The 405915-nt window shown below is 47.3% G+C and overlaps 1 protein-coding gene across 1 annotated transcript; it reads left to right on the plus strand.

Moving 5' to 3' along the window:
• The first annotated feature begins 62380 nt into the window (after positions 1-62380).
• On the plus strand, positions 62381-320237 carry LOC138467383 (zinc finger protein 91-like). The gene is made up of 11 exons (XM_069607338.1): positions 62381-62527; positions 81264-82102; positions 136104-137199; positions 151937-152085; positions 177156-178025; positions 178595-178833; positions 185524-185790; positions 197811-197876; positions 198265-198432; positions 244777-245554; positions 304616-320237. The coding sequence occupies exons 2-11, from the start codon at positions 81373-81375 to the stop codon at positions 305839-305841; spliced, it is 5589 nt and encodes a 1862-aa protein (XP_069463439.1). The 5' UTR covers positions 62381-62527; positions 81264-81372; the 3' UTR covers positions 305842-320237.
• The last annotated feature ends 85678 nt before the right edge of the window (positions 320238-405915 follow it).

Raw genomic sequence — 405915 nt, forward strand, 5'->3', positions numbered from 1 at the left:
GATGGTATACTGCAGGTGGCCAGGAGAGGGCAGACGCTTCCTGGCCCCAATCCTGGGGATGGTATACTGCAGGTGCCAGGAGAGGGCAGATGCTTCCTGGTCCCAACCCTGGGGGTGGTATACTGTAGGTGGCCAGGAGTGGGCAGACGCTTCCTGGCCCCAATCCTGGGGATGGTATACTGCAGGTGCCAGGAGAGGGCAGACGCTTCCTGATCCTGGGGGTGGTGTACTGCAGGTGGCCAGGAGAGGGCAGACACTTCCTGGTCCCATTCCTGGGGATGGTAGACTGCAGGTGCCAGGAGAGGGCAGACGCTTCCTGGTCCCAACCATGGGGGTGGTGTACTGCAGGTGGCCAGGAGAGGGCAGACGCTTCCTGATTCCAATCCTGGGGGTGGAGTACTGCAGGTGGCCAGGAGAGGGCAGACGCTTCCTGATCCCGGTCCTGGGGGTGGTGTACTGAAGGTGACCAAGAGAGAGCAGACGCTTCCTGATCCCAATCCTGGGGGTGGTATTTTGCAGGTGCCAGGAGAGGGCAGACGCTTCCTGATCCCAATCCTGGGGGTGGTGTACTGCAGGTGGCCAGGAGAGGGCCGACGCTTCCTGGCCCCAATCCTGGGGGTGGTATACTGCAGGTGCCAGGAGAGGACAGACGCTTCCTGGCCCCAATCCTGGGGATGGTATACTGCAGGTGGCCAGGAGAGGGCAGACGCTTCCTGATCCCAATCCTGGGGGTGGTATACTGCAGGTGCCATGAGAGGGCAGACGCTTCCTGGCCCCAATCCTGGGGATGGTATACTGCAGGTGCCAGGAGAGGGCAGACGCTTCCTGATCCCAATCCTGGGGATGGTATACTGCAGGTGCCAGGAGAGGGCAGACGCTTCCTGGTCCCAACCCTGGGGATGGTGTACTGCAGGTGCCCAGGAGTGGGCAGCCGCTTCCTGGCCCCAATCCTGGGGATGGTATACTGCAGGTGCCAGGAGAGGGCAGACGCTTCCTGGTCGCAACCCTGGGGGTGGTGTACTGCAGGTGGCCAGGAGAGGGCAGACGCTTTCTGATCCCGATCCTGGGGGTGGTGTACTGCAGGTGGCCATGAGAGGACAGACACTTCCTGATCCCAGTCCTGGGGGTGGTGTACTGCAGGTGGCCAAGAGAGGGCAGACGCTCCTTGTCCCAATCCTGGGGGTGGTATACTGCAGGTGCCAGGCGAGGGCAGACGCTTCCTGATCCAAATCCTGGGGGTGGTATACTGCAGGTGCCAGGAGAAGGCAGATGCTTCCTGATCCCAATCCTGGGTGTGGTATACTGCAAGTGCCAGGAGAGGGCAGACGCTTCCAATCCTGGGGATGGTATACTGCAGGTGCCAGGAGAGGGCAGACGCTTCCTGATCCCAATCCTGGGGGTGGTATACTGCAGGTGCCAGGAGAGGGCAGACGCTTCCTGATCCCAATCCTGGGGGTGGTATACTGCAGGTGCCAGGAGAGGGCAGACGCTTCCTGGCCCCAATCCTGGGGGTGGTGTACTGCAAGTGGCCAGGAGAGGGCAGACGCTTCCTGGTCCCAATCCTGGGGATGGTATACTACTGGTGGCCAGGAGAGGGCAGACGCTTCCTGGTCCCAATCCTGGGGATGGTATACTGCAGGTGCCAGGAGAGGGCAGACGCTTCCTGGTCCCAACCCTGGGGATGGTATACTGCAGGTGCCAGGAGAGGGCAGACGCTTCCTGGTCCCAACCCTGGGGGTGGTGTACTGCAGGTGGCCAGGAGAGGGCAGACGCTTCCTGATCCTGATCCTGGGGTGGTGTACTGCAGGTGGCCAGGAGAGGGCAGGCGCCTCCTGGTCCCAGCCCTGGGGGTGGTGTACTGCAGGTGGCCAGGAGAGGGCAGACGCTTCCTGATTCCAATCCTGGGGGTGGTGTACTGCAGGTGCCAGGAGAGGGCAGTCGTTTCCTGATCCCAATCCTGGGGGTGGTGTACTGCAGGTGCCAGGAGAGGGCAGACGCTTCCTGGCCCCATTCCTGGGGGTGGTGTACTGCAGGTGGCCAGGAGAGGGCAGATGCTTCCTGATTCCAACCCTGGGGGTGATGTACTGCAGGTAGCCAGGAGAGGGCAGACGCTTCCTGGCCCCAATCCTGGAGGTGGTGTACTGCAGGTGGCCAGGAGTGGGCAGACGCTTCATGACCTCAATCCTGGGGATGGTATACTGCAGGTGCCAGGAGAGGGCAGACGCTTCCTGATCCTGGGGGTGGTGTACTGCAGGTGGCCAGGAGAGGGCAGCCGCTTCCTGGCCCCAATCCTGGGGATGGTATACTGCAGGTGCCAGGAGAGGGCAGACGCTTCCTGGTCCCAACCCTGGGGGTGGTGTACTGCAGGTGGCCAGGAGAGGGCAGACGCTTTCTGATCCCGATCCTGGGGGTGGTGTACTGCAGGTGGCCATGAGAGGGCAGACGCTTCCTGATCCCAGTCCTGGGGGTGGTGTACTGCAGGTGGCCAAGAGAGGGCAGTCGCTCCTTGTCCCAATCCTGGGGGTGGTATACTGCAGGTGCCAGGCGAGGGCAGACGCTTCCTGATCCCAATCCTGGGGGTGGTATACTGCAGGTGCCAGGAGAAGGCAGACGCTTCCTTATCCCAACCCTGGGTGTGGTATACTGCAAGTGCCAGGAGAGGGCAGACGCTTCCAGGCCCCAATCCTGGGGATGGTATACTGCAGGTGCCCAGGAGAGGGCAGACGCTTCCTGATCCCAATCCTGGGGGTGGTATACTGCAGGTGCCAGGAGAGGGCAGACGCTTCCTGGCCCCAATCCTGGGGATGGTATACTGCAGGTGGCCAGGAGAGGGCAGACGCTTCCTGGCCCCAATCCTGGGGATGGTATACTGCTGGTGCCAGGAGAGGGCAGACGCTTCCTGGTCCCAACCCTGGGGATGGTATACTGCAGGTGCCAGGAGAGGGCAGACGCTTCCTGGTCCCAACCCTGGGGGTGGTGTACTGCAGGTGGCCAGGAGAGGGCAGACGCTTCCTGATCCTGATCCTGTGGTGGTTTACTGCAGGTGGCCAGGAGAGGGCAGACGCTTCCTGGTCCCAGCCCTGGGGGTGGTGTACTGCAGGTGGCCAGGAGAGGGCAGACGCTTCCTGATTCCAATCCTGGGGGTGGTGTACTGCAGGTGCCAGGAGAGGGCAGTCGTTTCCTGATCCCAATCCTGGGGGTGGTGTACTGCAGGTGCCAGGAGAGGGCAGACGCTTCCTGGCCCCATTCCTTGGGGTGGTGTACTGCAGGTGGCCAGGAGAGGGCAGATGCTTCCTGATTCCAACCCTGGGGGTGATGTACTGCAGGTGGCCAGGAGAGGGCAGACGCTTCCTGGCCCCAATCCTGGAGGTGGTGTACTGCAGGTGGCCAGGAGTGGGCAGACGCTTCATGGCCCCAATCCTGGGGATGGTATACTGCAGGTGCCAGGAGAGGGCAGACGCTTCCTGATCCTGGGGGTGGTGTATTGCAGGTGGCCAGGAGAGGGCAGACACTTCCTGGTCCCAATCCTGGGGGTGGTGTACTGCAGGTGGCCAGGAGAGGCAGACGCTTCCCGATCCCAATCCTCGGGGTGGTGTACTGCAGGGGGCCAGGAGAGGGCAGACGCTTCCTGATCCCCATCCTGGGGGTGGTGTACTGCAGGTGGCCAGGAGAGGGCAGACGCTTCCTGATCCCCATCCTGGGAGTGGTATACTGCTGGAGGATCGCTGTTCTTACCAGGCTAAAGGAGGAATTGCATATTGTAAATTTAAAATATCTCAACCTCCCATTAACGATGGCGGGGTAAACTCCAGGATATAACCCAACAAAGTGATGTATTGGAAGAACCAGTCTTTATGTATCAGCCCCAATGACCAAGGTATACCAAAAGGGATGATGGAAATGCAACCATTCTTATTTCAACTATCACTAAAAAGGCTAATGTTTACAATTCCTCTTATAAAATATTAAGAGAAAAGGCATTGTTGTTAAAAATATCAAGGCAGTGGAAAAACCAAAATCCCTTGAAAGTGGCTACATGTCCCAGAAACCCTCTGAAATTGAGACGAAGGTGGTAGCTAAAGAAGCCAGTAGGAGTAGGAAACAGGCAGGCAAGCCTAATGACCCCAGGCAATTAAGACTGAGGGTCTGCACCTAAAGCCAATTAACCCACCTGAGGGGCATACAAAGCTGCTGCTGAAGGGAGTCCCAGAGAGAAGCTGGAGCAGGGGCTGGGAGGTGGGCAGCAGCAGCAGTAAGAGAGGAAGCAGAACTGGAGGCTGGCAGTTCACAAGGAAGTGTGACCACAGAGCAAAGAACAAGCAGATTTCACCTGCAGGCTCTGAGTTGGTCTTGTGCTCACAAACCCTGTCTGGTGGTGGCTGCATTGGAAGAGACTGGAGAAAGCTGGCTTTCTTTCCAGGTGCGCCTGATTGTTGTGAATGCAGAGCTGAAGTCCTGTGTTTGCCTGACACCCGTGTGCAGAAGCAAGCTGAGGGAAGCAGAAAAGAGGAAGACTTTTTTAATGAGGCTGACCCGAAACACCTGTGCTGAGGAAAGGTGTGAATCCAGAGAGTGCCCGTGGTAGCAATAGTGGAGGAAAATAAGTCTGGAAACAGCCCGCATCCGCTGTAATATTGGAGCCGGTAAATGAAGGACCATACCCCAGAGCAGCAGAAACTCCTTGCCGGTAGCTGTAACCAGCTGAACTTCATTTGCGTTGAAGGTAATGTGAAGTGGATGGTAAGTGGCAGTCTGCAGTGGCGTGGTGTGCAGGACTGTTCACCTACTGTGTGTCCACTCATTTATGCCTTGTGTGGAGGATTGAAATATATACGTTTGAGCGCTTGCTTCGTTTAACAAACTACTGCGGCTTTAAGGCTGAGGCTAAGGGGACGCTGTGTAAGCGAGGAAGAGCTCCACCCCCCTTGCAATTCCATCTGCTTAAAACATTGCATGAACCGCGAAGTGGATGGTAAGTGGCAGTCTGCAGTTCGCAGGCCCGCCACTGCTGGAAACGCTCGTTTACACCTCAATAATTCGGACTGAAATTCAGACTGGGCCCGCGTAAGTCATTTCCTTTTACACTTCCAGTACTCTAGACATTGCTTGGATATTGAGCCACTGTAACAACGAAAGAAAGCGAACAGGCCATAGTTTGTTTGTTTGTTTGTTTATTTATTTGTAGCGCGCGCCAGACCGGGGAGGTATCCGGGCGCGTGCTCAAGAATACTTTAAGCTTACAGGTTACAGTTACACACAGTTACACATTCCAAGTAATTACAAGATACATTGATAGCAAGACAGTATTCATGGTTATATACAGTTACGCACAGTTACACATTACAGAGTTAACATTCCAGGTTACATGATGCATTGACAGCAAAAGGATGGCAATTTGCATGGTTACATGCACAGGTGTTTGTACACAGAGGTGTATACACAGTATACGTTGAGAGTTAAAAGAGAATGTCCGTGTACGTTTAGTTGCGGGTTAACAGGTGGGTCAGGCGTGAGTAGTCCTAGAGTCGGTCAGTTATAGGTCATTTTCTTTGAGCCATTTAATACAGTTGAGTCTGAAGTGTGGATAGGATTGGTCAGATCTTAAGGAGGATGGGAGGGAGTTCCACAATTGGGCCGCTTTGACAGGGAAGCTGTTGCCTCCGGCTGTACTCAATTTAAATGGGGGTACAACTAGCTGGTTGGTTTATGCTTCTCGGGTGGGTCTATTGGATGTTCTTTTTTTGAATCTTTCTTTTAGGTATTTGGGGGCTGAGCCATTGATGCTTTTGAACGTTAGTGATACTGTTTTAAGTTTAATTTTGTCAGCTGTGGAGAGCCAGTTAGATTGCCTTCTGATGTCCGATATATGCTCTCTTCTTGGGATTCCTAGTGCGGCTCTAAGGGCATTGTTCTGCAAGGTTTGGATTTTTTACAGCGTGTGTTTATTAGACCCTAAGTATAGTGCGTTGCAATAGTCCAATTTGGATAATACCAGAGCTCTTGATAGGGTGAGGCAGCTGGTAGTGGACAGGTATGGTTTAGCTGCTCTAATCAGCTTACAGGTGTATGCGGTGCTAGAGGCCATCGCACTCACCTGTTTTGATAGGGAGAGGCAAGAGTCGAGGTAAAAACCCAGTGTTTTTACCTCTTTTGCTACTTTGATGGTGTTGCCATCTATAACAAATGCTGAATAGTTGTTGTTCAGTTTTTTGATATTTTGTGTGTTCCCCAGTATGATTAATTCCGTTTTGTCATCATTCAGGCATAGACCATGATGGGCCATCCATGCCTGGATGATGAGATATATCCTGTTCACCAAGGCCAAATCCTGTTTGTAATCCCTCGAAAGTGGGATGAGAATCTGAGTGTCATCTGCATAGTTTGTGTAGGTGACACCCAGAAGGTCCAGATCATCAAACAGGGGCTTCGTGAAGATGTTATACATGGTCGGAGAGACACAAGATCCCTGGGGAACGCCACATGTGATGGGTACTGGGTCAGCTGCTGCAGAGGTAGAGAAAACCCTCATGGTTCTGCCACTTAAGAACGATTTGATCCATGCAATGGCATGTGTGGAGAAATGGGCTGCAGATTCCAGGTGGGTACAAAGCACATCGTGGTCCACCAGGTCAAATGCAGCTGAGAGATCCAAGAGGAGGAGTAGGGCAGTATTTCCAAGATCTCTCAGCTCATCGACCTGGGTTTTGAGATCGATGAGCGCAGTTTCGGTGCCATGTTGAGGCCTGAAGCCTGATTGTCTGGTACCTAATAGTTGATGCAGCTCCAGGTATTTTTGGATCTGTAGATAAGCCACGCTGTCTAATATTTCTAGCAGGAATGGTACTGTAGTGATTGGCCTGTAGTTGGTCGGGATGGCTGGGTCCAGGGTTTGCTTTTTAAGGAGGGGAAGGACCCATGATTGTTTGAGGTTGTCTGGTATTGTGCCTGATGTAAAGGAGGCATTGATAAGTTTGGAAATAGGTGGTTTACGATTTTGGTTGATTGAGGGAGGAATATTTTGTTTCTTATTCTCAATTTTGGTTTGGAGTATGGTGATTTTGTCGTTTATAGCTTTTTGGATGTTAGAGCACCACGTTTTTTTGTATGTCGCAGTTTTCCGGAATAGGGATAGGGTTTTCCAGTTCCTTTAGTATAATGAATAGCTCTTTGGTTCCGGATTTAGCCTCTAGTATTCTATTGTTAAAGTTCTCTTTGTTAGCTTTCTTTATCGGGATAGTGGAGCGCAACCTCGACTTACCAAACACAATACAATTATTATTGCTCCCGCTTTGTGAAAAATTAGTGTGGGCCTGTTTATAGGATCGCTACTTTTGGCTTTCATCCTACACAGGGAGGGCTTGATGTTTTGGCGGGAGAGATAAACTGGCCTTCTAGGTGCCATTCTAACAAAGCCTAGAGGCCGTACTCTGCTGTATTTCGCCCAACTCAGAACCACCTGCCTTTTGCAGTGAGTGAGGAGGATGGCAGACTCCATGTTACTGAGTGACTTTGGCTTGACAATTCAAGAGGTGAGGCCTGAGTCTTGGGCGAGACCTGGGTGGAAGGTACTGCCTGGAAGCCCCAACGGGTCAGAAACTCTGAACCATGTAGTCACAACCCATGATGGGACTGGCGTGGGTTCGGAGGTAGATCCTATATTATGAAAACCACTGATTATGACGGCGGAACTCCCCGAATGCAGACCTTGCCCAATTGACTTTACAGTGCAAATAGTGGCCACAACAACGTCCCCGTGTAACACTCTTGAAAATGTGGGGACTTGTCATGAATTATTGAAAATACCCCAGACTATCCACACCCGCCATTTGTAACGGAGGGGGTGTTGGTTTGCCTTTGGCCTTTGCCTTTGGCCTCAGGACTATCAGGGGACCCGTCTATGCAGAGGGTGATACCGGAGTCAGTTAGCCTCGCCGCGGGGGCGCCTTTACAAGCTTCAAGGGTTATGATGGCGACAGAGAAGCCAACTTCAACGATTTATAGATTTGGCAAATCTGACCCTACAATTAGCACGAAGAAACAAGATCAGCAGTCACTTAAAACGTTTTGGCAGCCGCAAGGCTTGGTATCGGATAATCTTTTGGCCCATCAACATTTATTTTTATAGGAAGGCAGAGAACGCACCTTCAAGCCGTGGGAAGAGATCAAGGTTGGGAAGTGACTCCCTTAATGTGGGAGTGGCTACCAACTCCCACCAGGCTCCAGCAAGTGGCCCTGCATTGGCAAGAGCGGGTGTTGGTATACACAAGTCTGTTGCGCCCCCTTAATTAGGAGAGAGAAAGCATTTTACAATTACATTTTGAGTGTGATGCATTTGAGATTGCAGCAGGGTTGCAGTATGTTGGAATCTCTGGTTTCAATGAGGACAAATAGATACATTTAATTTCATACTGATTGGTTAGTGTACAATAATATAACAATACAGTTACAGGCGGGATAAGTAGACAACGTGATTAAATGTTAGTTTTAGAATTTATTCAACAGCCATGTTTTTAGCGTCTTCTTGAAACGCTGGTGGGAGTGTTCAATTCTGGAGTAAGCGGGGAGCGAGTTCCAGATTTTTGAGTTGGGAAACTGCTTCCCCCTGCACTTGTCCTATTGTAACATGGGACGATGAGTTGAGAACTGTTGTTGGATCCAAGTATTCTCGTGGCCTTGTTAAGGGAGATAGCCTTGTTGAGGTAGGTGGGAGCTTTCTTGGAGATACATTTGTGGTGACACAAAGTCAGTCAGTCCAGCACGTCCTACTCCCCTACCAGTAACTGTTAGAGAAAAGCCTACCACCGTTAACAACTCGCCCACAAACATGAACACTCCTGAGAATAACTCCAAGAATACTAAACTGCCTTCTGAAAATAACAACATCTCTATCAAAGGAGGTCTCATCAATGCCAGGTTAATGCACTTGATATCAATGACCTTATTATGAACAACAACCTTGACTTCCTAGCTATCACGGAGACATGGCTCGAACCTACATCTGGCCCTCTGCTGTCACTAGCTATCCCAGAACAGTACATTATCATCAGGCAAAATAGAACATCAGTTAAAGGTGGTGGCGTTGCATTCATCGGAAAAACAACATTAGGTCTCAGGCAAGCCCCTACTCAAACCCTCCCATCTGGAGAACTTCTCTCAATCAAACTACCTTTATCGCCAACTCAAACCATAACAGCTCACCTGATCTACAGACGTCCGGGCCCGCTCTCCTCATTTGAGGAAGACGTATCGTTACTCCTTACAAACAACTCTAAACCTGGCTCACAAATACTACTCCTATGAGATCTTAACTTAGGACTACATGACACTAAAGATGCCAATGCCTTAGCCATCAGCAACTGTATCATCATGCCATTCTGTTTTCTATACCAAAGAGCAGCAACCCCAACCCTGACAAATCATTGCTCCCCCACCAGACTAGCCAGAAACATGAGGAATATAACAGCTGATAAGCTACTCCCACTTCTTCAACCTCTTACAATCCCAATCTCTGCTAATGAGGGCAATGACGACCCTACTTACCTTGTTGACCTCTACAACAAAACTATTCTTGATGCTATCAATAAGATTGCTCCTCACAAACTGTGCAAAGCCAAACCTCATGCCTACAGGAACACATGGTTCACCCCTCACTTAAGAACCCTGCAAAATAATAAAAGATCTGCTGAAACCACCTAGGAAAACTGCCCCTCAACTTCCAACAAAGACAATTTCACTACAGCTTCTGCCACCTACAGGTCTGCTATCTTCCTAGCAAAATGCGATTAGTACAATGACTGAATACAAAAGGCCAAGTCTAACACGAAGTAATTATTCAACATTCTTAGAGAGTTGGAAACACCTACAGCCCCACCTACCTCATGCTCAAAGGACTTCACTTGGTGTCTCAACATCCAAAAAGCGCTCTCTGATAAGATCGAGATCCTACAAAAGAAAATTGAATCTAAAAAAACGAGCCTAGTCACTAACGCCACGCAGTTGCCAACCTAAATGCCTCTACTAGATCAAACCAACCTATTCAAATTCTCCCCTCTAAGCATCAAGGAAGTTGAGGAGATAATCCTTAGCCTAAAACCTTCCAGATGCATGGGTGATGTTTGCCCAGCCTCAATCATAAAAGAAACTGCTCATGAGCTTGCACCCTTCATTACTTCATTAATAAACGCCTCATTCTCTTCAAATACAGTACCAGCAAACCTTAAAGATGCCACGGTCATGCCCCTCCCCAAGAAACCGTCCCTGGACCCAAATACCCTGACAAACTAGAGACCAATCACTACAGTGCCCTTTTTGCTTATATCCATTGACAGATAAGCCTACCTGCAGATCCAGCATCACCTGGAGAGCAACTATCTACTGGGGCATCACCAATCAGGTTTCCATCCGAGACATGGCACTGAAACAGCTCTGATAGATCTAGGAACCCAAATAGAAACCATAAAAGATGAAGGCAAACTTGCTATCCTTCTTTTATCAGATCTATCAGCTGCCTTCGACCTCCTGGACCATAAAACTCTTTGTAGCCACCTCCTATCAGCAGCCCACTTCTCCAATGATGCCACCACATGGATCCAGTCATTCATCAACAAAAGAACTACCAGAGTGTTCGCCCCGGTTATAGGTGAAAGGGTCGAAATACAAAGGATCGAATGGCATTTTTTCGAGTCAAAAGGACCGGAAAAAAGGGTCAAATGCATTTTTTTTAATGGGGTTTTCTTTAAAAAAACATTTTATTTTAACTATATTAAATTTAAAAAAAATGAAACATTAACAAAATGCATTCAAAAAAATTGTTTTTCGATCCTTTTGACTCAAACTTTTTGTCATTCAATCCTTTGTATTCGATCAAATGACTGGACACCGTTTGCCCCAACAGCATCTGCTGCTGTCACCTGTGGGGTCCCACAAGGCTCATGTGTCTCCCCTATGCTTTATAATATATTTACAAAGCCTTTATCCGACAAGCTAGACCTTATGGGCATTGTGTATAGAAACTACACCAACGACACCCAAATTCTTATCCCCATCTCAGGCAACTACACAAAAGACTCAAAAAGACTCAATGACATTTACAGTATCATTCAAGCATGGATGGCACAACACAGACCTTGCCTAAATGATGACAATACTGAGTTACTCATAGTAGGAACACCAGCCAAATTGAACAGACTCAACAGTCACTTCAACACATTCATTATTCATGGTAACATCATTAAGGTCTCAAAGGATGTCAAAACCTCAGGCATGTTCATCGACTCGACACTTTCCCTAGATAGACAAATTAACGCCACTGCGCCTATCACTGCTTACACTTGTAAGCTCATCAATGCTTGCAGACCATTTCTGTCACGTGACAACTGCATTACCTTAGAAAGAGCTCTCGTACTAACCAAGCTGGATTACTGTAATGCCTTATATTTAGGCACTAACAAACCTAATCTAAGAAAACTGCAAATGTATCAAAATAATGCCCTCAGACAGCAGCCAACTTCCCTAGAAAACTCCATATCTCAGAGCTGAGACAAAGTGTGCGATAGCTCTCAATCAACCAAAGAATTAAATTCAAGTCCCTCTCTCATATCTACAAATGTTTAAACAACCAAGCACCTAGGCACCTGTGCGAGAAATTCAAACATTGCACCCCAGTCCACCTGATTAGATCCTCGCAACCCAACTGCCTCATCATACCGAGGTTCAAGCTCCAAAAAGCATGGGGTAGGGGTTTCCTGGTACTAGCAGCTAAAACCTGGAATGCCTTACCCCCCCAGTATCAGACTAGAACTGTCCTACTATAAATTCCGAAAGTCCATCAAATCCTGGCTCTGCACCAATGAAGACTAACCTCCCCGGCCCTTTAGTTGGTTACATACTTCATACTATGCCTTTCCTGTTAACTCGCACCTATGCAACTGTTGCTCTAATGTAAATGTATACATATGCAAATGTAAATGCTATTTTTGTAAACTATCTAACTATGTACAAATGTTCCCCATTTAAACTGTAATATGCAACTGTAAGAAATGTGTAATATGCAACTCTAAGAAAAGTGCCCAGATGCCTCAGGGCTAGGAGCGCTATATAAATAAAATACAATACAATACAAAAGCGTGTTCAAGATAATTCTGGCTTTGATGGGGAGCCAGTGGGATTCTCTCCTCTTGTTGGACATGTGGTCAGATTTATTTAAGCCCAGGGCTGCTCGCAGGGCTTTATTTTGCAACAGTTGTAGTTTAGCGAGATTGGCGTTCGAAGAGCCTAACAGTAGAACATTGTATCAGGTTCATTTTGACAGTATCAAAGCACGGGCAAGGGTTAAACAGTTTTGCAGGGTCAGGAATTGGCAGCTTAGGCAAATAAGTTTGGAAGTGTAGGACATGGCTGATGAGAGAGCGTTGACATGTTTAGTCATTGTTAGATTAGCGCATAGGTAAATACCTAAGGTTTTGACCTGTTTGAGGACTGGGTTGGGTGTTCCACCTATGGTGATAGATGCATAATCAGCGTGGAGAGAGTTAATTTTGGTCGGCGAGCCTCCAATGAGGATCTCCATCTTCTCATCATTGAGGCATCCAGTTTTGGATTATGGCATAAATCTGTCTTTATCGTGGTTACCAGTGATAGTAATGAGGACCTGGGTGTCCTCTGCAGAATTCATGTAGATGACACCCATAGCATCAAAGGCTGCAGATAGAAGCTTGGTGTAAGCATTACAGAGAGTGGGCGAGAGGCATGAGCCTTGCGGTACCCCTATAGGGACTGAGATGGGATCTGCTGATTCCTTTCCAATGGTTACTCTTGAAGTGCGTTCTGCAAGGAAGGATTTAACCCATAGGGTAGCTTCATGCGAGAATTGGAAGTTTTCTGACAAGTTTTCTGACAATGTGATACATAATTTGTCATGGTCCACCAGATCGAAAGCAGTAGACTGGTCCAAAAGGAGTAGAATGCAGAGGTTACCTGAGTCTCTTATTGACTCCATCTGGATTTTGCGGTCCAATAATGCTGTTTTGGTGCTGTGATTGGGCCGGAACCCAGATTGCCTGGCACCAATGAGGTGGTTTTGTATTTGAGAGTAGGTTATTTTATCTATGATTTTTAGCAAGAAAGGCATTGTGGTTATTGGGCGGTAGTTTGTAGGTACCATGGGGTCCAATGAAGGTTTTTGTATGAGTGGGGTTACTCACACTTCTTTAATACTAGCAGGGACTACATTGGTATTGAAGGATGCATTGATAAATGTATTAATGATGGGAGCTAACGTGAGAGCGCAGAGTTTGACAAGGTGGGCAGGGAAGCAGTCTCCTTTGCAATTAGATGGTTTTAATGTAGCAATTGTATCCAGCACCTGATCTTGGCTGACCTGGGAGAATTTAAATTGTGTGGCTACATTTTCACAATCTTTATTCACAATAGTGGGTGGATATTTGACCTCGGATCGTTCTTGGATTGCCTTGCTTTGTGATTTTGTGAGTTTTTTGATTCTGGACTTGGGTGGGTTCAAGACCGCTCACTACCTGATACTTCTGCCTGTTTCTCCATCATTCCTGGGGCTCTACTCTACTGTTGTCCTATTCCTCTTCTATACTGTTTTTTCTGCTCCTCTTCTACTAACCTCTGTCTGGCTCAACTTAGGTCTTAGGCGTCCTCGTGCCGGCGGGCACAGGTTTAGGTGCTGGACTAGAGACTGCCTTGGCACCTTAGGCGTCCTCGTGCCGGCGGGCACAGGTTTAGGTGCTGGACTAGAGACTGCCTTGGCACCTTAGGCGTCCTCGTGCCGTCGGGGTAGGTGCATGGTGCATTGGAGCCGCTTATCACCAAACTGGACTCCGTTTACAAGAGGCGACAAGGACAAGTAATCACCTGGGGGTCTATCATATACCGAGCACACTGGTAAGAACTCTTCCCTTCCTTTGCCATTTTTCCTGTACCTTTTGTTATCTGCTATGCTAAATACCTTTCTTGTGGTCTACAGAACCCATCATTCCTGAGGATCAAATTATACGGAACTTCTGTGGTTAATGTTAGGTTCTTCTGCAGGTTAGTGTTCTGTATTATGTGAGGTATCAGTAGAGGTTCCTATAATAGTTGGTAATTAGTTGTATTTCTTCTGTAGTCATCAGGAGTTGCCCGGATCTCCTCGTTTTCGTGCAGCTGTCGCGGTTCCAGCGAGGTCACAACATCTTTCGACCAATTGGTTTCTCAGTCTGTCCTTTCATACCCCTGAGCATCACATTGGTAGAAAGAATTCTTTACTTCACGACGCGTTCAACAAGAGGCAATCTATTAAAGGATTCTGACAAGTTGACAGTGGTAGTTGATGGGATAGGGTTTCCCAATTCTCTAAGTATATTAAAAAGTTCTTTAGACTTAGATGTAGCTTTGTTCATCAGGGAGTTCAGGGCATTAGCTTTATGAACTGTAACAGTCGATTTATAGATTATGTTGGCTTTTTGAAAGGATTTGGCTGAGTCAGCCGTAAGGGTCTTTTTGTGGATATGTTCCAGTGATCTCTTGTTACGCCGGAGTGCCACCAGTTCCTCGTTAAACAAGAAGTTTGAGCACTTGGCTATGCGTGGAGTTTTCGTTATGAGTGGGGCTAGCGTGTCACTGGTAGTTTTGAGACAATTATGATAGGTAGCCACAAGGCAACTGGGGTTAGTGTTGGCGGAGGTGTGGGTAGAGAGGGCCTCCAGCAGGACGGGGGTGAGGCTATCAACTGTGCGATTGCGGGTATTTCTAGTTTCAATAGGATCCATTATGGAAGGTGGAGGATTGAGTTTGTTTTGAGTCATTAAGTTGAAACAGATAAGGTGGTGGTCGGACCACTTGATTACATTGATAGAATCAATAGAGAGGCTTACATTTACAGTTAGTATCCAATCTAGTACTCTCCGTTTGGCATGTGTGGGTGATTTAACTAATTGACTGAAGTTCATGTCGGTGAGGGCCGAGTGAAGGGCAATAGCTTTAGAGTCCTGTTTATCATTAAAGCCTAAATTAATGTTGCCTAGAATAATGAATTTAGTATTCGGCTTGAGGTAAGTCATGATGATAAGTGGGGTGTCGGATTCTGGATGGTTAGCATAGTTGGGCGCTCTGTAGATGATAAGAATATTTGTTGTAGTTTTGAGGTCTGTTGTAAGTTTAAGGAGCAGTAGTTCATAGCCTACTAGTACATCTAGCGGACAAGGTCTTAGTTTAAGACAGGATTTAGCAATGATGGCAACACCTCCTCCTATGGAATCTGTCCTGTCCGCCCTAATTATGTTACTCAGGGGGGATTAACTAGAGCTAGGAGAGGACCTGAAGCCTGATGCAATCAGGTTCCAGTGACAACTAGAAAGTCAAGTTGATAGTCTGTGATGAGGGCATGTATCTCGATGGCATGGGCTCCTAAAGATCGCACATTAAGGAGGGCACCTTTAAGATGGGAGAGGGTTCAGTAAGGGGTGGTGCGGGGGATGTAGTCTGGGATCCTGGGGGAGCTATGCAATTTATTACTTAGACTTGTGATTATGCTGTATTGTAAGATGGACGTAGCAGAGGTTTGGCTCCTGGAGTGTGTGGTGGTATGTGGTTGCTGAGCGTGTGATGAATGGGTTAGCTTGGATGTAGTGCTACGGTGGTGGAGGTAGCTGGTACGTGAGGCTAATCTTAGTATTCTATCAGTGCCTAAAATGGGACATGTGGTGGGTATACATGGAGAGTGAGAACTAAGACTAGTGCCGCGCTAGTGGCCGTACCTGGTTCGAGAGGCTAATCTTAATAACCTCCTGGTACCTGTGATGGGTCGTGTGAAGGGTGATTGAGTAGAGGGCAAACTAAGACTTGCACATATGCTGTCAAGTGTTGTTGGATTTGCAGTGGTGGTGCAATATGATGGTTCTTTCTCGAAAGCAGTCCCATTAGGATTAGTTATGGCTTTGTGTGACGAGATGCCAGTGGTTTTCTTAAGAGTGCCTTTGAGGGGCTTTGTAGGAGGCCAGGAAAACGGGGTAGTGGGTAGGAATGGGGTGGGGCAAGGGAGCGGGTGGTGAAGTGGACAACCAAGTTTGGCAAGACCATTGCCTACAGTTATGAAGGCACCTCCTGTGCAACACACGGTAATATCGATAATAGGGTGTAGATCAAGTTGGTAAGGTGGTGACGGTGAGGACATGGTGGAAGTAGGGTGGTGTAGGTGTCACGCAAGTGGTGGGCAATTAGTAATATTGGAGTGTAAATAAAAAGTACCTATCTACTTAAACACAGACTACGGTGCAAGTGCTAGGACTGTGGCATTGGCTGATACAACAGTGGTTTGCTCAGTCACACAGGTCAGGCACATTTCACAGGTTTTGTGCATAGGTGGCCAGCGACTATCCATATGGAGCACAAAGAACCCATGCACGAAACATAAGAACACGTTGCGATATAGCATTTAGGCACAAGCTGAGATACAAATGTTAGCTCAATCACACCAATAGAATTCACATAGCAAGATATGGGCCTTGGTAACGTGCGACGTTCCGCATGGAGCACAATAACACGTGCGCCAAACACAAAGGTACGAGCAGGTAATGCAAATTAGGCACAGGCTGAGATGCGAATGTTAGCTCGATCACACAAATAAAATTCACATAGCAAGATATGGGCCTAGGTAACGTGCGACGGTCGGCATGGAGCACAATAACACGTGTGCCAAACACAAAGGTACGAGCAGGTAATGCAAATTAGGCACAGGCTGAGATGCGAATGTTAGCTCGATCACACAAATAAAATTCACATAGCAAGATATGGGCCTAGGTAACGTGCAACTATCCGCTGCGCCACTCTGACAGCATGTCTGTGTTAGAGTAGCACTATTTAAAAGCAGCGGGTCCAGAACAACTGTGGCATTCGTTGTGGAGGCGACTAAATCGACTAGTCCCATAACTTCGTAATTGGATATCGGGCAGCAAGCCACATGTGGTGGGGTTGAGGCGAAGTAAGCAAGGAGCCTTATGATAAGAACAATCGTCAACGCAGATAAGCAGCAGTGGTCTGCCGTGGGAGTGATAGACTATCTCGGATCAATGGACGAAAGGATCTGTGCAGGCGGGGCACTGCTACAGTGATGACCAATCCTGGAAACATATGGAAACAGCGATTGGGTAAGACGTAGCAACATCTGGAATGGGTGAGGTTGGAGGCTACACTGGCTTACCTCCGGCATGGTGTAGATTGAAGTCTTTGGCCCAGGCTCCACACCGACACTAACAGGCACAAACAGGGCCTTGAGTGTGGGCCTTTGGTGGGGGGCTGGCGTTCGGCTGCCGGCTCCCGATTGGACAGAATTTGAGGCTGCAGGTAACCAATCACAATAGATGCATCCACAACAACAGGTAAGTAGAAGGGGGCTCTCCTGTGCCTGAAAGTGAAGCAGCCATTTTGCAATGGCAACTAGTAGCTAAAATCGAGCTGGTGGGACCAAACGTTTCAAATGTGCATAAAATACTGCTTCATTTCGGGTATCTTCATAGAATGCGCTGCGTATGGCCGAAAAGCAGATGAGGCCAACGCGACTTCCAGACACATTGATAGTTTTTGGAAATAAAAACTTTAAATCGCAGAGATGCCGCGGGTAGCCCCCATGGGGTTACCTTTGTTCGGATGCTGCCTGTGTTCTCCGACTGCCTCTCTCTCACGGCACAATGATGTGCACCCCACAGCTAAATTTAGTGACCACATAAGGGATCACAGACTACAGTGGTAGCTATGCTGCACTCAAAACTGCTATTTCTGGAAGGCTTTGCGACTGGTATACAGGGTAACTTGGATAAAAACAAGGAGGAAATCATGAAGATACTCCATAGTATCATTGAAACAGTAAATGAGGAAAAAAGTAAGAGGCGTAGTGATGCAGACCAACTCACCTGTTGGGCCAAGAAACCCTCAACGAAAGACCTGGAGGAGGGGCCCCAGGAGGGTTGTATACCCCAGAGGGACGAGAGAAGAAAATCAGGGCTCGGTTTCTGATTTTCTGTTAATCGAGGTGTTTCCGCCAGGGAAGAGTTTACCAGTTAGTGGTCTTGAGGAGGTGTCCACACAAAGGGAAGAGCCGATGGTTTTGGCAGTCTTCCTAACTTGGTCCTGGGGGACAAAGCTGAGCTTCATGGGGTGGGGTCACAGCCGCTCGCGAGCACCACGCTTCCGAAGCAGTTCAACATATTTACAAAACTGAAAGATGGATCAAAGGAGAAGGCCACGCCAAATGAGTCTCTGAAAACCAAAAGGCTGGCTCTAAGGAGGAAACAAGAGAAAGTAAATATCGATTCCAAGGAACCGAAACTAACCCACACCAACGGTAAACCCAAGAAGTCTAAACGCACACAAAGGGAGTATCAGATCCTTAGAAATGTAGTCCCCTTGTGTCGGGAGGAAGTGAAGACCAAGGAAAGAAGGAGAGCGACGGGGGATACCTCCCGGAGGCTAACAGACCCAGATCCCCAGGTTGAAATTCAGGTGGACCTCATGAACCTGTCCACATATAGCTACCAAGATGAGGAAGAGACACCGAAGGACATTGAGTGGCCCGATATCTCAGCGCGAGGTAGACCACCTTTTACAGCTAGTCAGAGCGATGACTCAAGTCAAAGTGAAGAGGACGAGGAGAGTATAATGCTTCTATCTGAGAAGGTCGATAGAACCACTGATAAACGTGACAGGGGTGCTGGTAGTTCAGGTCCCCAGACTCGGGAGAGATGTGAGGATCAAGGTTGCAGTGATGTTCAGGTAATTGAGGAGGATTCCGGGTCTAGCTCCGATGAAAGGTCTCAAAATATTGCATACCCGGTGAGACACATCTACTTTCGCACTCTGGAGGACAGAAGACAAGACTGCCATTCAAAATTGAAGAAAATCGGCCCTGTAAGCAGTGAATACTCTACAAAAAGTAATCTTAAAGAGCATGTCAGCCACAAAGTGGGCCCTCAGGGTCACTAAATACAGACCTTATAAATAAAGGCTTCCTTTATTACCTCTAAGGAAATATTCAGTCTCTCATTGGAAAGAGTCCTACTCATTAGTGATAAGCTAACATTCTGCGCCTTTTGCATAGCGTTTCGGCATTGAAGTACATTCAGTCGAATTACCTCCGCTGATAGAATTCCCGGAGGAACCTCGATTAGATAAAGTCATCATATATTTTTCATCAGCTAAGACGAAATCAACCGTCTTAAAGGAATGGGGGAAATCGTCATCAATGGGCTTTTCGATCTCTGACTATGATACTCAGAACCAAGTCAAAACAAGAGGATGTAGGGGGGATCGACCTGCATGATCTAAAGTGTATTGGGCTGATGAAGAATCGACAGACGGATCCGAAATAAAAGCGAGGGTGTTTCCCGTTAGGAAGATCCTCTCAAAGCATAGAGCACTCGCCTAACAAAAAGCGGGCAACCCGTCTAACAGTGGAAGACATTGTGAACCCAAAAGGCTTCGAGGGGCAACAGACGGTTTGTCGTCGTGATCTCAACCAGGAGGATTGAAGTTGGCTGGCAGGCCCCTTAGCCAACGGGAGTGGCTGGGCATAGCATCATGGGTCTAAGAGTGGGATAGCTAGGATGAATTCAGAGCATCCCACACGTCTCTGCTCCCGGATTACGAGAGGCTTTGCACATTTTTCTGATGAGGGCTCTCTACAATTCCTGGCTTTCGATATCATTTGTCTCTAAGAAACGTGGCTTCGCTCGCCACCCATCCTGGAGGGGTTCACGATACACTTCAACGCAGCTGAAAAGGGGGTAAATGGACGACCGATGGAGGGCCCGCTGATTGCCCTAAACAATACTGGGGGATATAAAGCCATCTATGAGCTCTAACCATCTCCTCTGATTCAAGTGTAACCCACAAGCAAGCCTCCTTAAGTATACTTATAGCACCTCGTTGCCTAGAGAGCTGCAGTGCGCTTTACAAAATAAAAAAAAATAAAGTGCTTCTGATAAGAACAGATCCTGAACCTAAAAATTGGGTAAAGATTATACTGTTAATAAATCTGTATTGGAATGAATTCCAAGGGGTTCGTAAATACAGTAAGGGACTTGATTGATGAGGCCAAAGGCTTCTGGCCTAAATTGGGTATTTGCTTATGTGGTGACCTGAATCTACATTGTTTTGATCAAAATTCCAACCTTATTAAAGACTAAACTAAGGGAGCAAGCCCACAAACAACTAGAGGCCTGTTGTGGAGAAAGGAACTGGCCACGAGAAATATCTATTTGGTCAACGGACACATCTCAGGCGACCGTCCTCCCACCCTCACATGGAAAAGAGGAAGGTTTAGAAAGGTGTTGGACTATATTTTTGTGTCAGAGAATCTGCACGACCATTTGATTAGTTTAACGGACCCAAACACTGAATTCAGTGACCACAATAGAATTGAACTTGCTATTTCGAATTGGCATTCGGGCTCCCTTGTCCAAGATCCGATTGGTCTGGAGGTGGTATAAGGAAGAAATAGACTGAGACTCCCGACGATGGATACCACAGATACAAGTTCATTGGAGAGAGCAAGTGGTCCGGTGGGGGCATCGTCATTCTTTTAAAATCTTTGACTCAGCACTCACACTGTTGCCTAGACCAGGATTTTCCAGTCGCCATACTTATGATTTAGAGGTGGCTAACAAGAAAAAGATCTTGAAAAAACAACTTAAAGAATGTAGGCAATACACTACAGCTAGGGCGGTTGAACGCACCAGACACTTAAAACAATTATTCAAAAACTGGCTAAAAGAAATCATAAGCACAGGATGTTGCAACAGGACGCAGAAAAGATGCTGAAACTAGTGGCTGGGAAAAATACTGCTGAGATGTGGAGAATGATGAATGCCCTCCGTGCTCCACAGGACTCGCTCATCCCGAATCCTATTCCATCTGATTCCTGGAGCAAACACTTTACAGCCCTGTATGCGGCACCTAATAATATCAAACAGGCCGACCTCGAGTTAAGGGAGGGGCCCTGGAAGATTCCTTCCGAAAGGAGCGATATTTACAATCTGATTACGAAAGTGAGTACATCCAGAGCAGCCAGGCCAGATGATATCACCAATCTCATGCTTAAAAAAGATCCAGCAAAATGGTCTAACCGGTTGTGGGCCTGGTTTGCAGAAATCAAAAGGGCGAGATCCTTGTGGAAATGCTCTATCATAGTGCCTATATTTAAAACATGCGTCAGGCTAAATCCATTAAATTATAGGCCAATAGCCTTATGGGACGTGCCAGGCAAGATTTTTGGTTCCCTTGTACTGGCCGCCCTTTCAACTTGGTGCAAAACCACAAAGCACTATGATCAGTGGCAGGCAGGTTTTGTTAAGGGTGTGGGGACCACCCTGAACTTGTTCCTGCTGAACATCCTTAAGGCTAGAGTGAAAGCAAAGAATGGCTCAGAACTGATTTTGGCATCGAGTAACCTAGCCCAGGCATTTTACACTATCGACCGACTAGTTCTCTTGGCTAAGTTAAAATCGTGGGGCTTCCCCAAAGACCTGAGAGAAATTTTGCAACTGCTACACGCTGATACATCGCTATGTGTGAGGCTCGATCGAAAGGGCAGCCTGTCGGAACCAATTCAGACCTTTAACGGCCTTAAATAAGGTTGCCCTTTGGCGGCAATCATTTTCAACTTGTTCATATCAGATGTCAACAATGCTCTTGACTCAATCAGAAGCTTTCCCCCACGGTTGGCTGGAGTGGCAATCGGCCGTCTACTGTATGCAGATGATTTGATCCTCCTAGACCAGACCCAGGTAGAGCTACAGAGACAATTGTATGCCCTTATAGGATATGTGGATACTAACAGCCTAAGAATTAATGTCCAAAAATCACGTATTCTCATTTTTGGCCACGAAAAAGGGTTAAAGAAGCCCAGTACCAAAACCTGGTGCATCAAAGGGGAAAGGATCCTCGAAGTGACCTCTCTAACCTATTTGGGTATGTGTCTGAATGACAGCTCAGCTGACACCCTGAGGGAAGAGGAGTTGCAAAGCAAAGTCAAGAACCTGCCGGCTCAGGCGAAATTGATTGGGAAGAGATGCTGCAAATTTTCCCTGGTGCCAGTGATAGACTTTTACCGCTTAAAAGCGACACCCATACTGACGTATGGGGCGGAGGCATCTTTCACGTTGTCGGCAGAGTAATGGCCCAAACTGGAAGGGTCGTTTTGGCGAACTGTTCTATCCCTTCTAACCTGTGTGCCCATCTCAATATTTAGGACAGAATTGGGAATACATTCCTTATATGTGATCACAGTTTGGAAAACTTTATCTTTTTTTCGAAAATGTGGGGAAGAAAACAGAGAGGGTGGTCTGGCTGCCATAAGAAAAGCTATGATTGGAAAGGTTGATGCTCACCTGAAGGCTTGGAGGTGGGCTTGCCTGGCCATTCTATCTGATCAAAATGAGTCAGAGTCAAGTTTGTGGTCTAATCCGGGAAAAGTTAAGACAAAGTTGTACGGTTTGGACTGGACTAGTTCCTTGGAACAGAGATACAGTTCCAAGTTATATGGTAACAACTTCCCGGATACCAGAGCGAGGGGTTCACTCCCTATGTACCTCTCCAAGTTACAGGTACAGGAGGTCTCAATTTTTACGCTTCAGATTAAACCTTTTTCCAACTAAAGAGATAATCGAAGTACGAAAGGCTAAGGAGCAACAGATTTTCAACTGTAGACTGTGCACTAGAAACAGAGAATCTTTGTTCCACTTGACATTGTTATGTCCTAGTTTAAGAGCTTTGAGGACAAAATGGTTAGGCAAACATGTAAAGCAGGCCCTGTCTCTTTCGGCTGACGAGTGGTGGTTAAGGCTACTGTTGGGGGGGGTCAAGTTTCTATATCATTGGCTCTTCTAGCCTTTTTGAAAGAAGACTTTTTGTTACTGGAAAAGTAAAGGCCGGGAAATGTGAGATTAAGGGAGCCCAAGGGAGGGCCTAGGGCTGTCTATTGGTGGACAGGTGTTTATTTGAATGAAATTCTTTTGTAAGGGAGCCACAAGGTCTCTCATGTGTTATTTTGTTATCTTATTTTCGCTTGTTTCTGTATCCCTGCTGTTAGTTGACTGGTGTATGATGAGTGGTAGTTTGTGTCTCCTGATTTGAATGATTTTATTTTTTTATTATCTGATTTAAAAATGCTAAAGGTTTATATTTAAAACCAAATGCTAATAAAAAACAAAAAGCGATTGAAAGTTTTCATAGTTGTGGGAAGTATTGTCAAACAAAGGCAAATGTATCACACGCTTACCCAGCAGTAAATGAAGTGCTTGCGTGTGAAGAAAGACCTTCTTTCCCCATTGTTACTTCGAAATTATAAACCGGAGCAGTCGTATGTCTACTAGTAACAGGGAGAACGGCAGTGGTAATGATCGCATAACCAGTAGTGGTTATAGTAGTGGTTATTCTGCAATATTCTGTTTCCCGATTATTGTTAAACATGACAGCTGTTGTTGTAAAAGGGAACGAAAGTAGCAAGCTGAAGTTTACCATCAAGAAGTCATCGCCTGTGCCTAAAAACAATTGTGAACATTAACTCTTGTGACATCATACATTTAAGTATTGCAGAAGTTGCTGATGTTGTTAAACACTGAAGCAGAACAAGCTTTGCCCAAGCCAACACCTTCCAAAGAGGAAACCAGTTAAAATAAGAACTGTTGTTGAAGCTAAAACTAACCCAGGGTCCTCTGATACAAGAATGACAAAGTCATATGAAACTGGAAGAGTGGCATCACAGCTTTGGGATGGGATGAACATTGGAGATACAGAGGTGCACATGAAGCTGGGGAAAGGAGCTGGGTGTTTGTCATTAAAAAACAATCACGCGTCAGTAAAGCTGACACTGTAGCAGTCAGAAGCTGAAGCAGATATTGTGGTACCTACAAGACTTAGAGGAAAGGCAAAGAGGCTGCCCTTTCTGATAGAAGTGGAAAGAAGAGTGCCTTGCCAACATGTGGAGGAGTCTTGTTTACGTTGTGTGAGAGTTCAGGCGCTTATCGTCTGGTAGCAGAACATTGACAACATGACACATGAGTAAGGAACCGAGCACGCCAATCCCTTCTCCTGGTATCCCAAAACTAGTGAACAAGGAAAGGACTGTCCGCAAGGCTGAAACGAGGGAAAAAGGTTTCCCTGAAAAATCTGTGTAGTAGTGCTCCAGAAGTCGATTCTGATCCGGTAGATGGAGGAATCACTGAAGTTGAAGAGCAGGCCAGATATAGGATGAGCCAACCAAATAGGTAATTGTAGAGGAGCAGCTCTTGAAGAGCGACTGGCAGGAGACCAAGAAAAAATGTGGATGCCGGGCAGAAGAACTAACGAGCAGAATAATGGAATAAGAAGGCAGGTTAGGGAAGGGGCAAGGGTTAAAGAGGGGGACATCAAGGAAAGGAGGAGAACGTAGGAAGGAACATCAATACACAGGAAGAGTACCTGATTGAGATGCAGTGACCAAGAGCTCATAATCCAATTTCACTGTGCGGTTGCAACTGAATGAGGCAGACACATGTTGAAATAAGCTAGACTGTGCAGTCCGACTCCGTCAAATGCTGTGATGGAACAATAATGTGGATCCGATGCCAGCGTCTCCAAAGTGACGCAGAGGGGCGCGTCTGACAGCATGCCCCCTCACAGGGTCCATAGGACAAGGCTTCCAAGGGTACAACAGATGAAAATGACGAACCAGCCGGGGGGCATGCCTGTTGGACACTGGCTCCCAAGAACATTCCGACACGTCATAACTGGCCCAATCGATAAGATATTGAAGTCGCCCCTGAAATAATGGGAATCACAGATGCCATAGACGACGTATTCAGGAGAACCATCAATCATCTGTGGAACGTGTGGAGTTACACGCTTCCTTGAACAAGTATCCGGTAAGTATGGTTTCAGCAAGAAGGAGTGAAAAACAGGATGGATCCTCCTCCAGGTATTCAGGAGCGATAGTTTCACTGCGACTGGGTTGATGACCCATAGAATACAAAAGGTTCCCATGAATAGAGGAGAAAACATGGAGGGAGTCAATCCCCTGGGTAGGTATTTAGTAGATAACCACACCTTATCAGCAAGATGGTATTCAGGCTGCTGTGAACAATGTTTATCAGCGTATCTCTTTGTTTGTTCTCGTGTATGTTGTAGATGGATCAAGGCTTGTCTTTGTCCCTCATGAATGTTGCTCATGTGCTTGTCCACTGAATGAATGGACGTAACTGCAGGTAGATGGACAGGAAATCAGTACAGTGAAAACCATAAGCACAATGAAAAGGAGTGGTTTTGAGGGAAGTATGGTAGGCATTATTGGAGGGGAATTCTGCAGTAGAGAGTAGGGAGACCCAAACATCTTGGGCGGAGGTGGTGAAGCAGCATAGATATTGTTCCATGGTTTGGTTGGTTCGTTCTGTAAGAACATTTGTTTGTGGATGGTATCCTGAGGAAAGTGATCACTTGATTCTTAGATTTGAATATAAGCGGGACCAACATTTAGAGGTGTACTGAGATCCCCTATTAGTAATAATGGTGTATGGTAATCCATGAAGGCAACAGGAAGATGGAAGCCATGAGCGGAGCAGTAGGAAGTAGCGGAAGCGGTGTGAAGTGGGTTTGTTTGCTGAATGCATCAACCATTACCATAATTACAGTACATCCGTGTGCGGTCGACGAAAAAGTCTGTGGTGATGACTTCCCATTCACATGATGGTAAGGATTGTTGTTGTAGACGACCAATACCAGCCTTGGTAGGCTCACATGTTTTGTGCGCAGACCAAACAGGTCCTAACAGATTCTTTAACATCATTCTGCATTGTTGGCCACCAAAATGATCTATTTAGCAGATGTAAAGTAGGTACCACACCATGATTTCCAGCAATCCTGCTGTCATGGCATATGGTGAGAAGATGATGCTGAAGAAGAGTATTTGGTACCAGGACTTGGTTGTCTTTACATAGAAATCCTTCCTTAAAGATGACATTAAAGTTCGACAAGACTCTAGGGTTTTGTTTAGGGTACACCAAAATGTCTTCCTTTAGTTTTTGTAGAAGGGTGCCAACATGGAACACAAACAATGTGCGAGACTTCATCATTTCCTTGGACGTTATGTTAACCCTACCAATAACGTCCCTTCTAGATAAGGCATCAACTACAATGTTTTTGGACTCAGGAACATATGTGATAAAGAAGTCATATTTCGAGAAGAAATAGGCCTACCAGGCTGGCCGACTGTTTCGACACTCCAGATTATGTAGGGCATGAAGGTTTTTATGATCTGTTCGGGATCTCCACTGAATGCCTAGCCCTGAGAAGAAGGTGCCTCCATTCCTTGAATGCGGTTTTGATTGCTAGGACCAAGTAATTCTTTTCATGAACAGAAAGAGTATGGGAGAGGTATGCCAAAGGGTGTTCCTCGTCTTCATCAGTTTTCTGCAAAAGAACTGCTCCAGGGGCAGAATCTGAGGCATAAGGCTCACCAATGAATGGTCTAAGAGGATTGACGAACAACGAGAACTGCAGAGAAAGCTTTTTTCAAGGCCAAGAACGCTTTTTCAGTGGCAGGAGTCCAAATGAAAGGAACATTCTTTTTGAGCAATTGGATCAAAGGCAGCACTACATCAGCATAGGTGGCAATTAATTTCCTATAAAAGTAGGCCAGTTTTGGACTGCAGATAACTTACTTTGATCCATCTGGATACCTTCTCTAGCGAGTATGAAAACTAGGTAGGGAACTTTGTCAACTGCAAAGAGGCATTTCTCCGGCTTGGCCAATAGATGGTTTTCTTGAAGCCTGGATAATACTTCCTTCACATGCAATGAGTGGTTCTCCGGTTTCTTGGAGAATATCAAGATGTCGTCCAAATAGATTATCATAAAGTGCAGAAGCAGGTCAGAAAGAATGTGGTCAACGAAGCGTTGAAAAACAGCCATGGTGTTCGTAAAACCGAAAGGCATAACCTTATACTCAAAGTGACCGAAAGGTGGTCTTCCATTTGTCCCCTTTTTTGACTCGGAGCAGATGGTATGCGCCGCTCAGGGCGAGTTTGGTAAAAATGACTGCTCTCCATACAGCCTCTAAAATATTGGGGATCAATGGTAGGGGGTATTCGTCTTTGATGGTTATACTGTTCAGACCTCTGTAGTCCAATCAAGGACATAGTTCTTTGCAATCTTTTTTGGGGACAAAGAAAAGTGAAGCCCACATGGTGCTTTGGACTCAGTGATAAGACCATTTTGTAAGTGGATTGGAAGATATTCCAGAAGTGTTTTTTTTTTTCATTTCTGATTATACCAACATGCAACAAAATGGTACTACTGCCCCTGGTATTAGGTCAATGGCACAATCATATTCAAGATGTGGCGGTAGTGTTTTAGTAGCCTGATCCAAAAAGATGTCACAGAATTCTTGGTATTCCTCTGGTTATAACTCTACATTACCGATTATTCCTGTCCAGGGGCTGGGCTAGATGGAAGAAATGGGTTGTGCGGACAGAAAGGTTGCGTAACAATGCTCCCTGCAGAAAGACGATAAAAGATGCACGGTGTGTTTACACCAATTAATAGCCGGATTGTGCAACTGTAGCCATGGCATGCTCAAGGCGATAGGTGGCGTGCTCAAGACGATAGGATAATGTGCTACCCTGATTAGGTCGAATATGATGGTTTCATGGCGATTGATGATTTCCATCTCCACGGGTTAAGTATGAGAGGTTATGGGCCCATGAACTGGGAGACTGCCAGTCTATTCCTTCAACTGGCTGTGCCTCGGTCTTATTTTATCATGTAATAGCATTCTTCTGTGCCCATACAGCAGCTATGAAACACCCAGCAGCTCTGCAGACTACGAGGGCAGTGGTTTCAATACAAGTATTTTTGAGCTTTAATGAGACCCGTAGACCTATCAAGGAAATATCATAGTTGGTTGTGGCGCATAGAGGGCGAAAGGTACTTGGTAAACCCTTTTCCCGTCCAACTGTCCCTATTTTGGAGTGGGTGTTGGAGCCGCAATACATGCATCGCCCCAGATCTCTCTGTCTCTTACGTTCTTCATTGTTAAGGGGGCCCATAGCGGTTCCCACTTGCATGGGTTCAGCTTCGGTGAAACTCAATTCTCCTAGGTGTGTCCTTGGAGGTGGTGCTTGCCCTTTTCCTTTCTCTGCCTTGCGTTCCTGCAAGCGAAAGGCGTGTTGCATCATGAGGGTCATCAGTTCAGGAAAGGTAGACGGGCGGGGTACTCGTGCAAGTTCATCTTTAATCTCTTTGTGCAGTCCGCGCTGGAACAAGGCAATTCGGGCTTACTCCAGCCAGCAAGTCTCGGTAGCAGTTTGTCTAAAACAGGTTATATAGGTCATGATATCGCCTGAACCCTGAGTGATGTCCAGAAGTGTTTCCTGAGCGGAGTAGGTTAGTACAGGCCAAAGAACATCCCTTTTGAAAGAGCGTAAAAAGCCAGGGTAGTCCCTCATGGCTGGGCTATCCAAAGTGACCAGCATTGTTGCCCTAGCCAGAGCGTTCTTAGTAAGATTAGGCACCATGTACCCGATTTTGGCCCTGCCCAAGGAAAATGACAAGGGTCTAAAGAGAAGTACACTGAGCAAGCATTGACCATTTTGGTGAATATTTTTGGAGTGTCATCATATTTCTGCATGTTAGTGGAAGATGTAGTTGGCTCCACCCCTAATGTTTCCCTTGCAGCCATCGGCTACCATAATGTGGCATTTTCTGCCTTAAGTGCCTGTATCTCATGAGAAAGTGATTGAACTGCGTTCATTAAATCTTGAAGATGTGCTATTTTTTTTTTTGCAGTGTCTCAAAATGTGAGATTCCAGGCACTTACCGACTGGTAGCAGAACGGTTACAACACGCCATACGTGTGCCAATCCCTTCTCCTAATCTCCCAGAACTGGGGAACTAGGAAAGGACTGGCCGCAAGGCTCAAACAAGGTAAAAGGTTTCCCTGAAATGACCCTCGTAGTTGTGCTCCAGAAGTCGTGTCTGATCCGGTAGATGGAGGAATCGTGAGGCGCTGAAGTTTAAGAGCAGGTTGGATTAAGGATGAGCTGACCAAATAGGTAATTGTAGAGCAGGAGCAGCTGCGTGAAGAGCAACTGGCAAGAGTCCAAGAAAAAATGTGGAGGCTGGGCAGGAGAATAAATGAGCAAAATAATGGAATAAGAAGTCAGGTTAGGAGAGGGGCAAGGACTGAAAAGGGGGACATCAAGAAAGGAGGAGAACGTAGGAAGGAACGTCAATACACAGGAAGGGTACCTGATTAAAACGCAGCGACCAAGAGCTCAGAATCCAATTTCACTGTGCAGTCGCAACAGAAGGAGGCGGGCGCCATGTTGAAATAAGCTAGACTGTGCAGTCCGTCTTCGTCAAATGCTGTGATGGAATAATACAGTGGATTTGACAACAGCGGGCCTCATTACAAGTGCTCCGGTCCGGAATTAACGCAGCCGGTATAACCATACCGGCACCGTTTCAGCGTCCGCTTAATCATGGCCTGTGAACCCAGAAACAGCACCACCTCCAACCGCCACCGCGGAGTTAAAGCCCCTGTAAACTCCGCCTGCACGGAAACTCCTCCGTTGCCGGCAATACAAAACACTGCGAGCATCACAACTAGCGCGGACATGGAAACTCCGACAACAAAATGGCAGTAAAACCGTGATCACGGTGGGGGTACCACCGCCTCAGCGAACATGACGTTAAACTGTGCCTGGGGTCCTGAATCAGGCCACAGGTGCACCAAATCAGCCCAGCTGGACCCAGCAGGCCACTGGGTGCGTACAAAAGGGCCACACCCAGCCCAACTCAAAATAGAACCATGCAGGCAGCAGCTCTAGTAGCATTGGGACTGGGCCTACTCAACCAACAGGCAGCACTGCACATGATGGCAGTAATGAGGAGGAGGAGGAGGAGGAGGAGGAGGAGGAGGAGGAGGAGGAGGAGGAGGAGGAGGAGGAGGAGGAGGAGGAGCAGGCGGCAGCCAGCTAACCCTGTACCCATGGCAAACCCCATTGTCCAGCCGGCAGCACCCCGCAGGCAGCCTGCAATACCACGCATCAGGGCCTCACCCTGGAACCTCACCCCAGGACAGATCCACACATTATACCGGCTGGACCGTCCAACAATCCTGTACATCACTGGCCTGATAGAGGACAACATCAGCAGCCACATAGACACCCCCACCGCCACACCCCCTCCTGAAGGTCGTGTCTGTACTGCACTTTTTTGGCACCGGTACCTATCAACACACAGTCGTGAGCTGCACGGCCTATCACAACCCTGTTTCTCAATAATCCTGGTTCAGGTACTGGATGCCCTGTTGCACCATGTGTCTGAACAGATTGCTCTACCCCGTACCCTCCCCCAGGTGATTGCCACCAAGTTGGCCTTCCATGCCACAGCAGGCATGCCAAATGGCATAGGTGCACTCGACTGCACCCACATTGAGCTGACAGTACCACGTGCAATTGAAATCGTGTTCTACAATAGGAAACAGTACCACTCACTGAATGTACAGATGGTATGTGATGCGACGCTAGTGATTACACATTGCTGCGCACGTTTCCCGGGCTCAACCCATGACTCAATGGTACTGCGGAATTCAACATTGCCACGGTACATGGAACGCTATGCTGGACAAAGCACATGGCTATTGGGTGAGTACAGCTGCCAATGCTCCGGACCTGTGTAAGTGGGTGTGTGTGTGTGACCAGGGCAATGAGCTACGTGAGTGGGCTGCTGCGACTGCACATGCATCACCCCCGCCCATCCACTGAATAGACAGCAGAACCCAAACTTCACAAAGCAACACATGACAGCTAGCCACAGTGTGGCCGTACACACCCTGCCACCTGACACACACAGCCTGAACTCCCGCTGGCACACACACCTGGAGCCACAGCAAACCCCCCCCATAATATGCAACACAGCACTCACAATGCACATGATGGCTGTACATGACACGTCCTGCATCTACTATATCATCACTGTGGAGTGACCCTGCCATGTGTGCACATCACTGCACAATGGCATACTCACAAGCCTCATGCACACCAATGCATTGGTCAATGTCCAGCGGCCAACCCCCACTATGATGGCCATAGAAGATTAACACCCATCAGTGAAAACACTGCATGGCACATATGCATGAATGAACAATGACACAAGATTGCACTGCATCTGATGAAGACATGATACTACCAACACTGACATGTCTCCCACATCTACATCCCATGTAGGAGATTCCGGATATGCACTCACGCCATGGCTGATGATGCCTGTACGGAGGTCAAGGAACAGGCATGAGGATGCGTACAACAGGGCACATGTCCACACTCGTGGCATGATTGAGAGGACATTTGGACTACTGAAGGCCCGGTTCCGCTGTGTAAGCAGATCTGGTGGATCACTGCTGTACAGCCCAGTGAAGACGGGTAAAATTACGCTCGTTTGTGCCATGCTGCACAATCTGTGCCAGCGCAGGAACATTCCAATGCCCCTAGACGGAGATGATGAAGATGGGGATGGTGACGGAGACGGAGATGGGGACGGGGATGGGGATGGGATGGCACAACCACCTCCTGGGGGTCCACTAGATGGACGAGCACGGGATGCACTGATTCGCATTTACTTTTGAGAGACAGCACATCCACAGCATTTCAGGGATATGGTGATGCCACTAAATGAATAAAGGGTATTTCCCTGACCAGATTGTAATTGTCCCTACGGGTCGGCCATGTGTTTTCGGGCATGGATCTGTCGATCGTGGAGAAATTTCCTGTGGACCTTGCCCGACTTTTCGTCCACTAAACAAACGATAAATCAGGCTGCTGTGCGCCGACATTAGGTGATAATCCTATCACTTGCCCCATTGCCCTGGCTGACCTGCTTTTGCGGCACTAAATCATATCCCCCGCCCCTGAGCCTGACATCAACAAAGCATTCATATTCCCCGCCTATCTCCGTGACGTTACTGGGCAGCGTAGACAAACGCGCCCTGTCGACTTCTACGCGACTTCACACAGAACCCGTAAAACAACACAGATCATCTCACAACACAGCGCGCAACAATTTGGAATATGAAACTGTGGTTGAAAAGCAAACAGCAAGATTGTACAATTGGTAAAGTACATTTATTTGACGTCAAATGTTTAGAGAATATTCAGCGATTCGCATTTGTCTTTGCTCTCGATCTGCAAAAGTTCATCTTGAGTCACGCGCTGTTACTTTGCGGTACACAGGGTGTTGGTTTACGATAAAAGAAGCACTATGGTCGCACTGATAATCGCAAGGCTGTTCCAACAACGAGGCACTACCCCACCGTAACCGTTGGTATGTTGCTTCTAGCCGCTAGTACCGCGTAAGGGCATATTGGTCCTTGCCGATCGTCCCATTAAATGGTCAGGGTGGTGAAGTTGTTGACATGGAGCTGCACCTGGCAGCTGAAGAACCAGTCGGCCGGGGTCTGGAAATGATGGCATTGGCAGTAGGGAAGGATATACCTGTATTAAAAACATGAATTAGTCTCTCCAGCCGATCTTCATTGAAATTATTCATTTCATTTATTGGGCCTGAAACTATTTGCTAGCGAGGATAGTGCAACGGAGTATGTTACATTATTCCCACTAACCCACCCCCTCTCCTCCGCCTTTTTCAGAGCCACCTGAGCGCGAGGGGAGCACTTCGGCGTTGATAGTGCGTGGTACAAAATGCCACATTGAACGAACAAGTCCAACTTAACCGGCCTTTAACGCTACGCTATTGTTAATATATTCCGGGATAATATCATCTAAAGGGTTACTTACATTAGATTTGCATTTTCCATTGTCTAGGCGTAATGCAGTCCCTAAATACCACTCCGTCTGTGCCAACGATCTTTCTTATAGTGAACAAACATGAAAATCTGTCTCGTTTCTGAAATTTCATCCTTATCATCTCTTACGTTATTGCACCCCTCCTTCAAAAGAAGTCTTTAGGCACAGTGTCTGTCAAGGTCAAAAAACAATAGAACCTTATACTGCGAGTTGTGGGCCACTCTGGCCCCCGAGCAATAAATCGAAGCAGCTGACCTTCACTGTGAACGTGCATACATTCTTACTTTGCAACATTCTGTGTAAAGCCATCCCTGACAACTTGAATTCTACACTCCATCTTTGTATATTGTCCGCGTGCTTTGCAGCCCTAGAGAACCATAAATATGGAGATAATTGTCTATTTATCGACTGATTAATGTTTGGAAGCGCATGGCCGACCCGTAGGGACAATAAAATTTGGGACCGGAAATACCATTTAATTGTACTGCATATGAAATGACAGATGTCCACTCATTATGGTACTTTTCAAAGGTGTTGTATTTTCGATAAACCAGGTAAGAAAGTGCATTGGGTAGGTAAGCTGTACACCCATGCCCACCCACCACCCAAACGTACACACCCCCAACCAGGCCCCAAACAACTAACCCCCTAATGGACCTCCCCCACCACCCAAACGTACCCACCCCCTTACACCCATGGTGTCCCCAAATGTCATGTTGACTGGCATCCCCACATGCCAAAATTTGCGGGTGCACTTATGCAGTGCCGTGTCCTTGCTGGCGGTTCCAGTCACCCGACTAGACCGCCCCCGTGTCCTGGCAGTGGCAGAGCTGGATGGGGTGGTGCTGGCTGAGGTGACTGTCGGTGTGACTGTGGGCAAGCACCCTTGGGCTACCAACATTGACTGAGCAATGCTGGATTGCACACTGTTCCCTTCCCTGACATGGCGTGCCAGGGTGACAATGGTGGCCGCAAATCGTCCAATCGACCTGGAGAGCCGCCGCACCGACGTAGCATTGCTCTCACGATGCAGCCTGGCCTCCTCCCGCTGATGCACGGCCTCCTCACGCTGCAGCCTGGCCTCCTCCAGCTGACTTTCCACCAGCTGCGTCAGGGTGGCCTGTTGTTGCTCAAAGTGCTGCAAGAGTGTACTGAGCTCAGCCATGGAGGGAGTTGGGGAGCGCATGGGGCTGTGCAGTTCTTGGGGGCTCAACTGTAGGCCATGGATGGGTGACACCTCATCCAGGTTGTCCCCCTCACCCTGTTGTACTGCTTCGGCCTGCATGGCCGTGCCACTTCCATCACTTGATGCAGCCTCCTCAGCTGTGCAGATGGGCTGCGAATCATCATCCGGGGCTAGGGTGGGTGCCTGCATGGGGATGGTGGCGTATGCTGGTGTGCCTGATGTAGCCGGTGTGCCTGATGTAGCCGGTGTGCCTGATGTAGCCGTTGTGCCTGATGTAGCCGGTGTGCCTGATGCAGCCGGTCCTTGTGTGCTGGAGCAGCTAGCATCATCCTCCTGTGCAGAAGTGCTGAGTTTGGCGCGTGCAGGTGGCTGCTGCGTTGCCTCTTGGCCATCGCTGTCACTTGTCTCGACTGTGGGGATACAGAGGGCATGCTGTTAGTTGTGTGATGTTACTAGATGTGTCCATCACATTCATCCAACATGATAATCCATGACCACTTGCATGTACACACTTGTGACTATTGATGCACTCAGGTGTGTGTGTGTCTGCTTTCAGTCAGGCACGCACTGTGTGCATTTCCAGGGTTCATGCTTTGGGGATGTGTTGCTTGTCATCTGGCCAGTCAGTGGGCCCATTGGTTCACTCCTGCCCTGTTGGGGGGGCGGGGGGGCATTGTGAGTGGGTCCATTGGTTCACTCCTGCCCTGTTGGGGGGGGGGCATTGTGAGTGGGTCCATTGGGTCACTCCTGCCCTGTTGGGGGGGGGGCATTGTGAGTGGGTCCATTGGGTCACTCCCATTCACACTTATGGCTTTGTACTATGTGCACTTACCAGCATGTGCAGGTGGGCTCACTCCTGCCTCTGCCTCTTCTATGCCGTGGATGCCTTCGAGGTGCATGACACTGCTGCAGCACTCCTCCCACGGTTGCAACTTGAGAGGGGATGCAGGGCCTCCACCAGTGCCAGTGCTGTGTTGGCGGTGTGCAGTCATGAGGTTGCGCACCCGGAGCCTGAGGTCATCCCACCTCTTATGGCAGTCCTTCACAGAGCATGTGGTCACACCGACCGCTGTGCACTTGCGTGCTGCCTCAGCCCACACCTCCTTGTGCCGTTGCTGAGTATTGCGCCGCTGATCTGCACTGAAGGGCATTTCCGCATGCTCAACAATGTGGTCCACCAGAACTGTGAGCTCAGCTTCACTAAAGCGCGGCTTTCGCTGTCTGCGTGCTGGTATCCTAGATGCCATTCGATGAGTTGTCAGTCTCAGGGAGGTAATCTGACCTGTGGTGTCTGAGGATGGCAGTGGATTGTGCTTTGTATAATGGCCGCCTCTCTGTTTCCGTTTTTTTCCCGCGGTCATGCTGTTTCCACTTCCGGTGTTGGTGTTTCCGCTTCCGGTGTTTCCCGCGGACAAGGGTTTAGCACCGTTTTCTGTGGCGTAAAGTCCATGTGCGTGGGTGTTTACATGACGGCGGTGACTCCGTTTCCGCCTCGGTGTGTTGCGCGCGACCCAAGTGCCGTAATCGGCCCCTATTTCTGCAACCTTGCGGTCGCGGAAGTGGAGTAACCGTCATCACGGAATCACCAGATTCCGGCACAGCCGACTCATAATGAGGCCCAGCCTCTCCAAAGCGACCATGGAGGGGCACGTCTGACAAGTTACCTAATAACATTTCAACATTATCAAGTTTTAGCATCAGTGGTTGAACAGTGGTTGTTTAGAATTATGTCAGAACCGTTACATGTTGAAGAAATTGAAGTAGAAGCAGTATGTGAGACAGAGAACCCTGCTCTCACAGTAACATTGAGAAAAGGAAGTTGCCACAGAAATAGCAATTTCCTTACCAGAAGCATCCTGACAAATTGCATACAAGACGCTGCAGGCGGTAAAGTTGTTGTTAAAGTGGAAGAGGCATTTTTGTTTTTGAACCTTATCCAGGATTACCATTGGTGCTGTTTTCATTATGGAACTTTAAAAAGGGAGCTTTTCATCCAAAGAAGAAGAAACTGTTACCTGTGGATTTTTTGTTTGGGTGTCTCTATTTTCTTTGGAACTTTTCAAGAACTTATTTGAGTCATTCTTTTCCTTGGGGAGGATTGACTTTGGGCATTTCTGGGGGAGTGGACAGAACAAGCAGAAGTCAAACAAGACCGGTCCAATAGCACAGTGAGTAGAGCACTTGCTTTGACATCTGTGCAGAGCCTGCTGACGCAGGTTCGAATCCCAGGCAGAGCCAAACTCAGCCTTTCATCCTTCCAAGGTCGATAAATGAGAAGCACACACCGTGGGTAATGATAAGCAGTGCTCAGATGCCTGGGGGTGTGTAGTGCTACATAGATGCTAAATTATTATTATTAAGACCTTAATTGTTTGAGCATCTTTTATTTATGTTACTGTTGCTCTACTTTGATTGTTTAGTGTGAGGGTTAGTTTTGTGTTTGCTAGGAGGCTTTCCCTTGGATCTTAGAATAGGTAGGGAAGCTCCCGGTAGAGTAGGTTTAATTAAGGGTTTTATATGGTTTCATTTCAAAATCAAATGTCAACCCTTGAACACTCTAAACTCAGTTGTGAGCCTCACATTACTGACTCCTCACAAGTGACAGAGAGAAGCCCACTGACCACCAGAGAAGGGCCTGGGACCCCAATATATGTAAAACAAGCGTCAGAGGAAACCATGATCACAGCAGTGGCAGAGATGAGCCCACTGACGACCAGAGAAGGATCTGGGACCCTAACGCCACTAAACAGGCATCCGAGGAAATCATCCTCGTTGCAGTGGCAGAGATGAGCCCACTGATGACCATAGAAGGATCTGGGACCTTAACGCCACTAAACAGGCATCCGAGGAAATCATCCTCGTTGCAGTGGCAGAGATGAGCCCACTGATGACCATAGAAGGATCTGGGACCTTAACGCCACTAAACAGGCATCCGAGGAAATCATCCTCTTTGCAGTGGCAGAGATGAGCCCACTGACGACCAGAGAAGGATCTGGGACCCTAACGCCACTAAACAGGCATCTGAGGAAATCATCCTTGTCGCAGTGGCAGGGCTAAGTCCACTGGAATCCAGAGAACCACTTGCGACTTTGCTGATATAGTGAGAGAGGGAAAAGATAAACCCCAAGTAGTACAAGAACTCTCAAACATCAGGAGAATGGAGTCATTCTCCTGGTGAGGAAAACGGAATCCTTTCAAGTACACTGAAAAGACACTGGGGGAAGGGAGTCATTCCCCCAGTCCTTGTTGTGAACCATATTGGAGAGTGCAGACCATAACCAGGAGAAGGGAGCCATTCTCCAGGTTCAGAAAGTTGAGTGTACAAAGTGTTGGAACTACACGCCAGGGGAAGGGGGGCATTCCCCCTAGCATCCGTTTGCAAGAGGACATTTTGGGAACACCACAAATATGCAGGAGAAGGCAATCATTCTCCTGGAGAAGGAACTTTCTGTTAGATTGCTACAAGCCAGGGGAAGGGGGTCATTCCCCCTGGCACCTTTTTGTAAGAGAACATTTTGGGAATGCCACCCATATACCAGGAGAAGGGAGTCATACTCCTGGAGAAGGAGTAGGTTGTGACACAGGACAGTGGAGTTTGATTTCGACTGACATTCTAACAGATCCTTTAGTATTAGTTTGAGGCAGGGAAACCCCTCTTAGAAGATAGGGATAGTGAGGTGTTACACCAACCACTGGTCACCTTACCCGTGCAGCCACTAAGCCCTCCATCTCAGGTCTTGATCTGCCTTCACCTTCTAACCTCCTGTCCTCACTCCCTCAAGCAGCACGGCAGCGGCTCTACAACAAGAACACACGAGGGCATCCAACGCGCTATGGTCATACTCACTCATTGCAACACTGGCAACTGCCCTAGCATCTTGGAGACAGTCGACCGAGACGTCTGCCCCTTTCTTTGCTTCATCACGCCCCCAGGAAGACCCGGCAGCGTTCTTGAAAACTTGGGTCATGTGACAAGGAAATGTGCTACATCATCAGTCATGTGATATGGTCATGTGACACTCCTAGGCCCCTTTAAAACCGGAGAAGGAACGCTCCTTCAGTGCTTCACAGCTAACCCAATCAGGCACTGTTCGGCGTCTTCCTGTCTCTACATCTTGATTCTGGACTACGGACTGTTCTTCTTGGATTCCTCTGTCAAGCTCTTGGATGCTGTTTTGCTGTTTCAGGACCTTTGAACTGTGTTTTTGGATTCCTTTGGATTACCCCTGGTTTCGATGAACTTGGCTGGCTTTTGACCTTGGAACTCTTAACGGACTGTTTTCAGATTTCCTCTTCTGTTACCTTTTGGAATACCCTTTCCATGCAGGTCTTGCAGTGCCTATTTCTACAACAATCTATGCCTACCCGCTGCCGCTTGCTACACTCTGCAGCCACACGGAACACCTCCATTCTCATCTATGCTCTTCCCGTCCCGAGACCCTTGGTAAGCCCCTTGATATTTGTTATCTCGCTATTCAGTGTATTGTTTGCCATTGTACTGACCCATTCCTTGCTTTACAACGGTCGAGGGGTCACCGGTGTTCCTGGTTCCTGGCGTTCTTCGGCACTCAAAAAACCTGTGGCCTCAAGGATCGCTCAGGAAGTTATTTGTATCTTTCTGAGTGGAACTTGTGGACAGAGGCCCCATAATCTTCACGACCATCAAGTCTTAACATGAGGGTTCTCTTATTATAAAAAAAAACTTTATAGCAACCAACATGGCACCCTTGTGTCAGCTTCCTTCTTCGATGCCCTTACACTCCAAAGCCCAAAACACAGCAGCCCCACTTCTTCTCAGATAGACAAACATCACCAAAGCCCTGCAAGAAGTCACCTGGCCAGAATCAAAGGAGTATTTCCCTCCAAACGTTCTGCATTGCCCACCCTGTCTGCCACTGCATCGACCCAGAATCCATCTTAAAAGAAATGAAACTGTGAGCAACCCTCATGAGTGGTTCGAACCAGCAACAATGTCCTAGTAACAGTGGCAAGCTTCAAAAAAACCTAGCATGAGATCAGCAACACAACCTCAACCAACACACGCCCATAAACGGTAACTTTGACCCGAGGATTCTCCCGGTCTAAGTTACATGAACATACCACGAACATAGCGCAAATCCACATGCAACTCATCAGCAAAGGACTATTGGAGAAAGGAGCTGTGCTGAAATGGCTGCTGCTCTGCAGGAGCACAGGCACGAGTAGTGGCCAAAGCGATGTGACAAATCAAGGGAATTTGCCCCTTCTCCTGCGAGGCGATGGAGGTGAACCCGCTCTGCAACACCCTCCCTAGGGGTCTAGGTAAGTGGGACCTCCCGGGAGAGACTCCCCCTTAGGGGACAAGGATCCCGTTCCTGTGAGGAACTCCTGAAACAATTACACTCAATGCCATACATGGGACTCTCTAAAATACCAAAGTCGCAAGACGTGGGTGAAGAAAAAAATCAATCTATACCATTATCAAGAAGAAAGAGAATGTATCCCTTTAAATACAAATCTCCTATCAACTCAGACAAATACATTGAATAGCGAGTACCTGCCGAACAATGGAGAGAGAGAGAGAGAGAGAGAGAGAGAGAGAGAGAGAGAGAGAGAGAGAGAGAGAGAGACAGAAACACATACATAGCCAAGGGGAGCGCCCTTACTGCGTAAGATCTCTTTCTTCGGCTGGGTCCTCCCTCTGGAACAGCCTCCCTGCCTTTCTGAAACTTGAGCAGAACCATCTCTGGTTCCGGAAGCAACTCAAGAACTTTCTCTTTGCTTCTGCCTTCTCTCTTCCTCTCCCTTGCTAATCACCTGCCTGATCCATGCACTGGTCACCTGGTCACCCTCTGAATTCGGCCCCAGCTGCAATCCCGCACTGCCTCTTGGCTACCCTGCGCTTGTGGTCTGAATCTGTTACCCTACAGTCCCCTCTCTTGCACTTATTCTCCACCCGTTGGCTGCACTTATGAGTACCCGCACTTGCCACCCGCTGGCTGCACTCTTGTTACTCCTTTGTTCCCACACTTCTCCATCCTCCCCCACCCTCAGCACTTTTCCCCTCCTCCTTCCCTGCTCTTGGGCGATGTGAATGACACAAGGCCTAGTAAGATTGTTGTTTTGTCCTCCTTTTGTTTACCCCCTCCTTGCCTTGTCGCGCCTAGAAACACTTGTGTACAGGCACAACATTATGAATGGCATATCATATCATAAGATAGCACCTCAAGGAGGTGGAGCAGAAGTGAGCTGCGAAGCCTGCGACATTCAAGCTTGAGCTGAGCTGACAGGGGAGATGCCAGAGACACAGGGTATCCCAGATGAAAGAAGCAGAGAAGGCTTGAGTCCAAAACAAAGTTGTGGTGTGATCATGGAGGATATGTGGTGGGCAGGCGGCCGGTATCATCACAAGAACGAAGCAGCAACCCGACCAGTTACCTGAAGGAACAGTGGGATACTACGGAGCAAAAGAGAATCCCAGGAGGAGGGCACCGGTGACAGTGAGACAGCAGCAAAAGGGAGCAAGAGAGAAGCTCCCAGACAGCCACGGATCCTAGAGACGTTCCACAATATTGTTGAAGGTAATGTGCAAAACGGGAAGACTGTGAGGCCAAAAGGGAATCGGTATACAGTTCAAGAAACTCTGCCCATTGCAAGTAAAGAAAAGGTGAATACAAAACTGGTGAACCTAAATTGCATTTATGTAAGAAAGAATCATTATTTGTATTTGATTTATTTTATTGTTTATATCACGGACCTAGCTCGAGAGCAGCAGAGCAGAGTGTGGGTAGCCAGTATTTTGGCTTGCATCTTTTAACAGTAGCTCAGTTCTGAGGTCTGTGTGTTGGTATGTGCGTCCATTGGAATTGGTCCTACGTCAGGTGTTATTGAAAGAGCAATGTTTTGCGAGATTTGCGAAATTGGAGAATTGTGGTGTGTGAGAAACCTGAGGGAATTCTCCCAAGCAGACCTCGAGAATCCCACAGGAAGGGAACTCCTTTCTTGAGAAGCATAGTGAGAGGTAATATGATGGCAGAGAAGTGCGGGATGAATTTTCTGTAAAGAGTTCAAAGTCCCAGCAGTGACAGGCCCAGTTATATGCAGAAATGCTTGGACCAGCAGGCTGGGTGGTACACCATGGAATCTCCAAGCGAAACATTGCAGTTGAACCAGCATAGGGGAAGGGTATGTGAGAAACCGGAGGGTATTCTCCCAAGCAGACCTTGAGAATCCCTTATTCAGGTGACCAGGGAAGGGCTGGCGCTCTCAGATCCCAACCCTGGGGGTGCACGAGCACCAACTCAACCTCCTTTCCACCCAAAGAATCTCCCTTACCAAAATCCAACTACCCCTCTTGCTTCTTTAAAAGCTTGGCTGCTTCTCAACATTTCATGTTTTGCTAACCTTACCAACATGGGGGAGGCCCTTTTCCTGACGTAGCTTCTGAATGGCGCTGGACTTCCGGCCCTACACAGAGTCTGTGTTCAGTTGCAATGTGCAAAAATCAAAATAATACCTGTCAGTGTTTCTAACGCTGCCTGAATACTCTTCATTTTGGATGACTAAGCTGTAGGTGCAGTGTGTACCAGCAGGGTTGGATTGGCCCCATGGCCTTTAGGCCCGCGGCCGGGCCAAAATCGTCCCTGGGGTGTGGGGGCCTGTTTCTGCCCATGCCTGGGCCAGTTTTGAAAAAAATAAAAAGAATTAAAAGAATTTGAACATTTATTTTGTTGCAAAACCATATTTTTTATATTTTACGTAGTGTCCTTAGGAACAATGCTATTTGATGCCAGTTCCTGTTTTGTCAATGGGGGGAAGTCGTGTTTCTTCCCGAGATGTCACTTTGGGGTGGGGTCAGATGACATCACTTCCGTTGATGTCATCAGAGGTCAAGGGTCGTAAGGCGAGGGGTGGGCCACTTTCTTTTGGGTGTTCGGGCCTATTTCTTGTCCTAGTCCGACCCTGTGTACCACGTCCATCCACTAGCCACCAGTGTGATGAAATGACATCTGCTCTGCAGGAGTACAGGAATGAGTAGCGGCTAAGCTGCCTACTCCGCCCCACGCTACTGCTAAACCAGCAGGGATCTCAGTCATGAAGATGAAACAGGCACCGCCCAACAGTTCTAGCTCCTTTGCCACGTTTAGTAATGTGGGCCTAGGGCAAGCTATACTCTTCAGGGTGTGAGCTGTTGCAGAAGTGAACCAAACAATGATAATACTCTGGTAACAAAATAAACGAAAGTCCAGCCAAGGTTTCCCTTTCCCCCTTGCCCTGCACGATCTGAATGACACCTGACCTAGTAGGATCGTTATCTCTCTTCCTTTTGTTCCCCCTCCCTTGCCTCGCCGTACCTTGAAACACTTGTGTATAGATGCGTTATAAATGCCATATCATATCAAGGTTCTTTGAAAACAGGATCTGTAATTTAGCTAACATAAATGCACACAGCTAATGAAAAAATCTACAGGCCCACCCCTGTAAGGGAAAAACAGTGAAAGAAGACTTAAAAATAAAGGGGCATGCTAAGTTCATAGGATGGGGTGCCAAAGCAAAAACATCATCAGGTAAATGCCAGATGTATTGAATATGTCTTTCAAAAAGGTAGAGAATGATGGCTTACAAGTCACATGGGCCCTTTAAGATGGACTAGGAAGACATGGCCACTTCAAATGCCTTTATTTCTTGTCTTTTAGGGATCAACAGTGTCAAGCTAGGATTCTAGGCACTTAATTGTAGTCCAGCCAGTGTCAAGATGGTAGAACCATGCTTTCTCAATGGAGAGTCGGTATGAAGGCAAGGGCTACCCGTGGATCGGGTCGGTTTTTGAGGCTGTTCTAGTTGATGGCTTTTAGCAGGTCGAATCGTCTTTCGAGTTGGGTCAAGCTGATGCTTCTGCTGGATTGAGTTGGTGGTCGAGACCTTGCGAGTGGCATGGTGCCATGAGGATGAGCCGGCGGTTGCGTCGAGATGGACCAACATGCTTCAATGGGTCGAGTCAGCGATAAAACCACTTTATGGTTTTATCGCCACTTTAAAAGTAAAAAACACTTTTTTTCCTATACGGAAACCCCAAAAAAGATATATATATTTTTTTTTAAATGTGACCCTTTTGTTTTAGGTCCTATTGACTCGACCCTATGGCATTCGATCCTTTTGGATTCGAACCTTTGACCGGACACCCATCAAAAGGGCTCCAGCGCACGGCACCATGGTGAGATGTAACCATTGTGAAGACAGGACTGCATTTTGAACTACTGGTAACCAAATGAACCCCCAGGGACTGTTCCTATTCCCTGGTCCATGAGATAAGCCTTCTCAGGGGGGATCAAAGGGAGCCTTCCTGGATTGGTCCAAAATGGTTGCTGTGGATACAAATGGACCGACAGAGTGTTTTTCGATACAACCAGCCAAGACAGGTTTATACATACCAGGCCCTGCCATGAATGAGTCACTGTTTCCCAAGCTGACAATAAAATGACACCAATTGCTTGTGGTTGTATAAATATGTAATCCATGCAACCGCCATGCCAAAACCAGACATGGCTCATATTTAAGTTTTACCAGCTGCCACCATGCTGCTGGTGTACACAATTACCAAGCCACCTTAACTCCACGGAAAGATAAGCCCAGCTGACCCTCGTGGAACCTGACAGACGGCAAAGAAACCAACCAATTGTAGCCTGGCATCCCATATGGAGCGGGAGCATGTATACTGTCTGCCCAGTCAACTGTGTGGGTTTCGACCCTATATGTGATGTCATCTATGACTCTGTGGCCGCTCAAAAGGGGCTGACATGCATTACGAAGTCAGAACGTTCTCGAGCAGCAAAGTCCTTTGCTGTTATTTTGTAATTTGTACAATTAAACCTTGTTATTCTTGCAAGCTATCTCCTGGCTTATTTCTCTAGAGGGTTGTATTCATTCTGCAGTGTGCGTAAACAGGCACTTGCCTTCACCACTGACAAGCACGTTTCAACTGCCAATGCCATGCAAGAGCAGTTCTCAGGCATAAAGCATAAATATGGTATATGGAACAACGCAAAATCAATTTCGAAAGAATTGCAGCTGCTGGAAAAAAGTCCACAGAAGACATTTAAAATTGGTCACAGTCCCTATGCAACAGTCTCGTATCTCTCCAGCCCTGCAATCTCTCCACTGGCTCCTGGTGGCTGCAGGGATCAATTTCAAGGCCCTTCAAGCCCTCCGCTCATCCATCCTCCAACTCTCTGATGGTCAGACGCTTCTCCAGGCAGAGAGTGGGGGGTAGATCTCTCTCCTCGGCTGGTGCCTACCTCCGGAACAGCTTCCCTAAGCAACTGAAGACCTTCCTTCTGCTGATGTTCTCGTTCTGCTGCGCTAAATTGTTACCTGGCCACCCTCTGAACCTTATGGGGACCAGGCTCCCTCATGACCAGTAGCCCCATGCACAGCCTCCGGGCCCACCGCGCACTATGGACTGTATCTACAACCCTGCGGTCCCATGCCTACTTGCACTTACTTGGAGCCGGCCACCCTAGTGGCACTTAATCGAGCTTGCTTATTGCACTCTTCCCCTTTCCTCCCCCTGGCACTTCTCCTCTTCCTTCCCTTTGCACTTGCACAATCTGAATGACACATGACCTACTAGGATAATTTGTTATTTTCCCCTTTATCTTCCCCTTCCTTGTCTTGTCTCACCTAGAAACACCTGTGTACAGGTGCATCATAAATGGCTTATCATATGATTGTTGTTTTCTTCTCTGGTCCCCCCCCACACCCTTTTTGGTCTCGTGGCAATTTGAATTTTTTTTTGTTGGTGTAGGCACTTCACAAATAACCAAGAAATAAATCAATAAAGCAAATGATGCCTGAACACGCTGGACAGTAGGAAGCATGATAAGTGGCTGCAGATTGCAATAGACCAAAGGTTTATGTGCCACAGTGGTAGCCAACACTGAACTAACAGGAGAAGGAATATGTATTGCCAATGTGCATTATGAACATACCCCCGTGGCCTTTGCCCATTTACACTTTACTGTGGAGGCAACCAGTAACGCCTGCATCAATGCAGAAATCAATATGATTGCGGGAATAGATGCCTCTACTCCACTGTTCGTGCCTCTACATTCTTCCGTGATCCCTATACCTCTCCCTCACTATTATCCCTTCAGGCCCCAGGCATTCTGCCGGACAAACTTTGATACCTTTGTGGTTGCTTCAAGGATCACATTCAAGACCCTTTGCATCATCCACAAGGCTGTCTGGGGAATTGGATCACACCACCTGCGGCTCTCTTACAAACTACTCTTCTTCACAATACCTTTGATCCTCTCGCTCCAACCCTCTGCCGGGCAAATGCTTCTCCAAGCAGAGAGCTGGGGGCAGATCAATATTGACGGATAGGGAAATCTGTGCCTGTGTGCAACACGCCTCAGGCCATCTTTGAAAGAAAACGTAAATGCAGTGGGAACGGGTGCATTGATAACATTAAAATGTAAGTAAATATTGTCATTTGTGGTGTACTTGAAATATTTCATTGTTTTTCAGTACACTTATCACCACTAATATTGTTAATTTTTGTGGCATGCGTTACCAAAATCGAAACTGACTCGGGAACCCTGTGAACGCTAGATGAAGGGTCCCATTGTCATGTGTCCTTGAATACACAGCACTAAGTATTTGAAGGACCAAATGTATCGAAAATCCACAAAGAAATGATAATATTCACTATATCGAAAGCTTACACCGGAAAGTAAAGGTTCTATTTCAGAAAACTGTCTTTCGAAGGGATTGGTCCTACGCCACAACGGAAGAATGGATTATTAAAACACAATATAAGCAAGATTTTAAATAATATTTATGCAAGTGTGGATGGAAAGTGTGCTGTATGCTACATGATGAACGTTAACAGATGAATGTTCAATTTGATGCAAAGAATAGACATTGTAGGTGTTAATTGTAACTTAAATATATAGCCAACAAGAATGTACTGTGTATATTCAATTATAAAGTGGGTACTGAAATATGTTTTTGCATTCTCGATTTTACATAGTTATATAATCCCAATGTGCACCTGTCATGGGTACAGCCTACCGGCCAATGGCTTCTTCAACAGTATTTGGACAATAATCATCAACAACGCATCTGGCATAATGTGATGGCCTGTCTTCAATATTGTATAAAATAAAAAGTCTGAGACAATAAATAGTTTGAATGGAATGCAACGAGAATCCAAATAACTTTATTAACAATGTTTTCCTCTTTTCTTTCAGAGATCGTTTAACTGAAAAGGATACGTCTTCAGCGTTGAATCTGGTCAATCTGGCATTAGTGCGGATTTCTCCTCGGGCCCAAGGTAAGTTGTGTCTCTTTATGTTACTTTGACTCTTTCTTTTGGGGATGTTGTTACTTCTCTCCTTCCACCATATAGTTTTGAAACTTGTTTCTTTTCTCGCAGAGTAGACTTCTATGTTTGTTTTCCTCAATTAGGCAAACTTATCCTCTAACACTTCTGAGTATATTTTTAGAGGCTAATCTTGGTAGTCCTGGTTCCTATCACAACGTCGCAAAGCCTCTGTATCTTCTCTTCAATAGATGTTTCATTTCATCGGAAATCATGAAAATAGCCTTGAGACTCCCTTCTTACGTAGATAATAATCATAAATATGTTGGATTCGACCTCTCCCTCTCTTCAGCCTCTTCCAGTCATATTCTCAAAATTCTGCAGTTCGAGGTTTATTTGCACAGCGTCGTATTGTAGTCCTTATCAGGCAATTGACTTCATAAAAATATCCATCAAATATAGGTGCTCCCTTATTGGCGGTTCCCTGCAGTCTATAATGTTCTCCCTCTTCGAAAGTCTGTCATTAACATCAAAACTCCCATACGGGTTTTCTTTTTTCTGAACTTACTTATTCACTGTCCTACGGCTTCCTTCGGTAAGGACTTCTGCGATCCGTCATTCTCTTCTAGGTACGACTCGTAATTGGCTCTGCACGACTTCTCCAGGACAACGGCATCCACTGTCTCCCGTCTCAGCCACCTCAACGATCCGCGTCTGCCCTCCAGCGACGACGCCTTCGTTGGTTCAGGAAGGGTACCTCTCTCGGCAAAGTCAGCGGCCACGATCGTTGTATTGTCTCAGGACAGCTTCTCCAGGATAGCGGCGTCGCCTGCCTCTCGCCTCAGCCACGTCCGCGGTCAGCTTCTATACTCCCGACACGGCTTCTTCGTTCGTTCCGGTATGATGCCTCTCTCGGCAAAGTCAGCGATCACAGTCGCTGTATTAAAACGTACAGCAAAAAAAATAACTCGGCAACCTGCGCAACGGCGCAACTTCGTATCGTCTTTCCGGGCCGAAACCAACAGCTGCTTCATAAACGAAAAAAAAGAAAAAACTCTTCTTTAATACGCCCATGCGTAACCGTCCCTTTCTCCGTCCTCCACTCGAGACCCCGTCTCCTAGGTGACAAAACAAATGACAGCCTTGTCATTAGAGGAAAGTCCATACATGGATTACATCAACCAGGACTTCCTGATTACACATTCACTATGTATTACTGTATACGTGGCCTATCCCATTTAAGGACACCGTCACACCGTCACACCCCCTCTACTAAACCCTTACGTTCGGGAAGGGTTTCTGCCCTGGACAAATAATCAGCTTGTGATAGCATTTTTCCAGGTCTATGAACAGTATTAAAGGAGAAGGGCTGGAGGGAAAGAAACCATCTTAGAACTCTCTGGTTTGAGTCTTTATTACGGGCTAACCAGACCAAGGGAGCGTGATCTGTAATCAGTGTAAACTCTCGACCAAGCAGATAGTACCTGAGTGCCTCAATGGCCCACTTGACGGCCAGACACTCCTTCTCTATGGTCGGGTAACTTAACTCATGTGGTAACAATTTCCTAATGATGAACAGTATAGGCCTCTCCCCTTCGCCTTGATTCTGAAAAAGCACTGCGCCGAGTCCCGTTCCTGAAGCATCAGTCTGAAGAGTAAATGGAGATTTAAAATCTGGACATTGCAAGACAGCTCTTTCGGTGAGGGCCTCTTTTAGAAGGTCAAAGGCTTTTCTGGTTTCAACTGTTTCCCAAATTTTCTTAGGCACCGTGGGTTTCTTCAACAGATCTGTTAAAGGAGCGGCTAAAGTAGAAAAATGCGGGATAAACCGTCTGTAATACCCCACAAATCCTAGAAATGCCCGTATTTGTTTTGGACTTTCGGGGAATTTCAACTGCTTTATAGCCTTCACTTTTTCTTCTTGGGGTCTAATCATTCCCTGACCCACATAGTATCCCAGATATTTAGTATGAAAGGTTGCTACATGTGTCTTCTTAGGGTTTATGTGCAACCCAGCTTGCCTCAAAGTCGAAAGTATATTCCTCAGATGTATAAGGTGTTCTTGCCATGAATGACTATAGATAATGATGTCATCAAGATATGCGCCAACATAACTTTCATGACCCCTTATGAGATGGTTCATCAATCTCTGAAATGTTGCAGGTGCTCCATGTAACCCAAATGGCAACACCGTGAACTGGTATAGGCCGGTAGGTGTAGCAAAGGCTGTCTTCTCCTTATCTGTCGGTGATAATGGTATCTGCCAATAGCCTTTGGTTAGATCAATGGTGGTTAAGAATTTGGCCTTCCCTAGATTATTCAATAAATCTTCTATGCGTGGCATGGCATAAGCATCAAATTTAGAGATTTCGTTCAGTTTTCGGAAGTCCATGCAGAACCTTACACTGCCATCTGGTTTTGGTACCAAGACCACCGGTGAACTCCAATCACTATGGGATGGCTCAATGATACCCAAATCTAACATCTCCTGTACTTCCTGGTTGATGGAGCTTATTTTTGATTCCGGTATTCGATATGGTATGAGTCTTATTAGAGATCCCGGTTTAGTATCGATACGATGGCAAGTCAATTTGGTTCTTCCTGGTAGGGAGGAGAATATCTCTGTGAAGTCTTGTAAGAGGGAAGACAGATCAGATTTTTGTAGGACAGACAGTTCAGGGTTAATGTTCAAGCTTTCCACACCGAACCTTTCCTTAATCTGGGGAAAGTTTTCTTCTGGTGGTGTTTCACTGGTAATCATTGCAATGGTTTGCACTGGAGGTATCCACTTTTTCAGTAGATTCACATGATAGGTCTGACAAGCCAGTCTACTACCTGGCTGTTTCACCTTATATGTTAAAGGTCCCAGTACTTCCTGAATTTCAAAAGGTCCTTTCCAGCTGGCCAACATTTTATTGTCTGAGGTGGGCATCAGCACTAGTACTTGATCCCCTGTTTTGAACGTACGTAACTGGGCCTTTTGGTTATAATATTTCTCTTGTTTCACTTGAGCTTGAAGAAGGTTGTTTCTAGCTATATCTTGTAGCTTCTCGATTCGATCTTGTAACTGTGATGCGTATTCTGTTAAAGTCAACTCCTGATCTGGTTGTTCCTCCCAATTTTCTTTCAGGATGTCTAATAAAGTTCTTACTGATCTTCCGAACAATAACTCGAAAGGTGAGAAACCTGTTGATGACTGGGGTGTGTTTCTTAGAGTCATCAATATCCATGGTAACATTCTGTCCCAGTCTCCGTTTCCTGGTGAAGTTGTCTTCTTTAGCATCTGTTTAATAGTTTGGTTGTAGCGCTCAACTAACCCATCAGTCTGGGGATGGTATACAGCTGTTTTTAGATGATCAATTTTTAGTATTTCACAAACTTGTTTCAAGACATTAGACATAAAGTTCGACCCTCGGTCTGTTACGATTTCTCTTGGGATCCCCACTCGTCCAATAAAGGGAATCAATACATCACATATCTGTTGCGTATTGGTGGCCTTCAACGGAAAAGCTTCTGGATATCTAGTGGCATAGTCTACCACAACGAGGATGTACTTATGGCCTCTTTTTGTGGGGTCTATCGGCCCGACAATATCAAGTCCAATCCGACTGAAAGGTTCCAGAACTAGTGGCATTGGTTGCAATGGTGCTTTCTTTATATTAGCTCTATTTTTCTTCTGACAGTCTTCGCAGGATTGACAAAACCTAACCACTTGTTGGTATATGCCTGGCCAGTAAAATCTATTCAAAATTTTTCTCGTTGTCTTTTCCGTTCCGAGATGGCCTTCACCAACTTGTAAGTGAGCTACCTCCAGGACTGTTTGATAATATTTTCTTGGAACTAGAAGTTGTTTCAGCTCATCTCCACTCCTGGACTTACTCACACGGTATAACAACCCCTTCTCTTTTATGAAACGTGGACCTTGTCCCGTAGGATCGTCTGACGTTCGTTCTCGAGCATACTGAAGTAATGGATCCAGTGCTTGAGCCGACCTAAAACTATCCCCATCCTCTTCTAACTTCCAATCAACGGCTAACGGGAGCATATTCTTTTCCTTCCATTCCCTTTTTTGAGTTCTCTTCACTTTCTTGCTCTTTGGCTGCTTACATGCGGGGGGGTATATTTCTTCTTCCCTGAAAGGGGCTTCGTCCCACCAGCTCTTCTCAATTGCATGTATTATTTTAGGGAATTCAGGTATGTCTGACCCAACTAACAAGGGTTTTGGTAAAGAGGGTAGTACGGCTGCTTTTACTCCCAATTTCTCCCCTCCCAATTTGATCTGTATGTACTTTGATGGATAAGTCTTTACATCCCCATGTACACAGCGAACTGGGATTTCCCCTGAGGAATTATAACTTTCACCTACCAATTCTGACGTCACGGCAGTCTGAAGGCTTCCCGAGTCGACTAGGGCAGTTGTAGGTTTTCCATCCACCTCAGCCTCGCACGTATATAAGTATTGTGACTGCCTTCCAGGCGCTTGTTCAACGTATTCACTTTCTTTAATGGAGTCGAAGATCCCCACATCCATTGGTTCTGTTCTTGGTTTCTTCGGGCAAAATCTAGCAAGGTGGCCCCAGTCTCCGCAGTCAAAACATTGAGGTCCTCGGACGGTTGTGGTGGAGGGACGATAATTTATGGGACCCTCACTGTTGGGTCTGGACCGTACCACTTCTCCTTCTGGCTTCCTCAGCATGGAGTGGGGCCATCTTGGTTGAGACCCAGCTTTATTGTTGTTTGGATGTGCTTTATACGTTGTCGTATAGGATACCAACCGTCCCTGACCCGCTTTCTGATAAGCGGAGGCCACATCTACCGCTTCCTGTAGAGACAGTCGATGATGTTGTTTGACCCATCTCTGCACAGGACCGGGAAGGGCCTCAATGAACTGTTCCAAGGTCACTTTTTCTGTTATTTCCTTTGTAGTGGTCAGACTAGGTTGCAACCATTTCTCCGCCAGTTCCTTCACTCTATAAAATAACTGTCTGGGGGTTTCCTCTCCCGTCAATTTGACTTCTCTAAACTTGATTCGGTACATTTCCTCATCGTGTCCCATTCTTTCTAGCACCACTTTCTTCATATCTCCGTATAGGGTATCTCCCGTTGGGTTGGCGGCCTGATAGGCTGACTGCATTTCTCCGGTCATTAATGGTGCCATGTAATGGCACCATCTCTCGGCTGGCCATTGGGCGTTCCTAGCTACCCTCTCGAAGTTCACAAAAAAATGGGTCGGATCCTCCCCAGTCGCGTATTTTTGCAAGACAGATGTAGGTACTTGAGGGTTGTTCCTAGTATTAGTAACCTCTAATAATTGTGCTTGCTGCATTTGTAAAGCTTGCTGAAAAGCTAGTCTGTCTGCTTGGGCCTGTTGATTCTGCATTTGTAAGGCCTGCTGTAACATTTGTTGTCCCTCACTTAGGGTCTTGATAAGTTCCTCCATTGCGTTCTCTCTATCCCACTTCTGACACCAAACTGTGATGGCCTGTCTTCAATATTGTATAAAATAAAAAGTCTGAGACAATAAATAGTTTGAATGGAATGCAACGAGAATCCAAATAACTTTATTAACAATGTTTTCCTCTTTTCTTTCAGAGACCGTTTAACTGAAAAGGATACGTCTTCAGCGTTGAATCTGGTCAATCTGGCATTAGTGCGGATTTCTCCTCGGGCCCAAGGTAAGTTGTGTCTCTTTATGTTACTTTGACTCTTTCTTTTGGGGATGTTGTTACTTCTCTCCTTCCACCATATAGTTTTGAAACTTGTTTCTTTTCTCGCAGAGTAGACTTCTATGTTTGTTTTCCTCAATTAGGCAAACGTATCCTCTAACACTTCTGAGTATATTTTTAGAGGCTAATCTTGGTAGTCCTGGTTCCTATCACAACGTCGCAAAGCCTCTGTATCTTCTCTTCAATAGATGTTTCATTTCATCGGAAATCATGAAAATAGCCTTGAGACTCCCTTCTTACGTAGATAATAATCATAAATATGTTGGATTCGACCTCTCCCCCTCTTCAGCCTCTTCCAGTCATATTCTCAAAATTCTGCAGTTCGAGGTTTATTTGCACAGCGTCGTATTGTAGTCCTTATCAGGCAATTGACTTCATAAAAATATCCATCAAATATAGGTGCTCCCTTATTGGCGGTTCCCTGCAGTCTATAATGTTCTCCCTCTTCGAAAGTCTGTCATTAACATCAAAACTCCCATACAGGTTTTCTTTTTTCTGAACTTACTTATTCACTGTCCTACGGCTTCCTTCGGTAAGGACTTCTGCGATCCGTCACGACTTCTCCAGGACAACGGCATCCACTGTCTCCCGTCTCAGCCACCTCAACGATCCGCGTCTGCCCTCCGGCGGCGACGCCTTCGTTGGTTCAGGAAGGGTACCTCTCTCGGCAAAGTCAGCGGCCACGATCGTTGTATTGTCTCAGGACAGCTTCTCCAGGATAGCGGCGTCGCCTGCCTCTCGCCTCAGCCACGTCCGCGGTCAGCTTCTATACTCCTGACACGGCTTCTTCGTTCGTTCCGGTATGATGCCTCTCTCGGCAAAGTCAGCGATCACAGTCGCTGTATTAAAACGTACAGCAAAAAAAATAACTCGGCAACCTGCGCAACGGCACAACTTCGTATCGTCTTTCCGGGCCGAAACCAACAGCTGCTTCATAAACGAAAAAAAAGAAAAAACTCTTCTTTAATACGCCCATGCGTAACCGTCCTTTTCTCCGTCCTCCACTCGAGACCCCGTCTCCTAGGTGACAAAACAAATGACAGCCTTGTCATTAGAGGAAAGTCCATACATGGATTACATCAACCAGGACTTCCTGATTACACATTCACTATGTATTACTGTATACGTGGCCTATCCCATTTAAGGACACCGTCACACATAACGATCATCTGGGACGATCGCAAGACTACAATCTGACCTTTCGTGGTTGCTGCAACGAGGAGCAACAGGGCAGCCTATAGGTTCAAGAAATGTGCAGATGTGAAAGTGTTGCATTTATTTCAATTGTAAAGCACTAATTTCTCCTCTGTAATGGAGCGCCATGTGCGTAGATTACTCGTCGGTCAAGGAAGATAACTTTCTGTGAAGAACGTAAAGACTTGGATTAATCATTTGATGATCAGATTCGGCATTAGAAGATCACTGTTCGTGGCCACCAGGGGGCGCGCGGATGCAGACCCTCTCCGTGTGAGCTCCCGTCACACGGTCCCCTAAATCGGATTGAGCCCCCATTTCTAGGGACCCCCCCGGACTCAAAGTTGGCGCAGAGGTGTCGGAAGGTCCCCCCCGCAACACAGCGAAATCCCATCCAAAATCAGACAAGAATTCCGGGAGAAAGAGGCTTAGGCACTTCGTGCCGAAAACGAAACCAACCCTGCCCAGAACGGGCACCACGCAGCGGTGCCTAGAGACCCCGGCAATCTTCGCGCGCTTCGGCCCGCGGCGAGGGGGCAGCGCTCAGACACCCATGCACCCCACCCTCACAGGAACGACCCACTGGTGGAATCCGTGATCTGCAGCACCCAACGAAGCCAGTCGTGCCCTGCGCTGTGAACACTGCCGAGGACCGCGCGGCGCCGGGAGCGTTGGCCTCCCTCCCCCGGCTGCCGGGCGGCCCTCCTCACGACGCGGCTGCAGCGGGCCCCGCCGAGGCACCAAGTAAGTGCGCTCACTAGCACTCCCCGCCTGCTCTCGCCTGACTCCACACGGGCACTTGCAATCCGCCCCCCCACCGAGGAACGAACCAGCCCAATGCTGTGGGTTGGGGCCCCACACGAGGCAGCGTAGATCCCGGGAACCCTGCTGTGACCGACTCCACCGGAACCCCCAACCACATAGACCTCCACAGGCTTGGCCCTGCTCTCCCAGGCTTACGATGGCAGTTTCGCCGCGGGGTACCCGCGGCATCCCTACGCCGCACATGGTGGACGGACCGTGGCCCCCGGTGCACCCGGACAACACCGAAGAACACGGCCTCATAGATTGGACACAACCTATCGCGCCTGTTAGGACCCCACTGGCCCGGGCCCCGCGGAAATCTCTATCCACACACCCAAAGCCAAAGAATATAGGCTCTGACCACAGAGTCACAGAGAGAGGGACCCAGGAAGAGAAGCGGGTAAAGCCCAAACAGTTCACCCACCATCAAGTGCTCCCTGGGAGGTCGGACGGAGTGCGGGTTGCCGAGGGTGCCCCGAAAGGCCCGCACGGTCCGTTGGGACTATCCAAGCACTGCGGGGCCCGCAAGAAGAGGGTGACCCCGAGACACACATGCTGCACAGATCCACTGAACGTTGTGCCTCCAAGGCACTATAGAAGAGGAGTAGAACCCTCAACGCTTCACATTGGGAGTGCTTTCCAGACTCAACTCTCCCCAAACATACTGGAGAACTGCCTTGTCACACACCGCTGGGGGAATGGCCCCCTGACTCACCATTGTCCTCTCGGACACACCAACGATACCAAGAAAGATACAGGGGCGTGTGCCTCCTCAGTGGTGTCCGCAGTCCTAACGAGCGAGCTCACCTAGAAGTTTAAGACAGATCCTCACATGCGCATGAACCCCCGACAGAAGCTCGCCATTTACGCCTACAACGCGAATCCCAATCCCAGCGACGACCTGAAGATGGCGTCTCCGATAAACCCGACCCCAGATGGGGACACAGCGGCAACGAAATTGATAAACTTACACAGCGGATTGACAACATTGAGGACAGGGTCGAAGGGATAGAAAATAACCAGGCCTCAATTGATACTCTTGAAACCCAGCTGACTCTAAGGATAAGCGAGCTAGAGAAGAGGGAACAAGAGTGCAAGTTGAAGATGGATGATTTGGAGAATCGGGAAAGAAGAAATAACTTGCGATTTTTCGGCATCCCAGAAAAAGAGGGGGAAACTGAAGAGGACCTGAAAACGACCCTACATGATATCATAAAGCTCCTCGTTGCTGACGACAATATTGATGAACCCAAAACGGAACGCATCCACAGGGCGGGGGGGCCACCCGGGGGACCCCGGTCCGTCCTCGCCCGATTCCACCATTACCAGGATAGATCGAGGGTACTAGAAAAGGCGAGGAGCGGATGCACCATCACCCTGAGCGGAGCACAAATAACGATCTATCAGGATCTCTCCTCTTTAACCCTCGCATTGAGGAAAATGTGCAAACCACTTACCACATGGCTTAAATCTCGTGACATAAGATACAGATGGGGATACCCCTTCTCCCTCTCCTTCGATCACGAAGGATCGAGAATCAGACTGAACTCGGAGAGAGAAATTAAGGCCTGCATCCTTGACCTATTAGGTCACCAATCTCAAGAAGAATCGACCGATCATGCACCCCGCGAAGACAGGGAATGGCGAATACAAGGCCTGAAGAGGAGGAAAGTTAAAGGCTCAAGAAGATACCGTAGAGGAAATGGCTCACCAGAAGGATTGAGTTGACCATATCTCCTTGCAGCTCTACTCAGCTAATTTACATGCCGAGAAAATAAGATTGAAGGACATCTCACATGTAGGGTGTCTCGACCCTACCTGCGCACAGTTAACATGTACACCTGGAGGGGGGGGTCCCAGGGGGCTCTAAAGCTTATATTGATGTATATACTGCAAGGGGACTGTGAAGTAACGGTCTCCACTGGTGGTTCGGTTATGAGCCAGTGCTTTCAACTCGGCTCAATCGAACGCCACCGAACACACAGGGGGAGGGAGAGGGAAGGAAGGGGAAAGGGAATGGAGGCTGACTTCGCGTCAGCGATTTGGATGAATAGCTCATATGGGGAGATGGGCTTGTGGTCCCCCGGTCATCATGGGGAAACAATGGAAAGGTCAGGGCGTCCTTAAGACACCACCGTTGTGATGACGGCTGAGGCATGCTCCAAGGGCACCATGAGGGTGGGCACATTGAATGTGAAAGGCCTGAACTCGCCCACGAAAAGGTCCCTTGTCTATAGAGAGTTCCGGAGGTCGAGATTTGATATCCTTCTCCTACAGGAGACTAAATATGTGAGAGGCGAAGAAAGAGTAATCTTGGGGAAGCGAACAGGGCTGGAGTTCTGGGGATCGGGCCCACTGCGCAAAGGTGGGGTGGGGATCCTGGTCAGAAAAGGAATAAACCTGATGGTCACAAAGGTGTGGGCGGACGTAGAGGGCCGAGCGCTACTTGTCACAGGTACCATAGGTAAACTAGCTATCACGGTGGCCACAATTTACTCCCCAAATGTAGGTCAGATCCGATACCTCTCCAAAACAATACCCAAAATCATGCTAGAAGCGACCGGCCATGTAATACTAGGCGGGGACTTCAACATTTGGGCGGACCCCGATATGGATTGGCACCCCGGCAATCCGCAAACAAGGGACAAACCCACTGGGGACTAGACCCAATTTAATAGGATGATGGAATTGTATGGCTTGATGGACGTGTGGCGTTGTATGCACCCCACAGACCTTCTTTTCAGCCCCACACAACACACACACCCGCATTGATTACCTCTTCTCCTCGAGAGATCTATGTGATACAGCCTCCTGCTCAGATATCGTTACAATCTAATGGTCAGACCACGATATGGTACAAGCCGATTTGGTATGCGGCTCCCTCCCAATAGGGAGGGGTAGATGGCGGTGTAATGAATCGCTCTGGAAAGATGCAGTTTTTAAACAAGAAATGCAAACCGCAATTGAGGACTACTTCCAACTGAACGATAATGGTGAGGTCTCCAAACAGGGTGTCTGGGAGGCGGCCAAAGCCACATGGAGAGGGGTCTTAATGAGAGAAGGGGCCAGTAAAAAAAGGGAGAGAGCTTTGATTGAAAACAGACTCTGCAGGGAAATTACCCAACTAGAGACGGGAACAATCAAAAGTGGGGTTACTGACTCTGAACAGGTCTTAGAAGCCAGGAAAAAAAGGGAGGAACTCCGTCTCCTAGAACATGACCTAATAGTCCGCAAACTTCTCCTCTTGAAGCAGAAGTTTTACGAGAAAGGGGACAAAGCGGACGCGTTATTGGCAGCCAGACTACGGGCGCAGCAAGCCGACAGAAGGGTTCACAAACTATCTGATTCAGAAAACACCCCGGAAGGGGCCCAAACCACCATCCCTGAAAAATTTGCTGATTTCTTTGAAGCCTTATATACCCCCGACGGAGAACCCGACACACCAGGTATCCAAACATATTTAAACGATATTGACATGCCCAAAATTACAGTCACAGAGGCGGAATCCCTTGACAGCCCCACAACGAGTGAGGAGATCCATGAAGCCATAAAGAGACTTACAACAGGTAAATCCCCGGGGGAGGATGGGTATTCGGCAGGATTTTATAAAACATTCGCAACGCAACTCACTCCCTTCCTCACCGATCTCTTCAATCAGATCTTGGAGACAGGGAAACCCCCCGATTCATTTACGAAGGCGATCATTGTGGTCATTCCAAAAGAAGGGAGAGACCCCGCGAGATGTGGTTCATATCGCCCTATTTCCCTACTAAACTTGGACGCGAAAATATACGCCAGGGTCTTAGCCGCTAGGATCGAATCGTTCCTCCCCCGTCTCATTCACGCTGACCAAGTAGGATTCATATTAGGCCGTCAATGCGCAGACACTATGCGCAAAACCCTCCACTTGTTACACACCTCCCATACTCTACCCACCAACCCTGCACTGCTTTCTATTGACGCGGAAAAGGCGTTCGATAGGGTAGAGTGGGACTTCCTAATAAAGGTCCTTCAGAAAATAGGACTCGGCCCCAACTTGAGAAAGGGAATACAAGCAATTTATTCAGCTCCCTCGGCATCGGTCCATGTGAATGGAGAATATTCTAGGTGGTTCCGATTAACGCGTGGTACCAGGCAGGGATGCCCCCTCTCAGCCATTTTGTTCGCCCTATCGCTGGAACCAGTGGCATGCAAAATCAGAAAAGACCTTGGTGTAGAGGGCATACGTTTGGGAGGCGTAGAGTACAAGTTAGCGCTATATGCTGACGACATACTACTACACGTAGTCAACCCAGAGACCTCCATCCCTCAAGCCATCTTCCTACTCGAGGAATACGGCCGCCTGTCAGGGTTCAAGATCAACCGTGCCAAGTCTGTCCTCTTCCCCCTACAAGGTGACCCAACTACGAATGTGGTAAAATACTCCTCCCTGGGGCTAACGATCGAACACCACACATTACAATACCTAGGAATACGAATCACCAAAAATATTGACTCTCTCTACGAAGCAAATTTTCCCCAGCTCCTAACGAAACTCCGATCAGACCTCGCCAGGTGGGATAAACTCACGATTTCGTGGTTGGGCAGGCTCAATGCGATAAAAATGACTTGCCTCCCGAGGTTCCTTTACCCATTCCAGATGCTCCCAATCCGGATCCCACAGCGGTACTTCATAGACATCAAGAGGGAAATTCTAAAATTTCTCTGGCAAGGAAAGAAGCCCCGAATGGCATATACCACCCTCACACTGCCCAAAGATAAGGGAGGGGTAGGACTACCTGACTTGAGAAAATACCATGCAGCCGCCCAGCTCCGTCTACTTGTCCCACACCTACGCAACTACAGTGAACCACAATGGGTAGCAATGGACAACCACTATCTAGCGCCTGCAACACTTGGAGAATGGATGTGGGCCCACGGAAATGGGTGATGAGAAGAACGAGAGACCACCCACTATTTGCAGCCCTGTGGGAAATCTGGAGAGAGGGAACAGAAATGACACGCATTACGACGTGGCCATCCCCACTAAGCCATTTATGGTCACCAGGTATTAACAACCATATCCCCAACGTAGAAAGATTCCAGACCTGGTACGAGGCGGGACTTGAGCGGGTAGGCCAACGTGTACGCACCGACTCCTTCATTACCTTGCCAGCCCTAACGGAGACCTTAAACATAGGAACTCTTTCCGCTTTTCACTACCTCCAAATCAAAGGAGTCCTGACGAGAGCAATGTGGAAGGATAAATTGAGCAGAGAACTCACCCCATTTGAAAAAATGCTAGATTCCAAAACTGATAGGAAGGGATTGATCTCTATAATGTATAAGTTGCTGTTGGAGGGCGGTATTGGGTCGACACACACTCTCCGAACACGGTGGGAAAATGATATGGAGATTGAAATTGTAGACGAACTGTGGGACAAAATGTGCACCATGGCCACACGCATCTCAATATCAAGCCAATACAAACTACACTCCATCAAACTCCTCCACCGCTGGCAATACGATCCACATAGACTGTCAAAGATGTATCAATCATCATCACCGCACTGCTGGCTTGAATGTGGTCAAATAGCTGATTATTGGCATATGTGGTGGGACTGCCCTAAGGTCCAGATTTTTTGGGATGAGGTGCTTGGCTGGATAAGGCACACGAATGGGATCCAGAGAACTCTGACCCCGCAACTGGTGTTGTTTAGTCTTGAGGCGGAGGACGGCGAATGGACGAAGGTCCAAGGAATAGTCCCCCACCTATTACTTGCGGCAAGGGCACTAATAGCGACCAAATGGAAATCATTGTTGACCCCAAATAAGAAAGAATGGATCAATGTCGCCCTAAATCTCTGCACGATGGAAAAGATAACTGCATCACTCCATGGTAGAGCGTCACAATGTGAACTGTTATGGTCCGACTTTCTGAGCGCATATACATCCACTGCAGAACCAACCCAGACCGAAGATGGGTCTCTGCCCTGAAGAGGGCCGGACCGGAGCACCCCCCCTTCCAGGGCCTAACCTCCCAACATTCTACCATACATCTTCCCCCACACCGCTAGACGAAGCCACCTCAGGCACACAACTACACCCTCTTCATGGGAGTGCCCATAACTGACCTCCATTGACCTAACCCTGATCCACAACTTACACCTTGACCACGACGCCAAAAAATCTCCAAATGACCAGTCTTCCATTCCCGGGGGGAGGGGGTATCAATTCTAAACTTGTTGGGGGAAAAGGGAGGACATAGTTGTTTATATTGTTGGTCTCTCTACGTTCTTCTGATCATGTATGCTCTTTAGTTGTACCTTCCAAACAATAGGAAGAACTTGACCTGAACAGGTACTCGTTGTTATTCCAAACGATAATCTTATTCTGTACTTCCTTGTTCATGTGAATGTTTATTTTGAAAACTCAATAAAAACAAATTTTTAAAAAAAAAAGAAGTTCACTGTTCACAGTTACACCAAAAATGGGAACCATGTGAAGTTCGCTAGCTATGAACTGTGTTTGAAAAAGTTAACCAATTTTCCATGGACTTAATTAACTATTTTGATCGTTGTGTCAAAATAAAAATGACTTGTTACACTACAGACTATTGCTGTTTTCTTCAAAATAAATGTTTCTATCATTTTTGTGAAAAGAAACAAATGTTTTGTGCATGTTGTGGATGTGTGTGTTTAAGTTCCTGGTTCTGCGTTAGATAACGTCATGAAGTTGGTGATGACAGGGTACGTTTGGCTACGCTCGCCACTAACGTCATTGAAAAAGGTGGAGCTCATCCTGAGCGTCTAGTGATGTCAGCGTTCGGGGCGGGCGAACCTAATCAGTGCCGCGAGGGCCTTTGAATTTAGGGCGGTAGATCAACGGATAAGAATGGCACAAGATGGCGGTACCCGAGCAGTCGTTTTCACATCTGTGTAGGTGAAATACTTGTGTATAGGCGCGCAATAAATAAAATATGTGTTAAAGTGAGAAAAACTTGGGTAAGTTGCATTGGAAATGTATTTAAGAACTATCTATGTATTCTCTGAGATACATGCCCGATCCATTGGCCCAATAACATTTCTGACCGAACTACCCTTTTAATGGAATTTGCAATTCTCCTCCAATCCCATCACAGCTGCTGGGAGTTGCTTGGCTCTACATGAATATATCTTGCAGCACATTGAAATATATGAAGTATTTCCTGGTGCGAAAAATGCTAATTGTCCTTGCACCTTCACAACCTTGACAATACAATTGTTCACCCTCAATTGCACTTAGGCAGGACCGATTGAATATGCATGGGAGACCATTTCAAAAGTATGTTTGGGGGAGTCAAGGAGGGGGCATGCCTACCCCTGGGAGAACCCGTCAGTCAGTTTAGCGGTGCACAGACTATAATGGCGATGCGTCCTAATGAAAAATGCGCTCACAGTGATGTCCCTGGTTTTATCATTGAGGATGCATAGCAAGAGCCCCACCTTGAACTGCATTCATCTCCAAGCATATTCACTGCTCCACACTGCAGGGCAAAACATGTCTGTGATAAATTATCAGATTTTAAAGATTTCTTTCTTTGGCCAGCACGTACACATTGGGCCTCATTACACGGAAGGCGGTAATGGTTAACGGTCACCGTTAATGGTAACGGTGACCGTTAACCATTACCGCCTTACTACGAGGTCCCTTAGCGGGTTGGTGCTTTAACGCCTGCTTTTTGCAGGCGTTAAAAACCAACCCGCTAAGGGACCTTGGTGCTAATTACGGCACCGCAAATTTGCGGTGCCGTAATTAGCACCTTCCCCATTCCCATTATGCCCTATGGGGCAAAAATGGGAAAGGGCAGTGGTGGAAGGGGGAATTACTGCCCTGCCAACCTTGGAATAGGGCGGTAATTCCCCTTTCCACCAAGGCGGTGCCGGTATTTTACTGGCATGGACCAAGGTCCGCCTTCCGTGTAATGAGGCCCATTGCCTTTAGTTTGTGAAGAATGATGGTTCCTTTGGCAATGCGATGAGAACCACCTTGCAGAATCATTCTGTGGCAAGGAACCAGGAAGTGCCCTCTGCATAGGCACAGAGGAAGGTGGGCAGAGGTGCACTGAAACCTAAAATAAATTACCACCACTAAATAACCCTTCTTTGTCATAGTGGAGGTGGGGCAGGAATAGGAGGCGGCGGCCCATTTCAACTGAAAGAGTGGAAAGGCCCTGACGTCGGGCCTTCAGGCAGACAGTGCTGTTTTTGGGGCTGTCGTGTCCGCCGCCGGGTGAACAAAGAATGTGGGATTAGCCTCTGAGAGAGGATTGCCTGCTGTCCTCCATGCAGTGACGGCGGCGGAAGCACGCGACTGTACTTCCGGGTCAGCGCAGGCAGAGGCAGCACCGGCCGGGGAGCTGTGGGGGTGGGGCATTGTTTACCGGCTGCACTGCTACAATGGTCACCGAGGGGCAGACAGGAGGCGGGGCGGTGATTGCACCTCTGACCCCCGACCCCAGGTAGGGAGCAGGGCGGAGGCACAACAGGATAACCTTTGCCTGGTGGGGGTGAGCTGAGCAAGGGCTGCATGATCTCATCATATATGATAGTTTATTTATATAGCGCCTATACACAATGTGTTTCAAAGCGCTACACCCTAGCATCTCATCCATTTGAATGGCAGATTATACTGCACAAGATACATTTCCACCACTATTTAGCCCAACGTGAACTTTTAAGTGAGGGACAACTGCCTAGTAATGGGGCTTATACACAGAACCCCCCAGCAGCAGGATTCAATATGGAGTAGGGGGTTCTCTATACAGATGCTGGCTTCACCATAGACTTATACTGAAGGGGGGGGCTATACAGGCGCAGAGAGGAGGTGGGAGTTCTGCATACATCTTTACACATGTAGAAATTCTCTATCGAGGTGTGATGAAGTGTGGGGTGGGGCTATACATGTGCAGAGAGGAGGTGGGAGTCATTCTCTATCGAGGTGTGATGAAGTGTGGGGGGCTATACAGGTGCAGAGAGGAGGTGGGAGTTCTGCATACATCTTTACACATGTAGAAATTCTCTATCGAGGTGTGATGAAGTGTGGGGGGGCTATACAGGTGCAGAGAGGAGGTGGGAGTTCTGCATACATCTTTACACTTGTAGAAATTCTCTATCGAGGTGTGATGAAGTGTGGGGGGGCTATACAGGTGCAGAGAGGAGGTGGGAGTCATTCTCTATCGAGGTGTGATGAAGTGTGGGGGGGGCTATACAGGTGCAGAGAGGAGGTGGGAGTTCTGCATACATCTTTACACATGTAGAAATTCTCTATCGAGGTGTGATGAAGTGTGGGGGGGCTATACAGGTGCAGAGAGGAGGTGGGAGTTCTGCATACATCTTTACACATGTAGAAATTCTCTATCGAGGTGTGATGAAGTGTGGGGGGGCTATACAGGTGCAGAGAGGAGGTGGGAGTTCTGCATACATCTTTACACTTGTAGAAATTCTCTATCGAGGTGTGATGAAGTGTGGGGGGGCTATACAGGTGCAGAGAGGAGGTGGGAGTTCTGCATACATCTTTACACTTGTAGAAATTCTCTATCGAGGTGTGATGAAGTGTGGGGGGGCTATACAGGTGCAGAGAGGAGGTGGGAGTTCTGCATACATCTTTACACTTGTAGAAATTCTCTATCGAGGTGTGATGAAGTGTGGGGGGGGGCTATACAGGTGCAGAGAGGAGGTGAAGTGTGGGGGGGCTATACAGGTGCAGAGAGGAGGTGGGAGTCATTCTCTATCGAGGTGTGATGAAGTGTGGGGGGGGGCTATACCGGTGCAGAGAGGAGGTGGGAGTTCTGCATACATCTTTACACATGTATGAATTCTCTATAGAGGTGTGATGAAGTGGGGGGCTATACGGGTGCAGAGAGGAGGTGGGAGTTGTGCTTACATCTTTACACATATAGAAATTATCCATATATCTATAGAGGTGTGCTGAAGTGGGAGGAGCTATACAGGTGTAGAGAAGAGGCGGGGGTGCAGGGAAAATGCCTGAGATGAGCGAGGCATTGAGGATGGATCTGGTGATGCTGCCTGCATAGGTTGATGTGAAGATTACTTTGAGGAGGGTGGAGGGTGGGGCATTGGTAACTCGGGGATCCGGATGGATGGCTGTCAGTCAGTAGTTTGAGGAATTCAGGTCTGGAGATGGGAGAGAAAGAGGAGAGGACAATTGGCGGGGTGGGCCGGTTGGTGGGTTTGTTAGGTTAGAGGGAGTGGGAATATGGGATGGTAGTGCTGCCAGTTTTGTGTTGATGGTGTGTGTTCTTTCTTGTGTGGTGTTTTGAAAATGGTCGGAGAGGGCGTTGCAGAGGGATTGGAAGACGTGTATGGGGGAGAAGTTCTAACTCACTGGAACACCCTCCCTGCCCAACTCAGGATCATCGAATCACACACAACCTTCCGTAAAGCCTTGAAGACTGAGCTTTTTGCCTGACTTGCCTCCCCCCATCGCCCAGTTTATGGCTGTCTCTGCTTACTGCACCCGAATTGTAACCTTCTGTAATCGATGTAACTGTTTTATTCATTGTACTGGGCCGCTATCTTGTAACCCTTAAGCAAGCCTGCATACATATCCTCAGCGCGTCTAGGCCCATGGGTTGCAGCGCGCTATACAAATACTAAAATAAAATAAAATAAAATAAAAGTGCAGTGGGGCATGAATTCTGTGATGATCTGGTGTAGTTTCTTGCTATTGTTACCGGAGTTGGAGATTCTATTCTTTGGGGCCTTACGGATTTCAGCTTCGTAGATGTGGTGTTGATGGGTGTAGGCTAATTCATTTGGGGAAGGGCGAGGGGCTGGGTTAATCTGCCATCTACCCTTGTGGGAGGGATTTTGTGTTTTGAGAGATTTGAGGAGGAGGGTGGGTAGGTCTTGAGGGGGTGAGTGGAAGTAGGGCTTGGAGAGCTATGTGTCGAAGAAGTCGATGGACGGTGGTCTTCCTTCAGTTGGGTGGGAGGTGAGGGTGGTGAGCAAGTGTTAATATAACCTTATTCCAGAGCGGGACGTGAAATGGTGGTCCAGTGTTTATCGTTCGTAAAGGAAAAGTTGGCGACAGGAAACGGAAGAAGATGGCTGCAGGGTCTCATATGAGTGGTCGAGGGGGCAGAGTGGAGATGAGGTCATTGGAGCTAAAGCTAGCTTCATGGGTATGTCCTGCTGTGTGGATGGCACCTATTGGGTCAGGTTGAGGGCTTCCAGATTACCTAATAGCGGTCGTGTTATAGGGGTGTCGGGGGCGGCAAACCATATGTTGAAGTCTCCTAGTAGGGTAAGGAAGGAATGGGAGGCCAGTGTGGCTTCTAGGGAGTTGCTTAGTGGGGGAGCTATACAGGTGTACAGGAGGTAGATGCTTCTCCATACAGGTGTGTGGCTGCACTACAGAGATGTGCTGAAGTGGTGGGGGTACACAGGTGTGGAGAGGAGGTGGGAGTTCTGCATACATCTTATCAAAAGTAGGGATTCGCTATAGAGGTGTGATGAAGTGGGGGTAGCTCTACAGGTGGCGAGAGGAGGTGGGAGTTCTGCATACATCTTATCAAAAGTAGGGATTCGCTATACAGGTGTGATGAAGTGGGGGTATACAGGTGTAGGGAGGAGCTGGGAGTTGTTCATACATCTTTACAAATGTAGGGTTCTCTATAGAGGTGTGATGAGGTGGCGGGTATATAGGTGTAGTGAGGAGGTAGGAGTTCTGCATACATCTATACAAAAGTGGTGATTATTTATAGAGGTGTGATGAAGTGGGGGGGAGCTATACAGGTGTAGAGAGGAGGTGGGAGTTCTACTACACATCTGTACAAATGGAGGGATTCTCTAGAGATGTGCTGAAGTGGAGGAGCTAAACAGTAGTAGAGAGGAGGTGTGATTTCTGCATACATCTATACAAAAGTAGTGATTATTTGTAGAGGTCTGATGACGTGGGTGGAGCTATACTGGTGTAGGGAGGAGGTGGGAGTTCTGCATACATCTATACAAATTTAGGGATTCTCTAGAGGTGTGCTGAAGTGGGGTGAGGTGTATAGAGGGAGGGGGTTCTCTATGCAGATGTGTGGCTTCACAATATAGTTCTACTGAAATGGTGGGGGCTACACAGGTGTAGATTGCAGGGGGCTTAATTATACATCTGTGCAGAGGTGGGGGGCTTCCCTGTACAGGTGTATTTATGTTTTATGGAAAAATGCGTAGGTGCTCACGTAGGCACATAATTGTGTAAAACCCTATCCCTCACCAGAGATGAACTCGTCCTCACGCCTGAAGACCTGCAACGCTCTCTGATCCTCCCAGACCTCTCTGTGGATTATGTCACTATGGGCTGCTTGGTTCCCCTTTAACGCCTCGGTGGCCTGAGAAAGCCACCATAGTTCTGATCATTTCTTTGCAATTGGACCCAAGAAGTTAGAATGGACTCGGGGAGTGGTGTAAATGGGAAGAACATACTCGGGTGGGGTGACACCAGAAACCCAGAGCCGTCTAATTCCATCTAACTAGATGATGTTTGCCAAAATATGCACCAATCAGCCAACCATCCTCACTAGATCTCTTCCCACTTCCCAGTCTCCCGCTCAAACTGAAGCAGGAACCTACACTGCTTATCCTCCACCCTTCTTTTCCAACAGAACAAATCAGTTAACCCCGGTACAACCGCCCCAATGCTACTCATCCTAACTCTGAGCAATTCCCTCTGTACATGAAACCTCACACAATCCAACATATAGTGAGTCACCGTCTCTGGGCAACCACAAGCCTCACACAGCGCTGAGGCAACTCTACCCATCATACTTTTCCACCATGCCAACCCTGCATTACCCACCCGAAGATGATTCAAAATAGTTTCCTCCCTATGTGCCAACTCAACACCCCCTCAAACTCCCGCACCTCCCCACACACTACATACAACTGCCACCCCTTCGAACTCCTATCCCGCCGATCTTGCCACATATCCTTAATCCTGCCACGCACCATCACTTGTATCTCAGCCACACTCAATGGGCCTTCTACACCCACCTCCCCCATATGCAGCCCTGGCCACCAATTTGTTACCCAAAACCCCACAATTACTGGGGACCCAGGCCAACTCCACCACGATACCACCCACAACACACTCCTCTAACACTGTCTAATGAGCATAACCATATCCACCCTAACACAATTCCCTTCCTTGATAGCCAACATCGCACTCATCAAATCCACAAGCACTACCATCCTAGCCAACTGCTGCCCCATAATCCGCAGTACTGCCATATTAACAGCCATGAAGTCCGCCATGCAGACGGACACATCATCCCACAACCTAGCCCCCCAAAACTCCTCATCCGCCAAATAATAGCAGGCCATACCAGCTCTGTTCCTCTCCGGATGCCTGGAACCATCCATATATACCTGAGCGCCAACTCCCCCTCCACTCCCACATGCTGCACCGGCAATCTCTTAGTCACCCCAGATCATCACTCTTCTTGACCACCACTTACGCCAAATCCAAACAGATAATTGGATCATGCTGTGTCCAAACAGGCACCACCACCCTATCCACATCTTCCATCATACACAACTCCTCCACCCCCATCGTTTCATCAACCTGTCTGCATGGAACCCAAAAGAACCCCCTTTCCTCGCCCAGCTCCCACTCATAGGCATGCAATCAATCAACCACCAGACACTTCTTCACAGGATGACTCACACTGAGGAACCTGCACCTCAACCAATACCTAGCACTCAGCTCCTCCCTTCTCAAATCCAATGGCAACATCCTTGTCAACACTTGCACAGCCTCCGTGCGGGATGACCGAACCTTCCCAGTCGCAATCCTCATCGCCCTTGCCTGGAAACCATCCAACGCACCCAGCTGAGCCTGACTATAACCGCTCTGCAGCTGAACTCCAAACACCAGCACACTCCTGAAACACCATACAAGATCCCCATACTCCTCTGCCCACCACCCCTGACCCGAGACCGCCTTCAACAAATGAAGTCGCCTTTTTTACTTTGCCACCGTCCTCTCCACTTGTAACTTCCAACACAGGCGCTCATCCAAGATACCGGAATTCCGACACCCGTACCAACACAGCCCCGCTCAACTTAAGATCCAAACCGACACCACTATGTCGCCTATTAAACAGCATACACACCGTTTTGGAGGAGGCCACTGGAAAACCCCAATTCTGACACCACGCTTCCATCAATTCGAAAGCCTCCTGCAACCTTCTTTGAATCACTCCACCTACCTTACCCCTAACCCAAATCACTCCATCATCTGCATAAAATCCTACTTGACAGCCACACTCCTGAACCTTCTCTATAAGGCCATCCATCGCCACAATAAACAAAATAGAGCTGACAACACTACCCTGCGGTGTCCCCTTTTCCATCAGAAACTCCCGGGACAACACATCCCCAACGTGCACCCGAAGCATCCTATTCCCCAGAAAATATTAATCCAAGAAAACCTCTTCCCCTTAACACCTTTCTCTCGCAAGACAAACAGCAACCCATCCCTCCACACCATATCGTATGCCTTCTCCATATCGACAAAGATCGCCCCCACCATCTCCAGACAGGGCATGGCCTCCTCCACATCTGTCGCTGACGCTACCGCAGCATCCATCACTGATTGAAATTTACAAAACCTGTGCTGATAACACTCAGCCACTGCTCTGACTCGAAAAAGGGCACCAAATGACCACACACCATTTTTTCCATCACCTTACACAAAATAGAAGTCAACACAATGGGCTGATGGGACCCACACAAGCCAGCCGGCTTCCCCAATTTCAGAATCGGCAGGATGACATCCCTCTTCCACCCACTAGGCAATGTACCGCTACCCCACATTACATTAAACAGCCGCAACACCTCCAGCAAACAAACATCTGGCAAATGCTGCAAATAAACATAACGCACCCCATCCTCACCTGGACTAGAATCCTGTTGCCCCCTCAGCACAGCCTGCATCTCACTCAAAGTGAAGGGCATAGCCATACTAGGCGTCCAATTTTCCACAGCATTCAGCACACCCTGATTTACAGCCATAAACTCAAGACATTTTCTTCCTGGACACCAGAGAATAATTTTCTGTGCTGTGCACACCTGCAAAATACTTACCTAGTGCCTCCGCTTTACCACCATATCACACCCCTTAACAGTAATCACCGGAATCCGAGATCCGCATCTCGCATGCCCGGACATACGCGAAACCTCACCCACACCTTCAACAAACAAGTATCACCAGAGAAGAGTACTACAAAAGTTCCTCCAATACACCCGCTTATGCCACCGAATCACCCTCTGCACTAGTGCCCTAGCCTTTTTATACCTGTTGATATGTGCCATCGCTCTAGAACGCATGGCTTTCCGCAGCTTCCTCTTCCTATCCTGAACAACCACCACGGGACTTCAGGTTTCCGTAAGAGCTTACCTCGACCCGGGACCATGTCCATCACAACACTCGGAAAGATGTCTACCAGAGCCAAATCCAACTCATCTCCAGAAGTCGACACCCCCAATCCCTGGGCACCACCCATCCCCATCACACCCATCAACCTGCTACACCACTCCCCAAACTTCACCCAATCCAAATAGCAGAAGTTACAACCCCTCGGAACAGGACTTGTCGACTTCACCACCCTAATGTCTACTTCTACAGATATAGTCCCATGATCACTCCCCATGTGTCCTCAGTTTCCACACACACTGAGAGACCAAAGAAGCCGATATCCAGGCAAGACCCCATACCCGTATGAACATCAGGCCTGGTATGCCCCGGCGAGTTCAATAAAACAAGCCCGCAATCATTAGCCAATCACCTCGAGACGAGCCCCTTTAATATCTGTCACAGGACTATTCCACAGCATATTGTGACAATTAAAGTCACCACAAAAAACATATCTGCCGCTCTGCCCAAAGGCACGCTACAATGCCCCCACATCAAGAGACCTACACGGATTATAAAAATTCAAAACAACCAACACATCTTCACCGGTGTCCAGTCATAATTTCGAAAACATAATTTCGAAAGTAAAAAAAGTCGAATCACAAATGTCGAAAAAAAAAATGTTGAATTGTTTTTTTTTTTCAATATTTTTTTTTTTGCTCTAGTTTCTGTGAAAAAAATAGGTAAAAATAAAAAAAAAGGGGGGTTGGGGGGGAACCCCCCCCCATTTAGAAAAAAAAGTCATTAAAAAAAAATTCGACATTTTTTTTTTCGACATTTTTTTTTCGACTTTTTGACTTTCGAATATTTTGTATTCGAAATTATGTCTATGAACCATCTTCACCCACAAACAACCTCACACCAATCATCTCCAACTCCCCAGCAAACTCAAGGACAAAACATTGAATACCATTCTTCACCCATATTCAGACCCCTCCCCCACTACCCGCCACTCTATCATTCCTATACAACACATACCCCAGAAAGTGGAAATTAATACCCTCTCTCAACCACATCTCCTGAACACACACGATATCAACATCACCCACACTCATCAACGCCTTCAACTCCTGCTCATTCGCCAACAGACTCCTCGCATTCCAAAGCCACAACCTCAGACCCCTGAAGTCTCACGGGAGACGTCGGCACCACTCATCAACCTATGAACATCCCTATCCTTGATATTACCAATCTACAAATACATTTTCACGGCCCTCACCACTGCCTGCAACCTGTCTGATTTTGACTGACACTCAGCCGTCATATTGATAGTTGCAATAATAAAACACAACAAATCCGCCATTCTGATAGTGACACCCCCACCAATCACCCCCATGCCCCAAAGTCTGTATCCTCCACCACCTCCCCTTGCTTCAACTATGCCCGTACCTTCTGAACGGCTGCAGCATAACTGATGTTATGGCTCACGTTCGTATTCACAAACCTTCCCGGCCTCTACCGGAGCGACACACCCCCTAAAGGAAGCAACGTGATCACGTTATTGTTTTTTATTATTTACAAATTACTGTGTATCCTATGTACTGCACTTCCCCTCCTCCTTCCCCCTCGCACTTGCACAATCTCAATGTCACTTGGTCTAGTAAGATCGTTGCCTCTGTCTTCCCTCTGTTCCCTCCCTTGCCTCGTCGCGACTTGAAACACTTGTGTATAGGCGCGTTATAAATGCCATATCATATCACAGTTGAAGCACTTCGGCATACACACTGAGACACAATCTTTGATATCATGGGGACCACCACACTTACCACACCTACTCTCCTTCTTACAAGATCGCCCCGGAATGGCCATACTCCTGACACTTATAGCACCGAAGAGGGGCTGGAACATAAGGCTTCACCCTAAAACACTGAAACCCCAAATACACATGCTCCGGCACCTCACACCCCATAAACCGAATAGCCACAGTCGTAGAAGTAACGCCCCAATCAGGGCCTTTCCTACTCAACCGCCACACCTCCAAACCCCCAACTCCTGCAAGGAACTCACAATATCATGCACACACAGAGGTATCCCATAAATCACCCCCTTACACACAGCACCGCCCTGTTCCGACACGGGGTGGGATCCCGTGACTGGGTGAAGGGATCGGGGCTAAGGGATGTGTAAAAGAACAGGACTAAAATAACAGAGATGACTTGAAATGTGATGTGCAGAAATAGTGTAATACAGCCGCCCAAGAATGAGGTGTAGAACTGTTGCTTTATTTCACACCTCCAGCATGGAAACCCACAATTGCCCGCACACAGATTGGCAGCCTGTGAATCCAAAAGAAATGCAGTGAAAGAAAAAGCATCTGTTTTTAGTACTGGTGTGTCACAGGGTGCTTGGGCATCCCTTTCATGTTTAATCACTCACCATTTGCAATTATTGAGATGCAGAAGCCATTGCTAGGCATTCCCTGCTGTAGTGCCTGCAGCCATCTAATCTTTATGGCACTTTCATATGCTAAGTTTAATAACAAGTGATTCAGTGGAGTCTTCATACTCCAAAGCCATTCTAACTAACAATTTTATATAAAAAATCAACGACCTAAAACATGGAAGGTGCACATATTTTCAACCCAAGCAGCCCCTTTTTTCTCCTTCCTACTGTCTTAATCTTCCCCACAATCATTCACCTCGTTCGCTTTCACCACGATCACCTCACTTAGCTATTCACTTGTAATTATACTTCCCACTCTTACAAAAGACAGCATATTATAAAAGACACAACGCCGGGCCAATTCCTTCATCTCTTTGACAACATTTTCGACTACAGGGTTGTCTTTTTCCGACTACGGAAAGATACCTATCACTACTTCGACTAACCACGAAAAAAAAATAACTAACTAGGTACAAATATCAATTCCGCGAGGTGAGGGCTCCATCCACACAGTCATTACAGAATGAAGGGTGCGTGCCAAGGGTATACTCCAGAAAGGGATGTATGGGTGGACTTGCTTTAAAGATGCTGCCTCATCCTTACACGAGGGCTCCAGCCAACCAGACAAGCAAACCGAAGGGTATCAGGGAAAACCTCAGAGGACGTGATGGTGGGGATGCCGCCTCATCCTTACACGAGGGCTCCAGCCAACCAGACAAGCAAACCGAAGGGTATCAGGGAAAACCTCAGAGGACGTGATGGTGGGGATGCCACCTCAAACTTCTCAAAATAACAAACTAACAAAAAATATATAGAAAAAGACTTACGACATGAAACAGTTGAGTCACTCCTCTAAACCATTCACCCTTTCAACCCACAACACCAATGGTTCCGTGACAAATTACACTTGCTTGGTAAACTGCCATGAGGCAGAACACTCCACCTCCATTTCTGGACACTAACCCTCCTCTTACTGCTTCGTACTCTTTCTTTTCTGCTTATCGGCAGTGTACTGTCCACCACTAACAATATCACCACCATGTAACGCAAACCTAAGGTTCCTTGTTTTAAAAATGTTTTTTTTTTTAAAACGAATCTAGGTGTTTTCACATCCATGCAGCCATTTTCGTTTTGTGCTTTTTTTAGAGTGCCCCTCATGTTGGTGAAACCTTCCCTCTATGCTCAGTACTAGTCACTCACCTGTTCAGTCCGTACTGTATGACAGCCAGATTAATTTTGCCACTCACTCCTTGAGGTTAGGCTTGGCCACTCTGTGCAATCATACCTATTTGTCGCATATGCTGTCTGATGTAGCCCCCTGTAACATGAGGTGAGGCACTGCCAGTCTGTGTACAGACACCTTGCTTATGTCTGTAACCTTATGCGTATTCTTGCACTAATGTACAATGCACTTTCTGAAACTAGCGCCTAGATGCATCAGGGCTTTGTGCAGTGAAATAAATGCAAAAATAAATTAAATAAATAAACCCACCTAACCTCGTCTGACTCCACACATATACACCTACTTTACCCTTTCCAAAACCCTCAAAACAACGGAAAACCCTCTTTGTTTCCCCTATTACTCTCTTGCTTTACCTACCAAAGGAAACTCATGTAAAAATGATCCCCGAAGTGGTGCTCCTTCAATTTGCCCTGCACAGCTGGACTGCGGCACTACACCTTAGGGGAGCAGACAGGCCTTTAACCAATATGGCGCCTGTAGCCCTCTCCTTTTATCTTGCACAGAAAGCCAGTCCCTGCAGAAAGGCGAGGCAGCCAATTTGTGCGGACAGAAAACCCCAACGTCTCTGAAAGCCTGGGGTTCCTTCGTGGTCTCCAAATCTGTGGGTGGCCCTCCGATCTCAGTAACCCAAAGTAGGCCCACTTCTTAAGCAAGTGCACGTTTGTCCGTAAAGCAAGTTAACTGTACAAGCAGCCAGGAGGAGATAGATGACGCCGTAGAGTCAGAATAACCCAAGTCTCCTTGAAACACACAAAGATCTCACCTTATATACATTTTGCAACAGTTAACAAACTCCCACATATTTAATTACAAAGTCGAATTACAAGGTCATCCCACCATACATGATTGGCCAAACCTATACAAAGAAATCTAATCTCCTTTAGTTCCCACGCTCTCATTGCACACGTTTATTTAACTGCCATCTCCTTCTTAATATACCTTTTGCATTTAGCTCATATTTACATCACACCACTTTTCGGGATCTTTCTGTAGTAGGTCGTGAAGTTGTTCCATAGTTATACATTCACACAACAAACATAATTCATTACAGATTCCTTCTGATCAAGGACCACTAAACCTGGTTGTGATGGACATGGTCTTTGCAAGGACACTTCACCAATATGAGGAGGGGGAGAAACAAACAAGTTCCCTTTAAACTGGCGATAAATATTTTATCCACCCAGAATTGCTGGCGTCCTTATTTCAGACTAATATATATGACTACCATTTCAGCACGCATGGCCTCTAGGCACATCCTGGTCATTCCAGAGAACCTGTTCGAAATCCATAAACCATTTGTGAACTCTGTCCTTAAGCATCCCTTCCACCAGGTTTATTACCAACCTCAACTAACCCTACAAGGTGGCCAGACTTCCCTGGACAATGAATAACAGGCTCACATGTACTTAAAAAGATTACACCTCCTCTCTACAATAGTACCAAGTCGTAAAAACCTGAGCATGGCCATAGCTGGACATTTGAGGTTATTGCAGCTGTACGCTGCCTTCCATCAGTCTTCAACCTTGCTCAGCCAGCTTTCACAGTCACACAGAGTTTATCTCGCCACCCCAGGTTTCTGGGCCTGCACAATCCCTAGCTATGAGAGGACTCTCGGCCTACATATTTGTGTATTCGCCATGTACCCCAGCTGTCCCAGACACATGCCCCTAAAGACCCCGGTGTATGTATACATGTGCATGCATGTTTAAGGTGACCGCGTCCCCTCACAATGGTTTCTCCATGCGCATATGAAGCTCTTCGCTGCCCAACTTTTTGAGGATATGTGGCATGCAACACACCTACATTGTTTTCCTATTGCATCGGCAGATTTGACATTATGTTGCTACGCGCGTGGAAATCTAAAAGTATCAACTAAACACAAAGTAACACTAATAGGAACACTTATCGCATTCTCATTAAATACACTGGATAAATGCTAAATCGCAACATCGCATCAACATCGGCATAACCCCAGTGACCAATATGCCGTGTGCAATGCGAATCCCTCTTTCCCATTGAGACCTTTATCGACCACCCCAACAGGGTATGGCTTCCTTCCCCGGTTCTCTCTTGTTTTATTTTTTATTTACATCCAAAGCGCTAAAGCAAAAAGCTCTTGGGCATATAGTAGTGCTAGACAGAACAAACGGAGCGTAAAACAAATAGGACCTGAGGAAAATCATGCGCCGGCAAGCCAGGTATAATTGGTCAAAGAGGCTTGTTTTCAGACCTTGCTTAAAGCTTCCCAGCGAAGAGCATGGTCTAAGATCTGGCGGTAGGGCATTCCAGCATCTTGGTGCCGCATGAGGAAAAGATCAGTCGGTGACCAGTGCTAGTTTGGCTTTTGGGATTTATAGCAGACTTGAGTTGTTTGACCTAAGCGTTCTCCTTATTGGGAGCCATGACAGTCTATCAGATAGATAAACTGGACTCTTTCCGTGTAGACAATTGTACGTAATGCACAATGCCCAAAAGGTGATGCGTTTATCCATAGGAAGCCAGTGTAGAGACATTCTGGCCGGGGTCAGATTTACACAGGCCCATCAACACTCAAACTGCTTTATTCGGACCCACCTGAAGGCGATTGATTTCACCCTTCCCGATACCCTGCAGGATGTTAACAGAGTAATCGAGGTGCGCTCCAACCATCGCCTGAGCCAGAGCAGTGCAGTTGGTGGCATCAAGAAAAGGTCTAAGCTGTTCCAGCAATTTGATATAGTAGGAGGTGCCTGAAACCAAGCTGTTGGCATGAGCCTTCATGCTAAACTCTTGGTCGAGGACAATCCCTGGAGTCTTAACCTTTGGCAAGGTAGCCAGGATGCATTCAGCAATTTGGAAGGATTGAGAAATGGCATCAAGTTTACGCAGCTCTGTTGCTGTACCACTGATCATCTAGTTTTTTGGGTTGTTTAATGCCAACCCATTGTCAATCATCCAAATAAAGATAAGGTTGTAGATGGTATTGACGGTGTTGGTATCCTTGCTGTAGTTGCCTTAGAGTGGGATCAGGCACTGTGTGTCGTCAGTGTAGTTAGTGAATACTACGCCTTCTGCATCCAACAGCTCAAATAAGGGCATAGTGGAGGTAATAAATAAGGTAGGAGACACACAGGATCCCTGCGGAACTCCGCAGGCTACCAGGCACCCATCCACTGTGGCATCATCATGGAACACTCTAGCAGTCCGGTCGGACAACAAAGACTTAATCCAATTGGATGCCTCGAGCGAAAAGGAGGCACAATCTTGTAGTCTGGAGACAAGGATAGAATGGTCTTCCAAAACAAAAGCTGTTGTCAAGTCCAGGAGCATTAAGAGTGCAGTTTTACTTTTTTCACAGTGTTGCGGAATGTTAGCCTTTAGGTCCAATAGGGTTGATTCTGTACTGTGAGCACTCCTGAAGACTGACTGTTTCTGCCTCAATATAGCATGGAGACTTAAAAAGCCTTGTATTTGAAGGTGAGCAAAGCTGTCTAGAATCTTCAATAGAAATGAAGTATTAGTGATGGGGCGATAATTGCCTACCATTTCAAGATCCAGAGATGGCTTTTTGAGCAGAGGCGAGATCTAAGACTGCTTGATGCTTGGAGAAACGAAGCTTTCATTAAAGGAAGCATTCACACATTTTGTGATGAGAGGAGCAAGCCGAGGGGCACAGGTTTTGACCACAGATGCTGGGCAAATATCTCATTTACAGCTTGTGGGCTTAATTCTTTCTAAGATGTCAAGAATTTCTGCTTCTGATACATCCCTGAATTTAAACTGGGGCTGCGGGGTGGTAGGTGTCATGATCGTTTCCTTACTGATAGGTCTAGCCATGGTATTAAGTTTAGACACAATAGCTCCCTTTATTTTGTCAATTATGAACAGCAGGGCGTCTTAGATGGAATTGCACCAATTGCAATCTTTAATGACCGTGGAGATGGTGGGGTGGGGATCTTACAGTTTCCTGACAATCTTAAAGAGTTCCTTTGTGTTGGATGCAGCTTCCGTAATTCTCTTATCATAGGATTATATTTTTTGCATTACAAATAGCCATTTTGTGAGCCTTAACAGCACAGCCGGGTACTGCATCATGGATTGGAGACCCGCGCCAAAAATAAAGAAGCCTGAGAAGGGAGTCATGCCCCTAGACTTCTTGAACTGATTCAAAGAGCCATAGTAGGACCTCAGGAAAGGAGTCATACCCCCAGCCTTTGTGCGCTATGAAATCAAGAGAGATCACCCCCCTGGTGTAGAGCAGGATATGATTCTGGATTGGGTGGCTGCCCACAACATCAGCATGAATAACATTGAAATTAGTCCATGCCCCTGGTCAGATCACAAAGTAATCCAATGTCAGCTTACATGGCTGCCAGCTCCATAGAAAATCAAAGGTAAACTGCAAGCTCTCCCCTACATCCACGAAGCCTTACTTTGCTTTGACTCTGGCTGACCTTGACACCCGGAATTCTGCCACTAATTCTGCTGCGTGGTTCGACGGCTTCGCTCTGTCAGACTTCCGATCTTCTAGCACTCCGGTCGATCAGCATACTGCAGACCGGGTAGAGACGCCTCTTCTCCCGTTCTCGCGTCCCAGTCAGCGACTTCCTCTCTGCTCCCCACTGGACATCTTCCAGGCTTGCAGATCCTCCTGGGAGAGTCTGACTCTGTTTGGTTTTCCCACTTCTGTTTTGTATTGGTCTCAGCAAATAGGAATTTGTGACACGATACTGTTCAGTGTGCTTTGAGGAGTGTTCTTCATGCCTCTGCACCTCCTCCTCATCCCGCTTTTTCCCTGAGAGATCGGTCTAAGGTGGAGCTGACTCTTTGCCTCAGTACTACTAATACTATGTACATGGCACATGTACGTGGGATGGCAAGGTAAAGGCTTGTTAGGTGAGGGTGATTAGTGGGAAACGTACCGCGTTCTCGCAGAATAGTCGTCCCTAATCCCATAGGTCGGGGGAGGGGGGGGGCCCTCCCCATGATATCCACCCTCTGAGTACCACCCCCAGGGGGACTATCGGGCAGCAGCCTCATGAGAAAGGGCACCCCCTCGGGGAGAAGTGATGACATCCAAGGATTTGTCACAAAGGACATGAAGGAAAATGAACAAAAAATGCTGATTTTGAAAATAAAGGGACTGGGTTATGTAAGGAACTCATGGTGGCAAGAGTGACGACGGACACAAGTGATCACAGTTTAAGGGTGTTTATTAAACTGTAAAGGTAGGTCGGAAAAAACACCTAATCTAAACCTAAATCTAAGATGCTAGCAAGCTTTGACCATCAGATAATAATAAGGCAGTCCTAGTGGCATCTCGTCAAATAAAAGTGCCTATACTAAGAAAAACCTATTGCCAATTCTTAAGCTACACACAAAAAAGAAGTGTGGGATAATGTTCTTAAGAAAGAAGGAAGTGTTCACAAATTATAAGTCAGGATGCGGTACTCGAGGTCTCTCTCCGACAAGGGACACACACACACACACACACCACACACCACACACACTCTCTCTCTTCAGTGGTCAAGTCTCTTTTCTGTCAAAAAGTCACTTGCCGCTGTGGGCCTGATGTATTCCAATAATAAACAAAGAGTTCTGGTTGATGTCTTTCACCTCTGGATCCCCCCCTCTTCCGGGCGCAGATTCTTAGAAAGTTCTTTAATGATTTAGAACTCCTGAAAGTTATGTTCTTCTGCTTTCCAGGGTTTTGTTAGGTTCAAAATGTCTAACTAAAAGTTCAACAAAAACTACTTCTGTGTATTAGGATGATAGTTCTTCACCCCTGGGTTCCCCCTCGTCCGGGTTCAGACCCCTCTCAAATATCACTTCTCTTTATTGGGTTCCTCTCGCATGTCATGCATTCAAAAGGCTTTCCTTATTATCATTTTGAAGTGTTACACTCGCAGGTCGTGGGTGCTAGCTTTTCACCCTTGGCTCCCCCTCTATTGGGCTCAGATCTGACTCGACTGTTTGCCTCCCTCAATCGGGTTCACTATGGCTTTCGAATATCACTTATTTGGTGCATTTCTTAAAATGTCTTTTTTAACAGTTCACTGTGGACATCCCTTGGCCGGGTTCACTCTTGTGAACACACTGTATTTCGGGACTTTAGGCTTTGCCCGCCTTTGTGGGCATCACTCGTTCGGGTTCACGTTTGCCTATCTGTCAGTTGTACCTTTTTCTTATTCAACTCTTACGATGCAGGATTCACTTCCCTTGGCTTCACAATCATCTGTTGGTCAAAGACATTCGACTGTACAGAGGATTTTACAAGACCCCCGTATGACTACTTTGACCCCTCTTATCACCTTTCCCAAGGCGTTCTGGTTTCAGTAGTTTCAATAATTTGGTAATCGCCCAGAGTTTCCTGAGTGAACACCCACGTGGTGCCGGACTCCTCTGTTGTTGGTTTTCCCCCTTTTACATCAACTTGATGCTTTCAAAGTTCAATTAGCCGTTTGCTACTTTTCGTTCAACACAGTTCGGTTTCTTATGGACTCTCCACTCGACTCAACGGCTTTGATGAACCGCTTGTCTTTTTTTCTCCTCGGAATCAAAGTTGGTACCACATAGACCAGCGTCTCTCCCCGGCTTGGTTATCAGCGGAGGATGGTCTTGTGTACCTTAGACATCTGCTGCAACACATGCTGGCTATTGTTCGCGGTCTTACTATTCCTTCTGCAGAGGTTTCACGGGCTTTGGTCAGAAAGGGTAAGGTCGCTTCTCTCCTTGTCACCCTCTCGGTATGCGCCGTCTTTCTGCTCCTCTTGAACTGGCATGCTGAGTTAGCTCCCTGGACGTGCGGTCTGCCTTGCACTTATTGCGCACTTGTGCCCCTCTTTTATCCCTATGGGGAAAGGAAAGGGCCATTAGGTGTGTGTGGTTTTGGGTCAGTTGCCTGACTTTGCCTGACCCTTAGGTTGGGACATGTCAGGTAACCGGTTTTATTAGTCCGTTGTCTTTCGTGTGTTAAGTCATTATTCGTGTCGGAAAGGTGAGGGGTTAGTATGTCTGTTTGTCCTACGGTGTAGAATGGGGAAAAGGTGTTAAATGGGATTACAATCCTTGTACCGGGGGTTTGATAAACTCAGTGGAGTTAGATTGGTGGGATTTGTGAAGCAAACCAAAATTACTGGGATTATTATTGTGAAGTAAATTGGGGATTATGGGAATGGTAGTGTTTGGTTAAAGTAGATTGGGTCTTCGGAAAAGAATCAGTAGCGGGACGTGGAAAAGAATGTTTGGGTTTATTTGAGTATAAAACCAGTATACATGGAGTCTGAGAGAGAGAGTTTCTGGATACAAGAGGGTTTGGGATCCTAGAATCTTTGTTATACACAGAAGTAATATGGGATTTGGGTAGGAGAGATTCAATGGGAGGAAGGGAGGCAGACGTAGTACAGCCAATAAAGGCTTCAGGTATTTCGTCCTCTTCCGGGATCCCCCATCCAGGTGATTCTCTCTCACTCGTCTGTGTTACAGGCTTGACCTGCTCCCCACGATACCAGTGCTCATTCCGCTCCCCCAACCCCACCTCAGGCACTCAGACACAAATAATACACAGCAGACCAGAAGTAGAGGGAAATTGGGCTGTAATGCAAACAAACACCAGTGCATAGGGGGGCTGCATTCTGCTCTGCCCCCTCCCAGGCCTGGCTCATCCTTATGTACAATGGAGTAGCTACATCTATTCTCCACCCATAAAACAGCAGGTATGATAACAAAACGGGTGATTTCGCCGAACAGGGGGAATGAAGTATATTTTGCAACTGCAGGCTGTTTCTGCGAGACAGGCTCTGGCAGCCTCGGGATTTGAACCTTTCAGCTTCATCTTTGTGTACTTCTCAAGAGGGGCTCTGAAGCATCCCAGCATTCCACAGCTCTGCTGTGCTCTGCTCTGCGACACCGATTGGCATGGGTGTTCAGCTGTTAGGCCAGTCTCTTAGGCAAGTCTTTAGGCCAGTCCATTTGCATCAGGTGTACCTCAAAGAAACCAAAAGAAAGTGCAGAATCAGAATTGTAACAGTCTGCCCTTAGGGTCTGAGAGTGTCGACCCCTCCCAGGCCACCTGAATAAGAGATTCTCGGGGTCTGCCCGGGAGAATACCCTCAGGTTTCTCAAAGTTGGAAGATCTTATTCTAACAAACTATCATTTTTATTACAGGTGCTGTCCGTCAGGAGCAACACTGTGCCGGTGACTACAGTACAGCGTGGTAAATGGCTGGATCGTTTGTCGCGCTGATGCTGCCCAGCAGATAGATTCTGGGTATGTTATGGTTGCCCACCCCTGGCTTGCAGCAGTCGTTTACAGGGTTCTTGCAGCATGTTTGTCGCAAGATTTTAAATACTGCACTGGCATCTTTCAAACGGTTGTGGTCATGGATCAGCGAGTGGCAGACGTTCGACCGCAGAGACAACTCCTGAAGCAGTCCGTTACCCACAACCAAGTACTGGGCATCTACAAGATGGAGCCTGGCGATGACCTGGATGCCTTTTTGCTGGAGTTTGAGTGTGCCGCTGAGAATTCTCAGCTGCCTAAAGAGGAGTGGGGCCTCTGGCTCGCCCCATTGCTCTCTGGAGAGGCCAAGAACATTTATCACACTTTACCACCAGGCACCACAAGGGATTATGATCGGTTCAAGGATGCCATCCTCAGTCGCATGTGTGTGACTGACGAAAGCTGCAGGAAAAGGTTTCGGAGTCTTGCGTTCACCACTGGAGTGAAGCCGAGGACAGTGGCCAATGAGCTGCGAGACTGGGGCCAGAGGTGGCTGAAGCCAGAGAGCCGGAGCTCGGCAGAAATCCTGGAGCTGGTCATCGTGGAGCAATTCATCGACATCCTGCCAGAAGGCACTGGCAAGTGGCTGCGCCATCACCAGGTGCAGTCTCTGGAGTGTGCTGTGCAGCTGATTGAGGGCTTCCTGCCTGGAGAAGATTTTGCGGTGACCCCCAAAGCTGAAAGCACAGATCCTCTAAAGCGAGAGGAAGACCCACTGCATCTAGGTAAGGAGGGGATCTGTGAGTACAAAGGAGAGGGAAATGCTGACCTGCGCTTGTGGCAATGTATCATTTGTTTAAATTACTGAGTATATGTCTTAAGGTTGAAGCTGTGACTCCTAAATAACTTTTATATGATGTGGACGAGGCAGAGATTCAAAGCAAAATGCCTCTTAGCAGGACAATTAGTGAGGATTTGCGAGAACAAGCAGCCAATCAGTGAACTACTTTGTGGTACCAGCGTCCCTCTTGTGAGCAGTAGTTCAAGGCCTTTCTTGGAGCGATTGGATTTCTAGTGTTTTCTTGTGCATGGTTGTGACAGAACGGTCCTGTGCACTATCACTGGGTACTATGCAGACCTGGTGGGCTTGGATCCGACTATCAGGATTCACTCTGCATAATTTACCCCAGCTCAGATGTCTGGCCAGACGGGCAGAAGTGCATCTCCTGGTGGCACAAGCAGGTTCTGCCTCCTGCCACATATTCCTAAGCAGGTGGATTGTTGAGTATGAGGCAGATGAAGACTTTGTGCTTTTGCTTCGGCCGCAGGTGTTGTGGCATTTCTCTGTAGTTTTCCTATCCTTTAGTTCCTTGGCGAGTTCTGCAGCGTTTGCATCCCCCAATGTATGCAAGGGATTTGGCAAAGCAGAGTCCATCCCCCAGGATCGGATAAGGAGATGGCCAACCCCCCCCCTTTATCTACCCACCATATCCCTGAGAAGGACAGTGGATAGGGGCTGAGTCATTGGTCCTGCCCATTGGAGCAATACCACCGTCTCTTTCACATCACAGTTTCATCCACATTAGAGGGATCCAAGCAGGAATTGGTAATGTATGGTAATGTTTATTTATATAGCACCTATACACAGGCAAGTGTTTCAAAGCGCTCAAGGCGGGTGGGAAAACACGGGGAAGAAACAGTCGCTCAAAGCCATTGAATTTCTGAGTCGATAAGTCTGCACAGGCAGATTAAGTGAATATGATACATTTAACAGTTTAGATACAGCAAATGTGCTTGCCAGCGATTCCGCAGTTTTTCCAAGTGCACATTAAGGGAGAAGACAAGGGAGAACAGACAGAACGATCTTCAGGCAGGGCTGTGTACAGACCGTGCAAGTGCGGGCAGGTCAAGGGAGGGGTGGGGGACCAAGTGCACCCAGTTGGTAGAGACTGGTGAAGTGCGGAGAGAGAAGCCCTCAAGGATTCATTACAAGTGCAATGAGGGGTGGGGTGCAGGGCCCTGAGGCAAGTGCAGAGGACTGGGAGGGTTGCCTGGGACCTGTGAGACTCTGAGGTACACCAGGCGGCCAGTCGGTGAGCTGTATGGAAAGGAGGGCGAGAGGGAAGAGCGGAGAGCTAGGTTAGCAGGGTAGGGTGAGAGAGAAGGAAGAGAAGAGCAAGGTCTTGAGGATTTTCCAGAACTTAAGAATATCAGGCTCAAGACGTAGGATGGCAGGGAGGCTGTCCAGAGGGAGGCGCCTGCTGAGGAAAGGGATCTCCCTCCAAATCTCTGCTTGGAGAACCGGCTCACCCGCAGAATGTTGGAGATAGATGAGCGGAGGGCTCCAGAGGGACAGTATTTAGGAAGGCAACGTTGAAGGTACGTAGATCCCAGGCCCCAGAAAGCCTTGTGGAAAAAGCAGAGGGTCTTGAATTTGATCCTGGCAGCCACAGGGAGCCAGTGAAGGGAAACTAAGTCCCCTATCATGTGGGCCAGGAGCCTATGCAGGAGATGGCTGCTCTCTGCTTCACATAAAGGAATGTGTATGTGTAGTTATGCTCTGAGATGAGAGTTTAAGGAAAGGCCATGGCCGGGATACAGACTCACTACTCCTTTGCTCAAAGGCCCTGCCAAAAAACCAGGTGGGGATGACAGAGGCCTTCTAGCTTTGCCGCATGTGGAGCTTCACAGCAACAGGAGCGTGTCTCGAAGGCGCACCCTGACACTTTGTCCTTGTGTGTGGCATGTGGTAAATCGCCCACACGCACTGCCATGAGCAGATTATTCGTGCAACACTTGCCTTAGCATCCCTGTATGATTAGCATGCACGCTTGCTAGACACTGCACCTCACAGTACAGGCAAGAGAGTGCACAGTTGGAATGTCAGACACACTTTACTCCCTTCCCCAGTGAAAGAGGTGGTGGGCTCAGAGCTCCCCCATATTCTCCAGAGCTACCCAACTGAGCCATGTCTTCAGTCTAACTAAGAACATGTGCATTTCGATGCGCTTCCCTCTTGCCATCTACCAATTTCATAGCCAAGCTCTGGATGATGTGGCAGCAATGCAAATGTCAATGACTCCTATTTGGACGCCTCCAATTTTCCAGCCATTTTCACACACACTGCCGACTGTCGCCAGTTGGAAAAAAAAAAGAAAAACATGTATCGCCACAAAGTGCCCCAATTATGCACTCCTAGGGGGGACAGCTGTCCCAATGTCTGTTGGTGAAATTACAGATATACTTCCCAAAAAGACAGTGGAGATCAATGTTCAATATAGCTTTGTACTCTTATTCAGATGCTGCGAGGCAGAATCAAACATACATTATTGACATTACCATCAAGAAAGATTACTTTTTATAGTTTAAACAAAGAAGAAACGTATTTATTGTCATGGTAAAATTCACAGACCATCGTCCATATTGGCGTAAACGTGCTGTAGCAATTTACACGTGTGAATCATACACAGTCCAGTGTTTATAATCTTCACACTTAGACTTAAACAAGAGTCATGTCATATTCGTAATAACTCCAGAATAGCTCCTTATTGGTGTCTCAATAACCAATGCGTTTCGGATTCAAAATCCATCTTCAGGGTGGGAGCTACATGTTCCTATTCAATCTCTTTCTGTTGTAAGACCTTATGGGGTTACAAAAAATGAGCTCTCAGTATTCAGCGTGTTGATGAGCTTAAACTGGATAGAACCAGCGATTAGAGATTCAAAATCAAATTACACTAACCTTCGTTTTCTTTCCAATGCACTCAGGCGAGATACCTAAAGTGGTGAGGGTGCAGGGTAAGTATTGTTTGCCAAGAAACATCTCTATAACATAATGAAAAAGCTGTATGAAGCGCAAAGGCAACAATAACTCACCCAACCTTGTGGGTGCGGTCGAGAAATGCTGGCCAATGGCAGTGGCACACTCAGGCGGGCAGTCCCTAAACGGGCGGAAGAAATAAAACGACGCCGGATGAGGCTGGGGAGACCTGGGAGGCGGGAAATCACTGGTAGTTCTATCAATTTAAAAGTACATTGATGCCGTGGTGGAGCTAGGTGATGCACAGCTCTGATACCAGATACCAAAGGTACACAGTAAGGGACAATGTGGTCGCCCCTCTTTTGGGGGCTGATAAGGAAGAGGTACACTTGAGTTTATGTGATCAATACCTGAAATGAAGCAGGTTCCAGGCTGATTAAGCTTGCTTCATGTAGGTTTATTACCAGTTCCTTAGTTACTGTTACAGTAGGACACAAGAAGATATATACATAGAACAACACCGGCCCCCATCACCCAGGAATACCGAACCGGCAGAGAATATATTTCCCCGTTGCACGAGGACGAAGCTCGAAGCAACAGATACCCTGTGACGTCCCATCCCTTAGCTCACTGCCATATGGGCACTTTGTTTTGAATGCAGAAGGGGTAAGACAGCGTCAGCCGCCCTTATATGTAGTTACTGGCAGCCACAGATTACTGGGTGCTGTGAACATATGTGTAATCACCATCCCTAACTCGGATGACTATTGTTAACCGAAGAATTTGAGAGTCTTACCTTGTACTTAGAGTCCCGAGACACGTCGGCCGCCAAGTCGCGGTTGGCTCGGTACAGGCAATGTTTATGCAGTCGGCATGGCTCCCACGTGCGCGGGAGCCACGACCGTCGTCCACCATCTTGGTGTGGGCCCCAGACGCACTTAGGCAATGGGGTAACCGTTGCTACGGACACCCTCCTTAAACAGTATAGGTCGGCAAATCATTAAGTTATGCCAGAAACTAATATATCTACAGCACTAGTCCCGTAGGGCATAAGCACGGAAAACCGGCTAGACATCGCAGAATATGCTGTGTGCCGGTAAAATGTAATTGACCAGTTCGATCTGACTCAATGTGTAAAACTGGTATGCAAACAGTGTCTACATGCCGGAACCAGTCAGGGGGAGGAGTGCCTGCTAACAACTTAGAGTGTACAATGTGGATTGGAGTGGCTAGATCAGTGCTGCCGGGCATCATCACAGCAGACTGATAGTATGGTTTAATTATGGAAATAAGGAATATTAAATAAGCATCTCTATACCATCCCAGAGGATCGAGGGTCGACCACCCAATAGTATACAGGAATGGGTGTGGTGGCACAACCGCAGACAAAATTATCTGCGGGGGGGCCCCCACGCTAGTTCACTCCTCAAATGCGCCTCAAGTGTACATTCAGATGAAAATTCGCATAGATCCATAGTGACACATATCATGGGTATCTTGGAACGTTTCTCTATATAACCCCTGGTACTTTCAAAGGCACCCAATCATCAAAACGAGTTAGCATAGCTCATGGTGCTCAAAATACATACATATTGGAAGATTTCAACCCCTGATATTCATGGCAGACATGCACCATTCGGAAAGAGCTGTATGGCCAGACGCCCAAGATACACTAAATATATTTGCTTAAATCGCTGACAACCACATGGTGACCTGTGGAATGGACAGTTAGTGAGCAGGTAGGCATAAACATAGATGGAGATTTACACATTGCACATAGGATATTAAATATATCCTCCTATCGGCCAGATCATGCCCGTAGAGTTCATGGGGGACAAAATTGGTTCACTAGCAGATACAGAGCAATCTATAGAGGACCTTGTTGGTATTAAGACATTTCAATGGTGCTGCATATACATGCATAACAGAACAAACTGTTATGCATGTATATACAAACTCCCCTAGATCCCATGGGGGATATATTACATTATTTATCGATGTTAAAGCACTATATCCCTGGAGAGGGTGAGCAGGGCACTATATCCCTGGAGAGGGTGAGCAGGGCACTATATCTCTGCAGAGAGTGAGCAGGGCACTACATCCCTGGAGAGAGTGAGCAGGGCACTACATCCCTGATAGAGTGAGCAGGGCACTATAACCCTGGTAGAGTGAGCAGGGCACTATATCCCTCGGAGAGTGAGCAGGGCACTATATCCCTGGAGAGAGTGAGCGAGCAGGGCACTATATCACAGAAGAAAGTGAGCGAGCAGGGCATTATATCCCTGGAGAGTGTGAGCAGGGCACCATATCCCTGGGAGAGTGAGCAGGGCACTATATCCCAGGAGAAAGTGAGCAGGGCACTATATCCCTGGAGAGAGTGAGCGAGCAGGGCTCTATATCCCTGGAGAGAGTGAGCAAGGCACTATATCCCTCAGAGAGTGAGCAGGGCACTATACCCCTGGGAGACTAAGCAGGGCACTATATACATGGGAGAGTGAGCAGGGCACTATATCCCAGGAGAAAGTGAGCAGGGCACTATATCCCTGGGATAGTGAGCGAGCAGGACATTATATCCCTGGAGAGAGTGAGTAGAGCGCTATATCCCTGGGAGAGTAAGCAGGGCACTATATCCCTGGGAGAGTGATCGAACAGGGCACTATATCCCTGGGAGAGTGAGCGAGCAGGGCACTATACCCCTGGGAGAGTGAGCAGGGCACTACATCCCTGGGAGAGTGAGCGAGCAGGGCACTATACCCCTGGGAGAGGTGGCAGGGAACTATATCCCTGGGAGAGTGAGCAGGGCACTATATCCCTGTGTAAAAGTAACAGAAAGAGGGAGGCCCTGAGTAAAGGTGAGAACTTTTGGGACACTTGGAAAAGGGAGGCAGCCTTAAAATCTGAGAGTGGTGGAGAGGTCTTATGGTCCCCCATAGAAGCGATAAAGTATGAATGCTAGAGGGACCTACACAGGACACCGTCCTGCCTGGAACTTTAGGAAAGCCTTTTTGTTTGCTGTCCTTCATTTATAATCATGCGTTCAAGGACTACATCTCCACAGAATCTTTATGTTGCAGCCATCCTGAACCAATTTCCATGCAATAGTCTTAGGTTTTACTTTTGGTTAATAAAACCCCATTCTGGTGTTAGTAGTTGTGTGTTCCCTCGGCCATTTGACAGTAGCAAAGCCAGATGGGTCTTCAAGATTCTGCAATCTTTTTGGATAGCTATAAAAAATGTCAAGGTTTGTAGCCTACCCAATCGCATGAGTCGACGGGATGGTTGTAAGGATAGGGCCCACTAGCTACATTGCCACCATTGACCTGACAAAGGGATACCAGAAAATCCCTTTGTCCCCAGAAGAACGAAGGCCCTTTCCAGCTCCTCACGCCTATAACACTTTACCTTTCTACCCATCAATATTCTTGGAGCAAAAGACACCTACCAGCAAATAATGGACTTGTATGGTCTCCAGGCGCTCACATTGCTCTGTAAGAAAGTGGGTGGGATAGGATAGAAGTTGTGCTCTTCTCTTGGTGTTTGTAGAACCAGCCTGGAAACTTTCTGAGTGTGATTGGATTGCCTGCACTGGAGTTATTGTGTCCGGAGGGGCAACGGCCAGTGTCTGGGTTGTTTGTTTGCGGCAGTTTGTTCTTTTGACAGATGTGAGTTGTGTGTTTTGTGTATGGTAGGGCTAGCCTGTTAGTTTGTGTGAGGAATGTGTGGTGTATGCTGGAGAGGAGCGAGGAGCAGGGCTGGTTGGTGGTTAGTACAGTGTGGTTGTTTTATTGTTGGTTCCCGGATCAGTACTGTCCCTTGGTTGTCTTGGGTCTGCACTGATATTGTGCTAGTTTCTATGCTAATATCGATGAGGTAAATAGCCAGGTTTTCTGTTGTTTTCTGATGGTAAGGTGGTCTTCTGTCGTTCTTATCTCCTTCGGGATTGAGTTCCATAGATTGGATATTAGATGGGAGAATGCGGTTCCTCCAAATTTCCTTTTTTTTTTGTAGTGTTTCGCTTAAATTTGGAGGTCATTGCTGGGTCTTGGGTTTCTTCCTGGTTGGTATCGGTTGATTTTGGCTTGAAGTAATTTAGCTCCTTTGAAGTTAATGCGTTTTTTACTGGGAGCCAGTGTAGGCTTCTCAGAGCTGGTGTGATGTGGTATTCTCAGGAGTATCCTTACTGCAGTAATTTGGATGCATTGGAGTGTTTTAGTGAGTCGTTCTGGTATTCCAAGGTGGAGGTGGTTTGCACAAGGTCTGGGAGCCCGTCTACCGAGAACGAACGCGTCTAAATAACTTGTTCCATGGTAATGTGCGCATTCGGGAGGGTCATGTTTTAGCTCACTGTACTTTTCACAGAGCGGAAATATCCATTTGCATATCAGTCTTTGTCCCACCCACAAGGGCAGTCCAGCACCAAAATGCTAGGCAATTCACCTCTAAAAAAGAGTACCAACAGCAACTCCATGCACATATTTCGGCCTAATCGGGCCTCATCAGTGAGGTAGAGGTTGTTTGCATAGTCGATTCTTGATAATACTAAGAAGATGATTGCAAGGGTTCTCTGTGGGAACGGGAGGTAGGGGAGGATCCTTCTAATTTGTCGAAGGAGCTAGAAGCATGTCTGTACTATTGCGTTGACTTGTGGTTCTAGTGACAGCAGAGACATCATTTCACCAAAATGCCAGGGGTAGCGGAGGTAACATCACATGACCCTTGACCTCTGATAACATCACAGGAAGTGATGTCATTTGACCCCACCCTGAAGTGACAGCACAGAAAGTGACGGAGCACAATCTTTCACCCCTTAACAAAACAGGAAGTGGCATTACATAGCATTGTTCCTAAGTACACTACGATAAATATGACTACGATATCACTGTAATGTGATATACATTTCATACAAGAATGAATCACCATATGTATCTTTAATATCAGTGTGTATAGGCCCATGTTACTAAACTACTGTGAATGTAAGCAGACACTTAAGCCCTTTATATAGAACAAATATTCATACAATATCACACAACCTGTGTTGGTACTCATTTACAGACCTCAGAAGGATGAAAGACTGAGTTGGCCTTGCCGGGATTCGAACCTGCAGATCACACACACATCGCAGCAGCAAGCGCTCAACCCACTGAGCTATCTTAACAGCTATAACAGTGGGTTTGTTGACCCACTCTGATTGCTCAGGACCCAAGCTCACTGTTACTGAAGTTACTGTTATTGATGCTTAACTTACGTGCGTACGTTATTGTTCTAGTCTAGATGAACTGTCTGTTATCCTCCACTGTATCTAATCACCCTTCTGCACTCCATGTGGGCACCTGTATCTAGGACTGTTTTATGCCAATATGCTCCTCCCTAACAGCTCAATAGTCATTCACTCGCATCAGACTCCCCGCCCTAATCCGTTTACACTAATACACCCCATCGCACTCTACCTCACTTGCTACTCTGTTGGGCCCGCACTCAACTACACTACCGACCTGATACAACACCCTTACCCTCACAACACCACAACCATGCCTTCCATCTCTCACCATACCAACCCCTACCTTAACAACCCAGCCATATGGCTCCAAAACTTTGCATCCAGACCCACCCCTAACCAACCATGCCCCACTACCGTCATGATCACACCCCTGTCACACTCACCAACATCACAATCTAACCTCCCTGATACTAGCAATATCAAGGGAGCATTAATCAATGTCAGATCCCTCACTGCACACGCATCAGAAGTGGCCGACCTCATCCTAACTCTTGACCTTGACTTCATGGCTATCACTGAAACCTGGCTTCACGCAGCCTCAGGCCCACTACTTACTCTCCCTTGCCATCCCTGCAGGTTACAACATTATCAGACATGATCGCACCTCTAACCAGTCCAAAGGCGGTGGCATCGCCATCATCCATAAAAACTCGCTGAACTTCCACCTCTCCACTGTGCATCAAATTTCTTCTATGGAAGCACTAACAGCCAAACTAGCCCTCACCCCTAACCACTCCATCACATTTCATCTACTTTACCGGCCACCAGGGCCGCTATCTACCTTCGCTGAGGACCTCTCCAACATTATCACACTTAACACTAAAACTAACTCCCACATCTCGATACTAGGTGACTTTAACCTTGGCCTTACTGACCCTAATGACACTGCGGCCACGACTATTGATAACATGCTCACGAATGCAGGATTCACGCAGCATATTAACCAACCTACACACGCTAAGGGCTGAATCCTTGATTGGCTAGCTGATCACAACTGCTCTATCAATATCACTTCCAACCAACCTTGTGCGTGGACTGACCACAACCTAATTACCTTTAAGATTTTGACCACACCTATCAGCCTCACTCCAACGGTTGCGCCTGCTATCGCCACACGTAATAAACGTGACCTAACCTGTGACAGACTTCTCCCTCTCATCCTACCAGTCCTCAATGATCAGGCACGTACATGCTCTCACCCCACTACTCTGGTTGACACCTTTAACCACGCAATGTTAAAAGCCTTAGACATTATCGCCCCATCTAAATTGAGAAAATCTAAACCTCGAGCCCACCTCAATTCTTGGTTCACACCCCAGCTTAGAACTCTGCGCAAAGAAAACGAATTGCGGAATCACACTGGAAAAGCAATCCGTCCACAGCTAATAAATCCTGCCTCTTCCTTGCTACCCTTAATTACAAGGAAGCTATATTTCAGGCAAAAAAAGACACTTATAACAAACGCATTGAGCAAGCTAAATCCAACACCAAAGAATTGTTCAGAATCTTAAAAGAACTTGAAACTCCTGTCACTGCTCCAGATACTTGCATAAAAGATAGCACTTGGTGCACCAACATCCAAGAGGCTCTCCTTGGCAAGATTGCTTCTCTACAAATCAAAATCAATAATAAACAAACTACAATCTAATAGATTACAACCTAATACTCTCCCAATCTTAAACAATTCCATCCCGGAGACTCTGACACCGTTCAGCTTCTCTCCACTTTCCATTACTGAAGTGGAAAAGATCATCAACAGCCTCAAACCCTCCAATTGCCAAGGCGATCTCTGCCCGGCGCCCATCATCAAAGAAGCAGCTCATGACCTAGCTACGTTCATCACCACGCTCATTAATTCCTCCTTCAGCTCTGGGATTGTACCCGACAACCTGAAGGATGCGTGGGTCATCCCTCTCCTGAAAAAAACAACTTTGGACGCTAGCTTTCCTACAAACTACAGGCCTATCACAACGGTCCCGTTTTTACTAAAAATCCTTGACCGAGCCGCATACCTACAAATTCAAGATTACCTTCAATCCAACAAACTCTTGGGACTTAGGCAATTGGGGTTTTGGACGCGACACGGCACAGAAACTGCCCTTATCGATCTTAAAACACAGATCGAAGACTTAAAAGATAAAGGCAAACGTTCTCTTCTACTACTCTTAGATCTCTCTGCAGCCTTTGATCATGTCAATCACCAAATACTATGTCATCACCTTAAATCAGCTGCACACTTTTCCGACAAAGCCACAACCTGGATCAGCTCCTTCTTAGACAGTAGATCAATGCGCATATTCTCTCCACTAGCAGCCGCCCTGCCCTCACCTGTCTCCTGCGGCGTGGCACAAGGATCTTGTGTCTCCCCCACGTTGTATAACGTGTTCACAAAACCTCTATTCGATATATTAGACTATCTGGGTGTCACCTACACCAATTATGCTGATGACACCCAGATACTAATCTCAGGCGACTACATAGCTGACTCCCTCGCCGTCAATGCCATCTACCAGGTCATCCAAGCCTGAATGGCGCAACACGGACTATGGGCCTCATTACGACCCTGGCGCTAAGGGATTACCGGTACCGGTAAGGGTACCGGTACCGGTAATCCCTTAGCGCCTGATTACGAGGTCCCTTTGCGGGGTTCCCACCTTAACGGCTGGTTACCAGCCGTTAAGGAATGGACCCGCAAAGGGACCTTAGTGCTAATTACGGTACCGCAATTTGCGGTACCGTAATTACCGCCTTCCCCATTCCCATTATGCTCTATGGGGCAAAAATGGGAATGGGGAAGGGCCATGGTGAAAAGGGGAAGTACCGCCCCGCCAACCTTGGAATGGGGTGGTACTTCCCCATTTCACCATGGCGGACTCGTTACAATACCGGCAGCAACCATGGTGCTAATAGCGCCATGGTTTAGCGCCGGTGTTGTAATGAGGGATTATGTCTAAACGATGAAAAGACTGAGCTCCTCATTCTTGGCTCTCCACTAAAACTTACTAAACTTGACCCTGCGTTCAATTCCTTCATCATTGATGGTAATACTATCTTAACTGCTAAGGACACTAAAACCTTATGGTCTTATATCGACTCTACTCTATCCTTGACTAGGCAAACCAATTCAGTCTCCTCCGCAGCTGCATACACTTGTAAGCTTATCACAGCTAGTTACCCTTTTCTCTCTTCAGTCAATTGCGTTACTCTGGCCAGGACACTTGTGCTGTCCAAGATTGATTACTGTAACACACTCTACCTGGGCACCAACTGCTGCAACCTAAATAAGTTACAAATTGTCCAAAATAATGCTATCAGAGCAGCCCTCAACATTTCCAGGCGTCAACACATTTCGGACACTAGGCGCAACATTCACTGGCTCTCCGTCCCACATCAGATCTCTCTAAAAACATTTGATCTTAACTTACAAATGCATCTACAACCAAGCACCCTGCTACTTGGCCAACATATTTGCCCCCCACAATTCCACCAGACCTCGCAGAATGGCTCAGACTAACTGCCTTGTTATTCCACGTTTCAACCTTCAAAGATCAGGTGGAACCAGCTTCCCTGTAATGGCAGCTAAATTATGGAACACGCTCCCTAATGAGCTAAGAGCAGAGCCCTCCTTCCTTAGATTCAAACACTTAACCAAAACTTGGCTGTCTGCCCAAGACCTCTAGTCTTAGATTTTCTGTGTTATTTTGTACATATCTGTATTCATTGTAAATATAACTTGGCCTGTCTTCTTACTGTCATCTCAATACCTGTAACACCTCTGTCATTATTGCATTGTATGCCTTATCATGTTGTAACTAAGTGATGCGCCCGGTTGCCCCTGGGCCTGGTGCGCTATAGAAATAAAATATAAATAAATATAACTATCTTACCGGCTATAGCAAAATGAGCAATTACATGTCTGAATGTTCTCAAAGTCAGAAAGCAGATTACACCCTGTAGTGGATACCAATAAACTGGTAACTGAGATTTAACAGCAGGCCAGTTCATCTGCAGGTCTGGTGCAAAGTTTCCCACATGTCAAGCCTTCATGGATCTACTTTTCAGGCTTCAGAGGTTGGCAAAATACATACCATTGGGTGGGTTCATAACTGTGAACGAAAGAATTTAGAGTAGCGCAGGGAAAGCAGCGCACTCAAACAGCAGCCCGTGCTCTGGGCACTCGTTACCTCATACATGCAAACAAACATCCTGAACAGCATGCCAGGGAGATAGGAAAGATAGACACATTACAACAAAGCATTAATTGTGGCCCAATGAAATCAAGGGCCACTTGATGTGCTATGGTCAAACATTTCTACACCGTACACAAGCTGTTAGGCACAAGTATTTTATCAAGTGACCGAGGACACCGAGATAGAATGGGCCTCATTATGAGCTTGTCGGTCCGGATACAATGGTACTGATCTGGCGGAATGAAAGGCACCTGCGAGCACAGCATGTTGGATGCACCGGCACCGTTTAAATGGTTCCGGTGCATCCGACCTCCCCATTCCCATTGAGCCCTATTGGGCTCAATGGGAATGGGGAGCATCCAATTCCGGCACACGCAAATGGGCAATTACCAGGTCCGGCGTGCCGGAATACCCTGGTAATTGCCCATTCGCGTGTGCTGGATTTTTTTTGCAGGTTTGGAGGTAGCCTGCCGGTTTTACCGGCAAGGCTACCTCCAAACTTGTAATGACCCCCAATGTCTTGATATGATCATAACAGAGATGATGGCAGAAAAAAACATGCTGTAACTGCAACTTGCAAAAAGCAAAATACATATAATTTTTGTCTGCATTGTGAATTTGAGGTGTTTGAGAACACACTAAATCAGAATAAATCAGTGACTCACCCCCTGAAGTGTGTTTAAAATAAACATTTAATGAGTCTAGGAATTATTATATAGAATTCTCGAAAGACTATTTGTTATTCCTATTCTTTCTTATTTAGGGTCACAGCTCAAAGTGTTACACTTGTGGAACCCTCTGTTTTTTTAAGAGGCCTGAACAAGAAAGCCGGCCACTCCAGAAACAAAGAGCCACATGGATCTGGCCACAGCGCAGGAGCTTCCATTTTAAGGGGAAAAAAAGAAACTTTATTTTTATTTTTTTAGGGGTAGCAAAGGAGACCACAGGGGTAGCTAGGGAAACCTCAGGGGTGACGCTTGTGGCCCCCAAATGACATCCCTGAGTGACAGTCCGTTGTCCATGAGTATTCCCAGGTTTTCTATCGAGGAAGATGCTTCCGTTGGGTTCCCATGCCTGGTGGCCAGCTCAGTTGAGTGTCTGTGGCGTTATCCTCTGGGGCAGGGAGGAGATCATGATTTCTGTTTTGGTCGGGTTTAGTTTGAGATTGTTAATTGTCATCCAGGTGTATATGTATGTGAGAAAGTTGTTGAGGGTGTTGTTTGGGTCTTGGGTTCAAGTTATCTTGAAGATGAATTGGGTATCATCTGTGTAGTTGTAAGCGCTCAGTCCGTAGGTCTGAATGAGTTTGATTAGGAGGGGGCATATATATGTTGAAAAGCAGGGAGAGGCTAGAACCTTGTGGTACGCTACAGGAGGTGCTTTTGGTGTTAGAAGTAAATGGCGGTAGGTACGTTCTTTCAGTTCAGTTGGTGAAGAAGCTTTTTAGCCATTGTAGAGCGGAGACTTTTACTCTGCATTCCTCCAGCCTCTGGACTAGTGTTGTGTGTCGGATTGTGTCGAAGGCTGCTGATATGTCCAGTTATATGAGGGCTGATCAGGTGCTGTTATCTGCATTTATTTTAAGTTCGTCCCAGAAGTGTTGATGCCGTTCCTCTCATGGGTCTGAAGTGGACTTTCGAGTAGTTGAGTGTGCTGTGTAGTGTGTGTGTGTGTTTCCTAGTTTATTGTTTATATCTTTTCTTGCGTCTCGGTCGGGGTGGGGTTTGTTGGGTTTTCTTTTTCTGAGGCTCTCTCTTGGATGAGGCTGTTGTTCGCCGATATTGTGGTTGGGATCTCTGTCTCTTGGTTAAGGAGCTCAAATAAATTGGTGGACGGGTTTCTTTTAAAAAAAATGTTTATTGTGCATTGGTTATAATTATACAAACTTTTAGCACTGAACAGAATCATAATTCCAAAATACCAGATGCAATATAAATGAAAACAAAGATTAACATAGGTTGAAATTTACAATGATTAAATTAGTAACACAATGAACACTAATATTAGTTGTATATTAAGAGCAAACAAATTAAGAACAGTATCAATCGAGAAATAAAATACATACAGTATCACTTGTGCTCCCTTAAAATTCCTCAGCCTAAGGTGATCAAATTAAAAGCAACTTTCCAGCCATGGTAAGCAGCCGCCGATATTCCGATTGATTCAGCCCTGAAGATGCTTCTCCAGAACTGATCGGTTTCAATAAAATTGATATTGGTTACATGGCTGGCATAGCTCTTCAAATAATATGGCATCAGCCTGGGGCATTTAGTGAGAAGATGGTGTATTGAATTGCACAGACTGCAAGTCTGCTCTTCACGAGGTATGTTAGACCATCTACCAGTGAGGGTAAAATATTAAAACGTAAATATGTAATAAATTGGTGAATCTGTAGGGAGCATAGTTTTGTCCAGTATGATCTGAGAGAATTACGTTTAAAACCCTGTGCGCCATATATTGTGTATAATATGTTTTTCGCTAGAAGGTCACGATTCCACATCATATCCAAGTATCTCGTTTTATTCTTTAAAATTACTAGAGAGGTAGGAAGTTGTAATATGTCCTCCAGGTCAATATTAATATCGCCAAAGTGGCTGAGTGCAGTGGACCGTAGTTCAACCAGGAAAGTATTAGTACACTCCTGGGGGTATTGTGTTGCCAATAGGCCAATTAATGTTTAGGGACCAGGGAGGGAAGTGAGGATGTTGAGGAAAAGGCTACACCATTGCGGGAAGGGTTTCTTTGTTCTGGTTTGTAGTGGTGGGTTGTTTGTTTGTAGTCTATGGTCTTTTTTCCAGTCTTTGGTTATGTAAGGGGTGTAGATGGTTAGGGATTCAAGTTTGGCTCTGATTCTTGTTGGGGTCTGCTTTCCAAAAACTTCTTTCGAGTTGCTGTGTTCTTTGTGAGCTTTGGCGCCCTGTTGGGGACCAGGGTTGCTTGGGTCCTTACTTGTGGGTTGTTTGTCAATTGTTTGTTTTCCGTTGAGGTAGGGTTGTAGGTGGAGAGGTAGCGCAGGATGTACTCTGTTTTTGTTCTTGTCTTGGTCTGTATCCTTAGTCCATTAAGTGGTGTCCGTAGGGGATTTTGGGATGTTGTGAATTTTGGTAGGTCATTTCCATTCCGCAGGGGTGCGGTTTACTTCCTAATTCTGTTTTCCTTTCTTACTTCTTTGTCTTTCTTATATCGTGGCATGCTTGTGGTCTAGATCTATTGTTCTGGGGGGTGTGGTATATTCCAGGGGCAGCTGCCCTCCTGTGTGGCTTTCTAGGAGTTGGTGGTGGGGCTGTTTGCTGTAGTGTACAGTGTTTGGTTGCCTCGCTGTGGCTGTAAGTTATATATGGGAGGCCGTTCAAATCAAAATTACACCTTTGTGAATGTGACATATTGAAATGAATACAACATGCAGTGAAATGAGTAAGGCATACACTGAGATGACTATAATACGTATCGAAATGAGTATAAAGTGTATTGAAATGAGTATGACATGTATTGAAATGAGTATGACATACACTGAAATTCAGTGAATAAGACATTCATTGAAATGAATAGGACACACATTGAAATGAATATGACACCTATTGAAGTAAATATGACACACGTTGAAGTGAATATGACATGCAATGGAATAAATATGGCACCCATTGAAATGAATATGACACACGTTAAAATGAATATGACACCCATTGAAATAAATATGACACACGTTGAAGTAGATATGACACATGTTGAAGTGAATATGACTCACGTTGAAATGAATATGACACCCATTGAAATAAATATGACACGTTGAAATAAATATGACACACGTTGAAATAAACATAACACCCATTGAAATTAATATGAAACAGGTTGAAGTGAATATAACATTCATTGGAATAAATACGACACCCATTGAAATGAATATGACACACACTGAAGTGAATATAACATGTATTGACATGAATAAGACATGCATTGAGATAATTATGACATCTATTGAAATGAATATGACACATGTTGAAGTGAATGTAATATGTATTAAAATTAATTTAACATCCATTTGAATGAATAAGTCATTACCTCCATGTCCCCATTCCTGTTCCCAGTACTTACCTTTGAGTATGTTCCGTGCTCACTGCAACTCTTTTCTTTTCAAGCTGCCCTCCTCCAATTGGAAGGAGTTATCAGGTGTTCAGGTCTTCGATCTAGTGGAATGATGTTATGGTTCGGAAAGACAACACCTTGGCTCTTGCTTCCATCCACCATCAGGGGGCTACGGGGTCCCGCTCCCTGGAGGATCTGGCTTTGTCCATTTGGACCTGGGGCACGGCACACCTGGTCTCCTTGAGAGCGGTCCATATCCGGGGGGTGGACAATATGACTGTGGACTGGCTCAGCAGGGTGTTTCCAGTCTCAGCGGAGATGTCTTTGTCCCAAGGTTTTTCAGGATGTGTGTCGGTGTTTCGGCATCCCTGGATGCACCTCTTTACCTCCCCCTGCAACTCTCAACTTTCCTGGTTTTGCTTGAGGACTCTGCCCCCCAGGGGTTTGTGGGGGGGTGGACGCTGTTCCCTTGACTTGGCCCCTCAGAGCTTCTTTATGCCTTTCCTCCAAATCCCCTGATTCTGCAGGTCATCAGCACAATCAGATCATCTCCACGTCTGTTTTATCCTGGTGGTCCCTTACTGGCCTCAGAGGGCGTGGTTCCCGGGCCTTCTGGAGATGCAGTTAGCTTCTCCTTGGGTGTTGCTCAGGTGGGCGTCTGCATTGCGGGTGGTCAATGTCCCCCTTCTCCTCTCTCATCCGTTTTGGGTTCTGGAAACGGAGAGGAGGGATCTCCTGGCATTAGGCCTTTCAGCTACAGTGGCTGGGATGGTTCAGAGGGCGCGTCAGTCCTCTACACTTAAGTTCTGACCGTCATTGGGCTAATTTTCTGGCTTGGTGTCACCTGAAGTGTGTCCTGGCACTGGAGTGTGGCATCCCAAACATTTTGCAATTTCTTCATGAAGGGGCGGAGAAGGGGTTGGTGGTCTCTTATTTTCTGTTCTCAGTGGTCTGCCATTCGGGCTTTCCAGGTTTCCTGGTCCTCTCCGGTTGGGGGCGAGGCTCTGGTCTCAACTCTCTTGAAAGGGGTAGCAGGTACTCATCCTTTGGGCCCACTTGGGGTTCCCCGTGGGACCTTCCTTTGGCCATGTCCATATTGCAGAAGCCTCCATTTTAGCCCCAGGAGGAGGTGGAGATGAAATAGTTGTTGCTGAAGACTACCTTCCTGATTGCCATTACTTGCCATGATTGCCATTACTTGCCATGATTGCCATTACTTGCCATTACTTGCCATGATTGCCATTACTTGCCATTACTTTGGCTCAGCATTTGGGGGAAATCAGGGCCCTCTTGCGTAGGCCACTGTTTCTAGTGGTCGAGGAGGAGGCTTTGGTGCTGGGCTGTGACCCCTCGTTTGTGCCCAAGGTCGCCTCTTGGTTCCATCGGTCTCAGGAAGTGATTATCTCAGCTTTCTTTCTTGCCCCGTCCTCTCCTAGGGGGGAGGCTTGGCATTGTCTGGATGCCAAACAGGCGGTCTTACATTATCTGTCCCAGAGAGAGTCCTTTTGTCTCACTGATCAGGGGGCAGGGGATTGTGGTTGCCAGGCCTCCATTCCAACGATTAGCCGGTGGACTAATCTTTGATTCTATGAGTCTGTGGGCCTCTGTACTGCAGCTTGGGTCCAGGGTCAGTCCACAAGAGGGGTGACCGTCTCCTGGGCAGGCCTGCAGGGGCTACCTTTGTTGGATATTTGTCGAGCTGCCACATGAGCTACACCTAATACATTCATTCTGCATTACCAACTCAACATGGAGGGGCTCCATGGAGGGTCTACGTCCTTTGGTGTGGGTGTCTGGAGGCTGTGTCTGGTTGAGGTGGTGATAGGAGTCATGGTCAGCATGCCTTTGGCTTTTTGCTGTATCTTGAATAAATTGGTGTTGGGTGGGTTTTGCATTACCGTTGGTGTCTGTGTCTTTTGTGGTGGGCATGGGCGTCCTTCCTGTTTCTGCTTTGATACAACTCAAAGGTAAGTACCTGGACGAGAAAGAGGGACGTGGAGGTAATACTCAGATTACTTACTGGTAATCTTGAATATTCCCCCTCCTCCTCCTCCTCTGTCACACCCACACAGGACCTTTGCTCGGCCCTGGCTGCACACTTCACTGAAAAAACGCAAGACATCCTTTTCTCTCTCACTTCCACACCACATCATACACCAACACTTCTGGAGCCTCCCTTTGCCACTCTACCACTTCTCCTCTCTTCTCTCAATCCCATTACACCTGATGAGGTCGCCAGACAAGTCCAATCTATGAAGGCCTCATCCAAACAGGTGGACCCCTGCCCCTCCAAAACCATTAAGTAGAACATTGACTCTCTTTCTCCAGCCTTGGCTGACCACTGCAATCTCTCTTTTGCCACTAGAGTTTTCCCATCTTCTCTTAAGCACTCCATTGTGCACCCTCTGCTTAAGAAACCCTCTGCCGACCCCTCCATTCCAGCAAACTACCGCCCTATCTCTATCACCCCCTTCCTGGACAAACTCTTAGAGAAGCTGGCTATCTCTCAGCTCACCCTCAACACTGAATCTGCTGGTTGCCTCCACGACCATCAGTCTGGCTAGAGAGCATCCAGAGGAACGGAAAACGCTCTTCTTAATACCTGTGAAGACCTGCTCTTAAATCTCGACACTAACACCCCTCTGTCCTCATTCCTCTTGACCTCTTCTCTGCCTTTGACATGGTAAACCACAACATCCTGATTGCACGTCTCCGTGACACCCTGGGAATCACAGGTCAGGCTCTGGCGTGGGTAACCTCATTCTTTTCCGGCCGTCCATCCCAGGTGGAACTTGGGTCTTTTCTTTCTACTCTCACTCTTTCAACCTGTGGTGTTTCCCAGGGTTCTAACTTAGCCCCCTGGTTCTTCAAGGTCTACATGGCTGTGCTGGCATGTGTGATTGTCACTTTCATCTCTAACTTCCAGTGTTACGCTGATGACATGCAACTCTCCTTCAGGCTACCCTGAGCAACCTCTTACACCGTTCTTATATCTGACTGTCTGTCCGCAATTCAGCCATGATGTGCTGCAAACTACCTCTGCCTCAGTGCCAGTAAGACTGAGAACTTTCACATCAGGACTCCTGCTCCCACGTTCCCACTCTCTTTCTGGTCAGCCTCCATTGGCCCCCTTACCCAGCTGTGAGGCAAAAAACCTTGGGGTCATCTTCGACTGCATTCTCTCCTTATTCACTCACATTTCAGACGTCTCTAAAAAGTCCAACTACCAGCTGCACCTCCTCAGTGATACTTTTCCTTATCTCACCTTCCCCCAGCGACCAACTGTCTCCATAGCCCTGGTTCTCTCAAGGCTGGACTACTGCAATAGCCTCTTTCTCAACCTCCCTGCCTCTGCTCTGCGCCCTCTGCAACTCATACAGAACATAAACGGAAGACTTCTCCCTGGCCTCAAGCCCACAGACCGCATCTCTCCAGCGCTGAAATTCCTCCACTGGCTCCCTGTGTCTGCAAGGACCAAGTTCAAGACCCTCTGCTGAGGATAAAGATCTTCCTCCAAATCTCTGCTTGGAGAACCGACTCACTCGCAGAAGGTTGGAGGTAGATGAGCGGAGGGCTCGGGAAGGACAGTATTTAGGTAGGCATCATTGCAGATAGGTAGGTCCCATGCCCCAGAAAGCCTTGTGGACAATGCAGAGGGTCTTGAACTTGGTCCTTGCAGACACAGAGAGCCAGTGGAGGAATTTCAGTGCCAGAGAGGTGCGGTCCGTGGGCTTGAGGCCAAGGATAAGTCTTGCGTTTATGTTCTGGATGAGTTGCAGAGGGTGTAGAGCAGAGGCAGGGAGGTTGAGAAAGAGGCTATTGCAGTAGTCCAGCCGTGAGAGAACCAGGGCTATGGAGACAATGAGTCGCTGGGGGAAGGTGAGAAAAGGAAAACTATCACTGAGTAGGTGCAGCTGGTAGTTGGACTTTTTAGAGATGTGCGAAATGTGAGTGAAGGATAGAGTGCAGTCAAAGATGACCCGAATGTGTTTTGCCTCACAGGTGGGTGCAGGTGCAGGACCAAGGGAGGCTGACCAGAAAGAGAGTGGGAATGTGGGAGCAGGAGTCCTGATGTGAAAGTTCTCAGTCTTACTGGCACTGAGGCAGAGGTAGTTTGCAGCACACCATGGCTGAATTGCGGACAGTCAGATATAAGAAAGGTATAAGAGGTTGCTCAGGGTAGCCTGAAGGAGAGTTGCATGTCATCAGCGTAACACTGGAAGTTAGAGATGAAAGTGAAAATCAAACATGCCAGCGCAGCCATGTAGACCTTGAAGAAACCGGGGGCTAAGTTAGAACCCTGGGAATCGCCACAGGTTGGAAGAGTGAGAGTAGAAAGAAAAGACCCAAGTTCCACCTGGGATGGACGGCCGGAAAAGAATGAGGTTACCCACGCCAGAGCCTGACCTGTGATTCCCAGGGTGTCACGGAGACGTGCAATCGGGATGTTGTGGTTTACCATGTCAAAGGCAGAGAAGAGGTCAGGAGGAATGAGGACAGAGGGGTGTTAGTATCGAGATTTAAGAGCAGGTCTTCACAGGTATTCAGAAGAGCGTTTTCCGTTCCTCTGGATGCTCTCTAGCCAGACTGATGGTCGTGGAGGCAACCAGCAGATTCAGTGTTGAGGGTGAGCTGAGAGATAGCCAGCTTCTCTAAGAGTTTGTCCAGGAAGGGGCTGATAGAGATAGGGCGGTAGTTTGCTGGAATGGAGGGGTCGGCAGAGGATTTCTTAAGCAGAGGGTGCACAATGGAGTGCTTGAGAGAAGATGGGAAAACTCTAGTGGCAAAAGAGAGATTGCAGTGATCAGCCAAGGCTGGAGAAAGAGAGTCAATGTTATACTTAATGGTTTTGGAGGGGCAGGGGTCCACCTGTTTGGATGAGGCCTTCATAGATCGGACTTGTCAGGCGACCTCATCAGGTGTAATGGGATTGAGAGAAGAGAGGAGAAGTGGTAGAGTGGCAAAGGGAGGCTCCAGAAGTGTTGGTGTATGATGTGGTGTGGAAGTGAGAGAGAAAAGGATGTCTTACATTTTTTCAGAGTGAAGTGTGCAGCCAGGGCCGAGCAAAGGTCCTGTGTGGGTATGACAGAGGAGGAGGAGGAGGGGGAATATTCAAGATTACCAGTAAGTAATCTGAGTATTACCTCCACATCCCTCTTTCTCGTCCAGGTACTTACCTTTGAGTTGTACCAAAGCAGAAACAGGAAGGTCGCCCATGCCCACCACAAAAGACACAGACACCAACGGTAATGCAAAACCCACCCAACACCAATTTATTCAAGATACAACAAAAAGCCAAAGGCATGTTGACCATGACTCCTATCACCACCTCAACCAGACACAGCCTCCAGACACCCACACCAAAGGACATAGACTGGAGCCCCTCCATGTTGAGTTGGTAATGCAGAATGAATGTATTAGGTGTAGCTCATGTGGCAGCTTGGCAAATATCCAACAAAGGTAGCCCCCGCAGGCCTTCCCAGGAGATGGTCACCCCTCTTGTGGACTGACCCTGGACCCAAGCTGCAGTACAGAGGCCCACAGACTCATAGAATCAAAGATTAGTCCACCAGCTAATCATTGGAATGGAGGCCTGGCAACCACAATCCCCTGCCCCCTGATCAGTGAGACAAAAGGAATCTCTCTGGGACAGATAATGTAAGACCGCCTGCTTGGCATCCAGACAATGCCAAGCCTCCCCCCTAGGAGAGGACGGGGCAAGAAAGAAAGCTGAGATAACCACTTCCTGAGACCGATGGAACCAAGAGGCGACCTTGGGCACAAACGAGGGGTCACAGCCCAGCACCAAAGCCTCCTCCTCGACCACTAGAAACAGTGGCCTACGCAAGAGGGCCCTGATTTCCCCCAAATGCTGAGCCAAAGTAATGGCAATCAGGAAGGTAGTCTTCATCAACAACTATTTCATCTCCACCTCCTCCTGGGGCTAAAATGGAGGCTTCTGCAATATGGACATGGCCAAAGGAAGGTCCCACGGGGAACCCCAAGTGGGCCCAAAGGATGAGTACCTGCTACCCCTTTCAAGAGAGTTGAGACCAGAGCCTCGCCCCCTACCGGAGAGGACCAGGAAACCTGGAAAGCCTGAATGGCAGACCACTGAGAACAGAAAGTAGAGACCACCAACCCCTTCTCCGCCCCTTCATGAAGAAATTGCAAAATGTCTGGGATGCCACACTCCAGTGCAAGGACACACTTCAGGTGACACCAAGCCAGAAAACTAGCCCAATGACGGTCAGAACTTAAGTGTAGAGGACTGAGGCGCCCTCTGAACCATCCCAGCCACTGTAGCTGAAAGGCCTAATGCCAGAAGATCCCTCCTCTCTGTTTCCAGAACCCAAAACAGATGAGAGAGGAGAAGGGGGGCATTGACCACCCGCAATGGAGACGGCCACCTGAGCAACACCCAAGGAGAAGCTAACTGCATCTCCAGAAGGCCCGGGAACCACCCCCTCTGAGGCCAGTAAGGGACCACCAGGATAAACACATGTGGAGATGATCTGATTGTGCTGATGACCTGCAGAATCAGGGGATTTGGAGGAAAGGCATAAAGAAGCTCTGAGGGGCCAAGTCAAGGGAAGAGCATCCACCCCCCCACAAACTCTGGGGGGCAGAGTCCTCAAGCAAAACCAGGAAAGTTGAGAGTTGCAGGGGGAGGCAAAGAGGGCCATCCAGGGATGCCGAACCACCAGCACACATCCTGAAAAACCTTGGGACAAAGAGACATCTCCGCTGAGACCGGAAACACCCTACTGAGCCAGTCCACAGTCACATTGTCCACCCCCCGGATATGGACCGCTCTCAAGGAGACCAGGTGTGCCATGCCCCAGGTCCAAATGGACAAAGCCAGTTCCCCCAGGGAGCGGGACCCCGTAGACCCCTGATGGTTGATGGAAGCAAGAGCCAAGGTGTTGTCTTTCCGAACCATAACATCATTCCACTAGATCGAAGACCTGAAGACCACCAAAGCCCTAGAACACCTGATAACTTCTTCCAATTGGAGGAGGGCAGCTTGAAAATAAAAGAGCTCCAGTGAGCACGGAACGTACTCAAAGGTAAGTACTGGGAAGAGGAATGGGGACATGGAGGTAATGACTTATTCATTCAAATGGATGTTAAATTAATTTTAATACATATTACATTCACTTCAATGTGTGCAATATTCATTTCAATGGGTTTCATATTCATTCCATTGCATGTCCTATTCACTTCAACATGTGTCATATTAATTTCAATGGGTGTCATATTTATTTCAATGCATGTCCTATTCATTTTAACGCATGTCTTATTCGTTCCAATGCATGGTATCTTCATTCAAATGCATGTTATATTCACTTCAATGTGTTTCATGTTCATTTCAATGGGTGTTATGTTTATTTCAATGTGTGTCATATTCATTTCAATGGGTATCATATTTATTTCAACGTGTGTCATATCTATTTCAACGTGTCATATTTATTTCAATGGGTGTCATATTCATTCCATTGCATGTCCTATTCACTTCAACGTGTGTCATATTCATTTCAGTGGGTGTCATATTCATTCCAATGCGTGTCCTATTCACTTCACCGTGTTTTATATTCATTTCAATGGGTGTTATATTTATTTCAACGTGAGTCATATTTATTTCACGTGTGTCATATTAATTTCAATGCGTGTCATATTCATTTCAATGGGTATCATATTTATTTCAACGTGTCATATCTATTTCAACGTGTGTCATATCTATTTCAACGTGTGTCATATTTATTTCTATGGGTGTCATATTTATTTCAATGTGTGTCATATTCATTTCAATGGGTGTTATGTTCATTCCATTACATGTCCTATTCACTGCAACATGTGTCATATTCATTTCTATGGGTGTCATATTAATTTCAATGCGTGTCATATTCATATCAATGCGTGTCATATTCATTTCAATGCGTGTCATATTCATTTCAATACATATTATACTCATTTTGATACGTATTATAGTCATCTCAGTGTATGCCTTACTCATTTCACTGCATGTTGTATTCACTTCAATATGTCACATTCACAAAGGTGTAATTTTGACTTGAACGGCCTCCCATAGTTATAGCCTCTGTTTCGGAGACTGATTTGGATTGTGGTATATTGTAGTATATTCCAGGGGCAGATGCCCTCCTAGGTCAGTTGTTTCCTGGTCTCAAGTTAGATCGGTGGTTTCAATGCTTTCTCAGTTTCCGTTTAAATCTGTGTTCCCTGGCGTACAGTGGCGTCTGCATTGCTTTGATTGCTGTGCTGTGCCTCTGCTTCAGGTTTGGGATTGTAATATGCAAATATTTGTATGTGGCGAATGTATCTGAGTCTCATGGAGCTTGGGGGCTTCTGGTTGCTGGCTTTTATTTCGCTGTATGGGGTTTGCTGTGGTTGTATTTCATATCAGGGTTTCCTTTGTTATGGCTCCTGATCCTCTTGTGTTGATGAGCGACGTAGATTGGTTTTAGTCTCCCGATAGTTTGCTCTTTCCTTGTGGGGTCTTGTGTAGTTATCGGCTTCACAGTGGTGAAGGCCTCTGTGTGGTATTCGGGTTTCGTAGTTGCATCGGCTTAACAGTGGAGAAGGCCTCTCTGTGGTGTTTGGGTTTCGTAGTTGCATCGGCTTCACAGTGGCGAAGGCCTCTCTGTGGTATTTGGGTTTCGTAGTTGCATCGGCTTCACAGTGGCAAAGGCCTCTCTGTGGTGTTTGGGTTTTGTAGTTGCATCGGCTTCACAGTGGCGAAGGCCTCTCTGTGGTGTTTCGGTTTCGTAGTTGCATCGGCTTCACAGTGGCAAAGGCGTCTCTGTGGCGCTTGGGTTTCGTAGTTGCATCGGCTTCACAGTGGCGAAGGCCTCTGTGTGGTATTTGGGTTTCGTAGTTGCAACGGCTTCACAGTGGCAAAGGCCTCTCTGTGGTGTTTGGGTTTTGTAGTTGCATCGGCCTCACAGTGGCGAAGGCCTCTCTGTGGTGTTTGGGTTTTGTAGTTGCATCGGCTTCACAGTGGCGAAGGCCTCTCTGTGGTGTTTGGGTTTCGTAGTTGCATCGGCTTCACAGTGGAGAAGCCTCTCTGTGGTGTTTGGGTTTCGTAGTTGCATCGGCTTCACAGTGGCGAAGGCCTCTCTGTGGTGTTTGGGTTTCGTAGTTGCATCGGCTTCACAGTGGCGAAGGCCTCTCTGTGGTGTTTGGGTTTCGTAGTTGCATCGGCTTCACAGTGGCGAAGGCGTCTCTGTGGTGTTTGGGTTTTGTAGTTGCATCGGCTGCACAGTGGCGAAGGCCTCTCTGTGGTGTTTGGGTTTTGTAGTTGCATCGGCTTCACAGTGGCGAAGGCCTCTCTGTGGTGTTTGGGTTTTGTAGTTGCATCGGCTGCACAGTGGCGAAGGCCTCTCTGTGGTTTTTGGGTTTTGTAGTTGCATCGGCTGCACAGTGGCGAAGGCCTCTCTGTTGTGTTGGGGTTTTGTAGTTGCATCGGCTTCACAGTGGCGAAGGCCTCGCTGTGATGTTTGGGTTTTGTAGTTGCATCGGCTTCACAGTGGCGAAGGCCTCGCTGTGGTGTTTGGATTTTGTAGTTGCATCGGCTTCACAGTGGCGAAGGCCTCTGTGTGGTGTTTGGGTTTCGTAGTTGCATCTGCTTCACAGTGGCAAAGGCCTCTCTGTGGTGTTTGGGTTTCGTAGTTGCATCGGCTTCACAGTGGCGAAGGCCTCTCTGTGGTGTTTGGGTTTTGTAGTTGCATCGGCTTCACAGTGGCGAAGGCCTCTCTGTGGTGTTTGGGTTTTGTAGTTGCCTCGGCTGCACAGTGGCGAAGGCCTCTCTGTGGTGTTTGGGTTTTGTAGTTGCATCGGCTTCACAGTGGCGAAGGCCTCGCTGTGGTGTTTGGGTTTTGTAGTTGCATCGGCTTCACAGTGGCGAAGGCCTCGCTGTGGTGTTTGGGTTTCGTAGTTGCATCGGCTTCACAGTGGCAAAGGCCTCTGTGTGGTGTTTGGGTTTTGTAGTTGCATCGGCTGCACAGTGGCGAAGGCCTTTCTGTGGTGTTTGGGTTTTGTAGTTGCATCGGCTGCACAAAGGCAAAGGCCTCTCTGTGGCGGCTTCACAGTGGCAAAGGCCTCTCTGGCGGCTTCACAGTGGCGAAGGCCTCTCTGTGGCGGCTTCACAGTGGCGTTGCATCGGCTTCACAGCGGCGAAGGCCTCTCTGTGGTGTTTGGGTTTTGTAGTTGCATCGGCTTCACAGTGGCGAAGGCCTCTGTGGTGTTTGGGTTTTGTAGTTGCATCGGCTTCACAGTGGCGAAGGCCTCTCTGTGGTGTTTGGGTTTTGTAGTTGCATCGGCTTCACAGTGGCGAAGGCCTCTCTGTGGTGTTTGGGTTTTGTAGTTGCATCGGCTTCACAGTGGCGAAGGCGTCTCTGTGGTGTTTGGGTTTTGTAGTTGCATCGGCTTCACAGTGGCGAAGGCCTCTCTGTGGTGTTTGGGTTTTGTAGTTGCATCGGCTTCACAGTGGCGAAGGCCTCTCTGTGGTGTTTGGGTTTTGTAGTTGCATCGGCTGCACAGTGGCAAAGGCCTCTCTGTGGCGGCTTCACAGTGGCAAAGGCCTCTCTGGCAGCTTCACAGTGGCGAAGGCCTCTCTGTGGCGGCTTCACAGTGGCGTTGCATCGGCTTCACAGTGGCAAAGGCCTCTCTGTGGTGTTTGGGTTTTGTAGTTGCATCGGCTGCACAGTGGCGAAGGCCTCTCTGTGGTGTTTGGGTTTTGTAGTTGCATCGGCTTCACAGTGGCGAAGGCCTCGCTGTGGTGTTTGGGTTTCGTAGTTGCATCGGCTTCACAGTGGCAAAGGCCTCTGTGTGGTGTTTGGGTTTTGTAGTTGCATCGGCTGCACAGTGGCGAAGGCCTTTCTGTGGTGTTTGGGTTTTGTAGTTGCCTCGGCTGCACAGTGGCAAAGGCCTCTCTGTGGTGGCTTCACAGTGGCAAAGGCCTCTCTGGCGGCTTCACAGTGGCGAAGGCCTCTCTGTGGCGGCTTCACAGTGGTGTTGCATCGGCTTCACAGTGGCGAAGGCCTCTCTGTGGTGGTTGGGTTTTGTAGTTGCATCGGCTGCACAGTGGCGAAGGCGTCTCTGTGGTGTTTGGGTTTCGTAGTTGCATCGGCTTCACAGTGGCGAAGGCCTCTCTGTGGTGTTTCGGTTTTGTAGTTGCATCGGCTTCACAGTGGCGAAGGCCTCTCTGTGGTGGTTGGGTTTTGTAGCTGCATCGGCTTCACAGTGGCGAAGGCCTCTCTGTGGTAATTGGGTTTCGTAGTTGCATCGGCTGCACAGTGGCGAAGGCCTCTCTGTGGTGTTTGGGTTTTGTAGTTGCATCGGCTTCACAGTGGCGAAGGCCTCTCTGTGGTGTTTGGGTTTCGTAGTTGCATCGGCTTCACAGTGGCGAAGGCCTCTCTGTGGTAATTGGGTTTCGTAGTTGCATCGGCTTCACAGTGGCGAAGGCCTCTCTGTGGTAATTGGGTTTCGTAGTTGCATCGGCTGCACAGTGGCGAAGGCCTCTCTGTGGTGTTTGGGTTTTGTAGTTGCATCGGCTTCACAGTGGCGAAGGCCTCTCTGTGGTGTTTGGGTTTTTTAGTTGCATCGGCTTCACAGTGGCGAAGGCCTCTCTGTGGTGTTTGGGTTTCGTAGTTGCATCGGCTGCACAGTGGCAAAGGCCTCTCTGTGGCGGCTTCACAGTGGCAAAGGCCTCTCTGGCAGCTTCACAGTGGCGAAGGCCTCTCTGTGGCGGCTTCACAGTGGCGTTGCATCGGCTTCACAGTGGCAAAGGCCTCTCTGTGGTGTTTGGGTTTTGTAGTTGCATCGGCTGCACAGTGGCGAAGGCCTCTCTGTGGTGTTTGGGTTTCGTAGTTGCATCGGCTGCACAGTGGCAAAGGCCTCTCTGTGGCGGCTTCACAGTGGCAAAGGCCTCTCTGGCAGCTTCACAGTGGCGAAGGCCTCTCTGTGGCGGCTTCACAGTGGCGTTGCATCGGCTTCACAGTGGCAAAGGCCTCTCTGTGGTGTTTGGGTTTTGTAGTTGCATCGGCTGCACAGTGGCGAAGGCCTCTCTGTGGTGTTTGGGTTTTGTAGTTGCATCGGCTTCACAGTGGCGAAGGCCTCGCTGTGGTGTTTGGGTTTCGTAGTTGCATCGGCTTCACAGTGGCAAAGGCCTCTGTGTGGTGTTTGGGTTTTGTAGTTGCATCGGCTGCACAGTGGCAAAGGCCTCTGTGTGGTGTTTGGGTTTTGTAGTTGCATCGGCTGCACAGTGGCGAAGGCCTCTCTGTGGTGGCTTCACAGTGGCAAAGGCCTCTCTGGCGGCTTCACAGTGGCGAAGGCCTCTCTGTGGCGGCTTCACAGTGGCGTTGCATCGGCTTCACAGTGGCGAAGGCCTCTCTGTGGTGGTTGGGTTTTGTAGTTGCATCGGCTGCACAGTGGCGAAGGCGTCTCTGTGGTGTTTGGGTTTCGTAGTTGCATCGGCTTCACAGTGGCAAAGGCCTCTCTGTGGTGTTTCGGTTTTGTAGTTGCATCGGCTTCACAGTGGCGAAGGCCTCTCTGTGGTGGTTGGGTTTTGTAGCTGCATCGGCTTCACAGTGGCGAAGGCCTCTCTGTGGTAATTGGGTTTCGTAGTTGCATCGGCTGCACAGTGGCGAAGGCCTCTCTGTGGTGTTTGGGTTTTGTAGTTGCATCGGCTTCACAGTGGCGAAGGCCTCTCTGTGGTGTTTGGGTTTCGTAGTTGCATCGGCTTCACAGTGGCGAAGGCCTCTCTGTGGTAATTGGGTTTCGTAGTTGCATCGGCTTCACAGTGGCGAAGGCCTCTCTGTGGTAATTGGGTTTCGTAGTTGCATCGGCTTCACAGTGGCGAAGGCCTCTCTGTGGTGTTTGGGTTTCGTAGTTGCATCGGCTTCACAGTGGCGAAGGCCTCTCTGTGGTGTTTGGGTTTTGTAGTTGCATCGGCTTCACAGTGGCGAAGGCCTCTCTGTGGTGTTTGGGTTTCGTAGTTGCATCGGCTTCACAGTGCTGAACGCCACCCTGTGTTGGCTTGATACTAGGAGGCTGCAAGATGTAACCAGCTTTACTTCTGAACTGCGCTGTGGGAGGGAAGACAGTGTGGGGAAACGCAGCATAAATAAAGTCAAATGACACCAAGCCTGATTTAGGGGTTGGTGCGGATGAAGACTGTGCTCTGGTGGAACACCATAATATCTAGATTCACAGCTCATTCTCACAACGTTTGATTCATTATCAAATTCCTCTTTTAAGGCTGATTCTTCTTCATCTCTTGGACCTTCTTGATGTACTTTCCAGCCAATTGGAGAACTTTCAATACTACTCAGATTACATTTTCCATCTTCTGCAATGTCTCTCTCTTTCTCTCTCTTCCTCTTTCTCGCTTTCTCTCTCTCTCTCTCTCTCTCTCTCTCTCTCTCTCTCTCTCTCTCTCTCTCACTCTCCTCTATATATATATATATATATATATATATATATATATATACATACATACATACATACATACATACATACATACATACATACATACATACATACATACACTTGGGCGCCCTTAGGTGGGTCCTGCCCCCCCAGTCTGAAGACCACAGCTCTAGACTGAGATGAATGTGAGTGTTCATGGACTGATTCTCTACCTATGTGTCCTCTCCTAGAACTGTGACGAGTATGAGTATTTCAGTAATACCTCTCACTCAGTTTAAGTATATTCCCACTCGTACGACTGTGACAAGTAAGACCTTTATAATGATGATTCACGGCTCTCCAGTCCCATCTGCATGAGTGATATTATTCCTAGCTCATGGCAGATCATGCAGTTGGGAATGGAAGCAGAGAGATGAAGTGCAGGTTTCACTGGTGTTGGGCTGTGTTTTGACATTGTATAAGCAGATATCCAAGGAATATTATAGAACTGGTTCTATGTTTCTAAGGCCATAAATTCTAATAATGGAACCACACAAAATGTACAATATTTTGAAAAGATGATTTTCATCTGACTTAGTAAGGGTCTTGCCTTTCATTGTAATTAGTACCCAGCGAGGGCGCACTCAGAATGAAACAACCATTCTGATTGACCCTCGCCGAGGCATTACCCGGCCGGGAATCCCTCGGCCAGGACTCCACGGCCATTGTACCCGGCGGGGGGCGTGACAGCTCCTCAGCCAATGAGGATGCTCGAAGCAGGGCCATCCCTGCTCTGAGCCTCCCCACGGCTCAGAGGCTGCCTTCTCCCCCGGCTGGGGACTCGGGTAAGGTTTTTTTTTTTTGTTGTTATTTTTTCTTTCCTCCCTGCCTCCCCACCCAAGTTACCTTCTGCCTCCTTTGTCCCCAGTGGGGGACGATGATGCAGCCTCCAGCCGTGTGGAGGCTCTGAGCTGGGCAATCCCCGTGGCTTTCATCGACCCCCGCCGGGGACGCAGGTACTTTAATTTATTTAATTTTTTTCCCTTCCTCCCTCCCAACCCCACTTACCTTCTTCTCCTTTTTTTTCGGGAGCGGACGCGCTGGAACGCTTCTATTTCCAGCGTGTCCACTCCCGATGGCTGCCATTTTCTTGGTCGTTTTTTTTTTTTTCTTTTTTTTTTTTCTGTCCAGTTTCAGGACAGAAAAAAATGCTTTTAGAGCCCCGGTCACACAAATCTTGCGGGCTGGGGTACTAAAAGCAATAGGACCCTCACGGCCGGAGCATTACCGACTCAGGTAATGCCCCGGGGCCCATAGTTATAGGCCGGAGCGAAATAATCAAGAGCGAAATAATCTACCCACAACTTTACAGTTGATGTATTACTTGGCCGATAACCAAGAGAAGTAAATTCAGATGGATGAGATATTACTTCACCTTCGATTTTCCATACACTTTTTGCCCGCATTGAACACCATAATGTTAGTCTTTGTCGAATTTGGTTGCAAATTATGTTGAAATGCATAAGTAGCAAACAGCTGCAGCTTCTTTTGTAAGCCTGACAGTGTCCGGTCAAATAACACAATGTCATCTGTGAAGGCTATCCAATGTAGCCTTAAGGAGCATAGCCGAGCAGCAAACGTGTTACTATTTTCCAGATCTCATCCAAATTGCACATGTATAAATTAAACAACTTTGCTGCGAAGTTACATCCTTGCTTAAGTCCTAAGTGTGACATTATAGGCTTGGTAACAGCTCCGCCTTGATTAATTTGAATCTTGTAAAATGTATTAGAGTAGAATTTGGCAATCCAGTGAATTAGATGCCCAGATTGGACATCTTTAACCGTAAGAGATTACGAACTACAGTATCGAATGCTGCAGTCATATCTATCGAGGCTATGTAAATTGGGCCGAGTTCTTTTGATTTTGTCCCAGCTAACAATTTCGCCATTATTGTGGCAATCAGCGTAGTACTCATGTAGCGTCTGAAGCCAATTTGAAATTTCGAATATATATTATGGGTTTCGATATGTTTTTCAGGATATGCAAGAACCAGAATTGAAAAAAACTTTAGCTGCTGCATCGGTCAAGGAAATTGGCCTATAATTTTCCGGCTTAGAAGGATCACCTTTTTTAAGAATGCACATGACCCAAGACTCTGGCAATGATCAGTGTTATTATGTCTTTACTCTCTTCACTGTGAGGACACCTTACTTCTCTCAACTGACCTGAACTACGGTCCCCGAGGGCGTTCAACCTACCAGCTGTTTGAGGTCATATCAATGATATATAGAGCGCTATATAAATACCCATAACATAACCTAACCTAACGTAACATATGGGCAGCTGCCACTGGTCTTACCAGACAAGGATTCCTTTCAAATGTGTATTATTATTATTATTATTATTATTATTATTATTATTATTATTATTAGCTCATTGTAAGCATTTCATGACACACAGATGGGAGGGACATTCATATACAACACACAGAAGAGAAAATACAGACATTCTGTTCTTGATAAAGTCTCCTTCATTTTGAATACAAACATTCTGACCCTCGGCCCAAGCAAAGCCTCATCCTAAAAACAAATTATGTGTGCAGGAGTCAACCCAATCTTTTAGCCTTCTCCCCCTGCATGGTGCACCCCGAGAGATGTACTAACATGCACCACTTACTTTCCTGAAACTAATTTTCTATTTTAATCTACTACTCCTTCCTCTACCACTGTGCACCCTGATACCTAGATATCCAATAAGGTCCCCCCACCCCACCTCCTCCCCCTCCACACACAGATATCACTGGAAGCCGGGCCTCTCCCATGCCTCACAATGTCTGACCATTTTCCACATTTCCCCCCAATTCTAAAACTCTTGGTGGGGGCAGCAGATCTCTACATCCACCATCAAACAAGGCCCCCAAGATCTGGAAAAAGCAAATGATCTCAGTGTAGATTTCCTGCCCCTTTTACACAAACCCAGCATTGCTGTCAGAGGTTCCTTTTAAAGTGACAGCTGCTTTGCTCGAAATTATACTGGTGGGGCTAAAGACCCCGCCCACCATCCAGTGGTATTTAAGACCTGGGTTGGCCCGAAGCCCATAGATCCTGGATGTTTGGGCCCACCCACCATCAGCATAGAGAACAGCACTTGGAGTATACGCTAGCGACGTTTATGGGGTTGAAATAGAATGGGTAAATACTACAATACAACAGAACAGAGCGTAAGGATGACAGTAAGAGTGCCCCTGCTCTCTTTTGCACTCCTTACTCCCCTTTCCATTTCTCCAATATTGCAAGCACACTGTTCCTTTTTCTGTCTGTCTGTCTGGTTTATGATCTTATATGCAGGGTTTTGAACTCTTTTGCAATCTGCCCCTCACTCAAGGATCGTTGGCCTCATCTTTCCATATCATTGCTTGCTTATTCTCCCCTATAGGGACCCTGAACTGCGTATGCTTGAGAAATGATGAACAGTGCTCTACTTCAGTGATCTTCATTAATTGTTGGAAGTATCCAATATATAACGAAGCAACTCTATATCTGTCCCATTGTCTTTTAGTTTCTCTCTATAGCGCTTTAGAAAAATGTGAGTTTTCCCAGATAGGCACTAGACCTGCCAGATTGGGATCCTAGCTGTTTTATGTCTACAGAATCTCAGACTAGAGGGAGAGAGGAAACTAGGAATGACAGAATGACTTTAAGGTGGGTTTAACATCACAGTCTATGTTGGTACAGGAAATTAGCATGAATGCATTCCTTGGCCTCGGGATTCCTCTAAAGGTACCTCGAGAGGCAGTAGTTATGGGAGTTGCTCAACCTAAAAAGGAGAAATTTGTTCCGAACCTGATGTGTGTGAGTTCAAAGATGGTGACTGACTATATCCAGAACCCGGGTGTCCTGGAGGATTATAGCCCTGGCGGGGGTAGAGGGAGAGTAGCAGAGTATACCTTCTTGGCATGATATGTGGGGAGGCCAACTCTCTCACCAACATACACAGAATTTCTGCATTGTTGTTAAACAAGATTGGATCACTTCCGTATGTAGTCCCAACCTCTTAAAAGTTTTTTGGTATGTTTCAGTGTGGCCTGGACTGACTGTGACAAGATAAGAGCACGGTCTAAGGGCACGGCCATCGCCGACCTCTTTTCTAAAGTTGATATGCAGCACTGCACATCTAATGCAATGACTTGCTTGTGGTAACCAAAGTGTCTTAAGAGTAGACTGTTGCTTCTAGGGGAGGGCGCAGCATGAATTTCAAGGGTCTAATCCAGTTCTATATGTTATTGATGTCACCAAAGAATGAAGTACATTGGCTCGCTTTAGCTGTGCTAACGACTTGGGAACTTGAAGGATCCAGTTGGTCTTCATTTGCATCTGCGTTCCAGGTGAAGCGATTACCTGAGTACTGGATGGGGGGAATGTTGTGTTTTTAAGTTTTAGAGGGTGACTTGCAGCATCTGCTGGGAGAAACTGTGCGCGGCTGCGGCTAAGCATCTTCAGTGTTCAGGAATGTGGGATGAAGCGTTTGTTGCCGACGATGCCCCATCTAGTTGCTTAGCTTCAGGCCTGGAGGTGTCCGTAGACTTCATCCTTGTCTGCGTTTATAGCAGCTTCGGAACAGTTTAGCGTGTTATTCATGTAGTGTGTGGGTCAAGAGGAAATTATGAAAATTATGTGTTCATGGAAACCATTCATATTTTAAGCATTAAGTGCCATGAGTCGGGTGGTGGGTCCCAGTATTGAGGCGCATTGGGTGGTGATTATTTTGCTAGCAACAGATTATGTTGTTGGCCACAGAACTGTGTCTTTAACATTTCAAAATACACAAACATAGCAGGACAATGGAGCCATTGCATAATGTCACACACATTGCATAAGGTGCAAACATGGCATACAACAGCAAATGAGGCAGCACTTCATATGAATTACCATGGTTTCCCTTGTCTGTGCTCCTGGCCTGTCTCCTGCTTGTCATCCGGTTGGTTTTGGTTGAGGGTGAACTGCCCTAGGTCTCTTCAAACCCCCAAGATCTGAATAGGCGGGCATCCTTGACAAAGCTCACACCCCAGTCCAGCGGTATGGGACAGATGGCTTGGTGTGCTCGTCGGCAGTGTGCCTATGGTGTTGGCTGCCCCCTTCTATTGTCTATAATGTGAAGGGGAAATGTTGTGAGATTGTAGGGAACCAATCTCAGAGTAAGGAAAGATGCAGGAAGCCAATCATGGTGTATGGTCAGTTAGAGGTTTTAGTGAGTGTTCCCCCACTTGTGCTTCATCAGGGATAAATGCATAGAATAAACGAGGAAAGAGGCCCAATGAGTCCTAGGTACTTTATTTTCCATCAGAAATATCCCCTGGCTGTCGCATCTGTTGGGCTCTTGCTGCTTTCTTGAGGGCATTACGTTCCTACTTATACAGTCTAATTGAAAGCATACCACTATACAATATGTTTGAGTAAATGGTCAAGTTTCTCAGTGATATATTTTCTGGCAGTGCCTGTTCTGCTTAGGTTGTTTATTGCAGGTGTTCATGCATGCTTCTGAGTAGCCTATTTCAGCTAAATGGAGTGCAGAATTCTTTTCCTTGTCATCTGTCCTGTCTTGCGACAACTGCTTCCAGAGACCAGACGAAGAAGGAAGTTTGAACTGAATACCCTTTTATGTGATTGGTTTAGGGACATATCTCCCCCTCTGTATTCCAGCCTTCTCCTTTGGTAGCAAGTGGGGGTTGAGAACATTCTTCCTTCCCTTCAGATTCCCATGCTGGTATGAATTTGATGACTTGGTGTGTCCGACTCAATGAAGTGCCAGGGCCTCTCTAGCACCGAGTAGGAGTTCTCAGACAAGCCTGCCATGTTCTAGGAATTCTGCTTTTGATTTTCAAGGTGTGCCGTGTGGAACCAGTCATCAAACTGGTGTAAATCTGTCTCCGGGATTACCTTCTCTGAAAGACCAGACATCACTGTCCTCTCCTTCTCGTATTCTTCCCCGTTCGCTGAGAGCCAGACACACACCTTGGTGTATACATTACAGTCTCCATGGGCACAGGTTTTAGCTGAGAGACGACTGGAGTCAACTTTTTCGGGCAAGACAAGGTCAGACCTTACCGTAGTTTGGCAACTACCGGAAACAGGCAAAGCTTGTACCTTCTGTTGTTCTAGCTGGACAGTGTAGATTGTCCCTAGGCCAGGATCACTGCTTTCTCTTCTGTCTCTACAGTCCGGTACTCTGGTTTCAGCTATCCGCCTTATATTTCCATGCCGTTGAAGTGGTGTGGTAAGGCTAGTCCTTGTTGGATGCCAGTCCTTCTTGAGGAAAGGACTAAAACTGTCCTCTAGCAAGATGGTATCCTTCAAAAGCAGCTCTCATTGGTGGAAAAAACTTGATAAATCCTCCAGTTAGTCAAGGACAGAAGAACATTACAGGTCAGGGCAGCTGAAGATCGACAGAAACTAATGATACCAGATGCATGGGCAATCTTGAACATGGAGGAACCCAGCTAAAGAGGGTTGCAGAGGCATCCAGGAAGAGTGAAAGGCAGGAGGGAGGAGAAGAAACCACAAGGAGTCGAGAAGGAACCAAAGAGGGAAAACGGAAGAAAATAGGAGCATCCACTTATTGGGATGCAGAAGCGATTGAGACATGCCTGTGTCTTCTGAATGTGGAAGGAAAACCATGCCGAAGCGCCACCATGACATCACAGGCATAATAACAACATGGGCAGTATGGACAGACTTGGAGGCCATATTGGAAGGGCCAGCAGAGTCCCCAGTAGAGTCCCCAGTACTGATCTTACTGCCTGCACGTCCCAGGAGATGTAACATCTGGTTCCAACCACCATGCATTATTGAATTCTGTATCTTCCTCCCGTTGGCAGTAGCTGGTGGCCACCAGCTTTGGGGGCTGTAAAACTCTGTTTTTTAGTTTGCTTTACCAACATTAGCCTAATTGGTACATCCCATACGCACATGAAGTATTGAAGGACACTGAAACATTAGCAACGGGTATACTTGTATTTACATTTTTTGTGCACCGCCCATCACTTTTGTGATCTGGCTCATCTTCCCACATGCTTAGCATCCTGTCGCTGGTGTAGGTCCACTTGTCATTTGCGGGGGGGGGTCTACTGCTAGGTCCTGTTGACGCAGTGAATTTCCGTGGTATTCCCACATGGGTGTGCCATGTTGCTCGGACCACTTACTATGCACCTAGTGGCTGGTGTTGCGTCAGCTGGTTAGCTGTTCCAAAAGTATCTGTCTTCATAGCTGGGCCTGCTACACCCCAGCAGCAGTTTGGATAGTTGGTTTTAACGTGGAGTGATGGAATTGTCTGATGTGCCGCTGAAAGTTGGCTTGCACTCGAGCTTTGCACACTCTCTGGCATCTTTAGCACGGGATGCAGTTCAAAACATCAACATCAGGGCCTTCTGTGCCAAAGTCTTTTTGCCATTCAAAGCCTCTTCTTTCAGAGGGCCTGAAGCAACACGACAAAACATTAAAGTTCCTTTCCTCTCAGGATTTTCACTCTACAACCTCTCGGTGGTTTACTGTTCACCCCTTGTCTCCCTCCGCTGAGCTCAGACCAAATGTATCCAATTTTCCACACTTTCTCTACTTCATCAAAATCGAATACTTCAACTGTGCGCAGGATTTAGCTTGACCCGTCGCTGGACCACTTTGATACACAATTGCTCATTCTATTCTTAATATAACGCTTTTCTCACTTTCACTTTTGCCACTTCTCAGCGGGATACCTTACAGAGACCTTCGATTGAGTACCCACGCGGTGCCGGACCACTCTGTCAAAGGTATTGTAGCTTGATTTTAAAGTTCAGTCACTCATCAGCAGTTCAACTTTACTTGCATCTCTCATAAGAGGCGTTTTAACAATGTTCGTTCCAGCGCTCACCATACAATATTGCTGCTTGCAACTTTGGCTTCAACACAGACCCGTCTTGTATCGGTCTCCCCAACTCACCGTCTGTGTTGATTTCACTGACGCTGCTTTGCTCTTGGAGCCAATGACGGTAGCTGGTGATTCTCCCAGCTGGAGGGTCTTGTGTATCTCCGACACACAATGCAGGATTCTTCAGCATGGTTTCCTGGTCTTACGCTTTCTATTCTTGAGGTTTCTGGAAAGTAACAGTTAGTTGTCAAAGTTCAAGGCAGCGTCCCTCCTTGCGATCCCTTTCTGTTTTGCGGTCTTTCTTCCCTCGTTCAGCTGCCGTCTCAAAACTGCTGTCTCCTTGTGTGCTTTGCCTCGCTCAGAGTGTGCTCTCGTGCTCTGCCTTTTATCCGTGTGGGGAAGCTTAATGGAAGTCAGGTGTCTGTGATGGTCAGTAATTGCCTGACCTCGTCTGACCATTGTATTGGGAAACGTCAGGTATACTGCTCAGGTGTTTGTCTGTTTTTTCTCATAGCGGGCAGGTGATCCTCCTGCCCTTGTCCAACCCTAGGAACTGGATCCAAAAGCTATGGCTGTGTCCTGGCCACCTGGATGACAGATCCCCGGGGACTAGTGAATGAGACCCCTTCTGGTTTCTCACAGGACCCTCCCAAGTATCTTGAGCACGCTAAGGGAAATCTTTGAGTGGGTATCTGATTTCCTTCTGAGGGGAACCCGCCTTGCCTCCCATTCCATTGGGAGGACTCTTTGCTTTTCTTTATTATGAGCACACAAGTAGTTTGCAGGACAGAAGAAGAAGATCCATCAACCCTTGAAAGAGTTCACGCCACTCCCCTGATATGTTCCTGTTGCTGTATCCCTCTGAAATGGAAGGTTGAACTTTCCTTTTTTTTTTTTTTTTTTTTTTTTTTCCTTTATTGTTTCGGTAGTAAATTTACTTTACACCTTTACAAAATGTATAAACATAAAAATACATTACAATACATTAAAAAACCTATTATGTACATAAAACAAATACAACGGAATATCATTTCCTCTAAACAAGACGTTGTGATAAAACCCTTCAAGTATACAAGACAAAGTGTTTGCAGACATGAGACCTCTGCATTATACTGTAAACATGTACCTCATAACAGGCCGACCTCCACCCAAAGACCCCCTTACAGAATATAGGACACAGGAGCAGAGGGAAAGAAGGAAGGCGCAACAAACAATCAATCGAAATTCATTAACACAACAAAACAGAAGCAAATACAGCAGTAAGTTCAGATACAAACTACTTATACGGCCTAACATTTTCTTGCCTATGCAAGTGAGCCAAACTAATGCTGTTAAAACTTGCATGATTCATCGTCAACAGCTGTTCTTCGATCAATGTAACCAGTCTAACAGTTGCTAATATAATGGCATTCGAAGAGCCCTGCATGCATCTTATCCATACTAAATTGGCTTCAAAGCTCGAATAAGAAAAAAACAGAGAAGCCAGGCAACACAATCTTTGCTTCGCAAAAAATTTACAGTAGATAAATAGATGTTCAAGCGTTTCATTTTCAGACCTGATCAGGCAAAATCGACATCCATACCCCCTTGCCAACTCCCCATACCCGGCCCAAGACCGAATACGCGCTCCCGTGTGGATAAGATCCAAACGGAAACGCATATAAGTCTGTCTGGCCCTTTTTTCAGGAAAGCATAGGATATAGGGCAACCTTGGAATAACAGCATGTCTAAACATCGCATAGGTCGCAAAGGAGGAGTAGCCCCCGACCTTGTCAGAATTTAGAGCCCAAGAGTTACAAAAGAAGCGAGTTTTAACTTTACCTGGGGTTTTAATTAAATCTGTCACAGTCATATTAAGTGAAACCAAAGTCTCCATTATTTCTTCCTTTGCTTCCCGAACCGAAGCCGGGCAATGTTTTTCCAACATTATCTGAAACTCCTCATAGAGTGAATTTGGGGGAGGCACTAAAACTTTACAAAAGGCATTTACCTTCCTCCAAAGATATTTGTCAGCTAAAGAGTAGAGTCCCAACTCGTGTAATATGATGGGATTTGGTAGATAACTAGGTAGCCCTAAAATGTTCTTCCAGAGATGGCCTTGGATCTGATTTAACAAGGGCCCCAACTTCAGCAGGCATATATCAAGAGTATAAAGCAAGATGGGCTCTATTTTCATCGTGTAGAATTGAATGAGGGGCAAAAGAGAAAAGCTGCAGTATTTAGCGTAAATTATTCTCATTTGTCCCAATAGTGGGCCGAGCTTCGCTTTCAGCAAGTTCCGCCATCCCTCAAGTGAGTTCCCGTTAGACAAGTGATAGCCCAGGTAGATGATCGCGTCCTTCCTAGCAATGGGCTGCTGATTGATAGTGAATGTAAATCTAGGCAGTTTTTTTTTAGCCGTGAAGATCATAATGTGGGATTCCGCCGGGTTAACTGTCATGTTATTCTGCTGACAATAATCATAGAATGCGTTTAATTTATTCTGCAGGCCAAAAGGCACTCTATCAAATAAAATAATATCATCAGCAAAAGCTAACCAATGCAAACGCATGGTGCCCAATACTACGGGAAATGAATTGATCTCTTTCCATAAGTTCTCAATATCTGCGAGATATAGGTTAAACAGAACTGCAGCCAAATTACATCCCTGTTTGACCCCTATTCTCGTAGAAACATTGGCAGAGAGTAGCCCCTTAGCATTAATCCGAATCTGACATGAGGTGTTTGTATGAAGGGCAGCAATTAGGGCCACCAAGGTAGAAGGAATGCCATAGGCCAACATCTTAAGCCAAAGGCGAGCTCGAAGGACATTGTCAAAAGCGCATGTGAGGTCCATGGCAGCCATATAAATGGTGCCCTTTGATTCTCCGTGCGCAGCTCTCCGTAAATGTGCTAAGATTGAGGCATTTAATTGGGTACCCATTGCCCTCCGAAAGCCTACCTGAGCTTTAGACAAAATTTTAAGGTTTCTTATATGGTCTTCTAAGTCAACCAGAAGTAGTCGTGTAAAGATTTTCGCCGCTGTGTCGATCAGAGCAATAGGTCTGAAGTTCACAGGATTGCTTAACACCCCCTTTTTATGTATGGGGATGATGATGGCTATGAGCCATGAGGCCGGAATAATCCCGGTATGATAAATCGACTGATAGAATGACAATAGATATCTAGCCCAAAAGTGGGGATCGGATTTATACACACATGAGGGCAGCCCATCTGGGCCGGCAGCTTTTGATGGATTCAGTTGCTCAATTGCCCATATAATATCCTTTACTTCCCAAGGACATATCGAAGGAAGAGACAAATGCACCGGAATGCACTCTGATTCGATGTGCCTATCCGGTAGAGAGAATTTCAAACTAAAGAACCTCTCCCATTCTGGGCCTAAAATAACCGCCACCATGCGAAGATCAGCTTTTCCTGCGGGATTTCTTAAAATGGCCCATATGTCGCGAGCTTTTTTTTTACACAGCAGGCCAATCATATGTTGGTTGGCTAGAATATGGGCTGCCCGACGCAACAGGGATAACTGTTGCTTGTAACGCGCCTCAATCATGTTCTTTTGGCGATTGTACGCATACTGACATATAATGCGCTTCCTTAGTATGCGGAGATCGCAATTTCTTTGCTTTTTTAGACATGAGACCTGGATATCATTGACTTGGGGAGCCTCAATAATGGACTTTCCCAAGGGAGCTTTCGCAACATCTACCAAATGCATATGAATCATTTTAGCATTAATTGCGTTAATTTTGGTCACATTAGCTGTGGAAGCCTTAGCATCCCAATTCACTAAAATGTCCCTATTTACCAGAAATGACAACTTTCTGCAACTGGCAGGGTTCCAATTTACCGATATAGTGTCTCTGTCACATGACACTAGGGCTGCAGGGGCAGAAGCTACATAACATTCCCCTCCCATGTGCAGGCGAGAATATAGCATATGATGATCACTCATATGCAGATCCAATATCTGTATTGGTTCAAGAAGCCCAGAACATCCTTTAGAGGCGAATAAATAATCTATAAGTGAGGTAGAAAGACCTCGCTGCCAAGAAAACTGAGTAGAATGGGAAGCCAATTGAATAGGATAAATCCCCCATGAGTGGAAGAGCGATATTAATTTCTGGCCTCTATCCTTGGCCTGTTGCGTATAGGCTGAACTACTAGAAAAGGAACGTGTGGTACTCTTTAAGTATAGATAGCAATTCAAGTCGCCTCCAATCACGATTTCATAGTCTGGCCATTCCCTAGCTGCAATAGATAGAATCCGTTCCAGGTCCTCCAGAAACCTATCTAATGAGACAGCTTTGGGATTCCAATATATGGATAAAAGAAGCAAGTTCAAATCATTAGAGCCCTTAAGCGTCAATTTTACTAGCACGCAAGAGGCCGATGAATCCACTATAGAAGCTATGACTTTCAATCTGTTATTTATAAGAATAGCTATACCTCCTGAGGGGCGACCTGTGGTAACCCTTTCAGCCTTCTTGGAGAAACAAGAGAAACCATCTATGCTAAAGGGCTTTAATGCCATAGTCTCTTGGAGGAATAAAATATCAGGCTTCTTGTCGGGCTCAACTTGTTTGTACCATGCAGTAAGATTGCCCAACCCACAACAATTCCAAGAGGCCACATTCAAAACTGAAAGTTATGATCCTGGCTTAGGCTCTGTGATAGCGGCAGATGCTTTTATCAAAGGTTCTAGCCAGGCTAAACCACTTAAGGCTTGGGAGAGAGACGCCAATTCCAACGATAAATGCTTAACTTGTGAATCAGGGAAATCATTCGCCAAGACAGTAGGACATACTGGAGGTGGGGGTTGGACCCAATCAAGAAACGCCCATGCAGATTCCATGTCATAGAACAATCTAGGATTAAGACCAATGGAATGAAAATCTTCAGCAAATTCGAAAAGCATTTTGGTAATGATTTGCGACTGCACTCTACAGAGCACTCTGTTGTTATTATGGGTTGCTAGTTTGACCCAGTCCAGGTCTTTGGATGAGAGATTTCTTAGTGCTGGAATTTGAAAAAACGAGTTCATTAAGAAGGATCTATTTATACGTGCCTGCCCATTTATCTCTGGATTACTGGTCCAGCCTACTATTAGTCTCATCTCCTTTGGCGTATTCACAAAGGATGGCTCTTCCAGGTCGGCCCCTCCCGGAACAATTAAGGGAGGGGACTCAACATCAGCACAGCGAGCACGCGCCGGAGACATAGAGGCCAAGGCTATAGGGGTTGGCCCAGCAGATCGGCTTGGGTCTATATTAGGTACCTCCTGTATATCTGCGTGACACAATAAACCCTGGGCATCCAGCTCAACCGGTGTAGGTATCTCCTGGATGGGCAGGGGCTCCTGTTGGAGTGGCATAGTTGCTTCTAACTTGAGAGCTGGCGACCCAATAGCCACTTTTTTGGAGACAGTGTTGGGGAAAAAGCATTGCATCTTAAGTTGTAATTTATCGGAGCCTGCCCTTAGCGGGTGGAGGGGCATAATCTGCGTGTTAGCGCTCTTCAGGGCGGCAATCTGCAGATGCCGCCTACTTTCATCGTCCAGGTCATATAAGGCCATTCCCAAGTCATCATGGCAAGTCCCATTTTTAAGACATGGTCTCAATTCCGTCGTCAAGACCTTGTCAGGGCTGGAGGTAGCCATATCGACTTTCTTGAGACGCGCTTTGGTCTGTTTCAATCGCTTCTGAGCTCTAAGGAAAGATTTCCTAGCTTTCCGCGAGATAAATTTCCTACCATCGAGTTCAACAGGTTCGTCCTCGGGTTCCGAGGACGGTATAGTGGCCATGTCAGAAGGCCTAGACTGAGCATTTACCAAATCCACCAGAGTGGAGGGGCTGTCAGGCGGAGAAGTTTGCCTATCTTCAGCCAAAACAGCCTCTCCTTCAGCCTCTCGAGGGTCTGGCATACGCTGAGTGGCAACGAGCTTATAGACCAGCTGCTCCATCTGCAGCAGCCGCTCATGTTGGAATTTCAAAGCCTCAACTAGGTTGATGTCATCCACCCCCTCTTGTTCCATTCTGACCCCCTTCACTCCACTCACCACCTGTGAGTAAGATCTCTGAGGGGGTTCTATCGCGAGTACAACCCTGTCTGTTTGAGTACTTTGAGAGGAGGTCATGAGCCCGACTGGAGGCTGGAAATGGGAAGCTGCTATCCTTTGCAGAAGTGTTTCAACTTGGGCCACATAAGATGATCTAGATCGTTCTTCAGCCATGATAAAGCCCTCCATTTTTGCTATTTTATCTCTCATTATGGAAAGTGAGCCCTGCATCTCCCTAATGGAATAATGCGTGAGTTTGTGGCCTCTATCCAATAGGTTAAGTAGGCTTGAAATGACGGGAAAATTAACTGCATCAGTATTAGGGGCGGGTAACCTCAACTCCTCCGGGGTTGAAGCTAGGCCGCCCTCACCCTTTGGCGCAGCGGGATCAGAATCCTCTGAACCGGAATCGAAAGGGCTGCCACCAACTGGCTGAGTGAGACCCGTAGGCACAACTACCCCATCCTTGTGGTCCTCATGACAGCAGGCGGCCCCTCCGTCAATATCTCTGCCTGGCGTCGACACCAGCTTACTCGAATTACCTCCCACATTTTCACAGCTATATAGTGGAGGCTGGTGTAGGTGCACTTGTTCGCGAAATGGGGAGGAGAAAGCGGCTGGAGACGAAGGGCCCAACGAAAGCCGCATTCTTCGACCCAATTCATTAGCAATGGTAAGGGCCAAAATAGAAGTATCAGAGTTGCAGGAAGACCTTTGCTGAGCTTGGGGGTGAGAGCAAATTGCAGTCTGACCAGAACAATACCCAAAACCCCCCTCCCCTACGGTATCATTCGCCTCCTGTAAGGAGAAGGATGACCGCAATAGGGCCGAAGACTTTCCAGCCAAAGATGGGGGCTTGGGCGAGCATAGCATGGCCTCATTTTCATACTCAATTTTACCCTCGCACAAGACCACCTCTATCAGATCCTCCTGAGAGCCACTCATAAGCAATGGCATATTACTGAACGGTGGCGATAGAGGGAGCAGTGCATTGTCCAGAATGATGGGCGAATGCTGGGCAGTCTCTTTAGAGGCAGAACCAGATTTCCCACTTCTTAGGATGGGTCCCATTTCCCCTCGTTGCACAGCAATCCAAACCAACTATGCGGCCAAAGAAGCAAAGCCAGAACCCCCTTAACTAGACTCTCCTTTACAAATCAAAAGAGAGCACATAATTCCAACCAAGACCTGAGGCCAAACAGGCACAAAGTGATCACTACAGGGCCAAAATTCTATGGAAGGCCACGACCCTCCTTATTAAAAAGCAGCGTAATTGCAGCAGGAGCCAAAAGATGGAGACTAGCGCCTAAGTCCCCACACCACGCACCCCGCGAACAGCCAACAGTACTTAGCATGTACTTGGCTAGGTGCGCGGCGCAGGTGCGCAGGGGGCCAAGCCTTTATCCTGGCTTCCTGGGCGTTGTACAGCACGGGGGGCGGAGTCACCAGTAGGGAGGAAACCTCCAGCAGGAAATGCGTGGGTCAGGCAGTCCGTGTGTGTCCCAGAAAGACTTCCTCCACCAGTCCGCGTAAATCGTTCGCGAGAGAGCAACGCTCTCAAAAGTAACAGGACAGTTACAGCGCTGGAGAAAGACGAAGGCGGCCAGTCAGTCCCATCCACAGCCAACAGTACTTAGCATGTACTTGGCTAGGTGCGCGGCGCAGGTGCGCAGGGGGCCAAGCCTTTATCCTGGCTTCCTGGGCGTTGTACAGCACGGGGGGGCGGAGTCACCAGTAGGGAGGAAACCTCCAGCAGGAAATGCGTGGGTCAGGCAGTCCGTGTGTGTCCCAGAAAGACTTCCTCCACCAGTCCGCGTAAATCGTTCGCGAGAGAGCAACGCTCTCAAAAGTAACAGGACAGTTACAGCGCTGGAAAAAGACGAAGGCGGCCAGTCAGTCCCATCCACAGCCAACAGTACTTAGCATGTACTTGGCTAGGTGCGCGGCGCAGGTGCGCAGGGGGCCAAGCCTTTATCCTGGCTTCCTGGGCGTTGTACAGCACGGGGGGGCGGAGTCACCAGTAGGGAGGAAACCTCCAGCAGGAAATGCGTGGGTCAGGCAGTCCGTGTGTGTCCCAGAAAGACTTCCTCCACCAGTCCGCGTAAATCGTTCGCGAGAGAGCAACGCTCTCAAAAGTAACAGGACAGTTACAGCGCTGGAAAAAGACGAAGGCGGCCAGTCAGTCCCATCCACAGCCAACAGTACTTAGCATGTACTTGGCTGTGTTGACGACAGAACCAGTGGAAAAGGGTGCGCCTGCACACAATTGCCGATTGATCACTCCGATTCCAACCTTGGGGAACAAGATTTGGACATGTAGACTCCCCATCACATGTATTTCTTGCGTCCCTCCTTCACAACGGGTTATTCGTTTGAAAGCCATAATGGCGTCAGTGAGCAGTACTCTGAACAAACGGTTGTCAGAGATGATTGCAGCTATTCCGCCAGCATGTCCCACTCGCCACTGTTTATTTTTCAAGCGCCAAATGTTGCCCCAGTCCTCGGAGCCTCTAGGGACTGCCCTTACTGGCTATTGACGCGGCCTATTCTACACCTGCCTGGCTCCCCCTCTGTCCTGACACTTGTATGGGTTGCTCTATCGATCCCTGACCCTTGCTTACCCTTTAAACCTGCCTTGGATTACCCATTGCTCTGATGCCTACATAAACTGCCTGACTGGTTTACTTACCCTGCCTGCCCTTGGACATCTACTTGGTTTGCCCTCTGCTAAGACACCTTTGTGAACTCGTACCTGCCTCGTTTCCGAGACCAGCCTCTCACAAGGTTCCTAAGCCACCTGTTTTGGTCCTAGACTGCCTTGTTCGCTTCAAGGAAACCTCTTCTGTTGTAGTTGCATCTTTGTGCTGCCCAAGCGGTCGCTGCGTTGTTTGTTTTCTTTTTCTCGCCCTTGTGCTATTCGGGGGGTTCGCCCTGTTTATCTTCTTTGGATTGGCATATGCTAATCTGTGGTGAGTCATTAGCTTTTGGACTCTGTACGTATTGCACTTGTATCTTTGTGCGCACTTCCTGCCCCTTGTTCTCAGTCGACCCCGTGAACACTGCAAGGAAGGCATGGTATCAATAGTAAGACAGACACAAATGACCACAGTTCAAGGGTGTTTATCTTACCCTTGTGAAAGTTCAATAAACGCCTATCTAAACCTAAATCGAAAGATGGGAGCAAGCTACGACCATCAAATAATAAAGAATACAGTCCTAGTGGAGCCTTGTCAAATCAAAAGGGGCCTATACTAAAAAATCCTATTGCCAATCCTTACTACTAATTTACAAATAATGTAGGGTGAGGTTCATGAAATGATAGGTCAAGATGATTGGGCCGTTGGCCTCCCTTCCCCTTTCAGCACGGGGCAAGGCGGTTCACTCGAGCAAAGCACACACTCTGGCCTTCAGTACAACCTTCACTGACAGTTCCTCAGGCTTCTGGTACAGTTTACCAATGGTTGGGGGAATGTCTCCCTTCCCCAGCTTTCATCAGGTTTATGACACAATTTACAAATTGGCGGGGGAATGTCTCCCTTCCCCGACCGGCCTTTCTCCGGCTTCTCTTCTGTCTCTGGGGGTCCCAGACCCTAGGTGAACAACCTGGTTACTTTTGCTAACAGGTGCTGCAACGAAGAAGAGTGGTTTAGATGCTCCCTACAAACTGAGGTGGGTCCCTGACCCTGGTTGGCAGATCTGTTTCCCTTCTACCAGGCACTGCAACTCAAACACATACTTGGTTCATATGTATTGCTTTCATACTCTTTTATTCTCATATGGAGACTTGGTTTACTCTCCTTTCAAGTACTGCTCTCACAGCTCTCTTCACACCCTCTTCTGATGTTTGACAACCATGGATCGCCTTCCCTCCAAGTACTATCATGAAGAAGATTATATAACTTTGTTGCATGATAGTTCCTTCTTCTGTAAGGGTCCCAGACCCTATTCTCCTTTTAGTGTCTTAATGATCTTCTTGGTTGTGTCCCATAGGGTTTATCCTCTTTCCTCCACGTTCCATGCACTGTTGTCATTAGAGCTCCTTGTACCCTCTGGGGACCCCCAACCATAGGCTTAGCTACCCAAATACCTTTAGGGTCATGGCTTCAGCCTTCCGGTCGTCGCAGGCTTCCCTGTGTCGCCCTCCTGCTCGTTGGTGATCTGGGGCTCTGTCCAGCATGCGCATCTGCTTCTGACCCTGTATGGCATGTCTCTCTTTGCCAGACCACACGGTCCTACAGTGCTGCGCTGCTGGCGTTCTCCCCAACCAGCCTCTCAGTACCCTGTCTCTTCTCGTGTGTCCTGGACACCTTGCTCCTCACCTTCGGCGTTCCGGTCTCTGCCTTCGGGCCTCTACAATGAGCGTGTGCCACGCTCTCGGTTCCTCGAGGGAGGATCTGCCTCTCAGGTAAGTCTGTTGTCAGTTTTTTTATGTCGGTTTCCAGTACGGCCTGTAGTTGGAGACTATACCGTTCATGCAAGTTCCTCTGATTGATTCCTGCGGATCGGCGCCTCTACCTCGCCACAGTTTCTTGGCTTGGATCTTCATGATGGTTACTGCTACTCTTCCTCATCTGTCCTCTCTACCTCTTGCATGGTATGGAAGTATATAGGATAGGAGGGTAGGGGTGAGAGAGTGGGGGTGAAGGAGAGGTGTTGGTGTAAGGCGGATACCACGTTCTCCCACAATAGCCGTCACTCGTCCCATAGGGGGTTTCGCCTCCCATGAGATCCACCCGTTGAGTACCACGCCCAGGGGAACTATCGGGTAGTGGCCTCCCGGGAAGGGGCTCCTCCTATGGAAGCAGTGGCAACATCCTGGGATTCATCACAACTGCAAAAGGAGAACCGTACATTTCGGGTTGCATCCATGGATTACCTTGGGCACTGTAAGGGTGCAGAAATATGGGTTTGACACAGAGGTGGCATATTTGTTGGCAAAGACTTTTATTAAAGATAAAGAACAGGAAACACCTATCTGGCCTATTTCTAAGAGGGGTTTCCCTACTTCAACAAAAAGACTAGGAACTCTGTAAAGAAAATGTAAAATGTCCACCGTTTGTGTCCAAACCTACTTCCGAAAACTCTGGTCTTCTGGATCAAGAAAAAGGCTTCTCTTGTTCTGAACTCCAACTAAAATGTTCATTTCTTAATGTTCAATTCTTGGCAAGAAAATACAATTCCCCAGTATCAGGGGCGGGGGTTCCTTTCCCTTCTTCTCTCACTTCACAAATGTCTCATCAAGTCTGGTTCAATATCCTACCAGACTTGACTTGTAAGTCCTCTTGTTTCAGACAGTTACAGTTCCACACAAAAATAAACACACACCAAATCCCCTTCACTATCCTGCCAGATTTCACTATGGTTCTTCTTCTCTTCACCTGGAGCTGGGTTCCACAAGAAAAAGAATCCTCTAAAAGCAAAGTTCACAAGTGAAGCATCAAGTCTGGTGTACTATCCTGCCCGACTTGACCGTACATCTTGTTGTTCCAGAAAGTATATTTATCAATGAGTTTTTATTTATTTAAATTTATATAGCGCGCAAGTAACCCATGGGCATTGTTAGTCATTGCCCCTTTGTCTTTACTTCTTCTTTCTCACGTTTCTATGGGTCCCAGTATCATGAACCATCAAACTCGCCCCTTCTGGGCCTCCTGGTCCCTGATTCGTCGGGGTTTACACTCCATAGTACTACCAACATGGCAGCAAGCAAAGAACACTGCTCACCAGTTTTCACGTTCTACGCAGCGTGCTCTATAAAGAGACCACACCCCCGCGGACCCGCGCGTCTCAACGCTGCTGTTAGCTGTGACCGGACGTGTGCTCCGTATTCTCCCTTGTACTATTCTGCTGTTTCCTGGCTCCTGGATCCCCTTCTTCCAATTACCTTCCCTCCTTCTTGTCCAGCCTTTGCCGGAATCCCTGCACCGCTACCGCGTGCACCTCTTCCTCTTTCCTGAATTCCTGGAGTTTCCCTTGATCCCGGACATCGAAGCTGAACGAACACTGGAAGCCGAGGACGGCCGAGCGGGCTTGTATAAGACCCAAACCATACAAAAGAAGACTCGGCCTAAAGAAGTCATCAGGCAACGACAACAGGTGAGAAAGGGGGAAACCTGTGATACCCAGACTGTTAGGGAAAATTCTCTGTTAAGGCTAATTTCCCAAACCTAGTGAGTCCCCCAGCAGCTTTGCTGGATTTTTAGGGTTTATTCTTTTCTCCTGCTAAGAGTGAGCCTCTTTTTCTCCCACTCTTAGACATGATTTGAGATATCCTTTGACTTTGTAATGTGTTTAATGGGCTATGGGGTCTTTTACTCCATAGTGTTTCATGTGGTTTTTGGTAAGTGTGTTACACAGCACCCTCAGTGCAGTAACACAGGGGTGTCATAGTGACCCCCAAACATAGACTCCATACCCTGGGACTGACTACTGTCTCCCAGGGCAAGTAAAGTCACCATTGACTTTACTAGTCTTAAATTGGGAACAGAATCAGTACAAACCATCATATTGTGGAAGTACTGGTAGGGGTAATTAGATTGCCCCTGGGTCTGTTTTCGAGGGGGCACTGTGCAGTCCCCCCTCGTCGAGTTTCTGGCTGGTGGCAGTGGTTACCACACGAAATATTCCATAAGAATATTTACTATGGGATTTTCCCATTCATTTTAAACGCACCACTTTTTGGTGCAATGTTAAAGATACCGCCGGGTTATTTATTTAATATTTATTCCCCGGTTGGATCTTTTTGCCAGGACTCGGTTTTAAAATGGCGTTTGTGTTCGCCTCTGTAACTCCAACCCAAGTCGAGCCCTTTGTTCCACTTTTTGGCGGGCTTCTCCACAGAAGCCTCCAAAAGTGGTGCCACTCTGTCTGGGTCTACAGGATGTGTGGGGGAGGGGGGTTTAGGCACAGCTAGGACTGATGAATGGGGGTTTTCTGCATAAAAGCAGGGCTTTGGGGACTGGAACTTTAGAAGTCGCCACAGGACCAAAGAATCCGAAGAGGGAGAAGCTGAGCCTACCTGCAACTACGACACCACCAGTGGAGCCCTGCTGAACCGCCTCACCACTTCTTCCAACGACAGAGGAGATCTTCATCCCGAAGAGTCTTCTTCCTTTGACTGGTGGGGATAACCAGTTTGCCCGCCTTTTCACCTTCCCGGATCATCTCGTGGCCGCCTTGCCTGTGCCAAGCACCCCGGCAACCGGGACACCACGTTTTACCACTACCGCGAATAAAAGGGTAGTACCTTTTAACCGGAGAACTCAGCGGCTGGTTTCTTCCCTGGCAGTGCAACGACCTTCAGCTTTCCTCCACGTCGAGATCACCTCTTCCTCTGGATGACGCCGTGACTTGCACCCGCTGCCAGGAACAACTGCCACGCTGGAGGATCCTCTCCACTTTCAAGGTACTGTGTCCGCCTGTCCTCCCTCGCAACGGTCTGTGTGGGGTGTCTCTTAAATCCTCAACCTACCACTTGGGTTGGCCCTAGGCTGGCTAACTGAACTTTTCTGAGCTGAACTAATTCTTTTCTGAACTCCCTGCAAGACTTTTCAAGCCTCTCAAACTGTGTGATCTTGGGCGCATTGGTGCTCTGTTCTCTCTAAGAGGGAGCCTGGCCTCTGAACTCTTTGCTCACAAGTAGACTTTGACTTTCCTCCCTTGCTGGGTGCTTCTAAAGTATTAGTGTTGTGTGCTTTTCTAATTTCTGCCCTTTTCCCTCCCTTTTTTGATAACCTATTGGAGTGCCATCTTTAGTTAAGCGCTCACCTCTGTCTGAAAATAAAGTGGTGTTAACTAAGACTTGTCTAATAAGGAATAAGGGATGTATATATATTAATAGTGACTGTGTTTTGAACTTGCTTACAATAGTGTCTTTAAATAAATAATGATATACTTTGTTACCAAAGCTCTGGTCAGTGTTTGCTTGTGCTACTGTATTTTGGTACCTATCTTGTATACTCTATATACTGTCTAACTCTTCTTGAGAGAAGACTGGCTGCTCAGCCACAGCTACCAGGTAAATCTGGGTGGTACAGACTGCTACCAATTGGGTTTACTGCCAACACCTGTAGTCTTAAGCCTTTTGCAGTGGTCCCTAAGGGAACTGCACAGGTTTCTGCCTAACACAAACCCCTCTGGGTCTTCCTGATTTGTTCTGTGTCTTCTCTCTCTTTCATGTGGTCCCTGACCCCCTTTAAGCTTTCTGAGGGCTTCCCAGACTTGCCGTGGACTTTAGCACAATGTTTGCATGCTTCCTTAAACTGCACAGGGGCCCTGACTCTTCTGTACTCCTCTCCTTGGGCTTCCTCAGTTTCGTATAGGTCCCAGACCCCTCTCTCCGGTTTGCTCTAACTTTTAGCCAGGCCTGGTTCACAAACCAGCCATGCACGGTTTCTTATGTTTGTATTTCTCTGCTAGTACTGGGACAAGGGAGCTGCCTCCTTCGCTCTCCATGATCCCTGCTACGGTAACCCAGGTGCTTTTTGTGGCATTACCGTCTGGTTTGGGTGACTTTGCAGGACCGCCTCTGCTTGCTGTGAGCATTCGCGCTCCTTCCTGCTCTCTTGGCATCTCCTCACTGTGCTTCCATGTCTGGTCCATCTCGGCTTGTGCCTCCTGCTTCGGCTGTGTGGCCTGGTTCCCGGTTGTTCCTGTGTTCAGCAAGGCTCTAACAGCGTCCTGTTCTCCGCTGCAAGCTGCCAGCGAGCCCTCGGTTCTTCCAGGGAGAACCTACCTCAGTGTACAGTCCTCCTTCCCTTTTTTATGATTGAATTTGAGTTTGATTGACTTAACCGCATGTGTTGGTTCCTTGGTGGGCTTTTTCCTCCTTGTCCAATCTTCTTCGTGTCAGTTGTAAGAAAGACTCCATCTGGGTAGTTCTTGCTGTTCCTCATCGCAGTGTGGCCTAAATGGATGGGGTCTCCTACAACCTATAGATTTGTGGGGAATTATAGAGGGTGGGGTGGGGTGAGAGGAGTGAGGGGACGGAGAAGGAGGGAGTGCATACCATGTTCCCCCACAAGAGTCGCCACTGGTCCCATGGAGGGTTTTCCTCCCTATGAGATCCACCCGTTGAGTACCACCCCAAGGGGGACTATCGGGTAGCAGCCTCACCTCTCTGGCCTCATGGGAAGGGGCGTCCCCCATGGGAGCAGTGACAATACCCTGGGATTCGTCAGAGCATAAACAGAATGCGGCAAGAGTGGAACCCAAAAAATATTGGGTGCTGCCACTGATGGCAGGAAAGGGACACAGCCAGGTAAGAGCTGTACTCGTGTTTATTACTGATTCAAACACAATAACAAGTCATGGGAAAAGAGACCCCAGAGGCCAGTGCACCTCATATATTCTCATTCTCTCTCTCTCTCTCTCTCTCTCTCTCTCTCTCTCTCTCTCTCTCTCTCTCTCTCTCTCTCTCTCTCTCTCTCTCTCTCCCCCCCCCCCCCACAGATAATAGTGTGTTCCCTACAGAAAGTCCTGCAGTGATGCTTCCATGGCCACCTTGGACTACAGCACATAACAGTGTAGCAGCGGGCAGGCTGTTGCATTTTAGACTGAGACGCAGATATACTCTATTTGCATAGTCCAGATATGGAATTAACAAACGTAGCACAGCCTGGACATGAAAGAGGATGGTAGCAATGTGAAAATATAGCTACTCATTCTGATGCTTTAATTCCAGGCTGCCACTGGAGAAAGTCTTAGCCTTGGTCTGCTACAAGTATATGGCTAAAATCAGGCAGTTGCCCAGTCTTAGTTTAGCTAGTCTTTGCTGTGTATGCCTTTTCTAGACGTTTCTTTCTGCTATGCCCGTGATATGCCAGGAGAGGAGGTGGAGAGTAAGCAATTGTTATCCAAACCAAGGACAAAAACACAAGGTCTCCATTTGGTTGAGCTGTCAACTCTTTGTTTGAAAGGTCTTTTTAATTATGTTTAATTTAGTAGTTGGTTAACCTCACTTCAAAGGTTAGGCTAACTTTCCTGGTAAGTCATGTGAGCGAGGATGGACAGTCACAATTCTTTGTATTATGATAACATTTTGCAAAAGCATTGTACTGAATTCCTAATTCTCTTGTTCCTACAGAAAATGGACACTGTGTAAAATCTACATCGTTGGACGATGAACTCGCCATAAAAATTGAACCACATGAAGCAGGATCATGGAATCCAAAAGAGGCAGTTCTTCAGTGTTCCGAGCAGAGCGAAGGATGTGCAGGGCAGAATGAGACCCAAGAAAAGAAGACCACTCTGACAGAAGATGCAGCGTTTGTATGCCTTGAATGTGGGAGATTCTTCAGTACAAGCTCCAAACTTTCTGACCATCGGAGAATCCACACGGATGAGAATTTGCATATCTGCACAGTTTGTGGAAGGAATTTTCGGGAGTCCTCGCTCTTAGCAGAACACATGGTGATACACACTGTGGATAAGCCTTTTATATGTCGCGAATGTGGGGAGAGTTTCCGGGAGCCCTCTCAGATGATCATTCACCAGAGAATACACACTGGGGAGAATGTGTATATGTGCCAAGAGTGTGGGAAGTATTTCCGGCAGTCTGGAGATCTGACCATACACCGGCGAATACACACAGGAGAAAAACCATATAAATGTGGTGAATGTGGCATGAGTTTCAGAGGTTCTTCAAATCTCATCACACACCAACGTATTCACTCAGGAGTGAAGCCGTACACATGCGCTGAATGTGGTTCCAGTTTCAGGCACTCGTCCGCTCTGACTGCGCACCAGCAAATACATACCAGAGAGAAACCCTACACGTGCATTGAATGTGGGAAGGATTTTTGCCGGTCAGCAGACCTTGTCACTCACCAGCGGATACACACAGGTGAAAAACCATATAAATGTAAAGAATGTGGCAAAAGCTTCCGCCAGTCTGGTGGCCTGAATATACACTATAGGATACACACTGGTGAAAAACCATACAAGTGTATTGTATGTGGCATGGGTTTTAGAGGCTCATCAAATCTGATCACGCACCAGAAAACGCACATGGGTGCTAAACCCTATATCTGCAATGAGTGTGGAGCAGGCTTCAGGCACTCAATAGGTCTGATGTCACACCATAAAATGCATGCAAACAGCTGTTCCAAAGACCTCCTCGCACCTGGTATGAAACACAATGAAGATGGGCCTCTCATTATAGAGATGGAGCCCACCGTGGAGTAAGTGAACAGGCCCTTTGGTTGTTGACGTATGTAATAAGAGTGGTCCTCTTGCTTTTTTTTTAATACTGCCTCATTTAAGGTTTCAAAGAGTCCAGATGTGAGACCAACACAGATGCCTGCATGGAAATGAGCGAGAGAAAGCTATGGATAAAATGATACATTTCAATAAGAAATTCACATGGACATGTTGACCTTGTAGTGCGCATACATTGCTTTGTTGAGTTTCTCTTGTTACCAAACCTCATCAAGTTCTTTTGTTAGTAAGAACGCAGTTTTCCAGGTGATGGCGTTAGTAGCATGTCAAGAAATCCATTGGGCCACCTGGGAACATGGAGGTTGTATTGAGAGGTGACAAGGTTGTACCTCTTCAGTAACAGTGTACAGATTACATTTGGTAATTGCCAAATATCAAAATGTCTGCTTTACTCATTATATTGGTTGTGTAGTTTGCTGTGTACACGTGCTTGTGAATCCTCACCATCTGAGTTATATCGAGACTCTCCAAAAGGGCTGCGCTGAAAGATTTGCAATACATGGACGCCATTTTTTAAATTCTTGCCAGATTCCAGATATTGAACTGGCCATAATGAATTGAGTATTCACAGAATGTCTGGAGCTGTGGGGCCCAAGGGGACTCTACAGGGCCTCTTAAAGGAGAGGTAGCTGCTACTTTTGCAACTTCTGAAAGCATATGGAGTTTATTCCACTACGCGGACCCCATCTGTGTGATTATCAAATGAATTCAGTAACTGTTTCAAGTGGCCATTGTGTTTGACTATGTAATAATGATGTAACCCTGTGCAAAGCAATGAGATCAAAAGACTTGTATTAAAAAAAATAACAATTTGATTGAGTAATATTTTAAGAATAAATGCTCAAGACATGAGGCATTCTGCTTTATGCTTTTCTACTCGCAGAACAATGTCATTCGGAAGAAAGAGGTTTTAGGTATTGAAGATCCTCTTCTGTCAATGTTCACCCAGAACATGTACTTGAAGGTAAGAGTGAGTCTTTGATTGGGAGTAATTCCCGGGAAAGTTCATGAGCATTTAGTTCATGAACGGTTGTCACTAAATGTTCATGAACTTTCCCGGGAATTACACCCAATCAAAGACTCACTCTTACCTTCAAGTACATGTTCTGGGTTTTCAAGTGACGTTACGATTCAATGAACTCACCATATGTGTATACAAACAATGACACCAAATGCAGTCGCCTTGGGTAGTTCTGGGGGAAAGCTGGCCTAGTAGTCCCATTATTGGCAATCTTTAAAGCTGAGGGCTTTCTGGGTCGCTGTCCCCTCCATTGAAAGTCACTGCTGGTTCAGACCAGCAGCCGCCTCAGCTTTACAGAGCTCATTAATCCGGTAACGAAAAAAGTATATATGGGGTGGGGTAAGGGATTTAAAAGGGTGGGGAAGTTGGGGGCGAGGGGTACTAAAGCTGGGAAAACAAGGGGGATGGGGGCAAATTAAAAAAGAGAAAAGAATTTGATTTTTTTGTTATTTTCTTTAGCTGAAAAAGTTTTTGTTATTTATGTGTTTATTATAAAGACATGGAACCATTAATCCTGGATCTTCACTTTGGCTTTTACTGTCTAAGTCACTTTCTCCTGTCGTTTGAGCCACTCCGCTACACGCTGCTTTAATACTGTGACGTGACACCACTTTCAGTAATGTAGGAATGACTCTAGCTCTCTCTCATCCATCTTTTGGCAAATGCTACTTAGATTCAGTCGATTTTGAAAAGTTGTCGATGTAGCATTGAGTACCCTCAGTCGGGCACCTAGCCATTTGTCCCTTATACCCCTGCTTTGGTTATTATTTTCTATATTTGCTTCACGGCTCCCTGTGAGTGGTGGGAATCCCCATACACTGTCCCCATCGGAGTTAATATAATCATTTGTTAGCCCCTCCCATGTTTAGTGCAATCCTGGGATTCTCCTGATGTGGGGTATCTACTAAGAAGTTATTTGAGCTCCTACAAAATATCCTCTTCCATGCCTGCCCCAGCTCTGCTGTTGATTAACTACACATTTACCAGTTGGACTATACCCCCTGTTAGGGTCGCATATGTAGAGGACTTAATATATTGAATTTCCTGTCTAAGACCAGGGAGATCCATTTATGGAGCGCGCCAGAGTTCCCACCTTCATGGGACGTGGTGCTTCATTATATAAGGTTCTATTTTCATGCATATATCTGGAGGCCTCCAGCTACGTCTCCTGTAGCATGAATACCTAAAGCCTTCAACGTAAGAAACAGCACTTTCATCTAAGAGATAGCTGGTCAACCAAGCAATATTCTATGGGAGAATAGTTACACTACCCAAGGTAGATGATAGCTGGTCAACCAAGCAATATTCTATGGGAGAATAGTCACACTACCCAAGGTAAAAAGAATGTTTTACTATTACAAATATTGACCCCTATTTTGAAAGCAGTGCTGGCAACATAAGAAGTCTGTATCTACATCAATGGCAAAGCCTCAGGCCTTTGAAAAAGAGTAAATGGAGGAGGTAGAAGGAGATTGTTGGATGGTGAATGTGGAGGCACGCTGGCAAGAACAGGGAATGCAGCTGCCATATCCATGAAGCACTGCAGCGAGGCTGGGGGATCCAGGTGTAGTGCTGCTGGCTCCAATTGGGAACGCAAATAGATGCCATCACCAGAGAGGAATCCTGCGATACAAGGATTCACCATAGTGGTTTACCCGCTGATCTCAAACATCCCCAGATGTTGGCACCCACAAGGGGGAAAAGAGGTGTCCAACCAGTCACGGTCATGAGCCACGGGACTGACCCTGACGCAGAGTCTCGCAAGGAATAAGAGACAGGATTGCCAATCTTTCCATCGGCTGGGAGATGGTTGATCTACAGATGAGGATGTGCATGCCAGACAGGGGCAATGCAGAGAGAGCGGCAGAGGCAAAGAGCACAGAGCAAACCGTGCTATGGAGACCAAATGAAAGCCTTGCAGAGCGGGATCCTAGGTGCCAGTCCCAGACAGCAAAGGGATTTTGGTAGTTTTATTGATAAGAGTGTGAAGAAAATGCATGCTGAGACAAGCAGTACTATGGAGTACAGACAAGATAGTTGAAAATTGGAAAGGCTGAGAGCAAAATCCTGCCAAAGTTAGAAAAGAAAGTAAAAGAACAGATCCAGGTCGGGAAATGTGGTCTTGTGTTGTAACATAAAGAAACTCTGACACAGGAAATGTTGTGAAATAGAGCACAGGCCGAGACTGCTAAAAAGAGTGAGGTGTGAGATGGGAAGCCAAAGCCTTCATTAAGCTTACAGTTCACGAATGAATACAAAATGTAGTCTTTTGGGAATACAATCTAATTTTAAAGTTCATCATCTGCGGGGAATACACTGGCTACCTGTGTACCCCCTTCCCAAGCCTCCTGGCCATCATTACTCTCACTGAACGGGCTAGGCAATCATGACAAACAATCTGCCACTGCATTTCTGGTGCCAGGAATGTACTCCGCTCTAAAGTTGAACTCTTGTAAGTCCACTATCCATTTGGCAATTCTAGGCGAAGCGGAGGACATCCCCTTAGCTGTTAGCACATACATGAGTGGTTTGTGATTGTGGCACGAGTTATCAGAAGGTCCATGGGGCATAGCTAGAGGTCAGAGGTTAATTCCTCCATGCAGTTTAAGGTGCAGGTTGGTAAACTTGGCGCATGAGGGACATTTAGGCAGGTCATTGACTAAGAGGAGGCTAAGAGAATCATACTGGTGGCCTGCGGTGGAAAGCGTGGTGAAGGAGTGCATTGCATGTGCCGTGAGTGACAAAAGCAAGGTGCCTAAGGCACAGCCGCTGTACCCGGTGGAGATTCCTGAGGATGTCTGGTTCAACGTGGCGGTGGACATCATGGGACCCATAGATATTCTGGGTGGTGGTCTAAGATTCATTGTCGTATTGGTTGACTACACTTCGCTTTGGGTGGAAGCCACCGCGTTGGAGACAGTGACGGCCAGGAAGGTGGTAGCGTTGCTTAGCAAAGTGTTTGACAGGGAGGGAGTACGGGCCTGCATTGTAACAGATAATAGTGTACAATTTGTAGCGGTTTGGATGCAAGATTTCATGAGGGAGTTAGAAATGAGGCATCACAAGACTGCCCTGTATAATCCTTCTGCTAATGGATTAGTGGAAAGAATCAATCTGTTCATTAAGAGTGTGATACAATTGGCGGTGTGGAATGGTTTGTGTTAGACCGACGTGTTGTCTGAGGCATTATCAGCCTATAGGCACACACCTTCTGTTACAGGATTTTCCCCTTTTGAACTCATGAGCGACAGGAAACCGAGTACAAAATAGAGTTGCTGCTTTGGGGGCCAGCATTCGTTCTGAAGTAGACATGGCAGAGGTACCAATGGCAATTCTATGCGAAGCAGAGGACATCCCCTTAGCTGTTAGCACATACATGAGTGGTTTGTGATTGTGGCACGAGTTATCGGAAGGTCCATGGGGCATAGCTAGAGGTCAGTGGTTAATTCCTCCATGCAGTGGAGAAGATGCGAATGTGACAGGAGAGTGCAAGGGAGGTGAATTTTGGAAAGAAGCCCCTTGTGGTGTCTGTGGGTGATTTGGTGTGGGTGAGGAATCCCAGGTTTGTGCCTAAGGGTGCCAGTGTGTACATGGATCCCCGTGTGGTGGTGAAGGTAGGTGTAGGATATGTGGTGTTGGACGGTGGTACCAGATGGAGTAGCAGGAGGGTAGTGGTAGTGAAAAGAAGGATTGACGACAGCCCTGCGACTCCTTGTGGTGTTGGCAATGTTTCTGATGCTTTTGGTGCGGGTGGTGGTAGGACATATGGTGGTGCTGGCTGGTAGTTTTGATGCTGGGAATTGTGGTGGTGATGGGGGGGTGCCAAGGGGGAACATTATGGAGGATGTTCCCGTCACAGCTGCTGCAAGGGATGACGTTCCTTCCACATGTGACGGAGAGGGTTGTGTAGGGGGGCAGAAGGGATTGGTAATCGTCCAGTACGAATTAAGGTGTTTTCTGTAGGGGGGGCGGAAGGGATTGGTAATCGTCCCATACGAATTAAGGTGCTTTCTGTTAGGTTCAAAGTTTATGTGGGTATTTTCCACATATTGTGTCTAGTCATTATTGTTTTGTTCTGTTATGGGGGGGGAAGAAGTGTTGTAATGGAACCTTGGACATGTTTACCTATATCCAAGGTTCCACATTCAAGACAGTTGTTGGCCGGGGGAGAGACCTGCTGGGTGCCGTCAGAACACCCCATAACATAATCTTTGAACCTGACTGGAAGCACCTTAATTCTTGCGGGATGATTACCAGCAGGTATGAGAGCGTTGTTGAAGAAAGGTGTCCAGTTTGAGTGGACGGAGAGTTGCCAGAGGGAGTTTGAGGGTTTAAAGGGTGACGTGGATTGCGCTCCATCTTTAGGGTTATTCAGTCCCAGTAACAAGACTGTGTTATCGGTCGACGCCAGTGAGGTGGGTTTGGGCGCTGTTTTGGAACAGTGGGAGAGTGGAGTTTGTCGCCCCATAGCTTTTGCTTCAAGAGTGCTGAGAGATGCTGAGAAAAGGTATGCCGTAATAGAGAGAGAGGCTTTAGCCGCTATGTGGGCATCCAAACATTTGAGAAGTTTCCTGTGGGGTGTTCCTTATATTATACACACGGATCACAAACCCCTCATATATGTGCTAACAACTAAGGGGATGTCTTCTCCTTCGCCTAGAATTGCCAAATGGATGGTGGCCTGTTTGTCATGATTGCCTAGCCCGTTCAGTAAGAGTAAGGATGGCCAGGAGGCTTGGGAAGGGGGTACACAGGTAGCCAGTGTGTTCCCTGCAGTAGACAAGGATGGGTGGGACAGGGAGTGTGCCGCTGATCCTGTTTTCACTAAGATCAGGGAGGGTCTTGGCGGCTGAGTTTTGGAGTTTGGTGACGACGTTCTGGGGAAGGGCAATGAGCATGTGTTGCACGAGTTATACCAAAGTCCATGGGGCGCAGCTACAGGTCAGAGGTTAATTCCTCCATGCAGGTTGGTAAACTTGGCGCATGAGGGACATTTAGGCAGGTCATTGACTAAGAGGAGGTTAAGAGAATCATACTGGTGGCCTGGGATGGACCAAGAGGTGGAAAGCGTGGTGAAGGAGTGCATTGCATGTACCGTGAGTGACAATGTTAATGTTAAAGGACATTTGTACAGCGCACTATCACCACCGAAGTGGTCCCCTGGCGCTCTGGCGGCTCTGAAAAGGGAATGGAGGGGGGGGGTTAGTGGGAAGGAGCTGGAAAAGTGCAAGAGAGCAGTGATGTGCTGTTGGCGGCCTCAGCCCGGTTGTTCCGTTGGCTGGGCATGGGGTGTTTTGCGGCCCGTAGTCGTCATGTACTGTTGTGCGAGTCTATGTGTGTTTTTGTTTTGTTGTTGCCATGTAGTGAAGTTTGTGCGGTTTGCTGTGCTGTAGGTTTGTAGTTGTGTTTGGTTTGGAGTTTGAGAGATGTATGCAGAGGGGGAAATTGTTAGTGCAGTTGATTAGTTGGCATCTCTATCCCGCCTTGAGGCGGTGGGTTTCTGTATTCTCCCCGGATGGGTTTCGGTAGCACCCCTATGCATCTGTCATGATCTGATCATCCAGCCTTCAAGGTCCCTTTTACATCTAGCACCCTCCTTCTCTCGCCTGCCTCGCAGCCTACCTATCTTCCCTTCCCACTCATACAGTCATTGCACCTGCCTACGCCTACGTATCCTGCCAATTCCAACCACAGTGGTACCCAGTGGGAACTAAGGGACGAGTGCGTATGTTTGGGAGGGATTAGGTAGAGTTTGTTGATTCCGTCTCCATGGGTGTCGCCTGTGTTACTCTCTACCCAGTGAGACTCGTCTGGATGCCGTGGGAGCTTCCCAGTGGGTTTTGGGAGATATCCGTGTCTGGTTTAGTCTAGTCATCCTTTTTTCTGTTTCCATTTTCAGTTTTAGGCTGTGGTGTTGAATAGCCAGGTTTTTAGTAATTTCCTAAATTTTAGGTGGTCGTTGGTATTTCTTATTTCTTTTAGGATGTTGTTCCAGGTTTTTGCAGCTAAGTGGTAGATGGAAGTGCCTCCAAACTTTTTCTTGAGATATGGTTTTGGTTCCAGGTGGATTTCGTTGCATGACCTGAGGGGTCTAGTAGGCTTGTAGATTGTTATTTTCTTTTGTAGGAATTCTGCTCCTTGTCCGCTGATTGCCCTGTGCGTTATGCACATTGTTTTGAAGGTGATGCAATGTTTTATTGGGAGCCAGTGTAGAGTTTTTAGGGCAGGAGTGATGTGTTCTCTTCTTGATAGTTTGAGTAGTCTTGCAGCTGTATTTTGGATGCGTTGTAGTTTCTTCAGGAGGTATTCTGGTATTCCGAGGTAGAGGCTGTTTGCATAGTCGACTTTTGACATGATGAGGGCGACGATAGCGAGTGTTTTGTGCGTAAAGGAGAGGAAAGGTAGGATTCTTCTTGCCATGTGGAGGAGGAAAAAACATCTCTTGACAGTTGCATTTATTTGTCCATGAGGACCCCCAGATTTTTTACTACCTTAGATGGTGTTGGTGCGGTTCCTAATTCCCTTGGCCACGGGATGGCAGTTTCGTTCTCTTGGTCTTTGGATATGATCATGATTTCTGTCTTTCCTGGGTTGATTTTCAGGTTGTTGGTATTCATCCAGGTGAAGATTTCTTTCAGTCGATTAGAGCTGAGTGATCCGCTTCGGAATCTTTGATTTGGTAGATGATTTCAGTGTCATCTGCGTAGCTGTAGCAAGTAATGTTGTATTTTCTGAAGATTCTGATGACCGGAGTCTGGTAGATGTTGAAGTACAGTGGTGACAGTGAAAATTCTTGTGGCACTCCACAGTCGCTAACTCGTGGAGTGGATTTGAAGGGTTTAATCCATACGGTTTCTGTTCTGTCTGCTAGGAATGATTTACTCCAGAGTAGTGCCGTGTCTGTTATGCCTATGTCTTCTAGTCTTTTGGTCAGGGTGTCGTGGCTAACTGTGTCAAAGGCTGCGGAGAGGTCGAGCAGAATAAGGTCTGAGGTTGTGTTTGAGTCTGCGTTAGTTTTGAGGTCGTCCCAGATGGATAGTAGTGCTGTTTCCGTTCTTCTTGCTGGTCTGAAACCGACTTGAGCTTGGTCTAGCAGGTGGTGTTTTTCTACGTATTCTTGGGTAAGTTTATAAACGTAGGTTTCCAGGAGTTTTGCCGGGTAGGGTATGTTTGAGATCGGCCTGTAGTTGGAGAGGTCTTCTACATCGCCACTTGTGTTTTTTAGAAGTGGCTTGATATATGCTGATTTGATGGCCCTCGGTACAGTGCCTGTTGCTAGTGATACATTTAGAAGGTTTCTGTAGTATTCCGCTGGCGTTCCTTGTTTGAGGATTGATTTGTAGATGTCCGGGGGGCAGGGATCCATGAGTGATCCAGCTTTCTTGCTGCGTTTTACCAGCATTGTGAATGCCTCTGCTGAAATTTCCGGAAAGTTTTTGAGTTTGTGCTGTGGTTCTCTGCCGGGTTCTTTTGGTTGTATCTCGTGGTTGGTTGATTGTTCTTGCATGGTTTGTCGGATGTCATTGATTTTTTTTATTGAAGTGGTCTGCCAGGTCGTTGCAAGGTTTCTCTGAGGGGCTTGGGGTGTTGTCACAGCTTGGTGGGTTTCTCATCTCTTTAATGATTTTAAACATTTCTTTTTGTGTGTTGGTGGCATTGATGATTCTGTCATCATAATGCCTTCTCTTTGCCTTTTGAATTTCCTTCTTGTGTGCGCGGATTTGTTTCTGGAACAGTGTTTTTTTGTCTGGGTTGTATTCTTTCCTCCATTCCAGTTCCATCTTTTTTTTCTTTTTCATGGTGCTTAATAGTGGGGTGAACCGTTTTGCCATTGCTCTTTTATTTGATGGGGTGAATGGTTTTTCAGGGGCGATCTTATCTATTGTGTCTGCAATCCATTTGTGTAGTAGATCCGCTTTCCCGTCTAGGTCAGCTAATTCTAGTTCTGTAGTTGAGGGCTAGTTCCAGTTGTTCGAATAGGTTGCTTTCTTTCACGTGTTTCCAGTTTTGTTTTGTGGTGGGTTTGAGTTTAGGAGGTTGGAAGCATACTTGGGTGGGCATGGTGATTGTGAATGGGATGATGAGGTGGTCGCTACACAGTATTTGTCTCGGTGGTGCCGTGGTGATGAGTTTTTCATTGGCGAAAATTGCATCGAGGGTGTGTCCTGCCGAGTGTGCTGCCCCTTTGACTAGTTGTTGTAGTTTCATGGTAGCTAGTTGTTCAGTTAGTGAGTTATAGGTGTTGACGTGACTGACTTCAAACCAGATATTGAAGTCCCCTAGGATGATTAGGTGTTCGTGGTTGATGGCTAAATTGGGGATGGCTTCCATGAAATTGTCGACGAAGGTTGCATCATATGTCGGTGGTCTGTACAGTAGGATGAATGTAATGTTGGTTTTTGATCTCGTTGTTAGGTGTATTACCATGTTTTCACAGTTGAGGATGTTGAATGGTTCATCTGTTTTTAATTTCAGGTGTTCTTTGAATGCTATTGCGATGTCTCCTCCTTTTTTGTTTTTCCTGTTGATTTGAAGGCATTTGAAGTCGGTTGGAAGGCAGCTTTGAAGTGTGATTTTGTAGTTGTCGTCCAGCCATGTTTCTGTGATGAACAGGAGGTCAATGCCATTGTCATTGAGTAGGTCGAAGATCTCTGTTGAGTGTTTTGACATGGATCTTGCGTTTATTAAATTGCAGTGAAGTTTGGAGATGGTGTTGTTTGGTTTGGACTTTTTAGTAGAGGTCTTCTGATCAGTGTGGAGGTTTCCTTCCTGGTAGGTTTTGGGGTGTCTGCATCTTCGAAGAGTTCCTCTAGGTTCTGTCTTGGATTTTTGTTTTCATCAGGGTCGTCTTCCGGGGTTCATGTTTGTTGATTGGAAGTTCCTCTTGTTTTGGTGATGTAGGTTGTTATCGCATCGGTCGTGTGTTTGTTGTATTTTGTGTTGTTCATCCTTCTCCGTGCTTGTGATAGGTTATTTGATGTTGCTGCTTCTGGAGCCGGGTTGGTTTGCTGTGGTATCCGGTTGTCAGCGAGGTATGGCGTTAAGTAGAGGGATTTGTCTCTTCTCTCAGTGTTAGCTCGATTTGTGTTCCTATCTGTGGGGGTGCGTTCTGTAGTTTTCTTTGTTGCTGCTCGGAGTGTTTGTTCTTTCTTCTCTTGTTCTTTCCCTTGGAATGGGTCGTTTGCACAGCATTGTGAGGTTGGGAGTTGCTCAGTCTTTGATTGTTAGGTAATGTACAGTTGGTTCTATTTTGGTCTGGTTGTCTTGTGGTGTAGTAGTGGGTGTGGGGGGTTGTCCGCTACTAGTTTGGGCTTTGTCTGTAGGTGGTATTCCGGTTGATGTTGCCGATTCGTTCAGTCGCTGTCTTGAGAGGGTAGGGGAGGTGGTTGTGGGTTATAGGATCAGTTGGTGGCTCTCTTTAGTGACCGTCTTCCTGGATGTGGTTCACTGTGGTGAGTTAGATATGTAGTTTGAGAAGGGTATCTCCTAATTGAAGAGTGGGTTGTGGGGTGGTGCTGCTATGAATAACGTGTTATGAGGCGTGGGCCCCTAATTGGAGTGTCACTCCACATTAGTTCACTAGTGGGGTTGTCTCCCTTAAGGTTGAGTCGGTCAGAAAAATTTGAGAGATCTTTCTAGTGGGGGATGCGCCTATCAGTGCGGTCTAATTCCGAGCAGTGCTAATGGAGACGGAGCCCCTGTTAGATCTGGGAGATCTGCACAGTGGGTGAGAGGCCCAATCAATGCAATCTAAGTATCACACAGTGCAGTCTAGACAGAGAACGTCTTCTAAATTCACGTGGCCTATATAGTGGGTATAGAGGCCCAGCAATGCAATCTAAATGTAGTATAATGCAGTCCAATCTCACATTGAGCAATTGGAGACAGAACCCCCACTAAATTCGAGAGACCTGCATAGTGGGAGAGGGGCCTATCAATGCAATCTAAATATCGTACAATGTCGTTTGGAGGCCAGTCAATTCAGTCCAAACATCACACAGTGCAATTGGGGACAGAACCCCAGCCAGACCTGGGAGACCTGTATAGTGGGAGGGAGACCTATCAATGCTGTCTAAATATCATACAATGCAGTATGTAGGCCTATCAATGCAGTTTGGTATCACACAATGCAATTGCGGACAGAATCCCAGCTAGACTTGGTAGACCTGTATAATGGGAAAGAGGCCGATCAGTGCAGTCTGAATGTCATACAATGCAGTTTGTAGGCCTATTAGTGCTGTCTAATATCACACAGTGCAATTGGGGACCGAACCCCAGCAAGACTTGGGAGACCTGTCTAGTGGGAGAGAGGCCTAGCGATGCAATCTAAATATCATACAATGCAGTTTGTAAGCCTGTTAATGCGGTCTAATATCATACAATATAATTGGGGACAGAACCCCTGCTAAATTCGAGAGACCTGTATAGTGGGAGAGGGGCCTATCAATGCAATCTAAATTTCGTACAATGTCGGTTGGAGGCCAGTCAATGCAGTCTAAACATCACACAGTGCAATTGGGGACAGAACCCCAGCCAGACCAGGGAGACCTATATAGTGGGAGAGAGGCATATCAATGCTGTCTAGATATCGTACAATGCAGTTTGTAGGTCTATTAATGCAGTTTAATATCACACAGTGCAATTGGGGACAGAGTCCCAGCTAGACTTGAGAGACCTGTATATTGGGAGAGAGGCCTATAAACTCAGTCTAAATATCATACAATGCAGTATGTAGGCCTATCAATGCAGTTTAGTATCACACAGTGCAATTGCGGACAGAACCCCAGCTAGACTTGGTAGAACTGTATAGTGGGAGAGAGGCCTATCAGTGCAGTTTGAATGTCATACAATGCAGTTTGTAGGCCTATTAGTGCAGTCTGATATCACACAGTGCAATTGGGGACAGAACCCCAGCTAGACCTGGGAGGCCTGTATAGTGGGAGAGAGGCCTATTGATGCAGTCTAAATATCATACAATGCAGTTTGTAGGCCTGTTAGTGCAGTCTAATATCATACAGTGCAATTGGGGACAGGGCCCCAGCCAGACTCGAGAGAACTTGTGTATTGGGAGAGAGGCCTATCAATTTAGTCTAAGTATCATACAGTGTAGTTTGTAGGCCTATCAATGCAGTCTAATATCACAAAGTGCAATTGAGGACAGAACCCTGTCTAGGTTTGGGAGACCTGTATATTGGGAGAGAGGCCTATCAATTCAGTCTAAATATCATACAATGCAGTTTGGACCCAGAAGGGGTGGGGCAATGGGGAATAGTCACAGTATTCAATATTGGTTTTTCCAAGTCGTCAGGATTCAAGGGTAGAGCTGTAGCTCTCGCCTTATCCAAGCCACTCCTACCTTACTGGTCCTTGTAGTTGCTGGTTGACGGTTGACAAAAGCAAAGTGTACCCGGTGGAGATTCCTAAGGATGTCTGGTCCAAAGTGGCGGTGGACATCATGGGACCCATAGATATTCTGGGTGGTGGTCTAAGATTCATTGTCGTATTGGGTGACTACACTTGGCGTGGGGTGGAAGCCATCGCATTGGAGACAGTGACGGCCGGGAAGGTGGTAGCGTTTCTTAGAAAAGTGTTTGACAGGGAGGGGGAGTACCAGCCAGCATTGTAACAGATAATGGTGTACAATCAGTATCCGGGCCAGACAACACACCGGAATTCTTCTTTACAACCAGCGCCACCCGGGCACCGGATCTCCTTGCTAGTGCTGCCCGGCCCCTAGTCGAACTCCACACCGCACTCACCGGCAGACCAGAATGGCCCTCGCAATCGCTGCTATGCGAGGCTTAATCCACGGATGACACCAACCCTTCTGCTCTCCTTACCGGCGTCCCGAATTACTTGCCGGGAGCTGTGGATAACTGCCGGGACTCACTACAACTCGGCACCCATTTCCAGACTTTCAACACGTGCCCATGACTCCTGCACTGGCCTCCAGGCTCCACTTCCGGCACCCGGCTTCAGTGGGATCAACGGAATCTCACTACCCCGGCACCGCCCGGCCTGCCGAAGTGCCCTGGATCATCACATCTGGGTCCAGGGTGGCTGGCACCACCAGGATGGGATGGATCAGATGGAGTGTCGTAACTCATTCTGCCGCTCCCTCCTCAGCAGCTGCCAAATCCTCATTGCCAGTTTCTACACGGCACCCCACCATAGGTTACCCCAATTGTAACGCAAAATAATCCAATATTGCACCGCGCGAAAACCCGGCTGCCCACCACAGGTTACCCCAACTGTAACCCACAATTGCCACCCCACCACAGGACCCGGCTGGTATCCTGCAGCGGACTAAGCATAACGTGGTTGGACTCCCACCACGCAACAATTTACCAAATTATAAACCACTACCACAGACCAGCTGGACCATCTGTGGACCCCTCCTGTAGTGAAAAAACACGACACAACACCAAAACACCACCAGGACTCACGCTAAACTGACAGCATTTACAGCCTAACTTCACAGACCCACCCGGCCATCTGCAGGCACCTCCTGAACCCAAAGTCCGACCAAGGCACCGAAACACAATGATCCCTCCTAGACACCTAAACACCAACTTGGTCAAACTCACTGCAACCCCAGTCCTCGCTGAACCCTCCCAGCATTCAGTGCACATAAATCTGCGCGTCTAAATGCACAACCATACGGCACACATGCACAACTACCCAGGCTGCACCCAACGACAGGAACCAATGAATCACCACACCCAAAATAATCACGGCAATAACATTTGCAGTTAAAATGTGCAGGTTAACATTGTGGCCGCATAGAACTACACTGGAATAAAATTTTGCAAGTTATCGATTTGTACATGCATTGAACTAACACAGCCGTGCCCATATGACACCCCCCAATATATCCTGTGAGAGTCACTTGTCCTTCAGTGCAGTGCGCAGAGGAAAGGGCCATGGGCCATACTGTCTGTGAACAGAGTTCAACTACAAATGCTTGTAGACTCAGGGTCCCCATACACTATGATGTCCCCTGAGTCTACAAGCATTTGTAGTTGAACTCTATGTTGCACATAAAGGAGATGCCGGTTTGGATTGGGATGAACAGGCGGCTCTCGCGATAGAAATACACCCTGGGAAGGCAGTGCCTGTATTGTGTTTTGGGTGCGGGGAAGAGACACCGGCTGTTGGTTTAGTTACGGCCCTGTAGTACCTCAAAGAAGCCTTTCCCACCATATTTTCGGAAAGGTTGGGGAAGCTTAAAGGTTTCTCGCACAAAATCATCCTTAAGAGGGGTGCCGTACCGAAAGTTCACAAAGTGCAGAGGGTACCCATGATGGCCTGTGACTGGTTGAAGAGTGAACTCACCAAGCTTCAGGAAGCTGGCATTATTGAGGATATAGTGTTCTGAGTGGTTGTCACTGGTGGTGTTGGCGCGCAAGGCTGATGGAGGTATGAGGATGTGTGTAGATTTGAGGGAGCTCAATGCCAATGTTTGGGTTGACCGTCTATCCTCTGCCCAATATCAATGAGTTGTTGGCGTCTGAAGGAAAAGCAACATGTTTCTCCACATTTGACTTATCTTCCGCGTACCACCAGATAGATTTACACGAGGAGTCACATGCACTAACATCGTTTGTCACGCCCTTCGGAGCATACCGTTTTTGCCGTATGCCTTTTGGGCTAGCATCATCATCTGCTGTTTTTCAAAGGTTTATGCAGACTCTTTTTGGCGGTGTGTCTGGTGTAGAATATTTCCAGGATGATATATTGTTATGGGGACGGGATCGCAAGGAGCATGACGACAGGGTAATTGAGGTGATGCAAGTGTTGAAAGAGAGTGGACTGACAGTAAAATTGTGTAAGTGTTATTTGGGTGTACCAAGCGTAACATATTTGGGCCACACTTTAGATGAGTAGGAAATACGCCCAAAGGAAGAGTTGGTGAAGGTAATGAGAAAAGCGCCTTCCCCTACTAATAAGGAACAGCTTAGGTCTTTCTTGGGAATGAATTGATACTACGTGGGGTTTATTCCCCGTTATGTTGAGAAAAGAGAGAATATGAGAGCGTTGTTAAAGAATAAAGTGCATGAGGAATGTACCTCTGACCTCTAGCTATGCCCAATGGACCTTCCGAAAACTCATGCCACACATGCTCATAGCCCTTCCCCAGAACGTCGTCGCCAAACTCCAAAACTCCACCACTAAGACCCTCCCTAATCTTGGTCAAAACAGGATCACCGGCACACTACCTTTCCCACTCATCCTTGTCTACTGCAGGGAACACACTGGCTACCTGTGTACCCCTTCCCAAGCCTCCTGGCCATCCTTACTCTCACTGAACGGGCTAGGCAATCGTGACGAACAATCTGCCACTGCATTTTTGGCGCCAGGAATGTACTCCACTCTAAAGTTGAACTCTTGTAAGTCCACCATCCATTTGGCAATTCTAGGCAAAGCAGGGGACATCCCCTTAGTTGTTAGCACATACATGAGGGGTTTGTGATCCATGCGTATAATATAAGGAACGCCCCACAGGAACTTTCTAAAATGTTTGGATGCCCACATAGCGGCTAAAGCCGTCCTCTCTATTACGGCATACCTTTTCTCGGCATCCCTCAGCACTCTTGAAGCAAAAGCTATGGGGCGACACACTCCACTCTCCCACTGTTCCAAATCGGCACCCAAACCCACCTCACTGGCGCACAAGGACTCCAACGCAAAACCAACTCCGCCTACCAACACCAAAACCACCAACACACACTGCAATCCACTCCGTTCCCACCAAATCAACAACAAAAACCCACCATCATGCAAAGGCCCTTAACCTCCCCTTAACAACTAACCAGGTGAACCAAGACCGTTAACCCACAAGGACTGAAAAAAACAAAACACGCACATCCACCTGTCCCAAGCTCCCCGCGGTACCTCAGGCCTGCCACACCCAAGCATTCCAACAAATTGTCACAAACTGACTAACCTATCCCTCAGTACACAATCACCTTCTGCCCTGAGCTGCCCCTATTTACGGTGTGCACCAATAATAATTTAAAAAAACAAGAGGAAAGGTGAGCATGAATGGAGATGCGTCCATTTTATATGCACACAAGCATTTAAGAGAACACAAATAATATAAAAGGAAATAAAGCAAACTGATAAGTTGGAACTCTGCCCACTTTCCTGAATACAGTGAACATTCCATTATCACAGCTGAACACATTCTGGGACAACGTTGACTTAACTCAATAGTGTTAGAAGGGAATAAAGAATATTCCTCATCATGGCAAATATACCTGGCCCAGCATTTTTTCTTCCCCAAGGCACTGGGGAGCCAGTTACTAGATGGAAGGAAGATTTTCCAAAAAAGTGTGCTCGATGTTTATATGCCAAACTACTCCATGGAGAGGAAAGATGCTCTTCTGTTTCATTGTATGGGACATGGAGGTCAAGAGGTGTTAAAAAAGCTCCCTGAACCAACGGTAAAAGAAGGGATATATTTGAGCTCGTTTGACCTGAGTTTGTTAAAATTGGATAAGCACTATGAAACAAGGAGAACAAAATTAGCAAGATATCGCTTTGCCACGAGGGAACAAAAGAAAGGAGAAACAATTGAAGAGTTTCTTACAGTTTTTTATGAGGTTTAGCAGTCAGGTGCCAATTCAAACCGTTTTGTCGAGAAGAACAACAAAGGGATCAACTAATGATAAAGTGTGCAGAGGATAAGGTATGTGAAGACTTATGGAAAGAAAAGGACCCAGACCTGCATAGAGCGGTGGAAATAGCCAAGAATGTCGAACATACAACATGTATGAAAGAACTGGCCAAAGAAAGAAGGGCAGGAGCAACCGCTGATGCTTCAAAAAGAGCTCATGAACAGACTGAAACCAGTGTTATAATGAAGGAGAGACCGTTCAACCGAATGTCTGGAAAAGGAGATAATTACATCAGGGACAAAGAAAATGACTAGAGGAACAACGGAAAAGACCAAGACACTGACTGGAAACCTCAAGGAAGAGGCAGAGGATTCCACAACTATCGCAGGGAATTAGCTGGTGCTCGTGGAGGATCCAGACTCTTCAGGGGATGTTTCAGATGTGGAAGTAGCGACCATTTGGCAAGAGATTGAGAGAGCACCGCATTATTTGTAAAATGTAGACACTGTGCTAGAAAGGGACATCCATCTAAATGCTGCAGGTTTTGGGGTGGCAATGTTGGAATCTTTGAAGAGGATGTGGATGATGTTGCTGAAGCCTTCGATGGTTTGGATGTGATAAAAGTAGTTGATGCAGTGTGTGAGAGATCAATTAAAGTTCTGGGCTTCTTAATCTTGAAGTCAATGGTATTGCAATTGAGATGTTGGTTGGTAGTGGTGCGGATTACACCTTGATCAGTACAAATCGTGGGAGGATAGTTTGGGAAATTGTGTGCTAAAGGAGGTGAGAGTTAAAGCAAATTCCTATGGTGAAAATCTCATCACGATAATTGGAGCATTGGATGTCGAATTGGGTTTCAAAGGCAAGTTCACCTTTAGAACGATATATGTGACAAGTGTTGGAGGGAATGTATTGTCTTGGAGTTGCCAGGCTGCCTTGGTATGAAGTTAGAACCCAATGGGAAAATTCAAGTGTATAATGGCTGCAACATGGTTGTGACAGAACCAAATGAAAGGGAGAAGAATGATGTCAGGCTGTGTGATGAAAGTACTGTAGCTAAATGGGCTCCCAAAGTATTAGAGTGTGGTGTTGAATGTTGAAAAATGTATAAACAAGATTAAGCTAAAGAAAATCTGCTATTCAATTTGCAGCTAAACTCAGGCCAGTTCCTTTTGCATGCAAAAGAGATGTTAAATTGGAATTTGAGAGAATGGTGAAAGAGGGTATAATTTAATTGAACGATGAGAAGCTTCAGAATGGGTGTGTCCCATTGTGATTGTAAAAAAAACAATAAGTCAATAAGACTGTGCATAGATATGAGACAACTGAACAAGAACATCATCACTGAAAGATTTCCATTACCAAAAATGTATTAAATGATTACTGATCTAAGTTGATCCAAGGTGTATTCTTTGTGAGATCTCAAATCTGCCTATCATCAGATTAGAATGCATCCATCCTCTCATGATACTCTCACGTTTATCGCACACAGTGGTCTGTTTAAATGTGTCAGGATGCCGTTTGGATTCATTTCAGCTGCCAGTGTATTTCAATGTGTTATGCACAATATATTGAGTGGTGTAAAGCTTTATCAAGGTGACAGTTTGGTGTGGGGGTAAGGACAATGTTGAACATGATGATAGATTAAAGAAGATCATGAAGAAATTGGAAAATGCAGGTTTGACGTTGACATTAGAAAAGTGCAAATTTAGGAGAATGCAAGTAGATTAACTAGGTTATAGTATTTCAGGTGATGGACCCCTACCCAAAGTGAGCACGGTTAAATCCATTACAAAGATGTCATCTCCAGGAAACAAAGCAGAAGTGTCTTCTTTTTTAGGGATGATTGAATAGTATGTGAAATGTGTGAAAGGTTTGGCCAGCAAAACAGTAAATATGAGAAAACATACAAGAAAGGGTGTGCGGTTTGAGTGGGATGAGAAGTGTGAGGAAGAGTTTGTAAGAATTAAAAAGTATATTACCAAGTCAATGGATTTACAAGGGTTCAAAACCAGTTTCAAACCGAGTTTCAAGGCGGATCTCAAAATGGATTAAACATTGCAGGGACTGGAATTCGTTGTAGAGCATGTGCTTCCTAGGGATAATGTTGTGGCAGATGCATTATCCAGGAGGCCATTGTTCGAGGATGATAACTTCGATGTTCGAGAAGATGAGGGAGTCGAGGAAATTTTTATTGTGGATGAGTCATTGCGGGAAAAAGATTGGATGGAGGCTTGTCAGCATGATAGTGTGTGTCAGGAAATGTTGAGGATGAGGCAAGAGATGTGGAATCGTAGTGTTGAAGAAAGAGGGTGTGATCAGCTCAAGGAATATAAGCAGGTCAACGATGAATTGTGCGTAGCTGATTGACTTGTGTGCAGGGGACCAGATTATTATTGCCAGAAGGAATGCGTAAATATGTGGTAGCTCTAGGACATAAGGCACATTCGGGAATTTGCAGAACAAAGGCCCTCATTAGGATGGATTTTTGGAGGCCAGGAATGGACCGCTTTATTGAAGTGAGAATCGAAGAGTGAACAGTGTAAGAATAGTGATAAGGTGTTGGAGACATGAACTTCTCCCATGGTGATTCTACAAGCGCGAAGAGTTCCCTGGGATATCTTTTTGAGGGAAGGTTGGCTGGCAATATTGGTTAGTGACAATATTCCTCAGTTCATCTCTAAGAGTTTCAGAGGTGGGCAATAGACAATGGAATTAAACAGAAAAGAACAGCACTGTTCCAACCACAAAGTAATGGATTTGTGGAGCACTCTAAGAGGATGCTGATGGATGGGATTCGCATGTCGATGCAGGTTTGGGGAGACTGGCAGAAAGAGACGTTTTGGAGAGTGTTCCAGTATAGGAGTGCTCCCCATCCTTTGAGTGGCGTCACCATGTTTGAGTTAATGCAAGGCCAAAAGCACAACACTTTGTTAGTGCCGGTGTGGATGGGTCACTCCCAAATGGTAGAGGTTGATGTTAAAGCTGTCCGAGAGAGGATGAAAATGAAGGGTGAAGAATCTAAAAGGTGGTATGATAAGAAACATGGATGTAAATAGACGAAAGCGAAGAGAGGTGATGAAGTGAAAATTAGGCTGCCCCTAAATACATGTTGTTTGATGTTTTATGTAATCGCCATTTGTCATCTCACACATGTGGGTCTCCATTTCGAGAATTGACGTTTGCCTTTTGTTTAAGTTGTTCAGAAAGGAAGGAGGTGTGTTATGTATTGTACATAGTTCTCTCAGCACGTTTTGTACATAGTTCCAACATCATAACTTGTACATAGTTCTTCTTAAAGCATACTTGTTAGCATTCCTATAGTGCCTGCTGTTATGACATCAGTTAAGAACCCCCTGTGTAGAATGTTATGATTGGAATAGAATTGAGTTGAGGACTGATCAAGGGAGAGGAAGCTGCAGCCCATTTGATGTGAACTGAATAAAGTGTGCTCACTTACCCACACCAATCTGTTTGGCTCCTTAATATACACTGACCTAGTCTCCTGAGATGATCGATTGGTGCATCCATGGCATCGACAGAGGAGCCAGTAAGCTGAAGAAGAGTAGGATTCTGCAGATGTTGGACAAGGTCAAAGACACCATCAAGCAGGAGGTCTCCAAGATGTTGGCCTTGGGAGTTATCGAGCCTTCTTGCAGCCCCTGGACTAGCCTGGTGGAAGTGGTCCCGAAAACGTCCAGTAACGGGAAGACCGAGGTCTGTACTTGCATGGATTATCAGGGGCTGAACTCCGTCAAGAAGACAGATGCACACCCCATCCCTCTGGCAGAAGAGCTAAATTGACCGGTTCGGCGCTACCCGGTTCATGAGTGCCTTCGACGTCACGGCTGGGTACTGGCAGGTCGGACTGATCGATCCTCCAAAAGAGAGGTCTCCATTCTCAACCCTAGACAGGCATTATCAGTTCACTGTTATGCCGATTAGACTAAAGAATGACCGTGCCACCTTCCAGAGGATGGTAAACCAGGTCCTAAATGGGCTGAGCTTCAGCGTTGTAACACCTGGGAAGACCATCTATCCCACCTGGAACAAATGCTTCAAGCCATGTGGCAGACTGGCTTGACTATCAAGGCACCCAAATGACAGCTAGCACAGGGTACTGTAACTTACCGCAGACACCAGGTCGTGGTCGTAAGAAACAGCCTCTCCAGGTCAAAGTCCAGGCGGTGATGGACTGGGACGTCCCCACAACCCAGACCATTCCTGGGCCTCACAGGTTATTACCGGCCTTCAATTAAGGGGTATGGGACTCTTGCCCTTCCCCTGAATGACGAAACTTCCAAGAAGCTGCTGAAAAAGGTGACTTGGACCACTGCCTGTCAGTCATCCTTCCAGAGCTTGAAGGATGGCCTGTGCCAGGCTCCCGTTCTTAAGATCCCGGATTTTGGCAAAGAGTTTTACATTCAGACAGATGTTTGTGAATTTGGCATTTGTGCAGTGTTAGCACAACTGAACTCTGAAGGGGTAGAACAACCTTTTGTGTACCTGAGTAGGGGCTTGACCAAGCGAGAGCGCAACTGCGCCACCATTGAAAAAGGAGGTGTTTGCAGTAGTTTGGGTGGTACACAACCTGAAACCCTACATCTTTGGGTCTTCTCTGTCCAAACTGACCACAGACCTCTGAGGTGGCTTATGGCCATGCAGGGAGATAACCCCAAGTAACTACATTGGGCCATATCCCTACAGGGATTGGACATCCAACACAAACGGGGACACAGCATTCCAGTGCAGATTGCCTCAATAGGTACTTTCACCAGGAGGATGAGCCAGACCATTACAAGAGTAGGTCTCTACGTTTTGGCTGGGGAGCGTGTGAGGAATTGCCATCTGGCATGGATGCAAATTCCTGGATATTTTTAGTACCTAAAATGATGTGGGTGATTCCTTCTGCAAAGGTGTAATCTAGTAAACAGACCCTCCTTTGTCGCAACTCCATGCCAAAATCATAGTGCACTTGTGCCCTGCTGCATCAGTAGCCTGATCCACAGCACCCGCTCTGCTCGTGGCGTAGAGTAGGCTCAAAGGTTACAAGATGCCCACTCGACCGCCGCGATGACAGTAAAGTTACTGCAGCACAGGGGTGACATTTAAGATATGCCCCCTTTACCAAACTATAATGATCATGAGTACCCCCATGCCAGTGGCAGGGTAATCTCTAAGAATAAGCTATGGCTGAGTTTGGGCATATGCATGGCAATACTTATGATCGTGGCTGCCACAAACCAATTGATGCTGCACATGTGTCAGCTCCTGTGAGTCAGCTCTGCTGTGGAAGGGAATGTGTATCAAGGTCAGACAGGCTGATACTACCACTAGGCAGTATAGAAACCCAGAGGACCCATGCTCTCTTTGATTATCTTTGTGAGGCCTGGTAACCCCGTCCCCAGAGACTGCCACACAGCAGGCATTTGCCCTGGGCACAGGTTTCAAAGGAGCACACCCATTCAGGAGGAGTAGCTCAGAGCAGGGTGCTGCATGTCTAAAGGTCATTTGTTGTCAGTAGGAGGTAATGGGGGTGGGAGTAGGATAGGCATGAGTGCACTGGACAATCCTTCCACCATCTTGTTTCTCACTGTCTCTCTTTCCTTTTCCTGTCTCCTCCACTTCCCCTGCAGCAAAGCACTTTGGGTGCAAGATCAAGAGGGCAAAGTCTAATCCTGCCGGGAGTAAGGATTGGGCCCCTAAAGCAGACTAGCTTCATACCAATCACCTGAGGATTTAGGTCCTTAAATGAAGGAACTGAAGGGATTGTGTCCTCCGACGTATTCCACATCTATGACAGTTGTGTCCCACAGCTGTGCACTTGGGAAACTATTCAGCAGAGTGCGTCCTGCATCGATGGCGTCAAGCCAATGACCCTCGAGTGCCTCCGTCGAGGGTCGACGTCACCGGATGTTATATATAGGACACATGGCGCCCGTTGCCTCAGTTCCATTTCTTCTGACAGTGAACACGTTAGCTTCGTAAAACTTGGCGCGCCTCGTGGATTCTTCGAATCTCTTATGTCTATTTCTTCGACCCCTCCGACTCCAAGGTCCGGGTTCAAGACTTGCCAGGACTGCAAGTCCAAGATGTCGTTGACCGACCCGCACCGTATTTGCTTATGGTGCCTGGGTGAGTCGCACGACACCGACCACTGCTCCAAATGCCAGTCTCTAACAGCCAAGGCCTTGCGTGAAAGGAAGGGGAAGCTCCGTGCAGGTAAGCCATCGAAAAAGTCCTGTAAAACCGGATCGAAGTTTAGGGTGTCCACCGACGACTCAAGAGGTGACTCTCCACGTTGGGAGGAAGCTCGAGGTTCTCGGTCCCGGAGTGGTTCCCGCCATTCCTCATCTTCGCGGCACTCTCGGAAGTGCTGACACCGGTCACCTTCCCCGTCCTCTTCGGAGGATGGTGCCGTTCGTAAGGTCGCCTGTCCCACAAAGTCCTCGGCGCTGGAGGAGTGGGTGGCGTTTAAAGAGCAAATGATGGCAATTTTCAAGGCGCAAGCACGGTTCCTGTCGCGCCTTCTCGCAAAGCCGGCAGAGAACACTCTCGATCCATGGCTCGCACACCTTCAGGCTTGCGCCGCGACTCGCACTGGGAGCCATCGAGGTCCCGTGCGGATAAGAGCAGTCGCAAGAGACGTGCGTCCAGGTCTCGGTCCTCGACCCCAGCGAGACTGTTGCAGCCTGTGGAAGTATCGACGCCGACTCATTCAGCGTCGGGCCATTCGGACCCGGACGATGCTATTCCGTCCTATCAGCCTACGCCTGTCGCAACCACCTCGGCACGGATTCCGGCATCGAAGCCCTCGGCAGTCTCGACATCTATGGTCTCAACGCCTTTGTCATCGAAGCCCTCGCACCCTCGGCGTTGAGGCTCTTGGCACCCTCAGCGCTTTTTGGGCGTAATATGTCTGAGGAGTTTCCTGAGGCTTCCTCTAAGTCTCGGAGGCTGGTATTGGGCCCCAGAGCCTCTTCTGTCAATTTGTCCGGGTTTTCCAAACCTTTGCCTGACATTTTTGAAGAGGAGGAAATATCAGACATTGAAGATCCTGTTTCTCAGGATGAAGCTCTGGGATTGTTGGGTGACAGTCCATTGGAGGAGTTGCGGCTGCCCCTGAGCTGGGGGCTCATGCAGACTCTTCCTACAGGTCGGCTCATGTCTTGGGTTTGCGAATACCTGGGGTGGTCCAGGCCTCCTGAGGATTTTATTCAGGATGACCTTACTGACATCTTGGACCAAGGTCCCCCCTCTGACCCGGTATAACCCTTCCATCTTACATTGCAAGAAAGGGCGTCATCGGCTTGGCAGGCCCCAGAGTCGATTCCGGCGGTCAATAAGAATTTGGCGAAAAAGTACAGCCCATCTGTTAGTGACCCCAGCTATTTGTCTACTCACCCCACTCCTGAGAGTTTGGTGGTTCAGGCGGCTACGGCCACCTCGAGGCAGCAGGCGTACCCTACCATCCCTCCAGATAGGGACAACACGCGCTTCGATGGATGTGCTCGGAAGGTCTTTTCGTCAGGGAGCATGGCACTGAAAGCTGTCAACACCACATGTGCCCTGGCAAGATTTACACACTCTGTGGACCTGTATTTCCTATGCGGCTGAGCATATTCCCGAGGGGGAGGAAAGGGATGGCTTCCTAGCCATCATGCATGACGGCAAGGATGATTTATTTATTTTTAAAATTTGTTTATTGGCATTTGTGGTTATATGCATTACACATTTTCATTGGTCAGGTCTTTAGCCCAGGTTGACTGACTTACTTGCAGGTAACATGCCATTACATTCACAAAGGTTAACAACATTAATACAACATAAAAACATTAACTGTCTCCTTATGGGGGGTAGCTGGGGATTAGTCCGTCCTCGGAGGAGGGGGTGGGCGGTTGGCACGGCTTTGGGGGGGCCATCGGGAATCCTTCTGGGATGGCCTGGTTGACGGGGGGCCGTATTCCAATGTTTATTCGTTTCAGTGGGTCGGTAGGGTGTTCGAGTTCATTGTTCAAGGGGGTTTATCATCGGAGGATCGAAATATTTTAGCCATAGTGTCTTTCCATGCCTCCAGTGCCGTGCTCGATTCTTCGGTGGATCTGGCTATGCTGTCTTCCCAGGCTTTGGTTTCAGCATTTGCCCACCTTTCCAGTTCGATGCGCCAGGCTTTACAGCTCGGACCCGCAGGTTTTTTCCATGCCATGGCGATGGTCCTCTTGGCTGTTATACACAACAGGTCCATCAATTTCACAGCGTGTTTAAGTTTGGCTAGCCTGGGGTAGCTACCCAGGAGGCATTCCGCTGGGGTCCATTTGTATCTTGTGACTTCAGCTACTTCGCAAGTCTGCTTCACTTTTGCCCAGAGAGTTTGTGTCTTAACGCAGTTCCATAGCATATGGATCAGATCTGCTCCTTCCGTCCCGCACCAGTTACACTGTGCTTGGTTGTTCTTATTAAACTTTGCTAGTTTTCTTGGAGTCAGGTAAGTGCGGTAGAGCACATTGATTTGTATTAATCGGAATCTCTGGTTCCTTGACACCTCCTTCGGGAACGACAGTGCCCTGAGCCATTCGTTGTCGGACATTTCCTGCCTCATGTCCATTTGCCAACGGGCCCTCATTGCTTCACTTCGAGGGTTGGGGATGTTGCGCATGATGCTGTATATCTGCGATACTACCTTCCCACCATCGTTCAGGTTGTATATCAATGTCAGAAAGGGATCTGCCTCCGGTTCCTCGGGCCAGGTGGCCCATCTAGATCGGGCTATGTTCCGGAGCTTTTGGTACCACAAGAATTGTCCGGCGTGGATATCCTCCATCTCCCGTATTTCGGCAAATTCTCTAAATATGCCGTCCATGTAGAGGTCGCCCCAAGTGTATAGCCCTTTCCTTTCCCACGATCTGATGTTGTTCAGGCTAACGTGTGTTTCGCCCAGGCCAGCCAGTATCGGCACTTCTTGGTAGTATGGTTGTTTCAGATGCTGGATCATCATAGCTCTGTGCCATATTCTTTTGCCCAGGTCTGCCAGGAATGGTGGTTTGCACATAAGGTTTTTAGGGGCCCAGATCAATTCTTTTAGCCGAAGCGGCTTTATCAGCCCTTGCAGCAGAGGGGACTCTGAAGTGACATCGTCTGCTAGCCATTTGGATACATGGCTCAGTTGGGCCGCCAGGTAGTATTTTTCTAAGTTTGGTAGTTGAATTCCGCCCTGCTCATACGGCAGGACCAGCGTAGATAAGGCCACCCGGTGTCTGCCGTTTCCCCACAGGAATTCCTTGATTATTGCGTCAAGGAGTTGGAAAAAGGGTTTTGTAATGTAGAAGTGCACATTTTGAAATCCGTATAGGAATCTGGGGAGGATGATCATTTTAGCTATTGAGGCCCTGCCTAGCATAGACAATGGAAGCTTTGCCCAGAATTTTATGGATTTCCTAAGTATGGGAACCGCTGCCTTCGTGTTATGCTCATGCATCAGCTCCGGGGTATGCATTACTTGGATCCCAAGGTAACGGAAAGCCGTCGTCCGCCACTCGACGCCCACCTTGGGGAGTACATCAGTGCTTCTATTTTTCAATCCTGCTAGTGGGAACAAGCAGGATTTAGTTTTGCTAAACTTAATGCCATAGTATTTGGCATAGTTGTCGAGGACGTCCAATATTGTCGGGACATTTTTATGGGGGTTATTTACGTATATCAGGACGTCGTCGGCATATAATGAGATGATGTGATCTATTCCTGCCAGCCTGATCCCTGCATCAAAGAACTGGTTTCTAAGGTAAATTGCTATGGGTTCTAATCCCAGAACGTAAAGCATGGGAGAGAGTGGGCAGCCCTGCCTAGTGCCCCTTTGGATGTCCCAGGCTTCCGACACGTATTTCCCAGTTTTGAGCCTAGCCCTCGGATTATTGTATAGGATCTTAACCCATTTGATGAACCTTTGGCCAATTCCAAATCCCTCCATAACCGCTATGAGCCACTCCCAGTATATGGAGTCAAACGCCTTAATGGCATCTAGAGACAGTAGTGCTAGTTGTTCGTCACATTCGTTGGTTTGGGCTATGATATGTTGGAGCCTTCGCAAGTTCAGGGACGTGCTTCGGCCGGGTATAAAACCATTCTGGTCTATGTGTATGACGTCTCCAATCACTTTGGAGAGTCGGTTTGCTAGGACCGTCGTCAATATTTTGACGTCATAATTCAGCATAGCGAGCGGTCGGTAGGAGTCGCATTTATCGGGAGGTTTATCGGGCTTGAGCATTGGTATCACCAGGGTTTCTCTCATGCTGTCCGGTAGGATGCCTTCTTCGTAGGCTTCTAAGAAGACCTGGTGTAGTAGGGGGGTCAGGGAAGGTTCAAATGCTTTATAGAACTCGGGGGGGAGCCCATCTGTCCCCGGGGTTTTACATGTGGCTAGGGAGAGAATGGCTTCTGATATGTCCTCTTGTGTGATGTCAGAGTCTAGGGTCTCGGATCGTGTTGGCGATAGTCTGGGTAGCCCTATTTCTTCTATGGTGTCCAAGATTTGTTCTTGCGGGACTTTTTCTGTATGGGAATATAGTCTGGCATAGTAAGCTTTGAAGGCATCATTGATGCCCTGTTGGGTACCATGCACTACACCATGTTCATCCTGTAGTGTCGTGGTTATGTGTTTAGGGTGCTCTCTTTTACAAAGCCAGGCTAGTAACCGGCCAGGTTTGTCCGCTTCTGAATGTGTTCTGTTTGTTCTGGTTATGAAATCAAATTTGGCTAGTCTGTCCCATGCCCCTGAGCAGTCCTCCCTAAGAGTTCTGAGGTCATTTTCCCTCCCGGGGGTATCCACTGACGTGGATTCAAGTGTTAATATCTCACCTTCTTTCTGTTCAAGGGCGGTTTTTAGGGTTCTCCTGATTCCTCCGGCTTTCGCTATAACTTCCCCTCTCGTAACTACTTTTAGGGCGTCCCATAATGTCCTGGCGTGTTCGACGCTACCTGAGTTTTCAGTTATGTAGTTCTCTATAACTTCATGTAGTTCCTCCCTGAAAGCTGGATCTATTAAGGCCTCGGTGGGCATTCTCCACATGGGGATGGGTGGTCTGGGGCTATTGTGTCGCCAGTCTAGCAGTAGGGGGGAGTGATCGGAGATAGTCCTCCCTAGGTATTGCGTGTCACTTACTTGGCGTAGGTGTTCTCTGCTTATGAAGAAGTAATCAAGCCTGGTGTGGAGTTTGTGGGGTGATGAGTAGTATGAGTAGGCCCTTTCGGCTGGGTGTAATTCCCTCCACGTGTCGGTCAGATCCAGTTCCTTTAATAAGGTGACTAGGGATAGAGTGGCTGCGGAGGGACCCTTCTGTGGGGACCAGGATCTGTCCAGTTCTGGGTCATGAACACAGTTAAAGTCGCCTCCCCACAAAAAGCGGCCCTCCCTGTACTGCACCATCTTGGAACCCAGTGTTTTCAGGTGGTTGGGGATGTTGTTATTGGGGAAGTATGAGTTAACTATGCAAATCTCTTTGTGCTCAAGGGTGCCCCATATTATGAGGTATCTGCCCTCTGGGTCTATTTCCGTTTTATGCAGTTGGATTGGTGTTCGTGGGTTGATCCAGGTGTAAACCCCTCTGGCGTATTTAGAGTAGGGTGCTCCGAAGCCCTGTCCCCCCCAGTACTCATCAAGCTTTGCGTTTGCTTCCTTGTCACAGTGTGTCTCTTGTATCAGGGCTATGTCCACTTTCTTCCTGCTTAGGTAGGATTTGATTCTATTTCTACGAAGGTAGGTGCCCAGGCCCCTTACGTTCCAGGTCAGTATCTTAATGTGCGTTGCCATCTAGGTTATGTTGGAGGTGCGGGAGGGTCTTGCTTCTCCCTGGTATGTCTGCGTTCTCATCTGGGGCCTCAAGGTCATCCCTTGCTCGTGGACTCCCGCCCCTCCCAGCCACCGCTATGGCCCCCAGGCCCTCCAGTTGTGCTTCTTCATTTGGAGACTGACTAACTACTTCAACTACCATTCCGGGGAATGGATTAACATTACAAAACAACAAGAAGAAACTGCCCCCAGCAGTTGTTTCAAACTCACAACGCTCGGGGGCTCCCAAGCCTTCCATACCTCTCCAGGTCTTCAGGTTCGGGCAGTGTGTAGCTGCGTTGACTACACCTTGTCTGTTGGGGGGGTTCAGCAGCTGTCTTGTGATTGGGGCTCCTGCTTCCTGCCCAATCCTTCTGTTTCCTTGATGCGGATCTGGGTTCAATCATTACGTTCTATTTCGCTTGCGTTGGACTCTTGCGGAGTCATCTTTTGCTGCTTTTCGCCTGTTCCTCTGTGTCTTCCGCTAGGTTATTATGTTCGAGCCATAAGTTTGCCGCGTCCGGGGTTTCCAAGAAGATCGCCTTCCCTTTGTGTATTATTTTAAGTCTTGCTGGGTACAGCAGCATGTATTTAAGATTTAGTTTGCGTAGTCTGGCCTTTATGGGTACAAAGGAATTTCTTGCCCGCTGCACCACCGGCGTGTAATCAGGGTACATGACTACTAATGCATCATTTCTTTTGATCTCTCCCCCTTCTCTGGAGAACCTCAGTATAGTTTCTCGGTCTCTGAAATTCAAAATTTTTGCAATCATAGGTCTCGGGTAAGACCCTGGGGGTGGGCGTTTCTGAAGAGATCTGTGGGCACGTTCCACGGAGAACCCCTGGGTGAGGTTGCCTGCCCCAATTTCCTGTAGTAGCAATGATTCTATGAATTCTGTGGGGTCTGAGCCTCCATGCCCTCCGGGATTCCCAAGATTCGAACGTTGTTCCGTCGTGCCCGGCCCTCTGCTTCCTCGGATCTTGCTTCTAGTCTTGCCACCGTTGTTTCTAGCGCTTTGACCTTCGCTTGTAGTCCCTGCGTCGCCTCTGAGGTCTCACGTGTGGTGGCTTCTGTGGCGGTGACTCTTTCAGCCAGGTTTCGGGCATCTTGCCTTATTAATTGGAGGTCTGATATTATCTCCCCCCTCATGTCCTCTACCGTTGTTCTCAGTGCCGCGATCGCCTGAAGGATCTGTGAGTCACGAGGGTCTGCCGCCGGTGTTGGCGCCTCGGCCATGTTGTTCTCCGCGTGTGATATCTGTTGTTTCGGTTTGGGGGTAGTAAATGCGTCCATCGTTATGTTTTTTGATCTGCCTTTGGGAGGAGACATTACACCGCCTGATGGTTCTGGTTTTACCGGTGCCAGTTTACGGATAGTGGCCCCGTTGAGTTATGAGGATCTCTCCTCTGGGGATCGTTTCAGAGCTGAGTCACACCCTGGCTTGGTGCTCGTGTTCTTCCTCGTTGGCCGTGGGGGGTGGTTAGATGGTTCCACAGTCCCGCTATAACCGCGTCCTCGGCCGTCCGTGGCGCCCCCCCCGGCGCGGCCCTCAGCGGATTGTCCGTGGTCTTGCAGTTCGGGTAGCTGGGTGAATGATAGCTCCCCCCGGGGTTAGGTGGTGTGAAGCAGTTCCGAGCGTTGGTCGCCGCCGCACCCTGCAATCGATGGGACGGTCGGCGGCCCCCACCGGCGGGTGGCCGTGTGTCAGCTCGTAATGGCAGGCACTTACTTCTGGTGTGCTGGTCGGGGATGCGGTTGCCTCTCCTGATCCGGGCCTTGTCCCGGGCTGGGTGATCCGTGGGTTTCCAGCTGGGGCCCACACCGGTGCTCGGGTGTGTCGCTTCCGCGTGTGCTCCCGCCGGCGGGCCGGCAGGGACAGCTAGCGGCGGCGCAGGGTCCCCCCGCTCTCTGGCTGTCGCAAGGTTCTCCGCTTTCTCCCTCCTTGGGGCGATGCAGCAGGGGCCCGACAATCGTCCGCTTCCTGTGCTTGGTGGGGGAGTGTGGTTATGGCCGCAGTCCGCCCTCCCATCCTACGCTCTCGGCAGGCCGTAGCGTTGTGGGTCCCATGGTCCGGCCGCCATCTTGGACGTCTTGGGGGGAGTTTCAGGACGCTTCGTTCTCGGTGTTATCTGCTCCGATTTTCTCCGGTATTTTCGCCGGTGCTCCAGAGGTGGTTCACCTATGGCTCAGCTGAGTTTCAGCGTCAAAAGTGCATTATTTCGGCCGCGATTGTTCGCGCTTCAGGATCATGGGCAGGAGCTTCGTGGAGAGCAGTCCTCACTCCATGCGTGCTGGCCACGCCCCCCCCCACATCTGACGGCAAGGATGATATGTGTGAATCCCTTCAGTCGGGGTTGGACACGGCAGACTGTGTCAGCCGGTCCATGGCTGCGAGCACCGTACTACGCAGGTTTTGCGTGGTTGTGGAAGTCGGGGTTTGCTCATGATGTGCAATCCCGTCCTCTGAACATGCCCTTTGATGGCGTTCGATTATTTGGCAGCAAGGCTGACGAGAGCCTTGAGAGGTTGCAAACCTCCAAAGCTGCAGCAAAGTCTTTTGAGCGCTGCAGTACGGCAACCTCTGCCTTTTCGTCCTAGGGGATAGCAATGGAGGGGAGGTTCCTTTTGTTTCTACTCCTCTTTTGGTAGATCAGAGGAGCTGCCAGTCAAAGGGGCCAACGTAAGAGTACCCATGGTGGACGGGGAACTCGGGGTGCCAAAGCCACTCGGGCAGTTGCCTCTTTGCCCTCAGGCACTGCCGCAGCCGCGCCAGCTCAGTCATGAGGCCATGTCCCATGGTTCACCGGTTGGGGGCAGACTTGCGCAGCATCTTGGAGAATGGCATGCCATTACTTCGGATGTGTGGGTTCTGAATATCATAGCCCACGGCTACTACCTTCCCTTCCTTCAGCGGCCTCACGACAATCCACCGGGGAAGCTCTCTTTGAAGCGTCCGGATCTGCTCCTTGCGCAGGAAATCCTATCCCTTCTGGAGAAAGGCACCATAGAACTAGTGCCTGTAGCGGAGAGGAACAAAGGTTGGTATTCCCCTTATTTTTTTATCCCAAAGAAAGACAGGGGATTGAGACCCATCATGGACTTGCGTTGGTTGAGCAAACTTCTCAGGAAGGACAAGTTCAAGATGGTCACTCTTTCTCAAGTCCTCGAGGCCCTTCAACTTCAGGATCGGTTGGTGTCTCTGGACCTCAAGGATACTTACTTTCATGTGCCGATTCATCCCAAGCACAGGAATCACCTGAGGTTCGCGGCTGGCGACACGCACTTTCAGTTTCAGAAGCTGCCGTTCGGATTGACCTCCACCCGAGGGTCTTCACCAAGCTGATGGTGGTGGTGGCAGCGTACCTCAGGAGAGGGGGGATTCAAGTCTACCCCTACCTGGACGATTAGTTGATCAGGTCGCGTTCTCCCGAGCAAGTCCTGGATCATCTATCCATCACCTGCCATTCCCTCCACAAGCTGGGCTTCTCCCTAAATTTAAAGAAGTCGCATTTGACACCTTCCCAGTGGCTCCAATACATCGGAGCAGTGCTCGACACGTCCCTGGGGCAGTGTACGCCCACCAGGTGAGGGTTCATCACATTCTGCAGATGGTGGACAAGTTTCGACGTGCCCAGAGTCTCCCGGCTTTCGAATTCTTAAGGTTGCTCGGACTCATGGCATCCTGCATTTTTCTGGTACCAGCGGCCAGACTGCAGATGTGATCCCTGCAGTGGGCGCTCAAGATGCAGTGGTCGCAGTTTTCCGGCAGGATGTCGGATCCCGTTCAGATTCCGATCTCGGTCACCCAGGATCTTCTATGGTGGGCAGACAAAGGAAATCTGATGAAGGGGTTACCGTTTTGGCAACCGTGGCCGATGACGATCATGACGGATGCCTCCCTCACAGGATGGGGCGCTCATGCCAACGAGTTGACAGCCAGCGGCCGTTGGTCTCCGTCAGAGTCCAGACTACGCATCAATCTGTTTATCACTGAGAGCCATTAGGCTGGCCCTGAAGGCTTTTCTGCCATATGTGCGGGGGAAAACTGTCCTGATCATGACGGACAACACAGTGGCCATGCATTACCTCAACAAAAAAGGGGGGGGCAGGGTCACTCCCGTTGTGCAGGGAGGCAATGCAGCTCTGGTTCTGGGCCATCCAACAGGAAATCTCGATCTTGGCGGTTCATCTGGCCGGAGACAAAAACGTGGCGGTGGATGCACAGTCTCTCACGAGTTGGAGTTGGCTCAGGAAGTCCTTTTGGAGATCTTTGCCCTTTGGGCAATCCCACAAATGGATCTCTTCTCCACCAGTGTCAACCGGAAGTGTGAGAGATTCTGCTTGTGGGAATTTCCTCCAAGGGGAGCCTTAGGGGACGTGTTCGTAGTGGAGTGGTCCTTCCCACTGCAGTACGCGTTTCCTCCAATCCCCGTCCTTCCTCAGGTGTTGCAGAGGTTACGGAGGTTCGGTTCCCGAATGATCCTCATTGCTCTGGATTGTGCCAGGAGAGCGTGGTACCCGCACCTTCTCGACATGTCCATCTGCCCTCCACGCCGTCTTCCCTACCGAGACGATCTGCTCTCAGGGGAGGGGGGTCGGGTTCTCAATCCAGAGGTCAGGTCGCTCAACCTTCATGCTTGGTATCTGAAAGGTTGAGATACAAGGATTGGGACCTCCCTGATGACGTGATGGAGGTGTTGCTTTCGGCCAGGCAGCCAGCAACAAAATCCCTGTACCGTTGCCGTTGGCGGAAGTTCTGCAAATGGTACAGGAGTCAGAATGTGGATCCTTTCCAGTGTTCCATTCCTATGGTGTTGTCTTTTTTGCTTTCTTTAGCCCACAGGGGCCTTCAAGTGGGTACGATTAAGGGTTACCTGGCGGCGATGTCTATATTTAAGCGAAGCAGTCACATGGGCTTCTGTCCATACTTTTGTTAAACACTATTCCTTGGACTCCATACATGGGCAGGATTTGGCCTTTGGTAAGGCAGTCCTCTATTCAGTCATTTGATTGGGTACTCTAAATTTCACATTCTAAATTCTTTCCCTCCTCCATAGTGTGGTACTGTTTTGGGAGTTTGTCATAGATGTGGAATACGTCGGAGGACACAATCCCTTCGAAGAACAAGTTACTTACCAAACTTGTAACGTTTTTTCGATGGGATGTTCCTCCGACGTATTCCACATCGCCCTCCCAGCCTGCCCCTCTGGAGAATGTCCCTTGTGATTACAGCTTCCATTTCCGCAACACTGGAGGCAGTTATACTGGCAGGAGACTGGTGTCACACGTTCTGGGGGGAAAAACTAAACTGAGGCAATGGGTGCAGTGCTTCCTATATATAACATCTGGTGATGTCGACCCTCGATGGAGGCCCTCGAGGGACATCGGCTCGCCGCCTTCGACGCAGGACGCCCTCTGCTGAAAAGTGTCCGAAGTGCACAGCTGTGGGACACAACTGTCATAGATGTGGAATACGTCGGAGTAACATCCCATCGAAAGAACGTTGCCAGTAACCAAGTAAGTAACTTGTTAGTCTCGCACCCTTTCAACAGAATACCTTTGTGTTCCTCGCGGATGCTTTTAAGGCCGAAGATGTTCTGGGGACTCTCACCTGAACTTCCTGTGGGACAGGTTTACTGTCCAAAATACTCCACCAGAGTTGAAGAAAGATCCGTCCAATACAGAAGGAAGATCTGTCCCCTAACCATTCCCAGGGACTATTGGGAGTGACCAGCGCTGTGGACCGGGACCTAAACAACCAATCTGCAATGGATTTTCTGTGCTAGAAGAGAAGACCCTGAAGTGGAGTATGCTGTCCTCGAGCCCTTTACGAAGGCCTCACAGCCACCCAGAGTGCCAGACCAGCTGAAGCTCCCTGTTCACCGGCACCAAACCAGTCGCTCCGTGTTCCCCAGATCCTGGACGAGAGGGAAGGCGCTGTTGCTTCTATCTGCATTCCTCCAACCAGCCAAACGATTGCACTGCATCTCAATCAGCCCAACACAGAATCGTAACCTAGCAGAGCCCGTTGTTACAAATTCCGAATGTCATCACTTCTCCCCAAGGGGGAGCCCCTCCCCATGAGACCAGGGAGGTCCAGGCCGCTCCCTGATAGCCCCCTGGGGGTGGTACTCAGCGGGAGGATCTCATGAGGAGAGACTCCCCTCTGGGGATCAGGGAGGACATCTCGGGAGAACACGGTACAACACCTCTCACCCTCCACCCACTTCCTTTACCTTCCCTCAGTCCATGAGGCCCACCTTACCATCACTCACTTCCATACCATGCACTTCCATGTATATATGTGAGACTGAATACCCTACAGTTACTGGGACGAGTAGGCATGACTTAATGAAGATCTCCTTGACAGGTACTGAGATGAGGAGGAGGTGTGGAACAATGAAGAGTCCTGCTAAGAACTTGAATGAGCATTCTAGCTGTCATCGCTCATTCAACATAATGAGAGAGGAAGGACTTACCCGTTTGTCAGATTCTCCAAGGAGAATCTGTGAGTCTGGAGGACGTCCAGCGGGGAAGAGAGAGGCTGCTGCTGGCCGGGACACATGCAAAGGCGCCGAGGCATCCCTATCTGGTCTGCCATTGCTGGGCTGACCGAGGAACTGGCAGAGGGGAGGTCCAGGTGGAAGCAGAGACCAGACTTGCGTTTTTTGGCAAGACATGCAACCCGTCCAGAGAGAAACACTGTGGAGCCGCTGCAGGTGCCACAAAAGCAGCACAAGAACGTGAGAACCCATACAAAACATCGGAGAAACATGCGACAGACAGAGAAGAACCAGCAGAGTGCCAGAAGGTACATTGTCTGTCGAACAGAAAAAAGGGATGAGACAAACCCAGATATATACCCAAGAGGAATATCTTAAGCAATTGGGCATTTGATAGTAAGTATAGCTATATCAGGAACAAAATAAAGAGGGGAAAACTGAGTTGGGGACCTGCAACTTGAGGAGGAGATCCTCACTAGTCATCTTCTTCGTGGCAGTATCTGGCAGGCGGGTGAAGCAGGTCTGTACAGACAAAGCACTAAAGAAACCCGGGTCTGGGACCTGCATCAACAAGTTTATATATGAGAAAGGCCAGGGAAAGAGAGACATTACTCTTGGCACTGTGAACTGTGATAAAAAGCCAAGAAAGGCCAGGGGAAGGGAGCCATTGCCCTGACATTGTGAACTGTGATAAAAAGCCAAGAAAGGACAGGGGAAGGGAGTCATTCCCCCATTCCCTCTGGTGGTGTGAACAGTGAAAGTAAAGGCCAGGGGAATTCTGAAAACAAAGCCAAGGAATACCATGGAAAGGGAGTCCTTTTCCTGGCATTGTGAAATCGTGAAACAAAATGCAAAGAGAGTCCAGGGAAAGGGAGTCATTCCCCCTGGCTTTGTGTGGGCAAAAAACTGAGAGCCATACACCAGGATAATGGAGTCAGTCTCCTGGTAATTGGGTTTACATGAAGGATCAAACCAGTGATACAGGGGAAGGGAGGCATTCCTCCTGGATGGAAGAAATTATACTTTTGATGCCACGCCAGCAAAAATTTGTTTTGAAGTCAGGGGGAGGGGGTCCTTGCCCCTGTTGAGAGACTTGCCAACAGAATTGTGCTGTCGAGTCCAGGAGAAGGGAGTCATTCTCCTGAACCAAGAACATTGCTACAACTTTAGTTTAGTTATGCATTCGAGGGACAGAAGTATGCTTTTTGACACAGGACGGTGGACTATTGATTTATAGGACATCCTGGCCGAAACCATAGTATTTTAGTTCAGATAGGGAAAATGCTATTTGAGTTAGGGAAAGTTAGGTTTTCTCTTTAATTTGATCTTAAATAAAAGTCTGTAGCCATCCCTATGACACCTGTGTGTCAGTCTCTTCCTTCTGCACCCTTACACCACCAACTGCCAGCCCCAAAGCATCTGCTCAATGCCGGAAACAAAACTGAATCTCTGGCGGGTTACTGTCTGTTCCTACACGGAGGTAACCACCTGGCTCGGCCCACCTAGCCAAAGAATGATGCCTCATTGCTTGCACCTCGATGCCCCCTTGATCACCACTTGATGACCGCTGATGAACCCGCTGGAGCATCACTTGCTGACCTCTGCCAGCGGCTAAAGCCCGACTTGGCCGGGCCAATGTTGAAGCGTTCTTGGGACTGCCCCTACCTGCAGGACTTGAACCACTGCTGTTCTACTGCACTGAGCAACTACGTTTACCCCTGCTCGACGCCCACTTCCTGCCAGAGCCTCTATGATCCTACATGCCCGACTGAACTTGATCAGCTAACCTCAACTTACAACCCAGGTCTGATGCGCACGCCCATCAAGAACCAAATTCAGGGACTGTGACACTGAACTGCCAATCGTCCCTGTCTTGACCAAGATCTCCTTTTTGGTAGTACCTTACCTACCACCCCTGGAACTATCTCAAAGTGTTACTTTCTCAAGTCTGTTGCATCTTCTCTGTATTTCTTCTGGGGTGGGTTTTTGTATGGTAATCTCTTTTTATTCTACTTGCAGATGGTGTGTTTTTATTAAAGTGTTTATATTTTTATAGACCCTGGATCCGACATGCCTTTTATTTTGGACTGTGATACTGTGTTGTTTCGATCACTACTTGTTCACCTTCACACCCCTCTTACGAGTATATTCTACCCTCGGCCTGCGTTACCACAAAAGACAAATGGGGTATATCTCTTAAATGTCCTTGTTTTACTTTTATGATTGTGTTGTGCTTTGGTTTGTAGAAGTGTGAGGGCTGAGTGTCCCTGCTCACCATTGTACTCCTGCAAGGCAGAATCCAATTTGTCACACACACCCAGTGGGAATCCGTTTTGATGTTGCCCATGTAGTGTAGACGACACATTCTACCTAACAATATAACCCTGTGTATGGAAACTAAGCAATACCAAGGGATTTAGTATTTGGGTGAATGGACATGAACACCAGACCTCCTAGAACAGGAAAGGAAAGTCAGGTTAGGAACAAACCTTTCTCTGGTTATGCAATAATTCACACAGTGCGAGACAAACACCAACCTCCAGCAGGAAGAAGTGATATCAGAGATACACCACAACAAGTGGTTGGGGCAATTGGGTTCTGTCCAGTATTACAGACAGGGAGCACCTGATGTATCTGGAAGCAAATAAATAACAATCTTAGCTCGGAATAACTAGGCGTTGCTGATTAGGTAAGTATGTAAGTTTAGTGAATTGCTAATCTTACCGTGCTAGTGTCATGGTCATGAAGTCAGGGGCACAGGCATCCAGGGGTCGCATGCACAGGAAACCTGGGTGAACACTGTCCTGGCTCATGAACAAAAGTAAACAAGAACATCCATTTAACTCCAAAAAGCTTTTATTATGGACATAGCACTTCAGATGCATTAACCTTGAACATTCCATCCATTAAGCAGCCCCAAGTGCTAATGGATTGCCTTCGCACATGGGTGTGGCTGGTAAACCGGCCTTAATGGGCGGGCACACAATCTCAGCTACATGAGCTGCCCCGATCCTCAAGACCGACGCTTCACGCTATTCTGCACTTGCAAGCAGCGCAACGCTCACCATCGCCTGAGGTCAGACTTACCTTTGAAGATCCTGCTTCCTGGACTTCCTGCTAGCATACTTACCAACTGGGGGAAGCTGTTCTTACCTGTACATCTCTTCGGCGAACCAAGGATTCATCTTTACATTTTCCGGAACGCCAAAATCTTCATCTTGGCACCGCAGCACGACACGCTCCATTGTCGACAGCAGTGCCTGCAAGGAAAAACAGAAGACAAGGTTAGACATCGAAAAAACAGTCAGTTTAAGGTTGCGCTTTGCCATATTTTGTGCTTTTCCTTAACCCAACACTTACCTGCTATCGAACATTATTGCAGTAGCATCCATCTTCCATCCGGCCGCATCTCGGGTCTCACAGCTGCATCGAGGCCGCATTTCCATCTAAGGGAAGAAAACAGAAAAGAGACATTATTGCGGGCATAAATAGGAGCAACATATAAAGACATTAAACAGAACAAACAGCATCACAAGAGCTCAAAAAAGACTTACCAACCATAAGGAGAAGAAAAGTCATAGATGGAATGGACTAACCCTTATCAGGGATCAGTGAAGGAACTAGATCCCATTCGAAGCACCCCTGCTGTCAGGGCTGGGGCAATTGGCAGTGTTTTGGGGGTTGTGGGGGGAGTTAAGAGGGCCCTGGGGAGTCCAAACACCTTGTCCAGGCGTGTTCTCCTTCCATTTTGCAGGAAAAAGGCCCAAGGAAGGAGAACCACCCGGACACTACATTGCCTAGCAGGCCGTGCGCTTCACGGGCCTGCTGGGAGGAAAAGGACCACACGCGTGCTACTGCGCATGCACGAGCCGCGCCCAGAAAGCACCGCTCGCAAACCTGACCACCGGCAAGAGAGGACGTGTGTATCTCGAGCTCCTGCAGGCATGCCTACGCGGGGCACCGCCCGCCAACTCAACCTCCGGCCCGCGTACATGAAAAGCTAAGTACACGTCTTTTTCCTAGAACAGCTGATTTATCCCGTCGGAGGGAAATGCGCTACGCGCTGTGGGATTAAAGTGTAGAACAATTTCGGAAGCACGAAAAGACGAGTTAAACTATTTGCATGCAGAGCATGAATACTAACCCAGAGTTGGAGTTAGCTTGGCGGTGAAGCAACCGCACCTTTAACAATCTTTCACCCTTTAGGGAACGTTCATTAGGAACGACATTTCGCACGCACGTGCACTGACTTTGTTTTGCTATTTTCAGCTTGTTGTTTGATCTGATTGGTGAGACATATCACGCCCATCAACACGAAAAGGCCGAAGGACCTAGAACTCCCACAGAACCCAGAGCTAAGTGTTTTAGCACCTCGTGTGCATGTTATTGTTTGCTACTCTTGTACAGGGTGAGGTGGGGAACTTGTAATCTGCATATTGGTGAGGAGTTACCACCATATGATGTGATGTTGGGAGGGTTTGCCTTCATGAGGAAATGAGGGAGAAGTTCATGTTTGAAAAGGCAGTTTAAAAACCAAAGCAGCACTAGAGAATACCAAACCTAAGGTGTATATTGGTTAGAGGCTCCAATACAAAGGCCTCCATAGGAGGAATTCTGAGAGAGTGATGGTAGTATGAGAGTGTGTGAGAGCGGAGCCTCTGCCAACAACCATCAGCAAGAAGGGCACTGGAGTCGAGGAGCATGTTTCCCTAAAACCCCCTTGCCCATCCATTGTGATTCCCTAAACCTCTTTCCGGTTATCCTCAACTCCCTCTACCCATCCACTCAACGAACCCTAACCCTCTTTCCCCAGAGGGTTGCGGTGGCCTGCGGTTTCCATTTCCCAGGTGCCAAGACCCAATGGGGAGGGAGGAGTTTGTGCTGCCTCTGTGCCTGTCAAGAGGAGTGAGGATCTGACAGAATTGCGAGCCCACGTATTCTTTCGGCGCCTAGGCAGCACAATTATGGCAGACGTTGTAGCCCTTCTCCAGGACCTGAAGGCTGAATTGGCAGCAACCAGGCAGGATTATCAGAATTTAGCAGGTCAAGTCCATACCCTGACTATCCAGACACAGGCCGAAGCAACGCCCTTGCCCAGACAACCCCCGCCAACGCCAGTACAAGTGCAGGTAGCCACTGAACCATCTTTGCCTCTTGCTGCCCCCGAAAGATACCATGGGGACCCACAGAATTTTAACCAGCTTATCATGCATTGTCCGTTGCATTTCTTGACCAAGCCAGGAGTTTTCAGGACTGCACAAGCTCGCACAGCATTCGTAATATCCTATCTCACGGGGGATGCAGCTTCTTGGGCTAGACCACTGGTTCGCAAGGATGATGCCTTATTGTACAACTGGGATACGTTCTTGGATGAATTCGGTAAAATATTTAACCGCAGGGCTGCAACACTGATTAAGGATCGAGAATTGTTGACGCTGAGGCAAGGAAGCAGAGACTTGGTTTCGTATGTAACAGCCTTTAACCGACTGGCAGTTGAAACCGATTGGCCCCAGGAAAAGAGAATGGCCCTATTCTATCAGGGTCTAAGGGAGGAGCTAAAAGATTTAGTGGCGCAAGTAGACCCCCAACCAGAAGACTGTTCTACCATGATTGATCTGGCACTACGATTAGATCAGAGACAAAGTGAATGTCACCAAGACCGTCGTAAATGGGACAATAAGCCTATGGTTCGGCTGGATCAACAAAAAAACACCAAGTTATCTGAAAAGGGAACCGAGGAACCGATGCAGATTGGAACCATACTAGGCTCCTTGACTAAAGAGGAGAAAGAGAGAAGGAGAGAAAAATTATGTCTCTATTGCGGTAAATCGGGCCACTTCGTCCGAGAATGCACCAATAAACCACCCACCAAAGGAACCCCGTTGGGAAACGCGCCAGCTCGTCCATGAGGGGGGTGAGGGCGAGCAGATCTGAAGATACCCCAAAGATGCTAGCAAATGTACATCACACTCCGTCTGCTCACATTATGCTGGCTGGTCATCTGGAAGTACAAGGAAGGCGCATACCAGTGTCACTTATGGTCGACTCCGGGGCCACTGGTAACTTCGTAGACGATCAAGTAGCGAAAAGACTAGGACTTCCGTTGGAGACTAAAGAACAGCCAGAACAAGTGAAGTCAGTGGATGGATCACCGTTGGTTTCGGGCCCGATCACCCAGCATACGCAGCCCATGCAACTGGAGTGCGGGAAGGGACATCAAGAGATTATCGAGTTTAACGTGATAACTGCACCGCAATTTGGATTCATTTTGGGCCTAACTTGGCTAAGACTCCACAACCCAGCCGTGGATTGGGCCGCAGGTACGCTACAGTTCTCTTCAATGTATTGCCAGGCTAATTTTAGCGTGGGGAAGTGTTGTCCCCACTTTATAGGAGGCAGTACAGATGTAGCTCTACCTGAGGAGTATGAGGAGTATCGGGATGTCTTCAGCAAGGTGGCCGCCGAGACCTTACCACAACACATGCCTTTTGACTGTCGCATAGACTTAGAAGCGGGCGCTGTGCTACCTTGTAGCAGAATATACGCACTCACTGAAGCCGAGAATGAACACCTGAAGGAACACATTGAAACCAACTTGGCAAACGGCTTCATACGACATTCTACATCCCCAGTATCCTCCCCTATGTTTTTCATACCCAAAAAAACGGGAGACCTGAGGACTTGTATCGATTATAGAGCGATCAATCGCATTACCATCAAAAACCGTTACCCGTTGCCCTTAATCCCCGTGTTGTTGGACCAAGTACGAGGATCCACCGTATACACGAAGTTAGATCTGCGAGGCGCGTATCATCTGGTACGCGTCAGAGAGGGCGACAAATGGAAGACGGCCTTTCGGACCAAGTTTGGCCTGTACGAATATCAGGTCATGCCCTTCGGGCTGTGTAATGCCCCAGCGGCATTCCAGCACATTTTAGATGAGGTGTTACGTGGTTACCTAGATGTCTTTGCCATCGTATACATCGATGACATCTTAATCTATTCTCGCAATGCTGCAGAACATCAGGGCCATGTGAAGGCTGTTTTACAGAGGTTGCGGGAACATAAGTTGTATGCTAAACTTGAGAAGTGTCAATTTCATCAAACCACAGTTGAGTTTTTAGGATTTATCCTGTCACCTCAAGGCATCACAATGGATCAAAAGAAAGTGCAGGCCATTGCCAACTGGCCCTCTCCGAGTTCAGTGAAGGATGTTCAAACAGTGTTGGGATTTGCCAATTTCTACCGCCGGTTTATTGACGGTTTTGCCAAGAAGGTCCAACCCATCACACAACTATTACGAAAAGGAGTTCCTTTTCAGTGGAACAAAAAGGCTGAGGCTAGTTTTCGAACTTTGAAAGAAGCGTTTGTGACAGCACCATTTCCGCAGCATCAGACCCTTCTAAGCCTTACATCGTTGAAACCGATGCATCTAGTTACGCGGTGGGTGCTATTCTGTCGCAGCGTGATAACAATGGGCAATTACATCCAGTCGCTTACTACTCACGAACATTGCTGCCGGCTGAACAAAATTATGTTATTGCAGACAAGGAACTGTTGGCTATTAAGGTAGCCTTCGACGAGTGGCGTCATTACCTCATGGGAGCCCATCATCCTATCACCATCTATACCGACCATCGTAATTTACAATTCTTGAAATCCGCCAGGGCGCTTAGTCCGAGACAACTCAGGTGGGCCATGCAGTTCGCAGAATACGACTTCGTCGTCACATATCGACCTGGAGTGGAAAATCGAAAGGCAGATATACTCTCTCGGTATCCAGAGGCAAATTCGGTTCTATCGAAGACCATAGACGAACCCAAACCAATTGTGGACCCGGCACGAATAATTGGAAGTGTGGTGGTAGACGCCATATTTGAAAAAATCCGAAAGGCCATGTCAGCGCAAGATCTGGTGCAATGGGCTAGCAGGGGTCAAGAGCAAATGATCAAGGAGGGGTTGCCATTTTACAAATCAGCGCTATACTTACCTACTATACCGCTTAGACAACAAGCCATCAGGTGGTGCCACGACTCCCCTTTCGTGGGTCATCCTGGAACACTGAAAACCAAGGAGCTAATCATGCGCCATTTCTGGTGGCCTTGTTTACAAAAAGATGTGCAGCACTATATATCAAGATGTGAAACTTGCTTAAGGAACAAAACTGAACACAGGAAACCTGCGGGTCCGTTGCAACCCCTTCCAACTCCTCCGGCGCCATGGCACACGGTGTCGTTGGACTTAATTGTCGATTTACCACCAAGTCAGGGGTTTTCAGCTATCCTGGTTGTTGTGGACTATTTAACTAAGATGGCTCATTTCATACCATGCAAGGGCACACCAACAGCCAGCACACTAGCGAACTTGTTTTTACAAAACGTGGTTCGGCTTCACGGTATACCGTATGGGATAGTTTCAGATCGAGGACCTCAATTTACTTTGCGATTTTGGCAGGCCTTTTGCAAATCAGCTGGGATTGAAATTCGGTTGTCCACCAGTTACCATCCAGAAACTGATGGTCAAACCGAGAGACTAAATCAGACTTTGGAACAATATTTGCGTTGTCTGACTCAAGGAAAAGAACACGAATGGGCAGAAGTAATTTGGCTGGCTGAACTGGCTTACAACAACGCCATACATGCATCAACCAAGGTCACCCCATTTTATTGTGCCTACGGCTATCACCCACGATTTCAGCCTGTGCCACATGAACCAATACCCGAAGTTCCTGCAGCCAGTGAGAGACAGAAACATTTGAAGAGCATCTGGCAAGCTGCGCAACGCAATCTAAATCTCGCTAAAGCAACTTACAAGCACCATGCTGACAAGAAAAGAAGACCAAGTCCACAATACCAGGTGGGGGATCGGGTGTGGCTTTCGACACGCAATCTACATCTACAGGGCTCCCGCAAATTTTGCCCCCGTTTCATTGGCCCATTTCCGATTAAAGCTCTGGTCGGCCCTGTGGCAGTAAAGTTAATCTTACCCCCATCCATGAAAATACACCCGGTGTTTCACATCTCATTACTAAAACCAGCCCCAGCTTCCATAAGATCCAAGAAACCCCCACCGGTCTTGATAGATGGCATTCCTGAATATGAAGTCCACAATATCCTGGACTCACGCCGTAGACAGGGATCTCTTTGGTATTTGGTGGACTGGAAGGGGTATGGCCCAGAAGACCGTTCGTGGGAGCCCGCATGCAATATTCATGCTCCTCGCCTCCTCCGCCAATTTCATGTGTTACACCCCGCTAAACCAGGGCCTGCTGGAGGGAGGGGGAGTACTGTCAGGGCTGGGGCAATTGGCAGTGTTTTGGAGGTTCTGGGGGGAGTTAAGAGGGCCCTGGGGAGTCCAAACACCTTGTCTAGGCGTGTTCTCCTTCCATTTTGCAGGAAAAAGGCCCAAGGAAGGAGAACCGCCCGGACACTACATTGCCCAGCAGGCCGTGCGCCTCACAGGCCTGCTGGGAGGAAAAGGACCACACGCGCGCTACTGCGCATGTGCGAGCCGCGCCCAGAAAACACTGCTCGCAATCCTGACCACCGGCAAGAGAGGATGTGTGTATCTCGAGCTCCTGCAGGCACGCCTACGCGGGGCACCGCCCGCCAGCTCAACCCCCAGCCCCGTGTACATGAAAAGCTAAGTACACGTCTTTTTCCTAGAACAGCTGATTTATCCCGTCGGAGGGAAACGCGCTACGCGCTGTGGGATTAATGTGTAGAACAATTTCAGAAGCACGAAAAGACGAGTTAAACTATTTGCATGCAGAGCATGAATACTAACCCAGAGTTGGAGTTAGCTTGGCGGTGAAGCAACCGCACCTTTAACAATCTTTAACCCTTTAGGGAACGTTCATTAGGAACGACATTTCGCACGCACGTGCACTGACTTTGTTTTGCTATTTTCAGCTTGTTTGATCGGATTGGTGAGACATATCACGCCCATCAACACGAAAAGGCCGAAGGACCTAGAACTCCCACAGAACCCAGAGCTGTGTGTTTTAGCACCTCGTGTGCATGTTATTGTGTGCTACTCTTGTACAGGGTGAGGTGGGGAACTTGTAATCTGCATATTGGTGAGGAGTTACCACGATATGATGTGATGTTGGGAGGGTTTGCCTTCATGAGGAAATGAGGGAGAAGTTCATGTTTGAAAAGGCAGTTTAAAAACCAAAGCAGCACTAGAGAATACCAAACCTAAGGTGTATATTGGTTAGAGGCTCCAATACAAAGGCCTCCATAGGAGGAATTCTGAGAGAGTGATGGTAGTATGAGAGTGTGTGAGAGCGGAGCCACTGCCAACAACCATCAGCAAGAAGGGCACTGGAGTCGAGGAGCATGTTTCCCTAAAACCCTCTTGCCCATCCATTGTGATTCCCTAAACCTCTTTCCGGTTATCCTCAACTCCCTCTACCCATCCACTCAACGAACCCTAACCCTCTTTCCCCAGAGGGTTGCGGTGGCCTGCGGTTTCCATTTCCCAGGTGCCAAGACCCAATGGGGAGGGAGGAGTTTGTGCTGCCTCTGCGCCTGTCAAGAGGAGTGAGGATCTGACACCTGCCAGTAGTAGCAGGACGGAGAGCTTATCTTCCATAATTCAAAGGAGCAGTATCCCCACGTACCACTGCTCACAGCTTTTCTACTGAGGGAGAGGCCTGAAGGGGGTGATTCAAGTTCAGGGAGGGCTGCAACCGTGCCCCAACACCTCCGCAGAGACCAGGTGAGCGTAACCGCTAGTGAATGAAGACGGTCCTTTAAACGTAGCACTGGTAAAAACACTAAGGAGTAAGCCCAAGAAGCAACAACAAGGTGGAGGGGCTATGCCCGATGGCCAGGAAGTCCTTGATTGTCCCAAAATCCGACGGAACGAAGACGCTCCTTAAGCCTCCAACAACATACACTGGCAATATCTAGTCCGCACGGGGCTGATGCGAGGAGAAGGCTTCTGAGCTTACACAGTAAGTGTATCCAGGAAGAAACAGTTCAGCAAAGACAGCGGCAGCAAATGATCCAAGAACAAGGCAATCCGTGTGAGTAGTCCGGGGCGGGCAGCACAGTTCCAGTGGGTGAAAACGTTAGGCAGGTTGTAAATAAGATTCTGAGTCAAGAGGAAATCAGAGGATGTAGTTCCGAGGTAAACTTTAGCAGAACAAGGTAAGCGTAGAACGTAGTCCAGGAAAACAGGCAAAAGTTCCGAAAAACCAGGTAAACAAAAGTACGTAGCGAAATACACAGCACACTTCAGCAAAATCAGAAGCACCGATTGACTGACAAGGAGGTGCTTAAAAGCTGTATAACCACATGACCTGCAGCGTGCGTGTGACGTAGTGGGAAAGTTGGTGTGGACGCCACAATCTCCATGGCAACCTCCACTGCTTACCATACAACGTGTGATTCCTTGTGGGAGATAGAAATGTATGTGTTTTGTAATGGGTGATACTAAATGGTGAATAAGACCTGATTCTTCTATGGAGGGACAGCAAGCGTGGCTGTGTATGGTTTCTGAGAACAAGATTCATTGTTCAGCAAATAACGTGATTTAGGAACGGGGACACCACCTGGAATCCTGACAAGGGAGGGTATTGCGTAGCAAGCTCGCCTCCCTAGTCCCAAAGTGGGTGGCTCCCCCATGGGAAGAAGGGACGAATTCCCTCTATTTTTCACATGGCACAGAAGGGGGACAGCATTAGGGGTCAGAGGAACCAGTGACAATGATCCAAGGCAGTGGCTGCAGCAGGCACAGTCCAGGTAGCACAGGTGTATAGATGTGTTTCGGCATTTGGATTGGGCCTGGCTAGTCATTTGTTGGAGTATGAAGAGAGTCCCAATGTGAAGGTGGAAACACGGCAACAGGAATTCAATGAAGAAGACACTTCAGAACACTCACGAAGAGGAGGGCACTGCAGCTGTGAAGGAGCACAGAGAAGACACAGCAAGGATCAGTGGCCGCGACAGGATCAGTGGCTTATGGTTCTGGTAATTTTGAATTGAGCGGCAACTCTTAATATATATTTTTCTTTACAATTAGATCCCTTGTGAAATACGGGAGGTTTTCTGGCCCCACCTTTAGTCTCCCAAATGCTTCCTCAGCCTCCTGATCCCAATGAAACTTAGTTACCTTCCTCAACAGCCTGGTAATGGGGGTAATAATGGCCAGGAAATTGTGGAGGAATCTTCGGTACAAATTAGCAAATTAGCAAATTCCTCCAAAAGGCTTGGGTGGCGTTATTATCCCACAATGGGGGGTTGGTGAATATGACACACGTCTGGAGTATCTCGCAACCCCTTCCTCGCCACGGAAGCCAAATGAAGTTGACCCCTCCCACCTTGGCTGGCACGGGCTTCTGAATGTTCAATAAACAGGGAACCTCAAGGCAGCCAATGGGGGGAAGAAGGTTAGGGAGAAGTTGTGGATAGGTAGGGGGTGTTTAGGGTCACCGGCAAGAGGGTTAGAGTTAGATAGGTATGGGGGAGAACAGGGAAAACCTTACATGGCATAACACACCATCTTGTACCTGAGAAACACCTCCTGCGCCTATTCCTGACATAGGATGGCACCCTCTTTAATTAGGATATTGCCCCTGGAAATCTAGTTTCAGACACCTCATCATTCCTAACCAGCAACAAACAGAAGCACATGATGTGTTAACAGGATATCTCCCGAGAACAGCCTTGGCACACAACATGAAAGGACATAGACATATACATATGCATGTGGTAAGGATACCCTTAAAGGAATAGTGTGCTCAAATATGATTGTCTTAAAAGATGGGCAATAAACAAAAACATATATTAAACATCTTTTTTAAGAAGGTTTCTTTTTAAACTTTTGAGCAAATAATGCTCAAACCCAATAATTTCAAGCACTAGGAGGCATCCATTTTGTGAAATGGATGAGCCTCCTGTACTTGTGTTAATCTCTGCCCTTGCAGCACTAATGAAGCAAAAGCCACCTGCTGGTAGCTTTTATTACAGCGGCTTTTGCTTCATTAGTGCCAGAGAGCAGAGAATTCAGGCAGGAAGGCTGCTGCCAGTAAGTGCTTTTATTTTCATTATCTTTTTAAACCACCGCAATCATAAATACAATGTTGTTCTATTTATAAATGCTGTGGTTTTCTTTTTAAGTTTCCCGGGCTTCTCTGAGCTGGGGGAGCCCGGGAAACCTTGAAAGAAAACCACAGCAATTATAAATACAACCGCGTTGTATTTATGAATGCAGCAGCTTTCGCTTTGAGTTTGCCAGGAGATTCAAAGCTGAAGCCACCGCAATCATAAATACAACAACGTTGTATTTATAATTGCTGTGCCTTTGCTTGTAGGCAAGTCCAGTCAATTATGAATACTTCGCCAGCATCCGGAAGAGTATTCATAATTGTTGCAACTTTTTCGAGTTTCCCGAGCATGGGAAACTAGAAAAGAAAGTGGCAGCAATTATGAAAATTATGCCGGCAGCCGGCAAAGTATTTTTAATTGCTCTGCCTTTCATTTTACGCTTTCTGTGCTTCCATGACCTTGGGGAGCACCGAAAACGTAAAATGAAAGTGAAGGAATGCCTCCTCTCCATGTTCTGCTCTGCTCTGGTTGCAGTAAGCAAAAGCCCCCAATAGGGGGCTTTTCATGCTTGATTATTGCTGCAAACGCAGAGCTTAACTTGCACAGAGGAGGCTGCTTTAAATCACAAAATGGATGCCCCCATGTAAACAATTTGAGTCTCGTTTGCTCAAATGTTTAGATAGAAACTTTCTTTAAAAAGATGTTCAATATATGTTTTTGATTATTGCCCATCTTTTAAAACAATAACATTTTTGATCGCACCAATTCTTTAAGTGTTCTGTTACCTATTGCCTACCACAGAGCAGAGGTGTTCTCATGGGAATGCATTTTGAACCAGTGACCAGTAACACACATATTACTCCTATTAGGAAATCTTGACAAGTGCAAATGGCCACAAACAACACAGAGTCCCTCTCTTCAGTTCAAACACAAGGAACGCTTAACAAGGTCTTAATATGGTCCGCTTTACACAGGGTGCATGCAGGCATGGACAAGTTCATGAGGAAACACTGCTGCAAAAACACACGTGCCGGCAATAGTCACACTGGATCCTATAGTGCTGATAATTAGCACGTGTACTTAGCAAACACTTGATTCAGATGTCCCCAGATGTACCTGTAACAAAGTTGAGCATATTCTTGTCTTGTGCGCCCTGATGCTCCAGGGCTTGGCGCGCCCTACAAATAATAAACTAAACTAAACTAAACTAAACTAGGAAATGTCCCTTCTGGGCCAACATTCCCACCACCTTTCCCTGATCACTTAACTGTGGGCTGGGGGGACACCGCCACATCTTGTTCTGTCTGCCGGGAGGGACGAATCTCCCTCCATATCAGCTCTGCCGCCTCTGTACATGCTCACCACTACAGCCCAGGTCCAGACCACTTTGAACGCCAACTCCCCTCCAGCCCGTGCCTCCATGCCAACAATCAGCAACAACGTGGCACGGGCCGGGGAGGGTTTAAATAGTCTGCGCCCATTTGCCACTACAGAAATCCCACAGCTTCATGGGAAATTAAGTCCTCAGGCTGTTTTTGGCCGTAAATTAAGTTTTTCAGTCCCCTGGAGTCCGCAAACCCTTATTCCTAACATCAGACCGGACTGTGTTAGGCTCAAGGTTTCAAGCGCCAACATGGTATGAACAAAGAACTTGTGTGTATGAAACCAAAATAGGTACCAGATACAGAGTGGTCCGGTGCCATGTGGGTGCTCACTCAAAGGTCTCTGTTTGGTACCCCCAGAGCGTGTAAATAGTGAACGATGAAATCGAAGTGGTCCTGCAGCGGGTTAAGTTGAATCCCATGCACATTCAAAAGTCTTTGATTGCCAACAAACTGAAATTGGTCTGAGCCTGGAAGAGGGGGATCTGGGGTGAACAGTAAAACTCACCTGAGAAGATATTGTTCTGGCAGATGTGAACCTGACTGAGGGATGCCTACGAACTGAAATTGGTCTGAGCCCGGAAGAGTAGGACTAATTGTTTAAAAGGGGATCTGAGCCCGGAAGAGGGGAATCCGGCGTGAACAGTAAAGCTCATCCACGAAAATATTGTTGTGGCAAATGTGAACCCGACTGATGGATGCCTGCAAATTAAAGTTGGTCCGAATCCGACGGAGGAAGGCTAATTGTGAAAGATGGATCTGAGCCCAGCCGAGGGGATCCATGGTGAAAAGTAAATCGCCAAACTTTAATATTTGGATTTGAACTTTTTTGTTGTTTCTGGTACCTCAGGCCATCAGAAGCAAGAGACTTCGAACGAAAGAGACTTGGGCACAGAAAGCCCTGATGTTGGTTAAAGGAACTGTGACCTCGAGCCAAAGAAGCGTAAGAGTGTACTGTGCTCGAGTGACCCACCTTGTCCCGTGCTAAAAACATGGGGAAGGGAGGCGGGAGAGGAGGTTTACCCATTAGACTCATTGCTATTAATATTTGGTCTCCGCCACAGGGACGACCACTGGGAGAAACTCCCGGACCTGACACACTTTCTGCTATTGGCATCCAGAGCTGCACGGGCCAGGACTTGGAAGAGAGCATCCCACCCCTCGAAGAGGGAATGGGTGACGGTGGCCAAAGACATTTATTTCATGGAGAGACTAACAGCAGCAATACATGGCTCTAGCACGCAAGTTGAGACTGATTGGCTGCAATTCATGGAAGCGTTCTCCAATGTTGTGGACGATACAGGAGTTTAACAGATGCGCACCCCACCCGGCCCGAAAACTGGTTGGGGTATAAGTCTCATTGCACTTCCCCAAGTAAAGTCCATTATGTTTATTCCTTGTATGCCCGGTTGGAGCTGCCCGAAACGGTTATTCATGGAGATGTGGATCGTGTGCCCTATCATTAGGGGTCTTGTGCGGGAGGGGGGAGGGTGGGTGTATACAGCAGAGTATTATGGTTCTCTAATTGAAGTTGGCACGGGCTGTGCCCCGTTGCCATTGTTTGTATTAATGCTTTGTTGCCTTTAGAAACCAATAAAACTGAATTAAAAAAAAAAAACAACATGGGGAAGGTAGGCCAACGGTCTAAACATCCTGATTTATCATTTTGTGAACACTTCTTTCTTTTTGTGAACATTATCCCACACTATTTTGTAGCATAGCGGTAAGGATTGGCAATATTTTTTTTTTTTTTAGTATAGGACTGTTTATTTGACTAGACTCCACTAGGACTGTATTACTATTATTTGATGGTCGTAGCTTGCTCCCATTTTAGATTTAGGTTTAGATGGGGTTTTTTCACAACCCTGATAAAGTTCAATAAACACCCTTGAACTGTGATCACTAGTGTCTGCCTTCCTTTCAGGTGTCCTGTAGTATTGTACATGGAACAGTCATTATTCGCCATTCTTAGGAAATAAAAAAGTACACTAACTACCCAAAGAGCATCGGGATATTAGGTCATATTAACCAACCCAGCCATAGCGGTGGTAAGGTGCCGAAGTATAAATCCAGCCATCTACCTAGCGTAACCCATACAGGAAAGGTATTACATACATCATTGTGCAGCACACATGGACAGGATGAAAGGCAACGTACAGGTAAATGAGGAAGAAATGACAGGAGCAGACACGGTCTATATTGATGTGTAATCAAGTATTGACCTGGAGACATAATTGTGCGTCTGTAGTGTGCTGCATAAATGGGGAACATGTAATAGCAGCTCAGCAGCGACTACCTTCACATTATTCAGCACAGGCAGCAACATTAGTGGTGATGATAAGAGCACTAAAAATGATTGAAGGGCATGCAGCAAACATCTTTTTCGACTCTGCCTATGTCACATCGACTATCTATTCAGGCTTGGCATGGTGTAAAAGGAGGGGATTCAAAAGAAGTGACGGATCCCTCGTACAACATGCAGAACTACTAAAAGACTCAATTGAGGCCATAAAAGTTCCAGCAGAGGAGGTGATAATAAAATGCGCGCACACACAGGAAAACAAGACAGGATATCAATGGGTAACGAAATGGCCGACAGAGTGGCAAAAGCAGCAGCATATTTACCGGAGGCAGAGGGAGTTCAGAGATACCCCAGAGAAGGGGAAAAGGTGCCACTCATCGCAGCAGAAAGGAAGAAGGGTGGGAAGGAAGGGAGGAAATCTTTAACACGATTCCCATAGACACAGCCATCACTTTTGGATCCAGTTCCTAGAGGGGGACCAGTGTGAGGGGATCACCTGCGTGAGGGGTCTTCGGGGAGTAGGGGGTGAGGCAACCAATGGTGTGACACTGTATTCCTCCCTTTCCCGTATTCATGATCCCTCCTATTCTTTAGGATTCTCCAGTGCTCCAACCCCCCTTTTTCACACAAACAGTGGGCCGAGGAAGAGGGGGACTTCGAATAACAAGACTAGCTCTTACACATCTCAATGGACATGTCCCGCTGATCATGTCAGGCAAAGCCAGATACTAGACTTTAAGTGCATACATCTAATACAAATTAGCTCTCCACACAATGATAAAAGGCGTAACATAGAGACACACTCTGAGCAAGTGGAACACGAGTAAGAGCAGAACTTCCGGGGTGAAGGCAACCCTACTGGAGCAGAGCGGCGGACCAAGGGATGGAAGCAATGGGTTTGAGGACCCCAGGAGTTCCCTGTAGGAGGTTGTTGCCTCAGAAAAGCAGTGAAAGACACATGAAGAAGGCCAAATCCCAATCAAGAAGGCTGCATTGTGTTTCAAGGATGCCAGCCACCCTCCCGGGTGAATGGCAGAGTTGGGGTGGCAAGGGCAAGCCTGGTGTACTAACCTTGACTCATAAATTGAAAACTGTAAAGACAAGAAGGAGATGCATACAGCCGGTGAGTTGGCAAGCAATGTGAAAGACCGGTGTGTGTTAAGGAAAGATTGAAGTTGCAACATTATATCGCACAAGTGAAGGCTGCATGTGTATGGATGAGATGCGAAGAAAGGCAGACCTGTGAATAAACTTTAAAGTAAGGATAGCTGTGGAACCAGCAATACGGTGTAACAGAGTGGTCCTGCGAAATGAAGTAGTCCACTCGAAAGTCTCTGTGAAAGGTGAAATGTTTGTAGCGATAAAGTGAATGAACTGTAAAAGCAAAGTGATCAAAAATAAGAAAAGGGGAGAGTAAAAAGGTGAATGTTGAACTTTGAGGCGAAGTGGTCCTGCAGAGGTCTGTAGAAAAAGCCACGCACATTTGAAAGTCTTCGACATCAGGAAAAGGTCTGAGCCCGACTGAGGGAGCCCGGAAGTGTAATGAGTAAGAGGAAGGGAACCCCTAAAAGATGTGAATTAAGCCTGCGGTAGGGAGCCCCTGCAAGTGTTGGTGAAGTTTTGCTTTTTAAAAGTCTGAGCCCAACTGAGGGGGACCGATGTGAACTTTTGTTTTGAAAGGTCTGAGCCCGACTGAGGAGGGCCGATGTGAACATTTGCTTTAAGAGGTCTGAACCTGACAGAGGGGGACTGGCGTGAACCTTCTGGTTGAGAACTCTGGAAATAGAGACTTTAACATGGAAGGCCAGCTGGGCCTCGATCCACATTTTCAAACTGCCTTTGTGTTAAGAACCTGATCCAGGGTGTATCATCCTGCCTACGGGGATCACCTTACTCCGTGCTGTCTAACGTGGGGAGGAGAACTGATTAAGCCATGTTTATTCTTTATATTTGAACACACTGTTTTCCTTTACATATACATTCTCCTTTACACACTTTTGTACAAGAGATAGGGCCTGCATTAGGTTTTTGTTAGTATAGGCCCTTTTTGATTTGATGGACTCAACTAGTACTGTTTTATTTATTATTTGATAGTCAAGACTACTCACATCCTAGTTATAGGGCAAAGTAGGTTTTTTTTCCCAAACCCAGAAACTTTAATAAAGGTTTTACAAAGTGTACATTTTGTGTCAGTGTCATACTCATGATACGATGCTTCCCCTACACCGGCCACACTTTACAAACTTTGCGGGGAACAATACCAGTGCCGGAATGGCCTTTCCGGCACTTGCATATCAATTATGTTGACATGCAAGAAAGATATGCCTCCACAGGTACCTAATCATAGTGGTCTGTCAATTTCCACGTTGGCTTGACGTAGGACCCTGTATAGAGAATGATGCAAAATTTGCAGTAAAGTTTCTAGTGAAGGAGGTATTTCCAAGATGGAGTGTGAGGAGATAAGCTCAGATAACTGCTAACACTTTGCCAACAATCTCTTTGAGGAGATTACACATCTCTTAGGAATCAAACACAAAATGTGAATGGTTTACTGACCGCAGGCGAACAGGATTGTGGAGACGATGAATGGATTACTAAAAGAGCGCTTGGCCAAGCTAACAACTACTATGTACCGAAATTGGCTTTTTGGCCTGCCTCTTGCACCTTTTGCCCTTTCGAAATTCACCTTCTGCGGAGCATCACCTTACACTGCACTTACACTGCACGTGCATTCTCCTTCCTGTTACAATGAAATTGTAACAGGAAGGAGAATGCACGTGCCAGCGCCTCCTTCACGTTCAATTTCAGATGCTAACCCTAGCTCAAACATTCTTGGCAATGATATTAAAGACTATTTAATTGGGATGACCAATGTGCTTCGCTACATGTCCCACCAGGTACAGCAATCTACACGTGATTGAACCAACATCGAAGAGTGTGCACCAGCTCGCCAAGCATTCCCACAAACACAGCCTCTTTATCCAGTGGACAAAGTACTCATTCAAAATAGAGTAAGAACGTGGAACGAGCCTCGATTTTGTGGTCCTTTTGAAGTGGTCTTCTCAACACCCACAGCAGTGAAAATTAAAGAAAGACGTACATGGAAACATAACTCAGACGTTTGTCGCGATTCCAGCAGCACATCGGCAAGAGGAGGAATCATTTGATGGGGCGTATTAGCTAAATTGCATTAACATTTTGTACTATAATAATGTGTTACAGAAGAACCCACAATGGAAATAGAGGACGAGCGAAAAGAAGAGGGGGTGGGATTGTAGAGAAGAGTGGGGTAAATGTAAAAAATGTGTTGTTCTGCATCTCTGCCTCTTTCTTCTTTTCTGGTATTTAGCACATAAGGATAACTTGGGCCCAACGGCTGGTGGTGAAGGGGAGACACGCAATAAGCGAAGTATAACTAGCCCAAAAACATTATACAAAATTGTCAGGGAGGCAGGGACCTGGCCTCAGAAAATATATGGTATGTGGAAATGAAGAAGGTGGGGCAGTGTCAGAAATACTGTTTGGGGCAAAAGGAGGCGCTCTGTGTTCAGGAAATAGTGTTTACAGGGAAGAGACTACACTTCCCAGCATGCTGGGGGAACTGTTGGTAGTCCTTGGGTTTCGCGCGGATCACCAGCTGGGTCATTAAGATCCCTCTTTAGTCCGCCGCCCGTACTCTGGTGCAGATAATTCCTGATTATCAGCACAGGTGGCGCTGCGGAAGGACGTGTGAAGCTTGGAACACCGGAGGTCTGTTACTCGTCATTTCGGGCCGCGGTGGTGAGCATGGCAGGCAGCATGTGTGCAGTTTCAATGAACCTGGGCTGCGCCGGTGATGAATAAGCAATTCTCTGCTTCTTTCTGCTCCAGTCTTCAGGGTCCGGGTGTCCTCGTGAGGTGCCCCGACCAACAGATAAGTGGAATTCTTTTGTTATATGCCCCAGCATAGGCATTCTATGCGAAGCAGCTACTTTCTCTTGATATAAACTTGAAGTTACGCGTGAGGAAACTCACTGCGTAGTTTTTTGCCTCAACCACGCTGATAAACTCTTCCTGCCTTTATGGTATTTGGTCATGAAGTGTTTCAGAGAGTATGAAGCATGCTTTAGTTAAGTTTCTTCGTGCAATAACACAATTTACCCCTGAACAGGGGCACATTATTTTATGTGTTCTGTTGACCATATGTGGTTGTCGCTTCAATGTGCCCAGAGGGCCATGAGTCTTGTGTATCATGTAAGGGAAACTCTCTTTTTTGTTTGTGCCATCATTATTGTTGCTATGCTGTGCTAACCAAGGAAATGTTATATAGGAGTATCTAACACAATGTTATATGTGCAGATGTGATGTCTTGTGAGAGAAAATCCATGGTATGTTATATTCTTAGGAGATTCAACTCTCATTAAGATGGGTATGCAATAGGTACATCCCTTTGGTAGTAGGAAGTTAGGTCAGGTTTCAGGATTTAGGATACAGGTACAGGAGTAATGGTTGTTATGTTTATGTATTTGCATGTTATGTCTTCCCCTTCTTTCCTATGTCATTCCACCCCCTTTCCCTAACTCCTTCTTCCCCCCATTGGCTGCCACATGGTTCCCTATGTATTTTAACTTCAGGCACCTGTGCCAACCACGGTGGGAGGGTCGATCTATTCGGCTTCTGTGGTTCGGGAGAGGAGGTCGAGTCCCCTATATCCCTTTGTATTTGACAGGCAAGGAGCACCAATGGTACATGCTACGTGTGCTCACTCATCCCACACTTCACAGGAACGCCAAAGCAATTCTTGCCACAAGAGGTGACAGCAGATGAGGGAGGAAGTCTGGTACATATGGCTTTGTGCAGGACTAGGGGTATGTTCCAGGGGCATACGTTGGAAGTAAAGTGTATTGAGGTTGAGGTGTACAAGGACAACTTCATATAGTTAGGAAATATGGCACGGGGGAAAAGAGGTTGATTCTGGAATATGTAACAGAAGGGACACAAAAGAGAAAACAGGTGCCCTGTTATATAGTGCCTCCCTGTGTATGTGAGGAGCTAGTGATGTCATGTGGTGTGTTGCCTTGTGAATGTCAGAATGTTTACCCAAGGGTTCCACGCTCAGGCATTTAGAGCTTCCCAGCCTGGGTGATGGGAAGCAGTGTTATGTCCTGTCCTTACCTTCTGTAACTGTAACTTAAGTACTTGTTAATAAACCCTTGATGTAACCTAAGTAAGCCTGGAAGTCACTTTACTACATGCCCACTGTCCATAAAAGAAAATACTGTAAGAACTCCACAGGGTACGATGTGCCATGGTGTCATTCCAGATCCTTGATGCAAATCCAGGGTTCGGTGCTTCACAATGGAAAATGGGAAAGGGGAATGGCACAGTACCATGCAGAAGGATTGGTGGCCTTCAAAGAAAGGGTGTTTAAGAAAGTAAATGCAGGATGTAAGAAAATGTGGAACAATTATGTGCATGCTTTAGCATGTATAAACGAAAACCCATGTCCAGAAAACATAAAGCCGCTCAAACAGTATTCTTTGTGTTTCAGATCAAATGGAATAATAATGCTGGGGATGAGAACTGGTTGCAGGAGGATGATGGACATTGAAGCATTGCAAAAGGGGACTGCAGCTGTGATGGACACCTGGTGGGCGCATGGAACGAGAGCATACGCCCAGTTACCACCAGACTGAAGGGGGGGTGCGCACTGGTAACCCTCCATAATCCTACGTTAGTTGTGTCCCACGCAGACTTTATACCACTCAGTGAGATGTTCGCGTATGAAGAGAAAGTGCCTGCAGAAATACAAACACAATTAACAAGGAAGAAAAGGTCCAGTAGCAACTACATCTTGGCGGAATCCACCAAGAGCCTAGAGAACATTCCACCCCAACTGAAATTGTCCAGCTCAGCATCTGTCTTCTTTAACTCTCTCCTGCTTCCTGGGGTACAAGCAGCAGCCAATGCAAAGTGGTTACAGATCACACGTTACAAACAGCTTCAACTGGCAAATGCAACCGAAAAGGGACTCAACGCAGTGCATGAAGAGCTACAGGCCCTATGATTCATGACCCTCCACAATTGGTTCATTTTGTATCTTATGACGGCAATAGAGGGAGGGGTGTGCCATAAGATATGGGCTTGTGCTTTACCGCAATTCCCGCAAATGAAACAATCACAGACACATTAGAGGAAATAAGAACAATACGCTAGAGAATGGCAAAAGAAACGCAAGACATTTCATCAGCAACCTGGCTGGATTCATGATACACCTGGGCACCCAAATGGCTTGTAGCAGCATTTAAGTTAACTGTGCCTGTTCTTGTTGCGATCCTCATCGTCACCTGCATTGGTCTTCTGATCATCCATTGGTATAAATGCCACCAGCATAAGAATAGTTACATAATGGCATTAAAAAACACTAAGGTTGAGGAGGTATTAGGTGAGGAACACCCCAGTATGAATGAAAGAGGGAATGAAGTAGAAATAATGTTCACAGCACCCCCACCAGACTTGGAAAATTATGAAGCATTGTTGTCATAACGCAGCGCAGTTCATTATGGAGATGGGCAATGGCTTCACATCACTGTACCAGCACGCACTAATCACAAACACAGGCAGCGGTCTAGTCTTCCTTCAAGATGGCGGATGGGAGTATTTTGCTATTCTGAGAACGGAGTCTCCTCGCTGCAACCCAGTACGTTTTCTACTTTGCTGTGGGTACCGACGCTAGTGTACTTTCTTGCTTATTTACACTCTCCCTTACTATCCCCAGCCTTTGCCCGCTATGCTGCTTTTCCACTTCTGCATTGTGTTTTGACTTACCTCCGCTCTGGCTCCTCTAGTCGGACTCGTTCTTGGATTTCGCTTCTGTTCTTCTGCTGCTCTGAGATCTACATATGGGTGCATATTGGAAGTTGGATATTCTGCATTTCACATAACAAAACCTTGTTGGGGTTTTTTAAGCTATTGCTTTTCCCCAATACTTGGACAATTCTTTCAGTGACTGCTCGTGTCAGCTGGTTCAAATAGACTGACGCAGTGGCTACTGAACGGAATTGCCTATATCTCGTCAAAGAGAGTTTGTCATCAGAAAGAAATCTAATGAAGGAAGTCTGGATCCCCCACTGACGCTTCCACAGACACCGAACAGGAGCCAGGTGAGACCTGTTTGCTCCCGAGGTGTGACAATTGTGGGGAGAGTGTTCACCTGATGGAACAAAGATACTGATTTTTGAGGAAGATTTGGATGGATACGAGGAGGAAGGGGACATGACCAGCACGTGGGTGCTCAAGGAAAAGGGGAAAGGGATGAGAGGGACAGAAATGTCGATCGAAAGATTGATCGATGGGGGGAATGTGTTAACGGTGCTAATTCAGTGCCAGACAGAGGGACGCACCTACCAACTGCGAGAGTAAAGAAGGGGGACAGTGGGGGCAGCTACACAGGAAATGACACTGGTATTCTAAGCCACAGATGCCCTGTACAAAGGGCTTCACCGGGAACGGTAGGGCATAATGATGCATTGGGTGTGTACACAGTCCAAGATACACACTTATCATTAGTTAAAGGAAGGGAAGGACAAAAATAGCGCTATCATAAATAGACTTAGTGGGAAATCCCTCTGGGCAGGCTGGACCTGGGAAACTTCGATCTGAATCATGTGACCAATATGACAGGGATCTGCAAAGGGGGGTGGGGTGGGGCTTAAGGCTTAAGGTATTACCCAAATTGTTTGAACACAATTGTTCAAATGCCCGAATTGACCGAATTTCAAGGGTCCGAATTGACCTTTGCACAATTGACTGTTCATATATATATATATATATATATAATGGGTTTGGGTGGGGGGTTTTGCATTGGGTGAGGGATTGCGGGGGTCCCTCTCGCATATATGTAACAATTGACCTTCAAAATTCAGTCAATTATGCAAAGGTCAATTGTAATTCGAACAATTGTAGTTCAAACAATTTGTATACATCCGGGCTTAAGCTACTTGTCGTGAGAAAAGCAACATAACCAAAACAGCCAAACCAGCCACCGAGTATGGCAGCAGGGAAAAATGACTCTGTACCAGTGTGCCAGTCACATGACCGCCGATGCCCATCCGCAGGGAGCTGTGAGAAAGGAACACTGGACTGAGTAGCATTCCTGGGAGAACAAATCAGACAGTAAGTTCTTGAGCTCTGGGGAGGTGGCCAGCCTCCGAAGTATCTACCACACAGTTTGTGAAAGGTCATCATCCAACAGGTATTGTGTGAATGTCCCCTTTCCCACCAGCTGCAGAGTGTCTCGTGTTCCGTTCTCAGTGGTGCTGAGCAATAGCAGTATATTAAAGTTCTGGTGGTCAGCACAAATGTCACTTCAGTAATAACAAGTTGTTCAGGCGTGGGGTGTGAATAAATGGGGCACCACATGGGGAGGCATTGTAATGGGAAACTGTTAAACTGTTTGCTTCAATTACCATTCACTAATCAATGTAAAACCTTGAGCAGGTGATGTCTACGAACCAATGAAATCCTTGGGAAAAATAGAAAAAGTGAATTCTCCAACTTACAAGTGTTTATGTCACTAGAAAGCATGCTTCAGCAAAACGGACTATAGAACTGATATCTGCGTTGAGCTAGTGTTATAGGTGAATGAAAGGCTGTGAATGAAACATAAATACGGTTAGACTGCTCATTTTTCACAGAATTTCCTTATATGAAGACCAACAAAAAATATTCAACAGCTACTGCTTGGGAAAGAAATTATCAAAATAAGGTCAGTAATGTAGTTTTACATGTAAAAAAATTAAATATGTGTATGAGGTTCATCAAATGAAGAATACGTTGTATTTCTTCACATATAAGGGATTAATAAACAATTAACCTAATTATCCCACAGAACACTGATGAGAACATCTGTCTATTCCAGAGAGAAGAAATTTGGGCCCTCATTCCGAGTTTGGAGGTAAGTAACGTTCCTTACCGGTATGGCGTAAATAGCGTGTCCATGCTGTCACCAGTCCGCTAATAGAGGACTATTCCGACTTCGCGGGCACGAGCTTTACACCATGCCATTAAAGGCACCCAAAATGCCCTTAGCGGCATCAAGCATAGCTCAGATAACACTACCGACATTGTCCAATGCGGCATTAGCTGTGATTGTAAATAGCGGTGACCGCTAATAACGGTCACCGCTAATAAGCGGAACCGGAAGTAGCGTCATCGCACAGGAACGGGTCGGAGCACGGCGGCCATCTTTAAAAACACAATCCATTGTCATCCTCATCACACAGGACCCCTGGGACTCTGCTGATTATTAGAAAATATCCACCTCTAACACCACTATGCCCAAGGCCCTGAAGAAGGGAGCTGCCCGCCAGCGGAAAGAAAGGTTCAGTGAGGATGATCTGCAGATGCTGGTAGACACACTACAGGAGCATGCAGCCATAGTGTTCTCAAATAACATGAGGAGAGAGGCAGTACTTAAGAAGAAAGAGACCTGGGCACTTGTTGCCCAGAAGGTCAGTGCTGTGGGGAACACCCCACGCACGAATAAAGACTGTTGCAAGCGTTGGGACGACCTGTGACTAAGGGTACGAAACATCCTCTCAGTGAACCGCAGCCAGGCCATGGGAACAGGAGGAGGTCCCAGTTCCCCGATCAAGCTCACCCCATGGGAGGACATCTGCGCCAGAATGATAGGGATGGAAGGCATCGAAGGTGTTGGCGAGATGGAGTGTGGCGCCACAACATCGGGCGATGGAGGTGAGTGTCCAAAGTAAACATTGCAATGGTAAATATGATGAAAGTCAACCAATAAGTCAGTTCAAAAAGTGAAGTCATGGTCCCACACACACACACACATACACTCCCAGCAAAGTAGGCTGACGCATTACAGACACATGCAGATGCCTGGTGCAAGGCAATATCGTACATGACACATACCACACAAAGATGTAAATGCCATGAGTCACACAGCGTGCATGGCCAAAATACTATGCAGGTCCTATAGCACTGCTCTTGGCCAACATGAGTGACGCCGACATATGCCTGCATAAACCACCCATGTATCAAAGAAAGTGGTCATCCAAACACAAATGCCTATTATCCCAATTGTGTGGATGTCCTAATGTATGTATGATGCCTATCAAAACATCACTCATGCCGTCCCTCTATTCGACCCCCACAGGCACTGACCATGACAGCGATGGCCAGGACGTAACCCCTGCACAGGCCACACTCCGGAAGAGGTCCCAGGATGACAGCAACTGCCCTTCGACCTCGAGGGGACAATCCAGGGGGCGCCGTGTACCAACAGGCAAGGTGCCACCAAGGCCCGTAGAGGGCGAATCACCACCACCAGCACCACCACCCATTGGCCGTCCTGATGATTCATGCGAGGCACCACACTCCGAGAAGTCGAGTTTGGCTGGGGCGGTGGCAGCCACGGCACCCCTGACTGTGGAGGACACACAGGACACACAGGACGACAAATGGGTGCCCATGGAGAACGATGTTTCTGAAGTGGTCCATACCCCAACTCCACTGGCATCCCCCCAAGTATCGTCCCTCGATACAGAGCATGCCACCACCCCGGAGCAGTCTGGTCATGAGCAGACTGAGGGAGACTTCAGTCCAATTTCCACGACTAGGGAGGCTGAGCAGGCTGCGCAGGACAGCCAGGGGCCGGCTCCCTCCACAGGTGCACCCGCAGGGCCGCAGCAGTCTGACCTGCTTACTGCCCTTGTGCGGGAGTTTGTCCAGGACAGCAGACTGGCCAGACAGGAGTGGCGTCAGGACTTAGCCGCTCTAGGCAGGTCCATCACGGACAACACTGCCTCCATGGCCAAATCATTCGCTGACAACACCAGCCGCCTCTGCGAGGAGGTCTCAGCCCTCCGGCAGGTGTTAGGCCACATTGTGGATGCCATGGAGGCAGGGCATCCCGCTACACACTCACAGCAGGCGGCCACACCGTCTTCCTCCAGTTCTACACAAACAAGCCCACTCCGCAGGTCGGCACGTACCCTGTGCCGGCAAGACAGGCCGCCCCCTGAACCAGGGAGTGCCAATTAATTGTCAGGGCAGCCTCATGTATGCTTTGGAGACTCAATGGGACATGTGTGGGGAGTTGTGGGGGGATGGGTAGGGGGGTGAGGGTTTTTGGGGGAGCTGTGGGGGGAGCGGGGGAGGGTGTGTGGGGGAGTTATGGGGGAGGGGAAGGGGGGTGAAGGTGTGTGGGGGAGTTGGGGGGGAGGGGGAGGGCGGAGGGTGGTGGAGGGATTTTGCACCTACGTTTACATTGTTACATTTAATACACCGGTTGTTTGGAAAACAAGACCTGAGTGGACATTCATCATTGCGCATGTGTCATTTATTCATTTACAGTGCATAGTGTTAATGTACCCCCACATCCAGTGCCCTCTGTCCAACCATCATGTCACCATCTGCTGCCATGTGTGCCAGTAATATTGTGCAATCACTGACTGGCACACAGCACGTCCCTCCTGTGCGTTGGCACAGCGATGATGTCCAGCCACATCTTCTCCTTCCCCTTCATCATCACCAGGTGGTAGCAGTTCCATGCCAGGGGGCAGGGGCACGTTCTGGCGGATGCACATATTGTGCAGCATGACACATGCCAAGATGATCTTGGCCACCTTCTCATGCCTGTAGAGGAGTGCCCCACCCGACCGGCTGAGGCAGCGAAATTGTGCCTTCAACAGGCCAAAGGTCTGCTTGATGACCACAAGGGGACGGGAACGATTGTAGTCCTCCTTGTGCCTGTTCTGTGTATTTCGGACAGGGGTAAGGAGCCACGGCTTCAACTGATAGCCACTATCACCTGCATGAGAGGCAATTAAAGGTAAATGTCAGGAGAATCATGATGGACAGCTGTACTAGTCACACAAACCTGCAGGTTTACGTTGGCCACATGCACATGTCCCTGGATGTATTGACGCCTTTTTCAGTCCCCAATGTGTCCTGTGCCATGGACTAATGGTGTGGGTTGCATCTTCAAGATGATACATGGTGTGCACTGACGTCTTGTTGCACATGCATCGTGTACGCATACAGCTGTGTTAGTGTCAAATTAGTGAGGCGTTGTGTTCTGTGAGATTTACTTAGAAGGAGCATTGGCAGTAGTCTGTGCAATATTGGGCAATCAGCGCTGATCATTCCCATGGTGACATGCAGCACTCCTGTGGGTGTGGCGGCCCTGTGACCGACAGTGGATACCCTAGTTGGTTCAGTTTGATGCACTCACAGGGATGCTTGTCCTGTGTGGTGATATGCTGGAGACCGCAACATAGTGCATATGCACTGCATGGTGCAGGATGGCAGTACGGAGGGTGAGGGCCGCTGATGAGTGGTGCACGTGTTGTGGGATGTGGGGTGGTTTCCTGTTAGTCATGTAGTGATAGGTGTCAACCTTACTTCATTCCTATGGGATTTGGGTGTCATGTACCGTTTGTGATGCTTTGGGGCACAGTGTTCGGTGATGTGCACATCGTGCAGTCACATCAACATTGTCAGCATGCTGGTGTGTGCATGCAACTTACCAAGCAGCCAGGCTCGTCGTCCAGCATGTCGCTCCATGAAGCGTGGTAGCGTGAAGTTCCGCAGGTCCATAGAGTCATGAGTTGATCCGGGATATCAGGAACAACAATGTGTGATGAGCTTGCTGGCGTCACATACCATCTGCACATTGATGGAGTGGTATTGCTTGTGGTTGCGGTACACCACCTCCATGGCATGCGGGACCACCAACTTCAAGTGGGTGCAGTCGAGGGCACCTACACAATTTGGCATGCCTGCCAGTGCATGGAAGCCAACTTTTGTATCAAATATCTCCTGGGGAGTCCGTGGTAGGGATATGTTGTCCCTTGTGTGCTTGAGGAGGGCATCCAGCACTTGGGTCAGTATCCGGGAAAATAAGGGTTGTGATATGCCATGCATGTGCCCCACTGTGTGCTGGTAGGTGCCTGTGGCAAAGAAGTGGAGCACAGACACCACCTTCAGTAGAGGGGATATGGCGGTGCGTATTTCAATGTGGCTCAGTATGTCGTCGTGTATCAGGTCCTCTATGGTGGTGATGGTGTCCCAGTCCAGATGGTACAGGGTGTGGATCTGCTCAGGGGTTAGGTTGAAAGGACTTGTTCTGATGCGAAGGATTGGGGGCTGCCGGCGTGGTAACGGTTGCTGCAGTGATTGGGCATGCTGACCCTGTCTCACCCTCCTTCTCTTCTGTGGTGGCGACTGTTGTTGTTGATGTTGTGGCAATGCAAGCATGTCCTCCAGCTCCAGTTATGCTACTACTATTGGAATCATCTTCGTGTGGGAGGGGGTGTGGTGTGTGGGTGTGCTCCTTTTGTACTGTGCCAGACTCCATTGCCTCCACCTGTGCTGATTGTGTGCACCTGTGGCAGTTGTGAACACTGCTCAGGGCATTTTACAGTAGGTCGGAGATGCCGGTATTTACGGCATGCGGTAACCACTTTTTCTGCCTTCATGAAGCCGCTATTTGCATGTCCGCTTCACTTGTGATCTCCTCCAGTTTACGGCATGCCGCTAATGCCGGCATGGTGGGTCGCGTACCCGCGCCCAGACCGCTATTAGCGGCACCGTACTTTACGATGCCGCTAATAGCGGTCTGGCTGGTCAGAATAGCCCGCAGTGGTAATCGATGCCGGTATTCCTTTACCGGCATCGTTGTTCCCTTAGCACCAAGGTCAGAATGACCCATAGGTCTGAATATATAGACCAGGTCCACGTGCACTTAAATTCAGGTTAATGACCAACATGGTAGGATAATCATCCTGCGACCTAGCACACAAGCTTTTCCTTTGAAGATGTACTCGTTTTTTAACATTATTGTGCATATTTGTTTGTTTTATAGTATCAAGACATAGAGAACATCTATGGGGTGTTGAGATTTAGTCACAATGCCAAGAACTATCCTGTCCTGAAGAAGGCCCGTTAAACAACAGTCATTTAGAGTTAGTGATAACGGCAAAAAGACACAGCGGCCGAAACATATGTTGACCATCTCTGAGGCCATATTTAGGAGCCTCAACGCTGTTTGACTTTGAGAAATCTTGTGTAAAAGACCCTTATATGATTATGTAGTCACCACTTGCATACAGGAGCGTTTTTGAAAATACAAGGCTTTTTTGCTGTTCTCTCTTCCTTTGATCAACAAAAAATATTTTGTTTGTTGAACAAACATAATCACCTACTAACCTCACTATAGAATTCTTTTTTGATGCAAATTTAATAATAAGATGTGAACAGAGGTTTTGTGTTTTTTATATGTGTATTGGTTTTAATTAAGTATTGAATAAAATAATCTGATTTTTTAAAAAAAGGTGCTTTGGTTGAATACAGTGTTGAAAATAAAAATAACACTGAATATAAAGATGTTGGCCCATACCAATATTGTGGACCTAGGGGAGGGGTAACCGGTTTATTTTCATGTTTTAGACATTCTTTAAATCTTCCTACAATTTAACTGGTCCCCCGAGAACAAAAAACAAGGAAGTACCTGATCACAGATTGCCCAGCATCATGAAGTGGACACAGACAACTTAATACAAAGTTTAACTTCCCTACCTAAATAAACTAAGGATAGTCTGTGTCAGGAAGTCCGAAGTAAGAGTCTGTCTGTGTCCAAAATGCATGCTTGCCCTCATGTGTATTTGTATACAATGTGTAGCGATGTTAGTGTCAAAATAAAAGTTCAGAGCTTCTTCCAGCTCTAGGTTTGTAGAGGAGTTCCCTTCCCCAAAGTTCAAGCAGTTCACAATGAAAAAGGCATTCCCTTCCCCAAGCTATCAAGTCATTCACCTTTTCTACAACACAGTTCTTGGTAATAATTTCCAGTGCTTCTGGTGCGGTTGTCTTTCGCCAAGTTCACAAAGTACAGTTCCTTCATTTCAATTCCCACCAAGATTCTTTTATATTCAAACATAAGCTTCTTTACGGGTATTCAAGTGGCCTTTTCTTAGGTAGGTGTTCACGGCCTAGGCACAGTTGTCGGACCACACGGTCCACCCATTACAGGTCATGCAACCGAGACACCTATCTTGCCTCTTCTTCCGTGCCACTGGTTCAACTCTACAGTGCTGTTTGGTTCGTTCTCATTTCACATCCTCATGATGCTTTACCATTTGCTTGCTTTGCCTCCATTCACTTGTTGCACTTTCATATAAATATATATATATATATATATATATATATATATATATATATATATATATATATATATATATATATATATATTTTCTTATGGCTTTTGCCAATACTTGGTTTCTCAAATTACACAGTTCCTTTACAACGTAGGATTCCACAAAACTGCTTTCATTCAGCTCAATATTTAACAGTACTTGCTTTTCATTCAGATCGTTATTCAAAAGTGTTTGCTTTCTTGCTTTCATTCAATACGGTATTCAAAAAGGTTTTATTTCCTTTGGTCCGGCATTCATGAAAGTAACATAAGTGTAACTTGCGCCTGCTGCTCCGTGTCCCCCTTCCTAGGCTGATTCACAGGTCGGTGCTTATGGCTTTCCAGCGAGGTCCCCAGCCACCAGAAACTTGCCTCTCTCTCTCTCTCGTTCTCGTGCGGCACCTCAGTCTGTCTCCACAGTGGCTCTCCGTGGCTTCGCTGCTGCCACTGATGCTTCCCTCGCAGCTCGGGCCTCACTCTGGAGATTCGCCTGGTCATGCCAGTTCAGATTTTACTGTTCACCACAGGCCTCCAACTTCTTTCAGTCTCGTTTCCCACTGCATACACTCTTCATGGTTCTCTGGCTCTCGAACACTCTGTCTGCCACGCTGCCTTCCAGGAGAGGTCTGTTCTCCTCCAGGAGTCCATAGATCTGCTTATAAAGCTGACTCAATTTTCAGCAGTCTTGCTGCTTTTACCTTCTTAAGTGCCGAGGATGAGCTACCTTGTACTTGACATTACCTCTGTGTTTCCAAGGACGAGATAGCTTGTCCTTTTTGGCATTTCGTTTTCTGCGATCCCTGCAAAGCATGAATCGCACAAAACTGAAATCCAATCCCCGGGCTATGTGAGGAGGAGGTTCCTCCTCACGGGCCGGGGGTTGGATTTTTGTCAGTTTCACATCAGAATGCATAATGCATGCTGACGTGAAACTGAAAGTCATTTTCACTGCGGCAGCCTTTTCAGCTGCCGCGGTGAATATAAAAGGTGAGTTTCCACCTGTCTCTCCCTCGATCTGCGGCACTATTGTGTGTTGGTGTTGGTGGAAAGGGGAGACTCGCCCCTTTCCAACTGCACCTTTTTTGAAGAATTGATGGGGCGGATCAGGTGAAGAGCACTCGATCCACGCCCAGCAATGCCAATAGACCACCAGAGATCTGTTTGTGAAGTGGGGGGGGGCTGCTTAGAATGTAAGCAGCCCTCTCTTCCCGGCCCCCAAAGGATGGGGCAGCAGGTATTGGCCTCCTGGTGCAGATGGGTGCCCATCTGCCCCTGGGGAGGGGGCGGGGGGTTAATAAAAAAAATACACAACAAATAAATACAGGTGAGGGGTGCAGGGTGTGGGCCCACTAGACCACCAGGCGTTTTCATTGATGAAAGGGGGTGGCACTCTCCCCACCACCTTAAGTGGATGAGGGCACCTCATGAAGCCCTCCCCGGGGCAGATTTCTGCCCCTATCTGCCCCCAGGGAGGGCTACATGAGATGCCCCCCATCCATGTGGGGTGGGGGGAGAGGGCCACCAGAAATCTTGGTGCAGGCCCCACCCAAGCATGGGGATGCAGACATCGGGCCCCCTAGGAAGGGGCAAATGTGTTTTTACTGGGGGGTGAGGGTCAGTAGACAACCAGGGATGGCTTGAAAAGGGGCCGTGATTGGAGAGTAGTAGTTATGATTTGTTTTTGCTGGGGTGACCATAGGTAGCAAATGTTTGTTTCATTTACAGCTTTTTCTACGGGAGCAGCTGCAACGTTATGTGAGTACTGTTTTTTATTATTCTACGGTTAGGGGCCATTGTTAGTGGGGTGGGTGGGACTGGGACTGGATTTTTGGTAGTGTGGGTGGGAGTGGGTTGTCTGGGGAGGTATTTTGGTGGGCTGGGACACAATTGCAGGATCAGGCCACAAATTGCCCCCAATGCCAGCATAACATTGGTGTTTCCCTGGGAGCGGCTGTCTCCCATGTAGGTTGACAGTCCGCAAGCCCAGGCTGCATCTCTGACTGTGCTGCGTTACAGATGTCACCTCTGGGGGGAATGGGGATCCTGCCAGGCACCCCGGAACTGCAGCTGGACTTGGGGACGGTCGACCCACATGGGAGACAATGCGCCAAAGGCCGGAGGCATCACCTCCGACCATCCTGGAGTTCTGACTGGCCTGCGTTACAGCTTTTCCCTCTGGGAAAGGACAGGGACCCTGCTGGAGGCTCCCTGGAACTGTTGCTGGGCTTGGGGACGGTCAACCCACATGAGAGACAGCCGACCAAGGCCAGGGACATCACCCCGACCATCCTCGGAGGAGGGAAGGGGACCCTGCTGGGGCTCCCTGGAGCTGGCGCTGTGCTTGTGGATGGTACACCCACATGGGAAATGGATGCCCAAGGCCAGGGACATCCCCTCCAACCGTCCTAGAGTTCTGGCTGGGCTGCGTTACAGTTTTTCCCTTAGCGGAGGTATTGGCACACTTCCAGGGCTCCCTGGTGGGGAAAAGCTGTAACACTGGCCTGCCAAAACTCCAGGATGGTCGGGGTGATGTCCCTGGGCGGTTGTCTCCCGTGTGGTTTGACTGTCCCCAAACCCAGCAGCGGGTCCAGGGATCCTCGGCAGGGCCCCCATCCTTTCCCAGAGGGAGAAGCTGTAACGCAACCCAGCCATAGCTCCAGGGTGATAGGGGGTCATATCCCTGTCCCTGGGCGGCTGACTCCCATGTTGGTTAAACGTCCCCAAGCCCAGCGTTGTGTACCATGGGTCCGTTTGTGGCTTGTGGTTTTGCTTGTTTTATTTCCTAACTGGATGAGGTGGGGGAATGTAGCGGAGAATTGCTTTTCTTAAAATTCACAGAAGTCTGTTAGGGGGAATTCCCATTTATGGCTGATTTCCCTCACCTAGTGAGTCCCTCAGCAGCTTTGCTGGATTTCTGGGGTTTATTTTTTCCATCTGGTAAGAGTGTGAGCATTTTGTTCCCACTCTTACATGTGTTTTGCCATGTGTATTTCTACTGTTTATGTGATTTTGGGCTCTGGAGCTACACCACTCCACGAGCTCTACTTTTGTGTGCGTTACACAGCACCTTACGTGCAGTGACACAGGGTTGTCTTTGAGACTTCCCTCTTACTCCATTATTCTGGGGCTGACTACTGTCCCCCAGAAACAGGTAAAGTGGCCATTTACTTTATGTAGTCATTTAAAACTACAGACCCAGTACACCCCGTTTTACATGGAGTATTGGAAAAAGTTAGTTCCTATCCTTTTTTGTCTGTGCCTCTCTGAGCTTTATTTTGCTCTCTTAACACTAAGAATTGGCTGGTGGCAGTGGTATCTACCCTACCTTTTCTACCGTGATTATACTATATAAACGCGGTACTGTTTTAGGCTATTATATTAGCCTCAAACTTAAACCCGCTTGAGCAAATACTTTTCATTTTGGCTCCGGTTGGGTTTTATCACCATTACTTTTTGTTAAAGTCCTTCTTGTGTTTTACTTTGCGCGGCAAACCAGGTTTGCCTCCTTTGTTCGCCGATCTTTGGCGGGCTTCTGTCCAGAAGCCCTCCTTTGGCGTCTGGGTGTTTAGGTGGGCTGAATGTGAGGGAGGGGTGTAGTCACCCCCTGCACAGGGTCTCCTTGGAGACCCAAGTCGCACTTTGTCTTGATTGGCTGAGGTGGTTGTCCGGGCCGAACAACCCCCCTGCTGAGTGATTGACAGCCAGGCTGTGTGAATGGGGAATTTGGCATAATAGGCAGGACTCTTGAGCTGGAAGTCAGAGTCGCCACTGGAACTGCAAAGAACCGAAGAGAAGCGGGGAAGAAGATGGCTGCTGCAACTCCAGAGTCTTGGTGAAGCCCTGCTACAGTCCTGAGATATCAACACTTCAACGACAAGAGAGGATCCAGTCCGAGGTCTTCTTCCCTTGAGCCTGGTGGGATCAGCCAACTCACCTTCCACAGGCAGAGGATCCTCTTCTTGGTCGAAATCACTGCACACAGCTGTAGTGGTCCGGATACCCATCTGAAGAGCCTCTCCTGTTTTAAAGGAGCGCACCTTTTATTCACTGTTGCTTTTGCAGCTGCTGCCTTCATCCCTGGGTAGTGCAGATTGCTCCAGACTGTCATCCGCCGCCGCCGCGACTGGCCGATTCTTCCGCATTGGCGCTTGCGGTATGGGTTAAGGGGGTGGTAGTCCTTCCTCTTTTTCGTTGCTCCGAATGCCGTTCTAGTTTTCGTAGCGCAGAGCCCGCCGGAGTACTTATTCCTCCTCCTCCCAGCGGACTCTGCGTTGCAACCCCTCTAGATTGTTTCACGGCTTCCGGTTCAACACTTGTGTGCTACTGACACTCTGCTCAGATCGTCACTTTTTCCTCATCTCCCTCTGGCTTCGCATTTTGTGCGAAGTTCTTTCGCTCCGCAGCTTCGCTGCATCTTACCTGTCTCCTGTATTCTCTCGGGATCGCGTCTCCTTCCCTCGAAGCACGGTGTCTGTTCTTTCCTCCACTTTCGTTCTTTTTCTCCTCTCCTCCTGGTTCCTCCTGCCACCGGTGCTCCGGTTTCTTCCTCTTTTCCTCCACTTACCTGTGGTCTGTGTTTCTTGTGTTCCGTCCGGGATACCAGACTTTAACCACACCTACCTGCACAACGTATGCTGCTGATTCCCACCTCCATCTTTGCCAGTCACTTTCTCCCTGCTGCACTATTCTTCCTCACCTGCCACGACATCTCTGAGGTTCCTCCGAGGAGTTGGAGAGAGTTCATCGTTGTGCCACAGAAGGGTTTTTTCTGCCGGCTTGGCTTTTTCCCTTGAATTCCGGCTTGCTTCTGGAAAAGGAGCCACAGGTTCGCTGTCCCATCAGCATTCACTGTGGCTTCCTTCAGTGACAGGCATTTACCACCAAAAAAGGAGAAGGATTACCTAACCAGACGAAACCTGTCATCTGAAAGCATTGATTCCAGCAGTTCAGGTGAAGAGAGTGTGGAAACAAGGGGTGAAGAGGGAGTTAAGAAGTCATAGAAAGGACACAGATGTCCTCCTTCTTGTCCCCACAACTGAAGCATCAGGAACCGTGAGTCTGCAGGAACCACCAGGAACAACTGCCGTGGCACGAGCTCTTCTTCATACGAATAAGGTACTGTGTCCGATTTTGAGGAACTAGGGTGATCCCTTTTCTCCTCATCAAAGGCTTGTCCTTATCTTCCTTCCGTCTTATAACTTTTGCTTCCCTTTTGACAATATCTAAGTACTCCTGGCAATCTCGAATCGTGAACTGTTCTAACTTTGTGATCCTCGACAATAGGACCCCTGCCCCATTGACACTGGTGCAGGCCTAATGACTTTTAGAAAGTGTCGCTTGATTCTATCTGCCTTGACAAAAGTATTTCCTATGATTTTTATCCCCAACTCTCTTGTGTTAATTCATGTATCATTTAAGCTTCTCGGGTCATTCATGTCTTGGGTACGCTTCTCTTTCGTAAGACCGAACTGTCATTACTGTCAAAAAGTGATCACGTAATAACCCCCGGTAACGCCTTTGTTTTACAACACCGGTCTGTCAAATCCAATGGTAATTACCTTGAATTGTTCTGCACAAGGGGAATTGGTTGTGTTTAGTGTATTTAAAGTGTGGTTTTAATTTAATAGAAGTGAAGTGTTTTGTGAACAGATGGTCTAAAAATAAATGTATTTTTACTTTTTTTACCAGAAACCTTGAGTCAGTGTTTGCTTGAGTCACAGTAATTGTAATCCTTAGTGTAATCTCTACTACTGTACTACTGCTCATTTGCTCTTGAGATAAGTCTGGCTGCTCTGCTATTGCTACCACTCTAACTGTGTAGTACAGGCTTGTACCAAAAGTGAAATTGTACTACCACCTGTAGTCTTAATCTTGTGTGGTGGTCCCTAAGGGCACTGTCCAGGATTCTGCCTAACAAAGTCATTTTCCCAATTTGTCCCCAAACTATGGAATTTTCCCCTACATAGTTGTTGCCTGACCTGCGCAAATCACCCCTTCCTAAACCTGGAATTTTGTCTACTTTTCAGAAACATATGCCTTTCTGTCTTCCCATTCAGCTTTCCTACCCTTCTCTTCCATTCCGCCCACGCATGTCCCATTGGAAAAAAGGCCAAAATCGCCTACCTCTCAAAAAATGGCTGGTAACCATATCAAAATATGTTTTTTTTGGTTTCCACTCAACCTGTTCTTGAAAGCCTGTAAAATGGTGAATTCAGCACAACAAACCATTTGTTCCTAGCTCTTACAAGGACAAGACTACAGGCTTCTTTGTACAATATTTTATTGGCATTTTCTGAAGAAAAAAAAAAAGTCTCTCTTTTTGTTATTTTCTCTACGGCAAACTAGGATCCCTCGGTGGCGTCATGATCGCCTACATGTGGGAATTGAAGGGCGACATACCGGAATCACCAAAAAAGGCCTTGGCACTGGGAGGGGGGGCCATGGCAGTTAAGGGGTTAAATATCCTGCTATGCTGATTGGTCTGAAAAGGACTAGACCGCTCATTGCCACGTGGGAAGTTCTGCATTGCTCGCCTCCTCTTTGTCCCAGAACATAACTGGTGTGTGTATGTCTGTGTGTCAATAAAGAGAGGATGTATTTCTCCAGTGGGCCTCTTCCTCGTCCCAGTACCTAAATGGTGTTTCTTGGGGAATTATTTAGGCTAAAAGTAGGACAGGGATTGACAATAGCCTATAAAGGCTTGGGGGACAATGGACTGATGGTGAAAGGGAAATGGGGGATACCGTGCCTCATCTCTGCTCCCCAAGTCTCCTCCACCCAGGTAGTCCTCCCTCACGTATCCACGCCCAGGGTCAGGATGCGATACAACAGCCTTTCCCTGGCCAACTGGGAGGAGGATACATCGGGGCATGAAGTGAGGACGCCCTCAGGTTCTTCACATATGATATATGATATGATATGATATGATATGGCATTATACCGCGCCTATACACAAGTGTTTCAAGGCACGACAAGGCAAGGGAGGGGGGACAGAGGGAAGACAAAGACACTGATCTTACTAGGCCGGTGACATTGAGATCGCGCAAGTGCAGGGGATGGGGGAGAGGGTACGTGCGGGGGGAATGGAGAGGGGCAGTGCCATACATAGGATCAACAGTAAAGAATAAATAAAATCAATACAACAGAGGAAAAAGTGCGGCCAGGTACTGGCAAGTGCAGACATCAAGTGTCAGGTGCTGGTGGGGACTGTAGGGATACAGAAAAAACAGCCACCAAATGCTGGGGTTGCACGGGAGGCAGTGCAGGTGTGCAGCTGGCGGGGAGTGAACCTGGGCCTGAAATCAGAGGGTAGCCAGGTGACCAGTGCAGTTTCAGTCCGTTATTCACAAGGGGAGAGGAGGAGAGAAAGCAGAAGCAAAGAGGAAGGTATTGAGGTGCTTCCGGAACCGGAGATGGTTCTCCTCAAGTTTCAGGGAAGCATGGAGGCTGTTCCAGAGGGAGGCCCCAGCTGAAGAAAGAAATCTACCACCAACTAGTTGATTGGAGAAGCATACCCTTTCCCTTTCCCTATGCAGTTTGGATCTGAATGTTTCACAGGCGAACTGAGAAAGAAATGTGTCATTTCCTAGATCTTGACCCTTACGGTGTTCCACAGTGAAACTGTATGGTTGAAGATCCAAAAACCACTGCATAACTCCCGCATTTGTCACCTTCCGTTGGCTAATCCACACTAAAGGTGAATGGTTCGTGATGAGTCTAAACCTCTGCCCAAACAGATAGTATTTTAGGTGGACGATGGCCCATTTGATGGGAAGGGCTTTTAGTTCAATATCTGAGTAGTTCTTCCCTCTTGGGAATAGTTTTCTACTTATGTAGAGTATTGGGTGTTCCAGGCCGTTGTGGCCTTGGGAAAGGACAGCTCCTAGTCCCGCTAGAGAGACATCTGTTTGAGGGATGAAATCCTTTGACAAATCAGCCACTTTTAGAATGGGGCTTTGGCAGAGGGTTTCTTTCAGTGCGGTTTAACATTTCCTATCTTCTTCATTCCATCTGATCTTCTGGGTTTCTGCATTTTTCAATGTACCAGTGAGTCTAGAGATTTTACTTGAAAAATTGGGAATGAATCGAGGATAATAGATCTTTTTTGGTTCTGGGTGTAGGGGGTGTCTAGGACTGCTTTAACCTTGTTCTGTTGTGGTTGTACTGTGCCATTCCCCACAAAGAACCCTAAGTACTTTACTACGGATTGAAACAATTTACATTTCATGGGATTTGCTGTTAACCCTGCTGCTCTCAAGACTCGCATGATTGTATGGGGTGATAGACATGATCTTCCCAGGTCCTACAGTGGATTACAATATCGTCTATATATGCCCTGCAGAAGTCAGAGTTTGGTTGTAAGGTCTTAAACATCAAACGTTGGAATGTTGTGGAGGCCCCATGCAATCCAAATGGGAGGACTTTAAAGTGGAACAGCCCTAGGGGTGTGGCAAAGGCGTTTTTTTCTTTATCAGGGCCATATAGTGGAACCTGCCAATACCCTTTTGTAAGGTCTATGGTAGGGAGATAGACAGCATTGCCAAGCCGATCATTGAGATCATCAATACGGAGCATTGGGTAGGAATCAAACGCAGACATGAAATTGACTTTCCTGGAGTCAATACAAAATCGCCATCTTCCATGGGTTTGCCAACTAATACAATGGGGGAAGATCAGGGGCTTTTAGATGGTTCAATGATATTAGCCTCAAGCATCTGCTTGACTTTCTGGATGATGGTCACCTTCCCTGCCTCAGGTAGTCTATAAGGTTTTAGGTGTACCACCTTGCCCTCAGGGGTGCGGATGTGGTGGTAAATTCCTTTCACTCCCCTGGCTCCTCTTTGAATTCATCAGGAAACTGGAGGAGTAAATCATACAGATCTTGTTTCTGGTTATTACTAAGTTTGAGAGGAATACACACCTTTCTATCAGAGTCAACAGGCAATAAACAAGACAGAATAGTGGTAGTGGACTCTGTAGGGTTTTTCTCCCACTCTTTTAAAAGGTTTACATTGTATACCTGGGTTTAATATCAGTGCTGTCTGTTGTAGCACCTCATAAGGCCCATGCCATTTAGATATTAGTTTATTCTCGAAGGTTGGCAATAACACTAACACCTTTTGTCCTACTGAGAAAGTCCTTAGGGTGACCTCTCGATTGTATGAGGTTTTCTGCTGCTTTTGTGCCTTAGCCATTTGCATTTGGACTAAAGATCTTACTACAGCCATGTGTTCTTTAAGACGGTGGGCAGTTTGGGAGAGTGGAATTGGTGTTTCCTCTTTTTCCTCCCAGGTCTCTCTCAACATATCCAGGATGTCTCTGGGTTTCCGTCTGGAGAGTACTTCAAACGAGGAGAATCCTGTAGAAGCCTGGTTTTTTATACCATAAAATAAAGCCCAAGGTACCATCTGATCCCAATTCCTTCCGTCTTGTTCCACTAACGTCCGTAACATCGTTTTCAGTGCCTTATTAAACCTTTCTACAAGACCATCAGTCTGTGGGTGGTATACTGAAGTTCTTATGGTGGTAATATGTAATAGTTGTTTCAATTCCCCCATGAGTTTTCTCATACATGTAGAGCCATAATCCATTAAGATTACTTTGGAAACACCTACTCTCGAAAAGAAGGGAAGTAGGTGTTTTAGGATCTGTTGGGTGGTATTAGCGTTAAGGGGGAAGGTCTTCTGGATATCGTGTGGCATTATCTACTGCTACAAGTATGTACTTGTTCCCTAACTTCAGTGTTTCCAAGGGTCCTACAATATCCATGCCAATTCTAGGAAATTGAACTTCAATGATTGGGAGTGGTTGTAAGGGTACTGGTGGTGGCATGTGGGTGCTGGTCTTTTGGCAGATTGCACAAAACTGTACAAAGGTCTTAATGTCTGCGTGAATTCTGGGCCAGTAGAATTTGTTCAGGATTTGTGCCTGAGATTTTGTCTGCCCTCAGTGACCCCCCTTCAGATGGGAATGGGATATTTCCAGGACAACCTGTTTGTGACCATGCACTTTGAAGTGGTGTCTGTCATGTACATCAACCAATGATATAGAAAGAAAAAGGGACCTCCTTTCTCACAGCCCTCTCGTTCTAGTATGATTTGCAGGAAGGCTTTAGCTAATAGTGTGTCATTCCTTTTGGCAAAGGCTAGGTCGGGTTTCAATGGGGTCTCAGGTGTTGCATCAGCCTCCCCAAAGCCTCGGGTACCTCGATCTGTTACTTCTTTCCCAGCCTCTTCCTTTACACTAGGAAACATTGCTCTTTCGAGCACCTCAGGTACAATTGTATCTCCCTGATGGATCTGGAAGGGATCTTTCCCATGGTTTTGCAGTAACACCTTTATATCTCCCCTGACGTCTGGGTCTATAACCCCAGCTAACACATCAATTCCAAATGTCCATGCTAACCCCGACTTGGGAGCCAATCTGATGTATGTATGTGGCGTAAAACCAAGACCAGGTCAGTGGGTGTTAGTCTTTTTCCCCCTGGGGGATGATTTCTTCCCTACTGCTGCAGATATCAAACCCAATTGAGCCTTCTGTGGCTACTGAGGGGTCTGATGCTTTGGTACTTAACTTCTCAAACTTTAAGGATCCCCAACTTGTATCGGTTGAGCCGCATCCCACTTCTGATACCAATTTGTGAAGGCATCATGAAGTGGACACAGACAACTGAATTCAAAGTTTAACTTAGAAACCTTTATTAACAGAAAAAGGGTTGGAAAAAGGCATATAGTGCCCTATCCTATGTTGGCATTTCCCTACCTAAATAAACTAATGATGGTCTGTGTCAGGAAGTCCGAAGTAAAAGTCTGTCTGTGTCCAAAACCTATACTTACCCTCACGTCAATATGTAGGGATGTTAGCGTCAAATTGAGATGTGTTCAAATAAAAGTTCAGAGCTTCTTCCAGCTCTAGGTTTGTAGAGGATTTCCCTTCCCCAAGTTCAAGCAGTTCACAATGAAAAAAGGGTTCTCTTCCCCAAGCCTTTGTTGGGAAGGAGAGAGGGTCCCCCGCCACGGCGATATGAAATGAGAAATAAATGCTAAGAGAGCATATCCAGGAAGCAGGGGGGAGGGATGTGCACATAGTGGAGGGTGTGCGATCACCTTAGTGCATGCATTACAAGTAGAAGCGGGTGTGATAGCTATTTTGGCGAACAGCAGCCATTTTAAAATGTAGGCCCAAGCGCAGCGATGTGTGTTAGTATTAGAACCCTTGCATGAGCGTGACCACCACCCCTACCCCAGCCAGGTCTCTTAGACTCTAAGAGGTCCTCCATTGTTCCGAAGGTTTTAGTCCCTCGCGCCATAGGAAGAAAGCGCCCTGCAAGGTCATGAGAAGGGAGCAGAGCGCCTCTTGGCAGTATCATCCCACAGAACAGATAGCAAGGCCCTCCTCCCCCAATGATCCCCCACAAGAAATACAGTTTTGCAATGCTTTTATCCTGAAACCAATGCATGCCACAGGACCCTCCAAACCCAGACCACCAACCATAAAACGTTTACACCCCTCGATCGATCACTAAGATCAGAAGGCAAGGCTATTGCGCTTTCCCAAATGGGTCACATGATTTGTGCAGCGAGGTGCAGGGTGGCAACAAATTATAGCCAAAAACAAAGGTGGAGGACCTTGGGAGTTGCTGATCTGTCTGACAGCGAGTGAAGCATGTGAGTTAGTGTGACCTCGGCTCTCACCACAAGCCCATCCCTGTATCTTCCAGGTGCTTGTTACAACGAAAAAATAACATTTGTGTTAGTAGCCAATTAATTGTTAGGCTAACTTCACCTCGGATGACGAGCCCAGCAGTGCCCACGTGGAAAAAGATGGACAGATGAAGACGACCAATGGCCTGGCATCCCATATGGAGCAGGTCCTACAATCCATATTGTAGATTTGTACTATATGGCATGATGTCATTAGTGATGTTGGTTGTGCTTCTAATGTGCTGTACGTGTCTACAGAACTCAGAACGTTCGGCTGCAGCAGAGTTCTTTGCTGATGCACTTCTATTTTGTAGAAATAAATACTTGTTATCCTTGCAAGTGTCTCTTGGGCCTTTTTCCCAAGTGGGTTGTATTTTTATGGTGTGAGCGTACCTTCATTTGGTGACCCCGACATGATCCCAGCAACCCCCGCACTGACGGAGGCTTTCAGACGGATTCTCCAGAGGGCCGCACCCACCTGCATCGACCAGTCCCCAGACTCGTCATCCCTAGAGGTTTGCAGGAGCCGTTTTTACAGAAATCCGGTCTGCTCTTTGAAGTGGGGCATGGCTCCGGGGAGAGTGGAGGACGTTGTTGGAGGAGTTCGGGTGAACACGCATATGTGAGTATACCCTTGCAAGTGATAACAAGTAGGGTAAGGGTATATGGGGAAGAGTGTGGTATGTGAGTGAGTGGAGAACAAGGTTGTTTGTATGGTGTGCTTTTATTATTATGTATTGCTTTTTTAAGGAGAACATTACAGAAAGGAAAACAAGAGTGTTAGGGAGCCTCCCCGAGTGAGGGGAGAAGGCGGTACCACTTATATTCTGTAACAGAGGAAAAGGAAATAAATAGGATCCACTCCTAATCAGTGGGCTCGGATATAGTAGTGGTAGTTATTTTAGCTTGTTGTTTAGTGTTTTGCGATTATTTGTGTAAGGTAGAGGCCCAAGGAGGGGCGTTAGTGGCATGTTTGGTGTGCATGCAGTGTGAGAGTGGGTGCGTTCGATGGGGAGGGTAAGTAATGTGAGCTGACAGGGAGACTTTAGAGTGCACACATCACTGCAATGGGAAGGGGGACCCCCCATAGAGTACATGCACAAGGCCATGCCCTTGTACCAGGAACAGATTGAGAAATACCACAAGGAATGGGTGGCAGAAACACATGGGGGGGATGTCCTGCTGATGGCCAAAGCATGGCACCCATAATAAGGGACTTCTGGAGCATATGACTACATTTCTAGTGACAAAGTACGAGGGTAAACAGCTACAGAACAGAAAGGAAATCTTAGACTTATGGAAGATGCTTGAGGACGTGGAAGAGTCCGATGAGGGAGGGGCACGGAGTACTCATGAAGGGGACAACAGCGCAGAAGGGGGTGGGACACCAAAAGAGTACAAGAGAATATATCCATTGGCAGCCAAACCAGCAGTGACGTACACTAACCCAACCTATGTATCCACTCGGGCCACAGTCCCTACGCCCCCATATTTACCCACTCCAGCAACCGCTCCACCTCAGCAGTGGGCAGGCAGAGGGGATTGGAAGAGGCACTAGAATCGGCTCAAGCTGAGCTAGCGTGACTGCAAACAGCACAGGGCGAGGCAAAGGGGAGAGCGGTCTACATTTTATTTAGATTGGACAGTACGGCAATAAAGGATGTGCATATAGAGAAGTAAGAGGACAGGTGAGCAGCCAGCACAGGGTACGGAACTGTAAGATGCAACAGAGGCTTAGGTGGAGATCCGAGAGAGGATGGGTGCAGTACCGTGGATGAGTTTGAGGATGCCATGATGCATACCCCCGGGCATCCAGACCATGTCCATCAGCCCCGGGAGCAGGCATCATGTCGCCTTGAGAAAACCCAGCAACCCCTGCTAGGGGATGTCTGGGTTCAGTCCTAGCGTCTATGGCGCCAGGCTCATATGGGACATCAGGACAGGCTCATAGTGCACACTTATCTGATGCAGACCATGCTGCAAGAAGATCCAAGCCCGTGTGAGGCCTGGAAGGGACTACTTTACCTTAGGGACTATTTTGCTACTCGGGTGTGGACTACTTTGGAGGCTATTTAAACCACGCCCGAAGAGCAGCACATGCTTTGCGTTATTCTGCATCCAGCAGCGTAACGCTCACTGTGCCAGCAGCAGCATCCAGCCTTCTGCCACGCCCGCCTCGAACCTGGAGCATCTAGGAAGAAGGAAAGAAGCAAAGATTAGAACAAGAGTATTACCTGATTTCTTACCTGATTCCGAATTCATCGCATCTTCAAACCAGAGGAAAGACTTTGTTTCAAACACGTCGCATCGCCAGCAGCAGCGCCACTCCAAACTCACCGTTCCACGCAGCATCTCTTCGATCGGGCGCTGTCTCTATCTTTACATCGCCGAATCCCGGCACCTAAGGGGGACAAGAAACAACAAGGTGAGCAGAGAGAACAGACAGAGACAATCTCTTTAGCCGCTATATGCTTACCTGATTTTACCGCCGGAGGTATAATTCATCAGCACGCCACATCTTCTTATGCCGCACCTGTAAGATAAGGAGAAAGCAGCAAGTTTACCCCTTGGCATTATTCACTGGACAGTGTTGGGTAACACAGACTTTTACCGGAGTGCTTTCAGCTGTCAATCTTCTTATTGTGTCAAAGCTGCAAGATAAAAGAGGAATTGGACAGGAGTGAATTCCAGACATTTTGAACTCTTATGAACTATATACTTACGGCTCTTCGCCAGGATCTTTTGGAGTCAGGATTTGTCTACAACTCTTCCAATATCTTCAAGCCAGTGAAGTAACTGGTCATCAACGCGCCCCTGCGTGCTTCGCAGGATGGAGGGCTCATCCTTCAAGAATATAAGGTGAGATTGCTGAGAGGGTGCTTCAGAGGTGATTAGTGGGGAGGACAGTGGGGGTGCTATCACGTGAATCCACAAGTGGCTAAACCCATCTCTCCACTTGTAGGAGAATATTTCTACGAGCCAAGCAGACAAGATAAGGAGGGCAGATCCAGTCAGTCATAGCTGCACTACGCATCACGTGGGTGGAGGCCGCAGCAGTCCGGGTCTGACCGACGCCCCTGTGGGAGCCAGGTGAGCGTAACAGAGGATGACCGTGAGGAGGAAGCGCAACAGGCGCCAGAAATAACGCCTCGAGTGGAAAGTTTACGATGGTTTGGCCGGATGGCAGTAGCTAGAAAATGGGGAAGTGCCGAAAGAAAGGAAGGGAAGAGAGTGGGCTTACAAATGCCCTTGGTACACAAGGGCATAGGTAGAGCGCAGTATGTGCCCTGAGCGCATAAGGATGAGAACAATCTGATTAAAGCGCTCCCATCGTTAACAGCCGGGGAGGGGAAGTGGATATACCCATTCATAAAACAGAAGGCGGGTGTGCCCCTTGCTGTGGGTGACATGAAATGTTTGTTGGTAGCAGTTGTGGGAGATCAGGCTGGGGACGTGTTGATTAAAGCAGTATATTCTGGAGTAAGGTTGGACGACGATGTGCATGATGGTGCACCGTTCAATAACATCAGACCGCAGTTGTCGGGGGCGCTTTGCGCACTTACCCTGACACACCAGACATACAGTCGATTATGAAATATGGTATGGGTGATGATGAAGACCCCGGGCAGTACATTATTAAGGTTCAGGAGATGTGGAGGGCAGAGACAGGGGACCAGTGGGACAAATCAGTTCCTCTTTTTTACTTTGTTATCAAGAAGGGATGGCCGAAGGAAGTGCAGAAGGCACTAGACAAAATGATGGGCATTGAAGCGAAGGGGTGGGCGGAAATTCTGCGTATAACACACCACTGCAAACGAGTAAAGGAACGCGAAAGGGAAACGGCACAACAATTGCAGGCAAATTAGGCTAAATTGGTTCAGAGGAAGCTGGCTAAGATAGCTGCCGAGGGGCGGTGTCAACACCCACACAGACGGAGGCAATAGGGAGCACAAAGGGGTCCGTGCCGATCTAAAGCAAGTGCCCGAGAGACTGTGGACCACTAACCCCCATGACGTAGGGCTCCTACAGGGAGTGCCCCCAGTACAAATAACATTGAAACCAGGAGCAGTATTACCCCGAGTGAACCAATATCCACTCTCCAGGGAGGCAGAGGAGGGAATTAAGGATATCATCAGTGCCCTACTCAACCAAAGGATAATTGTACCATCTACCTCCCCATGCAACACGGCTATATACCCTGTAAAAAGGCAACAGGGGCAATTGGAGAATGATTCAGGATCTGCGCCCCCTAAATGATGTTGTACAGCAAGAATTCCCTGTGGTTCCTAACCCTACCAGTATCTAGTGTAGCATCCCAAAAGAGGCAACACATTTCACGGAGGTTGACCTCAAAAATTCATTTTTTTCCATACCATTGCACCCAGACTCACAGTACCTCACCGCTTTTACACATGGGGGGAGGAGGGTCGAACACAAAAGATTACCTCGGGGTTACAGCGAGAGCCCCAGCATTTTCAACAGAATACTCCACGCTGACTTAGCCAACATTGAAGTGTCCAGCATGGCCATCCAGTATGTCGACGACCTGCTGGTGGGCAGTGACACTGAACAGCACTATAGACATGACTACATTATACTCTTACAGCTCCAGGCTCATAAGGGATACAAGGTTGACAAGGCAAATCTACAATACTGCCTACAAGAGGTTCTGTATCTAGGACAGTTAATATCAGAAAATGGCAAAAGAATAATACCAGACTGCGCAGCCTCTGTGCGCGCTACCCCACAACCCACAGCAAATGAAAGAAATGCAAATGTTCCTAGGGTTGTAAAATTACTGCAGTGCATGGGTCCTTGATTACGCAGAATATACAAGGCCGCTCCTACTGGGTCTCAAAGAAGCACAAAATACTAACAGTAAAATGATTTGGGTTGTTGAAATGTTAGTGTTTCAACTGTCCCGGTGCTAGCAACACCAGATTATACACAGGAATTCTGACACAAAAGAGCACAATGGGCCACAAGCCACTGGCCTATTACAGTGGCACGCCAGACTCAGTAATGCAAGGGTAGTTTCCTTGCGAACAGGCACTTGCAGCGGCAGCTTTGCAATTGAGAAAAGTTCCACGATTGTGATGGGTTGTTCTATTACACTCTACATGGAACATGCTGTTTTTACCATTTTGGAGGCATAGAAAACTACTTTAACTACCCAAAGAGCATTTTCATATGAGATCATTCTATCCAGCACAAATATCCACATTGTACGATGTAAAACAGTGAACCCTGTAACATTCATAACAGAAATGTGCCCTGATGAGGATTTGGCCAGACATGACTGTGCAACATATGAGGGGAGGACGATAACATTCTCAAAGCAAAGGACAGGCCACTTGAGGGGCGGGATGCCTCTTCCTTGATGGGTCAGCATCAATTGACCAAGACACAGTTGTCAGCCATACTGACGCAGCGGTGATGCGCCTAGTGGACAGTGAATATGAGCCATTCATTTTAAAAAGACTACCAATGCAATTTTCAGCGCAGGGAGCGGAACTCACTGTACTTATTGAAGGGCTACAGTCTCCACAGTGGTGTCATGTGACCATTTATTCCGATTCGGCATACATCAATACAACAGTGCATGCCGTTCTTTCATGATGGAAAAGGGGGAGCTTTAGGAGGGCTCATGGGTCCCCAGTCCAACACGGCACTCTATAAGGCAAACTAATTTTCGCACTCTCACAGCCTTCTGTTTTGGCAGTCATTAAAAGCGCTGCTCACACTAACAACACTGACAAAGTGTCACTCAGAAAAGCCTCCACAGACACTGCAACCAAAATAGCAGCATAGCTCCCAGTACCAACTGTAGCTGAATATGTTTTAAAAACACCTGCCACTGACCAGCCACCTGTCTCATACAATGCCCTGCCCATGGCACACATTATTGAATTACAAGGAAGGGCCCTGAAAGAGGAAAAAGAATTGTGGATCCAAAGTGGGTGCACACAATCCTCTACTGATTTATTTTAGAGGCAGGAATGCACAGAGAAAGCAGTGATGCCACACAAACTGTTCATAATAGCATTTGATCAGCTCCATCACCCCTCCCACAGCTCCAAACACCACATTGTTGCTGATATACAGGAGGATTGGTTTATTTCAAACATCCAGGAATGCTTGAGAAGTATGTTTATCAGATGCACCAGGTGTCAAAGCTTCAGCACAGGCATGCCATTAAGAACGCTGAGAGGCACTCTGCACCACCCCACTGGGCCGTTCCACGAGCTGAACATCAACTATCAGGTCATGGGTGAGGAATGCAGCGGGACCTGATATTTGATTATTGTCGTCTGTCCCTTCTCATATTGGGTGGAGGCGGGTCCTTGTGCACATCCAAGTGGCAAATGTGCGGCAACATTTCTGGTCCGCAAAGTGTTCATTTTTTAATGAGTTGTCTAAAGAGATAACTGCACTACTTGGCATTAAACATCAGATATGCACGATTTATCACCCCCAGGCCAACAGAGCTGTGGAGAGAATAAACACTCCTCAAAAGTAAGCTGTCTAAGCTTTGCACCACATTGAAGAAAAACTGGGTGCATTGCTTGCCCATGGCCCTGTTCAGTTGGCCAACACAGCCCAGCAAAAACCACCATCCACCGCATCCACACACCAATATCTCCTATTAGGAAGGCATCAGATGCACATAGAGCTGCAATTGTTTTAGGAGACGAATTCAAAGTCTATTTGATAACCCTAACACGAGCACTCAAATGTATTTCCCGACAGATTGCACTGCCCCAATCGGAAGACATGCTAAGTGCCACAGCTAACTCCACGACTGATTTCCAACCCACTCAACCGCTGCTACCAGTAGAATTCCACTATGTGCGGTCCTTTGTCTGCCAATGGAACAGCCCCAGATTCAACGGACCGTTTGAGGTAGCGTTTTGCACTCCTCTTGCGGTCAAAGTTAAGGGACTCTGTTATTGGATACACTTCTCCGACATTCGGAAGACACCTTTGGATATTGCACCAGCACTTTAAATGACTAGTGGTGCGCATCTACCTTATTTCCCTCTACACTACCAGCATTCAAATTTGGATTGCCCCCGCCACCCCACACCTGTGCACACACACAGCTGCTAAAACACGGGGATGCTTTCTTGTGATCTCTCTCTCTCTCTCTCTTTTTGTTTGCATACGTTTTGCCTTTCAGACTGTGAAGAAATTTAATCTGCACTCTCAAATCACTCGTTATACATTCAAAAGTATTCTACGTATTGTATTATGTCTAGATTTTCCTACTCTTACATGTCTGCAATGCATTTTATAGCAGGTATATTTTCTATTTCAATGTTTGTTTTGGGGATTTATTTAGGGGCTTCTTCTATATGAAAAGGACATAAAAAAGAGGGGAGGTGGGAGGAGAGGAGGACATTACAATTTCACTGTAAATATGAAGTCAAATATACACATGAATGAAATTGAACCTCCCTCAAATGAAAATAATCTGTATTGTTTCCAAGGCCCAATCTTACGCATCAACATGTCAACAATTCTGTACATAAAAGAATCCACCCCCTCGCATTGGATTGTTAGAATATATTGCTCGGTCCTGTCTGTTTTCAAAATGTTACAATACTTTCCATAACACAACCTTACTGATGTACATAATATTAGTGTTATTAGTGGATATATAGGTACACCCAAATGTGCAAAGAGACAAGCATGAAAGGCAAAGTATGAGGCCTACAACAGGCTTGGTCAGAACTGTCTAATAGCTGGTACACAGACATGAGCTTGTGTGATGGGAAAGAATTGAATGGCAGCTGTTATGTGTCTTCATTGATACTGCATGCGTGAGGGGCACCCAAGGTCCTAGTGTAAAGACTGTATCTGTACTTCTGCCCTCTATATGGCAGGGTAGAGGCACAGAGGCACAGAGCACCCCAGCCAAGGTTCTCTATATGGTAGCTATGGACGAGCAACCAAGGCTTAAGCTCTCAGGAGGTGTTGCAGGCTGGTTCTTAGGTACAGTGCGTCCCCAAGCCCCCACTATGTTATGTGCTAACACAGTCCTTTATATAAAATTAAGGTTCATATATATATATATATATATATATACACACATTTCAATAACACACTTTGTACTCTGGTAATACGATAATGACGGATCTATACAATTCTATTTGTTAGCACACTTAGAGCCTCATTACGAGTTAGACGGTAATTCCATGGTAAATCCGCATAAAACAAATTACTGTTAATGCCACTTGGTCAGGCGGAATTTCCGCCTGATTACAAGTGGTGGTAGCGGTGTAATTCCTCATTTATATTGGGTTCATTGTACCCAATGGGGCCTTTTTGTGGAATTACCATAGCAGAATTACTGCTGCGGTAATTCCACCAATTTTGCTAATTGTTTCTCATTGAGTGGGAAGATTTACCTCCAGGGTTTTGCTGGAGGTAAATCCTCCACTCAAAGCCAAAACGCATAATTTGGCATGGAGGTAAAATTGGCAGAAACTCAGTTACCGCCAATTTTACCACTTACCGCACAACTCGTAATGAGGCCCTTAGACTTTAGATTCCTTTAAAATGCATCAACTGCAGACAGTTATACTAAAGCATACAAATCATTCAGTAAGGTGTATCAACATAGAAAATAGGGAAGGAAGGCAGGTTAAGGTTAAGCAATGGCAGAATATTTTCTTTGGATATAGATGCACAATTCTGAATGAGGATCCTCCCACCTGGACAACCTATAATAAAAGAATTAACACGCCTAGTCCATAAATGCTCAATAAGCCTGGATTCTTGGTTAAAATATTCAACCACACAAATGTACCTGAAGTGGGTGAGTGTCTTTGATGGTTCTTCGATGATATCCTTCGAGGATGGACCCCCTTTGAAGATGGAGCCACTGAGCATCGAGAGCCACGAAGAAAAGTATAACACTTGCGGTGAGACAGCAGCTTTGACCTTCGCGGTGCTGTTCGACGATCAATCGTTTCCTCGATGGTAGAAGTCCTGGGAAGATGAGGGATGCGGTAGGCCTCGATGCAAAATGTTTGGTGCCACAATTAAGACTCAGTGGACTTGAAAAACATTTAGCGGTGATGGATGCAGGCCCGGCAGATGTCAGCAGTCACGTTTGACGGTCCCCTTGCCTGTCAGTGCTGCAGCTGCAGCATGTACCTCAGAATAGCTTTGGCGATCGGTACTCGACCACGGGCTGGACCTCGGGTCTTCACTCCTTCAGTGTCTTCAGGACAACTTTTTTGGCTTCTGGTGGTGGGAAACCCACTGGTGGACTTTCCTCGGTAGCCATCAGTCTTAACTTTCTCCAGCGGGACAAAGTGGTCAACAGTGATGGCAAGGGAGCCCTCTTTCAAATGTTTTTAGGCAATGTGGAGCTTTCTTGGCTCCAGGCATCGAGAAGCACAGCATCAAGGTGTACCTGTTTCTGGGTGACACGATTCGACTTATCTTCCAGCGGTCACGGAAATCTTCCAACCCCAGTCGACGCCAATGGACTTTGTCCAGGCGTGCTCTTCAGGATTCTCAGCAGACCCCTTCTCCAGACATCAGACTCACAGAACTGGCTATCACGGTGCTTTGATGAAGAGTAGCAGTTTCTGCACTGTGGTCCCTCGTAGCTCAGGAAGAGGTCACCTAGCCAGGTCCTCTCTTGGATCAGTCTTCGACAGACTCGACAGCTCTTGGATTACCTTGAAGGAAATGCAGCAGCAATCTTCTCCTCCAGCTGGGCTTCAAGCATCAGCTTCAAGTTTGAACTTCAGCTTCTGAACATATTGGTAAGTGAGAGGTCCCCAGATATACACATCTGTCCCTCATTCACTCTGACTGAGCCAGGCTCAGTCATCCAATCACACAGAAGGGCGTTTATGCAGGCATTCAGGCCATTCACTCCGCCCAGACTGCCATAACAAGGAATGTGGATTAGGGCAAGCACCCAGCCTTGCAGCGTACTACACTGCATGCATGTCAGTTTCAGGCAGGCCTGTCTCATTCATTGCATCACACACACAGAAACCAGACACCCATAACATGGATTGCACATTGGTCACACCCTCCATTCACACAGGTCCCACCCCAAGGGTGTACCCACAACATACATTCACTGGGAAGGCTCCAGCCAGTCTGGCCTGGACTTTCTCACAAGACCTATGGTTCTTCAACCCAACAGCCAGTTTGGCAAAACAAGTTAACAGGCAATAGAAACCAAGAGGCCCCAGGAGCCATCCTGCTTTCTATCAGGAATCCACTGATTCTTATGGTAGGGCCTGGATATCCCAAAATAGAGGATACTCAAAGCTCCTGTCACATCAGCATGAAGCTGCCACCAGTCCGTAACCTGCTCTGTGGTCAACACACAGGTGCCCAAAAACAAACATTAGGGGTAGAGGGTTATACCCCACCCATGGGTGCCATAAGGGAATCCCAAGGGTATCTGTTCACCACAAACAAAAAGAGGAAGAGCTGCACTGCCAGGGGTCCCAACTGGAATCCTGGCCAGAATGTAACACAGCACATACACAGAACATACACGATAAGGGAGTACAGGACAAGGGCAGGGAGGCCATGTCCCTACAATGCATTTCCAGCATCACACGTAGTGACACAAGAAGTGCCAATTTAAGAGGCACGGTGCCTTGTACATCTTGCGCTATGTAGGCTTAGGAGTACTTTGCAGGCACACAATGTGAGGCTCGAACTTGTTGATCCAGAACGATTGCAATGCAACAAAAATCCAAAAGGTAGCAAATGCGTAAAAAGACCCTACCAGGTGATACAAGGACTGAAATACACAAACAACAAATAGCAAGAAACAACAGTAGGCTGCATGGCAGAGGGTTTAATAGGAAATGAATAAGAGGTTCTGTCCCGGGTGGAAGCAGCATGTGCACCGTACTGGACTGAACACATCACAAAACTAACATGGATTGAAGCAATGGAGAAACCAATAATAGTGCACAGGGAAGAAACATATGAACTTTGTTTTATAGTGCCGGGACAATATCTGTAGGGGCCAACAAACACTGCAACAAAACTCTGCTAATTTCTGATCTCAAGAATGGCATGGCGGCAGTGATAGATAACTATTGGGTGTGCGGTCAACAAGCGTACTTGCACCTCCCACCATCATGGAGGGGCTATTGTTCTCTGGCCATGCTGCACTCAGCCCTGCTTGTAATCCCAGAAGTACATTAGCAAGGGGGTCCAATAGAGAGTTTTGTCCCTACCACCTTTCCAACCCCTGAAGAAGAAACAAGAAAACTGTTGCCAGCACCACAGTTCCACACCATCCCTGGGAAAGATCCAACTGTTTAACGAGACAGAGCAAGGGTACGACGTCATAAAAGTGGAGCTCTGCACCTTGAGGCTGATGACGATACAGAATCTCTACATCCTGGATATGCTGCCATGGAAGGAGGCGTGTGCAAAAAGATCAGGGATTCCTGTTGCACATTCATGCCTCCCGAAGATGCTGAGACCTGCTCTCTGTCACACATAATCGAAGCTGTGCATAATCTGGGAGTGTGCATGAAGAAGGAAATAGACATACAGAATGAGGACTGGTTCAATCTCACCTTCTCGTGTGCTCTATCCTGGCAGGGAGCGATTGTGAAAATGCTGGTGCCTGACATCGTCTTTATCTTGGTCATCTTTTGTACGTGCCAAATGGGACTCGAATGTTGTGCCAAAGCAGTGCCCAATAGCACAATGATGATGGTCTCCTTTGGGGTAGCACAGAAAGGGGTACCCAGACAGATGACCAAACAAACCCCATATGAGAGAGATTTATCATCCCTTACACCCCCGTGGGACACTCGCTACACCCCCACCTGACCCTGAAAATTATACAGAGCAGTGGGTTGATTTAGCTGGGGATGGGAGTTGTATTTACATGACATGTACCCCAGAAGAATATGCCCAATCTGGGGCTAGCTTGTGAGATGTTTGTAGAGCATGAGTTCCAAAGGATGGGTCGCCACCATTCTTGGAAGCTGAAAGCTAAGAGAGGGTGCAGGAGAATATATATTGGAACTTAGCTGCCACTGACATTGCAGGGGAGTTTGTTGATTTAGGATTAACGAAAGGGGGGGAATGCTGGGAAGTAGAGAGGGTCTTTCCACCACCCCTAGGCGATATCGAATGAGAAATAAATGCTAAGAGAGCACATCCAGGGTGCAGGGGGGTGCACATAGAGGAGGGTATGCGATCACCTTAGTGCATGCATTACAAACTATATGGTAGATGTTGGTGCAAAAACCATTTTGCCAAACAGCAGCCATCTTAGAATTTAGGCGCAAGCGCAGCAATATGTGTTAGTATTAGATCCTTTGCATGAGCACGAACACCACTCCCACCCGAGCCAGGCCTCACAGAGTCTAAGAGATCCTCCATTGTTCCAAAAGGTATAGGCCATCGTGCCCTGGGAAGAATGCACCCTGCAAGGTCATGAGAAGGGAGTAGAGCGCCTTTTGGAAGTACCATCCCACAGGACAGATAGCAAGGCCCTCTTGCCCCCAATAATCCCCCACAAGAAATACCGCTTTGCAATGCTTTTATCCTGAGACCCCTGCATGCCACAGGACCCTCCAAACCCAGACCACCAACCATAAACTTTTTACACCCCTCGATCGATCACTAAGATCCGAAGGCAGGGCTATTGTGCCTTCACAAATGGGTCACGTGATTTGTGCAGCGAGGTGCAGGGTGGCAACAAATTATAGCCAAAAACGAAGGTGGAGGACCTTGGGAGTTGCTAATCTGTCTGAGAGCGAGTGAAGCATGTGGGTTAGTGTGACCTCGGCTCTCACCACAAGCCCATCCCAGTATCTTCCAGGTGCTTGTGTCAATGATAAAATAACATTGTTTGTGTTATTAGCCAATACATTGTAAGGCCAACTTCATAAATTGTTAGGCCAACTTCACCTCGGATGACGAGCCCACCAGCGCCCACGTGGAAAGAGAGGGACAGATGAAGATGGACCAATGGCCTGGCATCTCCAATCCCTATTGTAGAATTATACTATATGTCATGACATCATTAGTGACGTTGTTTGTGCTTGTAATGTGCTGCTCGTGTGTACAGAACACAGAACGTTCGGCGGCAGCAGAGTTCTTTGCTGATGCACTTCTATTTTGTAGAAATAAATACTTGTTATCCTTGCAAGCGTGTCTTGGGCCATTTTCCCTAGCAGGCTGTATTTTTTCTGGTGTGAGCCTGCAGGGGTGTGCCTTCTCTTTCAAGTCTTTCACTGTTTATACAACACAGTTCTTGGTAATACTTTCCAGCGCTTCTGGTTCGGTGTCTTTCACAAAGCTCACAAAGTACAGTTCCTTAATTTCAATTCCCACAAAGGTTTTTTTATATTCAAACACAAGCTTCTTTGTGGTTATTTAAGTGGCCTTTTCTTAGGTAGGTGTCCACGGCCTAGGCACAGTTGTCGGACCACACGGTCCACCCATTACAGGTCATGCAACCGAGACACCTATCTTGCCTCTTCTTCCGTGTAGGCACGTTGCCACTGTTTTAACTCTACAGTAGTGTTGGTTCATTCTCATTTCACATCCTCATGATGCTTTACCATTTGCTTGCTTTGCCCCCATTCACTTGTTGCACTTTCATATACATTCTTATGGCTTTTGCCAATACTTGTTTTCTCAAGTTACACAGTTCCTTTAAAACGTAGGATTCCACAAAACTGCTTTCATTCAGCTCAATATTTAACAGTACTTGCTTTTAATTCGGATCGTTATTCAAAAGTGCTTGCTTTCCTGCTTTCATTCAATTCGGTATTCAAAAAGGTTTGCTTTCTTGCTTTCATTGAATTCAGTATTCTGCATTGCAAAATCACACCACGCTGGCCCCAAGCAAACGGACCAGTGGAGAGGTTCATGGCCAATCTGAAACGTGCTCTCCAAATCTGTTCCATCACAAAGGGATTGTTTATGCAGGCCATGTGTACACTACTCTGGCACTATAAGAACTCACTGCACAGCTCCACGGGTGTGTGCCCATCGACATTAATGTTTGGTCGCGTGGTGAGATCCACCCTCCTGCACAACCCCCACAGTGAGATACCAGACAACAGTGAAGCCAAGGCCAGAGCAAAGGATCGGGAAAGCAAGCAGAGAATGAAGGAATATGCTGACAGCAGAAGGAAGCCAAGGAACAGTGACTTCCAGGTAGGAGTTCAAGTATTTGTGCGTCAAGCACAAGGTGCCAAGGAAACACCAGTGTTCAACCGAGAGCCTATGACAGTGACCCATGTCCATGGAACTCTTACGCTCACCTGGTATCCACAGGGACGGCACCCAGCCGGGTTACTCGCTGGTATGCTTCTTATGAACCAAGCTATGTGGATGACTCCATGTTGGCTGACAATACAATAAAATAGTTCCCAAGCACATTGTTTTTCATGGTGTATGAGCCTGGTGCCATAGGCGCCAGGACTGGCCCCATGAGGGCTTTTGAAGAGGATGCCAGGCTCTAGAGGCCCGAGTCCTGACTCCACCTGGCCAATGGGTTTGCCAGAGGGGGGTTTGATGAGGGTCGTGACAGGAACCATGGTAACAGCTGCGAGTCCCACAGGCACTGTCACAAGAAGCTCCTCATTCTTTTGATCAATCAAAGGAGGGCTGACTCCTGCAAGAGAAGATAATTTTAGGAGAGAAGATTCTACTAATTTTGAGGACTCTTCTGATGGAGACTCTGAGTTTGTGGATGGCGATGTGGACACAGGTGACAGTGAGGGCGATCGCACCCACAGCAGCACTCCCCCTCTGTGAAGCCTGTCAAGGAGGGTGATTCGTAAACCGTAAAGATGGATCAAGAGATGGCTTAGTGCCCCAAGTTGTTTGTTAAGCAAGGGGGCAATGAAGTGTCCCACTTCTACGCCACACATCCTAGCAAGTAAGGACATGCATTACCTGTCCCCTTTTTACTCTTGTTGCGAGTTGAAGCCCACCATCTAAAGATAGAGGCGGGGTTACCGCCTGACCGCTTTGTGTTGCACACCATTCTGCTAAAGTATTTTTGTGCTAAATTGTTGCCTGCCGACTGCATTATATTGCATCTGTTCCCTTGAATTGTACTGCACACCTTCTGCACTAGTATGCTTCCTATGCCCTAAACCTGTATTGCCACCTTCTGCACTAAGACTGCTTCATTGTACCCAACACTTGCCATTCAATAGCTGCTTCTTTAAAGGGCTCTTGCTCCCAGCCTCTACCCTTCAACACCTAGACTTGTTGCAACAACCTTCTGGTACTCATCTAGTTCTCTGCCACAGTCTCTCTAATGTATTCCTCCACGGCTCCGCTAGCTCCACTCGTACCCCAGCACGCACACGACACCACCCTCACCGGATACCTCCTGCTTGTGCTAGTGCCCACCACCTCCTACATCCTGAATCCCACGCAGCCAACCATGGTAACTACCAACTCAGTCTCCCCAGCTACCACCCCACCTCATCTCTCATCCCCACATGACTGGTCGTCCCAAAGAAGCACCCCTGCCACACTCAGCCTCCAGGCTCACTTAGCATCCAGATTCACCAGTCTCAGGTCTCACACTGCACCAGTTATACTCCTCTGCCTCCCCAGTCTCACGACCAAAAAGGAATTCAAGCTGAGATCTCACACCTACCACACTTATGCTACCAAGTACACCACCACAATCAAAGACCTCCACGCCTCTCCAAAAATATCATCCCCAACACCTCTCAAAAGGCCTCCGGCACTCGCCCCAAGACTTCTCACTTAAACACAGCTCAACCCAACAAGCCCTCCCCCCGATAACCTCTGACACTCCATTCACAAATCCGCCACCCCTTTCGACCAGTACCAAAAAGAACTGTCCCTCACCCATTCTTAAATGTGCTCTTATAAATACACGCTCTCTTTCCCCTCATGCGCTGGCAATCAATGACTTAATAAATACTCAGGACCTAGATCTACTCGCCGTCATTGAGACGTGGCTCCACGAGTCGTCGGGTCCAGCCATCTCACTAGCCCTCCCGGCCGGATACTCCATTCTCTGCCAAGATAGACTGATGTCAAAAGGAGGAGGCATAGCCCTCATCACCAAAGATGCACTGTCTATCAGACTCTGCAACCACCCGTGGGAAGACAACACTGACCTACTCTCAGCCAAACAATCCCTGTCCCCCAACTGCACCATTAACATCCACCTAATGTACCGGCCACCTGGCCCAGCACCAGAGTTCCAAGGACATCTCCTCCATGTACTTGGTAACAACCTAAAAACCTCCACCAAATACATCCTACTTGGCGACCTTAATCTAGGCTTGAATGAGCCTAAAGACAAAGCATCCACAGCCCTAGCTACCAGATTTAGGGTTCATACAAACAGTTATTAGCCCAACCCACTGCAAAGGTCGCACCCTCGATTGGATGGCAGAGCACAATTGCTTATCTCCAACTCTGCCTACACATGGACAGACCACAACTGCATCCAATTCACCATTCCCACCTCTAAAGCCCTCACCTATGCCACCGCAGAACAGGTCAGAAGTTCAATAAAACTAACTATGGACAACCTTCCTCCCTTCCTGGAAGTCTCTGAACGTCCCCCATTCGCGAATGAGCCTAGCACACTCGCAGACATCTACACTGACACCCTCACCAGAGCTGTCAACTCTATAGCCCCAATCGAATAAAAAAAAAGAACAAAAATACATGCACACCAACTGATGGTTCACGGATGAACTACACACTCTATGTACCTGTAAGCGTAACGCCCTAACCAACTGGCAATCTAAACCCGGCGACTCCACTAAGGAAGAATTTAAAAAACTATCCTTGCAATACAAAGAAGCCATATTCAAAGCTAAATCAAACTCCCTGAACCTTAGGATTTCCAAGGCCAACTCACAAACCAAGGAAATGTTCTCCAACTTTAAAGACCTCATCACCCCTTCCGCTAGCCCCGATGAAACCATTAAAGATGAAGCATGGTGCACCAGCATACAGGCAGTTCTGCTCAACAAAATTGACATACACCAAGAAAAAAATACAAGCTCAATTCAAAGATTTTCCCAAGATCGACCACCTTCCCCTGCCAAGCCTCCCCTCCCAAACTCACCTTAACCTCTTCTTCTCATTCCGTGACGTCTCAGAAACTTCATTCATCAAACTCCTCCAGAAGCTTAGACCCTCAACATGCAAAGGAGACATTTGTCCTCCCAAAATCATCAAAGAGTGTGCTGATTTCCTGGCTCCTTTGACCTGTTGGACCACAAGACTCTCACCTCCCACCTCACGCATGCAGCTCATTTCACCAGCAAGGCCTCCTTGTGGATCACATCTTTCCTTGAAGGAACAGCCATGAAGGTCTTCTCAGACCGGGTAAATGCAGCTCCGTTCACCAGCCATGCGGAGTTCTCCAAGGCTCCGGCACAGCTCCCACTCTATATAAACTGTTTACTAAACCGCTCTTTGACAGACTTGACTCCCTCGGCATAGCTTATACCAACTATGCCGATGATACGCAGGTCCTCCTGCCACTCTGAGATATATATGACCAGGGCACTGCAGCCCTCCTCCCGATCTACACAACCATCCAAGCACAAATGGCAGCAAATGGGCTGTGTTTCAACAGCGATAAAACCGAGATCATCATTATGGGCCCCAAAGAAACACTAGCCAAACTCAGCCAAAATACTGCAACTTAACTATCGATAGCTCCATCATCCCAGTCTCAGCAGTCAAGATACTGGGGTCTTCTTAGATTCCACATTGTGCATAACTCGCCAGGTCAGTGCCATCGCCTCTGCATCTGCCCACACCACCAAGCTTATAAACGCAGTGAAACCATTCCTCTCCGACCAGAACTGCCTATCAATAGCCAGAGCTACCATTGGGGCTAAATTAGATTACTGCAATGCTCTCCCTGCTGGCACGTCCGCAAAAAATCTAAATAGACTCCAAATTGTCCAAAATAATGCTCTCAGAGCAGCTCTCAGGATCCCGAAAAGAGACCACATCACGCAGGTCAGGCGAACTGCCCACTGGCTTCCCGTAGAGGAGAGAATCGCCTTCAAGACTCTCACTCTAACACACAAATGCTTAAGCCTCTCTGCCCCTCCTTACCTTTCAGAGCGCTTATCCAGAGGCTCCTCATCATGTCCTAAAAGAAATTGCTACGCCAACAAACTACGCATCCCACCTATCAAAAGAGCCAAAGCAGGCGGGATTGGCTTCCCACACATAGCACCCAAACTTTGGAACACCTTACCCAACTCACTCAGAGTTGAGACTTCCCTCCCAGCCTTCCGGAAAAAGTTCCAAACAACACTCCTGGGAGAGTCCCGGGAGGATATCCCTGCGCTTAGAAACCTCTGGGTATTTAAGCGCGTGTAGTAAACTCTTGCACAGATGACAGGATACTTGATTACTGGCTGGATGTCTTTTATTGCATAAGGGACATCTGCCGGGAACATGTATGTAACAAAGAGCCAGGCGGCTAGGCAAACGTGCCTAATAACTGCTGCAGGGCTGAGGGACTGGAATGTCTCGTGATGCAAGCCCCCAGACCCCAATCTCGGAGGAGCCGGCAGGACGCGTCTTGCCACGTCCTCTGGTGCTCTCGCAATGCGTGCGAAGCGCGCGGGGGCGGTCCTCGCTCCCGTGGCGAGATCTCGCAAGAGTTGGTGACTCTCGCGATATCTCTACACACCTCCCTTTGTTGAGAAAAAGGAAGTTCATTGCAAAACATAGTCACTGTATCTCACCGGTCTTCTGTGCTCTCTTCTGGGTCGGTCACCCTTTCAAGTGCGATCTTCCTGTTGCTCCTGTTCTGGTTCTGGCATGGGTGATTCCGGTTCCATCTCTGTTTCTTCCCTTTCTTCGTCGTTTCTCTCGGGCTCTCGTTCTTCCCTTCGCTCATTGTCTATTCCTTCTTCAGCATGTGGTCTCTCCGGGGTTCTTGCTCTTTCTTGTCTCTTCTGATATAGGGCTACTCTTTCCAGATTCCATGTGCGCCCGTCCTCGGTGCGGACATGGTTTGTTCCCCTGTGAATCACTTTGGTGGGTCTGCTGAACCGAGAGCCCGTGATTTGGTCTTTTTTCGGTAGTCTTATTTTGACCCAATCTCCCCCTCCAATGTCTGACGCTTGCTTGGTTCTTCTTCTTTGGTCACTCCACGTTTTCATGCGTGCCTTGCTGTTTTCAATTCTCCACACCACTTCTGACATGTCCACTGCTTCATCATCTCTTATTTTGGATAACCATGGTGGTATGAGCGTGGAGGCTGCACTCCTCCCTCTCAACATTCGAAACGGGGATATTTGCGTGATTCCGTTTGGAGTGAGTCTGTGGGCCGCTATGGCCTCCTTAGTGGTTTTTAGGGGGTCCATTCCAGAAGCCGTGGCTAGTTGGATTGCTCCCTTAATGAACCTGTTGGCCCTCTCAACAAGCCCATTGGCTTGGGGATGATACAAAGCCGCCTTCTTTTGGCCTATATTGTGCTTTCTCAGGAATTGTTCCATGTCCCGTGAGATCAGTTGTACCCCATTGTCCGTTACTACTTCCTTGGGGAGGCCTTCTCTTTGAAAAATTTCAGTGAGAACTTCAATTACCGTCGCTGTGGTAATGTTTGGGACAAACTCAGCCTCGACCCACTTGGATAGGTAATCGACCAGCACTATGCCGTACCGATGTTCTGGTGCCATCGCTTCCAGGGGTCCTATAAAGTCTATACCCACTTTTGACCACACCGCTTCTGGTACTTCTGTGGGAATTAGGGGTGCCTGTCTGAGTTTCAATCTTTTGTCGCTATTGAGGCACTCATGACACCGCTCTATCATGGTGCGAATCTCTTGGTCCATGGACGGCCACCAGTAGGCCTCCCGGACTCTGCGCCGGGTCATCGTGTTTCCCAGGTGACCAGCGTGGGCTCTGCATAGAATGGTGCTCCTCATGCCTACGGGTGGGATTATCTGGTCCGTCTTCATTATTATTCCGTCCGTTTCAGATATCTCTTCGGCCACCTTCCAATAGGGTCTCATACCTTCTGGCATCGTTTTTTCACCTGGCCACCCTTCCTTGATCCACTCACGGATTTTCGCCATGGCCGGGTCTTTTCCGTCTTCTTCCAGCCAATGTTTCTCGCTGAGTTCCATATAATCAGGTGCTTTTATATCGGTGATGTATGCCACGATGCATTCTCCTTGTAGAAACGTGGTGGCCTTGTCTTTACCTTCTGGCAATCTTGACATGCAGTCTGCCTGCGAATTCTTCCATCCTGAGATGTGCTGCACTTCAAACGTGTACTCCTGCAGTTTTGCTGCAATGCATGCCAATCTGGGTGTGGACACTTTAGTACCTCCCGGGCTGAGCATGTGGATGAGGGGTTTGTGGTCTGTCACCAATTTGAATTTTGTGCCCCACACATATGTTCTAAAATGTTCCCCCGCCCATGCACATGCCAACATTTCCTTTTCTATGGTAGAGTAGTTCTGTTCTGCCGAGGACAAGGCCTTCGAGGCAAAGGCTACCACATGCTCCGTGTCCCCCTTCTTCTGCATAAGAACTGCTCCTAGTCCGTATGCACTGGCATCCGTGGTGATGACTGTATCCCACTCTGGGTTAAATGGCTGTAAACACGGCGCTTCCATGATGTGCTGTTTTATACTTTCAACCGCCTTCTTCTGGGGTTCCTGCCACAAAAATACCGAACCTTTTTTGAGTAGGTCACGGAGTGGTGCTGAGGTTTCGGAGAACTTGGGGATAAATTTTGCGTAATACTCTGCCAGTCCAAGAAATGATCTTACTTCGTCTTTGCTGGTGGGTTCCGGGGCTTTTATGATTGCATGCATCAAATTTTGTTTGGGACTGATCCCTTTTTCTGAGATTTTGTACCCCAAGTATTCGACTTCTTTTGCTTTGAATACGCATTTTTCGTGGCGTAGCCTCACCCCTGCTTCTTGCAGCTTGGTCAGGACAGTTTTCAATGTGGCATCATGCGTTTGTTCATCCCCTGCGTACACAAGGATGTCGTCCTGGAAATACGCAACATTTTTTACCTTTCGTAGCAAGACATCCATCATGCGTTGAAAAGCTGATGCTGCCGACAATAAGCCGAATGGCATCTTGGTGAACTGATAGGTGCCAAATGGTGTGATGAATGCTGTGAGGGGTTTCGACTCTTCATGCAATTGTATTTGGTGATATGCGTTTCTCATATCCAGTTTTGAGAAAATTTTGGCTTCCTTCATCAACAGAATGAGTTCATTTATGCTCGGTAGTGGGTATTTTTCGGTGATGACCTCTAAGTTTAAACTGCGAAGGTCGATACACACCCTTAGCTCTTGTGAGTTCGGTTTCTTTATAAGCACTACTGGGCTCAGCCATTCTGACGCTCCAACTTCTTCAATGACACCCTCCGCTCTCATTTTGTCCAATTGATTCCTGAGAGTGTCTCTTGCGGTTGCTGGCATGGGCCTCACTCGATGTTTGACTGGGACGGCATTCTTTTTGAGCATTATTTTATGGACAAAGCCCTTGATGTGACCCGGCTCCTCCGAGAAAAGTTTTGGGTAGTCACTCTTGACAATGGGCCCATTCCTCGCGCAGACAGACAATACCTGGTCTTCTGTGCTGGGGTCCAGTTTGATTTTTAGCTTGTCTTGGTCGTCCCATCCCAGTACTGCTGGGCCTTCGTGGCTGAAATAAACTCTGGTGGTGGTTTCTCTTCCTTTAAACTCCACCTTCCCTTTGATATATCCCAGTAGTTCAACTGACGCCCCACCAAAAACTGTGGGTTTGTGTCGTGTGGTGAGAACTTGGACCTTTTCTTTTGCCACCATTTCCTTGTATATCCGTAGGGGTATTATGGTGAGGTCCGAACCAGAGTCCGCCATAACTCTTGTTTCTCGACCGTCAATTTTGATTGTGCAATGGGGCTTTTCTCTTCTTGCCTTTGTGCTGTTTACCATAATGACTGTGGGTCTCCCCTCATCTTCTGAGGACGATTCTCGCTCCCTGTTGTGATCCGTATTTACACTGGTAACTTTCTTGTTTCTCCACCGACACACCAACGGGAAATGGCCAATGCGTTTGCAGATGGAGCACTCTTTGTCTCTGGCTGGGCACTCCTTATCGAACGCCAGGTGTTTCGTGCTGGTGCACCTGTGGCATTTCAGAGGTTCTTTCTTACCTCCTCTCCTCTCTCTCGTGTCTGGTGTCTGTCTTTCTTTCTTTGAGTGATATGTGACTGCTTGGATTTCAGCAGAACTCTGGGTTCCCATGAGTTCTTTTCGTCTTCCCGCTGTTTCTTCAACCGCTCTGGCAATTTCCATCGCCTTCTCTAGTTGTAATTCTTTCTCCACAATGAATTTATCTTGTACTTTTCTGCTGTTGGTGTGGACTGTCAACATATCGTAGATGAGGCTCTCAGCATTGTTGCCGAAACTGCACAGCGCCGCCAGTTCCCGCAGCTTGGTGACGTAGTCGTCGACTGGTTCAGATATTTCTTGTCTGCGGGTGTAAAAGCGTATTCTATGCAACACCGTGTTTTCTTTACTGGCAAATCTCTTCACTATTCTCCTAACAGCCTCCTTAAAGACGTCATCGTTGTCCCCTGCCACCGGGATCGGGGTGAGACTCTCAAACACCCTCTGCCCTTCCACTTCTAGGGCATTTAGTAACATAGCCCTAGGCCATGCAGCTGAAAATCCTTCCCCTCCTAGCGCCTCTACACACGTCGTGAAAAGGGGTTGCTATTGCGGCCACGGGATGGCAGGTCTACCTGGAGTTTGCAGGAAGGGGGTGGCGGCGTCGCTCCTTGCATGTTCCCACGTGGGTTGCAGTGGTGTTCCTCGTCGCCAATTTATGTAGTAAACTCTTGCACAAATGACAGGAGGCTTGATTACTGGCTGGATGTATTTTATTGCATAAGGGACATCTGCCGGGAACATGTATGTAACAAAGAGCCAGGCGGCTAGGCAAACGTGCCTAATAACTGCTGCAGGGCTGAGGGACTGGAATGTCTCGTGATGCAAGCCCCCAGACCCCAATCTCGGAGGAGCCGGCAGGACGCGTCTTGCCACGTCCTCTGGTGCTCTCGCAATGCGTGCGAAGCGCGCGGGGGCGGTCCTCGCTCCCGTGGCGAGATCTCGCGAGAGTTGGTGACTCTCGCGATATCTCTACAGCGCGTCAACTAAAACAAAAAAACAACCAATTACGCAACTAAAAAAATAAAAAGAACAATTCCTGGAACAATGCATCGATGCCCGCAGGCTGTGTGAGCACTTTAAAAATGCAAATAAAATAAAATTAAAATAAATAACACTTTAACTAACACATCCTGCCCCCATCCTCTACCACCCTCACTCTGCTTGCAACTAAGTATGTAATACTGTGCCTGCTTCTGTAACCCAGTGATCTTCCACGTTGTTGCAAGATGTCTGTAACAGCGCCACGTGCGCGCTTTAAAAATGCTAATAAATAAAACTGCTCTCCAGTCCCGATTGCCGCTGGGCTGCTGCTGCCTGAGCGAACTGAATGCTTTATCCTTCAGCGCCTCCTGGTGGCTGAGTCGTAAAGCTCTTCTCTTCCTCAGCCTGCGGTCCGCGCATGCGCCCCGTGTATTCCTCCGCGCATGCGCCCCGTGTATTCCTCCGCGCATGCGCCGTGGCCACCGAGAGTTTGCTACTCGGCCAGTGGCCACCAGTCATTCTTCAGGTGCCCATTCACATGTACAGCCTGTGCTCCTCTTGAGAGCCGTTCGGTCGACGCATCTGCTGCAAATTGCAAGTTCTGTCGGTCAACTTATGCACCGGCGCATTCACTAACGCTCACTAGTGTGGATTCACTTACGTTTGCTTTAAACGTTTTGTGTCGTTTCTCTTTGACTTATACACCACTTTCCCTTCATTTAGATTAAATAATAAAAACAGCTATTTTTCTTCGACTTGGTGCATATGATGAGAAACTGTTGCCTAACAGTTCTCTCGGATTCTTTCTAACCAATCATCGCCGGGCTGTGTCCTGGGAGCCAATGCTTGCACGCCCTGGGGTTCTGTTAGCCAATCAACGGCCTTGGGCTGCCGTGGTGTCGTCACTGGGTGCTGGCAGCCAATGAGAGGCTGCGCTCTGCCGCCGGGCCGAACAATGCCGCTCCGGGTCAGCGGGGGCAGCGGCAGCACGTGCAGTTCAGCACCGACCCCGGGCCTGTCCTGCAGCCCCCGTTGCCTGGTGCTCGGCTGCCGCCGCGCCTCTGCCCCGCCAAGCAGCCCCCGAGCGCTGGGGACCGAGAGCGCGCCCCGAAGAGGTGAGAGAGGGGCAAGGGTGCTCATCCAGGGGGTGAGGGGAAGGCAGGAGCTCTGCATTTCCAGGCCGGTCCCTGGAGGCAAATCATTCCCCTGCCATGGAGGGATTGGGCGCTGCTTTCAGGGAGACGTGGACATTGATGGCTTTAGCAGACCCCTGTCTGGATGTCTCATTCAGCAGGGGTTGGGTTAGTTAATACATGAGGGGATGGTGGGAAGGACTTGGAAATAGTACATGGGGACACCACAATAATGACAACCAATCTGTGATATATGATAAGTCATTTATAACATGCCTATACACAAGTGTTTCTAGGCGCGACAAGGGAGGGAAGACAGAGAGATGAGAAAACAAACTATCTTACTAGGCCTTGTGTCATTCAGATCGTGCAAGTGCAACAACACAAAGTGCAGAGGGAGGGCATTCAGGACAGAATTGTTCTGAGGACGAGCAACCAGGCAAGCGTGGCTTTCGGTAAGTGCAAGGAGGCAGGGGACTGTAGGGTTTCAGTCACAGCCCCTGTGTGCACGTTAGTCCCGGAGGCAGTGCAGGGAACACTGGGCATAGAGGAGCCCGTTACGCAGTGAGACTCTGAGGGTACCCAGTCAGCGCAGCTGACAGAAAGATCAGCAGGGGAGCGAGAGAGAAAGCAGAGGTGAAAATGAAGATCTTGAGCTGCTTCCGGAACCTCAGGTAGTCCGGCTCAAGTTTTAAAGAGGGGTAGGGAGGCCATTCCAGAGGGTGAGTTCGTTTGAGCTTTCCCCTCAATGTCTGACCTCAGTGTTAAGGGTATAGCCATAGTTTAGGACCTGACATGCTCAACATCAGAAATCAACCTTATACAAGGTACAAAACCCTTCAAATAACTTGTGCTCTTTTGCAAACGCATCTAGATACCACTCGTCTATGTTCTACGGTACATCACTGCCGTAACCCATGCAGTACTTGCTTGGGATGCTTGGGGTCTAATCAGCTTGGGCATCCCATGACAATAGGTTACCACCCTTTTTCGTCACCCGCACTAAGCCTTCTGCTCTGCAATCTCTAAACAGTAGCACTGCCCTGAACTCTCCTATCGTTTCAATCGGCACTTCTCCATACGCATGAGCCGCGGCCATAGCCTACAACAGCTCACATTTAAATTCCTCTCTCCGTGTACATACATTCATCAAAGTGTAGTCAGCTCCACTATCGACCCAACATCTTGACCTTGCGACTCTCTCAAATGTCTTGGATTTTGTGGTACTGTTTTTTGACATTGTTTGCATGTGACTTAGAAAATACCTCCGTCACCACCCTAGAGCGCAGTAAAATTTGTTTACTGCCTGACTAGACAGATGAGTCTGAGTCATGGTTTTCATGCAATATATAATATGATGACATGCTTTCTAACACATTGCAGATAGAGCATCTTGCTTCTGTTGCCTTTCCTCATGCTTTTCTGCCCGTCCTTGCTATGTGAGAATGGGACCTCATGCTACTGGTTGTTAAGCAACCAAGACACTGTTTTTCCTACCCGCTCCAAGCTGGCAACCGCTGCCGGTTGCTGAGGTTTCCTGCCCCTGCAGCGCTGTCCAGCACACAGTGAGGAGGTGTAGCTGATAGAATTTTTAGAGATGTTCATATTGTGAGAGGTGAAGGGGAGAGTGGAGTCAAAGATGACCCCAAGTTTTTTTTGCCTCGCAGGTTGGTGCGGGCACAGAGCCAAGGGAGGCCGACCAGAGTGAAAGTGGGAAAGCAGGAGTAGGGGTCCCAATGCGAACGATCTCAGTCTTGCAGGCTTTGAAGCAGAGGTTGTTTGCAGCACACCCTGACTGAATAGCAAACAGACAATCGGATATGAGTGAGGAGGAGTAGGCGGCTGGGGGTAGCCTGATAGATAGTTGTGGGTCATCCGCATAGCATTGGAAGTTAAAGGTGAAAGTGTCAATCGCGTGTGCTAGTGCAGCCATATAGACATTGAAAAACCAGGAGGTTAGGTTAGATCCCTGGGGTACGCTGAATGTGGAGAGAAAGGCTCTGGGTTTCACCTGGGATGGGTGGTCGGAGAGAAAGGAGGTTAACCCCGCCAGAGCCTGACCTGTGATTCCAACGATGTCACTGAGACGTGTGATCAGGATGTTGTAGTTAACCCTGTCAAAGGCAGAGGAGAGGTCAAGGAGAATGAGGAAAGAGGGAGTATTGGTGTCAAGGTTTGAGAGCAGGTTGAAGAGCTGTTTCCGTGCCTCTGGATGCTCTAAAGCCAGATTGATGGTCATGGAAGCAACCAATATATGTAGTGTGGAGGTGTTAGGCAGAATTATATGCAGTACCCTTTAGGAACACCACACACAATTAAGACTACATGTGACAGTACAATTTCACCTTTGGTACAAGCCTGTACTACACAGTTGGAGTGGTAGCAGTAGCGGAGCAGCCAGACTTATCTCAAGAGTAAGTGAGCAGTATCAAATAGTTACACAAAGCACAGCAATTACTATGATTCAGGCAAACACTGACTCAAGGTTTTCAAGTAAAAGAATATATATTTATTTCACTCTTCAGTCATATAACATAACACTATTATAAGCAGTCTAAAAATCACTCTCTTAATTCACCACACCACTTCCCTTAAATTCCAGACAAGTTAAGCTCACAAAATGAAGTGGGAGCAAAATGGCACTCCACCAATTTAAAAGGGAGGGAAAGACAAAAGTCAACAGAAATGAATCCACACCAACAGGTAAGTACTCAGGGGCAAGCGAATAAGAGAGACTACAGTGATAAAATCAGATAGAAAAGGCTTAGGGCCAAAGTCAATGGTTCAAAAGTCTTTTGCTCAAGATAATACAGTTCAGTGTAGTTTTCGGTAAAGTTTGTGGCACGGTTTCCGGACGAGGTTGGTTGATAGAAAAGTTAGTTCAAAGAGAAAAGAAGGACAAGCCCTCGGATTGGAGAAAGATTTCGAGCACTTTCACCGCGGCTGGACGAAACTAACAACTGGATTTGCGCCGTACCTTTTAAAACAGAGAGAGAGCTGTAGCTGAGGCATACATTCCTGGTAGTTCCTGCAGGCTCACGGTACCTGAAGCGACTGTCTGACTGATCGGAAGTAGGAAGATTGGAGGGTCCTGCAGTACCCAGGGAAGAAACCAGCAGCAGAGCGAAGCAAGCGCTCCTTAAAACCCAAACAGGGTCCGACCTTCCTGGCTATCCGGCCCACTGTAGCTCTGTACAGATATTGCCTTTGGAGGAGGCGGCAGGCCAGTCTGTCGGATGGTCCGCCAGACGAGATCCATTTCCACTCAGCTGCCCTACACTTGCGTTTAAGGGCAGCCAGATCGGAGTCATACCAAGAGTTGCCTTTTTTGGAAGGCTTCAGTCGGACCCTTGCGACCGGGGCAAGAGTGTTGGAGATAGAAAGATTGAGATTTGCGAGAGCTGTGTCAGGGAGTCAGCTGCAGGAATGGGAGGCGGAGAGTAGGTGGAGGCAAAGGCAGCCACTGTCACTTTGTTCATGGGTCTGGTGACTTTGAATCCGAGTGGCCGTGCAAGGTGTGTTGCTTCAAGAGGGGAGGAGAGCTTCTGGTGTGTTGGGAGAAGGTAGTGGTCAGTCCAAGAGAGGTAGTGAGAGGGATAGAGTTGTGTACTGTGTTAGATGGAAAGTGAGGATGTACACATTTGCTACTCGTATATGTTGGATTGCTAATCAAGTTATTTTGCAATTTTGAGTAATCCATTTTGAAAAGCTACTTATGCTTTGGCTCACCAGTTTGAAACAAAAAAGGTGTATATCCTCTTTCCCACATGCAAGAGCATCTACCTGAAAGGGGAAAAGTCATTTGGACCCTTTTTCTTCTCACCTAAAATGGAAGACAGAATAACTAATGTCTCTCCAGTCACCAGCAACTTCCTGTTGGGAACTGGATTAACATCATTGGCCTCTCTGTGACCAAGGATGTCTGCCATGGGCTGACAGTCGGTCACACAACGCACAGATGTAGTATAAGCAATGAGGCCTCAACCGGCGGCCCAGCAAAGGATAATTCCTGTTCAGAGACTTAAGTTAATATTGGTAGCAAACTGCAAAAGAACCGCAATTTCCCAACAATGTGCTTCCCCTTTTGCTGATATTCGGTAATCTGAAACATACATTTCACACAAGCCTCAGTTCACATACAGCCCACCTATAGCTGAGCCATGGTTGGTAATTCCCAGACTCTGCTTTTGGTGGGTTAGCACACGCTTTGACTATAGCTGAGGCTGGGTTAGCAAATGCCTTGTCTATGCCAGAGGATTGGTTTACACCCGAACCCACCATTCACAAACCTGGAGACATCCGTAGTTTATGGTGATGCTACAATCCCTGACTGAACTGGCCTTGTTTTCAGGCAACAAACCTCATAAATGAATATATTTGCTCTTGAATGTTGGTAATAACTAATTTCACTTGTTTCCTCAGGTGCAACTGTCTGCAAAATCCCCCTGCACATGTACGTTTTTTCGAAGAACATTAGGAAGAGTGGCCTTCGAACACGAGGAGGGGGAAGAGTACATCTGTGATGTGGCAGAGGGATCACTTCAAGCCTTGACCCGAGGGGGATCACTTCAAGCCTTGATCCGAGGGATGGTTTGGTGTCTTGCTCTTTTTTTTGTGATACCTGGTTTCAACACGTTTCCTTGAAGTGAAACGGTTCCGCATCGTCAACATGGAGACTGAGAATCACCTGGAAGAAGTTAACTCATCCATTGATGAGTCGCGCGAGGACTCTCCAGAGCAGTCTGAAAGCGACCCGGAAGAGGATGAAGTGCAACCTCTGTCAAGATCGGAGAACCCGAGTCCCAAGATCCTCAAGATGGGCTCTGAGGATGACCTAGAAGCTTTCCTCTTGGAGTTTGAGTGTGTAGCTGAGGGCTCGATGTGGCCAAGAGAAGAGTGGGCTTCCCGATTGACCCCCTTGTTGTCTGGCGCAGCTAAGACTTTTTACCAAGCACTGCCTCCAAGCATCGCCAGTAATTACCATCATTTGAAAGAGGCCCTCCTCGGTAATGTGGGTGTAAGTGAGGAGAGCTACCGCAGAAAGTTTCGCAGTCTCACGTTTACACCCGGGGTGAGATTGCAGACGGTTGCCCATCAGCTGAAGGACTGGGGCAGGAAGTGGCTGAAGCCAGAGAGCCGGACCACCAGTGAGATGTCCGAGATCATTTTCATGGAGCAGTTCACTCAGATCCTACCTGGTGGTGCTGGGGAGTGGCTGCGCCAGCAGCGGGTGCAAACCCTCGACAGTGCCGTCAAGTTAATAGAGGACTCGCTGTTGACCTCAAGAAGAGGCCGTAAGCGCGCGCTGAGAGGTGGGAAATCTGCCGCTGGGACTCCCGTCTGGAAGAGGGAGGCTGAGAATCCACTAGAAGATACGAAGGAGAGTCCGGGAGAGGAGAAACCAGGTAATCATAACTACTTTAATTATGCACAGGTCAAAATGGAGTTCAGCAGCAACTGTTGTAGAGTTAAAGGGACCCTGATTAATACATATGAACTGGTAAACCTCTTGTTTTAGTAATTTACTTAGATCTACTACGTGACAAGATGATTTAACACTAAATACATGTAGAGCGTGCGATTTGTAACTTGTGAGGGTTACTAACTTACTACAAATCCGTTTGGCTTGGTGTGAAGTGCCAGGAACCAGTCAATTTTGGCCATTACCGCTGCGCTTGCAGAAAAAACAGCTGAGTTTAGCACTGGCTGTGCTCTGCTCCTCTCACGAAGCCTTGAGTGCCTTGGGGGCGGAGCAGAAGGAGTGCTGGTGCTTTGATTGACAGGACTGGTTGGGCCTTGGGAGGGAGCAAGGATGCACGGTCTTCATGTTACCTGACCTGAGGCCTGTTGCTCAGCTGAATGTAAATATTGCATCTGTTATTAAAGATACTACAGGCTAAGTGTAGGGAAGGGAGCATCAACCTCCCTTCACATCCTCCTCTGGGGAGAGGCCAGGCTAGGAGCTGGGAGGATCACCCACTATAAATCTGTGATTCACTGATGAAGACTGACTGCTTGCATTAGGAACTCAAATCGCACAGCCACCCTTTTGTCTCCCAAATCCTCTTTAAAGTCACATGTTCACACTTAATGTACAGACTGTGCCACCATAGATCAGATCCGTGTTTACTGCTTATGTGAACCCAAGCAAATACATTCAAGTAATTAGTCTTGGTTACTTCTATTCTCACTCTGCAGTTCTCCCACTCCATCAGTCTGACTAGGAAACAGCTCTCCTATCGTAAACGCACACTCTGTCGCAACCACTGTGCCACACACCTTTCCAAGCCGCAAACATGTTAGGACCTGCAAGGGGGGTGAAGACTATTTGTTGCTGTCCCCACCCACCAGGGACACGGTACTGTAAATAACACATGGGCACATGTTTACATTGATTTCTTCTTCAACTCCCACACCAGGTCGGGTGATCTGGACACATGCATTGAGCTGAGCACAGCACAAAGGTGTGTGTACAACCTGCTGTTTGAATTCTATACTTTGTTTTTCACCCTTCGGAGGGGTATACATTGAGTACAATGAAAATAGATAATACTTGTGTTTTAATGCTCTGCCTAAAAGTGTATGCTATTGTTTGAAAAAAAGGCTAACGGTGGGTGCAAGAGAGGTCATGAATAGTGAGTCATATTATGGTGCTGAATGTGGAACCTCACACAGTGAGTAGTATATACAATAAATTTAAGCTGATACAGGTAGTAGCTCCCAGCATCACTTCCTTCTCTTCTAGCCCATGTCCCTGGAATCCTTGTATCAATCCTCAGTTGCACTCAACTTTGTGAAGCGTCCCTTTGAAAGCTGGGCTGCAACAGATAGCAAAATGGGGCAGTGGGAGCCGGTTGCAGATGTGTCGTGGAGACCTGCAGGAAGGGCTGCGTTGTGCCGGGTGATGCGCGCTTCACTGAAAGCCAGGACGGTTAGATTGGGTGTTAGATGCTCAATGTGAAGCAAAGTAAGAGGAATGTCTGTTGCAGAGCGAGAATGAGGTCAGCAGGGTGGCTAGAGGAGGCGGCTGGGGGGGGGGGGGGGTGCTTGGCCATGTTCCAAGGTGTCTGCTGTCGGTGGGCAGAAGGCCATTTACGAGATGTGTAAGTAATGAAGTTGATAACTGTGGAGGGAGTAGCCAAGGAGGGCCCTTGAAGAGGCCGATAACAGACCTCTGCTTGGGTGCGATCAACCAATACAGTGCACTGGCAAGCAGGTGGCCAGGTCCGCCAACAGTACTAAATTGGAGGTGACGGCAATCCAATATCAACAGGCCCTTCACGATCCAAATGGGTGTAGAATGGAAAAATTCACTTTTCTATTCCTTTGCCCCCTTTAACAGGTTAACAATTTCCTTAAAAAATGTAATTCAGCCGATTGCATTTTTTCAGAGGTTAGTGGAAGTCTAGAGACGAACATTAAAGGCTGTTGGCAGCAGAACCTTCGTTGTAGTGGCCTGTCGGCTAAATCCATCCAAGTGTGTGAGCATTCAGGCTGGTTTGCAGAGAAGAAAGTCACTTTGCTCTAATTGCCACACGTTGGCTCTCCTGGACTCGCCAAGAAAGATTTTCGCAGAACATGTATTGCGAATCTTATGACAGGGTCGAGCGGAACAAAATTATTCCCTCTGTGACATTCACAATGAATTATCCCCGGGGATAATTTGGTTGACCCTAAAGCAAAAGACACATGTTTTGTTAGCACTACATTATAGTTTAAAACCTTAAAAGGGTAAAATCCGTGTCGTTTATTGATGGAACTTCCTGGTGCACGTGTGTTGATGCATGGATGCCGCAGGCTTTGCAGCAGAGAGGAGACGGACCAGTCATGTTTTAAAACAGGGATGCATGCGGGCTCCTCCTTTCATCTAACCCTGATTACATGTCTTTCCATCGCTGCGAAGACATATCCATCTTCTGCGCTGGCTCCTCCTTTCATCCAACCCTGATTACATGTCTTTCCATGGCTGCGAAGACATATCCATCTTCTGCGCTGGCTCCTCCTTTCATCTAACCCTGATTACATGTCTTTCCATCGCTGCGAAGACATATCCATCTTCTGCGCTGGCTCCTCCTTTCATCCAACCGATTGATTACATGTCTTTCCATCGCTGCGAAGACATATCCATCTTCTGCGCTGGCTCCTCCTTTCATCTAACCCTGATTACATGTCTTTCCATCGCTGCGAAGACATATCCATCTTCTGCGCTGGCTCCTCCTTTCATCTAACCGATTGATTACATGTCTTTCCATCGCTGCGAAGACCTACCCATCTTCTGACCTCCGTGTACAATCATCTCTACACGGGTATTGGATTTTTGGGTGGTCTGGCGACAGAAAGCATTAGCTCTCTTCCAGGCCTTTTGAAGAGGCATAGTAGCGGGACCTCTGGGCCAGTTAGAAGCTCTGCGATGCAGAATGAGTGCTTCATGGTGAAGGCTCTGCTATAGTGGCAGCCATGTTTAAGGAGCGAGCGTTAAAGCTTCTAACCGCATGTTTTGTCTCCATGCTGTCTGGTATAATGGTGATGTATTTGCCACTTGTTGGCCGCATTACATTGTACATATTTACGTTGTAGTCATTGCATAAGGAGACTTTTCTTTACTTTTACAATGGGAGCCAAGGCGGCTTGTGAGCCTCCTATATAAAACGCCACGCTCAAGCAAAAAAAGCATTTTGTGTTTCTCTTTGTGTCTATTCCGTTAAAAAAAAAAACGTTATTAAGGTAACAGGTGGACAGGTTACATTGACGTTCATTTTACGGTTGTACAGTTAACAGCTTTCTTGCATGTGTGTCATACATTCATAATTGCAATTGTCCCTTTTGCATTTTGTCACATTTTACATCAGAGTGTCTCATGTATTCTCGGAATGGGCCCCAGATGTCCTTGGGCCTGTTTATTGCCATCACTGTCCCAAGATACCCCTCCCCTCGATCATGTACATAAGGCAACTCTCTGAGCCATTCACGTATTGTTGGGGCTGATTTAGATTTCCACTGTAATAATATACCTTTCTGTGCTATAATACATGGCATGTTGAACAGTCTGCAAGTTTTGGGGTTGACCATCCCAATGCCTCCCAGCAGGTGTTTAAGAGGAAGTAGTCCTTGATGTCTCCCAGCAGGTATGTCAGAGGAAGTAGTCATTGGTGTCTCCCAGCAGGTATTTAAGAGGAAGTAGTCATTGATGTCTCCCAGCAGGTATTTAAGAGGAAGTAGTCATTGGTGTCTCCCAGCAGGTATGTCAGAGGAAGTAGTCATTGATGTCTCCCAGCAGGTATGTCAGAGGAAGTAGTCATTGATGTCTCCCAGCAGGTATGTCAGAGGAAGTAGTCATTGGTGTCTCCCAGCAGGTATGTCAGAGGAAGTAGTCATTGCTGTCTCCCAGCAGGTATGTCAGAGGAAGTAGTCATTGCTGTCTCCCAGGAGGTATGTCAGAGGAAGTAGTCATTGATGTCTCCCAGCAGGTATGTAAGAGGAAGTAGTCATTGATGTCTCCCAGCAGGTATGTAAGAGGAAGTAGTCAATGATGTCTCCCAGCAGGTATTTAAGAGGAAGTAGTCATTGGTGTCTCCCAGCAGGTATGTCAGAGGAAGTAGTCATTGATGTCTCCCAGCAGGTATGTCAGAGGAAGTAGTCATTGGTGTCTCCCAGCAAGTATGTCAGAGGAAGTAGTCATTGATGTCTCCCAGCAGGTATGTAAGAGGAAGTAGTCAATGATGTCTCCCAGCAGGTATTTAAGAGGAAGTATTCCTTGTATGCAGCACCTCCGCCACTTCTTCCGAGAACAGTGTCACTTTGGGGCAGCTCCAAAACATATGGATTGTATCTGCTCCTTCTGCTTCACATTTCATGCATTTGTCTGATGTGTCATGAGAAAATCGCGCCACCTTCGCTGGAGTGTAGTGTAGCCTATTGAGCACTTTGAATTGGATGAGTCGTTAGCAGGTGTTAAGAGAGGTCCTGGGTTAGGCAGCAGGATCTCTGCCACTTAGATTCGTCTGTTTGTTGCTAAGTCCCTCTCCCATTTTCCCTTCGCAGTTGTATCAGCCCATACAGCCTCAAGATCAGCCCCTTCCACTCCTGCTCTAGCACTATGGTTTCTATGCAGTCGGAGGGTTCCGGTTCCTTGGGAAATGATGGCCACCTCTTCTGCACTGCCACCCGCATTCTGAAATATTGTAATATTTTGACTGGATTATCTCCCAGTTTTGCCTTGTATTCCTCCTCGGTTACGTATTTACCTTCTGGGTATAGATCTCCCAGCTTCATTTCCTTCCCTGGGTCCCATGAGAGTTGGATATCTATATCAAATGTTGGGGGAGGCCTGGGCAATTCCATAAGGATATTTTGCTACTGTATGGGGAGGAAATATCCAGGTGCTTAAATATTCGGTACCATGCGTTAACCGTCGTGCGCACTGGGTCAGATGTGCATGCATCAATGTAGTTGTGTCTAGAATGACTGTTTTTAAGGTCTGTCGGGGCCACTCCGTAAACGCTAGGGCTTGGTGTCGTGGACTGGAGTTGGAGTGGTACCAGTACCCTCCATAATGAGCCTGTGCTACTAGGTAATACTGTTCGAAATCTGGGGTGGCTAGTGCTCCCCCAAACCCCCCGGTAAGAAGGTTCGGCTAATGGTTCCCAACCGATTATGGTCCACCCGCACTCCCAAACAAATTGCATTGCCACTGATCGTAGTTTCGCAAAGAATTGGCGCCCCGGCCATATGGGATGGTGTTGAAGTAGTAAAGCAACTTGGGCACCACTATCATCTTAAGCAGTGAGACCCTACCATATAGGGACATTGAGAATGTAGACCACATGTCTAATTTCACAGTAAGTACATTAAGGTATGCCTTGTGATTCTTTTCATACAGCAGTTTCTGTGTTCGTGATACCATAACCCCCAGATATTTCAGGCTAGCTTGAACCTATTTGAATCCTTCTAGATCTTCAGGCTCTGTAGTGCCACCCATTAATGGGGAATAGCCCCGACTTTGTAGTATGGCTTTTGTATCCTGAGTGATGCATGAATTTTGCTACCTCTTCCATGACTGGTTTAATATTTGACCCTAGGTTTCGCAAGTATAATAAGGCGTTTTCAGCGTATAGGGAAATAATGTGTGGGGGCCCGCTATATGTATCCTTCTGTGCCCATGCCTGTCCCTCACCTGTCGCACAAGCGGTTCGATTGGCAATGCAGACGGGAGGGGTGAGAAAGGGCAGCCCCGTCGGGTTCCCCTGGCTAGTGGGATTGATCCTGATGTGAACCCGTTGGTGCGGACGTTCGACGTTGGGTTCAGATAAAGTAGCCTTACATATCTCCTAAAACGACTTCCCAGCACAAACCCCCTCAATGCACTGAATAAAAAGTTCCAGGACACAGTCGAAAGCCTTTTCAGCGCTGAGCTAGGCTGCCACTGCAGATGCGTGGGGGTCTATCTGAGAGATGATCCCGAACAATCGCCGCAAATTGAAGGCCGTGGACCTGCCAGGGATGAAGCCCGATTGGTCAGGATGGACGAAGAGGAACATGTATGGGAGTAGCCTGTTTGCCAGAACTTTGGCCAGTATTTTCACATTGGAATTTATCAGCGACAATGGGCGGTATGAGGCTTCCTCCCTTGATGGTCTGCCCGGCTTCAAGAGCACTGTTTTGATCGCTTCAGTCATTATCGGTGGGAGGTTGCCCTTTATGTAGGATTCTTCCCATACCTTAAATAGTCGTGGGGCAAGTATATCGTATAATTCCATTGTCGGCCCCTCCGTGCCCAGTGAGCTGATGGCCTCCTTGCATTTCTTCTTACGTCATTTGTTCATCAAGTGCCTCTCGGGCTTCTTCGCCGATGCTAGTGAGTACCATCTACTCTAAGTACCTCTACGCTTTCCTTAGTACACGTATCTGTTCTAGCATATAGTTTTTTTTATAGTATTCCTCAAATACTCTGTTGATCTCTTCCATCTCTGTTCAGAACTGTCCCTCCTCCCCCTCTATGCCTATGATTATCTGTGAGCCCCTCTCGCCACGTACCACCCCAACCAGATATCGGCCAGGCTGATCCTCCTCCCCGTATCTACGGGCTTGGACCAGTGCTGTCATTAGTTGTGCTTCTCGTTCTTCCAGTTCATGGAACCTCAGCAGGTTTACCTTGATAATTCCCAAGAGGGCCCTGTCGGCCATAGTTCCATATTCATTTTCGAGCCTTTGCAGGTCCTGCTCTAAATCCCTTAGTTCCCTTCTGGTGTTCTTTAGGATCCCTGATGTGACCAAAATCGCTGTGCCTAGTAAACATAGTTTAAATGTTTCCCATATAGTTGTGTATTGTGCAACCATGCCCTCATTGGTTTGAAAAAACATCTCAATTTCTTCATGTAAGGCTGATGCCAGTGTGGCGTCTGATGGAGCCGCTGGTGACATCCTCCATCGTGGTCGGGGCTTTGGTTTCTTACTCAGTGTAATATGCATTATCACTGGGGAATTGTCCGACGAGGTACGCGGTAATATCTTGCTACCGCGCAACCTGTGCATCCATTTTGCTGATATCAACCAGTAGTCAATGCGAGACATTGCGTCATGAACCGATGAATAATATGTGTATTCGGTTTCTTGCGGGTGTTCCTCCCTCCACAGATCTACCAGCCCGTACTGGGTCTTTGTCTGTGGTTGGGCAGTCACTGTGAGCCACCATTGTCTGGTGCTAGACCTATCTTTTGAAATGGTTAAGAATCGTGTTAAAGTCTCCTCCCCATATCATAGAGACATCTGGTGTTTTCACCCGTTTTCTCAAGATGCGAGTATAAAAGGAGGGTCGTCGATATATGCACCATATGTATTTACCAGCATAATCTTTTCCCCTGCTAGTTCACTTCTAATAATGACGTATCTCCATTTGGGGTCTAGCTGGACGTCCGTACTGGAAACCAATGATTTATGCATCAGCGTGAGTGCTCCCCTCGCCTGAGATGAAAGAGGAGGTGTAGTACCTTTGTCGTCCCCACTTGGGTGCAAAGCTTTCATTTGTGGAACCCCGTGCGTGCTTCTCTTGTAGCATCATAATTTTAGGGGAGTACCTTTTTAAATGTATGCTAAGGCCTTTCTAGCTTTAATGGGGTTATTAAAACCCCACACATATTAGATTACCCATTCGTTCCTTGTTTTCGCTCTGCTTTTGCTTGTAAGTGTACTCGCCTTGTGATGACCGCAGTGCGGCCCCATATTCGTCTGTTAACCTGTCCACCAACTTTTATGTTACACTCCTCCGTCCCGGCGGGTCATTCCCAACTGTCGTGTTGGTGTTCCACCCCCTCCCAGATCCCCAATCTTGTAAACTCCATCCCTCTGCCCTCCCCATGTACGCCAACTTGATGCACTCCATGTGCAATCGTGGAACTTCCCTGGGGCACATTAAGCAGCTACCATTGCATGGTCTGCCAGTCGAGTGCCCCTGCACAAGCTTCAATTAAAACATCTTTTTGTGCCTATTCATTTCATATAAACATAAACTGGTGCATTACGGATATAGTAGAGCTTCCCACTCGGTCCCCAACATCTTCCAATCTCTCTTCCGGCCTTGGACCTCGGTTCTGGTCCCCGCCAAGGTCCGGTTGTGGAGGGGGAATGGTCGCCTCCACATAATTCAAGGCATCTGCAGGATTCTCCAATTAGTGTGCTCTCCCTCCATGTTGAATTAGCAGTTTTGTCGGTAACTTTAAAGCATATGGGACTTGCCTTGGTCTCAGCAATCGCCTCACGGGGTCGTAGGTCCTCCTCCGGGCGTTTACCAAGACATTGCAGCCGGGATACATGTGTACGTTGTTTGCTTCATTGCATAGTGTCCCTTACTCTCTTGATAACTTAAGGATAAGATCCTTGTCTCTATAGTTCAACATTTTGGCGACGATTGTGCGCAGAGGGGCGCCTGTCTTGGCACAGGGGCGAGGGTACGGTGCGCATGCTCAAATAGAAGAAGAAGCCAACACAGTTTTCAAAAGTGTTTGAATTAATGGTTCCATTGGGCTGTCACATGCCTCCTCTGGTATCCCAACAATGCGTACATTGTTTCTCCTTGAGCGTGGCTCCAGGTCCTCGCATTTGCCTCTCACTTTAAGTTCCATCTTTAAACTGGCGATATCGTGGTCATGTTGACCCACCTTGTCTTCCCCTTCACCAATTCTTGTCTCTGCTTAATTAATACTGGCAACTCTCCTTTTCTAACTTGGATTTAAGTGATCGTATGGTCGCAACAATGTTGTCCAGTTTAACTTTAGATGACATTAATCCACTTTGCATGGCTGATAGCAGGTAGCCCTCACAGGCATTTTCGGTTGTTGTATCTAGTTCGCCGGCCCAGGTTGAATCCAATGTCCCCTGGGGTAGGGACCTGGGAGCCAGTGAAGGAGTCCATTGGCCCCTTTTTCTTTCCTGCGCCTTTCGTCATTCTGTGTAGTTGCAGGATGTTTCGGTGGGCACCCGAGGAGTTTCTGACCTTTTTCCCAGGTATTGGCCTGCTGTGCGATGTTGCTTAGTTAATGATGATGTTTAATTTCCAGATGTTTATATTTGGGTTGTGGTCTGCACTTCAGTGCCGATTTTCTTGTGTCTTGTGGATCCTGGTCTTTGGCATGGGGACAATGTCTTGGATGTGCGCTCCTGGCCTGCTCTCCGACTCCTCATGTTTAAGGTATCGCCTTATTTCCAGATGTTTGCAGTAAAACATTGGATGAGGTCCTTCTCGGGTATCTGTGTTGCACCCCGTCAATCTGGGACCCACAGACACTGTGTCACTGCTACCTACGTGGGCATGGGAGATGCAGGAGCAGTCCGATCTGTGAGGGTGATTCCGTTATCTTGCAGATTGCATGCTGCATTTGTTAGGCAGTGATTTCAGATTCTGAGCTCTGTTAGGCCTTACTCGTATTTTGGCCTCTGTTGGGTTGCCACACGTTTGGGCCTGGAGTATGCCGTGGTTCTGGCCACGCTGCGTGGCCTCTTGTTAGCTTTGTCTAAATACCCCTATCCAGGAACTTCCTTGAGTTTCCCCTGATGCGCGCGACCGTTTCTCCTGCGGTGTGTAATGATGGTGGGCAGGGAGGTGCCCTGGGGTCTCGTGGTATTGCCGTCGCCTGTGTTTGTTGTTGCCTGGGGTGGGAAGAACCTGGAGGTGGGCCGCAGGGCGATTGTGTTGCCGTTGTTGTTGCTGCCACCGACCCGCTATGCCGGCTTCCACTGGGTCTCTGTGTTACCGTGTCTGGGTGTAGAAGCCCCCAGTCTGGCGCTGCAGAGTTACCTGTAGCGCCGGTCCAGCGCGTGTCTTTATTCCTTCTTCTCCTTGCTCTGATGTCTGGCCGGGAGATGTCGCTGCCCCTCCCTCTCACAGGCCACTGCAGCACCGGTCTCCGTTAGGAGTTTCTTTTTCTGCTCCTGGGTGTCTGGGTCAGCGTTGGTATGTAATCCACACCATTGGTATCGCCGTCCGCTTCTCCTCTGCCGCCGTGCCACTCCAAGACACCAGCCTTCACTCCATGTCGCCGTGGACCATCAGCTTTCTTCCGAACTGCGAATGAGGAAGTTATTAGGCACTTCCGAGGATATTTTTATGTTCAGGATGTTCCTGCTCGACAGCGCCCCCTGTTTGGGTTTTTATATCTCTGCGTATAACATTGGTCCATTTAATTTTTTTGACCTTGGGTCTTGGGAGAACTGCCTGGGAAAGCTGCTTCTAAAAACAAAGCACAAGTTTACAATCTATGGGAAAAATTTGCCTTACAGCAATCTGACAAAACAACCGAAGGACCCGAGTGCTATTCAAAATGCCTCCCTGCTCCCCTCGGAGAAGGGTTCTGCAGGACAGCTTATAGCTTCTGTTAACAAACTGGGACGAATAACCAAATTCTTCTCTGTTGACCAAACATTGGTACAAATTCATAGACCCCAGCTGGAGGACGTCCATTAAGTGGTGGCAAAGGATGTTGAGAAGTCTGTGGCGAGCAGGGACTTGTCGATATGAATCGACAATAATTAATTACTATATCTCTGCTATTCTCTGTAACCTACGGCTTGCCGGGTTAGCGAGCCGTGTTCTTCCTCCAATTTATACCCAGACTCCATCAAAACTGATGGTGATAGTATGAGTGGCGAGGCCTCATTGGTCCTGCAGACAAGCATTGCCATGTTACAATTTGCAATTAAGATCTCATTGAAGCTTTGTGATAGGATTCATGAGACCCAAAAGAGTCAGCGAGAGGCCTTAACTCGCCTTGAAACCGGGCTTGAATCGCGAGCCAGCCGTTGTATACATCCTGAAAAGCCTGTCTCCACTACCATCTCCTTAATCCCCAACAGTGTGGATCATTCTTTACATGTCTCTACTGCAAAAGCTAATCTGTCGAGGGAAGAGGAAGCATCTTGAACTTCCTCTATAATCGTTCCCACTCGTAAGCAGAGGCAGTTGGCCAAACAGAAGCGTTTGAGAGAAGATATCAAGAGAAAAAAATGACTCTACCGCCTGGAACTCCTTAACTCGACTGTGCTTTCGGATCCCCTTAACTCGACTGTGCTTTCGGAAGGGTGAAAGCCCACAAAGAAGTCTAAAAAGCATGCTAAGCGGCAACAATACTCCCTGAAGAAAACAAACGGCACGCTAACCCGTTGGTTGATGAAAGAAGTGGAGCAGGAGCCAGGTCAGGGACCTGAAAATATACAAGTTAATAAAATACCGAAGGTTAAAAAGTCCTTATGGTTGACCTTGCCATAGATTCCTGCTCCTCCTGCTCCCCCTGTATTGTTTCCTCAAACAGAGTTTTTAACAGACCAAACTCTCATCGCGAACAATGGACAATTGCACGTATATCCACAAAGAAATCTAAATGGATTAATCGTTCGAACCTTAGTTACTTCAACAAATTCTTCCTTTAAGGGTCCTTACATTGGAAGACTTTTCCTTCGTGGAACCTCTTCCCATTGAGGGCGAATATGCTATATCATGCATACACTTCAATAGAGAGGACATTGGTATGCTTATCCATTCACAAAGGGCTGCCATCAATCTCTTAGGCTTTGATTTGGACAGGCCTTATGACAACAAACCTAAACCCTTTTGGTGTTATGCCAAATTAGCTTCTGCTACATCTAGGATGCCTCCAGCCAAGCCGGTCTCGGGCAAGACAACCTGGGAAAATGCACATGAATGGGAGTGGCTCTTAAGTTTCCTCCCCTCTAAAGTTGCATTGAATGTTTGAGTTTTTAAAATAATGTCTTGGAACACCATCATTTCTTGGGTAAATCTGTCTCGCTAGCCGAGATTCTAGCAAATAATATTTTTATTCTGCAAGAAACATGTTTGACATCCCTTCCCTTATGCACGTGGATGGCTACACTATATTTCAGTCCTTGGGGAACAAAGGTCATACAGGTAGGTCCTATGGGGGCCTGGCGATTGACATTAAGAATGAATGGTGTGGGAAGCAAGTTGGCATAAAAAATGACTTTGTCATGGCCATGGAAGTGGAGATCAACGTTCTATTGTTTAAACATTTGCTCCTCATTAAGATCTATGATTCCCCCGGGCGTAACTCACAGAGTCTTTATTTGATACATTAACTGGCATCTTCTCTGATTGGCATATGTCTAACTCTGATGACTGGGTTTTGCTGAGGGGTGGTTTTTAATGCCAGGTGTACGGACTCTGAGAGTATTTTAACCTATCCTAATGTGGAGCCAAACTGTTGGTTTGTAAATTCATACTCCAATATTCAAGGCTCCCGCTGGTTGGGATTTTGGTAGAGATTGGGACTTGATACCTCTTAACGGAAGAACTGTGATATTACAGGGAAAACACCTGGTCTAACGGGAAGAGCAAAGCTGCCCTGGATTATTGTTTCCCCTCTGAATCAATATTAAATTAAATGCTATCATTAAATGTCGGCCCCTTCGATTTGACTGATCATGCCAGATTGACCTTCTCTCTCCCCCAACGGGTGGTTTCCCTGCCTCAGGCTAAAGCTGGAGAGTTGGAGGTTGACCGTATTGACAACCAAGTATTCTGGTCTGAGGGTAATTTGTGTAAAGTTGCCAGATACTGGAGTTCTTTGCGGATTTACCTCCCCGCCCCCCAATCCCCCGTTCACAATCTCAGAATTTTTCAGATGATAAATTTAAGAATTGGTTCTACTCATTGTCTGCCAAATGTGCCATTGTCCCAATGGTCAAAGCTAAAGACAACAGAAAACCATTTGATAAGACGGTGAGAGACACGAAAAGAATACAACGCAGAGATATACAGAATGCTATTAATACCGAATCTAATTTGACAACCTTAAGACTGGACATCAAAATAAAATATTAACATATAGGGACTGGGTCTGATGGTGGTGTCACTCCATAAGGCACTCCAAGTGGCAAAATGTGTTTAGTGTAATCAGGAAGGGTTCCACTTGTGTCATCACCCTTCATTAGATGTGTTTCCTGTAGGCAGACAATCCCTACTCCCCTTTTCTTGATTTCACGCAGCACCTTCACCCTCTTACTCTTGACTATTCAGCCCCTCACGTTCCATGATTCCAGACTATACATCTCTCTCTGATTGTAGATGCATCTAGTTTACCGGACATATTCCCCTCCCAGACTGAGCTCTTTTCCCCCAGTTTACCTTTCTGCTCCTTAGACTAGATTTTTGTACCTGACCACCAATATGACTGGATCCCAAATCCAGGTTCTTGACGTGAACCCCATAAATGAACATCATGCAATGTTGTCTGGGTCTGCCCCTGCTGGTGTCTCTCCTGTTCCCGTATTCCAGGCTTGGTGCTTTTCTTTTTCAGTCCCATCTACATCTTCCGGATCACCTCCATAGGTTGGCTCCGCAACTGCAGAGCAGGCACTCTTCCTTTCCTCCTCCTGTGTATCATCCCATCCACCATGGTGCCTGGTCACCTTCCCGATTGGTGGGCGATGTTCTTAGCCAGCCCAGGAGAGTGAGCCCTTTGCCCTTGCTCACTTCCACTCCCTACTAGCAAATGGTAATTACAATGTTATTGCTTGATGGTCTTTGTATATAGACCCTTGCGACGTTCGTTCTGAGCGTTCCTGCTGTCACCCCTTCCTCCTGGGGAGTTTGAGTAGGCTTCTCCTGGCCTCTGTTCTACCAGCCTGAATTGTTTGCCACTTTCTCAGTCGGAGTTCTGCCCTTTCTTTTGCACCACCCTCTTTGGCGAGCAGACCACTTCCCTCACTTCCACTGTTACACTACTTTCTTTCACCACTGTGCGCTCCTCTTCACTCTGAGGCTCCCCTGGTTCTCCTCCTCCTCCTGCTGGTGCCCGGGCCTCGTGGTCCCAGCCACGGTTGCCTTCCAGGGCCTTTTCTGCCTGCTGTCTCCAGACCCAGCACCTGTCTGTGTCTGATCCCTCAGGCTCTGAACTTTTTCTTATTGCCTGCCCCCCCTGGGGTCGTTGTCCTCCGACAGCTCTCAAGGGCCTTCCGCACCCTGCTACTGCTCCTGCCCGTTCTGCGCAGCTGGTGTCGATTCACTGTTGTGGCCGGCTCCCCCAGGAGACCTTGGTCTGTCCCCCTGCATGGCCACAGGAGCCCCTCCTCTCCGTGCCTTACTACTGTCTCACAAGGTGGGAGACCGCTGCAGCCACTCTCCGGGACCTCCTCACTGCCAACAGCCCGAGTGTTTACTCGGGGGAGCGGGGTGCGGCTTCGACTGCCCCTGCCCCACTCTGCGCACTATCTCTGCTGGGTACACCCCCGTAGCTGCCGGTGGGCTTCCCGATCCACCCCCGGTTCTATCCAAAGTGAGCGGGGGCTGCCGGTCCCGACGCTGCTCTCACCTCTGCAGTCAGACTGCAGGTCTCTTCCCAGCGGGTCGGCACAGTGACGCAGCGATAAGACTGGTCCGCCTACTCCAATGCCACCCTCCATCTTCACGCGGCCCTTCTTCCTTGCAGGCAACGCTCTCCTACACCTCCTGTAGTCTCGTCTCCCTGGGCCACATCTTCACTCTCCTGCTACCCGCTCTGGTGACTCTGCTTTCACCGGCACTGTTTGGTGTGCGCCCCTCACAGGATTCTACCGTTTATCTTCGTATTTAAAGCCATTGTTGATCCGTTATAGCAAACGTTGGTGCAGCATTTTGTATATCCTGAATCCTGCATCAAATCTATAAATTGTATGTTTTTATTCGTCATAAGAGGGCGTGTACTGTAAGGGATCAAGAGTCAGACTCAGACACAGTGGCATTCTAGGTGTTGGTTACAGACTTTTATTTCACAAAAGAAAAGGGGGTTTGGAGAATTCCTATGTAAAACCAAAAAGCGTCCTATGTCCAAAACCCTAAAGTCACACTTGCACGCTCAACTAAATATAATGTGTAGATCTTGAGTTTCCGTAAGCTGTACGCCTGTAACTTCCTTTTTAAAAGTTTTAAATCAAAGTTGTAAGGTGCAGAAAAGAAAACCAATCAGATTCCACCAGGAAAAGGGGTCTTCCTTGTGGTCTTCAACTATCTACTCAGTATCTCTGAAAAAAGTCAATAATGTTCCACCGTTAAAGGGAGACGTCTCTCCCCGGAGTTTCTTCACTTTAGGTACTTCCACAGTTTAAATGGTAATACCTCTTTCCCTTTGTTCCTTCAGTTTTTGCCATTCAACACTTCTACAACTCCAAAAGGAAGGGGGTTGCTCTTCCCCTTTATTTCCCTTCAGTCACACCGTTCTTTGGATATTCGATTCTTCGTTCTTTGGGTCCCAATTATCCTTCAAAGGGGTATGGTTCTTCCCTTTTTGCATTGGTTGTCACTGTTCCACAATTTCATGGCAGAGGTTTTTACGCCTGAGCTTTCTCAATCCCTTTTCTACCCCTTGTTTACTCTCCTTAAAAGGTATCATAGCTTTGTAACTTTGTTAGTTGGGTGCAGTCCCCAGACTCGCAGACAGCCTAGTTTACTCACCTGCCCGGACTTACCTCTCATGGGTGCGAGTCCCAGACTCACTGTTTACCTGGTTCACTCTCCTTTCAGTCCGCACGAAAAGTTGTCCCGACAGGATAATGAATAAAAGTGTGAAATTGTTTCCTATAACTTGTATGGTGTAGAGTATACAATGCAAACTCAAAGTAGATGCCTATAGCTATTCTAGTAAGGATTTAGAATATTTATCTTGGTATGAAATGAATCACTTCCAAAGGCATATTGATATTTTTTCTTTGCAGCATTGTTTATTCTGTATCTATTTTGGCAAAGCATATCTAATTATAAAAAACATAGTGCATTTTACATAACACAATACAATGTTCCAATGTGTGGACAATTCCACTCAGACATACAGAAAAAGAAATAGGTTTGTTCTTCACATTACATACATAACATTTATATAACACATAAAAAGGAGGATTGTAAGTCTGCCCAATCCTCTCAAAAACCTGCTAGATACGTGAAATCCTCTCTAAAAACTAATACCAACATATTATTGTTACGAAACCTACCAGGGCTTTTCTGTTCTCCATTCGCTTTCTCTTGCATCCAGGAAATAACATCTTTCACTTATTGGGTCACTGACCCTTTCTTAATAATGTTCATATTAATCTAGTTTCTCAATTGGGATCTCTCGCACTGTTAACGGTACGCGGTATTCGCGCTGAAGCACCCCAGTGTCCCAATTGCTCTACTTGGGCTTACCGGTCTTAACTGGTGGCTTCAGCATTCCTCGCCTCTTACCGTATTCTTTGCTCTCTGCCTGCTGACTGAGAATGCAGTTCGTCAGCCCCTTAGTTCAGGCTTGCCTTCCGTTTCATTCGGTGGTTCCAGCTGCCCATTGCAATGTTGCAGCGAACTCCTCTTGGCTCCACCTCTCTACATGCCGTAGCCTCCTTGCTGTGCCCTGCAGTCGACTTACCTCCCGTGTCCCAAACGGCATCCGCACAAGTCAGACTCAGTTTCTGTCTCTCTCACTCTCTTGTTCTGTTCAGCTGTGTCAGTTTTGAACCCCCCTGCATTGGTAAGCATTTTCCATTGACTAAAACAAGCCGTTGACTTACAGCTTCTAGTCCTCCTCATTACTCCATTCCTCTTATGCGTCTCAGTACTAGTAAAGGGGTTGGGGGTGTAAATAAGGTTGCTGGTTAAGAAAACCTGGAAATTCTCGGTCTACATCACAGTAAGCCATACACGCATGTTTCAAAGGCACATGGGTGTCACTAAGAAATACAGCAGAAGGAATATTTTGATCCAGTATTTATGTTCCGTCTCCCTGGAGTTTGGCCTTCATTACGTGGTGGTCCCGCAGATAGCCAGCCCCAGGGTCAGAGTCTGTAGCTTCTGCCTTTCCCTGGCCATGTTGCAAGATTCATCTCAGTACCTTGAGTAAATCTCGTTGCATGATTTAAGTATTTGTACAGTGTGTTTTTGTGGCTTTCAATCCACGCCTTTTAACAAAGATGGAGACTGCAGCAAGCGAGACAACCGGCGGGCAGTAGTTTCCCTTTTACAACAGAGACCTACGGCATGCCACGCTGGTTGCATGACCTATGTCCCAACTGCTTGGTGGTGGCAACGAGTGATGGGACTCATTGCTATGTGTGTGCAATAGTGCATATTACACAACTGATGGTGTGCAGGACCACACTGCGCTTCCTTCCCGGAACTAAGCGAGGCAAGTTGCAATGCGCTGCTTCCGGGATATGAGCTTTTTGCTGGCGATCCGGAATACCAGATTTCTATTATCGTTTATCTTCAGACACACACCTTGGTCTCAGCCTAGTATGTAGCGCACAACTGAGATGACTTTCTCTTTATTTTATGCGAATTCAATTTGCGATGGTACACAACTCGTATCACACCCCCTTTTTGAAATACCCCGGGTCACAATGGACCATGAACCAGGCCGGTTAGTGAAAATACAATATTTATTTATTTTTAAAATCAAATGAGATCATACAATTTTTAATATGGGGCAGCAATCACCAATCGAGTGATAATTACAATGAAAATGGAAGCAATGCAGTTGGTTAACCTTTTTAGTAGAACATATACAAAGCACAAGTGAATAGGAGCACTTTTTGAATTAGGAAAGATAGCGCCCAAGGTAAAGTTTCCCCCTGCAATGTTCCCTCAACCCACAAGTAATCAAATTCTGAGTGGATGGAAAAAAGCAGCAGGTAGTCAGGAATAAGGGGCAGAAAACAGAATCAAAATCCGACCTTCCCTCACAGAATAAGAGGCAAAAACAGACCCTTAGCAAAGGCCTAAATAACACTCCAATTTTTACAATTAATGTGTGGTTAAATTATAATATATACATATGTTTGATCACAATTGCAGGTATGTTATATCACTGGCAATCACAAGGCAATGAATCATAAAAAGGCATACAGTTCAAAAATGAGTGAAAAGTTTAGAGCATGCTGCCGCCAAATGAAACATTGGAAAACTTGCAATTTTCTCAATTCCCGCTTTAAATTACCCAAAGTTTTCTTTTTTTTTTTAAACGGGTGAAATACTCTGATTTGGAGTGCGGGTTTTGGGCTGGGGAATCGATATATATCACGGGGACAATAAAGAGGTAAAAATAGGCGTCTAGCTGGTGAATTGAGAGAGATTTGGAAGGTAGAGTGAGGTTCGTTTTAGGAAAATGGAGAAGTTAAAAGTGAGAAAATCAAAATCGGTTGTGAAAGAAAGGAAAATGTTACTTACACTAAAATATCTAGGCTATATTGTTAAAAGTGAACACAGTAAGCTCCAAGGTTGATTCGCAAGGTCAACCTGGTCACCCCAGTGCTCAACCCCAACAATAAAATATATGGAAATATTAGTTTGATTACTGCAAATATTGTTACGCTCACCTGGTTCCCACGGGGGCGTCGACCGGAACTGGGCCGCTGTTACTTCCATCAGCGTGACGTGTAGCGCCGAGATGACTGACTGGACTGGCCCGCTCAGCCTAGTTTGTCTGGCTCGCAAGAATATTTTTCTGCAAAGGAGAAGAGGAATTAACCACCCATTGATCACTCTTGATGTCCCCTCCTTAGTCTCACCTGATGGTTTGGAAGGATGAGCTCTCCATCCTGCGTCGACCGCAGGGGCACGTTGATGACCAGTTACTTCACTGGTGTAGAGGAATTGTTGAGTTCCAGTATTGACTCTAAAGTCCAATTGTTCATAAGAGTTCAAATGTTTGCTCTTCACTCTGTCCGATTCCTTGCAAGTTGCCGATTAATCCACTCGAAGATTTCCAAATGGCACTCGGTAAGATTCAGGTAAGTCTATTGTGTTTTTCCCCTTAGGGGCCGGGGTACGTCGATGAAGCAGAGTTGACTGTGCCGACCCGAGATGAGGTGAGACCCCCGTGGTAAATCAGGTAAGTTTTGTGGGGGGTAACTGGTATTGTCCTTGCTTTCTCCCCTTAGGGGCCGGGGTACGGCGATGAAGCAGAGTTGACTGCGCCGACCCGAAATGAGGTGAGTACCTCCCGTGGTAAATCGGGTAAGTCCTTGGGGGTAGCTTGTATGACCTTAGAGAGTCCCTTTGCTCACCTTGCTGTCTTTGTCTCCTTAGGTGTCGGAGGGCGGCCGCGAGATGGAGAGAGCGTGATGGAATGCTGAAGTACCGCCAAGCAGGTGAGTTCAACGGAATGCGAAGCAATGCTTCAAAGACTTCTGTCTTTCAGTTCTGTGGCGAAATGGATCAGGATCCAGGTAAGGATTAAAGTTAAAACTCCTGTTCTAACCTTTATCCTTTTTGTCTTCTTGTTTCAGGAGTCCCAGGACTGAAGCGGGCGTGTCTGAAGACTGGAGCTGCTGAAAACACGGTGAGCGTTACGCTGCAGCAAGCAGAATAACGCGAAGCACATGTGGCTGTCCGGGCGTGGTTTAAATAGCCTTGGAAAAAGATCCAGGTAAGTATTCTTCCACAGCCCCACCCAAGTAACAAAATCGTCCCTTCAGTAAAATAGTCCCTCCTAAGCCTCATTTGGCTTGAGTCTTCAAGCAACATGGTCTGCCTCAGGTGAGTATGCAGCATGGTCTGCTTCAGGTAATTTATCAATAATGAGCCTGGTGCCATAGGCGCCATGACTGTACCCAAACAGCCCCTAAGTGGGGCTTTTGGGTATGCTCCAAGTGGCATGATGCCTGCTTCTGGGGCTGCTGGGCCTGGTCTGGTCTTCTGGGGGCAGGCATCATGACAAATATAACTAAGGGCTTATAATTTACACCAGTCAAAATTGAAAAGAGATGGCGCTAGCATTTAAACATTAAGGACAGGATACAAGGATAATTCTAACAGTTCCAACAAGTTACCAGGGGATAAATATGACTACTCGGAGAGTGGGGTAAGGACAAAGGCAAGACTAGATAGGCTATGTGTTTCTGTCGGGTGGGGGATTATACTGCCAGTCCACTTTTTGGTTTTGGGATTTTTGGACAGTCAACAGGGTCTGGTCACCACACAGCGGCGCGCCTGCCAAAAGTCAGCTGGGCAGGTCTGGTCACCGGGTAGCGAACAGCTGGGCAATTCGGGTCACTGGATTGCACAGGTACCGCTGGATGCAGTTAGTGTGCTGCAAGCCGGTCTGATATCAGGATGCAAAAGTACCGCAGCTCTTCCCCTTTTTAATGGGAGTCTAGTGGATTTTTCTCGATCAATTGCCTTGCTGGAATAGGATCAGCAATGCTTTGGCCTTGCAGTGGGGTCTGGAATCTGGCAGAGTGAATGCAGAAGATCAGGAACGCAGGAGCAGGAAATTCAGGAACAGTGTGTGTAGAGTCCTGTCACGGACTCTTATTTATAATGCATAGTGACACATGGCTGGGCAGGCTTAGCAAAACGCACCTTAAACCACTGGATTGGTCAGGAGTGATAGTCCCCGCCTCGCTCTCAGCTGGATGGATTTCAAGGGCAGGAAGTCAGATTTATGATGTGGGCTTTACAATGTTCAAAAACCTCCCACATTTACTTTAGCTAAAATCCGATTTTGACACAAATGGTACATTTATACAGTTGAAGTCTCTTTGCAAATTACATAAGCAGGTTACGTATTTTATGCAGACTATTGCAGTCCAACTCTGCAATCTGTGAGACATTGTTTTGTACGTTTAATAATCTTTGGCCATTTTCAGTGTGAAATGTTCGGCCTAAAATTCTCTGACTTTACACATGCGTACATACTATCATGGGGCCTATTTCTGTTAATTTTTAACATTCCATCATGTGCCCTTTCCCCACGATTCACATTCTTCTGGCGTTCGTGTCCCATAATGCTATTGACAGCCAAGACCTGTTATTTGAAAGCCACAAAAATAACATTTAAACTACTAAGTCCTGTTGAAAAGATAACCGTCTTCAAAGTTTCTTAATAAAATAGTCTTTTGAAACAAATGGGCATCCTTTGTCCTAAACTGACTCATTTATTTTCTTTTCAGCTACCACCAACTGTCACTTCCCCCAGACGGAGGATGGGGTTTGCCCAGCTTGATTGAAGGTTTATTGCCCCTTATCCACTTTGCACGTCAGTGTCCTGGAAGTTCCATTGTGAGAGGGCTTAGCCCAGACCAGATTCTGTCCAACCTAGTATCTACTGAGAGGGCCCCTTTTGTTTCTGTCATCCTCTCAGCAGAAACATGTCTTGGGCTGATTCCTCCCCCATGCAGCCACTGAAGTTTAATTTACTTGAATTTATTTTTGTTCTGAATTGGAAGAAAATCTGCTGAATAGAACCATTTCATACATTGTATTTTCACAGTACAGTCCCCTTTCACATTGCTAGGCACGAAGTTTTTGTTCAACCTAGGACTCTCAAACAAGCATGTTTCTCCTTTAGTTTGCATGTGGTGCAAGATGCTAGCACTTTGCTTTCAAAATCGTTTTTTGACTTTCCATCTGGATTCCCACACTGTTGGACAGCTATAGTTGTTTTCTTTTAGGCAGAAGTTTATTTGAACCGCCTATGCACTGAAATTGACATAGCCTAGAGCTGGAGTTCCTTTGAATTAGTGATCCTTGACACTTTGTAACTTAAAAGTGAAGCTTTTTCCCATGCGGCGGAAAAATGAAGTTTCTTGGTTGATTTTTCTCAGATTTGGTTTGATAGAGCCTGTCATTCAGGGGTCATGCTTGGTATTGCTGAAGCACAATGGGCATATGAATGGGCATGACAGGGCCTTGTTAATAACAGTAGTTTGAGGAAGAACAGATAAAACTAGCGTCCGAGCAGTATCATTTTAAGGTAAAATGCCCCTTTTCAATGGGGACTTTGGGCTGGCAGCAAAGCAGCGCTGCTTTTTCATTCTATTTCTTTTGTATATGGAAGAACACACTGGCAGGCTTCCTCCGTGTGCCCCCTTGTTCCATCCTGCCCAATATGTGCTTGGCAAGATGGCGCAGCCACCTTTTTGTTGCTGCAAAATGCAGTTTTGAGGGCATGGTCTCCACAGGAGCCAGCGCATCCATTTTGCTGGTGACTGCAAATGTTCATCTTGGTGATGTGGGGGAAGTACTGCTGAGTGGGTAAATATATCCCACAAGAGTATGGAGCACTTTGGGTCTCCCCGCCTCTGATCTCACAGGCACAGGAACTTGCACATGAATGTCCTAGACCTGAAGCGCTGGGTGGCAGGTGACCTCATCCTGAATGACCGCTCCACTGGCACTTGTCACTACATCAAGCTTTGTTCGGGTCGCATGTGAGTTTAAATGTGATCTGAGGTGATTATCAGCACTTCTCTACACGAGAGGCAGCTCAACCAATTGGTAAACAATTAAAACCGCAATTATTTCAGGCAAACCCATAAAACATATGTACAGTTACTCCTACATACAATTAACATTTTTACATTATTAAAACATGAGAAACACTGGCACTTTTTTATTTTGAATGCAAGAACCCTCAAAAGTGGTTTCATGTAAGGTTATTGCCAGCGTCCAGTATTTTATTAATTGAACAGAGTGCAGATTAATTTGGACACAATTTCTACAGCCTTACCCTTCCAAAAAGACAGTAAAGGCCTAGGAGGACCCTAAGCAGTGGGGCTTGCTTGGTCCTCCTTAATCTGGCATCCACTGCCTCTTTCCTGTGACCTGGCAGGTCTCTCTAGAGCATACCCAAAGTTTCATGTTCACCACGACAAATCTAACCAAATAAGTCTTCCACCGAAGTCCTGGTTACCCACCAAGGTATGCTCCATGCACCAGCCTATACATTTAAATATGATGTATATCTGTCAAATCAAAGCATAGAAATTGCAGTTTCCATACCATCGAACTACCAACGCCTTCCAAAATATATTGCATATTCATCTTGTGGTTCCTGAAATGTAATCTCATCCGTGTATAGTAAATTCCAATGCCAGTCTTGATGGAGCCAGGCCAATGGTTGGTTCAAGCGCAATCTCGAATAAGAATGGACATCTGGGACATCCTTGCCTAGAGCCCACCCTTGCAGGAGGCATTATATATGTAGAAATGCACATAACTAAAAGGCCTAACTGATTTTTGAACTTTCTCACCGGATGGGGGCTTTTGGGTCTCCTTATCCGGCAAGCATTGTCCCCAGGGGCAGGTAACAGAGGACGGTGCACGCTTCATGTGACTTGAGTGTATCCAATTTTTGTTGCCGCTGCACTTCAAAGCAGTCTGAGTGGTTAATAGCACCTGCACTGGGCCCTTCCACCTGGATTTCAACCCAGATATTCACTGAAGTTCTTCATGTAGACCCACTCGCCTGGTTGAATACTACATCCTGTAGCAAATATTCTTTAACTAGTACTTTAGCTGTGCTCAAGGCAGTATTATCATTTAATGGGAACTCATCTACCCATTTGCTGAACTTAAATACTATTACCAATACATATTTCTTATCTTGACATGGAGGCAATTCAGTGAAGTCCATTTGTAGGGCTCCATTATGGAACTCTGGAGGTCTAAAATGTCCTTTAGGTGCACTTTCTCCCTTGCTAACATTATGGACAGCACAGACCTGACAGATTTTACAATACTCAATTGAGGCTTGTTTTAATTTAGTGGTGCTCCATACTGTGGTCAGCAGACTGAGCATGCCATCTGCTCCTACATGAGATGAGCCATGAGCATGAGACAACATTAGGGCTATGTATTTGTTTGGCAACTTTCATCTGTGTCCATTCCGTGAGTCCACCCAACATCCATCTATACATTTCCCATGCAGTTTCCAATCCTGAAACTCCTGCTCATTGGCCTCAGCCTAAATATTTTGCACTGTCTGAAGGGTATTATCAAATTGATATTCTCTGGCTGCATCATGTGTGTAACATGTATGAGAGATACAAGAGACTGTGCAGTTGCCTTTGCAGTTTGGTCATCTAAAGCATTACCCTTTCACACATCATTTACAAACAGTCTTGTGTGCGCTGCATTTGATGATGGCTAGTTTCTGTGGCTGGGTCAGTGCATACAATCATTTCAAAATCAATGTACCATTCTGTATTTTTGTTCCATGTGAAGTTAAAAATCCTCCCTCAGCCCATAAGCGGCCAACGTTGTAAGCTACTCCAAATGCATATTAACTGCAAGAACAGAGTTTGACTCACAAGCTCGGTGAGGGCAATCATTTCAGCTGCTTGTGCTGAATGCCGAGATATCCTTCAAGCCTCAACAATGGTTTTCAATGTTGTAATAGCATATGCTGCCTTGGTAGTGCCATCTGGTAATTTAAAATATGATCCATCCACATGTAATGTACCCCTAGGTTATCAATCGGGTATCCACCAAATCTACCCGTCCCTTCATTTCATGATCTCCTTTTAATGCACAATCGTGCATTACTTTTGATTCATCCGATGGGAAGGGTAGCAAGGTGGCAGGAGTGTTAAAACGTTGTATGGCACTGTTTGGAGCCAACAACGTCAGCTCATGTCTAGTTAACCTGACATTTGTCAGGTGCTGCGTTTTAGTTTTGTTCAATAAAATATCAATCGCATTTGGCACAGACAATGTAACTTGGTGTCCCAATATTCTGGCATTGGCTTGCTTCATAGAAATGCATGCAGCCGCTACGTTCCTTACACAATTTGGCAGTGCGTTTGCCACTGCGTCCCATGTGGAAGAAAAATAAGGATATGGTCTGTTTTTACCTCCTTGCTTTTGAGTTAGTACAGGTAATGCACAGCCTTGTTTTTCATGCACAAACAATGTAAATGGTTTAGTATAATCGGGCCTGCCTAAAGCAGGTGAATTACACAATACAGATTTTAAAACATAAAAATCTCTCCGGGCAGCAGTCCATGGCAAGGGGCCTTGAGGGCTACTCAGTGTTGGTTCTAACAGTTTGCGAAAAATTGGGAATCCTCTGCCTGCAAAATGAAGTCATCCCTAAATACCCTCTGACATCTTTCTGTGTGATAAGGATAGGTATTTTCATTATAGCCTCTATACCCTGAGGGTGTAAGCTACGCTCCCCTTTTGATAATAGGTGTCCCAAATAGGTGACCTGGGTTTTCCAGAACTATAGTTTTTTTAGTGGCACTTTATGTCCCAGTGGTGCTAAAAATTGTAATAACCGCACAGTGCAATCCATGCATTGCTCTTGGGTATCTGCAGCTATCAACAAATCAACATATTGGAGCAATGTGATATTTGCAGTCGGTGTAAACATGCCTAGCTTTGTTTTCAGTGCTTGGCTGTAAAGACTTGGGCTTTCAGTGTAACCTTGGGGTTCCCTACGGACGCTGTAGGGTCGCTCTTCCACATTAAAGCAAATAAGTGCTGACTGTCTTCATGGATCGCAATGCTAAAGAAAGCATTTTTGAGGTCCATAACAGTGATATATTGGGCTGAAGGTGGTATTATGGTGAACGGGGAAGTCATGTCCGACACCACTGGATACTGTGGTGCTACAATTTTATGTATTGCTCAGAGATAGATAATCATTCTCCATTGTGCTCGAACACAAGGCTTCCCATCAATCTGTTTTTGCACATGAAAAATTGGGCTGTTGCAAGAACTCCCCGCAATTTATTTTAAAATCCCTTTAAGTAGTAAATCCTGCATTATGGGCTTAATTCCTTCTAACCCTTTCTTCGGTATTTTATACTGAGGAATTCATGGCAATATCACATCAGGCTTAACTCGTATTTTCACTGGGTCAACTACCATGCATCATACATCATTCGACCCTGTGGCCCATATCATAGGGTCAACTCCCTTAAGTTCAGGTGGCAAATCAGTAGTCGCGACAAAACATTTTGAAAAAGACTCGGCATTACATGTTGGGTACACCATCAGGCGAGCAATATATATATATATATATATATATATATATATATATATATATATATATATATTTTGCATAGAAATGTTTCAGCAAATCATTCCCAACAGATTTAAAGCACATTTATCATTGACAACAAGCGAGCCGTGCAAGATAAAGGACCTATAGTAAACTGTACAGGGTCAGATCTTGAACTTTGGACCAGATTCTTTGAGAATCCCACTGATGTGTTCACTTTCCTGGAGAGGAGAATATGGGGCACTAGTTTGTGGGAAATTGATATATTGGACGCACCTGTGTCAAGGATGAATGTCTCCTGTTTCCTTTGCACTGTAGCTTTTACAAATGGCCCCTTTGGATCTACAGGAATACTTATGCGCCCTTTTCCTTCAACAGGGCAGGCCTATGCTATGTAATCTATTGCACTGTAATCATCTTCATCATAATCCCTAGCTGAATACTGCTGGCCTTGCCCAGGGTCAAAATAATTGTGCTGTTGCTCATTATTTTCTTCCATTGACCCAATATTTGTTTTTACAGTGCTACCGGCCTCAGCCCTTAACAAACCTCTTCTGGTCATTCCTCGCCACTGACACTCCCTTATCCAGTGGGTCTCCTTCCTTGCAAAAATGACACCCAGTGTCTAACATACCGGCTTCATTACTTAGCGGGGCACTACCACGTGTTACTCCTCTATACATTCCTCTCCCCCCTTTGTATACATTTATTACCTCTGCCTCTTTCTGGAAAAGCATGCTACATTCATGCTCTGGTTTTTAACCCTCATCATTTTTTTTCTTTTCCCCAGTTTGCATAATACCTAGCCATGGTCAATATTTGAGCAGCACTTTGGGTTGGCCAGGTGGCCTCATATGTTTGAATGTCATTTTGTTAAGTGAGGTAACAACCATTCAAGAAAATGGGAACAGAATGCCCTTTGCCCCTCTGGAGTACACATATCCATCACATTAAACGAGGTAAAAGCTTCTTCCTTTCCCTCAAAATATTTTTCACCTGACTCCCCTTTTTCCTGAAAGCAAGCGGTCCGCTTATCCCAATTCATTTGCTGGCGGGGAAACACTTGCTGGATACATGTTGTCAACATTGCTGGAAGAGCTATTATTTCTTTAAACAATTCACCAGTCCTTCCCCCTCCCCCCCTTTCGTTCGCTGCCTCTTTCAGCTCATCCCACTTTAAGAGCGGATCAACACTGTCTTGCATTCTGCATTGGTGTCCTATATCTGCTGGCAGAATGCATGGAAACAGGTGATCTAGATCGCCCAACGTGAGCGGACCTGTTTTAAGACCTCGGTCCGTCTGGTTGTACCACAGTTCTGGATTTTGTCCAATATCTGGATAATCTTTAGTAAAAGAAAGCAAGTAACTCCATCCTATTCCAGGGGACGTGGACCTGGTGTGTTGGATTAGCAGGTTCAACCCCAGGCACTTCTCTCATGGGAAAGTTGGAACTACCATGGACTTCATTGGGGCATTAATGATGCAACATGAAAATGTTGCCACTATTGAAGGACACAGGCCCGAATCAAGTTTATAATCCTTAATTGCTTGGTCTATTTCCGGATAATCATTTGGCATGTGACGCTCTTCATCCTCGGCATTTACCCTTTTATGCAACCGCCATATTTATTTGCATAGCTCTTGTAATATTGCATATACGAGCTGGTTTTGTTACTGGGGCACATAAGTTTTAGCAATTTCTATCCCTTCCTGCCCTTTCTGGTCCATGCTGCCACTACTCTTTCCGCAGTTTGTTTGTTTGTTTTATTCGTATTTATATAGCGCACATCAGTCCGAGGACATTGTGGCACTTGTTACAGTGTACAACTTAGTTACATAGCATGAGCAACAATATATATATATATACAGGTTACAATATAGTTATATTACATTTCTGATTAAGTTACAATGTACAGGCTGGAGTAAGGTGGGAAATTGCAGAGCTAGTTGAGGAGGGTGGTCTTGAAGTTATTGCGGAAAACAGTGATGGAAGTTTCAGCTCTGAGGGTGGCAGGGAGGGAGTTCCAGAGTTTTGGTGCAATGTAGGAGAAGCCTAGACCTCCTGCTGTGGCTCTTTCGATGCGTGGAATGTGTAGTTGGTTGGTGTACTGGGTTCTGGTGGGGCGTGAGGAGGTGTATCTCGATAGTGATTCAGATGGGTAAGTGGGAGCAGTGTTGTTGATGCATTTGTGTGTGATGGTGAGGATTTTTAGAGTGATAGTCTTTGACCTGAAGCCATCGCGCAGAGCGTCTTGCTTGGGATATATGGTCTCTTCTGGGGATGCTCATGGCGGCTCTGATGGTGTTGCTTTCTGTAGTTTGTAGTTTGTGACTGTTCTTAGCAGAGGTGCTGGCTAGAAGAGCATTGCAGTAATCGAGTTTGGCGCCTATAGTGGCTCTAGCTATGGCTAGGCGGTTTGGGGCGGATAGGTAGGGTTTAATGGCATTGATGAGTTTAGTACTGAATGCTGATGTTGATGCTGAGGCTATGGTGCTGACTTTTTTGTTCATGGATAAGTTGGCGTCAATGTGAACACCTAGTGTCTTGACGGATGATGATACAGGGATGGTTGAGTTGTCTATGTTGAAGTTAGCGTATTGGGGACTGAGCTTCTTTAACGTACTGTTCTGCCCACGGATGAGTATTTCAGACTTCTCCCCGTTCAGACAGAGGCCATTGATTGCCATCCATGCTTGGATGGTATCATAGATGTTGTGAAGCGTAGTGGCGTCTTGGAGATAGAGTCAGTTAGAGGTATGAAAACATGTGTCGTCAGCATAGTTGGTATATGCAACACCTAAGGAGTCGAGTAAGTCAAAGAGGGGTTTAGTAAAGAGGTTGTAGAGGGTGGGGGCTGTGCATGAACCTTGGGGGACCCCGCAGTGGGGTCTGCGTTAGCTGTGTCGGAATAGACCTTCGTGGCTCTAACTTCGAGGAAGGAGGTGATCCATGTTGATGCTTGTTTAGAAAAGTGGGCCGCGTGAGTGAGATGGGTGGTAAGTGTATGGTGATCTACTAGATCAAATGCTGCTGATAGATAGAGAAGGAGGAGTAGGGCAGGTTTGCCTTTGTCCATGATCTCTGAGATTTGGTTCTTTAGGTTTAATAAGGCAGATTGCCTAGAAAGCCGTTCGCTTTAATGTATGATTGGATCTGGTTGTGAGCTGCTTTGTCCAGGATTTTCAAGAGGAAAGGGACTGTCGTTATTGGTCTGTAGTTGTTGGGTTGTGTTGGGTCTAGTTTGGCCTTTTTTAGAAGTGGCCGAACCCACCCTTCTTTGAGATTACTAGGGGCAATTCCTGTTTGGAATGATGCACTAATGAAGGCAGTGAGCACTTGCCTGCATCTGCAGCTGTGATTCTACAGGAGTGAGGTGATGGAGAGAGTGCTTCGACAACAGGTTGCTGATTCTGATAAGGGGGCGGCAGAGGTCTTTTAATAAGTAAACATTCTAGTAACACATCTAACTCCTCCTCAGATGTGACCATCGGAGTCAGGTGGATGGTGTTTTTGCCACAGATCACTCATTTTATTTTCATCATGTCCTCCCGATTTCACCCCCCCCCCCCCCCACCTATCCCATCTTCCTTCATTTGTTTATGCTCATATGCACGTGCTTTAGCCCTCTCTGACTGCGGCTTTTTCTTCTTCAATTGCGCTTTGCACCTAGACTTCTGCCTGCCATAATCTTCCCATAGGTCATGTGTTTCCCATTGCAGCGGTCTGATGGCCTTGTCACCCTTAGCGGCTAACATTTCCCTTAAATATCCTATTTTTCTAGGTCTAAAGACCCATGCACAGGGAAATGTAAATCAGGGTTGTTGGCAGGTTATTCGTGCCATTTGCCCAAAAACACTACCTCCAAGCCTTTCTTGATCATCAACTCCCATCCTGGCGTACCTTCCAGGGGAATAGACCCATTTTTTTCTAATTCTGAACGATTGCAACCCACACATTCTTTTAGTGCATGAATTTCCCATTTCTGTCACAGTAATTGTTTCTTGTGATCACAAAGTTGCATTGATAATAGACCACTTAACACAGTGCTCCCACAATCGGTACAAATTACTTGCTCATTTCATGAATCATCCATCCCATGGGTTTAACCTTTGTACACAAGGTGCATTTCTCTATGGCTCATTTAACACTATGCTCCCATAGAAAATGCAACATAACACATTCATAACATCAGACCGTGCAACATCATTCTGCATTAAATCATCTCAAACTGTGCATGAAACAGTCTCATACTCAACTGCTATTGGCTTCAAATGGATGACCGATTTCCTCTTGCATTTTTTCGGCAATGCAGTTTCGATTTTTGATTGGGATGGCCCTTTTGTTCCTTATGTAATCCACATTGATGTCTGCTTCCATGATATTAATGCAGTCCTTCAAGTCTAATCCGAATCGAGGTCAAATCCTTCCAGGAAATTTACTTGAGTGAATTTCAGAGACGGGAGACTCAAATTTTCCCCTCATCCTTCGAACCACTGGGGAGTTCACGTGTAGTAAGTGGTGATAAGGGTAGGTATTGGCTCACTCTTGTCTAACGGGTTGCACCGAAGGATGGTTTAATGCCCCTACTGCCATATCAGAGCTAGTTTGACTTTGGGCTTAGACATAAGTATGTAAAATAGGCTCACCTAGCCCTTCTTCTAAGATGGAGGTTCCTTAATCTGGAAAATCATTAAATGGTTCTTGTCAGGACGTCTTACATAAAGCAAGCTTGTCCTTGGTGTAAAATCTTGCTACTCTGCTGGCTGTGTCTACCACTAACAAAGGAAACAAAGACTTGGCCTGGAGAAATGTTCTTAATCCACTTTCTTGGCTTGTGCTGGTTGGTAGGGGACCCCGTCTCCAAATGTATTTCTTTCTCAAATACTCCTACATCCGTCCCAATTACTCCATACTTGTGGCACATTCCGTCCATCGGGATGGGACCGGAGCACCTTTTAAGCATCAAAAAATATATTTTATTTTGTCCTTTTATTTTTACGCTTGGCCACCACACGTGACTGCAGCCCCGCATTGCCCTTCAGTCCTTTTCTCCACGCGGGTGTTCGGTCGTACGCACTTGCATCTTGGGGAATTGTTTCTTTTTGTTCCCTTGTCCTTCATATTCCTGCTCCGTTGCCACGATCTTCTTTCTTCCGTCTATGCCGGAACGTCTGGGATTCATGTCCTGTTCTTCATACGCACGTCATTTCGCGAGGGCAGAATCCCCATTCTCTCTGTCTGGAGTGCTTGTGTCACGGGATGACACCCTGTAAAGAGAGGCACAGGACACCCAGGAAGGGTTTTGGGTGGTTGTGCCGAAGTAAGGTGGACAGATAAGTACACACACAGCTGAAAGTAATGAGAACGAAGAGTAATCAAGTGTAGCAAGGAATAAAGTACTACAGAATGGATTCCCTCTAGGGGTTTATGCAGATATAGGAAAAGAGTATTCCACAGACCTTAGGAAAAACTCTGGCCTTCTGCACAGTTTGCTATAGCAGAGGCCCACGCTGTTTGCTCATGGCTTGGAACAACAGCCATGGGTGTCTGTAACGTAGAAACGAGACAAGGGAAGGGGCGGAGGTTGCCTGATGGAAACCAACAGACAAGCTCTGTACAAAAGGGTCTACAAACAGTACAAGAGAAGATGCTTACAGACAAATCCAGGAAAAGGAAGTTGATAGCAAACTAGCAGAAGGAAATGAAGGGAAAGTCATGTAACAGGATTGGATAGCAGAGGACAGTAAGGAACAAGGTTGAGAGCTCAGAGGAGCAGGAAAGCAATGAGCAAGCCCACAGGAGCAGGGCTGTAAGGTAGAGAGCCCAGGGGGAAGGGGCTTAGGGCAGCGGAGTAAAGCAGGCTGCACGGCAAGGAGCCCAGAAGGGCCGGGCAGCAAGGAGTGAGCCCTGGGGGCAGGGCCGCTGACCGTAGAAGGCTGCAGAGGACTGTAGAGGGCTGCTAGGCTGAGAACCCAGCGGACAAAGGTAGGTAGCAAGCAGCGGAGCGTGAGCGGCTGCAAGGTAGGAAGCCCCGAATACAAGGGCTGTTGGTAGCGGAGAGAACCAGGCTGTGCGGCAAGGAGCCAGAAGGACCGGGCAGCAAGGAGTAAGCTCAGAGGAGCAGGGCCGTTGACTGTAGAAGGCTGCAGAGGACTGTAAGCTGCAAGGTAGGAAGCCCAGACGACAAGGGCTGTAGGCAGCCGGAGTGAGGCAGGCTACAGAGCAGGGAGCCCAGAGGACAAGGGCTGTAGGCAGCTGGAGTGAGGCAGGCTGCAGAGCAGGGAGCCCAGAGGACAAGGGCTGTAGGCAGCCGGAGTGAGGCGGGCTGCAGAGCAGGAACCTGGATGACCAGGGCGGAAGATAGCAGCTGAGCGTGATCGGCTGCAAGGCAGAAACTCGGAAGGGCACAGGCGGAGGCTGGAAAGCAGCAGAGTGTGATCGGCTGCAAAGCAGAGAGCCCGGCAGGGCAAGGGCAGAGGCTGGAAAGCAGCAGAGCGTGATCAGCTGCAATGTAGAGAGCCCGGCAGGGCACTGGATCCAAAGCCGGAGTAAGGAGGAACCGCATACAAGATCCGTAGCTCGAAGCAAAAAGGAGCCGGAAGGACTCTTAATGCAAGAGACTGAGCCCCTGCAGGCAGCAGCTTTTATACTGGCCAGCCCATCACAGAGGCAGGCTAATTGGTCGCACCTGGATCCGCACACCTGCAGACAATCGGCCTCCTCCCTCTCTGTTCCTGAGCTGGTGGAAGCAGAGCAGATCCCTAGGGCTTCTGAGGATTGTAGTTACGAAGGTGGCAAATAGAAATGGCCAGGAAAAGATGGTTATAGCCAAGTGCATTATGGTAAGTGTAGTTTGTTGGGAAAAATAGAAAAGCACCAAAGTCTCGCAAATGGGAAATAAGGTCCATATTGATCGTAATTGTATGCGCCCATGGCGCAGGCATGACAGTTTGGGCCCGGAACACCGGTGGGACTCTTGCTTCTACTGCGACTCCCTCTCCGTCCGGGCACTCCAGTGTCTGCTTGTCGGATGGGAAGAGGTGTTCCAGCGCATTCCTCCTCCTCATTTGCAGCAGTTAATCGAAGAAAAAAAAGCGTCCGGTAAGTTCCTTCCTTTTTAGGGCACCCCGGCCAGAGGACACCTTCCCGGTGTCTTCTGGTTCCGGGAGGGGCCCAACTGGCTCTGGTACCAGGGCTGTCCTTCAGGTATCCCGAAAGGGATCCAACCTGGACTCTGGAGTTTCCTCTGAGGTTCCCTGTAAAGAGGCTGTCGGGAACAGATCTTCATCCAAGGTTCCCCATCTTGGGGCTAAAGTTGGGCCCAGCATTTATGGGGCTGTTTTCAGCGGGGTATTCCCTGAGGTTTCCATTTCTGGAACGAAGTGTACCAAGACCAGTCTTGAAGTTTCCAAAGTGACTACGAGCACCGGGGATACCCCGGAGGATCCCCGACTAGGGGCTATGATTAAAACCGGCAAGATCAAGGCACTCCCCACCCCCCAGGGGGCTCTGGCTACGGGGGGGGGGGGTTGACCCTAAGCCTTCCCACACACATTCCTGTGGTCAAACCGATCCTGCTGAGGGGGCAAAGAAGCAAGGCAAATTCCTTAACCCTTCAAGTTCCCTCACTGAGGGCTAATTCTTCAGTAGGCGCTAAGGGGGTCGCAAAAGCACCCTAGCCTTGCAAGCACCGGCTCTGCCGAGGTTCTGTGACAGAAGGCTAAAATGGAAATGAAGTCCCCCGATACCCCTCTGGTTAAGATGCCCTCACTGACACCTGTGAAGCAGTTCACCTCCGGCAGTAACAAAATGGTGGCCCAACCCCTGCGGTCTGAATCAGCCATTTTGACTAACTCTCACGCCAACATACTCAGTGGCTGGTACCTAGGGGCCTGTTTTTGGGGCCGAGCAGCCTTTTACACGTTATGCGGACAATAGGAATCCGTTCATCCCTCCAATGGATTGGCATGCTCTGTTTTTCGCTGCCACAGTCTCGCCCCCTCCTACGTCCGCACCCATAGTTTACGTGGATACAGCTGGTGGAGGGCAATCCTGGCAACCAACCTCTCTGCACTCCTGGGGGTATGCCCCCTCAGAGCAGCCTCTACCCACGTCTGTGCCTAGACCTTCCTTTGAGGATGCGTTTTTTGGCAAGTTCCAGGCCCTTATGCACTCTGATCCGATGAAGGTATACTTTAAGGATCTATTTAAAGAAATGCACCTCTTGAACCACAAACTGCTCCGGTTACTGCTCAGCAGGTTCCGGTAGTGCCGCCACCACCCCCCACCTCCTCCACCTCTTCCTGTAGAGCCCCCTCTTCCACTACCACCGCTGCCTCCATTCTCACCTGTACTTAGACCCCCTTTGCGCAAGTCTGCCCGCAGGGTCTGAGGTGCACATGCCGTGGATCAGGATTCTGTTCCAGCTGCATTGGCAAAAGCTCAAGCGGAGCAGGACAGCGAAGACTCACCCCGCTCTGTCAGAGCCTTTCATGACTGGGTTGTAGATTTGATGGCGTTGCTAGATATTCCAATACCCGAACCTCCGGCTCCACAAGGTGTACTTTCTAGAGCCTTTACTCTTTTGACACTGGAGCGCACAGGCCCTTTCCTTCAAAAGGATGTCCTAGCTGAAGCCTGCAAGGTCTGGGAAAAACCTAATTCCGGGCAGCACCTGAACAGGAAAATTGACACTGGCTACAAGCTACATGTGTCGGACATTCTCTTGACTGCATGCCCACTCCCCTCATCAACGGTGGTGGCAGCAGCAACGCTCCAGTCTAAGCCGTCCTCTACGGCAGCGTCTCAAGTGCTTTCCAAGGAGGACAAGCTTCTTGATGCCATTGGGGAGAATAAAGTATTTTCCAATTTGGCTCTTCTGCTGCGACAGGCTAATACCGAGGTCATCCTGGCAGCTGCTAATTTCAAGCTGTGGAAGGAGCTTGCTGAGTTTCAGTAATGTATCCCGCCTGACTGGGTCGAAGATTTTAAAGGCGGCTTATCTGATGCCAGAGTTCTGGCTCAGGACCTGCTGGAGGGCACGGCCCATCATGCAGACACCAGAACCTTATGATTGGAGTAGACCTCACCCGGCAAGCGTAGCTGCATGCTACGAAGTTCGCGAAGGAGTTTCAGGACAAAGTACTTGATCTTCCCTTCGAGGGTAAGGAACTGTTTCACTCCTGCACTGATGAGGAACTCTCCAAAATGAAGGCAAGCACGCAAACTGCTAAATCTTTGGTCGGTCCTTGCCAAAACCCCAGCTAAGGCAGTTTATACAGAGGTCGGGGTCTCAAACGAGGTCCTTCTCAGGCTGCAGAGGGTTCCAGGACCGCTGTGCACGCCGGGCAGAAGCTCCTGCTGGTGGGCGGTTTTTCTCTCGGCCAACAGCCTCCTCTTCAGCAACTGGTGGTCTCACCACCGATAAACAATATTTTCCATCGGTCTCACAAGACTCTGGTGGGAGGCTGAATATCTTCCCATCAGGAGGCGTGGCAGACCATCACAGAACTCTGATGGGTTTTGTCTGTCGCCCAGGCTTCTGCTTGCCCCTCCCTCATACCCCACCCTCCTCTTCAGCAGACTGGGTTGCCCTCCCTCCGAGCCGAGGTTCAGAAACCTCTAGACCTTCGAGCAGTGGAGCCTGTTCCCTTGCAACAGCAATGGGAGGGCTATTCCTCCTGTCTGTTTACAGTGCCCAAACCAGGCTGGCCTGTGCACTATCCTCGACCTCTCCAACTTCAATCTCTTTCTACCCCAAGAGAAATTCAAGATGATTACACCCAGCCAGATAAGGTCCTCTCTTTTTGGAAGGGCGATTGCCTCAGTGTGGTAGATCTTCAGGACGCTTACATGCATCCTGATCTGGGGCCCCTCACCGGGAATACCTTTTTGGTTCTCTGCGTGGTTCTCTGTGGAAACAGAATAATTCCAGTATCGAGTGCTACCTTTTGGTCTCGGCTCGGCACTGTGTGTCTTTATGAAGATGATGGCAGTCATTGTAGCATTCCTCAGACTGCAGGGAGTCCATGTATATCCATATTTGGACGATTGGCTTCTGTGCAGTCCTTGCCCGCAAGCTGCAATGGCTTATCTTAAATCGCTCCTCCAGCTCCTGTTCCATCTGCGGCTGTCAGTGAACTGGCGGAAATCGTCTATGATGGTCCTCAAGGCCTGATTTTTCTAGGTTTCTGTTGGGATACTGTCAGTACCAGAGTGTTGCTGACGGAGGACCGAATTGCGGACCTGTCAACCTCGTGCCAGCTAGTCCTACAGTCCTGCTATATGTCGGCCTGGTGGTTCCACGGACTCCTGGGCCTTAATGTCTCTTGTGTGCTAGCTCTACCTCTTTCAAGACTGAAAATGAGGTGCACTAGGCTTGCTCTTCGGAGCTGCTGGTCTCAGGCTATGGACCTGGACTCCAAGCAACCTTTCAGTGGAAACCTCCTTCCAGGAGCCCTGCACACAAGTCACGGCTACCACAGACTCCTATGTTATGTTACCTCGAGGTGTGCAATTTGTGGACACACCAGGGCAGGCGGCCCCATATCAATTAACTAGAGCTTCTGGCAGTTTTTCTAGCGCACAAAGCTTTTCAGCCCTCTATCATCAACAGTGTGGTTCGCATTCTGTGGCAATGTTCTACATCAACAAACGGGGGGGCACCAGGTCCCCATCTCTGGTGGATCTAGCTATCCAAATTTGGAATTGTGTGATCCAGCACAATGCCTGCTTCAAGCAGGGCACATTCAGTGCCACATCAATGTTGCGGCAGACTCCCTCAGCCGCCAATCTGTGGGGAGTTATGAGTGGAAGATGAACACAAGTGTTCTCACCAAGCTCTTCCAGCAATGGGGTGCTCCAGTGGTGGACCTCTTTGTAACTTCAACGAACAGGAAACTTCCTCCTTTATGCTTCCAGGGACAGTCTCAGACTGTCTTCCTTGGGGGACGCTCTCGAGATCCCTTGGGACATGAAAATGTACGCTTCCCTCCTTTGCTGATGATTCACCGATCAGGTTGCTGTGTATTCCCGACCTTCTTCACCAGAGCAATTGCCAGTTGTGGCACCCCTCCCCACAATCCTTCAGCTTGGCGGCCTGGTACCCAAGTTCCGGTCTTTAGCACAGTTCAACCTTTCAGAGGATAAAATGCGCGTAATTCAGGTGGCACATACGCCTTCTATGAGGGCTCAGTAAAGAGCAAGTGGCTCCGCTTTTGTAATTGGTGTCTAGCTAAACAGCTTGATTTCCCCCCCCCCCCCCCCCCCGCCCCCTGACAAGCTTCTATTGACTGTGTCTAGTCTTTTATATCAGACCTTGCAGCCTCTGACATCCATGTCTTATCATGTAGGACATTCCTATCTGCCGTTGCGGTCCCAGATCTAGATGGAGATGCAGCGATGCTCGTGCGCCTCACCCGGAGAGAATATGAAAGTTTAGCACCTCGCACCCCTCTGCATACACCTCTCAAACTCTCTAACCAAACACAACCACAAGCCTGTAACACAACAATCCGCACAAACCTCCCTACACTGCAACAACAAAACAAACCACAAATAGATTCGCATAACAGCACACGACTACCGACCGAAAAACACCCCAAACCCAGCCAACGGAGTTAACTGGGTTGAGGCCGCTAACAGCACATCACTGCTCTCTTGCACATTTCCAGCTTATTCCCACTAACTTACCCCCCCCCCCCCCCCCCCTTCCCTTTTGTTTTTCAGAGCCGCCAGGGGACCACTCCGGTGGTGATAGTGTGCGGTGCAAATATCCTTTAACATTTACATTGCCGCTTATCTGTATACAGACAGTTGTTCTTTTTCACTGGCAAACCCAGTCATCAAGAGACATTTTGCAGGTCTTCATCTTATTCCTCCAGTTAGGCCTCCTCATCCAAATTGGGATCTGAATGTAGTCCTCACAGCTTTGTTTCATAAGCCCTTTGAACCTATGGCCACTACCGAGCTGAAGTACCTTTCTTGATTGTGGTAACATCTGCAAGAAGAATAAGTGAGCTTCAAGCTCTCAGTCGGATATCTGTTCTAACATTCCACAAGGATAAGGTTGTGCTTCGTACCCATCCTTCTTTCCTTCCCAAAATTGTCTCAAGAGTTCCACTTGAACCAGTCAATAGCCTTACCAATTTCCTTTTCGAACCTGGTCTCCTATGCTGAGAGGGTTCTACACAACCTAGATGTCAGACGAGCTCTGAAGTTTTACCTCGATAAAACAAGCTAACTTAGAAGTTCTGCACAACTCTTTGTTGCGTTTTGTGACCCAGAAGGGAAACCTGCCTCGAAAGCATCCATCTCTCGTTGCATAGCGTCCTGTATCTCCCTTCCCCAGGCCTTTTGGACCTTGCTGCAGGACCGGGTTACCAGGAGAATTATCCTGGTATTGTGTTATCAGTTCCTTACAACCAGGGGAAGGACTCCCTTCCCCATGTCTTTTTTTTTTTTATTCATTAGGCTTCACACCTACAACATCCAACTGTTGAGTGTTAGGAGGGTCCGTGACCCTGGCTTCTCTTCTTATTTGAACTGGCCCGCTTGGTTCACTTCCCTGCCAAGTACTGCCACGAGGAAGATGGCTTGTATTACTTTTTTGCTTTGGGTCCCAGGCCCTGGTTTCTCTACTTCTTTGAAATGGCCCACTTGGTTCACTCTCCTGCTCAGTAGTTCCACGAGGAAGATGACTCGTATCTTGTTTAGGGTCCCTGACCCTCCTTTGGCTGTCAGTGTCGTGAGGGACTTGCTCTCTCAAGTTCTCTTGATGGTATTTGGGGTCCTCAACCCTTCCCTGGTGGTAAACAGGCTTTGTTCAACCACTACAATGAAGAGGAGAAAGTTTGTAGGCTTTTTGCCCCTTCCGTGCCACCCAAGCGTTATGGTTGCAAAGGGGCCTAGGGACCACTAACTAACCCTCTTGGTTAGCTGTCCCGTGTTCCACAGGAGATTGGGATCTCCCGTGCCACCCTTTACCTTGTTGGGGGTTTGACCATATCGCTGTGGCTTCCTGGGATGGCAGGCGTTCTGTTAGACTTCTCTGGTGTATTTCTTTCCCTGGGTGGCGGGTGTTCTCGGCTGCCTTCTGTGTTCCTTCCTCCTCTCGTCACTGCTGTGCACTGGTCTGTTTCTTCGGACCTCCCGATCATCAGTGTACTGCCAGCGTCCTTGAGGTCTCTCCCTCCAGATCAGCGACGCAGGTTTGAATCTCCCACATCCGGTGTGAAGCGCACCTACCGCGACTGCCCAAGACAGCGTTTAGTCCATTGTTGACTTTTATACAATATTGCCAGCAGTGTCTGGGCCCATTATATAAGTCCTTCATCTCTTTCAAAAGTTTGATCTTCATTGCTCTGTGGGGCCAACTAGTCCCAGACCTGAATAACCTAGGTTCCTGTTGTTGCGCTCAGTACCTTCTAGAACCTTGAGGTACTCTGCCTTTATAACAGTGCATAGGTCTACTGTCTACAAAGAGGTTACTAGAGGAAGGACAGACTAAAGTATGTGGGGTGTAATGTTCACATAAGGGTGGTACCCTAGATGATCATCCTTATCCCCAGAGGGGGGGGGGATCCCTCCCCAAGAGATCCTCCCGTATTATACCACCCCCGGGTAGCGGCCACATGCGAAATGGCTCCCCCTCGGGGAGAAGTCGTGACATCTAGTTAATCGTCACGGCAACTAGAAACCCGGCTCAAGATGAGAACTAAAGGTTGAGAGGAACTAAAGGTATTTTGAAGTTCTCCAGCATGGGGTCTGGCATGGATTCACATGCTCATGAATATTCCCCGTCGTCAGGCTGGGAATCCTTGGTAAAGAAAAAATCAGTATCAGTTTCGTTTCTGATCTGTCTTTCGTAGTAGTAACCAATCACTGATCTCTGCATCATACTGACCACATCCAATGACTGCCCTCTACCTAAGCCCCGCCTCTGGCAGCCATCTTCAGATTTTTACCGCACATTCAAGTGTTGGGAGTCCTCGTGCTTAGCTCTCGAGCTTTTACTGCGTGTTTCGCGCTTTTTCAGGTGAAATTCACATTTTTTCGGTTATTCGAGCCTCAAGCTCCACCGTTTCTACTCCCGTTAACGGCTACCCGTTGCAGGATTTTCCTACGCCCCTCAAGGGTGAAGATTTCGTTGAATCAACTTCTTGGAGGATTCCAGAAGATTCGCGGCCTACTTCGAGATGGCCCAGGATGCGAGTTTGTCACCTGGTCCCAAGCTGTTTCGCAGCTGCCCTGGATGCGGGCTGCAGAATGTGTTTAAGGAAGACGAACATTCGCGATGCCTCTAATGTCTTCATGGGGACAAGACTCATGTAGAGAAGGACTGCCAATTCTGCAAGAACTTGTCGGAGCGGGCCATGAGGGACCGTCGATCCCGTCTCGCAAGCTGGTTGGAGAAGGGCTCGACGGGTGAGAAGAAGAAGAAGAAGAAAGGGTCCGAGCGGGCTTCCAAGTCCTGTGCGGGCGCCCCGGCGACGGGGGCCCAACACCAGGCCAAGCGCCGCGAGTCCGCTGGCTCCGGGAGCGCCGAAAGGTCGGGCTCTTCGGTCGCCAGGCACCGTCAACCACGAGCCAACGCTCCGTTTCGGGAAAGAGGAAGTCCGAGACCCCGGGTAAGCTTCGGGAGAAGCCCCGTCCGATCTCGGAAGAGGGGGAGCGAGGTTTCGCCCCTGCCCCGAAGGAGAGGGCCCGGGACGCACCTAAGGTGGTCAAGGCCCCTACCCAGCAGGCGAAGGCCTCTATCGAGGCTATCGCGGTGACTCTGGCCAAGCCGGCAGAGACACCGCCAGCGGAGACCGCCTCCGGGAAAAGAGTTTCCCTGCCGCCAAGGAGGGAATCCTCTTTTCAGCCCATCGTCGTGGCCGCCATGATGGAAGAAGCGAGGGGGGGGGGTGGGGCAAGGTGCCCTCTTCGAGCTCGGAGTCAGCCTCGGAGGAGGAACTGACCGAGGCCGTGAGGAACCTCGAAGTTCAATTCGAGAAGGTTCGATCCCGTCAGGAAGATCCTCGGGAGATAACCGAGGAAGACGACGATGGTGAGGAAGAGCGGCCTTCCCTTCCGGCGCAGCCGGATCCTAGGCCTCAGGATGGCTCGGCGGCCATTTTGTCTGCCATCCAGTCCTTATGCTCTGAGATAAGGACGAGATTCCCACGGCCCAGGCCGGAGGACCCGCAACCTGGCACGTCGGGAAGTCCTCAGAACAAACGATGGAGGACCCAAACCTCTCCTCCGCTCGACCCCGTAAGGCCTACAGTTCCCTCCTCATCCTCCCACGAGTCGGGAGATGACGGTGCGTTGGGCTCGACGACGGGTTCTGTGGGCGAAGACGACGGAACGGGTCTCCCGTCTCCCGTCGCTCGGGCCTCGCCGCCCGAGGAGATTGTATCATTCCACGCCATGATCGCCAGGGCGTCCGAATTGTTCCAGCTCTGCCCGGAGGAGCAGAAAAGAAGGTTTCCTCTATCAGAGGAAGACGGTCATTGCGGTGCCCCTAATCGATGACATCTGGGAGGAGGGCCTGTCGGTTCTCAAGAACTTCTCCACGGCACCAGCCAAACGGGACCGGTACGAGAAGAAGTACCGGGTCCCCGAAACCGCTCCCCTGTGCCTCAGGGCCCAGCCAACGCCAGACTCGGTCGTCTCGGCGTCGGCGAAGAAGAAAGCGGCGGGGTCAGGAGCGTCGACGTCGAATTCCCTGCCGGACGGCGAGGGAAAGAAGTTGGACGCCATGGGGCGGCGGGTCATTTCGTCGGCGGCAACGACGATCAAAGCGGCCAACGCCCTGGCGATCGTGGCCCGTTACGACATGGAGTCTGGTCTAAGCTAGCCCCCATATTGGACTTCCTGCCGGACGACAAGAGGTCCGAGGCTCTGGAAATACTGCAAGAGGGCGAGGTGGCGTCGGACCACGCCATAACGGTGGCAACCGATATTGCCGATACTGGGTTCCGCCAGATGGGCAACGGTGTTTGCCTACGACGACGGGGTTGGCTCTGGGCGACTGACTTCCGTCAGGTCGTCCTGATCAGGGTGTTGGACATGCCGTTCGACGGCAGCAACTTGTTCGGGAAGGCGGTGGACGAATCCCTCCAAGCCATAAAAACGGACACGGAGACGGCCCGCGCCCTAGGAGCCCTTCAGCAACGACGGCCCTTTCGGAGCTCCGGAGGCAGAGTGCCTTCACAGGATCCAGCGGTGGCTCGTCCTACTGCCAGGCGGCACGCTCCTCGTCTCAGGAGACCTACAGGGGTCGCGGCAAGCAGGGAGCGCCTCGCCGCCGTCGGCAAGGTGGCCAGGGCGGCAAGGCCACCACCTCCAAGCAGGACTGAACCGGCCGTGGTCTCGGACCCCACCGAAGCACCCCGGTGGGAGGCCGGCTGATGAACTTCGTCGGCGTGTGGAAGTCCATCTCCACCGACCGTTGGGTGGGTGCTGGATACCCTGGCAAGAGGTCACTCTATCGAATTCCTGACGAAGTGCCCTCACGTTCCACCTGTGGCCAGGAAGGAAAATCACGTCCCGCAACTGCTGTTGGAAGTACGGGCGATGCTCAGGAAAGGCACCATCGAGCTTGTCCCGAAGAGGCTCCGGGGCTCCGGGGTATACTCAAGGTACTTCCTCGTCAGGAAGAAGACGGGCGGCTGGCGCCCCATCCTGGACCTTCGTCGTTTGAACAAATACATCAGATCACAAAAGTTCAGGATGGTCACCCTCCAGCGTGTACTGGGACAGCTGGAGGAAGGCGTCTTTCTATCGTCGTTGGACCTGGAGGATGCTTACTTCCACGTTCCCATCCTCAAAAGTCACCGAAAGTTCCTCAGGTTCGTCGTCCAGGGACGCCACTACGAATTCAGAGCACTGCCGTTCGGATTGAAGTCGGCCCCCAGGGTCTTTACCAAGTGCCTAGCACCAGTGGCGGCGCGGCTGCGCCTGCAGGGGATTCACGTCTACCCCTACCTGGACGACTGGCTCATCCGCTCAAGGACGAGGGAACTCGCCGTCGAACACACTGCGAGGACCGTCCAGCTACTCACAGACCTGGGATTCGCCATAAACTACCCAAAGTCCTACCTGGTGCCGTCGCAGGTGGCCCTGTTTCTGGGAGCGAAGCACGATACAGTGAGGCGCCTGGCGGCCCCGTCGGTAGAACGGACGAAGACCATTCTAGGCAAAGTGCAGCGCCTGCTTGCCACGGACGTGGCCAGGGTGAGGTACATCAAGTCCCTCCTGGGGAGGATGTCCTCTTGCATCTACCTGGTGCGCCTCTGCAGACTACGGATGCGCCCTCTTCAAGAATTTCTCGACGCCCGTTGGATGCAGGCGACGGGCACCTTCGAAGACGGGGGTCCCCCTCAACGAGGTGTTCCGTCGGGCGCTTCAGTGGTGGAGCGTTCGAGCGCACCTCACGGCGGGCAAGGACTTTCAAACGCCGGCGTACCAGGAGACGGTGACGACGGACACCTCCCTGGAAGGTTGGGGCGCCCACACCGGAGATCTCCACGCAAGAGGCCTCTGGCTCCCGGAAAAGAGGCTCCTGCACATTAACGTCCTGGAACTCCGAGCCGTGTTCTGGGCTCTCAAATCGTTCCTCCCGTCGCTCAAGGGCAAGGTGGTGCGGATCTTCACGGACAACACCACGACAATGTTTTACAAACGGAAGCAGGGAGGCACCAGATCCCCAGCTCTATCCAAGGAGGCACAAGATCTGTGGCACTGGGCGGTCGCCCAGGGGATTTCCTGGTTCCCTTCCACCTGGCAGGAGAAAGCAACACCATCGCTGACTCGCTCAGCAGGGAGCTGCGCGCGCGTCACGAGTGGGAACTGCGCCAGGATCAGGTGGATCTACTCTTCCGACGATGGGGCAAACCCCAAATCGACCTGTTCGCAACAGCGATGAACTCGAAGTGCAAGAGGTTCGCCAGCAGGTTTCCCCAGCCGAGAAGCATGGGCGATGCGTTCTCGTTCCCCTGGGACGGCCTATACCTGTATGCGTTCCCTCCGTTGCTGTTGCTGCTTCGACTCATCAGCCAGCAAAAGAGGTCCCGGTGCAGGATGATCCTCGTCGCACCGGCGTGGCCGAGGCAGATTTGGTTCCCGGACCTTCTGGACTTGTCAACGTCCCCTCCCATCAAGCTGTCGGCAGACGCAGACCTTCTCTCCAGAGAAGGAGGCGCCATCTTCCACCATGACCTGGCGTCGCTGAACCTGCAGGCCTGGCTCCTGCAGCGCTATAGTTTGGAGGCTACGATATACCGGCCGATTGCAGAGCGGTTCTTGCAAAGGCCAGGGTGTCCTCGACTCTCAAATGCTACGGTCATAAGTGGAAGAGGTTCTCTATCTGGTGCCGAGCACAGAAGATCAACCCCCTACAGATTACGGCCCCTCAAGTGCTGCCGTACCTGCTATCGCTGGCAAAGGCTGGGCTAGCCCATGCCTCCATTAAGATTCATCTGGCGGCGATCTCCAAATATACCAGAACCACAGAACGGACGTCCCTGTGGTCCCATCGACTGGTAAAAGAGTTTATGAAAGGACTGTTCCTGTCGGTCCCGCCGGTGAAGGCCCCGGCCCCGGCGTGGGAACTTGGTGCTGACCAGGCTCATGGGGGGGGGGCCCCCATTCCAGCCGATACACTCCGCACCTATGAAGTTTGTGTCGTGGAAGAATGCGTTCCTGGTGGCCATTACCTCTGCACGACGAGTGGGAGAGATTCAGGCCCTATCCTGCAAAGCACCGTACTTGACTTTACATGCCTCGAGGGTGGTGCTTAGGACGCACCCCTCCTTTATGCCCAAGGTGCCGTCGGACTTCCATCTTAACGAGCCCTTGGTGTTACCTGTTTTCTTCCCGTCTTCTACGTCGCCGGCCGAGAGGACTTTGCACTCGCTGGATGTGGCTAGAGCGCTAAAGTTCTACGTGGACCGCACAAAGAGGTTCCGGAGGACATCACAGCTGTTCGTGAACTTTGGACCTGTGAATCAAGGGAAGGCTCTCTCGAAGTCTTCTATTTCCAGAGGGCTCTCCGGCTGCATCATGCACTTTCACCGGTTGGCTAACCGACCGTTGCCAGGCCGTCCGAGAGCCCATTCGACCAGAGCGATCGCTGCTACTACGGCGTTCTTATCTGGTGTGCCCCTGCTGGAAATCTGCAGGGCTGCTACGTGGAGGTCTACGCACACCTTCACAAGATTTTACTGCGTCGATCGGGATTCCAGGGAGGAGTCCAGGGTCGGCCAAGCAGTGCTGCGCAACCTGTTCGCTTAAGGTGAGACTGGTGAGGAGGTAAGAGATGCTTAATGTTGAGTTTTTTGTATCGCTTAATGTTGAGCCTTTTGCCACCCCCCGTGGTTGTGCATGTGTGTACTGCTATCTATTCTTATATTCATGAGCATGTGAATCCATGCCAGACCCCATGCTGGAGAAGGAACAAGTTAACTTACCTGTAACTGTTGTTCTCCGGCATGGGTCTGGCATGGATTCACATGCGAACCCTCCCGCCTACCCCTCTGCGGCTCTTCACTTGGTCATACTTCACGTGCTACCAAATCTGAAGATGGCTGCCAGAGGTGGGGCTTGGGTAGAGGGCAGTCATTGGCTGTGGTCAGTATGACGCAGAGATCAGTGATGGGTTAATACTCCGAAAGACAGATCAGAAACGAAACTGATACTGATTTTTTCTTTACCGCGGATTCCCAGCCTGACGACGGGGAATATTCATGAGCATGTGAATCCGTACCAGACCCATGCTGGAGAACAACAGTTACAGGTAAGTAACTTGTTCCAACCCTGTCCCAATGGCCCACTTTAAGGGACAATAGTGACTTTTAAGCTCTCTCTCCCCCACCCCTAAAGACTTTTTTTGAGTATATATCCTTTAACTCTTGCCTGAACGTCCCTGCTTATCAACCCAGAGTGCTGTTCTCATCAAACGTCTGCATTCTCTGTGTTTCTCTTAGATGAGTGGGACATTTGTGTTTTAGTTAGTGTTGTGCATTGATTTAAAAACCAATAATTAAAATCCTTACTTTATAGAACCTTGATTGGACATTATTTTATTTTAGCACCACTGTTTTATTGTTGTTTCTGTTGCAACTGTATTCACTGACAGCCCTCCTGAAGGCATAGCCTGCCCTTGGCCCACTTTACCCCAATAGGGGGCTGTGGGTATACCTGTGGGGCTGTGACTATTTCACCTTTATGATTGGGAACACTGCTGGTTTAGCAGTAATGTGGGGCCAATTAGGCGGTTTATCCATTACTCATTCCCAATCGGTTACAAATAAATATTGTGCAGGGTGCAAATTTCAAGTTGCAAACTACCAGCTGGGAATGAATGGCACCCTCTGCCATTCTGAAAGCAATGTCATGCAGTGCGCGGAACACACAAACAAGCACAAAATACTGCACCATATCACATATGTGATGGGCTATATAGAAACCTTAGTGATTTAAAAGGCATCTCAAATATTTCACACATGAGTGTCCTGCGTTAGAGCCCTATGTGGTCCAATAAGTACTTTGCACACAAAATAAAGTTGTTGTCCCATGAAAACAAAATGATATATTCCTTTGCCCTTAACTGCACCCACGAATCATGCGGTCCGTTTGTTTTGTTTTTAAAAGAATACCTTTGTTACCCATTTTGCCATTTCTCTTAGTGTTACTTGCCCAGCATTAATTGTGCGAACATTTTTTTCCTGCACTATTCTGGACACAGAAGACCATGGTTTGAGGTTTCTAAACTCCTATCATATGGGTGGTTACTCGCTTACTGTGCCCTTGTAAGCCCTTTAAACCTTTAAGCCTCTGTATCTTTCAGTACTGGGCAGACATTCAAATGTCAAGTGTGGCACTACATGGACAGAAATTGGGCAACAAATACATTCATAGAAACAGCCAAACAGCTAAGCGCTATAACAGCCTGTGTTACACCTTAGTAGGGAGTAGAAATTCTTGCACACAAAAACATGGCCACAAAGGAGCCTGCCCCCTGCTTCCTCCCACATAGCAGCAAAGCTCTGCTGGATTAGAGATGCCAGCAGAGCACTTCCACAGGAAGGGCCTCTAATAATGTTGTTGCATCGATCATGGATGTTGTTGGATGGTATGCCATGGAGACGGAATTTGTTGGTAATGAAGGCGTCCTTTGTCTCTTTGGACGTAGAGCGCTTTTTATTTTTTATTTTTTTGGGAGGCACAGAATGTGTCAGTTTGGAAAACATATCAACCGTTACCATCAGTACTGTGTTCCCTTTACAGAGCGGTAGTTCCACAATACAATCCGTGGAAATGGTGTGCCATGGAATAAGGTGGAAGTTCCGGTTGAGTTCGTTTGCCAATAGGCATTCCTTGGTCATACTTGGATTGGGCACAGACGGGACAGGAGGATACCATCGTACAAGATCCTTCTCCAGAGACGGCCACCAGAAATTAACAAGTTCTTTGGTTGCTCGTGTACTGTGATGTCCTGCAATGAGTGAATCGTGACACGTGTTTAGACCTTCTTTCTGTAAATCTTTGGTGGGAAGATAAATCTGTTGAGCATGAAAAAGCACTGGCTGCACTACTCTGAACATTGCTGCCCCGCTCTGGGTAAGTGCAAGGAGGGAAGAGACTGTAGGGTTACAGTACAGCAGACTGGTAGGTCAGCAGGGGAGGGAGAGAGAAAAAGCAGAGGAGAAGAGGAAAGTTTTGAACTGCTTCCGTAACTTCGGGTGATCCAGCTCAAGTTTGAGAGGGGCAGGGAGGCCATTCCAGTGGAAGACACCTGCAGAGGCGAGAGATCTACCACCCACTCTCTGGCTGGAGTTTGTTCTGAACCTAAGAACACAGTGTGCCTTCCAGTCGGTGTAAGGGTTGTGTTCTTCCAACCATGGCAGGGCCAGAATGATAGGGTAGGTAGATGTCTGTATAAGATCCAACAATTTCACCTCTTGATGATGAATGAAGAATTGTATAGGTACTGTGTTAGCCACTATGGGACCACCTTCCAAAGGATGTCTGTGAACCGCTTGAACAGGCATAACAATCCTGAATGGGAATGCTTTTAGCCTTGGCCCAGGACTGGTCCCTGAAGATCCCAGCAGTCCAGGAATCCACTAAGGCAATGGTATCAATTTTGCCCGATAAAGGCAGTATGACAACAATTCAACGTACCAATAATGTAGACGTTTTGGTAGAAGAAAATCCTGTGTTACCTAAGGGATTTAGAGCATACTCCCATAACACCGTCCCTCCCAAGGTCTGGAGCTGGCGTTTCCCGGACACCTAGGTGAAGCTACAGGACCAAGGTGCAACAAATGTTCTGCTGAACCAGAATACATACATAGGCACTTCACTCTTCGATCTGTCCTTTCTTCATCGGATAGAGGACCCCTTGGAGTACCGATCTGCATAGGTTCCAGGGTTTCATTTTCTTTTAGAACAGGTAAAGGAAGAGGTCGGAATGTGCTCTTGTTGTTTTTCTTTTCTGATTTCTGTTCTTGCAATCTAAAGTCATTCTGTCATTTACGTTTATTAAGTGCATCAAAAGTCTGGGGACGAGGAATGGAAGCAATTTCATCCAAGTTCCTTGTTAAGCCCTCTGCGGAACAAGGTGAAGCATGCTTTTTCATGGCCATCTTGTAGTTTGAGAAATTTGCTTACATTTTGTGACATAAGTCGGAGTATCCATAGGACCTTGGACAAAATCCAATAAGGTGTCCTGGCTAGTATATGTCAATTCAGGGCGATCAAACATTCCCCTAAAGGCGGCGACGAATCCCATGTAGTTGTCCAAAAGAGGGTCCTCTGTCTGATGAATCGGAGATGATTAACCCTGGAAACCTGGCCTGGGATCCTTCTCATGTGGCCAGGGAAAGGCAGACACTTTCAAATCCTAACCCTGGGAGTGGTGTTCTGCGGGAGGTTCACATGGGGGCTGAGGGAATCCGGCCAGGAAGAATGGGAAACCCTCTTACATAATTTCCCCCAAGAGCCCGACCTTTTAATAGCCTATTCTAAAGTAGAAACTGTTAGAAAAGTACATTTTGTTATTGTAGACTAAAGTCCCATAATTCCCTAAGTACTGGGACGAAGAGGATGGCAGAGGCACAGGATTGCAGGTTGCAGTCAATTAGGAATAATGACCCACACCTGAGGAGGACTGGGAGGCATAAAAAGCCCCCTCCGGGGCAGGCCATGGCTATGGGCAGGTGCAGCTGTAGAAGGTGGAGTAGTTTTCCTAAGTGGCAGAAGCAGATGTTGTGTGGGAGCAGAGACACCGGGTCCACGGTGGCGTGTGAGGTTGATGCAGGTCCTGAGAGGGTTCTGATTGTGCCAGACCGTAATTGCAGAGCTGACACAGTGGGAAGCGTCCAGAGAGGCGGCTCTCCCTCGGAGGAACGCAGAAAGCGCACCTTTCAATCACTTCACCCTTGTTTTACAAACATCAGCTGCAGGCGAGCACCGACGTGTTGTTGGAGCCAGGAGAGCCCTGCCATGGAGGACCATGGAGAAGAGATTGCTGGACCATCTGGGGAAAGTAAAGCAGATGACCTGGAGGCAGCGAGGTGAACAGACGTGCACGCCAGACCCAGTGAGTTCACTGTTGGATAGTGACCTCAGAGCGCTCTGTATCCGCAGGCTGGCCAAGTCCAGGGGTCTTAACTATACTAAAATGATAAGCAAAGTAAAACGAGTGAAAAATAACTCTTTTGAATACCAAACTAATAGAAAACACGTTTACTCTAATGGTAACAACCAAACTGATTTAAAAGGACACAGATGGCAACATAAGAATCTGATTGCCATATAAGAAGCATTTTGATTGTGACATTGAGCCAGCATTGAAAGAGGGGATATCTATGCTTGAAAAGATATTGCCAAAGCCAAAAGAGAAATATACCAATTGTCCCTGGGTTACAATCCCACCGGAAAAGTGCTGTGTCCGTGACACTTGCATCGGCTCGAACATTCAAGCCGACGCTAGTCACACGGGCACAGCACTTTTCAGGTGGGATTGTAACCCAGGGACACATGAAAAGGGGGCACCAATTTGCGCATCCACGGATAAGGAACAAGACAATGGATGCGTTTAAAATGAATGCCCTATTTTGAGGAAGGCTCTGCCAGAGCCGAAACACGTGTCAATAAAGGGGCACTCCTACAGGAGATATGCAATTTCAAAATCTCCATTTGAGTCAGCAGATTATTCCAATAATGAACACATGTGGCGCTGTCAATGTGTGAAAACCTGGTACAAAGTAGTCTAAAAACCTCGCAGGGGAGGTAGTGGTTCCTCCGTCTTCACTTTCACACTGACGCAACACCAGCAATTTGCTTTTTTCTAAATAAAGGGCGTAAGATCGAAGAGGTTGACCCCCAAAAAACGACCTCAACTTCCCACAATAAGTTCGAAGTAGGCCTTCATTTTATCCCCTCATTCCTCCCGGATCACTGGGTCTCTGAGTAGCTCCCCCGGGGTCTTCCATTTCCAGACACCCAATGACCTTCCTTGCATGTTCATTTCCATCGAGACTATATTATGATCCGCTATCCCCAGGGGGCCTACCTCGGTCTCCTTCACTCTCCCTAGGAGGTTCAATGATACCCATATGTAGTCGATTCTTGATTGTGACACATGGACCCGCGAGAGAAATGTGCCCCTTCTGTTCCCCCTTCAAGGGCCGACAGACATCCCTTAGTCCTGCATTCTCGAATCTCTCCCGCAGTTGGGGGGGGGGGGGGGGATGCTACTGCTCCTCCCCCAAAGCCTCCATGTCTCGTCCTATCCCGTCCCTTGTGCCGAGCCATGTTGAGATCTCCCATCAAAATAATATTCCCCCTAGCAAAGACCTCCAGGACTTCCAGGAGACCCCTCATAAAGTGTTCCTGCCCCGTGTTAGCTACGTATACGGATGCTATAGAGTAGGCCATTCCCATATATTCTCCTTTTATCTTCTGCCCTTATCCCTTTGAATCACTGAGACTCTGAAGTCCATGCTAGTCTAAATAACCAGCGCTACTCCTCTCGATTTGGTTTGGCCTGATGCAAAACATATTTGAGAGAAGCCTCCAAGCTTGAGTCGTCACTGGTCCTTTTTCAGGAGGTGGGTTTCCTGCAGAGCCAATACATCTGGCCTGTCGCCCTTGGGAATCTTTCGAACTTTTTCCTTTTGAGAGGGTTGTTGAGCCCTCTCACATTATGGATCACCAACTTGAATTTTACGAGTGCTCTAAATTTGCTCGTAGTCTCCTCTCTTTTGTCTCTTTCTCTTGATCCCGGTCTATTAGCCCATTTCTCCTCCCTACAGTGGTGCCCTGATCCCTTGGATCCTCTGTTTTCTGCCTATTTGTTTGGGTAGTTGCCTCCCCCCTCATACATCTGCCTCTGCTTTTCCCTCCCCCAATGGACTTCTCCCTACTCATTCCCCTCTTCTCCTTCCCTCCCTTCCCCGCTTGCCTCGCCATCCCAGACCCCATCCGCCGTTCCTGGTTCCAATATGTATACTCAGAGTCCCTGTGCGCCTAATCATTCCTGTTTGTCCACCACCCCCTTTTCACCTCTTGCTTGTAAATTGTACTTCGCCTCAGCTAACTTTGTGCCCCCTGAGGCAAGGGCCTCCTCTCCTGCTTTCAGGCGTGGGCCTCGTAGCGTCGCTTTCCTTCTTCGTGTCTCTCCCGCCGTTGACCAATCCCATGGTCTGGGCCTTGTCTTGTCCTCTGGTGGGGACGACCCTCTCCTAGGTGCTCTTTACCTATGTCCAGATGCCGAATCTCTGCTACCTCTTGAGGACTAGTTGCCCTCTTTTGCACCCCGTCTCACTTGAACACCAGCCCTGGGGAAGCTCCATTTATACTTAATGCTTCTTGTGGCCAGTTCCTTTAGAATTGGGCTCACGTGACGGTGTTTGACTAAAGTGCTATTTGCCATTTCTTAGTATAGGGCAATCTGTAGGCTCTTATACATCACTGATTCTTGTATACCTGCTGCATGCAGGACCTCTTCTTTTTGGCCATATCTTGCGGTTGGACCCTTGTTTAGGCAGCCCACCCTGTGGATCTGATCCAGTTCAATTGTTCCAGGATCTGATTCACCCAGTAGGTCCGCAAAGTGTTTCCTTCACTTCTTTATCCTGTACCGACTCCGGAAGAAGCTTTATTCTGATATTGATTCTCCGAGACCTGTCCTCCAGTTGCAGTACCATTTTCTGTGTTGCTACATTTAGGTATTCTATGGCCTCGCTGTTCGCTGTGGTCTCTTTGTCCACCTCCTGCAGGCCCCTTTTGAGTAAATCAGTCAGTTCCCCTAGCTGACCCATCCACTGCCTCATTTCCACTAATGCAGAGTTTAGGTCAGACCGCATGAGTTGGAATTGGTCTTGGAAGGTTTTAGCTAGTGTCTCCTGGAGGGACTGCATTTCTCTGGGAAAGTATTGGTGCTATGGGCTCCTCCACTACTGGTTCCTTCTGTGTTGTTGAGCAGTCTGGGTTGCTCTTTCCCAGGTCTCTTGGTTCAAGAGCTGGCCACATTGTGGGAAGGGTGCCCTGTATTTCCCTCATGGAGAGGCGCTTCCGGGGATCAGCCCTTGGCCTTGGATGGCATTAATGTCCCTGTGTTGCTCTGCCCCCTCCTTGTTGGGTCTTCTGTAGGGGTGGGCCAATGGTTTAGTCGCCCAACTTGCGATATGCTCCTGAGAGGGCCTTCTTTGCACCTCTCTGTCAGGGGGGGCCTGCTGTTAAAGGCCCCCGTGTCCACACCTTGCACTCTTTTCCACTGTGGTACCCCTTGACCACTCACTCCCACTGACCTCTTCCTTCCCGGACTCAGCCCCGGGGTACTCGGGGCACCTGAGGGGGGGGGTGCTATGTCCTTTTGCACACGTACCTGCTGTTGGTGTCCTGTTGGCCAAGCTGGGGCCTTCCTCAGTCCTTTCGTCCCTTACCCGGGCCCTCGCCTGTTTCTCTAGTGGGGGAGTGCTCCTTCGCTGCCCCGATGTTCACGAGGGTCTCTGCAATTGGGGCCAGGTACCATCCCTGCCCCGAATTCCTGCTGTTGCCTCTCCCCCTCTTCGCCATGTTCCCCCACGCTGGGAACGTGTGTTGGTTGTTTGGGCAGTAAACGCGGTGCGCCTTGTAGGCCCCTTTGTCATGGGGTGATTTTCTCACCAGAGGTCCCCCTGCTGCCGATCTGAGGGTGGCCCACCGGTTCCCACTCTCATTGTTCATAATGGGGGCCCTCTAGATTCTTTGGGACGCTACACCCTCTTGCTCTCTCGCCTGAAGTTTGCGTGTGGCCGGCAGGCAGTCAGGCCGGGGACCTCCCGGGCGTATCATCCCTTTACCAGGCCCTCACCTTTTTCTCTAGTAGGGGAGAGCTCCCGCACAACCACGATGTCCCAGTGGGTGTCTGCTATATGGCCTCAGGCAATCCCAGCCCGAGCCCCCGTTGTGCCTCTCCTCCTCCTCCTCCTCTTCTTCGTTGTGTACCCCCGCGTTGGGAGCATGTGAAGGTCGTCTGGGCGGGGTACCCGGTGTGCCTTGCAAGTCCCCGGGTCGGGCACTCCTCTTCCCATCTCCTCTCAGTTGCTGCACCTTCTTCCCCTTCCGTTTCCGCACCATCGTCCTCTCCAGTCGTGTGCCGTCCCTCACTGCCATGCTGAGTGGTGCCGGCTTTGGCTCTGCGCCTCCTGCTGTTTTAGAGTGTATCCCCTCTGTGTCGCCTCACTCTTGGGGTGGTCTCCCCTCTCTCCTAGGCTGACCTCCGTGCTTTTCCGCACCGTCAGCCGTATGGGGTGGTGGAAACGCCTTTGACTGAATCCGGGCTTGGGAGCAGCCGTCGACACGTCTACCTTGTGTCGGCGGCCATATTGGAATCCAAGCTCAAAAGGCTATGAATGCATCTGCTCTAAAGTCCTTGAGAGACATCGATACACGCAACCCTGATTTGGCATTGGGAGTGAATTCAGCTACAGGACAGTCAAAAGATGGGTTGGAAGCATGTATGGTCGATGGTAAGCGGGAGAGTAAAGGGTTGAAGATAGTAATCCCCCGTTTAAATCCTGCTAATAACAAGTCTGAGGGGAATATTGCCCAGCCGGGGCTTGACAATGGCTCAAGTACCGAACCCAGTGTGATCCTGGTTTCTGATACAGGGACTAATAACGAGCCAAAGGTGACTGGCTATTCTGATGCGGTAAACAACTTATCAGATGTTATGAAAAATAAAATAGTCACTGATAGAATTGATACTAACTTGGAAAATCTAGAAATGGGCATGCTTGATATTTTTGACTTATTCAAGAACCCGGATGCTCAGATGCATATAAAGATACCCCTCAGAGAGCTGAAGGGGAATGATAAGCCAATTGAAATTGCTGAGAATGATAGTAGGCTAAGGCTAATACATGACGAGCGTATGGGTGCACAAAGAGATAGATCAAAGGAAGAGAGAAGTCTTGAGGGAATTAGCAAAGAATCCTTGTCTATAGATCAGACGTGCACATATAAAGGGGTTTAAGGCATCCGAGACCCTGTGGTGAGGGTGACGGACAGCCTAGCACGAATGCCTGCACCAGAAATAATGTCAAAGAGTGACATCACACCATCTAAAAAAGAGGACACAGATGAAAAAGATCAGCCCTTGACTGTGACAAGTGTGAGAGAAATAATACAGGAAATATTGTCAAATAAAGTGGGAAGATTGCCTGCCTCAGAAAATGCAATCACAGGTAACGGTATGCCGATTGACAATAGATATAATGAACCAAGTAAAGGTTCCTGGGGAAAACCCATGCACGAAGCAAGTACACAGAGGACTGTTAGTTCTCCTCATGAAGATGCTATTAGGGAGCGCGAAGTGTACCCCCATAGAGTGCAGGATATGGCATATGAAAATTATGTGAATAGGAAAAATCTGAACGGTAATCAGTATGATAAAGTGAGACGGCCTGAATGTTCTAGTGATCCAAGTCTGATTGTATATTATGTGTTTGATGATAGCTATTATCCCATCTTAAATAGATCATATATCTTGAACTTGTTTAGAGAGATACCAGAACTGGCCCTTGTATCCTCATGTGATATTCAGCTAGTGGACTTTATTGATCCACATAGGATGGACTTTGTGCGCCTAGTGATTGCATTGCCGATGGTGCAAGCTCTTATACTCAAGGAAGCTGGGGCTCTGCAAAAGAGGGGGTTTGACACGTATGAGTATGTTGATTTTGGTGAGAATACACAAGAGAGAAACGCGGAGCAATACCCCCGAAATAATAATACAAGAGAGAAACAAAGGGTGATGAATCAAGTGGGGGGTGAGCACTTACCTCTAAGTGAAATGGACGAATGGAGATCGATGGCGGTTTCACTTAGAGATACTTTGGAACAACTAAAAGGTATGGGTAAATCCCTTTAGCGATGATAGTTTTTTTAAATTGATATCTTGGAATTCTAGAGGTCATACACACCTGGTACAAAACAAAAAAGTATGTATGAATTTAGAGAAATTTGACTTTGTTTTGTTACAGGAAACTTGGGCATGTGGACCGCTGCTTTGGGACGGCTTTGTTGTCCTCTGCCTGTTTGGCATGAAGGGCTCTAGAGGTCGCCCCAAGGGAGGTTTGGCGCTCGCGTATCGTAATGATCCAGATATATCTCTGATAAAAGAGATACATGTGCATGAGTCATGCCAAGCGGCCAATTTTAAAATCGTAATTAAAGAGGGCATTACCCACCTTATGATCATTAATATCTATTGGAATGATGTGGAAAATGATGATCGCATGCTTGAAAAACTGTTGTATGATCTGAATACATTGCTAGAAGAATGGATAGTGTCTACACCAAATGGTTTGATAATTCTAGCCGGCGATTTAAATGCGGATTGCGATGTAACAAGTAGTGAAAGAGCAGCGAGATTAAGTGGGTGTTGCAACCAAAGAAGGCGTTTAGATATTAAACAAAATAGAGGAGCCTTATGGTGTAATTTTGCAAACTCATGGAGGCTGATACGGTTGTTTAATGACAAACCCACCTGGAAGGCGTGTGGGCTTTCCTCAATTATTGATTTTATTTTCGCAAGCGAACATCTAATTGGAAATGGGACCAATATGCATGTGGAAGATAATTCAGAAAGCAATCATGCAATGTTATCAATGAACATAAATATAAAGAAACAAAATAACCTTACCAAAGTATATTGTGCCCAAACAACTGTTAATGTCAGAGGCTCGAGAATAAAGTGGAATATGAAAAAAACAGCGGAATTCAATGATATGATGATGCATGATTTTGAGAAATGTGCTCTGGAGGTAAAAAAGATCCAATACTCGGTTGACAAATTTGGCGAGTTCTTGGGTACAATGATGGCCAAGGTGGAGCAACCAACAGCCAAGGGCCAGGTTGAACAAGGATCTCTGTGTAATAAAAAAACAAAAGTTACTTGCCGATGATGCTGGGGAGCAATGTAGACGGAGACGACAAACTTATAGGAATTGGAGGTTGCATCATCAAGCCTTCTTACTACAGAAGGATGGTGAAAAAATGTTGAATGCAATGAATGAATGCAATTCGCGAAATTATTGGGCCATCATCAATAGTACGGAGATTACTCAAACTCAATTAAACACTAATTCCATTAGTGAAAAGGTATGGTGTGAATACTTTGAGAAGTTTTATGCTTGTTCTTGTAATGGTGATTTTATGCTTGAAAAGATGGCTTGTCAATGGTCCCTCGATGTTTCTGTGGAAAAAATACTATCCATAATAAAGAAAATGAAAGCCTCCTGTAATCTGGAACCCAACAATTTGGCCGTGGTGTTGATAAAGCAAAATGAAAGGTTGTGGGCGAAAATACTCCATATACTATTTAAAAATGTAATTGAGACGCAAACTATGCCAGTTTCCTGGAAAGTTTCATATGTAATTCTGATCTTTAAAAAAGGGAACCGACAGAGTACGACTAATTATAGACCAATATCTTTATTAAATATCGAGACAAAGATATTCTCGGCCATAATTCTAGAAAGTCTACTAAACTGGATGGAGGAAAAAGACATATTACATGTCCGACAGTTGGGTTTTCGTAAAGACTTGGGAACCGATGCTGGGGGGTCTAGTAGTTACAATTATGCAAAATCAAAGATCTAAAAAGGGGAACTGCCCCATATATGCTGCATCAATGGACCTCTCGGCAGCATTTGATACGGTGGATAGGCTACTCCTATGGCAGAAATAGGCAATGTTAAACATAGAGGGTGGCTTACTCTCCATGATCATTCACCTATATTCAAACACAACTTTAAAGGTTCGACTTAATAATGAGGGACTGATGTCTAAGGAAATTCATGCAAAGAATGGCTTGAAACAAGGCTGTGCATTGGCAGCAATCTTATTTAACTAATACGTCTCTGGAGCGAATGCTAGACTGGACCCTGCGGGCCTATTAGCCCCCAGGGTCGGTGGAATTGCGATCAAGTGGTTGGCCTATGCAGACGATTTAATTCTTTTTGACAAAACTAAGATCGGTCTTCAGAGGCTTATTGATGCTTTTGTTAGCTTCATAAGTGATCTGAAATTGAAAATTAATCCGCAGAAAACAGTGGTGATTAACCTAGGAGAAAGCAAAAAGAAATGTGTAAATCCTGTTTGGTTTGTTGAGGGTACTGCAGTCCGTCTACAGAACGCATTCAAGTACTTGGGATACTCTTTTGTTAGAAATATGTCCTATAGTTTTGTGAAACAATGTTTGGAAGCAAAAACCATTGATGCAGCGAAACAAATGAGTTATCGAAAGCAAGTATGGTAAATTTTCCATGAGTGCCTGTAGAGATTTCTATCTTATGAAGGTGATCCCAAGGCTGTCATATGGACTTGAATTCTACCCAGAGAAAGAAGCTTTACAGTTAAAAAGTTTTGAATCAAAAATCTGGAAAAAGCTATTATTTTTTCTGCCAAAATGTATACCGTTGGAGCTAATAAGATATGAGTTTGGCTTTAATTCGCTAAAATGTTGTATGGATTGCAAAAAAGCGATGCTTTACAGAAAATGTGTTCTTGCTAAGCAGAACTCAATATATCAAGTCTGTAGGAATGATATGGGGACATACATGTCGAATTTGAAAGTAGAGGTGGAAAAGATTCTGAGTAATATGGGTGTTACTTTGAATGTCCTTTTAGAAAGACCTGCTAAAATCAAAACAATGATTAAAGCCTTCGATTGGGTTGCGAATAATTCTGTAATAATAAACTCAAAATTATATGTGCAAGTATTATCGGTTTGGCAATGGTTCCCCGTACCTGAGCAATATCTAGTAAAATGTCCTTCACGGAACTTGCGACATAGTATTATGAGATTCAGAATGAATGTGATGAATACCAATGAAATATGTGCATTAAGAAAATTGATTCCACAGAATATGAAAGTATGTAGATTCTGCATGTGCGAAGATCTTCCAGAATCTCTGTCACATTTGCTGTTAGGCTGTACCATGCTAAAGAATGAAAGACTTGCTTACTTTGCTGAATTTGTAATTGACACCTCGTGTGTATTTAGAGAGCAACTCTGGTTTGAAATGTTACATGGTCGTAATATCATATTAAAAATAAGGGTGATAGCGTTCTTGGCAAATGTATGCAAAGTTACATAGAAGGACTGAAGTCTGGCATGTGTGGACACACGGATATATTCTCGGGAAACATGATCAGGTGTAAGCAGTTAGATGGAAAAGAGAATTATGTACAGTTGAGGGTATCAACTCTGGATGAGGAAAAATCAAGGAACCTTATTTATCATAAATTCTTTCAGTCGAAAGAAAAGAATTGAAGACTTGCATGTGAGTCTTTTTATGACTGTAAAAGTCTATGCAGTTGTGAGTAAAATGCTTACTATATGTGTAAAATGATGTTTTAAGATTGTTGTGTTAAATGATAAAATGTATTTTTGTACAATTTTATGTTTTGATAATGAAAATTTGTAAAGGTTTTTTTTAAACCAATATACAATAAATAAAAAAAAAAGTGTATTTTAAGGTATTTTATTGCCATGCCCAGAGAGATAAATTGTCTGATGAAAAAGTGGAATGATTTTGGTAATTAGTTCTAAATTGATTTGGGCAATTATATGTAACATTCTGTTGTACTGTACAATTCTTCAACAAATCAATGAAGCTTCGGAGTTTGAAATTAATGTTGTGATTTTGTTTTATTTCAACAGATACTGCAGCTTGCAAGAAATCCAAAGAAGAGAATCATGAAATATGCACAGTCAAGGTCGAGGTTGATGACACTGGGTCGTGGCATGTAAAACAGCCTGTTGTCCAGACCGCAGAGATGAGAATAGGCATCCAGACACAAGGCAGGGCCAAGTGGAAGCACCGCAATGCGGGGGAAAACATTGCATGCATATGTTCTGAATGTGGGAGGTGCTTCAATAACATTTCAAGCCTCACTGACCATCAGCGAATTCACACAGATGAAATGCAGTATATCTGCACTGCGTGTGGGAAAACCTTCAGGGAGTCTTCACAGTTGGTTGAGCATCAGCTAATTCATACAGGTGAAAAACCATATGCATGTGGCGAATGTGGAGAAAGCTTTAGGGAGTCCTCGCAACTGGTGATTCACCAAAGGATACACACTGGCGAGAACGTGTATTCGTGTAATGATTGCGGGAAATATTTTCGACAGTCTGGAGATCTGACCATACACAGGAGAATACACACTGGTGAGAAACCATATACATGTGGCGAGTGTGGGATGAGTTTCAGAGGTTCTTCAAATCTGATCACTCATCAACGTATACATTCAGGAGTGAAACCATATACATGTAGTGAATGTGGTACTAGTTTTAGGCACTCTTCAGCTCTGACTGCCCATCTGCAAACGCATACACGTGAGAAGCCATATACATGTATCGAATGTGGAAAGCTTTTCAGCCGGTCTGCAGACTTGATCATACATCAGCGAACGCACACCGGTGAAAGGCCGTATACATGCAATGAATGTGGGAAGAGTTTTGGGCAGTCTGGTTATCTGACCATACACAAGCGCATACACACTGGAGAAAAACCATATAAATGTACGGACTGTGGTATGAGTTTCATAGGGTCATCAAATCTAATTACGCATCAGAGAATACATACAGGAGTTAAGCCGTATACATGTAGTGAATGTGGAAAGAGTTTTAGGCACTCTTCAGCTCTGACATCTCATCAGAAAATACATACAAGGCAGAAACCCTACATATGTTCCATATGTGGTAAAAGCTTTAGCCAACCAGCAGACCTGGGCATACACCTTCAAACCCATGCTACAGTAGAAGATGGATCTGCAACTGAGGGCAAAATGGAGGAAAAGGATAAGCCAGCAAAAAAAGAAGAGGTGTCCAGTCATGAAAACCTATGGGAAGTGGAAGAGTACAGCCTTGGTCAGCAGTCTTGATGGACTTGTGTTCCCCTGGTTCTTCAATGTATTAGCTGATTGCTAGTCCTCTGCAAGTTAAATACTGTGTCTATAAAGTTATTGGTCACACAGTGGACACTATAAATGGTCATGAGCCCAGACCTCTGGACTAGATCTACATAGCCAATAGGTAGCGGTGGTGGAATGAAGGAATGTCACAGGCAACAAATGGGAAGACTTCAGAAGTGATGAGCGAAGGATACCAAGCGTAATGGGACCAGTGAAGACAAATTCAACCAGTTGTAAAGTTGAAACCACATCAAAAGTAAATGATATTCGAAGGCAGGCAAAGGAATCGTGACTTGAATGGCATGAAGAACGTGCCGTCATAGGAAGTGTTCCTAAGTGCAAAATGAGGCACTCTATGCATCTACTTTTTATTGCTCAAAATATGTGCTCCTGCGCACACATTAATATTAAAATAAGGATCCGATTGACTTGAGTAGTCATTGAGTACTTCCAAAATTCAGACAACGCCTCTAGTGCTCTTTGTAGCATTTGCCAGGATTGTGGGGCCTGGATCTCCGCTAAAGCTACCAGGAAATAATGGTTGTAGAATGTATACAAACTTCACTAACGAATTGAGAAAAACGAATAATACTACATTTAAAGAAGCCGTACGCACATAACCACATTTCTTAGACAATATCATGGAATAAATACCTTGCGAAGTGAAATGCAAAACAATAGTTTTCTATCTTTGTGGAAAAAGCAATGGCTTAAGCAAGAGAGCTCTTTGGCTACGCACCAAGGAGGGGACTAGACTTGAAGCCCGTGAAAAGTAAATCTGCAAGGAAGGAAGTGGGGGCGGGAATATCTGAGCCCCCTTTCAAAATGGCAGCATTAACTCAGTCCCAAAAGATGATTCTTAATATAAATATCTATTTAAATTTTTTTAAATCAAAATTGGAGCACAAAGTAATAGATAGATCTGAACTATGAACTCTCAACTGACAACATTACTAATACTTTGAACTAATGATTGATTGTATGTGATGAGTATATTGCAGCCTTTATGGAAAGGAAGGGGGAGGGGGATTGGCTTCGGACATCTGACGCAACTTCAGTGCTGAATAGACTGTCTCCAGAAATGTAGTAATCCGTGAAAAGCAAATACTGTGTAAACATTTTGCACAAAGCATTCCCAAGACATTGAATATTTAAAGTCAAAAACATGTGACAAACATGCATGGGGTGGACAAAGAAGCAAAAAGTGATGTTAAGAGGCATGACTTTTCTCACCGTTGCCCATAATCCCACGATTGGGATCTTAGCCCGTCTGAAGGTGATGAAATGAGAGGCTCCAAACATCTGTTTGAACCAGTGTAATATCCGTCTCAGACAACATGTCTGCAATGCATCCATTACTGAGCTGTTACGTCATGTTCCCTGAAAAACTGTCCTTTGCCCAAAAATGGTTATCGAGTGGCTGCACACTGCCTGTGCAGTGCACTATGAGGTGCATTCAGATTGTACAACCTTCTCCATTATTATGAAGGCTTACCTTATTTCCTGTGTTCAGACTCTGTGTGACTTAGAGAGCAGACCAATTACTCAACCAGTATCAAGGCAATATTTCGAAAGGACAATAAAAGGAAGTCCTATAGAACCAAAGATTTGCTGACGCTGAACGCAAAAGCTTCCAGGCACTCCTCAGCAGTAAGCAGTTTCCAACATTCTTTTTCATTTGGTCTAAGGTCCTTGTGAGTGCATCAAAGAGTATGGCCAGGGCCCACAGACAAGCTTGGGATGTCACTGTCCAAGCATAAGCATCCCGGTCCCGTTCATAGCCTTCTCTCCTAGCTTGCTCTGGCTTATGCTCATAGTTCCAGTCCCTTGAGCTAGGAGTTTAGTGTCCTCTCTTAGCAATTTCGGGCATTGTATTTGAAGGATTTAAAACGCAAAAGTGACCACAGTTTATAGAAGCAACTTCAAGGGGCTAGCATAGAAATCGGGAGCCCAATTATGAAATCAACACTTGACCCTCCTTTGCAAGATTGGCTTTCCATAGTGGCCTCTGTGAGCCCAAATCTGTCTCCTTGTCGGAGGAATTGGACATACAAGAAATATGTTTACTTGGTCTGTCGGCTCTGCTGACTTGACATGGGATTTTCTCATGTCATTTATTTTGGTGGAGGGTGCTGAAGTTGGCAATCACATTTCTAAGAACTCTGTTTATGAGATTCTATCCACCATGATCCGCCAGGTGTCGCGTCCCTCCTTGGTGAAGACTGTGTTGGCTGAAGGACCACTTTATTCAGTATTATGTAAAAGGTATGCCAGAGGGAAGGGGTGGTGACCATCCTAGCATGGGACATAAGATGACCGAACCTTCTGAGAGTACAGTCCCTGTTGGATTGCTCTTTTTTTAAATCCTGTAAATATTCAACTTGTCAATGGTAAGCCAAGAAGCTAGCCTTGTTCTTTCTAACCCCTTTGAAATGTTAACCACTGTGTTTGCCTTAGCCTGACCCAAATGCTGGTGTGCCCAAAATCCCAGATTCATGTAAGTGATGGTTTTCTTTTCTGGACGTTGACCGTGGACTAATATGGCTATTGTAAAGCAGGTTATCTCTAAAACTCTATGGTGTCAGAAGCACTTTAAGCTTTCTTCTTGGGTAAAGCTCCATTTACGGCAGGCATTGTGGGGCAATGCCACAGGATTGCTCCAAGATGAAAACGGAAAACAGTGATGGCTGGGCTGTTTTGAATTAATCAAAACCAAGGGCATTGATCTAGTGAACCCACTACGCAATTGTTGTTCTAGCTGCTGTGCCACGCCACTATGGAAATGAAAAGACCGTACTACAATCACGCCTGGTCCAAACTCAAAGGGGGCAGCCCCGTCCCAACTGTCGGGTCACATCCCTTCTGCATGAGACGGATCTATGGGAACATTTCGAAAACAAAATTTCAAAGCCCAAAATACTGATGAAATGTTCTTTTTTTTTTTTACTCCATTTTCCCACATATATAAGTGGGGGAGATCCCCCGCAGCAGCCCAGTACATACCTCTCCACCTTTTTTTTTAATTAACTTACCCCCACACATGTATGTATGGTGAAATGGGGCTCTCAATATTCTGAATTTTGGGCTTCAGTTAGGGCTGAGGTATTTTGCTATAAGTCCCCAAGAGACCACAAGCGTCCCAGACATGTTTGGGCCGGAAGGTGGCAAGGGAGCAGCCGGCCTCTTCTGTAGGCTTTCACAAGGAGATTTTAGAGACCCGCGACAGTCGCCAGAAAGAAGCCCACTTTGCTCTGAGCTGAACACATGCTGCTTGTGTCCATCCACTGAATAATGGCATGTGGAGCTTTGTTTAGACACTGTACCTTGAGAACCATTCATTAAAGGCTTTTGACAAAGTACTGCACTTGCGCTTTGATGCTGCATTGTGCGGCTTCAAAAAGTGCCAACGCAGGTACAGCTTAGTGTTGACCGCTTCAGAGTACTACAGTGGTTATTGTTCAACTCAACAGTACTGTATCAATGGGCAAAGGATAAACGGCTGTGCACTCCGCGTGTATTCCAGCCTGTGATAGGCCTATTGCACTTCGCTCTCTTCCACCACCTTTTTGTCTAATGAGCAATGCCCGCACCTGAAGGTTCCATCCTGGATGTGTCGGCGTCGGAAACGTGCTACACAGATACCCGGAGACTATCCTATGGTCTGTTTGGTGAAGGAAGCAGCACCCAATTTCAGTGATGGGCGCTGCCTACACATGGGGTTTCACAGTACAGGAACAACTCTGCTGCATCATAGGAGTCTTGCCAAGCAGCTGCTGTCTGTCAAACATAAGGGATCACTAGAGTTTAACATGCCACTGCCCCCAAATGTCTGCTTTCCCAGCATCAGACCTCATGGCACTGGGGAGATTTTAAAAATAAATGCTGATCCACGACGTGTCTTGGTATTTTAAATGGAGGAATATCGTCATTGACCTTCTAGTGTGAACATCTTTCACTTTAGTTTCTCTTCCAATTGAAAATCTGTTTTGTGAAATGAACACAATTGCAATGCAAATGTCCTTTGTGTTTGGTACTAGTCTGGAGTGATCACCCTTGGCGCTGTTCTCTGTACAACCATGACCCACGAAGCTCACAGCTCACGCTGGCATGTCTTCCCTCGGCGTGTGGTAACCAGGACTTTTGTTTACCGTTGAGTTGTATTTTTAACTCTTTATTCCAATGTCCTGCTTTATTTGCATGTTTGCCCCTATCACAGTAATCCCTGTTATTTTCATTTTGGTGGGATTAAGACAGAAGGCGTTGGGGATTCAGGGAGGGTGAGGAAGCATACACAGTAAGGATAACACAGGGACACAGTCCAGCACCTAGCAATGGTGGTGAGAGGTAAGTGGTGTCCATCGAGGCAGTACCATGTGGGAAGAATGACCGTGGGACACGATTTAGGAATCATTGGTGGGGGGAGGGGTAGAAGTGCCATAGGAAACATTGGTCCAGGAATCATTGGGGGTGGGAAGAGGCGATGTGATCTAGGAAGCATCGGGTGTGAAGGAATGGCTTTGTGACCTCTTCCTGCAATCGGAGCCGATGGGCAGGAGTCACGGGCAGTAAAGCAATCCTGCGGGGTGCTCTAGTGACGCACTTCTGGAATGTGCATGGAGTGCAATGACCTACATAGTCCAGGAAGTACCTGAAGTCAAGATGACACAGACCCAATACAGAATCATTTGGGGCGCTGGGGAATGCATAATGACAGTCCAGGATGGATAATCAGGGGGCACAAACCACTAAGTAACGGTAGTTGAGAGGGGCGAGTGGGGTAGGCAGTGGGATAACCGCACACAGTTCAGGAAGCATCTGAGGCAAAGGTGAGAGGCAGGCGACATTGGTGGGTAAAGGTGGCAGTGAGGAGAGATGGTGACACTCTGGAAGATTCACAGTCCCAAAAGCACCAGGTCTGCATGAAAAACCTGTGAAGTCTGTATGCACCTCTGCTCTGTCCTCACTCTGGATATCGAAGTGCCTATGTGCTGTGGTCCTATTGTATATACACATCAACACCACCCGCCCCCTACTAATTGTATCATGCCTCGTGCTGCCACCATGGCCAAAAGTATCATCCACTACTGTTCTGTAAGCATTGTAATTTGGGGATCCTTGAAAGCAACCATGATCCTCCTATCTCAATGGAGCATCAGAATAAAGGCTCAACACTGACATTTTGAATAGACTGATGAAAAATGCAGTTAATCCTCTATGGGGCGTCATTTAGAAGAATTGGTGACTTGTATCTGCCCTCCTTTTCAGGAATTCAGGCCATGGTCATGTTCCCAAATCCTACCAGTGTTTCACTTTCTTGGTGAAATTATTGGGGAGACCAAACTGAGCAAGAGGAGGTTCTCGCCAGTGAGGCGATTGATCGTCTGTAGAGGACCAGTGCAATTTGCCTCCATTTCAGTGCCAATGATATTAGGCAGTTGTTGACCATTATCAGTAGCCCCGCTGACCTTGTGACCAATCCCCCTAGAAAGCCGGTGATATGAAGGTAAATCTGTGTATTGAGTAAGAGTGGAAGCCGATGCCCCGCGAGCAGAGCATTTAGATCTTAAATAATTGAGGTGTCAGTGGGGAACCTGCCTGGATAGCCCAAACTTCAGAAACAAACCCAGAGAAATGTTCTATGTTTACCCCCTGCACACGGTCTAGTTTAAAGAAGCGGAACCCCCTCAATGACTGCCCAGAATATGTTCTTAGAACACTTGCAATGCAGTAGTAATGGTAAAAGAAAAACAGAGAAACGCCTATGTAGAGTTCGCCTTATAAGGTACAATTTCCCAGTGATGATCCACTGTTTGACTGTTCTTCTGCAGGGGTTTCCACCCAGAATTCAGGTCCCTGACAGAAGGTCTGCTTAATGACGCTTTCATGCCGTGCCCAATCACCACCATAGTTGTTTGAATGCAGAGGCTTGTCTAGAAGTTGGTGTTTTGTGCCCACCCCACAGTATAGTTTGCAGAGGAAGCTGAAAAAGGGGAAAGAGTTTATGATTTGGCAGTAAAGAGAGCGGGTATAGGTCTGATTCATGGTTTGTTGTCGTGCAAGAGACTGTTCGTTTGTGATGAAACCGTGACGATTAGACTATGCTTGCCCCTGCACTTGGGCATGCTGATCTCACCATTCCAGCTCTGTTTATAAAGCACTGCCTGACCAGAACATTTTCACTTTAAGCAATATGCCATTATGATAGCCTGTGGTTACGCTGCTGTCCTGTAACCCGCCCTTAGCAGAATTTCATCCATTTAAATACCAAAGAATTTAAATATTATGGTGACTACAAATGGGGGACGGGGGGTCGAATTTCAAGCTCTAGTAGAGGAAGGTAATGTCCTCCTGATCAACCGCACAGCGTGTTGATACTGCATGTTTGTGTTTAGGTACGAGCAGGAGGTTGATCTACAGTAATTTTAGTGAGGAATTACTTTTGTGGGACTTCACTCCAGTATTGAGGCTCCGGTAGCCATGCCGTGCACACACATACTTAATGATACTGCTAATAACAAAAGCTTGAACTAGAACTCCTAATCCGAAGGCACGCCATTTGCAAAGGTGTCTTAGGTTTTTTTTATTTTTGAAGCACTGCCATGGTTTTCACAACTGTGGCAGTGGGAATCTCGTGGTTGGAAGATGGTGCGAAAGCTGACCCCAGGTGGTGATTTTGGACATTCTGTTAAACCTCCTCTTTGACGATGGTCAAGTTTCCATAATATACGCTGGAATCTTTTGGGTGAAACATTGCACAGAAGCCTGATCTCCTAAAGTCAGAAACTTGATCCCAAGAACATATTGAGATCGAAAGATGGCCAGACTCTCTCGTCCCTTTGAAATTTAGTTTGACCATTACGTTTTTGAGAAGGACAAAGCATAAGGGCTACCTTTTCCAGAAGTCTCGTACTGCTTACTAGAGAAGGGCATGAAAGGGCTTTGGACGAGTACATTATGTCCCTCATGGCAACCGTATATACAGGCACTGAGCTTCAACAATTTGAGATCTACTTTTAGGAGGTTTTAAATATTAAACCTTTTAGGGAGCCTACAGTTTTTACATAAGTAAAATTAGTTTATTGTTTCATCCTCTACCTATTTTCCAGCTACAGGGTGCGGGGGGTGGGGGAGGGGAGTTTGGGATCCATCTGTTGTATGTTTAACCTTTCTCTTGTTTTTGTGAACTGCTTTTAGGCCCTGAAAGGAGACATGACTTGAGAGGATGTGCATGTCCATTATGGCAGCAATGGGCAAAGTAAAAGGTCACATTTGCTTTAACTTCGCTCTTAATCCTGCCCCACCAATAGCAGCAGAATTGTACTACTATCAACAGTAGTACCTCTAATACCAGCAGTAGCAGCATTGCTAGTAGCAGCTTTTTTACTGCCACTACCAATATACCGTCTATTAGCAATGAAAACTACTACCAGTAATCGTAGCAGAACTATTACCAGTAGTAGTAGTACTACTGGTAATAGTGCTGCTACGATTACTACTACTGGCAGCAGGTGCTTAACCGGCTAGTACTACTACAAGTACTAGTAGCACTGCTTCCCATAGAAGAGGTTGTACTACTGCACTAATACTGGATGTAACACTGGTTGTACCAATGCCAGTAGTAATTCTAATCATGGTACTACTGCTTTTGTAACTGGTTATAGTTCTGCTACGTCTGCTAGTATACAAATACTACTGATGGTGTTCGTACGCTTACTGGTAGTTGTAATGACCATAATATTACTACTGCAGTTCTACTAGCAGTACTGATACTAGTACTGCTACCAGTGGCAGTACTACCACTAATGGTAGTACTACTACATTTTACTTGTTGTAGTAATAGTACTGTCATTAGTGACAGTTCAACCATTAATGGTGTTACTACAACATTGGTTTGTTGTTGTTGTAGTAGTAGTGTTGCCACTTCTGTTAATAGTAGTAATGCTACAATTGGTGATGGCGGCAGTTGTACTAGTATTTACGCTTTTACTATAAGACATGCATTATTCACCGTAATCGTATTTCTGATGATTGTATCTGCTTAGATTCACATGCTGTGCATATAGTTTGACATCTAATGGTAATCGCAGAGTATTGCATCTTTTTTTTCAAATATCGAAATGGGTGTGACTGTAACACTATCCCTGACGTGTAGTGTACCCAAAATCCCTCGCGCATCGAGGCCCCACCGGTTGTTTTTTTCTGCCGTGAGGGAGCCTTATAGTCTGCGTGAACGAGTACAGAAGAGAGAAGGTGTAAGAAGTCTATATTCCTTCTACTCCAAGAGGGGAGGAAGGGTGAGCGCATGTGAATCTAAGCAGATACAATCAACAGAAATATGATTACGGTGAGTAATGTATGTCTTCTGATGCTTGTAGATCTGATTAGAATCACATGCTGTGCATAGACTAGCGAGCAGTACCAGAGATGGTGTTGGGATGTGTGAAGGAACGCTAGCAAAGAGATGTCTTAGCACCGCTTGTCCTACTCGAGCATCAGACCTAGAGCGTGTATCTAGGCAGTAGTGTAGTGTAAAGGTGTGTACAGAACTCCAGGTTGCCGCTTTGCAAATGGGGGGAAAAGAGGCTACCATAGCATTAATTGCAAATGTTCCTCTAGATTCCAAGTCGAGTGAGCTCTAGGCATGAAGGGTAGCTCTCTCTTGGCAAGAGTGTAACCGTGTGATACAGTGTACGATCCTCCTTGAAATAGCTGAGAGACATGGTCCTCTTCTCTACCAGCTGCCAAAGATACAAAGAACTGGTTTGTTTTTCTTAGTGGCTTTGTCTTTTCCAAATAGTACATTACTGCTCTCCTCGCATCTAGTGTGTGGAGGCTCCTTTTTGCCACGTTAGTGGGGTTTTGGAAGAAGGTGGACAGTTCGGTGGACTGGTTCACATGGAACCTGGAAATAAATTGTGACGCAAAGCATGGATGTGTGCGCAAAACCACCTTGTCTTTGTGAATTGTAACAAATGGATCTTGAACTAAAATGGCCTTTAGTTCACACCCTCCTTATAGAAGTAATGGCCACTAAGAAGGCAGTCTTGTAGGGGAGTGCTTTAAGGCTAGCCTTATGCATCGGTTCAAAGGGAGGTCCCATTTAGCCTGGTGAGGACAACATTCAGGTCCCATCTGGGAGCTGGGTTGGAAAATATGGGGATGAAGTCTCTTTAACCCCTCCATAAAGGCTTTAATGACAGGAATCTTCCACCATGAAACCCTGCTCTCGGACGTGGTGTATGCAGAAAGAGCGGCTAGGTGGACCTTTAGAGAGTTAAAAACCAGCCCTGAATCTAATATGTGAGTTAGGTAAAGGATGATGTCTTTAGGAGAGCAGGTAATAGGGTTGACGTCCTTGGTGTTGCGCCAGGTAACAAAGCACTTCCATTTGTTGCAGTATCAATGTCCGGTGTCAGGCATGTGTGCCTCCCCAAGTATGTGCATGCATCTCTGGGGGAGTTGAAGGTGTCCAAACTCTGACCTCAGGAGCCAGACTGCCAAGTTGAGTGTTTGGGGTCATGGATGCAGTGTCACTGCCTGATCCTGGGACAGCATGTTGTACAGGCATGGCAGGGTGGGAAGACTGACATCGTCAAGAGATGTGAGAACCAGGTCTGGTAGGGCCACCAGGATCATCGTGACTGGTTCCTGGTGCATCTTGTGCACTATTATGTTGAGTAGGGGAATCGGGGGAGGAGGGGCAAAGGAGCGTAGGAAGATCTCACGGACCATGTTATCCAGAGACCGTTCCCTTCGGAGCGGTTCTGAGGGTATCTGGAGGCATAGCCTGGGCATTTTCCAGAGTAGTGAACAGGTCGATCTCTGGGAGTTAAATGTCCTTTAGAAGCCGCCACTCATGCTCTACAGGTGTGGGGGGGGTCCTCTGCTGAGTACATCTGCCAGAAGATTGCGTTCCCCTGGAACATGTTGTGAGAGGAGGAACATATTGTGTTTGAGTGCCCACTTCCAGATGTTCTGCGACAGTCTGGCTAGCCCTAGAGAGTGAGTGCCCCCTTGTTTGTTCAAGTAGTACAAGGCCGTGGTACTGTCAGTGAGGAGTAGAACCGTCTTCCCCTGGAGGTGTGCCTGGAAGGCCTTCAGCGACTTGAACACTGCTAGAAGCTCCAACAGTTTGATGTGATTGGACGCTAATGATGGAGACCACATGCTCTGCGCCATCTGTTGAAGGTGGTGAGCCCCCACTCTACTGCGGGGTGATGAAGGTTTTTCCCTGCAGAAGGTTTTCCCTTCACCACCACTGCAGAGACTGAACGAGGGCTGTCAAGACAACCACTAGATCGTCCCACCGGCCCGACACTATTGGCTCGAGATCCACTCCTGCATGGGGCGCATGCCCAAACGAGCGTGAGGAACCAGGAAGACTCAGGAAAACATCCTCACCAGCAGCCGCATGAGCTTTCGTACAGTCTCCCGGTGACTGGTTACATAGCGCGGGATCTGGAACAGCATGTTTTGAACCCTCTCGTTGGAGAGGAAGACGAGCCCATCTTCTGTCTGAATTAGAGCCCCCAGAAACTGTTTGACTTGGTTGGGGGGGGTCAAACTGGATTTCTTCTCGCTGATTGAGAATCCTAGGTTGAAGAGAAGATCCACAGTCTTCTGGGTATTTGTCTGGCATGTTCCGTACAAATCCCCTGTTATGAGCCAGTCGTCGAGGTAGGGATAGACTGGGATAGACTGGGATGGACTGCCTGCTCAGGTGAGCCGCCAGTACCTTTTGTGAACACCCTTGGCGCTGAGGCAATGCCAAAGGGGAGACCCTTGAACTCATGGTGGGTGTCCTCTATCATGAACCTGCTGTACTTTGTGCGCTGGCAACATTGAAATATGAAAATATGCATCTTTCATGTCCAAAGCAGTGGGATTACTTCCTGAAGAGTTGTCATCCTGAACTTTTGAGGTTTGACATGCTTGCTTGCAGGGCGCAGGTCTAGAACAGGGCGCATGGTGAGATCCTTTTTCGGTACAAGGAAGTACACTGAATAGATACCCTTGTTTACCCGGAAAAGGGGGAACGACTTTGCTGGCGCACTTTTCCATTAGGACCTGAACTTCTTCCAGCAGGATACGCAGATGTTCTAGTGACAGGCGTCGGCTGTTTGCTGGGTGGTAGTGGGGTGGTCTGAGGAATTCTATACAGTACCCGTGTGCGACGGTCTTTAGCACACACTGATCGGAAGTTATTCCCCCTCCCAAGTGTGGAGAAATGACAGGCAACCCCCGACCGGGGAAGCGTGGAAGGGGACCTGTACCGACAAGTCACTTTGAATTGGAGGCCGGGGAGCCTCTGGAAGCAGAGTTTCTACCTCTGCCTTTACCCTGATAACAACCATGTTGGTGATACTGAAAATTGCCAGTGGACCCCTGTCCGGAGGACCAGTGGGAACCTCCCGAGCCATATTAAACATGGAGAGAAAGGGAGGATGGCCACGAAAGGGCCAGCGGGTGTTAGGGCGGAGAGAGTAAGAAAGGTGCCAGGTGTTTCTTAATGGAGTGTAATAAGGGTATTGCTTGGCTAACCGGTGCCTTCTCCTTGAGGATGTTCTCCACGAAGTTTGAGTCTAGGGCGGCATTGTGTGTTACAATGTTAAAGTGTTCGGCTGCTCTTGTTAGAAGAGTTAAACAACATTTGGTCGTCTGTGGGTGATGAGTTTCTTGGTAGAGGAGCAGTGGACGCTTCCAGACAGAAGTCTGGATTGGGGTCATGTGGTGGTGTGTTTTATGTGCCCTGTTCGTCCACCTGGTCCCAGTCTGGGTCTGAAAGGTGGGGTCCGGTTATATGGGTCAAAACCCCCACAAGATATATCTTGGCTGGACCATCGGGGTCATCCCCAAAGATATCGGCCTGGTGCTCCTGGGGTTCCTCCAAAAAGGGCAATTGAGCACCAGAGGAAGAGAGTTTCTGGGACTTAGAGGGGATGAGGCATGAGGCTACCTTTTTGTATGCCTCTTCAAAATCATACTGTTCTGAAAAGTTGATGAACTCAGCCCATCTTGGCCATACACTCCTCAAATTGTTCCATGCTACATTCTGAGGAAGCTGAAGGGTCAGGGGGTGGGAAAGGCTGCCCAGAAGCGGATGAACTCTTATGTAAGGCCATAGAAAGAGGTTGGGAGGCCTTGGGAAGAGGGGACCTAGCTGAAGACTCTGGCTGTTGAAACAGTAACCAAAGGTTTCTTGCAGAGCTTTGGAAGCACTATCGACGGCTTAGAGGATATCGGTGCATTTGTAGGCACTGCAGCGGCCGACGAAGCTAGTGTCTTTCGGCGTTCTAGTGCCTTTGGACGGAAACGTGCCAGTAACAGGAGTTTTAAGGGGACCGCTCGTTCCAGAGGAAGTTGTATGCCCATTTGCATGCCATGCTTGCGTGGAGGGCGCTGAACAGCTGAAAGTCTTTGGCGGGCCTACGGTCGTTGATTTTTTTTGACAAACTCGTCGAAGAGGCCTTGTGGGTTGTGTGCTTAGGGACACGTGGTGTGTGAGTACCCTTGCCACTGGGGTGTGACTTCCCCATAGCAGTGCCGTCCGCATGCCTATCTGGGCCAAGGATGAACCCATTGGAGCATCTAGGCTCTCTGGAAAGGTTGATGGTGCCCGCATCAGAGCCATGGCTACCGACGGATTCCTCGCCTGAAGCGCGGTTTTGGGCCTGCATAGCGTAGGCCGCCCACTGCTTAGTCTGCCTGTCTTTGATCGTCTTAGGCCGAAATAGCTTACAGGCCTTAAACAAGACCTCGTCGATCCCACAAGGGAGACACCTGTTACACTGCAGATAGAGTCCTATCCTTAGCAGAGCGTAGTGGTAGCCAGACCAAGAGGAAAGGAAGGGGGTGAAAGAAATGCATTCGCGGTTAGAGAAGATGATAACAGGGCCCCACTCTCCCTACTGTATAGGCTGGGCCTGAGGGCCAGGGCCACACAGTGAACAGTTGCCGAGCAGTTGTAGATGGCGGCGTCAGCGAGCAGGAAACCCATGATACAGCTGTCAAGATGATGGTTGAAGATGATTGAACCACCACAGGCTGTAGGATTAGATAAACATAGCAATATGAAACTCTTACGAGCTCCGCATAAGGGACCAACTAGGTTGGTGGAAAAAAACAATCTGTGGGACTTCGACACGAGGGATTTTGGGTACACTACACGTCGCGTTAGGGATAGTGTTAGTCACGCTCATGTCGATGTGCCTTTCGATCTTCGGAGAAAAAAATAATGCAGTACCACTAGATGCCGGGCTACATGCACAGTATGTGATTCTAAGCAGATCCGCAAGCGTCAGAAATAAGATTACTACCAGTATTAGTACTGCTAATGGCATCAGGAGTACTGCTGCTGGTTCAGTAATAATACTACGGCTATTAGTAGCACTTCTAATTCTCGATCAACTACATTGGGGCCGGGTTTGTAGATAAGTATTCCTGTTGGCATAAAGTAACACATGACATTTTTGGGTTTATAATGAACCTGCATCCTGCACGACCTCTCCACCTCTGATGTCACTTCTTCTTTAAAATGCTTGAAAGTTGCTCACAAAATGTAGGCCAAACATAGGAAAACAATGTTGAAAATGCGATGGAACGCAATGCTTTTTCACTGGAAAACGTGAGGTTTTTGTCAAAACTGTAGGTCCTCTTTATTGTAAGTGTCTCTTCTGCTGTATAACAGAATCCAGTTAATTGCCATGTGCGATTCCTCTAAAGCTTCCATGGCCACCTCTGCATGCAGGATATGACTGTACAATATACAACATCCGCTAAACCTGTATGGCTAGTACTCCAATCTATTAGCAATGTTTTCTGTGATATAGGGCGGTCCGTTTGTCTCATGGAAAGGCAAAGGTTCTACCGTGTAGAAGCTTTGAGCTGAGCGTGAAAGAAGAAACAGCCTTTTGGAACTGTTGTATCCAAGGATTTTTCAGTTGAATAAACACTAATTAAAACCATGAAGCCTCGCAAAACCAGGGTGAGAATTCAAGGGAAAAGTGGACTCTGCAGCGACCCTGTGATGGATGCTGGGTCTTACTCCTGGTGTCGTTTGCTGAACTGCCCCTACTGTTCAATGCCTTCAGCAAGTGTTTCTTGGCTACGCCCCCAGAAGTCATTTACACAAAATCATGGTTTTCTCCATCGTGCCATTATTGATGATTACAAAACACTGCGAAAGCAGATTTGGCTGGATTGTGCATCATCATGTATGCTAATTCACTAAACCTATTTTATCTTGCAGGTGTACCCCACGTCCTGTGCTTGTTTTAATTTGATCTGATTAACTGTTCATCTTCTACCTGATTTTAATAATCAATTAACCTAATGTGTAAATAAATGTTATCTTATAAATGGAAGAAGCATCATTCGTGGTTAGTGTTGTGTGGCTGCATCAGTATGGTCTCTGAAGGGAGGGCGGAGGAGGGGCCGGGGGGGAGTGATGTCCTGGCTTGGTATATGTTAACCAATAGACCTGCTCTCTCCCTGTTTTCTGCCAAGATCTGCTATACCTGTCTTGGGCTCCGTGCCACTTCAGGCAAGATTGCATGGGTGTCCCACATGCTTTTCTTACCAGAAAGTCGATGCCCAGTTTTGTTGGCATCCAGTCATGAATGAATAAAAGATGCTTCTTGCTTGGTTAACAATCCACATTCCTGACCTAATACATATAAGGTGGCAATATCCTTAAACCCAGCAATCGCTCTTCTCCAATGAAATTGGAATCCACAGTGCATATAACGAGCGAAGTGATTACCACATTACTTCAGATGACAGTCCATCCGTGCACCACAAGACGCAGCCAATGGGCGGTACAAGTCTTAGCAAACCAAGTCACTTGGGTATTCTACATGTTATCATGATGAATCAGCCGGACATTACAAGGCTCAGCTAGCCAAGTGAAATTAACATGTGGGTCAACATGCGTAAGTTACCCAGACAGTCCACACCTCAGCAAGCTAAGCTAGCTGTGAATAGCAAAGCGGAACAGGCCACGTCAAAAGGATGTGTTACAGGTTTCACAATAGAACCCGCTTTTCTTCTAGCATTCACTGCATCCATTGTTGCTGGTTTGGAACACTGTAAAGAAACACTCTTACTGTTGCCTAATTTGATTTCACCAGGATTCTGTCCCAGGTGGCACAGAAAACTCTCTTGAGTCTCTAGAACAGTTTAAGGATTTTTATTAAGGTCTTTGTGGGGCCTAGGGCCGTCACCCTCCCTCCCTCCCTCTCTCGTCTTGCCACAACCCTCCTCCCTAGCTCGGGTGTCCGGAACACTGGTTAGTGCTAGCAAATGTTGAACCCTAGTGTCTGATATCTGTCTTACACGAACAATCGTTATAATTATTCGGGTATTTGAGTGCAGACCTAGAGGCAGGAAGCAACGGAGCACTTTACAATCATAGGGGGAAGAAGGTGGTGAGGGTAGCAGATGAACAAGATAATGGGGCACTCACGAGAGGGGGAGGCTGGGCCATTTGGTAGCAAGGGTTCTACAAGGTGAGGAACCAGTGGAGAACAGATCACCCTGTCTCATGTAGGATGGAGAGTGGAGGGCGTTGTTACCTAAATGGAGGCTGTCTAACTGTTAAAGAGACTTTCTAACTTTCCCCACTATCCGCAAAGGTCAGTGTTCTAATTGGTATTGGGATCGTGCTGTGCACTTGATCTGTGGGTTGCAGCGTGTTCACCTCCTCCTTTATACTCTATTTGCTCTCCTCCTGACTCCTCCCATTAATCATCTTTCCAGTCTGATGGTTCACTCCTCCTGTCTCTTGTTGACTCTCTTCCCACTTCTACTCCTTCCCATACTACGCCTTTTCCTACTACTCCCATTAGATAGATCCCTTTGCTTATGTCAGGCAATAATAGGTTTTCCTTGTGAGCAAACTAAAAAGGGGCCATCCCTGCCACAGATTCTCACGCTTTGTGCTCAGCGTGCTTGTGCCTAGAGCGCACCTGTGGGATCTCTGCCTCAGCTGGAACAAGCTCTGTCAAGGCCTTTGGCCATTGACTTCTGGCACTTGGAAGATCTTTTTGTTGTTATTGTGAGGCCACCTCCACTGTAACACCTGCAGGAGTTCCTGGTGAGGAGGGAAACGGTGGCATGTAAATGGTGCACCTTCTTTTAGGGTGCCCTGATCTGAATACTCCCTCTCAGGGCTCTCCCAGCCTGTGAGGTGTTAACGTGGCTCTTTGATGACAGAAGGTGACTAAGGTTCCCAGTCTAGGGGCTAAAACTGGAGGCAACCCCAATGTCCCCCCTAATTGAGGTAATTCTGGGCACATGAATGAGGCTCACCACACTGTGCCCAATTCCAGACCAAGGTACCTGGTTCCCCAGTGCATGGCTAAACCCAATCAAATATCTGAGGATGTTTCAAATAAGACTAAAAGGAGGGCTGAGGCTTCCGCAGGCCTCCTTTTTAGCCTTCTTTGTAACATCTGAGGAATCGGGCCGTTGCTAGCATCTGATGAATTCCTTAATCCTGTGGCCTGTGCTACCCACTATGGGAAGCTGCACCTGGTCGTATTCTGTGGTACGCGCAGCAGATCTTAAGCAGATGGCAGGCAGCATGCCAAGGGACTGCACATTGGCAGCTGTTTCCTCAGCAGCCCCTGTGACCAGGGAACTCCTGGGCCTGCCAATGCTGGTTGCTGTATTTAAAAAGACCGATTCTCACTAGGAATCTTCTTTCATGTTTGCATAAAAAATTCTATCAAATGTTTCTGTTTGTAGACCAAAGTTCACGTCATTCGGTGGTGCAATGAAGTTATATTGCCTATCAAAATTGTACACACTCTTTTGATGAGGTCCCACTGTCTAATACGGGGAAACTGCTTTAAGTTCAACAGGCAATAAAGAACGGCGCAATCTTCCTAGTGGATCTTAAGTTATCAACTGTATTGGGATATGTTGGCAGAAATGTGTCAAATTATCTAACCAGGGACACAATCAGTTATGTCTTGTAATGTTTTCATGTCATCTTCGGGATTTAACAGGGTTTAATGTGTGTGTATAGGTATATATATATTTATTAAGTGAAACCATTCTTGAATCATCCCTAATAGTGTGTGAATATCTGCATGTGTATGTTCAGCCCGTTGTATGTTCTGTTGTGTGCTAAGTCAGACTTGGGAGACGGACAAGAGGTCATGTTTGAGACGTGAAGTATGTTGCACCAAAGGAAATACGGCCTTCCTGTGCTAACTTCTAAGGTGCTTTGCCCCATGTCAAAAGAAAATAACAAAAGGGTGTTTGTCAGGATTTCTTACAACAAAATTCAGTCCTCCGTGCAAACATAATCTACCCTAAATTTGCTCACCACTAATTGAATAGACTAACCTACATTTAACTAGAAAGGCCTATCGGGGATTGTATCTCATCCTGGATAGGGTGGCTGGTTTCTGACCCTCACCCGAAATGCCTCCTTGGCTTTTCCCAGGCCATGTGCCTGTTTATACAGTTCAAAAAGACTCTTTAGTCTTGCTCTTTTCCTGGTGGAGGTTGGCTCCCGACCCCAGCCCAACTGTCTGTATTTCTTCTCACAGTTCAAAGTGTCTCTTTATTCTTCATTTTCGCTTGAAAGAACAATCTCTGACACCTGTAGTTGAGCTGTGATTACTCTGCCTCGGAATACTGTTTCTCTCAGTCCACCTAAGCTTTGTGTCTTTCTGCATCTTTGACAACTGATTCTCCCACACCACCTGGAGATATGGTTTCTCTTGGGGAACCACTTCACATGTCCCACTTTGGGACCTTACGCCGCCTTGGTGTTCTGTTTCTTCTACCCTGCCTTTGGGTCCTATTACTCTCACCCTGCCCTGGGTTTTCTGGTCTCTAAACTTGTCTTGGGTTTTCCTCTATTCCACCACAGCTTAGGGTATTTTGTCTCCCACCTGTCTTGGGGTCTCTTTTTTTTCTGTCTCTCAGCCCCTCTTGGGCATTGGTCGGGTCTCATCGCTATTCTTTTTTTAAATTTGTTTTTTTTGGCATTTCGTAAATTACAAACATTAACACCCGCTTCCTAAAAACCCAACCACACTACCCCCGTCCCCTCGATTTCCCCCCCCCCTCTGGTCCCTTGCATGGTATATATTGCAATGTTCATAAAGTCACTGAATACCAAGGAGTCAAAGATGTTGGGGGCATTATGGAATATTATAGTCACTTTGTAAAAAGTTAAGCACCTCAGCCCAGTATTGTGAGAATTTCGAATGGTCCCCCTGAATAGAGTATGTAGAGTAAAGCTTCTCTTATGATTTTTCTGGAGGGAAAAAAACTGGACCAAGCAAATACATTTAAATACTTGGGTATGCTATTGAATCAATCGCAGGCAGAAAACAAATGGATAGAACCAATTAAATCAAAGGCTCCTTGGCTCGTCAGGCAAGGATTTTACATCAAAAATATGGATCTTACTCATTACAGCTTGTTACCTTTTTATAGGCAGAAAATAAAAGCAATTCTAACCTATGGGTGTGAAACCATGTTGAATACCCCAAAGGACTTATGTAACTACCTAGAAGGCTTGGCTTGGCGCAATATCCTATCCCTGCCCCCTGCATACCCAATGGCAAGAATGCGATTTGAGTTGGCCTTACAATCTCTCGAATCTATCAAGAAGTGGAAATAACTAATGCTTTATAGGAAAACTCTAACAAGAAATGAGATTCCAGCAATTGAATCCTGCGACAAAAAGAATCCTCATCTAAACAACTCATTTTGAACATGTGGAAGACTTCATGTAATCAAATAATGGAGATCGAAGGTATTTCGGAAGACATGCTTGTTCTTCGACCACAACATGCAAAGAAAAGACTTCAATATAATGACTGGATCCTAACAATTGAAAAAAATGCAAGATATCAACTCACTCTCAACTGTGCAACTGAGTGCGCGCTTTAAATCAATTGCCTCAATACCTGCGAAAATTCCCACATAAATCAATAAGAGATGCCTTTTTACGGTTACGCCTCAACTTATTGCCAACTCGCGAGGTTTTGACGAATACAAAGCAACTTCCAGAAACAATAATATTCTGTAAATATTGCTTAGCAAAAGACCAAATAGAGTCGATTCAACACATTATCATGTCTTGTCCAGCTCTTGATGAAAAACGAACATTAGAGACATGATTCCAAATACGAAAGCAAAACTTGATGATAAACAACGATGGTCATGCATTCTAAGTGGAGATGATAAAAAATTAACCATGAGAATTATCCAATTTTGGAGAGAGATCAGTGCAGTTAATGGCAAAAATGTGTGAGATCAGAATTTCGAGTAACAAAAAGAATGGACAATGAGAGACAAAGATCATGGACCTATAAGATATATTGTTTTATGGACACTGAAAATGATTTTAATGATATGCTATTCTTCATTTTGTAAAGGTTTTGATAAACCGTTAACAAATAAAGAAAAAAATGAGTATGTAATCCATTTAAGTGTGACAAAGTTCCAGACTTTAGAGAGCTATTCGCTGAGTTGTGGCGCATCTTTGGATTTTCACTTTTGGGCTATCCCCAATAGAGCTGCCAGTTGCAATAGAACAAAAGCTTTACATTTTTGTTTAGAGCTACGTCTCATATTTGCCTCCAACATTAAAAGTACATTAGATTTCAGAGAATTAGGCTTTAACAAGCCACACATGTGTGCCATGTACCCATCAATCTCTGTCCAGTATCCTGTCAGAATCGGACAGCCCCACCATATATTCCCCCCCCAATCCCCAGGTGAACCACACTCCCCCCAGCATTGATGCGAAATGGATGATCTAATTTTATGCAAACCAACTCGAGTGTAATGCCATTGGGTCAACAACTTGTACCAAAATTCAATTATTTAAATTGAGCAGGGTAAGGAACTCATGGTGGCAACAGTAAAGACGGATACAAGTGATCACAGTTCAAGGGTGTTAATTAAACTGTATATGCGGGTTGGAAAAACACCTTAATCTAAGATGGGAGCAAGCTACAACCATCAAATAGCAATAAGGCAGTCCTAGTGGTGTCTTGTCAAATAAAATGGCCTATACTAAGAAAAACCTATTGCCAGTCCTAACAACTAAATACAAAAGGGTGTGGGATAAGATTCACAGGAATGAAAGATGTGTTCACAAATAAGTTGGGATGTGGCAGTCGGGGTCTCCCTTCCGCACGTTTTGAGCACGGGACAAGGTGGACGAGACTACACAGTTCTGCTCTCAGGTATCAAGCCTTTTGGTGTTTAAGTCTCTTTTCTACAAAAAAAGTCTTTTGCCTCTGAGGACCTGATGTGTTCCATAAATAATAAACAAAAGTTCCTTTCTGCTTGCACATGGGGTGATGCCTTTTCACCCCTGGATCTTTTTCGAAGGTTAGCCTCCCTTTGTGGGTTCACTACAGCTTTTCAACTCAATTTCATTTCTGGCATTCACAAATCTTGATGTCTTTTTAAACAGTTCACTGTGGATATCCCTCTGTTGGGTTCACTTTTGTCAACACACTGTTCATCGGGACTTTAGGCTTTGCCCCTTTTTCATATATTAGCACCGACGTGGTCCCAGACCCCTTTGCAGCTGGTTTTCCCTTAACGTTAATAGTTCACTTCACTTTTCTGCTCTTTTTCAACTTTCATTCATCACGGTTCAGTTTCGTATCTGCTCTCCCCTTGACTCACTGGCTGTGATGAACAGCTTATCTTTTCCTGTCTCTGGAATAAAGGACTGTACCACGGTAGCAGGCGTTTCTCCCAGGCTTTATCAGCAGAAGAGGGCTCTGTGCACTGTTTGCATTTGCTGCAACACATGTCGGCTATTGTTCGCGGTCTTACAATTATTTCCACTGAGGTTTCTGCGGGCCTGTGTTGGAAAGGGCAAGGTCATGTCTCTCCTTGTAACCCTTTCGGTTGTGGCTGCCTTGCCCCCTCCTCTTGAACTGCCGTGCTGAAGCTCTCTCATCGTGCGCTCTGCCTTGCTCGTATTGCGCTCTCGTGCCCCACCTTTTATCCCTGTGGGGAAGGGAAAGGGCTGTCAGGTGTGTGATTCCGGTCAATTGCCTGACCTTTGTGTTAAGATGTTTCAGGTAAACGGCTCTGGTGTTTGTCCATTGTCTTTCGTGGTGTGTGAGTGTTCGTGTCGGAAAAGGGGGTAGAGTATGCTACGTGGTAGGATGGGGAAATGGTGTTATAGGAAGTGGGATACCATGTCTCAACCATCAGTGTCCCACTTCCACTCCCCCAGAACCCCCATCCAGGTGATCCTCCCTCACTGGTCCACCCCCAGGAACTGGATCCTATAGCGATAGCCGTGTCCTGGCCACCTGGATGATAGATCCCTGGGGACTAGTCGGGGAGACACCTTCAGGTTTCTCACAGCAGATAAGCCTGGGGATATCTTTCCAGAGCCCTTCCTATTCTACTTCCTGGATCTGTTCTCCCATCGGTAGCTGTCAACGATGTTTGTAAAATGGTGAGGTATTGGGGATAACCTCGGACATAATACTGTACAAGTTTGAGATTAGAGCCCTATTCACCAGGCAGGAAGTAGCACATTTTTCAAACAAAGTTCTCTGGTTGCCGCTTGTTTATTCGGCGGAGCCAGTAGCCAATGCCGGACCTGAAAGTATTGGAAACGGGCGAATCAATTCAGTCATAGTTCTATTTTGCATTGAATAAAAGATTTGGGTTTTTTGCCTTGAAACATATCTCGCAGTTTCTTACAACCTGCCTGCTTCCATCTAGTGAATGCCCATGGGCCGAGGCCCAGTGTAAACTGGGGTTTATAAAATGGCGTGAAGGGAATGTCGTGTATTGATATTGCTTGACCGCTATATCCCAGACCTCTTCTACTAAGCTCGTAATCCTGCTCTTGTGAATATTAGGAGATTGATCACATTCAGGAAGCCATAAGGTGTCTCCAAGCTGCGGGCCTCCAATCGCTCGTTCCATCTGAACCCACTGTTTCTCAGCACCTGCTCTCCACCAATCTTTCACTACTCTAATTTGTGCAGCTTGGTAGAACTTTCAAAAATGTGGTTGACCCAGACCTCCCCTATTTGCAGGAGTGATTAACATGTCATAAGCTACCCGTGGGGCTTTGTTGTTCCATACAAATGCGGATATTGTTCTGTGTAGCTTTTTGAAAAAGGGAGCTGGGACCCGGATTTGCAGTGCCTGAAAGAAATAAAGTGCTTTGGGGAGAATGACCATTTTAACTGAATTAATTCGGCCAAGCCATGAAACCGTTAACGGACCCATTTAATTAGTTGACCCATAATTTCTTTCAGCAAAGTGGGGATAGTTAGCCTCATACATCTAAGCAATCTTAGTTATACTTGAAAATGTGGGGAGCCTTTTTTATTGGGTACCTCCTCAAGTGGACCTCGGCGCCCTTTTGATAATAGTTTATTATTCACCAATTCCGGTCGCATGCCTGGGTAACAACGGAGTCTTCCTGGCCCCCTTGCTCCGTTCGAAAATGTATATAAGGGTTGTGTTACTCTTACTAATATCATGCGCCCTTGTCGTAACGTTGTAAGAAAGGATCAATCAATGCTTCTTATACTCCAAGTCAAGTTATTGATCTTTTATTTCTCCTTTGGTTCTTAGAAAAATGCCCTATATGATTACACGTGTTTCGACATTCTATGTCTTTTTCAAATCAGGGCTAGTCACACAATACATAACAAAAATTAACATTTTTTTAAAAATTCAAAAATGCACCCAATCAAAAATTAAACAACATTGATGAATGGCCATTTTGAGGGAGGGGGTAGGGTGGGATTGTTAGGAATGAGAAAAACGTTTTTCAAAATGAAGAAACAGAAATATTTGACAAAACACAATGAGAAAGAAAATTTTTGTTAGAAATTGATTGATAAAAGATCGCTTCATAATTGTTTTATATGTTCATCATTGAGTGTATCGCTCACTCTTATTTCTTACCTAATCTGTTTCTTTCAAAATTCATAAGTTGAATGCTTAATTTCAATGGTCATGGGTTAAATCCCTAAAATATAAACATCATAAGGCTCATTAGTGAGTTTATCTACCCCGCGATATGTCAAATCACTACAAATACTATATGGGGCTATCCCTTCCGTTATTTTCTCGGTGGAGAACGTGAATATCAGTGCCATTATCCGTGTTAAGCTGTGTTGATCATCGCAATGCCTCTTGGCATCTCTCACTATTATAACTAGATCCAAAAAGTATTACCACGTGATCCCCACGTGTAGTTGGACCGTATAAACAAGACCCCCATGTCAGAGCTCCCTCAGCACGCTTACCTGCTCCCTGCGAGCGTATTCCGTTTCTAAGAGTCCCCGTGCATTCTGCATCTAGGTACTGTTATTGTTGTCGGCTTAGTAACGGTACCGCTTAGTCCTACTACTGTGTTTATTACTTTCGTCCTAATTCTTGCACAATACGATCAAAAAGTCATTTGTTGTTTTGGCGCAAGTTAAAATATTTCTTTTATATATGTCAGTTATAATTTACTAATCCAAGACAGAGTTTTAACCGAAAAAATTGTTGCTCGATAATTTACCAATAAATTACATTTCTTGATAGTCCCTGGTCAAGCACTGATTTAGATTTATCATTAAGGTCAATTTGTCTCTAAGGTAAAAAATACATAACTAAGCTTCAGTCGAAGAACTGTTCCGATCGGATCCCTGACAGTCCCTTTTCTATTTTTAAACCCGCGGCCATATTTTGGGAAAATTTCAATTTTGACTTATGAAGATCACGTTCTCCTTGTTACACTTATTATTACGTTAATTTTTGTCACTAAACATCGATGGCTTATTTAAAGTTAGTTGTGTATGTGAGAAATTGCATAAATGTACCTTTGTACATGGAAAACTGATTCCGGAAAGCTATGTTTTTAGACAGAGCTGTCCCAATTTCTTAACATGCCATTCCAGCATTGCCCTCTGGTTGTTAATTGAAGTTTCTGAACCTGGTGTATAAAATATTCTTTATGCTTATTCGACCCTTTCCAAATGGTGTTACCCCGAAGGAAAAAATATAAATTATTATATATACATACACAAGTACTGGAAACAACTATTTTTAATCACATTATGTTGAACTTGGTTAACCATTATTTTCCTTGTTTAAAGAAATGAGGACATCTCATGTTCTGAATTCAAGCCTCTTTCCACTGAACGAAATTTACAAATTAATTTTGCTTCCTCTTGCCTCAATTTAATTTCAAGGTTTCCTCCTCTTGGTCCCAATCTTAGTTATAGTGACGCCCAGCAGGGGGGCGTGGCCTGACGCGCATGGAGTGAGGACGGCGCTTCCTTGAGCTCCGGTTGGGCCGCGCAGTCGGATCCTTTTTTCGTGCACTACGAGCGCAGCTGTGCCGTCTACTCACCGGTACAGCTGCTCATAAGGCGATTGCCCGTGCGTGGCACCTCTTCCCGAAGAAAATCGGAGCCTGGGCACCCGTGGAATCGACTCAGCCCGGGTCCCCCTACCTCCCGAGGGAAGTCTCCAAGATGGCGGCCGCATTACGTCGTTGACTCCGGGGCTCCGGAGCACCCGCGGAGATCGGGACACCCACCAGGCTGATCACTCGCTCCTTCTGATAACAGCTGCCATCCAGGGGCCCGAGCCACCCCTCGAACCGAGGCCCCACAGACCTCTACCAAGATCGGACGGCGGATCATACACCGCCGGCTCTGCGGACTCTGAGCCCCGGCCTGTGGGCGGACTTCCACACCGGGGCCGCGCTTGGCGGCCTCCAACTGGGATTGGCACAAGGAGCCCCCCCGCCCCATCTACAGGCCGACCCCACCATCTTCCTGCGAGCCTCAGACCAGCAGTCCACCGGCCAGACGACGGGGGCCTTCTCACCTCCCCCAACTGGCACCCTCCTGCCCCGCAGCAACCAGCTTTGACCGGCTCCCGCCACCATTCCATCTGCATCACGTCGTTGACTCCGGGGCACCGGAGAGCCCGCGGAGATTGGGTCACCTGCCGGGCTGATCACTCGCTCCCTCTGCGGACCACTGTCACCCAGGGGCCCGTGCCATACCTCGGAACGAGGCCCCACAGACTTCAACCAGGATCAAGGGACAACATTGCGGGGGCCCTCCGCCTCCTGCCCAGAATCAGCGCCCCCGCGGATCAGACATTGCCGGCTCACTTGGGCGGACTTCCACACCGCGGCCGTGTTCGGCGGCCTCCAACTGGGACCGACACAAGGACGCCGCACCTGGGGCGTATACCACACTCACTACGGGAGCCCCCCGCCCCATCTAAAGGCCGACCCCAACATCTTTCGCGGGCCTCAGACCGGCAGTCCACCAGCCAGACGACGGGAGCCTTCCCACCTCCCCCAACCAGCACCCCCCTGCCCCGCAGCAACCAGCTTTGACCGGCTCCCGCCACCACTTCATCCTCGGGCCGCAACGACTTGCACGCCCCCACCACGGGGCAGCTGCACACCTGTCACAGGGAGTGCACTAGGATTGGCGACACGACGCACCTAACGGACACGCAGTGGTGGGCTGCCTGAAGTCGCATGCTTACCCACTCTGCGGGAAGACACTGAACCCCTTGCCTCACTCATCGAAGCCAAGAAACTCCACTATGGCGGCCGCAAGAAATAAGGCCAGAAATGCCACCATGGACCCTTTCGTTACATCTAAGTCTCAGCCCGCCTCCCAGACCACCCCGACAGGCCCAGCACCGCGAGCCAGCTCGGAGGACGACACCAGGCACAATCAGGTATTGGATGCGATCGCTGCCCTAAGATCATCCATAGAATCGAAGATAGGCGAAGTCAAAGCTGACATCCAACTGATAAAACAGGATGCCCGCAACCTGACGGAACGTGTCACCGCTATTGAATCTTCCCAGAAGGACAGGTCCGACGACACGGCGGTCCTAAAGTCGGAGGTTGCAACTCTCAAAAACAAGGTGTCCCTTCTGGAGGCGAGGTCCGAAGAGGCGGAGGGCCGCGCCAGGCGCAACAACATCAGGATACTGTGGGTGCCGGAGGGGACAGAGGCTATGGACTCGACAGCCTTTGTGGAATCCTTAATCCAACAGGAGATCGGGGTGGCAAATCTCTCCCAGGGCTTCGCCATAGAGAGGGCTCACCGATCCCTCCAAAAGAAACCCCCCCCAGGCTCCTACCCTCGCCCCATCATTGCGAAGGTACTCAACTTCCGGGACCGGGAGGTAATCCTGAAGTTCTCGCGAGAAGGCGGAGAAATAAAACGGGGCAACTCTAAAATCACTATATATCCCGATTACACCCAGTCGGTTCAGAGAGCCAGGAACTCGTTCGTACCAATCAAGGCTAGACTGAGGGAACTGAATCTGAAATATATGCTGCTTTACCCCTCCAGACTGAAAGTGCTTTTTAAGGGAAGAGCAGTGTTCCTGGAAACTCCAGCGGCAGCCACTATGTGGATGGAACATAACGGCCTGGCCGAGGTCCCTGCGGATGCTTCTCTCGGACAACATAATGAAGATAGCCAGGGATGACGCAGATGCCCCCCCAACACACCAGAAATGGTAAAAGAGCCCCGACCCACCTGAAGCAAAACTACAAAGAGTTCGCTAAACGAGTGCGCGGCCCGCCGGACTCCCCATGCGCGTACATGGACCCCGTTCCCGCGAGAGACCAGTGCAGGCCAGTTGCCAGCACATACTTACTTGCGCTAGACACCCGGATGGGGACAGACAGTGCAAGAGCACCCGAGCACTGCACCGTTGTGACAGGAGCTGGGTGCACCAGTTACAGTTGTGTTTTTCAAGTTGTTGTTGTTCTAACTCTCCCGCCTCCGAGAACTCTTACCGGCTCCAGAACGAACTCAAAATTAAACATTGAAACGGATCGCCCCTCACGGTTTGGACAGGTCATGGCCCGAGACAACATACGATCAACCCTTGGAAAAGTGGGGGTATCTCTGCTGACATCTGAAGTCGACGCACAATGGCATCAAAACCTAAGGTGATCACGTGGAACGTCAGGGGAATGGGGTCCTACCTTCGTAGAAACCGGATACACTCCTATCTGAAGAGGAAGAAGATATCCTTCGCTCTACTACAGGAAACGCACCTCTCCACAGACTCCGCGGACAAACTATTGAAATACTGGGGTGGCCAGGGGCATGGCTCATCCTACTCGAGATATGCACGGGGAGTGTACACATGGGTAAGCCCATCCAACAACTGGGCGTAGAAAGAGACAACGAAGGAAGATACCTGATAATGTGGGGCATGCTGGAGAACACTCGGCTATGCATAGTGAACTCATATTTCCCCCAACACGGCATTCCCTCTCACCTCGGGAAGCTGTGCGCCAAAATCATGCTCCATAGGGACCATACTCTAATATGGGGAGGGGATTTCAACTGTGTCATGGACGCTGAAATGGACAGGTCTATCACACCACGCGCACCCAACAATCTTTCCTCCGAAGCTCTTCGCAGAGCAATGGAGGAGTTACACATGACCGACATTTGGCGGGATTTGCACCCGGTTGATAGATCCTACTCGTTCTATTCGGCCCCCCACAACCTCCACACCAGGATAGACTATCTCTTCATAAACCACGAGCTGACTTCACAAGCTGAATCTGCGTCCTACCTGGGCAGATCGATATCGGACCACTCCCCGCTAGTACTGCAACTCTGTCTGAGAGGCCCTAGACCCCCTATCCCGATGTGGCGCATGCCAACAGAGGCCTTGACCGATCCCGCATTCAAGGAAACCCTAGCTGAGAAGCTTGAGGAATATATGGACCTCAATAAGGGCTCAGTCGACAAATGGAGCACACTTTGGGAAGCAATGAAGGTGGTGACGAGGGGAGAGGTAATTGCCGAAGCAGGCGGGATTAGGAGGCAATTGAGACAAGTACTAGAGTCCGAGGAGGAGGAGATCAAGCACCTTGAGAGTACACTCCCCCCAACGATAGAGACGGAAGCCAGGCTGAAGGAGGCTAGAGAAGACTGCAAAACCGCATGGGAGAGACTCTCGAAGTTCGACTATTCCACTCGGTCTGCGAAGGCACACAGCGAAGCGGACAAACCAGGTAGGATACTTGCCTGGTTATGCAGTAAAGAACACCCAAGGTCGGCACTAAATTTGATTAAGGACAGCGGGGGTACACCCCACAGGACACAGCAAGCTATAAACGACACCTTCTCTGACTACTATGCCGAACTATACGCCCACACCAATCGCATACCCAAGGCTGACATCATAGACACCTTGGAGGAAGTCGGTCTACCCAAACTGAATCAGGAGCAGAGAGACATGCTGGGGGAGCCCATCACGCCCGAGTACATTTCCGAGGCGATCAGATCCCTTTCCACGAGCAAAACCCCCGGAACAGACGGCCTTACACCGGAGTTCTACAAGGCATACGAGGAGCTCCTATCCCCCATACTACAAGAAGTATACGCGGAGGCATTCGAAACTGGAGGGTTACCTAGTAGCATGAGGGAGACCCTTATAGTCCCACTGCTTAAGCCTGGCAAACCACCTGAAAACTGTGACTCATACCGCCCAATAGCGCTCCTGAACTACGACAGCAAAATACTAACAACTATTCTGGCAAAGAGGCTCTCGAAAGTAATAGGAACCCTGGTACACGAAGACCAAACTGGCTTCGTTCCGGGACGCAACACCGCGGCCAACCTGCGTAGACTCCAGCATGTGATAGCACACACGGCCGAATCCCGTGTGATAGCACACACGGCCGAATCCACCGAAGACCTGGCTGTGCTGTCGCTGGATGCCATCAAGGCTTTCGACTCGATCTTCTGGGAGTGGCTGATTGAGACCCTGAGGGAATTTGGGCTTGGCGATCAATTTGTTCGCTGGGTCGAGGTGCTCTACAACAATCCAGTTGCGAGAGTGAAGACTGGTAGCATGATATCGAAGGCGTGGCCCATCCAGAGGGGAACCAGGCAGGGATGTCCCCTCTCCCCAATGCTATAGATTCTGGGCCTTGAACCGGTGGCAATCTATTTCAGGAATCAGCTTTTTGATGCCGGCATCAGCTTGGGCGGAACAGACAATATCATCTCCCTGTATGCCGATGATGTCCTCCTATACCTACGAGACCCCCAGATAAACGCCCCTATAGCCCTGGATATCCTAGACAACTTCGCGAAATACTCTGGGATAAAATTTAGCCGCCAGAAATCATGCTCCTTCCCCTTGGCTGGATTCAGACGCAAGAGTGCTGACGAACTCCCCACGATTGGGATTCAATGGCAGGTGGAGGCGTTCCGCTACCTGGGCCTCACCATTAAGCACACGCCCGCCTCCACTCATGACTGCAACACGGAGGTGGCCATGTCCGGAGTACGCAGATCTATCAAATTCTGGTCGAAACTGCCGCTCTCAATGATGGGTAGAGTGGCAATATCCAAAATGATAATATTGCCCAGATTTCTTTACTACTTCACAAACATAACATACTACATTCCACCACCCTTCTTCAGGAAGCTAGAATCCCTATTAAGAGACTTTCTTTGGGGCCGAGCCAGACACAAGCTTGCACTGAACATCCTTACGCTCCCCTATGCCGAGGGCGGCGTTCAGCTTCCCGACTTTCAGAGGTATTATCTGGCGGCACAACTGACCCATATCGCAAAATGGCTATGCGACGACCCCTCGGCAGAAACGAATCTCCTGCACCAACTAACCTCCCCCATGCACCCCAAGGAACTAATATGGAACAAGCAAGTGGGGCCTCATGACCCACCTATGATAGCACAGCTGGGGCGACAGGTGTGGACAAAAGTCACCGCTATGCTGGGGCTACGGCACCCGTACGCACCAGAGATTCCCATCCTGGCAGACGTGTGCAAAACCAACAGCGACTTATCGGCGATGAGGAGATGGGAGCACCACGGCCTTTACTCATGGGGAGACATGTTCAGCGATGGGCTGTTTAGAGACTTTGAATCACTGCAACAGACAGACGGACTCCCCCCAGGACAATTCCTATGGTACCAGAAGGTGAGACAGGTTGCCAAAGAGAAATGGACTGAATGGCCTGAGGAGCCGGACACACGCCCACTTGTGCGGGAATTGTATGGTGTCGGTGACGGCTGGAAACCGACGTCGAGATTGTACATCCAAATAAACGACAGGACCAACCCAAGAAGCGCACGCCTAAAAGAGAAATGGGAGTCTGACTTAGGGACCGAAATCACAGAAGGAGAATGGTCGAGGGCCCTATCATACCCGAAGGAGATATCCCGGAATGCGAGGTTCAGGTTGATTCAGCTCAATATCCTCTACAGGACCTACATGACTCCGCACAGGATAGCCACATTCTCCGACAAGGTGGCTCCGACCTGCCCATGGTGCACTGCCGACCACGCCGACATGATCCACATGTTCTGGACCTGCCCTAAAACACAGAAACTCTGGTCCGCCGCCGAACAGACCTGTAGGAGAGCTGGGTTGGAGACATACGAATGGACACCCAAGGAATGCCTCCTGGGTACCTACCCCAGGTTGAGTAAAATCAAACACCTGGTGAAGTTTATGGACATTGCATGCGCACTCGCGAAGAGAACAATTGCCATGGCTTGGAAATCCCCGACTGGCCCCAGACACGAACCCTGGACTAAGGAGATGCTAAAATGGACGGCAGCCGAAACCAGGGCGTGGGAGGAAGGGATTAACCGAGGCGGAGAAGATCCAAGCACCGCGCTGGAGGCCTGGAAGTCCCTCCTGAGAGACTTGATTTCCTCAACGAGCCTCAAGCCCCCTTGAGTCTACCCCCCCTGGACCATCGAGTAAGTTCGACCGAGATACTGGAACATCAAACCCACACTCCCCTCCACAATACGCTCTAGTATGATTGGCCAGCCCTCACCGACCTGAGACGAGGGTCCGACAGCAAAGCGATGAGCCCAACACCCCGGAGGACATGCGAACAGTTAGTGTTACTTTTGTTATTTGTTAAGTTAAGTTGCCCACCCTTACCAAGCTCAAATTGCATATATGTTATACTTTAGGTGACTCACCCTCACCATGTTCTTGATGCTTCACTGTACATGCATACATAAATGCTAATAAAAACATTTAAAAATAGTGACGCCCAGCAATTTCATTCCATCTTGCACCCAGGCAAATTTTGTTTGCGTTTGCAGTGATTGCACTTCTTCAGGGGGAAGAGAGAGGTTTCATATTTCCGATTTAGTATGGTTAATTTTAAACCAGACCCCAACCCATCGCTCTTTAGCTCTCGTTCCACTGAGGAGAAGGTGTTTACCAGATCAGATATGAGGAGCAACCGATCGTCTGCATAGGCCATCATTTTATGTGGAATCCCCCCAAAGTTAATCTCTTGCATATCTTCATAATGTCGGACCCCGACTAGTAATGGCTCGAGGTAAATAGGGTACAGCAGCGGTGACATAGGGCAGCTCTGTTTAGTCCCCCGTTGGAGAGCAATAAGGGGAGAGTGTTGGCCATTAATTAAGTCGAGCTGACAGGTTGTTATAATTCACCCTTATTTTATCTATAATCTTTGGGCCGAAGCCCATCCTAGCCAAGGCCAGAAAGAGAGAGTAGGACCGCTGAAATATCCTTTTTTTTCTACCTTCTCTAGTATAGGACTACTGCGCCTAATATTATCGTGTGTTTGACAATGTTTTATAAGACCTGATTGGTCTGGGTGTATAACTGAGGAGTAGGTATGTCATCCTATTTGCCAATATTTCAGAATACTTTTGTGCATCTAGAGTCATAAGGTCTATGGGGCGATATGATCCACACCTACTAGGGTCTTATCCAGGCTCTGGAAACAAAACAATCTTTGCCTCCTCCATAGTAGGAGATATACGACCATCTGTGTAAATTAATTATATAAATAAGTGAGTTTTGGGGTCAACGTTTTCCGATAGGTTTTATAAAACGAAGCAGGAAATCCATCTGGGCCTGGTCATTTATTCGGGGGGAAGAGCATGTATAACCGTGAGTACTTCCTCTTGGGTAATATCCCTCTCAAGGCAATCCCCATCCTACAGGCCTATCTGGGGGAGAGTGACCGCGTCTAGGTACGTCACCAGAGCTTGCGGGTCCGGAGACTCTGACCGGTAGAAATTCGAATAGAATGTATGAAACTGCAAAACAATCTGAGGTGTTTCCGTGACCTTTTCCCCTGCAGGTGATTGGGCAATCTTAATAGTTTGTGATGACGTTCTTTGCCGTAGTTCTCTAGCTAATAAGCGGTCTGCCCTATTGGCTGTTACATAATATTTCTGCCTTAGATATTGTGAGGAATTTTCTGGCTTTTTTGCTTGGAGTAGGTTTAATTTGCTGACCACAGATCTATAGAGTCTTTGGATGGAGGGACCCACATTTGTTTCCATTTTCTCCATTACCCGGTCTAACTCTTGCTCCAACCCCATCTCTAAAGTTATTTTCTGTTTGTGTCTGATGGCTGATTTCTGCTATTAAAACTCTGCGAAGAGTTGCTTTAAAGGTAACCCATATCACATTCACGGGAGAACCATGCATCGGATTAAACTCAAAGATCTTATCTTTCAATAATGAGTCCACCAAAAGGTCAGCAGGGAATCGCCATGCCCATAACCCCTGAATCGCCCCGGCTATATTCCAAGTCTATAATAAGAGGTGCATAATCCGAAAGTGTGGTCGCTTGACATGTGATCTGGGGGACTGTGCCCAAAAGCGGCTTCAAAACCCAAGCATAATCTGTGCGAGAAAAAGTTTGGTGGACATGTGAGTAGAAAGTATATCCTTTCTCAGACCCCATGAGTGTTGGCCACATGTCCACTAAGGTTAAGCTTGCACATTTTTGTGTTAACATTTTAGATGGCAGAGGTTGTGTGAAGAATTAGAAGAATTATTTACCCTTTGCTAAAAGATTCCAGTAGCCTGAGAGTTAATTAAAAAAAACCTTCCTGACCTGTATTAGGAGCATGGATCATGGCCACCGTTAATTTATTTGGGCCAAGCGCTAAAATCGTGAAAACATAACGACCCTCTCTATGGATTTTTGATCTAAAGAACTTTGATATGGGGAGCTGACCCCATCCGCCAGACAGATATTTCGAAGGGATTGTGTCCTCCGACGTATTCCGCATCTATGACAGGTAATCACCACAGTTGTGCAGCTAAGGAAAATTCCTATGTCGATGACGTCGATACGCTCTCCCTCGAGGGCCTCCGTCGAGCCGACGTCACCGGATGTTCTAAGTAGGACGCACAACGCCGCAGCCTCAGTTCCGTTTTTTCCACGAATGTGTTTGCTTCGGAATCTCGGCGCGCCTTGGTTCTTCTCCTGATTGAATCGGTTATTCGAACTTGGTTGTTTGTGAAGTATCATGTCTTTGTCTTCTTCTACCCCCCGGTCAGGCTTCAAGAAGTGTCGGGACTGCGGTTCCAAGATGTCGCTGACGGACCCGCTCAACGTCTGCCTCTGGTGCCTCGGTGAGGACAACGCCACTGATGACTGTGATGAATGCCAGTGTTTGACGTTGAAGGCCTTGCGGGAGCGTAAGAAGAAATTGACTGTAGGTAGGGTTTCCAAACCCTGAAAGTCAAAATCTGCGGGGCTTTCGACCGACGATTCGAGAGGCGACTCCCCGCGTTGGCGTAAGTCCAGGGGGGTCTCTGTCCCGGAGTGGTTCCCGCCATTCCTCTGCCTCTTCTAGGCACTCTCGGAAGCACCGTCGCTGGTCGCCTTCCCCGTCCGAGGACTCCACCAGACGGCATGTAGCTTGTCCCAACAAGCACTCATCTCCGGCGGAATGGGACGCATTTCGCAAGGAGATGATGGCGATTTTTGAATCGCAGGGCTCCGTTCCGTCTGCACCTTCGAGAGAAGCCGGCAAGGAACGCTCTAGGGCCTCCGCTCGCACGCTTTCTGGCTGGGGCGATTGGCGCGATCATTGGGAGCCGTCGAGGTCCCGATCGGACAAGGTCGATCGCTCTAGCCATGCTCGCTCCATGTCCCGGTCCTCAATGCCCTCGAGACCGTTGGAGCCTGTGAGGCCTTCTAAGAAGGCATCAACGCCATCGGCGCCATGTCCGACGAGGGGCTCTCTCGAGGCTCCGCCTCCGAGGAAGTCATCGACGCCGTAGGCGCCGAGGCCGTCAAAAGACACGCTCGGGGCTCCGGCCTCGAAGCCGTTGGCGCCTCGTTCGATGTCGATGCCCTCGAGGCCTTTTGTGGAGCTTTATCGTAGATGCCCTGGAGACCGGTGGAAACACCCGCGGAAGGCCCGGAGTAAATCACAGGAGGCCTGTGTTTGAACCTTTTTCTGTGCCCTCATCCAGGGATTTATTCTAGCCTTTGGATTATATCTCAGAGGTGGATGAAGGGTCGGATGTGGAAGGGTTTGTCCCTCCTGAGGTTCCTGACGAACTGTTGTCTGGTCATAGCCAGATGGAAGACCTGCGTCAATCCTTGCATGACACCAGTGGTCTGGACATCTCCCAGGAGGTTGAATTTGGCAGGCCTGAGCCTGGTACACATGCCAAGTCTTTGTACAGGCATCTCATGTCGAGGGTGACGGAGTACTTGGGGTGGTCTGCTCCGCCTGTGGATTTTCTGCAGGATGACCTGATAGATTTTTTGGACCAAGGTCCACCCACTGACCCGGTGCTGCCATTTCATATGGCCTTACAAAGAAGGGTGGCAGCAGCTTGGACTGCTCCAGAGAGTCTCCTGGCAGTGAATAAGTTGTTGCCGAAAAAATACCGTCCAGCCAGTGGCAACCCCGGCTACTTGTACCCCACTCCGGAGAGTTTGGTGGTGCAGGCGGCTACGGCCCCAGCGAAGCAGGCGGCGTACCCTACCATCCCTCCTGATGGGGACGACAAGCGCTTCGACGGTTGGGCGAAGAAAATATTTTCATCTGGGGGTATGGCTTTAAAGGCAGCCAACTCCGTTTGTGCCTTGGCTAGATTCACTCACACGTTGTGGAATTGCGTATCTTTGGCGGCTGAACATATTCCCGAAGGGAAGGAACGGGATGGTTTTCTTGCCCTCGTTCAGGATGGCAAGGATGCCATGTGTGAATCCGTTCAGTCAGGTCTGGACATGGCAGATTGTGTCAGCCGGTCCATGGCGGCGAGCACCGTGATGCGCAGGTTTGCGTTGTTGCGGAAGTCGGGGTTTGCTCCTGATGAACAGTCCCGGCTTCTCAACATGCCCTTTGATGGTGACCATCTTTTTGGCTGCAAGGCTGACGAGAGCCTTGAGAGGTTGCAGACCTCCAAAGCTGCAGCGAAGTCGTTGAGCGCTGCAGTTCGTCAACCTCCGCCTTTTCATCCTAGGGGACAGCAATGGAGGGGAGGTTCCTTTCAATACTACTCGTCCTTTGGTAGATCGAGGGGAGCTGCCAGTCAAAGGGGCCAACGTAGGAGTACCAGAGGTGGAAAACAGGGTACTCGAGGTGCCAAAGCTGCTCAGGCAGTTGCCTCTTTGCCCTCAGGTACTGCAGCAGCCGCTTCAGCTTAGTCATGAGGCCATGTCCCATGGTTCACCGGTTGGGGGAAGGCTGGCGCAGCATCTTGTAGAATGGCATGCCATTACTTCAGATGTGTGGGTTCTGGAGATCATAGCCCACGGCTACTGTCTTCCTTTCCTGCAGAGGCTCATGACAGTCCACCAGGGAAGCTCTCTTTGAAGAGTCCGGATCCGCTCCTTGCGCAGGAAATCAAATCCCTGCTGGAGAAAGGCGCCATAGAACTGGTGCCTGTAGCGGAAAGGAACAAGGGATGGTATTCCCCATATTTTTTGATCCCGAAAAAAGATGGGGGGGATTGAGACCCATCATGGACTTGCGCGGTTTGAACAAGCTCCTCAGGAAGGACAAGTTCCAGATGGTTACTCTCTCTCAACTCCTCCAGGACCTTCAACCTCAGGACTGGTTGGTGTCTCTCGACCTCAAGGATGCATACTTTCATGTGCCGATTCATCCCAAGCACAGGAAGTACCTGAGGTTCGCGGTTGGCGACTCGCATTTTCAGTTTCGGGTCCTGCCGTTTGGATTGACCTCCGCCCCGATGGTCTTCACCAAGCTCATGGTGGTGGTGGCAGCGTATCTCAGGAAAGGGGGGATTCACGTCTACCCCTACCTGGACGATTGGGTGATCAGGGCGTGCTCTCCCGAGCAAGTCCTGGATCATCTGTCAGTCACCTGCCACTCCCTTCACAGGCTGGGCTTCTCCCTCAACTTAAAGAAGTCCCACTTGACACCTACCTAGCGGCTCCAGTACATCGGAGCAGTGCTCGACACATCCCTGGGGCAGTGTTCGCCTCCCCAGGTGAGGGCACATCACATTCTGCAGATGGTGGACAAGTTTCAACGTGCCCAGAGTCTCCCGGCGTTCGAGTTCTTGAGGTTGCTCGGCCTCATGGCATCCTGCATTCTACTGGTGCCAGAGGCCAGGTTGCAGATGAGATCTCTGCAATGGGCTCCCAAGATGCAGTGGTCACAGTCCTCCGGCAGGATGTCGGGTCCCGCTCAGGTGCCGCCCAGGATCTTCTGTGGTGGGCCGTCGAAGGCAATCTGATGAAGTGGGCTCCATTTTGGCTACCCTGGCCGGAGGTAACTATCGTGACGGACGCATCCCTCACGGGATGGGGAGCTCATGCCAACAAGTTGACAGTCAGCGGACGTTGGTATCTGTCCGAGTCCAGACTCCATATCAATCTGTTGGAGCTGAGGGCCATAAGGCTAGCTCTGAAGGCTTTCTGCCGTCTGTGCGAGGGAAGAATGTCCTGATTCTGACGGACAATACAGTGGCCTTCCACTACCTCAACAAAGGGGGGGGGGGTCTCTTCCACTCTGCAGAGAGGCGATGCAGCTCTGAATCTAGGCCATCCAGCCGGAAATTTCGATCTCAGCAGTTCATCTGGCCGGAGACGAAAACAAGGCGGCGGACGCTCTGAGCAGGCAGAGCATGGTCTCTCACGAGTGGGAGCTGGCTCAGGAGGTTCTCTTGGAGATCTTTGCCCTTCGGGGGATCCCACAAGTGGATCTCTTCGCCACCGGTTTGCGGGAATTTCCTCCAAGAGGAGCCTTAGGGGACGGGTGGAGTGGTCCTTCCCACTGCTGTACGCGTTTCCTCCAGTCCCCGTCATTCCGCAAGTGCTGCGGAGGTTCGGTTCCCGAATGATCCTCATTGCTCTGGCATGAGCCAGGAGAGCGTGGTAACCGGACCTTCTCGACATGTCCATTTGCCATCCACGCCGTCTTCCCTACCAAGATGATCTGCTCTCACGGGAGGGGGGTCGGGTTCTCCATCCAGAGGTCAAGTCTCTCAACCTTCATGCTTGGTTTCTGAAAGGTTGAGGTACAAGGATTGTGACTGCCCTGAAGACGTGATGGAGGTGTTGCTTTTGGCCAGAAGGCCTGCAACAAAGTCCCTATACCATTGCCATTGGAGAAAGTTCTGCAACTGGTGCAGGGAAAAGAATGTGGATCCTTTTTCATGTGCCATTCCTGTAATTCTGTCTTTTTTGCTTTCGTTAGCCCACAAGGGCCTGCAAGTGGGTACCATTAAGGGTTATCTGGCGGCGTTGTCCATATATAAGCGCTCGTCTGAGGAATGTTCTTATTTTAAGATTCCTTTGATTTCTCAGTTTCTGAAGGGGCTCACTAATGTGTTCCCACCGTCACCTTTCCAGGTGCCTGGTTGGGATTTGAACTTAGTTCTGAAATTCCTAATGGGAGTTCCGTTTGAGCCCTTACATTCTTGTCCTTTGAGACTGTTGTCCTTTAAAACTGGATTTTTGGTTGCGGTTACTTCTGCTCGCAGAGTGAGTGAGTTGCAGGCACTATCCGCCAAGCCACCTTTCACGGTGTTCCATAAGGACAGGGTTGTCCTTGGGGTCCGTCCTTCTTTTCTTCCGAAGGTTGTCGAAATTTCATTTGAGCCAGAAGGTCATTCTTCCAGCGTTTTATCCTCCTCCGCATCCTGGTAAGGAAGAGGAGAGGCTCCATAGGTTGGATCCTAGGAGAGCTTTAAGTTTCTACATCTCACGCATGTCCTGGGTCAGAGTGGACGATCAGCTCTTTGTAGGATACACTGGAAGGCGTTTGGGTCAAGCTGTTACTAAGCAGACCTTGTCCAGATGGATTATCTTGACAATCTCTGAATATTACTGTTTGGCGTTTAAGGACCCTCTGGTGGGTTTACGGGCCCATTCTACCTGGGGTGTGGCTGCCTCTACTGCTCTGCAGAGGGGTGTTCCCATTCATAACATTTGTGAAGCAGCCACATGGGCCTCTGTCAATACTTTTGTAAAACACTACTCCCTGGATTCTATCCATGGGCAAGATTGGGCCTTTGGCAAGGCGGTCCTCTATTCTGCAATTTAATTGGGCATTCTAAAATTCGAAATTCTTTTCCCACCTCCATACGTTGGTACTGGTTTGGGAGTATGTCATAGATGTGGAATACATCGGAGGAAACAATCCCTTTGAAAAACAAGTTACTTTATTACCTGGTAACGTTCTTTCAATGGGATGTTCCTCCGACGTATTCCACATCGCACCCTCCCAGCCTACCCCTTTACAGAATTTCTTATGCAATTGCAGCTTTTGTTTCCGCAAGGCTTTCTGTAGTCATACTGGCAGAATATTGGTGCCATACGTTCTGGGAAAAAACTACAACTGAGGCTACGGGCTTCGTGCGTTGTCCTTATAACATCCGGTGACGTCGGCTCGACGGAGGCCCTCGAGGGACAGCGTATCGGCGTAGGACTCCGATGGCAAAAAATGTTCTGAAGCAGCACAGCTAAGGTGATTACCTGTCATAGATGTGGAATACGTTGGAGGAATATCCCATGAAAAGAACATTACCAGGTAAGAAAGTAACTTGTTCATCTCTCCTGGAGCGGCACCAAGTCCAGTTTGTACCGCCCTAGGAGGGATTCTAATTTCCTGCGCTTCGCTGGGGCATTAAGAACCCTAATACTTAAAGTTAAACACTTGAATTATCCTGATAAGAATTTGATATCATACAGTTCAAACACTGCAGTCTTTGATATTCCTTTCAAATACCAACACTGTTCATGCTTCGCAGGCCCCCCCTCTAAATACCAAAACCCTCTCTGCGACCCCCACCCCTAACACCAACTTTCCCAACATTCTTCCCAAACAATGTCAACCACTAACATAACCCGGCGGTACAAAACCCCAGCTGTGAGTCAACTTTAACCCCAGGGCAACGTGCAGGGTATCCTAGTGCCCCATCTGTTACCTGAACAGATGAGTTCCAAGCTGGTGTGCTCAGTCTCTGCCAAACACAGTAAGTCAGTTCTTAATCCATTCTCTGAGAACTTCCTTTATCTGTGCCTCATTGGGCCGGTGGTTTAGAGATCGGTCCTCTAAATCGCGCATTCCAGTCCTCTTGGTGTTAAGCCCCATCCTTCCTCCCACATCGAGTTGCAGTCATCCAGTCCCAGGGTTTAGATTGTTAAGCCAGGCAACCATCAGCGGCCTCTGATGGACCTCCACTAGCATCTTCGTTGATTTGTAGTAAGGCCATGCCCGATTTTTGAGAGGTGATCCTATGCTGTCTGCCTTCTAGGAAAAACACCACTCCAAAAGGAAGACTCCATTTATATTTGATTGCTCGTGATTGTAATGTTCTTACTACTGGCTGAATCTCAAGTTGTGTTTGGAGGGTAATCTGCGAGAGATCGTGAATGATTTGTATCTTATTCCCATTATAAGTAATCGTATCCGAACCCTGTGCTTTCTAAGAATCTGTTTCTTTTGTGCGAATGACGTGCACGCTGCCAAGATGTCTCGTTGGTGAGCACCCAGGTCATTTCTTTTCGGGCCTGTTCTTTGACAATAAGTCTGCAAGAATATGAGTTACAGTGTCCTTTAAGTCGGCGTCTAAGATTGATTACTAGCGGTTTCTAATCTGTATGTTAGAACGTCTGGATCTGTTCTCAAGGTCCTCGCACTGTATTTCGAGGTTGCGTGTTACCCTGGCGAGAAACTCAAGGGCAATATCCGGCTGTTTGCTTTCACGTGTCAATTCCTGGATTGCCCGCTCATTGAAGTCCATACACTCCCCAAGGGAAGATATGTCTTTGCTGAAAGTGGATAGTGACTGCCTAATTTCTGTGGTAAATGAAGTGAACGGCGCATGAAATGAGGCCAGAAACGTGTCCTGAAATTCACGGAAGTTCGTTGCAAAGTCCTCCTTGGAGGCAGCCATTTCTGTGTTGGGGCTGCCGAGCTCTGCGCTGGGATTAGCTGTGGCTATGTTTCGAGATAAGGGTGGCAGCTGGCCCAGTGCCCATGTTCTTTGTAGCAGATTCAACATGATCTGAGGATCTTTGGAGTACCCAACCTGGGTGAGCTTCTTTCTACCCCTCGCCATGTGATGTGCAGTATAGTGCGCCGTTTTACCCCAGTTTATTCTGTAGAAATTCTGTAAATATTGGGGACCTAGTCTGCAGTCATTTCATAGTCCATCCAGAAGCTGCAATTAGCATATGGGGATCTAATGCCTGTCCTCTGAGTATTTACCAAAGGTTTTGCCATGTCAATAACAGGTGCCAAATATTGATGTTAACAGACCCTCAGAGTTCCTTATTGTTGATGAATCTAAGTCTTAAAAGTTCAGTTGCGTGTGCCCCCCACTACCTCCCCACCTGCTGTACTCTGCCTGCTTGAGGAATCCCCAGGGTGGTGGTGGACTTCTCTCTTAGGAGGCTGGGCCGGTTGCTCCTGATAAAATTACCTGATCTCTATGGGCAGGCTAATAGGCAGAGATGCTTGAGGCCAGAGTCCCCAGTCCGATGCTTACCAGCCGTATGATGAAGCCCCTGAGGTGGGGAAAGTCCTTGCTCATATCTCCTTCCCAGCCAGCCTCACAATCCTACAGGCCACACCCTAATGAGGGCCAGCCTTTCCGCATTGCATTTGTCTCACTGCTGGTATTTTGGTGTCAAAGAGTTGGCATGCCTTGATACAAGCTATAATTGGCAGAGCACACTGCACGCATGTCCTCGAGGTGCGGTTGCCATCCTGGAATCACATCATCACTATTCTTCGTGACAAATGCATACCTGTAGCATAATTCCTTGAGGGGGTGGTCTCCTCTACTGGTGCGCCACCACGGTCTGAACTCCTGCTCGGTTCTCTGTGTCGGATCAACGTCGCTCTGCCGCTCTTCAATGGTTTGTCAACGCTGGAAACAGCGGGCACAGGTTTCCCATGTCTGACATAGTTGCAATCTCTTTCCTCGGCGGTCTCCCTCCTATGGAACAGCCTCCCCCTTCGTCTTGAGCTGAATCTCCTCAAATTCTGGAAACTCCTCAAGATTTTCCTTTTCTCCTCCTCCTTTCCTTCCTCCCTCCTCTGTTAAACCCCACAGTTGCTGAGCTTGGTAGGCAGGGCCCTTGTGTCCTCCTGGGTCCTGGCCTCCCACACCCAATGGCTTTCAGCCTCTGCCCGCTCCCAGCACTTGCCAATGTGGCACCCACTGGCCTATGCCACCACTGGCCTGCACTTATTTATTGGCAGTTGACCACTCTCACCAAGTCACTGAAAGCTGCTTGCTCCCTAGCACTTCCCTCTTTGGTTCACCTAGCAGTTACCCACCCCCCACTTTCCCATCCCTTCTCTCTCTCGCTCGCTCGCTCTCTCTCTCTCTGCACTTACAAATTCTGAATGCTCACAAGGCCTAGTTGACTCAACTCTATTGTTCATTGTTATATTTGCATTCTTTCCTATGTCCCTGGGCGCTTTGATACACAATTTACTTGATGTATAAGCGCCTTACAAATGCACAATAAATAAAATAAATAAATAGTTGGGATTTCTCTGCTATGTCTGAGTATCTCCTGCTCTGCACCACGTTAAAGAGCAGTGTTCCACGGGCATCGCGGATCAGCAGCGTAGCATGTCTGCTGCTTCGGGCTGCCTCGGATCGCCACCTCCCAGGAAGACGTCTCCTCTGGCAGCAGACTCCAAAGGATGTCCTTCACCTGCAGCTCGCTCTGTGGGACTTCCTTCAGCTGCAATTGACTCTGCAGGACTTCCTTCCCCTGCAGCTCGTCTCGTAGTTACTCCTCCAGCTTCTTTAGGATTCAGGCTGAGCCAAGATTAGACAGCCGGTTATTCTCAGGTTCATGTAACGCTGGGTTTCTTAAAGGGTCGGAAACCACACCAGCCATTTCAAAAGGTCCTTTCACATCGTTGCCCCGCTCGACCCCCAAGTAGCCAACATGCAAATGGAATTCTGTGCTTGAGGGCGGATGTGCAAAAACCCTTCTTTGGGATTCCTTGTCCTCAAAGTGGGGGTCGCCCCCAGTGGGATCTCCTTTGCCCTGTCTCCTAGGTGGTGTTGGGCATAGCTGGCTCACCTGCCTAGTCCCAAAGGGGTGGCTCCCCCTTGGGGAGAAGGGATGAATCCAGGGAATGTTGTGTTTTATCCAGAATGGGCTCAAAAAAGAGGATGAATGCTTACTGTTCCATGGTCACCACTCTTGTGTGAAGTGACTGGGCATAATTATGTCAAATATACTAGACTGCTAGTAGCATATGTAACTGCGGGAAGTCAAACATGCTGTCATGCTTTATCTTAAGAACACAGTGACCCTCCTCTGCTCTGCAGCCAGGAGCACTTTCACCACCTTCAGAGTTTCTCCGTAGTATGGCGACCAGCAGTTGATCTGGCCTGGTGAGAGGATTCTATAAGGTGGTCATGTATATTGGTGTGCAAAATAGCATTTCATAAAGCGTCTTAATATCGCATTGTGATTGGCATGGAAAATGATGTATACTTCTCATTACCAAAGTCAGGTGATCTACCTAGTTACCCCTAGAGGAAAGGATACAGTTCATTAGGGCCTGTTTTATTATCCCATTTGCTCTCTCAACCATCACGTTTGACAGTGGTCGAAACAGGTTTGATAATTGTAAGTTTCATCCCCATCATATCAGTTCTTATTTTAAGGCTTTACTTCAAAAGGGTAGCACATTGTTTGCTTGGAGTGTTTTGGTGATGTCATGCGTTGCCAGCAGCTTTGTTAGATACACAGTGTAAATGTAAAGTTTGCTTTTTTTTTTACCGGAAAATGTGGGCAAAATGCATAACACAAGTCTCTAGGGGAACCTACAACTTGGGACACTGGAACACTCTTGTTTTCTCCTTTCCTGCGGTAACAGGTCATTGTGTGGGTTTCTCCTACCTTGCTCTGCTTTCACCTGTAGTCTTCTTTTGTGAGAACTGTGACGAATCCATGGGGAGCCCAAACCCATGAGGCCATGGAGGTAAGGCCACTAACAGATAGTCCTCCTGGGGGTGGTGCTCAGCGGGTGGATCTCATGGGGATGGATCACGCTTATGGGCTAAGGGAGGACTGTCTAGGAAGATGGCAGCATGCCTAAATCACATCCCCACTTCCCTCATCCTCCTACCCTACACAGTCCAATAATCCCACGGACTTCCATGTAACTCTGTAAGGTAGATAACCTGACCTCCCTAGAAAGTACTGGGATGAGGAAGAGTAGGGACTACCTATGTGAGTCCTATGCAGAAACTGGGACGAAGAAGCACCCAGATAATCCACTTGAGCGTAAGAACATCAATACTGAGACGAGGAGGAGTGGAACCCACATGAGCGGTCCAGACAATGTGAAACAAACCGGTACGCGCTGAAGATAAGAAGGGAAGAAGAGCTTTACGACCGGTCTGATCCTTCCCCGAGGAGCTGGGAACTTCGAATGTAGTCGAAGCAAGGGAGACGCTTTGAGTACAGAGGCTGAACACTTGGCCATTGGCTGAGGCATCCCCGTTACTTCACTGTGGTCCAAACAGAAGGTAAAGGGCAGGATAACCAGCCGACATGGAGAGCTGGTGTGTGCGGAGGGCTAGAAGTGCACTGTCCAAGAACAGAGGAATGTGGCGAGGATGCCGGCATCTCTCTTCTGAAAATTCTTTTCCAACATTGCTGCCCTTGTTACATCCTTCATAAACCATTCCTTCCAACAGGGGATAGTTCCAGAGTGTATTCGAGAAGCCTGGATGTCTCCCCTGTTGAAGAAGAACGGTCTGGATCCACACAAACCGTCGAACTATCGCCCTAATACCAATGTGCTCTTTCTCCTCAAGATTATTGACAAAGTAGCTTGCGTTCAGTATGACGCGTTTGTTGAGGAGAGCGGTCTTTTATCCACCAGACACTAGGGTTTTTGAAAACCCCATGGTACAGAAACCGCTCTGTTGGATGTTAAATCCTTGTTAACTGGCATAGTTGACAAAGGGAAAGTGGCAATGTTGATATTGTTAGACCTGTCTGCCGCTTTTGATCTTGTCAATCATGACAGGATGGCAGAAAGGCTAATGGAGGTGGGAGGCTGCTCAAGATCAGCAGCCAACTGGTTTCAATCCTTTCTAGACCCCAGGAGAACAAGAGTTGTTCATGGGGTTTTTAAGTCTGAGGACTCGGTCCTTAATTACGGAGTCCCTCAGGGATCCAGTACACCCCCCCCCCGCTTTACAATCTCATCTCTATTCAAAGCTGTGTTTTGATGTTCTGGACGGAATGGGTGTCAAATTTGCAAATTATGCGGATGACACCCAGATCGTCCTGAACACACAGATTCTTATGAGGCAGACTCACTCCTGGTTACTAGGGTGTATGGTAAAAGCCTGGATGCAGGAAAAGTTTCTGGCACTCAGTGATAAAAGAGATCTTGATTATCTGTAGTCCAGCTAAACTGAAAGCCCTTGAACCACGATATGAAACGTTTTTGGTGGGGTGAGCCCTCATCCATGTTTCTAGTTCAGTCAAGACTCTGGGTGTGTTTTTCGACAGTAACCTCACTTTTGAAAAACAAGTGGCTCATGTTAGTGCCAGCTGTACCTACACTACCCATCTTCTGTGGCAAATTCGATCCTACCTTTCAGAAGATAAGAGCTATGATAGCGACAGCTATTGTAATAGTCTTTTATCTGGTACATCCACAGCTTGTGATCTCTGCGGCCTTCAGGGTTTCCACCAACCGTCCCGGCTACCCGGACCTCTTCAGACTTCTTACCGGCAACCTCTGGTTGTCTGTTGGCTTCGATTCCCTACTTGGGCTTCTCGTGGTCTCTCCACTAACCACATCATTCTATTCTAATGTTTTTTTTTATATAGCGCCAGAAAAGACTTCAGACAATACAAAATGGAGCTGTACGCGCCGTTAGTGGTCTGGGATGCAGAGAACATGTTTCTCATGCCCAGAGAAAATTGCATTGGTTGCCATTTCGGGAAAGGATTCATTTTAAAGCCTCATGTTTGGTCTACAAGTGCCTTGCCGGCACTGCTCCAACCTATCTCCAAGCACGGATTGTGAAGAAACCTTCTAGATGTATTTTACGATATAACAATAAGGATCTCCTCTTACAACCTCGCTTCAAGTTGAAGACTTTTGGTGACCAGAGCTTTGATGCCTGGGGCCCTAGAATTTGGAATAGTCTCCCTGTGTTCATCAGACAGCTGCCACCTCTGGCTCAATTTAGGAAAGTTCTTAAAACTCTCCTATTTGATGGAGGTGGCATGTAGCACATTCATCCTGACTTCTGCTAACTTGGATCTCTGATGCCTTCCCATTTATCTGTTTCATATTGTCTTGTCCTGTTTGAGTGCTCTGAGGCCTGTGGGTTAGCTGGCGCTATATATAAAAAACATTAGAATAGAATGATGTGGTTAGTGGAGAGACCACAAGAAGCCCAAGTAGGGAATCGAAGCCAACAGACAACCAGAGGTTGCCGGTAAGAAGTCTGAAAAGGTCCGGGTAGCCAGGACGGTTGGTGGAAACCCTGAAGGCCGCAGAGATCACACGAAACGGGGCTGGAACACGCAACAGATAACAAACTGCCTCTAAAGCAATCATGGCAGGATAGTAAACGCGGTCTGCGACATAGAGAGGAGAAAATCTCATTCCTAAGTGAAGAGTAACCAAAGTCATCTTCACGCCACAGTGCCTGGTAGGGTAGTGAACCAGGTGGGCTGTGAACATTGCAAGAAACTGAAGAAAGGCCAAGGGAAGAAGCATATCCCCTGGCATTGTGGACTGTGCAAACCTGGCGGAAAAAGGGCCCAGAGAAGGGACTAAGACCTTTTTGCAATCTGGAACTTTGTGTGCTGCATTTGAAAAAAACTACAACCTGGGAAAGGGAGTATGTCCTTCAGAAAAGAGTCCTTTTATACTACGGGCATGGTGGTCCACTCTGCAGAAGAAGAGAACTGTACTGCATTAAGAAGACTCGCCAACCTTTTAGTTAACTAGAAATGATAGGGAAGGAAATGGGTTTTTGACACACAATGGTGGACTCTTGATTTCAGACATTCTAACAAATCCTTAGTATTGAGTTGAGGCAGGGAAACCCCTCTTGGGGTCAGGTAAGATGTGTCCTTTATTTTCTGCCAAAATAAGTCCTTAACCACGGTAATGCCACCTGTGTGTCAGTCTCCTCCTTCCACACCCTTACAGCACCTTCTTGCTTTTGAATGTGCGTGTCCTCTCCATCCTTCTTTCTGATAAACTCCTTGTCTTTGGTGCTGCACCTTTGATAGGAGACCTTTTGGATTCTCACCACAAGTCTGAGGACCAGCTGAGCTTGGCTCTTCAGTTTGTATCTTGCTTCTTCCTCTCAAGCTTGAGTCCTCCCTGGATCTCCCAGGTTGTTCATAATGCAGATAAGTACTTCTCACCCCTATGTGGCATCTTGTCAGGCAGACTATAGTCTATTATTTTGCCCTTCTGTCATGGGCAAGTCTCAAAGTTTTGGATTGCAGGTGAGAGTGTATGCTGTCTCCCCCTCACGCCCCCCACCTCCCAAAAGGTAAGCAGCTGGGCTTATAATGGCCCTGCCCCTACTTTGGTTCCCTCACCTGGCACATAGCTCTCTGTCCCATGGCCTAGCAGGGCTCCACTAGGCAGCTGTCTTCCTATGTCCTGACCTTCTGGAGCTCTACCCTTATATCATGGGAACACCACCAGACACCTTGGTCTAGATCTTGGCCAGGACTGGCCATTCCCAGTCCTTTTCCTGAGCCAAGCTTGAGGGCTGGGTCTTGCCCTCCCCCACACATTTGTTACCTCTTTCTAGAGTGTGAATCTGGGGGGCTAGTTGGCTATTTATGTAATGGTCATGAGTATCCCTAATTAGGGCCAGTGAAGGTTTAAACAATGGCACACCCATTGCTATCATCTGGACTCTTACCAGAGCATGTCCTCATGTGTTTCTGCATCCTATTCCTCACTCATCTTCGCTTTTAACCGGACACACAAACTAGCTTTGCGGGTAAGCTTCTGTGTCTGGTTTCCTCCACAGATAGGAAGCACCTGCATTCAGAATATCTGCTGTGGCTTCATGGTGCTGCCCGAACCACATCTGATTAAGCTGGTTGGGATGCTCCTTGGGTTTGCAATTGTCTGTCCACTATCTCCCTGGAAGTTGTCATATTGTAGGGGTCTGCTGGTACCAGAAGTTTGTTTATTATTCCTCTATGGTTGATATTCATTTATAGGGATTTTGCTGTTCCCTATAGGATATCTGGGTATCTCTATTGGATCCCACCTCTACCACCCCCAAAGGGGCATATCAGGCTGTCCTGTATTTTAGCGGAATAGGAGGAAATACATTCAGGAGATATGAGCATTATTACAAACTGTATAGTCTTTTTAATGCTTAGTGTGGGAATGTGAAAGCACAGACAGCATGTCAGTACAGTCTCATTTGAATTGTCTTCACAAACTTACACTTGTGACTCCTTTGCCATCTTCTGTGCAAGTCCAGGCTTCAAGTCAAGATTTTCCATTGTTTTTGTACACTGTGAGAACACAAACATGGGTTCTGGGCTGCGATCCAGTGGCTGTTTTGTCTGTTAATAGTACCCGATGTTCTAGCTTGTGTTGCGCCTTATAATGTTAGCTTGAAGATATGTTGGTAACCCTCCATCGCATTTATGGATCCTTAAGTCAGCCATGCAGGTATCCTTGATATCTCATTTAGTAGATCCATATTGGTAGCTTCTAGAGAACGTGGATGATATTTAGTAATACCGTAAAGGTAACCTGTCTATAGTGTTTAGAGAATCTTATTATCCTAGATCCTATGGTAGCCTGTCTGTCTCCCCTAGAAGACGTTCTACGACGCTTAGTAGACTTGAGGGTAGCCTGTCCATAGTGCCTTGAAGAGTCTATGAGGGTAGCTAGTTTTCTTCCCACTGACATCAAATGGCGCAGAGACATCAAAGATCAGATTCAACTGAGCTTAAGGTATGCACAAACGCACTACTTCAGTGGACATCTGCCTCATCTATCCATCCACACACTTGAGAATGCAGCTACGACTGTGAAAAATGTGGTCTAGCTGGACACATCAACCACTTCGCCCTTACACCAGACTTGCCTCAACACCTTTGCCATTGAAATACAGTGACAACCTATGACAATTTTCAGTCTAGTGGTCACATATCGAGTCTCCTGCACTAGCACTCTGTCGTGACCTCCCTCAGCACCCATCCACATGCCTGACCTCTTGGGTTGTTTACAGGAGCCTAGCCAGCCCACCTAGTTCCTAATCTTGGCCAAATGCACACAGGTACTTTACTCCTTTTCTGAGTGAGAATGTTCCCATACTTGGACTTCGGTCCACGAGTGCGTTTCTACCACAAAGCGTGTTGAGGCCATACAATTGGGAAAAGGTGCTATATAAATGACAACTACAATATAATACAAATGATTGCCTTCTCCTACAACCTAGGTGGTCGCAGGCCTGCCTTCATCCCCCCCCTATTTCACCCTACTGACTACGATGCATTTGGGTGAATTTCATCGCACCCCCTCCAGGTAAGCCTGTTCGGGCTGAACTGCCTACTTGTGCCTGAAAAAAAGAAAATCGTTTTTACTGCAGGCTGAGGCTGGCACACTGTGTTGGTTTTTGCCCATTTTATATCCTGAAAGCAATTTTAGATCTTGAAAGCGCATGTGGGCAATATTTCAACATGGATGCCTCCTCTTGGTAATGGCCGCCCTCATCATTGGAACTGCAGTGCCTCCGAGTGCTGCCATGGAGCCCTGATATTGAGCTCCTGATTGGTTGCCAGTGCGTGCTTCTGGGCCTACCAGGAACCGGCAGGCGTGAGCCGGCACCCAGCAGGAAGGCCCCGTCTGGCTGTGTCTGGAGCTGGAAGGAGCCTCCCAACCTGCTGCTGTTCCTGCTACCATTCCCCTAACCACGCGGCTTTATGAACAGTCTCACTGTTAGCTCTGCATCTCAAAACCATGACTTTCTCACATCTACAGCTCACCGGTGAGCACCACGGATCGCCCTATCCTGGATTCATCCACCTACTTGGCTGCTCAATTTTGTTTTCCTTCCCCTCTAACTTAACTGCAACCTGTAACTTCTTGCCCCCATGATATGCCTACCTGACTCAGATTTACATGTTACTCACTTTCCTGCTTTTAATGCCTAACACATAATTACTTCAAGTGTGCCTTTAAATCTTTGGAAAATTGAATTCAGGTGTGCTGTAATATCTTTGCATCCTCCTTTTTGTACTGTTTTTAGTGCTTTCTGGCAAAATTCGATGTTAGATGTGCTTTCCAATTTGTAAATCTGGTATTTCCACTGTTCCCATTGGTTTTGTTCTGCTTAGCGGCCTGGTGCGGTTCTATTGTTGCATAGTGCGTCTCACCCTCTCTGTGATATCCCCCCCCCATCTTCTCTCTGCCCTCATGGTGCTCTCCATCTCTTCCATCTATTCAAATTGTGTCTCCATACCCTGCCCTGTCTGTGATGCCTAGGGTATCATGGAAACGGTTTATGAGGATCGAGTGTTGACTGTGTCGAAAGGCAGAAGAAAGATCGAGGAGGATCAGAAAATAGGGAGGGTTAGAGTCCAGATTAGTTTAGTTTATTGTTTGCTTATTAGGCGCTTATACAGCAAATAAATTCTGTTTTCAAAGCACACAAAGGGCAACAGGGAAGGAACATGGGATTGCAGTGCGATTTAAAAAAAAAAAATGCATAAATACAGTGGGGGAAGGGACGACCAAACCTCCTATGCCTTCAGAACTCAGAACAAGTGCAGCAAGGAAGATGGCATTGGGGTAGGTGCTGGGGTGTCGATGCTCGAGGGTGAGCCACAGATTAAGTGCAAGGTATTGTAAGTGCTATGCGGCCAGGAGCCACGTTGGGTGGAAAGTGTGAGTATACAGTACACAGGGTCTGCCGAGGCAAGTGAAGGTAGGGAGATTGGGTGGGAGTGGTCAGGGGCCTGAGGATGCATAAGAGTCCAAGACACCAATCACAGCAACTTTAAGTTTAGCAGAGGAGGATAAAGGGAAGGAGGAGGAAAAGTGGAGAGTCTTGAGGTGTTTTCAGAACTTAAGGTCTTGCTCAAGACGCAGAGGGAGTGGGAGGCTATTCCATATGAGGGATCTAGCTGAGGAAAGCGAACAAACTCCTGCTCTCTGTTTAGAGAAACACTTTACACACAAGGAGGGAGTTGGTGCCAAAGGAACAGAGAGGTCTAGAAGGAGAGTCTTTTGTAAGAGAGAGTTGCCGATAGTGTGGTCCCCGGCCCAAGACAGCCTTGAGGGTGATGCAGAAAGATTTTAATTTGATCCGTGCAGCAACCGGGTGCCAGTGGATACCTTTTAGGGCAGGAGAGGTGCAGTCCCTGGGTTTAATGCCAAGGATAAGTCTTGCTGCTCTATTCTGGATTACCTGAAGGGGCCTCAGAGTGGAAGAAGGTAGATTGAGGAGGAGGCTGTTGCAATAGTCAAGTGTGAAGCCTAGAGAGAACCATGGCTCGAGAAACCTTGAGCTTCTGGGGAAAAGTGAGAAAAGGGAGAATACCTTTGAGAAGGAAGAGTTGAAAGTGGGACTTCTTAACAATGTCCTGAGTGTGAGCGAGGAAGAGGAAAGAGAAAGAGATGAGTCAAAGATGACTCAAGGTTTCTGACTTCAGAAGAAGGAGTAGGGGGAGAGCCCAAGGTGGGAGGCCAGAGATAAGGGAAGGGAACTGAAGGATCTCACTTTTGCTGGCATTGAAGCAGAGATCCTTGGAAGTGCACCAGGCCTGGATGGCAGTGAGGGGCCAGACCAGCCCTTACCAATCCCCCCAGCTTCCCTTGCCAGCACTTGCCTTCGGGCACCCTTAACCAGACTAGCCCAACCTGGTCCTCCCTGTCCACCGCACTCATCCTCTGTTCCCCCCTCTTTCTCCTTTCACTTGCCGCCTTGGCCCGCCTAGCACTTTGCCCGCCCCCATCCTTGGGACACCCCACTCTGACACTTCTCTTCTCCCTCTACCACTGCACATACCACCTTGTCATGCACTTGCACAGTAGGATTGTCACAAGGCCAATATAACTGTTTGTTGTTCTACATTTGTGGTTCCCATGACCCCCTCGCCCCCTCTTATTTTGTCATGGGGCACCTGTAAACACTTGTGCATAGGCGCCATACAAATGTCCAATAAATAAACATTGTTCTGATGGAGTCTCTGGTACCGGATGGGATGTAGCTTGATGTGGCTTCTGGGCAAGGCCAGATGTGTCTGGGGAATATTGTGTAACATTCTTGTGCAATACTGTTCAACAATCTTGGAGAGCATTTTTTAATAATTCCTTATCAACATGTTGATAAGGAATATGCATAACCCAACTGGAGGCTATATTAAGGGAGGGGGAAACCAAGCTGTTCAAATTTGTCACTGGATGCTGTTGGAGTGAGGCAGAGCCGAGGGCCCAAGCAAGCTGGAGAACCGTCTCCATTCTGGCTTATGGAGGAAGGGGGGGGGGCACATTGCCCTTTTATTTCTGACCTGGAATTGTTGTAGGTCTTGCAGCACTAAAATGTATTTTTGATGCAGAGGCTCCAACAAGCTTCCCTTTTCTGCTTTTGAGAGAACTATACCTTTGTTATCGGGCTGTGTAGGGAAGCACCCTTAACTTCAGCAGTTCAATTCCCATTGAACGATCTGATTCAGCTTATTTTTGCATCATGGTCATTAGATTTGATATTGTGTGGCTTATTTCAGTGATTTCTGGATGGTATAACTCCAGCCTTCCTCCAGCTTCAGGCTGTCTGCTCTCTACTATGAGTGTGAGGGGTGGTTTTACCTGTTTTAATATTACATTGAGAAAAGTGGAGATTAAACACAGTTCAATTCATGAGGCAGTTTAGTGAGAACTGATTAGCATGCTGATTTTTCCTTTAAGGAAAATGGTTTTTGGTTGGTTGATTCATTTTAAGTAGGGATGTAGGCTAGATAATGATAGAAGTGTTTTCATTGATAACCTTTCGCATAGTGCGTGTTTTGTGTAGTCACAATAATAGGTGCAATGCTTTTCTATTACTTTGTTCATTTAAAAAGAAAGGCACTTTGCAGGAGAGTCTGAGAGCATTCATTGAGTGTTCTTTGCTGAGGATCATTTTATGAACATACATGCATGTGAACTAAGTGTGCGGCATCTATTAAAATTGCTGTATATTGTGTTATAGTATATTGTGTCTTTCTGCTGTCGAACATTGGGTGTCTTCTCACAACCTCCACCTCAATCCTTCTAAGACTGAGGTCTTATTCTTACCTGTATCTTTTTTGTTTACTTTAAAGTTTTTTTATTTATTGTGCATTACATTTTTACAAACTTAAAGCACATATATCAATGTAAAAAACTAAAAGAAAAGCAAAACCATATTACAATTAGCCAACACATTGTAAAATAAAACTTTAAGATGGTAACAATGAACTACAGTTAATATTCAGAGCGAGAGCAGAGGGAGAGCAGTCTTCTGCAGTCTGTCTACGCTGTCTACGCTGCCTGAAGTGCTTTAAACCTGCCATTCTTCGCGGAGCGGTGAGCGGAGCGAGAGCAGAGGGAGAGCAGTCTTCTGCAGTCTGTCTACGCTGTCTACGCTGCCTGAAGTGCTTTAAACCTGCCATTCTTCGCGGAGCGGTGAGCGGAGCGAGAGCAGAGGGAGAGCAGTCTTCTGCAGTCTGTCTACGCTGTCTACGCTGCCTGAAGTGCTTTAAACCTGCCATTCTTCGCGGAGCGGTGAGCGGAGCGAGAGCAGAGGGAGAGCAGTCTTCTGCAGTCTGTCTACGCTGTCTACGCTGCCTGAAGTGCTTTAAACCTGCCATTCTTCGCGGAGCGGTGAGCGGAGCGAGAGCAGAGGGAGAGCAGTCTTCTGCAGTCTGTCTACGCTGTCTACGCTGCCTGAAGTGCTTTAAACCTGCCATTCTTCGCGGAGCGGTGAGCGGAGCGAGAGCAGAGGGAGAGCAGTCTTCTGCAGTCCGCTGCTGACAGCGGAGGACAATGGAGGGGAAAGAGGTGAGAGAGACATTTAACCAGACTGAAATATCGGAGTTTCAGTCTCACCAGTCACACCAACTCATAAATTCGATAAACCCCTCCCCCCAGGAACAATTCCCTAGAATTCTACGAAGTTCCCTGAAATCAACAAAAAGCAATATTACAAATCTGAAATCAACGCTACCTATTCCAAAACACCAGCGACTGCCACCAAAAGCAATAGTCGTCTCTCCCGTTTCTAAAACTTTAACAAATGCAGCGAATATTATTTTTTCGCCGATCCAAGCTTCAGCGACCACAGGGGCCGGTGAACAAAGACCTGAATATATGGCCGGATTTGAAGCAAGACTTCCAAGTACCTCGAACTTCTACTCTGAATCAATAGATTCGCAATCAATCCCCCTGACGGACACGTCTGTAAACGTCTCGGAAAATTCAGACTCAGAAGGGGACCCAAAAAACAGACCAATGGAATTACAGGGTCATTTCACTGATTCAAACAAAACCAAAAATATGTTACCAGCTATACCTGTATCCCCAGTTTTTCCAGCGACACGGACCTGCAGGGGGGGACCCCACGACGCATCGTTTTCTGATGGATTACAGCTGCTTCTACCTCCTCACGCCGGTAATTGTAATCAGCCCCCTGCCCGACAGGCTCTGCCTTCCCGTTTCGGAATCGAGACGAGTGGTGCTTTGGGTTCTTCCGTCGGAGGACGGGCGACCATGGCACCTGTGCATCCAGCCCCAGGCAGGAGGAGGGTCACCGCGGGAAATAGCATGACCGCTACCCACGCGGTGGATTCTCTGGGAAACCAGGACGCGAGTGTGGAGAGTGTGGAGAAAATCACGAGTACAGAGCCCGCCCAGGACGATGTCGTCTCATTGCCGGTACCAAGGGGCCATACCAAGGAACTTACAACAGACACAGTTTTCAATACAAACTCAACGTCAAGTACGGTGGCGGCCCAGTACCATGCCTCCCAAGATACTTTCCTGAATAAAACAAATCCTCACTTGATCCCCCAAGAAAGAGCCGGTGATAAATGTCCGACACAGGGAACCGTGGTTGTAGAGGAGGTGTCGGTATGCGGATCCCCAAAGAACTTGCCCATCCATCAAAGCAATTCATGCGTAGTGCTGCTCATGGACTCACTTTTGGACTCGACGAGCGTCCAAGTGGAGAAAACCACGATATCAGAACCACAATCTAACCTCTTACAGGAACCTTCAAAACAAACCCAAAAGAGAAAGAGAACATACCCCTCAAATGTCAAACTAAAAGGACATAGAGCTAGGAAAACAGGAAAGTCAACCTTACCGTCCCCTCTCCTGTCAAGTGCCCTGAAAGACTTTATAAACAAACAATTTAAAAAAAAACTAGAGCAACCAAAAGAATTATCAGACGCTGAAATACTAGAGGCAATTCAAGATTTACCACCGATGAGCAAATCACGGAAATTAACCAACGAAATGCCGGGTCTGCCAAATCAGGCACAGATACAAATAGCTGAAAGCATCCAATCGAGGGGGGGAAAAGAAGTCCTGGAACCCCCAAGAAACGAACAGCTAGCTGAAAAGCGTGAACCATGTAAACAATTTAGGATCGACTCGAACAGTGAAAGAGGTGAAAATCTAAAAACCATCAACCCAGAGGAGGTCACTCGTTTACCTATGGATAAACCACGCTTGTCGGAGGTCAATCCGAAAGGGGCTTCTAAACCATCTAGCCCCAAAACCCTCGAACGGGACTTACAAACTTCGTCCACACCTATAAAACTCCCAGACCGACAATCCAGTCCATACGTGATGTCTCCAGACATCTGTCCCCTGCCAGATTGCCGGTCTTCAGATGTGGAGACCTTTAATCCCGACGCTCTCCCGTATGTGACAAACCAAGCATCCCAACAAACATCTCACCTTAGATCTCCTCCAAAAAATCGAAGACTGAGTGAAATTGCGACTCCAGGAAATAAAGATTCTCCATCAAAAAAAACAGACCTCCCAATCATCATGTCAGCTATCACCATTGCTTTGGCACCTTTTTGTAAGCTTTATGAAGCAATTAATGACTCACTGAAAGACAGCACGGTCTTAACCGCAATGATGCATAGCAAGCTGATTTTTGTTGAAGGTTTCATCACAGCACTAGACAAAAAAAATAAAGACCATATCGACACTTGGAACGAAAAGCTGAGCAGGATAGAAGACGTTTTGTCTCGTTTAAAACAAGCCTCCCCAGCTACAGTGGACAAGGAATCTCAGACTGATGGGCAATCTGTGCTTAGAGATCTGGCACCGGTCTTTATTAGAAAACCAGAAGAGCTTCCTCAAACCACCACAACAGTGTCTGGCAAACAGAAAATGAGTGAAACACTAAAACCAGTAACACCTGCAACTAAAAGTAAACCACTATTGAAAATCGGAAAGAGGAACGAACCGAGGAAAAGTGGGGACCAAACAATTTCGGCTCTGGATCCACTGATGGTAAAGAGAAGCAAACAAACAGATCGAGCAAAAGAAATTACGACGCTACCTGAGTCAACTGAAAGCGCAAACAACTCAATAATCTGTACGTCTTCCTCTCCGAGATCGGTAGAAGAATTTATACTAGAGAGCTCACTAATGGACGTAAGCCAACACCTAGATGAAACAAAGATGATTTCAATGAACTCTACGGCCACGAAAGGTGTCCAGGTTCAAAAAATCAAGCCTACTGATGTTTCTAATGCTCGGATACAAGAAAAGAAACCTACTGAAAAAGCACCGGCAAAAAAAAAAAACCCTAAAGAAATAGACCTCACCGGTGTTCCGGTTTCGACAATCCGCAACATCCCAAAACAATCTACAGACTCAGTCCCTGACTCTTCTCGGAAAAAGAGTCCACTGAAAAACAGCAGAGACGATCGTGCGAGACAGAGTGGTCCTTCTCTATCAAAGACGCGTCTCTTTAAGATTGAGCAAACATCCTCAGCGGACCAGTATATGGTCCTAAATCGCAATATGGTGCTGAAGATACTTAAAAAGACTAAAACTCTGCAAAACTTAAAATCAGACGATTTCGCACTAATTGAACCCTACCATAGTAAGAAACTAGCAAAGGCGTACTTGCATATTAAACAACGAGCTTTGAAAGACCTCTCTCAAGATGCCTATCTGGAATTAGAACACCTAGGGTTCAGTTTATTCGAGATCCCGACGTCGATCCAGAAAGACTCGTCAAGATACCCACATAGGACCTCCCCAAAAAGGAACTATAGGTTCAAATCTAGAACCGAAGACCTATATAGACCTGGAAGAGGAGACCAAAGTCCACAAACTCGAGCCCAGTGGCCGAATAAGTCAAGAAGAGACGAAAGATTTGATCATAGACAAGAGAGGAGACAAAACTATAAATCGGCTCGAGACACTGAACAAGCCTCATCAGAACGCTTGTGTGACCAGGAAAGGAGATCACTATGGACTGAGTCTCCATTAGGAAAAAAAACAACCAATCGAACCCACCATGAAACAGAAAACGAAACAAAGAAGAGTAAATGGAGCTGGTTCCGCAATATTTTAACGCCAGGGCAAGCAAAATAGCAATCACTAAGGGATGCAAAGCCAATGATACCAGCATCCCATTCGTCTGCAACAACTCCAATAAGTAACACTTTAAGTATAGCATCTTGGAACACTAGGGGACATGTACACCTTACCAACTCCGAGAGCCACGATCTCAGCGGGTATGACATCATCTGCCTTCAAGAGACTTGGCTGTGCGAAAAACCGACACTCGATGGCTATTCTATTGAAATATCACCGGCACACAAGGGACCACTTGGCCGCCCTTCATCGGGTCTACTTACAGCAACTAGGATTGGTTCTGGGGTAGCAATTATGAAGGTGATAAAGAGGACATACGAAATGCTGGCAGTCCTAACTGTATGGAATTCAAGAACATCCAAGACAAAGCCAGAATCACAAGAGCTGGTAGCAATAATAAATGTGTACTGGAACCCCCAAAAGACTTCAACAGTGAATATGTGTGAAGAAGTAATAAATACAATCGACGAAATCTCTATCAACTACAAATCTCCCAACATTATGATCTGTGGTGACCTAAACTCCAACTGCGCAACGTCCAGTTCAATTGAAAGAAATCGATCTACCAATTCAACCACGCTAAACAGGGGTCTGGCCTGGAACAGAACCATGAAATCTCGCAACCTACATAACGCGGCTTCAATGTCGACTTCGGAGTCTTTGCTACCGACATGGGAACGGGTTGGATCCTCGGCAACTCTTGATTACATTTTCGTCTCTGACTCTCTACACTGCAACATTGTCTCTTTTGATATCATCAAAACAACGCACAGTGACCATAATTTATTACATCTCAAATGTAAACATCAGAAGACTCCTTCGCAATTCTATGTGTCTGAAATTGAGACAAATGCACAACACACCCGTTTACGAATGATTGCTTCGGATGTCTCCAAGCTAAATGACCAGTTCACAATTCAAACTTCAAATCCTACAGTGCAAGACGATGTGGCCAGATCAAGCTACATCCCTCTTCTCTTGGCCTTTAAAAAACCAAGGAAAACCACGAATATGATGTTCGTCGAGCATACTCACGAATACAATGCAACTCTGGTCGCAAAACGCAGAACATTAAGAAGACTAAGAAGGAAAGCAAAAAGTGTCAATTTACCATCTCTGTGGGAAACTCTAAAAACAGAAACCAGAGACTACAAACAATGGTTGAAAAATTCAAGGAATCTCTTATATCAAGCTGACGCTGAACAGATGCTGAAAGCATTAGCTAACAAAAAATCTCGCGACTTCTGGGCACTGATAAATAAATCAAACAAGATCTCAAAATCACACATGATAAATCCAGTTTCAGAAGAAAACTGGATCACACACTTCTCAAATCTATTCAAAGAACCAGAAGAAAATAAGGAGGTTTTCATCAGAGAAGAAGACTCATCATGGGTGGACCTGACAGATGTGAGAGATATCAACAACTTAATAATGAAACTAAATTCATCAAGAGCAGCCGGACCGGACGGCCTGGCAAACTGTGACCTAAAGCAACATCCAGTCGAGTGGTCGAAACTTATAAGCACGATCTTTAAATTCTGTATGGCAAAAAGAACATTACCAGAATCATGGTCTCAAGCGTTGATCGTTCCCATTTATAAAAAAGGCCCCAGAGACGATCCTGTGAATTATAGGCCAATAGCTCTTCTGGACGTTATCGGGAAGATTTTTGCCTCTTCCCTTTTATGTCACTTCCGGAAATGGGCGATCTCAGCAAATTGTTATGATCCTCTACAGACTGGCTTTCAGAAAAATGCAAGTACCAGTGCAAACATCATGTGTTTGACGATACTTAAAGAAAAAGCTCTGACAGGTGGCCCTAGAGTATTCCTTGCTTTTGTTGATCTATCTCAAGCGTTCGATCGAGTGGATAGGCAGAAACTCTGGGCGAAATTGAAGACATGGGACTGTCCGAATACAATCTTAGAGCCCATAGTCAGTCTCCATAGAGATACCTCCATCAGAGTCCGCCTAAACAACGCTGGCCTCACCTCGAAACACATCCAAACATGTCGAGGGGTAAAGCAAGGTTGCCCCCTGGCCCCAGCCTTGTTTATATCATTCTTGGGAGATTTTAAAGAAGGCCAAAACAAGATCAGATCTTTTCCTCCCAAAATAGGTGCGACTCATATTCCAAGACTGCTGTATGCAGACGATTTAATCCTACTTGATTTGACTCAGGTTGGTCTCCAACGTCAACTGGATAATTTATCATCATACATTCAAGAAAACAACTTGGAGATCAACAAATCCAAAACGAAGATAATGATTCTACAAAAAAGGGCTTTCAAAAAAAAGGAGCGTTTCCACTGGCATCTGAACGAGAAACAAATTGAAGTGGTGGATTCGTTCAAGTACCTGGGAGTGTTCGTGGATAGCTCGAAGAAAGCAAGCAGTATGCAAGTAAATCTATGGTCAAAAACCAAAAGTCTGACAGCGCAGCTGAAAATGGTTGACCGAAAATACGGAAAATTCTCCCTCCAACCGGCCATAAATTACTACAAGGCAAAGATTGTTCCATCTCTGACTTATGGCATGGACGCCATACCATCCATTCCACCTCTAATTTGGCAAAAACTGGAAGGTTACATATGGAGAGCCGTCCTGGGTCTACCAAACTCAACTCCGATCGCCCCAATCAGGCGAGAACTTGGCCTTCTGTCATTGAAGGCAGTTGTGGACCATAGCTCTCTTCAGTTATATAGGAAAATGATCCACCCCGAAAGTTTGGAAATCTATCAAATAATGGCATCAGAACTGGAAACGGGATCTAATCAAACTATGAATAAGTGGGCTGAGGACCAAAAACAAAAATTACATCAAATTGCGTGTACAGAAGCAGAACTGAAAGATAACCCATCCAGGATAAAAACAAAACTGGAATGTTGGGACTGGATTAATACCATTGAGTCAGTATCATCTTGTAAACTTCTTGACCACCTTCCAATGAATACCAACAAATTAAAAGAACCGATGGTGTACTGTAAGAAATATCCCGACAAATTACTGATGAGAACTTTTCTAAAAGCCCGTCTAAATGTTTTACCGACTGGAGAAATTTTAGCGATTAGAGCAGACTCGGAGAAAACAAACTGTAGATTATGTACTAATCCCGAGGTCACTGAATCAATAAAACATCTGCTGATGTGTTGTCCTGCTCTTCACCAGGCGAGGATTGCATATTTCTCTGCCTTGACGACAACCTCCTTTGCAGGGAATGAAGATACTTGGTGGAAACGCCTGATAACGGGCGAAAAGACTCAATGGCATACGGCTGCCGCAAAACTTTTAAACTTGGCCCTGGAAAGAATAAAGGCGATTTCGGAGGCTGGCGCATGATTAGACCCACACTGAATCAACCTGCCAGGCTTCCATCATTTAGTACTTATCTAGTAAAACTAGAAATGGACTCCCTTCAGTTGGACTGAAAAACGCCCTTGTAAAAATCTGTTGTTTATATGATTAAATACAAGTAAATAAAAAAAAAAAAAAAAAAAAAAAAATATTCATCGAATAAACATACATGTTCTTAAATTGCAATAAATATTCACATGTATTCCAATAAAAAGATGTAAAACTTGATTTCCTGCATCTACCAACTCCCCCTAACCTTCCTACCCCTTCTCTTTCTCCCCCCATCTTCTTTGCCATTTTCTTCTTCTCTGAGTAGCCTGGGTGTCATCTTTGACCCTTTGCTTTCCTTTTCTTGACATGTCTCTTCTGTTGCTCGCTATGCCTTGTTTAATATTCACTGCGCTCGTCCCTATCTCTTATTTCATACTACTAAGCTTCTCCTATTCTGCTTGGTCTTTTCTCGTATTGATTACTGTTCTTCTTGGTCTCCCTGCCACACGTCTTCTGCCTCTTTGTTCTGTATACAATTCTTCAGTTAGACTACTTGTTTCTCTGTCTCCTCTTCCTCCATCACATTATCTCTACTTTCAATAGCCCCTCGGTGATGAATCCTATGGAGTAATCACTGATCCCCCGCCTGAGATCTCTTATCATGTGACCTAGGGGCTGTAGCCGCTACCTGATCCTAACCCTAGGAGTGGAATTTATGGAGGCGGATCACATGGGAGAGGAGAGCTGTCGGGGAGATGTGGTGACCCCATTAGGAGGGACGCAGTATTCTACCCTTCCATGTGTAGATGACCCTATAATTCCTAGATTCCTGATGGCATGTTGTCATTATACAAATTCGTCCAGTTGTAAAACCCTTCTTGCCAAACATCCTAAGCAGGATACCATTCACACCTCATATGTACAGAATACATCCATAACATCTCTTGTCTCTGTTTTTGATTTCATCAAAGATTCAAAGCGATAAAACTCTAAAAAGTGCAAAGCTCCTATGGACTCCACTCCCATAAAGCCTCATGTACTGAGATAAGGAAGAGGAAGGAGGAGTCAATGTGGCTGAAGGAAACACCAAGCTAAACATGCAGACTAGTTGTCACAATAGAAATTAGCTGCGCGGGACATTTAAATATGGTGAACACCTTCATTTCAGTAGAAGAGGAGAAGAGAGATGTGGAGCTACCAAGCGGGAAGCAGAAGCAGACACACAGACAGACCGTGCTGGGAGAAACAGATTCGTCCAAGCAACCGCTTGTGAGCATGTTACCAGAAAGACATGAAACCAGGAAAAGTGCAGCGGATGCCTTGGAGGGACCGCTGGAAGACTGACCGCAGCAGGGAGCTTGTTGGAGACGCGGCCTACCTAAACCACCTCTGTTCCACTAACAAATTAATGTGGAGCCGGTGCGGGAAGCGAATGGGGGTTTGCAAAGCAGGGGAAGCCTTCCCAGAGTTCAAACGTTGCCACAGCAATGTGGCATAGTCCAGAAACACAATCAAATTCCAGTGAGTCTGCCAATAAATGTTGGGGACCCCAGGGAATGCCGACAGGCATACAAATAATTGCATACTTATTTGGAATACCGACCAAGTTAATTAAAAAGATAGAGTTTACACAATTCCTCCATATGAGCGAATTCAATGTGGGGAAAGTTGGAGTAAATATCACCAGCAGATGAACATTAATGAAGAAGTTGAAAGTCAAAATCTTCACAAGTCTCCTTATCTGCGATGTCAATTTGGGGAACATAGGAACAAGAATTGCCACAAGGAAATGAATACTAATATTGAAGTTAGCAGACAAAGCTTGAACAAGTCTCCATATATGAAATGTCAATATGGAGGAAGTTGGAATAAGTAGTACATGAAGCCAATGAATTATAGACAGTGAAGGACTACAACAGTGTTTATACTTCAAGGAGAACATTGTGGGAAGTCCTGGTGAAAGAAGCACATCAGGCAGTGAACCCTTTTGGGAGAAAGATACCTGGTAAGAGGGTAAGTCCCAGAAGTGGGGATTCCTGGCTGCGGAGTATACCAGGTAATCCCTATAGAACATTTGACAGAAAAATACATTGTGAAAAGATACCTGGCAAGAGAGTCCAGGGGATCTTCATACCCAGAAGAATTCCTGGCAGGGGAGTATACCAGGAAACTATCTTTAAGAAACTGTTGTGTGAAAGAGACATTTTGAATGAATTGTGTCCTCCCATGTATTACTCATTTTTGCAGCTTGCTTTGGAAAATCCTTTCATAGTCGAGCAATGTCGAGTCATGGCCCTGTCGTCCTTGGCCATGACGTTGACACTGGTATAAAAAGCACATGTGGTGACCGTTGCCTCAGTTTTGTTTTTTCCGCATGCTAGTGTGCTTTGGAGCGACATCGCCTCAGCACATTTTTGAATACGTACTACTTTCAATGTTCAGATTTCATGATTTGACTTTAACATTTGTAACGTGCATAACCATTGAATAGGGTCCAATCAGAACTGCATCTAGGCGCCAATGTTAATAAAATCAGTAGTTTGCATCATTATGCTATCCTAAGGTTATCGAGGCTCGGGCAAATTACATAAAAAGATAGGTTTTTAGTTTCCTCCTGAACACGGATAGGGATTTGATCTGTTGAAGGTCCTTGGGTAAAGAATTCCAAGAACGAGGACCAAAGGAAGAGAAATGCCTATCAACCCAGGTTGTCATTATGGTAAAAGGAACAACCAACAAATTTTGCCTGACTGATCGAAGTAATCGGGTAGGCTGGTGACGTTGAATTTTAGACACCAAGTATTTTGGTGCCAGGCCATGAATACATCTAAATACCAGGCACCAGGTCTTGAACAGAATTTGCTGTTGGATCGGGAGCCTATGAAGACTTCTCCGATACAAAGAAAGGGCTGACCTCCTTGACAATGTAAAAATCAGTTTAACCGCGAGTTCTGTGCCACCTGCAGTCTTTGTATTAGGAATTTTTGAACACCCATAAGGGGTGCATAACAATATGTCAATATACCAACCACTATTGAACGATCTTTCTCTGCTATAAGAGGCAGAAGAGGCTTTAGTTCAGTTGGCAACATACAGATTTGATTAACCTACAAATTGCAGTATAGATTTGATTGCCAAATGCAACCATGATTCTTTACTTTGTCAGAAAACTTTGTAGGAGCACCAAACAAAAGTGGATAGGGAATGGTTTAGAGCATATTTGCCACTTTCCGTTTTGGGACAAAAACAATAATTTCTGTTTTAGATGGTTTCAGCTGGAGTTTATTTTCAAGCATCGAGGTTTTCATTTTTTCTGCACACAGGAAAACCTGGTCCATGGCCACAGTAAAACTTGGTCCATCTATTCGACAATATCCTCGCCACTGAAGACTGGTTTTAAGGGGTATGCTGTTGTGGGGCAACAGAGTCTGTCTTTGGTGCCTGTGAGTATGACTGCGGCTCTTGCCAGTCCATAAGGGTCACGTATACTGTCCTTTGTCCGATGGTCGTTTTTTCGATGGATTTTTGTCTGCAAATAATCCATCGAAAAAACGAATGTCAGTAAAATGACATAGCACCGACGGTCAGGGCCTTGCGTGAAAGGAAGGGGAAATCCAAAGCCGGTAAGGCCTCTCCTAAATCTCCCTCCATTACCCCTTCGAAAAGAAAATCTTCATCTGACTCTAGGGGCGTGTCCCCTCAGAGAAAGCGCTCAAGGCATCAAAGGCACCCTAGATCGGTCATCATCCTACAACAAAAAGGGCAAGAAGCGATGCCACAGATCTTCATCATCTCCTTCCTGACTAAGACATCGACTCCCGAGGAATGGGAACATTTCTGCTTGAAAATGCTTGATATTTTCCAGAGTGCAGCTCCTCTTAGTGCCCCTTTTAAGGAGTCAAAGAAATCTGCCCACCCCTCTGCGTCTCTTAAGACCAGCAGGGCATCTGATGTGTTTCCTTCTCGCGGGCCTAGAATACTGGGAAGAGAGGTTCCTCTACACAAGTCGAAGGAGTCTTCATCAACGCAAAGAGTTAAATCGCTATCTTCCACGTTGAAGATCAAGAGTTCAGGTTCCTCAACACCCGTCTCGAGGCTTTCTCCTAAACCATCGAAAATGTTGAGGCATTCACCCTCGGTTCCTTCAAAGCCACCTGAGCCCTCTACGCTACCAGTGCATTCAGTTCCTCAAAGCCCGGTTGACTCTACAAAGTCATATAAACCCTTACCAACACCAGATTTCTTTAAATCCATGGGTACAATCTTCGAGGTAGAAGAGAAGGAAGAGGAACCTCCTTTGGGTATGAATATGGAACTCACAATGTGCCCGAGGAGCTAATTTCAGAAGAGTCCAAGATGAAGAATATTGTTGAAATTCTGAAAGAGACTAGCAGTTGGGAGACTTCTCCTGAGACAGTTTTTGGCAATCCAAGGTGGCTGGCTACTCTGACCAATCATATAGTAATGAGTGAGGTGTCAGAGTATCTTGGTTGGGCTAAACCAGCTGCTACGGTAGAAAGAAATGACCTTACGGATATACTGCACAGTGGACCAGCGAGGGTAGCATTGTGGCCTTTCCACACCGCATTGAGGTTCAGGGTCATGGAGAATTGGCTTAGGCCGGATCCCATCCTGCCAGTGAACAAGCCACTAACAATAAAGTATAGACCTGCTTCCATATATCCTTCTTTTCTCACAAAACATCCAGCGCCAGAAAGGCTGGTAGTTCAGGCAGCGACATCTTCATCTAGGGCATCAGCTTATCCTTCTGCTCCAGCAGATTAAAATGCCAGAAAGATAGATGCCCTAGGAAAAAGAATGTTCAGTGCTGGGACTGCAATCAGCAAATGCCCACAGTTCTCTTGTCAAATACATGCATGCCCTTTAGGGAGTGGCTGCCTTGGCAGCAGAACATATACCGGAAGGTAAAGAGTGGGAAGGATTTTTGAACTTGATTCAGATGGTAATGAAGTTATGAAGCAGTCATTACAATGAAGCCTTGACACGGTAGACTAAGTAAGCAGGGCAATGGCAGCCAGTATGGTGTTAAGACACCAGACATGGCTCAGGAAATCAGGTTTTGCGCTGGGTGTCCAGGCAAGTTTGCTGGACATGCCTTTTGATGGCGCTCAGATGTTCGTAGAAAAGACTGATAACCACTTGGAGAAGTTGCAAGCTTCTAGAGCAGCAGCAAAATCTCTGGCAGCTTCAATAAGGCAACCTTCACAATCTTCCACACAGGGATGGAGAGGACGTCCTTTTTGCTTCTAATGTTCGATTCCGAGAGGGAGAGGACAATACTCTGAGAGGTCAGAGAAGGACACCGTGTGGGTCCAAAGGTGGGGGTAGAACTCCCTGCGCAACAACCTCCGATTTTCCCTCAGCTATGGCTGAGTAAGCAAAACCTCTTTGACTCCCTCACCCACAAGTCTGTGATAGGAGGTAGGCAGCATCTCTACAGTTGGCCAGGCATAACCTCGGATGCATGGGTGTTACAAATGGTGGCCTATGGTTACTGCCTTCCGTTCATGAAAAAGCCCACAGGTCGTCCCCCAAGAGACCGATCTTTGTTGGATCCAGATTCGCTCCTCCAACAGGAGATTTTCATCCTTTTTGAGAAAGGTGCAATAGAACTGGACCCATCTTGGACTTTTGAGATTCTTGAACAAGTTACTCAGGAAGGACAAGTTCAAGATGGTAACTCTTTCGCAGACCCTTCAGGCCCTTCGACTACAGGATTGGTTGGCGTCATTGGACATTCAGGATACTTACTTTCATGTGCCCGTCCATCAGAAACACAAAGTACCTGAGGTTCGCAGTTGGCAGAGTGCCCAACATTGCCCGGCCTTTGTCTTTTTAAGGTTGCTCGGCTTAATGGCAGCCTGCATTTTCTGGTGCCAGAAGCCCATCTGAGAATGAGATCCTTTCAGTGGGCTCTCGGATCCCAGTGGTCTCAATTCTTGACAGACTTTGTTCAGGTCCTGAGAAAGGTCACCCAGGATCTCCTGTGGTGGGCTTGCCGAAAGAATTTGATGAGGAGAACCCTTTGGCAATCATGGCCGGAGATGACAATTGTGACAGATGCCTCCTTTTCAGGATGGGAAGCTCACATGAAGGATCTTTCAGTCGGGGGACACTGGTCTCTGTCGGAGTCCAGACTTCACATCAACTTTTTAGAGCTCAGGGCAATCAGACTAGCGCTGATGGCCTACCTTCCCTCGATAAGGGGAAGAAATGTCCTGATGATGACGGACAACACAGTGCCCATGCACTAGCTCAACAAGAGAGGGTGTGTGGGGTCCCTGCCCTTGTGCAGATAGGCAACAGCACTCTGGTTCTGGGCACTAAAAGAAGGAATCTCTCAAAACACAGTGGCGGGCGCTCTGAGCAGGCAGAGCACGATCTCCCATGAGTGGGAACTAACTCAGGAAGTCCTTCTGGAGATCTTCGGCCTTTGGGGGAAATCCTCAAGTGGATCTGTTTGTGACCAGTGTCAATCAGAAGTACGAGGAGCTCTAGGGGACACATTTATGGTGGACTGGGAATTTCCAATCATGTACGCATTTCTGCCAGTCCCAATCATTCCTCATGTCATCAAGAGGTTGGGGAAGTTTGGGAAATCCATTATCTGGATTGGGCCAGGAGAACGTGGTATCTGGACCTTCTAGAAATGGCCATCTGCCCTCTAATTCGTCTTCTCCAAAGAGAGGACTTTCTCTCGCAAGAGGGGGGTCTCCTTCATCCAGAAATCAGTACTCTGGATCTTCACGCCTGGTTTCTGAGAGGGTGAGATACAAAGATTGGGACCTTTCCGGAAGACGTGATGGAGGTCTTGCTTTCGGGTAGAAGACCAGCAACTGAATTTCTATACCGCTGCTGTTGGAAAATAAATTTGCAGCTGGCGCAGGGAGAACAAAGTTGATCCGTTTGCATGTGAAGTTTCTACTGTTCTCTCTTTTTTATTTTATTTAGCTCATTCAGGTCTACAAGTGGCTACAATCAAGAGCTACTTATTGGCACTCTCAATCTTTAAGAGATCACATGATGAGGGATCTTATTTTAAGGTGCCGATTGTGATACAGTTGTAAAGGTTCTAACAAACCTGTTTCCGTGGGTTTCGTTCATCATACCATCATCGTACCAACATGGAATTTGAGCACCCTTCAAGCCCTTACATTCATGCCCATTAAGGATGCTAACACTCAAGACTGCTTTTTTGTTCGGTATCACATCAGCCCGCGGGGTGAGTGAACTACGAGCCCTGTCTTCAAAACCTCCTTTTACAACCTTTTTTAAGGACAAATTAGTGTTGCGGGTACGTTCATCTTTTCTCGCATCTTTTCACCACCTCATCCGTCCAAAGAGGAGGAGAGGCTTCACCGACTAGACCCTAGAAGGGCGTTAAGTTATTACATTTCCTAGATGACAAATGTTGGACAAGATGACCACCATTTTATTGTGGGATAAGCAGGACAGAGATCAGGTTTGGCTGTGACAAAGCAAACCATTTTGCGATGGATAGTTCTGTGAATTACTGAATGCTACTCTCTCGTAGAGAAAGACTTGCCTGATGGCTTGAGGGCGCATTCCACTAGAGAAGTGGCTTTTTTCTTCGGCTCTTGAAAGGGGGGTGCTGGTGCAGTACATCTGCAAAGCGGCAACCTGGTCGTCCCTTCATACCTTCAGCAGATTATATTGCGGGGAGGAGGTTACATTTGGAAGGGTTGTTCTCCACAGCATCAACAAATAGAAATTCTTAACACCCACCTCCTCATACAAACTGCTATGGGAGTGATTCAAAGATGAAGAATACGTGGGAGGAACATCCCGTCGAAAGAATGTTACCACGGGTAAGTAACTTGTTCTTCTACCACTTTTGAGAAATCATTGTTTGGAAATAACCCTTTCACCATCTTTAAAAGTTGTTGTATACAAGACAGTTTTCTTGTTATTCTTCAGAAAGACACGTTTTGCCATCCTTAAAGTGTTATGTGGAAGAGACATTTCAGCTACTCTTTAAAAAAGGACACCTCCGCTATCCCACCTGAAATAGTCCAGGGGAATGGAACCACCTGCTGAATTCAAGGATTATATGTTGAATTTTCATATTTGATTTTTACACACTTTTTTGCAAAATCAAAAACAGAATTATTTACCTTGCATCTCGATTGTTTTAGTGCGAGGGTCAGATATGTTTTGGACACAAGTGTAGTTTGCATAATTGTGATGACAAGACACAGATTGATCTTTAGTTTTAGTTTCCTATGTAGAAAAACTCTCTTTAGTATAGGGACAGAAAGGTTTCCATCCAACCCCTATATTTTAATAAATATGTCTAATGTTGAAAGCATTACCCCTCTCATTTCTCCCCTTTTGAATCTCGTTTCCTCTATCACTTTCTCTCTATTGTCTTTAAGTGTATTCATGCCCTTGCTCCCCCTAATCCTTCTTCACTGGTTTCCTTCTAGTCTCCAACTCGGTCTCTCCAATCCCAGGACCAGTTTCTTCTCACTGTCCTTAAGCACCATGTGCATCCTCTTGTTTCCATGTTTTACTCTCCTCTCTCCCAAGCACTGGAGATCTCGCTCTCTCTCACTCCCGCTCTCTTTCACTTTTGGTTCAATAAAAATACAAATTGTGAATGTTTTGATAAGGAATGGGTTTGTAGGTTTAACAGTAGTCCCTACATACATTTAATGGCATTAGTAAATCATTCCTTTGCGGTTGAGTGAGGATGGCTTGCCCACTGCAGGGGTTTTTTGTCTACTTTCTCTTTGATGCACAGTGATGGGCATATGCTCTTCTCTACCCCGATTCCTACACACAGCCCCTACTGGAGTGGCGGAGGAGGATCTAGCACACTCCATTTGGGGTGGAGTAAAGGCTCTGGTTGTAGTGGTGATAGAAATCCCATCAGGGGAGCAGCTAGGTCACGCCCATCCATAATAACCGTCCGCTACCCGAACCAGTCAATATGGTGAGTTCAGAGGACTAGGGATTGCAAATCCATTAGGACTTCTTTATAATTGGCTTTCCTCTGTGGAATGAGTCAGTTGAATCTACTATATGATTCTACTACAGGTAACGCATGCTTTTATTTGTTAACTAATCCCATGAGACCAATGTGATCCATGTACATTGTTTTAGAATAGTACTGTTGCCCTGAGTAGAGGAGTTATTTTCGGCGTACGAGTGTGATCCACTGTGGTCTGCAGACGACATGTTGAGCAATTAGCAATATTCTGTTTGAAATCTTTCCTTAGCTTTGGCCACCAGTATCTGTCCATTGAAGCGGGGCTGTTGCTAATATCCTAAAGTGGGCCGTGGCCATTCCTGCATGTGCAGCAGACATTCATCATTTTAATCTGACCTGCTTGACTGGAAGTACCTTTTTCACAGGGGCTCAAATAATGTTGGCAATTGTGGCTATTACTGTGTTGTTCAGACAATAGGAAATGTGTTAGGGAATGCTTGTGGGTTAGGACAGCGGGCTTGTAGACGGGCTTCTTCATCAATGTGTGAAGTGGAGCATGTCAAAGCTGCCACCACACATTATGTAGTTTGCTGTCCAGTGGACATGTCCGCTAGTGAATTCCCACCACTCTTTGGTGTAGCAGGTCCTGCTGCCCTATCCTCTACAGACAGGGGCTTGTAGGGGGTGGTGTGGTGTCAGGCTTCAAAAATAAATCTCATTTTTAAGTCTGAGGGCCCCCAGCCCCAGGAGATGGATGGAGGCCTCTGGCTCCTCTGCTCTGTGCATGGCAGGAACTGTTCCTGTCTGCATGGAGCATGGAGCTGGAGACCTGCCTGCAGAGGTGTCCCTCGGAGAGACAGATTTGCCAAAAAGATAAGAGCAACTTACATTGTGTAAATGTATGTGCTGTGATGAATCCATGGGTGTTGTCCCTTCTCCCATGGGGGAGAACCCTTCTCATGGCTGTGCCAGGGTGGTGCGGCCACAGTGAAATAATCCCCCTGGGGGTGGTGCACCGCTGGAGGATCACATGGCGAGGGAACACCCTCATAGGATGAGGGATGACACCCTACTCGAGACGTGCTACACTTCCACCACGATCCCAGGTCCCTCAGCCTCTTACCCTTTCCATGGTGCAAGACGCCTTAGTACTTCTATGTATGCAAGCAAGGTAGAAGTTTGTCCTCCTTTCAATTATACTGAGACAAAGATGCGCAGTCATGACATCCTGAATAATAGTACTGTGACGAAGAAGATGCACTGAGTGCAGAAGAGCACTCCACGGAACAGCAGTGAGCAGACCAGCCTATTCAATTTGGTCGAACCTGACAAACAAATAAAAAGCAAGCAAGAACTCTAAACATGAACTGGTCCTCCCTGGAGGATACGCAAGGAAGGGGACTGTGTTTGCTGCACTTTGGAAGAAATTGGGATCCCCAGGGCGAGTTTGAGCACTCTGGAGCCGGTCCGAAATACTGGCTACGATGACAGGCGATCCTGAGGAAGCGAGACGACTTCCTGAAGGAAAGCCAGTGATGCGGAGCTGCCGCAGACCAAGCACAGCCTTTGCAAACAGCATGAGCTCTGCGGCTGACAGCGGAAGCTGGCAGAAAGTGGACGCCCTGAATGGGAGATTTGGCTGACTTCCAAACGCCCAAAAGGTTTGCCTAAATCCCAAGTTCGTGGGCAAGGACTGAGTGGGTGTCCCCCGCAGCCGGCTCAGTAAAAATAAATAAAAGCAAAGGTCCCTCTGGCGCCGGTTCCCAATCACAGAAGTGAAAGGGAACCGGCGTTGCAGGGACACAGCGAAGTGTGACACCGCAGGGTAAGTAGGGGGGTGTTCAGGGTAGAGAAGACCGACAGTTTATTTTCAGAAAAATAACTTTCGCTCTTTTCTCCCTCGACCCTGATAAGTGGAAGAAGTTGGGGTAAGCCGAAAGAGGAAAGGAATATCCGAACTCTGGGTCTGCGACCCTGATAAGGATAAGAAAGTGATAGTGAAGAAGCTGTTAAATCTTTGGCCGTGTATGGGAGTGCTTGGCAGGAGGGGAAACCAAGTATCCAGGAGGAGGAAGATGGAAGGGAATATCACAGTTGCTCATCTTCATAGGCACAGTACCTGGGAGAAAGGTTAACCCGGGTTGGCTGTGCAATAGGTAGTACTTTGCAGGAAAGTACACCAAGTCTACCTGGGAAGAGAATTGTTTGTTAGGCGAGTCTTGGATTCACACTCATATAAGAACAACAGTTGTAACTACTCTTCTTAGTCACAGTACCAGGGAGACGAGTGAACCCGGTAAGCTGTGTAAAAGGAAGAGAAACCTGGGAAAAGGAGACAGCCTCTAGGATTGTGAACATTGTGCTGAAGTCAAGAGAAAGGAGACATTCTCTTCATCCCTGTGGAACTGTCTTTGCACAATTTGAAACTTGAAGAGAACTGTGCAGGATCTGCAATGAAGACACTCCTTTTCACCTTTTTGTTATGTTGTTAGTGTGAGGGCTAGAGTTAGGGTTTTGGCATGACGGTTCTTTATTTTTTTACATCCTGACAGACCCATTTAAGATTTATGTTGAGGCAGGGTAACCTCTTGTACCATTAGGACTAGCAAGGCCTTTCCCCAACCCTATTTATACTTTAATAAAAGTCTGTAGCAACAGAAATACCAGCAGTGTGTCGATCTCTCTCTTACTACTGCACTCTCACAGTGCATGCATGCAAGGGTGTGTGCGTATATGTACATTATGTAATGTGCATGATGTATGGGTGGCTGGGTGTGCGTGAGGGTATAGTGCATGGGTGTGTGTTTAAATGAGCGAGTGAATGTGTGTGTGCTTTTGTTTAATGCTGCTGGGCAGATTTTGGGGATGTGGAGACATAGGGGTGGGAGGAGAAGGGGTTGCACTAAAACACAATTTGTATGATCATCCATAATGTGTTATTAGTGGCTAGACTGGCATTTGGAGCCAGTCTAGCCATTTCTTACTGTGGCATGGCATATTTTTCTGGGCATCTATGATAAAGTAAGCATGATAAGTGTTATTACCAGGCTACAATGGCTTTTGGATCCAGCCAGTCTACTCATTTCTTACTGTGGCATGGCATATTTTTCTGGGCATCTATGATAATGTAAGCATGATAAGTGTTATTACGAGGTTAGACTGGCATTTTGGTACAGCCAGTATAGGTATGTCTTACTGTAGCATTGTTTTCTAGGCATTATCAAGGCCAAAGCAAACTTAAGTGTTATTACGGGTCCAGACTGGCTTGACATGTTTTCCAATTGTGACACTGCATTTGTTTTTATGGCAAAGCATTCAATTAATGAAAGCATTAATGCTCCTGTGCACTGTTGGTGACTTGCATCTATTGGAGTTTTGGATTGGAGTTACCCTACAAAACCAATTGCAAACACTCTGGCTGTTTTTCCCCATAAAGTATGCTCCATATAATGCATTATTCAAACATGTATGCTTTGGGGTCCCTCGCCACGCTTGGTCACACTGACATATTTGTGGGACATGTTTATTCCACTTCCACTTCAATTTAAAAATTCACTGGTGGGTGAATACATATGCATGTGTGCGTGAAAGGTTGGTGCCCAGGCAAGGGGCATTGAAAATTGACGTTTTCTTAGATGTATTACTGACATTTTTGGGAAAACTCAACTAGATGAATGTTCTTGCATGAAGGGGAGCTTGGGGGTCGGGGGGAGTTGTAGCGCAAGCGGTAGGCAGACTGGACGTTTTCTATGGTGTGGTGTGGTGTGGCAAATTTATTGCTTGCATAAGGGGGCAAGATCACTGTGTGTTCTTAAATGGTGGGTGGAGGCATTTGTGCAGCTAAACAAGGTCATGTTTACTTACTGTATTATTGTATGTTTTACTGCCGTTGAGGGCAAAGTCAACTGGAAGAGCTCTTACATGGGGGTGCTGGAGTTGTGCAGCCAGCAAAAACATGTTTTCTTTCTGTGGCAGGATATATTTTTTTAACAACTTTATTTAAGACCATTACAGCAAAATACATACATGTTAAAGAAGAAGACAGAGAGGTATGTTATGCTAATTAGTGGCAGGATATTTTTACTGGCAATAAGGGCAAAGCCAATGTTCATGTAAGAGGATACTGGCAAAACCAGCATGAACATATTTTCTTATATTATCATTACTGTTTGTAATATTACTGGCCACGCACAGAGTTGGCTGGTACAACTGGGTGCCCAGAGGCAGAAACCGCCCCCTTGTTTCTTCTCTAGGTAAAAGGTTTAAGGTTTGATTAAATCACATTATTATTTTGTTTTTATACTTTATTTAACCAAATGGTTTTTAAAAGTTTTATATCAGTTCGTTTATTTATGTAAATGTTTTGGCTACGTTCCTTTTTCTACCGTTGACAAAATTGTGTCCAGAATTTTTGTTGTTGCTGTTATCCAGGTGGTACGTCTGCCACCAATAAGCCTCGACCACCATGTCTCAACGTCAAAGGTGTGTGCTGCTGACAAGATCGTTTTCAGATACGGATCTCTTATCGCTTCCACTCCTGCGCAGCTTAGCAGCAAGTGTTTGGTTGTTTCTACCTCATCTCGATCTTTGCAAAATCTGCACTTATTTGTGCTGGCCAAGCCTCTTATCTTTAAGATTTCGTTTGTATGAAGCAAGTTAAGGCGAGCTCTTATAAAGATGTTTCTCAACTTGCGATTCGGATATTTTTTCACGTATGGTTGAAGTTCGTGGAATTTGTGAGTCGTCTGAGGCAAGTGTGAGGTTAGCTTATATGTTGCCGCCTGGTCCAAAGTGAGTATCCAGTCAAGTTCGTTTAATTTCTTTTGAATTTTCGTCGGGTTATCCATTAGATCTTTTTTGGAGCATTGGATAAAAACCAATTTTTTTTCTTGCTCTCTGTACCATTTGGTCAGCACAGCCAAACTGCCATCTTCTGCTACTTTGTTTATAGCTCCCAGGAGCTCGGGCCATCTTCCAGCAATAATTTCCTAAACAGCATCATACTGTTTCTTTCCACTATCGAGCCAAGTGAGAGTTGGCTCATTTCCCGTCTGATCAAGACTAATGGAGTTGAACATGGTAAATTCAAAACTTCTCTCCAGAATTGGCTTTCAAGCTTAGTCCAGATGTTACGTGGAAGCCCAGCCATAGCTTCAGCTCCATAGACCAGTGTAGGCCCCACCTTGGCCCTATAGAAGTCGACCATTGGTATAAGGGAAAAGCGACCATATTTCCTATCGATCGCTTTTGCCTGCGATATCAGGTTCTTTGTTTTTTGAAGCAGATGTTTTTGCGTAGCAATCTCCTTTGGCGAATTGTCCACCACTATGCCCAGATATTTAAATTCCTTTACAGTCTCAATATGTTCGCCTTCTAATGTCCATGCAAAGGAGTCACTTTTGTTTCTTTCTTTTCCAAGGAGCATGATTTTAGTCTTGGGTTTGTTTATCTCTAGGCCATTTGCGTTTATGTACTCGGCGAAGTTGTTTAGCTGTCGCTGGAGTCCTATTGCTGTTTGGTCTGCAATAATAATGTCGTCCGCGTACATAAGTCTCGAGATTTTCATTTGTCCAATTTGCGGTGGAAATGATCTGATCTTTGCGTCTGTTTCTTTGTAATCTCCTATGAAGCTAAGGAAAAGAGCCGGGGCCAGCGGGCAACCTTGCTTGACCCCCTGGTTGGTCTGAATCTCCTCCGAGAGTGTACCTTCATTGTCAAGTCTAACTTGTATCCTTGTGGCCGTGTGTAGTGCTATAATAGGATGTAATATTGAAGCTGGGCACTTCCAAGACCTTAGTTTTTCCCACAGCCTCTCTCTATTTACTTGGTCGAACGCTTGTCTTAGGTCGATGAAGGCCATGTAGATACGTGTTCCTCCTGCAAGGCTTTTGTTTTTTAAGATATTAACCGTTAGAATGTTTGTAGTTGTTCCGACATTCTTTTTGAAGCCATATTGCAACGGGTCTTCACATGGCACCTCCTTTGCCCACCTTTGAAACTCTCATAGAAGCAAGGAACCGTATACCTTCCCAATCACGTTTAGAAGGGTGATTGGTCGAAAAATTTTAGGATCGTCTCTCGACCCTCTCTTATATATCGGGACGATCACTGCGGTTTTCCACGATTCTGGAAGAACTTTTGCTGCTGACAATCTACGAAAGACAACAGAGATAAATTTGGCCCATGCCTCAGGATGTTCTTTTAGGTGTCTGTTGGTCAGACCATCAGGCCCTGGGGCCCTGGAATTTTTCAGTTTTTTTAGGGTTATCAAACCCGAGGATGGTCGTCCTTTTGGTCCCTTTTTTGCTGAGGCAAAGGCTATTTCAAAGCCATCTAGAATAGGCTTGGTGGTGAGCCATGTCTCTTGCAAGCACAAGATGTCGAAGGAGGCAAAGTTCACGTCACCCTGTATGGTCAGGTGCATAAACCCCCGCGTGTTCCACGAACAGAGATTGGCTGACTTTGTATTAGGGCCTCCTAACTCAGCATTGTCGTCGATCTTCTTGGTGATGATGGATTGCTATTTTTTGTGGTGTCCTACAGCTTTCGGGAACCATGCCCACAAGTTTTGTAGAGGGTTAGATTTGTCTTTAGCTTCGATTTCTGGATCCGCCAAATTCACCATCTGTGTGCATGTTCTGTTAATCGGCAGCAGTGGACCTAATGGTTTTCTGTCATATTTCGTCACTTCAACCTCTTCTCGTTCTTTAGTTCTTATTGACGATGGGGCCCAAGTGTCTCATTTTTCGGAGCGTTCTTGGTAATTTCTTTGCGTGGACAAGTTCCTCCTCCTTTCCTTTTCTCTTGATACTGGAGTTTTCTTTTTGTAGTGTATTGGAGAATTTTCTTGCCTCCGATCTACTCAAGGTCTATGGTCCCTTTGTGAGTCATTCTCGTTTCTCCACAGGCCTTTTTTGGGGCTAGGGGTTGCTGGATCAGTCAATTTTACCTCTCCTTCATCCTCAAGTTCACTTATGTCGTATCCCATTTTTAGGAGGTGTTTCAAGGAGTCACGCAGGCTTTGTTTCACTAGTATGGAAGAGATGAATAAGTAGGCAATTGCTTGGCGTCCTTCATGTAGCAGCTCCACTATTTGCAAGTCACTCGATCTTACTGATCTTAATTTCGGTATGCTATGTAGCAGTTCCATCACAGTTCTTCGGTTCAGGATCACGTACTCATGGCAATTTCCAATTTGTTCAACTTTACCGGCTGGTACACCATAGCGTCGCTTTTTGAGTGGAACCCCTCGGCCTTCGTCTTCTCTTTCATTCCTTTTTTTATTTCGATGCAGTACGCTGCCTTCTCTTCTTGGTTGGTATTTGAATCTATCGTGCTTCTGAAGATCTTTCTCCGGGGAGGTACAGGGTTTTTTTTCCTCGCACCGGTGTGAAGAGGCAGTCTCTTTTGTAGGGTGAGGTTTTTGCGTGTCTTGATTAGGGATCTTACTCCCCTTTTCAACCTGCTTGGTGTCACCCCAGTTTGCAGAGTGTGAAATCTCCTTGCATCGGTCCTCCAATTAAAGAAATTGCCAGTTGACTCCTTCTTCATGCAGGCCTTGATATAATTTTTGCTCCAATTTGTTTTCGCCTTTGTTCCTTTTTTTTGTTGGACTCTCAATCAGTTCAAGGGAAGGTTGTTCGCTGGGTTGATTTAAATTTTCTATGACCTCTTCCATCAGGAGATCTGCTGTTGATTTTGATGTATTTAGATCTTCACTGGAGTCCAGTTGTTTCATATGGGTTGGTGTGCGGACGGCCTCAGTATTTGTTCGTGTTAAGCCGTTTGGGATTATGTTTGGTCCAGGTCCCATGCCCTGGGTCTTCTTTCTATCTTTGAAGCTCTTTTCTTGGACCGGTAAACAGAATACCAGTTGTTTTTCGTGGGTGGTGAGTGGTATGTCTGGTAACTTACAGTCTGTAAAGATAGAAAAGTCTTTGTTATTAGCCGTTTCCGTGATCTTCGTTGGCCCGCTTTTTGAGTTTATCAATGTTTTTATGATTGTTTTCTCTGGAGTGGTGGCTTGCGCTTTTTTTAGTCCAACGCCTCTACCAACGTCATCTTTCCTTACTGGGTTGGGTCTCGGAACTGGACTTACGACCTTTGAACTTTTGTTTGGCGGCTGAACTGATGAAATTTGTTCAATTTCTGGAAGATCCGCTTTCTCAGTTGGGTTCCGGGGGGCTTGAGTTTTTTTTATTTCATTGTGTCCGATTTGTGTCCCTTTTTCTGTTGTTGTCGGTGTTGAAGGATTTCTCTTTCCCTCTATCACTGTCTGTAGTGCTTGCGCTGTAAGAGCCTTTGTCTTTTCGCTTTCTACCGCAGTGACCCAGCTCATTTTCAGGCTACCCTCAGCCTCCTCCTCTCCTTCCCTCTGAGTGTCTTCTGCTATCCAGGAGTGGTGGGCCGTCAATGACCTCAGCCTTAATTCCAGTAAGACTGAGATTCTACTCATCGGCACACCCACTCCCTCCTTCCCTGCAGCTCTCGGGCTGGCCTCTCTTGGCCCTCTTCCTGTTCCCACCTGCAAGTCTAAAAACCTCTGGGTCATCTTCGACTCCACACTATCCTTCTCACCTCAGATCTATGACGTCTCTAAGAAGTCGCACTACCAGCTGCACCTCCTCAGAGGTATTCTTCCTTTCCTCTCCTTCCCCCAGAAGCTCACCGTCTCCAGATCCCTGGTTCTCTCTAGGCTGGACTATTGTAACAGCCTCTATCTAAATCTGCCTGCCTCTACTCTCTACTCTCCGCCCTCTGCAACCTATCCAGAACAGTACTGCGAGACTTGTCCTTGGCCTCAAGCCCAGGGATCGTATCTCTCCAGGACTGAAATCTGTGCACTGGCTCCCAGTGGCTGCGAGGATTAAGTTCAAAACCCTTTGCATTGTCCACAAGGCCTTCTGGGGCCTGGGGGTGAAATACCTTCAACTCTCTCTTCCCAAATATCTTCCTTCTCGAGCTCTTCGCTCATCCGCCTCCAACTCCCTCAGGGTCAGTTGCTTTTCTAAGCAACAAGTTGGTGGCAGATCTCTCTCTTCGGCAGGGGCCTCCCTCTGGAACAGCCTTCCTGCCTCCCTGAAACTTGAGGAGAACCATCTTCTGTTCCGGAAGCACCTCAAAACCTTCCTCTTTGCTTCTGCTTTCTATCCCTCTCTCCCCTGCTGAATTCCTGGCTGAAACTGCACTGGTTACCTGGCCACCCTGTCTGACCTCGGGCGCAGGCACTGCCAGTTGGACACCTGCACTGTCTCCCTGGCAACCCCTGCACCTGGGGACTGTTTTCTGTCTCCCTACAATCCCCCTACCAGCACTTATGTCTGCATTTACCTTGCACTTGAAACCATCTGGCTGTTTTTATTTACCTTAGTTATTCTACTATCCCATGTACTGCACTTTCCCCTCTCCCTACCCCTCACACTTTTCCCCTTTTCCCCTTCCCATGACACCTGGCCTAGTAAGATCGTTGTCTGTCTTCCCTTTTTTGTTCCCCCTCCCTTGCCTCGTCGCCCCTTGAAACACATGTGTATAGGCACGTTATAAATGGCATATCATATCACATCATAACCTTGCCCTTTCTTAGCCAGGCCCATGAAACCTCCACAAAAGGAATCGTAAGACTGCGAATAATAGCAAGCGTGTGTTGCAGCAGATGTCAATGGTACACAGGGCCCTCCTCTGCTGATAACCAAGCCAGGCAGAGACGCTTGCCACCGTGGTACCGACCCTGACTCCAGAGATGAGCAAAGCCAAGCGGTTCATCACAGCCAGTGAGTCGAGGGGAGAGCCGATAAGAAACCGAACTGTGTTGAACAAAAGTAGCAAACGGCTAATTGAAGAAAGTACAAATAACTGTTAATACGAGAGGGGAAAACCAGCTACAGAAGAGTTGGGCACCATGTGGGTTCTCGCTCAGGAAACTCTGGGCGATTACCCTATTGTTGAAACTACGGTTACCAGAAGGCCTTGGGAAAGGCACGAGAAAGGGGTCAAAGTGGTCATACAGGGGTCTAGTAAAAATCCTCTGTACAGTCGAAAGTCTTTGACCGGCAGATGATTGTGAAGCTAAGGGAAGTGAATCCTGCATCGTAAGAACTGTTCAAGGAATTGTATGATTGACAAAGTTGGCAAGAGTGAACCCGACGGAGGAATGCCGATGAAAAGGGGCAAAGCCTGAAGTCCCAATGAATAGTGAGTTGACAAGAGTGAACCCGGCAGAGCGATGTCAACAGTGAACTGTTTAACAAGACTTGCGAATGTCACAGAGGAGATTGTTTTGAGAAGCCGTAGTGAACTCGACGGAAGGAGGCTAATATTTGAGAAGGGTCTGAGCCCAGAAGAGGGTAAACCAGGGGTTAAAAGGCATCACCCAACGTACATGCGTAAACTGTTAAAGATTTGTGAATTTGAGAAGTTATATTGGTTGAAAAAGCCGTAGTGAATCTGAGGGAGGGAGGCAAATAGTCGAAGTGTCTGAGCCCGGGAGAGGGGGGTCCAGAGGTGAAAAGCCATCATCTATCGACACATGAACCACAGCAAATAAAATCTTTTTGAATATACGCCAGGGTGAACCCAACGGAGGGAGGCTGAGATTTGAGAGGGGTCCGAGTCCGGAAAAGGGGGACCCAAGGGCGAAGAGTTATCACCCCAAGTATAATCGGGAAAGAACTTTTGAGCTCAGCAGACCCTCAGAAGCAAGAAACTTAACTACCGAAGGACCTGATATTGCCAAGAACTTTTCGTGGATCTGAGCCCGGAAGAGGGGGGATCTAGGGATGGCGGCATCACCCCACGTACAAGCAGAAAGGAACTTTTGTTTATTATTTTTTGGAACACATCAGGTCCTCACAAGAGACTTTTTGTAGAAAAGAGACTTAATCGCCAAAGGTCCTGATACCCGAGAGCAGAACTGTTGGCTCGTGCTGAAAAAGCTTGGGTGTGTGCTGTGCTCCTGAGTCCCACCTTGTCCTGTGCTCAAAAAGTTGGGAAGGGAGACCTCAACTACCGCATCCTGACTTATTATTTGTGAACACTTCTTTCTTTCCTGTGAATCCTATCCCACACTCTTCGTTTGTATTTAGCGTAAAGATTGGCAATCGTTTTTTTTTTTAGTATAGGCTCTTTCATTTGACAAAACACCTATAGGACTGCCTTATTATTACTTGATGGTTGTAGATTGCTCCCATCTTAGATTTAGGTTTAGATTAGGCGTTTTTCAAACCGCATATACAGTTTAATAAACACCCTTGAACTGTGATAACTTCTGTCTGTCTTTACTGTTGCCACCAAATGTTTCTTTATTTTCATGCGGTGTACATTTTCAAGGCGTAGCCATAGGCTCTGCCTTCCCAATCCTCGCTTCAGGTCCCTGCCCTTCAGTTCTTTTCTCTGTGTGGTCAGGACCAGGCGCATGTGGTACTGGCAGAGATTTTTCCTCGCCTTTTTCTCTGTCCTAAATTCTTCTCCCCTCGTCTCTGGTAACAAGGTTGCTTTCTCACAGTCTATGGCAGGACAGAAAGGCTTGTTTTTTGTCTTTCTTGCAGGCATAATTACATGGCGTCTGACCCTCATTCAGTCCATTTAGACTGTCTGAGGCCCGATCACAGGTGGGATGCGTGGTACTTTTGTGATGCACTTTCAACATGAGCTCTCAGTGGTCGGCTTCTACACGGGGACAAGGTCTTTCGATGTGCATCACCGAAACATATTCAAGATTACATCAACAAGAAGATGCTATGACTGGTAAGTAAATTTTACAGGCTGGAGGTTTCTTCTCCGAGATCTCTGGCCACAGGAGTGGTCCCTTAGGTCCTTGTGCTACTCGGACTAGTCTCAAGCCTCAAAATTGGAGGCTTTTTTGGTGGCTCAGAGGTTTCCCGATCAGGGGCTGATCCACACACCGGCAAGGCATAGTGAGGGCTAAGCGCATTACCCACATTGCTGAGATTCCCCACCAAGGCGTTAAAACTACTGGGACCTCTTGCAAGGTTCCCTCAGTGAGGGCTAAATCTATCACTGGCACGGCCAAGGTTTCCTCAAACATGGGTCATATTCTGGACCAATCGAAGGCGTTAAAGTCACATGGCCCACATCCTGAGGTCACGCAGTTAGAATTGTCACGGATGGAAATCGCCTGGCCTTGCTTTCACTCAGAACGGAACTGCACTGCTCCCATCTCTTCAGCAGTTGCCTTTGCAGGGATGTGCCCAAGTCCATGCCAAGCACTTTTCTAGGCTGCAATCCTTTTGTGCCTTTGGGAGAATGGTAGGCACTCACTTGCATGTCCCTGCCACCATCTCCATCTCTCCCTCCTACGTCATCTCCAGTGTACTTTGTAGACCCATGGATGTCGATGACAACATGACAACCAAGATAGATTGAGTCCTGTTCGATGCCGTTTGCGCCTCAAAGAACAGTGACTCAAGCACAGACGAGAACCAGCCAACAGTTCAAGGATCTCTTTCCAGAACTGATTCCAAAACCACAAGAACCAATGAAGTCTCTGGAGGCACCTTCAATTTCCCTACTGCCTCCTTGAGCGCCAAAACTACCTTGGGTGCCCCAACCACCACCTCCAGATACTACATTTGATAGAAGAGCACCTGAGGAGCCACAAACTGGAGGCGAGGAGAACATTTCTTCTTCAGCAAGAGCCTTTCACGATGGGCTCACAGACCTGATGTCATTTCTGGAGATTCTGATTCCAGAAATGTCCACCATGCGAGCTTGAGGTTCTGGCAAGAGCACCAATCATAAAAATATTGGAGAGATCTGGTGTAGGATTGTAGAAAGATGTCTTGGCGATAGGAATTTGGGCTAAACCTCATTCCAGAACACCCAAAAATAATAGAATTGATGTAAGGGACCTGCTGCTTCAGTGCGATGAAGAAACTTTAGGGTCTTACCCTCAGCCGTGCTCTTCGGTGGTGACGGTTGCAACTATGTACTCTAGACGTGCTTCATCCGCTTCCTTCACGTCTCATATCCCGAGTAAGGAGGACCGTGCATTTGAAGCTCTAAAAAAAAAAAAAAGGTTTTCACCAATTCGGCACTCCAGCTAAGGCAGGCTAATGTAACTGCCCTCTTGACAGCCGCAAATGACGGCATATAGAAAGACATGTCTGAATTTCAGAAGTGTATTCCCTCAGAATATACTGCAATCAGTTCAAAGTTGCAGATACACGAAAATTGGCCAGGACCTGCTGGAGCTGGCGGCCCACCATGTTGATAGCTCCACCAGGGGGGTAGAAATAGGCACGGATACATGGGTGCAAGGTGGCTTTAGCCCACAAGGTTTATGAAAGAAGTGCAAGACAAATTCCTCGACCGCCTATTCGTTGGGAAAGACTTATTCCAAAGTACATTGGATGTGGAACTTACTAAAATGAAAGCGGGCACATGTCACTTCTAACCAAACCGCCAGCTTCTAAACCAGCAGGGCTCTCTACACTGGGGTCTGGTTCCTGGTCCTTATTGAGATTCATAGGGCTCCAGGAGCATTAGGCAAGACAACGGATTACCTAGCAAGCAAAGGAAGAACCCGCAGAAGACATTAGGATGGTTTATGTTTCTCCCTCTCAGCCTCCACATGCGACTCTTCTTCAGCAACTGACAAATCCACCAAGTAATGGTGATGCCCAGTCTCACAGGAGGCTGTTTGGAGGGCTGGGGGGGAGGGAGGTGGGAGGCAATTCCCTACAGATCGGGCCTGGTAGACCATCATCCTGGACCGTCGGGTGTTATCAGTAGCCAGCAGAGGAATCGCACCCCCCCACCACCCAACCCCCACAATCGCCAAACTCTCGCATCCATTGAACAAATAGGGTCTCAAAGATCATAGAGATGAAAGCCATAGAGGAGGTACCAGATTGAGAAATTGACCAGGGTTTCCATTCCTGGCTTTTCACAGTCCCAAAGTCATCCCTAGCAGGCCTATGCACCACCCCGGATTTTTCAGACTTCAATCTGTTTTTACCCCTACAGAAATTCAACAGCATAGACCCAGTCTGCTCTTCAGCAGGGAGACTGGATCTGTGCAGTTGATCTGAAGGATGCATGCTTGCACATCCCGATTTGCCCTCCCCATCGAAAATTCCTGATCCTTATGTTGAAAGAATCCCAAAATCCTTATTGATTTGCCTCAATTCAGTACCCCTGGTGTTCATCAAAATGAGGACAGCAGATTTATTATTTATTTATTTATAATTTATATAGCGCAGCCACTTTCCCAGAGGCTTAATTGCGCTAACAAGACAAAATGTAGACATAAAACAGATACACGCTGTACATAACCAGCAACAAAAGGAATCCGCGGGATGAAAGGTTTAAGAGGAGGAGTTTAATTAAACAGGAGGGTTTTCAGGCCCTTTCTGAATACTCTGATGGAGGTTTCTTTCACTTAATTTGATAGGCCGTCTATTCCAGGAATAGGTGCCACCGAATAGAAGGCCCTGACTTTTGCCTCAGCCAGCCTACAGGCAGGAATGTTTAGCAGAGAGCCCTTGTTAGATCTCAGGCCGTATTTACAGACTTTAGGTACCAGCTCATCCCTGAGGTAACTTGGGGCAGCGATATTCAAGCAATTGAATGAAATCCCGATTAGCCGGAAGAGAATTCTTTCCTTAATTGGAGGCCAATGTATGGCCCTTCTTGCATCCGAGATGCGGCCTTCCTTCATCTCCAGGGCGTCCATGTTTACCAACATATTTGGACGACTGGCTGGTGAGAGCCCAGTCCCTGATGATGGTGGTGGAGGCACAACTACGCTATCTACAGGATTTGCTGTTCTATCTGGGCCCATCAGTAAACTGGGTGAGGTCCTCCTTGACTGCCTCACAACGCCTGCTCTTGATAGGATTTCTCTGCGATACTTGACTAACCAGGATCTTCTTGGCGATGGAAGGAACGTGTGCTCGACGTTCCTCGGCTCCGATAGCACAAGCGCCTGGTAGTTTCAAAGACTGCTGGGCCCCATGGCATCTTGTGTATAGGCGGTTCCCCTGGCCAGATTAAAAATGTGCAGCACTCAACTTGGTCTCAAGCCTCAGACCATCAATCACAACAAACACTGATTCCTCAGGAGTTGGCTCAGGATTTTATTTGGTGTTCCAATCCCCAAAATCTGGAACAAGGAATTGCTTTCAGAGACCCTTCCCCACAGGTGGCCATCCCTAAGGTTTCCTCCCTATTGGGCTGGGGGATCGAACATGGGGTCATCTACAGATAGTCGACCTGTGGTCAGCGGAGGACACATCATATCAGTTTTTTGGAACTGAAAGTCGTTTTTCTGGCACTGCAGGCTTTCCTCCCCAACATTCACAACAAGGCAGCGTCCATAAGAATGACTAACTTAGATTTGATGTTCTATATCAACAAGAAAGGGGGACCTAGTTCACCTCAGCTCATCCTTCTGGCCTTAGTGGTATGCAAGTGGTCATCCATGATGGTATAAGGCTAAAGGTGCTTCATCTACGTGAGCTGTGAACACGGAAGTGGGCCGGTTGAGCCACTTTGTGGAAACCAACCACAAGTGGCACTTGCATCCTCAGGTGATTTCGACCCTGTTCGCCATGTGGGTCATTCTACGAGTGGACAGGGTCCTCTTTTCATCCAGAGAGGGGTGGAGAACCAGCTCCCTAGGGGATGCTATGGTAATCCCTTGGGATGCAATACTGAATATGGCTTTCCTCCCTTGCCACTGGCTCATCGAATCCTGCGGACGTCCCGGGAAGCAGCATCAAGCTCCCTCATTGCTGTGGCTCTGTTGTGGCCAGCCAGGTTCTGGTTCTCGGATCTGCCTACCCTATCCAGCTGGCCCCGATCTGCCAGACTTGCTATCTCAAGAGGAGGGGAAGACGATAGCTCAACTTGGCAGTATGGTACCTCGTGTCCAGAGGATAACCCTGTGTACGCTTCAGGTGGCAAGGATGGTTTCCACCAGAACATAGTACAGAACACAAGTAGCTCAGGTTCTGCCGCTGGAGATTAGACGAAGGCAAGAATCCCCTCACTGCCTCATAAAACTATGTACTTTCCGTAATTTCGAGTCTTGCGCAGTGATAAAGTAGAAATGTGCTGAAGATATCTATAGGCGCTAGGCACATAGCTCAAGCAGGATGAGCAATGTTGGTCAATCTCGAATCCAGTGGTGAAAGCACATTTCTATGGCCCGTCGGCCAAGCCCCCGCATCCTAAATGGAGGAGAATGTGTTTGTCGCTGAACTCTGTCACAAACCAGTGGAACCAATGGCAACATGGGACCTAGCTGATACTGGTTCCCTGGTGTATTTAGGATGGGTTCAAGTCAAGGGCACTTTCATGAAATGGAACTCTGTTCACGATGCCACTCTGCAGCGCTTCGGCGTATCGTGTGGTTTTATAAACAATGATGGACTTACTCACTGGGAGTGAGAAGGAGGAACTCTCTGGAGTGGAGGGGTTCAGAATGAGCAGAGCCACAGAGTGGGACAGAGACTGAACACACAGGAAAGATAAACGCCCCCCGAAGGGGCAAAGGACGGAGAACATCCCACATTCTGAAGCAGAGGCTTGGTTCGAGTCCCGGGACGGCACTCTCTAGCACGACATCAACTGTTAGCCAGGAACTGTACACATACACGAGGGCCTATGGGAGAGCAACATAGGTTTGGGGGGTCAGAGGTCAGCAGCCAGCATTTTCCAGGGCCAATTATCCAAAGCCTGTCTTTGTTTCCTTTTCAAAGAGACGAGGTTAAAACACGATATTGGAGCAAGGACGTTATGCTTAGACATCCTGACAAGCAACTTTTTAACTTGCTTTTGTAGAGTAGGGCTGGAGCTTGTAGAGATGGTGAAAACATCACAGGTACAAACGGTACCTTTTGTGCCCGAGTCCTGCTTCTGGCAGTGCCACAGAGCCCATAACACAGCAGGGGTGTTTCACTGGGTTGGTTGGTGGAGCTCTCGCGATGCTGGCAGCGTGAGCTTTCTTTTTCAGCTGCGCAACATGTTTCAAATACATGAGCGAAACTTCCAGAAGGGGCGTGTGTTGATTGAGGCCTGTTAGAGGAAAAATGGAAACACTGGTTCTTCTTCTTGATTCCTGTATTTATTTTAAATCTGTGCAATTGCTGTCCCTGTCATTCCATCATTTCTAGCCTCAGGGCCTGCCTCTCTGCCGCTCCTGCCCTGTGTGTGGATATCTCCCACTATGTGTACCTCAGACTCTTACTCTCTGTACTTCAGTATAAAGAACAGATATAAATCAATTGGCTGAAGGCACACTCTGTAAATATGTTTTTATTACAACAGTAGCACATTGATAGCTACATTTAAGGCACTAATTCTAAGCAGCCTGTTTAGAAATAACGCTGGTGGGCCACCGTTTGATGTTACTGCTTGATAAAGATAGCTGAAAGAGATGCCAGTAAAGTGTGTTTTGGGTAGGGAGGAGCGTGTCCTTTCACGCCTACTCTAATGGACACTTACAAGGACCCCGCCTGGCATGCCGGCAACACCGGATAGAAGCTCAGGGGCTACAACCAAAAGGCTATAGCTAGCCCCGAATCCTGCCAGTCCCCACAAGCAGTGCAGGCTGGCTGAGAGACCAGCTGCATGCGCGAGCAAAGGAATCCGTTTAAATGCAAAGCCATCCTTTTCATCGGCTTACAGTAGCTTTACTGAGGTCTGCTCGCTGGCCTTTCACCTTGACACTTTGCAGACTTCCCTCCTAGGGGGCCTGGCAGCCACCCCCTTCTTCAAAACGGTGACTAGAAGGCTGATGTGTCTCTGTTGACACTCCCCCACACTTGCATTGGAGGCTTGCAAAGCAATTCACTTTTCTGCTCATTTGGAAGGCAGTACGTCCTCTGATGTGGGTGATGGGAGCTGATGGGGGCTTTTGTATATCAAAGCCCCCATACAGCACCAACAGTGGACTATGGAAATCTGCATCCTTCCAGAATACACTCACATGGAGCCACAAATGCCCCCCCCCCCTGTCTCATTTTAAACTGGATATCCATGATGTCATGGATACAAAGCTTTTTTGTAGAACTCTCATTTTTCTTTACTCTGTACATAATTGCCTGCTGTGGGTTCAAATAAGTTGCAGAACCAGGAGGAGAAATTCTTCCATTAATTGGCATTCTGTTATTTGTATACTGACTCTGAATGGGGACAATAACAATAGTCCTTCTCTTTTTGCTCAATGTATTCATGAGGATGTATGTATTTGTTTGATTTCTTATATATTTTAACACTCAGAGCTGATACAATATGTGGTCTGTCTGGGGCCTAAATTGCAGACTCGGCTCAAAGGCCAGATTCTTCCTGTAAAATGGTTGATCTTGGTCAAATAATTTTCTCTTACCTTATGGTCCAAAAATGTTGGTCCGTAGAAGAACAAAAACCAAGCGTTTTCATTGTCATGGAGTCATTTTCGCAAGTTATTGGTAGGGCCCAGGTGCTATTGAAGCTATTTTGTGAACACTAGAGCTTAGAACAGCTTTGCCCAAGATCATAAGGCACCCCAGTGCAATCCAGCAACTTCCGAATGCTGATTAAAGGGCAAGGCGAAGGACAGCAAAGGATAGTTCTGGCAGTAGAAGCTGCCAGTGTCAGAAACTTCCCAATGCTGATTAAAGGGCAAGGCGGAAGACAGAAAGGACAGTTCTGGCAGTAGAAGCTGCCAGTGTCAGAAACTTCCGAATGCTGATCAAAGGGCAAGGCGAAGGACAGCAAAGGACAGTTCTGGCAGTATAAGCTGCCAGTGTCAGAAACTTCCCAATGCTGATTAAAGGGCAAGGCGGAGGACAGCAAAGGACAGTTCTGGAAGTAGACGCTGCCAGTGTCAGAAACTTCCCAATGCTGATTAAAGGGCAAGGCGGAGGACAGCAAAGGACAGTTCTGGCAGTAGAAGCTGCCAGTGTCAGAAACCTCCCAATGCTGATTAAAGGGCAAGGCGGAGGACAGCAAAGGACAGTTCTGGCAGTAGAAGCTGCCAGTGTCAGAAACTTCCCAATGCTGATTAAAGGGCAAGGCGGAGGACAGAAAGGACAGTTCTGGCAGTAGACGCTGCCAGTGTCAGAAACTTCCCAATGCTGATTAAAGGGCAAGGCGGAGGACAGAAAGGACAGTTCTGGCAGTAGACGCTGCCAGTGTCAGAGACTTCCCAATGCTGATTAAAGGGTAAGGTGAAGGACAGCAAAGGACAGTTCTGGCAGTAGAAGCTGCCAGTGTCAGAAACTTCCCAATGCTGATTAAAGGGCAAGGCGGAGGACAGCAAAGGACAGTTCTGGCAGTAGAAGTTGCCAGTGTCAGAAACTTCCCAATGCTGATTAAAGGGCAAGGCGGAGGACAGCAAAGGACAGTTCTGGCAGTAGAAGCTGCCAGTGTGAGCTGAGTTTTGGCTTTAATTTCACTGAAAAGGGATTCACCGCTGTGAAACAACCAAGGCGAGCAGAACTTCAGGGAGTCCCTTTTCGTTGTTGGCGCCTTCATCGTGCCGGGGGAGAGGAGGAGTTCAACTTCAACCTCTCAACAGGGACGTCATTTGGGGGACACCAGGTCTCCCTTGCTACCATTAAAGAAAATAGAGCATCTTTTTATTTATTTATTTATTTATTTTTTTAACAAATTGAAGCTCCTGGGTTGTGGCCAGCGCCATGTGGCTCTTTGTTTCGGGAGTGGCTGGCTTTCTTGTTCAGGCTTATTAAAAAAAAAAAAACAGGGGATTCCCCAAATGTAACACTTTGAGCAGTGACCCTAAATAAGAAAGAATAAGAATAACAATAATTTGTCTTTCTGGAATTCTATACAATACTGATTTAGTCTGTTCTTAAACACTTCAAATTCACAATGCAGACAAAAACTTCCAAAAAGCATTTAGAGTAGAATAAGCATCCATTTCGGACTATGTTTTTGCTTTTCGCAAGTTGCAGTTATAGCATGTTTTTTTCTGCTGTTGTCTCTGTTATGATCATCACAAAACATTCCATCTGGGTTTCCTCGGGTCACTTGACAAAATCCTTGTGCCTAAAAGCTTGTGTACTGGGTAGAAATGTTGAACCATTGCACATAAAGTGGCCCTTGATTTCATTGTGCCACAATTAATGCTTTGTTGCAATGTGTCTATCTTTCCTATCTGCCTGGCATGCTGTTCAGGATGTTTGTTTGCATGTATGAGGTAACGAGTGCCCAGAGTGCGGCATGCCATGTGAGTGCGCTGCTTTCCCTGCGCTGCTCTAAATTCTTTAATACACAGTTATGCAGCCTCCCCCCTGTGTATTTTGCCAAACTCTGAAGCCTGAAAAGTAGATCCATGCAGGCATGACAGGTGGCCAACTTTGCACCAGTCCTGCAGATGAACTGGCCTGCTGTTAAATATGTTACCGGTTTATTAGTATCCACTACAGAGTGTAATCTGCTTTCTAACTTTGAGAACATTTAGACATGTAATTGCTCATTTTACTATAGCCGGTAAACTAGCTATAGTCGGTAAGATAGCTCAGTGGGTTCAGCGCTCGCCACTGCGATGTGAGTGTGTGTGTGATCGCAGGTTGCAGTTTTGTGTCCTGGCAATGCAAAATCATCCTTTTGAGGTTGATAAATGAGTACCAATACAGATTGGGTGATATTGTATGTATATTTGTTCTATATAAAGCGCTTAGGCGTAAGTGATATATAATAACACATCCTTATCATTTGGCCTTGGACATCTGCTTGCATTCACAGTAATTTGGTAATATGGGCCTATACACACCTATATTAATCATACATATGGTGATCCAGATTTGTATGAAATGTATATCACATTACAGTGATAGTGTAACCGGACGAAAGTGGAGTGAAGTGGTCCTTGGTGGTCGCTCTATGTGCTGGCAGTCTGTTTTCCATTGCAAGCCAGGAGGCAGAGCTTTGACACAGGATCCTGCGCCTGCCTATAACTAGTCAGAAACAGCGCGGAGCGCGCGCGGACGAAAGTGGAGTGAAGTGGTCCTTGGTGGTCACTCTATGTGCTGGCAGTCTGTTTTCCATTGCAAGCCAGGAGGCGGAGCTTTGACACAGGAACCTGAGCCTGCCTATAACTAGTCGGAAACAGCACGGAGCGCGCACGGACGAAAGTGGAGTGAAGTGGTCCTTGGTGGTCAATCTACGTGCTGGCAGTCTGTTTTCCATTGCAAGCCAGGAGGCGGAGCTTTGACACAGGAACCTGCGCCTGCTTATGACTAGTCGGAAACAGCGCGGAGCGCGCGCGGATGAAAGTGGAGTGAAGTGGTCACTGGTGGGACAGGGTGGGTTGGTGCCCCCCTGTCCGCGAGAAAGGAGAGACATGCCTGCTGGATCAAAACTCCTCGCCATTGACTACAGGGAAGTCGCAGTAAGGAGAGTTAGAAACTCTGTCTTTAATTATCTTTTTCTTTGTGCATGTACGTCGTGAGCTCTGTGATCGCTATTGTAGTCGCTGGATAAACACAAACAACATAAGACCAAACTAAAGCTCGAACTCCCATTGCGCACTAAACCTGCACATAGCCGCTACCAGCTTCCAAAATGAGGACCGGATCACTGACTAAAACCCGCGCACAAGTAAAACGCGGGCTCGCACAAGCAGCGTTGGAAGAAATACAACTGTCAACAAGTCTAACAACGCTAGGTGAGCAAGCAAGCGATAAGTACAATAATGTCACCCAGAAGGAAACAATTACACCTCATCGCGGCAACCTCACCACGGCAGTGCGAGATACGCTAACCCCCTCCCACAGACATCAGGTTTCTAGGAGTCTGAAAATTGACACTAGTGACACATTGTATGTCGAACAGACAATAAGTATACTGTCAGATGAAGAAGCCGATGATGACAGGGAAGAGACCTTTGCAAGCGAGAGCGAAACGGAAGGGTTACAGGAGGCAGATTGTGCGGAAACCCGTAAACGCAGCAATGTAACTAATCTACAGAGACGCGAGCTAAGTGAGTCAGAAACAACGCGAGAAGCCGCAAGGACGGCGGAAGCGCGGAAAAGAGAGGCAGACTCAAAACCTAATCAGGGAGCTCCGACAAAGCTTAATGAGCCGCTCTGCCTAGCAATGATACATTGCTCACAAATACATGAAAGCCCACCACAGGTGACAAAATCTAGCAAAGCCACAAATAGGACAGGGGGATCTACCCCTCCCACCAAGAACTCATTAGACCTGGTACTAGCTTTTTGCAAAACACATGTTGATGCAGTATTTTAAACCACGAAAACTAAGGAGATCCCCCAAAACCACCACAAAGAGGGGCACGTCCAAATGGAAAAACTGACGAGGAAAGTCGAGAACCCTAATATCCCAAACAAGGAGCAGAGCGGGAACAGCCGTCTTGAAAGCACTAAGTACACCCCAGAGACGGCGACGAAGGAAAATTCCACTAGTAAAAACATCTTTTCAGAGGGGGAAGCCACTTGCCTCTCACAAAAATTTGAACATTGCCACGACCCGGCTCGTCTTTAAAGCTGGCTTGGCTAAAAGTTACAGAGATGCACAAACCAACTTTGGGAATCCATAGCGAACCGAAGTTAAGAAAAGACGTACAGCCCTCAAAAGAGAGACCGGCGTATGACGACAGCATGGATAAACGGTCACCAAGTGCCTCACTAATAGCTACCTCAACGAATGAGGATTTGGATGACATCTGGGCCCATACAGAGGCGTGGAAAACGAGAATGGAGGCTCAAAATTGCATACAGCCGCCTCAGCAGAGAGACTCTCTTGGGATCGCTGATCAAGTACTAAAGGACCTCGCTGAGTTAAACTCAATACTGACCCAATCAAAGTGAGCTACTACATCAAACACATGTGGAAGAACGACCCCATTCTCAGATTGGTCACAACAAAAGGACAAGTACATCAGTGAAATATTGTCCCTAGAAATAAATACCCCATCCTTTGAGGCACGAAATCACGAGATCATATCATCACAAAAGAGATCTCTGGGCACGGAAAGCACGGAAAGAGAAGCGTGTGGGTTAAACAAACGCTTTAAAAGCGGAAATAACACGAACACAAAGGAAAGCACTCTGGACGCAGAGGTCCGCCCTCCTAAAAGACCACAAGAAGTGACGGCCGGTAGCCCTTTATCGGATTTAGACAACAGCGACTTTTCTCCTGAGAAAAGAAATAGGTCCGCTCAAGGTTTAAACAATCGTCGACGGAGAGAACCAAGCTCTGCCCAAACTATGTCAGCGCTCGTGGAGACCATAATCGCAAAACTAAGCCCAACTCTGATGTCGGCAACTACCATAGCTGTAGCGCCATTACTAAAACTTAATGAAAATTTAAACGAAAATGTTCGAGACCAAGTGACTTTGGTTGCCCTTCTCAATTTGAAAATTGTAAAACTAGAAGCCGACCTACTGGAAATGACAGCACAGATTACCACGACAAGAGGAGGCAATGACATCTCGCTAACAACATTAAAGGAATCCTTAAGAAATAACTCGGAAGACAAGAGACTCCTTGCGGAAGTAGAGAAACAAGCACTCCATTTGTTACAAAAAGAACGAGAACCTATTAGGAATCTTGACCCAAACTTAAGAAGTTCCGAACTCAGTGCATCAAACGGGATTGCGGTGAACCCTGGCACAAGTGGTCAGTCCCTTAAAAAAAAAAAAAAAAACACAAATAGCAGAAAAGACGGGGCCACCTATGAAAGCCACACTTCTGAACTGCTCCTATGATAAAGAACTGACAATCAGCACAGATGATAAAACCACCTTGGAAAAAGAGAGTGCAAAAACTGTGGTGCCCTCGACAACGACCTCAAATGAGTGCTATCAACCGACCCAATCAACAGTAATGGAGGAGTCAACAGATGACCCAATGGCAATGGAAAAAAGGTCTGAAAACCAACACCTGTTAAAAGAAGTGCCTTCTGAACAAAAAACGAATGAAGAAACCCGAGAGAAGATTTTGGTAAACCAAAATCAGAAGAGCAAAGACAGTGAGTGGTTCGATATATTTGAAAAATCAAAAAACCATCTGGATCAAGCAAAAATAATCAAAGAGATTGCTGAAGATAAAAAAAACAAGGCAAATGCAAAAAAAGTCCAAAAATCTACAGTCACTCAAAAACAAAACCTCAAGAAATACTGCAAACTTTTTTAGAAATCTTAAAGCTCTGAACATTACGGTAAACAACACGGAGCAAACGGGAAAGAACAACAGCGAAGGTACAACAGAGTCTGGCGCAGCGGACCAAAATGATTTAACTACAAACCAAAACAATGGGTCTAAGGAGAATAGTGACCCAATAATGGTTGATGATGATGATACTGACTCTGAAGAACTACTAAACTTATCAACTTATAGTAGTCCAACGGTTGATGAGACAAACGGTGAGAAGGAGGGTAACGGAACAAACCCATCTGAAGACAAATTGAGCCATTCGAAGTGTCCAGATGACAAGGACTCATCGCAATGTCACCCACAAAAAAGTGTGATTGAAAAAGACGCTATTAGCTCTGAAAAAAGAGTCATTTCTTGCCCGCTTTCACCACCAAAAGTGCAGCCCAAAAAGAAGGAAAAATATGTGACCGGGTCAGAAACACCAAGATTTCTAACCCTAGAGGAAAAACGGATGAAAGTTGCTCAACAACTAGAATACAAGCTGAGCTCTAACAATGGATCTCACACAAGTACAGCTCCAAATAGATCCACCCAAGAAGAAAGAGCTCAAATTGCTCCAAACGAAGTAGGAAGTACGAACAAGGCAAATGCTGGAAAGCTAAAAAAGCCCGACAATGGGGAGCAGCAAACTCCCCCCCCCTAAACCAAGAAGCCCCAATCCAGCATCAATCGTATCAAATTCTAGTTGAATAAATGGAACATAGGAAAAAAGACATTCCCCTCAACAGATATTCGATACTGCAGCTCTTTCAAACTATTCTGGTTCTGAGAATGCTCAAAAGTGTGCAGATCGACCAAGTAGAAATCATTGCCGATGTGAATCAAAAATTTGTGCTATTGCACACCATAGAAAAGAAAGATGCTCAAACGATAATGACGTGCGAACGCCAACTGCTGGAGGCTGGTTTCCAGGTACATGAGGTATATAATGCCTTGGCAAATGAGGAAAACCCTACAAATAAAGAACAAATCCCTCTATCAAAAAAGACTAACGTAATCAAACCTAATATAGTTGGACCGAACGAAAACCGCCAAGATGCACAAGACACCCACAACCCTCCGTTAAAGGAGTCAGAATCTATCCGATTACTCTCAATAGAAGAAATAAAACAAAAAAAAATTCAAATTACAGTGGAGAATGGGGTAACGAAAGAGAAAAGTGCAGTCACGGACGATGAACCTAGAAAAATGAAAGAGACGACAAATGATTGGTCCTGGATCACAAAATCACTGAATGAACCGAGTCCAAGTTAATGCCAAAAACAAAAATCCAACATTGTGTTCGCTTCATGGAACACGAGAGGTTTCTCACATTTACTGAGGTCTATCCCCGAAGCTCTAACGACAACGAACGTGATATGTCTACAAGAAACATGGCTAACCAAAATGCCATGTGTAGAGGGCTACGATGTCTCTGTAAACCCAGCATCACAAGGAAACAAGGGCCGTCCGACATCAGGCCAAATAATCCTCGTAAAAAGAAATTGTGGGCTAAGAATTAAATCAGCTGAAATAATTTCGCCACATTTACAGATTGCTAGTTTAGAAAAAGTGGAAAAGACATCATTGTCGTCAAGCATCATTTACTTAATGAACATATACTGGAACACACCTGTAGGAACCCATCAGAAATTTGCAGATGAAATACTGGAGATAGTGGTCAACTTTCTAACATCTGACCAGAACGCGTGCATTATAATATGTGGAGACTTCAATATGAAGCTGACTGAAGAACAACAGTCAAAAAATTCAATAACACATAGAGATAAGAGTAAATGTGATAGCTGGCTCGAAGAGCTGGAACGTAGAAACCTTGTAATGTTGAACGGCACGATAGAGGGTGATATTCCACCAAACGCGACCTGGCAAAGGGGGTCTCAAAAGTCAATTCTAGACTACTTCTTCGTGTCCGAAAACATACTGCATGAAATAAGATCTCTCAAAGTCTCAGAAACCAAGCAAAGTGACCATAATGTGCTGTTAATGGAATGGCACAAGCAACATCTGACTCAGCACCAGAAATGGAACCATCAAATAGCCGTGGAACCTGGTCAAAACAGACTACGGCTAAGAAATGATGATATCCTGGCGATAATAAAGTCTCTTCGGTTGATTCACATTGACTCACAAAGGGACCCAATAGAAAATAGTCACTTGTTTGAAATTTATAAGATCAAAAAAAAGAGTGCACAAAATAAACCTAGTTACCACAAACATCAGTATGATATTGAGGTGGTCAAAAAAAAAAGGGAACTACGGAAAACCCTGAGAGAAATCTGTACTTCGCATGCTCCTGATGGTAAGACTTTAATAAAGAAAGCGAAGAACAGATACAAAAATTGGCACAAAGCAAATGCTGCATTAAAGAAACAAAGAGATGCAGAGATGATGCTGAACGCGCTAAATCAGAAAAACTCGAGAGGATTCTGGACAATAATCAATGAATCCATACATCCAGAAAAAGCAGTTCATTCAAATATGGTTACAGAAAGAGAGTGGGAACGACATTTTACAGATTTATTCAGAAAGGTGAAAAGCGCACGTTATCAGAACCAACAAGTTGACCAACCCTGGGATCTTAAGATCGATAAAGAAGATATTCGATCATGCATCAAAAAATGCAGTACTTCAAGAGCACCAGGACCTGACGGCCTATCCAATGCCGATCTGAAGGATAACACTGAGGAGTAGACAGATTTTTGCGATATCCTCTTCCAGCAAATAATCAAAGAAGGACGGATTCCATTGACATGGAAATCAGGTATTATAATACCTATCTTCAAGAAGGGAGTTTGCATGAATCCCGCAAACTATAGGCCCATAGCCTTGCTGGATGTGGTAGGGAAGATCTTTGAGAGCCTACTTTTAGCTCAATTAACAACATGGATCCTGAAAGCGGAGGTTTACGATAAACGCCAATCTGGATTTGTAAGAGGAGTGGGCTGTAGCCTTAATCTCCTCATTTTGAATCTACTGAAGGTAGAAGCGATAGGATCAGGCAACAAAGTGTATCTAGCCTTCATAGATATGGCAAATGCATTTGATGGGGTAGATCGTGACCTGCTATGGCTGAAATTAAAAGCAAGAGGCTGCAACGGCAGTCTAATCGCAGCGATAAGAGAACTATACTCAGGAACCCACATCAAAGTACGGCTGGACAATCTAGGAAACTTAACAAGCGTGATTCCTATGGAAAGAGGTGTGAAGCAAGGCTGCCCACTCGGCGCCACACTGTTCAATTTTTATATATCAGAGGTTGAAGAAGCACTAAAAAGTGTGAACTCCTTTCCACCGAAGATAAATGGTCAGCAACTCAATCATATTCTATACGCGGATGACATGGTCATTTTGGACCAGACTCCAATAGGATTACAGCGAAAACTATCAGTGCTAAAAATCTTCACAGATGGACTAGGTCTTGAAATCAATGTAAAAAAATCAGAAATCCTGGTTCTGGAAGATAAAAGAGGACGGAAACCTAGACAGATCAAGTCTAGCTGGGTAGTTGGACAAAAAAAATTAATTAAGGTTCCTCACACAAGATATCTAGGAACGCAAATTAATTCTAGTATCAATGACGAGCCTATGAAGAGGAAACTTATAAGCAGCTGCAAACAATTAACTTCACAAGGGACTATCCTGCACAAAAAATATGGAAAGTATTTCTTTGTCCCAGTTCGAAAATTTTATCAAACCAAAGTAATCCCAATTCTAACCTACGGAGCCGAAAACATGTTTGGGTGTGACTTTAATTCCTAGTCAAGATGCGAGGGCCATTTTTGGAAGAAAGTCCTGCAGGTCCCACAAAGCACGCCAACTGCCTACGTCCTGTATGAAATGGGAATATCCACACTTAACCCCAGAATAATTTGGAATAGACTAACATTATTCCGAAAGACCAATGCTGAGGCGAAATTAGTGCCCTTCAACATACTAATTGACAAAAACCTAGCAGGAAATTCAGCTTTGACGGAATGGAGAGAACAAAGCAAGACCATTCTAAATCAGCTAAACACCGATGAACATCTACTATGGAATAATCCTGTTACAGTCAAAAAGAAGTTATTGGAGCTCGACTGGATAGAAATTGGCGAGAGAAGATCAGCCCACAAATCCATGAGAAATTCACTTATTGAGGCTAGAAGGGTAAACACGATGCCAAAATATCTAACCCTAGCCCCATGTAAAAATCTAAGAAGACTATCTAAAATTCCGACTCAACATATTCAAAACCAAAGAAATTTTGAAAAACAGGAGGATGATCCCTACAAGTAACATAATATGTAGATTTTGCCTAGAAGAAGATGAAAGTTTAAAACATCTAATCATCTCCTGTAGTAAACTGAGTGAACATCGGGAGACATGCCTAAGGAAGGAGATGGATAAACATCTGACTTACAGCGAAGAAGAGTGGTGGTGCCAGCTACACAACTGCAAGAGTAAATCACTGATGCTAGCAATAACGAAATTTCTAGACCGACTGCAGTCGTTGTTGGAGCAGGTATCTCCCAGCATGATCGGCATGTGAGTTCTGTCGGTCTTTGTACCAGATTGAGAGCAAAAGGTCTCCACCCTTCACTCAGAGACTCATCCTTTTCCTTCTTTATATTGTTTTAAGATACATGTAATTTAGTGTAGAGTTTTTGCGAGAACTGTGTGAAATGTTTTTTTTTTCAAAAGTTTGTATAAACTATATGAAAATAAAATGTTTAAAAAAAAAAGATATTGTAACCATTTTGGTCGTAGTGTACTTAAGAACAATGCTATGTGATGCCACTTCCTGTTTTGGCAAGAGGTGGAAGGTTGTGTTCCATCGCTTCCTGTGATGTCACTTCGTGGTGGGTTCAAATGACATCACTTCCTGTGATGTCATCAGAGGTCAAGGCTTGTGTGATGTTACTTCCGCTACCCCTGGCATTTCCTTGAAGGCTTTATATCAAAGAGATATATCTGTATAGCGACTGGTTGAAGAGAGTGCATGCAGGTTTTCGGGACATGTGGTAACATTGCTGTCAGGATTTAAAGTGCGTAAGCTGGGGCCCATAATTCAATGATACTACAGTCATCTCTTTCCCGTCAGACATGTGCTGAGCCCTACTAATGCTCCCATCTCACTGTGCTCTGTGAAGGCGGCTTACCCTCGGCTCTACAGCCATTGAGAAGCAAATGCCTTCCAAATGAAATGGGCGGACCAGAGAGAACCCACCTAAGAGCACAGGCGTTTTTCCAATCTCTGTGGCAACTACTTCAACATAAGGACGTTTGGAAGGTACCATCAGCCAGGAAATGGTCATAGCTCACACCTAATTCACAATTATCACTCACTTTTAAACGTGTGTCTTAATTTACCTTCTCAAGACTTTGATAACATTATTGGTACGAATTTGTCAGCTTCTCTCAACTTATCAAGGCTGCAAGATATATCTGAGGCCTCTAAAACTAGACAGACGGAAACCTTGGGGGACAGTAGTCTGTCAAATAGCATTGAAGGGGTAACCACCACTACCTTGAGCGCGGTCGCAGCCACTGTCGATGCGGTTTTCATTTTGTGTTCGACAATGGGTAGTGAACAGAGGAAATTCAAATAATCCCCGCTAGAGTGGTTGACATTATATTGGCCCACAGTGAAACCCCGGGTGCTACTGATATGAATAATTCATCATGGGACTGTTATTCGATCCCATCGTCTACACCATGTACTCAATCTAGCTAAGAACCTGAAGCCAATGGCGGGCCACCAATGGATACCTCTGGGGAGATGTTTGTGCAGTCAGACGTAAACCCCCCAAGAACTGAGGTAGTGGATAATGCTATTAGCCCACTCCAAGCAATAGATTCCACCCAACCACTGGTAACCAACCAAAACAGAGGTTACAGGAGGTAACACCAAGCCCCCTTTGCCTAGGAATACGGGGTAGGGGGAAAAATTAAAACAAACTATACATTGTGAAGAAGTGGCTAAAATGAAACTGGGGAAAATAATTGAAGAAAGGGCTGTCAAATATCTGTCTTGCCATATGAGGAGCCAAGTTGGCCAAAGGGACTGTATGAAGACCCATAGATGGGGAATCAAATCAGACTGTCAACCCATTGAGAAGGAGTACACTAGATAAATGGGTCAATTTTAAGGAAGACGATAGAAAGGCAGGCAGCATCCTTTGAAAAGGAAATTGAGACCTCATCGCAAGATGATTTAACACCTCACGTCAGGTAACCTAGAGAGCTCGAGCACCCAGCAAATTACAAATCTAGCAAGGCCACAAAAGGTGATGACTAGACATTTAACCAATTACATACATGTCTCGGTAAAGCAACCAGCATGCAAATGAAAACATTAATGAAAATCAATCTCCCTAAGGAAAGTCCACTTGTTAACCGAGGCTTCTACAAAGTCTCCTGAAACAATTGCGTCCTTAAAATCAATAGTCTCTGTGAACATTGAACACATGGAACTGGCTGGAAAATTGGGCGTTGTTGGAGTTTGTTTCTGCTCTGGTAGGGGAATTACTTTGTACTAATTTTGAATTGGTGCAAAAACTGGGGTTTAATATGATAATTAGTCGCAAACATTATTTGACTTCCTTGCCAACACAAATAATTCACCCCAAATTAAGCACAGTAACTTAGACAAAACAAGGTCATACCACAGAGAGGTCGATCCTGCTATCTTGC

This window comes from Ambystoma mexicanum, chromosome 4q, assembly GCF_040938575.1.
Source record: "Ambystoma mexicanum isolate Mex_15411 chromosome 4q, UKY_AmexF1_1, whole genome shotgun sequence".
Lineage (NCBI taxonomy): Eukaryota > Metazoa > Chordata > Amphibia > Caudata > Ambystomatidae > Ambystoma > Ambystoma mexicanum.

Coding starts and splice junctions, on each gene's coding strand:
- LOC138467383 (XM_069607338.1), top strand. CDS start 81,373: ATGGTTGCCCACCCCTGGCTTGCAGCAGTCGTTTACAGGGTTCTTGCA. Junction 185,791..197,810: donor TCTGCTCTGCTCTGGTTGCA/GTAAGCAAAAGC, acceptor ATTATCCCACAG/AACACTGATGAGAACATCTG. Junction 198,433..244,776: donor GGGCACTTGTTGCCCAGAAG/GTCAGTGCTGTG, acceptor TGATACCTGGTT/TCAACACGTTTCCTTGAAGT.